Source organism: Periplaneta americana, chromosome 1, assembly GCF_040183065.1.
Source record: "Periplaneta americana isolate PAMFEO1 chromosome 1, P.americana_PAMFEO1_priV1, whole genome shotgun sequence".
In the NCBI taxonomy this organism is placed as follows: domain Eukaryota; kingdom Metazoa; phylum Arthropoda; class Insecta; order Blattodea; family Blattidae; genus Periplaneta; species Periplaneta americana.
In genome coordinates, this window is record NC_091117.1 from 124,187,267 (window position 1) to 124,710,927 (window position 523,661).

A 523,661-nucleotide genomic window follows, 5' to 3' on the forward strand; every position below is an offset into this window, starting at 1 on the left:
TGGCAACTTGAAATACTGTTGCAAGTCTGTTGCAGAACTAAATTCAAATGATGCGTTAGACAATGAATGAAAATAGCTTGAGGAATTTCATCTTTGACTTTTTTCTGTAGGCCATTTAAGTGGCCTGACATTACACTAGCGCCATCGTAACACTGTCCTATCAATTTATTACGGTAATTCAAAGGCCCTAAGATGCTGTCTATTAGTTCAAACAGGGCTTGTGCAGTCCCATCAGAACTCACGTCATAAAAATCTAAGAAACGCTCCAAAAGTTGACCATGTGAAGTCACAAATCTTACTATTATAGAACATTGACAATTTTGTCCAACGTCCGTCGCATCATCAACTTGCAATGAAAAAAAAAATCAGTTTCATTTACTTCTTTCTTGATTTGGTTACATACGTAGTCTGAAATACAATCAATTAGTTCGCCGCTGAATACACATTTAATTTTATTGTATTGATTTCTAACTTCGTCGGAACTTACGGAGAGCAAAGTTTGAAGCAGTTCTTTGAAATTACAGCGGTTATGTGACGAAACCTGTTCATCATGTCCTCCAAATGGCTACTCTTGTTTCGCTAAATATATAACGGCTTGAACCACAACTTTCATAAAGTTCCTGTTTAACCGAACATTCTCGTTAAATATTTTAATACACAATAAGGACGATTCCTGTAAAACATCGCGAATTGAGTTCAAATTTCTTTCGACTTGTTTCAATTGCAATACGCACTTCAAATGCTCACTCAAATCCCCATGTTTGTGAAATGCACGAGTTGAGTTCGCAAAATCTCCAATCCCCGCGTTATTCCAAACGGTTCTTTTTCACTCCTCGTAAAAGGCAAGCCCAGCAGAAAAGTTTTTGTAGAAAAACACTGCCACATAACCAGGTATACTCCCCATAGCAGGTACTTTTAAAGTGTAATTGATAAGAATTTCCGGACTTGTTTTGTTTTTTAACAGACACTGATAAATGTGGAGTGGGGCGATTAAACACTAATAAGTCTCTCTTATCTTCCTCGCGCCAACGAGAAAACGATTCTCTAATAAATTACACACTACATCGTTTTCTGGATTCATTTGCAAAATCACATGATTTTATGAACATCACTAAATAATACACAAATAACAAAATTAACTTGTTTCTCTCACCAAGAAATGGATAAAACTGACAATGGGTTTGCACTTGTCGCCTTGTCGGGGTTTGGCGGGTTGGACAAGCGAGGGGTGTTTAGAAACCTGTTTCTTTATTCCTTGAATAGGCAAAGGAATGGCTATTCTATCCTTCGAGGTCAATGCTTGTTACCATGGCAACCTACAACAGGGCTGTGTACTAGAAATGTGGGAAAAGAAGCGTTTCTTCTTGAAAGCCAGTAGCTACTCATATATAAGGGGTGAGTGTCAGCAAGCGACACGAAAGGGAAAGTGTGCAGCAATACACCCAGACGCTTCACGAGGCTTTCGTCTTTCAGATAGCGATATGAGATTTGTGAGCAGGTTATAACTATGATAAGGTGAAAATGCATAATTAAGTTATTGTGATTATAATTTTAAAATGTAGGTGAAGAGCCACTTCAGTCACTGCACCTTGCGAGCCGCGCCTGTTAAATACCAAATTTATTCTATGTATTATATCCGGAGAGATATAAACTGGAATTATACTTGTTTTTTTGAAAGATGGGACATGACAGGAGCGTTGCGATCGGAAAAACTACTGAATGTCACATAGCTTGGTAGGCCTGTTGCTATGGTAACAGTGGTTGAGTTGCCAAACTTACACTTCCCCTTGTCGAGGGCTTAATAGCTCGCTTGGCGACATTTATTATGCACACAATGTTGGCATTTGTACGTTTCGTCTTTGATTCTCTGTCGATTTTTGTATTGTTTTCTTACCTCCGCGTGAATTGTCAATGACTGTTTTAACGTCAGCCATCTTCACGACAATTGCTGGCTTCCATCAGCTGGCAGCGTGGTAGTCCATATTGGCAACATCGCACTGTAGTTCCAAGTTCGGCCGCTTAACTGTCATGTCCCATCTTTAAAAAAAAAAAAAAACAAGTATAGTTTGAGTATTTCTGCGGAATCGGTATTATTTTTATTCATAATTTTCTGAGAAATATCATCGAATAAGTCGTTCTTCTGTCATTGAACATATGGAAACCAAAAATGCATATCAATACCGTCTGAACCAGGCTGAACCTATCCTCGAAATCCAGCAAGCTAGCCATCAAAGAAGCCACCAGAGTGCATTGCTTCCAGCAAGTGAGCACGCAGGTTAGCTATCAGCGCAGCCACCTTGGAAACCATGACTACAATGTCATTGACGGAAACACGCACCGTCTGAACCGAGCTTAAGAAACTGGGCATAGGGTACATGCGAATGATGTTTTTTCTCTGTAAGCTTTTATTATTTTAATTTATCTATTTCGTCTATGTTCTAATAATTTGATATTCAGATCGGATCGGATTGCTATGATTTTGTGAAGATTCATAACTCACTCTGATTCGAATCTGTCATTTGAGTACGTGTTTTGAATCATAGGGTTAAATCGTCAACTCCTAAGATCTTGAATCGTTGAATCCCTCCAGAGAGCAACTATTCCAAAATGGCGGTAAAAAGTGTTGTGGAAGTGTGAATTGAGGACTGATGTTTGTTTCATTCCACCCACAATGGGAACCCAGAAGCCGGTTGAGTGGGTTTCATCATTAATTACACGATTCGAAGAACAGGTATTATACAGATTTGGAAAACAAGTTATAGTTTACTATAAACGATTTGTGTTTGATTACTATGAGGGCTCTAATAAAAATCAATATTTGCAACCAGTTTATGAATGGGCAGGGCCAACCGGATGTGGCGGTGGGGGGTCAAGAGCTGTGAATGAACTGTTAATAATCATTTATGAAAATCTATTGTCTGTTTTAATTCACTTTTATTCTCAGTCAGTATATCCTCACAGAAATATTTACGTTTTGCCTGTTCTTTTTGTGAGCAATTCAAATGCATAGGCTATCTTATTTACCTTGTCAATGTCACTTGATTTTGGCATATGAGTAGCTACTATACTAAGTTAATTACCCTCATATTCCCATGTCATGTAAATTAGATGATAATTTTGGAAAATAAAAATATTTCACAATTTTACCGATTAGTTGCAATTTTTGGGATGCCCAGTTTTTAATCGATCTCTGTATTGATGATGAATTTCAGAATGTTTGAGAGAGAATTACCGTATTTTATGGGTTTAATTTCTAACACAATTTTTTTTTAGGTATTTCTGTATATATTTTTTGACAACATTTGAGACAGTATTAGCAACAATGAGAGAATTATTTTAATGAATTATGCAAGTTAGATTGTCCAATCTTCGATATCGCCTCACATCACAAATGAAGGGTACACGGGAATAACGATCAAGATCCATTTTATAAGTCTTGAGAAAAACGAATTTTAAAGTTTAAGTACTTACTACATAGTTATTTACTACTTAGTTACTATTTAAAAGAAATTGACGTGGTGGAATGTAAAGAACGATGATTTCATATTAATTAAACAATGACATTTTGTTCTAAATTTGGATGGCAACAATGGAGAATGCAATATAACAAACAAACAATGTGTAAATTTCCAAAATAAGAACGATCAGGGTCCAAATAGGAAACTTTGAAATACATGAGATACTGCGTGCATTATGGTGAAACACCACTTCTAACTCGAACAACTTGTTTTTGGCCGTTTGATGTGTAGTTTCAAAATATAATTCTTTTTTTTTTTTCCTTTCATTTGTTTTCTATTGTCGGAATGCAGAACTGTTTTATTATTTGAATGTCATTGAATGTTGCCGTTTTGAAATATAATGTCATCACGTGAAGCTGTAGAAGATTTTCAACTCTTGCGCCTTGTTTTTCTTCTGATTTCTTTCAGTGGTTTAAAATATAATTAAAATAATGTTAGGAAATGACTATTAAAGACTAATTTGGATGCTTAATAGTAATTACCTGAAATTAAAATGCTATAAATAAAATGAAAGATAAAATACTACTTTTTTTGGCAAATAAACTAGAAACTCACTATATAATTATCATATCATCCGCTGAATGACTATCAGAAACCCCATTTAATGTCTTATTTTACATGGTATATTGCAATGGACTTATAGGCAAAAGGGTTTTCTTTTTGCAGTAGCTATTCAAAAATTCTCCCCATCCATAAACACTTCATCTTGCAGTCAACTATGAAGAATGTTCAGGTTCCTTCCTAGCATTAGCAATTTCATGCCTCCAATCATTGACAACTCACATCTTATTTTATGGTTAAAAATCCCTTATTCTTATTGCACTCGAGGTATGAATGACCTCTTGCTGGAAATGTCAGTGGCAGACAATATTTCTTCCTTATAGCCTGTGTACTGAGAAATGGCAAAATTGGATCACACTAAAATTTATTATTCTGTCCCCACACGATTCACAGAATAGCTATATTGAATTCACGCACAGAATCAAGCAAAATTTCAGAATAGAAATACCATAACATTAAGCATACTTCAACAGGCGCCTTGTTCGAAACTATTTCGTCATATGTAGAAAACAAAGTTTCCCAGTAGAATGTGTATGGACATAGCATGAAAAAATTATAGTTGCCTGTGGTAATATGCTTCACTTGTTGAAAAATTATGAATCTGAAGTTTCTTCTGGTAATCCATACAGATTGCTTCCTTAATCATAGACTTTCTAGATTTCAAATGTATCCCAACATTCAGAACGTTTTACCTCATACATTGTATTTCATTTCCTCTTACGTAGTTCATTTTGAGTCGTTGAGAGATGTGGTTTCTGTTTATTCAAATTTTGTATCTGAATTGTATCTTTATCATTGTTTATTTCTAATTCAAGTTTAGAAATATCAGCTTTAATTTTATCTCAAAACATGTGTCACTTCTGGAATATCCAAAATTTACATTGTAGGCCTACTAATTCACAAAAATTAGTGGATATTGTTTGTGTGACCTCACAGGATTTACAATGATAAGGCCTGGCAGGTGAGCATTGCATGTAGCATATGAAGCCATGAGATTAATCTACTATTTTCTGTAAGTGAAATATTCTAAGAACTTCACAATTCTGAATCTTTGCAATCGTCTCCTATAATGTGACTTATGGCCTGTATCATTTTCGATCAGTTAGAAATATGCACAAAACTTTTATTTCCCTTGTACTCGCATTCTACACAGCTGTTCATATATTCTGTTATTTCTGATGCCTCCATTTCACTTCTGACTTAACTTTAAGACAATTTCCTAAAACAACACAAGCCTGAAAGAATGTCGATGTAACAATATGCAATATAAGAACTTGTTTACTTTAGTGCGAAAAACAATTAAATTATCGTTCAGGTCATTTACATAAATTGTCGAAAAGCCAGTAACACAAAGCCGCAAAACATAGAAGGAGAAAAAGTAGAATGGGAAAATGGACTTTGATCATTCTTCCACAGAACCGACTGGACCTTGATCGTTCTTCCACAGAACCGACTGGAGCTTGATCATTCTTTTGAAATAGCTACATGAAAACTTCAATGCTCATTTTCGAGGACCATGATCATTTTAACAGAAAACTGGCTAGACCACATGATAGTACTCCCTTTCCACCATAAGATGGCATTATTAACTCAATTTCGATATTTGATGGCTCTTGATTGTTTCTCCTGTGTACCCTTAAATGGGACTGACGTCTGATTTAAATTCCTTTATGGGTTAGATGGGTTAAATGAGGTGATAGCTAAGTGACATTAAGTCGAGGTATGTGACAAGGTTAGCGGGTTAGTTGAGGGGATTATTTAAGTGATATGAGGCCTAGGAATTGTGTAGTGTGGGAAGATATCACACACTATACACACATAAAATAATATCTTACCGTGTGGACGCGAAAAACCACTGTTGGCTAATAGGTATGGCCTAGATTAATTAATTTTGAAAATTAATGTGTGTAAATATGTTTAATTTAATGACTAGAACCTTATTATTGCTTGTTCTCTGGAACACATATGATATTTCGTTACATCAATTGATCTCTGGGTCGAATGATTGCATGCTATCTTGTATTTGATTATTAACTTATTATTAGACTGTATGGGTCATTCCATGAAAAAGCGACATTTTCACGAAAAATAAAAATCTCACGAATCTCTGCTTGTTATATGTAATTTTTTTCGTTATGATCCGAATTTTTTGAATCTGATAACACTCATTATGTAACAACACGTATGTGGGAGAAAAATACACCAAGAAGTCTGTGGTTTAAGAGCGCGAAATTATCTACTAGAAATCACATATTTGAATGCACGTTGAAGGCAAATAAATCATTACTTCTGTATGTTAAATGCAATTAATAATGAAGTGCGGACCTTTGTTAATAATTAAAATGCATAGAAACCGTAATACTGTACAATGATTATTTCGTGCTTGAGTGCAATTATTACAAGGAAAGGTTGAGAGTTCGTGTGTCACACTCAAATGGACATTTGTTTATATTTCTTCAAAACCATTAAATTTTTTCATGTTTCATAAATGTATAAGCGAGAAACATCACATAACAATCAACTTCTTATATGGACAACATTTTGATTTATGTACAAATTCTACAAGAAAAACACGTGACACACGCAACACAATGACTGTGACACACGAACAAAAATGTTATGTTCATGTGTCACTGAAGTTTATCCTAAAATCCAGTTACAATTTTTGTTGTTATTGGAAGTCTTTACGTCTAAACATAATTAGTAGTGGAATTTCAAATACTTATTGTTGATTTAGATAATTGTGTGTGCGTGCACACGCACCTGTGCGTTCTTTTTCAATGTACATAAACTGTAAGTTAAACACTCTTGGCCAATTCCACGATAGGTTGGACATTGAAGTTAAAAATTAAATTTCGTGTTCAGTATATGTTCTTTATATCATTTTCTTCAGGAAAGTTCATATTTTCAGAAATTAACTGAAAAGTTCAATTTATTTAATTCATCTTTGTTTTACATACATCCGAAGTGAATATTTTTAGTGTGTACTTTTGATCTGTCAAATTTACTTTGGCAGTTTGTTGCCAAACCATAACTTAAAATTAATAAACAAGGCTGTTCTCTGTTGTAATTCTATTAACAGAAAGAGAAGACTTTAAAATCAGTGTCAATTTACTTTTATGAATGTCAGTGAGTTTAAAAATTTGCTATTTTTAAAATAAATGTTTTTATGTAACACCCGTCACAGAATATGCTTAAAGTTACTCTCTTGCTCTCAGTTTTTGTCCTGAAGGCACCAATTTTTGAAAGCAAAGTCAAAATATGATGCCAAAAGTACAGTATTTTTTAAATTTTTTTAAAACTAAAAATAACAAGTGTTTTAATGTGACGGGTGTTACAAAATTAGAGCACGGAGAACATAGGAATTCTGTATTTTGATTTATTGCAGGTAGTTCCCACAACACATTATTAAATAGGTTTCAAATGTTGGTAAATCTGAAGTTTAAGTTATCAACAGTCCTGTTTCCTCCAAAATCTTACTTGTCTGAAAGATTTCCCACCAAATTTACATTAAGCTGAATGTTTGGTCGAAAGTTTGATTTACATAAAAATTATAGGTTACAAAGGTAAATGTATTATGTTCTATTTTAGTTAATCATAGTACTTTTCTATTCTGTAACATTATTTCTTGCTTACTTAACAAGGAATGAATTACTGAAGATATTAACCACTAGCATAACCTAAAAATAAATGCAGATTAAGTTGCTGCATTTTTAGGATATACGAAGCTGCATGTTAACCATGCAATTATTTATTTTAACGTTTTGAGATAGCTGGATACCGTATATATTTAATTGCAGAATGGGGAAATCAGCAGCTGACAGGCAACCTGAATGCCCTAGGCGAAGAAAATTAAATAAAGATGAAATTCTGTGTTGTTTGAGTAAAGGGGGATAAGTAGTTTTTTGTGCAGATGGAATTTTGTTCCCCAGATGAACACACAAGTTAAATTATACAAGTTAGTGTGCAAAAATGAAAAGAATACTAGCAGTTGTTGTGTTTTGTGTAGAAAAGTATTTTCAGTAAGAGTTCCAAGTTTAATTTTCATTTATCACCAAGTTCATTTTAGGACATCTCCCTTTACCCAAACAACACAGATATGAAGACTATTTGCAGAAGAAGAGAGAGAGAGATAGAGAGAGAGAGAGAGAGAGTTTTTTCAATGAAACGAAATTCCAGTCACTAGGAAAAGCTGTCCAAATGGTAAAAATTGAGACAGCTCTGAGTATGATGCTGCTTAAGTTGTTGTATTTTGTTTTGTAATTACAGTTTTATTAAAATTTATTAAATTCCATTGTGAGAAATATAAATTTATATTTAGCATTTGTTGAAGTGAGCATATATACTAAAAGTAAATTTATGTTAGGAAAAACAGTTTAATATCAAAAGCGAATCTGTACTTCTAGCCACACTATTTTGATTTTATGGCTGTATTTTTTATTGTTTCTATTAAATATTTATATTAATTTACTTTAGAGTGTCAGAAGTACAATTTTGAAGCTGTCAACATCATATTTGTAATTTACTAAGTGAAAGTTAACTTAAAAAAAATTGCACACTTTGAAAACATATGTCTACCATTGATATTAGGCTACCAGTACTCTTAAGTCTATGTAGTGAACTACAGAAAATATATGTTCTATGATTTGAACAAAAAAAAAAAAAAAAAAAAAAACCAGATGTGAAATTTCTTCAGACAAGTAACACCCGTCACATTATTAAGTAACACCCGTCACATAAGGTTAATTAAATTGTAAGTGTAGGGCTTAATATTTTAATTACATCCATTTTATCACTCGATTCCTTGAACTTTCCTCTCACTGAAAATAGGTAACACAATTAATTCAAACTGTGAATTTCACAGAGTTATCAGTTAAACTGTATCATTAATTTATGCATGTCTTTTTCATGTTACACCCGTCACATTGTTTATTTCACTTATATCACCTGACAAATAATGTTTAGAAAAAAAAAATAATTAGTTGTGTCTGACAAGCAAGAAGTGGAGATTCATTGGAGTATAAAAGAACTAGTAAAAATATTTTATTAATTATTGTATTCCAATTAAATTTCGAAGACTCTCTTTCTGAAAGTAACACCCGTCACAGTGGAATTGACCTCTTGAAAATATGTGTTCCATAACTGTTGTAAGGGGGAAAGGAACCGGCCACGCTATCCCATTATCTCCTGGCCTCATAAGTGGTGAGGTTCACACCTGTCTTTGGACAGACTAAACAACAACTGTTGTAAAAATATAGTGTGTAGGTCTAAAATTAGCATAAGACAATTTATGCCTAAAGTTCGTATAAAATATTTATTATTTTTTTAATTCCTTGAATTAAAAACTTACAAAAATTGGTTTATGTTAATTTATTTCATATAAAAAAACAAGCTTATGCAGTACATTTATATCGTAAATAGGTAGCCACCATACTAGGCCTATGTATAAATAAATTGGTGTAATTATTTGCACATTAGGTGACTTAAATGGTACTAAATTTCTGATATTAATTTAAAATCTTTTTATCTAATAACATTAATTAATTTACCCTGGGTATCATTTAGCAATTCTAAAAGTTAGACCTTTTTAAATAAATGTATATTAGTTTTTCTATTGATATAAATATTAATACATTTTGAACATTTTTTGATAGTATTTTCAAGAATTTAAGTTGGGCTGGTTACTTGGTTGGGTTTTTTCCGAGGTTTTCTCCAACCATAAGGCGAATGTCAGGTAATCTATGGCGAATTCTCGGCCTCATCTTGCCAAATACTATTTCGCTATCACCAATCCCATTGACACTAAATAACCTAGTGGTTGATACAGTATCGTTAAATAATCAAGTAAAAAAAAAAAAGACGTCAAATATAGGCTACATGTGAAGTTACAAAAGTTTGTGGTGATGAAGAATTTAAAGTGTCTTTTATGTCCAAGGAAGGGAAGTACTACAAATGGCTGACATATTGGTATATTCGTCACATGACATTACACAGGAAATATCACCACATATGGTTGTAAACAACCGTGGATATTTTAAATTTAAAAGTGTATTTTAGTGTCATCTAGTGTTGTTTCGTATAATAAGAACTGTAGGCATATTCCATAAGAAGTAATGTATTTATAGTGCATTTAAAACAATTAGTAACCAACATGACAGAAATGTTCGTGTGTCATGTTTGTGTGTCACAACATATTTGCAATATTTTGTTTCTTAATGGCACTGTTAATTTTTTTTAAAGTTTGTGATTTAGCAGTTACATGTACTACACAAGTGTCTTAACTGTTTGGAAAACAACTGAATGCACTTATGTGATTTGGCACAATAATATGAACATTTTCCATTTTGGTAATATATCTAGTGGCAAGAAAATTTTCGTGTGTCACACCATACAATATTTAATATTTTTTGCATTATTAATTATTCCTTGTCATTAAGAATTTTTGTTTATATTTAGGAATGCGTATGTTAAAAGACAGTAATGCCTTTTTCATGAATTACTAAGTATTTAATGAAATATCCTGTGAAGATCATAGTTAGGTACTTAAAAAATGTTATGTGTCTCACTACGGAATGACCCGTATAAGTTCAGTTATTGGCGCTCAGGGAATTTCTCCAACTTTTTGCGAAGGTCACACTGTCATCAAGAAGAGGCTAATTGGTTTCTTTTAATAGAAGCTATTTATTTCATAAATCCCATTCAGTTAAATTCTGCACAACAGCAATTTATAACCGTATTGTCACTTCGAAGCAGTTTAGTCTTTAGTGTTGCCAGCACCAATAACTGTCGGGTTTGCGTTATCTTTTAATACATTTCGTGGATAGTGCTGTAGAGTTCTGCCTTTGATACTCTAACCAGTGAACATTGCCTGACCAGCAGTAAGTTACTACCACTGCAGCTTGCATCCGCAAACTCACAGCATTTCGCCGGATTAAAACTTACATACTATATTATAACTTATAATTATAAGTGAGTGAGCAGACAGCAACCTTCATGCATGCATGAAAAAAAGTGAAATATCCAATCGTGTCTGCCAGCAGATGAAACTTCAGGTAACACCACCATTTTGTTCAAGACTGTCCCAGATGGTCTGTGGTTGACCAGAACAAATGTCTGATGCGTCTTCTGCAGCCTCATAACAATGCATGTAATCATTGCCACATCATACGGTGCAAGATAAAACCGTCCTGTCCAAGACAAAATGTCCAATTCAGTATGGTGCTGGCCTAATAGCTCTTCTATCTTTCTCATCAATATAAGTACATGTTAATTCTGCATTACACTCAACATTCAATCCTGGAGAATAACTCTTGGTACTGGTAATGGATCCAACAGGCAGGTTTCCCTGTTTTCGCCTCTCCCTGCCTTCCCTAATGACAGAGTGTCTTTGCAGAGATGTAATCTTATTCACATTATCGCACCTTGTATTGAATGTTGTTTCCAGTGGCATCAGAGTTGTATCTTTCAGTACCTCATTATATAGCTGTTATACTGTTTGCATCTCTCTTAAAAATTTGACATTGTGGAAAGGTGTCTCTGTGTTGACTTTCTTATGTAGGCCTATGTGAATCTAAAATTCCTACTTTGTAAAGTGTTTGGGCATTTGCACCATGTCACAGATACAGAGATATTCAATGATACACATCAACTCTGTCATTAGGGAAGGCAGGGAGAGGCGAAAACAGGGAAACCTGCCTGTTGGATCCATTACCAGTACCAAGAGTTATTCTCCAGGATTGAATGTTGAGTGTAATGCAGAATGAATGTGTATATTGATGAGAAAGATGGAAGAGCTATTAGGCCAGCAGCATACTGCATTGGACTTTTTGTCTTGGACAGGACGGTTTTGTCTTGCACCATATGATGTGGCAATGATTACATGCATTGTTATGAGGCTGCAGAATACTGCATCAGACATTTGTTCCGGTCAACCACAGACCATCTGGGACAGTCTTGAACAAAATGGTACCTGAAGTTTCATCTGCTGGCAGACACGATTGGATATTTCATTCTGTGCATGCATGAAGATTGCTGTCTCCTCACTCAGTTACTGTTAGTGCCAGATTACGTTGTCTGTGGAAGGAATGGCGACAAGTATACAACATGAACAGTGGGATTATTCACTAGACAAGCTACTACATAAACATCCTTCCTTGCCCTGTCCCTGCTGAGAAGGTCTGTCCCCTTTACTATGGCTAGTCTTATTGTGCACTGACAGTATCTGATTTGTTCTGTGTCCAGTGTGTAGGGTTACCAGATGTAAAAAAATTGAAAAGCAGAACTTTTTCCTGAAAAAGCAGGACATAAAAATGTGACACTAATTTTGAATAATTCTGATAAGAATGTAAATTGTTGAACTTGGTGTACACTAGAATTGATACAAGAGACTCAGAGGAAATGGAAGTTCCGGAAGTACACCAATTGATAATCAAAAGCTGCTTCTGCATCCTGTAATTTATATTTTTCCATGATCGAAGCACTACCACCTGCTAGATCACAGTGTTGTCATTCGATGTTCTTTGGTCATATTGTAGATTTGACTGCGATCTATGATAAAGTGTAAAGTAATTATAACGTACATTGCGCGGAAATTTCTGCTTTTATATACAGTAGCATTAAAAAGCAGGAGAATGTACGATTTTTTACAATGTCTGGCCGAATGCAGGAGACACACCTAAAAAGCAGAACATGTCCTGCAAAATCCGGACGTCTGGTAACCCTAACAGTGTGGGTTATATCCAGTGGCGTGGTTACATTCTTACATTGTATTTACGAATATATTCCAATTTAACTTATAATGCAATAGATTTTGATTATATAGCCTATAGAAAAAAACAACATAGGAAGGACAAGTAGGTAAACTGTGAGAAGAAGTTGAATATATTTATAAAACCAAATGAATTATTTTTTTGGTTTGGAGGATGAATCAAACATTTTTATTTATGTAAATTTCTTCTTCTAACATCCTGAGTCCTGAGAGTATACATAGTATACTATAGGCTACAGCTATTCTGGGCAAACTGAGAATTTCAATGAAAAAATCTTTTTCAGAAATATTTACTATTATTATTAGTGTAAGACATAGATAAAGCTCTAAAATTAAATACTCTAATGTTTTATTTTCAAAAGGAAAATATTTTATGAGGTTTTGAATTTAAGTTGTCTTGACTGGGTAATAGGTACTGTTTTGTTTTCCTAAAGTTTGCAACACTTACTCATAGAGATATCAGCTGTTAATGTATGTTTTTAACGAGCTATTGTTGAATAAATATTTTGAGAGTCTGCACCGTTAATTCCAGAGCTCCAGGATCAAGAAACTTTTTACTCTGTACTATGTTCTTAACTAGGAGTTAATAACAATTAATGTACAGTTCAAATTAATATTTTGACTTAGAAATGTCACAGTTGTTTTGAAGTCTAATTTGTAAGTTGTAAGTAAGTTGTATTGTAAGCACATTTAAGTGTATATACCTGTATATTCTAGAATTCTGTACAAAAATAAAGCTGAATTCTTGGATTGGAATTTTTTTAAGTTCCCTCAGGTGAACGTCTAATTCATAAGCGATCAAATGTTGATAATCATTGACAGAGGAAGTATGATGTTGTTATCTTATGGCGAGACATAAGGATTCAATCCATGAGTCTTCTGGCATTCCAGTACAATTTTGAGAGGTTCTTCGTCTTCTGAAGATTAGGATCCAGTTTTCGGCAATGAAGTAGATGTTCTCCATTTATTTTAGTGCGTTGGTCCTTGCAGATGGTGCAGTATTGAGAGTTATAAATTTTCATGCAATATAGATGTGATGCTAGACAGTCATGCTCAGTGTTCAGTTGGAAGGTTCCTGTTGCTTCTTTTCTAGGTTTGGTTTTGTTCACCTGCCATATTTTTTAAAAATATTTCTCCAAATTTTGTCCTGGCATAATTTCGATGCTTCTGTGTGAAATAGGTCATGGGTTCGGTTTGTTACTAGTCTTCTCACTGTTTTTGTGTCCAGTGAGGTTGAAGTAGGATTAAGTGTCACTCCCTTAGCAAGTAGGTCTGTAGTTTCATTCCCAGAAATGTCAACATGTGATGGGATCCATTAAAACGTTATCGATTTTCCTTGTCTATTAATGAGTTTTAGTATTTTCTTTGCTTCTTTTATAGTTTTGGATGTAGGCTGGGTATTTGAAGTAATGAATTGGATTGCTGCTTGTGAGTCAACAAGAAGAACTGCTTTTTGGAAAGCTTTAGGCCTGAGCAGAAGTTGCTATAGTGCTATGTTGACTGCCTTTGTTTCCCCATCGAAGCTTGTTTTTTTTCTCCCTACAGAAATATAATGAGAGTAGAACTTAACTCACATGTATTCGTGCTCCTGCTCCAAGATCTTTGTTGGATAGTGAACCATCTGTATAGACTCAAATACTCGTTTGATGGATATCTTTCTTCTGTGGTTGTCAGTGCTAGCTGTTTTAATTCCTGTGAATGGACATCGTCTTTTCTTACATCATAGAGCAGAGATAGGTTAGTATTGAATGTTTGGTAATCTAGAGGGTAGAGGGTTGAGAGGTAGGCAGTATGGTTCAATGTTTTCTGAAATGTTAAGGTGATATATTGGTAATTTTTTGCTATTGTGATTGGTAGTGATCGAGTTTTCAGGTGTAGTTCTGGATTATTTTGGATCTAAGTGGTATTAGGCAAAGCTTTCAGTTTTGAAAAAGAGATGGCAGCCTGTTGATGAATTTCTGATGTGATTGGAAGATTGCCTGTGTATAGTTGTAAGCATAAGGTTGGGGTCGTTTTTACTGCTCCACATACCAATCTGAGTGCACTATTTTGTGCTGCTTCAAGTTTTTGTAGGATTGACTTATTTGCTGTAACTAGTACTTCACTACCATATTTAATATTGGTTTTACGTAAGTCTTATATGTCGTATTCAGTGATCTTGTGTACGTCCCCATGTGACTCCAGCTAGTCATTTCAGAAGACTTGTTCTTTTTCCAGCTTTGCTAACCGTTGTGGAGATATGATTCTTCCAGTTTAATTTATTGTCCATATATACTCCTAGATACTTTATATTTTCACTTTTTGGGAGATGGCTGTTATTGATTGTGAGGTTGAAGTTGTCATTGTTATGTCGCATTGAAAAGAACTGGTACATTGTTTCTGTGAAGTTGATTTTCATGTTATTCTCGAGAGACCATTTATTAAGGATTTGCAGTGCTCTATTCATTGTGTTCGTTAATGTATCATGTTGTTTTTTGTTATTTTTTGCTGAAGTCCATATGACAACATACATCAGCAAACATGCCTACATTGACATTTGCCTAATTTTTTATGGTTTTTGGGAGGTCGTTTATGTATATGTTAAATAAGGAGGGGCTGGAGACTGCTACTTGCGGTAGTTCTACTTTAGTGTGCTTATATTTTGACTCTGTTTTTCCATATCTGTTCTTCGTCATCCGTTGATTTGTGAATTGTATTAACCATGCTAGCATATTTCCTTCTATTTTCATGTTTTTTAGTTTTTGTAGTAACTGAGCTCTCCATACAGAATCATATGCTCCTTTAAAATCTATAAATACTGCCTGTAAACTTTCTTGATTATTTAGACATGATTTGATATATTGGGTGAGCTTTGTCTATTGCTGTATTGTTGATCGATTTTGCCGGAATCCTGCTTGTTCTTCTGTAAGTAAATTTTGACTTTCAAGGTACCAGTTTAATCTTGCTGTTATCATTCTTTCTTGTATTTTTGCCATTACTGAAGTTAGTGCTATAGGTCGATAAGAACTGATTAGATTTGCTGGTTTTCCAGGTTTAAGTATTGGTACTATTACAGCTTTTCTCCATTGGGAAGGGAGGTCACTTCTGGTGTTCTAAAAATTTATTATAAATTGTTAGCAGTAACTGCATTGCTTTTGGTCCTAAATGATGAAAGTATTCTGGAAATATTGCATCTGGGCCAGGTTGTTTTCTTGTTTTCATGTTTTTTATAGCTTCTTGAAGCTCTTTGATCATAAAGTTTTTTTTTATAAAATATCAATATGTCAGAATGGATGTTCTTATAATAATAATAATAATAATAATAATAATAATAATAATAATAATTATAATAATAATAATAATAATTATTATTATTATTTTATTTTCCCTGGCAGAGTTAAGGCCATCAAGCCTTCTCTTACACTCAACCAGGATCAAATCACATACAGAAAAATACATACCGATATACAAATATTAACTTAAAAATAATAATAAACATAATAAAGTAAAAAAGAGAGATTGAATACATATACACAATCAGTATTAACTTTAAAATAATAATCATAAAAAATATACATATAATAAAAAAAAAAGAGACTGAATACATAATCACAAACAGGAAAATACATTCTAGTATACAAGTATTAATTTAAAAAAAAAAAGAATTAATACAGATGAATATAATCTCACAACTAAAGGAATAGTACAATTAGTATGATCAGCACAGCACGTGTTACATTGAGACAATGACAGTTACCTAGATATTAGTGTTAATGGCAAAATAAAGTAACGACTGTGTAAAGTAATAATGATAATAATAATAGTAAATAAAAATTATACCTAAAAAAACTAATTCTGTGCATTTAAAATATTTCTAAACAACCTAATTTTAAACAATTGAGGACTAAGACTACCCCTGATTTCCAGCGGCAGCGAATTCCATGAGTGGGCCATGGCTATTGTAAAAGAACTTGAGTACAGAGATGTCTGATAACATGGTATTGATAGTAACAGATTGTGCTGTGAATGTGTATTACGATTATGATGTGAAGCTGGGAGAGTAAACCGAGAGGCAAGCTAGTTGGGTGTGGAATCATGTATAATTCGATATAGCAGGCAAAGAGAGTGTACTAAACGTCGATCTTGCAAGCAGAGCCAGGAGAGTTGTAGAAAATATTCCGATATATAATCATGTCGACGGATATTGAAAATAAATCGGACGCAGACATTATGTACACTTTGAGGTTTTTGAGAAAGTTCAGCACGTAGGTCGCTATATAAAACATCACAATAGTCAAAGTGAGGGATTACAAGGGTCTGTACTAGAATTTGTTTGAGTTTAGTAGGAAGGAAATTTTTCAAAGAATGCATGATAGAGAAAACTTTTCTACAGATATATCTGATTTGCGTATTCCAGTTCATATTAGAGTGGAAATAAATGCCGAGGTTTTTTACAGTAGCACTGAAAGGAATTATTTTGTTGTTGAGAGAGACAGGCTGAAGGGTGTTCATATTAATAGAGGATACCTTTGCTGTCCCAAGAGAATGGCTTGGGTTTTATCTGGATTGATATATAGCCCAAATTTTCTTGCAAAATTATTGACAAAAGATCGTCATTGAGGCTTGACAAACGTTCATTAAGAGTATCAGGCTGAGAGTGTATATATACTTGAAGGTCATCTGCATACAAATGATATTGGCAGTGCTCCAGAACTGAAGAAATGTCATTAATATATAGAGTGAAAAGCAGAGGACCTAGTACAGACCCCTGAGGGACACCTGCTCTCACGTACTGCCAAGAAGAAGAACGATTATCATGATATACACATTGCTGGTGGTCGCAAAGGTAGGAGTCCATCCATGTGACTGCACTCTCAGAAAGATGCATCTGTCTTAGCTTTGAAATCAATATGTCAATGCCGACAGTGTCAAAAGCTCGGCTGGAGTCAATTAGTGTCAATACAGTAATTTTACATCTGTCTATAGCTTCACGAATGTCTTCAGAGATCTTGAGTAAAGCAGTAGTCGTATTATGGTGATTTCTAAAACCTGATTGACAGGTGTCCAATAGATTGTGTGTACCAAGGTAAGCAGTCAGCTGTTTGTAAACAATGCGTTCTAGGGCCTTCAACAGTGTGGGAAGAATGCTGATTGGTCTATAGTCATTTGCAGTCATTGGTTTGGCAGTTTTAGGGAGTGGATGATCGAGGGCGTATTTCCATTGTTGTGGGTAGGTAGAGGTGATGAGGGAAGCATTGAAAATGTGAGAAAAGGTAGGGAGAATTATATCTAAAATCAAATTTAACATCAAAATATTAATGCGATCTATGCCTTGAGCTTTGTTTTAATCCTTTGTAGTGCTATTTTTACGTCTAGATCAATGACATTAGTGAAATAAAATTTGTCGCAGTCTGGGATAGGAGCGGTTGAAAGTTCATCGATGGCATGTTGTTTCAGGTCAATACTGGGATGTGAAGTGGAAGCGGATGTAAAATGGTCATTAAGTACATCTAGAGGAATGTTAATGGGATCTGTTGGCGTCTTATTCTGTCCTATCTCCATTTGTCATAAGTTGTTCCATAGTTCATGTGCATTTGTGGACGGCTCGATTAGGCTATGGGTGTATCGGAGTTTGAAGTTACGTATCATTTGTGTGGTTTGATTTCTAAATTGCTTGTATATTTGCCAGTTTTCATCAGTTTTATTGCGTTTAAATTTACAAAAGGCTTCATCTCTTCTACTCATGTGATCACGAATTGATTCGGTGAGCCATGGAGCATGACAGCGCTTCAGACGCTTTGTTTTTGTAGGTGCATGTTTATCATACAACTGCAATACTAAAGAGTTGAAAGTGTCGATTTTTTCATCTGCGGTGCGTAAGTTCCAGATAGAACTCCAGGGAAGTTGAATGGTGTCGGCTGTGAGCTTTGTGACCTATATTTTTAGGGCTCTGTACGTTAAAATTTTAGAGGTTTTTTTTCGGGCATTGCAATGAGTATTCAGCAAAGATTAAATCATGTGCAGATAAACCAGGAACAGGTAACTGTCCATGTTTCAGTATTCTCTGTGGCTGCGATGTTACAATTAAGTCTAGAAGAGTATCTGATGTGCTGGTGTGATGTGTAGGTTGGAGGGGGAGAACAGACATATTACAAAAATGGAGCATATTTTTAAGCTGTGTGGCAGAGGTAGAATTAATAATGAGGTCAGTGTTGAGGTCACCCATAAGAATGACGTGTTCATAGCAAGGTAGAATGTCGATAAGAGCATTTTCAAGATCACAGAGATAACCGATTTTAGGGGCTTTATATAATATAACACATATCAGACATTTCTGTATGCTAGTTTGAATTTCAATAAAAAGGAATTCTGGACGACCACAGTATTCAGAAGCGGACTGGCATGTAACCCTAGGTTGCAGTTCATTTCTAATGTAAGCGGCTACGCCTCCTCCTCCCTTGCCTACTCTGTCATTTTGAACAAGAGTGTAGCCATCTAACTTCACAAGAGATTCGTTTTAAGGGCTCTTTCTTTTGTTTTGAGTTCTTGGGACAGTTTGTGAGCAGATGAATAATAGGAGTTGAATTTGTTTGCTATCATTTTGTCATTGGTAACTTCTTTGTTGAGGTTGAGAAGTTTCAGTAGGGAATTTATTATTGAGTTTGTTAATCAACTTGTGTGCTTCATACCCATCTGTTTTATAATTGAGTTTCTGAAGGAATCTATTCCAGGCTGCTCTTTTAGAGGATATGATTAATGATTTCATTTTTGCATCTTCTTTTCTCCAAGTTATTACATCAGAGGAAGTATGATTCAGCCATAATCTCGTACAACACAAAACTGCTTTCTCCATTAAGCAACAGTAGCTCAGTGGTGAAGCACGTCTTTTCATGTAAAAGACTCTTTGTAGGCTAATGTTGTGATTTTAGTATTTTTAAAACACCAGCAGCTTTTTGCCCTTATGTACTTTTCACTATATGAAGTAGAAAGTGTTGTAATGTATTTTCAGATTTTCATGGCAATGCACGTTTTCAGCATTTCTAACACGAAAGGGTGGCTTTCAGTGTACTATCTGTTTGCCTGCCTTCCTTTATATCAATTTGTTCTGAACTATTGGATGGATTTTTTTCATATTCAGGATGTAAGAGTCAATTCAATAATTATAATTTTACTAATATATAATTGAATCAGTCGGAGCTAAAAGGAACTAAGTCAAAATATGCAGTTGCAATGCAACCATTTGAACAATGGATGTCATGCACATCGAACAGTGGAAGAAGGAACTAAGTCAGACTTTTAAATGTTCTTTGGTCTTCTATAACATAAAAATATTAATATAATGGAATGTGTTTTGCTTCTCCTGAAAAGTTGTGAAAAGTGACTTAGTTCCTTTTAGCTCCGACTGATTCAATTATATTGATATAATTATAATTTTACATATACATATAAGTAAATTTAGCAAGCATAGTAGGCAAATGGTTCTTCTTTTAAAAAACAAACTCAAAATGACGATGTAACTAATGCAAATTAGCTCCAAGTTTTCCATCCAGAATTTGGTATTTTTTTTACAGAAGATAAGGTCCATGTAATGTGGGTGCCTATCACCACGACATGGCGTGTCCTCAGGTAGCAAATAGAGGAGATAGCCTCCAGATATGGAGGTAGTTGTGAATATGTTGAATAAGCAGTTGCGGACAGCCAATAAGGGGGTGATCCTCCAGCTTAGAGGTTGGGCGAAGGGCTAACAACCCATCACTGTAAAAAAAGAGCTTGTTACGAAACCCCAACATAAGCATCTAAATGGGACTGATTCTTGGTGCGACCACAGCAAAGGAATAAGGTTACCAGTGTGAGATTTGGGGCTTGGAATGTCACAATTCTTTATGGAACGGGAGGGGTAAAATTAGTAGCAAAAGAACTAGCTGGATACCAACAGGAGATTACTTGTTGTACTATGGGGAAGGAATCAGAAACAATAATGACTAATTAGGAACAGGACTTTTTATTCATAAAAAATAAAATCAGCAGTCAAAAAGATCGAATTTATTAGTGACAGGTTATCATATTTAGTAGTTAAGGGTAGATGGTGCGATATTATAGTTATAAATGCTCACGCCCCTACAGAAGAGGAAGACAACCATATAAATGAGGAATTGGAACACTCTCTAGATCAGTTATCTAGATATCACATGGAAATTTTATTGGGAGATTTCAATGCTAAAGTAGGATGGGAGGATATTTTTAAACTGACTATTGGAAACTAAAGTTTACACGTAACTAGTAATGATAATGGAGTTGGGTTAGTCAACTTTGCCACATCAAAAAATTTAATTATGAAAAGTACAATGTTCCTGCATAAGAATATACATAAATATACTTGGACTTTTCCAGGTGGATTGGCACACAACCAAATAGATCACATTTTAATTGGTAGGCTGTATGAAGACATACTAGTGTAGTAGATATTCGATCTTTCAGAGGGGCAGACTGTGATTCTGACCATTATTTGGTAATTGGAAAATTAAGAAAGACTATCAGTAGCCAAGTGAGTAGAGCAACAAATTAATATTAGGAGGTTCAGTGTTACAAAATTAAAAGCCGAGGAAACTAAGCAACATTGTTATTGTTTAGTCAACTGTCTGAAGACAGGCATGAGCCTCACAAATGATACCAATAAGGCACCACTTACAAACTTATAAGGCAACTAAGCCAGGAGATAATAGGTTAGGGTGGCCACTTCCTTTCCCCCTAAGCAACATTGTCAGATCGAAATTTCAAATATGTTTGCAACTTTAGGAAGTTCCGATGTAGTTAGGAGGAAGAAGAAGAAGAAGAAGAAGAAGAAAAAGATGAAGAAGAAGAAATATATTAATAGCGTGTGGAAAATGATCAGAGATAATATCAAAATTACAGCTGAGCAGAGCATAGGTTATTATGAGACTAAGAAAAAGAAACCGTGATTTGATGAAGCTTGTTCCATGATAGTAGAAACAAGGAAACAGGCAAAATTGAAATTCTTACAGGATCTTGTCCAGGTGAATAGAGATCATTATTTCAGTGAAAGACAGGAAGCAAATCGTACACTTAGGAATAAAAACAGAGATTACTTGAAGGAAAAACTGAATGAGGTAGAAAGAAATAGTAAGAATAAAAATATTATATATATATATATATATATATATATATATATATATATATATATATATATATATATATAAGGGCATAAGAGGAAGTGATGGCAGGAAAAGAGTGGGGATTAATGGTTTCGAGACTTGGAGGAAATCATTGATGACGTCATGCCAATACTTAGCAAGATGAGAGAGGAATGAAGACAATGAGAGAACAAAGGACAGTGGAAATTTTTGCAGATCAAGCAAATTAAACAAGCAATATAGGTCACCAAGTGAAGAATAAAGAGAAGACCGAGAAAGAAGATAAAGTGAAAAGAAGAGATGGGTCGACAAGAAAGGGAAGCATAGATATGAGAAGTGAGCAGAGAGAAGGAAGCAAATGTGTAATAGTAAAGAAAAACCTATGTACAATTATTTAAGAAAATGGTATGTAAGTGGTGAACAAGTGGCAAAGGATATTGAAAAGAAAAAGGATGAAATGTAGTGGGGTGAAAGGGGTGAGAAGATCATAAATAATGAAAAGTAAGAATATAGTGTAAAGGTAATAAATGAAATAGTGAAGTGATGTAGCTAAGAAGTACAGTGAGCTAGGATTAGGAATTAGCAATGGTACATGTCAGAACTAAGAAATATTAAAGAAAGAAATGTAGTTAATATCAAGTGGAATAGAGAATATGAAAAATATTTGTCGTATTAACAAAACAAGGAAGAGATAGAAACTGCAATCAGTAGTATGTGTGGGGAAAATAGAGACTGAATTAAATAGTAAATGAAATATTAGTGATAGGGGAATTACATTAAGATAGGTTTAGACTGATAAATAGTGATATGATTAAAGTAGGAAATAGAAGAAATGACAAGTGAAATGAATCGACATGGAAGGACACAGTGTTGAATAAAGGAAGAGAAGTGCATGAGTCTTTCACTAAATTTATAAATGATATAAGTAAGTGTAAGAATGGGAATTTTTTTTAGTAGGTTTGCTGACCTGAATACAGGAATATGAAGGACCAGCAGAACCAAACAATTGGGCGACAATAAATCATATGAATATAAGGGCATAAAGGGATTTAAGAAACAATATCAGGCAAGGGTAAATGTGATCAAGGATGAGAATGGTAACTTGTTTGCAGATTCTCATTCTAGTCTGAACAGATGAAAAGAAAAAAAAAAAACCATTTTGGGTAATTACGAAATGTACATAGACCAAATATAAATGATTGGGATGATATTCAAGTACAAACTGCTGACCCATTTATATCCGAGCCCACACTTTCTGAAGTTGAAATTGCTATAGAAAAGTTGAAAAAGTACAACTCTCCAGAATCTATCACATTCCAGCAGAATTAATGCAAGAGGGTGGAAACGCATTTAGTGAAATTTATAAGCTTATATTGCTATTTGGTAGACGGAAATTGTATCAGAAAAATGGAAGGAGCCCATAATAATTGTACCTATCTTTAAGAAGGGGGGGGGGGGGAAAGACTAGGTAACTGTAACTTTCGAGGTATATCGCATTTATGGATGTACAAAATGTTGTTCAATATTACTATGATGTACTGAAGTACATATTTCCGTGCACAAATTCTGCATTACCATATGATGAAGGCTGGGTAGAACAGAGAAAAATTCTCTCTGGCACCGGGACTCAAACCTGGGTTTTCAGCTCTACTTGCTGACGCTTTATCCACTAAGCCACACCAGATTCTAATTCCGATGCTGGATTGAATCCTTCTCAGTTTAAGTTCTACCCCTCAGTTTCCCTATGGTGTCCTACCTTCATGTACTCTGTCACAGAGTATAAGACAGTGGCACAATGTCCAACACACTATGTGCAGAGATGCACTCATTATGAGTGACTAAGTGGCCAGGATGTGACGGATTGAGTGCTGTCTTGAATCACTAAGTGATTACTTATGTGTATCATATTACTGTGATGTACCAAAGTATATATTTCTGTGCTGTAATTCTGCGTTACCATACAATGAAGGATGGGTAGAACGGAGAAAAATGCTCTGACACTGAGACTCTAACCCAGCTCTATGTGCTGACGCTTTATCCACTAAGCCACACCGGATTCTAATTCCTATGCTGGATTGAATCCTTCTCAGTTTAAGTTCTACATAATGTGTTGGACATTGTGGCACTGTCATATATTCTGTGACACAGTTCATGAGGGTAGGCCACCAAAGGGAAACTGAGAGGTAAAACTTAAACTGAGAAGGATTCAATCCAGCATTGGAACTAGAATCCAGTGTGGCTTAGTGGATAAAGTGTCAGCACGTAGAGCTGAAAACCGGGGTTTGAGTCCCAATGCCAAAGAGAATTTTTCTCTGTTCTATCCATCCTCCATCATATGATAACGCAGAATTCCTGCACGGAAATATCATATGTACTTCGGTACATCATAGTAATATGATATGCGTTAGTAATCACTTAGTGATTCAAGTCGGCGCTCATTCCATCAGATCCCGGCCACTTAGTCACTTATAATGAGTGCACCTCTGTACATAGTGTTTTGGACATTGTGCCCCTGTGTCATTGTGACACAGTACATGAGGGTAGGCCACCAAAGGGAAACTGAGAGATAGAACTTAAACTGAGAAGGATTCAATCTGGCATCAGAATTAGAATCTGATGTGGCTTAGTGGATAAAGCGTCAGCACGTAGAATTGAAAACCTGGGTTCGAGTCCCAGTGCCGGAGAGAATTTTTCTCCGTTCTACCAATCCTTCATCATTGTTCAATATTATTTTGAGAAGATGAACTCCATATGTAAATTCAATTATTTTGCGTCATCAATGTGGTTTTAAGTGCAATAGATCCATTATTGATAAGATTTTTGTATCCGACAGATATTGGAGAAAAAATGGGGTATAAAGGCACAGTACAGCATTTATTCATAGATTTCAAGAAGGGATATGACTTGGTTAAGAGAGCAGTTTTATATGATTTTCTTATTGAGTTTGGTATTGCCAAGAAACTAGTTTGATTAATTAAATGTGTCTCAGTGAAACATACAGCAGGGTCCATATAGGCCAGTTTCTTTGTGACGCTTAGCAGTTCACTGTGGTCTAAAGCAAGGAGATGCACTATCACCTTTACTTTTTAACTTTGCTCTAGAATAAGCCATTAGGGAAGTCCAGGAAAACAGAGAGGGTTTGAAATTGAACAGCTGCTTATGTGGATGACATGAATATGTTAGGAGAAAATCCACACACTATTAGAAAAACATGGGAATTTTACTTGAAGCAAGTAATGAAATATATTTGGAAGTAAGTCCTGAAAAAAATAAGTGTATGATTATGTCTCGTGATTAGAACATGGTACAAAATGTAAATATAAAAATTGGAAATTTATCCTTTGAAAAGGTGGAAAAATTCAGATACTTTGGAGGAACAGTAACAAATATAAATGACACTCAAAAGGAAATTAAACACAAAATTAATATAGGAAATGCCTGCTATTATACGGTTGAGAAGCTTTTATCATCCAGTCTGCTTAAAAAAAAAATGAGAATTAGAATTTATAAAACAGTTATGTTACTAGTTGTTCTACAGTAGCGTGCAAATTAATCCGAACATGACATATTTTTACATTTTCTGTCATTGTTGGCCTCACGGCTGCTCATACCACTTTAATTGACATCTGTAGTACGTGTAATTCCATTGTTGAAGGTCTGTCATTATTTTTTTTATAATGTGTGACATTTTGCTTGTCGTTTTGTACTTATAAGCATTTCAGTTGTGTTGAAGACTTAATACTGCAATCCTGTATACATTCTGTCGTCTTCACAAATGGATACAACTCCACAAAAACGGTCTGAAATTATAACATTAGCAGAGCATTCTTCTATGACACAGAGGCAAATTGCTGCAGAATGTCACATTGGTTTGGCTACTGTTAATTCGATCATAAAATGATACAGGGAGACTGGATCCATCACACCCCAGAAAAAAAGGAAACTGTGGCCAGAAAAGGAAGACTTCACCTGCAGATGATCGTTTAATTGTCAGGAAAAGTAAATTAAATCCTAGACTAACTGCTGTCGACTTAACCCGTGAGTTAATGGCTACCACTGGGGCGAATATTCACGTCACAACAGTGCAGTGTAGGCTTTTGGAAGCTGGACGAAGGGCTCGTAAGCCTATTAAGAAGCAACTGCTAACCCCTGTTATGTGCAAAAAACGCTTAATGTGGGCAAAATTACATCAACACTGGACAGTGAATGACTGGAAGAATGTACTTTTTTCCGATGAGTCTCATTTTGAGATCCACGGCCACCGTGTTTCTTACGTACGGAAAGGATCCGAAAAAGTAACAGCAGCTCATCTCCAACAAGCACCCAAATACCCCCCTAAAGTAATGTTTTGGGGTTGTTTTACACATGAAGGGCCTGGAGCATTAATACCTATCAAGGGAATGATGAATTCTGACAAATATATTCACTTATTGGAAACCAGAATCGTACCCCAGCTGCAAAAATCATTTCCGGATGGCAGAGGTGTGTTCCAACAAGACCTGGCACCATGTCATACGTCTCGAAAAACTACAGAATTCTTCAACAAGAAGAATATTCAGGTACTCCCCTGGCCAGGCAACTCACCAGACATCAACCCCATTGAGAACTTGTGGTCAATTTGCAAAAGAAGAATGCAAAAAATGGATTGTTCTACAAAGGAGAAGATGATTTCTGCCTCATTGGTGTATGGTTTCGCGATGAAGAAATGAAGAATATTTGTGGGAAATTAGTGGAATCCATGCCAAATCATCTCAGAGCTGTTATTAGGAACAAGGGAGGCCACATAGATTACTGAGGTATGTCTTAGATCCTTTTTTTAATCCCGTTTGAGTGTTTTTGCATAAGTAATTACGTTGTTTGGATTAATTTGCACGCTACTGTATATGGTTGTGAAACTTGGGCTCTCACTTTGAGAGAGGAACAGAGGTCAAGGATGTTTGGGAATAAGATACTTAGGAAAATATTTGGGGCTAAGAGGGATGAAGTTACAGAATAATGGAAAAAAGTTACACAATGCAGAACTGCATGCATTGTAGTCTTCACCTGACGTAATTAGAAACATTAAATCCAGTAATTTTAGATGGGCAGAGTATGTAGCATGTATGCATGAATCCAGAGATGCATATAATACTGTACTACCAGAACTTCTGTGGCTTTGACCTAGAAAATCGAGCGCTAGTGCATTATTTATTACTAGAGCCCGGATGTTTAGGCATTTATTTTGGTTAAAATAGGCAGGCATATAGGCACTAAAAATATTAAAAATAGGCAGTGAAATAGGCATTTATTATTCATGGAAACAGACAAAAAATAGACAAATACTTAATAAACTATCCCATATGGTACTCACTTTCCTTGGTTACATGTCACAACAAGATGCTTTTTTAAGTTGTCAACTGTCATAGTGAGCCGCCTGTCAGAGAAAACGTTTTTCATGGTGGAAAAAGATCTTTCTACTTCTACTGAAGTGATTGGAGGAAACTTGAAACAACTTATTTCAGAAGGACTGTCTCTACTTTCTTTCAGAGATCTGGAAAAACCGACTCTGTATTGTGTCAAAAAGAGGGGTGTGAGAAGGGATTAGAGACTTCAAAGTACACTGACTTGTGCATGCAAGCGATAACAGTAACGGGACCTGGAGACTTGCTTTTAATATTCCCTCATCCCTTTTCTTTCGCTGGTAAACCCCGAAGTGACCTGGGCACTGAGGGTTATACTGTTCAAACATCTTTGTTAAGTGACATAAAAGATGGAATCGGTAGGGGAGAAAAGTTTACGATTTCTTGGAAACATGTATTGCTGGGGAATAACATTCTCATCACATATTTGTGGGAGGTGAATATATATTTTTAATTTGTACAACCATTCTTTTTTGTTTTTTGATATAATTTATGTGCGATTTATTTTAAATGCATTAAAAAATATAGAAAATGTACAATAACGACGTAAAAAGGCTAAAAAAGGCATTTAACCTTAAAATAGGAAAAAAGACAAAATAAAAATTGGGCCTATCATCCCCAAATGTGTGGAAACATGCTTCTCTAATAGGTCTTTCATACATACACTCAGCTTAAAAAAGGCATTTTGCCTAACATTCGGGCTCTATTTATCACCTACCAGCTGGGCTTGAGAGTGCCAAGGTACTTACAAGTTGAGTACGATTCTCCTGATTGTGTAAGTTTCTGTGTTGCCACATCTGATAAAATCATCATATAGAAATGTTAAGGATGGTGAAAACTATGTCATGCCTTCAATATCATCATCATAATCATCATCATCACCACCACAATTATCGCCATCGACAGTATTTTAGATGGCAGTTCTTTCATAATTAACCCTGCGTTGGTGACGTGGGGTTTGACACACCCCACCTTGCTTTGTTTTTTTGTTTGCTACTAGATCACTCTGGTTTGTGACGTGGGGATTCGTCTAGCTGCTTGCAATACTTCCTTCAGTATGTTCCATGCCTTGGTTAGTGAAGCAACTAATTGGTGGTCTTGAATTCATAACACAAAGTTGTTAGTGTGTTGTCAGGGTGTAGGAAACCCCACGTCACCGAAGGTGTTATAATTCTTAGACGTACTTGCAATCCGAACTTGTTGACTTGTGTTGCAATAACCCATTGTTACGTTGTTTATTTTCAGATACTTTACATTGTTGCAATGTTGAAATACATTTTTCCGAGATATCCACTGATAAATATTTTATTTTTTTATTTTTTTGGGTATATGAAGACATTGTAATGGATCCAAATGATGCGCAATTAGATCAAATTATGCAATGGTATGACGAATCGGATGAAGAACCTGTGGCTTCTGAACATGAGTCTGAAACGTTTCCGTTAGTGAAGAAATGAATATGAGGAGAATAGTGAATACAATGACCATGATGAACATAGCAACAACAATAATGACTTCTGTCTGGGAAAAGATGGTTTCACAAAGTGGAGTAAAAATCCTCCACGTGTAAATGTCAGGACTCAATTACACATTATCACACATCTTCCCGGTGTTATTGGACTGGCGAAAGAAGCCCTCACACCTTTATACTGTTTTCTTCTCTTCATAACCCGTGACATGGTGCTTGATATAGTGCAGTACACAAATATGAAAATTGAGCAGAAATGAAACAATTTTCGAAAGTAATGCATAGTAAAAGATACAACTGAGACGGAAATTATGGCAGTGTTGGGGTTGCTATACTTGGCGAGCATGTACAAAGCAAACTGTCTGAATTTAGAAGATCTCTAGTCATCAAATGGCTATGGAGTTGAAATATTTAGAACGACTATGAACCTGCAAGATTTCGTTTTCTTCTTTATTGTCTAAGGTTTGACGATCTGAATATTCGTGGAACGCGCAAACTACAAGATAAGCTTGGACCAATATGTGATAGTTTTGCTTAATTTGTTGAAATCTTCAAGAAATGTTATTGCGTAAGTGAATATGTAACTATTGAAATTGGAGTCTTTTAGGGGCTGCTGCTCTTTCCGCCAATACATGCCACAGAAGCCAGCAAAGTATGGCATAAAAATTTATGCTTTGGTAGATGCCAAAATGTACTATACAGCAAATTTAGAGGTATATGTTGGGAAACAATCTGATGGTCCATATCAAGTGAAGCAATGTAGTTGAAAGGATGATAGTTCCCATTTCAGGAATAGAAAGAAATGTTACAACAGACAATTGGTTTACTAGCTACCCATTAGCTGTAAACTTCTTCAAGAGCACAGACTTACAATGATTGGTACAGTGCGGAAGAACGAGCGTGAAATCCCTCCAGAATTTATGAGCACAAAGGGAAGAAATGTAAATGCTTTCACGATGATATTACACTAGTATCACATGTCCCTAAAAAGGGTAAAATAGTTCTTCTTCTCTCCACAATGCACCATGACAGCAGTACTGATGAAACAATATGAGGAAATAAGCAGAAGCCAGAAATCATATCCTTCTATAATATGACGAAGGGTGCTGTCGACACAGTAGACCACTTATGTACATCGTACAATGTGTCAAGAAACAGCAGGCGCTGGTCCTTGACTGTTTTCTTTACACTCATGAATGTGGCTGGGATCAATTCCCAAATACTTTATAATTCGAATACAAAGAATTCATGAGATCGGAGAAGTTTCCTGAAGAATTTATCAAAAGTCTTCATTTCAGGACACTTTTCGCAACGACTGTGTTCAAGCAACAGAGTTCCTACAGACCTCCGCAGCAATCTGAAACGACAAGCTCCACAGACAAGTGTCGAAGAACCCAGATATTCTGTGAAAAGTGAACGTGTGAGAAGATGTGCAGTATAACTCCGAAAAAAAAAAAAAGACAGGGAAACAAAATACACCGCTCAAAACTGCAAAAAACATATTTTCTTGGAACACAGCAAATTATTTTGTGAAAACTGTGCTGAAACACGATAGAAATATAAACAGTGATTCAGAATGATATTGTAGAAGTGCACAGTGCTGTGACAATCAAAAGTATAAGAGAGAACACTTAACATCGTAAAATTTGATGTTTTTTCAGTTGCTTTGATTTATAGATACATTTGTATTTACATTTTTAAAATTTAATGTTAAAAAATTGGTCGACATTACATTTATTGGTAACTAGTAGACATTTAACACAATTAAATTAAAATATTTCAGAAAAAAAACGATGTCATATTCAGTAAAAAGCCAAAAAATGAAATGGGGTATCTCAAATCCCACGTCACTACTGATGTAATTTTCTTTCAGGTCACCAGGGTTAAAGACATAGTACATAGTACATACATAGTATTTCAGCTGAGACTCACATGCAAAACTAAAACGGGTGCAGTATTTCTACCAGTTTTTTGTAACATCTGATAATGGCAAACTACATACAATGGATGCATTCCCGATAACTCAGAATCAGATGCACATTCTTCATCAGATGAAATGTTGTCTGTATCCAAATCGGAATTCACTGTTATTATGATTCTTTCAATTTCGTCTTCAATTATAACGTCAGCCACTCTGTACTTTTCCTCCAATCCAGTGACATGGTGACACACATTCTTTCATTCTGACACAGTTATATTGCCTAATTTTTTTTCTGTGTAATTCCAAATTTCCTTGATGTTGGAATTCACATTCTTCATTGTAACTCGACATTTAACCATCCCCCAAATATATTCTATTGGCGACAAATCGCAGTGATATGGTGGTAGCCTCAAAACTGTATGATCATGAGTGCTGAAAATGTAATCTGCTCTATATATGGATACAGAATGATTGACACTAACATGAGGAGTTCTGCCTTTGTGCTTTGTGGATCAGAGTCTATGTTGTTCTGTTGAAGCCATTCCTGAATATCTTGTTTTTTGTTAGGACTGTTGGCCGGTTTGTTCGTTATCACCGAGTGATATGGTGCATTGTCCATCACTATTACTGTTTATGGTGAAAGGTTGTGAATGAGTTTCTCTTACATCCATTTTTTTTTTTTAATTTCTGAATTCATTTCGTCATTGTAATCTTCAGTTTTAGTTTTTGTCTGGAAAATATTTGCAGCATTTGAAATGAATCCCATATATCTGTCTGGATGTGTTATAATAAGTCTTTCGCCAGTGCTGTCATCTGTCAAAACTCCTGTCACATCTTCATTTTGTCAGCATCTTGTAACTTTGTAATGGTGTTGTATCCAAGTTTTGTCTAGATAAACGAGGGGTCTATCTTCAATAAGATACTTTTTAATATGACGAAGACACAGAGCCCTTCGTGTTAGAGTATTGCTCCTTTCAGTCAGTGCTCACCTTGTATTTTCACATTGCTTCAGTGGCTGGTCATGATAATATCTTTGAAAAATATTGGAGTGCAAGAGGTCAAATGACTTTATTGTCAAACGCCTGGCATTAGAAAACAACAACAACATTTCTTGAATTTGAATCCAATATCTATAAGGATTTTTCTGAGACTTGCCCGTCCTCCTTATCAATAGCGAACCTTTTTTGCAATTGTTGTCACTTCCTTCTTTACTGTATACATGCCATGCATTTTTCTTCTGAAGATACATTTGTCCATATTGTCGTCCATTGTCACTTTATGTATATCACTTCTACGCTTTCCAGAAGTTGATAGTTTTTTTCTGCAGCATGGAAAGACTTTTTCTGCATTTTTATTTTCTTTATAAACGATTATGATTTCCTGGTCAAGTAAGCTTGATCTCGAGGAAACATCCAACCTTCTCTTTTTTCTTCCTCACACATTATAATTACATGCAAAATTAAGTTTCTTTCATCACTATGAACTGTTTAGGCATTTTCTTAATTGCAAAGGAAAACTAATTTAATTAACTAAATCACTCGCTAGGTATAATAAATATAAGCATACAAAAGAATGGTGATGACTGAAAAGCACTTAGTGATAAAAAATGATCCCAGCACACAACATGAGCCAAAGCACGTGGTATCGATCACTAATCAAGAGTAGGTGACAACACTGGAAAGAAACAAACTGATAATGACGAGTTGGGACTTAGTGGCTGGGTGAAAAGTCGACCAGTTGATGTCAGTTGATCTACAGTAGTAGTTCGCATATTTTCCGTGTCATCAGAAGTTTTGGCGCATCAGTAGAGTGTTGGGAGACCTGAGATAAATATACATTTGGGGAGGCCGAGACGTAGATGGGAGGATATTAAAATGTATTTGAGGGAGGTGGGATACGATGGTAGGGACTGGATTAATCTTGCTCAGGATAGGGATCAATAGTGGGCTAATGCGAGGGTGGAAATGAACCTTTGGATTCTCTAAAAGCCATAAATAAGTAAGTAACAGAAGATAAGGTACCTAATGAATGAAATAGTGTAGCCTAGGTAATATTTTTCAGAAGCTCATGATTTCAAAATCATTTGTAAAGACCACTTTCGTTTTCGCAGATGACTGTCCATAAAGCTTGGCATAAACCATACCTTTCCGTACTGGCAACTCATTGAGTGTACATACTTATATTCCTTTCAAGTCTGATACAAAACTGTACTTCAACCACATGGGAAGAAATCTTTGGACCATCCAAAGAAGTGATAGGCTAAAAATTCATCATTAAGACTGTATGATGTCCATAAACATTACTTAAATACTTTGCTTTTATATTACTTGTGGTTACTTGACAAGTATTACTCATTGCACGAATGATTGCTAATTTCCAGAGAGGCTTTGGCACTCGGTCTTGTGATATGATCCAGCTCCTACGCAATGTTTATGCTTTAGTTCGCCTATTGGCCACTGGCAATCAATCATGCAATGAGTAATAAATACGAATATGGTTAGAACCTAATTATAATTTCACTAGCCTAATGTGTTTTAATGTTTCTTTCGATTCTGAATGGCGATTTTCGTAAATGGAAAGGAATATTACAGGCTGTTACAGTATGGAGATAACTATATTATGTGAATTTGTGCACAATTAATAAATTACATTCGTGTATACAGTAGCTACTTAAACTGTACTGCTTATAATTGGAGTAAGATATTTATTTTTTTTGGAATTACAAAATGTCTTCTGTTTGTGATGCAGTAAATATCTTCTTATTTGGGAATGCAGTAAATGTTCTTTCATTTGACTCTTAGTAAAATCCAGTGAAGTCATTCTGTCTTTCCACTGTACATAGTTATGTAAAATGTGTAAATTACGAAAGTTGTTGTACTTTGCAATCATATGATTTACAGATGAACAGTTTTTCGTGAATAAATTATCCAAATCTTGAAGTCGAGAATGTTCATGTTCATTTATTTTGGTAGTAAAATGTTCTTCTTCATTAGAACAGATAGCCATCTTTTTATTGCCATTATAGCTGTATAAATGTTTTGTCATGTGCAGTTGCTATATATATATATATATATATATATATATATATATATATATATATAAAATGACGAATCGTTAATAGTAGTAAAATTCATTACAGTATATGTTGCCTCTGATTGGGTTCTGGCTGATATGTACATCTATTATCAGGCAGTACATCTCACTTGACAATATGTGTCAGAGGAAGAACAATTGTTTGTATGCATCTGACATCTAATTAGTATAATATATATCTAATCAGCGATGTATGCAATGGAGGAGGAAAGGAACTACCACCCTACCCCACTATCTCCTGGCCTAGTTGCCTCATAAGTGGTGCCTTGTTGGTATCACTTGTAAAGTTCAGATCTGTCTTCGGATAATTGACTAAACAACAGTATATGTACAAACTGTATGTGTGTGCATGTGTGTATCTTGTTCAAACTGGATATATTCTATCTTATTTTAATTTCAACATAGGACAAAAATTTACAGCATACATTTATCATTTAATGGTTGTGCTCTTGATACCAGCTAATAAGTTTTTTTATTTATTTCAGTTGCCATGTCGCACAGGACCACAGACTACTCATTCACGTGTGAATGAGGAGCAAAATAAGAAGTGCCTAATTCAGATCAGTAGATACCGCTTTTCACTTGTCATTTCTGGTCTCACAAAGATATTACAACGTGTGAATGAAATGGTAAGAGTGCACTGTTGTACATAGGCCTATTATGATAATAATGAGATAATGTAATTCTGTTTTTAACATTTTACTTTTCATATATGCACTGTACTAGTACATGCTTTATATATATATATATATATATATATATATATATATATATATATATATATATATATATATACACTGTTTAACAATGGTTTTGTTACATGGTAATCAACTTCTGATTATTCATTGGAGCTGATGTCACTAGTGACAAATTGCAGTTCAGAGTAGACTTTGGGTCCTACACTACAAGGTGACACTAAGAATTTATCATGCATAAGGTTACCAGATGCTCTTAGGAAAATTTATGATACAGTGTTTCAAAATATAGGACATTATAGGAAAATGTAGATGTAGAACTTTGGAAATCATAGGCTGAAGACCAAATAGCAAATTTTTGTATTTATATGAATATTCTGTTTCTTTAACACCGCCGCCGCCGCCGCCGCCACCACCACCACCACCACCACCACCACCACCACCACCACCACCACCACCACCACCACCACCACCACCACCACCACCACCACCACCACCACCTCTATAGTAACACATAAAGCATATATTTGTGAAGAACTGATTTGTTGCAAAATATCTGTTCTATTAAAAATATAATTGTAGCTATGGACCGATATTATCCGGATAACATCGATCCATATAACGCCGGCCATGAAAGCCTACATTCCTATAATTGTAGAATTCAGAGAAATTTAACTGCTTAAAATTATGTTTTATTAGTGTTATACCCTTCACATACTTGTTAATAATTGATTCCTCTCATCTATCCTCTGAACTGAAATCATTTAAGATTAAAAAAACTCTCTTGACATTTGCATTGTAAGCAAAAAACAGAATGGCAGTTTTCATGCTTGCATAAGTCAGCAATGAATGTTAGAATAAATACAGAGCTACGAACTTACGCATATTTAGGGCCAAAGGTGTCAGCCTTATTGTCCTTAATTTCAAGCATGTAATAAATATAAAGAGGTGAGAAATAAAATTCTTTTACCATTTCAATTTTAAGTTTATTATTGCATGTTATTGAATTGAAATGCATTTTTATTAAAGTTTAAAAAATTGCACCTATACTCATTTTGGTTCGGAATGGCTGAGTAGTCTCTGGTTATTTCATCAAACTGTGAAGTTACTTCATCTTTACCTCTTGAATTTGTGGTTGGTTTTTATGTATATTTTTCTTTCTTTTTGGAATGTAGAGAATTTGGATATGCTTTTGTTTGAAAGCCATTTATCCTGATAATGTCATGATTCGAACATATAGGTGCCTGCCAATAATGTATAGACACTCCTGAAACCCCGTAGAATTACTACAGTCACACAAAGGACCAACACTGAGTTGAGCACCTGCCACCTAATAATCAACTACATAACTCTTAGAGGGGATAGGAATATTATATACTGTTGCAAGTCGCCACAGGTGTTATCAGCTTTTATTTAACCAGAGTTCTCCACTTATCATGGCTTTCCAATTTTTACAATTATGAGAATAAGTGGACTCCATTCTGAACCTCCCAGTTTATCAGAGAAATTAATCTCAACACCATGTAAAGTGTACTTTTATGTGATAGGTACAATAATGTCGTGTACAGCTTCTATTGAAAGCTCTGATAACATTTGTAGTTGCACATTATACACATCCACATCACACAACAATATAGTTTTATTGTTGTTAGCACAGTTGTTGAATAGAGTCTGGAAAATGTTTTTTTCAGATGTTATTACTCTACTTTTTCTTTAACTGGAGTTTTCCTTCTATCATAGCTCCTCACTGTTTCCAATTATGAAACTGGGTTGACATCATTTCCGATCTTTACACTGACATTTTTTGCAGGTTATATACCGGGTGTTTCAGACCTCCCGTATCAGCCTTTTTTCTCGAAAACTATATGCTATTGGTTGTTCATAAAAAAATTTTGATAACCAAAACCTATGTAAAGAATCGATTGGTGGTAGTACCATTTCCTATAACAAACCGGAAGTAGGGGTACCTGTGGTCAACTTTGAAATTTCAAATGAGAACATGGGACATTGAAGGTACCATTGGAAACTACTTTTAAAAAGAAACAACTTTTACTTTAACTTTTTTTTTCTAAGTTTTATTGTTTACTCACAAAACAACAAAAATGGTATCTTCTGAGAAATGTTGTATGTTGTTTATGTACGTATACTCTTCATAATAAATGTTCAAAAAGTACGCTACCCTGTGCTAAACAATGTTTTGATCATTTTGTAACATCCGTGATTGCACTTCAGTACAGCATAGAGATCCACAGGCTTCTCTAATTCTTTATTTCATATCTTCTGTAGTAGTTGGATGCACCTGGTAGAACATGTCTTTAATTCTCTCCCACAAGAAGACGTCATTTGGAGCGAAGTCAGGAGATCGGGCTGGCCAAGCTACTGGTCCTTCTCGTCCAATCCATGATAGGAGAAATGTCTGGTTAATAACTCGTCGAGCCCTACGTAAAAAGTGAGCCATACAGCCATCCTGCTGAAGCCACATTATTAACCAAAGCGCAAGGGGAACATCATGACACAACTGGTGCATAATGTTTCGGAGGAAGCGTGTGTTCTACCATCAAGTTCTCCTCAAAAAAGTATGGTCCTATCATTTGGTGTCCGAGGAGGCCACACCATGTGTTGAGGCTCCATATGTACTGATAATCCACTTCATGTAGCCAGTGTGGATTAACTGGAGACCAGTAATGGGCATTGTAGAGATTCACCTGACCATTACTTTTGAAAGTTGCCTCATCAGTCCACAGAATTCTGAGCTCGAAATCATAATCCGTGTTTAGAAACCAGTTACAGAAATCAACACGAGTCTGGAAGTCATATCCCCCAAGTTCCTGATGGAGATGAATATTTTATGAATGAAATTTGTCTTTCAGAATTCTAAACACTGTATCATGGTACAATCCTGAGTCAAATGGCAAGCCTTCTGTGGAGGAGAATTAAAGACATGGTCTACCAGGTGCGTCCAACAACTAGAGAAGACATGAAACAAGGAATTGGAGAAACCTGTGGATCTCTCAGCTGTGCTGAAGTGCAATTATGGATGTTACGAAATGATCAAAACATTGTTTAGCACAGGATAGCGTACTTTCTGAACACTTACTATGAAGAGTGTACGTACATAAACAACATATACCATTTCTCAGAAGAGACCATTTTTGTTGTTTTGTGAGTGAACAATAAAAGTTAGAAAAAAAAGTTTCAGTAAAAGTGTTTTCTTTTTAAAAGTAGTATCCAATGGTACCTTCAATGACCCATGTTCTCCTTTGAATTTTCGAAGTTGACCACAGGTACCCCTACTTCCGGTTTGTTACGGGAAATGGTACTATCACCAATCAATTCTGTACATAGGTTTTGGTATCAACATTTTTTATAAACAACCAGTATCATATAGTTTTCGAGAAAAAAGGCTGATATGGGTGGTCTGAAACACCTGGTATACACCGTGTCCTACTTAAGAGGGATCGAGAAAGAAGTGCTAATTTAAAGTATAAATGATGGTTTTATAACATAACTTTTTGTATAACTTGATGTAAAAACTCTCTGAGTTTCGAAGAATGGTCAGTGCAACTCGATGTGTGTGCCTTCTACTCTGAAGACATCTAAAAGGTACTCAACCTTCTGCCAAGTGTTCTGTAACATTTGTGAAGTGATTAGCGCAGCTGCACTTATAATGCGTTGTCTCAGTTTTCCCAAAGTGTCAACTGTACCATGTTGGTACACAAAACTTGTCACAAAGCTCCAGAGGAAGGTCAATGGGCGTCAAGTCTGTTGTCCTAGGAAGTGAGACAATGGTTCTCCTCTTCCAATCAACCTATTGGGAAAGTTTACATTCAAGAAGCCAAGTAATAAGATGGAGCCCCATGTTGCTGAAAAACCGATTCTGGGAGGAATTGATCAACAAAAGAAGTTCTGCAACATGTCCAGATACACATTCCCTGTGACTGTCACCTCAATGAAGAAGAATGGTCCAATGACGGAATGTTGTACTGAATGGTGTCAGGCTTGTTTCCATGATAAATGTTAGTGCGCGTACGCATGAACGTGCAACTGTTTTTAAACCATTGGTGCATAAACTTGGACAGTTTCTGCATCTTGTCAGATGTAAATCAAAAAAATTTCATCTGATTTTAAATGGCTAGCATTTATTTCACAATCCCTCTAAGTGGAACATGGTGTATATACAAAGTAGGGACCTGATGGCTAACACTCAGTATCTAGTGGACTTATTGTGCCTTACTGTTCTTATAGTGGGAATATTTTTTTTTTTTTTGAGATCTGAACAATCATGATTCAGCTATGTGTGTCATCTATTGATCCAGCTAGCATGTCTTAAGGTTACAATGAAGTCCCATTAGAATATAGAATGCCCTTTCACCCCTCCTCTCCGAAAGTGTATTAAGCTGCTTCACCCTGATGCCATCTGTATGCCAAGAATAATCCTCAGGAACTTTGACTTTGTCCACCACAATACGATTTCTCTATCACTAGGATTCGAACCTAGGTCCAAGACATAGTAAGCCAAGTGCTCTTCCAACTGAGACTGAGTTACCAAAGTGGTTTTTTTTCACCTTACAATTGTTGGAGAATTTTCAGAGTTCCCATTACCCATTTAGTCCAGATTCTGACAAAATTTTATATTTGAGTACTATTCTAGTGTTGACATGATGGATTAAACCACTACTATTGTACGAGTAATTCATATTATGTGAACAGTTCACATAGTCACACACAGATCTTAATTACTTGTCATTAATGAACACTAAATAGGTGTCACATGTGTCACTACTATATGCAATACACAGTATTGGCACATGGTCTCGCACAATATTGGCACATGGTCTTTGGTCCACAAAATGATTCATTCTGCTATGTATTGCTTTCATTTTAAGTGCCTAATATGCCTCTGAACGTCTGATTTGACATTTTGCCTGAGAGTTACTATATTGTTTTTTTGTTTTCAGTTTTTGTCTGTGATGGCAGGTCCAAGACCTCATGGACCTGATATGGAACGAAACTGTTATGAGTCATTGCTTATCGTTCTAGACACATTAGAAAAGTGTCTTAGCAACCAACCTAAAGACACAGCAAGATTTGATGAAGCAATGAATGTGAAACTTCTGTTGCGAGAGATTTGTCAATTTATTGGTAGGTGGTGATTTAATATTTAAGTCAATATTCCCATATTAGTTTTATTGCATGATCCTTAAATGTAGTACCCAATCAGACATGGAGTTTATACAATTTAGCTTTCTTTGTAATGTTATGGAAAGCAGATTCTGAGATTCTGTTTCTTCATTTGACTATTTGACTGACACCATATTTAAATCCGTTTGAGCCAGGGTGACCAGACATTCCGGTTTTACTGGGATAGTCCCAGTTTTGGATGCTTTGTCCTAGTGTCTCGGGATGCAAAAATGTCCCAATTTTTTAAATCAATCTGTTATTAATTATAAGAGTAGTTGGATTTTCACCAAATTTACATGTATACCAACCCCTTTTTCGAAAAGTCAACACCTTGGTTATTAGTAAGACAAGTTTGATCACATTTCACATTTCAACCTAAATATATTGGCTGTCCTATTTCTGACAATCATAACAATGAGAATGTAACCAACAAAGTTTTGCAAACAGATACGAGTAGTTTGTGGTTTGTAACATGTGCTTTTTACAAACTGCCAGGGAAAAGATCAATAGGACGTCCTGCGAAAAGATTGAGTTCACAACAGGTCACATGGCGACATGTTTTGAAGATTACATATTTGAGAGGATCCCATTCAAAACCTGCTAAATGCATAATTTTAGATATTGAGAAAAAACGAGAAAACTATGTATCTCAGTAACCATGAGTAATGCAATTCTTTTTTAATATGTATTCAATCTGGCCGCGAAACCAGGTGGCCCGGGTTCGATTCCCGGTCAGGGCAAGTTACCTGATTGAGGTTTTTCCCAGGGTTTTCCCTCAGCCCAATATGAGCAAATGCTGGGTAACTTTCGGTGCTGGACCCTGGACTCATTTCACCGGCATTATCACCTTCATCTCATTCAGACTCTAAATAACCTAAGCTGTTGATAAAGCATCGTAAAATAACCTACTAAAATAAAATAAAAATTTGTATTCAAGCATATATTCTTTTACATTAGAACCCAAATTGTCAATAGATTCGTTCAATTAGTTTAGCAGATAATAATGTTTAATTTACATTAAGCAGAGTTTGCAGTGTAGTTTTTATGAAGCATCAGTAAAATTAAATTTACAATAGTATATTTTACTGAAAGACATGTAGTTAATGAATCAGGAAATTGAAATCAAATACCTAGAAGCTCTAGACCTTGCCAGAATAATGTTACTGTTAACTCTTCAGCATTAAGGTACAAACATAATGTGGTTAATTGTTATACATTTTTTTCATAAAAGTACTATTCCAACACTAAAATGAGCATTGTACGGGATTTATGTTAGCACCTTTGTATATTTAATCACTTTTATATACGTACACTTTTTATTATTAATCTTGCATGAAAAAAATGAAATCTCTAATACGAATGTGAGGAGAGTTATAAATATATTTAACATAAAAGACTGCTACAGTTCATTTTTACCGGTAACAGCTATTGTTGTAATGTCGACTTATTTAAAACTAGGTCCTTACTAAATAAGGAAACTCTTGGTATATTTTCCAGTTTTCTTTTCTATGTAAACAGAACCATTTCGGTTTTGGTTGAACAAGGTACTCAGAGTTCTGATGCAACTGTGTTGATTTCTAAAGTGACTATTTGATGGGATCCGGCAACTCCAACATATGAATTGAATCTCCTTACTAGTTTACTACTTCGAGGACTGTCTTTGATGCTGCCAGAATCACTAATTTCTCCCAAGCTAACAAACTATGTTACTTTTCTTTGAGGTGATTGCCGAAATCTCAGTCAGAACTGTATCATAATTTGTCGCATTATCTACCCAGTCTGTGGTCTTCCGTGGATCCAAATACTTGCAACTAAACACTTTTCAAAAAAATAAAAAAAGCTGCTCATATCTGCCATTTTATGGTCACTTGAATCCAAGATCCTGCACAACTGAAAGAGTATGTTTATCTCACCAGCCACTGCTACTAACTGTTTGTTTTGTTCTTATTGGTGCTGTAACAAATAGAATTTCAAATTTATAAGCTACGTTAATGATAATGCCAATGTAATTCGTAGGGGTATGTTGACTTATGGCTTACTCTGTACACCATTTTAACCTTTATGATAGTCCTGTTTGCCTATAGTGTAATGATCATGAACGAGATCTGGAACACTTTATTTTATACTGCACATCTATAAACCATAAATCAGGTATGTCAAACTCGTTCAGGTTGCAGGCTGTTTCCTGTATCACTGTACTTCTTGTGGACTGCACACGATCTATAGATCTTGCTATTGCTAAGCATAAAAATGGTTTTTAATTGCTGAGTTGTAGCTTGTTGCTGTTTGTGCTTTTGTTTCTTCATGGATGCGAGATAGGCCGCAAAGAAAACATAAAGGGTTGCATGTGGCCCATGGGCTGTCAGTTTGACATACCTGCCCTAAATGAAGCTAATTAAAGTCATCAATACCAGTCATATATGACAGCTCTGTAACATACAATATATTGATCAATCTCAACCCTGGCTACTAGCAGCAGGCATCTATAATAAACATCAGTCAAATTACTGGTTCCCCACATTTGTTGAAAGAATCACTAGTTGAGGACCACAGTGGACTGTAGTGGACTTTGTTTTCAACATTCTGATGAATACATTAAGCAGATTGATCGATTGATTGATTGTTTCCATATTACGGTTTCCATATTACGTCATTTTACAATTTTTTTTCTGATTCATCATGATCTTACATAGTTTTACCCTGAAAGATCGTAACTGTAATGTTGCAAGCTGGTAAAAGAGTTTTCACTTTCTTTACAGACGTTCCAAATGACAATCCAACAGTATTGCAGCTAAAAAATTTGGCATCTAAGGTGTTATTTGCATTGAGTCTGAACTTTTTCAATGCAGTTTTCAATAGAATATCAGCACGGTGAGTAAATTAGCTAGTATAGTTAAAATGATGCGAGACAGAAGAATTATATTAAAACAGTGTATATACATACATCACTAAAATATTCGATTTCTTTAGATTGCAGGAGCTGAGTGCTTGCAACGAAGAAAATCCTGATTATAGTGATATTGAGTTGATTCAGCACATCAATGTGGATGTAAATAGACTCACAAGATTACTCAATGGTTAGTATCTTCCTTCTTACTTACTTACTTACTTACTTACAAATGGCTTTTAAGGAACCCGAAGGTTCATTGCCGCCCTCACATAAGCCCGCCATTGGTCCCTATCCTGTGCAAGATTAATCCAGTCTCTATCATCATATCCCACGTCCCTCAAATACATTTTAATATTATCCTCCCATCTACGTCTTGGCCTCCCCAAAGGTCTTTTTCCCTCCAGTCTCCCAACTAACACTCTATATGCATTTCTGGATTCGCCTATATGTGCTACATGCCCTGCCCATCTCAAACGTCTGGATTTAATGTTCCTAATTATGTCAGGTGAAGAATATAATGCGTGCAGTTCTGCGTTGTGTAACTTTCTCCATTCTCCTGTAACTTCATCCTGCTTAGCCCCAAATATTTTCCTAAGCACCTTATTCTCAAACACCCCTAACCTATGTTCCTCTCTCAGAGTGAGAGTCCAACTTTCACAACCATACAGAACAACCAGTAATATAACTGTTTTATAAATTCTAACATTCAGATTTTTTGACAGCAGACTAGATGATAAAAGTTTCTCAACCGAATAATAACACACATTTCCCATATTTATTTTGCGTTTAATTTCCTCCCGAGTGTCATTTATATTTGTTACTGTTGCTCCAAGATATTTGAATTTTTCCACCCCTTCGAAGGATAGATGTCCAATTTTTATATTTCCATTTCGTACAATATTTTGGACACGAGACATAATCATATACTTTGTCTTTTTGGGATTTACTTCCAAACCGATCGCTTTACTTGCTTCAAATAAAATTTCCGTGTTTTCCCTAATCGTTTGTTGATTTTCTCCTAACATATTCACGTCATCCGCATAGACAAGAAGCTGATGTAACCCGTTCAATTCCAAACCCTGTCTGTTATCCTGAACTTTTCTAATGGCATATTCTAAAGCGAAGTTAAAAAGTAAAGGTGATAGTGCATCTCCCTGCTTTAGCACGCAGTGAATTGGAAAAGCATCAGATAGAAACTGACCTATACGGACTCTGCTGTATGTTTCACTGAGACACATTTTAATTAATCGAACTAGTTTCTTGGGAATACCAAATTCAATAAGAATATCATATAATACTTCCCTCTTAACCAAGTCATATGCCTTTTTGAAATCTATGAATAAAGTATCTTCCTTCTACTCTCAGAAATTTTCAAATTGTACCTTATTTCCAAAAAGTGAAATATAAAATAAATTCGTAGGAATATAATTCATAATGAATTTAGAATTTGTGTGTGAACAAAAATATTATACACAGAATGAGTTAGCCAGGGCTAGACTGGGATCAGCGGAAAGTTGTATGCATAGTAACTGCTGTGCTATTGCAATGATCAGACCTCTTGCTCGCGTACATTTTGTGTTTAGTTACATAAACACATTCACATAGTGAGGGTACAGTTGTATACCATACATTTAGAGTGTAGTAGTTGTCTATTATGAAATACAGCCTTGAACAACGAGTGTTTATTTACGACAACTTTGTGAAATACGAATCTTGGAGAACAGTTGTAACAAATTTCATCAGTCATTCCTTGATTCGCAAGAGTCTTCTAAAGTAATGACTTTTAGTGAAGAAATTTCGTACAACTGGATCAGTATTAGATAAGAAACGAACATGTGTGAAGTGTGTTCTCACTGAGAAGATGTTAGATGAAATTGGCCACCAACTAGAAAGAAGTCCTATGACATCATCCCACCATGTCACTCAGCAAGTAGGGGTGTCACAGTTTTCAGTGATAAGAGGTACGAAACAATTAGGCTAAAATTAAAACCTTACGAAATTCGTGTAGTTTAGAGGTTAACTGAAGCTGATTATCAGAGCAGACTTAGGTTTTGCATGTGGTTCCAACAGTCGGTGTATGATATAGTGATGAAGCATGGTTCCACCTCAGTGGTTACGTGAAAATCCACACTATTTTCACGAACAACTGCTAGATAAAAATAGGGCTACGATGTGCAGTGAGCAGACAAAGACTGATTGGCCCCATTTTCTTTGAGGAAACAGTCAATGCACAATGATATACACAGTCCATATGCTGTTCATTTTTTAACGAGCTGAGTGAGGAAGAGAAGTTGTACAGTTATTTCATGGAGATTAATGGCACAGCTCTCACTGTTCATGTGTGAATAACTGCCATTCAGGAAGTGTTTGATGACAGAGTGGTAAGTCATGGATTATGGTCAGCTCGATTGCCATATTTAAATCCCTGCGATTTTTATTTTTTGGGGCACACTGTAAAGTAAAGTTTACGTGAATAACTTACATTCACTTGAGGAACTCAAACAAAATATCCAGCACGAAATTCGAGCCATTTTGGAGAACGAATTGCAGCGAGTTGGACATGTCTTCAGGAGATGTGCAGCCTGCCAGATATCACAAGGAGTCATTTCGAACATGAATTGTGAATTCAGTAAGTACATCATTATGCAGTACTAACCGCAAAAGCGTGGGATGAATCCTCCACTTATGGTAGTGTCGTTACGTATGAATCAGCGTCGTGAGTGCGGTTAGGAATCTAGCCCTGGCTGGGTCACTCTATATTAGGTTTATTGTATTGTGGTAAACGACTTCAAATATATTTTGACTAACTACAGGTATGTATATGTGGACCATTGCGTGTGCAAATTATGTGGTGAACTATGTCGGCAATATCACATACTGACGTGTCAGAGGGCAGACAAATCAATAACTGAGATAGGAAAAAGTGATATTTACTAGCATCTCTAACAATGCACACTCATGCGCATTTCTCTCTTATTATTATATGTGGACCATGAACATATATTAGTAGCACTTCGAGATTTCAATGCATATGAAAGATTAGCATGTGAAGCTACTATGACACTTATGCAGTAATGAGAAAAATGACGATCTTTACTTGCCAACAAAAATTAGGCTGTATAAATTTCTGTTAGAAAGGAACATGCAGTACACTTGCATAAAATTATCAAATATGGTAACAGCATTGAAAACAATTTGTTTTATACTGTAGGTTGAATACTCATTCATGGTTTTTTTTCTTTAATATTCCATTACTGGCATTGTCTACTTATTCCCTAGCTAGGCCTTTTTTTTTCAGTGGCAATTACGTGACTATGTGTCATTCACTCAAGCATCACCATGTATGAACATTGTTCCAAGGCTGCAGTTCTTTTTCTGCCATAGACATTTCACTCAGTGTACCATAAATACATAGCACCACATGATAAAGATTATTATTATTAACAGAGCAATGGTAGATTGCCAGAAGGGAAACAGGAGGAACCCAAGGAAACCAACCACCGAGCACTCTATTTGTTCACAAATTCTACTTGGATCTTTCAGGTTACCAGCTGATGCTCTAGCAGTTCGGCTATCAGTGTGCTCCTTCCTAGCTAAATGTCGATAGTATGGTTTTCCAGGAAGCTGGGGCTCCTTCTCATGTAGTTTGTATTGTATTGCATTTACAAGGGGTTCAATCAATGACTCCTAGCACTTCAGTCCTTTGGGATCGTTTGTGCTGCCCCTTGCATTAATCTCCCAACAGTCCTGACCCCTTCAAGAAGGCGGACATAATGTCCTTAAGGGGGACTTGTGAAAGTTCATTTAATTTTAAAAAGTGATATCCAAAATAGCGACCTTTCAAGTTTGCTAAATCTTCACATTCACAGAAAATGTAATAGACTGTTTCATCATCCTAATGACATCTCCAACAATAGTTGGAAGTTTCTCAATTAAGCTTTTCTGCAGCAATGGATTGGATGTGATGAATATGTTGCAAGGCTGCTCAGATTCCCACATGTATTTCCAATGAACTTTCGAATTTGGGGTTTAGTAAAATAATATGCATATGTTAATCATGCCATGGAGTATTTAAGAACTACAGGAAGAATAAGATATGGTACTGTATTGCTTCAGTAATCAGGAATTCTTAGAGAAAGTGTTGCAAAAAGTAGAATTGTTTTTGGTTGTGTTTCATATGACCAATGGAAGCCAAGTCGAATATTTGTTGCATTAGTAAAACTTGAAGAGTTACTCTGGGCTGTGGTATGGCATGCACTGGATTTCACTTGTGAACATGGACCATGGCACAGGGCAGCTAGATGTTGGTGAACCTTGATAAAGATTATCTCATTATTACTAGGTTGACTGAAAAGTTTTTTGTATAGATGGTATTTTACATTGTCAGAACAAATATATATACAGAGTGATTCAAGAGGAAAGAACCGTACTTTGAAGGGTGATAGTATTCTTCTTCTTCTTCTTTGGCACTACGGCCCTTGTAGTCTAGCCTTGGCCTCCCTTAGGATTTTGGTCCATTCCTGTCCAACCAGAGCCTTCTGCCTCCATCTTCTCACGCGTAGAGTCCTTAAATCTTCCTCCACTCCATCCAACCATCTTAGTTTCTGTCTGCCAATATTGCGCCTGCCTTCCGGTTTTGTGTTTAGAATCTTTTTTGGTATTCTCTGATCATTCATCCTGATTACATGTCCTAACCATTCCAACCTACGGGCTTTGATTTCAGCAACAATATCTGGAGATTTATATTGAGTTTTCAGTTCTGTATTATATCTAATCCTCCAGTGCCCATTCTCATATTTAGGACCATAGATTTTCCTTAGAATTTTCCTTTCCCATGTCATCAGTTGTTGTTCCATTTTCTTCGACAGAGTCCAAGTTTCACTGCCATAAAGCACAATTGGTCTTACGACTGTTTTATATAATGTAAGTTTTGCTTTTTTACTTATGCATCTTGCTCTCAAAGTTTTGTTAAGGGCTCTCAGGCATCTATTTCCCCCAGCAATTTTTTGCCTCATATCCGCATCTGCAGTGTTTTCTTGGGTAATTAGAACTCCTAGATATTTAGAAGAATCTACTTCCTCATATTTCTGTCCATTTATTATAATATCTTTATTACAAATGCCACTTGGTCTTATGTTTCTCATATATTTAGTTTTCTCTTTATTAATTTTTAACCCCATGTGCTCTGCTTCTGTTTGAATTTGGGTTACTATTTCATTTAGCACTCCAAGAGATCTACTCATGACCACAATATCATCTGCATAGGCCATGCACTGTCTGGTCCTATTAAATATGGTACCATTAAAATTTATATCAATGTTCCTAATGACTTTTTCAAGGCCAATATTAAACAGAATTGTAGATAAGGAGTCTCCTTGCCTCACCCCATTTACTGTTAAGAATTTATCAGATAGTTTTGTTTGTATCTTTACCTTATTATATGTTTTGGAGAGGGTTATTTTTGTTAAATTTACCAATTTGGTAGGGATACCAAATTCTCTCATAGCCTCCAGAATTTTAAATCGATTCATGTTATCAAATGCCTGCTTAAAGTCTATAAAAAGCATATGTATGGGGATATTATATTCACTTGTCTTCTCTAAACACTGTTTGATTGTGAATATGTGATCGGTTGTACTTCGTCCTTGCCTAAAACCACACTGATATTCACCCAGGCATTCATCTGTATATGCTTTAATATAATTAGATACTATATTTGTAAAAATCTTATATGTAACATTCAGCAGCGAGATTCCTCGGAAATTGTTATAGTCCAGCTTGCTGCCCTTTTTGTGTATGGGGCATATCAGGGCTGTTCTCCATTCATCAGGAATTTCTTCTTTGTTCCAAATCGCTAATATTAATTCATATATGTAGGTCCAGAGACGCTTTCCACCTTTCTGTATCAGCTCTGCTGTTATCAGATCCTCACCAGGAGCTCTGTTATTCTTCATTTTCTTAATTACATTAAAAACTTCAAGTTTACTTGGTTCTTTTAGTTGTACTTCTGGGCCAAAATAAATGGTTTCATTTGATGATGTGTCCTCTTCAGTATTTATGTCGGGATTCATTGTTTCACTAAAGTGTTCAGTCCATCTTTTCAAGACTCCAGCCGTTTCGCCAGCCAGATTGCCATCCTTATCCCGACACCAGGTTGTTCTTGGTTGAAAGCCGCCTTTAAATTTCCGAATATTTTCGAAAAATTTTCTCGAGTCATTTCTGCTGTATCTATCTTGTGTTTCCCGTAGTAAATTTTCTTCGTATTCTTTTTTCTTTCTACGGATTAGTGTCTTAGCTTTTCTTCTTGCCTCCTTAAATTCATCAACATTGTTCCTAGTATTCCTTTGGATCATTTTAATTCTGAAGTCATTTCTTAGGCTCAATGCCTCCTGGCATTCTTCATCAAACCAACCATTTCTGTTCTGAGATTTTCTATAACCTAGGATCTTCTCTGCCGCTGAATGTATGCTTCGTTTAATTTTCCTCCAAGATTCTTCAGTGCTGCTATTGGTTTGACACTGACTGTCAAGAGTTTGAGTCACTAAATCCTTATATTCATTTTGACATATATCATCATTAAGTTTTCCAATGTCAAATTTTTCCATCTTTTCACCTGTGTATTTATTGGCTATAGATAGTTTTGCTCGATATTTAATGCGTACAAGATGATGATCAGAGTCGCAGTCAGCACCCCTATAAGATCGCACATCTATGATGTCTGAGGCATGTCTGGCATCTATCAGGACATGATCGATCTGATTCTTTGTGTAACCATCTGGTGATATCCATGTTATTTTATGGATATCTTTATGTGGAAAATTGGTGCTACTTATTACCATATTTTTGCTTATTGCAAAATCAACTAATCTTAATCCGTTGTTATTTGTAATATCATGCAGGCTGTGTAGTCCTATTTTATGGATTATCATGTCTCTTCCTACCTTTGCATTCATGTCTCCCAAAATTATTTTAATATCATGGATAGCTGCTCTCTGATACACTCGTTCTAAACTATCATAGAAGTAGTTCTTTTCATTTTCATCCTTGTCTTCAGTAGGGGCGTGTGCACTAATTAGCGTTGTGTTAAAGAACTTGTTTCTTATCCTTAGTACGCATATACGATCATCTACTGGGTCGAAATTCAGTATCAGATGTTTAAGTTTTTTCTTAAATATGAAACCAGTACCATAAGTGTTTCTCCCATCTGATGCCCCACTATAGCATATGGTGTAGTCTTCGCAATCAAACATATCCTTCCCTTTCCAGCGTATTTCCTGCAGTGCACATATACCTATATTGTATTTCTTTAATTCATGAGTTAGATTTCTTAGGGTGCCAGGTCTGTAGAGGCTTCTCACATTCCATGTCGCTAAGTTTAAATCATGTACCTTTTTTAAATTCCGTGGTCGTCTTGTTAGGGCAGTCCGGCAATTTCCTTTGGGCTTCTCAACAGGTTTGTTTTTACAGATGTGGAATTGTCAGTCCCACGATCCAACCCCCAACCTGGAGGACCAGGGACTTGATTTTGGAGATCCAACTCCTAGGATGTTGTCTTCACCATGACTCAAGAGTTCATCCTACCCTTTCGCAGTCAGCCTACCTTACTGAGACCTATGAGTGCCGCCGTTGACCTGTTATAGGTTCCTCCGCCGCCACCCTAAGTGAAAATCCTGCGGCCGATTCTCACCACCCTGACAGACCTAATCCCAAGTTACCCCCGGGCAGCTCTGCCAAGACCTCCATCTCTCGTTTGTTCACTGACCCAGTTCGCCGAAGGGATTGGTTACCACAACCTTGAGCTGGGTTGCTCAGCTTAATAGAGTCCACCACGTCTTACGCATCACTGTCCCTTGGACTCCAGGGTGATAGTATGGGTGATTCTAAAGAAAAAACATTATATAAATACAGTGTCTTATTATCAATGGTTTTGAAGAAAACCAATCGAAACAATGAAGAATGGGAAAAGTGCAGGTGATATAATAAATCAAGAGATTGTTACCTGTATGTTGTGTTTAATTGTCAATTTCTCTTTACATAATATGTTAAAAAATCCCATTGTCAACTTTGATGCACTTTGCAGTGCAAGTAACCTATTGCCATGTTGCTAATTTGATCTGGTTTGGACATTTCCTAATATGATCGCAAGCATTTAAAATGCGAGCAAATACAGTAAAATAACTCGTAACCGACACCCAAATAACCAGCAATATACCAAAACAAAAAAAAGGTTTAAATCTGCCACATTGCCACAGTCTGAGCCATCAGTTTTGCCACATTAGGAAATTCACACGAATTTTCGTTTTCAGTGAATATTTGAACCTGACATTAGTGTATTATTTGTGTTGTGTAATGTGTTTTAATAACGAAAATCCACGCAGTTTTTATGTTTATTTAGTTATGTTCGGGCCATCAGTGTTGCCACATTAGGAAGTTCGCATGAACTTTAATTTTCAGTGAATATTCTAACCTAGAATTAGTGTATTATTTGTGTTGTGTGATGTGTTTTAATAAGGAAAATCCACACAGTTTATATGTTTATTCAGTTATGAGCAAGTGATAGAGAAATAAGCTTCACATGGATGCAATTTCAATGTTTGCCATCATGAAATACAAATTTTTTTTGTGTATAACGGTATTGATTCAGTTATCTGGCAAAATATCGTATCTGGAACTAGCCTGGTCCCTTTGGTGCCGGTTGAGGGATTCTACTGTAATTGTTCACTTGTTTCAACTTTGGTCTTGTAGACTTTGCTCTTTAGCCAACGCCACAAACTAATCTAATGGTGTGAGGTTGGGTAACCTTGGTGGCCAAGAAATGACACCATTGCAACTGATCCAATGCCCAGGATAGGTTTCATTGTATTAGGTCACTGACTGACTGGAATGTGCAGGAGTCCCATCTTGTTGAAAGTACATACCAGCCTGTGTTACCAAAGGAACATCTGAACATCCATATTCTGGTAATATATTTTGCAGGAACTCAAGATACTGTGTTACATTAAAATGATTGTCTAAAATAACTGGATCAATGAGATGATTATCAATAATACCACATCACACATTAATTGCAAAACGACGCGGAAAATTACTGTCCACAGTAGCTTAAGGATTTTCCTCTGCCCAAAGGTGATGTGCATGTTGTTGATTTCTTTATGAGTATATGTTTATTCATTCATAAACAATATGTGGAATTAATCGGTCATTAGCAATGATCCAATGACAGAATTTCAACTGCTTGGCATCATCTCCTTCATGAAGGTGTTGCACATGTTGGTGATACAGATGTAGGCTTTGCTCGTGTATTGTGCGCCACACCTTGTTTGAGGAATATCAAGTTGTACAGCAATTATTCTTCTAGAGCTAGTAGTTGGGCTGTGTTCACTTCACTTACATATTGTTGGCCCTGTCATTCAGATACAATATGGACACTGGGAAGAGTAGCATGTGCATGCAGTGTATCAAACACCCTTCTGTCAGGTACTCTGCAGTCAGGAAACTATCATTGGCATTCTCGAACAGCAGCTTCTCGATTACCTTTACAAGGACTGAAGACATACACCATGTCAGCATGCTCTGCATGTATGAAGGCTCATGGCATTGTAACTTCACTATACAGAACGTACTCACTTAACAAACTGCTACAACCTTTCTGACACAGACTCGAAGTTGGCGGTCCAGAATGGTAAGACTTATCCTTCCAGCTCTCCATGTGCAAGTAACATGCGCAATCCATTGAGAATAAGACATATGTTTATATAATGTTTTTCCTTTAGAATTGCCCATACTATCACCCTTCAACATATGGCCCTTTTCTATTGAATCACCCTGTTTATATTATATTATAATTTTTATAAATAAAGGCTATCATTCTCGACAACTTTCACCTATTTCTCTGTTTGTATTCGAATTTGTTGATGATACAAATCCTTGAATTTGGAGAAGAAAAACTCTACACACGTATTTGTGATGCCATTCTAGAAAAAATATTGCCATGGACTGGAATAAACCATAATTGGAAAGTGCAACATCTGAACTATATGCTGGATAATACAACAGTTCTGTTCCATGTAATTCTTCGATCTTCTATTAGGTCATTCTTGCTTGATGGGCAGGAGCATTGTCTTACTGCAGTATAGCACATTTTTTATTAATAAAATTAAAGCTGGTTAGTGTCACTTTAAAACTTCGTAAACTTAACTCAGTTTCTCGCAGTACAACTCAGCATCAACTGCATGGTCATTTGGGACCAATTCGAAATGGACAACACTTTCGAAATTCCACCAAATGTAGAGCTTGACAAACCACTGATCGAGGTCCTTATCCATATGTATCTCCCTTTTTTCTCTGCTTGGAATTATGAAAATAGCCATTTTTCGTCATATATCACAATGCATTTCCAGAACTAGTCACCTAGGGGGTTTTAAAGAAGTTTGCAAATATCAACTCGTTACTGAGCCAGAGCTGCAGTGAGGTCATCACATGGATCTGCTTGACGACTTTTGTACATTATGTCGATTGGTGGAGATACGTAGCAACTGTAGCTTTTGAAACAGCGAAGCTTGCTAACAACTTAAGGGTGCTGGTAAATGACTTCTTTGAGCACGGTGCACAGAGTCTCATTTTCTATAACAGATGATTGTCCTGAACGGAATTTGTCTTCAAGGCTAGTATCTCCATCACTGAATTGCCTGAATCAATTTGATGCTGCTCAAATTCTAATATTAACTACACTGTTTGTCTTCTACTTCATACATTTCTTTGGCTGTATGCATTCAAGCCTTTTTCCAAAAGAACCTAAGAAGGACACAAATTGCAATTTTATCGTCGCACATTCTTTGATAGAATTTGGGAAATATATGCAGAATATGTAATATAGTAAATATGTTTACACTCGTCTCGAAGTATTCTTTAAAATAATATCATCAACAGATATAAACAAATCATCTGTTGCCTAGTACTAAAGACAAATGAGTAGAGCATTTATAATGCAACATTTTTTAGTCAACCTAATCTCCATCCATCATAAGAAAAAAGCAACGTAAATAGAAGCACATGGTTAGAAGTACTATGGTTGGTGTCTAACCGCATCGCCTACAATGCTCTCGAAGAAAATAGTTCCCTTTTGTTTAACGTCTTTTGTCTCTGTTCTCGTATAGATATATACATTTAAAATATATGTGACACGAAACTAAATATCTTACACAATGGTTGATTCTCTGATATAATTGTAACCAATAATATGAATTCTGAGCATTTGCATCTTCCTGCAATTATAAAGGATAGTCATTTCGCACGACAGTTTGTATTAGTACCGGTAGTGCATGTCTTGTATCGCTTGCCTAGAATATGTGGTTATGGCTGATCCAGTTGCAGTGACAGTGACAGGACCGAGTGATATTATCAAACATTGTAAAGGTAAACAGTTAAGAAGTGGGGAAAAGAGAATAGTTTGACATTCAAATTATGCGAGATGCTGGAGCTTGTCCACTCTGCCTTACAAGAGGTCACGGCCTAAGTGTGACAATGATATCAGACATGTGATTTCTGAAGAATAGCGGATGTGGGAACTCGATGGAAAAGTGGACCATGTGATGGACAGTTTAATTATTAACATCGGAAATGACTCTTCTTCCATTGATTCTGATTTGGGAGTAAGCCTTCTTCATGAACTAGAACATCAGTAAGTTTTGCATTTTGTGACAAGGTTTCATTGTATATTGATATTAGTAGAGGAATTAAACAACAGGCAATGACGTGTGGCTGCAGGAGTGTGTGAGCTGAAGATATTGTTATAGGAATAAAACATTTCTTGTTACAGTATTAAATATCAAATTTAATTTCCTATAATTTAATTTACTGTAATATTTTTCAAACAGAAGTGGAATGCATAACGTCCAATACAAAGTAATAATTAGATTGGCGTTGTAACTGACTGTACCGCATATAGTACCACTGCAACAATCTACCAATCAGAAGTCCACACTTGTGGAGTAACAGTCAGTGCGTCTGGCCATGAAACCAGGTGGCCCAGGTTCGAATCTCGGTCGGAGCAAGTTATCTGGTTGAGGTTTTTTCTGGGGTTTTCCCTCAACCCAATACAAGCTAGGTAACTTTCGGTGATGAACCCCGGACTCATTTCACTGGCATTATTACCTTCATTTCATTCAGATGCTAGATAACCTGAGATGTTGATACAGCATCATAAAATAACCCAATAAAATAAATAAAAATAAAACCAATCAGAACAGACTATCGCGGAACGATACTTACTAGCTTTGTTTACGTTGCTTTTTGTCTTATGATGGATGGAGATTAGTATCCATTTTGTTGTTGTGCAGAAAACCTTGTTACTATCTTCCACATAGCTTAGTCAAAATAATTTTTTTTAATCGCTGATGAATGTTATTGAACAAGTAATAACCATTTCACTGTGTTAATGTTATAAATTTTGGTGGTAAATTACTTGGTTGAATCATCAGAAGGTGATGTAAACCACGTCAAAACTAGTCAACCAAGTAATTTACCACAAAAGTTTATAATATTAACATAGTGAAGTAGTCATTACTAGTTCAATAACATTCATCGTGATATACTTACTTACTTACAAATGGCTTTTAAGGAACCCGGTGGTACATTGTCCCCCTCACATAAGCCCACCATTGGTCGCTGTTCTGAGCAAGATTAATCCAGTCACTAGCATCATATCCCACTTCCCTCAAATCCATTTTAATATCCTCCCATCTATGTCTCAGCCTCCCCAAAGGTCTTTTTCCCTCTGGCCTCCCAACTAACACACTATATGCATTTCTGGATTCGCCCATACGTGCTACATGCCCTGCCCATTTCAAATGTCTGGATTAAATATTCCTAATTATATCAGGTGAAGAATACAATGCGTGCAGTTGTGTGTTGTGTAACTTTCTCCATTCTTCTGTAACTTCATCCTCTTAGTTATAAATATTTTTCTAAGCACCTTATTCTCGAACACCCTTAATCTCTGTTCCTCTCTTAAAGTGAGAGTCCAGCTTTCACAACCATAAAGACATCAGTGATTATATAAATTAAAAGCATATAAACAAGAATGAAGAAATTTTTTAAGTTGTTTACCATAATATACTCTGTCGTAAAGTCCTGATACCATTTTAAAACACAAAGCAATGTTGTCTTTTGCAAAATGATCTGATTAGAGTTTTTTTATATGTTCAGTGTGTGTGTACATTTGGCCCTCTATTAACCTTCAGTTTGTCAAGGCAGTAATCCATTTTTGCCCATGTATGGGCTAGCATATCGGCTCTAACAGTTTTGGATAACTTTAAATTATGTGAATGGTACCAATGTCATTAACTGGTGTTTGGTATGCAATGTTTCCAATTTAAAAAGAATTGAAATCTCTGCGCAACTAGCTGAGGATGGTATTGACATTCATATCTATAGAAATTTGGTTATACTATCTTAAAGTTACTTGGGAAATCTTTACTGAAGAAAGAATTTGAGAAATAACTACTGAAGCTTTCCTGGTGACGTGATAACTCAAAATTTTCTCGGGCTTCCAGCCAGGTCATAAGTTGGTGATCCACCGACGTTTCGAGGATGTTCATCTTCAGGGTTAAATGATAACTAAGGGTACCCAGCTCCTTAATTTATAGTGCCATATTATTCCTAATTATTCCTAATTTTTGGCGGAATAAAAACAATCCACAAACCTCCGCCGAAAATTAGGAATAAGGTCAGATGAGTAAAAGACGATCTAGGCCTCAGAGCACCAGGGATCTACTGCATTCCTTGTGAATGTGAGGCTACTTACATTGGACAGACAGGACGCACAATAACTACGCGTCTTTCGGAACATCAAAGAAGCATCAGATTAATGCAGCCTGAAAAATCCGGATTGGCTGAACACTGTATTGAAAAAAGCCATAGGGCTAATTTTAATAACACCGAGGTCCTGGCGAAGTGTTCGGGCTATTGGGATAGAAGAATAAAGGAAACCCTGGCCATAGTGGCGGAATGCGATAACCTGAATCAGGACTCGGGTCTCAACTAAGTGCGGCGTGGGCACCGGCTATTAAATTTCTCAACGCCCAGACGACTGGCCGTCATCAGCGGAGGACACATAAGAACTCGTCCACCGAGCCCATCGTGAGACTTGTGGTCAATCAACCGAACAGCACAAAGCAAGATGACACGTCTGCCACATTCACGCCACAGTCCACACTAATAGGAACCAATCAGCGCACAGCTCCTTGGGTGACTCCTCCATCTGGCACTATAAATTAAGGAGCTGGGTACCCTTAGTTATCATTTAACCCTGAAGGTGAGGAAGATGAACATCCTCGAAATGTTGGTGGATCACCAACTTATGACCTGGCTGGAAGCCCGAGAAAATTTTGAGAATTTGTGAATGTTTATGATCAGTGTAAAAGAAGAAATTTTGATGTGCACATTTTTCGAGTTGATAGTAACTATTTATAACTTACTTAATTACTGGCTTTTAAGGAACCCAGATGTTCATTATTGCCCTCACATAAGCCCGCCATTGGTCCGTATCCTGAGCAAGATTAATCCAGTCTCTACCATCATATCCCACCTCCCTCAAATCCATTTTAATATTATCTTCCCATATACGTCTCAGCCTCCCCAAAGGTCTTTTTACCTCCGGCCTCCCAACTAACATTTTATATGAGTAACTATTTATAAACAGCTAAAAATGATGTTCCTTTATTAAATGCCACAAATGGATAGATCCAGGACACTGAGGCATCTTTATCGTCATTTTCAGGAAAGTGTGGAAATTTATCATCATTGTGATCATGATCATCATTCATGTTATAATGATGTCTCTATCACACTCTGATCAATAAATTTAATAATATCATGAAGTATTGTAAATACACAAATACGAAATTTTAATATTCTTTTTACACTGCTTTCTTATAGCTATATTTTAGTAATATCAGACATACTAATGACAGTAAGTAGCCAGCAGATTACAATTCATATGCATTCAAGTGTAATTTAATTACTGTATGGAATTGCATAGGAATGCTTTCTTATTACTCTATTTCAGAATCAATTCAGAAGTTTAGACTGCTGAAAAAGTCTGCACATTTGGTGCTTATGACGTCATTGGAAAAGGCTATTTGGAATTGGATGGATACTTATCCTCACGAATTCGCGGATTTGCAGGTATTTAAATATGCTGCTTCTTTTTTCCCTCATTGTGTAGTGATTTTAAAACTCATGTATTTTGGTACTGAAGTTATTAAACAAATTAAGCGTAATAGAGTCAAGTGTAAGCTGTAGTCAAATTGGAAAGAAAGTAATCTTACTATATAATTTTAAATCAAATAAATATTTCTTGCTCATGGTATATGTAATATGGAACATGTTTATTTTTAATTTTGTAAACCATTGAAAGGATCTGATAGTGGTATGTATTGTGAAATTGTAAATTATTTTAATTGTGTCATAGATCTATTACGACAAAATCATTTTATAAAAGGGTTAAAATAGAAACATAAAACTTTGCTTGTTAGGCATGGGTGAGAAAACAATATTTATTAACGAAATAAAGTGCGTGTTTTTTACACTGATGCTTATCTTATATATTTGCAAGTGAATGAAACTCTAAAATAAGTGTTAAAGGACAAAATTACCAGTTCAGTTATTAATAAAGGAGTTTAAATTGAAATACAAAATTTCGAACTATTTTTTATAATTTGTTCAATTGAAAGAGAGATTCATAAGAGAGATAAATAAGATGTGTTACTTAGGGTGTTCAGTGTTTACTGAGAATTTGCTTGCTGTGTTGTGTGAAGCAATTCTTAATATCAGTGGATGGATTGTGAAAATTATTACAGTTCTGCTAGCTTATGATTCACACTGGCCCAGTTTCACCAAACTTCGTTAAAATAATGCTAACAGCATGATAACTAATGTTTTGTTAAAAATTAAACATCCTGTTAGTGTAATAGTCTTTCGCCAACCATTTGAAGTACTTTGGTTAGGTAATATGATGTTAAGTGTAATGTAACAGGAATAAAAAAGGCAGTGATTGTATGAGAGTTTACTGAATGTGCCAGTAGTTTTGGTGTAGTCATTTGTTTTAGCGGAAAATAAATTGTATTTTGACGTTAAGGAAGTATTAGAGATAATATAATTGTAACGGAAATGGAGAAAAAGAAGTGTAAGGAGCAGTAATTTTACCTCAGCTGAGAAACATAATTATTTTAGTACATCTAGTAACTAATTATAATGCTGAGATCATGAACAAGATACAGTGGAATGTCTGAAAACTCGCAGTGGTACTTTCACTCTCAACATTGATATGAGTGCGAAGATTAATTCCATTATCCAGGATCAAGTAAAACCAATAGAAAATTATGATTGTGATAGTGAATATAGTGGTAAGCATTAACAATTATTTTCATATCTCACAGATACCCAACATATTTTCACACGTCATTAGTCACAATTAAATGTGAACTGTTAAATCAGTGAAGTAAATAAATATCATTTTGAAAATCTGCAGTTATATCTGAGTATCGGTACGGAATAATAATCACATAAATGCTTATGTTAATAAGCACACATCTTCTCTTTATTGCGGATGCAGTGCTAATGTCAATATCAATAATTTTAGTATTTATTGACATACCTCTAGATAATTAAAAATGCTGAAGTAGCCATTCCAGCTAATTGTTTTCATTGCAAATATATCTCGATATAATAATGCAGCTTGTAACTTATGTTCCCTGATAGCCATGATTCACACTGTAATAGGATGTTAAGGATTTAACTGAGGGAGTATGCTATGTTAATTTAACAGTGGGTTTAACATGAGTCAGTGACAACAGTTGATGAAACATATCTTCCATTAAGTTTACTATTTGACATGTTAAATAGTTAACAAAGTTTGGTGAAACTGAGCCACTGTACGTTAACTTGGCAGAATTCCCGACATTATGTTATAGTTCTATTTGTTACACACATTATCTGTAAGTAGTTAATTGGAGTAAGTTGAAATATCAAGAATTGTGTAGACACTATACAAATATTTAGAAAGCTTCTCAAAAAATAGTATAGGAAATTTTAAAGAAAATTGTTTATTGGAATATTACCTTATCTAATTTTGTGGACAAAAAAATTAGAGAAGGTGCTAACACATGAACATTTAAAATTGAGGAGAGAAGTGAGAAGATAAATTAGAATTAATATTACAAATAACTTGAAAATACTGAAGAAAGTTGTGTAATTTTGACGCATTATAATAAATACGAACATGCAGGATATTAAAAATATATGTGATTTGTAGGATATTAAAAATATATGTGATTTGTTGAAAATGACGGCAAACCAAAAATATTCATTAATTGAAAACCAATTAAGATATATTATTCAAACTTCGAAGACAAATACTGTACATGAAAATGTGAAGTTTTATTAAGCTGTTACATGACCTTCCTCATTTATACAACTTAGACAATTTCTGATAACCGAACTGCTCCACATATTATCCAGGGACTGCTGTGTAATAGTTTCAAATGCAACATTGAACTTTATCTTCAGATCATTCATGTCTTGGATGTTGAGCATAGGGTTTTTGATATAATCCCATATGAATAAGTCAGATGATATGAGGTCAAGGAAATTTGGAGGCAGAGCAATGAATTCTTCGACATTTACTTAGATGAAAATTTAAATTGGGAATGCCAAATAAAGGAAATATCCAAGAGAGTATGCTATATCATGCATTCTCTTAATCCGTTTAGAACTTCCTCCTGCCAAAATTAAAATAAACAGACTTTAGTGCAAACCACTCTTACTACCACCACAGTCTACTATATACAGTCGTGAAGCTCAATATGTAGTAAAAATGCAAACATGGGTAGTTGCCCACCACTAGGATCGCTACTATTGCCTCATCATCGCAGATCTCTCGCCTAGCAGATGACAAACACTTTCGTTGTCGTGTTCTTTTGGAAAAATTAACACCTTCCTTCCATTATTGAAATATTAAATGCATAAAGTTAATTTATTATTTTAATGAAGTATATTAAATTCCACCATAAACTCGAAGATACCTGCAAGAAATAAGTTAATATAATTTTTGTTTGTGCAAAACGAACTGAAATTTACTATAATAGCTTCACTCATTCAAGATTATAGCGATAATTAACTATGAAACCAATAAATATTAATTTTCATTTCCCTTTACAACAATAATAATGGAAATATGAATTAATGGAGTAACTTACGTGTACCGGTATTTGTAGTGTAAGCTTACGTAGTTAACAAAGTGGGATGAGGTTAAGCAATAATAATCACACCAGAATTGGAAATAAAACGTGATCAATGAATTTTATTGTAACGAACTTTTTCTACGTCTCTAGTAAAGAAACAACTAAAAATAACAACAAAATTAACAGCTATAATTAAAAACATGTCCTTTGAAAAAAAAAGTAGGCCTAAGCAATAATAATCCCACCAGAATTGAAAATAAAACGTGATCAATAAATTTCATTAAAACAAACTTAATTTTTCCACGTCTTTAGTAAAATAACACATAAAAATAATAACAAAAATAATAGCTACAATTAAAAATATATCCTCTGAAAAAAAAAGTAGACCTAACCTTTATTTCTCTGGAAATTTAGCAGCCTAAGTGACAGAACTTTAAGCGGTATCTAATGTCCTTTCGGTTAGACTGAAACATTTCATTGTGAAATTTAAGGATATAATGTATTCTAACAGTCACAAAGAACTTCAAAATTAAGAGTTTTGTTTCTGCACAGCATTCTTGTGGAAACCTAGGAACCTTTCTGAATCTTTCGGAAATCGGAAAAAGGATAACTCTGGCCTCTTTCTCTTACTGTTGCTACAATTTATAGCACTACAAACGTCTCCTCCTTGTCCCATATTATTATTCAAATTATTATATTTTAGCCATTAACATTTTCATTACAACCAATAGCGAACATTTCACAAGCATCAATGTGAAATACGCAACGAGCTAGCACTCGATAGAAATACGACACAGACCAAAGTCGACCATGGACAGTCTATTGTTTCTAGTTGCTAACCACTTGGAGCGCTTTATCACGAGATTTGCAAAAAAACACCCCAAGCTTCGCGACTGTATATAGTAGACTGTGCTACCACAGTCTACTGCGACATAATACTTATAGATTTGACAACTGAACTTTTGAACAAGCTGCAGTGTGTGTACAATATGTGTGTCAGATTCATCAACAATGCTCGCAGGTTTGGCCATATTAAACCCTCGTTCAAATATTTATCTTGGCTGCGACTCAATAATCGTAGAATACTTCACTCTCTGTTTCTTCTGTTTCGAGTTCTCCACATTTCTACTCCAAACTATTTACTTTCCCAGTTTAACTATTTATCCTCCATTCAGTTTAACTACTTATTCTCCAATCACAATCTAAATACCGGTCACAGGAGAACCAAAGAACATCTCATTATTCATCTTTTACTGTCTCAGTCCACTGTGAATGGAATTCTCTACCTCAGAAGATTAGGGGCTGCTAGACAATAACTACTTTCAAGAATAGGCTAAATGATTTCTTACAGGCGCAGTCAAATTGAAGTTATAATTATAATCATGATTAAGTCTAATAATTTCATTATATTGAGGTATGACATTATTATTATTATTATTATTATTATTATTATTATTATTATTATTATTATTATTATTATTATTATTATTGGTGTGTTGGGAAGATAAGGGGAATTGTTATTGTATTATATTAATATGCCTTCAATTTGCAACGTCTATTAGAATGCAAGAAAAAAGGGTGCCAGATTTTAAAGCGTATTCTCTTCAGCCATGCCAATTTTCGTGAAATGTTTTATCCCAGAAAGTTTTGCACCCCAATAGACCAGTGTGAAGATGCACTACTCTGTTGAAAAATTAAATTGTCCTGTAACAATGCAAAAGAAATTTCAACATGTCAAAATATGAAACCCATTGGATTGGAGGAATTAAAATTGTACAAACACCTTAGTATGCATAATTGTACACCAGATATTTGCTTTTGGGCTTATTCTTCTCTGACTTGAATGAAACATGAGGCCTTTCAGATTGAACTACATTGACTCTTACAGACACCAGAAATCTACATCAGCCGGATTTATTTGGATAAGGTGATGCCCAACTGGGTCAGGCAGGACCCTTCTAAGCCTGGTCCATATCTAATTGGGTATGCACCTGCCTAAACGTCTCTGAATTCTAACCTATACCCGACTTTAATAATAATAATAATAATAATAATAATAATAATAATAATAATGGTTTATTTTAATAGGCTATTTGGCCTTCTCTTCCACTCAACCAATATGATACAAAATTATTACATTACTATAAACAAAACCTAATATAATACAATGCAATACATAATTAATATACTATACTCTCAAGACTCAGGAGAGTATGCGAACAGTATGTTGTATGCCTTTTGTAATAAATGTAAGAAGTTGAAATTTCTGACATTTTCTTAATCTGTTTTCTCCCTTTAATTATTTTATTCTTATGAAAAGAACCATGTCAACATACGAATTTGGGTTATCGTGAGTAGACAAGGTTCCAGCTGCATTTTTAAGCTTTCAGTTTATGGTATAATCAAAATGATAGTGATGTTCTGATTAGAGCTAGGCAAACAACCTGTCAGTTCCGACCGATCTTATAGGCGATACTAGCAGGCTCATAACGCCAGTTCTGAGAATCAAATTATCGAGACTGCTATTCCCGAGAGCGAGGAATATCTGGACTCCGACTGTTACCGTTAAGAAATATGTACACCGACTGCCAGTTTAATTGCTGCCCATCACAGCAATTTGTGACTCATATTGAAATGATGTTTATAAAGTAATTTTAAGAACATATAGCAGTGTGTACAACATATTATGATGACGACATTCTTATAGAATTCACATTATTTTAATTAACTATTGCATTTCTTGGGAGATAAAATATTGCAGCATTTTCAGTCACTGCCTAAGCTCTTCAATAACAAGCTGTGATTGGAGCTATAATGTGCTTTCTTGTTATCAGTATTTCGTCGACATTCCCTTTTTATTCATTCAATAATGCTTTTGAATACCGCTATTGTAATGGATACTATACCACACGACTGTATATTTACAACATTAAGTAAAAACTAGTCCACCTCCTTGGTGTTGAGGTAGCATGCTGGACTCTGATCAAGATGGACCAGGTTCGATTCCCGGTCGTGAAGTCAGGGGGATTTAATTCGGACTCTTCATGGGGACTGGTTGTCCGTCCATTGTCCAAGTGTGTGTGATGTCTCGCAGTGGCCCTCGGATATTCTGACCCAGTAAATGGGGAAGTCCTGCAGTGTGTGCGTGTGTTCAGTAGAGTTGTGGGTCTAGGTACAATAAGCCTCAGGCTGCTGTACCGAAATTAGTAGAAATAAGTTCATCCAGTTGTCCGTACTTGGTTCCTATATTAATTAATTCTTGGGCAACTTCTTTGAATCCCTCTCCCCCTACAATATTAAATGGGCGAAAATCTTTCGCACACATTTGTCCCTAAACAAGGCTTTGTCTTCCCTTCTTCCCTAGATATTCCATGCAACTGTTGTGCATTGGCCTTAACACAACATTTATGCCTATTCATCCTGTTGTACAACCTTTACATGTCAGAATCACTTTGCAATTTTCTTGTATACATTGCACAAAACTAGTTGGTTTATTTGTTGCACTATCAACGACCATCTGCAAGGTCATGAAAATATACCTGAAATGAATTTAATACCGCACTTTGCATATTGGTTGACGACAGTAAGATGTCGAAAATCATACAAGTAGTAGCAAGTAAAAGTATTATATTATATAGAAAATAGGCCTATGAATTTCCAACAAATAAACATAAAACCAAAGAACAGCTATAGTGATCCACGAGAATGTGTACTTAATCTGTTTTACAGCAAATTTGGCCAACGGTAAAATATTAATGAAATTTTTACTCCATTTTTATTGCATTTTTGTCCGTGGAAAATACTAATCTTTTATATGCCGGTAAATCAATTAATTTTATTTTTTTAAAATTATTTTTTATTTATTTTTTCCCCGATACACTTTTCATTATTGGCCACATCCAACCTCAAGCATCTTGCTTTTTTGGATGTGACCCAGTTACAATTTTATTAATACAACAATAATTGTAATATGTAGGTTATAATAAATTGTAATATGTATTTGAATGTGAGATTGATAAGTAATTTTGAATATTTAAGATTAAAAAAAAGTGTACTATTACAAATAAAGTAAAGCCAACCCCATGACATGCCAGATCGGTCTAGAGGATGGCGAGAGGTTAAGGTTCTCACCTTTACAGACAATTGGCATTTATTGGCAGTAGGGATGTCAGTCCTACGTGCTCGTCGCCTTTACTATATTAAAATACCATTTAATACCATCCATACAATAACGGGTTTTCATGCATTGAAGGGTTCCGTATAAATTTTGTGGAACAAACATTTTGAGTCATGAATCCTGTGCCAACAGCTCCTTAGGTTAACTTGCCGTTATTCGAAAACCAGTAAAGATTTTGTGTGGCAATCAGTTTTAAAAGTAATTTTCATCCTTTCTCAAAATTTCTCTTGGTTTGACCCCCCCATCTAACGTGAAAAACAAAAAAGTTTGCCGCTTACACCTTTTGAAGATGTAAATATCTATTCTGAACAGATTGAGCACATGGAAGTTATTTTTTTTCTCACTTTTCAAAAAAGATTTTCATTTCAATTTTTTTTTCTATGCTTTCCTTAGACATTGAGCTATCAATCCAAAAAATTACAGTGCGATTGATTGACTGTCATAGGAGCTATGACATGATATATATTTAAAGAACTGGGAAATATTGTATAAACCAATGCTTCCTATAGAACTGCGAAACTCGTCCAGCATTGTCTTCATCAACACTACAATCCCATCTAGACTTCCGATACTGTCGAGAATGAGTTAGTATCGGTATTATTGGAACCAAGAAAATCTCGTGTTCTCGATTAATGAGTCATTTGGCTATGTTAGGTATGCACGCACTGAGTGGGACTGCGAAAATTGCACAACCAAGAACGGGTGATAATAAGGAGTCTGCCCAACTCTAGTTCTGATATCATACGTTTTTATCTATATAGTCTCTTATGTAATTCAGAAAATTTGTATGGTTTTCAGTAAAACTGGAAAAAATTAGGGCGGTTTGAATATTCAAACACAGTTTTCTCCATATAATGGAAATGACAGATAGAACTTTAGCACTCTAAGGTCGTGATATGTCTGTTGTTCATTGTGTTCATTAGTCTCTTATGTCCAATTATTACAGCTTGTGACTTGCTAGCATTTAACCTAAGTCCGAATTTATTCGCCCATGAAGAAACTTATATCTCTTTCAGGAGACTTTGTTTGATTCTGTAAGAGCTTAGGTTTACATGTGAAGGAATTTCTTTTAACGACTCTGTTCTGTTGTTTCTTTGTTTTGTTTGTTGCTTTTCCTGTCTTTTTATAGGTCAAATGTTATGAATAATCTATAACGAAGATATATTCAAGGGGTAAATTAGATGCAAAATAAACATCGTTTACCTAGTCGTGTGAACCAGGCACTGTCTGAAGGTGGACTTCGACAAATTCACGCTACAGAGAACAGTAATTTTTTGTGTCTAAGACTGTACATGTCTCTTGCTTGGTTTCCACAAACTACAGAAGCAACTTCCGACACATTTTTCACCATTCTTTCTACAGCTTGTGTGTGACATGGAAATTCACAAGTGTGATGGATTTTCTCCCACAAGTATTTCCTCGAGATACTCTGCTGTGACACTGGTCATGGTCGGTGGTTGAGTTATTGAGAATTGCTCTAGTCAATCAAATCTGAGTAAACTTTGACAGCAAAATTTAGCTCTGGCACTTTGAATTTGCGAATTTCATCAATATTTCTCTTACGTTTTCTTGCTTTCAGTATTCTAGTCTCTGCTAACTTCCTTATGAGGTCATTCATCTGAAAAACAAATTTTCAAGATATTTCTTGCTACTGTTTTGTCAACGATTGCTTTATTCTAATCACAGAGAAAGCATGATAGTCGAATTTGCCATGAATAGAGGTTTAGCTCCATCTTCACAGAAATGTTGTTTATTTATGCTGAATCATACAGAGCGTACATCTGAACCACAAATTTGTAATTTTCTAAGCGATGTTCTGTAGAAATATATTGATTCTTAATATTCTGCAGATGGTGGTTAGTCAGCAGGAATTACTCAATTTCTAAGATTTCTGAGCTGTCAGATTTTCTTCACAGTTTCTCGTAATCACAGTTCCACCTGTTGATGTTTAAGAAGTGATACCTCGTATCTACAAAAATGGTCATTCATGGAAGATAGCTGAAATGCTTGAACTAGTTCCTACCATCCACTGAATGTCCGTGTAGGTCAGTCAATCTTGGGTCGTCTTTAATAATTTTTTTCGTTATTGGAGTGTCACCCTCGCTTATTGCCCTTGTTCATATTCTACTTTTCTCTTCCTCTTTCTCGTGTTCTATTAAATTCACCAAACCAACAAAAATCTGAAGTGTGAGAAGGAGAAAGGTTCCTGAAAGCCTGCTTCAGACACTCAAATGACAAAATGACAGCTATTTATTTATATTACTCTTGAAATTGTACAATATCATTGCACAAAATATTCTCCTTCATTATACATTACATTACACTGGAGCATAAGCACTGCAACTACTTAGAACTTGCACTGAACAGCACTGATTGTTGAGAACACTCTTCTACCTAGTGTGACTAAGACATCAAAGATTGGGGCTATTCAGTGACGTAAAGGTTTATTGTGAATCTTCAATAGAATGTTATGTTTCAAAACTTCTATAGTGACCCTTGTATGGATGTATTCACTTTTATTTTGGAAAGTGGGGCTATTCAGTGACGTAAAGGTTTATTGTGAATCTTCAATAGAATGTTATGTTTCAAAACTTCTATAGTGACCCTTGTATGGATGTATTCACTTTTATTATGGAAAGATTTGGATTTGTGTTAAATATAACACCTATGTAAATAATGCAGAAATCTGATTTCCATCAACAACAAAGTTCGTGGAGTTATATAGAGCAGATTATCTATGAAACATGAACACAACATGGAGTTCACGGGCTGTGAAGCATATGCTCATTGCTGACCAGCAACAAGATTTCATGGTTACGCTCATGGCACTAAAGTGATTGTCTGACAAAATAAGTACCTTATTTTTATTTTTAAGAAGTTATGTACTCACCCATGTCATGCATGAAGGTGCTGGATCTGTCTCACTTTATTTTCCACATATTTCTTGCGTATTAAAATAACCATGTAAATGGAACCAAGATTCGTCCAAAAACAAAATGAGATTAAGATCAATTTATTTCATGCACTTTACCGAAAATCCATTTACAAAATCTACTTCTAAGTACACTTTCCTCTGGTTTAAATTCTTGCACCATAGTAATTTTATACGGTTTTACCATACATAACATCGTAGCTTATTATACCAAAGTATACTATTTGCTAAGATGTTGAAGAGGTTTTTAGGCAAATTTTCCAACCAGTGTCCAGTGTTCTCTAGAGTTTCTTCTGTGAGTACTGTATGTCATCTCTTTCTTTTCTTATCTTAAGGGGAGGCAGAGGTGAATATTTCAAAATCCACAAAATTTATCCGATTTGTTTGAAATTGATCATGGATATTAAGTATGTTATTAGTAATGGACATACCAAGTTTCAACTTTCTAAGTACAATAGTTCTGTAAATATTAATAATTTTATAAAACTTTATATCGTTTGATATAAAATGCTCCATGCACCATATTGTAAGAAATTTCCAATATTTATTTTTATTTATATGTTCAGAAAATAATGATAAGTATTAGTTTATTATGGGAATAATATAGTAATATAGTTATCTTGGTTTTAATTTCATACTTTTAAAGGGCACAAAATCAAAAACTAACATCGGAATATGAAAATATAGTGTACAAAGATAATAAAAAACAAATTATCATTTTTTCTTCAGTTTTGTTCAAAATTTCACCTCTGCCTCCCCTTAACACTTTCAGTTTCACGAAATTTATTAACTAAATTATGAATTGTAGTAAGACCAAGAACTCGAACATCTGAGAATTTCTCTTGAAATAATCTCCTGACAGCACTAGCAGATTCAGTGCAAACATATGAATCATAACTGAAGATTCATTGAGGAAAAGAATAATTAGGGCTACCATTTTCCATTTCACCTTTCCTTTGCTCATAGACCATATAATCACTAACAAACACATGCATTTAGTATCCACTCTCGTAAGAGGCTGCTACATTACCTCATCATTTTGTATATCCTGTTAGGCAGGGCTCTCCTCCATCCGAAATGTTGGCCAAGGCCAAGCTAATTTTTTGCTGCAGTTCTGCTGTGCTTATGTTTCACAGATCATCTGCTCACCCAGCACTTTTCAGTTAGTATTAGTACAAAACAGCCCATTCACAGCGAGTAAATGAGAGTGAAATTCTTCTTATTCCAAGAGGAATATGTTAAATAATAAATTGGATTGAAAAATATTTCTGATGTGATTAGGAATAGGTACTTTATCTGACAACTATTATTTAAATTAATTTATCGGGATATTTATTTAAACATATTTACAGATCAGATTTTAGCATCCCCATTCTTGTTTTACATGTCTATGTTGTCTTTTAGCACTGACCAGTTTTACAATAATCATGTATTTCATTTATACAGTTTAACTTTTATAGTGCAATTATATTATAGAGTTAGGGATGACAGATCTCAATTTGAAAAAAGAAAGAGGACACATAGTCATGTTTGTACAGAAACTTTGTTTACAAAAGAAAACTTGTATATAATGCAATATCAATTTGAAGAAAAAGAGGACACATAGTCATGTTTGTACAGAAACTTTATGTTTACAAAATAAAACTTGTATATAATGCAATATCTTACTCTTAAGAACTATATTGAGCATTGGATCATATTTTTTTTCACAATTAATACCTGTCATTACTGATATTTCTCGTTAGAACATATTTTCCTCAACAGATCTGGTCTAGCTAAAGAAGCAATAGGTAAAAAAAAAAAGAAGAAAGGGAGTAAGACTGTGGAATGAAGAAATTGAAAAAGCAGTTCAAGAAAAAAAAGGAGAGCCTATCACAGATATTTACAAACAAATACCGAAGAAGACAAAGAAGTATATAAGGATAAACGAAACAAAGCTAAAAGCTTTGTGAGGAAGGTAAATGATGAATCTTGGAATAAATTTATAGGAAATGTGGAACACGACTTACATGGAAGACAACCTGTTGCATACAAATTATTGAAGAAGTTAAATCAAAACGAAAAAGTTACAGCAGACTTAAATATAATATCTGAATATAAATGGTTGGAACACTACAAAACCTTATGGTATGATGGAACAATATTGACTTCAGTGGAAAAAACATGTCGAAAGGATGGATCGCACTAGATGGCCTAAACAGATTCTTACTTATGTACCACGAGGAAAGAGGAAATTGGGAAGACCACGCAAGCGCTGGCATGAGACCGTAACAGATCCTGTAGGGTCTAATACGTGACGGATATGATGATGATGATGATGATGATGATGATGATGATGACGACGACGACGACGACGACGACGACGACGACGATGATGGAAATGTAGAAATAAACCATGGAAACACAGAAGGCAATGTTGCATATGAAGGAGATTTGATTTCAATTGAAGAATTAGAAGAAGCACCCATAAAAACCAAAAATAGAAAAGCAACAGGCAGGATGGGTTCAATGCAGAGTTATTAAAGTATGGAGGGATAATGTTAAAGCTGCGACTACTACATCTCTACAATATGTGCTGGAAGAAACAATGTATCCCAGAAGACTGGCTCATAGCCCAGACTATTTCTATTTTAAAGAAAGGGAAAAGGAATGATTGCAGTAATTATAGAGGGATATGTTTATTGGATACTGTCTACAAAATATTTGCAAAAATAATAAATAAAAGATTACAAAATATAGTTGAGTATTTGATTTTAGAAGAACAAAATGGGTTCAGAAGAGGTAGATCCTGTACAGATAATATTTTTATGGTTAAACAGATAATTGGAAAAACACAGGGAATATAATAAAGAAACGCATATGGCATTTGTCGACTTTGAAAAGACTTTCAATAGAGTTAACCGATGTAAATTGTGGCAAATATTGGAAGAAAGAGGATATCCCCAACAACTCATAAGAATGATACAGTGCTTCTACTCCCAAACAAAAATAATGTGAAACACAATGCTAAAACTTCTGTAAAAATTGTTACTAATCAGGGTGTCAGACAAGGGTGTACTTTATCACTTACACTTTTTAATATTTATATAAACGATCTAGTGAGGAAGTGGAAACAACTAGTGAATGTAGGTTTTCAAATTTCAAAGAATTACTTTCTAAATATACTGTTATTTGCCGATGATGTAGTTGTTATTCAGAATAGTGAGTCTGCCTTACAAAGATCTATTTTCAAACTTAATGAAATTAGTGAACAATATAATATGAAAATTTCTCTAATAAAGACAAAGGTAATGGCATTCATAGGGAAGGAACCGATTAGAACAAAAATAGTTATAATAAATAACTGCTGCATAGAACAGGTAAGCCATTTTAATTATTTGGGAAGTGATGTTGGCTTTGACAAAGAATATGATGTGGACAATAAAATATGTAATTTTCAAAGAGTATGTGGAACAATTAATAGAACATTTAGAAACAAAATACTTAAAGAAACAAAATTAAAGTTTTATAAAGTCATGGCTGTACCTACGCTGGCATATGGAAGTGAGACTTGGACATTAACTAAGAAGCAACAAAGTAAAATACAGGTGACAGAAATGAAATTTTTAAGAAATGTGAAGGGATGTATGAAGAGAGACTTAATAACAAATGAAAGCATAAGAGAAGAGTTAGAAATGTTTAATATAAATGAAAGATTAAAAGATTTTAAACAAAATTGGAAAGAACATGTCGATAGAATGCCAGATACCAGACATTACTAAACAAATAATGTAATATCATCCTAAAGGAAGAAGATCGGTGGGCAGACCTAGGAAACGATGGCTGGAGGACTTCGAAGACAGAACAGGCATTTGATTGCCTATACCATGGAGTGATGAAGAAGAAGAAAAAGATCTGGTCTAGAAATAAAGTAAGCATGGAAATCTCGATATGAATAATGCTTAAGAGTGGTCTGAGAGAACATAGAGAAGTGGTACTGTGTACAAGAAAACGATGGAGACCAACATAGCTTGTTCCTAAGATGATTCGTAACAACCATGATAGTTTGACGTGATCATGCCAGTACAACGTAAGGAAACCACAAGACATAATATTTGCATTGTGAGTTATAAGAATTACAGTATGTGCATTGTGAGTTATGAAAAGAATCTCAAATTGAAGAACAATATTCAAGGCTCAAATGGCAGCTCAGAAAGATAATTAGTGATACTCTACCTGAACAGACATCCTGTGACTGCCGGAGACTTGAACGAAGCTGGCAAACCAACGGTTGTACAGGTCGATGAGACTAAATACACAATCATGTAGGCTACATGACAAGAGCAGAGAAGTTTAACAAATACAGCTACAGTAAAATGGGAGTGGTGTCAGTGACTAGTGGTAGTAGCATGCAATGAAGATTTGCAAGATATAAGTTACATCACTGAGATCAGTCTGAAACACAAGAACAAAATAGTTTCACACATAAGACCAAAATTTAGATATACCAGTATGTAATTCAATTAGAGGAGCTTTTGCAGCCAACCTCATCACGCTATTGTATTTGGGATATGCCATAATTTAACAGTGGTCTGTATAGCAAGTTTGCTGGTCGACCAATAAATGAATTAAAAAAACAGAAGATATATTATGTCTCAGTGCTTAACGAAGATAGGAATTAGGCTTTAAGGAAGAAAGGCTAGAATCAAAGGAACAAGTTCAGGACAGAAACATGACTAGCTGGCTATGTATAGATAAAGTCATGATCATTTATTGATATGTGATCTGAGATAAAAGGCGAAATTCTATTGAAAACTGTGCTTACCCATACCCTTTCAAACCAACAGGACAGGGCATAATTTAAAGGGGTTAGGTAAAGCTTACAGGAGTAAAATTTTGGAAATATTCAACATTTTTTCCCCTCCTTTACTGTATCATGTACAATAATGAAAAATTAGTATGCGTAAAACATTGTCCTTCTGCTATATGATTAAAATATTTTAACTATTGAAAACAAAATTATGTGTGTGTGTATATATATATATATATATATATATATATATATATTTTTTTTTCAAAATTCAAAATGGTGACAGTTCACTGTGATTTATCCAAAGCATTTGACTGTATTAATCATAAAATGCTGCTAGACAAATTAGATTATTATGTAATTAAAGGCGTTGCACACCAATGTTTTCATTCATATCACATAGATAGGAAACAGAAAGTCGAAATCAGTACAAGTATGAAATCTATCTCAACATGGGGAACTATTAATACCGGTAGTGGAATTCTTCAGGGATCAATATTAGATCCCCTACTTTTTCTAGTGTTCATAAATGATATTGCCCCCCTAATGAAAGATGTAGGTCACCTATATTATTTGCAGATTACACAAGTATAGTAATTACAGGCAATAACTCCAACACTTTCCAATCTTCAACAGGGGTAATTCTCTTCAAAATATGCGATTGGTTCTCAGTTAATAAATTAGTACCTAAACTGCAACAAAACTAACATTATTCAATTGAAATCCTGTCCAAATTCAACTTCAAGCGCAATAATTAACAATAGGTCCCTATTAGAAAAACATCAACTAAATTTCTTGGCTTAAAAATCGATAATGTGTTAAATTGGAAAAATCATATTAAAGAAATTACCCCAAACTAAATTCAACATGTTTTGCTATTAGATCTATGCAAAAGATAGTAAATATCAATACCTTAAAAACAATATACTTTGCATACTTCCACTCAGTAATGAGTTTTGGAATAATATTCTGGAGAAATTCAACAGATAATAGTATATTCCCACTACAAAAAAGAGTAATTAGGATAATAGTAGGTGGCAAATCTAGGGAATCCTGTAGGACTATTTCAAAAAACTACAAATAATGCCCATGGTTTGTCAGTATATTTTTTTTTTCTTTAATAATCTTCCTTGTATGTAATCATGAAAACTTTGCAACTGCTTCAACAGTTCATAGCATAAATACGCATCAAAAATGACTTTCATACTCCATCGGCAAGTCTGTCGTGCTATCAAAAAGAAGTGCGTTATATGGCAGTAAACATTTTTAATAGCTTCCCTATTGATATAAAAAAATGGAACTCAAAACATAAGATTATTTAGGGCCAAATTAAAGAAGTACCTAATTTCTCACGTTTTCTATTCTGTAGGTGAATTCATGACATTCAACAACGCTTCAAGAAATTGATACTAAAACTTTGTGTTGTACTAGTAGACTATATCGTAAACCTCTTCTGTAAATATTTCAACTAGACTGTGACTATAAGTTAAGACTTTATAGTAGTATTCAGTTTTTTTTTTTTTTTACTTGTTCCATATTCTAGCTGTGAAGCAATGTATAAATACCATGGAATGTTAATAAATACAATACAATACAATGACCAAGTAATCATATACATAGCATACATATTTATAGCATTGTATCAAATACGGTAATAGTAGATACTACGTCAAGACATAATGACTGAGTGACATAGAATAGAACTTCCTCTGCTGTACAAATATGCATTATAATATTAGGGTAATGATGTGCAACTATATTTCTAGCCATATTACGTTATTATTAATGTAAGAATTATTGAGCAATGATATTTCGAAAGGGATTTAGGTAGTCTGGTGTTATGGTTACATACCTATTGTAAACTGTACACTAACAACTGTGATCAAGGTAAATGTGGCAGCACGCACCCTGGGATCTGCACAGAAGGAATAATGGAGAAAATTAATAATTACATTTCCTAATTAAAAAAACTATCTGTACCACACTTGCACCTGTAACATAATAGTCTTACTCTCTTCTGACTCCATGTTGGAAAATTTCCAATAAGCAGCATAAAATCAAATCTTAGAGCCTTATGTAGTAGTCATCGGAAGCCTGAGTATGGTGTGTGGAATATGAATTATGAAGTAATTAGGTCCGGTACCAACTCAGTAATCGATCTGGAAGACATGAACAGTTTTGATAAACGTAAATAAACCAGAACAGTTTTGATAAACATAAATAACCTTACAAAGTGATGTGTGCTCAATGAGAATACAAGGTTGGAGAGTAGGAAAAAAATTGTTAAAAAAGAAAGCCTTGTCAATGCATATTAACTATATTTACAACGAGGAATGTTAACCTCGATAAAATTACTGTAACAATCTCAGCATTTAACCGTACCTACCACAAGGCCAACAGTCCTCATATAAAACTAAATTTCTAAAGTAATCAACAGCAGTTCAAACACTAGTCCCATTATTCTTCTAGCAATTGGAAAAATGGAGAGGACAGCTGTGATATATCTTATGGGCAGTTAATGAAAGACCTTCACTTACCAGTCTGCACTCAGTATGTGGATCACTACAGAGCTGTCCACACCTGTGGAGTAATGGTTAGCGTGTCTGGCCGCGGGTGGCCCGAGTTCGATTCTTGGTCGGGGCAAGTTACCTGGTTGAGGTTTTTTCTGGGTTTTTCCCTCAACCCAGTATGAGGAAATGCTGGGTAACTTTCTGTGCTGGACCCCTGACTCATTTCACCGGCATTATCACCTTCATCTCATTCAGTTGCTAAATAACCTAAGATATTGATAAAGCATCGTAAAATAATCTACTAACGTATTACAGAGCTCGGCAAGTGCTGCCACAAATACTACAGTGATCAAAGCTCTAACCCCATAGTTCTCTACGAATGCACACTACCATTCGTGAGAAGAAATCTTCCTCTTGGAACATATTTCTTACGAGAAATTCCTTCAGATAACTAGGGAAGAGGAGCCTACTTATCCCACATTGACGTCGCAGCTCCTCTTCACCTGCATCTATAAATTTTCCACATTTTGGGTGTGGACATCTGGGTCCACAAAATTCCTTTCGTGTATTATGATGGAGTGGAGTTACATTCCTCCCTGTATGGCTCCAATGTTGTTATAGGCCCTCCATCCATCAGAGATGATGTGCATTCCTGGCAGGATGTGGGCCTCAATGAGGGAGGTAAGAGTAGTCTCCGTTCTATCTGGCACCTCCACCATAAAAGATTTCCCAGAGTCATGCTCCATTCTGTTGAAGACCCAGTGACCATCCCGCCATTCTCCCCTGTGATACTTGCTGTGAAAGTATTTCGTTTCATCAATCTCCACTACCATTGGTTCGCCAGTTTTGTTGAAGCCTCCAACAGTACTGGATGTCTGTTCAGATATGACTGGCATTCCTCCCTGAGGAAGTTGCACCATTCAACTGTAGTGTTCGGTTTCACCCCTGTCTCTCAACAAGCAATGTCCTGAGGCATATCTATGGGCTGACAGTATATTAATCTAGTTATATTTAAGGGAGATGGCTCTTGGAGAAGAAGCTGTTGTGCCTTATGGATTTTATATGGTGACATAGCCTACAGCACCATTCCATGCCATCAGTTATGTTTTGTTGTGGATGTAGAGCGCAGGCCATATTGCATGTAGGACATTGATACTCGTTTCTAACTAGGTCCCTTCTAGCTAATCACTTGGCTGCCCTTTCTGGGGTCGACATAGCTTGATTCTGCCATGATCTCCTCTTCATTGAACAGCTCTCCATTGTCGACATGCTACATTGATCTCTCTGCCATGTCGAGGAGTCTGTTCACACTTAGTCGCCAACTGATGTGTACCAGCATAGCAACCCCACTACTGTTGCACAAAAACAGGCAAATATAGAGGCAGAGGTAGACCAGACAGACAGACAGAAGGAGACAAATTTACACACAGCGTCATAGTGAGACAGACAGGGCAGAAAGATAGACAGAGGGAGGCAAACAGACACAGAGCAAGAGGGACAGACAGACAGAGGAAGACAAACATACACACAAGAGACAGAGAGAGATAGACAGGGGCAGAGAGCCAGAGGGAGGTAGATCAGACAGACAGAGGCAGTGATAGAATGACAGAGTGAGACAAACAGACACACAGATACAGAGGGAGACAGACAGAGGAAGACAAACATACTCACAGAGACAGAGAGAGAGCGAGAGAGCCAGACAGAGACAGACAGTTAGAGGTAGATCAGACCATCGCCGGCTGCTATATACTCTGCCCTCCCAATTGAAGGAAATATGCGAACTGCTGTTAGTACTCCACTTCTCCACTGAGGCACTGACTGAGTGATACACTGTTGCCGCGGGAATACAAATCTGCCATCAAATACGCAAGATTTTCCTGCTTATTGGTTTTGAATTAAGGTATTTCACTCTCTCAAAACATTGCGTTCTTTCATTACCAATATTCTTCAGGAATATTTGCATTTTAGTACAACTGATTCCTTCATAACAGGAAATATTGTCTGTGTTAATGTTGCACACACTTTACTGTTTACAAATTTTATGACTTCGCAAACAAACTCGTCAGTAATATTAATCAGCCATACTAACAACTCAGAAGGATAATATAATGTGTCACAATCATCTTGCTTAAAAATTATGTCCAGCAGCGGAGAACTGAATTTAGTCTGTTGGATCAGATCTCAACAAGATTCACATACTACTTCCTTCACAACACGTTTCACTATGAATCCATCAATATAAGCCAATGAAGCAAGATTTATTGATGTTAACCCAAGAGCTGAAAACGAACACAGTAAATAATTGAGACTAAAATTTAATGATTCTGATCATGATAACAATAAAAACGTTTTATTAATATCAATAAAATAATAATAGCCGTGTTAAAATTTAATCCGTAGCCGTGTCCTCTGGATTAGCTCTCAGACAAGCTAACCACTAATAATAATAATAATAATAATAATAATAATAATAATAATAATAATAATAATAATGATGTAGATAACTAATAGCAAATTGAAATGTGCATTTATAATAGTATGGCATTAAATTTTGCAAAAAAAAAAAAAAGATATTCTGACTTAATATTCGTACTCACATGGAACATTGTTGAATTTTTCCAGTATATTTCTTACAGCATCTGGAAAATTTAAAGAGCTTGAGTTGAGGTTACGCATATAGCTGATATAATGCTATGTTGAGCTCCAATTCTTTTACAAGAGAGGGATGTAATCTTGAGTATCCTATTCAAGGCGAATAGTACAACCCTTGAATCCAACATATCATTATTACCTGAAGTTCTTCTTAGTTTACTAAAAAACATTTCAATTGAATCACTGTTGAAGCACGTTGTAAAACAAAGTGAAACCGTGCTGACAACAAATATTTGATGCATTTCGCAGTTGATACCAAAGTTACTAGAATTGCTTCGTATGTCTCATTGTTTAAAAAGCCTGAGCGGCGTTCTTCACTTTCTTTATTTTCCTTAGATATGCTGGAAAATCATTTTCTAGCCAGATTAATCTTTCATCAGTGACACAAAAAGATGAACTTCGTCCTTATCAATCTGATTGTTAAAGCTACATATATCATGAATATTAAACCACTTCTGAATGGTTTTCATGAACTGAATTGTTTCTTTGCAATATTTAAAAGTGTATGCCTTTTCTTGCCCACAGTTTTCTTTAAGATATTCAAGGTCTGTAATTACAGATGAAGAAAATATATCTTTTGCATGTTTCACATTCATTTTCTCCAGGTTGTTAGGACATACATGCTTACGAGTGAGGAATAGAACAGATTTAACTACCTGAGTTGACTGCATTCATACAGATCTTTCACATGCTGTCCACTTATTTCATCACCATCATGCATTGTTTTTTCTAGGAAGGCATTCCTCACATGTTTTAAAATGTAGGTCAAAAGCAATAAACAGGGGTCTATTTTGATCGTTTGGATGAACGACTTCTGATATTAGAGACTTGCCATTACAAAGTCGTTTCATCACATTTACATTGGTTTTGTGATTGTCAGAATCCAAATTTAATATGACGAATCTACAGTCTTCCACCTCCTTTATAACAGAAAGAGTAAGTTTATGCAGCTCTTTACCGAAATCTTCTTTGTAAAAAAGTAGGCAGCTGGTATTTTGAATTTTGAAGAAATGCCACAAATAAAAAAAACGAAATAAATTATTAGCTAAAATGTCATAATTTACTTTTTCTTCCATGAGTACACTCGCACAACTTTCTACATTGCTTGATTCTGGAGGAAAACTGTTCTTTTGCCCGAAAAATGTGTCCATTTTTTTGTCATACTATAGTTGAGTAGCTTAATATCAAAGGTGGACATCTGACCTCAGATAGAAATTGAGATAGCTGTGGATTTTTATACAATTTTTCATGCTCTTCCAGTTATAGTGAAACCATATGCAAACTCTAACACTACATTTATAAAATAAATTGTGTTAAATATTACAAAGAACACTGTGAAACCAAAAAATGGCCTCTAGATCAAAACTATGGAGACGACAGATGTCTGTCTTTGATATTAAACTACTCAGTTGTTGTTTTATTGCCATCTCGTCGACTATTAATGAACAAAGTCTCTCAGCTTGATTCAGTTGTTGACATTCAGTGATTAACCTTTCTTTCACGAGATCTGTAACTCCAGTTTCACAACATATGTTGCCTAAATATTGGGATAGAGTGCTTTTTGATGGCACTTTCAAAATATTGTCCCTAACATGGCTATATCCTTTGGGAGATATAAATTCCCACATTATGCATTGTTTGATGGTGGATTCTGTCCATCTGGGTGACTTTTTCTCAAATTCAAGTACTTGTTCCAAAAGGAAACTAGTTCTCACATCAGAAGGATTATTTTCATTAGTTGTAATTATTAATGAAAGCGAATGGTAGTAACAGTTATCGAAATTTTTCAATTTATCTTGTGTTCATTGCAGTTGTCTTTCTAACTGACGAATCTTATTATTTGCGCGCCACAATTTGAGTTTTAATTTATTTTTCTCTTTCTGTGCTTGGAGGAATTTGTCATCCATACGACCTTATGCCTGAATTCCAATACAATAAAGATTTTTATGAGAACCAGTGTCTGCATTATTTCCACAAATTTCAGGGTCATCCGAAGTGCTTGAACTATGTTTCCTTTTATTGTTAGGGGCAAGATGGGGTGTTTTGTTATCTGCCTTCTCTCCTGTTTGTTTTCTGGAATTTTGTAAAAAGGATAAGATGCAAAAACTGCAGGAATCACGTTCTTTAGCAACTGTTTCGTTGTTAATCCAGGGTGATAATCTGTCTCACGGAAATGAAGTCCACATACTACTGATGAACGTGAATTAAAATTTGGAGTAAAATCTGCTCTTGATACTGCTTTAAGCTATTTTTCATTAAGTTCATGTTCGCTAGGGAACTCGTGGAATGAAACCCCTTTAACATTTCTACTGTCACTTTTACAGAAAGGGGCGCAACAATAAACCATTGTAGAATCTTCATAAAATCTATAAATAATGAGAAGGAAATATTTCAGTTATTTTTATAATAAAATAACCTATATGCAACTCTCTTAAAATATACTGATGTTATGAGATACCTTCAATTCGAAAGCACATTTTGTTTATATGTTAGGAGAATATAAACTCAGAAAAAGGATAGTTAACTTACGGCATGCGGCTGCTACATTCACTGATAAATAATATTATTATAGGATGTAACTTACCTTCTGTTCAGAGTTTAACATTGTGTTACAATCACGCAATCAATAACTTGCACATTTCAATAAAAACAATACTATTAACACACTACCGATGATAACCACACAAATTCAACAGTATGCGCTATAGCACACTGACATTCCTTAACTTTACACCCTGGCCTACAGTATCACTCTCTCAGCATTATAGTGACAGAATCACGAATTACACTATTAACACAGGCTGCTCGCTGAATGGGAAGGCGGAGTATATATAGCAGCCGTCTATGATCAGACAGAGGCAGTGACAGGCAGGATAGAGGGAGACAAACAGACGCACACTGGCAGAGAGAGAGAGAGAGAGAGACAGACAGACACACACACACACGGACAGAGAGAGGCAGACAGAGGGAGACAATCAAACACAGAGACAGACAGTCAGAGCCACACAGACAGTCAGAGCCACACAGACATTCAGAGCCACACAGACAGACAGACAGACAGACACAGACGGAAGGGAGACGAGAGACAGATGGAGACAAACAGACACAGTGGCAGCCAGACAGAGGGAGTCAAACAGACACAGTGACAGAGTCAGACAGATGGAAGGGAGACACACAGTGACAGACAGACAGAAGGGAGACAGACAGATGGAAGGGAGACACACAGAGAAAGATAGATGGAAGGGAGATACACAGAGACAGACAGACAGAAGGGAGACACACACACAAAGACAGATGGAAGAGAGACAGAGACAGAGAGACATAGGGAGACTGTCAGACAAACAGAGACTGAGACAGACGGACGGAAGGGAGACACAGATTCACAGAGACAGACGAACATGGGTAGGGACAGGCAGACAAAGGTAAACAGGAAGTTGGATAGACTGATTTTTAGTACTCAGTATGTGAAGTTTGGTTTGTGGAACTAGTTTAAACTGAAATTTAATCTTATTCAATATATATTCATTTCGGCATGCAGTGGCCTTCTATTTACTATTACAATATAATTACGAAACAAATTTAACATTGGCAGCCACTTGTATTATGTTTGTCGTGATTACGACATATTCCATTCAAGAAGTGATGTCTTAAGAACTTCATGTGAATGATTCCTGTAATAATACTGCTATCTGGGCACTATCTCTGAAGTAACTACTTTACTGACTGAGTACCAAATACTATTATATTCAATTATTAATTACACAAAGCACAATTTCACTTCAACGCAAAGCACAATATATATTCCATGATAGCGAGAGAACAATAGTCACTGGTCTGTGCACGAGGTAGTTACAAAGAAAGAAATTGGGTATACTTACATTTAAAGGCAAATGATTGGCCATTTGTGAATCAAGGAATCGATTATTGTCTTTATAATTGGCGCCAAACATTATAATTGGAGTAGAAATTTCCGTGCTTTCCTTCCCTGTTTAGTGTCACAGGGTTGCCAGATTGCGCGAAAAGTAGTGGATTGGGCTATTCTGAAGCCCTGTTTGGGAATTATTTTTATTTCAGGAATTTGCAAAGTTTTGGATTACTAGAAATTTTGGTGAGCAGAATTTGGGCAGATGAAAACTCCTTGTCATCTTAAATAATCCTATATTTTTCTTTCGTTTTTCTTTGAGTTTATATTTGGCATGACATGGTTTCCCATGTCAAAATCAATTATTTGTTACAATACACTAGCCTATACGATAAATGATACCCTCTGTATCAGTACCTATGTATGTTAAACCATAGTATTACTCCTCCACGTGGGCAATCGAAGATGCTTCCACATCCCCACTGTGTCATTTATCTGAGGAGGCTCCAGTAAGTCAACAAAGTATTGCATACTGTTGTGTTTTTCCCTCTCTGCATTGTTTTCTTGGAATCCATAGATCCTGAACCTCTGAGAAAAGAAATCCAACAGTCTCGGGGTGTGAGGTACAGTAGCAGTAACTGGTTCCACCAATCCTCTCGAACGACTGATCGGCTTAAGGCTGGTTTGTAGCCTTGTATCACTAATAACTGAAATGTATTAATGAATTTCTCATTAAACATTCCAATTATGCTATAATATCGTCTAATTTTCATATCAGGTGCTTTATTTAAAAAATTAAAAATGATTTTCATTTATACTTTTAATACTATATTTCCAACTAATTTTTCCCTTCTGTGCCGATTATTCAATTTGTATGTATTAGCCTAGATCATATATGTAACAGATAACTCCTCGCTACGTTAAAATTGGCAGCACTTTGAAGAGAACAACCGCCAGGATCGCCACCCGTCCGCCGTAAACGAACACGAGATGGCAGCACAGTCGCTAATGCTATTCAAATGGGTATTATGATGTGACTCCTTATGTAACAACTAGATGGCAGCGTAGTAAACCTGACAAAAGTTGTTAACCTCAAAGCCTATAACCCCGACATACCTGTTACATATATGATCTAGGGTATTAGCATAACCTATCTCTCAAATGACAAAAAAAGGAAAAAGGCAAAATAAGGCACAAAAACTGAAAATAGGCCTCGGAAGAAATAAAATTAATATAAACGGGCCCTAACTGTTCTCTCAGTCTACCCTTTATCTGTCTTCTTAGTCCACTTTTTGTTTTCTCAGGCCACTCTCTTTCCTCTTAGTCCACTCTCTCTACTCTCAGTCCATGCTCTGTACTCTCAGTAATCTCAGTCCACTGTCTATCCTCTTAGTCCACTTTCTGTTCTCTCAGTCCAATATTTGTCCTCTCACTTCACTCTCTGAACTCTCAGTCCACTTTCTGTACTCTCAGTCCACTCTCTGTAGCCTCAGTCCACATTGTCCTCTCAGTCCAATCTGTTCTCTCGTTTATGGAGTGTGGGTTTCTTGCATTCTTCTAGGACCTTAATGTAAGTAATTTTGTCGCTACATGAGCAGAATATTTACTTATTCCAGTTTCCTGCACTAAACGTCTGAGAAATTTTTGAGGGCTATTCCAGTCTTTCACCAATCTCGTCTAATTTCTCTTCCAACAGAACATGGCGTTCTCTTTTCACTTTTTCTTTGTTTACTGAACCTGTCCGCATGAACACTTTATAGTCTTATTGTGCTGGCAGCTGGAACAGGTCTCTCTGGAAACTTTTTCCGAAATTTGCGTCTTGTCGCCGCACAAGATTTTTGTTTCCGTATGTATGTATTGTATAGATAAGTAGTTCACGTAATGAATGTCATTATAACAGTCACCTACATGGAGCACTTTAAACTTAACTTAAACTTTTAAGATTACAATTATCATTGCCAACTTACTTCTCACAACACAACTAAAGAGAAACTACAGTGTCACTCATTACTTGCGTGCCGAGAATGTGAACGCATTATTCCCAGTGATCATGCCCTCTCTTGGCGGGGAAAGGCTCCTGCAAAACCCAAGAATCTCCAACTAACTAACCTCACTGTATTTTAAAGAATGACTTTAATCCTAATTTGACTATTATTCATTGTCTCAATCACAAATTAGAGTTAGCAGTTCAGACATTGATGACAAAGATTCAATTCCCATACATTTTAAGTCATTTATGGAGTCCTCGTATAAGCTGTTTTCCTCAAGACCTAAGAATCAGTGTGGTATTGAAGCAGTTGCTGTTGGTCTAAGTGCTCAATTCCTGAAGATAGGAAAAATCTTTGACATTCGTTGGGTTTCATTAACATATTCATCAGTTTCTGCAGTGAATATATTTTATGCAGCACTTGTAAATTGTCTTAAGATCAAAAATGAAGAAACCTCATATCCATCGAGAGTTAAATTTCAAGGCATGTTCAAAATGATGATATGGTTATTTGTAATGAATTAGCTCTAATTAGAGATGTTTTAGATGTCCTAAGGCAGTTTTTTTTTTATTCTTACAGTCAAGGCATTCCTGTGCAATGGATGTGAACACAGAGTTGAAAACAATAATTCAAACATTGTTAGCAATGAAAAGTTTTTCAGGGGTTAGTTTGAAGGAAATAGAAAAAGAATACGAGCAAAATAAAACATTCAAAAACGTTTGAATTCCTGAACCAACCAACAAAGATAAAAGTGATTTCGTGAGATTTCGGAAACAATTTTTGCAAGATTTGTTGATAATATTAACTCACAATTTTATGATGCAAGTGAATTTATTAGTACAGCATTAGTACTAGATGAAAGAAATTGGCCAGAATATGAATTGCGATGAGAAAATTAAATTTCTTTGTGATGTGACAAAAATGTCAAATTCTGTTTTTGTATCAGAAGGTTCTAAAGAATGTGAACTTGTTTGCCATGTTATTGAATTTAGTAAATCAAAATCATCATAAACAGCTTCTTATGAGAAAAAATGTCTTCGGGAACTAACCCAAAGAACCAAAATCGTAACAGTTCCATCAGCAGAGGCAGAGCGTGCTTCAGTAGAATGAATATGATATTAACATCTTAAAGAAACAGAATGAGTAATCACACTCTCAGCACTGCCATATTCTTTGCCATCAATAGACCAGTTTTGGAGGATTCCCCAGCCAACAAATATGCTACCAAATAGATACAACAAGGTCACCATTTCGCATGTGATGCTCCACTCTGAACAGAATAAAAGAATGCAATAAATTCTATCAGTGCTGAAGAACATGCCATAGTGACTGCAAATTTGATAAAAAGATGTCAAATGTATGTTGCAGTAGGCCTAAATGGAGGACTTTTGAGGAACAAATGTGAGCTTGGTAACTACTGTAACTTTTAAGCATTGTAACAGTAGGATTGTAGACCTAAAAATGCTGGAGACACACGCGTGTTTCTTGTGGTAACCAACACATTTGATAGCTGAGCCAACTCTGGACGAAAACCCGAGTGTCCCCAAGTAACCTCACTGTAGTTGCTGCTCCTTTATATTCTCCCTAAAAATTTCATTTTATTAACTTTCAGCAATCGATTTTTCAGTGAGAGATGAAAGTTCTATAATATCAAGGAAATAGTTGCATACTTCATCATTAAATTGAATCCTGACATGACGTGTTAGAAACTATGGTATTTTCGTCAATAATTACACTGAAGAAACATTGTGACTGTATAATATAATGTTGGATAAATCACAATATAGCAAATGCCAGTAGGGGAAGTTATCCCCACCCTCGCCGCTCAGCACCTTGCTCGTCACACGGCAGCTGCACTCTCACTCTCACTCTCTCTCTCTCTCTCTCTCTCTCTCTACTGTCTGCCTCCGCTCCGGTGGATCACTGCCTACTGCCTCGCACAAAATTCAGATTTAATCTGCATTCGACACTGCCTACTGCCTTGCACGTATTTCTAATTTAATGTGCATTCGACACAACACAACAACACTCACTTTTTTCCTCCAAGTAACATATACTTTGAATAAAACAACACTCACCTGTTAACTTAGCACTGTCGGAGACTACCTCCCTCACACACAATAGTCACCAGAGCCTCGTTTGCTGTAGTTGTCGAACCAAGTTCCACGCCTCACTGAACGACTAACACGATGTACAATTTCACTGCCCTTCCCAAAACAATGTTAATGTACACCATCACTAGAATCGCTTTTTGACGCTAATTTCATGTTTTTACCACAGGTTGGACACTCGTAATGACTAGCAAGCAGTCCATGCTCCTCACAATACCTTATCGTTTCCGCCTTCAAATTCTCCCTGCTCAATTTCAGGAAGAAGTACACGTCTTCGGTACGGCTCATCACAACATGTGGTTCTGTCTGTACTCGAAGCTCTACCCCGCAGTCAACCCCTACCAAGAGAAATTCACAAGCCCGCCACTTTCTACCCATGCTATTTGGTCATTGTTCCCTGCACATTGCATTTCTGCAATACATTATGACAGTCCCCTTGAACATAAGTAGATCTATTTTCCCTTCCACCACCAACTTGTCTCGATAGCCGAGAGGTCTAAAGCGTGAACAAAAAACGTGCGTGCATTTCGTTAGGAACATTGACAGATCGAAAAGGAGAGAGATGGAGCATGGAAGAGAGAAGGAAAGGCTGGGGAGAGAGAGAGAGGAGGGAGACAGAACAAAGTTCCTCTTTTGCTTCCTAGATGCCGCATTCACTCTTTTTGTTCCACTTTCCTCCAGTAGATGTCACCCCCCACCCAAAACCCCTATTTCCACTCTTTCCCGCTAGAGTGGCTGGTGAACTAGTAGGGGAAGAGTGGAAGGAGTCGTGGGTGGAGCTTCTGAGTTCGCTATATTGCGATTTGCCCATAATTTTCCAAGAGGACTGACATTTCATTGGCAAAGAAATCAATTATATCAGCGCATGAGTGGTCTGAATGCAACATTTTATCCATGTTGGCACCATTTACCTCTTGTAGTGTACACAAATCCCTGAATAGCTTAAATGGCTCATCGTTTTTACAGATCATATAGGCTGTCTTGAATATCCTACTTGTAACTTCAAGTTTCGCAAGATTCTTTTCCTCCCACAAACTGAATGCTACATTTGTTGAGCGCTTCGGAGTCTCATAATTTTGAGTGGCCAATACCATGGTGTCTACTTTTAGTTTGAACAGTTATTTTGTCATCCAATTCTTTGCGAGATTTAGCCTGTACACCTTCAATAAATGCATTTTCAAGATGCACTATCTTATCTTTATGAAGACCCAGAGATTTAACTTTGCTACAGACATCACATATAATATTATTATCTCCATTAATGGCTGACCATGAACAAAGTTGCTTCCATTTTTCAAAATGAGTTGCATGTATGCATCCACCAATTTTCTGTACACCAATATGTCTGCAGATTGATGAGCCATGTTCTAACTTAATATTTTTCACCCCGCTAGTTACAAATTGAATGCCTGCGTGTCCTCTCGGCTCACACTTAGAAGTGGATGCTGAACTGTCATTGCACAAAATTCCGGAGTTGGAAACCATCACTTTATTGATTTTAATATTAATATCAACTGTTAGATCGTCACATTTTGTTTTTTAGTAAAGCATTCTGTTAGCGTTAACTGTTGTAGCTGCTGTTTCATTCTTGCTGACTTACAAAAGTAAAGTGCGAGTACAAAAGGAACGAACAAGACAACTCGAACAATGGCTGATCAAGGGCATGACTGTCACAACTTACAATTTAAAAATAACGGTAATAGTAGTAAACAACAGGATCTGCGAACTTATAAATACTGTCTACTCATTGTCGAATAAAAACTGTTTATAATAACTAATTAGTGTCAACACCAGGCAGTGCATTATTGTCGCACACACTGCACATTAAATAAGAAACGAACATTGTTGTTACGTATTGCATTAGTAACATACATAAGGAATGAAAATTGAAAACTATAAATAAGGTGTCTATCTAGGACCTAAAACTTAAAAGAGGATAAATGCTGTCCCTGGCAGGGATAAATTAATATCTTTCTAACATGGGATACCGAATTCTCCAGGAGTGGGGACGATCTCTGACATCTCCCTTGTCAATTCGCACCCTACCACCAGTTACGATCAGTTATAGCCACTGCCTTTAAAGATGTCGACTACAGCACTTTTGAAGAAGTACAGGGTCTCTCTGTCATTGGCAGCATATGGCACATAGATATAATAAATAGTGTTCAAAGAATCTACAACATCCAGATTCATAATTGATCCCACTGTGTGTTTCGAAACGAATGAGGAATATCCAGCAGAAGTACTTTAGGAAAAAAAAAAGAGTATCTAAAATCCCACCATTCCCTGTTACCTCAAAAACTACTGGCTAAAAGATCTCGAAGTAATCAGACTTCTGGTTGGAGCAAGAGGTACTGCTACTGTTTAAGAAGCTTGGAATACATCTATTATTCCGATTGTAACTTTAGCTGCTTGAAAGGATCAATTGCTTTACTAATGCATCACCTATATTCTAAATGAAACCAAGTTCATTAGCCCTCTTACGTCTTTGTAATACTTATCTTGCTCTAAAACTGGTATATTTCTGCTAATCTAAAAATGTATTTGCAGCTCTGTATTTGTAGGAGTTTCATTTTTCAAAACAAAATGAATGGTTCGATGAATTTGTAAACATATTTATTTGCTTAAAGTGGCAGCTTACAAATGGTGAGAAGATTTCTTAAAAAAAAAAAATAAATCTCAAACAGTGAGGTTAGATATTGTAGTTTTATTCCTTTTCACTTTGTTATAATGTTAATATATAAGGTATTGGAATGTAATTGGTGAATAAATGCAGAAAGTTTATATATTTTTTCTAGAAGTTGATATTCATGTTCTTAAAAAGCATCTCTACTTTCTTTTCTCTGTTTCTTTCTCTCTCTTCTTTCCCTCTCACATAAATAATAGGTCTGTACATAAGCTTACATACATCCAAACATTTCATGCACACTGGTATGTAACTTTGGTCTTAATTTTAGATCAGCGTACAGTCATATTTCTTTGTTATATTTGTCGTCTTCATGTTCGTATTTCTGATTGACGTAAGGAGACTGTCAAAAAATAAATTGTAAGCTTATTTTTTTTTATTGTGGATGGTGTAGCTAATACACTGTTTCTTATATAGGTCTTTCAGTCATGTTATCTTAAAATATGAAATTTATCATTCTCATATGTATTTTTAACTTCACCTTTATTTTAGTGTTATTTTCTTTTCTGCATCACTTACAAAATAGACTGCAGACTCCTATGATTTACGTACTTCAGTACTGAAAAGTGATTGTTACACAAGAGCCACCCTACCTAATTTTCTCCTGGCTTAATTGCCAACAACAACAACAACAACAACAACCCACCAGTATAAAATAATCCACAGACCTATGTCTTTAACAACTTAAGTGCTGTGTGCTGTTTGAAAATAAGAACAGAAAATATGACGTATGTACATGATTACATCACACTCTTTACTTTGTTTACTTTTTGTTAAGTACATCTAACAACATTTTCGTGTTCTTTATAATGTTTGGATAATTAAGTGACGAATAGTTATGACTTTTAAACAAGCTAAATATGGAGTACCGGTACATTGCTATCTTATAATGTGCTGGAATTTGTCGGAAGGAATGAGGAAAATAAAATTATGGTGAAACTCAGTCATGACATTCGGGGCACTGAAACAACGATTAGAGAGTTGGTTGATTCTTTAACTGTGTTTTGGTTTTTCCATTAACATATTTAAACTGTGCATTTATTATAAATAAACAGAAATTGAATTTAAACTTGAAGTCATTTGTGATTTCGAAATAACGTTTGTGTTCATTGTAACCTTTTATCAGCAGATAATGAAGTTATTGCATTAAGAAGTATACGAAACATTGCATTAAAGGTGAATTATTTTATATCTTTAACTCATTTCAGTCAGTCGGTTAAATAATGAGTCATACAGATTTATTTTCTGACACATCCGTAATTAATGATAGTATAATAGTATATTAGCAGCTGGCTACGGACTGGAAGGTCCGGGGTTCGATCCCGGGTGGTGACAGGATTTTTTCTCGTTGCCAAACTTTCAGAAAGGCCCCGAGGTTCACTCAGCCTCCTATAAAATTGAGTACCGGGTCTTTCCCGGGGGTAAAAGGCGGTCAGAGCGTGGTGCCGACCACACCACCTCATTCTAGTGCCGAGGTCATGGAAAGCATGGAGCTCTACCTCCATGCCCCCCAAGTGCCTTCATGGCATGTTACGGGGATACCTTTACCTTTTTTATAATAGTATATTATGAAACAAGTTTATAATGTAATAATTGTATAACATTATAAACGTGTTTTATACGCTATTTTTTTTGTATGACAGCATTGTAAAATAATTATTAAAGAAATAATATCAAGTTTGATTTTATGGTCCATGAAGAAAGAGGTTGCTATGACAACAATGATATTATAGCATTGGCAGATCGTTTCATAATGCTAACTTTATGATACAAGCACTGCCTGCTGGATCGCATCCTATAGCTGCGTAAACTACCTGCTCAATGAAAGTTATTTTATTGCTAAGTGGCAGGCAGTGCCCACCGCTATTAACATTATCAGTATATGCAATGTCATTATCTGCCACCTAGCGGCTGTTTGTGCATAACCGTTAATTGGGCAAGCAGTATAAGCAGCCATAGGATGTGATCCAGTAGGCAGTGGATACAAGTTATGCTTCTTAATAGAAGTCATGACATTTTATTTGGCATGGTAATATTTTTACAGCATTAATGCGATAATATGGCTTATTATGCACTGTTTTCATTAACGATAAAGACTGTTTAAAATGCTGATGTACAAAAAAAGTATTTTACCTTTTTAACATTATTTTTAATGTGTTCAAAGACTGATTGTGTATATGTTACAACTAGATAATGTACATACATCATACATTCAAACAACGAAACTTTAGGACGAAAATATTTCGACATTCTGTCTATTTTTAATAATGACATTATATTGAGAATATCTCCTAGCAGTTGTCGTAAAATGAATGATAACCTTGTGTGTTTTCTCACTGGTCAGATTCTGTATACTGTACCGACAAAGTAATATCAGTTTTATTTCCTTCGAACCATGAAACATTTGGAGAAATTCGGGAGATAGATTTGGATTTACAATATTTATAAACATTTTATACTCCAGTGAATTATTTTGTAATGTGATTTTATTTTTTAGTGTTTGCTTGTGCTTACCATGTTTTTGTTTGTTTGTGTGTTTGTTTGTTTGTTTGTTGCTTTAATTTACTATGTAGTAATATGATATAAATTAGTAATTATTGTGCACTGATCAGCAACAAACTTCATATTTAATAATATTGTCATTATATAAATGTTCTTGATGTACTGTGTAAAAGAACAATAAATAAGTTCTCCAAATGTATGGAAAACAAAAATGTGATACTGTGTTTTATTCTTCTTTATTAAAGAAAAAGCATAATGAAGAGTTAGCCAAGTGCTGTGAAGGTCTGTTTGACATCTTGGACGGCTTTGCTGATAACAAGAAGGGCAGAGCTGCTGTGTGGCCACTACAGATCATGCTTCTTGTGCTCTCACCTGTAAGCATTGTACTATTTTACGACCACATTTTTGTTTACGTACATACACAAAATAACATTCAACAAAATAAAAAGAACAACAGTTTGTACACAGATAGGCAGATATTTACTAATCAAATATTTTCTATGACTTGTATAAAAGCAGATTTTCATTCAGTTTTATTCTTATTTTCCATAAATCTTAGACTTTACATTTTCTTTAGACATTCCACTTTCTACATCATTCTTTCATTCTTTATGTTTTATAACTGACACAATTTGGAAACAATTAAAAAATCTGGAATATAATTACTCCTTTCATATTAAATGGTATGTGAAACTGGTTATTCCTTATAATTTCAAGTTTAATGTCTCTTTTACTTTCTGTTATAAAAATATTCAAATATTGAATTTAAAAAATATCTATTCAGAAAGTATTAAGTTGTTTAAATACATTTCAACAAAGCTTAGAGGGAACATTTTCCAGTGACTCTAAGAAGTAAAATATTGTTGTTCTCGAATTCATCAGTAGATTATTTTCAAATGTGTTTGTTAATGTTTTGTAAAGGAGGATATTAATAATGAATTAATCATTTATTCTCTTCATATTTAAAATTTTAGTAAAGCTTGGTTGTCAGGGAATCTCAATTAATTTATGTATTTTTTTTAAGAAATGGAATTTTTAAGAACAAAATAATTAATATGTATGTGAAGTTCTTTAAAAAAGTCCTGAATTCTATATTTATATGGAACCATGACTCGATTAACTGATAGATTCTAACTGAAGAAATTTAGGCTCGATCTGTAGCAGTGACTTAGAGATTTCAGTAGATAAAGCTTTTCTACGAATACTTACACATTTTTTCACATTAATTCCACTATTCCATGTTTTCGCCTTACCAACTCTTAATAGCTTTTGTTTAAAGTGGTCAATTATCTACAGCTATTTAGACTCCAATTGAAAGAGCATGTGAAGAGGATGGATCGTACTAGATGGCGTGAACAAATCTTATGTCCTGAAGAAATTTAGGACATCCTAAAAAAATACTAGCACGAGACCATGACACAGGGGTGGCAGAATTTTAACATGGGTGACGTTATATGACATGCAGCCTGCTTTGCAAGACAAGGGGTGGTAGAGAGTAGTAGGCTGAGGAGAGGTGAGGACTGAACCTCGCCCCCCATATAGCCTGGAAATAAGTAACCGAACTATATGATATGTTAGCATCTTTTTGATGGATTTGAAATTACTCATTAACGTATCCCGATATTTTAATAAGTGAAATGAAATCTGGTTCTCCATTATAAGTTGCAATTTGTAACTGCTCAAATGAATGTTGGTCCATCAGTCAGTAGTGCGCTTTACATTTAACGTGTTTCATTTTTGAAAGAAATTGCTTACATATATATGTCGAGCCAAACATTGAAATAAATCTAGCACGAAATAACCTAAACAGTGGATATTTTGAATTGTGAATTTTCGGGAAATTTTTAAATCTCAGAAATTTTACTTTATTTAGGCTTCTTTGCAAAATTTTAAAATTTTATAATATCAGAAAATGATATTCGACAACACTTTTCCTTAATCAGTATTAATATTATGGCAAAGTACACGTGGCAATGGAGTTTTGTATAATGTCTCTTTATGGTGGTAATATGAAACCCTTTAAGTAGTTTAGAACATAAGAAACATGTTACGTTTTCTTCCATTGCACAACAAAGGAATTTCTCTTTCTATTCTTCTACAAATATTCGTTTTGCTGCACTCTTTATGTTTAATGGTTTGGAAACAGACATGCTGATCACCAGTTACATATATACTCTGCCTGTCCTACATGGAGTGAGTGCGTGTGGAAGGATGCATTAGTGAACTGCCCCTGCATAAGTATGACATAAGATGCAGCTTGCCACATGAAATGCCGACAACTGCCATAACAGATCTATTGGGCCTAATACATCAAGATTCATGATGATGATGATGATGATGATGATGATAATGATTATTATTATTTCTTTAACCTTTCCTTTGTATCTAATTTATATGTAACCTGAATAGTGTAAGTTACTCAGCTGTGAAATCTATACTATTAGAATAATTAAACTTGCTTTTGAGATTATTTAAACGTAAATCAATTCAAATTTATTATTCAGAAAAAAAAATTACAGAATTGTACATGGATATCATGATAGAAGACAAATGAATATACATACAATGTTTTGCCGGGCCAGTTCAAAAGGGAAACAACTCAATTGAATGTTAAAGGTTCATTTTGCTGTGAAAAATCCTATTAACACTCTAATTTGAAACTTAGTAGTGAATAATATATAACATAGTTAGCAGAATTTGGAGTAATTTCAATGTCCCTTTGATTTTTTACAGCAACATAAAGGTTTAAAATGCAGGTTCCTCGAGATTTCAAAGTTTAAGTTGTTTCTCTTTTGAACTGGGTCATCAGTTTGTTCAGTTCATTAAAAAAGATTATCATATTGATTATATGAGGCATTAATGTGTACAGTTTCATCTTGCTATTATGATTATCAACAAAACAACTTTATTTTAATTTAGTTTATAGATTACGAGGTGAGGTTGAAAAGTTCGTGGCCTGACACATAGATAACATTGAAAATGTGTCAACAATGTCGCCACTGTTAGTGGCTATTTTACATTAATTCAAGCACGGAAAATCGTAATCTTCTGTTTCTGTATTTTAATTTTGAAGCTAGTGTGCCAAACAGATTGGCAAAAATGGAAAATATTGAACTTTGTGCTGTCATTAAATATTTCGTTAAAAAAAGGGAATGAATCCAACAGAAATTAAAGCAGGCATGGATGCTGTAATTGATGCTATACTGGGGGAATCTGCTCCAGCATTTTCGACTATGAAAAAAATGGGTGGCACTATTTAAACATGGTCGAGAGAGTGGGAGATAACCCCTGCAGTGCAGTGGACATCCAGTAACAGTGACAGGTGAAGAAATTATTAAAAACAAATCCACAGTATGGTGTTGAATGACCATTGACTAAAAGTCCAGGAAATTAGCGAGGTTATGTGTATCTCAACTGAACAGGAGCACCACATCTTAATCATTGCCTTGGGCATTTCAAGGTCCCTGCAAGGTGGGTTCTGTGTTTGTTAACACTGGAACAAAAGTACGTCCAATGTCAAATGAATTCGAGAAAAATATGCCCAATTTTTTTTAGGCAGTTTGTGATCACTGATGAAACCTAGACCACTGCTACATACCAGAGACGAAACAGCAGTCGAAACAATGGAAACACAATGATTCTCTGCCTCCAAAGAAAACAAAAGCTGTTCAATCTCCTGGGAAAGTTAAGGCATCTGTGTTTTAGGATTCTAAGGAATATGGTCAAGAAGAAAGTGTTGTTTTATCACGACAATACATCTGCTCACATGTCTGAAATCATGGTTGGTAAACTACACGAACTGTGATTCGAATTGTTACTGCATTCTCCTATTCACCAGATCTCAGACTTCTTTTCTTTGTCAGAGTTCAAAACTCACTTGGCCAGGAAGAAATTTTCGTCAAATGGAGAGGTTATCTCAGCATCAGAAGGCTTTTTTGCAGACCTCGAGGAATCTATGTACAAAGAGGGTATATCAGGATTGCAAAACTAGTGGACCAAAGTGTGTGAATCTCAGGAGGGATTATGTTGAGAAATAAAGATTGTTTCAGAATCATTCTAGTTTAATTTTTATGTCAGACTATGAATTTTTCAAACAACCTTCGTAAAAAGAAGATGTAATTGTTACTCAGTCATTTGAGTACTGTAGCTCTTAAGGACTGGTATTTGAGTCCAAGCAAGCTCTATGAGATTTGTTATGGACAAAGTGAATAATATGACATTTCATTTTCTACTACTGTTGTACTCCTTTCATATTTTTTAATAACTTTGGTAGTGTAGAAACATAAGATAAATTCAGAAGTATATATACACACACTCAGACACAAATATCTGGAGACCATTTTGTCTTTATTTTAGCTTGATGCAAGGATATACCAGACATTATTAGGAAAGACAGGATAGATAGTGTCTACCGAAAATTTAATACAGAAAAACTTAAAATCTGAGGTAAAGTTGAAGTACAGAAAATTTAAATAAATGTTTCTTCCTTCAAATACTGTTACTGCCTTGATGAAAAATCCTGTTTTGTGTTGTGACAAGAAGAATCCTCGTTATGCACTTCTAGCTAGAGCTCTGGAAAATCATCTTTCATTTTGGAGTGTAAAAAACATGCATACAGACCAAGTAATGACCATCAAGACATTTTGATTGGGTCTACATATATTTGTGAACAAACTTTTTCTGCCATGAATGTTATTAGGAATAAATTACGTTCAACTATTACAGATGCACATCTTCCTAATATTCTTTTTCTGTACACATAAAAATTGCACCTGATATTGAGAAATAGTTAAATGTGAAACAAGTTCAAAAATCACATTAACATTGCAGATCTTTAAAGTTCATTGGATTGATCTTATTAAATACTGTAAGAAGTATTTTTATGACAAAGTGTTAAAAAGTGTATAATTATGTGACAGTCTCTAAAAATGAAAAGTGAATAATGATAATGAATGACCCTTCAAATATTTTCTATCATTGTACTGGCCCAAGCTCAAAATAGCTTGGCCACCCCTCCTCTAGACCATTGCCTGAGATGTATTTCATCTGTTACTTCCATCATAGTAGACATGTCTGTTGCAACAGTCAGATAATGATTTTTAGGTTTGCAGCATGAGTGAACATTTTATTTTAACTCTTTCATCATCATCATCATCATCATCATCATCATCATCATCATCATCATCATCATCATCATCATCATCATCATCATCATAATCATCATCTCCTCAGTGTGTCCTCTTCAGGTAGAGACTAGATGATTTTAACTCAGTTATGTGAATTCTGTTATGCAGTTCTGATCTTGTAACTTTTATTAAGAATCGTCCAATATTCCTTTTAGTTTTCTAACAGAAATACAACTCTACTAAAGTTAAATTTATTACAAAAAGATGGCAAGGTTGCGAGAAATTTTCACTATTGTTGGCTTTGCAGCAGCAATACAAAGAAATGTCTTAGCTACTATTACAGTCCAATGTTCGGATATGATAAAACATGGAGTTTGACATCATTACTATAAAAAAATCTTTCCTAATTACAGTATTTCAAACACTTTACCATATCCTTTTAAATATCACTTCATACCCAAAAGACATATGACTTCTGTAAAGAAAAGGTAAAGGTATCCCCTCTGCTTGCCATGAAGGGATCACAAATGAACCAAAAATATTGGTATTTTAACCAAAAATGCCATGATTATACACAAAATAAATTATTAATATAAAAATTACTTGGGTGGGGGCATGGAGGTAGAGCACCATGCTTTCTAGACATCAGCACTAGAATGAGGTGGTGTGGTCGGCACCATGCTCTGACCACCCTTTATCCCCAGGAAAGACCCGGTACTCAATTTTATAGGAGACTGAGTGAACCTTGGGGCCGTTCTGGAAGTTTGGCAACAAGAAAATTCCTTCACCACCCGGGATCGAACCCCGAAGCTTCCAGTCCGTAGTCAGCTGCTATGACTTCTGTAGCCAGTAAATTATAAAATTATGTTAAATACTCACTGTAAATTAAGATGCACATACACAATAGTACTGTTACCAAATAGCGTAATTTATACGTGATCATTTTAGAAAAAGGATTTGTAGCAATGAGTCATATTGAATATAATTTCACATATAGGGTACTAATGATTGAGTCTAAGTGGGGAAATTCAAGAATTTAAAATGGAACAGTTGCCTTCTATCTTCTACCCACTCAAGAAAGTAATAGTACTATTAACTTATCATCCCTTTGCAAGCTTTTTAGGTGTCATAGAAAGAAAAAATTTGTGGATAGACATCATTGATATGAACACCCAGTGGTGTAACAAAATGCATATTGGAAAACATCTAAACAAAACTTTTACACATCTAGGCCTGGAAATTCTGAAACATCTCTTACATGCTTCACACTCTGGCTACTAGCAACAGGCATCTATAATGAATACCGATCAAAATACCCCTCATTTCTCATGAAAAACAAGAACTGAAAAGACTACAGTGGACTATAGTGGACTTTATGTTGTCAGAAAACAGCTGGATACATTAAGATTGATTGATTGTTTCACAGCTTTATTTTCAATTTCTGGACGAATGTAAGATTATTTGTAGGAAAATCGTAGCTACTTAGAGCCAAAACTAGCTAGTACAGTTTATTAGCTGTCATTTATCTGAACTGGTGCACCACAAAATAACTTTATTGTGAAGTGATAGGAATAAAATGTGTCATATGTGATAGTCTCCCCCCTCCTAGGAGACAAGTTAGAATTGTACCGCATTAACATTAATGTGTCATTATATAGCAAAATTTTGTTGTTTCCTGTCAATAAATGTATCACACTGACAAGACATTGTTGTTGCATCTCTACTTTTTTTTGTAATACAGAGCTAGTTAGACCTAAGAGACTGATACTCCTATTGTTTCTTGGCACTACAGTTTGGCAAGATCGCCAGCTCCCAGGATAATATTTTTGCCATATAATGGCACTAAAGTCTAGCAAGTGATTTTTCACGTAACTAATGAAAAGAAAAGAATCTTATCTGAATTTCAGAGCATTTGCTCAAAATGTCCTCTTATTATATTCTGTACTTGGTAAGAATGTCAGTAAGATTAGCTTTAAGTCTGGCCCAGGACAGAATGCATGGGTTTTCCTTGTCAGTTGTTGCACTACGTTTCTGACACAGTTCTGTTGACACTTTACATTGTCAGTCCCAGTTAGTGAGCTGTTTGAACTGTATTGAGAAATATTTATTTTTACACGGAATATTTTATTTTTAACTAGTTAGATATACAGTCCAGCCAGTGCTGTCATGAAGGCCATACGGGGCCATACATCGTATGAGAACCTACAATTTTTTTAATTAATCATATGGAGAAAAGAAAATTTTGTCTGTATGGAGCCATATGGCATATAGGTGTCTAAGTTTTGTACGCGGAGATCTGTACAGATCTTAGATCATCTTCTGCTGTTCCTAATGTATTTTGTTTGATGTTTATAAACAAAACTTGTCCACCTCTGCAGCACTGGAGTCCAGAATTATATAATATAATGGTTGAAAAGCCAGAAGTGCTGCAAATACACACTCCAAGATTCATCGAGACAAGTGTGCATCTACAGTGGTGCTACATGGTTTATTCTTTAAATCAAGCTTGTTTGGTCAATTAAAATCCAAAGCAAAACAATTTCTTTACTTCTTCTTTAATATTAAAAAATCATTAAGAGAGAGAGAGAGAGAGAGAGGGGGGGGAGAAAGGGAGGGAGGGAGAGTGTTCAGCAACGTGTTTTCCTCAGTCTATTGGGAAAGAAGTTCTATGAGTTGAATTTATGCTAGTTTTGGAAGGTCTTTCCACAGACTACACAACCATCAAAATCTTGTGTTAAATTATTTTATGAGCATTAATAAGGATGAAATAACATGACTAATTCACAATATTAGTGAGGATGAACACTATCGAGATCCCAGAACTTCATATACCTGTATGTATAGAATGTAATGTAGGGTGTTTTGAGTAACTGTTCTGAAATTCAGATAAGATTCTCTCAATTTCCTTAAATAAATATTTCACTGGTAACGTGAAATACTACTTGCCAGACTGTAGTGCCAAGAGACAGCAGAAGTGCCAGTCCATTAGGTTTGACTCTGTCATTTTTATAGTTTGAACACTATTATTATTTAACTTCTTCAGGTGTGATATATAGAATTCGTATCTCATATACCAAGTGTGAAAGTAATCATACTTCAGAGGCTTTCAAAATGCAGGAAATGAGACTTGTGAAAATGTGTTCTTTGTGAGATCTCTTTTTCTCTGTTAACATTTGATTCTTGTTTTCTGAGCCAGCATATATTTTAGTATATACAGGGTGAACTGTAAATAATGTCATTATTTTCAGGGGGTTATTCTTCGAGATATTTCAAACAAAAAAAGTTTAATACAATTTTACTTGTTTTTACTTCCTTTTCGTTATAAAAATTGTCCTATATGAAACATTTCTTAGCGTGTTTTGGGAACGCTATTGATTTAATTCCCAATATGCTCAGTCAATTTAAGAGAACAGTGCATTAAGATAATAAATGATTGAAAGGATTTTATTTTTTGTCCTTTAAATGTGCAGAAATTCCATCCGAACAAATGTAACTTTTCGTTTTGCAAAGGAATTTTACAGTGTTACATTTCTTTGGATCAAATTTCTGCACATTTAAGGAACATTCACCCTATATGATTAATTGAAGAATATGTTAATATGTTAAGATTTTTCGGATTGAAATTTGATTTAATCCACCAATAGATCCAATAATAACTGATGTTAAAATAATAGTTCAACTAAAATTCTTTCAATCATTTATCATAATACACTGCTCTCTTAAACTGACTGAGCATGTTGGAAATTTAGTCAATGGCTTTCCCTAAAACACGCTATGAAATGTTATATATATAACAGTATAAAACAATTTTTGTCTCGAAAAGAAAGCAAAAACGAGCAAACTTATATTTCAAACAAGAAAGTTCGTTTGAAATACCTCAAGGAATAATCCCCTGAAATTAATTACATTACTTACAGTTCATCCTGTTTGTTCGGAAGATGAACAAATGCAACTGATGTGTAGCCATATCGTTGTATTGTTAAAGTCTGGTATAGTTTTCAACAACGATTTCTTATTTTTGAGATATTCAGATGAACGTTCTGGAGAAAATATTGCAAAAAATTACGTATGAATTTTCCAAATGAAATGATATAAGTCCTATATATGTAAAAGACTATAATACACTGTTTGTAATTTTATTGGACTTGTATTTTCTAAATTTGAAATAAACTTTATATTGACTCCTCCCTCCTTTTTTGATCGAATTCTCAGAGGACGAAAGTAATTATGCATAACAATGCTATCAGAAACACTGCCAATTATTCTGTAACTGCAAATAATTCATGAAGTCTTTGGTGATCACATTATGAATTGTGGTTTATGGCCTTGGAGAAACCTCCAGTTGACTCTATGTGGTTTATGTTTATGGGGAAAGTGTAAAGACAAAGTATACGAAAATAATCTTTATTCCCTGGATTGAAATTAAAGAAAATATTAGGTGGGAAGTTATTAACATTTTACGTGAAGAACACAAGGTTTTGAAAAACATAATTAAAAGATTCAAGGTGCATATGTATGCCAATGGCTGTCATTTCGAGCATCTGCTGTAAATTAACAGATATGCATCACAAAAGCAGACTGCAATTTACCAGCAGGTGACTCATTGCTGCGAATATACAGCTGTGAGAGAGACATTAGCTAGTGGAGTTTGTGAATTTCCCTGTATATTATTCAAAATTAAAACATTGTCTTTTCTGTCACTGATGTATGTCTCTCCACATCTTTCAAATACACACTGCATACTTCATATATGACTCACAAACCTTTTTCAGTACTGCCACTTTGCCCTTAAGAAGTTGGGCGCATTGTTTGTGATAAGTAATCAATATAAAACGCAGATTAATCCCAGATGTCTTATGGGTAGGTAGTACAGTACTTTCGAAAGTTTGTGTACCAGATTTGTCGTGTTCTCACACTATCCAACCACTGACGTGTTTCTGGCCGCTGGATGGTTGGCTACAGAAAGTTCTGGAGGAGATAGTGAATGCAGACTCTGGAGCACCATGCTCGCCACGTCATTCCAAGAAGAAGCAATTCATTGATTCTGTGAAGAGAGCAGTGGGACCACATGGAACTAGCAAACAGCTAACAGAAGCAGCTGCAGTCACCTGTGTTAAGCTCTGTAAAGCCTCTACGTACATCAACATTCTAGATTCCAACAATGTAGCTTTCACCTTGGTGCAGAGTGTCATCAATGATCTCAAGGTGAGAGTTCCTTCGTAAACATTACTATTATAATTACCCTATTTGAAAACTCCAAATTAATTTAAATTTACACGTGTTCAAATAAAATAATAGCATGTATCAATTTACTTTTAAACATAGTTTTTGAAATGGCAGTATTTATCTGTGGCAGAGAGATTTATTGTTTAGGCTGATCTGCTGTATATACAGAGTGATTCATGAGGAAAGGTAAAAAATTTAGGATGTGAATTTTCAAGTCATTCTGAGTGAAAAAGTTCATATGAATATAGGTCTGTTTTCGAACGGTTAAAGAGATATGGCTCTTTGATTTCACAAAAACATCTGAGATTCCGTTGTACTAACTCGCACTTAAGACAGATAACGGACAAATTTAAAGTTTATATTCATGTATGCATACATATCTAATATTCTAGATGTCGGGGTCGATGTTTTCGCACATTTTCAAAGGTACCTTCTTCTGCTCCAATGCACTGTTGCACTCAGGCGTGAATCGCGCTCATCGCTCGGGAGAGTTGCAAGTGGCTGTTCTTTATGCCGCATCCAAAATATGGTTGATTAGCGCCTCTCTCTTTCCCCCCTTCCTTTGCTATACCAAGTCTTTCATCCAACCCCATAGACAATAAGTACTCTTCGATATGATACCCTTCTGTTTGGAAAGCGTTGTTCATAATCAGCGACGGCACACAAGGGACTTCTATCGTACAAACCATAAACATACACAATATCGGCATATTCTGTAGTCAAAAATTTATAAGGCATCTCGAAAAACACAACACTTCTGATAACTGTACCTGTATAACTACTGTACTTGGGTAGCTGACTGAACTGTTGTGAATTGATAAGCGATAGTGTAGGCTATTTGCGTTATCTGCGGGTTCTGTGTCATTACATCAGACAAGAGCAGGCGATTGGACATTTGTAATGCCCCATCATCTGATTTTTTTTTCTCTTATCCACATCGCTCACAATGCAGGTTCCAATGTTACGTCATTCATTGCGACCGGTGACCTTGTCTCACGTCAGCAGCATATGGTAACGTCTGATTCACATTGGGGCGAGATGTTTTACCAAAAAAATGCATCTAGCTCTGCCATCGTTCGAAAACGGACCTATGTTCATATGAACTTTTTTGCTCAAAATGGCCTAAGATATCGTATCCTAAATTTTTTACCTCTCCTCGTGAATCACTCTGTATAACTGCAGACACGGGATTAATTAGCTTTCTAATTCTCTTCAAGTTATACTCGTCATAAATAGCTTAAAATTAAAGTAAAACAATGTTTAAATGGATCTAAAATCCTCGAAATTTAGAGGAGAAATTTTGAATTCCAGAGTGAAGTTCCTCCAGACAATTCTATTTTCTTTGACATGTTTTATAATAGAATATAGCCTATTTGGAAAGTGTGTATTGGTACCAATTAATTTAAATAATATTTTTTACTATTTTTGTGGATAAGCTTGTATCATTATTGCAATAAAAATTCTACAATTCCATAGTTTTCCTCGTTGATCTAGTGGTTGGCATGGTTCTTATTGGATCTGTCATTCATGAGTTTATATCCTCTGAGAGCGATGGATTTCAAAGGGTGATAAAATTCTTAGCATGGCTTTCTCAGTGGGGCAAATATAAAGCTGTGGGTCCCGAGCTGCAGATTTATGGCACATAAAATATCTCTGTCCCTGATGGCAAGTTTTATTGGCTCACCCACTTGAATTTTGATGCAGAATAAGCTCTGCAGTTGAAAGCATCGTGAGATAAAATATTGATATCCAAATTTTATATACATTTTCCAATATGAATAAATTCATAATATTGAATGTGAAGAAACTCCCTCCAATAGTAGATGGTACATAGCATCGAATTGGATTATAATACTTTCTCTGAATTCTGGACATGAAATTCCTTGACTCTGGAAATCAAATAACTTTGTTACCAGCAAAAGCTTACTTTCATTCCTTTTCTTTGGAAGTTGTCTTCACAGTTAAATTTACCAATTGGATTTACTACTAAAATAACTTTTTACTGTGTTGGCTAACAGTGATATGATTCGATTTTATCAGTCAAGAAATGTACCATATGAGGAAGGAAAATAAAATAAGAAAATAAAACTTTAATAGGCAAGTCATGTCCTGCTACAGAATTATTTATTATACAAACTTTTTTTTTTTTCATGGGAGTTCACCATAAATATAGAAATAATTCGGAAATAATTATCAATTTATTTGACTTTTATAGTAATGTTGAGGATTTTGCTATTCTAGAGGTAAAAACATTCCTTACCAATGTTTTTATGAAAATGAAATATTCCATAGTCAATACGGTGAATAGTATTATGCTTTATTCAGTAAAGCAAAAGTTACGCATCTGGCAAAGTTATGTGATTTGTGATAGACACGATTCAGAAAGTGGAATAGAGTAATATAAGCCATTATTAGAGACAGGATTTTGCAGCACTAAAAAGTGATCTTTGAAGTTTGATATATTTTAATGTTTACAAATATTACTGCCAGACATCACGAAGTGTACACTCCACATACGAGGTTTCATTGAAGTATTCATACAAGTGAGTCAAGAGAACTTCAACATAACAAAAACAGTTTGCATTCTGTACTTGTAATTCTATATAATTAAGTTTTATTTGTACTTTTGTCTGTGTAATAAACTAGTTATATACTAATTTGAAATAAAACTTAACTGAATTTTATGCTTATAGTACCGATATATATTAATTTTATGGTTTGTTCTAATGCATTGTAGTAAACAGCATATCTTCCAAATAGGCATTTTGAAGTTTTTATTGCATCTGGATCATTATCATCAAAAGAACTGATAATTTTTTCCACTTCGTTAAAATTTTAGAAATATTAAGTAAATAGATAGACTCCCAACCAGCATCCTCATCGAGAAATAAAAGGATCTGGTAGTAGGAGAATATCTGAGGATTTCTTAAAATTGTAGGTGCACAAGCGGAAGCTTTCACAAACAACTTTTTAACATTTGCAATCAGTTTGTCAATTTCTAGAAACTGTGCTCTTATTTCCTCTGCAATTCTATGGCAAGCATGTTCAAGGTGGGTTGTATATACAGTAGAACTCCAATTATCCAGATCGATTTGGGGGAGAATACACAAATTAATACTGTACAAGTGCCTGTGGAATCTTGCTGGAAATGAGATGACTTCTTCAAATATATGCTATTCGAGATGTTCCAAGTAAAATAGAGTACAGGTATTGTACAGAATTATGTAGTTTTGTACGAAAATAAATTTGTATACAATATTGTATCTTAATTTTTAGTTTTTATTTACTTTATTTAACATACAATTTTAATAGTACATACATACATACATACATACATACATACATACATACATACATACATACATACATACATACATACATACATACATACATACATACATACATACATACATACATACATACATACATACATACATACATACCTCTGTTTGCTTTGTTAGTTCTTATCAATAAAAATTAGATTTTTACTTTGTTAGACATCATTTTTTCGTAATTATTCCTGAATTATATCCAATTATCCAGATTGGGCCGATCACTGGTTAATTGGAGTTCTACTGTACTATATTTTATTACATATTTTGCAGATATTTTCCGCCTTAATCATATAAGATGCTCCATCTGTGACAAATAGGAGAAAATTTACAATTTTCATGTTGGAAATTTTGAGAACATGTATTTAATTGATTTATATTAAAAAAAACTCGCTAATTGTTAAATAATTTAGGTACACTTTTAAGAGACTCGAATGTTAGAAGGTAAGGTTTGTTAGGCTTCTCAACATCCACAGTACCTACAACCACATTAATTCATGATGTCCTGCTGAATCAGTAGACTCTTCTATTGAAACTCGCTGTTTTGTATTTTTCAGATCCATCTTAAGTTTTGTTTCAGGTTTTATCAAACAATGGCAACAATGATTAACAATGTTTTGTAATGTTGATTCATCTGAAATTTTGGATTTCTCTAGGGAATCGTGAAATCAGTTGTTCTTTAATTATAATGATAAATAATGATGACTAAGGAATAATTGCTGTAATGAATGTTTCACATATTTCTTTATAGAAAGTTTCAGTAGCTTCATCATTGGCAGTTCGTTGCAGTTCTACCTTTTATTACGCGTGTATTGTTCTCATTATTCAACTGTACTGATTCCTGTATGTATGGCACTGTGGTACCGAAGCACAGTCGATTATACTAGTGTATAATGAATGTGAACATTGAACTCTACTACTAACTACCATCATAATCTTCTAGTGCTGGAAAATCCTAGCCTTAGTTGTTACAGTACACCACTTTAAAAAATCACACTCTTTTTCTTTAATGGTGATAATCTGCAGAACAGGTAATTGAGGTTCTACTGTGTCTAGTCTTTGATATCATATTTGCAAAGAGATATAAAGGAACGACAGTCTGCAATTCTTTATGGTTAATATGTATTGTTTAATTAATTTTAGCACATTAAGTCAAAATTCCAACTTCAGGTGTCTCCTAATGTCAGAACAGGTGATGAAGTCTAAACCTTGTGCTAGATGATAATAATGATAGTGGTAATAGAGATAGTGATGGTGATGAAGTCATCATTTCCAATATTTTAAAATCATATTTGGTCGTGAGATTTTAAGTTTCATAAATTTGTTAAGGAAACTAAGAGAGTACAAAAAATGGCAAAATTCTGTTAGTAGGTGAAAATTTTTTCACATAAAAATATTTATTTTATTATTTTAGTAAGAATGTTTAAATTAAATTAAAATTGAGCTCACATGTTACATTTCTTCAGACATAAAGAAATTGTTTGTGAAACATTTTGTAATACTGTAGATCAGTTATATGAAAATTGTACATAAGTAGTTGATTCTATCACCAACAAGCTCAGGTAGCGAATTGTACTCATTCTCTGTTTTTGCGCTGTGTTGTGGATTTGAATCCTGCTTGGGCTCATTTATCTGGTTGGGTTTTTTTTTTCCAAGACTTTTCTCAACTATAAGGCAAATGTTAGGTAATTCCATGACAAATTCACATAATAATCATGCCAAATATCATCACCAATTTCACTTGTGCTAGATAACCTCATATTTGTTACAGAATTCTTAATTGATTTAAAGGAAAAGTTTATTGTTCTTAAATAAATTAGAGCTACCTTTTTCTTTTGGAAATAAACAACATACATATGTAATTCAATGTTGGCTCAAATTTTTAGAATATAATATTTTAATCTTAAACATAGACATATTTATATGTAAAAGTGATTTTTCTCTTTCATTGATAGGCTCTGCTCTTCAATCCATGCAAGCCATTTTCTCGTGGACAGAACTATGTTCCACAGGATATCGACTTAATGATTGACTGCTTTGTCTCTTGTTTTCGCATCAAACCGCACAACAATGAAGCGCTCAAAGTGTGCCTCAATCCAAACTTTCCATCCACATACCATTATGTTCTCATCAGTTCTTTGTACAGGTATGATAGCAGGTTATATTCATTGTTTTATGCGAAATATATAAGCATTGTTTATTTTGTTCACAATGTTATGCTTAAAATTCATACTGATTTTGATTGAAATTCTAAGGGTGTATTTGAGATAAACTGAGACATATTGTATCTGACATATGGATTTAATTGCAAGTTGGTGTGCTAATACAGGACTGGAAAGGCAGGTCAGTGACTAGGGTTCGACTCATTTGAAAGTTAATATACTTAATGTGTTCAACTTTTCATAAACTGTTATTAAAATATGACTATAATATTCATGCACTCGTTACTATGAGTAGACATTGAAGAGCACAAGGGAAAAACTTGGTAAGTCCAAAATTATCGATTTTTTACTTTAGACGGCATGTAATAGCTCAGGTAGTGTAGATTTGTGTTGTTTAACTGTACAGAATAACAACCTCATTAGTCCAAAGAAATTTGACAAATGATAACTCAAAGACAATAGAATATAATACTTTTAACTTGCTCTCCTTTAAAAATAGTGAAATGCGACTTATCAGGTTTTTCCCCTGTACTCTTCATAAATTCTAAATTTCCAGTGATACCAGTAATAAGGAAACTGATAGGCCTACAAGAAAGAAATTAATTTTGCTTTTCAACATTGAAAATGCTTCTCGTAAAAAGGAATCTCAGTTTAGATCAGCTGTTAAAATGTAAATTCCTTTGGAAAATAGCTAAACGTTTCTTATTTCTTTATGGAGACAAATACTACTTTGAAAATAGATTTCATTTATGAAAGTTTTTATTTTATCTTCTACCTTGGTGCGTCCAATGTCTCTTGAGATATCTCATTACGAGTGTAAGATAATCATCTTTGCTTTCAAAACTGCAATATATGTCCAGGAAATTGTTCAACTTTTATATAGACTATTACTTTTACCATGTCATACTACTTATGACCAATAAAACGGTACGAAAGAACGTGTTTCAACCAATCACGACTGTTTATCCTACAATTTTATCACTTCCCTAGCATGTGTTTATTTTTATCACTTCCCTAGCATGTGTTTATTTTTATCACTTCCCTAGCATTTGTTTCTTTGTTTGCCAACATTTCAAACTGCAAATTCTTTACGATACTACGAAACATGCTTTTCAATTGTCATTTTAGTTTCCCAAATAGATAGTCAACTGAAAATGACTGCTCCATTCAAACATTTTGGTGAAGCTAACATTAGTGAAATAGAATTTTTGTAAGTCAATTGTATTAGAGTACTTTATTTCTTCTAATCTTTATATACTTTCTTCTGTTTTATCCCCTTCCTACCATTTATTTCTTTGTTTGCCAACATTTCAAACAGCAATTTTTTTTTTCAAATGCCTGGTTGTCATTCGACATTTCTGGTTGCTCCTGGTAGTGGCTTAGAGTGGCTTAAGTGTAACCCACTTTTGAGGTTGGAGCGTCTGGAAGGCGGAGTTATGTTGTCCCAGTGTTATGATAGGATGAATATGGATATGTAGAGCCAGGAGAGGCCTTAAACCTAAACTTAACCTAATTCCCAGACCATGGACGAATACAGGAACAATTCCCTTCAAGGTAAAATTCCCGTGTTCTTACTGGGAATCGAACCCGCGACCTCATGAACTGTAGCCAGAAGCTCTGACCACTAGACCACGAGGCTGGTCAACAGCAAATTTTTTACGGTACTATAAAACAGGCTTTACAGTCGTATTTGTTTACTGCATATAGATAGCCAACTAAAAATGGCGGCGCCATTCAAACGTTTTGGAGAAGCTAACATTAGTGAAATAGTCAATTAATATTTTATTGCATTAGACTACTTTATTTCTTCTAAACTTTATATACTATCTTCTAATCTTGTAGTAGTCAATTAAATCCGACTTGAGTTTTGATTTTCTCTAGATAAATCAAAACCTCTAGTGAGATTACTGTTGATAAAATACTATATAGAAAATATTGCGCACAGATTGAAACTATTATAAGCTGTTATTTAATATTTTTAATTATCATAACATTTACGCAAATGTATAAATTGTGTGTAGTTATGTAAATGTAATTGTCATAAATATGAAAACAACATATTACGAGTATATTATGGAGAAGCTAGGCTAATTGGATTTTTTGTTAGTTGAAGATAGTAAATTGTCTTTATAAAAATTGACAATTGATTTCTAATATTATTTAAGTTTTGTGTTTAAAATGATTTAGTTTCCTTTAGTTTGAAGTGATGTCTAATATGATTATCTTCATTGATGCTTTACAGGATTATTACACAGCCTAGATTACCATGGTGGCCTCAGATTGACTTGGTGTACAGCAAATCCAGTGATCTTAGGTCCATGTTCACAGATACATTAAACAAAGTGACCCAAGGATATATTGCTCATACTCCTCTTCGAATGATTACGGTAATTACTTTTTCTTAGGGTTGGTATTTAATAATTTGATATCCTACTTCGAAACAAATAAATACGTTTGCCTTTCAGAAGTAAATAAGTATGTTATATAGATAAAATTCATGTTATATCGCATACTGGTGTACTTGACTATAACTCATTGACGAGATGAACACTGATTGGCTACCCAAAATTTGATCTTCATTCTGCGCCTATCAGAAGAAAGATTGTGAGATCGTGAAAACCTAAAAGGAGATGGAAAGAATGATAACATTTGAGTTTTATTGGACTAGCATCTTTAATTGTATGAATGGAATGAGGGGCAATTGTGCATCCAGTCTTCTTTATTCCACATAACCATTCAAATTATTATACGAATAGATTATTATAATTGGAGGGAATCATTTCTAATATTAAATATTACTACTGATTAATTTCAGATTTATTTTCCAGTTACACGTCACTTAGAAGTGAAATAAAATAAATAAGTTGAAGCTAAAATACAAACACTATTTGACGCATTAAAACATGAACATTATCATTTTAGTGATAGTAGAAAGAAGAAGAATTAGATATTTGATAGCCGTCCCAACCAGGGTTTAATAATAATCGGCCTCCTAATCAATTCCAAATGAATATTTACACTTCATTCAATTTTTTCTTTAATAGAAACCCTAGTTAGGTAGGCTATCATTGAAAAATTTATTGGAAATGCAACAAACAATTGAATCGGTCATTTCAGAAAGGTCATGAGTCAAGAAACTGAAATTTTACAGGAGAAAGAAAAAACTACCTACAGCATAAACTACCTAATTTTTAATTCTCATACAACTGTCAATGATTAAAGTGTTATCGAGGAAAATATTGCATTATATATTTTTCATTTAACATTTTTTGTTTGGCATAAAACACATTTTCAAAATCAATGACTCATGACCTTTTTGCAATGAACGTCCACATTTTACCAATTAATAAAATATATTTTTAGGAAATAATGTTCTAATTATATAAATTGTTTAATGCACCAATATACAATGAATGAGAACACTTATGCGTATTATTTTCATATTATACAGGGTGATTCACAAGGATTTACCGTCCTTTACGGAGGTTATTTCTGAAGACATTTTGAACAAAAAAATGTCATATAATCATAGTTCCTATTCTCAATATTTTCAGCTAATTTAAAGTTGTTTGTAAAATACGTTTTTCTTTAGTATGAAGGTAAAAGAATAATACAAATAGAGAATGAACCATTCAGAAGTAGCAGTTCTTTAATTAGAAATTTTTATGACGCTTAAAATGTACTGTGAAGTCCTTAGTTGCTTCATACAGACATTTTTTTCTATTTTTAACTAAAAAATTGCATTATTCTAACGCACTTATCACAACAGTTATTATAAATCACACCATTTCCACCGACTTAATTATTTGCAGTTCAATTTTGCATCCTAATTTACAGTGTTGGAGAGTGTCGTGTATATCAATTCTCGATGCCCGTGCGTCCTACTTTAAACGGTTCAAACCTACCCGCGCAAACTAGAGTCGCTGCTTTCTCTCTCTCAGAAAGCAGGTTGGCTCGCTTTTTTTTCCCTCTTGTGAGGGAGAAAGCAAAGATCGCGCGGCGACGAGTCACGTTGGCAATAGAAATACCCCCAGGCACTGTGACGTCAATGGCGTCCTCAACCACCATTGTTCCGAGGGGTATAAATATAACGCATCTCCGCGACTTCAGTCACTCGTTCGCCAGACGGCAAAGAGGTAGCTCTAACGCGTCCTCCGTCACTGGCAGCAGTCTTCCAACCAGGCTTAGGCTATGGTTGTCTTTTGTTCGGACGTGTCTACACACGGCCACCACTCTGGGAACAGGGAGCCAAGCTGCGCCCCTGTCTCCTGGATACTTTCCTACACCAGCCGAATCTTCCTCATTTCTTACGTATTCTAAACTTATTTTATTCTCGTCTCGCTACAAGTCTCATCACCACCTCCAACCCATCCACTTCTCTTCCTGACTTCGACTCCCCACTTATCCCGGCTTGTTCATAAACCACAGTCCTCTCCTGAACTCCTCCCCCTCTAGTGTCGGTAAGTCGCATAGTACGCTGTGTTGATCCTCCGAACGCTAGAGACCACCAACCCCCCCCCCCCCTAGTGTCGGTAAGTCGCATAGTACGCTGTGTTGATCCTCCGAACGCTAGGGGCCACCATTCCTCCCCCTCTTGGAGTCGGTAAGTCGCATAGTACGCTGTGTTGATCCTCCGAATCCAAAGGGGTGTGTTCTCGAACGTCGATAAGTCGCACAGTACGCTGTGTTTGATCCTTCGACCTAGAGAATCAACCATCATCCCGATTCCATCTCTCTCGTTATCCTACCCACCCCACAACACACATGAAAGCAAGCCGATTTTCCCCAGGCACTCCTGTTACCCCTACCTCCCTTTCATTCAAGTCGTACTGTACTATCACCCCTCATAACTCTCCTCGCATCGAAGCCTCAAGGACGAATTTCTAAGCTATCAATTTCTATCACGACTCTCCCGTTACCCCTACCACAGGACTAGGAGGAACCACAGTTATACTTTCTTTGTTAGCTATTTCTGTAATAAACAAATGTTACTTTAAAACCGTCTTTCCTTTAAAATTTACCACAGTTCCATATTATTACGCCCACCCACAAGCGACAACCATCTTGTCACGTCACTCCCGTTTCCCCTCCCCACCTCGACAACACGTCGGAGAGGAACGACCACGGAGACCGGCGTACGACAATTGGCGCCCAACGTCGGGCCTTATCTCAGTTGGTACTGAGACGAATCCACATACACCCCATAGCTCTTCACTCTTCCGAGAGGAGTAATTTTCTCGGTGGCGCCCAACCATGTTTACACGCACCAGAGACCAGTGCTGCCAACGGGGTTGCCCTGGACGCGGGCAATACTACGTCGACTGCGGCACCTGCCCCACCTTCTACCACGCAGTGTGCCTCGGGCTCGAGAACGAGCCCCAGCTCCGAGAAAGCAACCCGTTCATTTGCGACTGGTGTCGCAAGAAGAAGGATGAAGATAAGATGGAACTCGAAATGCTGCGGAGACTCATGCACAGTCTTCGCCCCGCCGAGGTTCCACAACCACTTGTGCTCCCCGAGTTCCATGGATTGGAGCACGAGGATCCGGCCGGCTTCGTCTCCAGATGCCGCGACCTACTTACCGAGGCGCACATAGACCCCTCCCAGTGGTCACGTCTCGTTCAACAGCAGCTGAAGGGACCAGCCAGAGACTGGCTACTGCTCTTCAGTGGCATTCCTTTCACCTGGGAGGAACTGCAACAAAGACTGACTCACCGCTTCGACAGCCTGGCTGTAAGGGCTACTCTCCAAGCTTCTCTTTACGGGAAGCACCAACGAGAAAACGAGGCTGCCGATCAGTTCATCACGGGAAAAATTTTCCTTTATCGGCGACTTTTTCCTAATGCCGATCCCAACACGATCATTCCAGTGATCATCGAACTTCTGCGGCCACAACTTCGGCCGTTTCTCAGACATCCGGTTCTGACAACTACAATGGAACTCATATATCGTGCTGTTCCTCTGGAGGGCGACATCAAGCACACCGCTGCCAAGCATCATTCCACTTCATCACCAAACGCTCCACGGTGCCACTACTGCCCTGGGTACCACTCGTGGTGGGAATATAATGGTGTAGCAGACGGTTGACTCAAACTCGTTTTCTACTGCGCATGTCGTCACTTGGGAAGCAGCAGCGGCGCGCTAATTTGCACCGCAGTGCTCGAGGAACAAAACAAACAGCTGTTGTGTGTACGTGCACGGTGTTAATTCTTTGTTTATATATATAATATTGATTGTTATTCTTGTATCAGTAATGCTATTAATGTGACACATGCTATTAGTATGCCTGGATATGCAGTATCTGGTTTTTTGATTTACAATCGAAAAACAAAAGGAACTGACGTAAAATATTATAGGTTTCCGAAGAATGAAGACTTGGCAAGACAATGGTTGCAGGCTTGTAGAAGGGAGGATGAAGTCAATTTACAGCACGATGAGTTTTCTCGCATGTTACTAAATTTTATTTGCTTCGCAACTCATTTGCAAAATATATTTTCATGTTAAACTTATTGTTTGACTTATTCCATAGATTGCTTTGAGCGAAAAGAAAAGGGCGTAAAAATCTTAAGATTTAATGTTGTTTCAGCTCGAATATGTTGACTTCATTTTGAGGAGTCAAGTTACGAAGTACCTTTAAAGCAGAAACTCCTAAATTATGAACCAAAAAGCAGTCGTAATCTGAAAGTAGACGCTGTACCCACAAAAGCTCTGGCGCAGTCTTGCTTGAAACGAAAATCAACAGATAATCTGAGATTGGACAGATGTGAAAAACGGAGAAGGAGAAAAGAAATTCATGACATCATTGCTAATAGTTCATGTCCTCTTCAGGCCACTTCCAAAACCAATTCAGACGAACATGTATCAGAGGATAGTGCATTAGACCTAAATAACGAAACGTGAGTAATTACAGCATTATAATAAGCAGGGAACGGATTTATATGGACTAAAAATATATGAAATATGTAAATATATATGTAGTTATTTTTACCAAAATATGGAATTAAATATGGATTTTTACCAAAATATGGAATTAAATATGGACTTAAAATTATAAAAAAATGACTATGTACGTTAAATATTGGTACATTTTAATCAAACTAAACAAAAAACATAATGGACGTACCTTATCTTCCAATGTAGTTTCAACAAAACACAATTTTTATTGTCTGTTACCATAACAATAGGTTACAAACATTTCTTTCAAGTGCTGAAAAGTGAATCTTCTTCTATTGTCTCTGAGGATAGATTTATACTGACTAAAAGAGCGTTCGACGTCACAAGAAGTAACTGGTACATAATTCAATTTCACAATGTCTGCTGGGGATAAGTCCAAGTTAATCTTCACTGTTGATTCACCACTCATCACAGCAACAACCTTTTGTAGTTCTTCATATCCAGGGTTTTTTGAAAGTACAGTGTCCACCTTAGCTCTTACTGCATCTGCAACTTTACCTCTACCACGATTCAGTTGTTCCACAGTACTATTTATAATTTCAAAACTTTCAGATAGTGAAAGGTGCCTATTTTGGAGACTTTTGAGCGTTTTTATGATGCATGAAAATGTATGCTGAATGTGAGCTAAGTCATTCTTCACACTTATGTCACAGGTAACTGTTTTCGCAGTATCAATTGAGACTGCATCTTCAGAGTCCAATGCAAGGAGAACATTGTTAATAGAGTCTATATGTTCGGCATAATATTCAACTGCTTCTAGCCATGTACCCCATCTAGTTAAAATTGGCTTTGGTGGCAATGGAATTTCAGGGTACATTTCTTTCAACACGTTAACTCTACTGGGAGCTTTGAGAAATACTTTTTTCACTGATGAAATCAACAAATCTACTTTAGGGAAATTGTCTCTGACCACTTCTGCCACACGATGAAATGCATGCGCCACACAAGTAAAATGAGTCAATTTAGGATATACAACAGATAATGCTTGTCCAGCTTTGACCATATAAGGGGCAGCATCGCTAATAAAGAATAACACATTATCGTACATAATACCCTTTGGCCACAGGATACCCATAGCTTCGTTGAACAGTTTAACTATAGTTTTGTTATTGCACTTTTCTAGAACATCACAATGTAAAAGAATTCGTTCAGAATATTGTTCACTTAACAAACCGATAACTACATTACCAACAAGTCTACCTTCTTTGTCGGGAGTCTCATCAATGGAAACCCAAATTGAACTATCTTTAATTTCATCTCTTATCTTCTGTATTGTCTCATCGTAGATGGATGGAGCATACGTCTTCCTAAGTGTTGACTCATCCGGGATTGTATGTTGAGTATATTTTTCAAGGAATTCCCTGAAGACCTTATTCTTTAGTTTGTAGAGAGGAATATCAGCAGAGATGAGAGAACGGCACAGGTCGATGTTAAACTCAGATCTTACATTCGATGTTGTTGGTTGTGTTAAAAACAATTGTCTCTGCTTGGAATTTAGTTGTTTGTTGGCCTGATGTTTACTAGTTGTAATGTGTTGTTGCACCAGGAACTTTTGTGTAGATGATACTGCACACTGACACAAATTACAAAATAATATTTTATTGTCAGTTGATAAACCATCTTCTTTAAATTCTGAAATGTAACTTGTTAGTTTTGATTTTAAATTGACTGAATGACGTACTTTTGGCATATTTACCGTCTTTATAGTATGATTTACAAAACTGAACCTATGTGTACTCTGACTGGCATTTAACTGTTGAGCTGCACAACTGAAGTCTGTTAAAAATTTTAAATTAAATTAATACAGTTTTGTAACTTACTTTCCCATTGTTGATAGGACTGCTAATTTTCAAATAACTCTGATGTTAAAGGGATTACTGAACATGTGTTTAAATCTCTATTGTTGAAATGTATTTTTAAAAGTTAATGGAATTTTGTTTTGTTTTATTGTTAAACCTAATATAATATGGACTGTTTTATATGAAATATGGAAAATATATGGAAATTAACGAAAATATGTACTAAACTCTAAAATATGGAAAAATATGGAAAATAAAAGTAGGATTTTTCAACCCTACACATTGTGAAACATAAAGATAATGCAAAATATAAATTATATTAGCTTTATAAGTAAATATGTATTTACATATAAATCCTTTCCCTGATAATAAGTATTAACTAGTATGTTCCTGTGTATCATATTGTTAAAATGTTTCACATATGAGTCGCTCCGCAGAAGGGAATAATTTTCTCATAGTTCTTCAAAACTTTCTAAGCTAAAAGGACTTAATTACATGTCTCATAAAATGTTAAAGCTGTGTTATCTTTTAACAACTTCCAGACAGAAAAGGCTTCAGTAAACGGAAGGATTCAATTGTCTCGAATGTCAATAGAGGAGCAAAAAAGGCGTCAATCAATGGGCATAAAATAATTATTTTCTCGCTTAACCCTAGCATTATCACGGTTGGGAAAAAATTGCCCACCCTTTTTATTTTCTAAATTTTTTTTAATTAATGAAATCTGGCAGCTTTTACCTTTACTCTATTTGTCTCTAACATGATAAAGTATGCACACATGTGTTCTGTTTCAGATTTCAAATATAGCAGACTAATAATTTGAAGTATTTGTTAGTGGACAGATTTTACCCACACTTGGCATTTCATATGACCTACACTTTTAAACATTCTCTAGTTTGAATTCTGTGATTTTTGTCCATTGTTGTAACTGTTTGTAATGCCGTTAAAGTCGTTTACTGTTTCAATTCTCCACTTTACCATTTACTTGCAGTGTAGAAACTTGAGTTGGTAAATTTGTTCTTTCTTTATTGGTGTTTATTCAAATCTAGTTGTATTCAGGGATACAGAACATAGACATGAGTTGTTTTGTGGATAATAGCAGCCTTAATGTTTTGGGTAAAAGTGATATTATAGTGCCATTGGAAATTGATTTACCGGCGGAGTTGAAGAAAGAAAGTGGTAGTGAGGAAGATAATACAGAAGTGGTTAGTGAGGGTGAATCAAGGTCTATTTCAAGTACTAGCTGCTAACAAGAAAGCCATTCACATTACGAAAATTAATGTCAGATGTGGAAATTGTGGACTTAATTTGTGTAAAAAATATTCAGATATTAAAATTGTGTGCAGGAGCATTTTACTAAAAGAAATATGCAGAATCACTGGAATGAAAAACTGATGTGTTTTTTTTAAGTAATGTAAAAATGTTGACGATGAAACTTTATTGAACGTATTTGAGGAGCTCGGAATCAAAACGCGTTAAGTCCACATTTGATCGAAAATGCGTTTTTTTCTTTCGAATTTGCCTTCTTTTAGGGACACTTCATCATGCTACACTTGACATTTGTTGCAATTCACATTTTCAGCCTCTTTAAAGCCAGCCTGAAATCGAAGGTCTGATTCAGAACGTATTCTGCCCATCACCCTGAATGGATCAAACCGAGTTGAGTCCATGAACTTAAGATATCTTCTAACGAAAGCAGTACACCAGAATGAACGTAATTAATTCGACAACTGCCTTTAACAAATGTTCATTATTGACTCTTTTCTAAAGTTTGCTTGTTGCTATCTTTAAGTTCATGCAGTAAGATTTAAAAGGACGGGCTTCTTGCCTGGAATCTCTATTTAAATCTCCACGTGCAGACAGTGAATTGGTGGTGTGCGGTAAGTGGCATTTAAAGGCAGGTGGAAGTCGTTTGCAATAAACATGGGTCTTTTACTACAAATTGTGATATTATACTCATAATTTGGTAACAGTTTGAACAGTATGTTAAGTTTCGAAAGACTCCAGTACAAAACATTTCTTGTGAGATTTACAAACTTTGCAGGTTCTCGCTGGCTTCTTTTTCTGTGGGTGGTAGGTATATGTCGGGAGGGGGGGAATAAGCCCAACAGTTTGCTTGTAATATTGTCGTCGTAACCCTCTGTAAAATGCGTGCTTCCAGGTCAAGTTGAAGATTTGTATAGATCCTTTCCTTCCTGGGTTTGCTTCCCTTCACGGTCTTACATGCAATTACGTAGACATTGAAAAGCTGAAAAGTACCATAAACATTATATTGAAGAAACGTTTCTGTAGTTTTTTTTACGTATTTTCCCATAATGGAGAAGGGATATAAGACTTCATTCTGACGCTGACCTGACAGTCAACCCACAACATAACGTTATTGTACTCTATTACGCCCTTCAGTTTCACCACTCTTTATTCCCCTTCATTGTTACCCTTTTTTCCTTTATGCTCACCATGTGAATGTTGTGCTTCGTAGACAGACCTTTTCTGTCATGTCACTTTACTGCCAATAACTCTTACAAGACCTCGATTCTGATTCCCTTTCTTAAACTTTGTTCATTCCACTTGGAATGCAGGACAGAACTTCAATGAACTTTTATTCAAACAGTTAGAATTCTGGAAAACTTTTTTATTGGGTTATTTTACGACGCTGTATCAACATCTAGGTTATTTAGCGTCTGAATGATATGAAGGTGATAATGCCGGTGAAATGAGTCCGGGGTCCAGCACCGAAAGTTACCCAGCATTTGCTCGTATTGGGTTGAGGGAAAACCCCGGAAAAAACCTCAACCAGGTAACTTGCCCCGACCGGGATTCGAACCCGGGCCACCTGGTTTCGCAGCCAGACGCGCTGACCGTTACACCACAGGTGTGGACTTCTGGAAAACCTTTCGCGTATATTTATAGGAACATAACTCCTCTTCTTCACGAAAGATCGTTTTACAACATATAACAACCCTCTAAATAGACAGCTTGAAAAAAAAACTGCATTTGACAGCTTGAATGAAAACTGTCAATAAAAGTCGCAGGGTCACAAAGACGTCATGTCTAGACGGCTATGCTTTGGGAGCGCATCGCAAGACATTAGTAGGGAAGGGATTAGTTAATACAGCTTCTTGGTATTCATAATCAATTAACCTACCCCACTTCCAAAACCTTACGGAGCTGAGCTGAGCTAAGCTAGAAAGCTGCGAGAGACTCTGCAATGCTTCCCGCGTGACGTCATCACGTAGTAGGAGAACGGGCGAGGCTGCGCACTGCTTCACCATTATATTCCCACCACGGTACCACTACAATCGGGACTGTCCGGTCTGACAGCAGAGACGCACCGATCCTGCTCGCCACATCCCGATCTCCAGCCCCGTTGCGCAGATGGCCCTAGCTCCCGATGAAGAGGAAACGGTCCTGAGGATTGGCATCCGAATGGGATCCCACGCAGCCACAGCGGTCGTCGACAGTGCCGCCTCCAGGAACATCATCAATGCTGCGAAAGTTCCAATTGGCAGCACCATACGAGCCCGACAGGATGTCATTCATCTTGCCCAACGCGAGCAGACAATGGCAACCCAGGGCGAAGCCGAGATACCCGTCACACTTGCGGGCACAACGAAGCCCATCAACTTCCTCGTCGCACCAGAGCTGCGTGCTGATGCGATTTTAGGGAATACATGGTTGCGAGACATGTCAGCGCAACTAGACTATCGACAAGGACAGCTGAGATTGGGAAACGGTGCAGTAGTACCGTTGATCAAAAATCCCAGAACCGGAGAGGGTACCAGGCCAGAACCACAAAGGGACGCCGCTCCTGGCGGAATGCAAGAGCCATCGCCACCTGTCAAGCCTGTAGCCGGAGAGCCTGCTAAGGAGGAACGGTACCAGCATCTCTCCGGCCATGTCAGTGGCCCTCCCTCACAGAGCGGACGCAAGGAGGTTCCTTTAGCGTCTAGGCCACTAGAGCTCCACATGTTGGAGATAGGAGTCACGAGCGACAGCCACGCTCCCACTGCAGCTGAGGGGATCTGTTGCTCTGAGGAGGTACCACAGGTGGAGGACCCACTTGAAAAGGGAGACCCTGGCGGATCCCAGACAGTTGCCCAAGACGTCGCTGACACCAGGCACAAAGTTACTGCTCCTACTGCTACAGAAGGGATGCCGGATCAACTCCGAGGCGGCAACCCCACATCAGACGGCCCATATTCCGAGGTCACAAGCAACACCGACATCCCTCGGTACATCCAGTCTCCCGAGACCACAGGGACGACGAACGAGCTCAGCGGTCCAGGATGTTGGCGCGCTGTGACCACCTGCAAGGAGGCGAAACCTTCCCCGCCTAATCCAGACCGACCTGCGGACATGCCAACACCATCCCAGACGACGCCGGAGGCTGCTAGGAGCGACGCTGCAGCACAATTGCCGGTGTTGCCTCCACAAAGAAGAAAACGCAGTGGCCAACCTGATCAGATCGCCGTGTGCGCGCTCGCGATGTGTGATCAAACCGAACGAGCTATTGATGCGAGTGTAGTGGTGCCGCAAGGCAAACGAAACAAGATCGTTGACACACGATCAGTGTACACAAACCATGATCCAAATATGATAAGCACAAATGGGGGCCGAGACCTCCATAGATTAAGAAACATGAACACTCGGACTAGGCAGCATTAGCCTTTCAAGTTATTGTATTCATTCATTGTGTATTTTCTCATGTTCAGTGTATTCTTTTGTTTTGTGATGCTCCACTTCTGTTCATTGTATTTAATTGTCTTGTTGTAAGGGTTATATTAGATAACTTACTAGTAGTACCGCACGGGCAAAAACAGGAGGGGCGATTGTTGTGTATATCAATTCTCGATGCCCGTGCGTCCTACTTTAAACGGTTCAAACCTACCCGCGCAAACTAGAGTCGCTGCTTTCTCTCTCTCAGAAAGCAGGTTGGCTCGCTTTTTTTTCCCTCTTGTGAGGGAGAAAGCAAAGATCGCGCGGCGACGAGTCACGTTGGCAATAGAAATACCCCCAGGCACTGTGACGTCAATGGCGTCCTCAACCACCATTGTTCCGAGGGGTATAAATATAACGCATCTCCGCGACTTCAGTCACTCGTTCGCCAGACGGCAAAGAGGTAGCTCTAACGCGTCCTCCGTCACTGGCAGCAGTCTTCCAACCAGGCTTAGGCTATGGTTGTCTTTTGTTCGGACGTGTCTACACACGGCCACCACTCTGGGAACAGGGAGCCAAGCTGCGCCCCTGTCTCCTGGATACTTTCCTACACCAGCCGAATCTTCCTCATTTCTTACGTATTCTAAACTTATTTTATTCTCGTCTCGCTACAAGTCTCATCACCACCTCCAACCCATCCACTTCTCTTCCTGACTTCGACTCCCCACTTATCCCGGCTTGTTCATAAACCACAGTCCTCTCCTGAACTCCTCCCCCTCTAGTGTCGGTAAGTCGCATAGTACGCTGTGTTGATCCTCCGAACGCTAGAGACCACCAACCCCCCCCCCCCCTAGTGTCGGTAAGTCGCATAGTACGCTGTGTTGATCCTCCGAACGCTAGGGGCCACCATTCCTCCCCCTCTTGGAGTCGGTAAGTCGCATAGTACGCTGTGTTGATCCTCCGAATCCAAAGGGGTGTGTTCTCGAACGTCGATAAGTCGCACAGTACGCTGTGTTTGATCCTTCGACCTAGAGAATCAACCATCATCCCGATTCCATCTCTCTCGTTATCCTACCCACCCCACAACACACATGAAAGCAAGCCGATTTTCCCCAGGCACTCCTGTTACCCCTACCTCCCTTTCATTCAAGTCGTACTGTACTATCACCCCTCATAACTCTCCTCGCATCGAAGCCTCAAGGACGAATTTCTAAGCTATCAATTTCTATCACGACTCTCCCGTTACCCCTACCACAGGACTAGGAGGAACCACAGTTATACTTTCTTTGTTAGCTATTTCTGTAATAAACAAATGTTACTTTAAGACCGTCTTTCCTTTAAAATTTACCACAGTTCCATATTATTACCCCCACCCACAAGCGACAGCCATCTTGTCACGTCACTCCCGTTTCCCCTCCCCACCTCGACAACACGTCGGAGAGGAACGACCACGGAGACCGGCATACGACAAGAGTTTGCAACACATTTTAAAAAATGTCGCCGCACACTTGTAAACATCACTCGTCATGCTACGTAACTGCATACGGCTACCTTTGATTTCCGTAGCGCTCATGCTGGCTGCTGACTGCACACTGACCAAGATCACGCCTTCGCAACAAAGCGTTCCAATAACGAAATGTAACTCTGTAAATGTTGAGAATAGGACCCATGTTTATATGATATTTTTTGCTCAGAATGTCTTCGGAAATAAGCTCCGTAAAGGACGGTAAATCCTCGTGAATCACCCTGTATAGCTGTATTTTATTTAGAACAAGAATGAACTCTAATGAAAATCTAAACACTTTGGATAGATGATATATTGAGAAAGTAGTTTTTTGTTTGTTTGTTTGTTTTTAGTCCTTGTGATCATTTTCAACTTCTTTTCCTCCTTGTCTTGACCTTTCATGAAGTTGATCGTAAAACTCTGTATACTCAGCTGGAATATATGTACTTCTTTACCTTAAGAATGTTCCCTTTTTTTTTTTTTTTTCATTGATAGGCATCTGTTTTTAAGGATAAGTCAACTCTATAGGAAGTACAGGATTCTTGCTGTAACTGTGAAGGAGATTGAATTTCTCTTTGCTGGCACCATCGATGAACTGTTAAGTTTTTATTTGACCAGGACAGCTTGAGTTGTATTCAAACGCCATCCACTTAGAAGGAGAAAAAGACATTTTATGTACCTTAGGAATTTTTCCCATACTTCATTCAGAGAGAAAAATCTTCTTGTAATAAATAAACCAACTTCGCTTAAAGTCGAGTACAGGCACAGCATCAATGGTTTCTACTGAGAACTGACACCATTTTAATCATAACATATTCTTTAGGTAGATAGACCCTATCATAGCTTTTTATCAGTTCCTTTACAGTTCCAGAATCCCTGTTGTTTGGTAGAAAGCTGTGACCTTTTATTGGAAAGAGTAACGTTATATAATTTGGAATCACTTTGTTGTTACAATGGATAAACAAAAGCGGATCATTGTGTTGTTTTTATTTTGACTGGCGCACCTGATGTAGCTCATTTACATTCTGTAGAATATGCTTCTGGATGTAATGAAACAGAAATGAACATACGTCATTTTCACCTTTGTGTGCTTCTTCTTCTTCATGATATACATAAAAATGTGAGAGGTTAGTTTTTTGATTATGTATGCCAAACACATGTCTCAAATAAAAAATGTTCTATACAGGAATATTTGGCAGCGGCAAATTTTGCATAAAATCAAAGGTCAATCCACAAACATTATTCCCTTTTAGACTAAATTCAGAAATTTTATTAATATTGGCATACAATTTTTGGACCTTCTACTGTGAACCATCAATTCTGCTATTGCAGCTAGCTTGACACTGCAAGATGGGAACTGCATATTTTAGCTGGTAAAACTTGAAGAATCGGATACTGATATCTTTCCACAACAAAATCTTACCTTCAAATATGGGTATTGAAGTTGAAATGAAAAGGATATTAATTCCCGTGAATGAACATTTTGAATATAGACTACAGATTTAAAGTCAGTCATTGCAAAAAGGTCACGAGTCAAAGACTCATGACCTTTCTGCAAGAAGTGGAAATTTCAAGCTTCGATTTCAGGACTGTTTGAAAGTATATTCATGATCTTCTTACATAGACTGTTCGGGCTACCCCTACACCACAATGTTCAATGCATAACTCATTTTCGTAAAAAAGTTGACTCATGACCTTTTTGCAATGACCGATTCAATTTAAGCTACAAGACAAATTACATTTTATAAAGAATATAAATGATGATTAATTATGCAAATTGATGACTTCAGTGCAGTGGAGGATATCATGTCCAGGGTGCTGCCAGGAACTTTTAATTTTCGGAAGAATTCTAAGGACTCCCATGGGATTGTGCCTCTAGCCCCAATCATATGTACATATGATTTGCTGATGTGGCTTTGTTAGCAGAAGAGGAAATGATACTAAAGGATATGCTACTGCCGCTAAATGACAGCTGTGAGCAGTATGGGATGAAGGTAAATGCAAATAAGATGAAGACCATGGTCATAGAAAGACAAATACAGAAGATAAACTTACGAATTCTAAATGAGACAGTAGAGCAAGTGGGCAGCTTCAAATACTTGGGGTGTTCTATAAGCAGTAACATGAGCTGCTGCCAGGAAGTAAAAAAGAGGATAGCAATGGCCAAGGAAGCTTTTAATAGAAAAAGGAGTATCTTCTGTCGACCTCTGGAAAAAGAACGAAGGAAGAGACTATTGAAGTGCTTTATATGGAATGTGGCATTGTATGGGGCAGAAACATGGACATTACAACGAAGTGAAGAGAAACGAATAGAAGCATTTGAAATGTGGATATGGAGAATTGAACAGACAGAATAAGAAATGAATCATTGTTGGAAAGAGTGGGTGAAGAAAGAATGATGCTGAAACTGATCAGAAAGAGGAAAAGGAATTGGTTGGGTTACTGGCTGAGAAGAAACTGCCTACTGAAGGATGCACAGGAAGGAATGATGAACGAGAGAAGAGTTCGGGGTAGAAGAAGGTATCAGATGATAGACAACATTAAGATATATGGATCATATGAGGGAACAGCTCCCCTCACCTGAAGCTGCTACGACTTCTGCTGGCACACCCATAGTACTTAGTGGTACTAATTTTTACATTCATACGATGATGTTTGAACTACATATCTTTACAGAACCTCTTCCTTTGGAAAACATTTGTTTTTCCAAAAAAAAAAAAAAAAAAAAAAAAAACTGTTCTACAATAGAAGATGAAAAATCTTGAAATGTAAAGAATGTTATGTTTTTGCTATTTTAATTTGTTAGTGATATAGTTATTTTATTGGTATCTGTATATGTAATATAATATCAACTGAAAGTAAAAAAATATTACCAAACAAACATATGAAATCGCCGATTTATAACAAAGAAATATTCATTAGCAATTCAAAGTATGTCTAAGAATTTACCTTTCACATGTATAAAGTTGATCATTAAAAATAAATAAAAAGAGATATTCAAGGAAAATCTGCATGAAAGAGCCAAAGATAAAAATGAAATGTTTCCAGTTATTTATTTCTTTCCTCCCATTAAAACATTTATTCTTTCAAACTTATGTGATTGTTTTGTTTGTCACTTTCAAACGTAAATGAAAAAAAGTGGTAACGGTAAAGGTAAAGGCAGCTGCTTCACATTCCTTGAAGACACTTGGGGGAGCATTGAGGTAGAATCCCATGCTTTCTTGACCTCAGCACTAGAATGAGGCGGTGTGATTGGTGCCATGTTCTGTCCCTCTTTTACCCCCAGAAAGACCCTATACTCAATTTGAAAGGAGGCTGAGTGAACCTCGGGGCCGTTCTGGAAGTTTGGTAACGAGAAAATTCACAACCCAGGATCTAATCCCAGACCTTCCAGTCTGTAGCTAACTACTTTACGAACTGAGCTACCCAGCCACCGAAAAAAATGTAGTACATCAGTAAAATTATAATCATTGGAAGTCGTCATTTTGGTTAAAAAGTAACCAGCATTTAACATATTGTTTTTATTAAAATTTGCTTCATGTCCCAAATTTAACTTAATAATACTGTACTCATATACAATAGTAAGATTTTTACTGCCATGTGTGTAAAAAGAATAATCTCTTAAATTTGACTTGTCTTGATATAAAGTTGGACAGTTAAGTCAAATGTATTTCAGATTATTAAGTTTGCCATATTTCTTAAGTGAAATCCTTTATTGTTTGTTGTGTTTAGGACTGCTGGAAGGTTATTGCATGACTCTTCTTCTCTGAATTCTTAGCATAGGATTAATTTATGTCTTTCTTTCTATTACGATAAACTAAAAGTGTGTGTGTGTGTGTGTATCTAATGCTCTGGATTTAACAATGAAGTCATACTTTTTGCTTCCCAATATTTTGATGGAAGGTCCACAAATGTCCTAAGAGTTTCACAATTAGCCAGGTGCTCCATCTCCATGTCCTCTTCTCTGGTGCACAGTAAGCATTTAGGTGAATTCAGTACTCCAATACGATGGAGGTGTTTACTGAGGCAATCATGACCAGTATTCAATCTGAACTAAAAGTAAAGGATGCTACCAATTGATCCAACGACTACAAACATTTCGGGCATTAAAATTGCCGATTTTATAACAAAGAAAGGTTGAGAAGTAATCCGAAGCAGTCCTAAGAATGTACTCTTTTTGTATATAAAGGTGATCATTAAAAATAAATAAAAGAACGTACATATTCAAGAAAAAATGTCATGTAAAATGGCCAAGGATAAGAAATGAAACAGTTTCAATTGATCTACAAATGTTCCCTTTGCCTCCCTTAAAACTGCTTTTACAAAATTCACATTAATTAACATACATGACTATTTAGCAAATAATCTATGTATTGGTATATAAAAGTCGCAAGTTCAAACTGCCCTCTGTGTTATAAAGTGGAAGAAATTACTTGAGATTATCTTGTACCCTATAATGCTCTACTTACAGAAATTTTATCACTTAGATCAAGAATACTGTCAGATGCAGGCATTAGAAAACAAAATCTCTTTCTTTATAAAAGTAGCTAAATAATTTTTCTCTAATATAACTTATCAATAAGTTCAACATTCTTGTTAGTAGAGCTTGAATTTCTATAATCTAAAAACTATGGAAATGTGCATGCACTTATGCCCTAAAAATACCAAAATATAACATAAAAACTTAGAAATATGTTGCAAAACAAATTCAGTATTGTCTAAAAATTATTTAGAAAACTTTTTATTCATCATTTCTCAAAATTGTTTTTGCGAATATTAATTCCCTGTATTGGCCATAGTGGACTGTTCAGCCTATAAAAATAGAATGGGAGGAAAAGAGTATTGAAAATTGTCAAACATTTGTCCTCTGCATGACTAATACTTTTACAGCTTTGTTAACACAGTCACTGACATTATGAATTACTATATGGCCACGGCAGATTTGAAACCTCTAAAATGGTCACATGTTTGGAAGGGGTGAAGAGGGTCAAGGTGAGACCAATTAGCAACAATCTGGCCATATTCCTGACATTCTTTTGTCCTTTAACGACTTATTGCAAGTGAATCCACTTACTTTCAAACTTAATTTAATCACAAAATATTTCTAAGGAAAGGAAATCCAAATAAAATAATGACCAAACACAAACAAAATTTCTTGTCATTGAATAATACTTGGAAAACTGTTGAAACTATTGTAATATGACCAAAAATATGCTTTTTTGCCTTTCTTGGCCAAATATGACTTAATGCTAGAATATGGTAAAATATGCATTTATAGACGTTTAAGATGAGCAAGGTACGTAGCATGTATGGGTGAATCCAGAAATGCGTATAGAGTGTTAGTTCAGAGACCTGAGAGAAAAAGAACTTTGGGGAGGCTGAGACGTAGATGGGAGAATAATATTAAAATGGATTTGAGGAAATTGGGATATGATGCAAGGAACTGGGTTAATTTTGCTCAAAATAGGGACTGATGGAGGCTTATGTGAGAGTGGCAATGAACCTCCGAGTTCCTTAAAAGCCATTTAATTGTAAGTAAGTAAGTATGACTAATAAAAACTTTGTCATCATCTTCAGAAAAACTAGAAATGTCTTTAATGTAACTTAAGTTTGTAGAAAATCAAGGATAAAAATATGACATGTCAAAGAAATCCAAGCCCTGTTTACTAGCATTGTACAATTTTTTTTTAACTTCGCAATAGGAATGCTTTATAAGTTTATTGTTTAATATATCTGCAACTTATCCTTCACATTACTGCAATTCTTAATGTTTTCAGTCCTTGACATTAAAAGGCAAAGATTCCACATCCAAATTCAAAGAACGTGGTGAAGAAGGTCCAGGCTATAAAAACTTATTACTTCTAATGGTTCGTCTTATCCATGCAGATCCTATGTTAATGCTCAATGTAAGTAATTTGTAATGCTTTCCTGATATGTTGAATTATTTGATTATAAATATCTTGATTACACACTTTTAACATTTGTGTCACTAATGATTTGGTGAATTTGTTATATAAACAACTTTCCTATGTTAATTGAAACTATTATGGTATTTTATCTTAGTTGGTGACTAGTTTCTGCTTGATATCCGCCATATTCAGATTTCTAGTTTATTTTATTCTATTTGATTATAAAGTGATTTTAATAAGAGATAGGTAACAAGCAAAATGGACTACTGGCATAGCTCAGTCAGCTGAAGTGCTTGCCTGCTGATCTGGTGTTGCGCTTGGGTGTGGGTTCAATTCCTGTTTGGGCTGATTACCTGGTTTGATTTTTCGAGGTTTTCTCCAACCATAAGGCAAATGTCAGGTAATCTATGGCGAATCCTCGACATCATCTCGCCAAATATCATCTCGTTACTACCATTTCCATTGACGCTAAATAACCTAGTAGTTAATACAGCGTCGTTAAATAACCAACTAAAAACAAGCAGAATGTAATATCCATACAAGTACTGGAAGTGCTACTTTCATATCTTAATCATTGAAACATATAAATGTATAGAGTATACTTTTAAAAAATTTGGAATCCATGACACCTTTCCTAAAATAGTCATTTCAACCATTAAAATGTCTGTGGCAATCCTGAAAAAACCATTTATATCAATATTATAGTTCTCCTTTTTTCTTTAGTTTGTGATTATCAAAAATATATGTATAATTTATATGATTTCTAAAATTCATGTTCCATATTCACATAAATGTATTTCAGTTACTTACTGTAATCAATTATTATTCTTGTATATATATTATTCTGTGTTTTTGCCAATCCAGGATGCCTGGGCAGACGATTTTTTTAAAATAAATTATATATGTACTATGTTATGGATGTTATTGTTTAGTACTGCTTTAACATTGTATCAGAATTTTAAATTACTGTTAGTATTATTGCAAATATTTGGGGCTAAAAGGGATGAAGTAACAGGAGAATGGAGAAAGTTACACAATGCAGAACTGCATGCATTTTATTCTTCACCTGACATAATTAGGAACATTAAATCCAGACGTTTGAGATGGGCAGGGCATGTAGCATGTATGAGCAAATCCAGAAATGCTATATAGAGTGTTGGTTGGGAGGCCGGAGGGAAAAAGACCTTTGAGGAGACCAAGACATAGATGGGAGGGTAATATTAAAATGGATTTGAGGGAGGTGGGATTAATCTTGCTCAGGATAGGGACCAATGGCGGGCTTATGTCAGAGTGGCAGTGAACCTCCGGGTTCCTTAAAAGCCATAAATATTATTATTATTATTATTATTATTATTATTATTATTATTATTATTATTATTATTATGTTAGTATTATTGCTGTCATGTTGATTATGCTGCCTCAAATATGAATAAGTCACACTAATGCCACTGGTAGTAAAGAAAAAAATGGTAGTGATGGTGATAACGAAATTTCGTAACAATATGAGCAAAATTAGATCATGAGCAGTTTCTTAATATGTGTCATTGGCTTTAATGAAAGCTTCTTTATTTCATTTTTGCGTTTGTCTTGAAAATCATTTAAAATACTACTTTACAAGAAGATTTACTTTCATTTTTGTTATGAAGAATCAAGGTAAGGCTGGTCATGAGATCCAGAGTTCAACATTGGAACTGATCAATGGCTTAGTAAGTTTGGTCCATCAACCTACAATGCCAGATGTAGCCCAAGAAGCCATGGAAGCTCTTTTGGTCCTACATAATCCTGAGAAAATAGAAGTCTGGAACCCTGAAGCACCAATCAATACATTTTGGGATGTAAGGTGAGTATGATTTCATGTCTTATTTTTACTCATTATTTTACTATTAATTTTGTTTGAGAATTATGCTTTGCATTAGTTGATCAAATTACATCAACTGGACTAGGATACAATAACAACGAACTTTGCGCTCAGTTGTGAAAGCTGAGCTAAATTGCTGGGCGAGAATAAATGGGTTTTATCTAAAATTTTTTCGATTTTCATTTTATTGCATTTCCAGGTTCTGCATAGGTCATTCAGTATGGGTATTAATTAAAAGCAGAATTTTTAAAACTTATTACTGTGGTTGAAATCATTGCTAGAAAAAAGTTGTAACTGCTACCATCTTGTTGCAGTAAGAATAAAAAGATTCTCTGTGAAAAAATTAGGTTAGGCAACATGTGATTTGCATCACTTACTTGATATTTCGAAAATCTTAGTTTTTTTTGTATAATTATGCTTAAATACTGCGACATTTTTATAATTATTCTTGTTCATTGTAATTTAAAATAAGGCAGTGAATCAATCAGAAAAATCATAAAACTGAATTGTTTTATTTTCTGACTTGACTATCCTGTTTGTTTATCATTGCTGCAGAAAGAAGGTAGATTTCCTAGATTTGCTGCTTTGAAGCATGTTGTTCCTATTGTGGCTTGTTTTAATTAAGTACTAGTATAATAGAGGCATGGCATAAATAGAAGCCAGAAGATACTGGATATATTTATGTGCAAGGAGGGATCTCCTCTCAAAATTGACGTTGGTAAGTTGTAAGTTCATAGGTCTTCGTGGATTCCAGGAGTAGGAAAACTGAAGCAACCAAAAATTTATTCCAGTACCTTAAGACAAACCAAGAGATAGATATTCAGTTTATAATAAAATTATTCTTCTGTGTTTAAACTTAACTGAGAGCAATTGCTAAGGACTGGGTGCTCTGATTTCTTATCTTGTGTCATTGTGAAATTTTACGTAAAAAGTGGAATTGTTACATTAATGCTATTATTTTATGTTACTGTTTATCCTTTGTTTCAAATTATTTACTCAAGAAACATGTCTTAAGTTGAAATTAGCAGTGAAGTTTAGCACATCTTTTGGTATTGTAGGTTGGATTTTTATTACTGTTCCATTCTGAATTTTTATTAGCGTTCCATTATATGTTGGACTCATCACATATTAAAAAATAAACAATAATTCAGAAATAAATCATAGACGTCTAAGCTCATATTAACAGTTAAATCTCATTTGAAAGAAATCACAAATATGTTGTATCATTATTTACTGATATTATAATAAGCTTTTAAATGTTGAAATATGAAGTTTAAAAAATGTTCTATCTGCAAATCTAAACTCATTTGAGATAGTTAGGAATAAAAAGGTTTTGTCTGCAAAGTGCCACTTAAATATCTTTAAATTGCAGTATGAGAGAGAGAGAGAGAGAGAGAGAGAGAGATGAGAAATACCAGTAATAATAAAAAAAAAAAAGTACGATCATGCATTCATTTAAATTTATTCTCCGAATACATTTAATATTTCATTTTAGAAGTCGAATTTCAATGCTCTCCTGTAAAGTGAGACTGAATGCAGATAGAACCCTTTTATTTTCACGTAGTGAAATGTGTAAGCTTTTCATATGTGCCATGATATGATATGAGTCAGTGATATGAAAGACGTAGCGTGCAAATGAACTTCAAATTGTTCTCAAGTTCGTGGACATGGAATGAGAATCTTCAGTTGATTTTTCACTTATATTAGGCTGGTGCATAATTCTGTAGCGATTTTTCATAAGTTTATTAAACACATCAGATATACATACGAGAGAAGTTAATCATCAACAATATATTCTTCTTCACTATTTACAGTCTGCCAACGCTGGAGTAGTTTTTCGATTCCACTTCTGTAGAAATCGCGTGGTTTTGAGTTAAAAGAAGTCTTCAAGCCATGTTCAGAGCACATTTTCATTCTGAAAGGAAGTTCCTTGAAGATTGTTCGATAGAGAGTGGAAAAGGTGAAAATCTGAGGATGCAAGATCAGGTGAATAAGGTGGGTGTGGAATGACTTCCCAACCCAGCTCCTGGATAGTGTTTTGTGTCAGGTTAGCAGGGTGTGAACCAGTGTTATCATGGAGTAGCATCACTTCACGCAGTCTCGTTGGTCGTTTTGCTTGGATTGCGTGTGCAAGACGTCTTTGTTGGTGGCAATAAATGTCGGCAGTGATGGTTACACCGTGGGGAAGCAATTCGTAATACAGCACACCCTCGCAGTTCCACCAGATGCATAACATTATCTTTTGTGGATGCATGCTGGCCTTTGTATATGGAGTTGCTTTTTTGTTCGGGCTCAACCATTTCTTTCTTTTCCTTATATTAGCATAAAGACACTATTTCTCATCACCAGTAACAATATTGGATAGGAATGTTTGATGTTGTTCGTGAGCCAATCGATGACAAGCAAACAAAGACTCACATATGGCCACTCACTGATTTTTGTGATTTTGGCTTAGAGCATGCAGTACCCATACACCTGATTTTTTAATCGTGCCCATTGAATGCAAATGTCGCATGATGCTGGAATGGTCACAGTTCAGGCGCGGATCTAGAATTTAATAATAAGGGGGGCTAATAATAATTGAGGGGCTGGGTGCAAGGAGGGCATTTTAGAGGATGTGCCCTTTTTGAGTAAAACGCTTTATTGTGATCTCTGATCTGTTATGCATATGATCACAAAGTTGTAGTTCAATACTGTAATCATAGAGGTCAGGAGTACCGGTACACAAAATGTAAAGGCATGCATAGATAACATTATTACGGTTTGAGTTTCCAACATCAATTTTCTCTAAACTTGCATTTGAGAGAAGTGCCTTTCTTGCACCAACTCCTCAATTAACATATGAATACAGTAGTATAATCATTACACAGAACAATGGGATTAAAAACAAATAAATAAACCACAACAATATTGTCACTCTTAGGTTCTAAGTCTTCAGTTAGTTCTAATTCTAAAGGAAATGGTGACTGGAATGGAAAGTCGATTAAATGTTACTTACAGTTTAACGAAGCTGAAGTCGTCTGGGATGTTTTACTTTGGTTAACCTCTTCAACAATTTTCTTTTCAGTAATGGTGCCACAACAGTTTATGAGATCGTTTTGCGTTGTTTTACTTGTTAGAGAAGAGTTTTTTTGGGGCATTTTTAAGATGAATATGCAGAATCTGATCACCGGCATCAACGCGATATTTAAGAAGCTCCTTGGAATTACCTTCGTTTTGATTTTCGCTTTCCCAGTCAATCGCACCATCATCCCTGTGTCCTCTTAATGGAATATTTTGTCGGCCGCACAAAATAATTGTTTTTACTATTGGGACAAGTTTCATCCTGTTTTCGCGCATTGTTTGTAACACTTCATTATTCAATTGAACCAGAACGTTCTCTACCTTACCTTCAAACACTCGTTTAAAGTTGTCACATTTTAAGAGAGCAGTTTTGTTATAACTGTTTTCTGAATGTCTCCTGAATATTTCAGAGGCCTTTTTGAATTTTCTTAGAGGTTTCGTAACTAAATTGTGTAACGTAAGTTTGCTTCGCCCTCCCTCTTTAGTTCCGAATAAAACGTACACGTGACAGAACGCACCTTTATCCTTCTTACTGTAAGACAGCCATGGAAATCTTTTAAGCCACGCATGCTGAAATTGTCTAGACTGTCCCGATTCTAGTGTCCTCGGAAATGGATATTTTTCGTCTGGAACCCATGGATTTGTTAGAGCTTTGTATTTTATCTCGTCACTGCATATTTCTTTTTCCACTAAGCAACCAATATCTAATACATTATGAGTCATCGAACTAGCGTCATCACTTTCACCGCACATAACCGATTCCCTGTTACGGTATTAACAGGCATACACTTTTCTTCATCAGTTGTATCATTGTCATCCGTACTGCACTTTTCTTTCACTTCACCACACGGCTTCTTGAAAAATTGGAAGATATTTGTTTGAAACTTACGTTCCGACATTTTATAATTTCTTATAACTGTTACACTAAATAATTCACCTGTGCAGACTGATCACTTCTCGTCTCAATTCAGAAGTCGAATGTAGTGGCTATTGTAAAGTACGATAACAAAGATATTGGTAGCAGCCTAGCTACAGTGTGGTAGAGGTGGTTACCGTTAGATTTCCGTTCCGAAGTCCGAGCTATTGTTAAACCCCATGGTAACGATCCCTAAGGAATGTGACCACTTACCTGATCTATTCACTGCGAACTGTAAAGAGAGTTTGTATGTCAAAGTAAAATAGCAAAATAATATGAAGTTTAGAGAGTGAAGAAATCATAGAAGTTATATGAATGAAAAAATAATGTTTTGTACATTTTAAATAAAAAAAGTCTTTGAAATGATAGGGGGGTCTATAGCCCCCCAGACCCCCCCTTGTATCCGCGCCTGTCACAGTTCATCACATTTGCCAGTTCTTGGGTACACTGAGTGGATCATTGTGGATTAATGTGTTTAAATGGTATTCATCAAACCCCAAAGGTCTTCCTGAACGTGAAGTGCCACTAATGTCAAAACGACCCTCCTTAAAACGAGAAAACTATTTTCTTGCCATGCTCTCTCTGATAGCATTGTCTCCATATACAGTGGAAATGTTTCTGGCCGCTTCTGCTGCTTTCGTCCCTCTCTTGAACTCAAAGAAAAGAAATGTTCCAGTTTCTCCATTTGACACTCCATTTTCTAGCGTCCATGGTTCCACTCACTACCTGCAGAAATGAAAACTTCAATATGTAAACCTCAAGCACAACAATTGAACTTCAAATAAAAATTGACATTCGATAAATAAACCCATAGCAACTGGAATAACAACACGCGAAACAAAAATGCTACGAACTTATGCACCAACCCAATAAGAAGAATTGTTATTCTATGTGAAACAATGGTATATATATATATATATATATATATATATATATATATATATATATATATATATATATATATATATATATGATCTTTTTTGTTTTCAATTCCAATAGACAGTAGCAGTTTAAATGCATGAGAAAGTACCTTTAGGAAACTTTGTAACAAATGATAACAGAATGAGAAGAGATCTTTATTCAGTCTTCGTAATATAGTAGTGTTAATAAGAAATTCTTCTGTATGACTCCTGTTAATTCAATAATAAATTTCAACATATCACACCTTGATTAGTGTTAATATTGTTCTTTGTGGAATACAACATACCATTGTTTAATACCACTGTTCTTACAAACAATTTGTTTTTAGCATATCATACACTGAGCATCACCTCAATTCTCATTTGACAAAACCCTAACATTTCATTCAGGATTGAATCTGTTGTACATTCTTTTCTTATCTCTCTTGAAGTCATTGTTACTTTGTTACTTGAATGCCACATTCCATCTCACATACAACCTAAAGCTGTATTCATTGCTTGGAGGGAAAGATAATTAACACACATGCCACTTGAAGTACATGCTGTAATTGACATCACTGGGATAAATATTTAATTACAAATGTAGCAATTTATTTCAATACAGGTTCTTATTTAATGATTTAATATGTTATTTTGTGTCCTGTGCCGTGGCGTCACGGTCTAAGGCATCACGCCTCGGACTCGCGTTACGAAATGCACCCTGGTTCGAGTCCTCATGGGGAAGAAATTTTCTCATGAAATTTCGGCCAGAGTATGGGACCGGTGCCCACCCAGCATTGTGATGAACTTGGGGAGCTAGCGAAATCCGGTTGCGAATACCAGCTGTAACGGCTGGGGGGGATCATCGTGCTAACCACACGATACCTCCATTCTGGTTGGATGGTCGTCCACCTCTGCTTCGGCATATGGGTGTGAGGCCAGCAGTCGGCTGGTCGGTCTAGGCCCTTCACGGGCTGTAGCGTCACGGATTATTATTATATGTTATTTTGTGTAAACTGGTGCACCATTAGCCAATCATTTAGCGTAATCCTGTACTAGGCACCTGGGTTCAAAAAATTTGACAAGTTCAAGTGGATAAAGATGGTATTGAGCAGTCTGTATTATTCCACATAATATTTTCCGTTGTTCATTATCACAAAAGAAGTAGATGGATAAAGTGATATATCTACAAAGTTCATGATCGAAAGCAGATGCACTAATTACTCATCATTAAGAAGTACAGCCACAGCGTAGCTTTGTCGGCTAAGGTGCTTGCCTGACGGTCTGAAGTTGCGTTCGGGTGCAGGTTCGATTTCCGCTTGGGCTGATTATCTGGTTGGGTTTTTCCACCTGGTTTGGTTTTTTCCAAGGTTTTCTATAACCACAAGGCAAATGTCAGGTAATCTATGGCGAATTCTCGGCCTCATCTCGCCAAATACCATCTCGCAATCACCAATCCCATCGATGCTAAATAACCTCGTAGCTGATACAGCGTTGTTAAATAACCAAGTAAAAAAATTAAGAAGTACTCACAGACTGGATCGAGTAGGCTAGAGATAAGAGTCATAAACATACACAATTTGTAGACTGTACACTACAGATAATATATTAAATTTTCTGACTATAGAAGTTGGGTTTATCATTTTTAGATATACTGTTGAGGAGCAAATATTCAAAAGAGACTTTGTCCTTCAAATCGAATTTTAGGATATGAACAAAAAATGCATTTTATTATCTTCCCACTCTTACAATTGTGTACTGACTACTTAATTGTGACTATTATTGTTCAGAATGTAGTACAATTGTCATTGTAGAAATTTAATATAAAAGTTTGGACAGAGATACTTTTGATTGAACAGATTGGATATTGTTGGTATTATTTGTCACAATCCTGGACATACTAGTATCTTTTGATTGGAGATACATGTCAGAAGATTATTGCAGGCATTTTATGAAGTAGTTTTGAAACCAACTTGACCTAAGTCAAAGAAGACTTACAAAAGGAACAAACAAAATCTTACAAAAAGGAACAAACAAAATTTCATTTCAAGAAAACAATAAACTATAAATTTCTTCATAGGCCTTTTTTAAACGTGAAAACCACAATCGTCGTCTAAACATCACACATTGGATTTCCCTCTTCATTTGGGACATTAGAAACAAGATCGTTGAAGAGTTTCTATACCACTGCAGATGTCTCATTGTGTCAATTCTCACCAAAGAGTTTGACTAGAATTTTCCTCACATCTTCTGTTTTCTCTCAACTTCTATGTTCAACAAGTGCACCATACTGTACATCCTGATTTTATTAACTTCTCTTCCATTCAAACACTCACCTTTCTTTCTTGTCTCTTGTTTAGCATCCCCTACATTCACAGTGCAATCAGATTCCATGGCAATTGAAGATCTCTCTGGAATAAGGATGTAACCATACATCTCACTTGACAATATTTTGTGTTAGAGGAAGAACAATATTGTTTGTGTATGTCTGAAATGTGGTAGTGTAATATGTTACTAGTCAGTGATGTATGCAACAGGGGGAAAAGGAACTGGCCACCCTATCCAATTATCTCTTTACTTAGTTGCCTCATGAGTGATGTCTTATTGGTGTAACATATGAAGTTCAAACCTGTCTTCGGACAGTTGACTGAACAACAATTTACTTGAATATTGCAAATATACCACCTCACTATAATGTATGAGTCAGCTCTAATGGAGCACATGCAATGCATTTTGGAATGTTGGTTTCCATGGCAACCCAGCCGTGATTTGCTGGAAGTGACAGAGATGTGTTTGAATATATCCAGTTTTTTGAACATAGTTGTTTTTGAAAAAACCTCAATTTTTACATTGCGTTATACAAGAGAAATACATTTTTTTTATCAGTATGAGTGTAATGTGCAGATGATCCTTCTATTGGGAAAACAAAGTTATATTCAAATTTTTTATTTTGTGGACAAAGTCTCTTCTGAAAGTTTGCTCCTCAATTGAATTTTGTTTCGTGACTTTACATAATTTTAATGCAAATATACTATTGTCTGTGTATTTTTTCATTTCATTGTGTTCCCATTATTCTTACTGGGTAGATACTGACTATATGTAGTGAAATGTTTTAATAAGCTCATGTTAACACTTTGTCCAATAATGCTGTTACAGTTCGCAAGTGCTATTCTCCATCTCCCAGAAGTTAATTCAACACCAAATTATGAATTACACGGATATTCTGAAGTGGCTGCGTGATATTCTTATGTGTAGAAATGCTTTTCTTCTCCGTCACAAAGATTATGCAAATTTAGGAAGCCAGATTGCTATTTGCAAGCAAGCTCATATAAAGTTGGAGGTAAGTTGTTAAAAGTATGGTATAAAATATACTGTACATTGGTTAAGTTTCAAAGCAGAGGGTTTAAGTAGTGATCATATGGATTACCCTGTGTCTCGTTATTCCACTCTAGTTTTAGCTCTTTAACAGCTCTGGTAACAGTAAATAAGAAAGTGATTGGCAGTTCAGTGTCCAGAGCAGAGCTGGGACAGTTGCTATGGCAAATTTAATTCACAACACTGATTCATGCTTGACATTTGTGTTGCTGTCACTATTTCATCAACAAATGTCTGCAGCCATGCATTGTAGCAAAGCTTTTTGTTTCTCCTTCTGTTGCCATATTGCCTCATGAAAAAGTGTTAAACTTTGGCGAGTGTTTTTCATGTTTGCCATTATTGTTTCCTTTCGTTTATAATGTTGTAACCTACCTAATTTGTTACATATTATTCCTTGTATACTATTCGTTATACAGGGTGAGTCAGGAGGAAAGGTACATGGTGTGAGAGGTGATTCTGAACAAAAAAGTTTCTATGAACATATGTCCTGTTCTTAACAGAATCTGATAAACAGCTGTTTGAAAATCACTGGCATCAGTCTCATGTCCTTCATCAGCACTCATATGCGGACACAACCAAAACGACATTAGGTTGTAGTAGAATCAATTAAACATATCCTGGGTGTTGGATCGGTCGCAGTGGAGTCATTTCTTGGCCACTGAGGTCACCCGACATTACTGCATTGGATTACTGTGCGTGAAGTTGGCTTAAGAGGGAAGTAGAAACGTCTTGCTCGCATTTTACATGCTTGTGCTCAAGTAAAGGAATGTCCTAATCAGCTCAGATCAGCAACACAGCAGCTGTCTACAAGAGCTGCAAAGTGCATTGAAGTTGACGATGGACTTTTTGAATATGTTCTGTAAAGAAAAGTACACAATTAAACAGAACATAAGGTAACAATGTTTTAATGTACTATCATCTGCACTTTTTATGATCCTCATTGTTTCCATTAGTTTTCTCCAAAACCGTTAAGAACAGGACATAGGTTCATATAAACTTTTTTGTTTAGAATCATCAATATTATCACCCTTCAAACCATGTACATCTCCTCCTGACTACCCCATATATTTTTCGTTATTTGTTATTTTGTTATTCCTATTTTTTGTACGGGCTTTCTTGTATGGGAGGGGAAATGAAGAAAGTGGATACGTCCTCCTAAACCTGATAAGTACGGGCATTAAACTGCAAGAATAGACATGGGAGAATGTATGCAATGCACGTGAATATTTTGAAGCTGAAAGAGACAATGAAGGGCTCTTTGTTACCTGTGAGAAATGTAATATACAAGACAGTAGCAGCCCTGGAAACTCACGGAAATACTGTCTCAAAAATTGAGATGAGAGGTGGAGCCTAATTGGGAACTCAAGACAAGATAAAAAATATAAAAAACGCACCACAAAACTAGACACATTCCAACATGAAGCAATCCAATGCCACATTTATAATTATTAAGCAAGAAAAAAGCACCCACCCTTGATAAACTTAAAGTGACACTGAAGGACATGGAACTTTTTGCAGGCAGTAGATTTTTCCTCAGAACCATAATTAAAGAGTTGGGGTTTAAATATACAAACATTAACAGTCACAGGTTGGTAATGAAATGCAGAAACATTGTAGTGTGATGGGATAAATTTCTAATATTAGTCATGAAAAGAACTTCGAAGACATTGTCTGACTGGACAAGACATGGTTAAATACCTGCCACACAGATACAGAATGGACAGACGAGACATCAGGTACCATGGCAGCACATGTTGGTAAGAACGGCACTAGCAATTGCTTATGGAGGGACATGTGAGAAGTTCATTGAAAATTGTCTTCTGGTTTTCTGACAAAGGAAAACTTCTGACTACAACGAAGAAACGAATCACGAGAATTTTAAGAAGTGGTTCGAAAATAGACTCTTAAAGAAACCCTCTGGCATTGTGATGTACAGTGCACCATACCATTTGACCATTGTAGACAAAGTATCAACCATAACTACTCGAACACAGGAAATGATCGTGTGGTTGACATGTTGTAATGTGGAGCTGTGAGATGTTACTTGAACTCATTGTTAGAAAGACACTATAGTTTCCATGCTATGTTATGATGAACTCGCAAAGAAGCATGGCTTCAGAGTTATTAGGTTGCTGCTCTACTACTCTCACTGTAATGCCATTGAGACAATAATAGTCTCAAATCAAAGGTTATGTGGCCAAGAAGAATAAGGAATTTATATTAACTAAGATAGAAAGATTGCTAAGAGAGGCTGTGATGCGAATTAAGAGAAAACAGTGGCAAAATGATGTTTGACACATGAAGGACATTATTTATAAATCATGAACAGAAGAAGTTGCTGTGGAAAGGAACGTGGAGGAGCATTTCGAATTTGAATGACGAAATGGACTGCAGTGATTCAGAAATGAGAGTAGTATTTCTGCTGGGGAACTAGGTAAGTCAAAATGGCTTTATCACCTGTTTTATTTGACTAACTGGAAGACAAAATAAATAGTACTGTTCAACAATATGGTGTTCACTGCAGATCTAAATTTGTTTGTAAATATGTATGCCCATGAAGGTATAAAATGTCACACATCTAATAACAAGTTATGAAATAATTATATCTGACAGAACACGAAATACAGAGTACTAGAATCTAGTTAAATATAAATTAAACATGTTTGTTAGAGTTGCACACTGTTAAATATCGAGTTAATTTTAGCTTACATAACTACCTGAGTTATATATATATTTCTAAACCACACAAAGTTCATACCATTGACACTGCAGTGCTATGAAACCTGTGTAGCGATCAAACGACGATTTCATTCATTCATTCATTCATTCAGCGTTCTGCCCAAGGCACTGTAAACCCAGCTTTCTCCAATCATTCCTGTTTTCTGCCTTCCTCTTTCTCTCCTCATATAATCCATATATCTTAATGTCGTCTATCATCTGATATCTTCTTCTGCCTCAAACTCTTCTCTCCTTCCACCATTGCTTCCAGTGTATCCTTCAGTAGGCAGTTTCTTCTCAGCCAGTGACCCAACCAATTTCTTTTCCTCTTCCTGATCAGTTTCAGCATCATTCTTTCTTCACCCACAGCTTCATTTCTTATTCTGTCTGCCCACTTCACATGTTCCATTCTCCATATTCACATTTCAAATGCTTCTCTTCACTTCGTCGTAATGTCCATGTTTCTGCCTCCATACAATGCCACACTCATTCGAAGCACTTCACTAGTCTCTTCCTTAGTTCTTTTTCCTTGTTTTGAATATGATATTGTATCTGAGTATTTGAAATTGCTGTATTTTCTATCAAATATATGCAACTAAACTCTGCATAAGGTTCACTTATTGACTCATTTATTTTTTCTTCAAATAGAACGTTATCAAGAACACACAGTACCGGTATACTAAATTATTATATTGATCTCTGCATGGTACATGAAAATTCATTGTACTGAACAGAACCCTTGAATTTTCGTCTCAGAATTTGTGAGACAAAAACATTGAACAAATAAGAAGAATATTGAAATTTAATATATACACGCAGTTAATTTTTTGCTCTACTACAGTAGCATAGTTTTGTAAATGAATACTTGCTTACAGAATCTTAATTATATGACTTATTTGTATAAGGCGTATCATAATATCTGTATACATTTTTATTTAATTTAAACATCTAAAACATATGCTATAACAAAAATTTATGTATGTTCTAATTAATTTTATAACCTCAGTCTTAATTTTTATATGTAATGGTATGTATGATGGTGAACAAAATAATTGTTATGTATTTTATAGGTAGTCTTCTTCATGTACCTGTGGAGCATAGATATTGAAGCTGTGTTGGTAGCAATGTCATGTTTTAGTCTACTTTGTGAGGAAGCAGACATTCGTTGTGGTTCTGATGAAGTTACTGTTACTTACCTACTGCCAAATTATCATCTCTATCAAGAATTAGCCCAAGCTTCAACAATACTCACAACAGGTTAGTAGATGCATGTTTGAGGCAGAATCTAAGCTATTTAGTAGCTAAGGTCTTCATTACCTGCGGTGCAGACTGGAGACATTAATTTTGCAGAAACTGTAGTGTGATGCTGCATTTAAGAATAGCAAGAAAATAACATGTCATCTGCGCAATGTTAAGCAAGAGTAGTTTAGTACCATATTTACGTCTTTCTTCATTTACTATTTAACAAAAGTTGAACATTGTATAATACTTTATAGCAATTTTTGTTATAGTTTATGAAAAGTTTTCAGTTTTGTTTTCTGCAATACGAAAACTAAACTTATTTATTGTGTTTATGCAGGATGATTCAGGAGGAATAGTAAATATTTTAGGGGATGCTATTATGGACTATTCTGAATAAAAAAAAAGTTCATATGAACATGTACCTAATTTTCAGTGGGTGTGGAGATACAGCTGTTTGAATGTTACACGTAACAAGCATTACAGGAACAAAAAATGACTGCTATGTATGAAGTAAAAGTACATGTCGCTCTTTAGAGATCGTCTGAAGACAGCACTGTTCATAATGAGTCTAGAGAAACAGCTGTTAGTAGTTCCCTTGGCTACAAGGATGGGCATGTTCTTCCAACAAAGAAGCCTCTGTACATTTTATAATAAAATTTCAGGTGATACATCATATAAATCTCACATTCCCCGAACAATGACTCGGTCATGGTAGTTACATGCATTGGCCGCCAATGTCCCCAGACCTTAATCCTGTTGATTTTTATGAGTGGGAGTGAATAAAAAGCGAAGTGTCTAAAAACGAAATAAACACGAAAAACAAATTAGCCAGTCACAGTATGAATAGTGCTGCCCTCATACAAGAACAAGACAACCTTAGAAGAGCAATACTTACTGTTGTAAACAGAGCAGAAAAGTATATTAACTGTTGAAACGTAGTGATACCATGTAAATAAGCAATAAATGTAATCATTAAGTTATTTGTCTTCCCTTCTTGCCAATTGTAATGCTTATGCATAATATTCAACAGCTGTATCTCCACTCTCATTGAAAATTGTCATATTTTTAGTTATTACTTTTATGTATATTATGTAATTAATTATTAGTTTGTAAATATGACATGTCCCATATCATTTATATGATCAGTGGATGCAATAAATGATTATGATTATGATTAAGAGAAATTGAAAAATCATGTTGCACTTTTATACTCTTTGAAAAGACTTGGTTTTCAGAAATCATCATGGAAAATTTGGAGTATCAGTAAGTATACATAGAGGAGTATATGGCTGGAACTTCATCTGCACATTCTTAAACTGTATCTGTATCACATTAAAATCATATTGTTTTATAAAACAGCCAGCGGGGAGTCAAGAGTTTATTACCGTGAACATAATCATGGTAAGCAATTGGCAAATACAGTTGACTGTTCTTGGCATGTGTAGTTATTGACTGTAGAACTGCAAGAACATATTTTTTTTTTTTTTATTTTACTGACTCAAGATCACTGTCGAGATTTATGTTTATTTTCCAGGAGTTGTAGTTTTTGGTAATACTATTATAGTGAAATGTCTATATAATGAAAATATACGGGCAATGAAAATAAATTCCTTGTAATGAAATTTCTTCAGTAGAGTATTCTATAAATAATCCGAAAGATCTAGCAATAAGTGACAAGATGTTTGAATCTGCACAACAATAAAAGCGTACTTCACTTTGTTCCACTGTTCAGTTTCTAATGAGACGATTTTCAGCATTTTATCTATTTCTTTAATAAGAAGTGAGAGGTTACCAGTAGTTTTGTTTAATAAAATTATAATGATTTTTAAATTTCATTATAAAGCAGATCTGAAGTTAGCACTCAGAATAATGAAAAATTTACAAACGGAGATTCAAACTTCAGAAATTAATTGTAACCATACAGATATTATAATATTGTGTACTGTGAATAGAAAGACCACATCTCAATGTTTTTTGTGTCTATTATTAGAAGTGCCTGTATCACTTCTATGTAGTCTAATAAAGCCATATGTTTAGTACAAATATTTTTCGCCAGAGAGCAGATAATTTCTTATAGCATTTTACTTTTCTGAAAGAAAAGTAAGAGTAATAAAGCCTGATTTTGGTTTACGTCCTTATTAAATTAAACAATTCTTGCCGAATGTTGAAATTGAGAAGGCACGTTTCCACTTATGGCTTTATTATTCCAGTACTGTTTGCAATTAGAAGCTGTGCCATTGTTGTTAATAAAAACAAAGCGAGAACAGTTATAATCGCCCCATTAAAAGGCAAGACACAACAGAACTCAAAGACAGAATAACAAAAACGACCAAACAAGTGTTCTTTTATAAAAGTTTTTATATTGGTGTTATACTATAAGTTTTATATTGCATTTTAGAAATTGATTGATATTAAGTAAGCTTAGTATTACTATTAGCACTAATTACTAGTAGACACACAAGTACAAGCGACATCCATAAATGTATCACACACGTAATTCACGAAAAGAAGTTCACATCAATGGCTAGGTTTTCAATCATTTACAATTGTTAATTGTTAATTTTAATTATAATGCATCTGAAGATGATACAAAAAATGGTATCAAAAACGTTCATGTAAAAATCTTATTCATGTAAATGACTATTATAGTAGATAAGCATTGGCGGCTTAATAAAAGTGTTACACATTAAATTATAGCAGCTTATCGGTAACAAAACAAAAATTAAATTGAATGTAATAGTACTTGATTATCCAGGTTTTGTAGATGAAACATTTATTTTCCGAAAACTAAAATGAAAAATGGACTTCCAACAACATAGGAATGCCATAAGCCAAGAAGATAGTGATGATGATGTTATATGATAATTACACAACAGTAAGCAGTGGCGGCTCGTGGGTATTGAATTCAGGGGGGCTGCATACAAAAATAAACCATGCCACTTACCTTATTTAAAGATTAGTTCCATGCGCCTTGTCTTGTAGGTTGCAAACTTTTGAACCATCTTCTTATTAAAATCCGATATGTCGTTTAACATAGTCTTTACAATGGAAAAATAGCTAATTCGGTCAATCTCTCTTCTCTCATCATATTTCTGAGATAGGATTTTACTCTCTTCAAACAAGAAAAGCAACATTCTGGTTCGGAAGTTGTCATTGGTATGCTGATAGCTATGCGTAGTAGTTCCACAACTTCTGAAAATGAGACCTGCAAGTTCTCAGATAGAAGAAACTGCAAGAGCTTGACTGCGTCACTGATATTTCTGAATTCTTGTCTCTGATACAACACAGTGAGTTCCGTTTTTAGTTTGTCTTTATCGAACATTGGAAAAAGCTTCACACATACATTTAGGTCATTTTTCAGGAAATGAGTTTTTGTAGCATTCAAATTTTTCTTGACACAGAAGAGAAGATAATATCAGATGATCTATGAACTGGAATCGGGTGTTAGCTTGTGTGAAAATGAGGTCACACACTTCCTTGGTTGCCGCAACCCTTGTCTGAATCCCTTCGACCTTACGACGCTTTTTAGGGTTTTCATTTTGACAGATCTCGCTGCTAAACTGTGCACTGTTCCGTATGGTCTGTATGACATTAACAAAGCTTGATATGCAGAGTCGGCCTCGATAGCATGTTCTGTTGCGGGTTCGATCCCGGCCCAGGTCAATGACATTTAAATGTGTTTAAATGAGACAGGCTTATGTCAGTAGATTTACTGGCATTTAAAAGAATCCTGCTGTACAAAATTCCGGCACACCAGCGATGGTGATATAACCCCTGCAGTTGCGAGTGTCGTGAAAAAAACCATAATTTAATTTTTTGTATGCAGATTTGAACCTTAGAAATATCTAACTGGTGATGTTGTAGTTGGTTGTATAATATATCTACATCATACATCAATAAATGAAAAAAACTGAGCCAAAAATTGAATTCAGGATCTTCAAGTGTACGCACCAGGGCGCTTGCCTCATTTATTGTGATGTTGTTAGATGGTTTGAAAACATTCTAGCAATGTCTCCTTCTCATAAACAACATTTACTGTTCTTATTTTAAAACTCCATCTTGTTGCCCCAGCTGATGGAATTGTCTTTGAAACACATTAATCTAATACAGACTGTGTGGAGATCGAGAGAAGAAAGCAGGGATACTGGATAAATTAGCAAAAAAAATATGAGAGCTTTGTAGGCTATTTTGTTTAACGGCTCTTTCCATTATGAGATTGAACTGATGGGCACTTAATTTCACATTTCTCCTGAATTGTTAAGATACTGAACTGAATAGACTGTAAATATTGTACAGAATTAAACATCGTTGCACTTGTTATACTCACAACATTAAAGAAAATGTATTTAAAACTATGCGCTACTGACAAACTGCTGCAAATTTTGCAGCGCCTGAAAACTCTGAATTCAGGGCGAGGGGTAGCAGGGGGAGGGGTAAAACTAATGCGCAAAATATCCGAGACGAGACTGGCAGCTCCAGGGGAAGAAGTGGCTTCACCAATCCATCCTTGTCTCTCGTTTTGCTCTGGCAGCACCAGGGGAGGAAGTGACTTCACTAACGATTGTGTGCATGTCAATGAGAGCGAAATTTAAAAAAAATTCGAGCCACTGAATAGAGACTGTATAATAAATGTATTTCACAACATAAAACGAGACAAGAGCTGCAAATGTCTGGGGGTGCTGCAGCTCCGCAGCATTCACAATTAACTATTGTGAACTCTCACATTTAAATACATTTATTTTAACATTATTCCCGTTCTCGTTCTCGTTTCTGTTCCCGGTTTATTGTGAACCAGCCTTTACATTGGATTACTGAAATTCTTTTACTACATCTGTAAAAGTATTATGTGTAAGACACCACTTTTTAATATTACTGAAACAAATAGTAATTAATTATTCATATAAAGTGTTTAGAAAATTAAACCACAGTTCTTTGTCATCTTCTAGAACAATGAAAGAAAAAACGAAGAAAAAATATATTATACAGAACTAACCCTAGGATACATAACATCTACCAGATTTGCTTGAAGGCATGATGCCACTATTAGCACCTTTTCAAATCATTGTTATCAGCAAGATAAAGAAACTTAAATAAGTTTTTTTTTTTTTTTTTACTATTATTAGACGAATTTCAAATTCATTCATTCAGTTACTCACTTATTTACATTTGGTCTAGGATAAAATGTAAGAGGAAAAAAGGGAGAGTGACGTAGGTAACTCTGCAGCTGACGCTAATTTTATTATAATCCTAGTGAAACAAGTTCCGAAGTACTCGTACTTAATATTAGTATTGAAGATGAGCAAACACTAATTAATAATAGTATAACAAAATCTTCTGAAGACGTTGCTGCAGAACAGATTCAGGAGGAAGATTTTAAGGATGAAATGACACTAATCACGAAAAGAAAACTCTAACCCAAAAAACTAACAGTAAATATGAAGAAGTGTAAAGTAAATTCTGGCCAGTCATAGTGCGATGTGTTAAAGGTGTTTGTGGAAACAAGTGCCACCTGCAGTGCCCACCAATTATTTTAATTCCAACCTGCCTTATTTATATAGGAAAAAAAAAAAAAGACTGGATTCATGTAAAATTAACAGAGAATGTTACAATCAATATTAAACATTGAACAGTACCGGTACTAACTTGTATAAATTACATATTAATTATTTACCACTATTGTCAAAACTAAAGTAAAATGTATGTCTATTAAGTATGTTCCAAATTAGTTTTGTTAAGTGTTATAGCCACATGTAAAATATATAACAAAATATATTATTATTATAATAATTTAATTACCCTGTACTAATTGTAATAAAACTCCTCTCATTGTTCAAAGGACACAAATGGTAAAAAGTAATAACTGTAGAAAAAATCAACCAGAAATAATAATTTCCTGAATTTATAGGGTAAAATGCTCTCCTGAAAATCTTAATGCTTTTAGATGTGACTTTATTATTCTCAGTGTACCGCAGAACTTGTCTACAGAAAAGAAGATTCTAGATTTGCATAATATATACGTCACTGTGTACGTTAACAGAAAACCACAATTTCATGTCACACAGAGCTTGTGTGCATTCGATGTGGGTCTCTGGCATTTCGTCAGCCCACGCGAGTTGTGTGAATATAAAGGGAAAGGTTGAGATGGTGTCGGGTAGAGTTCCTGGGTAGCTCAGTTGGCAGGGCACTGGTACGTTCAACCAGAGGTCCCGGGATCGATACCCGGCCCCGGAACAATTTTTCCCTTGAAATTATTCAAGATCCCCCTACTTTCATTCATTATTCTGGTTCTGGTACAAATCCAGACTTATTACTAGTAACATCAGATATCCATCACGAAACCAAGAAAAAAATAATTGAAGACCCTGGATCTGGCCATAGAGTCATCATTGCTTCTATCCATCTCCACCAAAACCGAGATAAGAACCCTACAATAACAAAACAACATGGAACTTTAAGAAAGCGAATTGGAAACTATTTACAACAGAACTCGACAAATACCTCATGCTCAACACACCACTAATGGAAAATACAAACTCAGATAGATTGAACAAATATTTCTGTGAATCTCTTCATAAAATTGCAAAAAAGCACATTCCACGAGGCAAACCAAAAAAATACACCCCATTCTGGACAGACAACCTGAATTTATTGAAATAAGATAGAGATAAAGCAAGAACCAAAGCAGAACATAGCAAAACACCAGAAGATACTCAAGATTGGAGGAAGAAGACTGCCATTCTTAAAAAAGCAATCATAACAGCAAAAAAGAACAGTTTTAATAAATTTATTGAAAATATTAATTACAGAACCGATAGCGCTAAAACATATAAATTTCTGAAGAATATTTCCAATACACAGGAAAATACTAGCCAACCTATTATTCATAATAACAAAACATTAACAGATAGTAGAAATATAGCAAACACATTTAATAAACACTACTCAAACTCTCACAGATTACATCCCAATATAAAAAAAACTGACAAATTTATCAAAAGAGAATTACATTAAAAATAATAAAAACAATATTACTAGTAATGTCACAAAACCTGAAATATTTCATCAAAATTTTACTTCCAAAGAATTAAATATAGCTATACAAAATTTAAAAACCAAGAAATCTCCTGGCCCCGACAACATTCATTCCGAATTTTTTTAACATCTGGGGGAAAAAGCCAAGTCTGTACTTTTATCCATTTTCAATTTATCATGGAACACCTCAATTCCTGCAGCTTGGAAAAAGCAATCATTGTACCAATTCACAAAAAAGAGAAACCTGCTCATGATGTTAATAGTTATCAACCAATAGCACTGTTAAGCATGATAGCAAAAACCATGGAGTCCACGATCTCCAACAGATTAACTGGGTATTTAGAATCCCAAAATCTTTTATCACCAAGACAAGCCGGCTTTCGACAACTACACTCTACCAATGAACAAGTCATACACCTCGGCCAAGAAATAAAAGATAGTTTTAACAAGAAAGAAGATACCTTGGCAATATTTATTGAGTTTCAGTTAGCATATGACTCTGTTTGGAGAAATAAATTATTACTAAAACTCCAGAAACTAGGTATCTCCAGCAATATGTTCCGATGGATATCAGAATTCCTTAGTCAAAGATTCATTGCCACTAAATTCAATAACTCACTTTCTAGTTACAGACAAACATATCGAGGTCTACCTCAGGGCGCTGTCCTCAGCACAACTTTATTCAATATTTATATAAATGATACCCTCTCTATTAGAGGAATCAAACATGAAAACAGCACTATTTGCAGATGATACAGTTTTGTGGACTTCCGGAACTTACAGACATAGAGACAAAATTCAAAATTCTGCTCTTAAAGCTGTAAATCAACTACATGAATGGAATACATCAAATTTGATGACACTCAATTTAAGCAAAAGTAACTACCAAATATTTTCACTTGGTAAAAAAGAAAGAGAATTCAATATCCAATACAATGGCCAACACCTTCCTAGGACTTATGAGTTATTTTCGATAGTAAGTTAACATGGAGCAACCATTTGAAATACATTTCTGAAAAAGCTCGTAAAAGATTTCCCCTTCTAAAAAGACTAGCAGGAAAGAAATGGGGATGCTCTAGGAATACTCTGAACACTACATACAAAATGTTTATACAGCCAGTGCTGACATACTGCGGAGAAATTTTAATTACTTCACCTTTCATTAACGAAATAGAATATGTTCAAAACCAAGCTCTCAGACTCATTACTGGTGGAATCAAAACAACTCCAATAGATTCTATGAGATTCCTCACTAATATTAACAGCATCAAAATGACAATAGAAGAAAAAGCACTGATTCAGTATGAAAAACTTATTAGATTACCAGGAAACAATTGGCATTCATACAGTCCTCTCCGTAGATTGAAAACTCAAAAAAGTTTCATATCCATTGTTCAAGAGTTAAAACAGAAAATCAATATCCCGAATTTAAAAGAAAACCTACAAATTAAACCAAACCCTTTAACTCTACTAAATATAGAATATAATCTAAATTTAACAGAAGAAATACTAAAATCAGAAGTAAACACTGAAATACTAAAACAATTGTTTTTAGAGACAATTAATATTAGGTACCCTCCACAAAACTGGCTTCATTTATACACTGACGGATCCTTGATCTCCAGAGAACACCTGCACGGTGTTACGTGCTGTCTCTTCTCACTTTATAGATCTCTTGGGTATGGAACAACAAGTTTTGATGGAGAAATCATTGCAATAAGTGAAAGTCTCAGGAATCTTCTATGCCACATCAATAAATTTAAAAATGCAGTTATATTGTCAGACTCCAAAGCAGCTATTCTATCAATAGTCTCTAAACACACACCTTCATCTCAAACAGCAGAAATAACTAAAATGCGCTCTCAATTAATATCACTCAATAAAAGAATTGTATTCCAACGGATACCATCCCATTGTGGAATCCTGGGAAACAAGAATGCGGATGCTTTAGCAAAGAAGGACAGCACTGCTACTTACAGACCTGTTACTAAATCTACGTATTACTCTGTGAAAAGATTTATTAAATCTACATACTTAGACTTTAACAAACAAAATTTGATAACACAATCTCAAGGGAAAAAATGGAACTCTCTGCATCAAAATCCACAGTTAATTCCCGATTTACCACGCAAATCGTCTGTAGCTGCATTTAGATTGGCAACAGGCCATGATTGTTTGGCCAAACACCTGCATAGAATTGGAATATATCAGTCCCCTAACTGTCCATTGTGCAACTCAAACCAAGAAATGGATTCGGAACACCTCAAAATCTGTGCTTCAGTGGCTGGCCATGATAATATCTTTGAAAAATATTGGAGTGCAAGAGGTCAAATGACTTTATTGTCAAACGCCTGGCATTAGAAAACAACAACAACATTATTCTCAGTGTGTGATATCATCTTATTACAGTATAACTAGAGTGCAGTTTATGTATTGTACAAAAATAGTGATGTGCAAGACTGCGAATGACTTCATTGTCAAGTTTTTTTATGTTTATTTAATGACGTAGTATCAACTACTGTCATTTAACATTGATGGACTTGACGAGATGAGACGGCCAAGGTTTTGCTTTAAATTACCTGACATTTGCCTTACGGTTGGGGAAAATCTCGGAAAAAACCAACTAGATAATCAGCCCAAGCAAGAATTGAATTCGAGCCTGAGCACAACTCTGAATCAGCAGGCAAATGCACTATCACTTGAGCTATGCTGGTGGCTCATTGTCAAGTGCCTAGACATTGGATGAATAACAACATATTAGACTTAATAGTATGTTATGATATGGAATCATCTGTGTAGACATTTTCCCAGTTTTCTATGGCCTTTTGGAATGTATGACAAAATACATTTTGACATTCGAAAATAATTTATTATGAATGTCTCTTAATTAGGTCTGTAATTTTTAATGTAAAAAGTGTAGATTCTATTTTCAGTTTTTGTATCATATCATCATACATAAACAATAAATCTTGTTTCAAAATTATATCTAAGCCTGCCATTGATTTTATATATTGGATGTAATGGTCCAGTTACACAGTCGTTAAAAATAAATATACAGATGCTGAGACATGATGGTACAAAACCAGGGCTTGTTCAAATACTCTCTTCTGTACACTTTTAAGAAGTGAGTTGTAAGATTTCAAGTCAGAACACAATATTGTATTTTTTATTACTGCTAGTGAAGAAGTAAGATGATGATTATAATCAAAATCATATATCAATAATCAACCATTAATCATACCAATTACCTTGTATGGAGGTGAGAATTTAGTTACAGCTAGCTAGAAAAACATTAAATGAACTAGAAATAGCACAAAACCATGCTATGAGATTATCACTAGCGCTGTTAAATCTACTCCTATTACAGCTATGTAGATGCTAAACAGAAGCAATTCAAAGAATCCTATTTAATAAGACATCAGTATTAAAAGGTAACATTGACACAGTATGAGGAATTGATATCAGAGCCCAGGTAAGATGTATTGAAACCAAAAAAAGCGTTAAGGCCGAAAGAATTTTACAAAATTAAGCCTGAAAAATTATTACTCCCAATATCACCATTGAATTACCAGGATATTCCACATAGAAGGGATTTAATACAATCTCTTTGCTCAATAATGTTGACTACTGTCCACACCTGTGGAGTAATGGCTAGCGCATCTGGCCATGAAACCAGGTGGCCTGGTTTCGATTCCCAGTTGGGGCAAGTTTCCTGGTTGAGGTTTTTTTTCGGGATTTTCCCTGAACCCAATACGAGCAAATGCTGGGTAACTTTCGGTGCTGGACCCCGGACTCATTTCACCGGCATTATCATCTTCACCTCATTCAGACGCTAAATAACCTGAGATGTTGATAAAGCATCGTAAAATAACCTACAAAGAAAAATGACTGTACTGGAGTCAGAATTTATTACAAACTCTTCAGTTTGCTTGTTTCTGTAAGTGTTCACTCAACATATTTTGATGATGAAATGTTAGCGATTGACATGGCACTTACTCGGCTTTATTTATAGAATAAAATGAATTCCAGAAAACAGTTATACTCCGTGAACCAGCAGTAGCTACTCAAGTAGTTTCATCATATATTATTACCTCCAAAAAAAAAAAAAAAAAAAAAAAAAACAGGAAATCCGAAACAAAATTAAAATTTTAAAGCACTAAATAAGAGCATCAGTCTGCAGTGGGTCCCATTGTGGGTGCGAGGTCGATCTCTTGGCAGAAAGAGGCACTGAAGTCCCACAAATTTCAGCCATGCCTGTGGCACAAGCACTATGCAGAGAGTTTTTCTCAGGGTACTCCCATTTCCCTTTATTTCTTATTTCATCTCTCATCTGCGATAGTTAAAAATAGGCTGGGGTGAAGTCTTGGGGGTAGTACTAGTTTCCGATACTGTGCCTCTGGCCCCTGGAGGTTATCAACAGTGGCGTATACTGGTTAAAGGGTTTGGGCTACCACTGACCCTATTATTACACAAAATATATTTTTAAATCCCTATAATAAAATTCCTTACATATTTATGTGAATTCCAGACGTCTTGATTGGGACGAAAATACGTTGATGACTTCGTCCTTGAAATTACAGTTGGGCCACTTGCAAAGTTTCTGTAGAAATGACTTTTCAATGGATATTAGTGCCAAGCTGGATAAACGTTCTTGTGTATGAGTTGATCTACAGTAGGATTTTATTCTCTTCAACGCAGAAAATGTTCTTTCTACCGATGCTGACGTAGCTGGTATTGTCACAATTAATGTTGCCAATTTAAGGACTTCAGGAATAACTTGGTTCAGCTGGTTTTCATATATGGCAGATAATATTTCATGGATAGGTTTGTTCGAAAAATCAAAGACTTCTGCTGAATATATTACACTTAATTCATTTTTCAAACGTACTTGATCAAAGTGACTGTTATAGGACTGAAATAATTTGTTTAGTGCCTCATTCAGGAAGTTTTCTCTATAAGCAGAAAATTTTTGAGAATCTAGAAGATGTGTGAACTGAAGCTTTCCATAATCAGAAAATCTGTCAGTAATTTCCATGTGCATACGATCTAGTATGCTGTAGTACAGCTGCCTGTATTTCAATTCATCATCTCCTTTTCTTCGCTTTAATGGTGGTTCCATTGTATTGGCTGAAGAATTTTCATTTTCCATATTACTCCATATGGACGGAAACCCACTACGTCTAAACTCGGATATAGTATTTTTTTTTTAACTTTGATACCTCTTGCAAGTAGTATGCTATGTCTAGACTTTTTGTCTGAAGAATATTGTAGAGCACATCTGTATGTGCGAACACTCTATCATAGACTTCAAGAAGAAATATATTCTGAAACTGTGAAAAAATTCAAATATCCTTGAGTCTGCACATTTACAGTGTCATCCCAGTTTTCTTCAGAGTCATTACAAATATATTTTTAAAGAAAGCAGTCCGTTTTTCTCTGTATTCCTTTACTGTATTTACAAGCCGAGATGTAAAATTCAATCTAGTTGGTGCTACTTTTGGGAGTTTCTTGTTCATAAATTCCTTGAGTTTTCTGAGAAAAATGCAGCTAAACCCGACAGTGTTTTGAAAAAAATGCGGCATTCTGGAATGGATGAAGTAGTTTGTTGCAAAACTAAATTGAGAACATGGCTGTAACAATGGACAAATAGTGCTTGAGGATACTTTTCTTGAACTTTTGTTTTTAAGCCATTAATATTTCCCGCCATAACTGAAGCACCATCGTATATCTGTGCAATTAACTTATTGCCGACATTGTATTCTGCTATAACACCTTCCACATGCTGAAACAAAGCAGCAGCAGTTTTGTCCGAACTGACATTTGTGAATCCTATAAACCGTTCTTGAACATTGGCAGTACTGTCGACGTATCTTAAAACAGTGGACAATTGACTCTGATTAGAGCAGTAACTTGTTTCATCAACAACAATGGCCACAAAAGGTTTTATTTTCTTTATCATAACCCCACTTATAGCAAATATTAAGTCATTCTGAATTGCGAGAGAAGTACCACGAAATACTGTTGAACTCTCAAGATGATTGGCCAGTAAATGGTCAAATTCACTTAAGGAACTTAAATATTCAATATAATTTCCTATATTGTCTGATTCCACACTCTCGTTATGACCCTGAAAAGCCAATTCTTGTTTTCCTAGAAAGCAGACTGCATTAATAAGATGCAGTAAAATCTCCCGATTTTTTTTTCACAAGAGATTGTGTTGGTTGATGTGTAGAGCTTTTCGCTTATCTAGCTGTAAATCACTTCTTGTCTTTCCAAAGTTTGCAAAGTTCATGCTACTACAAATATGAGCTTTTGATTTGTCGTATTCTAGGACTGCCGTTCGAAGGGAGTTCATATTAGAAAACCCCTCTTTTGACCACACATTAGTTTCGCGGCTAAATAACAAACATGGCCAGCAAAATAGTTTAGACAGTTTAGAAGTACCACACAACCAATTCCACTTACCATATGATGTTGAAGTGAAATGGCGTGTGTACTCTCGCTGTTTTTCTTTTACGTCCATGGACAAATTTAACTCAGGAGTTGGTCTTTCCATTTTCACAATTTCAACTTTCTCGTTGTTATGTACGATGGTTAAAAGGCACTTTTAATAAACCTTCTATTACACAGTCATTTTCAACACAAACCTCTCCAGAAACTTGTTCTGCCATATTTTTCACAATATCACTTAATTGGGAAATTAAAAACTTAATAATTCACAATTAATATAACTCTTAGACACTCGAACAAATCACAGATTTAAAATAATGCACTGCAAGAACACAATCACATTCATGAGCTAGCATACTAAGCGTATTGCTGCTTTGCGCCTGCGAAGAAACCGATCACGAGAGCAGCAACTCGCCCGGCCTACATTGTACGATGGAAACAGAAGGGAGAGGGGGGGGACGGGCAGTTGTGCAACAGGACAGCGTGCGCGGTACGGTCACAGGCTACCTCACGTAGCAAGCGGTTTCTCCAGCGATGCCACCTTGACAACTTATTTCTTTTCGAGAGCAGAGAGCGCATATAAATCTAACAATTACTTTAATTTTAATTACTGTGGTAAAACTAATACGGTAATACAAAATTATTACATTCTGTTATATTATAAACCTTTTCTTTTGTAATTTCCTTGGGCTACCGCCGGTAGCCCCGGTAGTCCGCAAAATACGCCCCTGGTTATCAAGTACTCTTCTGAGCATGGGACATGGCTCTATTTGAGCTGAGGCAGGATGACCTACTTGTCAGCATCAGGTTCACAAATGCCACTCTGACCACGTATCAAGTTTGAACAATCACTGTCTACAGAAATAAGTACCGAATTTTTTAGGGATGATAGGTTGTGCCTAGGTGATTATGTTTTGCATAGAAACATGGTGTCTGCAATGACCCATTTTCTGGCTATCCAGTGTCAACAACATGTTGTCTATCTGCTTGGAAGTTAGGTAGCTGGCATTGAAAAGAGCACCTTTCATTTGTTTACACTGCTATGCCACTTGTCGACTATGTAGTGCTATGTAATGTTGCTGACTGCTCTCCAGTTAATGTTGTGTTTCTCATTTCGATGGAGTACATGTCATCGTCCTCAACTTCCTTCCTTTTGATCAAGTATCGTCACACTGTAGTATTAAGATACTTACAGCTGTCAAAAAAAAGTGGCCACACTCGTGAACAGTGAATATTTTCTAAGTCCACTACGGATAACAGCGATGTTACATGATGCATGCACTTATAGAAACAGTTTCGGAACTAAGATGTTTAAGCAGGAGTCATTCACATCTGCGTCTTTTAGAGCAGTGATATTGTGTTTCCTTAATGATCCGAAGGTTGAGAGTTCGAGGCTTGTTCAAGTTATTTTATCTTTTTTTATCATTCTTTAGCAGTATAAATAATATTCAAGTTATCATTCTTTAGTGATATAAATAATATTCAAATTACCATTTATATTCTGTTACCGTTCTTTAGCGTTATAAATAATATTCAACTTATCATTTATATTCTCTTATTGTTCTCTTTAGCATTATGAATAATGTTTAAGTCGTCATTTTATTTCGTTATTGTTCATTAGCAATATAAATAATATTCATGATCATGCGCACTGCCTCCTTTCTGGGACTTATAAAGTATCTGTGCGACAAAACGTTTTCCAAGACTGTACCTAGTTCAAGCTAGCCACTTAGAAGTGATAGAACAGAAGATTTTAGAAAGTGGACATAATTTCATGGAAGTTGATTCCATGCATAGTTCAATTGAAACAGCTAAGAAACACACTTCAGTTTATACAATGCAGGACTGGCTAAACATTTTTTGAGTTGCTAGAGCAAATTCACGAAAAGGACGTAAAAAATCTCCCTTTGCTGTAAAAGAATTAAAATTTCATTGTTGACTTGAAAGAACTAAGTAAACAAGCACTAAAAAACAAAACAGTCAACACTGTAGGGAATAAAGTGAGTTTGCTGATGGTCAAATGTCTCAAGTACTGTAAAGCACACCCTGACACTTAGTTCTATTGATATGATCATTCAAGTTCTTATCAATCTATCAATACAAGTGGAAGAGGTCATCAGAAGAGATTGAATGAAAAGATTGAGCTGAAAAAATGTGTGCTAAACATTTGCCAATAAGTACAGACAAAAAAAAAAAAAACAAGATTTGCTGAAACTTTGCAGAAGTGGAGCTATACCAGAAGAAATCCACAGCTGGTATGAACAACTTCCCACCTCAGCATCAATTAAGGACCTGGTACCTGAACCTGGAGCTCAAAACAGTGATAGTGATGATTCATACTAGGAGTACCGGTATTAGTTGTTTTTTTCTGTAAGAACTCCTACAATTATTTTCCGGGAAAATCCACTAAGTCCATATTGTTTACATATTCTTCTCATTAATTGCTAATTAATGTAGTTGAGTGTTCAGAAATGTTATATGAATGCCATATTTCAATTAGACAATGTTGTTAGAAACATTTGTTTCAAATAAATAATTGCCACCTGCATATTTCTATTTTTTTTAGATTGCTAAAACTTCAAATCAGTTTTTCTCAAAACTTAGAAAAATGGAGTTATAGGGTTTTTGCAGAAACCCCACGCTGTATAGGGCACACAATGAGCCAAGGTAGTTTAAGTGCAATGATCTATCTCGAGTCCAGTCCTTGAAAAGCCATGCCTATAAATTCCATTTGACGAACTATCATATCAGTTAGGTAAATAGTTAAAAACAATATTAAAAAAGAAATAGAAGAAGAAAAACATTACTTTGAAACTAACAACAAGTTATGGTCTGTCTTCTGTAATAATTCCTCAGTTCTAAATTCACCAAGATAGGAAACAGTAGATATGTTCCACATTATAATAGGACACAGTTGCACGACAGCACATCTACAAATGTCCATATACCTATCTCCAAAATGTGTCTTATGCAGTGATGAAAATTCCATGACAGTAGATCATCTACACAGATGTTCTACCCTAACTTCACTTCATCTGGAGTCAGCATCAAAACTATTGGGAAGCACGAAGGTGATTAGAGTTTGCGTTTCTCGACAATAGACTGCTATTACTGCTCCTGCTGTCACCATGCTACTGCTGCAACCACCACCACAACAACTATTACCACTACTACTACTATTAGACAATAATGAATTACGGGAGTGACAAGGGGAATCACAGTACCTGGAGAAACAAATTCAGAATATCTTGATCCAACTTATTTCTCACAGAATTTGCTAGAAATCAAACTCGAGCTATTTTGGTGAAGAATCAGTTGAATGAGCCTTGGCTGGATTTTTGTATTAAATATTTTCAACATATGCCATGCAGTGGCATCTAATCTTCGTAAATGAGGCTAAAGGGTAACATGTATTTCTGGTGTAAGTTTTAAAGAACGTCCAATGTGTGGATATATTGCTTAAATATATTTTGTTTTAATAATAGTTAGTGGTGATTCGGTATCACCGAATTATGAAATTAAAGCATGTTTCTTTCTTTTCCACACCTCTGTGTGGATCTTAAAATGTGTGCATGTACAGTGCTCCACACTGAAAATGGTATACCTGGAAAGTTAAAATATCATTCCCACTACTCTGCGCATGCCTGCCTAGCAAAAGCTTTAAACACACGAATAAGAAGATTGTGTATTTTATGCGATGCATTATATTATGACTAGAAAGAGAAGCAAAGCCAGCGAGTGAGCACTTAGCTCATTGCAAAGAATGTAGGATTGGCAATAAATATACCATGTTCAAATTGCACTATTATCACTTTGATAAATTTTAGAATACGCTATTTTTTCTTCTTTATTTATTGTGCTCTGTTTTAAGGGGTTTCTGAAAACACAAAATATTTAAATTGCATAAGTATGTAAAAATAATCAAAACATAAGTAGGCTCTCCTGCCTGGGCTTAACTGACAAGGAAACATTCTGATGGGGGCAGATAAAAAAGTTAAATTTTTTCTTGCACCATGTTAATAATGTCAAAAGAAGTGCTTATACAAATTTTGGCCACTCGACCGCAATTACGAGACCGTCCTGAAAGTAATTTTTCTTGGGGCCGTTTATACAGAAAAGCATAAATTGCATGGAAAGATTTATTGAAACAAATACAGCAATTGTTGCGCTATTTGTCAACATGTCCGCCACTGGAAGTGAGACATTTGTCATACCATGGGACCAATTTTTGTATCCTTGTGTCGCAGAAGTCAGCTGCCTGGGATCAGCCATCTGTACCTCTCTATCGATCCCATATGATAAATGTCTCAATTCCAGTGGGAAATATGTTGAAAAATAGCTCAACAATTGCTGTGTCTGTTCCAAAACATTTTTCCAATGAAATTGTGTTTTCTTTCTGTTAACGGCCCCTGGCAAACTTATTTTTTTACGGCTGTCGTAATTGCGGTCGAGTGGCCAAAATTTTTATAAGCACTTCTTTTGACATTATTAACATGGTGAAAGAAAAAAAATTTAACTTTTTTATCTGCCCCATCAGAATGTTTGCTTGTTAGCTGACACTTGATTACCTGCATTGCTGCACTACGATGGACACTTAAGTCTCTATGCAGTGCTATGTCTGGAAGAGTAATGGTGAAATGAGTTGTCGTACAGTAACTAGCCCTTGCACCCTAAACAGCTATTGGTTTGTTTACTGTACGGTGTCCCTTAATGGTTTCTGCCTTTCACTTATGGGAGGAAGACAATTCACGAAACAAACCTCTCTTTTTTCATTGAGGAAACAAACTTGAGGAAAGAGAAAGAAAATAATAAGATAGCTTTAGAAATAACTGTAATTCATCGACTGTATGTTGATTTTTAAAAAAAGATAAAATAACGGTGGTTATTAAAAAAATGTAGAATTGTGGGTAAGGAATGAAAAGTGTAACCAATATTATTGATAGAATACTAAAAAAAACCTCTACTTTATAGTTTTATAGAATGTGTCATAATCCCTATTTTATAGGCCTATTCTTATAAAACATGTCATACATAACCATAATGCAACAGTAAATTATAAAATGTAAAAACTAATTAATACAAGAGAAACAGTATGTGGATATGTTTATGGACAAATTAAATGCAGAAGTCAATTCAACGACGGTAATTAATAAATAATATAATGTAGCCGAAATTGTTTAAAGCAGTGGTTCCCAAAGGCGGGAAAAAGACCTTTGGGGAGGCCGAGACGTAGATGGGAAGATAATATTAAATGGATTTGAGGGAGGTGGGATATGATGGTAGAGACTGGATTAATCTTGCTCAGGATAGGGATCAAAGGCGGGCTTATGTGAGGGCGGCAATGAACCTCTGGGTTCCTTAAAAGCCAATAATTAAGTAAGTGGTTCCCAAACTGTGGGTCGATACGCACACAATGATATTTTCAAGTTCAAAGAGATTTCTCGCTTTTGTTTTGATAATCCTAGACGAGAAACTTACTTAGTATAAATAGGCCTTTATTAACATACATTTGTTTTCAATTTATAATATAAACATAAACAACATTGTGCATAATATAGAAAAATGTTTCAATATTTATAAAGTAAATAAGTGTTGCAATAAACTTGTCTGTTTTCAGAAAGTAGATTCTTAAATCTGGACTCTGCAGTTGATACTCACACAATGTTTTCAAGTTCAAAGAGATTTCTCGCTTTTGTTTTGATGATAATCCTAGACGAGAAACTTACTTTGTATAAGTAAGCCTACAAGGTTACAAATATAAGAAATTTAGGAGCTGCTTTTGCATGCTCGAGATATTTTTGCATTTTGATCGAAATCTGATTTACGCTGTGTGAGGAAGTCTAGTTTCAACATTCCATCAGTATGTACAGATTTCAGTGAGTTTCTTCCTCATACTTTTTTAATTTTAGTCAGCTGAACATAACTGTCTAAAAACGGTTTCAGTATCCATTTGTGACTGAGTTTCTTCTGGAAATACTAAAAGTTGTTGCTTAAAATTGTGCAAACTTAATTGCATGTCCGCAAAAACAAATTCAATTTGTACTAATACCGCAGCAAAATTTTCTTTGAGTTTTTAATACAGTGGGATGAATCAAATTTCTGTTTGTCAAGTGATGTCAACAAGATGTCAAGTTTCTTTATAAATACATTGGGTAACAGATACCGCAAGCATCATTTTCGATTTGTAGGGCTACTGAACTATAACCACAGCGCCAAGCGGCAGTAATAATTTTAAGTACTAGAAATGGTTGTTCCGTAATATTTCATGTCATGTCGTTCTTTAGGTACCATCCATTGGTTTTCAGTAAAATTATCGTTTTTTTTTAACAGGAATTTGTATTTTTCGAATGGGGTTAAGTACCGGTATGGTAGTGGGGAATCGCAAACAAAAGTCTCATAGTTTTCATCATGTGAACTGAGCACTAGAACTTAGAAGTCACAGCTACAAGACTCGTACCATTTTCAGTGTGAACGACTGTATGTGAGTGTCTTTGTGTGCATGTGTGTAATATGTTCATTCATTCATTCATTTTTTATTTGTCCATAAAAGAGTTAAAACCATAGGATTTGTCAAAGAGAGAGAGAGAAAACAATAATTAAAACAGATACAAATACAATAAAGTAGGTTCAATGTAAACCCACACATATTTCATCTAAATTGTACGGACAGAGGTTTGTTATATGCATGTATATTGCTCATGATTTAGAATGCATTTTCAAAGTTTGGCAAATAAATGTGTTTATCTGTTTCTAAAGTTTATAATTCAGTAGCTGTCATGAGGGTTTATTTATAGGATAAGAGACATTTTATTTATCCGACCATTTATATCTAGTGTATTTGTAATAAATTATTCAAGGAATTACCCTCTTTCAATTTGTCACAAAAATAAGTATAGACATTTATAAACAGAATGTGGTTGGTCTCTGTTGTCAAAGACTAGACAACTAAGTTACATTTTCTGTTCAACTGGTCTCAGATTAATCGATACCCATTTCCTTAAGTCATTGGGAATCAATACACACAAATGATGGTGACCAGTAACATTTTTGAATTAGTATGTTTGCACTCTTTTCTATCAGAGTCTTTCATAATCGTTATCATGTGATATCTGTTACTAAGAGTTGAGAATGAAGTCATTAATGATGGACCTGAAAATATAACTTTGTCGTTAATTTTCATTCTTGGACAGGGGATCTTTCAAACACAGTAAAGCTTCAATATGAGACCAAGGACTTCAGTTACTCATCCAATGAAAGCATAATTTGGATTTTTCTGTCTAAAATTCCATCTCCTTTGGCTAGATTTGAACCTGTGATACTTGAATTCAGAGGAAAGCTAGGTAAACATAATACTGCTGACAATATACAAATTATTTATTTTTCAGTATTAAGTCTTACATCTTTGCTAGAGTTTGTAGTAAAATAATTTTATTCATTTTATAAAACAATCTTTATGGAGATGAATGAAAAACATTTAAAATGAGTTATTGCTGTAACAGATATTAAATTAAAATAATGAGTAACATGTTCTTGCTGTCTGCTCAGGTTATTTTATTTCTCTATATTTCATTTTAACGAAATTTCGTATAATGAATTAATTTCTTTACCAGCACTATTTCATCATACTGGCATTTCACTATGATGGGATTTTATTTTCTTTTTATTGTGCCTTGCATTAGACGTATGTGAAGTATTAGTACTTTATTACTTGGAACTGCAGTAGTAACTTGTTATTAGTCATTTAATGTAATTTTAGAAGAAATTGTGAAGCACGTTGTGAAGTATCTTGTTGTATTTAAATTAGAAAACTGTTTAAAACACAATATTTTTGTTCTTATGCTTCCAGGTCGTGCAGCTTTACAAAAACGAATAATGGCCTTGTTACGCAAGATTGAACACTGTGTAAATGGAGTCCAGCCAGTGAGTAATTTGCTATTTACCTTGCAATACCAATAGTTCAACTGTTAAAATATTGTTGAGATTTTTTTCTGTGTTGTAATAACAAGTTTCGTATTCCGTGTGCTACTACTGTTCAGCAATAATTGTTTTTCATATTTTACCTTTATCATGTTGTGCTATGAGCTTTGAAGGCATGAAACTAGAAATGTTCGTTAAATATCTGACAGTTCACATTTTAAATAAATAATTATAATACATGAAACAAATGAAACATTCCCAGATATCAGATCATAAAAAACTTTAAAATTCACTGATCTCAGTTTTTTTTACAGTTCTCTATAAAAGATTTCCATATTAGATTTAATACGAGGGTCGCTCCAAAAATAATGCACAACATTTTTTTTTTCTTATATTTTTTATTCTACACCTTTGCAATTTTGGAGGTGATAGATACATCCTTCCTGCTTGTATTCAAATTTAATTTAAGTCATTTCCATGAGTGGCACCATGATAGCATTCCTTCAAGATGGCTGCTGTACTTGACGTTCGTCAGAAGCAATGTGCTGTTATCGAGTTCCTGTGCTGTGAGAACGAGAAGTGGGAAACATTCACAAGAGGGTGAAAAAGGTGTACGGAGATCCAGCTGTCGATCGCAGTATGATTAGTCAGTGGGCAAGCAGATTATCTGGTGAAATAGGGCACCCAATATTCGGGATACTCCTCACAGCGGCAGATCCTGCACTGCACGAAGTCCTGATAATGTGCAGTGCATTAACAACATGTTGTGACTGACAAATGCATAACAGTGAAAGAATTATCACTCCAAGTTGGAATAGGAGAAGCAAGTGTGTGCAGAATATTGAAACAATTGGGTTTAAAAAAGGTTTGTGCCAGGTGTGCTCCAAGGATGTTTACAGAAGCCCACAAAGAAACCCGAAAAACAGTGTGCAGCGAACTTTTGGACCAGTATGAGAATAGTGGAGATGACTTTCTTGCAAGAATTGTGACAGGAGATGAAACATGGCTCCACCATTTTGAACCAGAGAAAACAGTTAGACAAGGGAGTGGCATCATGCAAATTCACCAAAGAAAAAGTAATTCGAAACTGCGCCTTTGGCAGGAAAAATTATGGGTACTGTGTTTTTCGATTCAGAAGGACTCTTGCTTGTGGATATCATGCCACATGGAACCACCATTATTCTGACGTGTATGTGGCAACTCTCAAACTTCAGGCTCGACTGAGTCATGTTCGACCACATCGGGAGAAGCAGGATGTTCTGCTATTGCATGACAATGCACGATCACATGTCAATCAAAAGATCACAGATCAGATCAGAAAACTTGGACAACACTGAAACACCACCTTACAGTTCTGATCTGGAACAATGCAATTACCGTCTCTTTGGTAAACTGAAGAAATCCCTTTGTGGAACTAGGTTTGTGGAACACTGCTGAAGAGTAGCTTAGGTATGTATGTTGGCCAGACTTTTACCATGCAGGTATACAGGCCCTCATTCCAAGGTGGTGTAAGGCACTTGAAAGGGACATTATGTGGAAAAGTGTCATTTGTTCCTAAAAGATGTATCTACATTCTGTGAAAATGGCAAAGCTGTGGGATAAAAATGTATTTTTTAAATAAATGTTGTGCATTACTTTGGAGTAACCCTCATATTATACTAGTATGTTTTCACTTATTTATCAAGATGTGATTTATTTGGTTGTGTGACAATCCAGCTGGAGAAGTCCAAGTATATTTATGTATTTCCTTATGCAAGAATTATGTACTTTTCACAATTACATTTTTTGACATGGCAAAGTTGACTAACCTAACTCCATTATCATTAGGCCTACTTGTTACGTGTTAAGGTCTCTTTTCCAATAATCGGTTTAAAAATATCCTCCTGTCCTATGCATTATACTAAATCATAATTCATAAAATATCCTGGTATCAGGAATTTTACAACATTATTTAATGGCCAGCAAGCAATGCTGTACATTCTGATTTAGATGTTTCATGTTTGAAATAGTGAAAACTCACATCATGATTTATTTTATAAATATGATCAATGAAAATTATGAATTAGATATATTATATTAGTATTGTAAAATTTGTGTAATTTTGATTCTAGTAGGCCATGATATTGATATAGGCCTAATGCTTTTCAATATCGATGAAGAAATAGTTCTTTTATTATTGGAATAACATATCTTCACTGTTTGTAAATAATGATTTTCAATTGTCTACTTTATTCTGTACATGCTGACTTATTTGTTCACTTTAATATGACTTAATCCATCAAGAAAGTTACATTTCTGAAATTTGCTGTTGTGGACTTGTTTATTTCTAATGGTTGTTACGAACTTTTATGCATTTCATCTATAAATTGTGTTATCTTCTACTGTTTTGCAATCAAGAGGATCTAAGTGTGTTTGTGAATATAATATTAATTTTTTATTTATATTTATTGTGTTGTTACTTATGTCATTTACATCATTCACAATTTCCTCCGTCTCTTTTTTTGCCTCTCCCCCTACTCCCACGAAAAACTAAACATTCCTTGTCATTGATCTTATAAACTTTCAGGCATGCTTTCCTCTCCCCCCACCCACATCTTCCTGCTACGAATAATTCGGAAGTACATAATTCGAAGTATGTTTTTTGGTCCTGATCACTTCGAATTAACGATTTTTTACTGTAGCGCATGACAGTTTATTTATTTTTCACAAAATGCTTCAATACTGTAAGCATACTTTTTTCAGGCATGGGAAGAAACATTTCGGAACTGGGAAGCTTCTACTAGAATGCTGACATCATATCCCAAGGCAAAATTGGATGATGGTCAGGTTGAGTCATTCCATCGTTCAGTGGGGAAACGACGTGCTTCTCATCAGAATTCAGAACATGAACTTGAGGTGAGTGTTTTAATGTACAAAGCATAAGTGTAAATATTTTCATTACATTTTTAGTTCTTAACATGTCATGATAGAAGGTATGAATTAATTTTAAATATCTGCCTTGATTTAGTGAAATTATGTTTTTCTTTTGTTCACTTCTAAAAACGAAATTGATAGGTTCTTGCTGTCGTTCTTATTTCTTAAAATGGTAAATATATTTTCTGAAGTTAAGTATTTGTTTAGAATTACCTACAATATTATAAATTCCATTATCATATGTACACTCACGGAAACAAAAAGTGACTGACTGTGTTTTTTGAATTGATCACCAAACAGTACAGTTAACTGCATAAATTCAACCCGAATAAGAGTTACATTAATACAATTATTAAATCTAATCCTGATGTTGTTGTTTACAAGAACATGCATAATAATCAAGATTTAGAATATTGAAAAGCTACACTTATATGTGTAAATGTTTGTTGATCGAAAACTAGATATTAAAGATAATATTAGTATTATCAATCACCTTTAATGTTATATGCACGTCTTTGTAGCTGAATGGATAGCACATCGTCTGCTAAGAAAATGTTCCTTGGTCAGTCCCCACCATGACTGTTTTTTTTTTTTTTAGAATTTATTTTACATCTTTGCAATTTGAACGTATGTTACTCAGGATTATTGTCTGTTTCTTGAATACATTTTGGGGGAATTATGTAGCCCTGAGGGCTGTTTTTTGAGTTCATTCAATATATACACCAATAACCTCTGTTGCTGCCGACTTCTTGTACTCAAGTGGAAAGGGATACATTAATTGCCAACTATAATATATAACTGATGTTATTAAATCACTATGTATTTCATTCTTTAAAAAATGAAGGATGGGAATATGGACAAAATATTTAAAACGTTCTAGTTAAATAAAATAGTAATAAATTCAATAATAATTTACAGAGTTTATTTAACATTAATGAAACTCATAGTTTTTTTTCGTATTTTTCACAACTGGAATTATTGCATGACATTAATATTATAAAAATGTTAGCGATGGAATATTAAATAAAAGAAATAAGAATCAAACGTATATAAAAGAGTTACGTAAATTTAATTACTGCATTTTTAAAATCATTTTGTAACTTTTTGGACGAAAGACAATATATAGATCATTAACAGTTTTGATCCTCATGGCGTTTTAACATTGAAAATGCATATCATAGCCATTACACCACTAGGTGCAGGCAATCATTTGATATGTAAAGCTCTATCAAAGCTATTAGTTAAAGTAAAATTGGCATTGTTACTTCGAAGTATTTATCATTTTTCTATGATTATATTATCATTTAAGTGTATATTATTGTTCTATAGCATTGGACTTGAATAAAATGTCATGTGGAATAAAATTAATATCACGTGAAAATACAAACTTAAACATTATTATTATTATTATTATTATTATTATTATTATTATTATTATTATTATTAATACTGGTTGGTTATTTAACGATGCTGTATCAACTACGAGGTTATTTAGCATCGATGAGATTGGTGGTAGCGAGATGGTATTTGGCGAGATGAGGCCGAGGATTCACCATAGATTACCTGGCGAGTTCGATCCCCGCTGGTTGTTTGGTTATTTCCAAGGTTTTTCCCAATCAAATTTGACATTCTTTTTGCTGCACATAAATTATTATGTCCGGTTTTATGTCAGTGTTTGCGATTTACAGATGTTTGCAGCTATGATTCTTGTTCTTATTCTTGATTTCACATGCTTCATTTGACTGAACAGCTGTTCACATAAATAAGCGCTACCAAATATGGACAGCATGAACAATGCATTTTTCCATACTTTAGGATATTTTTTTGGAGAAACATACAGTACATAGAATAGAAATCAACAAATGATGACCCTAAGAACTTGGTCTTTTAATGTTGTCATTTTGAAGGTCCTGCAACTTTCAGTACAAATACAACCTGACAGGTGTATACAAATTGACATGCAGTAGTTGTAATGACTTCTGCATTGGACAAACTGGAAAATCTTTTCAAACATGTTACTAGGAACACATCATAGCCGTAACTAAATCACACAACAATTCAACCTACACAGAACACATAACAAACTCCAACCACAATTACAGCAACATAGAAACTGATATGAAAATACTACACATTCAACCAAAAAACCAGAAACTTGATACTTTTGAACAATATAAAAATAATAGACACACAAAAACACATCCTCAACTTTCAATTGAATTTCAGAATACACACTCTTTTTGATACAACACTAACGGTCATGAAAACACCCCACCAAAACAGGAAGACAGAAGATAGCGCGAAAACTCGATAGAATTCAGAGAATTATTGAAATAAAATCGAAACTAATCAGTCAGGTAAAATAAAACCACAATTTAAATATTAACACAGTGAAGGTGTTATTTATTTCATTTAAATAACTTCATAGTTCATCAGTTACAATATTTCATCTCGGACCACTTACAATAGGAGCCCACAGGTTGGCAACTCCTGGTCTGGACGATACAAAAGAAAATAAAAATATCATGGCAAGTGGTATGAAATTTTCAAATACTGCTGATTATATAGAAAGAAGGATTCTATGAGTATTAAAAATAGAATCAGTCACATCCAATCAATAAATACAAATTCAGTCAACAACAACATGTACTTCATATGTACAGAGCACATGTACCTCATTAGCTCCTAATTTATCAACCAAGAGGTAGAAGGTTTTAGGAAGAACTCCAAAATGCTACTGGAGATCGCAACAGACTACCAGGTCTAACATGCAAAAGTAACGGTGGTGGTGGTCATGGTGGCAGTGGTGGCGGCAGTGGCAGTGGTGGCAGCAGCAGTGACGGTGGTGGTCATGGTGGTGGTGGCAGTGGCAGTGTCAGTGGCAGTGCAAGTGCAGTGGTGGTGGTAGTGATGACAACGGTAGTAGCAGCTGTGGCAGTGACAGTGGTAGTATATGTCTTAGTTGGTAAAATATTTTTTATTAATGTTTCAGGATCAAATCAATGAGTGGGCCAATATGACAGGATTCCTGTGTGCTTTAGGAGGTGTATGTTTACAACGAAAATCTCCATCAAGACCATCACTTGGCTTGGGATTACTTCCTGTTCCAAGTCTAGAACCACGTAAACTAGCTAATTCAAGTCAGGATGTACAGTATTGTCCTGTTACACAGTAAGTGTGATTCTGACAAGTGTCTTAAGTGATATGAAATGATAATGAGAGAGGTATTTAATCTAATAGTAGCAACTTGACATTATATGAAAATGTAATTGAAATTGGAATCATTCATGTAACTTATTACAAATTTTAGAATAATCATAATTATGTTCAGTCATAACATCTCTCAGTATTCCACTCTGCTGGTCTTCTCTATCCGTCCATTGCCCAATTTCAAGACTTTGTCTTCTGTGGTGTCATATATATATATATATATATATATATATATATAGGCTATAGGGTTATTCAAAAGTAAGTTCCCATTTTGAAACAGCTGTATCTTCTGTACATATCAGCAGTTTGGTTTCATATAGATGCCATTACTATTTAGATGGTTTGGGGTTTTTTTTATTGGCGCGTGTTTCGTTGCTATGGTAACTGTGTCATACTTGTATAAACAATAATAATTGTTCAGAATACAGATGGCAGTAGGAGAGTAATTTTAATAATTTTTACAATAGTTTTACCTTTACATGATATTAAGGTTACTGTCTAGTGTGGGTTTACGTCACATTTCATAATAAGACCGTATTTTTATGAAGAAATTGAAAATGGACAAACAAAAACAGTGACGGTAACCGGGCAGTGATATTTTAAAATGTTGCAAGATTTTGCAATACCAGCGTTACAGAATCATGAAATCGAAAACATTGTTTTCATGCAAAATGTCACTCCACCTCACATACACAATAATGTAAAAACACTATTGCACAACACATTTGGTGATCATGTAATTTATAGGCATTTTCCGAGCAGTTGGCCTTCTAGGTCACCAGACATAAATCCAGCTGACTATGACTACTGGTTATGGGATTATCTAAAAGAAAAGGTATTTCTTGATAGATCTACTGAACATGAGGAACTGAAACAGTCGATATCAGATGTCATTGAAAACATCCCTAGGAATGTGTTTACTAATTCTGTTTATAGCATAGAAAAGAGGCTATTTCTTATTGAATAACATGGTGGTGCTCATATTTAATTTTTTGTGTTTTAATAAAATCCCATTCCTTTACAAACAAATTGGTGTTATTTTTGTGGAATCTAAAAATTTGACAGACTTATTACCATTTCAAAATGGGAACTTACTTTTGAATAATCTTATACTTTGTATCCAGCATTTTCGTGGCCTTCCTCTTTCTTTATTTTTCTTGACTGAAGATAATACTGGACTTTATGCGATGTCCTGTGAATGTCCATCTTTTTTTTTTAACATGACCGATCTTTCCTATTGTTATTATTAATGACTCTATTAGAAATTAAAAAAGAATTTCAAACATTGATTTTTGGAGGAACTATAAAAATTCTGAATGGAAACTCTAAACACAATCTGGCTTCTTCCAGGATATTTATAATTTACAAAGTAAATACAATATACAAACAACTGATAACATAAAAAAGCTTCTACTCACAGTACACCCACTCTATCAGCCTATCACTCTATTAAATGTGAAAATGATCTGATACAATACATTGCTGCAAAACATGACATCGACCACTCAGTATAAAATCATTAGCTATTGAAACCATATGTACAAGATATCCAATATCTGAATATTTTCATACATATACAGATGACTCTCTGCTTGATATAAACACTAATGCTGGAGCAGGAATCTTCAGTGACATTTTTAGCGTTTACATATCTCTTGGAACACTGTCCACTCATTATGATGGTGAATTAGAAGCAATCAATACAGCCCTGAAACAGCTTTTTCATCACATACGTAAATTTAACAAAGTGGTTATACTTAGTGATTGTAAATCTGGACTCTAAGCACTAACAAGTCCTCCAGAAAACAGACGAGTAAGAGAAATTCTTTCTGCTCTTAAGATGCTACAAGGGCTCCGTAAAGAAGTAGTTTTTCAATGGATACCCTCACACTGTGAAATAATAGGTAATGAGAAGGCTGACTTCCCAGCAAAAAAGGAACAAACATCAAACTCAAAATAATACAATCACCTTTCATGCCTCAAAAGTCAGGATCAACCACATAGTCCAGTCCTTTTGTAAACAGGAATCCCTGAAGAAAAGCAAAGGCAAACCTTGGAACATTCCGCTAGACAGTAATAACATCTCAGATTTACCGCGAAAAAAGGTTGTTGCTATATTTCACTTAACAACTGGACATGGTTGCCTCACCTCTCATGTACATCGAATTACTATCTACCAGCATCCACAGTGCACCCACCCTCTGTAGAAGTCAGAACTCCATCGTAGATAAAGAACATTTGCTGTAGTGCCCAGCAATAAAGATAATAGATGCTGATTTACCATCGCAGCTCACGAAATACTATTGGGACACCCGCAGGAGAATGGAAGAAATCCAAGATCCTTAGCATTGGCCAACAACAACAACAACTCTATTTGTTATTTTCGTTTTATGTTTATTTATTTCATATAATTATTTCCGATATTCTGGTTAGAATATCTTCAAAAATCGATCTTTGCTGCTAATACATTTTTGTTTTTTTTTCTTCCTTTCTGACAATATTAAGTATGAAGGGAGTGTGTGTAATCCAAAAAAAAAAAAAAATCGATGTCGAAATTTTCACGGATCTGTTATTCCTGACACCAAAATAGTGATTTTGGGAATGCTGAAAAAATGATTTCCTAAGAGAAATTAAATATTATATACAAAATTACGTATTGTTGCGATTTTAGATTGAGTTTTTTTTTACCTTTCCTGGCCAGATAAATACACACATGAGAAACAGACTCTTCTTTCTTAAAGGATTAATGGACACTAATTGTTGAATTTCCACAGAGGCAGTTATGTTACCAAGATGTGTCTGAAGACTTTGTGTTAATATAATATACTTAAATCATACAATGATGTAAAATACTGGTACCTTATTTTTTGGTATTGTATGAACTTGCTTAGTTTAGTGCTTGGTAAATGATTCATTTGTATTCGTTTCTGTAAATGATAATCCAAGAAAATGAACTATAAATAGTAATCATTGTAAATGAATGGAGTTGCTGTGTGACACTAATTTTTCTTCCCTTCTGTTGCCAAATTTCAAATTCCAAAATGTGAATAAATTTATAATATCATTGTACAGAGCTTTATGTTCACTGATACATGCTTGCATTCTTGGAGTAGCAGTGTTAAATAATTATATTAACATTACTGTACATGTCTAACTGCATGCATATGTATTGAATTTAATATGCCTAAGTAATATCTGTTGGTTCTATTTCTTGCATTTATTTCTGTACATCTGTTTCATTAAAATACCCCTCTCTGGTAAAATAGAGTTACTTGTATCATTGGAATACTAATAAATAAATATAATAATAATTATATAGTTATGTGTATATTTCATTCATTTATTAATTAATTTATTTATTCATTGTTATTTTTTTAGTTGAAGTCGTAATTTTATTAAATTTTCTTTCTTGTGCAGATTTGTTGGTCAGTTACTGAGATTACTGGTATGCAACAACGAGAAATTTGGTGCACAAATTCAGAAGCATGTCAAGGAACTTGTGGGCCATGAAATGTCACCAGCTCTCTATCCTATTCTTTTTGACCAGATCAAAGCCATTGTAGAGAAATTCTTTGATCAGCAGGGACAGGTATGTTGTTGATACATATGTAAGCTACATAATATTATACTGTAAATTTATTCCAATTCAACAATGTAACTTTTATTCAAAGCAACAATAATTACTTTCTATAATTTAGTTTAAATACTCCCGTCAACAATGGGATTTCCACTCCACACAGTAACACAGTATTCGTAATTGCACTCCACCGACGACAATGACAATTTACTTGGATTATTGAGAACAACAATGAACTGTTAATCTTAACTAATGTTCACAAAGCACTATTTACAAAACAGAACTATCAGTTCTCAGTTCACAGTTCGTTTGCCTTGGCTAGTTCTTCTAGCTCCGTCACTCGAGTTCACAGTATCTCGAACCCCAGACCTTCAGAGACAGTCCACTGAACTTCGAACTCAGGTCCCCCAACTGCGGTCCACTGCACTCGAACTCCGGACCTCCGGCGACAGTCCACTGGCCAGGATGCTCACAGCTGCGGACACACTCAAGTCGAACTCTGGTCTCGAAGCTGGCTTCATTGCTACACAAGACTAACTGGCTTGCTGTCCAAATCTGATCTCCTCTCGGAGGCTGGTTTCCTTTTATTTGCTAGGCAACTCTTCGCGAGCCTTCGATTTCCAGTCGTTTCCGTCTCTAGACGATTCGTTTTCGAGAATAATCTGTCACGCTGCTGCTCCCCCCTTCACCTCGCGCAGCAGTTTGCTTTCTTCCCCTCTCGGCAAGCACCAGATGCGCACTCAACCTCCCCCTGCCGCGTCGCCCATCTCCTGCACGATCGACATCCAGCTGTCACAATACATTACATTACATATATACATGAACATCCACATAGTACCACATTGGGCCCTTTGATTTAAGATTATATGACGATTTCTCTGAGAGAGAGTAATCTTCTTTCTTTTAAATACATTATCTTTCTATCATGAAGAAAATACCCATCATATAAATCATTCAGTGTTTTTCGTTAATGATTTATATATGTAGAATTGTGTACCGGTATAAATATTCCTACATGTTTATTTACTTATTGAGTATTTATTTATTACAGGTAATTGTTTCCGATATCAATACACAATTTATAGAACATATCATTTTCATTATGAAAAATGTATTGGATAGTAAAACAGATCAACCCTCAGAACATCTTGGTGTTACTAGCATTGAAGGAATGATGCTTGCTATTGTCAGGTGAGTTTATATTTGATACTACCTACATTTTATATGCTTTTTAAATAAGGTTCCCCCTCCCCTTCCCCAGATATTGTAATTTGATATTTAACGACTGTTTTAAATTGCTAGGGTTTTTCAGCATCAATAATATTACTTAATAAAATTAAGTAGTAATGATGGAGTGAGGTTAGTAGAGGGATATTAAATACTTGGAGAATATATTCCCCACAGCCAAGATAAATATCGTAAGATACATCCAAAAGTGAAACTCAACAAGATCCTTGATGAGAAGTTTTCATGAGACTGAGCTGCAGCTTGGCCTTTGTTTAGTTTGAGAAATATTGACATCTGCTTTAACTGTGGCACTTGTAATCAATCTGTGTGTCTCACTTTTGTTTTTAATAGATATGTCCGACATCTGGATATGACTGTACATGCAATTCATATCAAAACGAAGCTTTGTCAACTAGTAGAAGCTATGATGAAGCGTCGAGATGATCTTGCTTTCCGGCAGGAAATGAAATTTCGTAACAAATTAGTGGAATATTTGACAGATTGGGTGATGGGAACTTCTCATCAAATAGCCCCACCTGGTTCTGGAGATGTCAGTGTTATAACCAGGTATGATTTTGGGTTTTTATTGAAATCTTTTATTGACTTTTTTGGGCAGCATATTAATTTGTAAACCATTGTGCATGAACAAAAAATCTTTATTTCATACACTAAGTCAGTTACCTAATCTCACATATTAACATTTAATGAGTTGAGATCTGAACTTTGAGAACCATGTTCTGAATTATAAAAACTATATTAAAGTTCAATGAATTTAAAATGACTGAATCCTATGACTATCAATTAGTGTATTGCAGAAATATTAATATGTGTCGAGAAGAACTTTGCAATGGTACCTATGAAGTGTGACATTTTATTTATGAAGATCTTGACATAAATTTATGGCATATAATTACTTCGACATAGTTCTTATAAATTAAGTTGCAAATAGCTACTTTAATAATATGCAAATTTTATAAATAAATGAATATAAAAAATCACTGAAATTGTATTTTTCCATCAGAACAAATGAATGACCTGTAATTAGAGTTCTTTAATGAGATATACTGGAGCATTGTAGGTCCTTATTGTTTATAGTACAGTTTATTACATTACTTAAGAAAATGAATTCATTACTGGTATTTTACAGAGCTCTCATTTTGTAGTATCAGTGTTGTAAAGCCCTCGAAAGAAGATATCTTTTACCAAGACTTAGTTGTAAGGAACTCTAAGTAGCAATACAAAAAATAAAAAACAAAGTCCATGGACACGATCTGATTCACCCAGAATTTATAAAACACCTAGGAACAAAAACCAGAAATACCTTACTACAATTTTATAATCTAGTATGGAGAACTTCTGTTACAACTGATTGGAAGAAAGCTGTTATCATACCAGTACTAAAATCTGGAAAACCAGCAGGAAATCTAAATAGCTACAGACCGATATCTTTAACAAGGCACCTAGCAGAAATTATGGAAAGCATGATATTGGTCAGATTAAACTGATCCTTAGAAACTTAACAATCTTCTGTCACCGTCTCAGGCAGGCTTTCGAAAACATAAGCTTACTCTCACTCTTATTACCTCCCCTCCCCTCCCCTTATGCTTTTTGTTACTCACCTATATTCGAGAGCAAGAGAAGTTAAAGGCTTTATTGCATTGGTTAACAGCAACACTTCTAATATTTCAGAGACTTGGACCAAGCATGTATGGAAGCTGTAGCTGCCTTGCTTAGGGGGTTACCTTTGCAGCCTGAAGAATCTGACCGTGGAGATCTCATGGAGGCAAAGAGTCAACTTTTTCTGAAGTAAGTTATATTTGAGTAACCCATTGCACAGCATTTTACAAAATAATCTTGGAAGATGTTTTCTTATAAAAGTTTATTGTAATGTAGTTATATACTATACATTTAAAAAGTTCGTCTCACAGCTCTGGGAAAAAGAAAAGAATTATACAAGCAAAGAATCAATTACTTGCGTATTTATTGCAGCAAACTGTCATTATCCAAAATACATAACTTAAAGCATTTAATATAAATAAGTTTATTTAAAAAATGCTGATGTTTAATGCTATAATTGTTAAAACTATAGTAGGTTTTAGGAATGATTGGATTGTAAGTTAAAACAATATACAGGTAGACCCCGTTATACACAGTTTCGTTAGCCACGTTTTCATATATATGCAATTCATATTTAAATCCCAGTGGTGTCATCTAAATCTATGCAGAAGCAATAATACGTGATTCATGTTATTCAGCGTGCTTTGACTCTTTATGAATCAACTGTAAGAACTATTCGTGACAATTCGGAATCAGTTCGAAAAACTGCTTAAACATCAGCCAAGATAAGTGTAATCTCGCTCAGAGGTGATCGAAAGAATGCAGAAGATGCTAAGCCATTGGACTGAGCAACCATAACCAACAGCACATGACTTGCTGGAGCTGAAATTCAAGCTAAAGCTAAGAATTTGTGTGCAGACAGACAGAAGAGGGCAATCCAACACCTTTCGGCCAGTACAGGTTGGTGTGATAGTTTGAAGCATCGTTTTGGCTTTCACAATATAAAACTGAATGGGAGTGGCAGCTGCGGCAGATGAAGTCAGAGAGCAAAGGAGTATAAATATAGATTTAAGCAAATTGTGACAGAGAAAGTTTACACACCGAAACAGATTTTTCACCTGGATGAAACGAGTTTGTTTTGGAAACGAATGTCTAGCCGCACATTAATTTCTATTGAAGGAAAAACAGCACTTCAGCAGACTACCAAAATCACTAATGAGTCACAAAATTCGAAGACACTGAAGGAATGTGATAAAAGCAGATTGCGTGTTCATTGGAGGTCAAATAAAAAAAGTTTGATGACTTCTGCAATTTTCACTGATCATTTTATTAAAGAACTTCGTAATGAGTTGATAACCTGCTGTGAAAAAGAAAAAAATCCTTTCAAAATTCTTCTACCTCTTGATAACGTTCCCAGTCATCCACCTTCCATTATTGACTCGAATGAAAATATCGAAGATCTATTTCTGCCTCCTAACATCACTTTCATCCTGGAGTCCATGGATCAGGGAGTTATTGCCACATTTAAGGCCTATAATCTGCGTCGAACTTTATCCAAACTCATTGAAGTAGGTGATTCAAGTGTCAACCACCTTACTATCAAGTCTTTCTGACAACAGTTTAACCTTCAGATGCAATTGATGCGATTAGAGACGCATCAAATGTTGTCACTCCTAAATGTATGAATGGTGTGTGGAGTAAACTGTGGCCTATACTGTATCATTTACAGAAGATGAAGTAGACAGTGACATCATTGGTGCAACAAGAAAGATAAGCAAACATGTCATGAGACTGTCATGTTGATGTAGAGAATGTATGTGAGGTTCTGTACTTTCATTCCGAGGATCTGATGGCTATCAGTAAAGACAATAATAAGGAAGAAACAGAAGTCGAGGAAACTCAGCCTACAAGAAAGCTTACAACAATAAATATGGCTGAAGTTTTTCGAACAATCCATGCTGCAATGACAATTTTTGAAGACCGTGATCCTGAGACAATGATAAGTGCTAAAGTGAAGAGAGAGGTTGACCATGTTCTGAAATGTTACAAAGAGCTGTATAGTCAGAGGGTGAAGAAGACTACACAGTCGACAATTAAACATTTTTTCACAGAACAACTTGACACTTCAAACAAATGTCAAGCATCTGCGGGAACACTTCAACCACAACACTGTTATGACACATCAGAAATCCATCAGAGGAAATGTGCTGACTCCAACATCAGCAGAATATATTGATGTAGATGAGCCAGAAGCTATTTGAAATGTGAAGTAGGACTTTCAAATATATATTTTTGTGTATTATTTTCGGAATATAAAGTATATAGTGTTAAAAGTTATGTAATCAAGATGTATTATTTTGAGTTTCAGCTTTAAAATTTATCGTCAGTGTATTATTTTAAATTTATGCATTAATATTAAGTTTCAGAAAGGTAATGTTGGTTATTTCTAATATAAATACTATATGTCCCTATTATTTTAAGCTAAATTTGTGAATATGTGAGGACCTAATCCTAGATTGTGTATATAAAATGATTCCCATTTTACGTGAATTCAGTTTACATGGCGATTTTGTGAGATATACCTGTACGTTCTTTCTGAGATATATGTAAAACTTCATGATACCAGAATTATCATTTAAATATTTGTGAGCAGAAATATTGTTTGTGTACATGAAAAATGTGCATTTTTCGATTATGTTTTTATTATTGCTTTATTTTACGATGCTTTATCAACTGTGGTGGTTAGTTAGTGTCTGAGTGAAATGAAAGTGATAATGCCCGTCAATTGAGTCCAGGATTCAGCACCAAAAGTTACCCAGCATTTGCTCTTAATAGGTTCAAGGAAAATTCCGAAAAAATTTCAACCAGGTAATGTGTCCCAACAAGAATTTGAACCTGGGCCTGCTCATTTCGGTCAGACATACTAAACTTTACTTCACAGTACTGGACTCGATTAATTTAGCCAATCATAAAATAGTTACCTATATAACTGAAATGCAGTAACTATTTCAACATTGAAATATAATGAATCAAGTCTTGGCATAGCTCAAATGGAAGAGCGCTCAGTGCTCAAAGCTGAGAGATCCTGGGTTCTATTCCCAGTGCCAGAACGAATTTTTCTCCAATAATAGGTATATACATGTTGACTACATATAGTCTTGATTATTCAATAAGAACGGCGAGACCTCATATTTGAGTGTATGTATATATATATATATATATATATATATATATATATATATATATATATACGTGGTGTGTCTAAAAAGTTCGGTGAATGATGTCATATCTGAACGGCAACTTGGTGCACGTGCTTGCGCTTGCGCATGGTTCTTCAGAGACTTGGAGAGAATCGATACACAGCATGCAATGCATGTGACTGGCAGTGTAAACAGACTGCGACCAGTTGACCGTAGTCAGTGTGAGAGGAAGTGTCACCGCGCAATGGAGCAACGTGTAAACATCAAGTTCAGCTACAAATTGGGTAAGACTGCAACGGAGACACATGGAATGTTGGTGCAGGTGTATGGGAGGGAAGCCGTGAGCAGAAAATGTGTTTACGAATGGTTTAAATGCTTCCGTGAAGGGAAGGAAACAATTGAGGATGAGCCACGTTCAGGTCGGCCATCGACAAGCAGAACCCCAGAAATGATCGAGAAAGTGCGACAAATGCTGGCACAAGATCGGCGACTGACTCTAAGATTGATTGCGGAGGAATTGGACATTAGCAAGGACACGGTGCACACCATCGTCTGCGATGATTTGGGTAAGCGGAAGATCTGCTCCCAATTTGTGCCGCACAAGCTCACAGACGAGCAGAAAGCAAAACGGATGGAAACTTCTGGTGATTTCATTTCCATGTGTGACCAGGATCCATTGCTTCTGAAAACCATCGTCCTGTGCAACTCAGGCCAAACCCGCCGGGTACGCTGTAGCAGTCGGTTCAAAACGGACTGGTAAAATGCAGCATTAATGGTTTGACCTGCAGGAACAAATTCCTTGTGGATGATACTGTTGTTGTCGAAGAAGGCGATCAACAGTGTTTTCACCTTGGATTTTTGCATACGGCATTTTTTTGGTCGCGGGGAAGTCAGTGAACACCATGACATCGATTGCCGTTTTGATTCCGGATCGAAATGGTAGCACCAGGTCTCATCTCCCATGACGATGGTTTTCAGAAGCAATGGATCCTGGTCACACATGGAAATGAAATCACCAGAAGTTTCCATCCGTTTTGCTTTCTGCTCGTCTGTGAGCTTGTGCGGCACAAATCGGGAGCAGATCTTCCGCTTACCCAAATCATCGTGGACGATGGTGTGCACCATGTCCTTGCTAATGTCCAATTCCTCCGCAATTGATCTTAGAGTCAGTCGCCGATCTTATGCCAGCATTTGTCGCACTTTCTTGATCATTTCTGGGGTTCCGCTTGCCGATGGCCGACCTGAACGTGGCTCATCCTCAATTGTTTCCTTCCCTTCACGGAAGCGTTTAAACCATTCGTAAACACATTTTCTGCTCACGGCTTCCCTCCCGTACACTTGCACCAACATTCCATGTGTCTCCGTTGCAGTCTTACCCAATTTGTAGCTGAACTTGATGTTTACACATTGCTCCATTGCGCTGTGACACTTCCTCTCACACTGACTACGGTCAACTGGTCGCAGTCTGTTTACACTGCAAGTCACATGCATTGCATGCTGTGTATCGATTCTCCCCAAGTCTCTGAAGAACTATGAGCATGTGCAAGCACATGCGCCAAGTTGCCGTTCAGATATGACACCATTCACCGAACTTTTTAGACACACCACGTATATATATATATATATATATTGAAATGTAATTTATTTTCATTTAATTTATCGTATTCCATAGAGCTTACTCTATGCTCTACAAAAACTCTGCCCCCCACACCACTTCTACACAGATGGCTGTGATCGACAGGCCAGTTAGGGAAGATGTCATGTTACAATTTTCATCTGTTGCTACCTTTTGCAGTTTTGTTACTGTTGGGATTCTTTCCATGTATTTTCTATTTTAGGATAAATTAAATCAATACAATAATGTTTTATTATTGTTGTCATTATTATTATTATTATTATTATTATTATTATTATTATTATTATTATTATTATTATTATTCTAACTTTCAGATTTATTGACAGCAGACTGGATGATAAAAGTTTCTCAACCGAATAATAACAGGCATTTCCCATATTTATTCTTTGTTTAATTTCTTCCCGAGTATCATTTATATTTGTTACTATTGCTCCCAGATATTTGAATTTCTCCACTTCTTCAAAAGATAAATTTCCAATTTTTATATTTCCATTTCGTACAATATTCTCATCACGAGACATAATCATATACTTTGTCTTTTCGGGATTTACTTCCAAACCTATCGCTTTACTTGCTTCAAGTAAAATTTCCGTGTTTTCCCTAATTGTTTGTGGATTTTCTCCTAACATATTCACATCATCCGCATAGACAAGCATCTGATGTAACCCGTTCAATTCCAAACCCTCTCTGTTATCTTGGACTTTCCTAATGGCATACTCTAGAGCAAAGTTAAAAAGTAAAGGAGATAGTGCATCTCCTTGCTTCAGCCCACAGTGAATTGGAAACGCATCTGACAGAAACTGACCTATATGAACTCTGCTGTACGTTTCACTGAGACACATTTTAATTAATCGAACTAGTTTTTTGGGAATACCAAATTCCATAGGAATATCATATAAAACTTCTCTCTTAACCGAGTCATCTGCCTTTTTGAAATCTATGAATAACTGATGCACTGTACCCTTATACTCCCATTTTTTCTCCATTATCTGTCGAATACAAAATATCTGGTCAATAGTTGATCTGTTACGCCTAAAACCACACTGATGATCCCCGATAATTTCATCTACATATGGAGTTAACCTTCTCAAAAGAATATTGGACAAAATTTTGTACGACGTCAACAAAAGTGATATTCCTCGAAAGTTACTACAGTTAGTCTTGTCCCCCTTCTTAAAGATAGGTACGATTATGGACTCCTTCCATTGTTCTGGTACAATTTCCTTTTCCCAAATAGCAAGTACAAGCTTATAAATTTCGTTAGATAATGCGCCTTCCACCCTCTTGTATTAATTCTGCTGGAATTTATCGATACCTGGAAACTTATAATTTTTCAGATTTTCTATCGCAATTTCGACTTCGGAAAGTGTGGGTTCGGGTATATATGGCTCAGCAGTTTGTATTTCAATTTCGTCCTGATCATTCCTATTTGGCCTATGTATATTTAGTAGTTGTCCAAAATAGTTTTTCCATCTGTTCAGGATTGAATGAGCGTCTGCAAGCAAGTCACCATTTTGTCCTTGATCACGTTTACCCTTGCCTGATATCAATTCTTGAATTCCTTTATACCCTTATATAAATCTCTAATATTTTTATTTTTACTATTTGTTTCTACCTCATTCAGTTTTTCCTTCAAGTAATCTCTCTTTTTATTCCTAAGTGTACGATTTGCTTCCCGTCTTTTATTGAAATAATTATCTCTATTCGCCTCAACTGGATCCTGTAAGAACTTCAATTTTGCCTGTTTCCTTCTTTCTGCTGCCATGCAACAATCTTCATCAAACCACAGTTCCGAGGCTTATTTGAAGGATTCGTAACAAGCTGTTTTTTACGGTGATGGGTTGTTAGCCCTTTGCCCAACCCCCAAGCTGGAGGACCACCCCTCATCGGCTGTCCGCGACTGCTTATTCAATATATTCGCAGCTACCCTCCATATCTGGAGGCCGTCTCCTCGATCCTCAACCTGAGGACGCGCCATGCCATGGTGATAGGGACCCACAATATAAAACAGTTATATTACCGGTTGTTCTTTATGGTTGTGAAACTTGGACTCACACTTTGAGAGAGGAACATAGGTTAAGGGTGTTTGAGAATAAGGTGCTTAGGAAAATATTTGGGGCTAAGAGGGATGAAGTTACAGGAGAATGGAGAAAGTTACACAACGCAGAACTGCACGCATTGTATTCTTCACCTGACACATTTAGGAACATTAAATCCAGATGTTTGAGATGGGCAAGGCATGTAGCACGTATGGGCGAATCCAGAAATGCATATAGAGTGTTAGTTGGGTGGCTGGAGGGAAAAAGACCTTTAGGGAGGCCGAGACGTAGATGGGAAGATAATATTAAAATGGATTTGAGGGAGGTGAGATATGATGATAGAGACTGGATTAATCTTGTTCAGGATAGGGACCAATGGCGGGCTTATGTGAGGGCGGCAATGAACCTCCGGGTTCCTTAAAAGCCAGTAAGTAAGTATTATTATTATTATTATTATTATTATTATTATTATTATTATTATTATTATTATTATTATTATTACAGAAGGTGGAGAGAACATTTTGTAACATTCTTGGGGTGACTTTAGCACAGGCTTCAATGATATGGTTCTTGAAATGTTCCACATTCTCAATTTTCTCTTCATATACCAAGCTCTTTATGTAACCCCAAAAGAAAAAATAAAGAAATGTTAAATCTGGAGACCTGGCCGGCCATTCTACTGGTCCACGCTGACCAATCCAATGTCCAGTGAACTGTTCGTCCAGTCTGCTGCAACATTTATGTGGCTTAACCCACCAGAATGAAGAATGATATCAGTTCTTCTCTCTTTCGATAATGCTATCACGAAAATCAAGAACTTTGTTATAGGAAAGCTTCAAATAATCACAACAATACATTGAAACTGTCACAGGTTAACCAAACAGTAAAGCAGGAAAAGCTGATTACCAGAATTGCATAAAAGTGCCTTTTCCAAAGCCTTCTTAGTACTGTACCATGTTAAAAAATATCTGTAGATGCAGTAACTAATGTTTGTGTCATTATGACAGTTATCTTTAAATAACTTGAAACCGATTAGAGATAGCTCAAAACGGATTGCACCATTGATTTTTTCAGAAAAATTCACATGATTTTGAGTACCTAAATGACTCCATTTCCATTTAAAATTTCAAAGTTGCATCCAAAATGGCGGCTTTTGAGATAGCTGAGGGCTAGAATCGAATGTGTCACTGGTAGAGCATTTGGTCTTACAAATACTGGTAACACCCATAGTAATCCTGAATCCCCAAACGACTACAGACCAATTAGCATCTTACAAGCTCTGTCAAAAGCACTGGAGCGCGTAGTACATAAGCAACTGACTGACTACCTCAATGAGCATTGCTTACTTGACGACTACCAATCTGGTTTCCGTGCAGGACAATATACTACTACTGCCCTTTTAAAAGTGATTGAAGACACTCGAGAAGCCAGCGACAGGAGAATTAACACTACTGACATTACTAGACTTCAGCAAAGCTTTCGACACAGTTGACACGGATCTCCTTTTATGCAAACTAAAAAACTACAATCTTTCTAACAGTGCCGTTGCTTGGTTCGATTCCTACCTTCGCGAACGCCAACAATGTGTATCAGCTGGTGGTCATTCTTCGAATTGGCATACCGTCAAGGCCGGAATCCCTAAGGGCTCGGTTCTTGGGCCATTACTTTTTACGCTTTATATAAACGACGTAACAAAGATCTTAAAATATTCAAAACACCACCTATACGCTGACGACTTACAACTTTACATTCATTCCCGAACTTGTACAATCAATGACTCTGTGACCAGAATTAATGAAGATCTAGCATCTGTAGCTCAATGGGCGCAAAAATTTGGACTCAGACTAAACCCAGACAAATCACAAGCTATAATAATGGGCCACCAACGAGCATTAAACAAAATAGATCTAGCCACTGTATCAAATACAAAAATAAATAATAGTACAATTACATATAGTAAGACAGTAAAAAATTTAGGGGTATATTTAGATTCAAATTTAAATTTTCAAAGTCAAGTGACCTACATATGTAAGAAAACTTTTTCCATAATTCATTCCCTCAAACACTTAACCAATGTTTTACCTCTCAGCCTTAAAAAGAACCTGATCCAAACTTTAGTGATGCCCCACTTCGATTATTGCGATTCTTTATTCACGAATCTAAATACTGATCTTGCCCATAGACTACAGCGTGTTCACAATATCTGCGTTCGTTTCGTTTGTAACATTAGAAAATTCGATCATGTAACACCGTCACTAGAATTGTTGTCTTGGAGTCCACTTAAAGAAAGAAGATTCTTCAACTCTCTCTTATTACTATTTAAAATCATCCACACCTCTACACCCTCTTACCTAGCATCTCGTTTTGTTTACCTTTCACTACCTCGAACCCGGAACATGTACCTTCTCTCTATTCCTCTGCACAGAACATCCTTCTACTCATCATCTTTCAGCATATCTATTCCACGCCTCTGGAATTCTCTCCCTGACCACGTCAGAGACTGTCGGACAATATCAAAATTCAAATTTAAATTAAAAAATCACATTCTACTTCGTGGAATTGTTTGTTGAACACATGTCAGGTTGCGCAACTTCACCTTAACTCATGACATATAGTAAATATTGTAACTATGCTGTTGTAAAATTGAAAATTAATATGTAATGTATTTATTATTATTATTATTATTATTATTATTATTGTCAGTTATCAATATCATCATTGCTATCTCTGTTTTCTTTCTTTTCATTGTATTAGCTCGATGAGAGCACTATAATGTACTTTTGACTCTGTTGACCCTCTATAGGGCTTTAACTTAATTTGTATCATTTTCATCATTGTTTGTATTTCTTTTTTGTATTTATATGTGCTATCTGGTAGGATGGAAGAGAAGGCCTTATGGCCTTAATCCTGTCAGATTAAACAAATTATTATTATTTTTATTATTATTAATCGAAAATCAAACATATGGGAGATATTTATATAGCTCCAGACTTTTGATTCTTCCTGTACAATGCTATAAATAAATCAGTAGACATTCCATTTCCTTCTGTGCAGGGTCACGTAACGTAAATAGTTGCTGAGTGATAAGCCTAGCAAGTGGCTGCACGTTACTTCTGGAGGATGTATCTTATATAAACATTTATTTCACATACTTGTAAAAGAAACTTGGGTGGTCATTAGAACAAGCATCAAGAAATATGCCAGTATTTTTCATACATTTTTAACATATTAAGTTAACTTAATATTTTCTAAATTAATGTTAAAGTCATGTTAAATTCAGTAATCATTAACTTCAATTACACTTTAAATTATATAGTTTGAAAGCCCACATTTTAAGCTTCAACATGAACTATGTATGATTTATAGATTCGGAGATACATATGTATGATTTATAGATTCGGAGATACATATGTTTGTAGAATACAATAACTGGCCAATGTCTATACATTTGAATGTGAATAGTTTTGTAAGAAGTTATGTTACACCAAAATTAACACCGTGAAGTTACTTCCGTTGATGTAGGAAATGTATAAAACAAGTTTGAACATTTTTATAAAAATGTAGTGTTTTTTGTGTTCCATTTCACATAGAATGATTCTATAGCAGTCGTACAGATGCCTCAAACTAGCAAGCTGTCTCGTTCGCGCAGGCGCATAGAGCACTTCTCCCCTACCACTGTCCACCTACTGCTCTGCACTGTGGACTAGAACGGTACAGCTCAGTTCTAATAACAGTTGAGAAGGCTGCATAGGGAGGGTACATCTTGGATACATTGTCAAGAGGTCAACTTTTCAGATAATATGACTATACCTGGGTATCGGAGCCTAGGTGGGCCCCCTCCGTTAGCTCTACTACTTCCCCTCTCCAGGCAGCTTCCTAGTTTGAGGCATCTATACACTCATACATAAAATAATAGATATTTCCAAATGGATTGTTTCACTTTTTCCTCTTTTTTTTTTCTTCGGAGTCTGATATGGTCGAATTTTTTTCAGTATTCGAAATTCTCTTTACCTCAAATTAAGGCCTACCACCTCTTCTATCAATAGCCTAGTTTAACATTTCACTATTTCAAAACTCCACCATCTTCAATTGGTTTTTGAATAAAGTTCTTAATGTTTTGTACTATAAGTACACTTTGTTTGCGTAACTTCGCACCCTTTCCTATGGATGATTTATTATAATTATCATACTTAGTCGATATCCTCTCAGAAGAAGTCTCTGTGGCTGTAGGGGCACTTTATCTGCCGACACTTCATTATTTTTATTGGTTATCTGTGGTCAAAAGAATTTTAACATTGTAATTCACTAATGTACTGCATAGCTCAACACACTATTAGACAGAAGTGTGGGGTGTGTACGAGTTAAAAACAAATCATGTATAATGGAGAGAGTTCTTTTGCTGTTTATAAGGGGAGAACATACTGTACATTTTGTGTTAGTTCTATTAGACACTAATAAATGTAATATACGTTACTCTTTATGGCATAAAGGAGACATAATGATAGATCACCAGCTGAAACTAGTCAACAAGGTAACCTAGTTAATTAACACATGAAAGCATATATATTTATATTTTATATTCCGAAGTGATACAGTATTAAAAATTGTGTAATCAAGATGAAACAAGTCATACAATACACAAATACAGGAATTCTGTTGATAGCCCACCAGCTGAAACTAGTCAACAAGGGAACCTAGTTAATTAACACGTGAAAGCATATTGTGACAGCCACCTCGAGACTCGAACACGCTTCCCGCAAGAGAGCAGGTCGCGCGCGAGTCGACACGGGCTCCACAGAGCACTGGGGGAACGGCGCACAGCGGAGAGGGGAGGTTGTGCGCGCATCTGATGCTGGCAGAGAGGAGAGGGATCTGGATTGTTCGAGAGTGCTATCTCTGGACACGCGTCGAACTTTCCAGGCTATGTCGCTGTGGTTATAAAGGAAGAAACGCGAGTGGACTCGGACAGTGTGATTCATGATTAGTTCAGTCAGTAAGCCAGTGAACAGAGCAAGCCAGCCAGTCTTGTGTACCGGAGTTCGACTTGAGTGTGCGTCTGCAACTGTGTGAGCATTAGAAGGCCTGAGTTCGAGTGCAGTGGACCACAGTTGGAGGGACCTGAGTTCGGGTGCAGTGGACCGCAGTTGGAGGGACCTGAGTTCGAGTACAGCGGATCGTCTCTGAAGGTCTGTGGTTCGAGATACTGTGAACTTGAGTGACTGAGCTAGAAGAACTGTGAACTGAGAACTGACAGTTCTGATTTGTAAATAGTGCTTTGTAAATATTAGTTAAGATTAACAGTTCATTGTTGTTCGTAATAGTCCAAGTAAATTGTCATTGTCGTCAGTGGAGTGCTATAACGAATACTGTGTTACTCTGTGGAGAGCAAATCCTATTGTTGAGATAATAAAGTTACATTGTTGTTTAGTTTAAAAAGTTACAATATATAATGTTTAGGTGAGGGGTTTGGACTTTTTCCATTGCTGGTTGTCACAATCAAAAATTAAGACACAACGTTTCGAAGGGTGTTCTTCCTTCGTCTTCACGTGGAAGGAAGGAGAGAAAGGAAAAAAACCTACTGTTGGGATCGTTACATACAGCTACATACACACATACAGCTACATACACACTTTATATTCTGAAATCTCCTTTTTTCGTACTACGAGCATTTTCTTCAGCTAGTTAGAAATAGTTACCTTCCACTTTAATCCACTTTAATTTTTAAAGTAGTAATCGGTAAACTTACATACAAGAAATCAAATTTCAGCTTTGCAGTGTTGTCACAGCACAGCAGGGTTTAAAATTCCTATGCAGAACGAAAACTTCCATTGGTTTGGATCAAATTATATATATATATATATATATATATATATATATATATATATATATATATATATATATATATACTTTATATTCTGAAATCTCCTTTTGTCGTACTACGTGCATTTTCTTCAGCTAGTTAGAAATAGCTACCTTCCACTTTAATCCACTTTAATTTTTAAAGTAGTAATCGGTAAACTTACATACAAGAAATCAAATTTCAGCTTTGCAGTGTTGTCACAGCACAGCAGGGTTTAAAATTCCTATGCAGAACGAAAACTTCCATTGGTTTGGATCAAATTTCTGTACATATAAAGGACAAAACTAAAATTCTTTCACTCATTCATTATCATACACTCCTCTCTTAAACTGACTGAGCATTGGGAATTAATTCAATAGCTTTCCCAGAATACGCTATAAGATGTTTCATATAAAATAATTTTTTTTCTCGAAAGGACGCACAAAGGAGCAAAATGGTATTAAACTTCTTATTTTAAATAACACCTTGAAATTAATGACATTACTTACTGTTCACTCTGTACAGCTGCTAAACAAAAACTCAAAGGAAAATAAAAAACTAGTTTCTTCCTTTGTTAACCAATGTTCATTTAAACAAAGAATATTACAAGACATTGGATCAAGAACAAGATTCAGCTGTCCCATTTTATTCCTCTTAGATTGACTGTTTATATGTGCAATCACCATTATGTGTACTACTGTTTTATTTTGATAGGTTCTATTCCTATTTTCTTGGTTATTACCAATACAAGATCCAACTTTCTTGTAAGACAAATACTCCATTACGTTATGTCTTTCTCTTTCATTCCCTTAAAGAATCCTTTGAAAATCTAAATTTATTAACAATGACACCTGTTGGCCTGCAATCAGGAGAATAAATATCTTTCATAAGTGATGATGGCATTCCTACTTTGAAAGAGCTATAACCTTTTGGTCTGAGTTTTTTAATTGATAGTTAGACACTTACAAGTCTTTTAAATGTTCTAAAACATCAGCACACTCCATAGCTAGACCTAATCGTGATACAAACAAGAAATTTATGTTCTCTACTGTAGTAAGTTTATTCTTGACACTGATTCCTATTATAAATTCATGCTTGCCTCTTTTCTTTATTAAGTCTACATCTCTTTTATTACTATGTAATGAATTAGAATTCTTGTCATATGAGACTGTAGTCCACTTATTTATCTCCTGATTACTTAAATGTAGGCGATATTTGTCAGAACACATTTCACTACTAACACTAGATTGAAATTTCACAGGCCTATTAGAAGAAATATGCTGTGAACTAGGAGACGTAGATGACTTAACTACATCGATATATTTACTCTCATAGTTTCCGTGGTCATTAGCTTACAACTATCATAATTTATAGAATTAATGTTTACTTCAATATTCGAAGTGTCGCCGACAGCAATCAAATGATCTTTAGTTACACTTTGATGCGATGTATTACTCATATTATTTGTTCGAAAATTAGACCTATCACTTTCTTTTTTCAGAGTTTGTATATCCTGTAACGGTTTAATTTTGTCATTTAAAAGATCAATCTTATCGTATAATTCTTTAATTAAGATATCTTTTTGTTGTATTATATAATTAAAAACAGCAGGATCAATATTACCATCACTAAAAACGAACACATTATGACCGACTTTCGAACTATCTTTCTATTGACCACAATAAATTACCACATCATCACTAAGAAATCTAATGTTACTATTTAATTTGGCACAACTAGAATGATAAACAGATTAACAAACTTTACATTTACATCCACTACCAGTCTTGCTTTTCCAACATTTACAAACTCACACTGATGTCACCTATACTCCTTTACCACTTTCTTCATTCATGTCAAGAGCAGAACAAAGAACTCATCCGAACACCACAGCGGACTAGACTGTATGGTTCTTTCGAATAAGAATTCAATTTTCTCTTATCTATAAAAATAATATCAGTGGCTGTACTACTTCTAGCTTGTATTCTGGTGGGAAACTAACTGTATGACTAAAATTTTAAGTTTTAAAAAGTGAGTTTAATTTACACTTACAGAAACGTTCGGACAGAGAATCTATGTTGATGTCACCACATAACTCATATTCCATATGTGGTTTGTAAAGTCTTTTCATGAATAAATCTAAGTTGGATATAATTTTTTTTAACCTCCTACTGACTGCCTGTAAACACACAAGATTATAAAATTTGATGTCTGACCTCCAAGTTGAACCTCACAGATTTCAATGTCTTGTTCACTACAGAAGTCGGACATTTTTCAGTTTAACTAAATAATAGATCATCCCTGATAGAAATACAGTCTCTTCTTTTTTGGAAGACATGTCAACAGAAATTGAACCTAATACATCTCTATCTAAAGACAGCTGTAATATTTTCTTCTTTTTCATATGATATTTAGTTATACAAGGTGGGTTTTAAGATGCTAATTCAGTGATCAATTTATTATCTTTTTGTTTTAATCCCCTAATATTTTGATGAACAATAGTTAACTTACTATATTTAGAATATTCAGTATTTGAAACTTTATAATACACTATTCATCATTTAATTGAACTTATTCCTACACCTTACTGGTGGAAGGTTTAGCTTAAAAAAGCTGTATTAACTAACACAAAAAAATTACAACTATGTTTTTAACATGGCTACCTCTGACAGTAATAGCAATGAGAAGTGAAAGGTGCTTCTTGCCTCTTCCATTCAGATGCAGCTGATATTTTGTATATTGATACCTTCTAATAGGAGTTACATCTCTCAAATCAATGTGTGATACCCTGGGTCTCACCAGGATCAATTCAAGCCTTATATTCATGCTCAGCATCCTCCTGTGAAGATATGGCTTGTTGTACCTACTGAAAAGACTGAGAAGTCTCACATTGGTATGGTTCCTCTTTTCAGTTATGCTGTCGAAATCATTTTTCAATTCAATAATTATAATTTATATCCAGACTATTACCTGACCTACCCACTAGGACTACAAGATCCTTATAATAGGTATTATACAGAAACCTGCAGAAATATATGTTGAATTTACATTTCTATTCAACATTCCTAATCGTAAATACTTGTTTAAAGGTATTTCACATTATTCATGAATCTGCTGAATGACTGCAGTGATGCACAGGATGTAGAAAAGGATGTAAATCGACAACGTGTGGCAGCAGGAAAGCTGAACACCCTTCGCAATGCAACAATACAAGCTATGTCAAATCTCCTGTCTGCCAACATTGACAGTGGTCTTATGCATTCCATAGGTAAGCAATTGTCTCGTAATTTAATTATGCAGTGTTGTACTTACAGATATCTGACAGTGACATTACCTCTCTGTCTTTCATCACCCAGCAGTGATATTACCTGTCTTACATCACTCGTTCGTAGGCAAAAGTAATTTCTAATGTTGGAGTCACTAACTTGATTTATTGATTTTTTTTATTGCTCCATCAAATTTTTGCTCCAGGAGATAATTATGCAGATAATGTTGATATATATTTTTTGCACTGGATATTAGTTACACCTAATCAAGGAACATCCTTGAATAAAATGTAATAAAATATACGAGAGCAAGTCATTAAATAACAGGAATTTTATTTTAAATTTCATGCAGATTTATGCACAACGAAAATTTGTTTCTGGGGACAAAATTGTTCCTTGGCAATTTGCCATAAAGGTATTATGACAATCGAGCAGTATGTGCCTGCACAGTAGCTCGTACAACATGGTTGCTTCATTGTTGACTTGCACCATAGAAGAGCAACAATGTGTTATTCGATTTTAATGATGGGAAGGAGTGAAACCTTCTCCAATCTACAGCAGAATGAAGGTCAGTATGGAGACAGTTATTTAAGTCAGGGGAAAGTGTATGGATAGGTGGAAAGATTTAAAAACGGAAGACAAAATGTCAGTGATGAACACCGGAGTAGAGATCAGTTTGCATGGCAACTGAGACAGTAAAAGAGCAGATCGTCCAGCGAATCCATGATAACAGGTGAATCATTGTCGATAAAGTTTTCGCATAATTCAACATGAATCACAGATCCACATGCAGTATCATCCATGATGACCTTGGCTTATAGGAAAGTGTGTAACCGATGGGTACCAAGGCAGCCAGCTGGTGATCATAAGCATGTATGGCAGACAATTTGTCAGAAGCACTTGGACCATTATGTTTGTGAAGGAGATACTTTTCTCCATCGAATTGTGACAGGAGACGAGTCCTGGGTGCACCATTATGAACCAGAGAGTAAGAGACAATCTGGAAACACACGTCATCTCCAGTCAAGAAAAAATTCACACACAGGCATCCGCTGAGAAAGTCATGCTGGCAATCTTGGGATGTCAGTGGCCTTATATTGATGCACTCTCAGGAAAAGAGTACAAGCTTGTGGACATGTGGACCAAGTATGTATCCTTGCAAAATAATTATAATAAAATTCCTGTTATTTAATGACTTGCCCTGATACATTTGTGCACTAATAAAACAAATTAAAAATGTAAGAAATTAGTAATTATCAATGCAAGTTCATGAATCATGAGAATTGCGTATAAGTTTGTTGAATTTGTGTCCAAATGGAGGAAAGAAAAAAGTGTGTGTGCGCGCACGTGCACATGCACGTGTGTGTGTGTGTGCGTGCGTGCACTGGAAAAATTCAGATATCTTGGAGCAACAGTAACAAATCTTTGGTCGGTGGGAAAAGGCACATAAGTGAAAAAAAAGTCGATTTTTCTGTTGTATCTAATCACATAAGTCTAATATTTTTTCTAATTTTTTAAATAATAAATTTTCTTGTATTTTAAATTGAAAAGGGTCTTACTTTAACATACATGAATTTCATTATTATACTTATATTCAATTAAGAGTAAATTAAAAAGGAAGTCTCTCCTGGAAAATTATTATTTTTTTACTTATGTGCCTTTTCCCGCCAACCAAAGAAATATAAACGACACTCAAGAGGAAATTAAATGGGAATAATATGGGAAATGCTTGCTATTGTTCGGTTGAAAAATTTTTGTCATCTAGTCTGTTTTCAAAAAAATTTAAAGTTAGAATTTATAAAACAGTTATATTACCGATTACCGGTTGTTCTCTATGGTTATGGAATTTGGACTCTCACTTTGAGAGAGGAACAGAGATTAAGAATATTCGAGAATAAGGTGCTTAGGAAGATATTGGGTACTAAGAGGGATGAAGTTACTGGAGAATGGAAAAAGTTACACAACACAGAACTGCACTTATTGTATTCTTCACCTAACATAATTAGGAACATTAAATCCAGACGTTTGAGATGGACAGGGCATGTAGTATGTATGGATGAATCCAGAAATGCGTATAGAGTGTTAATTGGGAGACCCGAGGGAAAAAGATCTTTGGGGAGGCCAAGACGTAGATTGAAGGATAATGTTAAAATGGATTTGAAGGAGGTAGGATATGATGCTAGGGACTGGACCAATGTTACTCAGGATAGGGACCGATGGTGGGCTTATGTGAGGGGGCAATGAACCTCCGGGTTCCCTAAAAGCCATTTGTAAGCAAGTAAGTAAGTAAGTATAAATATATGGTGCCTATGTTAAAACAGTTACATTTTTGCTACAACATTCTCCATTATCTTTATGCATTATGTCAGGCGAAGTAAAGTATTCAGAAGTAAAATTGTTCCCTATTTGGATCTTTGGGTGAGATCTAGTTTTCCGACTTCAAGCAGAACAAAGACAGTGAATCAAGAAAGACTAATGTAAGTTTTAGTTATAATGTTGGTAAATGGCACGTTCCATTATTCCATACAGTGTCTTCAACATAATTTTGAGATTGATAGCTTCTGCTGGGAAAGTATGTTAGAAACACTGCACTGTGTTGGCATAGTTCTAGATATTCAGCATATTCTAGAAAGTGATTGGTGGAGTAACCATAAAATATATTGTAACAATTTCAATGGAATTACCACATAATTCTTAGTTGCAGTCTCTTGTTATACTTGTGCATTATGCCAGCAAGGTGCCATGACTAAAGAATCTTACTATAGGCAAGGCTGGGCAGTATTTGAAATACATTTGTATTTTGTAATTTGTAAGGATTTTCGAAAGTATTTTGTATTTAAATACAAAAAAATGATGTATTTTGTATTTCAGATACTCAAAATACTTTTTTCCTGTTCTTGTTCTTCAAGTTTTGGATTTCGATTTGAAGAATGAATTTTTGTCTTATTTGTCAGTTGTGCTAGCCATACACTTAGTTTTCTTGCCACAACTGATTTTCTTAATGCCATGAAGAAATCTCCAACAGCATCAAGGATCCATCACCCAACACTTGCTAAATGTTTAGCATTATGGAATGCGTCTAGGAGACTCAAATACTCAGAAATTATATCAGATGTCTTGAAATATTCATTCAAGTTTCTTGCCCAACTCGATAGAATTCTCTTTATGACTCAATCTCTCAAATATTGCAATTCAAACATGATATAAACAGTATATGTGAAAAACTGGGATTGCCAACCTTCAAAGATGTTGAGTTTCAGTACCTTGAAGAATATTGTGTAGTTCTGAAACCCATTGTCATAGCCCTTAATTTAATGCAAAGTGAGAAGACATGCTATTACGGCCAACTTTTGTCCACATTAATTTCCCTTAAAAACAGATTACATATTCTGTTACCTAGTAATCTACGCCATCTATTCCAAGTAACTCCAGTCCTAATAAGTTCACTTTCATCAAGATTTAAAGTGATGTTTGATCTGATCCCAGAAGAAAATTGAGCTATTTTGGCAGCTTGCTCCACCCATCATTGAAGATGAGATGGCTACCTGACATTTCCTTACTAAGTGATAAGAGGACACAGAATATGTGTTGTGAAATCAGCTGAGCAGTTGTCTGTTACATCTTTGGTCAGTTCAGACGATGAAAACAATTTTTATGTTTTCAACTCAAGTAAAACAGACTTTGAAAAGCAAAAAGAAAAGAACTTATCTGCTGTGGAGTATGAGCTCATACAATTCTTCAATGGCAAAGGGACAACGCTGTGCACTCTAGAGAATTACCCAACAGTGAAACAAGCTTTTATAAATATAATACAAGTTTGTGTTCCTCTATGCCTGTAGAGAAAGACTGTTCTGTTTTGCAGGATTTATTCATTCACAAGCAAGGGGATTCTTATCTTATGAACATTTGAGGAACTGGTTGTTTTCAAAGGGAGCAGTAATTATTCATATGTAGCATAATTTCATTGCTGACTGGGAAAAGGAAGAAGTTCAGTTACAGTGTTTATATAAAACTTCGAGGTAAAAATACTTTTAATATTAATATACTATTTTAGATTTTCAGTAATATTCTTATTTCTTTAGGCCTATATATTTTATCGAGTATTTGAAGTACAAATGTATTTTGAGTATTTGAAATACAAATGTATTTTGGTTAATTTTTTTAAGTATTTTGTATTTGTATTTTAAATACAATTATTTGAAGTATTTTGTATTTGTATTTGAAATACTTGGATGTTAGTATTTTTCCCAGCCCTGACTATAGGTAAACTAGCTTTTTTTTTTTTTTTCAAAAGAATTAATGGAACACAAAGTTGGCTATATGGAAATGAAGCAAAATTGGAGATATTTGTGTACTGACTGATTTAATTGTTTTCAGTTGCTAAATCCATCCTTTAAATGATTTCCACATATTGTATTGTTGTTTAGTCAACTGTTCGAAGACAAGTTTGAACCTCATAAGTGACACTAATAAGGCATAACTCATGAGTATATGGCGCATTTGGGGTTTGTAAACCACAGAGTTAACTGCAACATCGACTATAGGTATGACCATGAGCAGCACTTAAAATAGTGCAGTGTAGTGTCCTCATACAGCCAGAACCACTTGCGTAAGCTTAGGAGTACATTCGTTTGAGCTAAATATTTCTAGTGTTTCGTGAATGCACTTTAAAATATTAAACCCCCTATTTACATTTTACATTACTAAGTTTATTTGCAATATGTATAATTTAGTATGTTACAGCATTATAATACACATAATTTATACAGTTAACCACATATAGAAAAAAGTACATTATTTTACTTTGCACTACTTTCCCATATAACTTCTAAAGTTCGCAAATACAGTAAAACAATGGGAATACTCAACAAAATTATGAAGCCTTCCCTAGTACAGCGACACACAAGAATACGTTTGTATAAAACCTTAGCTAAAATTCGCAAATACAGTAAAACAATGGGAATACTCAACAAAATTATGAAACCTTCCCTAGTACAGCGACACACAAGAATACGTTTGTATAAAACCTTAGCTAGACCTGTACTATGTTACGGAAGTGAAGCATGGACAATGAGAAGTAAGGATATCAGCAGAATAATTGTCTGTAAAATGAAATTTATGAGAACGAAACTAGGATATACTCACTTAAACTGCAAAAGGAATGAGGATGTCATGCAAGAACTTCAATTACAACCAATTTCACAGTTTATATACAAGTGCCAGCTGCAGTGAAAAAACCATGTCCAACAAATGAATCGTAATAGACTTCCAAAAGCCATGCTTCAACATCGTCACCAGGAGAAGAGATCTTTGGGTCGTCCAGAAAAGGTGGACCGAGAATGACTCACTGAGACTGTAACAGGCCTTGGGTCATATACTTGTTCGGATGATGATGATGATGATGATGATGATGATTATGACTACTTTCCCCTCCTTCATAGTTGCACTTGTTGCAGTGAACAACAATGTATTTCATCAGAGATTGAGGGGTGAACCTCTTACGATATTCTCTTAGGCAGTGTTTATGCTGCGAAAAACTTCTTTTTATAATGCATGATGTGGCAGAGGCATGCTTAAAATATGATACTGATAGATCATTATTTTAATCTGTTTCTCAACTCAGTATCTAGTATAAATTCTTAAAATTATTGACCAAAAAAAAAATTAAGGAAGCTAGACTTACGGATATAATAAAAGTATTCTCCTCTTGATAATTTGTCCACAGGTAAGTGTTGAGGTTCGAATTCTTCAACAAAATATACCTGCAGCTTCAAATGCCGAAACTTATTTGCTTTCGGCATATCTTACTGATATTTTGGTATAAAGGTAAATAAATGCTGCAAAATTAAGTAAAGAAATATGGAAGGATGAGAAGAATTATGATAGGAAGTAAATAAATGCTGTACATAGTGCAGAAACACGAATAAAGGAATGACATGTGGATGAATGTGAAGAAGTAAGAGAGGAAGTTAAGAAATGTGCCAGGAAGTGTGGAAGTATGGGAGTAAGCAAGGAACTGCCAAAGAATGGTAAATAAATGCTACGAAATCACATCCACTATCAGTGAGTTGTGAGCGTAAAATGAGAGTGCTTAAGAGGTGCAACTCCACCCACACTCGTGATGTTATTAAAGCACTTTGTATAGTAAACTTGTATTCTATCAATACACACCCCATCTGCGCTCTTTACCCATGAGGCAATTAAGCCAGGAGATAATGGGGTAGTGTGGCCAGTTCCTTTCTCCCTCCATTGCATACATTGCTGACTAGTAACATAATTGTATTATGTATTAAATTATACAATGCATGTACACTACAATTTGGAAAATTAAATTTAAATCACATTAACTAATATAGAAATCAACAAATTTTTAAGTTTTCCTCTGTACACCATAAGTATTGAGATGAACTGGGAAACACATTTGACAACAATAGCTGTAATTGTCTATTTTGTGATTGCTTGAAATTAAAGGGTTGTCTACTACATAGATTGTTCCCCTTCCATAGCAGCCACACAAATTGTCAGTCCTGAAGTAATTTTAAACAATCAATAATATTTGATAAACAGTCTCAAATAAATACCATCATTATGACAGTATGACAATATTTTTCATTTTTTTATATGTATGTGCTTTATCTTTTCTCTAGATCTAGGTTACAATCGTGATCTTCAAACACGTGCTGCATTCATGGAGGTATTGACAAAAATTCTGCAGCAAGGGACAGAGTTTGACACATTAGCTGAAACTGTTCTTGCAGATAGATTTGAACAACTCGTTCAGCTAGCAACCATGATAAGTGACAAAGGTGAACTGCCAATTGCAATGGCACTTGCTAATGTTGTTACTACATCACAAATGGTAAGTCATGTATGAAAATACTTGGTTGTATTGTAATAATGCGAATATATTTCCAAATGATGTTGTTGAAACAGGTCTATGGCACAGAATTATTTTTTGTGTTTTGGAATTTTTAGAATGCCAGAATAGTTAGTGATGAATATTGCAGACCTATTTAATTTAAGATAATGAAGTAAATTAATATTAACAGTGTAAGAATAAAAGTTGCCTATAGTTAATATGATCTTCAGTAGTGAGAGTTCAAACGAGATATAAGACAAGAATTCTGAATCTATCTTATTTGTCATCATGAGAAAGAATTTAACATTAAGGCTTAGTGGAATTTTTTTTTTACTTCCTCATAAGGAAAGAATGCATGTGATGGTGTGGGAGCGACAGTAAAATGTTTAGCAGCACTGGCAAGTCTTCCTATGGCCTATAATGAACAAATTATAACCCCTCAGCAACTGTATAATTGAGTTAAAGATAGTATCACGGATATTAATTTTTTTTTTATTCTATTAAAGAGAACCACGAGACAGAGAAAAAGATTCTGAAGATTAGGTTTCAATCAGCGAAAATAATAAAGGGTACTCAACAATTCCACAGTTACAGTCCTGTAAATGAGACTGAAGTTTTCTTGGAAAGCTACTCATTTTCAGAGGACTCAAGAGTATAAAATAATGATAACAGTTGATGACATTGATGATGATGTGGACGTCAACTACATTGTTGTTTTGTTACATGTCAATACTGGAATTAATGATGAATAAGTTGTGTATTAGGGGTAGAAGACAATGAAGTAAAAATAACTTTTCTCTTCGGACCCACATGGACCTTCTCCATCCTTCAAATATCCCCCAGTTTCCTGATATATTAGTTGTGCATAAAATTGCGGTATTGACCAAAGTGGATGCTACAACTACACGAAAAATTTATTGGCTAACAAAATCTGAAACTCAAAAAGCAAACGAGAAATTACTTTTAAAAATCAACAGGGAATAAATGATAATAGAATGGCAGAGTGCTAGAAAACTTATTATTTTATTAGGTGAAAACTTTAATTATATCTACTATTGTTTTAAGTTAATTTATAATATGTGGGTTTCGTAAGTTTCTGGTATATAACACTTGGTAACTTACCTGAATTAAAATTTTAAAGTATTATTACATTATGTCTAGAATACATTTTTTATCTCCTGATCACATTGAGCTTTCAGGTTTTGTAGTTTGTAACAATACTGAAAACATATATATATATAGTTTTCTTTTTCAAAATTTAAAAAACACTATCTCAAAAAATTTTTTGAAAAAAGGTTTGTGATCTCTTCCATTTTCTTTTTATTTTACAAAAGATAGTCAAGTTGCATATCAAATTGAAGTTCGTGAAATTCCCTTTAAAATGAGGTGTAAAACAACTCTGTAGAATATAAAGAAACAGAATTATACAAAATTGAAAGCATTACTGTAAACGAAAAAAAAAAACTGTTTTTTTTTCTATTTGCAGATTTTAAAAATGAATTACATCAAAACCTAACGAGATAGAATTTTTCTAAAAATATTTTTTAATTTAGACCTTTGGAAAGAATGATTCCTGAAAGTTTCATTAAAATTCAAATCAGATTAAATTCTTTAATTTTTTGGTAAATTTGGCATGGAATGACCCAAATCCAAAGTAATCGGTGTTTTAATTTATGCTGTCTAAATATATAGGGAAGTGAAATTCTGATGAGGAACCTCCATTTAAAAAAAAGTGTTTATTTAAAGAGGTGGGAAGGTATTATAATTTGGTTTGTGCTCACATGGAATAATCCCTTTTAAGCTCACAATGAACCACAAATGGTCAAACAGCAAGAACAGATGATCCACTGTATGAAATCAGAATTACATGTTTGTTCCAATTCAAAACTAGACTGTCATGCTTTTTCATAAAATTGCGAAAAATTACTTCTCAGTGTAAATAGGTGCTAGATCTTCAGAGAAATCCTCAGTCATTCTGTCAGATCCCAGCCGCTTACTCACTCGTAATGAGTGCACCTCTGTACATAATGTATTGGACATTGTGCCACTGTCACACATCTGTGACACAGTGCATGAGGGTTGACCACTAAAGGGAAACTGAGAGATGGAACTTAAACTGAGAGGATTCAATTCGGCATCAGAGCTGGAATCCACTGTGGCTTAGTGGATGAAACATCAGCATGTAGAGCTGAAAACCCGGGTTCGAGTCCCAGTGCCAGAGAGAATTTTTCTCCGCTCCACCCATCCTTCATCATATGATAATGCAGAATTCCTGCACGGAAAAAAACATATGTACTTCGGTACACAATAATATGATATGTGTAAATAATCACATTGGTTGCTATTCATAGACATTTCGCTAGCCCACGCTACGAGCGTGCTAAACAGGATTCATATCATATCATATCGCTGACACTAGTTTATGATCATCCACCGAAAGCCCACGCTAAGAATGTCTATGAATACGGCCCCAAGTGATTTAAGATGGCTCTCATTCTGTCGGATCCCAGCCACTTAGTCACTCGTAATGAGTGCACCTCTGCACATAGTGTATTGGACATTGTACCACTGTCACACATCTGTGACACAGTACATGAGGGTTGGCTACTACAGGGAAACTGAGAGGTGGAACTTAAAAGGATTCAGTTCGGCATCAGAGCTGGAATCTGGTGTGGCTTAGTGGATAAAGCGTCAGCACGTAGAGCTGAAAACCCAGGTTCGAATCCCAGTGCCAGCGATAATTTTTCTGTGCTCAACCCATCCTTCATCATATGATAACACAGAATTCCTGCACGGAAATATCATATATACTTCGGTACACAATAATATGATATTTGTAAATAATCACTTAGTGATTAAGACGGCACTCATTCCGTCAGATCCCGGCCACTTAGTCACTTGTAATGAGTGCACCTCTGCACATAGTGTGTTGGACATTGTGCCACTGCCACACATCCATGACACAGTGCATGAGGGTTGGCCACTAAAGGGAAACTGAGAGGTGGAACTTAAACTGAGAGGGCATCGGAGCTGGAATCCGGTGTGGCTTAGTGGATAAAGCATCAGTACGTATAGCTGAAAACCTGGGTTCGAGTCCAGGTGCCAGAGAGAATTTTTCTCCACTCCACCCATCCTTCAGCATTACAATTTATAGCAATTAAAAGAGAGAGATCTTTTTTTTTTTTTTTTTCTTTTTACTAACAGCGGGTACTTTGACTTTTACGTCATTCATTCATGTGGAACCAGTTTTGTAGACAAATTTACCAACAGAGTCATTGCCCAGAATGCACCATGAAGGCTGATTTACGCTACATCCATGATGAGATAATGATGGAGATTTGTTGGGATGCTGCAGGCGAACTAGAGCTTCTGGAGAAAACTCTTGCGTTACCTAGACCATGGACTTGTCCAACACAAATTATAAATTGGGGGTACAGGGGAGTCTAACCCGGGTCTGCAGGATTATAAGTCCAATGCTCTAGCCACTAGACCACTTTGGCGGCTAAGTACAGTCTTTAGAAACCATTTAACATTAAATTATTTGATTCATTTATTATATTCTCACATGTAATAATTTAATTTCAGGACGAATTAGCAAGAGTATTTGTAACATTGTTTGATGCAAAACATTTATTGTCACCACTTCTGTGGAACATGTTCTACCGAGAAGTTGAAGTCTCAGATTGTATGCAGACTCTCTTCCGAGGAAATTCATTAGGAAGTAAAATTATGGCATTCTGCTTCAAGATTTATGGTGCTAGTTACTTACAGAGCTTGTTAGAGCCTTTGATCAGGCCTCTACTTGAAGAAACTAATCAGAGTTTTGAAGTCGATCCTGCCAGGTGAGATATACGTATGTATTATTAGTTTTATTCAGTTTCTATTTGTTCATGCATTTATTGAAGTGTCTATTCCTTCCTAAATTCTGTACCAATGAAAATCTAATTTCAGGTAGCATTTTTTTTTCTAAATGAATACTATGTTTATTATGTCATTTTCCTACATAATGATTACCAGTACCTTTATTTGAATAACAAAATATAAAATACGATACATTAAAAATTGATCAAAATAATTACGTATTTATTGATAGACTATGCATTCGTTGCTTTTGTTGCCATGAAAATAATTTTCTAAATACTCGAAAAATAAATCTATGTAGAGCATTGAAGATGCAATGAAATTATAAATTGGAAAGAAAATTTGTAAAATGTGTTAGCAAATATCTATTAGATAAGTGTGTTCTTATTTTACATTTCAATAATTGTGGATATATTAGAGTAATACGTTTTAGAAATTAATTTAGTTTTACTGAATAATTTTATTATAATTTTAGTTGAATGAAATTTGTGGTTGTGTTTCACAGGTTAGACCCTACTGAAGACATTGACGAAAATAGAAGAAATTTGATAGCTCTGACACAGAAGGTTTTTGATGCTATTGTATCATCTGCTGACAAGTAAGATGCACTGTTTAAAATGTTCAACATATTATGCAATAATTTTAGATGCTTTTTTGTTCGCAATAAAGTAGGCTGGTTCTTTTGTTAGTATTATATCGAATTGGTATTGAAAGTAAAATAAAAAAGAAAAAGAAAGAAAAAGTTATTTTCACAAAGACGTAACTTAATCATGAAATGAGGTGATATACAAGGTGGAGCAATGTTCATTTACCATTTTCATCAATCCATAACTTCGATGGCTGTGAAATTATTACATTGTTTGGTTGCAAGGCAGCATCCACAAAGAATGCCATTTAGTAAATAAAATGGAGCACTGGTCAGTGCACATTGTGCTTTTGCTGTAGAGACTTAAAATGGTGATTCTGCAGTACTAACACAATGAATATTTAGACATTTTAACATTGGAAGGCATGGACATGTTCCAGACCAGCATATCATAAACAACTGGGTACATAAGTTTCGAACTACAGCATCTACAGAAGATAAAAGGCATGGAGGGAAACCATATATGGGCAATGGAAAAGTCGATCGCGTAAGGATTGATTTTCAACGAAGTCCCAAACGATTAGCATGCAGACTTGCACAATCACTTCAAATCTCAAGAAGGTCATTGGGTCGGATTTTGCACAAAAATCTTAATTTCCACCCATATACAAGCTCCAGATTGTGCATCAACTTTCAGACCAGGATTGTGTTGTAAGAAGGACATTCAGTGAGCAAATTATTGAATTAATAACAGAGCAGCTAGATCTTTCAGCAAATGATAATGTCCCATGAAGCACATTTTCAGTTTTATGACGTCAACAAACAGAACATGAGATTACTGCTATGATGTGAATCCTCTTGAGCTTCATCAGAAACCTCTCCACACTCAAAAAGTTATACTCAAAAGGTAACGGTGCTGATTTTCTGCATTCGGGTGGTCCCTATTTTTTTTAAGATTAAAATGGGAATACAGTTACTATAACGTTATACCATTATGTTGCCATATTGAACGAGTTCGTGTTTCCACGGCTGTAAAATCTCAATGTTGACCTAGCATCTGTCTACTTTCAGCAAGATGGAGCAACAGTGCATGCTGCATGCCACTCTATAGGAACACTTAAAACAGTCTTCGAAGACAGGTTAATTTCACGCTTTGGAGACATTCCGTTGCCTCCTCAATCCCCACATCTTTCAGTTTGTGATTTTTTTCTTTGGGGGATATTTGAAACACAAAATGTTCTTAGAATGTATATGTTTTGTCATTTATTAGTAGTTATTTCAATAAATAGATTTAAATTATTGTTTGTATATATGTATAAAACTTCTGGTGTATATTTATTATCAGATTATTGTTTTTTAAATTCAATTGTAGTCAATGGTGTGGCAAACGTATTTGTTCAAAACGTTTTGATTGTGCAAACCATTAAAATTAAGTTGCAGTGTATCATGATATGCTCCAATATAGGCCTATTTTCCATTCACTGTAGGCCTACTGTACCGCCACTTATGCAGTGAGTGACAGACATTTGAACTCCCTCTATATTCCTCGATAAATTAAGCGTGACAAAAATGCAAAGCCTGCTTATCACCCATCTATCTCTATTGATTTGGAAGTAAATTTATCTTCACCTGTACATTGTCAAATGACTACCTGAATCTCTATTCTTTTCTCTATAATTTCGATTGGAATTGTATAACTTTTATATTTAATTTGAGTTTAGAAACAGAAATATATCCTTCACTTTGGAAAGAAGCATTCATTATTTCTGTTTTTAAGAATGGTAATAAAAATATTGCTAGTAATTATAGACCCATTTCTATTTTAAACAATTTCTTAAAAATTTTCGAAGAGATTATTCATAAACACATTTCTATTTATGTTAAAAATAAAATCAATTCACACCAACATGGATATACTAAAGGAAAATCTACCACTACAAATTTATTATACTATCTTGATTTTGTATTGTCAGTAGTTGAAACTCAAGGTCAATGTGAACCAAATTATTTTGACCTTAGCAAAGCATTTTGTCAATGTTCCTGCAATAACGCCTATGTGCAAAATATAAAATTTTTCAGTAGAAAGAAAAAACACATTTATTCATTATACAGCAGTGGTACATATGAGATTGTGAATTCTTACATTTTCGAAAGAAAGAAATGTAATTGCATATAGGAGATTTTATTATTTACTGTATCACTATTTAAGTTATTTAATAGAGCAAAAATCTGAAAAACGATAAATATGTCACATAGAAGTTACTGCAGGAACGATGATGATTTGATGTGGTTCCTCATAAAATATTATTAAATAAATTGAATAATTTTGGTCTCTCCACTAACTACGTAAAGTGTTTTGAAATTATTTAACAGATAGAAAATCTTGTGTTCGACAAGGTAATTCTCTCTCGGTTTCATATAATAGTTTATGTGGAGTTCCCCAAGGATCTGCATTGGGGCCTCTTCTATTTTTATTGTTTGTTGATTATTTAAGTAAAATAATAAGTTCTAGCTGCCTATTATTTGCAGATGACCTTAAAATCTTTCGAAAAATTAATAGCTTGGCTGATCGTCAAAATTTTCAAAATGATATTAATTCAATTGCACTATGGTCTGACGAAAATGGAATGAAAATTAATGAATCCAAAACTTCTATAATTTTCTTTTCACCTAAAACTACTCCCTTAAAAATAATTATTCTCTTAATAATGTCCTGATTATTAGGAAAGATTGTATTAGAGATCTTGGTGTCCTACTTGATTCAAAATTGTATTTTCATGATCATGTTCAATATATTTATAACCATTCAATAAGAATGCTTGGTCTAATTAGGTCTATAACTTATTCTTTTTCTACTCCTGTGTCTCTATTAATTTTATACTATACATTGGTTAGATCTAAACTTGAATATGCATCTGTTGTCTGGAATTCCACAACTTCCACTGATTCTGTTAAATTGGAAAATATTCAAAGAAAATTTATCTCCTTATGTACTCTTCGATTTTTACCCAATTCCTGTGTTTATAATTATGAGAGTAACTGCAAATATTTTAATTGTTGTAGTCTATATGCCAGATGTCAAGATCTCGATTATTTATTTATTTTTTTTTGTAAGGTCTTAAAAGGTGAAATTGATTGTAAATCCTTCTTAAATAGTATCAGTCTTCGAATTCCTACAAAAGGATTAAGATTTCAAAAAAAGTTTATACTAGAAATTCGGAACAACTGGATAATATGCACGGTAGAGCAATGTCGGTAGTCAACATTACTCGCTGGCCACTAGTCACTGGGTCATACCGAACTGTGTCAAACAAAAGACAATCAAAATGGTGGTAGTGAAATTCGCGACTATATTCTTAACTAAATCACTCCATTAGTCAAGTACAAGATTTATGTAGTACAACAGCGGTGTTTTGAATCCATTAAAAGAAAATGCAGATGATGTAAGATCTTAAAGTAGGTTATCACAACGAAATGAAGAGGAAAAAAGTGTGTTTCATGGAATATCATTCAAATGACGGAAAGTAAATTTCTGGTTAATATTCGCCAAAACGTTAAGTACGTAATTATGACCGCGTTGCTGTTTTATTTGTGGCCTAGAGAAAATTACCTAGCCTTTTACGAAAAAGAAATTTTAGGGGCCATGAAAATATTCACTGCTTTCATTATATTATTGTTTATTAATATTACGAAACAAAAACTGTCATAAAGGCCATGACCGACTAGAAACATTGATACCAAAGAGATAAACCAATTCGGCTGTGATGAAACAAAAGAAAATGCGACAGATATTTTACTTCGAGATAAAATGGACACTTTACAAGACATAGTGAAACGTTTCCAGAAGGAAATGACAGAAAGGTAGAATTCTTGCCTGTCTGAGCATGCGCGGACTTGGTTAATAAAAACCTCAACTAACAAAACATAACCTTTGTATATGCAAGGTGTGTAACCGGAGCAAGAATGGATTTCTTCATTTGATCTGCAATATACACGCGAAAATAAATTCAAGTAAGGATCATGCTCCCACTGCATGAGAGGTCCGCGCATGCGCTACAGCAAAACTGTTTCTGTCCCGAGTCTCTTATCTAAGCCACATAATCTACTCGCAATATTTACGCAAATACACCTTGTCGCTAACAGTGGTGCTATCTCTCAGTAATGTTCAGAACGAAGGAGCTAGAAAAAAAAACAAATTTCTCCTGCTAACGACGCCACACACCAACGTCATATTCTTATGTTGGCGACATTGTATATTTAGTTAAATTTGGTGGTAAACATAACGGCATGGTTCAAAGGTACCGTGCTAATTCTCCAGTATAGCGAGAAATTCAAAATCTCTTTCTCAGTTCTGCAGATGCATAAAGATTACCAATTTGCTTGGAAATAATTTAGATCCATTTAATGTATAGCATTTACTTTAGTGATATTGTATGTCACTTTGTTCTCATTAATCTGTTATGTATTTTGTTAGTATTGTATTTATTTACTCTCATTATCATTGTTTATTTTCCATTGTTTTTTATACTGGTATTCATTTTAATATTTTGTCTTGTATTATTGCATTGTTTTTTACTGTGTTGAACTTTAATTGGCCTCTGGCTGTTGTACAGCACATAAATATTAATAATAAATAATAATAATAATATTATTATTATTATTATTATTATTATTATTATTATTATTATTATTATTATTAAACTGTTTATTATGAATCTGTTTTGTATTTTTATAATTTGACTACAAACAGAATTCTAATTATTGTTAAGACATTTTGTCTTATTTTTTATGTATTTTTTAAGTAAAGTAAATTATTTCCATTATGAATATACAAAGTGTTTGCTTACATAATGTAGGTCGACTATGTGGCACGTTACTGGCACGAAGGCCATGCAACGTGCAGCAAACCAGCTTCTGTACGCTGGGCAGTCCAGTTCAGTATCTCTGTAGGAGTGGTTGTGTTGACGTTTGATTGCATGTTTTTCTTCTGATTGTGTTAGTGAAATATTTATATTTAGATTTAGGAATAGCCTTTTGCTGCTGTTGCTATGTGGAACAGTAACATTGGGAAATTTTCTTGCAAATCGTCTTTTTACCTTTCTACAATCACTCTTTTTCAGATATGTCTCTCCATGAAATTCCTTTGCTCTAATGTATATTTCTCTGGTGCCATTTGAGCAAGCTAATTCAATAACACAATCAGAAGAATAACATGCAATCTAATGTTAACACAACCACTCCTACAGAGAGACTGAACTGGACTGGCGAGCATGTGGGAGACGGTTTGCCACATGTTGCATGGCCTCCATGCTGGTCGCTTGCCACCCAGTTGATCTATGTAATGTAAGCGAATGCTCTGTATAATAGTTCTAACACTTCTTGCGGAATAGTTGACTGTCATTCATCAAGGAATGTGCTGTTCTCTGAGTACTATAGAAAATTATTGTAAAATGGAAAATTTTACAGTACCTACTTCAGATTTAATGTTACGTTCTTTAAACATTTAACTTGTATATAAAAACTTATTAACATTTGATAATATGGCATACATATCTGACACAAACCATTATATTCTTGATAACTATACCATACAAATATCTTTTTAGGTTCCCTCCACAATTGCGAAGTATGTGCCATTGCCTGTACCAGGTATTAAGTAAAAGATTTCCTCAGTTTCCTCAGAATAACATTGGGGCAGTTGGTACTGTCATATTTCTTCGATTCATCAACCCAGCTATAGGTATGTATCTACACACTTCACATTATTTTTATAACGTTTTCATAGAATGTAAATGACAGTAGAATTTGTGGAACTCCTTCCTGATTCCATTGTCAGGAAAGATAGATACCAGAAAAGCATGCATCACTTCAAGAATGACAAGTTCTCAAATTGTATTTGTGTTAATATGGCAGTCATTTTAATTACAACAATGTGTTAGGTTCTTTTGTTTTCCAATGACATGAAGCTTGTGATTTTTGCTCAGTTTTCGTTCATGCATGTCAATGTGAAATGGTCAGATCCCATCTTTTTAAACATATTGGTAACTGGTCCGTCGTTGTCTAAATGTATTATTCAGTGAAGCACATTCACTATATTGAAAGAATTTTTGTTGCTTCTTTCAACATCTACATGGAAATAATAAAATTGAATGTCAAAAGAATGGTGCATGGCAACTGTTTACAAATCTCTTTCTATTCTCCAAATCACAAACATCCTATCATATCACGAACATTGAATAGCTTCTGCAGTTCGAGGTATTACTAAAGAAGACAAATAGGCAGCAAAATCTTTAGAAAGTTATCGAATTCTTGCGTATTTTAGGACGAGATTATTTTTATTGAAACCAATTTTATTCTCTACAAAAACCTATTCCATTAAATATGGACTAATTTTTCACAAGTAAATTTGCTTGTTATACAAATCTGAAAAGCTGTATTCCACAGAAGCTTCTTGTACATTGTATTGTATTGCTCCATTTTTACTTTCCTTGACGGAGAAGTGTCTTGCAGCCTGAGGCTTAGTGTGCTTACCACTCCTGTTTTGTGAATAATAAATACTCCATAGGCCTACTTACTAGCAAGATTCAAATCACTACAAAATCCAACAAATGAAAACGAAGCAATTTTAAGAGATAAATAGAAGTTGGAAAGAAAAATTATGACAAAATAAAAGAGAACATATTGAAGAAATAATTAATGAAGTTGAATCAGATAGAAAAACAGACTCAACGGAATTCTTCCAAAGTATCACATTGTTAAAACACGGACACATCACAAATAGGTTCGGAAATTTCATAGAAGATACACAAGGAACATTAATAACAGACGAAAAAGGAGTGGCAAATAAATGAAGAGATTATTTTAATTATCTGTTACACACAGTGTCTAGTGATTGTCCACATAATCTTTATATGGAAATTATCACAGCTGAACCATTTGTTAATGCGTCTGATTTAAAAGAGATTAAAGAGAGTATATTAAAATTGAAGAATTACAAATCTACTGGACAAGATGGGATAAATCCTGAAATCTGAAAAACAGGAGAACCAGTTCTAATTAAACACATACACAATTTAATATGTAACATTTGGTAGAATGTAGAAATACCAAATGATTGGTAGGAAGTACTAATTTGTCCTGTTTATGAGAAGGGGGATGTCAAGAAATGTACAAATTACTGTGTCATATATTTTCAAATACCTCTGAGGTTCTGGCTGATTTGTACATCTATTATCAGGCAGTACATCTCACCTGACAATATGTGTCAGAGCAAGAACAATTGCTTGTATACATCTGAAGTCTTATTAGTGTAATATATAGCTAGTCAGCGATGTATGCAATGAAGGGGGAAAGGAACTGGCCACCCTACTCCATTATCTCCTGGCCTAGTTGCCTTATGAGTGATGTCTTGTTGGTGTCACTTGCAGGGTTTAGATCTGTCTTCAGACAGTTGAAACAGAGCTTTTGGGCTAAAGATGCTGTGGTCTACTGGTGCAGATGTTACCAGACGTTTCGTCTACTACTGCGGCAGACATCTTCAGTGGTTAGGTATCCTCGGTCGAAGTCTTCTGCTCAGACAATTGACTAAACAACAACATCTTTTCAATATGACTGACAAGATTTTAACAAACATCATATTCATCAGGTTATTAATGATATCTTCTACCACAGTGTGACTTTAAAAGAACTATATCTACTATGACAATATTTTTATTTTAAGACTATTGACTGAGAAAAAGTATGAATTTGCAGTGATCTTCATTGAATTTAGCAAAGCATTTGACAGTATAAAATGTAGAGAATACCTATGAAATTGTATGAAAGAGTTTGCAATGCCATTGAAATTAATTAATTTGGTCAAAATGTGTATAAATCTAAATATGCAGTCAAAGTCAGAAATACTAAACACTTCAAACATAGGAGCACAATTCAAAGAAAATTTAGTATTTTGGCATATGCTGATGAAGTTACGACGGTATGTTGATAGGAACATCTGAATTTGAAATAAAAAATCTTACTTTACAGTTTTTAAATTCGTTAAAAGGCATTAGTTTGCATTGAATCGTGAGAAAATAAAATATTTTAAAATAGCCCATTCAGATATACTTCAAGATTAATTAAAAATCAGTATAATTTTGAAAAAAATCAACACCTGGGAAAATTAATAACAACAGATAATGTAACTGGTGAAATTAACAACAGACTACAATTTGCAAACAGGGCTTATTATTCTTCATTGAACATACTGAAGAGTAAACACAGATACAAGACCAAGATCCTTCTTATTCTTACCTATGCATCTGAGACTTCGACTTTAACAACATGTGAAGAAACTAAATTGGAAATATTTGAAAAGAAGGTGTTGAGGAAAATATTTGAAAGGAAGGTGTTGAGAAAAATATTTGGACCACTTCAAGATAAATGTCAGCTGAGAATGAAGAATCAGGAAAAAATGAAGAAATTTACAATTTATATACGCATCTAGATGTAATTGCAAAAATAAATGCAAGACAGTTTAAATGAATAGGTCATGTGATGAAAACTTCAATAGAAAGGAAAATTGGGAAAGTCACAGAAGAAAAATACTACCGAGAAAATTGTGTATGAGATATTTAGACTATAATAGGGAAAAAATTTATGATACAAGCAATAGGCATAATTGATTGGAAAATGTTTGTTTGGATAGAATAATCTGGCACAATATTATTTGTTCACCAGCAGAAAGCCTTCATGACTTGTAAAGGTAATAAGAATGAATGAATAAATGGTGATGATGATAAATACCGGGAAAAGCTTATTTTGATTTGTTTGGAATATGACAAACAAATGAGTTACTAATACTTACTTACTTACAAATGGCTTTTAAGGAACCCGAAGGTTCATTGCCGCCCTCACATAAGCCCGCCAGCGGTCCCTATCCTGTGCAAGATTAATCTAGTCTCTATCATCATACCCCACTTCCCTCAAATCCATTTTAATATTATCCTCCCATCTACGTCTCGGCTTCCCTAAAGGTCTTTTTCCCTCCGGTCTCCCAACTAACACTCTATATGCATTTCTGGATTCGCCCATACGTGCTACATGCCCTGCCCATCTCAAACGTCTGGATTTAATGTTCCTAATTATGTCAGGTGAACAATACAATGCGTGCAGTTCTGTGTTGTGTAACTTTCTCCATTCTCCTGTAACTTCATCCCGCTTAGCCCCAAATATTTTCCTAAGCACCTTATTCTCAAACACCCTTAACCTATGTTCCTCTCTCAGAGTGAGAGTCCAAGTTTCACAGCCATACAGAAGACCCGGTAATATAACTGTTTTATAAATTCTAACTTTCAGATTTTTGGACAGCAGACTAGATGAAAAGAGCTTCTCAACCGAAATGAGTCACTAATAATTAAATTAAACGCATGTAACTTGTGTGCTAATAATAATAATAATAATAATAATAATAATAATAATAATAATAATAATAATAATAATAATAATATGAAAGGACTTTTCTATTTTTATGGGATAGAAATAAAACAATTCCATACTTTGCAAGAAGATTTATTTATAACTCATACCATAATCATAAAGTATTACTCCGTACTTTTATAGAATATGCATAAAATCAGATCAGTTATTAATTTCAGTCATTTGTGTCACATGTTTTGTTTTTCAGTGTCACCACAGGAGATGGGTATTGTGAATAAACAAGTGCCACCAGCTGTCAAGCGAGGCTTGATGCTCATGTCAAAAATCTTGCAGAACATTGCAAACCATGTTGAATTTAGCAAAGAACAACATATGTTACCTTTCAATGACTTTTTACGTGCACATTTCGAGATTGGTAGAAGGTGAGATTTGATTAAGTATTGTCTGTAACGAGCATTAATCAAGTAGGCCTAGTTCTCTTGTTTCATCTTGATGAGGTGAAAATATTAAGAAAGACTTTCGAAATATAGATACAAATAAATTGCTTCATATGTTATAAGATTTCAATTTTTAATAGTACAGTAAAACTTTTCTAATACACTATTTTATATCTTTCATGCATATTTAGATTCTTCATCCAGATAGCTTCAGATTGTGAAACTGTAGATCAAGCTTCGCATTCCATGTCATTCATAAGTGATGCCAATATTTTAGCCCTGCATCGATTACTATGGAATCATCAAGAGAGAATTGGTGATTATTTATCTAGTAGCCGTGACCACAAAGCTGTCGGACGCAGACCTTTCGATAAGATGGCAACATTACTTGCATATCTGGGACCTCCTGAACACAAACCTGTTGATTCACAGTAAGTATTAATATCTATTTATTTGTAAAAAATTATTTAATTTCAATGAATTAATATAATCATAATACTACTGAGTTTATCATGGATAGTTACCGGTAGCTGATTTAATATTGTTGTGAAAACTGTCACTTCTTCTATAGATGTATAATAATTCATAGAGTGAAAATTCGTTGAGATATTATGTATTATCAAACAGATTATGTTTTTTTTTAATATGTAGAAACTTTAAATTCTATTAATATTTTGTTTTATGTTATTGAGAAACCCAAAAACTCTTAATATTAACACCAAAAATGTGTCCTCCATCTGTATGCCATTGCTGATATGTGGCTTAATTGTTTTGACAACCTTTGAATTATAACTCACTTGTATTTGTAATAGTGTAATAAAGAGTTCAAATTCTCTTTTCTTGACCTTCTGATAATGGCATGCAGTTTGCTGTTCTCATCCTATGCCAGGTGGAGTTCTATAGATATGTCGAGTACAAATTTTGAAGAAATAATGGTGAAACATAACATGCACGAGAAGGAGGAATTCAAGTCAATCAAATCTCTAAACATTTTCTACCAAGCTGGTACCAGCAAAGCTGGTTTTCCTGTCTTCTACTACATAGCTCGTCGATACAAGTGAGTTTGTTACACTATATATAGGCATGGTACGATAAAATATTTGGAATGTATATTGCACTTTGAGTGTAATTAAGTAGCTTACAATTGCACACCATTTAATTAGAAAAAAAAATTGTTATTTTTGCCATATGCTTTTAGAGATCTTACAGTAATCAAAGCAGTAATACAAAATATAGGTATCCTTATTCTGAAAATATTTTATTTCAGAATATTGTAACAGAATACTTATAATTTTGAGAAAATTTTTAATTTTGTATTATAGTTTATGATTTTGCAGTGTAATAATAGTTTTAAAAATCTTATACATGCCTTTGGAAGCAGAACTGTTATTAGTGTCATTGCATTGAATTTTTCCAAAATATTTTTCTTCATAATTTGCATATTTGAATTATATTATAGCAGTTAATTTCTTAAAATTCAATATTATATGTATGAAACCATTTTAATCTTACTTTTACTCCTGTTAATACATAGGACATATTATTTATTTATTGAGTTTTGTTGAATTAGTGTATAAAATGCTAAGATGAATTTATGTGTTACATCTAGTTTCGCACCTTTCAAATTCCTTCTGATCTCACACTTTCATTATGTAAACTCCTCATACAAGTCAAAATAATTATCTTATTAAATGGTTTAGGTAAAATGTGGAAGTATTCTCTGTTAAGTGTTCTTAGTCAATATGTTTTAGTATATATTGAGTGCGAATTGCTCATGTCCTGTGTAAATATTATATTCAGTTTTCTTTATATTGACAAGTTTTCCTTTTTATAGCTTAATTGTGATATCACAGTAGACTCTTGATGTCAGTACTATACATAACATTATTTAAAAAGTACACATGGTGTAAATACTACAAATACAGTCCTATGCAAATTAATCAGAACAGAACAACAACACAACATTTTACATGCTTTCATGCATTTATTCATCAATATTATTTACATTTATCCTTTCTTAATAGTTAATATGTCCTCCTTTCTGCTTTACAAGTTCCATTACACGATTTGGCAATGACTTCACAAGCTTGGAATACCAGTACACATTTTTAAGTTAATCTTCATGAAACCACATCCGAATTAAAGATGCTATCATCAGTTGTTTAGTGGAACAGTCAAAGTGTGCAAGTCTTTTTTAGCAAGTAGCCCATGGGATTAATGTCAGGAGAGTTCCCTGGCCATTCAAGCACACCAACATTGTTATCACTGAAGAATTTCTTCTCTTTCTTTGAAATGTGGCAAGGAACTAAAACTTGCTGAAAAATTCCGCCACCATCTGGATATTTTTTCTGCAGTTCACGAACAGTTGTCTCCAATACTCTGATGTATACTGGTCACTTTTCATCATGCCTTTATCAAGAATTAAAGGTCCTGGTCCTTCATAGGTAAAACATCCCCAAAACATATTCTTCACAGGGTATTTTACAGTCTGCTGCAAATGTGCTGAAGTTGTAGGTTCATTATTTGCTCGGTGCACATACTGAACTCTCTGTCCTTGAACTTCGAAGTGGCTCTCATCAGAGAAAATAATTTTTTTCCAGTCTTGTATTGTCCAATTCTTATGAGCACGTGCCCACAAGAGACATTTCTTGTGTAAGAACTTGTTTCTTCACAGGTTTTTGGGCTTTCCTTCCAGCTGCTAAAAGTCGACAAAGAACATTTGATGTGTGTAGATTCACTCCACTTTTCCCCAATTCACAAGCTAAGTCCACAGAAGTGTACCTGGGGTTTACTTTGCTTTTTGTAAGGAGAAAACAGTGATCATTTGGTGTAGTTTTCCTTTTCCTGCTACAGTTCCCCTTTTTCTTTGGTGTAATGGAGTCAGTCTGTTTGTGCTGCCGAATAATTCTATGTACACAAAATTTTATAGCTATCCCTCTTTCCGTCATAGAAGTATTTTGTTCTAATAACAGAACCCCACTTTGCTGGAAGTCTTACCCATTGAAGAACGAAATTTACAAATCTCACAAGAGAATTATAAAACTAGACCACATACAAATAAATACACTATTGAACTGAAACAACTGTCACACATAACAATTATATTTGAATCAACAAGCAACAATGGACAGAGTGTGTAGAATTTTACTATAAGCACATTTCTGGAAATTATTTGGGAAAATGAAGAGAAAATTACCTTATTCCGATTAATTTGCATGGGACTGTAATGTACATTTCTTAAACATAATTTATATACTCTTACTTCAAAGAAAACAGTAAATTAACAACCACATACTATCAAGAGTTTAACTGTGTTTCTTTACTTCTATAGTAGGGCAATGTAGTTTTTCCTGTGACAGAATTGGAGAAACGAATGGAGATCTGTTGATTTACCACGTGATTCTAACCCTCAAACCATTCTGCCACTCACCATTTGAACTTGTTGTGGATTTTACACATACATGCTCGGACAATCGGTTCCGGTAAGTACATTTATATGTCACAAATTTAATATTTCTCGCATTAGTATTAATCTGTGAAATAACATAATCTATGTAGAAATTAGCGACAAATTATGTTTGATACCATTAATTTTATTTTGTATGTATTTTAAATGTATCTAACAAGAAAGCTATTATAATGCAGATTGAAACTAGCCTGTAATTTTATTCATATACGGGTCTTATAATTGGAGGTCAAAAAATAATGGAAAAAACAATATTGTAATTGAAACTCAGACCAGGTTATAGAGGTGAAGAGTAGACTGCAGTTTGGTCCAAATATCTTTTTACCCCTCTGCAAAACAGCTTAGGGATTGATATAAGTAAATGAAATTACATGGTACTGAAGTAACATTAAATTGCCAACGTTATTTACACATTACTTTAGACTCTACCCATCCAGAAGGTCAGTATGGCCTCCACAATTTTCATGACAACAGTGATTCGTTTCTATGTCCTGTGTGAGATTTTCCAAAGATTAGGCCTATTAATTTGTTTAAAAGTCAAATTGAGGTTAATATTTCAGATAAGTTGAAACTCTATATGTAATAAAGAATTGTTTTATAATTTCAGTCAACAACTTATCAATTAATACAGAAAACAGTTTTCTGTTTCGCATCACAAGGTTATATATCCACAAATATTTTCGATTTTTAAAAATTGTCTTCTGATGGAGAGACATAAATTGACCAATTGAACATAGGTGAAATGCATCTGAGTCTCTTGATGTTATGAAATAAGTTTCAATCGTAAAATTGTATGTGTGTGTTGATAATTAAAATTTCAAAGCCATTAGTGATGCCGTGTTCAGACGAAGGTTACAGTAATTATTAGTGTTCTGTAAGTTTATTAATCAGTCACTGGAATCGACGAGGTGTGTGTGACATCTGAAATTAACCAAAAGGTGATTTTACGAAACAATAAGAGCAAGAGTTGTGCTTTTTTTTTTTTTATTAATACTTACGATGTTAAGAGGAAGACGCAGAGTCAGATGTTGAGGCCATCTCATCAAAACGTTACAAAACTTATGACAGTCACGATCAGTCACAGTCACAGTTGGTCATACATAGTAGTTTTATTCCAGCTCTTGCATTATAGGAAGTGTAATAGCCACATGGTATTCACAAAAAATGTTAATGAATGAATTTAGTTTTATATTATAAATCAATAAACAATTATTATTTACTCCAATGTTAAAATATATGAACTGGTTTTGTTTCATAAACTCCAGTTTTAAACTGCTGAACAAAAATGTGTCCCGAAAACTTCTTTTGGGACACTAGGATACACTCAGCATATAATTTGAATTAATGTATTTCCTGTTATGACCTCCCCTTGTCAATATTGACTGAGAGAATGTGACCTGATACCTGATCATTTTTTATATTGCTCTTTACAAAAGTAAATGTAAGAAAGGTGAGATCCAGTATAAATTGTAGCAAGGGAAATATATTTTTGAGCATCACAGGTCTTTTTCTTTCAAACATTCCACACTTTGAACATAATATTCACTATGATAAGATTGTGTTAATAAGAAGAGGTAGATTGGACTTTTTCCGTTGCTGTTAATGAATAAAGAATTCACAGTGTTTCGAAGATTGGCTCTATCTTCATCTTCAGATGAAAAGAGAGAAGTGAGAAGGTTATCTACTTGTTGGAGTTAGTTATTACATACAGCTAACTGAAGAATAATCAAGCTGCTGCTGCTACTGATGATGATAATTATGGCGGCGGTGATGGTGGTAGCAGTGGAGGTGATTGTAGTGTTGAAGGAGAAACTTTGCTGTGACGAAAGTGATGGAACTAAGATGAGAATTTGGAAGAAAATATTTCTAAAGAGAATATTTATGCCCGTGAAGGGGACATATTCCAGAGTAGATATATCAGGTATTTGAGAAACTAGAAATAAAGGAATTAATGCAAGAGAATAGGATAGCTAGGACATATAGATCAAAAGAACATAATCACTGTAGAAATAGTCCAGATAACATGAAGATTGAACAACAACAATTAGACAATTTGATAGCACAGAAAAAAATCAGAGAGGGTAGAGTAAGTGGGTTAAAGATTAGGACAGCAAATAGACTGAAGGATCAATTAAACGTTCTCGAGTTAGTTCAAGCTTGTGCCTGTGGTCTGAAAATACTGGAATACTGCATATAAAGGAACACTCTTCTGTATTAGTATCTTGTATCTTGCAATAACTGAAATATAAACTTTATTTATAATTTTAAATAATATTTGAATGTGACATTCTTAAGTGATATTAATACTTTATTATACAATTGTAAAGTATTACTATACTGTGGAATATCTCAAAACAGATGTTCGATAAAGTTGTGATTAAATATGAAAATATACACAGAAGCTGAATTGTGTAATTTAAAGACATTTGTGAACTCATAGATTTTTCAATGAAAAATGTTGAACTTCATAAACACTTTATGTAACAGACGTGATCTGTTTTTAGTTACGTTTTTCATTACCATGATCAGGACGGAGTTTTTACAGAAGTGGTTCTACGTACTGCCTGAAGTAGCTTATGAGAACATCCATGCAGCATACATTTACAACTGCAACAGCTGGGTTCGAGAATATACCAAGTTCCATGACCGGATACTAGCACCACTTAAGGTATAGAAAATTAAATTTTTAGTTTAGTGCAGAATGCTCCAGAGTGAACTGTACATATGCTTACATTTTAAATATTCTTATTACAGAGAATTTCTCGACTGGGAAAATCAGGGAACATGGCTATCAGCTAAAGGTTTCTGTCAGGTGGAAGCATTGTCCAAGCATTCAAATATTCCATTAGGCTTCTGACAAGTAAGCTGCAGTAACTTCCTGAAATCACCTTCCATTACGTGAACTAATAGTGATAGTGTGATAAGTTTCTCAGTCGACAAATTCCCTGTATAATAGCTTATTACTGGTATGGTAAATGATCAGTAAGGTTGTTTTTTTTTAAGGTAATAAGTATGTAATCTCTTTTTCAGGCAGTTAATCAAGATCATAAAGTGAGATCAATGAATGCTACCTTTAGCCTAGGGGAAAGATAAAATTCTGATGAACATATCAGGTTGTATATAGGTGTCTAAACACTTTCGTCTGTAGTCCAACAGAACATTGTCCTGACATTGTCATTTACCCTCTTCAGGTTTATTGAGATAAACGTTTTTGACTATTCCTTATCCTCTAATTGAAGTCCTTTTAAATTGTTTTCTTAATTGGCAATCCACTTTCAAGTGTAATTGATATAAAACTATGTTATTGTATTTTATTGGCATCAGGCTTACGATTTTGAATCATTGGCCTTTCCTCGTGCCAGTATAAAACTGTCAGCTCTATCTGACTTCTTAGTGCAAAGATTATTGTTCATATAATACGTAGGAAAGCCATTACTGTACCGTATGCGAATGGTCTGGCTTGCATTTGGGTTACATTCAGGGAAAAGTTTTCTGTTGTAAATGTCATGGTTGTAGGAATTGTTTTCCCACATTATATTTCTATTTACTTACTATCCTGCATGGGTTAAAAATTATTGTTCTTTACTTGCATGTTATATGTAAATGCGTAAATAAATATATATATATATATATATATATATATATATATATATATACAGGGCTTTCATTTCAAAACATCCCAGTCTGAATAACTAATTATTTAAATTGAATTCAATTTAAACAAAAACACGCAATTTTGATGTTGAGGGGGAAGTCTGAAACCAGGCTTAATTGCATTATAGATTTCACGCCCCACCCCCCAGCCACCTTCACTTTGAAATTTCACATGACACCCCTATATTTTTATACTTAAACTAGTGGCTTGTGCAGCAAATGCTGCAAATTAAGTTCATTAGAAGTTAAAATAAAAAATTTTTCAGATTTATTTTCCAGATATTTTGAAAGTTATATGCTTCCATAATAATGAAGATGTAACATTCAAAGCTACATAATAACTCAATGAAGTGTAACCCTGTCAAAATATCTCCTTTAAAAAGCTTCCCTCTGAAAGTTTTATGCCAATTACTTCTATAACACATCCATCTCCAGTTCTTTGAATTCCAATGAAAAAACGCAAGTAACAATATCAGGACTATCAGCGGATTTTTCATGTGGGAGTAAAGCAGTAGCTATTTCAGGTCATTGCGATTTGCAGGTGAGAGTTAAGAAAATGTCAAGTTTGCCGTGCTTTCGAACAATGGCCATAAGCTCGTAATGAATTGTTAATGGTGGAAGATTAGACACGTAAGTTATTATTTATGTATTATCCCATATGTTTCCAGCAGCAAAAGCTGTTGTGAGGAATCTATTGCTGAGATGTGGAACATGAGGTGAATGCTATATCAGACTTGTAGAATGTTATATGCGCCATAAATAAATTTGTTCATCGTAAATCATTAGCAGTTTGAGTGTTTAATTCGTTGCTGGTTGTGGAAATAAACTAACTTATCATGGCAGAAAGAAATGAAATGGCCTGCTATACAACAAAATGATATGCTTGGCAGTGATCGTAGATCTGATCGATTAAACTAAAAGATTGTGAAATTAATTTTAATGTAGTTTAAAGATGGCTAAAATAGCATGACTCAATTACTAATGCTTCTTCCATTATACTGCACTACTACCTAGGAAAATTAGAGAATCACACATATAAATATCTACACCATACCGTCATTATTTATTATATGAAAAAGACCCACACCACTTGATTAATAACTACAAAAATACTTATTTTTAACAACAATGTTGTTATCTTAAGTTTAGTAGTTTTCAGTAACATACTGTATACAATATAGCCATCACTCAGTAAATTGTAGAAATGAAGATCTAATTTAAGATAGACCTATTCTCTATGTCTACTTACATAACCCCAAGAAGTTTCAATTTCATATCATTAATAAAGTATTAATGTGTGTAATAGTGAAAAATACATCATGGCATTAACTACAATAATATTTCACTTTGAATTGTAATAATGTCATCAAACCTTCTTAAGTTTTGTAGTTTTTAATATCCGATACACAGCTGTACTCAAAAAATTAGGTACACACCAGAGAATCAGATCTGTAAATTCTTTTTAGTAAATCTTGAAGTTCTATAAAGACGTTCTGAAAAAATTACACAAATGCAGATCGAGATATTGGTATTATGATGTCAGAGAATAAGCAGGTCATGGCCTTCGTCTAATGTTTATTTTAGTGTGTGTTTTGTTTTATTCTGAAATGGCATTAGTTCTCAAAACTGGCGAAAGATGGATTTTGGAAAATAGGAAAATTATGTAGGAAAACTAACGCATCACTGAAAGTTACTATTTTTCTGAAAATCCTTGGATGCCAAGCTTCAAAATGACTGGTCATTCATTAAAATCCATTCAACCGTTTTATATATATATATATGTGTGTGTGTGTGTGAAAGAGCATTCAATTGTTTATACAACCCATTCATTTTATTTCACATTTTTTGTCTGGTAACCTGATAAGAAACAGTTTATTTTGCACTAAATCAAAATGTGCTCCATTGTTGGTTAAACAGTAATACAGTCTATTTTGGAACTCCTCGCGAACGTTTTGGTGTGTTTCCTTACCAGAGTAGTGCAGGCTAGCTCACAGCTCAGCACTGCGAATCCTAATGCATCAGCAGCCCAGCCCACCCAAGAACAACACTCCTTGATGCAGCTGCTTCCTAGCCCATTGCACTGGGCTTCCAAGCCCAAGCCTGCCGCACTGCTCAGCACTACCAGTTGATTGCATTCTACTGCTTTCCTGCTTGCACGCATTGGTTGTGCTTTTGCTTGGCGTGTGGTATGAGCATAGTTACTTGCATACCAGACACATTACAAAATTAAATTATTTTCCACTGCTGTCGAACACAGGTTTAAAAACTGTTCCTATGGTACTTCTTTAATTTCCATCCGACTCTGTTGTTTTAAACTCTCTAGCAGCAATTTTTTTCATTTACTACTTTTTCTCTAGAAAGACTGTATTTTAGCATGTATGCTTTCAAGGGTGGTGTCTGTGATGAAGTTTTCCGGGCTCCTATTACACTATCATAGTTCTTTGACAAAGATGTTTTATAAAATATATATTATAAAATATATGGCAGTGTAATGGGTTTTCTTTTATAAACGTTTCTTTCATAAAAGATCTTTTATAAAATGTAAGTTCATCTTATTATCTTTGATAAAAGATTTCCATACCTTGAAACAAATATGGCGGAATGCAAATATAACTGGACTATTGCTACCACGAAAATTCTGATATCGGAGTATGAAGGAAATGAAATGTTGTAAATAAATAATTTTTGTAATGTAATATTAATATTATATAATAATAATAATAATAATAATAATAATAATAATAATAATAATAATAATAATAATAATAATAATAATATTTTATAATAATTTGTAGCCTGTAACTTTTCAAGTCCTTGCATTGTAGCTCTTTCAATAATTTCTGATGTATACCTCTCTTATCACGTCTTGCAACCCATGGTTTGACCGTGATCACATATTTGTATTGTGATCAGGGGTTTAACCAACAGGGGTTTCTTTTTCAGTAACATGCATATTGTAATAATTGAACTAATTGTAGCTGTTCTTCATTCATGGTGTTATAAATATAACGCGTAAATATTAGTATAAACAAATCATAAACTTAACGCGTAAATATTAATATCAACAAATCCTCGGAACACGTGTTCACTGTTGTGGAACAGTAATTGTTCGGAGAGCTTTTGTTCCTAATTTTAGTATGTAGTGTAATATACCCCAAATCCTATCCTATATCAAAGATCTTTGATAAAATATTTTATCATATTCTTTGTCAAAGAACTTTGATAATGTAATAATAGCCTCACAGAGACTGAATTTTCTTTGTGATTATTTGGACTCATCTTGAAAAACCGAAATCAAAAACTAAAACGAAAACATTTGAAACAGTAGCTGGTCATTGATCGAACAGCACACACAAGCACAAGCCAGCACAAAATAAATTCATAAGTAACTGAGAGAAGTGGAAACTTTGGCCCATGCCTTAATACAAGCCCACCGTGCAAAACCGTTCTGCAAGCAGTTCACTCCAACCCTTGCGGTGATGCTGAGTGACGTCACGAGCTAGTTCCATGCGACACTGCAGAGCCCAGTGCTGTGCAGTGCAGAAGCAGCCCATGGGCTGGGCTGTTATGCAGGTCTCTGTTCCTTGCTAATCCGATTACATTCTTGGATTATTCTATTTTTCAGTTCTTGAATATTCTCAGGTGGAGGAGTATAACAACCAGGGTGCAAATTAACTGGGGGGATGGGGGGGATTTCCCCCATTTTGGAAAATTATCCCCCCTCTTATAAATTCATATTATCCCTGCCAGGGAAACTTCTATCCCTCCTCATAAAATATAATTGTTTTAATACGAGTATACTTTATAAAATATAAAGTAAGCAAAGAAAATAATATTGATAAACAATGAAATACTCCTTTAAATAAAACTACGTGATCTTTATGTATTGAGATGTGCTGATAACGAATATGACATCCGTTTTGCTGTATCACCTAATCTTTTGCAAAACACCCTCATTTTATAGTTTTATGGTTTCTGGTCTGCCCATCCAGCTTAACGTTTGGTTCCAAACAAATGAATAAGAAGCTTTTACCGATCTGCATATTAATGAATGGCACTTAATATGTAGTGAAGGTAACATCTGGCAGTAGATTAATGTCCTATTTCTCTATTAAAATTGTTCTTTTGTGAATTGCCTTCTTAGTAATGTGCTAACTTTCTTTCTGAATGCTTTGCGAGTAGCTGTATTTTATGTTTGTGTATGTTCGTGAAATTGTGAATCTAAGTGTGTATTGTGAAATGAAGTGTAAGGTGTATTTTAACAAAACGATAACAGCTTTCATCATAATTGTTTTTTTAATTATAATATTGTAACTCAGTTATTGAGTTCGCCATGTCACGTAAATGTGTGAATAATCCAAACTTGTAACTTGTTTTGTTATGTTTTGGTGCATTTACTCCGAAGTCACAGAGAAATACTAGGCCTATCACTCCTATAGTGAAAAAAGCATATGAGTTGTATTTCGGAAGTAAAGTAGACGAGGGAAAGAGCTGGGCACAAGGTAAAATTTGTTGTAATTGTTCGCGAACTTTACGTGGTTGGCTTAATGGCGCTCATAAATCAATGCCCTTCCGAAACCCTGTAATATGGATGGAACAGAAAGATCATACTACGGATTGTTATTTCTGTTTAACTAATATAATGGGATATAGTTTTAAATCAAAACATTCTATAATTTATCCCAATATTCCTTCAGCCAAAAAACCTATGAGTCATGATTTAATACCAATTCCTAAGCCTTCTAAAGAATGGACAGTGGATAAAACAGAATTAAGCAGTCCTTCTCCAGACGAGGAACCTGGACCCTCATGTTCAAATACTGATCCAAATTTTTCAGAGCCAGAACTAAATATATCTCACTCTATTTCCCAATGTGAGCTAAACGATGTAATCTGAGACCTCAGTCTTTCTAAAGTTCAAGCGGAATTATTAAGTTCTCGTCTTCAGGGGTGGAATTTATTACAAGATGGTGTTAAGGTGTCATATCGGAAACACCACCAATCACTGACACATTTTTTTCCATTAGTATTGAGTTAACTTACTGCAGTGATGTACAAGGCCTTCTGCAAGAACTTGGAAGTAGTAACAAACAATCTAATGAGTGGAGACTATTTTTAGATTCATCTAAGATTAGTTTAAAAGCAGTATTGTTGCATAATGGGAATATCTACCCATCAGTACCCTTTGCCTATTCTTTCGGCATGAAGGAAACATACGAAAATATGGATGAAATATTAAAACTAATAAATTAAGCAAAATATGGTTGGCAGATATGTGGAGACCTCAAAATAATTGGTATACTTTTAGGCATGCAGTCTGAGTTTACAAAATTTTGTTGCTTTCTTTGCGAATGGGACAACCGAGCAAAGGATAAACATTACAACATTGAGGATTGGCCCATGCGAAAAAACTTTATTTCTGGAGAGAAGAGTGTTAAGAATCACCCTTTAGTTGAGAAAGACAAGATTCTGTTACCACCGTTGCATATAAAATTAGGGTTGATGAAAAATTTTGTCAAGGCTTTGGATAAACATGGTCAGGGTTTTGAGTACTTGAGAGAAAAATTTTCTAAACTCAGTGATAGTAAGTTAAAAGAAGGTATATTTATTGAGCCATAAATCCTTGAGATCATTCATGATGACAACTTTGTGGAATTGCTAACAAAAAAAGAGATGTGCATGGTTAGCTTTCAGATAAGTATACTCTAATTTTCTTGGAAATTTGAAAGCTGACATCTACGGGAACTTACTAGGAACTTGTTGAAGTCTTATCAGCATATGAGGTGCAAAATGTCCTTGAAAATTCACTTTTTACACTCGCATTTAGACTTTTTCCTTCCTAACATGAGCACAATTAGTGACAAATGCGGTGAGAGATTGCACCAGAATATTTCTGTCATGGAGAGAAGGTATGCAGGAAAATTGGTACAGAACTTGTTGTTGTTTTCTAATGCCAGGTGTTTGACAATAAAGTCATTTGACCTCTTGCACTCCAATATTTTTCAAAGATATTATCATGGTCAGCCAATGAAGCACAAATTTTGAGGTGTTCCGAATCCATTGCTTGGTATGAGTTGCACAATGGGCAGTTAGGGGACTGAGATATTCCAATTCTATGCAGGTGTTGACCAAACAGTCATGGCCTGTTCCCAATCTAAATGCAGCTACAGACGATTTTCGTGGTAAATCGGGAATTAACTGTGGATAATGATGCAGAGAGTTCCATTTTTTCTCTTGAGATTGTGTTATCAAATTTGTTACCAGACTATTGTTGGAACCTCAAGGAAGTCGTTTCTGATGGCAGTTACAAACGGAAGAGTTCAAGGAAAAAATGTTGAAAGTGTGTTCCCCCCCTCCTTTTTTTCTTTTTTATTTTCTTTTTCTTTTTTTTTTTTGCATGAAATTTCCTCCTAGATCAGTCCTATATATATTTTTTTTCATTTCATATTTATTCACTTCAATATTTAAAGAAAGAAAAATGATTTCAAATTTCAATGTGGTATTACAAAGGAATAAGAGAGAGAGAGAGAGAGAGAGAGAGGGAGGGAGGGAGGGAGGGAGGGAGAGAGAGAGAGAGAGAGAGTGTGTGTGTTTTTTTTTTTTGTCTTTACTGAACAACATGCTCCATTACATAAGTAATACTACATGTCTATTTGCGCTTAGAAGATTGCTATTTTCTTACAATCAGAGATGAGACTGAGTGTCATAATTCTATATGGTCTTGATAATTATATTTACTATTGTCCATATTTGTGTTTCCGTATTGCTACGCACTTTGTCTACTTTCTAGATCTACCTCTCGTATGAATTTACAATATTCCTTGAAGTATTTGGAAATGAGATCAGATCTGTTTGGTGGCCACCTTCCTCCTTTGGAATTTATGAGCCTTTCCAATTTGTTTCGGGCAGTGTTGTACTTCGTGCACTCGAGTAAAATATGGTCTACCGTTTCGTCACCGTTATTGCAGCTGCATGTTGAGTATTGTAGAATGTGAAATCTATAATAATATGCATTGATTCTTCCATGACCAGTTAGCATGGTTGTAAGTCCAGCTGAAAGAGGTATGTTCAGTGCTAGTCTCTGTGAAACTTGTGGAAAATATCTTCTTGTTTCCGTTCCGTTTCTTGCTTGCTGCCACTGATATTCCCACTTCGCAAGGCTTTCTTCTCTCAGAGTCTTTGTTACGGCACTCATGGGGATCTTGCTGTAATGTATTGTGTCTTCCCTTGTAGCTTTCTTGGCAAGGCGGTTGGCAAGCTCGTTCCCGAATATCCCTATATGAGCCTTAACCCAGCTGAAGGTTATGTTCCAGCCTGTTTCTATTAAAGAAGTCAGTTTTTTTCTGATGTCTTCTATTAATGGATTGTGGTTCCTGCTGTTTTCGAGGGAATCTAGGGTGATCTTACTGTCTTAGGGGTGTTGTGCTGTAGTTGTAGATCATTAACTATATGAAGTGCTTTTAGGATTGCGAACTGTTCAGCCTGGTTATTTGAGCATTCACCATGAAGTCTGAATTTAGATTGTTGTACGAGATCGCCGTCGAAAAATACTGCTACTCCTGAACCTACTCCTTCAGTGGATTTACTTCCGTCAGTGTAGATTTCATAAGCGTAATCTTCATTTAGCTTTGTGTCTGTAACAGCAGGAAAATCTGCTGGATGGGGCCATTCCCTGAGTTCCAAAGGTCTTTCAATGTTACTGTCTAGTAATCCTTTTTTTGTCGTATAGCTTTTAGCTATCTCTTCTAACTTAATGGTTATAGGAGTCAAACCAGTAAGGATGCAGAGGGCCTCAGTTGATGTTGTCCGGAATGCTTTTGCAATCTTTATGTTCATCAGTCTTTGTACTCTTTCGAGTTTCTTCCTGTTTGATGTGGTGTTGAGTGCCTCAATCCATACGGGTGCTCCATAAGACAACAGGGGCAAAATCGCTCCTTTATATATTATTCTTAGAGCTCCGTGGGTTAATCCCCAGTCCAATTTTGCGGATTTGGATAGGGCGTTAATCAAAGTCATGGATCTGTCTGTTATATTCTGTATGTGTGCAGTGAAATTGAATTTTTCATCCATAGTGATTCCGAGGTACTTAATTGTCTGTACTTGTTCCAATTCTTTGTTATTGAGGAATATATTGATAGCTGCTTTGTCTCTGCGCCTTCGCCGTGTCACCAGCATGACTTTGGACTTTTCCTCATTAAATCTTATTTTGTTGTTATTAGCCCAGTTTGTGATCTTTTGTAGCTCTGAATTGGCAAAGTTTTCAGTTTCCAGCACGCTTGAACCCTTTGTTATTATCAGCAAATCGTCTGCAAACGCAATAGCTTTACTGTGACTGGAGTATTGGAGATTAAGTACGGAATTATACTGAATGTTCCAAAATCCAGGTCCGCAACAGGATCCTTAAGGACAGCCTTTTGTCACATGTTTTTCCGCTGCAATGTTATTTACCGAAATAAATGCACTTCTCTCGCTGAAGTAGCTTTTGGTGAGGTTGTACAGATTAGCCGGACAGTCAAATTCTCTCAGCGCTTTCAAAATGCTCGGCCACCATGCGGCATCGAAAGCTCCTTGGACATCGAGACTCACTAAGATGATGTATTGACCATTGCTCATACTCTCTTTCACATACTCCTTTACAGCCATCGTGGCATCTACTGTACTTTTATATGGCGTGAAACCATACTGACCGTCATTGAGTAGACCTTTGTAATACAAATGATGCATTATTCTATCAATTAGGAGTTTTTCCAGTACTTTTCCTCCCGTATTCAATAGGCTTATAGAGCGAAATTTCGTCACTTCTGAGGTACCTTCTTTCCCTGGCTTCACAGTGGGAACTAATTTTGCCCTCTTCCAGTTTTTTGGAAAGCTGCCACTTTTTAAACAGGCGTTATAGACGGCTGTGAAGTATCTTGGGAACAGTTCAAAGACTTGAAGCAATATATTACTAGTTAAACCATCTTCTCCTGGTGCTTTCCGAGTGTCCATCCTTACTAAGATTAATTTTATTTCCTGTTGAGTGAAGTCTCTGTCATTCTGAGTTTCTATCGATCCATTGCTTTCCTCCCTGATTTTTCTGTGGTATTCGGAATCTTCTTCCTCGTCGTCTTCTGGAACAAAGTGTTCTATCATGTAGTGTAGAGTTTCCTCCATAGTCGACGTTACAGAACCATCGGACCTCCTTAAAGTAGTTAAAGGTTGTATTTTTCTTATCTTTCCAGACGACATGCGGTACACTGCGTTCCAAGGATTGTTTGTTGGTGTTAAGGTACAATATTGTTTCCAGGAGCGCATCTTTTCTGTTCTTATAGTCTTTGCATATTTCTTTCTCCCTTCTATGTATTGAATTTTCCTCATCGCTCTTAGGTTTTCATCGTGTTTTGTTTTCTGGTATCGTCTTCGGAGTGCATTTGTTTTCTTTCGCATGATGGTTAGTTCGTCAGTCCACCAGGGAACAGATTTTTTCTGAACTAATTTTTGTGTTGGCTTGCACGTTTTAAAACATTTCCTGCATGCTGTGTTTATTATTTGGTCATGTTGCGTTAAAAGTTTTTCGGTATCCCTTTCTATGCTTGCTAGTTTATATAATTCCTCATCCAAGTCTTCTACTTCATCTCTGTTTACCAACCCAGGGATTATTGCTGAAAATTCTTTTTTTAAGATGTCTTTAAATTTATCAAAGTGTACTTCTTTTATTAAATACTTTGTTCCTTGAAAATTGAATACTGTGTTTTGCACTCTATGTTGTGCAATACTGAACGTTATGTATCGGTGATCTGAACAACTTTCTTCACTACTGATACCCCATTGGCTCATTCTTGACAGTAGCTGACCATTGGTTATTGTTAGGTCGATATTACTTTTGCCTCTCGAGCTTTCAAATGTGGTAGAGTCACTTTCCTCATTAATTAGATATAGGTGGTTTGAATTGAGATACTCCTCCATTATCTTCCCTCTTGCATTGGTAGTGACATCGTGCCACATTTTAGATCTGGAATTGCTGTCCATAGTGACTAACAATCCTGTTCCTTTCGCAAATGAAATTATATCATCTACTCTTGAAAAATCAGTATTGATGTCAGTTGTGATATCTAGATACATGCTTACAGCATAGAAATGTAAGTCACCATGGATTATTTCTATGACTGTTGTATCCTCGTCTGATAATTGATATAACAATATAGCGTCAATCTGTTTATTTGCTATTAGTATTGCTGCTCTCTTTTTGTTTCCACACGTGAAGATTTTGTAATTTTTGGTTATGCCTGCCACTTTATTATTTATTAGGTATGGCTCCTGTATAAATGCTATATCTATACTGTTTAAATTCATTATTTCTAACAGATTATCTCTAGCTGCTCTACAGTGTTGGAGATTAATTTGCAAACAATTAAATTTTTCCCATTCCATTGGCCATTTTAATATTCCGTGTTTTGTTTGCATTTCCTGATTAGTGTTTGTAGGCATGGGCAGTTTTTGTCCATAGAGGAGTGATTTTCTGGCAATTTCTCAGCCTTATTATACTTATTATACATAATGCAATTTATGCATTTCAAATCCTCTTCAGTTGCCTTGCATTCTTTTAATTTATGCTGTGCAGCACATAGAGGACATGTCTCTTCACCTGAGCAATTTACAGCTTTATGATTGAATTTACTGCACCGGAAACATCGGTTAATTTTGATGTAATCTTCAACCCTGCAGAGCTGCCATCCTATTTTCAGCTTCCGCCCTGAAAGTGTTCTCCATGTTGTAGTGTCCACTTCCGCGACGAGATTCCTACCATTTCGTTTGTTCCTGTAAACGAATTTTGCCCTGATGGACTCTTCAGGCATTCTGTAGATCGACGTCTTCTGGAATGTTGTAAAGAATAATTTGTGGTTTTCGAAGCTTAGGAGTGCTCACTTCCAGGTGTTGACTACACTCTTCATCGATCTTCTTAGTTAAAATATCAATCTCGTCCTGACATCGAGACTCGATTAATAGCCGTCCATCTCTCAGTGACTTCAAAGAGGTAATTCCAACTTTCAGTTCAGTTGGGTTAATTTTGCGTTTCAAAATTAATTCCAATGCTTCTGGAGATTCATTATGCTTAGATTTCACGAACAGTTTGTATTTCGTCTCGATTTCCATGTCCGGTTCGTTGCTACGAAGTGCAGCAACATAACTTCTCACTCCACTAGCAGATGACACAGGATGTTTCTGAAAGCGAGGGTGCTCTTTTGCTGCATCAGCTGTTGCCTTGGACTTATATTCAGCTTCGCTTACAACCAGTTCACTAATTCGTTTCTCTTTTTCTTCCAGTTCGCTCCTTAGCTTAGTAAATGATTTCCTAATGTCACTTACAGATGTCAAGATGTCTTTCCTTAAATCATTCCTCAAATTGCCGCTTTTTTCCGTCACATTGAGTAGTAGATTCAGGGCGTTTTCCACACACTGATCTATAGTGTCTGCCATGTCACTAACACAATGTAGGGCCTATTAACATGTAACGTGTACTGCGCGAGAAGATTTGCGAGCACTCAGGAGGCCTTACTCCAGTGCTCTTCCAGACGCATGAAAACAGTTTCTCCCCAGCAGTGTCTCCTAGCGCCCACGCAGTTCGTTAATGATCCGGACGGCCGTGACTTCTCGGACACAGTCTTTTCAATCACCAACTGATTCGCATTGCGATTAGTCCAGGAGGCCGACACAGCTTTCCCCTCCCTTCACCAGTTCTTGAAGGATAGTTGTTTCCACTATTGTAGTGTGTGTGTGTGTGCGTGCGTGCGTGCGTGCGTGCGTGTTTTTTTTTTAAATTTGCATGTTTTTTTTACAAACCTTTAAATGTTCCCAATTTATAATAGAATTTTCCTCATTACATATGACACACTGAGGTGATGGTAAAATACCCAGTTTATATAAATATTCTCCCAGGCAGTCGTGTCCTGTGGCAATCCTTATGGCAGCTCCAGTCCCTTTACAGGGATGATCAGGAAGTATCTCTGACTTGTTAACAAAACCAGCTCATTTCTTGCCACTACTCTTTATTTGAAGTTCTGAGAGAAACTCGTTCTTAAATGAGCGGTTAACTAATCATTTCAAGTTGTGAAAATGAAAATCCCGGGAAAACGAGAGGTGATACAAAATTTCCAATTCCAGATTTTAATTCAGCAGGGTCGAATTATAAATAATCACCTATTTTCGTTCAAAGGAGCAAAAATAAGTTTAAATTTGTCTATCATGTTATCATCACCGCAAGCTGACAACAATCAATAACTTAGGGATTACACATCTTATCAAAAGCCTGCTCATGGATAGCCTATAATTATTATTATGATCAAGTTGCAAGGCAAGTGTTGAGCCATATCGAATTAGGATAATAATAATTTTATATATGGTATTCTCTATCTAGAATTCTATCCCTCCCTCATCAGAAATCTTAATTCGCACCCTGTAAACAACTGATTTCAAATGAAAGAAGAAGTCAAGCAGCATCAGGTCTGAGATCTCGCCGACCATTCTACAGCACCTCTCCTACCAATCCATTTTTCAAGAAATCTTCTATCAGCCATTGTCGCACAAGGACTGCATAGTGTGGGAGAGCTCCGTCCTGTTAAAAATGCAAATTTTGTTCGTCCAACACCAGGTTTCCTTCATTGACTTGGTTCTCTAGCAACAGTATGATAAATGGATCAATTACATTTTCTAATATGTTCAGATACAATTCTCCAGTCAGGTTTTCAATGAAAATCTGTCCAACAACATCATCCCCAAAAATTCCAGCCGTCACATTGATCTTCTGAGGAAACGAAACACATGAGGATTTTCAATGTCCCAGTACCTACAATTGTGTTTGTTGACAAACCCATTTAAGAAAAAATCACTTCATCACTAAAGCAAATATTTTGTGTGAAATTATCTTCAATTTTCTGAGACATCTGTTCACAAAATTCTACTCTTCTAACAAAATCGTCTTCGCTGAGCTGTTGGTGACTTTGTGTTTTGTAGGGAAAAAATTTGTTCATTTTCAGCACTTTATGTATGGAACCAACCGAAATGTTTGTTACAGCAGCTACTTTTGGAATGGAGGTAGTGAGTGCATTAATGAAATGACCTATAGTCGCGACGTTGTTATTCCCTGCTTGACTCCTCCTCTTTGCTTAGGTCTTAGGAAGGGAAGGCTCTATAAAGTGTAGGTAGTCAGTATCGTCCGCAATTTTTGTTCTTTCATTGCCGAGCTACCAGACGAGGAATCTATTTGTTGCACCGTTAAACATTATCAGGTCGTAGTTCCTATGATAATAAATCAAACGCACTGTAATTTAACAAATAATTGTGCGGCAAATAACGTACTCGTGTGCTTTCTGCAAACGCCAACGAAAGAGCCAAAATGGCGGGTGATTATATTAAGTATTTATCGAGCCTTAGGAAATGTATAACGTCATCTTCAGCAAATCACAAGACGCACACATTTAAATGTAGTCGACCTGCAACGTGATTGGCTGCCGGAAATAAGAGTGATGGGACTATAGTATTTCAATCTGTGAAGTTTCATCGAGTTTTCTAGGTTGGTCATTTGCTTTATTGCACACAGAACCAGTTTCTTCAAATTTCCGTATTAGATCTATGACATATCGATGACTTACTGTACATTTTTCTCGGGATGCCTCTTGTTAAAAGATCTAGCAGTTCTACGAGCACAACGGTTTTCAGCACCATAAATAAATATGATTTCTGTTCTCTCTTGAAGGGTATACCTACACCATTTTACAATAATTTAATACACAACTATTACAAGAAATGTTCAATGGTATTTGTAGCTTCAGCTCTAATCAACAGTAATAACAATCGAGGTTGTCAGGCAATGATACAAACAAAAGATGTGAAATAAATAATAATAATAATAATAATAATAATAAAGTATATAAACAATTGAATGCTCTTTCATATTTAAGTATACAAATATAGGGATGCCATTTGAAATTTCAAAGTAGGGGTGGCTGGGGGTGGGGGATGAAATCTAAAATGAAATTAAACCTGGTTTCAGACTTCTCCTTCAATATCTAAATTGACGTGTTTTTTGTTTAAATTGAATTCAATTTAAATAATTAGTTACTTAGACTGAAAGTTTTGAAATGAAAGCCCTGTATGCATAGAATATGAATAATTACAGACATTAAGTGTTTGTATTAATTGAATCACATTTTGTGATCCTTTACTAAAAAAAGAAAGAAAGAAACTTTGGTAAATATATTATGTTTGAATAGCCCAGTATTGTTACGTCATACACGTATTTACACTTGTATATAATGGGTCTGCTGTTTGTGTCTGTGAATGATTGGAATATGGCTGTGGCGATTCTGAACTCAGTGCAATTAAGTACCACAAAATTCAAATATTTCTTAATTACAATATGTTTAGTACTATAATAATGCTTTTACAACCCTTCAGAGATTTTGTGTCTTTTAGTATACCAATAAGCTCTACTGCTATTCTTTTACCCATGAATATACCGTAGTATGGTCTGATGCTATATTAAAATTTTTGTATTTTCTGGACCTAGTTTTGTTGTAGCATTTTTATTGTCTTTGTTAGTAATACACATATTATACAATAATGCACTGCAGTCAGTATATGAGATATGACTTCCCTCCCAAATTACGCTTTATTCCATCTATTACCTGTTCCCTCCTCGTCATGTTCCTTTTCTTTCCTATCGTCTACAGATTTCTTGATCTTCTCACCTCATCTTCTTCTCCTTATTATCCCTTTTTTCTTCACCTGAAATGAATGGGATTAGTTCTAACAAATCTATGAGATTTATGTTGAGAAAAGGTATGGTAATACATTTTATCATAGTATCTCTGTTTGCTGTGAGTTGTTTGTTCTCCCATCACTACATATTCTCTGTATAAACTTTGACTATCATCTGTGTTTTAAACATTTATTAAATAGAAAAATAGGCCTACCTGTTTACCTACTACATCTGCTGTTTCTGCTCTTCTTATTTGTCTCATTTTCACCCTGCTATCTATTCTTAATCTTACTTATTCCTTTTCTTTTCTCTCTTCTGATATTTTCTAGTTTCCATGTGTATGATATTCCTCCAGTCTCCAAGCTAGGCCTATATTATATGATTTTCTGTGATATTGACATGAAAACTGGTAGAAAAAAACTGCAGTTAAATTATTTTACGAGACAAATTATTATAAAAAAATGTAATTATAACAAATAGCTAAGTATAAACGAAAAACTACTAGTAGTAAAAATTATGACGACATAGTGTTAATATTTCAAGCAGTAAAATAAACGTCATGATTTCAATAAGATGAAATAAAATCACCATAAGGGAAAGCTGTAATTAACTAATTATATGTGTGTTGTAACAAAATTATGCGAAAAGGTAAAATCTAACAATATCAAAATTAATTAAATAAATACCACGATGATTTAAACAGAATAAAGTAATGAAATCATACTGTATGCTGACTTATGTTGAAACTAATACCAAGAGTTCACTGACAGTACTGTGGGTCATTTGCTGTATTGCATGTATTGTTGCTTGTAACGAGACGTCACTCCACACTTATTATGTGCAGTTTGTTCTATTCCAGATATTATAACTGTTCGATGTTTAGATTATTTAATTAAAAATATATGACCTATGAAAGCTTAAAGAGTTTTTTTTTCTCTGACATAATAAAATGATCTGATAGTAACAGAATGTTATAACACAGTATGGTACTTTTGCAAGAAGGAACAAAATAAGGCGTTGGTTTTGTTAGTATATCCTACAGTTAAGAACTGAGGCTCACTTGTTGGTATAGGACGAATAAAGGAGGAAACAAACTTTTGAACATTCATATGTTAATATTTTGCACTGACCTTTCGCAGTTACCCTTCGTCCATATTGACAAAATCTGCTAGATTACTGCACCAGTTTAGACTAATAATAAAAATGAAAAATATAATTTCAGAATTTAAATTGCAATTAAGATTTATAAATATAATTTTGTATGTGGTCATGTTTACGTCCCAAGAAATGAGTGTGATGTGTAGCTGTAATTTTTTATTGCATATTAATAAATTAATGTGAGAAATGTTTTGCTTTCAAATAGGGAAATCGTAAACTCATCTTCATTGAAGCACCAACCCGCCTCAATGATTTCATTGATCCAGATCAGCAGAAGCTACCAGGAGCAACCCTTTCTCTTGATGAAGACTTGAAAGTGTTTAATAATGCACTTAAATTATCTCACAAAGACACGAAAGTGTCCATTAAGGTAAATCAGATTGTATCCATGGACAACGTAAACATATTAATATAACTTGTAGTTTGTAAAAAAAAGTAGTTATTATTTTTTCATGTTCCTTCTTCCCCGACTTGCAGCTACACTCTTGGGTAAGCCAGTACTTACAGAGTATTCCTATGCAGACTGGTCCCACTCCAGCCTCTATTTAACAAAATCAATTGGCAGGTGGTGAGTGATCATACGTCTGCACATGTACAGGTCTGTTTATGCTTCCCTATGCAGATTTGCCCCACTTCATCCTCTACCTCTTAGCTTCTTTGAAAAAGGCACTCCACACTACTGTCATATAATCTGATGGAGCATGATCCCCTAGAACTGGTCTGCGTAGGAATACTGTGTATATTCTGCCACCAAACAAATTAGTTTGAGTGTTTCTTGTAATTCGGAACATCTGGTGTTCATGGATAATGATCAGTTCAAAATAATATCTTGCAATAATGTAATACTCTTTAAATTTCTAATATTTAGTGATCATAGTCACCTTGTTTTATACAGAATGAACCGTAAGTAGTGTCATTCATTCTGGTGGATGATTTTTTTAGTAAAGAGCAACAAAAAAGTCAAATAACATTTTGCTGTCTTTTGAATAGTTTTCCAGAAAAACGAGCATTTTAAGATGCATGAATTGTGTGATCATGCAATGTTGTAAGCAGTAGGGAATGCCCAATAGGTTGTTGTGTTGCTCTGAACAATCCCTTCACCTGGCTTGTTTTGAATAGGGGAGTAGCAGGTCATTGCCATGTACATTGCTTTTAAAATCGTAAGAAAACATATAGATTATGTACTGTTTAATTTTAATTGTACTACGTTTAAACTGTGCTAGAGAACGGAGACTGAAGTATGTTAATTTCATATTAAAGACAATTTGGAATAAAATGCACAACTTAATTTTCATTAAATGTTCAGAGAACACAGCTTTACCTCAGAACAACAGTAGGATATCTTGCAGAAATCATATTTTAAATAACGAGGATAAAAATTGCTATTGAACATCGAGTGCTATGTGTAAACAAACTTTTGATTTAATATGAAACTATAACAACAAGAAATTCACAAGCACCACTGATCTACAAAATGAAGCTAACTTAAAACTTTGTTTATCTCGAAACCACAGTTTTCAAGATAACCCACTGTAGTTCTGATGTAACAACAGACGATAAGATATGCTTACTTCAAACTAAACTTAAAAGATTAAGAAATATTTCCACACTCCCATTCCAAATGAATATTCTAGAGAATGTAAACAATAATGATCCATATTTGATGTTATGAAAACAACATTTTAAAACATTTAAAACTCAACAGGAAAAAACCAGAAAATACAATATGCTTATTTTACGTTAAATGAACGAAGTGGAAATTATTATTTTTAAACTCTTCGATTTAATTTTAATTAATCATTCATTGAACGCAGACAATAAGAAAATAGCTATTTATGTAATAAGTTGCGAAATGATAGAGTTTTAAGCATAAGAAGTGAAGATTGTCCACGACCTGCTCAAGAATCCTAATGTATTTATATTTTAAAGAGAATAAAATTGTTTATTCGTTTTCTCGCAATGACGAACTTCTGATGTTAAAAACGAAAGAGTTTTACATTCATAGGAAAGAGATAGATTTCACGGCCTTCAGATGTATAGTAGGCTATGGTGATTGCTTTGCTGGTTGTTAGAAAGTTTCTTAAATGAAGTTCTGCTAGACATGTAATTTTGGAATATACAATTATTACAACGAAAGTGATAAATATAATTAAGGAAATGATTCTGAAGTGAATAATGTATGTATGAAATCTCCAAATGTTGTAATTTCCAATTTAAATAATTGTGTTGTGAATCAATCAATCAATCTTCTTAATGTATCCAGCTGTTTGCTGACAACATAAAGTCCACTGTAGTCTATTCAGTGTTTGTTTCTCACGAGAAAAGAGGGGTATTTTGTTCGGTGTTCATTATAGATGCCTGTTGCTAGTAGCCAGAGGTGGGGTGTAGTCAATGTATACTGCAGGACTGTATCTTCTGCAACTGATATTGATGATTTTAATTTACTTTTGTGGTTTATAGATGGATAGTATAGAAGAATGTGTTCCAGATCTTCATCATGATTATTACACCACAGACAAGTAGGATTAATTGTGTTGTGAATATTTGTAATAAATAAATAGTTAGAATTTATGTTTAATTAGCGTGCTTAAAAGTACTTTTAGGCACGGAAATTTACTTTCAAGCACGATAATTTATGGATGCGGAAATCCATGACTTTTCAATACTAAAATGAGAATTGAAAATTCGTCATTATGAAACGACTGTCTAAAAACTTATTTTACGTTTCAGCAAATTAGAAATACAAGAAATCAAATTTCTTTAAATGCAATTGTTTGTGTTATGTTTACATCTACTGTTTACATTCTCATTGTCTCTTCTGTCCTATCACAAGCACTTACGCAAGTGTCAGGATACTTAGGCTTACATATCTGCCTATCTCCTGGCAATAACCTTTACAGTTTACAGCATTGTCAGAATGCATTACATCGTAAAATTCCTAAGCAGAACGAAAAGGTACATTTGTTCGGATCAAATTTCTGCACATTTAAAGAAAAGAACTGAATTTTTTTCAATAATTTATTATCATAATACACTGTTCTCTTAAATTGACTAGCATATTGAGAATTGAATCAATGGCTTTCCCAAAACACTCTATGAATGTTTCATATAAAACAATTTTTATCTCGAAAAGGAAGCAAAAACGAGCAAAATTATATTAGACATTTTTGTTTGAAATATCTTAAAGAATAACTCCCTGAAATTAATGATTTTACCTACGGTTCACTCTGTATATGTTATGTAACTAAATTTGATAAATAAACAAGTTAAAACTATTTATATTAATTTTAATTTTTATTTATAGGTTGGTCCAACTGCTATTCAGATAACATCATCTGAGAAGACTAAAGTGCTCTCTCATTCAGTTCTCTTAAATGATGTTTATTATGCATCAGAAATTGAAGAAGTTTGTTTGGTGGATGACAATCAATTCACATTGACAATAGCAAATGAAGCTGGACCATTGTCTTTCATTCACAACGATTGTGATAATATAGTACAAGCCATCATACACATTCGAAATCGATGGGAGCTCTCTCAACCAGTAAGTGCTGTGCTTGTTCTTGTATGAGTCTTTCAAACTTTAATTGACATTAGTGTACAATCAAAGATATTAAAATGTTTGAATGGTTGATTGAGACCTTCCTGAACTGCTAGTCTGACAGTCAGAATTTTTTAGGCACCTGTAAGGTAGATCCATCACCCTTGATGATGGGTTTTTGGGCAACAATGATAACTAGCAAAATTGAATTTGAATATACACGAGAAACACCATTAGATTTTGTCTGGAGCTTTCGTTCAGGGACAGAATTTTTGTTGTATGTAGAGTGTGGCATTGTATTGAACAGAAACATGGACATTATGACGAAGTGAAGAGAAGCGACTAAAGCATTTGAAATACATTTCAGATGCTTCAGAAGGATGAAGCATGTGAAATGGACGGTCAGAATCAGAAATGAAGTTGTGTTGGAAAGAGTGAGTGAAGAAAGAATGATGCTAAAACTGATCAAGAAGAGGCAAAGGAATTGATTGGGTCAGTAGCTGAGAAGAAACTACCTACTGAAGGATGCACTGGAAGGAATGGTGAATGGGAGAAGAGTTCGGGGCAGAAGAAGATATCAGATGATAGACGACATTAAGATATATGAATCATATGAGGAGACAAAGAGGAAGGCAGAAAATAGAAAAGATTGGAGAATGCTGGGTTTGCAGTGAAAGACCTACCCTTGGGCAGAACACTGTGTATGTATGTATAATCTGAATCACCTGAACATCTGTATTTTTCATGCCATTTTTATCACTTTCCCTAGAACTAAAGAACATGGATTAAATAGATGTTCGAATAAAATGATTTGGTCGTCATTTTCTATTTTGTCACTTGTTATATTTTACTTTTTGTACATTGTGCACAGTACCTCAATATAACCTGTGATTTCTGTTTCAACACACAACAAACTACAATCTTTGAAAGATTATTTCTTTAGCAAACTTATTATTTATAATTATTTGTGTTGGCAACTATATTTTTGTAGGTCACTTGTTCTTTGCAGTATTTATCCATGTGCAAAGTTTCAATAGAGGTTTCGGTCACATGTTAAATTTTTCTGCTTAAAAATTACTCTTGTTCTACCAGGATAAAACTCAGGTAATTTGAGTTAGGAAGCAAATAGAGTAACCAAAATTTCATTAATCAAGTAACTGATAATTAATTAAATTATTTGTCAACATGTCACACTATTTTCATAGTGTAACAATACTCCTTAGGTCTTAAGATTATGCCATAATTAATAATTAATACTTATGTCAGTTAAATGAATGAACTTTAAAAAAATTGGGAAGGTATTTACGAGAAAAAATATGTTGAGACTGGGCCCTTGTCTTATGGAAAAAGAATTTACTGGGCTGCAGTCTCTGAAAGGTTGAGAACCACTGCTTTATACTGCTTTGTATGTCGTCCATTTTCCAAGACAGAATCTCTATTTACTATATAAGAATTCAATGACTGGAAACACAACAGTGTTATTGTACAAAATTAAAACAGAGAAGAACATCACAAGTGCATGATGGCATAAAGAAACTGGAAATGTAGATTTCTTATTACTTCAGCATCATTGCTCAGAGCAAGAGTGTTGGCATAAAGTGTTAATATGTGAGGTTTCTATGGTTCACTTTCTTGTCTCCAGACGTTTGACATTTCGTGAAGAAAATCAAACAATTGGGGCAGTAAAAAATGTAAACTACTGTATTTAGCTATTCTAGAGCTTTTGAATATGTTCCTTTTTTTGGAAGAATATCTCAGAATGTATGGAAATCAAGGAAAGGGGAACTCATCATATTTATTGGGAAACATTTGTGAGGAATTTATTGAATTAATGGGTCTTTTGGGCTATTCTTGGAGAAATAAAAGAATACAAGTATTATTCAACAAATATGGATTTCACTCCAGACGTCTCACACATTAATCAACTGACATTTACTGTCCGGTGTATTTGAGTGTGTGAGCCTGCACTTGGTAGGAGTAAATGTGATGAAGTGTTGTATACAGACTGTAAAATTCTTTTACTTTGTTCAGCATCTGTATTCCTCTTCCTCTGCTTCTGCATATTGATGGAATGTTCTGGCATCATCTTAAGGAAAAAATATTGTGGTCAAGCATCTGTCTGACATGAGATGATCGTTACATTTTGATGCTGTTAATGCTTTGTATGGCAGTTTAGAGAAAATTAAAGATGCACTGGATTCTGTATATGTTGACACTGAACAGGAAGTGAACACAAGGCGAGAAGCAGAATGATTGAGCTAGAAAATGAATACTCTGGAAGCGATCTTCCTCAGAATTCTTTGAAATGACATTCTTGAAAGTGTGATAAGGTTCTGCAGTTAGATGTGAACATACTTGTCACCACGAATGTTCTTGAGTTTATGAAATCTATATTCAGGAAACGAATTTAGTGAATACGAATTGAAAGCCAGAAGTAGACGCCAAATTTAGATTATAGATATGTGAAAAACGTTCTGGACACTGAACATCCTGAACCAAAAAACGTGCAGAGACTTATTCATTGATTGTAAGTCTGTTTTCCTTCTTCAGTGAATTGAAAGCAATAGTTTTGATGAACTAATCAAAAAGTGTAGCATCTCATGCAATACTTTATTGCTTATTAAAATTGTGATACCATCCTTGTGTTGTATAGAAAAATAATTTTGGACAACTTGGCATCTTTGTTTTTCGATGTTGAAATTGCACACAGAGTGTTCATGTTTATGATGGTGACCAACTGTGCAGGAGAATGTTCATTTGCAAAACTGAAGCTTATAACTTTATAAGAAATCAGTTTCGCAGCACAATGGGGGAACAGCATTTGAACTTTCACTTACGTGTATGGAAAATGACATCCTGAAGACTACTGATTTCAAGCCAATTATAAAGAACTTCTCTGCAAAGATATTTTGCAAATGTTTATTTTCGACACTTAATCAATAAAAAATAATTCATGGTAATTTTATAATGGCACCTATGTTATCTTCGTCAGTATGATATACCAACTAAGTACCATATTTATGTTGAAATTTTTACTTTTAAAGTTCAAGACTCATGTTAAATATAGTCCAAACGTTTGTATTGATTACATCATGTTTTTTTTTTTTTTTTTTTGATGTCAATACACTGATTTCTTGGAGCTACTAATAAATATTACTTTATTTTATAGATAATTTACATTTTTATTTCTGTGAACAGTTGTGTAGGCAGGCTCTAGTGCACTACTTTGCCTAAGAATGTATAATGCTATTAAGGTGGCCCTGTGTATTTGGTCTGTAACTTATCTTTTAACCGAAATTAAATTCTCTCATTGTTCTCAGTTCAGTGCCTATTTGTTATATGTATTTAATCATTCTTTTATTGTATTCATCAAAAAGATCTTTGGAAGCGACAACTAATATTGGTGCCAAAACTTGGGCTATCATTGTGGTGCCTTCATTGACGTCACTAACCTTCACTCCCAACAGCTTTTGTAATATGTGAATAGAAATATACATATAGAAACTACTGCACTAAACTTAACTTACAAATGTAAAAATTTTATTTCAGCTAATATACAACATTGATTATTATAGCGTAGCTTCATAAAATGCTGTTGATAGAGAAATGGCATTTCATAACGTGTGTGTAATGATAATTTGTCTTTTTTCTCCTTTGTGATATTTGTCAAAGTGTCAAAGTCTAAAAGACTCATTTAGTTACATATTTTGTAACTATGGAAACTACTTATGTATGTTATATAAATTACATAGATACATTTGAAAAATCGATTAGAATGAAACCAAAGATAAACATATAAAATCATTACTGCTTTACCATTTAGATAGAGTAGGATAGATAGAATGGAATAGATTAGATACATTGGAATAGGGTAGATAGAATGGAAGAAGATAGAATGTATGTTACGGTATATATATAAATTACATAGATACAATTGAAAAATCGATTAGAATGAAACCAAAGATAAACATATAAAATCATTACTGCTTCTCCATTTAGATAGAGTAGGGTAGATAGAATGGAATAGGATAAATGGAATAGATTAGATACATTGGAATAGGGTAGATAGAATGGAAGAAGATAGAATGAAATAGGATATAATGGAATGTAATATGATAGTATATTTTAATCGTACCGGTAACACTTCTTTCATACTCCTTCATAATTAACACATATTTAGTCCTATTTTTATTTCTGTGTAGGATTCCGTAACTGTTCACCAAAAGATCAGACCCAAAGATGTTCCAGGAACGTTGCTCAATATGGCATTGTTAAATTTGGGATCATCAGACCCAAACCTAAGAACAGCAGCCTACAACCAACTTTGTGCTCTCACAGCAACCTTTGACTTAAAAATTGAGGGCCAATTACTGGAGACATCTGGCAAGTGAATTATATTTTTTAATCTTAATGACTCACTATTATCCTTCTTCTTCTTTCTCTTTATCATCATCATCGTTGTCGTCATCATCATCATCATCATCATTCATGATTTTAAACTAAGTAGTCCGTTTTGACACACAAAATTAAATCTCAGCTGGTAATACAAAATTTGTAGAGAAATTCTGTTGTTATCCATTCTTAGTATATGTTGTGTCCAATTTTGCTTTAATTTTTTATTCTTTCTGAAATAGATAAATTTTCTAATTTGTGTCTAAAAACTTAATTTCTTTTATGGTCTAACAAAATGTAGGTATCTATCTAGCTGTTATCCTTAATAAATGTAATTTTAAATTCAAGAATTATTGATACCAGTACTGTATTTTTGTTATGCTGAACATTACTTCCTTTTTATTATATTGTTCCTTGAAATGAAAAGTTCTCATCAGGGCAGCTTGTATGTTTTTAAAAAGTTATTTTGTATATTTTAATTTTGCATACTGTGTGTAATCAGTAATATGAAGCTGATTGAGTAATGCATTAGAATTGGTAGGGATTCAGGTGCTTTGAAATAGCAGTAGATTTTAATGTTTTGTAATTTTATTTTTCTGACAGGTTTATGCATCCCATCAAACAATACAATCTTCATCAAATCTGTGAGTGAAAAGTTGGCAACAAATGAACCACATTTAACTCTTGAGTTTCTAGAAGAGTGTATCCAGGGGTTTAGAGTCTCCAACATTGAGCTCAAACATTTATGTCTTGAGTATATGACACCATGGCTAGCAAACCTTGTGAGGTTGGTTGGTGTTTGCTTTGATTATTTTGGAAATAAGTGTATTGTTGCTAATAGTTTGATCATCTTCTTGATTGAAAGTATTTTACTTGTCATATTAATTATTCATTGAAATACAGAGAGGATTCAAATTATGAGAAGCAAAACACGAAATAGTAATGAAAAGTCAATGGGAAGGTTATCGTAGCACTCACAGAAACCATCCTGATAGCTGAATTCAAATGATAAATAGTATTAACTTGTCATCTTAATTAAGTTACTCTTTCAGTATATGATATATAACTTGTATAGAGCTAGGATGTTCATGATTTATTTTATTCAGGAATTTTATTTATTACGTGTAGATTCTGCAAACCATCAGATGAAAGTAAACGACAACAGAAAGTGGCTCAGATTTTGGAGAAGCTGATCATCTTGACAATTGAAGAAGTGGAAATGTATCCCTCAATACAGGCTAAGATTTGGGGATCAATTGGCCAGGTTTGCGTATTTATTTTAGTATATAGGTACTAGAACTATTGAACTTTTTATCAACTTTATGGCATGGCTAATAATATGTAAAATTACATTTATTGGTATATCTTCCCTATTTAGATGTTAAATAATCTTGTATGACTTTTATGTTTCTAATAAGTTGATTGCTATTTGATAGAAGAGATTATTTACATATACATATGCATGGTGTTTCAGTGACATACACCTTTAATGTTAGTAAAGAGATCATAACATAACTTTACCAACAGATAATAGGAAATTATTCAATATATGCAAAATTGCTTGGGTGACATGATGTCTAACAGTTAATAATTTTGTTTTGTACCTACTATTTCATCATCATTTTATTTAACTTTATTCAGCGTAGAAATTCAACATGGGCTGGAAGTATCCAACAAATTTTGCCTCGAGCAGTCTATCAGGGGCAGGGTTCAATCACGTGCTGTAAATCTACAACACGGATTCACAGCTTTACTTCCCTTACAGAGGAAGCCATGCTAAGGATTTTATCGCCCTTTAAAACACATCATTCTTAGTTTTGTTTAAATCTGCAAACCTCAGATTCAGTGGTAACTGCAAGACCACTGAGGTTGACTTGTACCTACTATGATCACTAGGAGGAGGATGTTGATGAAAAGTCATCTTCTTATTGTTCGCATTAGGATGATGCCTATTAATATAGAAATCCTTTCTATGTTAATATCAACGTAAAAAGTAATTTTTTATATTGCACTTCTTGACTTTTTTAACTATAGGTCATTTTTATATTTTTTCGCATTTTTTGGTCATTTTTAATACTTTGAAGAACTTTTAGATCACTTGGAATGCATTTTACTTTTTTATTTATCGATAAGACTATTAAATCATTTTCTAACCAAATAGGTCAGTAGTAACTACCTACTGAATAAGTGAATAACAGTGAAGTTTGAGTTCTATAGTTTGAAACAGATTCTAAAGTCCATCCCTCATTCCACTAAAGGCTTCACTTCACACAACGGAAGTAATATAAAATGCTTGACAGCAGCTTAGTTTAAGTGAGAACTTTGACCGCTACTGTTCTTTTGTCGGTATGAGGGTGTCTTTAGAATTTATGTTTGGAAGGGGGGAAACTTTCACCATGTCCTGGACAGGACGTTGTGTCCCCAACATCGTTCAAAAGGGATGTCTACTGTGGTAGACAATATTTTTAACACAAAGATTGAAAGAATGCACGCTGCGCCCACAATTTGTTTTGTCATTCACACTCCCTCATCTGGAAGATCTGGTAGCAAAAGTGAAGTGTGGAAGGAGGAGGAGATGGAGAATGAAGACACTGACATGGACCACCCCTGATTGAAACGCATTGTAAACCCTCATTAAAATCTATAGTTTTCTCTTAAAACCTTCATTTTTTTGGATGTTCTTTTCCTTTATTTTAGCCAAATTCCAGGAAGTTGCCTCCTCTCTCCGAGATTTGCAGAGCAGTCATTGAAACAAGGTGATAATTTTTAAGAAGTTGTGGTGCGAGTACAGTGAATAATATTTAAATGTCATTTTCTTTTAATTTCATGTCATTTTTTCATTAGTTTAAGAACATTTTAATGATAATTTTAAGTAGATTTTTAGGTCATCAACATCCGCCCCCTAATGATCACTAATCAATACCGGTAGTCAGTGCAATCTTGTGACTAATGGAGCAGTTATTGTTAATCTGCTGATAGTTTTCCTGCGGAATAGGCATCCCAATATTCATACAAGCAAGATTTATCTGGATTTCAAACATTTTAATGTGAACTATTTTTAATTGTAGCTTGTATCTGAGGCATTTTCTCTTGTGGATTTTAAATCTTATATTGCTTTGTATGAATTCCTACTACTAACCCTAAATGTTTGTAGCATGGTCACTGAAACATGCTATATATTCTGTATTACCAATACCTGGAATCAAACACTTAACACCATGACTTCAACATATTGTATTATTTTTATCAACATTTTATTGAGCTGAAGTTTATTTCAAAAAAATATACAGTGGTGATGTAATGTAAGACCTGTTATACTAGAGCCAGGTTGCATAACCACTAGACTTAAAATAAAGTGACAGATATGTATATGCTTTTATGGTACCATCTTTGAATTATAGTAACTTTGGTAAATATTGTAAATTTCTATTCAAACAACAATAATGTAGTTTTATTGTTCCAACAATAACTCTTCACTTTCTACAATTTAATTCCACTCCCGTCAACAATGGGATTTCCACTCCACACAGTAACACAGCATTCGTTATTGCACTCCACAGACGACAATGACAATTTACTTGAATTATTGAGAACAACAATGTACTGCTAATTTTAACTAATGTTCACAAAGCACTATTTACAAATCAGAACTGTCAGTTCTCAGTTCACAGTTCGTTTGCCTTGGCTAGTTCTTCTAGCTCAGTCACTCGAGTTCACAGTATCTCGAACCACAGACCTTCAGAGTCAGTCCACTGAACCTCGAACTCAGGTCCCCCAACTGCGGTCCACTGCACTCGAACTCAGGGCTTCAAATGCTCACACAGCTGTGGACACACTCAAGTCGGACTCCGGTCTCGAAGCTGGCTTCACTGCTACACAAGACTGGCTTGCTGTTCGCCGACTACAACACTGCAACTAACTAAACTGACTGACTCAAGTTCACTTGCGTGCCATAATTTATACCCACACCATAGTTGCGAGAAAGTACGAGTTCTGGATATTTCTACTTCGACAGACTTCTGGACGATTCTGTTTGGGAGGGTCCGTCCCCCCCCCCTTCACCCCGCAGCAGTTTGCTTCCTTCCCCTCGGCAAGCACCAGATGCGCACGCAACCTCCCCTCGCCGCCACACCTAAGCGACCAACGTTTCGTCTGCTGCGCGCCCTGTCGGATACGTGTTCGAATCCCGCACAATCGACACCCAGCTGTCACAATATTCATTCAGTAATAATATATAACTTCTTACTATTAAGCTTCAGTCAATTTTTATATTTGTGACGTTCCCTGTATACTTATTCCCCGAGCCCTTACAAGGATAGTAAGATAGTATATGCAGTGGAACAAGATGTGCTGAAATATTTTTTATAGATCTTAGACGAGTGGATTTATCATTTAATTTGATTGAGAGTGTACATTACTGGTATATATCTAATTCTAATGAACATTGTTACTTAGGTACCTGAACTGATAGACATGGTGTTGGATAGCTTCATACATAGGTCAGTGGCAAGTGGACTTGGCTCACCTATGGTAGAAATTATGGCAGACACTGCAGTGGCTCTGGCTTCTGCGAACGTACAGTTGGTGGCCAAAAAAGTGATTGGAAGGTTATGCAGAGTAAGTCTATTGTTTAAGGTTCTGGTTGGCAGACTGATTGTGTTTATCATTTTGTCTGCATCTTTAAAATGTGATATAACATTTTGTATCAAAATGCTGAATGAAATCAGTAGACCAAGCATGTGCAACTCTGATTCTGTATGCAAAAGAAGAGATATGGATACAGCTATGTAGGCAACTGTGTTGATTACTCAAACAAAGATGATGTCATTAAAACTGTGCTGAACTCACAGTAAGGGCACATGATGTCTAGATCGAGGATTAGCATGAAAATGCATGTTTTTATTGATACATCATATTTAAGAAGTACGGTACCGGGACTCATATATTTTTGCATTTTGAACGTTGAATAACAGAATAAGCCCAATCAACTTAATCAAGTTTCTTCACTTATTGGAGCTTGTGTAAATGTAAGTGAGACTAATTCCTCACTGTCAAACAAATGGTACCAGTAAGCGATTAGTGATAGTTTAGGTTTGGTTTGTTCAGGCTTTTGGTATGCCTTGTATATACGCTTTTTGGTAGGTGGGTAGGTAGGTAGGTAGGTAGCCAGATATAAAGTGAGTTTTCGTAAGATCGAGAATCAATGACAAGTTAGGTTTGGTTTGTTCAGGCTTTTGACATTAATTAAGTAAATCTGATGTTTTATATAGTAATGAAGCATATTCAGACACTTATCTTGTTTTTATGTTAACAGTATTCCTTCAGTCACTGTTGAATATAGACACAGATTAACACATAATAAATACACAAAATTCTAATGCCAGGCGTTTGACAATAAAGTCATTTGACCTCTTGCACTCCAATATTTTTCAAAGATATTATCATGGTCAGCCACTGAAGCACAGATTTTGAGGTGTTCCGAATCCATTTCTTGGTTTGATTTGCACAATGGGGAGTTAGGGGACTGATATATTCCAATTCTATGCAGGTGTTTGGCCAAACAATCATGGCCTGTTGCCAATCTAAATGCAGCTACAGACGATTTGCGTGGTAAATCGGGAATTAACTGTGGATTTTGATGCAGAGAGTTCCATTTTTTCCCTTGAGATTGTGTTTTCAAATTTTGTTTGTTGAAGTCTAAGTATGTAGATTTAATAAATCCTTTCACAGAGTAATACGTAGATTTAGTAACAGGTCTGTAAGTAGCAGTGCTGCCCTTCTTTGCTAAAGCATGTGCATTCTCGTTTCCCAGGATTCCACAATGGGATGGTATCCGTTGGAATACAATTCTTTTATTGAGTGATATTAATTGAGAGAGCATTTTAGTTATTTCTGCTGTTTGAGATAAAGGTGTGTATTTGGAGACTATTCATAGAATAGCTGCTTTGGAGTCTGACAATATAACTGCATTCTTAAATTCATTGATGTGGCATAGAAGATTCCTGAGACTTTCACTTATTGCAATGATTTCACCATCAAAACTTGTTGTTCCATATCCAAGAGATCTATAAAGTGAGAAGAGACAGCACGTAACACCTGCACTGGCACCTTGTTCTCTGGAGATCAAGGATCCGTCGGTGTATAAATGAAGCCAGTTTTGTGGAGGGTACCTAATACAGGGACATCATTTTATTTTTACTTCAATTTTTATTGTACCTGAGTTTTTTAATGTACTTCACTCCCACCCCTCCACACAGATCCAAGACCGCAAATACAGTCATAGTAGCCTTACGGTCATAGTAAACAGTACGTTCCAAAAATATGTTCGCGTTTTCCAGTGATGAAAGAGCTCAATATTGCATCATTTTTCATTTGTCTACGTCGCATCCCAGTTTCCTCCACCTGCTTCTATTCACCTCTCTGTAAATGCTAGTGGCTGGGCTGTCTTAGCTCTTTTCTGAGAACATTAATTTCTGTTAGGAATTGGACGTCTACGTAATATTATACCCATACAATTGTTTAAAATAACTTAAATAAAAGGGCTTCGTTAAGTAATTAACTGTCACTTGATTTCCTCCCTTTCTACGACGCTGTGACGTAACCACTTGGACGGAGAGTAGATAGCATGCCTGAGTAATTTTATCTTTTCGGATCGGGCAGAAGTGAAGATTGAATTTACAGTATGTAAGGTCTCTTTTATAGAGTAGGTACAGAATTATTTCAACATGAGTTACTGATATGAAGTACGAACCTGGTAACTGGAATTACGTACAATAGTCTACAGTGCGATAATATGCACATTAGAACTGAAGCCTGTATCGAAATGAGCGGCCACCATTTTCAAAAATGTGTTTAAATATCCTTATTATGATTATTTTTCAATTTACCTTCATTCTCCATAGTGTAGGCCCATGCTAATGTGCTGTAGATAGTATAATATACACTGCATAATGAATACGTCTGCATGGAAAGCTCAGTTCGTGAGTAAAAACACTCATTGTTAATACAGTACTGTATTTTGATTAAACAAAAACCTAATGAAAATTATCAAACTCAAAATCGCGATATTTCCTAGTTTATGTAAATGGATGAACTACTTTTCTTCCCTCCTATACCTAGTAAAGTGATTTGTTTGTGTATTACGCCAGTATCATCGAACTCCAGTCCTTTAAGGGGGAGCAAACGGTGTTTCCGGTTCTTAATCGCTGATCCAAAGGTATAGCCAGGTTGATATTAAAAATGTTAGTAAAAATAAAATGATGTCCCTGTATTAATTGTCTCTAAAGACAATTGTTTCAGTATTTCATTGTTTACTTCTGATTTCAGTATTCCTTCTGTTAAATTTAGATTATATTCTATATTTAATAGAGTTAAAGGGTTTGGTTTAATTTGTAAGTTTTCTTTTAAATTCGGGATATTGATTTTCTGTTTTAATTCTTGAACAATGGTTATGAAACTTTTTTGAGTTTCCAATCTACAGAGAGGACTGTATGAATGCCAATTGTTTCCTGGTAATCTGATGAGTTTTTCATTTTCACAAAATTATGTTAATTTCCACAATTTACTTGAATACATCACATATTTACAATATAGATCGCAACAGACGTATTAATGAATCAGTCTCACACGGTATACTGCACATTGTACTATGGATGTGCAATGTGTCCCACTTCGAAGGCTGCACTTGCTTGCATCTAGTGATAACACTGCTATGGTGATGTCACATTCATTAGAATTTAGATTATATCAGACCTTGTTATTAAAATGGCCAGGGTCAAACTCGTTAAGTCATGCCAATGACTTTTGTTGTTAAATATTTAATTGTAAATATTATTATTTAAGTATTGTTTTACAACTTTATTTTTCACATGACCTCTAAGCAGTGGCGTATACTGGTTTAAGGGTCTGGGCTACCACTGACCCTATTATTACACAAAATATATTTTAAAAACCTATAATAAAATTCCTTACCTATTTATATGTGAATTCCAGACGTCTTGATTGGGACGAAAATACATTGATGACTTCGTCATTGAAATTACAGTTGGGCCGCTTGCGAAGTTTCTGTAGAAATGACTTTTCAATGGACATCAGTGCCAAGCCGGATAAACGTTCTTGTGTATGAGTTGATCTACAGTAGGATTTTATTCTCTTCAACGCAGAAAATGTTCTTTCTACCGATGCTGACGTAGCTGGTATTGTCACAATTAATGTTGCCAATTTAAGGACTTCAGGAATAACTTGGTTCAGCTGGTTTTCATATATGGCAGATAATATTTCATGGATAGGTTTGTTCGAAAAATCAAAGACTTCTGCTGAATATATTACACTTAATTCATTTTTCAAACGTACTTTATCAAAGTGACTGTTATAGGACTGAAATAATTTGTTTAGTGCCTCATTCGGGAAATTTTCTCTATAAGCAGAAAATTTTTGAGAATCTAGAAGATGTGTGAACTGAAGCTTTCCATAATCAGAAAATCTGTCAGTAATTTCCATGTGCATACGATCTAGTATGCTGTAGTACAGCTGCCTGTATTTCAATTCATCATCTCCTTTTCTTCGCTTTAATGGTGGTTCCATTGTATTGGCTGAAGAATTTTCATTTTCCATATTACTCCATATGGACGGAAACCCACTACGTCTGAACTCAGATATAGTATTTTTTTTTTAACTTTGATACCTCTTGCAAGCAGTATGCTATGTCTAGACTTTTTGTCTGAAGAATATTGTAGAGCACATCTGTATGTGCGAACACTCTAGCATAGACTTCAAGAAGAAATATATTCTGAAACTGTGTGAAAAAATACAAATATCCTTGAGCCTGCACAATTACATCATCATCCCAGTTTTCTTCAGAGTCATTACAAATGATATTTTCAAAGAAAGCAGTCAGTTGTTCTCTGTATTCCTTTACTGTATTTACAAGCCGAGATGTAAAATTCCATCTAGTTGGTGCTACTTTTGGGAGTTTCTTTTTCATAAATTCCTTGAGTTTTTCTGATCTTTTAGGAGATGATGAGAAAAATGCATCTAAACCCGACAGTGTTTTGAAAAAAATGCGGCATTCTGGAATGGATAAAGTAGTTTGTTGCAAAACTAAATTGAGAACATGGCTGTAACAATGGACAAATAGTGCTTGAGGATACTTTTCTTGAACTTTTGTTTTTAAGCCATTAATATTTCCCGCCCCATGTATTGTGGGTCCCTATCACCACGGCATGGCGCGTCCTCAGGTTGCGGATAGAGGAGACGGCCTCCAGATATGGAGGGTAGCTGCGAATATATTGAATAAGCAGTCGTGGACAGCCGATAAGGGGTGGTCCTCCAGCTTGGGGGTTGGGCGAAGGGCTAACAACCCATCACCGTAAAAAACAGCTTGTTACGTATCCCTATAATAAGCCTCGGAATAGGACTGATTCTCTGGCACGACCACAGCAAAGGAATAAGGATTTGAGATTTGGCACTTGGAACGTAACTAGTCTTTATAGAACAGGAGGGGTAACATTAGTAGCAAAAGAACTAGCTAGATATAGAATAGACTTCGTAGGAGTACAAGAGGTTAGGTTAGATGGGAATGGCATATCACAAATTGGAGATTACTTGTTGTATTATGGGGAAGGAAACAATAATCACCAATTAGGAACAGGATTCTTTGTTCATAAAAGAATAAAATCAGCAGTAAAAAAGGTCGAATTTATCAGTGACAGGTTATCATATTTAGTACTTAAGGGTAGATGGTGCGACATCATAGTTATAAATGCTCACGCCCCTACAGAAGAGAAAGACGACCATATAAAGAATAGCTTCTATGAGGAATTGGAACATACTTTTGATCAGTTCCCTAGATATCACATGAAAATTTTATTGGGGGATTTCAATGCTAAAGTAGGACGGGAGGATATTTTTAGACCAACTATTGGAAAAGAGAGCCTACACGCAATTAGTAGTGACAATGGAGTTAGATTAGTCAACTTTGCCACATCGAAAAATTTAATTGTCAAAAGTACAACATTCCCCCATAAGGATATACATAAATATACTTGGACTTCTCCAGATGGATTGACACACAACCAAATAGATCACATCTTGATAGATAAACGGAGACATACTAGTATAGTAGATATTCGAACTTTCAGGGGTGCAGACTGTAATTCTGACCATTATTTGGTGATTGGAGAATTAAGAGAAAGATTATCAGTAGCCAAGCGAGTAGAGCAACAAGTTAATATTACTAAATTCAATATTTTGAAATTAAAGGACGAGGAAGCTAAGCAAAATTATCAGGTCGAAATTTCGAATAGGTTTGCCACTTTAGAAAGTTCCGACGAAGTTGAGAAAGAATTAGATGTTAATAGCGTGTGGGAAAATATCAGAGATAGTATCAAAATTGCAGCTGAGCAGAGCATAGGTTATTATGAAACTAAGAAAAAGAAACCGTGGTTTGATGAAGATTGTTGCATGGTAGTAGAAAGAAGGAAACAGGCAAAATTGAAATTCTTACAGGATCCAGTTGAGGAGAAGAGAGATAATTATTTCAATGAAAGACGGGAAGCAAGTCGTACGCTTAGGAATAAAAAGAGAGGTTACTTGAAGGAAAAACTGAATGAGGTAGAAACAAATAGTAAGAATAAAAACATTCGAGATTTATATAAGGGTATAAAGGAATTTAAGAATGGATATCAGCCAAGGGTAAACGTTATCAAGGATGAGAATGGTGACTTGCTTGCAGACTCTCCATCAATCCTAAACAGATGGAAAAACTATTTTGCGCAACTACTAAATGTACATAGGCCAAATAGAAATGATCGGGACGAAATTGAAATACAAACTGCTGAGCCATTTATACCCGAACCCACGCTTACAGAAGTCGAAATTGCGATAGAAAATCTGAAAAAGTACAAGTCTCCAGGTACCGATCAAATTCCAGCAGAATTAATACAAGAGGGTGGGAGTGCATTATATAGCGAAATTTATAAACTTGTACTTGCTATTTGGGAAAAGGAAATTGTACCAGAACAATGGAAGGAGTCCATAATTGTACCTATTTTTAAAAAGGGGCACAAAACCAACTGTGGTAACTTTCGAGGAATATCACGTTTGTTGACGTCGTACAAAATTTTGTCCAATATTCTTTTGAGAAGATTAACTCCGTACGTAGATGAAATTATTGGGGATCATCAGTGCGGTTTTCGGCGTAATAGATCGACTATTGATCAGATTTTTTGTATTCGACAGATAATGGAGAAAAAATGGGAGTATAAGGGTACAGTACATCAGTTATTCATAGATTTCAAAAAGGCTTATGACTCGGTTAAGAGGGAAGTATTATATGATATTCTTATTGAATTTGGTATTCCCAAGAAACTAGTTCGATTAATTAAAATGTGTCTCAGTGAAACGTACAGCAGAGTCCGTATAGGTCAGTTTCTATCTAATGCTTTTCCAATTCACTGCGGGCTAAAGCAAGGAGATGCACTATCACCTTTACTTTTTAATTTCGCTCTAGAATATGCCATTAGGAAAGTTCAGGATAGCAGAGAGGATTCGAAATTGAACAGGTTACATCAGCTTCTTGTCTATGCGGATGACGTGAATATATTAGGAGAAAATCCACCAACTATTAGGGAAAACACGGCAATTTTACTTGAAGCAAGTAAAGCGACAGGTTTGGAAGTATATCCCGAAAAGACGAAGTATATGATTATGTCTCGTGACCAGAATATTGTACGAAATGGAAATATAAAAATTGGAGATTTATCCTTCGAAGAGGTGGAAAAATTCAAATATCTTGGAGCAACAGTAACAAATATAAATGACACTCGGGAGGAAATTTAAACGCAGAGTAAATATGGGAAATGCGTGTTATTATTCGGTTGAGAAGCTCTTATCATCCAGTCTGCTGTCGAAAAATCTGAAAGTTAGAATTTATAAAACAGTTATATTACCGGTTCTTCTGTATGGTTGTGAAACTTGGACTATCACTCTGAGAGAGGAACATAGGTTCAGGGTGTTTGAGAATAAGGTGCTAAGGAAAATATTTGGGGCTAAGAGGGATGAAGTTACAGGAGAATGGAGAAAGTTACACAACACAGAACTGCACGCATTGTATTCTTCACCTGACATAATTAGGAACATTAAATCCAGACGTTTGAGATGGGCAGGGCATGTAGCACGTATGGGCGAATCCAGAAATGCATATAGAGTGTTAGTTGGGAGACCGGAGGGAAAAAGACCTTTAGGGAGGCCGAGACGTAGATGGGAGGATAATATTAAAATGGATCTGAGGGAGGTGGGGTATGATGATAGAGACTGGATTAATCTTGCACAGGATAGGGACCGCTGGCGGGCTTATGTGAGGGCGGCAATGAACCTTCGGGTTCCTTAAAAACCATTTGTAAGTAAGTAAGTAAGTAAGTAATATTTCCCGCCATAACTGAAGCACCATCGTATGTCTGTGCAATTAAGTTATTGCCGACATTGTATTCTGCTATAACACATTCCACATGCTGAAACAAAGCAGCAGCAGTTTTGCCCGAACTGACATTTGTGAATCCTATAAACCGTTCTTGAACATTGGCAGTACTGTCGACGTATCTTAAAACAGTGGACAATTGACTCTGATTAGAGCAGTCACTTGTTTCAACAACAACAATGGCCACAAAAGGTGCTTCTTCTATTTCAGATTTTATGTTCTTTATCATAACCCCACTTATAGCAAATATTAAGTCATTCTGAATTGCGGGAGAAGTACCACGGAATACTGTTGAACTCTCAAGATGATTGGCCAGTAAATGGTCAAATTCACTTAAGGAACTTAAATATTCAATATAATTTCCTCTATTGTCTCATTCCACACTCTCATTATGACCCCGAAAAGCCAATTCTTGTTTTCCTAGAAAGCAGACTGCGTTAATAAGACGCAGTAAAATCTCCCGATTTTTTTTCACAAGAGCATTGTGTTGGTTGATGTGTAGAACTTTTTGCTTATCTAGCTGTAAATCAATTCTTGTCTTCCCAAAGTTTGCAAAGTTCATGCTACTATAAATATGAGCTTTTGATTTGTCGTGTTTTAGGACTGCCGTTCGAAGGGAGTTCATATTAGAAAACCCCTCTTTTGACCACACATTAGTTTCGCAGCTAAATAACAAACATGGCCAACAAAATAGTTTAGACAGTTTAGAACTACCACACAACCAATTCCACTTACCATATGATGTTGAAGTGAAATGGCGTGTGTACTCATGCTGTTTTTCTTTTACGTCCATGGACAAATTTAACTCAGGAGTTGGTCTTTCCATTTTCACAATTTCAACTTTCTCGTTGTATGTACGACAGTTAAAAGGCACTTTTAATAAACCTTCTATTACACAGTCATTTTCAACACAAACCTCTCCAGAAACTTGTTCTGCCATATTTTTCACAATATCACTTAATTGGGAAATTAAAAACTTAATAATTCACAATTAATATAACTCTTAGACACTCGAACAAATCACAGATTTAAAATAATGCACTGCAAGAACACAATCACATTAATGAGCTAGCGTACTAAGCATATTGTTGCTTCGCGCCTTCCAAGAAACCGATCATGAGAGCGGCAACTCACCCGCCTACACTGCACGATGGAAACAGAAGAGAGTGGGGGGACGGGGAGTTGTGCGATGTGAGCGGAACGGTCACAGGCTACCCTTCGTAGTAGCGGTTTCTCCAGTGATGCCGCCTTGACAACTTGTTTCTTTTCGAGAACAGAGAGCGCATATAAATGTAACAATTACTTTAATTTTAATTACTGTGGTAAAACTAATACGGTAATACAAAATTATTACATTCTGTTATATTATAAACTTTTTCTTTTGTAATTTCCTTGGGCTACCACCGGTAGCCCCGGTAGTCCGCAAAATACGCCCCTGTCTCTAAGATACAATCGACTAGACATCATAAGAATATATTTTTACGATTATTGGTTTTATTCGTAATCCATTTTTCACCAAAGATTTACAATTTTATTAACACAACCATTTCTGTTTACTTCGTTACTAATTGTTCTCTTTTATGTGCCACACATCTATTGAAGCATTGTCTTTCTGATACGAAGTGTTCTAGCTCGACACTTTTTCAATAATTATCCTACTATTACAGCAATTTCCCCCAACCCTGAAGTGTTAAAGTTCTCTATGATGTGAATAAATGATAGGTTGCTTGTTTGGTTTGGTTTGGATTTGGTTATGTTGGGATGGGATGGGTTGGGTTTCTCTTAGGTTCTTTGGTTTAATTTAGTTGAGTTTCATTGGGTAAATCAGTTTGATTTGATTATATTAGTTTGTTTGGTTTGGTTAGTATTGTTCAGTCTTTTGTAACTCTTCTCTTCACCATCTTGCATTAGCAAATACAATTCACAGGAACATGTTCTTAGATTAGATTAGATTTTTTTATTAGCCATTGGAATAAAATTCGAGGTTGCCAGGTATCCTGATTTAGGTAGGATTCTCCTGATTTCCCTGGTGGAATCCCCAATCCCAGTTAAAAAAACCCAGTCGGGATTGGTAAAAACCCCTGTTTGACAGATATAAGAGCATATTTCAACAAATTATCCTGTATTTCCAATTCTCCAATATTTTGATGTAGCCTATACATTGACTCACTCCTCTTATTGAAGTTCTGGCTGATATGTACATCTATTATCAGCCAGTACATCTCACTTGACAATATGTCAAAGGAAGAACAATTGTTGTATACATCTGAAATCTGATTACTGGAATATGTTACTATACTAAAAGCCAGGTTATGAACCGACTAAACCGGAAGCAACGTTCTGTTGGTCTCTTTCTGAGCTCTGTTGCCACATAGTGGGGTGAGATTCAAGGCGTGTTCAGCATTTCTCACTGATATGTTTAAAATAACTACTGTATATAGTTCTCGATAACACTATCTACAATATTAGTAATTAAAATTACTGTTTTTAAGAAAGCACGAGCTAATGACGCTGGTACGAAATGCGACTCATAATGCACGTGGTACTGCAAATGAACTGGCTACACTGTCTCCGTGATTCCGTTGCCAGATTTTCGTTAGCAGACGACATTTTCACGCGAGGTCCAATGAAAAGCTCCGTTCTCGTTCTCCCCTCCACCCCCCACATTCAACGTGTCATCACTGCACAGACTACCCCTCTAACCCACACTTTCCTCTTGCCCTTCCAACTACTTCCTGTTTCGTCGGTCATAACCTGGCTTTTAGTATAGTCAGCGATGTATGCAATGAAGGGGGAAAGGAACTGGCCACCCTACTCCATTATCTCCTGGCCTAGTGATGTCTTGTTGGTGTCACTTGTGGAGTCCAGACCTGTCTTCGGACAGTTGACTAAACAAAAATAACATTGACTCAAATGGCAATATTGTAAAAGAGGTAACCCAGCTGATAGCCATAATGCAATGCTACTTACTTTCCAGAGTCTTATCATAGTCTTGGTTAATCCATTTCAGTACCTACTTGCATTTAGTAAGTAGTGTATATGTATTTTAAGTACGTTCAAAGGCACAAAAGATAGTGTTTTTGATATCGTATTTTACAATAATGACAGACATAATACATTTCTTGTGTTTTATAGTTTAGTGAATTATTTTTAAACACAGATCCATCACCATTTAGTGAAACTACTACAGTACTGGTTCCGAACCTTCGTATTTTAGGGTTTCTCATGGAGGTGAAAATGACATTGAAAAGCACACGAACACTGCTTTGCAGAAAGAGACTAGAAATCATATGATCAATTCTTGATAATTTCTTAAGTTAGCTTTCTGATATCCCGATTTTGATAAAAACCTGGTAATCTTGATACAGTTGTTCATGGCGTCACAGTATACATTAATCTGTATATAATGATACAATGGGCAACAGAATGCAAACTGAATATTTTACAAATGTATATAATGATACAATGGGCAACATATTGCAAACTGAATATTTTACAATCATCATAATCTGAGGTAACTTACCACTTGCTCATTAAATAAATAGATCTCTCTGCGGTGGCTGAGGTATCATGCAGACAGTCCGGGTTTGGGTCCTGGTCAGGTCTGGGATTTTTCATTGAAAAATCCATGGTGACACTTGTGGCGGACAAGGGATTTTTCTCGGGGTTCTCTCGTTTCCCCATATTAGGCATCTGCATAATTCCATCAACATTTCTTCGTTTCATCATCATTCCATAGCATTCCCTGAATGCCGGCTGGTGACACATGGAGGGGACTGGCCTAGGGACTAGGAGGGTTGTCTGTTCGAAACCTGGGTATGCAGTGAATCTTAGTGTAGTCAGCTGTTGTGGTTTTGGGAATGCACTTAGATTGAGGGTTAGTGTAGTAGATCATAAAAGGTCACAGTGTTGGTTCATAGTGTTCCCCTCCCAAAAATTCCATTCGAAATAAATAGGACACTAGGTACTTAGAATAATGTACTATTTATCCACTCAGTAATGCATAGTACACTAGATAGTTGTGAATAAGACACTTAGTTTCTTTTAAGGGAGGCATTAATTATTTTGTGATAACACAGTAGCATGCACTCGATTTTCTTTCATTTGAGTCTTGTTACTGTTTTTCTTCCAGTAGGTGTCCAGGTACATGAAAAAAGAGAGAACAGAAGGGCAGTATGCACAAGAATAAATGGTTAATAAGCATACAGTGCATTGTGTTGAAAATGTTAGAATACGTTAAAATTCGGATAATATTAAACTTTTGAGTGCTATTGGTTATCATTATTATGTAATATTTATTTATTTTCCAATGGCTAGAATTGACAATCAAGTCATTTTCTCTCTAGCTTCCCAGTACAAGCTAACAAGGTCCTCAGTCTGTTGTCCAGTTGGGTTTAAGGCTGGACAGAACAGAAGGTGTTATTTGTCCATGATTTGGTCAGGGTTGTTGCACAAAACACATCTGTTGGAGTGGTATATGCCTAGCCTGTGTAGATGGTGAGCCAGGCAGTCATATACTGGCATCAACCTAAGTTTTGCTACAGCTTCCTTGCAGCCTTTTATTATGTAATATTGACGCATGTAATTTTGCCATTGTCAATGAAATGATTTGCCTTTGCATCACTGTCTTTTTCAGGTGGTGGATAAAACTTGTACATCTCCTACACCACTGCTAGAGCAACACATGATGTGGGATGACATTGCCATACTAGCACGCTATCTCCTCATGTTGTCCTTCAACAATTGCCTGGATGTGGCGCGCCATTTGCCATATTTATTCCATGCAGTAACGTTCCTCGTTTGTTCTGGGTCCTTGAGTATGAGAGCTTCAACTCATGGCCTTGTCATCAATGTCATTCATTCTCTCTGCACCTGTACCAAACCTTCTTTCAGTGGTAATTTCTTCTATATAATAGTTAAAAGAGACATTGTCAGTACCTCAATATGTTATCACAAATACCTCATTTTAAATCACAATGTAATTTTTTTCACAGAGGAAACTCAACGGGTATTGCGACTCAGTTTAGATGAGTTTTCTTTACCCAAGTTCTATCTTCTTTTTGGAATCAGCAAAGTGAAATCAGCTGCAGTCACAGCATTTAGATCAAGCTATCGACATCCAAATGAGCGCTGGTGAGTTTTGGATTATTTACATAACCATTTCAAACATAACAAAATTCTTCTAGTACAAATGTTATAAAATTGCATTGAAATTTATATTTGAAATATTATATATGAAGATCTACATTTTATTATATTTGCTTTCTCTTGCCACTATGGAAGATAATATTCAACACGAAAATCTGAATACATATAAAAGGAAATGTTACAGAAAAGAAATTGGGGAAAAAATATATATATATATATATATATATATATATATGTTTTATTATTATACTATTACTAACTTCCAGTACATATTTTCCAATGGCTCGGTACATTGGAAAAAAAAGAATCCTCATTGACCCATTTGTCTTCTGGATTCTCAATATCAGTCCCATTCAGAAGTGCTGGATAACAATTATTAGCCAACGACTAAAGTGACTTCTGTCCATTTCCTCCTATTGATGACACAGTGTGCAGTAGAGTTCGTGCAAGATGCCAATCTGATGGAAGTGCTTCACCATACAGTCATGACCAGTAGTTAGACAAAAGGCTGCAACGGCATTCTTCCTGGGGTTGTCAGGCGCATTGGAGAGTTCACTGTACTAATGTAATATATAGTTACAGTGAAACCTGTTCAAATCGGAACCTGAATGATCCGGAATCCTATCTATTTCGGAACAAGTTATTGGTCCTGGTGAAATTTGTATATATTATGTGTAATTTTTCCTGAATAAAACGGAAACTGTCCAATGCAGAAACGGAAACTGTCTGCTACTGTTCAAAACGGAAACAATATTTTGGACACACTATATTTTGTAACTACTGTAGATTTTGAAACAGCGTGTAATTTCAAGGAATATACGAAATATTTAGGTCACTAAGATAAAAACAAGTTTTCTTTGCAAAATTCTAGAGGGCACGAGGGTGTGTTGGCCTGTCCGTCATAAATTTTATTACCCTGTTAACTAGGCAGATGAGTCCCTTCAAAGATTTTCAATGCTTCACACCCATATACTGCCATAGCTAAACAGAGCGCAAGTGTAGTGATTTCCAGGTAAAAAAAAAAAGTTGCATAAAATGTGGCATTAACATTAAGTGATGAAGTAAACGTTATCGAGATAAAGGAAAAATTAGAAACAAAGTCTATGTGAAATAATATTTAAGTACAGTTGTGGAAAACTCATGTGTGACACTTTAAAAAATAAAGATCATAATGAGTGAGTGGTGTGCGGCCAATATTGGTGATACAAAAGGAACCAGAAAGCAACTGTTTATGTGAAAATAAATGAACTGTTGTGAGAGTGGGTTCTTCGTGACCTTTCAAAGAACAAGCCAATTTCTGGATCTATTCTGCAAAGAAAGCTATTGAACTGGGAAAGAAATTAAATAAACCAGAATTCAAGGCTTCTAATGGATGACTCCTAGTCCAGTTAATTAATAATGTGCAGTGATATGCAGTGCAGTATTAGAGTATAGTGTTAGATATTAAATAGAATGAGATTAGTAAACTTTAGTAATGTTTAATGACTAATGAGTGAGTTACGATAATATTTATACAGAAAATGAGATTTTTAGTCATGATTCACCAACGTAATAAGTGACAGAAAGCTGATTTAATGTGAGTAGTGTTAAACAGAATATTTTGTACTTCTTGCATTTTGCGGCATGCCATTTTGTTTTTCATGTATATGAATGACAAAATATTCCATTTTAATGTCACCTGAATAATACGGAAACCTGTCCACAACAGAAAAAAAAATTAGGACCATGTCACTTTCGTCTTGAACAGGTTTCACTGTAATTTTAAATGTTGGATGCAAAAACAGTTGCAGTTTCCTGTATCTGTAACACAAAACAAGTACAAACATTCATGTTGTCTAAATCATCTGTATAATTACATCTTGTTTAGTCTTATGACTATCAATGTTTCTTATCTTAAATTTACCATTCATTTGCAGTTTTTCATTAATTATTTACATTTCTTTTATTTTTAACTAAAAAAATAAAAACCTATTCTGGTTCTTATTATTCATTAGTTTTTTTTAATTGCAGTTTCTTTGTTCATTAATAATAACTTCTTCTCGAATTTTTTTAGTAAACAAACACTCAAGAACATGAATATCATCTTCTCTGTTCTCGCATAAAAGACAGGTTCCTTGAGGGAAATTACCTCTGTTATTTTTTAACCTCCAAAACCCTAGTCTGAACCAAGCCAGTCCAAATTTTTCCTTCGTTTTTATGTTATCTATATATTCACTCCGTCCCCATACTTTTTATAATCATTGTAAAAAATTAGAGCTCGCATTTCATTAATACTACTAAAGTCGTTTTGTCTTGTTATATTGTTACATCTTGATTTTATTAAATTTAAAGTGGCAGTGCTGTTTCTAGTTGCTAAATTATCCCATAACCAACCTAGTCCAATATTATGAATGTTATTTTTTTATTTTTAGGATGGCTTTTTTTTGTAGTATTTACTATTTAATTAGGTAAATATGTTTTATAAGCGAATTGTGATTACTTTGAACTCTTTAAATTAGATATTTCATGTTTCTAAGTAGAATTGTGCTCGTAATATTATCCATTCCCATATCTATTCTTGCAGCGCTACTTGATGAATTTGAACTTCTATTAGTACATTCTTGCAGTATGTTGAGCTTATTCTATTCAAGTTTATCAATGCTTTATCCTCTAATCCCCACAGTTCACATCCGTATAATAATTTTGATTCAACCATCATAAAATAAATTCTATTCAACATTTTAATATTGATGCTTGGCAATTTGTACATAGTTTTATCGATAATTTTTACTGTTTCCTTTCCTACGATATATTATAAGATTTATCCAGTCTCCTTTGTAGTTTATATTGATTCCTAAATATTTTAATCTCTTCGTTTTTAAATTGAATTCATCAGATTAATGTATTTTCGAATTTAGATCTTTTTCATATTCATTTTTACATATTAGCAACTTCATTTTATTCTTGTTTAATTTCAGGTCCCATTTTACAGAATATCTTTCAATTTCATATAATATTTTTCGCATTCCGGTCATTGATGTCGGCATTAAGTAATTATTATCTACTTACTGAATAGTTGATACCAGCACATTCTCTAAGGTAGGGCAGTGGCTATTATTGCAATTCATTTCGTCAGCTAAATCGTTTACATAACATATGTATAGATATCCGCTCAAGACTGACCCTTGGTTTATTCTATTTGCCATGGGAATTGCATATCCATAATCCAGACTATTTTCATCATGCAACCTAATACAATGCGTTTTCATACATTGATTTTATGTTCTTGATAAATCTATTACTAATTCCCATCCTGGTTAATTTAAATATAGTTTTTGTCTATTAATAAAGTCTAAAGTTTTTGATATATCTACTAAGCAACAATGTAATTTACCATAATTGAATTTACACAAATAAGGTCAAATTCAACAGTGTTCATAAATGAGATATTAAGCATACAGAGAAATAATTTATTACAGTTGTATGAACACTTTTTGATAATTAAATTAGTAATATTAGATATAAAGAACATAAAAATATTTCTCACGAAGTTTCGCATTCTGCCTTTAGTAAACATATATTCAATAGTCAACATTTTTTTACAGATATTAATACTGACAAGGACATCTTACACACTAATAGGAAAGGTAAATTATTAAATATTTTAGAATCCATTGAAATTTATAAAGATAAACTTGTTAACCCTCAAAATTTAAATGATAAAGCAATTTATGAAAATAACATCCATTTTGATCTCTATATCACTTCCGATTTGAACAAGAAAAGATCAACGTAGTATCAATCACACTATCTCTGTCCCATCCTTCATCATAGTAAGTCTCCTTTAAGCCACGATACGCGGTCGAACATCTGAACATCCAGATTGTATTCTGTCCATTCTTCTTACTTATTCATTCTTGTACTTATTAATATATATATATATATATATATATGGGGAAAGGTACAATTATTGCCAGGGTTAAGGATGATTTTTTAGTCAATTAAAAATTGAGTACCGTAGATATTTTAAGTTCAATCGTAAAAATGAAACTTCTATGGGACAAAGGGATATTTTTTACATATATTCACATATATCAAGTGACATTTTAAATTTAAATAATAATATTTTTTCATGCGAAAAGAATAAGTTCTGAAAAATACAATTCTTGGCAGGGTTGTTACAATATTTGGCAGGTACTGATACAGTTCTAGGCATACTCGTTTTATCAACAGTTTATAACAAAATTGAAATCAACACACGTCCCATTTATTCATTATCACTTTCAGTATTTAAAAACAAGTCTTCACTATGACTTTCATCAACATTGTAGCACAGATGACAAAGAAAATCATCGCAGTCTGTATTGTCGGGAATATGTTGTTGATGATTTTTAGGTACACATTTCTCGTGGAATAACTTATTGCACAGTGAACATTGCAGGCTTCCATTTTCAGTTTTAATATTACGAACACAAACATAACACATGTCTTGTTTGAAAGATGACATTTCATTTACGTCAGTACCTTTACCCAAGTTAGTAATTCGCTCTTTCTTTTTCTTAAGCATCTGTTTTGTATTTAGAGTTTTTTCTTCTCTCTTTCTCTTCCTTTGTTCTTTCTTCTCTTGTTCTACCTGTTTTTTGTGTTCTTTATCTGCCTGAAACTTTTTCCAAATTTTGCTTGTTATTTATCGTTTTATAGTCTGAAATAATTGGCTTAATTATAGAATTAAAACAGTTCTTTGTCTTTTCATTATCTTTGGTTGCACACCTTTACGAAACACTTCGTTCCACATCAAAATTGATTATTGTGATCTACTTCAGTCTCACTCTTAATGTCTTTGAACTTTTCTATTAATTTTTCAGTCACCAGTAATTTGAAATGTTCATAATCTCATGTCTCATTTATTACTTTGGTTTCAAGACATTTTGAGTAATCAATGGAATCAAGATTCCAAGGAAATAGCCCATACTCAGAAACCACTTCGGAGCATTTTAACTTTAACGTACTTCTCTAGGGCTGCTTCTAAGACAGGACAGAAATGTTCATTTTTCAGGTCTTCATGAGGGTGATCTTTGTGCGCAAATTAAGAACTCCTTTCCTCCGGCCTTCTTTTATGGGCCTAAATGCTGCTACGTCGGCTGGTTGAATTCACGTTGCGTTGGAATACAACGCGATTAATACAACACCAAGTTCTGTGCAGAGTTGAATAATATGGCATAATATGTGGCTTTTATGCCCATCTTCAAATAGAATTACAGGTGTTTAGATGTTTTTCTCTTTTAGAAATGACACAAAAACATTTCCAACATACTCATAGAAGACTTCAGTTTTCATCCAGCCTCTATCGCTGTGACAAATTCCCCAGGAATTGGAACTGAGCGCCCAATTTCTGCTGGAATCCTCTTGTACGGAAAAACAACCATCGGTGGTACCACCAAGCCACTAGCTAAAAGGATGAACATTACAGTTATGGAGGTTTTGGCATTTCCTTGATCCACCTCATAAATATTTCTAGCTGCTTTTGGGCCTAAAACTTTTCAATTTACAGGATTCAACATGAAACTTGTCTCATCAGCATTGAATATCCTGTCAGGTTGATTAAGAACATCAATGTTCTGTTCTTCGGTTAGACTTTCAGATATTTTGACAAACTAGTTTCGAATGTCTTTTCCGCTGACGCAGCTGCTTGCTGAAGTGACAGCTCCACTACTCCGAGTCGCAGTATCTGGATGTCTTTTCAGAAAAGTCTTATACCAAATTATGCATGGTGTATTGTCTAGGAATTGATTTGGCCGGTTGTGGAGAAATTCTTTGACACTTGCAATCACATCTGCCTTACGACGAGGGAATCCTTTTCTACAACTATCAATGATTCATTTTTTGAGAGTGATTTCCTCTTCATCAGTCAAAATTGTGTTGGGTCAGGGCGACTTTTAACAAAATCTTACTTTAAATGAAACTGAATTGCTGCCCAAGGAACGTTATGTTTCTTCGCAGCTGGATTTTTTGGAAGTCCACTTTTGATATCATTAATAGCAGCTTCTAAATCCTTAACATTTTTGACAACATTTCTGACACCCTGTGCAGAGGGGAAAAGTTTTCTATAATATCGCAATACTGCCAACAACTATCACACTTTTTCGTTTCAAAATTACAGTTTATTGGCACCCCTGCCAAGAACTGTAACTAAGTATCAGAAGTGAGTCGAAAATATACCTAATTGAACTACATTAGAAGGCGATTCAAAATCTGTACTTATATCACTAATACACAATAATATAGTTGTTGGCAGGGAGTGCCAATAATTATAATATGTAGAAAAAAATGATACAGATGTTGGCACCCAAATTATTTTAAGTAAAATTAGGTTATGAGATTGAATGAATTTAATAACATAACCAGCAGAACATACAGATCAAGTATAACTGTATTTTAAATATGTAATATACAACATAGACAGGTACTCACAGAATATGTCACTCCTGTGTCCTTATTTTTTTCTTTATAATTCAACACTAGATATGCAGTTCAGAAAATTTACACACAGCATGGAGACTCAAAGAAAAATGGAGAGAAAACATTCACATAATAATATGACCAACATTATTAGCTATGTTTTTCCTTAAGTAGATTTGTCTGTGGAAAAAAATTAAGCTTATTATTATTAACTATGTTCAACACCTGCCAAGAACTGTCACACTGCCAACAATTGTACCGTACACCCTATATATATATATACACACACACACACACACACACACACACAAGTTTTTATCATGTGATAGCACATTTTTTAAGACAACTTTTAAATACTGTACCTGTTTATTCATTTCAGTTTTTAATCTTATTCATCATATATTTTAAAAATGAATAACACTTATGTCATTTTATCTTTATCATTATTTTCAACTATCTTTTGACATTTAAACACGTTTTTTGTAACATTTATTACCATTTACGACTCTTACATATTCTACTAAACTCATTCTTGTACTTATTTATATACAAGTTCGTTATTATTAGATAGTATATTTTTGACAACTTTTAAATATCAGTTTTATTCATTTTAATTTAATTTCTTTCAGTTATATTTATCATACTGAATAATACTATGTCATTTTATTTTTAACAATGATTGACATTTAAACATAGCATTTTTGTAATTCAATATTATTTACGATCTTTTTACATACTTATTTTCTTTTTGCAGTCGTGGTATTGCCACTGAAGATGGAGGAGCATTCCTCCGGAACATGTAGGCCTATGGTTTTTAACTGATTATATTAATCTTAATTTAATTATCAAAAAGTGTTCATACAACTGTAATAAATTATTTCTCTGTATGCTTAATATATAATTTACCCCTTTTATTTTTAGTGCATTTATTAATTAGTTCGTTAACTATTATTAACTTATCAATTGTTGACGCACCTTTTTTGTATCCAAATTGAAGATTATTAATGATTTTATATTTGTCTAATAATTTAGCAAATCGATGTGTTAGAAGGCTGATATATAATTTTTTTGTTATTGGGTTATTTTACGACGCTGTATCAACATCTAGGTTATTTAGCGTCTGAATGATATGAAGGTGATAATGTCGGTGAAATGAGCCCGGGGTCCAACACCGAAAGTTACCCAGCATTTGCTTGTATTGGGTTGTATTGGGTTGAGGGAAACCCCCGGAAAAAACCTCAACCGGGATTCGAACCTGGGCCACCTGGTTTCGCAGCCAGACGTGCTGACCATTACTCCACAGGTGTGGACTGATATATCATTTTCCTAGGCTAGATAATATGGAAATACTACAATAATTTTCCGGGTTACTTTTCTCTCCTATTCCTTTATATAATGTAATTATTTTTGTACTTGACCATTTTTGGATAAAAGTTAGAATTTCTTATTATATTAAATATCTTTAATTTTCTTTGAAGATAAATATTATTCGTCATCATCTTTTTCCAGTAAATAGTGAGGATTTCGTCATTGCCAGCAGCTTCGTTCTTAGCTTTTTTTTTGTACTATTTTTAGTGCATCTATTTTAAAGTCACTATCCAATTCATCGTTATAATCGTTAATTGGCCCTATAAAACTTAAGTCACTATTTATGACTTCTCTATTATATATTTTATTTTTCGACACTGAAAATAATCTACCACTCTTTAAGTATTTCCAGACCTCGTTTATATTATTATTCTCAATCCAATAATTTATTTTATCTGATTCATTAAAAAGGAAATCTTGTTTCTTGTTATTTATCAAGACTTTGTAATCTTTATATATATATATATATATATAAAATCCTGTTATTCTTCTATTTTCGTTTCTCCCTCCCCCCCCCCCCAAATATTAAACTTCTTAAATGACTCATTTCTTACCATTCTACATTCTTCATCATACCATGTTTTTACCTTTGTATACAATCCTTTGGTTTTGTATCTTACCATATTGCTAGCAGCGCATTTACAGTAGCACTCAAAAGTATTTTGTAGAAAGCATATGTCAGACTTACATAAAGTGAAGTATTGAATAGAAAAAAAAAAATGCCAGTAGATAATTGAAAAGTATGTATTTCTAAACCATTTAGAACAAAAATACATTTAGTTTAAAGAGAGTTTTCTTGCGTAAAAAAATAATTGAAAATTCTTATGGATCAAAAGTAATTTGTAAATCAAAGTATGTAATAATACAACAAAAATATTCTTGACTCTGAGAAAAAAAAAACAGTATTTCGTTGCGTACCCCCGAGCTTTGATCACAGCACCACATCTGTTTGGCATTGAATCCACAACATTTTGCAATCATTCATGTGGAAATTGTGACCATTCTTCCAATAAGGCAACAAGTAACTGATCCTTATTTGTGTAACTTTTATGATGAACACATCTATCCAATTTAGCCCAGAGATGTACAATAAGATTAAGATCCGGACTCTGGCTTGTCCAATCCAAAAGTTGATTTTTTTTATCTGCAAAGAATTTGTTAAATGGCTGGAAGTGTGTTTTGGATCATTGTCCTGCTGAAAAATGCATTCACATGGCATATTCTTCCTCCTATGTGGAACCATATTCTTTTCTAAAATGTCACTATACAAGAAACGATCCATATTGCCATCTATTTGGACTATAGGACCAACTCCACTTCTAGAAAAACATTCCCAGTCCATGATGCTACCACCACAGTCCTTAATAGTCGGTACCTGGTATTTTTTTTTGTCTCTGGTTTTTTGGTCGATGTAGGCCTACATACTGCACACCAACAGAAGAAAATAAATTAAATTTACTCTCATCACTCCATAACACCTTATACCAGTCTGCAGTGTTCCATGTTTGATACATTTTTTCAAAGTCTTACCTGGCCTTCCTATTTTTTGGATTTATGCCAGGTTTTCATGATGGTCGTCTACCATTTAAATCACCAGCTACTAGGTGACGTTTCACAGTAGAGACATGTAGCTTCAGTCGATGGTGCTGCTCTAAATCATCCCTAATTTGTCGAGCCGATTTTCGTAGATCAGGAACCGACTGCTTACAAATGATTCTGTCATCTCTCACTGTGTTTTTCGAGGACGACCAGATGTTGGCTTATTGTCTACTGAACCTTCTTGTTTTTGCGTCGACTCCACACACTTATGAGTTGTTGTGATATACCAAAATATTTAGCAACACTAGACTGCGATTTTCCCTTCTTCAAAGTGTTTAAAACAGCTTGTCTCACATCCACAGGGTATTCCTTTTGTTTAGGCATGCTTGTAAAGATCTGTACAAATAAACAAGCACTGTCTAAATACCTAAACACCAATATTTAATATATACCATGCCACCAACTCAAACCACAAAATACTTATGAGCTAATGGAATATACATATAAGAGGCTTTGGAATATTGATGTCAATGTTGTTATGAAGACCTGCTAGAAGTTGTATTATTTACTGATTTTCATTGTGTTTTGCTGCTGTTGTGGCTGCATTTGAAAGTTAAAATTGTTATTTATCAATGATGTTATTAGTGTAATGAAGTGTTTGTGATGGTGGACTAAATTTACATCTTCGTGTATTGACATTGACTTCTTTACAGTTTGTTTATCTTGGTAACTAAGCTGTATACTATTTAGTATTTGCTAATTTATGCTGTCTCCGAGTTCAGCATAATTATTTCTTCTCTTCCTTGTTAGAATGTCGCTGAATCAATCTGTTTCAGTAGTTGATAAATCAAATAGTGGTGAAAAAAGAAAGGTGGCGAAATGTCCTCATTGTGGTGGCTTCTTTCAAAGCGAAAGGGGTACAGTATCAACATTCATATCAGTCATTCACACCGATATACACCGAACTAAGATGACAGGGAAATATGTATTAACTAGAAGTAATGAAGTGAATTACAATAATGATGGAGACAATACTGAACATATCAAAACACGTCATGAATCCTCGAGTAATAATATTGCAGATAATCCCCTAAAAACATTTAAGTATGAAGTTTCTGAATGAAAAAAAACAAATTTTCCACTGAACTTAATGATAGCGAATTCAATTCATACGTACAAAATTTTTCGAGCTTCTTAAGAAATAGTATTAACTTTCTATCCGGGCCCAAACATCCGGCCACCAAATATTACACTTCTAGACGGAGAAACCGTTTAGTGAAACAACAGAAAAATTACAAAAGTTCAAGTAATCCAGAGAGAGTCAATAAGAGAGATTGCGATAGGAAAAAAACGCAATACAATTATGAACTCACGCAATATCTTTTCTACAATCAGAAGAGTACTTGAAACAAAAAATGAATTGTGTTCAATTAACAATAATGATATTCATACTTTTTTCACAAAGACTTTTTCTTCTCCTAATATTGCTGAAAGAGACGAGTACCCATCGAAAATTAGCGAAGCAGCTCGTTTTGAGCTCGATGATACATTTTTAACTGAAATTTCTAAAGATGAGGTTATTCAAGCTACATATCGCATAGCTGTTGACACTAGTCCCGGACCAGATCGCGTCATTGTTAGAGCTGTCAGAGATGACATGGTTAGTGAAGTGATCTCAATAATCGCAACACGAATGCTAAAGACGAGTTTCGTACCTGCATGCTTGCAGAAAGCACAGACAATTTTATTGTTTAAAGGTGGCGAAAACAAGGAAATTTCCAACTGGCGTCTATCACCATCTGTTCGGTTATTCGAAGAGTCATCAAACGTGTTTTAGATTCACGACTTCGAATGTATGTTGAACTTAATGAAAATCAACGAGGATTCATCAATTTACCAGGTACGCTAATAAACACTTCCATACTCAATTCCGCTCTAAGATCTACTAAAACAGAAAAAAGATGACGTAACAGTTGTACTATTAGACATAGGAAAAGCCTTTGACAACGTAGGTCATACTCACCTTAATAAAACCCTACAAGCTGAAGGAATTCCTTCTAGATTAACCGATTTAACCATGAATTTGCAATCCAATAATATCACTCAAATTGAAACCTCTCATGGCAAGACAAAAGCAGTCTCATTTTTACGAGGCATCATGCAGGGATCACCGTTATCGCCAATATTATATAATATCGCAACTAACCACATCTTCGACGAATTAACTGAAGATAACATTAGTAAACATTATGGCAGAACACTGAGCCCAGACCTGCCACCTCTTACAGTTTTGGGTTTTGCCAATGACACTGCAGTCATTGGCAAAATTAGAGAAGCAGCTATAGAACTAACATGCTTAGCTATGCAGAAATTTAATGAGATAGGCCTCGAAGTAAACCCAAGAAAATGTGTTGGCATTCGTATTGAGAAAGGGGAACATGTAGAAGAACCCTTGGATCTAGATGTTAATTGTCGGATAAGAGTATTGAAACACAGAGAATCAATTATCTCGGCGTCACGTTTAATGATTGCCTAAATTTTGATTCAAAAGGTACAATTCAGAATCTACAAAAAAAAAACCGATTTACTGGCTTCTACACTCTTACTGAAATATGAACAAAAATGTCTGGTTTTAAACACATCTATTTGTACATCATTGATTTATCCCTTCTAGACCGCAGAGCTGAACAAAATCCCAATTAAGTTTCTTCAAGACAGTGATAAACTTATCAGAAATGTCCTAAAACAAATTCTACAGCTCCCAACGGACATGCCAGGCAATATGAAGTCTAAAGGTCTTGGTCTCTTCAAAGCAGAGTGGGAAGCCCGTCTTCAGCATGCCAATACTTGTCGCATCCTCGCACTGTCAGCCAATCCCTACGTCACAGCCACTCGAGATCTGTTTACTGAAAGCACCAAATGCGTCAAATCTTACAGTTAACCGAGACATCCGATTTAATTAAAAACCCACGACATTGTGAAGGCCTAACCTCTAGCGATTGGCGCGAAGCTATTAAAATGACTGCACATGTGTCTTCCGTACGTTCCCTTCTGGGCAGGACTCGAGACAACATCCTCTGTTGGCGATGCCATAGAGAGCCAGAAACACTTGCACATGTCCTGGGCTCTTGTCTGCACGGTGAAGTACTCCGTAATTCACGACACCATAGAATTTGTTCGATGATGGCCGAACAATTTAGATCAATAAATTTTCAAGTGTTTGAAGAAGTACACGGACTGGCAGACAATGGCAGTACAAGAAGAATAGACATGATTGCCATCCCACTAAATAACAACAATGGCTACATCATCGATCCCACCATTAGATTTGAAAAACAAAAGAGCCAACCTGAAGATGTAAATAGGGAAAAAAAACGACATCTATGTACGTACCGTTCCATATTTCATGGACAAATACGGCCTACAACAAATTGAAGTACTAGGCCTTATGGTTGGAGTGCGCGGAACTATTCCCAGTTTCTTCTTCCAGACCTGACAACGTTTCGGCCTAGAGAGGAAGGCAATTGATGACATCGTTCTTGTAGCTCTGAGGGGATCAATATTTTACTCCGAAACCATCTCTACGGTCAAAAGTGATCTTCAAATAATTAATTAGTACCTAATTATTTATTCTACCATTTCTTGTCATTGTTCTGTGACTCCATTAAACTTAAACATATGTATGTTATTTATACTTTCAACTGTCTAAATCACACATGTAAGGTCAATTAAACAGTGTTCATGGGTTAGATAATAAACATACAATATATATATATATATATATATATATATATATATATATATATATATAATGTTTATTTTCAACTGTCTATTGTACAGTATGTTCTGTCTTTGTGGCAGCCTGTTAATACAGGGAGCTGTTATCGTTTAGATAAATAAATAAATATATTGTTACTCTATGAACTTGCCTGTTTCCTAGATACGTAACCACAGCAACGTGACGCTACTCATAGAATGACACAGCTGTGTGCTTTGTGTTGTTGCAACTGCATGCAAACAGTACTGCGACACCATAAAACCTTAACTACAAAATATTTTTGAGCGCTACTGTAACTATTTGATATAATAACTCAATGGCTTTAATACTATTATTACAATCGCAGAAAAGGTCAAATCCTCTGCTTAATATTTCACTTGTATTGTCATTTAGCTTAACAAAGAAATTAGTTTCTCTATTACTATCGCATTTATACAACTTTATTTTATTATTTAACCTTATTTCATTCACTAAGTTATATATAAAACAGCAGTGTACTATATTTTGAATTATTAAAATTAAATATTGATTTAGGTATGGACAAGAAAGAAGTTTCTCAGGGACTAACAATTCTGATCGAGAACGATTATCACTGACATCTCTTGAAGTCATCACTGATGCACTGCTGGAAATTATGGAGGTTGGTAACAAATGAAATTAATAACCAGACCAAAGTTTTTGGACTTTGATCTATTTTTTTTCCTTGCTTTTGATAAAATTTAAAAATAGTTTTTTTATGTTATCTAAAACTAGATATGTGAATCCTATTGTTTTTTATGTTCCTGAAGCTAAATCTTGTTGAACCTAAAAACGGCTAAATGAGACTTCAAAACCTAAAAAAAATCTACAGTATGTTGGTGCATATGCTGGAGCAAGCAAAAGGCAAATTTTCTGGAATTCAGTAAGAAGAAGGAAGTTTTTCTCGAAATTAATCGGCATATTGAAGTATAAATCATTTCAGAAAAACCTTAAATCCATATTAGTAAAATAAATGGCTTTTTATATGTGCAGTTGTCCACTTCATGGGCAATGAGAAAACTAATGTAGCACCAACATTGATCGTAGTAATATCAACGAAAAATTCCCTATAACATCCTATGCAGTACATCTAAAGAATATAGTACTGAAAAAAAAAAAAAGAATTAACTCCATAAAACTTGAAAATTGGGCTAATTTTGTACAACATTGAAGTTACGAGGGCTATTTATAAAGTAACTTCCATTTTATTGTAATAAAAATGACAGTGTCGTTACAGGATTTGTTTACAACAGTTTGAAATTACAAACTTTGATTTATTTTTCTACATAGTTTGCAGGTAATTAAGACACTAAATAGGGGTTAACAAGATTGTAAATACCTGTGACTGATGCCAATCTGTGATGATGGACTGCACCTCTTCGTCATTGTCAAAATGCTGTGATGCAAGCCACTTCTTCATGTGCTTGAAAAAATGGTTATCACTAGCTGCCAAATCAGGCTCTTTTGAGGATGACCAAACATTTCCCAGTTGGAATTTTGCAGGTTGAACACAGCATGCTACACAGTATGTGAGTGTGCACTGTCATACAAAAGAAAAAAAATCTTAGAGCAGAACATGATGGATTTCAACCACTTCACAGTTTTCGTCACAAGAAGTCGTATTCCCGAGTGTAACTCACAACTGGCAGGATTCTTAATTAGAGCATACATTTCGAATATGCATAGCTCTGAGTAACAGCTACCATTGCTCGAAGTGAACAGAATAACGCAAAATTCACTGCAAAGATGGCATTGCTATGCCAATTACTGCACGCTTTAAATTAAAACGGACGTTTCTTTATGGATAGCCCTCATAACATGTAAAATATTGCGAACTAAAGTGTTTATAACTTATACTAGTTTTATAAATTTGCATCAATTTTTTTCCAACAAAATTCTATGAAATGTACTACAATTATTTTTATAAAATCGTAGAAATCCGACCTATACTTGTGATTTGTGCATACGCAATCGTATATTAAAAATACTTTTACTGTTTACAAATAGCTGACTATTTGTTTTATGAAGATATTGAACTTTTTAGGCCTGTATGCGAGACATTCCTGACTGTGACTGGCTTCAGAATTGGACAGCACTTGCAAAAAGTTTTGCATTTTGCTACAACCCTGCCCTCCAGCCAAGAGCTCTCATTGTATTTGGCTGCATTAGTAAGTTATTATGAAAATTATAGCAAGTAAGAATTGAACTAACAATATTAATACATTTGTGAATTGTTGCAACATAGACATGCACACTTTTTTTTTTGTATAAGCATGAATAGTTTTTCACAAATAGTGGTATCATTTTAAATAATTCTATATATTCATGTACCCAAATATGAAGAATTGAGTAAACAGTACTCATCAAAATGCATTTGAGCTGTGGACCTTATATTTTATGTAGTATCCATGTATTTATGTCTTGTAAATTCTCGTACATCGATTTTATAAAGAAAACTTACAACCATCTGTAAATTACGAGATATCCCAGTATGCATATTTATATATAAATCAATCAATGAACTGTAAGCATTATAAACGGCGGAAATTGCCTTTTTTGTTCACTCCTAGGTAAAAGTATCACAGATCAAGATATAAAGCAACTTTTGAGGATACTTGTGAAGGCACTGGAGAGCTTCAATGACATTGTATTGCTAGAGGCATTGGTTGTATGTCTCACCAGGTTGCAGCCCTTGTTAAGACCAGTAAGTAACTTAATATTAAGTGTTCTATTTCATAAATTATGACTCCTTTCATTCCCCTCCCCCTTTTTTCTTATTTTTATTCACTTAATTCAAGTCACTATTTTTATCTTTCTCAGGAATCACCCATCCATCGTGCACTTTTTTGGGTTGGAGTATCTGTTCTGCAGCTTGATGAAGTATCACTGTATGCTTCAGGACTTGCTTTATTGGAGCAGAATCTTCACACGCTTGACTCTCAGGGAACCTTTGAGGAGAAAGTAAGATTTTCTTTTCAGTAATGTAATTAGTTTTGGTTATGGATATTGATTAGTGGTTGTGAATCTAAGTTTAATAGATAAGTAATTTAAGATCTGAATATACTATAACTCATAATCTTCTTTCCTTCATCAACTGTTGTGTAGTGATCATTGTGGCAACTTCGCATCTCTCACTACCAACATTATGCAAAGCTGTCAAGTGCATAGTTACAACAGCTTGGGTATATATGCATGCTCACGAGAAACTAGTGAGAATTTCAATCATCTGCACAGTGGCAGAGCAATGTCACAGCTTGCTAGACACAACATGAAAGCATTATTTTAATAATGATACACCTCCATTTACATTGATTTTGAGATATGGAGTCCTAAAGTTAAATGTATACAGAAAATTCAGAATGTGAAATATTTGAAAAATAATAGTTCATGCTTTCATGTCAGAGATTAAGCTTTCTTCCTAATCTTGGGGTTTATGATATTATGTGGGACATGTCTAATAAAAGGGAAGCAATGGAGGTATACCACTATTCGAATAAAAAATTTCAATGTATGATTAATAAATCCAAAGCAGCTCTTTGGATGTGTAACTAAATAATGCCTTTATTGATAAGTTGGATTTCAGTATAAAAATGGATATTTTATAATTTGGATCAAGATCTTGAACATCAATATCATCAGAGTCACTCAAAATCTCTTTAGAATCACATTTTGGCTTTGTATGGAACACAGTTGAGTTATATCACTATTCAAATAATTTTCTTGTAGGATTATTAAAGACACCTGCAATATAGTGCACTCTGTTGGCAGTAGAAGGAAGTTGGAGTTGTACCATATTCATAATAAAAAAAATGGACATTTGTGAACCTGAAAGTGTAATTAACTCCAATGTGACAAAAAATGAAATTCTACCAGTATTAAAATAACTCCTTCACATAAACGAAGTTGTGTTGCTACTGATTGTGGAGAGCTTTAAACCAATCACTGCTCAGAAAGAATCGAAGTGCTGTTGGAAGAAGTAACAATTCAATGTCGATTGAATCAAAAGAATATAATAAAGATTGTGGTAAAAATAGTGATTGCTCATACCTCCAACCAGACCAGAAACCGCCACTGTTACAATGGTTGAACGACGTCAGACTAACTGAGAACAGACTGCATGTGTGTGATATAGTTTGAGCTTCATGCGCCAGGAACCAATTGGTACTGATAAACCTCGCATGATGCCATATATTATCAAATCTTGCAATGGAAAGTGATTGTAGCAGGTGTCAGTTTCGTCATAGACAGACTAGTGAATTGGGTTACTCTAAGATATTTATACAAATATGTGAATGGGCTATTGATGTCCAATATTGCTAGACTGCAGAACATACTGCTGAAGTCTGTAAAGTGTTTTCTTTCTCTCTTTTTCTTCTATGACAATGGCGCACTTCGTATATCTTTACTCTTTTTCTTTGTGCCAGCAGCTTCCTAATGGGGACTATAATAATCACATATAAAAATTCTACACTACTTTTTCTTCTTCATCATACCAGTACTCCTACTCCTCCTCCTCCTCCTCCTCCTCCTCCTCCTCCTCTTCTTCACCATCATCATAATGCTCTTTTCTCTACCTTTTTCTGTTATTATGTTCTCCAATTAGTCGATTGAAAATCTTTCTCCACTTCATTCTACCTTTCTTTGTTTTTCATTCTGCACGTCTATGAAATTATCTTAATTATCTTTTTGAAATCCCCATATTTGTTTATCGAATTTGTAAACTGCTAATGGAACTTTTCTTCTTCCTGCTTTGAAAAACCAAAGTGTAGATCAGAAAAATTCTGAACTACATAGAGTATTAATTCTGATGTTTTATCCACTTCAAAAATGTTTACTTTTCCAGTTTGATTTTGTTAAAATACATAGGAATATGGAAGATAGTATTAACATGTCCACTCATGCATATTCCCATTTAGTTTAAAATTGCTGACCATAAGCTCTTTTTTCAGACACCATTTCTATAATTTTACATTATATTTTCAGACATTGGAGCAAGTGATGATGGCAACAAGGGAACCATTAGAATGGCACTTCAAACAATTGGACCATGCTGTGGGACTAAGCTTCAAGTGTAAGTATATTTCTCAAACGTAATTTGTATACTTTAGTTTATATGCGCGAAAATTAGTTTACATAACTTTTATCAATATGTTGGTACTGTTGTCCATAAGATCTGTCTGTAATGTTTTCGTTCCAGATTTTACTTTTACCAATTGGCATTCACGTTTTTCTTTCCCAAACTTGTATGTGCCATGTTAATTATCTAGATGAAAGGTAAATATGTCTGTACATTCCATCAGTTACAGATTTGGACATTACTAATAGGAGAAGGTTGGATGGTGATGGTGGTGGTGGTGATGATTATTATTTTATGCCTTAATTTCTTCGAAAATGTATTATGAAAATATTACCTGCCACTTTTGGGTCTTAAATGAGTTCCTCTTCTTTTGTAAAAGGGGGGTTTTGGTGAGGAGGGAGGGGGGAACTGAAACATAGATTACAAGTGAAAGCAAATTAGATATTTGTTTAATATTAATTCAGTTTAATAAAGTTGAAGCCATCTGTACCTACACCTGAATAACGTGTAAAAGTAAGCATACAAGATGGAATGAGGAATGAAAGAAGAACGTAAAAAGTTCTAATTGTCCCACTACAGAGTAATTCCATGTCAGATTGCACACTGACGGAACATGACTTTTTCATAAATGTTTCCCGGCATCAAATAAGGATACACTCATTTTTTATTTCCACAGTTATTTATTATTTGTGTAGTTATGAGACTCACTGTTTGAAATAATGCAAATTATGCTAGCACTGTAATGTAAGTTCACTCGATACGGGGTTGAGCATGAATAACCGGCCTGCCCCATCTCACTAAGATGTGCACAGAACTGTTTGGATATTAGATGCTGGTGAAGGACACTTCCAGCATTTATTGTGAAGGTTATAGACATTTTGTTACTTTCATTAGGCTATTCATTATCACTTTCATTTCATATCGCATTAATTCATTTAGGAGAAAGTTTAGAACAACTGGTAATATGACTGTTGTGTAAGTTATTTGAAAATGACCCATATCTGTCTGAAAACTCAAAATGTTGGCGAATTAGGCTACTGAGATCATTATACTTAGGTAATATTAATGCTATACATTTGTACATATTTCGCACAGTATTACATATTTTTACATAAAATTAACATCCATGCCAAATGTTGTTGAAATTAAATGCCTTGTAAAGAAAATTATCAATATTTGAGCATTAACTAAAATGAAATTATAAAAAAATATTTATATAATTTTAAATTGCAAGTTGTCAGTACATAATGGGATACACATTTCAGCATTCAGGATAGGACAACCACTCAGACCATTGGTCTTTATTTCCCTGCTAAATCCTGCCTCTTGCACTTTGTTCTCAACTCTGGAAAAATTTAGGTGATTGACAGGTCTCACTACATAATGACTTCATGTCATTTCACAGCCTGAAGGTAGCTCAACTTTTACACGTTTTGTTATATTGGACAGTGGCTTTACCTTTTATTTCAATACTCACTTGACTGCTTTGCAACGTGTCTTACAGAAATCTAAAATTCGTGTGGAGTGGCGTTTATTGGCTGCACCTTTAGCTGGATTTCTGGAAGCTTCAAGAAGTTCAAAATTATCGGACTTTCACTCATGGTATGATGGACATCATCTGTGATGCAAAAAAATTAACTCAGCGCTGTCTATGTCGAAGCAATTCTTGAAAGAAATTAGGGTTAGCCAGTTTATTTCCTGTTAGTCAGATCCTCAAATAGAAAAATGCGAAACTCTCCAGAAGACGTTACCATCCGCTACATTCATTTGTTTAAAATATACATCAGTAACCTCATGCAATGTCAAGCGATTGCTTTCAGTGTATAAGAACATACTGTTGTTGTTCAGGCAGAAGTCACTAAGTCCAAAATTGACGAAGTCCATTATTTTGGATATTTTACAAAATAATGCGTATCTACATGGCAACAACTTCACATTTATGACGATAAAATTAACTAGGAGATGTAATCAGAAGGAAAAAAAGGGGTTAAATTAGGGCAAAACAGATTCTTAAAATTTGATTAAACTTTAAAATCACTGTAACTCAAAACAACAATTTTGGACTTAATGATTTCAGCCAGAATGATGACGAATCAGTCCAATCACTGACAGAACTTAACTCCTGAAAATATGGAGAAAGATCTTGTGGCACATTGTGTTTCATGCCTTAATTTATTTTAGAATCGCACCAAAACTGTTATCATGACATATTTATAAATGTGTAATTTGTATAAAATTAATCTTTTATTTAAAATAAGACTTTTTTTTTATAAATAACAATTTTTAATTGTTTGTGTAATTTTGATATTACGTATTTGGTGGTTTTTAGTTACATATTTATGTAAAAATTTTTATGATCAATGTTACGAGTACATAAAAATCCGGACTTAGTGATCATACTTTAAGGTATTGAAAGCTATATGAGAGTACTAACAGAGACATTTACTGTTCTCTAAGATATAGCTTGTTATACTATAGAAACAGATTTTTTTTTAAATAATTGTGAAGTGAAAAATGTCTGACCTTATTGAGGAATCAAACCCATTACTTTTCTGTCTATATTAATGCTGCCATTTCAGTGACTATATATCCAGGTAGGATGGAATTTGCGGAGAGGTTAGGTAAGTTAATTAAATTATAATTTCTGAATTTCTTTTAAGTATTTTGATGATGAAAGTTAACTTCTTTTCTTCTTTTATAGCTAATTTCCATTTTGCATTGGTTGGACATTTGCTGAAAGGTTTCCGTCATCCAACTCCAACTACAGTATCTCGTACTACTAGAATTTTAACGATGCTACTTGGTATCATTGCCAAACCACACAAACGAGATAAATTTGAAGTAACTCCAGAAAGCGTAGCATATTTGGCAGGTAAATATGTGTTTATGTATTACTTAGTAGGTAGAGTGAGATTTCAGTGTGAAATATACATAGCAGCATCAATTAATGAATGCTGCATGAGTGTAATCCCGAATATCTAGAGCCACTACGTATTTTTCATCAATAAGTGATGTCACACACGTGATTGTGTGAAGAATATTATTTTAAATGAAGTAGGTTGAAATAATGCTGACTAAGACCATCATTTCAGCATTTTAACTGTATAATACAAATGTATATAAAATGTGAGAATTAGCAAAACAGTGATAAAAATTCGGAAAACATTACAGTGTTGCCACACAATTCGTAGGGCCTACTCCTTCTAACATAGTATTGTGCTGTCCTCATGTGAAAAATAAGGTTTGTGAAAATAGATTCTCTTCAGCAGAAGAAGTTATCTGCAGACAAGTTCTTTAATTGATTCAAAACATTATTCCCATAGAGCTTTCTTGTAATCAAATTGGTCCAGTGCTCGTAGAAGTACATTGTAGTTTGAGCAGGCTACTGTATTTTGATGATGGATGTGCGTAAGGTGCCACAATTACGTATGTCATTAGTAGAGGCTGGATTTTTTATTTATTAAATTTTTTTCTTCTGTTATAAATACTCAAAAAGCATAAATACTTGTGAATTAGGATATTGCCATTGATATTTTTTACATATTTGATACAGATTACATAGTTTCATGTTATACTACTTACTTAGTCCCTCAATCAGATCTCCGGGTAGGGACTGCTCTGAGAGATGCCAAGAATCGTACTAAAGTACTTATTTGGAACACCAAACGTCACACCGTCCAGTCAATCAGAGTCAAGTTTAATATTGAAAAGAACCATATAATGAGACAAAGAGGCAAATATAATACCAAAAGGATTGAAGTATGGTGTCAGTCCAATGCAGAAGCAAAATTCATTCTCTGTAATATAAAAAATGAGGCTAAAAAGAATAAATTCCATGTCTCATTGAGTAGTACATTTAAAGACCGAGAATTAAAACGAAAAGGCAACATTAACGAAAAAGATATAGGCACTCTAAATATGTTACAATGGGACTCTAGGTCTTTAAGAAACAAAATGGATTTATTAAAACAAGAAGTTCAAGACAAAAAGCCTTCTATAATATGTGTACAAAAATCTTTTCAGATTGATGATATTTTAAAATTTTACAAATTTGCTGACTACAAAATTTTTAATCTGTTTCGTGAAGATAGAGGAGGTGGAGGTGTTGTTACCATGATCCACAACTCCATTCATGTAATTGAATCTAAACAACAATTTAAAGGCCAAATTGAATACATTAGGACAAAATTATTACTTCAAAATAACATTTCATTTTCACTTGTCAATGTATAGGCTCCAGAAAATTACAGACCCATATCACTTCTACCAGTCTTCTCCAAAATCTTTGAAAAAGTAATGTATAAAAGATTATATCATCACCTAGAAAGATACAACATTTTAGTCGCAGAACAATTTGGATTTAGAAAAAATAAAGGCACAGAAAATGCAACATTTAGTTTAACTGACAAAATTCTGGAGGCAGTTAATAAAAAATTACAAGTTGGAGGGATTTTCTGTGATTTATCCAAAGCATTTGACTGTATAAATCATAAAATGCTGGTAGATAAATTAGATTATTATGGAATTAAAGGTGTTGCACACCAATGGTTTCACTCATATCTCATAGATAGGAAACAGAAAGTTGAGATCAATATAACTATGAAATCTGCATCGACATGGGGAACTATTAATAATGGAATTCCTCAAGGATCAATATTAGGTCCCCTACTTTTTCTAGTGTTTATAAATGATCTTGCCCCCCTAATAGAAGATGTAGGTCATCCCATATTATTTGCAGCCTTAACTCCAACACATTCCAATCTTCGACAGAGGAAATTCTCTTCAAAATATGTGACTGGTTCTCAGTCAATAAATTAGTATTAAATTGTAGCAAAACTAACATAATTCAATTTAAATCCTGTCCAAATTCAATGTCTCTAATTTCTAGCGCAATAATTAATAATAGATTCATATTAGAAACAACAACAACCAAATTTCTTGGCTTAAAAATCGATAATGTGTTAAATTGGAAAAATCATATTAAAGAAATTACCCCCAAACTAAATTCAGCTTGTTTTGCTATTAGATCTATGCAAATGATAGTAAATATCAATACCTTAAAAACAATATACTTTGCATACTTCCACTCAGTAATGAGTTTTGGAATAATATTCTGGGGGAATTCCACAGATAGTAACAATATATTTCTATTACAAAAAAGAGTAATTAGAATAATAGTAGGTGCCAAATCTAGGGAATCGTGTAGGGCTATTTTAAAAAAACTACAAATAATGCCCATGGCTTGTCAGTATATCTTTTCATTAATAATCTTCCTCGTATGCAATCGTGAAAACATTGTAACTAATTCAACAGTTCATAGCATAAATACACGTCAAAAAAATGACTTTCATACTCCATCGGCAAGTCTATCGTGCTATCAAAAAGGAGTGCATTGTATGGCAGTAAAAATTTTTAATAGCCTCCCTATCGATATAAAAAATGAAACTCAAAACATAAAATTATTTAAGGCCAAATTAAAGAAGTACCTAATTTCTCACGCCTTCTATTCTGTAGGTGAATTCATGACATTCAATAACACTTCATGAAATTGATACTAAAACTTTGTGTTGTACTAGTAGACTATATTGTAAATCTCGTCTATATATATATATATATATATATATATATATATATATATATATATATATTTATTTATTTATTTCGTCTAGACTGTGACTATAAATTAAGATTTTATAATAGTATGAAGTTTTTTGACTTGTTCCATATCCTAGCTATATGTATGAATACCATGGAATGTTAATAAATACAATACAATACAATACCTCCAGACCTAAACCTAGTAATGGATGATATAGAACAATTGATCCCATCTGATCGCAAGTTTATCATAGTTGGTGACTTTAACAGTAAAAATCACATATGGAATAATGGACCTTCAAATCAATATGGAAACATAATCTACAAATGATTACTGAATAATGACATCATTTTACTTAATGGCAACAAAACAGCAACATATCACTGTGCAAGTACAGGATCTACAAGTACTCTAGATCTCGCTTTCTACTCATCAAACATATATGATAATTTCAAAAACTGGAGTGTTGGTGAAGATCTGTCAAATGATCATCTTCCTGTTTATATTACATTTTCATTCTCTACAAATAACTCGCCAGATAACATGCTACGTAAAACAAAATGGAAAATAAAGTCCGCAAACTGGTGTAAGTTCAATAATTAAACTACAAGATTTAACAATTTTAATGATGAAACAGCATTGTCTCAAAAAACTATTGATTCCTTCAAAAATTACTGATATCATCATAACTGCAGCAAAACAGTCTATTCCCACTATCAAACAACACTCTTGTAGATCTATGAACTTCTGGTGGAATAATGATTTAACTTACGTGAGAAAACAACAGCAATCTGTTTGGCGACAATGGATGAAAACGAGGATAGTTGATGACAAAATAAAATATAATAAAGCAAGGGCAAATCTCAGAAGAAGTATTCTTGAAGCCAAAAGAACAAGCTGGCAGCGATTTGTTGGGTCCTTAAACCCAAATACTCCGCCTACAACTGTATGGAAAAGATTTAAAGCCATAGAAGGCAAGAGTTATGAACACATCACTCACCTTAAAGGTAGTAATCAAACAATAATAACAGAAAATGCTAAAAAGACAGAACTCTTAAATTCACACTATGCCCAAAGGCTGACTAATAATTCATCATGGCCTAAATATATGACTAAAGAAGAACAATAATACAAGTAATTTTCACTCATTTTTCATCATAATGATATAACAGACAATGCTTTTACCACTGAAGAAATAAACTTTGCAATATCAGAGCTACATAATTCTGCTACAGGAGAGGATGAAATCCATAACAGCATGTTATTAAATTCCTCTGATAAAATTAGGCAAGAAATTCTCCATCTCTTCAATAATATTTGGTAAACAGGTTTTTATCCTAAAACTTGGAAAAATGCAATTGTAATTCCTATTCTCAAACCACGTAAAGACAAATTGGACCCTAAATCATATAGACCGATATCTTTAACATCCTGCATTTCTAAATTACTGGAATGCATTGTTCACAGAAGATTAACCTGGAGACTTGAAACTTTCAATCTTTTAAGCCCATATCAGTTTGGCTTTAGACCATTATGTGGCACAACTGAGGCTCTATTATATTTTGCTGAAGAAATTCATAAAGATTTCACAGAAAATGTTATGTTTTATTTACCGACGCTCGCAACTGCAGAGGTTATATCAGTGTCACCGGATGTGCCGGAATTTTGTCCCGCAGGAGTTCTTTTACATGCCAGTAAATCTACTGACATGAGCCTGTCGCATTTAAGCACACTTAAATGCCATCGACCTGGCCCAGGATCGAACCCGCAACCTTGGGCATAGAAGGCCAGCGCTATACCAACTCGCCAACCAGGTCGACTTCACAGAAAAGAACACATTACCTGTAATGATAGACTTTGAAGCCGCTTTTGATAATACTCCACACAAATCCATTTTATTACAATCTATTAAACTTGGTATCAAAGGCAGAATGCTAAGATTTCTACATTCTTTTCTTAATGAACGAACAATTCAAACCTCAGTAAATAATCATTTATCTTTACCCAAAAAAAATTACAGGTGGTATACTTCAAGGTTCTGTTTTAAGGCCAAATTTATTTAATATAATGTTACATGACTTACCTGATGTTGTTCCACCTGAGGTAAAAGTAAGTATTTATGCAGATGATGTTACAATATGGGCTACGAACAAAGATCCAAACGAATCATTAAGAGTTATCAGTAATGGAATCTTTCTATCTCACAATCAAAAACTGAATATACTGTCTTCACAAGAAGATATAGCTTAAAAAACTATAAACCTCACATTTATTTTAATAATCAAGAAATTCAGTACAATTCAACTCCTAAGATCCTAGGATTAATTTTTGATGAAAAACTTTTATGGAAAACACATTTAACCAATGTTGCTTTTGCAGTGTCTACCACGATTAAATCTCTTGAAGATCATAGCTAATAAATGGTGATCAGATATCACGACAATGCGTCTGTTTTATAATGCTTATATACGATCAAAATTGACCTATGGATGTAAAATATGGGGAGGAGCATCAGCAACTCATCTACAAAAAATATCTGTCCTTCAAAACTCAGCCTTAAGATTATGCCTAGGACAGGGCTGGGCACATTACGTGATTCTGAGAAATGAGCGCTGTGTGCTTTAAAGAACGGGTCTCGTGAGCGGTGTGACGTATGCATACTGAACGTCTTTCAGTGTCGGTGCAGTGGTGACTCTGCAGATGATGGCGAACTTTGAAGACGGAGCTTCCGCTCATACACTAAACCGTCCTGCTACTCCCAATGCTTTTAATGTATCATGGGAGAAGGAGTTCTTTTTCGCAGAGAGCAGTGGATTAGCAAAGTGTTTAATTTGTCATAAAACATTCCAACTGATTAAGAAGTTCAATATGCAACGACATTATTCTTTACAACTTGCTACTGAATATGACAAATATGTTGGTAATGAACGCCATAAATTAATACAACTTAAAGAAAATGGTTCTCAGGTACATTATATTAGAGTATCTCTTTGATATTTACATTGCATTATAAGTTATTATACATTTAGTAATATATAATTTTAAATTATACAAGTATTATGATACATAATATATCATATTATATATTGTGACAGCGACGTGAGATTCGAACTCACGACCAGCGTCCCGCAAGAAAGCAGATCGCACAGAACATTGAGTGACGTCGCGCGGTGGAGAGAAGAGAGAGGGTGTATTACGTCAACGCGACGAGTTTGCGCGCGCATCTGGTGCTGGTAGAGAGGAGAGGGCTCTGGATTTCTCTGGAGTGCCATCTCTAGAGACGCGTGGAACCTTCGAGGCTACGTCGCTGTGGTTATAAATTACGGACGCGAAGGAACGACAGAGTTTTCAGTTGATTAGTCAGCCAGTCAGTGAGAAAGCCAGAGCAAGCAAGCCAGTCTTGTGTACCGGAGTTCGACTCGAGTGTGCGTCCGCATCTGCGTCAGCATCCGAAGGCCTGAGTTCGAGTGCAGTGGACTGCAGTTGGAGGGACCTGAGTTCGAGTGCAGTGGACCGCAGTTGGAGGGACCCGAGTTCGAGTACAGTGAACTGTCTCTGAAGGTCTGTGGTTCGAAATACTGTGAACTCGAGTGACTGAGATAGAAGAACTGTGAAATCAGAACTGGTAGTTCTGATTTGTAAATAGTGCTTTGTAAATATTAGTTAAGATTAACAGTTCATTGTTGTGCGTAATAGTCCAAGTAAATTGTCATTGTCGTCGGTGGAGTGCTATAACGAATACTGTGTTGAGTGAAGATCCAATTGTTGACGAGAGCGTTTAAGGTGAATTGTAGAAAGGAATTATTGTTGTGACGAATAAATTACATTGTTGTTACTAATAAAATTTACAGTATCATGAACTGTAATATACTATACTATGATATATCATAATATTTGTATAATTTAAAATTATATATTACTAAATGTACTATAATAACTTATAATGCAATATAAATATCGAATAGATATTCTAATATAATGTACCTGAGAAACATTTTCTTTAAGTTGTATTAATTTATGGTCATATCATATCTTATATCGTATCATATCATATATCGCATCGCATCACATCACATTATTTTATATTATATTATATTATATTATATTATATTATGTTATGTTATATTATATTATATTATATTATATTATATTATATTATATTATATTATGTTATATTATATTATATTATATTATATTATATTATATTATATTATATTATATTATATTATATTATATTATATTATATATTAACAGGATGACAATAATGCACTTAGTGAATCGGCTATGAGAATTAGCTATGAAATTGCAAAGGAATTGAAAACATTCAACGAAGGTGAATTCATCAAGCGATGTTTAATTATATTGGCAGATGAACTCTGTCCTCAGCAAGTAGGGGAAGTGGAAGCCATGTGCCTGTCTCGTAGAACCGTGGTGAGGAGGTTGCAGTATGTGCGTATGGGTTATGTAAATAAGCCTAATGATTTGTGTGTGTGCATAGAGCGAAGTTTATTTCATTAAATTAATAAGAGTGTTATAAATTCTGTAATGTACAATGGATTGATGTAATATCCTTATAAACTATTATGTACTGACAGACTGAATGACTAGAACAACCGTGGCTCTTGTTACATTAATGCAGGGAAGGTAGCTGTAATGCAAGTCTGCCACTGCGTGAGCATTCTGCTCTGGCTTGGAATTGAAGTGCCTTTCGGAGCGAGAGCAGCTCTGGCCGGGTAGACTGAGCCACTCTCATGCTCGGATCTGGCCTAGGAGTACCAAAAACCACATCAACTGTTGCCCTAGAAATTGAATATAATATTCAACCAATCAGAAACTATATATTACAAAAGGATCTAAAAATACATTTAAAATTGCAAGCTTCATCCAGATCTCAGATGTTCTTCAAACTGTTAGATGATATCCTGTGTAATTTCTATAAAATAAAAAAAGAAGAAATACTAATCTATATCACACACACACTCATTGCTAAAACTCCAGTTGTGAACGAAATTCCTCCATGGAAATGGATGATTCCAGAACATAGCATACAAATTCCAGGAAATCATTCCATACATTCTTAAGTTAGATGCCATGGAACTAATCTGTGGTACATATAAGGATCACCTTCAAATTTATACAGATGGATCTTTAAATGCTAATAATTAATGGGACATTAGGAGCAGGGTATTATATCCCAAAATATCAAGAAAGTTATTTTATACCGTGTTCATCCTCCTCCAATCTTGACACTGAATTTGCTAGCTATTGATTCTGCTCTTCAGTGTGTTACTCAAATTTCTGAAAAATCTATTTGCGTACTTACTGACTCCAAGGAGGCTATATTTAATATAATTAAATATGTACCAAACCTATACGCACATAGAATTATTCCAATTCAGAAACAACTAAGTAAACTAAAAAAACTCCAAAAGGAAATAACATTTCAATGGATACCTAGTCATAGTGGTATACCTGGAAATGAGAAAGTCGATAATATTGCAAAACAGGCAAAATATTTGCAACCAAGACCTCTTCAAGTGATATCTCTATCCAGTGCTTTTGCTTTAGTAAAGTCTCATTTTACAAACCTATGGATCAACAATTGGCTCTCTTCTGACAAAGGGAAAATTTTACAGTCAGTACAAAAGAAACCAAATGACCTGGAAATGTACAAAAACTTGTTCAGACATGTTCAAACATTTTTAACAAGAGCCAGAACAAGTCACATTGTCACACAATTGTACCTACACCTATTTCACATTTCTGATAATCCTACTTGTCTGTGGTGCAATAATCATGATGAAGATCTGGAACACATTCTTCTATACTGTCCATCCATAAACCACAAAAGAAGTAAATTAAAACCATCAGTACCAGTTGCAGAAGACACAGCCCTGCAGTATATATTGACTACACCCCAACTCTGGCAACTAGCAACAGGCATCCATAATGAACACTGATAAAAATATCCCTCATTTCTCGTGAAAAACAACTGAATAGACTACAGTGGACTTTATGTTGTCAGCAAACAGCTGGATACATTAAGAAGATTGATCGATCGATTGATTGATTGATTGATTGATTGATTGATTGATTGATTGATTGATTGATTGATTGATTGATTGATTGATTGATGTTATACTACTTAAAATTACATACTATACTTAGACTTTTCGGCCATGTTATGAACTTTTAAAGGCCAAATGTAATAAGTTTCGGAACAAACAGTACTTCAGTAGACAGACATTTCAACTGAACCTGATCTCAAATATTATTAAAATACTAGCCAAACTAGTCGAGGGTAAGAACTAGACAGTCTTGACTACTAGTGGCCAAGTTGTAGCACAACAATGTGATAAAAGATTGGATATTCTGTGAAATCCCAGTTGGAGCAATATAATTATAAATTAACTATTTGAACAGATGTGTTCACAGTAACTGTACTTCACGAAATTAGTGATTCTACAACATATTAAAAAGTAATTGGCATTGAAATATATTCTGCTATTTATGTATTCTGATGGAATGCCACCTTAATTTCTTTCATTATTGTTCTCTTTTGAACTGTTCAGTATTGTTTTTTTATGTACTTTACTTGAACATTTGTCATATACTTTTTTCAGCATTAGTGTCTGTATCAGAGGAAGTTCGGAGTCGATGTCATGTGAAACATTCATTGGCCAGAATGATCCCAGAGTCAGGTTCTAGTGAAAACTTCTCAGTTGACAATCACCTTGGTCTTCTACCACATGTGAGTATAATATTACTGATGGTGGTAACAAAGCATTATTTGCATATATAGCAACATTGTTTTAAGTGTCCTAGTCAGTAAATTGATATTAATTATTCAATCTATCTTGTACAACCTGTGTAGGGACGAAATGCGAACTATCTCTGCTTCTTTTTTATCACTAGTTGAAAATAAATTAGCTGTACACTTTACCTCTTCATTAAAATTTTGATTCATTGAAAGTGAAACACTAGAATTTAAGAACAATATCAATAACGACAGATGAAGGTGGTAGTGGTGGTGGTGGTGGTGGTGGTGGTGGTGGTGGTGGCAGCGGCGGCGGCGGGGGTGGTGGTGGCGGCGGCGGCAGCGGCCAGGGCACGGATTTTGATGACATGTCATATTTTTTTCTTTACATCCTTTGCAATGCCCATAAATATATAAATCCTTGATATGAGCTGCTGGTTACAGAAATGTAGAGTTTTTACATCATTTTTAAACATTTTTTGCCATTTTAATCTTTTAGGTCATATTTTAAATTTTGAGGGCATTTTTGGTAATTTTTAAAGGTGATACTTTTAGTCATTTAAGCTAAATACGTCAATGACAAACTAAAATTTCCCAATATAGGAAAACTCGCAAAATTAGTACTGACACTAACCCATTCAAATGCGGAATCTGAAAAGATTTTCTCGATAGTAAGTGATGTCAAAAGGAAGAAGAGAAATAGAATATAAGATGAAGCTCCCGGCTGAGATGTTGTTGTATGTTCTGCCTTCCAAACAAAGGAGTTTTCTTGCGTTAGACAAAGGTTCAGAATGCAAAATTATTGTGCACAATAGTTAAAATACTCTGAGGAGAAAGTTTTAAAACAGCGCAGATACAAGAAGAATTCACACCCAGTGATCTCTCAATTTTCAAGTATGCTCCTGCGATCAGCACAGATTTGTAATGAAGCTTCTCAATGTGTAACAATGTCCACACCGACAATTGTCAGTCGTTCACATTTCAGAATGTTCAGATGTACACAGTCATCTGTTGCAATGGTGAGGAGAGCTTTTAATTTGAGGTAGGACTTCTACTAATGTATAGGATTGATTATTTTTAGGTCTTTTTTTTTTTTCAGAATTTTAGGTGTTTTCTAACATTTTTTTGGGTCTTTTTTAGGTTTCTTTAGGTCATCCAAATCCGCGCCCTGATCATGATACTTAAAACGACGATTATATGCTCCCAATCACGGAGTGGTAGCAGCATCAGATACCTGCATGCACCAAAACATGGCCCACTCCGATCAGCAGTAATCATGTGAACTTCACAGGGCTGTTTAGCCAGTGCAGTACTATTGCATTTAATGTTAATTTCACTTCTCTGCGTGTATGTGTTGTTTGAGTCATGGTTCAGAGATATAATACAGAACAAAGAATTTTCACTTGTAACTTTATACAAAACGTATCAGCTGCTCAGTGTTATAGAGAATTTCAGGAATGTTTTTCAGGATTTGAGGCACCTAACAGGAGTACAGTTCGTAAGATAAACAAATTCATAGCTACAAGATCAGTATTCGACAAGAAATAAAATTGTAGAGCTCACATTTTAACAGAAGAAAAGCATTATGACATCAGTGCTCAATTAGAACAATCACCGCGAAAATCTCTCTCAAAGCTAGCTCAACAAGTGTCAGCTATAAGTACATGAGCACAACACATTACAAAATTATTGAAACTTCATTTATACAAGATTCCGAAGTGCAAGCCCAGGGATTCACAAGCATAGTAAATTTTTCCAACTGGTTTCTTTAGCCTGTTAAATGACGGTATTGTGACCCACAATTAGTTTTTTTTTAGTGACAAGGTGAAGTTCCACTTGCATCAACGAGTGAACAGTTAAAATAATTGGTACTGGTCATCAGATAATCCAAGACTATAACACGAATGTCCATTACATGATCCTAAGGTCAGTGTGTGGTGTACAGTAAGTTCAACATTTGTGACATGAATAATTTGCCATATTTTTTTTTTCCATGAAACAGTAAATGCTGACCAATACATTACTTTAAAAGTTTTTCTCAGTTAACTGAAGAAGAACAAATGTACAGTAGAGTTCCATTATCTGACTTCTGTGTTATCCGGATCGCGTTTTTTTTAAATTACAGTACTGAACAATAACAAAGTTTTTTAAAGGCAATTACATACTGAACTGTATTATGAATAAAAACTCATTTATTATGTACATGCGCGTAATATCTTTCTACATTACTGGGTCCGTCCTTTGTCTCTTTAAGACTACAGGATCAAAAACCACAGCATTCTGACCCTCCGTATTATCAGGATTTTTGCTTATCCGGATTGCCCTCGGTTGGTATAGTTCGGATAACTGGGACTCTGTATGTTGTATTCCAGCAAGATGGGGCTAAAGCCCACACAGCTCGGACTTCATCTCATGTGATTGATGACTTCTTTGGTGAGAGAGTAATAATTAATAAAATCCATCGCTGTGGAGTAATGTTTAGCACACCTGGCCGTGAAATGAGTGGGCCTGGGACAAGTTACCTGGTTGGGTTTTTTTCCTGAGTTTTCTCTCAACCAATTGAAGCAGAATTGCTGGGTAACTTTCGGCGTTGGACTTCGGACTCATTTCGCCATCATTAATTCACATCTCATCATCATCCATACCATAGCCCGGGTTAAGTTCACGGTGCGGCATGCTGTACTTGTACAAGAGCACGACTGTTCGGCTACTCAATCATTCACAGAATAGGAGTGGTAAGCACAATAAGCCTCAGGCTGGAGTGCAAGCCTTCAGATCCCTCCTCCGTACGAAAGAAAAAAAAGTAATGAAGGTTTGTGGCGTGCTTGATCTCCAGACCTAATGCCGAGCAATTTTTATTTTTGGGGTAGTTCAAAAGATAGAGTTTATAAATAAAATCCGCGAATATTAGATGAAATGCAAAACAAAATAGGAAAAAAAAAAATAGCCATTATGTCGAAAGCAGAGTTTCAACGTCTGAATCAAAATGTGTTAAAATGCTACAGTGCCTATTTCACAGTAAACAGTAAACATTTGCAGCATCTTTGAAAAGGTAGGCATTTTAAGGTACCTACATTCACAATTTTATTACGAATTGGAAAAAATATTCTATTAATTGTGCCCTGTTCTTTCATCTGTTAATGCTAAGATATCTCGCGTGTTTTTGATTCATAAATTCATAAGAATGTGTGTGATATCTATTCTGTGTTGCTGATCATGAGCAAGCCAAGTGTGGGCTGGTGTGTTGTGAAATACCGCTTCTACTCTGCTTCCGCAAACGGCACCAAATGAATGGCTCTGTAGTATGAGTAATAATAGTATTGCTTACTTACTTAAATAATAATAGTATTGCTAGTAATAATATTAGTAGAAGTGATAATAATAATAATAATAATAATAATAATAATAATAATAATAATAATAATGTTTCAGCCTCCTGTGCCCCCTGCAAATGTTTCACCTGCTATGAATGTTATTTCAAACCCAAGTCCTTCCCAGAGAAGTGAAGGAAACAATGGACAGAGTAATCAGCCTTGTCAGCAACATGCAAGTGGAGGAGGGACTCCAACCAATAGAAGACAGAAATCGTGGGATCTGTTAGACCAGACAGCAATAGCACAAGCAAGACAGCAAAAGCAGCATCCACAACAACAAACTCAGCATCAGGTGAGGCAAAAGAAGCATGTATACTCTACAAGATAAAGTACAATAGGTAGCAGATACATGTATATTGTAAGGTATTTAACATAAAGTGGGAGCGTACATGTAAAATCAAAGATGAAAATCATGGAGAGAATGATATCACTAATAAAATACAATATCTTAATATTTCGTTATTCAAATTAAAAATGGAAGTAGAGTTTGCTGAAATACAAAATTTACAAAATTTTATTATATCATGTGAAAATTTTTCTGTCAGCAGAGTACCAACTCAAAAAATATATAACTGCACATGTTCTTTATTCACTAATGCGTGCAAATTGAACAAGGAACACTTGCGTTCATGTGTTAGTGTACATTGTGATAGAACAATTAATGCATTGTGTTGTAATGAAGTTTTGTTCATTTTACATTTTTATGTGTTGCTCTATTGTTGCCAAACACTGTCTTGCCCAACTTGCAATGATGCATCACAGTTGAACAGGAAGTTGAATGAAATCACGTTAGGCCCTACATTTGGTTAACCCTTTAATACGAGTTCAGATTCTACAGCAGTAAGGTTACGTTCATAATGCAACTTAAACTAAACATAAAAGTCTGACATAAACAGAAACATAAGAAAATTTGAGCATTCAGAATGAGAAACGCATATTGGTTCTCAAGTGATATTGTTAATTAATGGTACTGAAGAGGGCATCAATTGTGTGGTACTGAAAAAGAATTAAGATTTTTTTTACATTATATGCAGACACTAATTTTGATGATGTAGTATCAGCAGGTTTTGCAGTGCTGCTTGGTTCCCTGTGCCTTCAGAGGTGGAAGACATGCCATAAAATACGATGTTTTATCATATTCAATTTATTTTTCGATCTTCCATTGTAGCATCACTTCTGTTACACGATTGCGGAATTATTTACTTTAACGAAAACTTAAATTTAAAAGCTTGCTGCTACCAAGTTTCTAATTTTATGATGTTGCAGTAGTACGTGAACATTTATGAATGGTTGCTTTTAATGAAATGGTTTCTGGTTTTTAACATTCATGTCAGCCTTATGTTTATGTATTAATTTGCATCGTAAATGAGACATTACAGTCACGGAATTTGTTCTCGTAATGGAGGATAAACTAAACATAAAAGCATTTGTTAAGTTGCTTGCCTGAAAAAAATACATTGTTACTATAGGATGGGTCTGGTAATAACAAAATATGGTATTGAAAATCACAATATAAAAGACTTCTTCTTGAAATAGGTAGAAAATAAAGTGGCAATGGTATTAGTTTCACAATAATCGTAGTTAAGCTCCAATACTTAAGATCATATAAAATCAGATTTATAACTATAATTTCACCAACTTCGTATTAAACATTTAAGCCAACTCTTTGTAATTAAGGCTTTTTAGTAGTGCCTATGTTCTTCTCCTACTTAAGTTAGAATATTCATTTAAAAATTATACCTACTGTGTTACAGTACTTGGTTGACAACACTTTCGAATATGATCGATTAAGACCATTCTGGAAGCCACCTGCGTGGCTCAGTCAGTTAAGGCGCTTGCCTGCTGGTCTGAAGTTACGCTCGGGTGCAGGTTAGATCCCTGCTTGGGCTGATTACCTGGTTGGGTTTTTTCCGAGTTTTCTCCAACCATAAGGTGAATGCCAGGTAATCTATGGTGAATCCTCAACTTCATCTCGCCAAATACCATTTTGCTAGCACCAATTTCATCGACGCTAAATAGCCTAGTAGTTGATACAGCGTCGTTAAATAACCAACAAAAAAAAAACATTCTGGACTCTGTTAGCCAAGTGGCATAAAGACTTCCATGTGTGAGGTGAGCGCACCTGTAAGGCTGAATTCATTACTAGTGCTCCCAATGATATGATGATAGACGAAATTGGTGACTACCAGAGATTAATTTGGACGTGGAAATAGATGACTAATAAATTTTACCTGGTGTCCTGATTCAGGTTTAAATTCTTTTTTCATGTCGTTATCTATGATACGTACTTTCCAGCTTTACTTTCCTTCTAAATAATGCATGTGAACCTCTGATGTATTAACAAATATGATAATCATTCTATCACCAGAGATGACATTAAATGATTTTCGGGAAAAAATTTACTAGGTTTGATTCATTTAGCATTTTAAAGAAATTCTATTAAACTCATATCCTTATTATTTCGTTATTTATAATACAGTAGAACGCTGTTTATACATTGTAATGAAGGGGCTGGGGTGAACAGTTAATCGAAAAAGTCTAGTAATCTGTTTATGAAGTGCACAATACAGTTTCCACTTTAATGTAACCTCAGTTCTGTGTGTAAAACATGGGATTAGTTGGATTGAACTATCAGTATTCAGTATATTATGGACTCTGTGAAAATAATAATACCTAACATAAAGGTGTGATAAAGAGGAAACTTTTATCAGTTCATCATTATCTTTGCATGTTTTGGACCTGGGGGTCTGTTACAGTCTGTATCCAATGTTTGAAGGGTCGACCTAAGGATCCTTTAAGCGATTCCTTCATACTTTCTCCAAGACTTTTTAGTAAGATAAGTTCTCTCAACAGTTTATTGACCTGAAGTGAGCATATTGAGTGGTAGAGCTGCCTCTGGACAGGCACAATTGGGATACAGCATTTCCTCTACATGTGATGGAACGGTTGTACTGCCGTGACTTGGCTCCCATAGGCCCGTTTGTTTCTATCAGTTTATTTATATTATTTACATAAATTCTATATGTCATGCTAGAGCTCATTTACTCTTTCATGAAGTTAGTTATATTTCTGTGCATCTTCACTTTGCTTTGTTGTTTTTATGTAATTCACACTTTTCTGCTGGCAGAAAACAGAGTATTTTTCATTTAATTGTACTATGAAATACTTATTGTGAAAGACTTAATTTTTTTTTTAGTTAGTTATTTAACGACACTGTATAAACTACTAGATTATATTTTAGCATCAGTGGAATTGGTGATAGCGAGATGAGGCCACAGAATACTTGACATTCGCCTTATAATTGAAGAAAACCTCGGGAAAAACTCAACCAGGTAATCAGCCCAGTGAGAATCGAAACTTATTTCTTAGCAGCAGCACTGTAATGGTACAAGTTATTAACAACGGTAGCTATTATACATTATTGTCGATATCTGAACTCTCTGCTCTGAAATGCAGTGCAGAAAAGTAAATTTGCGGAAGAAATCGGGTAATCTGCCAGACAGTTTATTGATGGATAAACGGAGTTCTACTGTATTAGAAAGCATTTTAAAGGGAATTTCATTTTAAAAACTTCTTCAAATATAAGGTGTAGTTTAATAAGTTGAATTAAGGGTTGCCAATCTGTTGGCTCCTTTGGTAATATGCAACTTAATATATTTATTCCGAAATTACATGAAGAAAAAAAAAATAAAGTTACGTAAATACATGTTGTATGGTGAAAGAATTAATAACTCTAACATTATTTATTTCATGGTTTGGCAGATCGTTAAAAAATTAAACACCTGCATAGTTTTAAAGGCAATTTTTGCATTCATATCAGAAATAATACTTTCCCTCCGAGTTTAAATACTGTATTTTCTCGAATACTCCGCGCACTTTTTTTTTTTTCCCCGAAATATACAAGTAAAAAATACTGATGAGCAGCTTATTCGAAATGGAGTTGACAACATTGCCCAATTCTCCTCCTTTGGAACTCCCACGTATGTATTTTAATTGTTAATATCGTTAAATGGCATTTGAATTAGGAATACATATGTCAGAATCAAGTTCAAGTGTGGTAAGTGTATAGTTTGTGTGTCTTATGTATTTTCAGTTCTGAAAACTAGTAGCACTTAAGCTATGAGATTGAGATTCTTTACATACAACAAAAATCTTAAAATTATCAAAGATGTGGAGGAACATGGAAATCATGATGCATGCCATTAATATTGCAGGATATCATGTAAATAGTCAATTAAGCACAACTGACATGTGTGCAGTGCGTATGCATAAGATGGGATTGAAATGCGTACTGTTCCAGGATAAAATTTATTTATTTATTGTTAACTGAATTGTATTTGTCGTGAATACATTGTTGAAAGTTTTATTTTTGTAATTTGTTTGTTTTATTGATTTAATTTTTTAAATTATATTTTGCCTTTCAAAAGTGGAGTGCATGGCTTATTCGAGGCCGTGGGATATTCAAGAAAATATGGTATTTGATTTATTATTTATCGTATATGTATAAAATTAAAGAAGTCAGTCCTAAGTTTCGTAAGTGAAATTGAAAAACTATCCATAATGCGGATTTTTTTTATAGATCTGCATAGCTTAAGAGAATCGATTCTTACGTGAGAGTGTTTTGAAGTACAATAATGTATAAAATGTATTTCCAAAATATCAACCAGACTCTACACCAACTTAATTAACATTTATTTATAATAAAGAGCTTTCATTTTTTCAGGATGCATCAATTTAGAGGTTGAAGATCGCTGCTTTAGATTTTCGTGTAACTATTTGAGACAGGATTCCAAAGATTTATCACCACCAGAATGTTGTTATTGAAACCAAATATAGGCTAGCTCCATCCAGTAATGTTATTACATCATTTTCTTTAAGAGTCGTCGTAGTTTTGCTATAACTTATTCCATTAACATTTATAAGCTTATTGTGTTATCAGGCAGTACTTGCCGTTTCATCTATTTCAGCAATACTAAATAAAAATTAAGTATTATTTCTTGCTCGATAATTAATTTCTTGTTCTTTTCCTTTACATTATTTACTCTTACTTTTCTTTGTAGAATAATGAATACTTCACACACTTTTGCAAAACAAAACGAAAATTAAAAGTTTCAGGCATGCATAATTTCTTATCTTACTATCTTGTTATTTCCTGTCCTTTTTTCTTAACAGGTGAAATTATGTTCTCACTTGTCTTACATAATGTTATAATTTTCTTTCCAAAAGTTATTATCTCCAAAAATAAATTTTTCTCCTTTCTTAGAAACAAATTTCTGCCATAATCACTTTTAGAAAAAGTTTTTTTTTTTTGTGTGTGTGTGAGGACCATCTCAAAATTATGTTAATTAGTAATATAAAACCTGACTGTAGTTCTGTAGAGAAATTTGAGTACAGATAATTTTTTTTCTCCAGGAATGCTTAGTCGATGTCCTAGTAAGTATTTTTGACTTGGGTGGACATCCACCACCTGGTATGTTTCCTGGCTATGGCATCATAAATGATTGTAGCTGCTCGACCTCATATTTTTGTTAGTACTTTGATTTTCATGGAAATTGTTTCAATGTGTTATTATTAGGCATAGATACTATTTATGAGCTGAATAGAAGTTCTTAATCTATAATTTTAAATTTTTGTTCTATTTGTTACTAGAGCAGAATTCTGGTATGGTATGGTATGGTACATTGCAACAAATTCAATGCTAGTATTGGAGATTACTTCTCCATGATAATTCCATGATACCATACATAAAGTGATATTATATTATGACAAAATAAACAAGCAGTGATTATATTGGAAACATGTTTTGTTTGAAAGCTTGTGCCTTAAGATTTCACTTTTGTGAACATTTCCTTTTTTCCAAGTCTTTATTATCTTCTCCTTCACTTGTATCATCTTCTTCAATGGTATTTGGTCTACATTAAATAATGTATTACTGAAAAAGCTTACCAAGACATTAGATATTTTACTTTCATTCGAAGACTTTCTAAGGTCCTTAGCATCACTAAATTTATCATCAAGTACAAAGTTTAGCTTCTGCAATGTTTTTCTCAATAGAATGGCACCTCTGTAATAGAATTTCAACTTCTTATTACATTTCTGCTGCTTCAATTTGAAGGGCTGAAGAAAAAATGAGTGGTTTGTTAGCCTCTCTGGGTTTTGAAAACATTATATAATTTCCAAGGTAATAACACAGCATTAGTTTTAGTTCCTTGTTATTGACTTTGATATGTTTATTTTATAAATTAAATTTGCCTCGAATATAACTGAGGGTGTATCCATAACCTTTATCTAATACTTATATAATATCATGAGCTATGAAAGAAAAAAGCTGCCACCTTTTCTGAAACTTGAGGTGTAGTCTTGCTATCTGATTGAAGTTTACATTTGTATCTCAATAAGTGCAGAAATACAAGTGTATATGATACAGTAGATCAGCACCGAAAATGTTTGACACATTCTTTAGATCATACAGACGAGTGAAAACGTCATCTTTTAAATATGGTATGTGCAAAAACAAACAGTACTGAAATTCTCGCACTGATACTGTGCATGTTCATATCGTATCCATGGTGAAATTTGTTTATCTGAACTCATTGTTGTATTGGTACATAATGTAGTGAAGATTTGCTAAAATGGTTCTCACAGCTGAGAAAAAGTGTTCTTGTAGGGTATTATTTTCGTTCATACGGACTAGGACTTGCAATTGGCCTTTAGTTTGGAACAAGTTTCAGATGAGTTTCGTGATAAGTTTCACTAGACTTCACCGAGTAACACGGTTTTGTTACAAGTTGTTGATAAGTTTCGCCTTGCAGGAGGTGCCGTCACTCAAAAGGTTGCACAGGTCGGCCTGTTATTGTGACAAATAATGATAATCATGGGGGGCACCTAACCCAGGTGTTACAGTCTCCAAAAAGAAGTTCTTCAGCGAATAGCTTTGAAAATTGATATCAGTACAACGTTATAATCGAATGTTCTAGGGACTTGGTGGATATGCATATCGAATCCAAATTGGACAGCGTTTGAGTGATATTGATCTTCGTACCAGAATTGTGTACTGTGGTTCAGTGTTAGCTCTGGTAAACGAGAATCCCACATTTTTGTCTCTCTCGGCTAGCCTCCATGGATATGTCAAGCGTGGTAGCTGGTGACCCAGCAGCGGAACCCATTCCCCTCCCAACGGGAGTGGGGGTCTACACCTCAGACCATTGAGGAGATGGGAGGGGTGGCAGCACAATAGACTTCAGGTCGTGGTGCACAGGGATGTTCTCCTCCTGGCCTCACAGAGAAAGAAAACAATGATTTAGTGATGAATGTCACATTCATCCCAATGGATACATTAATAAACAGACAACTCGTTTCCTTGGTTTTGAACGGCCAGATGTTATTGTTCAGACACTCCTTCATTCTGTATGTGTAACAAAATGGTGTGCCATATCTGCAAAAGGTGTACTTGGCCTGTATTTTGTGGAAAACGATGGTGGATATCCTCTGACTGTTAACCAGAATCATCTTAGGAACCTCATTATCACACCATTTCTGAGGGATGTGCGAAGACTTTGTTGTGCACGAAACATCGCACATCATACTGCCAGAAACTTGCTCAATTTTCTCAAGGAACATTTTGGTGAACGCATAATTTACCATGGAACAACGTTTCCATATCCACCTGATATCACACCATTCAATGCATATGTATGGGGTATGTTGAAGAAATCAATTTTTCAACAGAGCCCGCTGACAACAATTGTGAAATTGCGAGGAAAAATCATAGAGTTTTTTCGCCACTTGCAACAACCTACATTTGCAAACAAGTTTCGAAATATACGCAAACATTATGAGTATTGTTTGAAACATAATGGAAAACATTTTGAACATTTTTTTATAGAGAACGTTAGAGAAAAGTGAGCAATCTTCATGTCTTCATGTTTGTTATATATAAATATATAAATTGTATAGATTTTCAGTTCAATAAACATTTTCAGTACTGTTAGTTTTGGCGCATACTGTACAAAGTGGTTTTCAAAAAACCTCAGCTCTTGAGTGCTCACTTATTCTATACTTCTCATAAATGCAATGTGATTTCTGGTTACAGATAATACATAAATGGTCTCAATAAGTAACTTCTGCTTGGAGACTGTGTGATATCCTTCCATTTTTCCTAAGACTTCCATCTTCGGTCGGTTGAGAAGTTTTCTCATCATTTTCTAATCATTTGCTCTCATTTTGAAGTTTTAAAAGTGACTTCTTACAACACTATTGTTTGTAACATGTATTATTCACATGATAGTGAACTATTACTTCATCACTTAACGAGTTCAAACGGTTAGAAACAGTGTCATTTCACACTTTTGCAGCTTCTCTAATTTTGTCTCTGCCATTTTCAGTATGTAACGTACTTTCATCTCTTTTATTACATATGAAATGTGCTTTTTTCACTGGGTTTAAAATCTGTTACACTGTCTTTTGACATTACACAATTTTATGACATCCATATCTTCATTTCATTTCAGAAACCTAGGAATAAAAATAAAATATTAATATCTGATAAATATTTTAAGAGATTTTTACCAATTATTATCACATGAAACGACTTCTATTAGCTTCTTAAAGATCTAATTGGTATAAAAATGGCAAGTTCAGTGTAAATTGGTCAAGTTTTAACAGAGATATGGGCAGTTTTGTGGTCGAGCAGCCACCATCTTTAATTACATTATAGCCGGAATGTCCACCCAACTCAGAAATACTTACTAGGACACATACTAAGCATTTCTAAAAAATAATTCTCTGTACTCAATTTTTTCCTACAGAATCATAGTCAGACACAGGACTGTAGTTTTCTACTTAATACAGCATTGATGAATGGACGTAACAAGCCGCAGGCTTAATGTGAAAGGAAGAAGAAGTTTTCTAATTTCGTTTCATATTTTGGAGATAATGAGCTTTCACTTGTTATTGTCAGGAGTATGTGAAAATGTTGCCTGCTTGTCAAATATGGCCAATTTCTAAATGTTACTGAATTTTAAGTGTTTGCGATAAATAGTATGATGTTTACTAGATATTTTGTTTTATATACAGGACTAATTTCACAATGATTCTTTTGTGTAATTTCAGGGAACACATTATTCTGAACTATTTTCTGAATTCTACCATCTGAATCTTGGACTTCACTTTCTAAATATAGATATTTCATCTATTGTTCATTCTAATTCTTCCTATTCATTATAATTCATTACTTCTGTGCTCATCTTCCCCCCCCCCCTCCACAAATGTTATTTTAAATTTGATTGAATAATATTTTCGCTTGGACGTACACAGCCACAAGACAAAGTTTATGGGAGAAATCAAGCTTTACAGAAATTATTGGTACTCTGCAGAAGACATGGAATGTAATTAATGTTATTAACAGAATTGTATTATATACCTACCTACTTTAGGAGTTGAACTGCAGTATGGCAAACGCAAAATTCCGAAGGTCATGATTTCATTTACAGGACATATCTGTAGTCATATGAATTAAGAGATCTTGTTCCTTTTCAAAACATCACATCAGACATTTGTTCTGTTGATCAGTTTGCACTTTCGGACACCTAAAAGACAATTTTTACACATTTAAAAACATGCTTTACTAACCAGTCATACCAGATTAAGCATGATCATTAACATCCTTATCTAATTAAATAAAGAATAACTGTTTGCATGATTGTCAAGTTGTTACTTTCCATTGCACACAAAAATTATTTTTACAAAAGTTACTTATTATTAAGAGATATATTATCGTACATATTTTCAGGATTCTTCATTGAATGGTGCTATTGTTGCTACTACCTCTAAAGTTCGCACGGCTGCCATGTTGGAAACGTTGAAGGTAGGGATTTAAAATTATGGCATCAGGGTGACCTTAAATGTCATGACCTTCCTACCAAATTTAGTTAAAAGTTATCACATCTCTCGAAAGCTATGGTGGAATGAATGCTTTCTCTCTTATTTTGGAAACCAGCTTTGAAGTGATGGAATGCAATGGCAATATCTGTGAATACACCACGTCTTACAGGTGTCTGTTACAGTGTAAGAAATGTGGACGTTATCAGAGCCATGTCTGCAGTACAACATATAGATGAAAGTAATATATTACATATTCTACAGATCATTAAAGTTATTACTTAAAGTCTACTTTTATGCAGAACTATAGTCTTAAAGAGTGGCCTAAATTTATTAACTTTTTTCAGATAATATGTTATTGTTATTCCCATCGTCTTATCTATTATTCCTCTATCCGGAACTTCAGTGTGAAGTCTAAAATTAAAGTGTGAAAATTAGTACAATGAATTAATAATAAAGAAAGAAAATTGGAGTGCTTGACAAAGCACAGACAGACTAATCATCTGATGATATTAACATGTTACCTGTCGTACAGCAGACTGTATTTGTTGTCAGAAACCGAACTTCTCTCCATCATTATAAACTGGAGGAACTAATTTTGAAAAATTTCTGTTGCTGTAGATTTAGTGTAATTCGTACTTACATATTCTTGCATACCATATAGACTCAGTTTTAAAAATTTTCTGCTAAGGCAAAGAACCATAAGTGCACTTTCTCTTGGATGATGAAGTAATGTGGTTAGTCTTATGTATGCTCGGGGTCAGGTAACTTTAAACACCAAAAAACAAATATGACTCACTTTTCAATTGTTGCCAACTGTCACTAGATACAGTACCATCAAACCGTTACCAGATGGCACCAAAACAGGCAAAATCAGTGTTACATTTTACTGTAACAACTACTATACTGTTGTTGCTGCCATTACTACTGCTGCTGCTGCTGCTGCTGCTTTCTATTTCTAGGCCTATTATTTACCTATATCATACCTTTATGTCGAGAGGTGTTTTTCTGCATAGTTGAATAATTTTTAATAAAATTATTTCCAGAGATATCACTAAGAAATAAGAAACTAATAACAGAAAAATAAGTGTATCACTGTTCTATGTTTTCCCTCTTTTTTTTCAATGCTAGTTTTATGTCGTATAAATAACAAGTTATTTTTTCTTCACAACACATAGTAGCATGACAGGAACAGAAATGACAGACACATCCAAAGTCAAAACACCACCACCAAATGTAAGAATTTGTATTAGAGATTTCAGTGATAAAATCTATGAGAATGAAGTTAGTTTAGTTTGTATGAGGTGATTATTGCTTGCACTGTTTGTTATTTTCTCGTGAAAAATATAAGAATTTATTGGAAATAATTATAATAAGCAAACATGATTAAGGAGGGTAGCTGTGAATATATTGAATAAGCAGTCGTGGACAGCTGATAAGGGGTGGTCATCCAGCTTTGGGATTGGGCGAAGGGCTAACAACCCATCACCGTAAAAAACAGCTTGTTACGAATCCTTCAAATAAGCCTCAGAATGGGACTGATTCTCTGGCACGACCACAGCAAAAAAATAAGGTTATGAGCTATGGTATTGGAACGTTACTAGTCTTTATAGAACAGGAGGGGTAACATTAATCGCAAAAGAACTAGCTAGATATAGAATAGACTTTGTGGGAGTACAAGAAGTTATGTTAGATGGGAATGGCATATCACAAATAGGAGATTACTTGTTGTATTATGGGGAAGGAAACAATAATCCCAATTAGGAACAGGATTCTTTGTTCATAAAAGAATAAAATCAGCAGTAAAGAAGGTTGAATTTATCAGTGACAGGTTATCATCTTTTCTACTTAAGGGTAGAGGGTGCAATATGTAGTTATAAATGCTCACACCGCTACAGAAAAGAAAGACGACCATATTGTAAAGGATAGTTTCTATGAGGAATTGGAACATACTTTTGATCAGTTGTCAAGAAAAGTTTATTGGGGGATTTCAACGCTAAAGTAGGACGGGAGGATATTTTTAAACCAACTATTGGAAAAGAGAGCCTACACGTAACTAGTAACGACAATGGAGTTAGGTTGGTCAACTTTGCCACATCAAAAAATTTAATTATCAAAAGTACAACATTCCCCCATAAGGATATACATAAATATGCTTGGACTTCTCCAGACGAAATGACACACAAAATCAAATAGATCACATCTTGATAGATAAAAGAAGACATACTAGTATAGTAGACATTCGAACTTTCAGGGGGGCAGACTGTAATTCTGACTATTATTTGGTAATTGGAGAATTAAGAGAAAGACTATCAGTAGCCAAGCGAGTAGAGCAACAAGCTAATATTAGTAGATTCAATATTCTGAAATTAAAGGACGAGAAAACTGAACAACGTTATAGGTCGAAATTTCAAATAGGTTTGCTGCTTTAGCAACTTCCGATGCAGTTGAGGAAGAGTTAGATGTTAATAGTGTGCGGGAGAATATCCGAGATAATATCAAAATTGCAGCTGAGCAGAGCATAGGTTATTATGAAACTAAGAAAAAGAAACCATGGCTTGATGAAGATTGTTCCATTGTAGTAGAAGGAAACAGGCAAAATTGAAATTCTTACAGGATCCAATTGAGGAGAATAGAGATAATTATTTCAATGAAAGACGGAAAGCAAGTTGTACACTTAGGAATAAAAAGAGAGATTACTTGAATGAAAAACTGAATGAGGTAGAAACAAATAATAAGAATAAGAACATTCGAGATTTATATAAGGGTATAAAGGAATTTAAAAAACGAATATCAGACAAGGGTAAACATGATTAAGGATGAGAATGGTGACTTGCTTATCGATTCTCATTCAATCCTGAACAGATGGAAAAACTATTTTGGACAGCTACTAAATATACATAGGACAAATAGAAAGGATCAGGACGAAATTCAAATACAAACTGCTTAACCATATCCGAACCCACACTTTTCGAAGTCGAAATTACAATAGAAAATCTGAAAAAGTACAAGTCTCCAGATATTGATCAAATTCAACAGAATTAATACAAGAGGGTGGAAGCACATTATCTAGCGAAATTTATAAGCTTGTACTTGCTATTTGGGAAAAGGAAGTTGTACCAGAATTGTATGTGTCCTGTGTAACGATCCAGCAGAAATGAGTGAAGACCACTTGAAGACCTGTGACGCATTAAGATCAGAAGAAACTACAGTTCAAAAGTATTGGAAAGCACGACTGCTAATGGCTTCATTGCCAAATGCAAGGCACTAGACAACAACAACAAATTGTACCAGAACAATGGAAGGAGTCCATAATCATACCTGTTTTTAAGAAGGGGGACAAGACTAACTGTAGTAACTTTCGAGGAATATCACTTTTGTTGACGTCCTACAAAATTTGTCGAATATCCTTTTGAGGAGATTAACTCCATATGTAGATGAAATTATTGGGGATCATCAGTGTGGTTTTAGGCGTAATAAATCGATTAATGATAAGATTTTTTGTATTCGACAGATATTGGAGAAAAAATGGGAGTGTAAGGGTACAGTACGTCAGTTATTCATAGATTTCAAAAAGGCATATGACTCGGTTAAGAGAGAAGTTTTATATAATGTTCTTATTGAATTTGGCATTCCCAAGATTAATTTGATTAATTAAAATGTGTCTTAGTGAAACTTACAGCAGAGTCTGTATAGGCCAGTTTCTATCTGATGCTTTTCCAATTCACTGCGGGTCAAAGTAAGGAGTTGCACTAACACCTTTGCTTTTTAACTTCGCTCTAGAATATGCCATTATGAAAGTTCGGGATAACAGAGACTGTTGGAATTGAACGGGTTACATCAGCTTCTTGTCAATGCAGATGACGTGAATATGTTAGGAGAAAATCCACAAACAATTAGGGAAAACACGGAAATTTTACTTGAAGCAAGTAAAGCGATAGATTTGGAATTAAATCTCGAAAAGACAAAGTATATGATTATATCTCGTGACCAGAATATTGTACGAAATGGGACTATAAAAATTGGAGATTTGTCCTTCGAAGAGGTGGAAAAATTCAAATATCTTGGAGCAACTGTAACAAATATAAATGACACTCAGGAGGAAATTAAACGCAGAATAAATATGGGAGATGTGTAATATTATTCGGTTGAGTAGCTTTTATCATCTAGTCTGTTGTCAAAAAATCTGAAAGAATTTATAAAACAGTTATATTACTGGTCGTTCTGTGTGGTTGTGAAACTTGGACTCTCACTTTGAGAGAGAAAGTGAGATTAAGGATAGGATGCGTATTTTCTGGACTAGAGGGCCGTGGTCTGTCGGTGTTACAACCAAACGTTTCGTCCACTAATCCGGTGGACATCTTCAGTGGCATGGTACATGTGTGTGGAGAGATCTGCTGTGTGTATCAGGAACTGGCATTGAGACTGGTAGCACGTCGATATTTAAGGTGTGGGACTGTTGTTGCTTGTCGTTGTCACCACAGTCCGCACCAGTGGGTTCAGTGTTCTGATTGTTTGTCATAGTGTCTAATTGTCGGAGAAAGGGTTTGATGTATGTGCTTCTGAGGGCCGGATACTAAGCTTTGTTGACCTTGTGTCCTTCCTCCTTATGGTTAAATTTGCTTTTGTGTTCATGTATTTCAATAGCTTCCCGATGTAATCTGGTATAGAAGTGTGGCTTACAGCTTAGGATGTCGATGTCCTGGAACCTGATGTTGTGATCCCCATCTTTAAAAGCATGCTCAGCTACAGTTGACTTGTCCACGTGACCTAGACGGCAGTTCCTTCTATGCTCGGTGATTCGGGTCTTGAAGCTACGCTGTGTTGTACCTATGTACACTGACCCACAGAAACACCTGGATTCTGTATACTCCAGCTGATAAAAGTCGGTCACGTTTGTCTTTGACAGACTGTAAGCAGTTACGAGTCTGCCTAGTAGGAGTGAAAATTTTCTCCACGTTATGTTGTTGTAGTGTCTTACTGATACGGTCTGTAACTTGTCTGTAGTATGGGAGAAAAACCGTGCCTCTCTTGGTTTGGCCTTGTCTCAGATCAGGTGGTGTTTGCTGTCTTGGTTTCAAGGTTCTTTTAATTTTTCCTGTGGAGTAGACTTTGTGACCGAGGGAACCATTCTCCTTCCTGTAGACCATCACATCAAGGAAGGGCAACTGACCATCCTTCTCTGTCTCCATGGTGAACTGAATCTGTGTGTGGTGACTGTTCAGATGGATTAGGAAGTCCTCGAGGGCTTGTCTTCCATGGTTCCAGATGACGAAAGTATTGTCCACGTATCTGAACCAACAGGCAGGCTCAAGTGCCGCAGACTCCAAGGTCGCCTCCTCAAAGGATTCCATGTAGAAATTAGCCACTACAGGACTGAGGGGAATCCCCATTGCCACTCCGTCTGTCTGTTCATAGAAAATCTGTGACCATTGGAAATATGTGGTAGTCAAAACGTGTCGGAAGAGAGCCACAATGTCTTCAGAAAAGATGTTGCCTAGTCGTTCTATGGTGTCGCTGACCGGTACTCTAGTGAACAATGATACCACATCAAAGCTCACTAGAATGTCATGTGGTTCGACAACCAGCGTCTTGAGTCTCTCCATGAAGTGGTTAGAGTCTTTGATGTGGGAGATCGTTTTTCCTATGTTTGGTTTCAAGAGGCTTGTGAGATATTTTGCCAATGCGTTGGTTGGGGAACCAATACTGTTGACAATAGGGCGGAGTCATCAGGAACCATGGAAGACAAGCCCTCAAGGACTTCCTAATTCATCTGAACAGTCACCACACACAGATTCAGTTCACCATGGAGACAGAGAAGGATGGTCAGTTACCCTTCCTTGATGTGATGGTCTACAGGAAGGAGAATGGTTCTCTCGGTCACAAAGTCTACAGGAAACCCACCCAAACTGACAGATATCAACACAACGATTCAAACCACCAACCCAGGCAGAAGCGGGCTATGATGCAAACCCTCTTCGACCGGGCCAAACGGGTCTTCGATCCACAAAATCTAAAACAGGAAATTGGCCACCTCATGTCTACACTGGAGGCCAATGTCTACTCCACAGGAAAAAATTAAAAGAGCCTTAAAACCAAGCTGGCAAAGACCACCTGATCCGATACAAGGCCAAACCAAGAGAGGCACGGTTTTTCTCCCGTACTACAGACAAGTTACAGATCGTATCAGCAAGATACTACAACAACACAATGTGGAGACAATTTTCACTCCTACTAGGCAGACTCGTAACTGCTTACAGTCTGTCAAAGACAAACGTGACCAACTTTCATCAGCTGGAGTATACAGAATCCCGTGTTCCTGTGGGTCAGTGTACATAGGTACAACACAGCGTAGCTTCAAGACCCGAATCACTGAGCATAGAAGGAACTGCCATCTAGGTCACGTGGACAAGTCAGCCGTAGCCAAGCATGCTTTTAAAGATGGGGATCACAACATCAGGTTCCAGGACACCGACATCCTAAGCTGTAAGCCACACTTCTATTGAAATACATAAACACAAAAACTACTGTAACCATAAGGAGGAAGGACTCAAGGTCAACAAAGCTTGGTATCCGGCTCTCAGAAGCACATACATCAAACCCTTTCTCCAACAATTGGACACTATGACAAACAATCAGAACACCGAAGCCACTGGTGCAGACCACGGCGACAACGACAAGTAACAACAGTCCCACACCTTAAATATTGACGTGCTACCAATCTCAATGCCAGTTCCTGACACACACAGCAGATCTCTCTGCACACGTGTACCACGCCACTGAAGATGTCCACCGGAGTAGTGGATGAAACGTTTGGTTGTAACACTGACAGACCACGGCCCTCTAGCCCGGAAAGTACGCATCCTATCAATGCCGGCCGTGAAAGCCTACATTCTAAGATTAGAGATTAAGGGTGTTTGAGAATAAGGTTATTAGGAAAATATTTGGGACTAAAAGGGATGAAGTTACAGGAGAATGGAGATAGTTACACAACACAGAACTGCATGCATTGTATTCTTCACCTGACATAATTAGGAACATTAAATCCAGATGTTTGAGATGGGCAGGGCATGTAGCACATATGGGCGAATCCAGAAATGCATGTAGAGTGTTAGTTGGGAGACCTGAGGGAATAATACCTTTGGGGAGGCCGAGATGTTGATGGGAGGATAATATTAAAATGGATTTGAGGGAGGTGGGATATGATGATAGGGACGGAATTAATCTTGCACAGAATAAGGACCAAAGGCAGGCTTATGTGAGGGTGGCAATGAACCTGCGGGTTTCTTAAAAGCCATAAGTAAGTAAGTAAGCAAACACGAATAAGAATATTTCGTAATAATAATAAAGCTTAATTATCTGATTATAGCCATGCTATCTCCTCTCTTGGCTATTTTAAATAAAAATAAAAAAAACACGAAAGAATTTCATTAAATGTGAGACATTTTTGTTGATCAGTCACATGAATTATTGGCTACTATAATAATTTAATTACAGTTAATTATGCTTACTTGAACAACAGTTACTATTGAGAGAAGTAATATTTTTTTTTTTTTGTACATCAGCATTATAAACAGTTTTTATTGTTAGTCAAAATCGTGCATAGTGTCAGATATGCAGTATATTTTTTATTAAAAGTGGTGCTATACATAAGGGAATTTTTTATTAATTGGACAGTAATCCAGCATAGGAAATCTACTGAGAGACCAATTTTTTTGAGAATTTTAAATATGTATGTTGGTATACTGCTCTGACTCCAAACAAGAGATCGTATATTCCACTACTTAATAGATATTTTATAGAGGTCACTGAGGTAGATCAGAAATGGCTTATATATAGTTATTTTTTCTATGTTAACTACCATACCTTGATCATTGCCAATTATTGTTAGTATAATTGACATTGATCAGATTTTATAATTATATGCATACATAGTGGAAGTAATGTAACTGCAGACTTTAACAGTTTATTCCTTGGATAGAGTTCAATAAAAAATTCTAATACCATAATAGTTCCAAATACTTTTCTAAAAAAAATAATTTTCCCCTAAATGTTAATACTATTTTACTTGATAAGTAATACCTGTACAATTATGATTTTTACTTTTATCATTAGAGAAACTGATAAGGAATGATTTTTCAATAAAATGAATGGTTGTTGTTGCAAATTAAATAAAAAGATTAACAGGTACCATTATTTCCCGTCATTAGGAAGTTTAGCAACCTTGCTGCAATGAAGTTACTACTGCTCATCCCAAGAAATTCATATCAGAACTATTTGTCCCAGGCTATTGGTACCATGATACAATTAGTACCCACACTATTTGTCACCAATAAGGATGTCGTCACATGTTTAAGTATGTTCCAAATTTATTTCATCAAAATTTGAGATTACATTATGTCCCAAATTAATTTTTTCATAATTTTATATAACCATACTGGTAACATTTTGATCTAGTGCTTTCAAGTACTGTAAAATTTCGCCTTTATTTTTATTTTCATAATAACGATTTACAACATGCTCAGTTCGTCAGTCCACTTCAGCGTATTTTTTTTTTCTTCCCTGGAGAGGCACCAACTTCGAGTCAAGCAATCTGGAGGAAAATCTCAGCCTCTTCACTCTGTAGCTTATCCAGAAATTTAGTAAAAGAAGGATGCGACTTCCCCATTAGAAGATTTAGCCTATAATGCCAACCTTCAACAGGATTCGTGGTCCTCGGTGATCCTGCTACAACATGTTGATAGCAATTCCACATTTCCATAGGGAATAGAGGAGACAGGCGACCACGACCTCTGCGACAACCAAGTACGTAGTTCTCCTCGAGGTGTTGATATATTGGCTCTAGATCATGTGAACTGTTCTGTCTCAGCAGGTGGGAGGCTCCTTTGATATCTTGTCCATAGTTATCTGCGTTATATGGTATAAAAGCCAGCTCTATAGCAGCGTGGAATTCGTCTTGTAGCTTCCACTCATTCTTCCTGCATGTAAAGTGTTGCTAGACCTTCACTCTGGACCTTACACCACAAAATCTGATTTAAGTGAAAGAGATATCCAGCCAACTTACAGTGTGAGAAAACCTCTCGGAGGGATTTCATAATCTGTGGAAATATGACTTGGTGTCAAATCAATTCCGTAAAGTGTCCTAGCCTCGTCAAGTACACTTTGGAACATGTTCTTGGTTCTGTTTGTCATGAGAGCCATAACTAACAAGAACCACTGGTCGTGTACATTTCTGTGTATTGTATATAATTGGCACATTATATGTGGCGCACTTTTGAACGTGCCATCACAAATCCAATACATGCAATGACTCAAGATTTGAAGATTTTCTTTAGAGTCGAAAATAACTAATTACGATTTCTCATCAAATTTTAGTAGCCACTGACGTCCATTCTTGTCAACTTTAAATCTATTTGATATTGCTGTCAGGCGTTCTGAATTTCTGAGATTTGGTGGAAAGTAGTCTGCTCTCACACGTTGAATAGTTTTACGAATTGTTTGAGTGTTTGGAAGCTTCAGATATGTCTCACTAGTTACATTTGTCACATGCCGATTTATTATAGACGAGGTAGGTTCATTGGAAGTTCCAAAGGCTTCTTTAATGGATGAAACTATCTCCATGGTTTTACATTTTCCCCAGTCAGGGGCATGTGTATGATCAGTTGATTCAGTACCTCTAGAGTGGTGATTGGAAGATCGACCCGCACCGAACATTTGTTTCTTCTTTCACATCTCCATTCAGTTTTGTTGGTCCTGCATGATGCTGTATGTGTGCAAAACCATTATATATCAATTTAGGCGTCCTTTTTAGATGGGAGCAACCATTCTCCATACTGAAAATTATTGTGGTACGAACTGACTGATGTGAATTACAAACTTGGAACCAATTGTCGCAGTACCAAATGTTTGGGACAAATTGTCGGGACGAAATGCTGCTATTCAGACCTGAGCTGGTGTGTATATTCATATGTGAGCCAGCAATGTTCTTTTGCCAAAATACATAGATTTTCTGCCTAATTTTCTTATTAACTTAATTACAAAATGCATAATAAATTTTTTATTTATTTTAGTGTATTCTAGTGTTCCCTTCAGTCTGCACAATTATATCACTTCCATCGTATGTGTGTGCGCGTGCATGTGAGTTTAAATTTGTAACTACAAAAACAATAATCAGTGCTATCAACATAATAGAAAATAACTGTCTGTTGTAGGTAGTACTGAACTTTGACACAATGTTGACAAGAAGTATACAACTAGAAAATCATTATAATTTACTAATGTACATAGTAATGTTGGAAAAGTAATTAGGTTTCTCTCTTAGTAACAGAAATTACCTGACCCCGACTATAGTAGCTGTACTGCATAATATAAAGAATTCGTTTGTGAAAAAGATAATGTTGAATGAATGTAAAATGTGAAATATGGGTCCAATTCTCTTAGTAGTGACACAATTAACATAAATACTTGAAATTATGCTTCATAAAAGGAATGGTTAGTATTTGATATTTTAGCTTTCAACCCTCTTCACATGAGTACAGTACTTCATGTAATATTGCTAGTATGTATTTTTCACTCTATTTTTGGTACATATGTCTTCTTCATTGTCCTTTGCATTCATATGAGTTACATCGAAAACAATACAAAGACAGATATTTAATTACTGTTCTTGTTGCATTCAAGCAAAACATATTAGCCTAAAGTTTTGCATTACTTTATGAAGTTCCCCTTTATTGATATATCGGATCCGTGAGTTCATCCTTTCTCTTTGTATGTTTAATAGATCTTTTGAGGACACTCACTCAGAATTTTGTTCGACAGCTTTCCATTTAAAAATGCATTCTTGAAATTCTTTCATCTTGAATGTTGTATTTTTAGCATTGTGTTATGTTAAACTCAGTTTTTACGTATTTAACTTCTTGTGCACCATCTGTTGAATATTTTTTGTTATGGAGGAGCTTTCTTGCATTTCTGTCAGTGATGTAGCAAATATGCTTGAAGTTTACTCTCTTTCCGATACTTAATGAGATCAGATTTATTATCTTGTCTCTTCAAGATTTATCCAGATTTCATGTTACATTTGGTTATTATAATATTAACATAACCATTCACTGTCAGTGATCTAAATAAGATTGAGCATGCTCGGAAGTCTCATTTCTGTCGTTCATCTGTGTATGTGTAAGCTAACCATTTCATCAAGAATCTTTTATTTTGATTTATCGAGTCATACATGCAATGCGACCATATTTGAGTGAAAGATAAAATGTTCTTGTTTGTAAATGTGACGTAATCATCATTATTGATTTCCTTAGGTCTGTTAAGTGAATAGTGTCATTTATGATGTAATTCATATTGTTATTAAAAGTTTTTCAGTGGCTACCGGCACACTGAATTATCTGGTAATGAAGCTGTGTCTTGCTAAAAAGGGAAGTAAAATCTTACAAAACCCCATGTCAACTTTATCATTTTCAACAGTTAAAAGATTAATCAACTCAAAATATGAAGATAAATCTCATACCATTTCCATGAAATATCAGATAATAAAAGATGTGAATGTCTCGATGTAAAACGAAATATAATCCCTGAATATCCAAGAAAAAGTGCAGTTGCATTCTTTCGATTGCTCACAGGGCATGACTGTTTGTCAGACCCTTGAACAAAATTGGAATTATTTCTTCATCATTTTATCTATTGTGCAGTCTTCAGGGAAAATGGATCAGAATCGTCTTCAGCAATGTCTAGCCCTTTCCTCTAAACACACTGTGTGTGAAAAATATTGGAGAGCAAGAGACTTAATGGTTTTATTGCCAAGAACTCAGCATTAGTTAACAACAACATATTCTTTTTCATTCTTATAATAAAATTAACATTTCTAAGGGGAGTATTTTCGTTGTAAATTATAAATTAAGAGGATTCCTAAATGAGAAATGACAATATCAGTCTCATATTGTATTACTAACAACTATTGACAGAGATGAGGCCTACTAAATGAGAAGTCCCTTTCGTTAATAATATGTAAAACTAATCTAATGTGTTCATTGTTTTAAATATATTTATTATTTTAGATCTGACTGTATCTGTTTGAGCTGTCAGTGGTATAGAATTGTAACTTTCGTGGGAAATTAAAAAAGTATCCGTTATATACAATATTTCGTTGTTTTATCATGTTGATAATATTATGGTGTATGTTAAAATTTGCTATGTTGTAGAGGTGACTGTGCTTTATAGACTTTGTGGAGTGTGAAGCTGAGTATATTCATTGTGGCTTTGGCACATTGACGTCATCTTGTTAAATCTGTAACATAATGTCTTCATTGTGGCTAATTTCTCTGTATCTGTTCCTATTAGCTCAACATGATCGTCCAAGTTACAGAAAGCTAGTCTGTTGGCATCAGTGTGTTATTTAGAATAGAATGCTAGTATATCCTCGTAACAGATATAAAATTCTGTAGCTATATTTCCAGACCTAAAGTACTTCGTAATTACTATTAATGAAAATATTCAAATTATTGAACTTAATTGAATTACATGATATTATAGAGTAAATTGTAGACGTCCAAGAAATGGAGTCTTCATTATTAATATTATTATTACCGTATTATTTATTTTATTTTTTTGTGTTAGGGACACAATTTTTGTGGAATGGAAGTATACTGATATAAGATACACATTCTTTCGTTGTTATATATTTTAATTAATTAACTCATTATTTATTTATTTACCTAATGGTAAATGACTGTTCGCCATTCACCCATATGAAGCCAGTTATGTAGACCAATTTACCGACAGAGTTGTTGCCCAGTGTGCACCATAGGAGACTAGTCTATGCTATATCTGCAATGAGGTGAGACGATGATGGAAATTTATTGGGATGCCTCAGGGGAACCGGAGCTCCCAGAGAAAACCCGTATATTACTTGGACCACAGGTTTGCCCAACACAAATTATAAATTGAGGGTACGCCAGGGATCGAACCCGAATCCACAGAATTATAAGACCAGCGCTCTAGCTACTAGACCAATGTGACAGCTGCACTCATTATTTATAAAATTTAATAATTTCTACGCTTTCAGTCACAAAGAAAAGAATGACAAAATTAAATATCTGGATCAAAATTGTAATTATTATCGAGTTTACAGTTACAAAATTGTATTATATTTGTAGAAAATGTTTATAATAAGTTTTAATTTGTCCTATGGCCTCCTCCCCCATATTTATTAGTCAGCTTCAAAAATTTGTAACATCATGATCTATATGATCTACATTTTGGTGATAACTACATACCCTTCAAGTCTGAAAAATGAGAAGCCAAGCAATCATAGCCCATATGCAGCCGAAAAAATAACCAGAGAAAAATTTTTGAAGTCGTTTCACAAATTTAGAAACATATTTCATTACGAAGGTTTTTTTTTTTTTTTACTACTTAATTAAGGTAACCCTTAATTTAAACATTAAAAGAGGGCTTTCTTGAAAATAATATTATAGACCATCGAAATATATTGGGCGATAATAGCAAGTATATAAGTCATCATATGAACTGGTAGGCTCTGAATCAATTAAAGTGTAATTTGATTGTATTCACTGACATCTGAATAGGGATAATTTAAAATTCAGATGAAAATAATAATATTTTAAATTGTATTTCAGAGTTTAAATATTGTTGTGAGCCTAAAATAAGATAGAAATAATTGAGTCTCCTTTACTTAAACTACTAAAAAAAACAGACAGAAGTCATTAGGTGATGAAAAATTTGGTTTGAAGTCTCCTTACCGAAATGGTCATATAAAAACATTTTGAGTGACCATTGATAGAACATTTTTAAGTCTTTGTGGCTGAATTTGTTGTTCGCCTAAGAAGAGGGCTGACTTATGCATGACATGCAGTAACTAGCTTATGTATATTGGGCTTGGTGGCTGGTTAGCCAGGATCATTTGGAGCATGGCAGTGCTGGTGATCTTTGTTTCTGGGTCCATAAAATCTCACCCAGGGCATGACTGTTTAATTGTGGCTTTGTCATTATATTTGTTCGTAATTTGTCTATTACGTACATATTTTTCAGCAGAAGAATGGGATTTCCTATTACAACAGATGAAGAACTTATGAAATAGAATTCTATGAAAGTATAACAAAATATTAGTGACTTTTATAGTCTCCTAAAGAACATTTTGTTTAATATATGAATATAGGTGTCTGTTCTCATGTATGTGTTATGTAGGGTGACCAACTTCTGATCACAAAAATACAGGAAACTTTGTCACAATAAATTTTAGAGCAATTTTTTGAGGTGTGAAGCCAGGATTCATTGATGGCACGGTTTATATTAAATAATATAAACTGTCTATTTAATTGTAATACAAATATGTGTTAGACCACAATATTGATTACAGTAGTATTTAAAAATATGCATGGTTCTAAGTTTTAACTTATTTGTATTTGTCAACAGGATGCTGCAGAATATGTAAATATAATTTTTTTATCTTCCTATTGAACCTCTTTACAATCATTCATGCATACAATTACATCAAGTATTACAAGTTCGCTGGAACAGAATATCTGTATTGGTTGGTACCTACTAAACCACCGATATTAATGTCAGTTTATATCTAAATGTATTTAGTGACTATTATTATTAGATTACATTAAAAAATTAGCGCTCATGATTAATAAAGAAAAAATACAGGAGGGTTAGATATCAGTATATCAGGAGGATCCAAAAAATTAGCTAAATACGGGAGTTCCCAGAAAATATGTGAGAGTTGGTCACCCTAGTGTAATATAATATATAAATGGAACTTAACTGACTTAACTGTGAATGAAGACATTAAAGCTCTTTTGAGTTTAGAATTATTTATTATAGTGTATATAATGTATTTTTACATATAAAATATGTTATTTTGATAGTTGAAACACAACGAGTTGTACTGCTTTGGGTATTCCCAGTGTTGTGAAATGAAGTTAACGTAATGCTTTTTATTTAAAAAAAGAACTTCTCAAATTTCTCTAAAATAAGTAATTTCAAAATGTTGGGGGTTTTATCATTCACAGCATGATTCAATACGATCAAGATATTTGCACTTACTGACCACTGTGGAACCTTTTATTCACAGAGTCATGAGAGGTGTTTTCTTATCTTGCATGTATTCTCTAAGTGTAATTCCTATAAATTGGAGTATGCCTGCTAATATTTTAAATTGTAAGCTTAAATTTACTGTTCACTCCAAACTTTTTTGAGCTCATAATTAAATGGTTTAAAATGTGTGAGTTTACCATCTGTTTTTATTAATTTATTAATCTGGAAACATTTTTTCACAAGGTAAAAGCAATATATAGATGTATAAAATATGGAAATTATTTTAAAAGGCTACTAAAAATGAGCAATAATTTTGTGCTACTTAGATAAATAACCATAATCTTACTAATATATGTTTGTGTATAAATTCTTCACTTAGCATGGAGTGTCTGCATGTTATAATAATCAAATAAAAGTTCGAAATATTTGGAGGTGTTCAGTCTTTTGTTCGTATTTCTTGTATTTAAATTTTTATTGTGATCAAATTCTACAGTGCACTTTCGCTACTTTCTATCTAACATTTTAAAATAATTGTACAGTGTAACTTTCTTATGTTATCAAAAGATTGTTATTTCTTCCTAAACTGTCTCTTACTTCTTGTTCTACTGTTTTGAGGTTCAGTTTTATTCACTTATTGTCCTTTTTCTTAAAATGGCGTAGTTCTTCTGTAAAAAGAATATACTTTTTCTTCACAATTGGAAAACACCCTTTTACTACTATGGTAATTTACTGTCTCGCTTATTTTCATCATATTAGATTTAGAAATACAATTATATATCATTGACATCATGTCACCTTTAAAAATTTCAGTTTCTTTCTTCTACATTTCAAATACTTTGTTTTGTTGCCTAATTTGCTTAAGAATAATATAATAATTCCACTGTTACTATTTCGCGTTTAATACCAATCCAAAGCAATGAACATAGGAGTTCATATTTTGTCATGTGATTGCAAGGTCGAATTATTAGAATGGCTTCTCCATATACATGAAAGTGTATCCCTTATGCTGTTGCATAAAATAAAAGAATGTATGAAATGTTTGTTTAAATAATTAATTCACTTAAGGAATATTGTAAATCAAAGTAATATCAAAACATCTTCAAAAAATTTCTCTTGAAACCGAATCTTGGTGATCATGGTTGGAATCTTTGTAGGTTTTAAATTTATTAAAACGTAAATTAATGTGAGGGAAATTTATTAATATCGTGGCTTATACAAGTGTATTTTAAACTAACAACCATGTGTGTAGGTTCAATCGACTCCATATGGGGGGGAGACTAGTAACAGTAAGGGATGGCGCAGCCTGGACCTGGGCCCCCAAGCCCCACCCTCAGCTCCCCCAGGGGGACCTTCAGGTGCAAGACCCTTGTTCCGAACTCAGCGATCTTCATCCGTTCCAGCCCCCAAGTCTGGTGTGGAGGCTGGTGCTGCCTCTGTAGGAAAAGTAAGAACTGATCAATCCCATGGTGTATGCTGACCCGAGATTTCTTCACTTGCATTGGAATGACGTGATTGCTGCTGGACCAGATTGCCACTGATATCTCTCTTTTCTAAGGATTGCTGTGCACAAGATATCGAGTATAGTTCTGGATCCAGCCCACAGTATTTGGTTATCAAAAGTGACATTCTGATTCTCGTTACTCTCAATACACCAGACTATGTACATAATTATTACCATCACTGACACGATTTTTATTCTTAATAAGTACTGTCATCTTTGGATTTTATCCAACATATAAAGATTTTATTTACTCGTATGATACAGTGAGGTTATTAGAAGTGCTAGCAAAGGTTTGGGATTTGTTCCTGAGTCGAAAACAAAATTCATATTAATGCTAATAAAATCTTGAAATCTAAATAATCTTAATATAGATGCTAAACTTGATCATACAAAGTTTGTGAATTTCTCTCACAGACAAATGGTATCATTTTAAGAAGTTATCATTGACTCTTCTACGTTTTTTTTATAGATATGCTATCTCTTCAATTCCTGTCCTTGTATTACTTTCTTTTTTCTTCTTGTACAGAGGAGGGACCCGAAGGCTTTTACTGCAGCCTGAGGCTTATTGTGCTTACCACTTTTATTTTGTGAATGATTGGGTAACCAAACGACCACGCTCTTATACAAGTACAACATGCCACACTGTGAACTTACTCGGGCTATGGTATAGATGATTTTAATTCCTCTGCCATGCGAGAATTTACCTATGTACCTATATAAGACGTTTTTTAGATTTCTCCTCAGTGAACACACTTCTTTCTTTGCTTAGTTCTTTTGTCCCATATAGATGCTCTTCATTCCTCTCTTTTAATGTACGAATTATATAAGCTTTAGTTTGGTACTGTGTTTCTGATTTGTCATTATTAATCAACAGATAAACACACAGCACAGTAAATTTGAATGTAAACATCAACACGACAAAGTACAACATCTGAAAGTAAGTTGCACTGTCTCCATTTTGTCTGTGAGATGGCAGTGTCTGCATCGTGGTGAGAGAGGTTGAAGGCAGCTGCTAAAACAATACCAAACCTGCACTAGGATTAAAAAAAAAGTAATAGTCTAAATAAGCTCTTTCTTTCATGCGATTGTCATATGTATAGATATATTTTTAAATCAAAAAGAATTTATATTACATGACGAAATTAATTTTCAATCAATACAGAATAATTTAAGTTCATTTTGTCATTTTATGTACCTATAAAATTAAGTTAGATTATTAGTTATATATTAAAATGTCTATAAAAAATATTATTTCCCTTATGTTACAATTGTAATAAGAGCATAAACTCGGTCATATTACAAAATAGACATTATTATTATTATTATTATTATTATTATTATTATTATTATTAGTAGTAGTAGTAGTAGTAGTAGTAGTAGTAGTAGTAGTAGTGTTGTGGGATTTAATCCATTAATCGATCAAAAATATTTAATGGAATAATCGAGTCAATTAAAATTAATCGATTGTACACTTGGTCAAGATGAAAGTGGCTGGCGTCAGAGAGACTAAGTTCGAATTGGGTATTTCCGTGAGCGCTCAGGACAGCTAGGCTTTATTCAAAAGATTGCATATATTCTTCTAGTAGTTAGAATGGGGAACACAACTATTAATCACTAAAATCTTCTGAGAAAATAATTCATATACGAGATTTAAAATAGACAGATTGTTCAAAGTGTTTAAACAGTGAATATTGTAGCACAAACACTATATATTGTATAACAGGTTCTCATGTGGAGTATGAGCATTGCTCGTTACAGTTACAATGCTAATAATTGCAGTAAAATTCTAAGCGTAGTTTGTAGATTGATACCTAAGAATACATGAGGTTGCAAGTTCAAATCTTCGTGGTGTTACTAAACTTTTTTCATGTTGCGTTTTAAATGCATCAGTGAAAATATAACAGAGTTTCGTCAATTTTTTAATCCTTAGAATAGTTTTCGCTTTATTTTTTTCGTGTTAATAGAACTTTTGACACTAGATGGAAGTAACACTAAAAACGACAATTAGGAGCTTTCATATTAAAATGTTGTGATAATTATTTTATTAATCCCTGCTGCTTTGCACTCTATTGCTTAAGTAACATTCAGTAAATATGTTGACAGTTAAATAATTGGCAATAATTAATTTGCAAGTTGTGCTACAGGGAATATGATTATTATACTAATCTAAATCTGTGATCATCAGAGCCTAAACGTAGTAATTGTAAACAAAAAGAAAAACCATAATTCTGATGACAAAATATATCCTGATTTTCTGAAATTATAACCACAAATTTTCACCAATTTAGTAATTATCTGTAAGTAACATGAATTAACATAAGCAAAATTATTTGATTATATTACACTAAAAAGGAGTTGTAAAAAATAAAAAAAAGGACAAAACAAAAAATCACTACGAAGGTTCGAACTCGAACTCTCTGCATAGAAGTTAAGTAGCTTAAAAACTGCTCCACACCAAGCATGCTGCGGAGGTATTAAAATATTGTGTTAATTATTTTATTAATCCCTGCTGCTTTACACTCTATTGCCTAAGGAACATTCAGTAAATAATATGTTGATGGTTAAATAATTGACAATAATTAATTTGCAAGTTGTGCTACAGGGAATATGATTATTATACTAGTCTAAATCCATGATCATCAGGGCCTAAACGTAGTAATTGTAAACAAGAAGAAAAACCATAATTCTGATGACAAAATATATCCTGATTTCCTGGAATTATAACCACAAATTTTCACCAATTTTTTAATTATATATGTAAGTAACATGGATTAACGTGAGCAAAATTATTTGATTACTTTACACTAAAAGGAGTTGTAAAAAATAAAAGAAAGTACAAAACAAAAAAATTCACTACGGAGATTCGAAACATGCTTTGGAGGTAGCCAAAATTAGCTGCTTATATTATGGAGTTAACTAAAGCGGCACACGAAGGTTTACGGTAGTGAGCTGTGCACTCACCTGATTCGCTGCTCAAGAGACCAGCCACTTTCATTTTGACCAAGTGTACTTGATATTCATTATTATTTTGTTAATGCAAACTCAGGCTAAAAATTTCGACAATATTCGTCTCTTAGAAATTGCTTATTTCAAAGTACAATAGTACTGTTATTTTATAACTGCAAAGCAGGTAGCATAAGGCAAATCTTTGCACAAACACTTCAGAAAGAGATGGAGTTATGAGGACAGTGACCTGGCCTACCCCTATTGAAAATTGAAACACAGTGCGAAACTCTTACTAAGTTTTATGGTTTTCCAAGAAAACTTCCACCTTGTTGTCAGCTCGCCTTCCTAGCATTGAATCCTCTAGATTCAAAACTCCCTAAAGACGATTTAGTTCATAATTGATTTATGCTCACAAATTGCTTGCCAAGAATGAAATCTAATGATTTATATAGTTTGAATTCAAGAACCCACTAAATTTAAAGTGAAAGGTTTGTTAAAAGTCACTGTTAGGTTGAAAATCCCCTCTAGTTGCCACCAGTTACTAATCAGAATCCTTTAATTTGTAAAAGTGGATAATGGGGATTTTGAATCTATAGGGTTATGAAATACACTGTGTGCAAGTGAAAAAGTAACTTCTATTTATATAATTTTGTAACCCGATTACAATAGAGGTCAGTTTGCTGTTTTGACCAGTGCACTGTTGCAGTTTCTATACTGAGTTTGTAGATGAAGCTTGTATGTTTAGTTTGTTAAAAAAAAATTCAGATTTCTGAGGTCTGTGAAAAGTGAAAATTCCATTTTGTCATAATAAGAATTTGAGAGGTAAACTTGGTGAAACGTATGGATATAAATTGAACGATCATGGAGAAGTGCTTGACAGAAAATAATTTTTTTCATGTTTAGTGATGCAAGAAACATTGTTACTAAACATAGAGTGGCACTTAATTCGGAGCATGTGAATGCACTTACAAGTTTAAAATCATGGATGAAGCAGTATTAACTAAGTGAGTCTTCATACTTTTTTTTTATTTGTGTTTGCCTCAAAAATCTCCGGAGAAATTGACACAGTACATTATAAACCTACCTAATAAATATGTTAGTAAATAACTAAAATAGTATTGTTTTGTAATGTAACAATATAGCATATACAGATATATAACATTTTATACTTATGCTTATCACCGAACATAACTTAAATTTAACAATAATTGTCTATTACAATATATTAATTTTTTTTTTCAAATCGATCAAAGCTCGATTAATCAATTAAATTCAAATCGTTAATCGATTAAACATTTTTATCGATTGACAGCACTAATTATTTTATTATTATTATTATTATTATTATTATTATTATTATTATTATTATTATTATTATTATTATTATTACCGATATTCTTATATTTTAGCAGCTCAGTGTTAGTCATATTACTAAAGTGTCCAGTAATCTAATATTATGTCACTTTTGATTTCCAAAGACAGCCAAATGAATAACTAAAGCCGAGAATGAATCTAGTTGTACTGCTGGAGGTAGCATTATTATTATTATTTTTTTTTTCCAAATACTTCACAGAGTCTGATTTACAGGTGAAGTTATACTGGCTATATTTCATGTTTCAGTGGTCTACCACCAAAGTGATGCAGTATATACTAGTTGGACTTGTGAATCAGTAATAGTGGCAACAACATTGCCGATATCTGCACAGCTTCCTCTGTTTTTCTTGGTCTGTTGGTTGTGTTTTTGCCTGACTTCCGATAATTTTTTACTGTCTTTCTCTTTCTTCGTCTGTTTCTACCCCTGCTTGTTGCATTTGTGTTGGGTGGAATCCATCCAACTGACTGATCAAACAACCAATCAACGTTGGTACAACTTAGTCGAGTGCACGAGTTCTCTTCAGAACGCAGCGTTCATTCTCCGTTCCAACAACCAAAGAGCCTAAGTCGGGTGATGAGTCAGATGTGAAGGTAGGCTGAATTGTGTACCCTGACTGTAGAAACAGACAGTACACTTATTCTCTACTTTCTTACTTTGGAAATATTTCACTCAATAAATTTGTTTCAGTAAAGCCAGTTTAATTATTGGTTCTTATTCTCCAAAATAGCACAGTCCTAACACATTTAGTTAGGCCTACTATTAAGACTATTTTTTAACAAAATGATCACTGAAATAGTTTTACATTTTAAAATGTGAAGATTCCTGGTCTCTTCAGACATTATGTTTGGAAAATTATCTGTATTAATATTCATCAATGTCAGAAACGCGTAGATGAATTGTAAGGTCAAAGGAACAGAAATTCGAGTTTAATTTCATTTCCTGGCATATTCTCTTCTGTAGTTTATTTTATAAAAATTTTACATGTTTATTAACTAAATAAGTTCTAGAGAGTCACAGTAGTAATAATAGGTTAATACTTATATTGTAACTAATTATTTCTAAACGTTATTATAAACGAAATTTGTTACAAAGTCCTGCTGAGCATATAGAAATAGGGTATGTGGAAGGTGTAATGTAATTATTTTGTAATGTGAGATTCTGGAATGTAATTAAATCGAAATAACTACACTGAAGTATTTCCAAGTAGGGAGGTGTGCTCAAGGTTTTCTTGTTAGTAAAGTACACTTGTTTTTGAATTGACGTGTAAACTGAATGCTATTGTGCCATTGAATGTTGTTTTGCATGTTTGACTGCTGCTTAATTCTTTATTCTCATTTACATTTCATGCATGTGCTTCGTTGTTTAAAAGTACTCTTTGTTACTTAGAACAATTATGGTAATATCATAACATTGTTAATATCTTTAGGATTAACATGTACCTCTTGTGAAATAATATTCAGATTCGGAATTAGTGAAGTTGTTCTTACATCGAATGTATTTAGATCCATAAGTATTGATATAAACATGAATTATGCCCTATAAACTTACATAGAAGTACTAATGTATGCACTTCGGTTTCTTCTTCTGCAGTTCTTTATTAATTTTGTCACTGTTGTTTTTAGGATTTCTGCATATACGGAAACAGAAACCTACTATATGCCTAAACAGAACTGTGTCATTCAATTTATTTTTATTTTCACTGAACTTCGAATTATAATCTCTTCTAAATAAAGTTATATTTTGAATACTGGTACCGGTGCCTACCCATATTAATTCCGGAAATCAACTATACAATTTTTTAAAACAGTCACATTATTTATATGTTAGTTTTTTGTACTGTACATTTATTTTTCTTCTTTCATATTCAAACAAATATTCACGAATATACTTCAAGATGATTATTGCGTATTATGGGTTTAATTTTTTAATGATTAAAGACTAATAAACTGCAACTGCAGATAAATACGATTATTCCATGTTACAGAGTATGCTGAGAAAGTATTGCGATGTTGCAAAAAAAATCGATTTCGAGAGAAATGAACGTGTGCAGTATTCTTGAAACGAAAAAGACAAATGGTTTTGTTCATACCATCTGCCTGACTGTCTTTTCACAGCACTTTCTCTTGAGCTATTGGTTGGATTATGTTCATATTGAAGGAAGTTGGGACAGTATAGGAAAGAGGTTTTCTTTTGTTTCAAGATTTATTTTTTTAATTCATCTTTATTGAAATAAGCCCCGAATATTATAATATGTTGATTAGTACATACACTTAGTAATGTGCAGAATGCAACCACAGTATTAAAAGTAATACATATTGATTATTTTAAGAAAATAATCATGTCTTTCACTTAACACATTTTCTACCTCATGAAAATTTATTCCATCCACTTTTAGCAACCTATCTATATCAGAATAAACTTATAATTTAAAATCTATGATCTTTCATAATGCATTAATACCTGTTGTAAAGAGCGCATCGTCATTTAGTTTAATTTTGTGGTTATTATTAATTGCTTTTTCCATTATAGTGTTATTATTATTATTATTATTATTATTATTATTATTATTATTATACCATGACATTCATCCTATTGTAATTTAGAATCCAAAAAAGAAAAAAAAAATTGTTGGTGCAGGAAGCAAAGCAATGAGAATCTAAAACCTGTTTTCTGTTTTGTATATAAAAAAGTAAATGTTTCCCCTATACAGGCATACGTCATGAAGGTGCGTGGGGGGTATGGAGATATAGCTCCATACTTTCTTGACCTCGGCAGTAGAATGAGGTAGTGTGGTCAGTACCATACTCCAACCGTCTTTTACCTCCCACCCCTTCTCCCCCCCCCCCCCCACGAGAAAGTCCCAGTGCTCTTTTCCATAGGCGGCTGAATGAACTTTAGAGCTGTTCTGCAAGTTTCAGCAACGAGAAAAATCTTGTTGCCACCTGGGATTGAACGCATGACCTTTCAATCTGCAGCCATTTGCTCTTTCAGCTGAGTTTTTTTTTTTAGTAGGTTATTTTACGATGTTTTATCAACATCTCATGTTATTTATCGTCTGAATGAGATGAAGGTGATAATGCTGGTGAAATGAGTCCTGGGTCCAGCACTTATAGTTACCCAGCATTTGCTCATATTGGGTTGAGGGAAAACCCCAGGAAAAACCTCAACCAGGTAACTTGCCCCAACCAGGAATTGAACCCAGGCCACCTGGTTTTGCGGCCAGATGTGCTGTTAGTCCACAGGTGTGGACTCAACTGAGCTACCTGGCCAACCATGTTGTATAGTATTCTAGCATTAACTGACTGAGCTATCAGAAAACTCGAAAACTATTACTATTACATTCTTGTTATAAGTTTGGGAATCTATTTGGTAAACCTTTCACTTATTTTGAAGAGTATTTTTCATGTTATATGTATGTATTCCAGCTCAATTAATTTGGAGTCTCAAAAGGAATAATGTACTGATAAAATATTACATCTGATTAGTTTTTAATGCTAAGAGACATGTGAAAGAATAATAATGTCATAATGAAAGAAAACATATGAATTTTAGTTGTCATCTGCACTTCAGATCCAAACATTTGGTCACCGCCACCACCAAATACCGTTTTGCATGAAGCAAACTTCATCTTTAACCATGACATTTCTGGATCCTGCATACATTATGTAGCCACTCACGTGATTGAAAATCATATAGTGATACATATTATACCCTCTGAATGTGATATGTCGTGATAATTATTCTCTAAATGTTCTTAGAATAATCCAATGTGATACCAATATCACAGCTACTATGCCTTGAATATTGTTCCACCAAATTCAACATTTCTTCCTGTTGACAATTTCATGGGTCATTTATTACCACATTTATCAAGTATTACCCTTCCTGTGCTACAGATATGCTGACAAACTGAAATAAATATCTTTGCATTTAGGACATTCTGAACTGGAATTGTTTCTTCATAGTCTTCAAGTGATATAATATTTTAATATACACCACTAAACAATTTCGTCAGAAAAGAAGTAGTTCTACTTGTTCGAAAATCAGGTTATCTTCCACCATGGATGTAAATGCACACTCACTGGCCAGCTGTCCATGTACTTAATTCTGTTCACTTCGAATACACACACGAACTCAGGTCTGAATAGCAGCATTCCGTCCTTTTGTCACTGCAGTAGATTTTTCAGATTTAATAATGGCAGAATGTTAATCTTTTTATTTAATTTGCAAGAAAATCGTCCATTTTATTAAAAAATTAATGGTGAGAGTGAAAATCAGAATTGTATGGATAATAGTAAAATAGTGTTAATATTTAGGGCAAAATTATTATTTTTATGAGAAAAGTATTCATTTGGGACTAATATGGTTAAAATCTGCACAGTTATATTACTTCCGTCCTGTATTGATTGTCTTAATTTGATCTGTACCCGCAGACTTGTGTGGCATTTGCTTAAGACATTGCAAGAAAACACAAAACATAGGAGATGTACCTTATGTGATCATATCATAATACAGTGTAAGAAAAAAATGTGTAATACAGATATTAAACTTGATTGGCTGGTCCATTAATTAAATTGAGTCATCCATTGATGTAATCCCTACTTCATCCATTTATTATAATTTGTCTTTCATATTGGCTGAAATGTTGAGAAAATAATACGATTTTTAGATAGTTCCACAGGTCATTTAAATTCAGGATACAATATTCTGATGTAAACTTCATTTATCTGTGAAAATTACTTACCAGTAACACATAAAAATAATCAAAATAATTCCTCAGCTTAATAACACACTTCTGCCAGTAACCAGAGAGCTTCTTTATTCTTCTCGAAAGAACATATTTGCTTGTTCTGTAGCTATTTCCGTATTTATTTCACTAACTCATTTTATCTACTAAAAAGCTTTCTTTGGCAATCCAAACAGATGATAGTCACACGAAGGTAAATCTGGGTCATATGGAGGCTATGGCAGCAGTTTCCAGCCAAGTTTGATAACAATATCTTGTGTGATTTTTTGCGCAGTGAGAACAAGTATTTTCATGAAGGAGGATGGTGTCTATACAATTTTTCTGCCTTCTGAACCTTACGGTTTCTTTCAGTTTGCTTTTTAGAAGACTGCTATAGGCTGTTATGGTGCATTCATTATTTTTAAAGAAAAAGTCGATTAATATCGGGTCTTTCATGTCCCTCTTCATCACCCCCCCCCCCCCCAAAAAAAACTGTAGCCATTACATACTGGTATCACAGTCTACTATATACAGTCACGAAGCTTGAGTTTTGAGGGTGCTAGAAACAATAGACTGTGACGGTACTATTTTGCATTGCCTGTAATGAGGCGATGTTAGCGATCCTAGTGGTGAGCAACTACCTAATGTTTGCATATTTACTACGTATTGAGCTTCGCGACTGTATATACTAGACTGTGCTGGTATGTCTCATATGATTTCACTTTAATCTTTTCTGGTCTTAGAGAATCTGAATATTTCCTTACTAGCAATCTTGGTTTCAGGAGTGTGTCATCATATCTGTCTCTTCAATATTGTCACATTCTATCCAAGAATTCGTGTTGGGAACAAAGTTCAACTCGTGTGCTATGTTTTCTGCAGTTAGATTTCTGGGCTGTATACTTACAGAAACTTCACGTGTTATGAATAATTTGGCCAATTCACACACATAATCTTCGGGTTTCCTCAATAAGTTCTTTATTGCATTCAATTTATTGTTTGTTGACAAGTCATGGGATGTGCAGCATGTGACATGTTAGGAACTGTGTGTGCTTATCTTTAAATGATATTCACCACTTGAAAGACTACTGAATAAAACAAACACTTTTCTTGGAACTGTGCTAGAGGTCTTCTATAAATTCAAAAGCACTGGTTCCTTCCGCACTAAGAAACTTGATAATTTGCTGTGCAATAGCATTCGATACATAGATAACTTCCATATTTGTTTCCTCCTTCTAATTGTTGACAAAAACATAAATTTATAATAGACAGGCCTACAGCGAATTATTATTACCAAATATTAGTTAGAAATAAATGAAGTCTGGACCAAGTTTTAACTAACGCAAAGAGATATACATACATAATGATGATGTGAGAAACTAGATTATTGACATTTGTGTGCTGTCATATATATTAATATAAAATAATATATAATGTGATTAATGAGTGCAGTAGAGAAACATGAAGTGGTGGTGAAAGGATTGCAGGAGAAGCTAGGCGATTTTGTGTTGGGTAAGTAAGGTAGGATAAAATATGCGTCACTTGCTGTATGAATTGCTGTAAAAATGAGCTATGTCTAACAGTGATTATGAAATATATGTATATTTAACCAGATGGAAAAACATACAGTACATCTCTTGGAAGTACAAAGTCATAGTTAATTCATTGTAGTAAAAAAATTTATTTTTATATATGTTACAATCAGAACGCGAAATCCATAAAAATGCGAAGTTTCTAGGATATTCTAGTTCTTACAAAGCTCTTTAGGAAATTATAGTTTTGGCTAAGTTAAGTTAGGTCTAGTCTAGTTAAGTTAAGTTAAGTTTAAGTTAGATCTAGAAATAACTGATTGTTATTAGTAAAAACCTGTTGTAACGGTTTCAGAATGCTAAATGCGACAAAACCTGAGGTAATTCTAGCTTTCACTTATGTAATTAAATTACATCTAAAAGTAACTTATTATTAAAAAGACTTTGGGAAATTGGTATTTGCACATGAACATTATTATTACTATTATCGTTGTTGTTGTTGTTGTTGTGTTGTTGAAAAACAAATTAATTTTATTACACAATTATGTTATGGGATGCTTAAACATTACTATTTTTGTTGTTGAATTACGAATAATAATGTTACAGAGCTCAATATTATTATTTTTTGTCTCACAAGTCACTTATTGCGACAAGGCATGCTATTGTGACAGAGTTGCGGAGAATTTTCTTTTTCACACACAAGCACCACTTCGAAACCATTTTTTTTTTTTTTTTTTTGCAAGCACAAGGGACAAATTCTTGTCTGCTTCTGTTGGCTTCTTTCTTTGCTGCGAAATTTCTGCATCTGGCACTTGTTCTCATGTCCAGAAAATTTGAAAACATAGGATCAAATTCGGATCTAAAGAAAGAAAGTGTTATGTACTGCCTGTACCGGGTGTTGATGAAATGAAGTACATTATCAGTTTTTAAATTTCAGTGAACTTACCTGCAATATAGTTTATTCAAAATTCCATGCTTGTTCCAGTTCTCTCAAGCACGAGGTTTCGCAAGTCGACCTTTCCCCTGTCGACATCTGGAATGCGTGTTATGATGTTACCTCTGGATGCGTTGCATCAGAAATTAGCTTCATTCTTTTCGCCTGTTTCTTTAAATTTTTTTGGGCTTCCTTTCTGCCAGGGAGATGTTTGACGAAGTACTTGCTAGCATCATCTCTTCTTCTTTTCTTCTTCTTCTTTTTCTTCTTCTTCTTCTTCTTCTTATGCTTCTCTTTCTTCCTGCTCTGCATTCATCTGTCAATTATTGTTTCAAGTTCGTCTTCATACATATTTTTAATAACATTGCAGTAGCCTATGTGTTTATTACAATATTGAAAAAATCACTCTCCATCACTGGTGAGTCCTGGTATATGTTCCATCCATTGCTGTATCACCGAATTTTTCGATGATTTAAGCTTTGGCATTTTCACAGTTTATATTTACACAAACACATATAAATATATTGTAGGTGAGCCCGTTTGTAAAAATTGCACTAAAAGGATGTCGAAGTAGCCAGTCACATAAACACAAAGAAACAACTGGGTGTACATGTGAAAGTCGAAACGATTTGTTAGTGACTAATACTGATTTACCATAAACGTAAAATCTAATATACTACAGGCATGTTGTAAGAGGTTGCTTCTGATTGGATAATATGAACATGTCATACCTCAGTCTTACCAGAATTTCTGTGATTTTATTTGTTGAAATTAATTAGTAGGTGGAGGTAGATTTTTCCCATAACCGCTCAAGAAGTAACAATTCAAACCTTCAAAAATAATACATAAACACGTTCTGAAATCATTACAACGGATTTTTACTAATATCAATCAGTTATTTCTAAACCTAACTTAATTATATTAGTCAAAACTAAAATTTCCTAAAGAGCCATAGTTATTTCTAGATGTAACTGGATTATGTAAGTGAAAAATAGAATTCCCTAAATAGCTTTGTTAGAACTAGAAACTTCGGGTTTTGACGGATTTCGCATTCTGACTGTAACATATAGGCCTGTAACACTTGAAAATTAATCTCTCTCTATCTTTTTTTTTTTTTTTTTGATGGTATTAGTACATTGCTCATACAAAATTTTCAGAGGAAGACATAATTATCATCTTTACAGTATTTTTTTTTCTACATTTATAACCTTAGGAGCAACATTTTTTTGATACCAGTATATTGTTACTGAAATTATACAGTCCTTTGGATAAAAATTATGCTAACAATTCTGTACAGAAAAATAAATTAAAATGATTACACAGATTATTTCGATGTACATATTTTCTCGTTCTTACTCTTATTTACAATATGTCATAGTATTGATGTCTTTTGTAATGTGAATTGTTTTGAATCATCCAGATAACGCTGCACATTTCTAATTGTTACATACAATAGAAATTCACATGATAATGAATATAAAAAAATAACCATCCTTAAATTTACTTTAACAGAATAACAGATATAATGAGCAACAGCCTCTTTCCTGCTAATGCATTAACATTTTATGTGTAAGAAACTACTTTTAATTTGGAATAATATGTATTAACAAATGTTTATTTGTATGTATGTTTCTTCTGTGAACTATTTTGCTTTTTCCCCTTCCTGATTTCGGCACCTTACCATATTTTTTTTATAGTTTTATAATATTGACTTCCATTAAATTAGTTATTTGCGATCATAACTTCCAGCTCACATCATTCTCCTAGGAATGATAACATAAGCAGAATGGCCAACTTACACAGTACTAATTCTTGATTTGCATCTATATTTCTTCATTAAAAACCTTATTTGAAGTATTTCTATTGCACTGGGCTCAGTCTTGCAAGACAAGGTTGTAAATGAGAAACATGTTATCTAAATGAAATCTATGTCAATTTGTATTGAAGAGTACCGTAGCCTAACACATTTAGCATATAGATGTAGATAGCCATAAAACACTTTTAAAAATGGTGCAAAGGTTGGTGTATTAAAATATACCCTTCGTAATTTACAGCTTGGTATGGGTCTGATTGAAATATTACAATTTACGTTTTCACTGGCTTCTCACAAGGGTTTCAAACCCTGCAAATCTGAGAGTTATATCATGGACGAAGTGGCAATAGGGCAGATTTTTTCTTTTCCGATAATAATGTCACCATAATTTCGTCATCATTATATCATTGTCATCTATAGTTTAAGATGGTTACTAAGTGACTGAAGTTGATCCATGTCAAATCACAGTCCAGCCTTTTGAAATTCCATTCTATTATTACTCACTTCATTTTATTTTCTGTTTTCCAACCACCTGTTTTCTTTTGGTCTTCTAATCTAACTTCTGTGGCTTCTAACATTAGCATCATATGTATTTGTATATATTTAATCTTAATTTTGTATGTAATTCGGAATGCTGAATTCAAAAGCTATCACTACATTATATCATTCTATGAAGCTGTTTTCAAACACCTTGAAACACAGCTTTCTCACAGTAAGATTCTTTAGTTACCACTCATATTGGATGGGCAAATATATCATTATTTATGTATCTTCTAGCCTTTGAAAAATACCACACATTTCTCAAGCTTATATGCACATTAACGTCATCTGGAATATTGTATATGTCTTAGGTCCATTTCACACATACACAGCAACGTCCAAATGGCACTGTTTACACGGTTAAAGGACGAAGATTATATGAGAGCTTTCACATGTACTGATGCTGCCTATACAATAAGTTGCCACCATGATGGCACCTTACCTTGCCACTACAAGTCTGGTGACCATCACCGTCTTAACAGTGCAACACATGGCAGTGAAGTGAACAGTTGAATGACTTCCTTCACACGTGCCATGTCTATTGCCCTGTTCCTTAAAATTTATCTACCAACATTGTGCATTATATTCAATGAATATTAGTATCACAAAAAAAAAAAAAAAAAAAAAAAAAGTCATACCTCTGGAGTGAAAATTAACCAATTCCGAAAATGCCTTTGGATTTTTCCTATCGAGCTTGGTTCATAAGCTATTCAAGAAAAATGAAATATAAATAAAATTATGCAGTTTTTGTCAATTTAAAAGTCACTTTAAATTATGGTATTTATAAGGACACTAGACGGTACTTATTAGTTAAAATACATAGTAATAAAATGAATTCATATAAACCGCTTAAAATATTAGCAATAGAAATAATATAACTCATACCTGCATAAGTCCTAAAAATGGTTGCTACTTGGCCTTTGTAGTCAGAATTACTCTCCTTCAGCAACCAGCAATAAACCTCAACATTGCAGGATCCCAACGACCTTAATAACGTTTTTCCATTGTAGTTATGTCATGATGAAAATGCTCTCCCTGTTCATCACTAACAGCACCCAAATTTTCAGGAGAAAAGTCTAAGTGAAGATGGCAGAAATGCACTTTCAGTGACATCTTATAGCCCATTTCTTTTGTAACATTGTAGTAATGTGTCCATTAAAGATTCATATTGTTCATCCTTCCTACTGTCAAGAAGCCCTTCCACCACTGCCTTAAAAACACACGAGGTTTCCAGTTTCATATTTATAACGTACTTTCAAAAACTTCGTCTGTAAAAGTTTTATCTGTGGGCCAAAGAAAATACCCTTCTTTAACTTTGCGCATGTTAAACTGGGAGATAATTCTTGCAAGCAACAAAAATCACTGCCTTCTCTATTCAATTCTATGACACAATATTTCATTAATTCCAATTTTACGTGTAGAAGGAGGAGGAGAAAATTTTTGGGATTCACAAGTTTGGTTATGCTTCGCATTGCATTGACCAGAAATGAATTCCTGTCTAGTTTTCCAGTGTTTAATGCTATAATGTTTTAGAGTCCATTTTTTATCTTGATCACCAATTTTACAACCGAAGTAGTGAAAGTAAGAGCACAGAAATAAAATCACTACATTGACTAACATTAAGACACTACTATCTTGCATCAAAGTACATCACTAGATTAATTCATCAAACCAAATTTCTAAACGAAAGTTTCACCCAGAAAAATTTTAAAAGAAGCAATATCATGTTTATTAATATATTTATATTTTAAGATACCGGTAACACTTATTTTCAATACAAAACAATTTAGCTCTTCCGTGTTGGTGTTCCCCACCCAGCCAAGGGACATTTGGTAATAAAGTTCTACCTGCCTCGTACATGACACACACACAATAGATTTAGGAATTAGAGAACCCACCAAGTACAAACTTTATGAAGTGTAATAATTATGTTTTAAACTGTGTAAGTTATCAACATTTTTTAATTTAATTCTACAAAATATAAATAGCAAAACCTTAGTATTTACTGTACATGATATTAATTATACCATAGTCGGGAATCAAATATAAATAAAAAACTGAGATCCTATGGTGTAATTTAATGAACACATTCAGTTTCTTCATTTGAAAATTGACAAAAAACAGCCATTGGTTTCCCTGAGGTAAAAATTGCGTTCCCTAGCGATATTTATACCACTCAATATGGCAAGTGTAAATGTTGATATTGATAACCTTCCTTCTTTAATTGAAGCGAGGCCAATACTTTTTGACAAAACGAGTGTTGTGTACAAAGACATAAATAAACGAAAAAATGCTTGGAAAGAAGTTTTCGTAGAACTGAAAACTTGTTTCGTCATCTAATTTAGTTTTCAACTCCGCAAAAAGTACATAAAATGCCCCAAACTCTTTCCTCTTTATATTTAATGAGTGAAGCCACTGAATACTGTTCCCTCCTTTTTTAATGCGCTTGTACAATATCATCATTGCTATAATGTGTCCACTACCCATGTTGGCAACAAAACACTAGAATAACCAGCTCCAGATATGATCGGTTGTGAGTGACGTGTTAGCATTTCGTGTAAATGGTGCCATTTGGACAATCACTGTGTGTATATATATGATACGGCCTAATATTGCTGCAAATATTTTAATTCAGAAATGCATATAGAGTGTTAGTTGGGAGACCGGAGGGAAAAAGACCTTTAGGGAGGCCGAGACGTAGATGGGAGGATAATATTAAAATGGATTTGAGAGAGGTGGGGTATGATGATAGAGACTGGATTAATCTTGCACAAGATAGGGACCGATGGTGGGCTTATGTGAGGGCGGCAATGAACCTTCGGGTTCCTTAAAAGCCATTTGTAAGTAAGTAAGTCTGTTGATTAGTCAATATTTTTTATAATTTACATTCTTCTATATTTACTTCAAATCCATTTGCTTGCTTTTAGAGTTTATGTGATCTTTTCATTAGTCAATGTATTTTTCGCCGGGATTTTAGTATAATTCGGGTAAAAAAAGCAACTGATGTGCTCTATTCATTTTATATCTTCATTTATTAATGATTAACATTAGATTTTAATAACTTTTCATGAAAGAAACCTGTTGTAAAATGTTTACATGATTTTATTGAATATTTAACCATGCAAAAACATCTACAAAATATATTGTAAACTACATTAGTGTATTAAATAGAACCCCAGATAATTGTGAATATGTATATTGAGTAATCATAATTTTTCCAGCTTCAAAATGTAGAACTGTATTACTTTTTAATTAACAAAAAAATTTTAATAAATCAGTTACAGATGTCATTTTTAGTTGTAATAATTTTAACTTAATTATATGTATGATATTATTATAGTAGGGGTACTCGTAGAATATTTCACACCTAATTAGATGCCTAATTAGAAAGTTGATAGGACAAACTTACAGATCAGGGTAGTGGATAGATTATGATAGAATTCTCTGGTTATAGCTAGGAAAAACTGTGAAATCCCAAATTGGAATTAGTATGGCACATGGCTATATTTGAATTTTCACACACAATAGATGTCTAATTCGTGAACATATTCATATCCTTCTTCATTGTATATCATTAAAAAAAAGAGCAACTTCCATTCAATAGAGTTTGCTGTTAATGTAAGATGTCGTAGCTTATGCAAGTTCAGTGGTGCATGAGTATATTTGCATGTGAAATGTAGATGAAGCATAAAACATTGAGTCACTTTTTGTTACAATTGCGAAGCTGCTTATCTCTGTTGGTATAATATATGGTGTATAGTTACAACTTGTTAAACGCTGTGTTTTATTAGGATAAATAATTGTTTTAAAGATAACTTAATTTGCATTGGTATGTTTATTGGTGCTAAACCATGAACGTATTGGAGGATGAAAGTGAAGCTATAAATGTGTTTAGTGTTATCATTTAATTGAATATTGTATTCTTGCCGCTTCTCTCATTTGGAAAAGTTCATATTACCTATTGGATAATGGTATAGTTGGATTCCAAATTAATTTTAATTGTGATCTTATAGAAAATATTTCATAAATATGTTAAATTGCTTGGAAATATTTTTCAGAGAATGTATTCATACTGTTCGGTAGGCAATCTCTCTGCCATCTGCAAGAGATGGCACCAGAGTTTTTTTAGTCGGTTTAATAATGCTGTACCAACTGCTATGCTATTTAGCGTGATTGGGATTGGTGATAGCGAGATGGTATTTAGCGAGATGAAGCCAAGAATTCTCCAGTGATTACCTGATATTCATCTTAAAGTTTTGGGAAAACCTCAGGATAACCCAGCCAGATAATCAGCCTAAGCAGAAATTAAACCCATGCCCGAGAAAAGACAATGTTCTGGGTAATACAGTTATTTCCAGTTAGATATATAATTCATTTGAGACTTGTGGTAAAGACAGTTACAGATTTTGTATATATTATATATAAACATATGAGAAATATATTAACAATTTAAGTAATATTTCTTTCAGTAATAAATTAAAACACTTTCATTTTTCTTATTCTTTCATGGCTTGGTACTTTATAACGAAAATATATTTGCTTACATTAGGTGTTCGAAACAAAGTTTCCAAAGTCTGAGTATGACAATCTTTCATTACATCTCTAATTAATTTTGAGAAGAGTCATAACGTGTAAAAGTACAGTTCGTTTCTTGATATAGTTCACCCTATAGCTTTCCAATAAAGTCGACGTTTTTCAGTCCAGTTGTAGAGTGGCATGCCCTCTCTTTTTCCACCTTAGTTTTCTCCTTCTTACCTTGCTTCTCTTCGTTGACTCTCCCCTCCGTCATTCTTCCTCTCTTCCTCACTGCCTCCGTCTTTCCCCCTTTCCCATCATTTTCTTCCTCTCAGTAAAGACTCGATTTTCTTCTTGTACAGAATGTTGTATCATGTTCAACTGGACATTGTGAATGCATAGAATAATTGACAACAGTCACATCGTCATGAACTGTAAATGATACTAATATAAAGTACTATATTTGTTCTTGCTGGTATTGAAATGGCATCACAAGTGAATAATCATTGTTCTTTGCTGTTTGTATTGTTAACTGAACATGGCAAACTTTTTCAAACATCAAACTAGTTCTTGTGACATGGATTGTGTTACAACATAATATTTCATATTTACTCCCTATTATATGCATAAATAATAGTTTAAAATCCGATAGAACTCCTACACTGCAATATTGTAGCAAGAATTCTATTACAAGTTTTATTTAATGTCACAATCTAGTCATAATGATTTTACTATATAAGCACCAGAAGCAATGTGTTAGGCCTACATGCTTCTAAGAAATTCTACGTAATAAACTTTCCTCTACAAATTATTTTTCTTACAGTTCTTTTGGTGGAAAGTTAGTATTTTACATTTCATACACATTCCATGTTTTGTATCTATTTTTGTGTCATTTGCAGCCCTTCCTGATTTCAGTCATTCTCTGTTTCACCCTGACCTAAAAATTTAAGTGTGCCGGGCATTCATTCCCTGTCTTTCTCCCCTTTTTAAATCTTGAAAAGGGAAACCATTATCCAGCCCTCATCCTTGCCAAGCATCACGTGTTACTTGCAGAATGAGGAGTTTTTCTGTCACCAGTTTACGACTGCCAGATGGTAGTACAACATAGCAAAGGCATGGGGAATGCTCACCATAGGGAAGGAGATCCTTTCTCCCCATTGGTTCGCGCCAACGTGAAGTCACTAAACACATGGTAACGCAGGCCATCTGGGTTAAATAAAAAGCCAGCTTCTAGAGCGAGAATTCAGAAACCCTTTGACTTCACTGAGTCGCTGCTCGCCTTACCGTGCTAGCCTCTACTTTCTACCATTCACCTCTATAGCATTCCTGACTTCGACTCCCCACACTTATCCCAGCTTGCTCAACCTCATTCTTTGTTCAAACCCTTCTGCGATCGAAAAGTCGCGTGCTATGCTTGTTGATCCACTGATAACAGAGTCTGCCCTATCCCCACTCCTGGTGTCAGAAAATCGCGAGCTACAGCTTGTTGATCCGTTGACATTGAAGATTTTGTTCTCGCTGTCGGAAATTGGCGAGTTACGACTTGTTAGATCTGTCTTTGCCGAGAAGCTTGTTCACACTGTCGGAAAGTCGCGAGCTATGGCTCGTTAGGCTCGTTAGATCCCTTGACTCCAAGAACTAACCACTCATCTAGATTCTATCTCTCTCTCGTTTTGCTGCCCCCACATTGTCCATCAGGGCAAGCCTAAGGCTCTCCTACTCAGGACTACCGTTACCCCTGTCTCCCTTTCGCACAAATCTTACTTCACTATCATTGTACAACCTTAAGACAAGAAAAATTGGAAGACTCTTGAAGTCAGATTTCGTCAAGTCCTACTCGGCCATGTGCCTAGTTCACAGTAGACTGAAATCTACTCTTTGACATGTAGTTAGCCTGAATTGCGATATAAGGTATGAACTCAGTGATATTGTCACATGTTGTGTTAGCTCAATGGTAAAGTACGGAGTGCTGATCGCTAGCAAGTGAAGAGTGCACAGGTTCGAATCCTCCTTGATGCGATTTTTTATTATAATATTTAATTAAGTAATGACTTTAAGTTAACATTTTGTTTTCATCCTCATTGCTTTATATTATCAACTTTCTTTCCTAATACAAAATATATTATATATAATATATTGAGTTTCAGTCAGTTTTAGTTAATTGCGTTATTGTTGGTAGTCTTGTAGACGAATGTGCGCACATACAAGGAGCAGCATATTCCTGTTGTTACTTTCTGTCATACTGAGTTTTCCCATGGCTGACTGTACACCCAAGGACGTAAGCACAAGGAAATCACTCCTTACTCTTGTTAATAATGCAGTTCACTCGATTTCTCAGGCTGCAAGGAGGATCGGCATCCCTGTATCTACAGCCCACAGGTGGGTGCAGTTATCCAAGGAAAGGGTTGGGCACCGTCATTCACCTTCTGGAAAAAGACATATGTTCACTCCTGAGCAGACTGCATCTCTGGTTGCAGAAACAGTCAGGAATCCTTACCAGTCTGCTTCTACCATTATAAATAATTCTCATTTCCCTGGGTTTTCTCAAATAGCTTTGTGGCATTTAAAAGATCCAGAACTGTTTGCTCACATAGCAACAAAGAAAGAACATCTAAAAGACCATCATAAGCTATTTCGTCTCTAGTTTGCAGAGGAAAATGCCAATAGCAACTGGAATAGAGTCATATTCTTAGATGAGGTGACATTTTCTTCTATATGCCGGGAGGAAAGTGATCATCGTCCATCCATGGGGAACCCGATATGACAAAAGATACGTGGTTAAGCAATTCCACCAATGCCGTGTATCTGTGTTTTGTTGGTGCTGGATGTCTCATGATGGTCTGGGTGTTTTGTGGATGCTCGACGAAACACTGAACAGGGAACAGTACAATGTCACCTTTGAACACATCATGATTCCCTCTGTGAAGCTGCGTTATCTAGATGGAGTCATTGATTTTGTACAGGATAATCATCCTGTCCATACATCAAATACAGTGTCATATTGTTTGCCGAGAGGCAGATTATTATTACTGTGATGGATTGGCCTACCTGTTCACCCCATTTGAATCCCATTGAAAATGTATGAGAAGATGTAAAAAAAAAAAAAAATTGGAGTCGAATTGACCTGAAAATCGATGGAGATCGAAGGACGCCTTGTGGGCTCAAATTCAAGAAGCCTGGGATACAGTATCAACACGTTCATTCATGCCTCGAAGGTTGAGACAAATAATTTGGCTGAGGGGTAATATAACCGATATTAGAAGTATTGTTTTTTGTTGTTGTTTTTCAATGTAAATATTTATTTTCGTTGGGATTTATTTCAATCCTGTGATCATATAATTTTAAATTGCTCAGCCACACCAACATAGTAGGTCGAATGTTTCTTTATGAGTAAGTTACACATACTCTTGGTGCATGACACCCACCACAAAGGAGCAAAGAAAAACATAAACGTTCTAGTATGAATGTGGCTTTATGTGAGTGCTTCTGAGGTCTGCCGATCGCCACTTAGTTACTCGAGCCTTTTTTTCTTTTTCCTTAGGGTGTAATTCTTCCCATATCGAAGCCTGAGGTCGAGTTTCTATATTACAAATTTCTATCCTATTTTCCCTACCCTCACAACCAGGGAAAAACATCTAACATTTTCTTTCTTTCAATCGACATATATTGTTTAAAACAATCTTCTCTTTTATTCGTCGCCTCATTCCCCCCTCCCCAAGCTTCGGCCCTTTTTATCTGTCACTCCTGTTTTCCCTCTTACCATCTCAACGACAGCCAGAGGAATGCAATGGAGTTTGTGCACACATCATTTTGAAAACTGGTTTTTATTAAGGAAGAGCAATATTTGAGCAGATAACTTTCAGTATATCGCACCCTCTAGAATAATACTGTCATAATTCCCAAAAATTGAGTTACAGGCAGTTTAAGTTTCATTATTCAATCCCCTATCATCCCTATCAAACAGTAAAACTGTTCAAGGGCAAAATCTGCAGGATTCATACTGATACTTGATAATTCTGATTGTTCATACGACTTTTAAATGTTTATCTCACATATACTCAAAAACTAACTTGGTAGTTACGACAGTATTATTTCAGGTATGCAATATAATGTATCTTATTATTTCAAATGTGCGATATAATGCATCTGAACTATAGGATATACCAATACTGGACAGAAAATTATGCCTTACCTGCATATGTACAATATTAGTTTGACATGTGCTGGATCAAAGGAGAAAGACATTAAGATTTTTAACACGTTGGTTGTTTCAGTGTCAATGAAATATAATAAAAAATAACCAGGGTGCGAATTAAAATTTCTAATGAGGGGGGATAGAATCCTAGATAGAGAATATCACACATAAAATTATTGTTATTATCCTCATTTGATACGGCTCAATGCTTGGTCGCACTGAGTTGCTTGTCAAGTATCTTGATCATAATAATAATTATATCCATGAGCAGGCTTAAGGTAAGATGTGTAATTCCTAAGTTATTGATTGTTGTCAGCTTGCCGGTGATGATAATAGATCAATATTTTTTTTTTGTTTACTTTATAAAGTATACCGTACTCGAATTAAAACAATTATATTTTGTGAGGGGGGGGGGAGATAGAAGTTATTCCTGGCAGGGATGTTAATATGAATTTATGAGAGGAAGATAACTTTCCAACAGAAAGAGGGAGAACAGAGAGGGAAATCCCCCCTCCTGTTAATTCGCAACCTTATAATAACTTATCATTATTTCGGTTTTGTAGTATTTATTTTCTTTTGTATCAAATAGCAGTTGGGAACTTGTCATACTCAGACAGCTAGTCTTTTTCTATATTGATTATAGTTTTCATTTCGATTTTATATAATTATTTTATTTCCAACAATATAAACTATTTTATAATAATTGTTCGTATCTTCATAATTGTATTTCAAATTTTAAAGTGAATTGTGCAGTAACTATCTTAATTTTGTATTATAAAGGGGTAACTCTTTATATTTCATTGTAGTTTGTTTTTAATGAAATGGAGCAAATATTTATTAAAAACATTTTGTTTTTAACTTCTTCCAGGATCGCAGTGCTCGTGTATCAGTGTCAAATGAAAATAATATACTGCTGGACCCTGATGTGCTAACTGATTTCTCTACACAAGCATTAGTACTTACTGTATTGGCGACACTAGTAAAATACTCGACAGATGAAGGTGAAACACGCATTCTGTACCAGTATCTTGCAGAAGCTTCGGTAGTGTTTCCAAAAGTGTTCCCTGTAATGTAAGTATTTCATAAAGGTGTGCAAAACAGTATAGTGGACTAACATTAATTTTTGTTGATTGAAATTATATGTGAGATATTCTATATTGTAATTGTTTCTGTTATCACCAATAATGTAAAATTGAGTGCTCTTGAATTATGCACATAATGTCATGGCAGTTAGTTTATAAGTTGAAACAGACTCCCTCTCATTACACCATATCAAATTGCTACAGAACCGATCAAAGTGAGGCCAAACATAGAGCAGATCATAGATTTATACCAATTGCTGTTGAAAGATTATCAACGAATAAATTTATCAGATGAATTCCAAAAATGAAAAAGTGCATTCTTTATAGAAGAAGTCATTGCCAGATCTTGCTGACAAAGAACATGGTGATACTATTTATGATTAAAATGCAAATTTACTTCAAAAGCTATTTTGAGAATTTATTTGCAATCTTAAACAATTTTGTATAAATATTAAATGTATAGTGTGGTCAAAGGACGAGCCATGTAGGAAGCAGATTGCTGCCATCGGTTAGTTGTCATCAGTTTGTGACTAAATTGCAGGCCTACCAACGTTCATGGATAATATGGAAGTTACAGCAATTGGCTCATAACTTTCACTCTCTTATACTGACATAATAATCTCTGGGATGTAAAAGTTATCAGAGTGGTAACTGATGACAGAACTTCCGTGTTAAATGTTACATTTTCGTCCAATTATTATTATTATTATTATTATTATTATTATTATCATTATTATTATTATTATTATTACTTACTTACTTACTTACTTACAAATGGCTTTTAAGGAACACTTACAAATGGCTTTTAAGGAACCCGCAGGTTTATTGCTGCCCTCATATAAGCCTCCATCGGTCCCTATCCTGTGCAAGATTAATCCAGTCTCTATCATCATATCCCACCTCCCTCAAATCCATTTTAATATTATCCTCCCATCTACGTCTCGGCCCCCCCCCCCAAAGGTCTTTTTCCCTTCAGTCTCCCATCTAACACACTATATGCATTTCTGGATTCGTCAATACGTCCTACATGCCCTACCCATCTCAAACATCTGGATTTAATGTTCCTAATAATGTCAGGTGTAGAATATAATGCATGCAGTTCTGCGTTGTATAACTTTCTCCATTCTCCTGTAACTTCATCCCTTTTAACCCCAAATATTTTCCTAAGAACCTTATTCCCAAACATCCTTAATCTCTGTTCCCCTCTCAAAGTGAGAATCCATGTTTCACAACCATACAGAACAACTGGTAATATAACTGTTTTATAAATTATAACTTAAGATTTTTTGACAGCAGACTAGATGACAAAAGCTTCTCAACCGAATAATAGCAGGCATTTTCCATATTTATTCTGCGTTCAATTTCCTTCCGAATGTCATTTATATTTGTTATTGTTGCTCCAAGATATTTGAATTTTTCAAACTCTTCGAATGATAAATCTCTAATTTTTATATTTCCATTTCGTAGAATATTCTGGTCACGAGACATAATCATATACTTCGTCTTTTCGGGATATACTTCCAAACCTGTCGCTTTACTTGCTTCAAGTAAAATTGCCGTGTTTTCCCTAATAGTTGGTGGATTTTCTCCTAATATATTCACGTCATCCGCATAGACAAGAAGCTGATGTAACCTGTTCAATTTCGAATCCTCTCTGCTATCCTGAACTTTCCTAATGGCATATTCTAGAGCGAAATTAAAAAGTAAAGGTGATAGTGCATCTCCTTGCTTTAGCCCCCAGTGAATTGGAATAGCATCAGATAGAAGCTGGCCTATATGGACTCTGCTGTAAGTCTCATTGAGACACATTTTAATTAATCGAACTAGTTTCTTGGGAATACCAAATTCAATAAAAATGTTAAATAAAACTTCTCTCTTAAGCGAGTCATAAGCCTTTTGGAAATCTATAAATACCTGATATATTGAACCCTTACACTCTTATTTTTTCTCCAATATCTGTCGAATACAAAAAATCTGATCAATAGTCGATATATTACGCCTAAAACCACACTGATGATCCCCAATAATTTCATCTACATATGGAGTTAATCTTTTCAAAAAAATATTTGATAAAATGTTGTACAATGTCAACAAAAGTGATATTCCTGGAAAGTTACTACAGTTAGTCTTGGCTCCCTTCTTAAAAATAGATACAATTATGGACTCCTTCCATTGTTCTGGTACAGTTTCCTTTATCCAAATAGCAAGTACAAGCTTATTAATTTCGCTAGATAATGTGCTTCCACCCTCTTGTATTAATTCTGCTGGTATTTGATCAGTATCTGGAGACTTGTAATTTTTCAGATTTTCTATCGTAATTTCGACTTCAGAAAGTGTGGGTTCGGGTTTAAAATTAATATATTCATTAAACACATTTGCAAAAGACATTACCATTTCTGTAGAAGAGTCAAAAGTTATGGCGTTTAAAGGTAAATATCCAATAAAAAGTCAAATTTGTATTAAAATCAGAATTCCAGAAACAAGTGAATACAATTGACTATTTAGGGTACAGTCTTCCATATAAAAAAGAAAAGGATATAACAACTAATTTTGTTCAAACCTAATTTAGTACAGAAACATACAAGATTAAAGATGTACAACATTTTAGCACGACCAACTTTAGCCTACGGATCAGAAGCCTGGACTTTGACAAAAAAGGATGTTGAACTTATAACTACCTGTACCAACGAAATGAAATCATGAAAAGAACGGCGAGATATACACTTTGGGATAGAAAACAAAATACAGAAATTTTGACAGAATTGAACGTCCAACTTGTATTAAATTTTCTTCAAATCTGTAGGATTATTTGGAAACAGCATGTTTAGAGAATGCCAACAGAAAGATGGCCAAAGGCAGAGCTACATTACCACCCTTCTGGATAACATACTGTAACTTTATTACAAAACAAGAATGTAATCTTATTATTTCAACAATAATTACTTTATATAATCGACTATAAACACTCCCGTCAACAATGGGATTTCCACTCCACACAGTAACACAGTATTCGTTATTGCACTCCACAGACGACAATGAAAATTTACTTGAATTATTGAGAACAACAATGTACTGCTAATTTTAACTAATGTTCACAAAGCACTATTTACAAATCAGAACTGTCAGTTCTCAGTTCACAGCTCGTTTGCCTTGGCTAGTTCTTCTAGCTCAGTCATTCGAGTTCACAGTATCTCGAACCCCAGACCTTCAGAGACAATCCGCTGAACTTCGAACTCAGGTCCCCCAACTGTGGTCTACTGCACTCAGACTCAGGACTTCCGGCTCCACAGTTACGGACACAACTCAAGTCGAACTCCGGTCTCGAAGCTGGCTTCACTGCTACACAAGACTGGCTGGCTTGCTGTCCAACGATTACCACAACACTGCTCAAGTTCACTCGCGTGTTGTAATTTATAACCAAACCATAGCTACGAGAATGTACGATGCTAGAAATTTCCACGAATGTCCAGAGATGGCACTCTCGAATTCTCTGGATTTCTCCCCTCTCTGCCGCGGTCGCTCTCTCTCCTCTCCTCTCTACGCCACAGCACATGCCCCAGGAAGCAGATGCGCTCGCAACTTCCGCGCCGAACTACGGCCGACCTTGCCTTCTTCTGCCGGTCGTGAGATCGAATCTCACGTGGCTGTCACAATACACTATCATGACCACCATTACAATCAACTTCAATGTGACAGTGAACACGACCACCATCACCAAGACCACCTCCATGAACTACACCACGACTAACCAGCACGATCACACGAACACCAACACTATGACCACCTCCAACACTATCACGACCAACATCACGACCACCACCAACACAAAAAACACCACCACCACCACCACCACTACCACCTCAACGTCCGCCACCATGACCTCCACCACGACCGTCACCATCACCATGACCACGACCAATACGACCACCACACTTATAACCACGACCATACGACCAAGACAACCACCAGTACATCCACCACGACCACCATCATGATAACCAACACGACCACCATCACTAACATCACCATGACAACTACCACCAACCCGATCATTACCCCCACAACGACCATGACCAACATTACGACCACACCACGAATATGACAATCACCACCACGACCAACACCATGATCACAATCACCTTCACGATCATCATTACGACCACCCATATGACAAACATCACTAAGACGACCATCACTTCCACGACCACCAACATGATCAACATCACCATGACAACCTCCACGACCAAGACCTAACCAACAAGACGACCATAATGACTACCACCACCAATTCGACCACCATCACGACCAGGAATACCACCACCACGACAACATTCACCACCTTGATCACCACAACGACCACTACCATTACCACTATTAGCACCACGACCACGACAATCTCCAACACCATCACGACCAACACCACCACGACCAGAACCACCACTAGCACGACCAAGACCACGTCTAACCACCACAGCGCCAACAGCACTACTGACATCCACGATCGTGACCAACACCACGATCAACACTACTACCACAACAAGCACCACTACCTCGACAACTTCCATGACCTTCAACCACAATGACCACTGCGACTACGACCACAACCACCACGACCACTACCACTAACACTGCCAACATCACCACCATGAACAGCACCACATCCACCACTATCACGACCACACTACGACCACGACCAGGACAAGCATCACGATCACGACCACCACGGCCACGACTATCTGCATCACGAGCACTACGACCACTACCACCACAAGGACCACCACTACAATCAAGACCACGACAACCACGACACCACCACCACCAACACCACGACCACGTCTATCACCACAACCACTACAACGACCACCAAAACTACTACCACCACAACTACCACCTAACGACCACCCTTACCACAATCACCACCATGACCTCCACGACCACCAAAACCACAACCACTATTACGACCAGCATAACGACCACGATCAAAACCACAACCAACACCAACACCGTGACCAATATGACCACGACCACCACCAGGAACACCATCACGACCACAACCACGACTAATACCACGACCACCACAGCCATGTTATACGTATGGTTGATTGCAGCAGCACAGAACAAATATATATGAACACCTTTAACCCTTAAGTAGTCACGCGGGTTGTTGTGAACACCCCAGTCAGATATTACGGAGCTCGTAACTATATATTCTGTAAGCCTGAACTTCTGAAACTTTCAGTAGCTTTATTGGAATTGGTAAGGTAATAATAACCGTAAACATTTTTGAAATTAGAATTCGCATACTCGAGATAATAACGGTTTAATTGAATGTGGTGGTTAAGTGCGACTGCTTAAGGGTTAACAACAGAAAGCCATTGGGAAGACCTCGAAGTAGATGGAAAGATGAAATTCAGAAGGAATGCATGGAAATGGGAATTACCAAGAGTGGAAGTGTTTTATGAAATCGACATGGAGACAGCATGCTCCATAATGTCCTTTGATTAATTGATTGATTGATTAGTAGTAGTAGTGGTACTGATAATGATGTAGTAGCAGTAGCAGTAGTTGCAGTGGCAGCAGCTATACTGAAGCTGAAATTGACCAACTTATGCCCTATGTTCCCGACTGAATTATAATAATGATTATGAGGATAGTGATGATGACGGCAAGGTTGTGTTGGTAAATGTAGGGTTTCCATATAAAAACAAATTTGACTTTTATGATCTGCACATGTTTTATAACCCCATGCTCAATAAACGTCAAAAGATCAACTCTGGCTGGCTCACTTTACTGATTACATCAAAGAACTAGCGCATATGTTAGATTGGTAATGATTTTTTTGTTAAGCGAAATTTTTTTTAAGCTTCAAACTTTCCCAGTTATTTCTGATGTACATGTCTTTTCTTTTACAGTCACAGTCTTCTTGATGCCAAGATAAACAGTGTGCTTTCAATTTGCCATGATCATGTTATCTTGAATGCAGTTCAGGGCATCATACAAAACATGATCGCCAGTGAAGATACAAGCCAGCAACAGCTTCATTATTTACAGAGCTGCGGATTTGGAGGCCTCTGGAGGTTTGCAGGTCCTTTTACAAAGGTAAGTGTACATGTTTTAGAATTTGAATAGTTTTTAAGATCTGTTATTGTGCATTTGGTTTATTAAATATTAGAATATCAATTTAAATGTGCCTTCTTTCTTTTTAATTCTAAATCCAGTATGAACACCATCTCATTCTAGTGTCGAGTAGAGATGGGTGATAGTCACAATCAGTATATTATAATCAAAACTATCAGTACTATCAATAGTCTTTACAAACTTTTTTGTCAATTGGTTATAAACTGAGTATATATTTCTAAATGCTTACTGAACTATTATTTTAATAATATACTTATACTGAACTGAATGTGAATTACGTAGCAATAACACATTATAAATAATCTGTCCTTAAAGTCCTAACATTAGCTATCATTATATGTTTTTTAAACTTGTGACCATTGCTCCAAAATATTTACACTTTGTTGGAATGCAGACGGTTTCACCTTTCATTGATTACCATAAGTTTCCAGTTTGGGATAACAGTCTTTCTGAGGAACTGAAGATCCCAATGAATACAGATATTTCCTGGACAAATTATTTAGTTGTGGGTAAAAGGTGCATGATAAAAGGAATGATAAGTGGAAACAAAATACTGGATTTGTTTAGTTATAAGTACATGCCTGAAATTTGCGTAGTAGTTAAATAGGGATGTAATGCAAATAATGTACTTGGTCGTAAGATTGAGTTTATAAATTACAATTAAGGAACACTATCTAGCATAATTTTGTAGATTGTAGAAAATTGATTCCAGTCAATCAGAAAGAGACCATCCAGTGTCTCAACTCTCATTATAATGGGACTCTATCCTTCCCGGGGTCTACTCTACTATCTGTGCAAGAGATGTAGAACGTTTTTATTCTACCTTGGTGCAAAGTGAAGTCGTGTGAGTTGTTCATTTACAATACAAAAAATAGGTAATTGGAATCACAGATTGGGATGAGCTATGAACAAACCGCAAACGAATCTTAAAAGTCTGATTGAATCATTGGAATTGAAAAAGAATTGTTGCCCAACTTCAGTTTGAAACCCTTATAATATTATGAATAATCTTCCCTTTTTTCGATACTGTCAGTAATTGACTGAACTATCGATAGTATTGGAAACAATTTGACTTTCGATAGTAAGTGTATTAATTTAAGTAGAGTTAATAGAAGAACATCTACTTCCATTCCCCCATGCGCCTTTGTGGCATCTAATACAAATTTACCAATACAAGAATCATCCCCAGCCAAATAAATCAAAGGACGTTCTCTCACTATTAGTAATAAATCAAACGGATATGAAAAGAGCTTTCTCCTAAGCAGTTCACTATTGATCTCATTTTACTATTCCTCCATTATAATATAAAGCGTGCTTACATGTAATATAGTGAGTTTTTAAACTTATAGGGAACTTTGGCAAGGAGTAAATTAATCTCAGATTAATTGTGTAAAAGATAATAGTAAGCATGACATTCAAGGAGTAAATGGAAACGGTACCAAAAATATAATAAAGTATAATTTCTAGTAAAATAACTACAATAAAAATTATGATAATCATAGTGATAAATAGATCCACTAGCTATAATTACCATCATCTTCTTTATTACAATAATCTTCCTTATCTTCCACATTTTAGGCTCTATGACCTGTTACAGTCTCATACTCATAGATCTACTGATCTACTCAAGTTTCTTCATTCTGATAGTTGATTATAGAAATAGTGAAAAGAAATTCTTGAGTCTGACCTATATAAAATGTGTTGCTTTCGTTTTACTCTGTAATTGTGAATATAATAAATTATAGCTTCAAATTTAGTCCTTCCATGATAACTTGGTTTCTTTTGTGGTTCATTCGTGTGTAGCCAACTGTTCTCATAAATGTCTGCTGTGATCTTATTTTCATATAGGCCCTAATTTAAGGTCATAATTACATTACCATTACACAGTTAAAAAAAAAAAAACAAATTCGAAATTACTTTGTCATCAGGAGAGAGGTGAATGGTACCTGTGATGAGGTTTTATTTTCCTCAAACCTAATTCGAAATGAAGAATTGTTATGCAAGGAAACATTTCTTACATAAATTCTTGAATTTGACATTTTATTATACAATAAGATAATCAAAGATGATTTATAAAAGCGTAAGCAAGAAGCCTGATGTTCTGTATGGTTTTTTTTCAGTCTAACTGTACAGCAGAAAGTGCAGAACTCTTTGTGAATTGTCTTGAAGCCATGGTTGAGACCTGCTTGCCTGTCGAAGAAGGAGAACTTGAACTGGCTCAATATCCTTCCATGTTAAGTGTGTCAAGCAATATGAACCTAAGTTCTTCAATGTCTAGTCTCACCTTAGGATCCCCTACCGAAAAAGGTGAGTATATAAATTTGAAACCTATCTTCTTTTATAAAATAAACACGCAAAGGAATTACTTTGGGAGTGTAGTTACTTTTAATTTTGATTGTAACTGCTTGCTCCTGATTCAAACTGCCTGGCAACTGAGCGTCAGACATAAAAACAAAATTTAATTCCATCGAAGTAATATGGACTCAAGTTTCTCGGTTAAAGAGAGCTAATTGAATCCTCCAAAACTGCAAATAAAGAATATACTAAAAATTTCAGAATTATTTGCTGGTTTGCATAGATTTAGTTTATGTACTGTTATATAACGCTGTTTGATTTTATAAGTTTAGTACTACTATATTATTAAAGTGCTTTCAGAACTAGAAGGCTCATAAAACTGAGCTAGTTTTAGCTTATCTTTGTCGACTAACCAATGATATTGAACAATAATACTTACCGTAACAATGTCTCTTGAAGGGATTTAAGTGACTCTGGTGTTTCATTTATTATACACAAAAATAAACTTCTATACTCACAGGCGAAGACTGTTTTACGATTTTCTCTTTTCATCGTAATATTATACCGAGTGTAAGAAGAAATATTGGAAAAATGTGTAAGATGTTTGATTGATATTCTAAACATCAACACTCTTGCAAAATTTTCCGTCAATTATAATGAAGATTATTAACAATGTGCCTCCTTAAGAACTTTATTTACTTAGTTACTTACTTACTTACAAATGGATTTTAAGAAACCTGGAGATTCATTGCCGCCTTCACATAAGCCCTCCATCTGTCCCTATCCTAAGCAAGATTAATTCAGTCCCTACCATCATATCCCACCTCCCTCAAATCCATTGTAATATAATTCTCTCATCTACGTCTCGGCCTTCCCAAAGGTCTTTTTTCCTCAGGTCTCCCAACTAAAACTTTCTGGATTCACGCATACGTTCTACATGTCCTGCACATCTAAAATGACTGGATTTGATGTTCCTAATTATGTCAGGTAAAGAATAGAATGCATGCAGTCTCCATTATTCTGTAACTTCATCCCTCTTAGCCCCAGATATTTTCCTAAGTATTTTATTCTCGAACACCCTTAACATCTGTTTCTCTGTCAAAGTGAGAGTCCAAGTTTCACAACCATACAGAACAACCAGTAATATAACTGTTTTATAAATTTTAACTTTCAGCTTTTTTGAGAGCAGACTGGTTGACAGAAGCTTCTCAACCGAATAATAACAGGCATTTCTAATATTTATTCTGCGTTTAATTTCCTCTCGAATACAGTATCATTTTTATTCGTTATTGTTGCTCCAAGGTACTTGAATTTTTCAAAGGATAAATTTTCAATTTTTATATTTTCATTTCGTACTATGTTCTGGTCACGAGACATGGTCATATACTTTTTCTTTTCCAGATTTACTTCCAGACCTATCTCTTATTTGTTTCAAGTAAAATTCCCGCGTTTTCCCTAATAGTTCGTGGATTTCTCCTAACATATTCATGTCATCAGCATAAACAATCAGCTGATGTAACCTGTTCAATTACAAACCCTCTCTGATTTTCTGGACTTTCCTAATGGCATATTCTAGAGCAAAGTTAAATAGTAAAGGTGATAATGCATCTTCTTGCTTTAGCCTCCAGTGAAATGAAAAAGCATCAGACAGAAACTGACTATACAGACTCTGCTGTATGTTTCATTGAGACACATTTTAATTAATCGAATTAACTTCTTGGGAATGTCAAATTCAATAAGAATATTATACAGCATGATTCATAAGTCACTTTACAAACTTCGTGGGTGTAATGTAGAGGTAAAAATAAGAGTAAAATGTTATATACAGTATAGCACTTTTTCTTAAATTGGTTTATTTAGAATGCAACACAAACAAAACAAAATTAATTCCTCACAGAGTTCAACTAAACAAAGGGATTACAAATTCAACACAAACAACGTAAGTACATTTACCCCTAAACATGTTCAAAGTGACGTCCATGAAGGCGAAGACAGTGACGTGATCGTTGTCGTACTGTTCTTGGAATGTTGCAGACCCTGTTCAAATCATTCCGCACAGTTTCAAAGTCATTTTCAATTCACTGCTGTAGTTCTATGTTCGGAATTTCAGTACCATAAATAAGCGCCTTGAGACAGCGCAGAAGGTAGAAGTCCAGGGGGTGAAGGTCTGGTGATCTAGCTAGCCAAGCAACTGGTCATGCACGACCTATCCACTTATCAGAATGTGCAACATTGAGACTGAAATAAGTAGGGGCATCATCATGCATAAACCATAAGATGGTTTGTGTAGCGAGTGGAACATCTTCACGAAGCAGACCACCCAATTCATGTTCTAAAAACTGTCGGTACACTCAGCCAGTCAGGCACAGTGGTAGAACATGCGGTCTGATTAACTGATTGTTCACCATATTGGCTGATGTTTTTAATACATTATTCGTCATAATTCTGAAATATAGCAAGTTCAGAAGAAGTACGATGTAGCATTCTGCTCTTGTTTTTACCTCTACATTACACTCATGAAGTTTGTACAGCTTCTCTCTTAACCTAGTCATGTGTCTTCTTAAAATCTATGAATAACTGATGTACAGTGTCCTTATACTTCCATTTTTTCTCCAATATATGTCCATCTATTATGCCTAAAACTACATTGATGATCCCCAATAATTTCATCTACATATGAATTTAATTTCATTTACATAAGAATTTAATCTTCTCAAAAGAATATTGGACAAAATTTTTTACGACGTCAATGAAAGTGATATTCCTTGAAAGTTACTACAGTTAGTCTTTCCCCACTTCTTAAAGATAGGTACAATTATGGGCTTCTTCCATTGTTCTGGTACAATTTCCTTTTCCCAAATAGCAAGTACAAGCTTATAAATTTCACTAAATTCTTGTATTAATTCTGCTGAAATTTGATCAATACGTGGAGACTTGTACTTTTTCAGCTTTCTTATCACAATTTCGACTTCAGAAAGTGTGAGTTTGGGTATAAATGGCTCAGTAGTCTGTATTTGAATATTGTCCCGATCATTTTTATTTGGCCTGTGTACATTTAGTAGTTGCCAAAATAGTTTTTCCATCTGTTTAGGATAGAATTAGAGTCTGCAAGCAAGTCACCATTGTCATCCTTTATCGCATTTACCTTTGGCTGATATCCTTTCTTAAATTCCTTTATGCCCTTATATAAATCTCGAATGTTTTTATTCTACTATTTGTTTCTAGCTCATTCAGTTTTTCCTTCAAGTAATCTCTCTTTTTATTCCTAAGCGTACTACTTCCTGTCTTTCATTGAAATAATTATCTTTATTCCCATGGACTGGATCCTGTAAGAATTTCAATTTTGCCTGTTTCCTTCTTTCTAATACCATGGAGCAATCTTCATCAAATCACGGTTTCTTTTTCTTATTTGCATAATAATCTATGCTCTGCTCAGCTGTAATTTTGATTTTATCTCTGATATTTTCCCGCACACTATTAATATCTAACTCCTCAACTTCGTCAGAACTTCCTAAAATGGCAAACCTATTTAAAATTTCAACCTGATAATATTGCTTAGTTTCCTCCTATTTTAATTTCGGGATATTGAATCTGCTAATGTTAACTTGTTGCTCTACCCACTTAGCTACTGATAGTCTTTCTCTTAATTTTCTAATTACCAAATAATAAGTCAAAATCACAGTCTGCCGCTCTGAAGGTTCTAATGTCTCTTTTATCTATCAAGATGTGATCTACTGTCTTTCGTTGTGCATCAATCTGCCTGGAGAAGTCCAAGTATAATTTTGTATATCCTTATGTGGAAATGTTGTACTTTTCTTGATGTGGCCTAGTTGACTAACTTAATTCCATTATATTACTAGTTATGTGTAAGGTCTCTTTTCCGATATTCGGTTTAAAATATCCTCTTGTCCTACTTTAGCATTGAAATTCCGCAATAAAATTTTAAAGTGATATTTAGATAACTGAACAAAAGTGTGTTCCAATTCCTCATAGAAGCTATCCTTTATATGGTCGTCTTTCTCTTCTGTAGGGGCATGAGCATTTATAACTATGATATCACACCATCTGCCCTTAAGTGCTTTTGCTGCTAATGTTACGCCTCCTCTTCTGTAAAGACTTGTGACATTCCAAGTACCTACCAAATCTCATAACAGCCATAACCTTATTCCTTTGCTGTGTTCGCACAAAAGAATAGCCCCATTTCGAGGCTTATGTTTGGAGTTTCGTAACAAGCGTTTTTTTACGGTGATGGGTTGTCAACCTTTTGCCCAACCCCTAAGCTGAATGACCACCCCTTAGCAGTGTCCATGATTGCTCATTGAATATATTTGCAGGTACCCTCCATATCTAGAGGCCATCTTCTTTATCCACAACTTGAGGACTCATCATGTCGTGGTGATAGGGACCCACAATACATGGCCTTAAGAACATTATAAAACTTGATAAGATAAAACAGTTTGCTTACATTTCACTTTTAAAATAACTATTGGTATGCTAGGAACGAGAATATTTTATAATTCCAAATTTCAATTTGTATTTTAAAAATTTTTAGTTATGTGTATTACACATGTATTGTGGGTCCCTATCACCACGGCATGGCGCGTCCTCAGGTTGCGGATCGAGAAAACGGCCTCCAGATATGGAGGGTAGCTGTGAATATATTGAACAAGCAGTCGCGGATAGCCGATGAGGGGTGGTCCTCCAGCTTGGGGGTTGGGCGAAGGGCTAACAACCCTTCACCGTAAAAAACAGCTTGTTACGAATCCTTCAAATAAGCCTCGGAATGGGACTGATTCTCTGGCACGACCACAGCAAAGGAATAAGGTTTTGAGATTTGGTACTTGGAATGTTACAAGTCTATATAGAACAGGAGGGGTAACATTAGTAGCAAAAGAACTAGCTAGATATAGAATAGACTTTGTGGGAGTACAGGAGGTTAGGTTAGATGGGAATGGCATAACACAAATAGGAGATTATTTGTTGTATTATGGGGAAGGAAACGATAATCACCAATTAGGAACAGGATACTTTATTCATAAAAGAATAAAATCAGCAGTAAAAAAGGTCAAATTTATCAGTGATAGGTTATCATATTTAGTACTTAAAGGTAGATGGTGCGATATCGTAGTTATAAATGCTCATGCCCCTACAGAAGAGAAAGACGACCATATAAAGGATAGCTTCTATGAGGAATTGGAACACTCTTTTGATCAGCTACCTAGATATCACATGAACATTTTATTGGGGGATTTCAATGCTAAAGTAGGACGGGAGGATATTATTAAACCGACTATTGGAAAAGAGAGCCTACACATATCTAGTAATGACAATGGAGTTAGGTTAGTCAACTTTGCCACATCAAAAAATTTAATTGTTAAAAGTACAACATTCCCCCATAAGGATATACATAAATATACTTGGACTTCTCCAGATGGATTGACACATAACCAGATAGATCACATCTTGATAGATAAAAGAAGACATACTAGTATAGTAGACATTCGAACCTTCAGGGGGGCAGACTGTAATTCTGACCATTATTTGGTAATTGGAGAACTAAGAGAAAGACTATCAGTAGCCAAGCAAGTAGAGCAACAAGTTAATATTAGAAGATTCAATATTCCGAAATTAAAGGACGAGTAAACTAAGCAACATTATCAGGTCGAAATTTCAAATAGGTTTGCCGTATTAGCAAGTTCCGACGATGTTGAGGAAGAGTTAGATGTGAATAGCATGTGGGAAAATATCCGAGATAATATCAAAATTGCAGCTGAACAGAGCATAGGTTATTATGAAACTAAGAAAAAGAAACCGTGGTTTGATGAAGATTGTTGCGTGGTAGTAGAAAGGAGGAAACAGGCAAAATTGAAATTCTTACAGGATCCAGTTGAGGTGAATAGAGATAATTATTTCAATATAAGACGGAAAGCAAATCGTACGCTTAGGAATAAAAAGAGAGAATACTTGAAGGAAAAACTGAATGAGGTAGAAACAAATAGTAAGAATAAAAACATTAGAGATTTATATAAGGGCATAAAGGAATTCAAGAATGGATATCAGGCAAGGGTAAACTTGATCAAGGATGAGAATGGTGACTTGCTTGCAGACGCTCATTCAATCCTGAACAGATGGAAAAACTATTTTGGACAACTACTAAATATACATAGGCCAAATAGAAATGATCGGGACGAAATTGAAATACAAACTGCTGAGACATTTATACCCGAACCCACACTTTCTGAAGTCGAAATTGCGATAGAAAATCTGAAAAACTCTAAGTCTCCAGGTATCGCTCAAATTCCAGCAGAATTAATACCAGAGGGTGGAAGCGCATTATCTAACGAAATTTATAAGCTTGTACTTGCTATTTGGGAAAAGGAAATTGTACCAGAACAATGGAAGGAGTCCATTATCATACCTATCTTTAAGAAGGGGGACAAGACTAACTGTAGTAACTTTCGAGGAATATTACTTTTGTTGACGTCGTACAAAATTTTGTCCAATATTCTTTTGAGAAGATTAACTCCATATGTAGATGAAATTATTGGGGATCATCAATGTGGTTTTAGGCGTAATAGATCAACTATTGACCAGATATTTTGTATTCGACAGATAATGGAGAATAAATGGGAGTATAAGAGTACAGTGCATCAGTTATTCATAGATTTCAAAAAGGCATATGGCTCGGTTAAGAGAGAAGTTTTATATGATATTCTTATTGAATTTGGTATTCCCAAGAAACTAGTTCGATTAATTAAAATGAGTCTCAGTGAAACGTACAGCAGAGTTCATATAGGTCAGTTTCTGTCAGATGCGTTTCCAATTCACTTTGGGCTAAAGCAAGGAGATGCACTATCACCTTTACTTTTTAACTTTGCATAGAGTATGCCATTAGGAAAGTCTAGGATAACAGAGAGGGTTTGGAATTGAATGGGTTACATCAGCTGCTTGTCTATGCGGATGACGTGAATATGTTAGGAGAAAATCCACAAACGATTAGGGAAAACACGGGAATTTTACTGGAAGCAAGTAAAGAGATAGGTTTGGAAGTAAATCCCGAAAAGACAAAGTAGATGATTATGTCTCGTGACCAGAATATTGTACGAAATGGAAATATGTTGTTGTTGTTGTTGTCTAGTGCCTTGCATTTGGCAATGAAGCCATTAGCAGTCGTGCTTTCCAGTACTTTGTTGTGGCTTTCATGTAACTGTTTTCTTAACGAGCACCAGTTTTTACAATGTGGCAGTTACATCACCCGACGTAAACCCCCATTATGCAAGGGGGACCGCACCTGTCGTTGGTCAACGGGTCCTTTGGACCTAGCCGGGAGGACTAAATAGATGTTATTTAGATCCACCGACCTTTCCCTCATGTGCCGCTGAGGGACGCTGTTGTGCTGTGATAGGCCAGCACATATGTAAATGGCATTTCCTCCATTTTAGATGAAACAGTTAAACCGCTGTGACTCAGTCACAAATTTGTGCATTTTTTTCTATCCTCACAGGGTTTTCACCTGAGGTGTCGTTAACTTGTGAATAACAGTTTTAAATTTTAATAGTGAAGGCTATTTCTTGATTAAGGCGACACGTAAAATATGTTTTTAATTGGTTACTTTACTACGATTTATAACTACTTGGTTATCTAACATCTGAGTGAGATGATAGTGATAATGGTAGCGAAATGAGTCCAGGATGCAGCACCGAAAGTTACACAGCATTTTCTCTTAATGAGTTGAGGAAAACCCCAGAAAAACCTCAACTTGTTCCAACTTAGGATTTGAACGTGAATAATTGTTGTACACACAACGTTGTCATGCCAGAGACCTCTTTTCGATATCAGATTGTTTCTGCAGAAAACTGTGTTTTATACAATTAAAAAGTAAAATAAGATTCATAAAAATTGGAGATTTATCTTTTGAAGAGGTGGAGAAGTTCAAATATCTGGGAGCAACAGTAACAAATATAAATGATACTTGGGAGGAAATTAAACACAGAATAAATATGGGAAATGCCTGTTATTATTCGGTTGAGAAACTTTTATCATCCAGTCTGCTGTCGAAAAATCTGAAAGTTAGAATTTATAAAACAGTTATATTACTGGTTGTTCTGTATGGTTGTGAAACTTGGACTCTCACTTTGATAGAGGAACAGAGACTACGGGTGTTTGAGAATAAGATTCTTAGGAAAATATTTGGCGCTAAGAGGGATGAAGTTACAGGAGAATGGAGAAAGTTACACAACACAGAACTGCATGCATTGTATTCTTCACCTGACATAATTAGGAACATTAAATCCAGACGTTTGAGATGGGCAGGGCATGTAGCACGTATGGGCGAATCCAGAAATGCATATAGAGTGTTAGTTGGAAGGCCAGAGGGAAAAAGACCTTTAGGGAGGCTGAGACGTAGATGGGAAGATAATATTAAAATGGATTTGAGGGAGGTGGGATATGATGATAGAGAATGGATTAATTTTGCTCAGGATAGGGACCAATGGCGGGCTTATGTGAGGGCGGCAATGAACCTCCAGGTTCCTTAAAAGCCAGTAAGTAAGTAAGTATGTGTATTACACTTTGTACACTTGTAGGTTGCGGTTTTGATATTCACTTTTTTCATCTTTCACTTGTAGGCTTATACTGCCACAGATCACAGTGACAGAATATAAAACCCGTAATCTTTAGGTAGCTATAAGCTAAAGAGTTAAATTAAAATAAATTAGAGTTGCTTAATTTTAACAGAGAAGAAAATAATCTTCAATTTCAATATGAGTACTAAATTACATATGTACAGGTATGCTTAGTTTGTGCAATACGTAGCATGCCCCTATAAAATACTGTATGTCTTCTTTCCTGTAGAGAAAATAAATCTATATATAATAAATTGAGGATTTCTGGACATTTGAATAGACTTTCTCTTTACAGTTTTTCAGGCGAGAATTTCGACATGTCAGACAGTGCAATACAATATTCAGCTTCTTTTATTTTTTTAAGGCATTGTTTCTCTCTCATTGACAATGTACACAAAATTTCTAAATTCTGTCATTTAATGTCGCATCTTAGTGACTCCAGTATCTACTGATTTTTTAAGTGAAGAAATAATAAAAATTGAGATAAAAATGACTTCATTAAAAGTATTTAAACATAACATACAATGATGAAACTGGTTGTCATGCTACCTGCTGTAGCGAACATTTTATGTCTTTGTCCCACATATATCTGCTGTCTCCATCTTTCACTTATGCAGTATGTGTTAATGCTGTACTGCTGCCAGCATCTATTGTAGTGAGGGACGATAGTTGATAGTACTATCGAAACTATCAAAAATAGAAAGATCATTATATTTCCTAGCAGTGTGGTGGTAGTTATTTGTAGAAAATTTTCAAGAGAATTGAAAAGAATGAAAAATTTCAATATCAGTTATGTTTGGGAATTTACAAATCAAGTGGAAATATTAATAATATGCGTGATCATATGTAGAGGAAACTCAAGGAAAGTTGCAGGAGTTAGAAGTAATTGATAAACATTGTGATAGTGATACTACCATGATGGCTAGTGTTGGAACCTTACAGAAAAGAACAGATTATAATATTATGTATTATAAGTATGTAATTCATGCGAATTCAGTTTATATTATGAAATTAATAATTCAGTATGTGTTTAGATATTAATTCAGAAATGTATTCAGTTTATAGCCAATTAATAAATCGTTTGTAATAACAATTGATAGTAATTAACGGTGTGAGTTTTTAATAAACATATCTATTAAAAATATGTCAATTGAAAAAATAACAGTTAGGCCTAATGCTCAGTATTAACAAGATTCTTTTGGTAATCATGGACTCAGTGTCACTAAAACTTTTGTATGAACACTACTTGTGTTGCAGAGCCAATGCTTGATGTAGGTGGTTGCTCAGATGGCTCTGCCAGTTCATTAGGAAGGTCGCCATTCGCTAAACAACGAAGTTTCAAATGTATGGGCAAGACTAGCAGCAAGTCTTCAAGTAATGCAGCAGAAGGGGCAAAGTGAGATGAGGTAAGAATCTGTTTTTTTTTTAATAGTTTACTTTTCACTTGAACTTACAACAGTTGTATTTTGTATGAGCTAAAATTTCCTCTACTTTGACTATTAATCATCAACTCAGGTTTGAAATAGAGCAACGATTGATGACATGTGAAAAAATGTATATACTTGTACTCACATTATATATCAAGAAAACAAAATTCCTTTCATTATAACCAAAATTCTCGGAACCTCTAATCTGCTTAAACATCACTTACAACTTGATAGTCTAGAAACAGCTGATTACATGTATTTAAAATTATTTTCCATGAAAATAAATAGTCATAATATTCATTCACCCGAGCATCCTTTCTAGTGGACGACACATGGAACCTTTTTGTGTTGAATAATTCTTAAATCAAAGTACGATTATTATTATTATTATTATTATTATTATTATTATTATTATTATTATTATTATTATTATTATTATCCAATGGCAGGATTTCGTATTGTCATAATTTTTCTTCTAACTTCCCAATATAGATACACAACATGTCCCTTTTGATGTTTTTTTTTACGATGCTTTATCAACGTCTCAGGTTATTTAGCGTCTGAAGTATAAGGTGGTGATAATGCCAGTGAAATGAGTTCCAGGATTTAGCACCGAAAGTTACCCAGCATTTGTTCATATTGGGTTGAGGGAAAATTCCGGAAAAGACCTCAACCAGGTAATTTGCCCTGACCAAGAATCGAACCCGGGCCACGTGGTTTCGCAGCCAGACTCACTAACCATTACTCCACAGGTGTGGACTTTTGTGGGGTTCAGTTTGTTACAAATTATAGTAAGTGTTCCTCAGTCCAGTGGCATAACGGAGAAAAGTTGGGCCCCTTGCAAAATTTAATTTCAGCTCCCTAATAAAATGATTCATGTTCAAACGTATGGGTTCAGTAGCATGTCTTCGATGTGGGGAAATATCAAATTTGATAGGCTGACAGGACCTCGGAGGCATTAGGTGACAATGGTGGCCATGGTGGTGGTAGTTGTAGCAGTAGCAGTATCAAATTACGAAATAAAGTAGTATTATTTTCTAGATACACTGCTTACCTCCAAAATCTGGCACACTATAATATGTAGAATCCTTAAGGGTCATTGGAAGCAGCGAAGACGTCTAATATTGTTTGAAGCAAAAGTTTCCACTAACTTACTTCACTCACGTCTATTCTTCATTTCTGTCACACTCGATACTTAAAATACTGAGTCCACTTAATCGCGTTTGTAACATGGAGCTACATAAATATGTTTTTATTAGTTTTAATTTTGGAAAGGATCACTCAACTGATGCAACAGTTATAGGTAGAGAGAGAAATAAAATAAAAGCAGTGCAAACATCTGATATACTTGACTCTAAAGCGTAATTTTCGATTAGCAAGAGGTGTGAAATTCTCGAACTGATGTTTTGTCTTTTATCTCGATTTAAAGCACTTTTGAAGCACTGTAATTGAAATGAAAAATCTTCAGTTAAGTATTCAACATACTGTGTTGATAAATATTGGGCTTACTATGCAATTCTTCGTCTTTTGCAATAGACAGAAACTGTGACGTTGGTACACTTAAACTTTTCATAGAGCTGAATCTAATTTTGATTTGATTAACAATGATATTTAATGTCATGTTAAACACATTTACTTGAAAATATTTTTCAGATTCTGACAGACATTCATCTTCAGCCAGATCATCAAAATGCCTCTTAGTTTTGCGGAATATCTTGTTTTAAAATTTGACGTCAACTCCCCATTGTTTTGCAAGAGACATGCTGGACAACAATGCTTCCTGGAAATTATTTCTGTAGTCATTTAGCAAATTCGCAGCAGTTTGTAGTAACACTGAAGCTCGGGAAAGATCAAGGTCGTTAGATTGCAGTAATTTTGACACCAAATTAACATCTTCAAGTATTTTGGAATGCAGGACAACTTGAAAAACAAATTCAAATTTTCCATTTGTTTTTTAAGAGCACTGGCTTCATTACAGTCGTTGGTATTTTTTGATTCTAACACTATTGCAGTTAGTGCCTTCATAACGTCTAAACCATGCCTTAGAGCTTTTATTGAGTTGAATCTTGATGACCAACATGTAGGACAAAGCTGTTTTAAAGAATAAGAAGCTACTGATAACATTTTCCATCGCTTTGTACTTTGGCTGAAAAAAAAGTCTTTCTACTATATCAAAAACATCTTATTTTTAGATACATTTGTAATGGCGTAATTTAGAACTAGATTCAAATTATGTGTGGCGCAGCTGTTTTCTGTTTTTGTTCAATCCTTGATTTTGCTCCATTAAAAGTCCCGGACATATTTGCTGCATCGTCATAATCCTGGTCACAGCATTTCGCTAATGAGATATACTTTTCATCTATTGAATTTAGAATTTTGACTTCCAATGACACAGCAGTATGATCTTTTATCTCTTTGAATCTTAAAAAGCTTTTATTTATTTTTATTCCACAATATTTTCCAAAAGAATCTTTAACTATATTTGAAAATTTGACTTAATTGATCTTTTTTGCTCACATCTTGTAGAAAATTATAGAAAAAAATTGTGCAGACTTGATTTCATTCACGATTTCATCCTCTACTTTCTGTGATAACAACTGAATTAATTCATTTTGGATTTTTGGACTGAGGTATTTTTCAGATGCTTTCGGTCCACGTGCATGATGCTGTAATACGGATCATACTTAGACAATAAGTCCACAATAGCTAAAAATTTTCACTGTGAGCTTTCCCTAATTCTTCTCTATGACCTCTTAAAGCTAGGTTAGATACTGATAATGTGATGATGATATTAATTATGTGATCAAGAATTTGTTTTCATATGTTCATTTCTTTCTTTAATTCACATTCCAGATTAGAATTTACCGTTTCTTTTCTTTTCCAGACATTACAAACAACACATGCCTCCAGATTGGAATGAGACATTTCGTGTGTTAACATTTTTTAATAAGCCCAGCCAATCACAAACGTCCTTTATCCAGGCAAATTGTAAAAAAGATCCTGAACTCCTATTAGCAAATAACCAGCATGGCTCACAATAAACAAAGTCTTCTTTTCTAATATAACAGAGCCATTCTCTTGTCATTTGTAACCCAGATTTTGTTAATTTTTCATAATAATTAATGAAGAAACATCTATTATTTTGCTTAGGATCTTTCGAAAATGAACCTTGGGGTTTGCAAGGCTCATGCTGTATAATAAACTCCTTTGTCTCGTCATTTAAAATATCTGGAAAATTAGCACGATCAGTAGGAAATTCCTTTCTAGTACTAGTAGTATCATCAAAAGAAATACATTCGGCTGTGTGTTATTATCTCCATTCTCAATTTCAGTAGAAATATCAGGCTTTCCAGTGTCTAGATTCACACACTCTTCATCTTCACTAATATTTACTGTACCACTGCTTGAATTTGCATTACTGTCATTTCTTCTTAGAGAAACAGTGAAACTGATCTTTCAATCTCTCTCTTTTTTCTCCATTTTAGCACACCACTCAAATGTTCATAATTAGATTTAAATTGCTTCATTTCGGGGGGGGGGGGAGATTAAACAAAAAACATAAAACACAAAAATTTAATTGCTAGGACAAGGCTAATATTGTAAGCAACACGAGACCAGAATCAAACACTATGTTTCACTTCTACCACTGTACTAGACTTGAAATAATATCCAAGAGACACCATCTGCCTCAGTAATGCATTAGTGGAAAAATAAACCCATACATTCACGAATTTAACCTAAGTATATGCATTGTTGGTGGTGCAGTGACAACTGACAGGCTCGTGTTATACTGGGTGAACAATATAGAGCAGAACAGGTTTTACAGCCGGACTCAAGGCCGCGTGAGCCGTGAAACTGTTCTGCTCTCTACTGTTCACCCAGTATTTCATTATTCAGTTTGCTGATAATTAACATGTACCAGCATGTTTGAATATAATTATATGTGTACAAAACTGCCTTTGCTTATCATAAAATAAATAAATTTTCATTAACGTTTTCGATACTTGTGTTAATGAAAATTTATTTATTTTATGATAAGCAAAGGCGGTTTTGTACTACACAAGTATCGAAAACGTTAATGAAAATTTATTCATTTTATGATAAGCAAAGGCGGTTTTGTACACATATAATTATATTCAAACATTAAAAGCTTATCGGCAAACTTCAACATGAAACTGAAATGTACCAGCATGTTCACTGAAAGTTGCGAACTTTTTTTTTTAATACTGCTTTGCATGTCTTTTTTCTTCCCCCATTATGACAACCTAGTTACATTCCTTTTTTTTTCTGGTTTTCATTTTCAAACTTCTCGTTTTTTGCGGGCCCACTAGGACCTTGGGGCCTCCCCCCCCCCCGCATCGCGGGGTCTGCGGGATCCTCAGTCATGACACTGTTTGGTTTGCCACACAGAAGACATGCTGGAAATTGAAGAATCTTGATCTGGTGAAGATGATGGATAAGGCAATCATGTTCAGACCTAAGGCAGAACAGCTCAACTGACTCCTGACGATCTTTCCCTTTTCCATAGAGTTCCCAGATGTTTTCCCATTTCTTCTGCTTTGTTGCATTCTCATGATCTTGTAGGTGTTGGTTTTTTAATGCTGTTTTTATTTTTTTAGTCTTTCTTCTGAGAGTAGTTGTGCTATTTACAAAGTATGGTTCTGTGGTCCTTTACTGGCCAGTTGATCTGCCATTTCATTGCCCATTATGCCTATGTGTGATGGTACCCGTTGAAGGTATGTTATCGTTTTATTTTGCTTTTGTAGGAGTGTTAATAATTTGCGACATTAATTTATAGTTGGATCATCAGTTATGCGATTCGAAGCAACTGCCTGAATTGCTGCTTTTGAATCTATGAGTAATACAGCTTTAATGAACATTTGTACTCTGAGAATGAGATTGTGTAAGGGAGTCTCTGTTTCTTTAATTTCTTCATCAAAGGTTGTATTGTTACTTCCTAGAGTTCTGTATATTGGCAGAATAATAGAAAAGGGTTGTATGATTAAAGGGATGGTGGATCGAAAAGCAGAAATGTGAAGGTCCACCATAACTGTGAATTGTAAAGTTGGCTAACAAATATCATATCATATATCACATCATATCATATATCATATCATATCACACGAGATGTGCCGGGCAGGATCACCCAAATTCGATATCTGTGTAAGAGAATCATTTACAGATGTTCTAGAAACCATATCTCTACGATACTTGCTTTCACACCTCTCACATTCTCTGTATAGGAAACACATAAAAGTTTACAATACAATATTGTTTTACAACTTCCTTGTACCCTCTCCCTCTACCCCTCAGTTGGAGAAGGGGAAAGCAAAAGTAAGCATTAACCTATTGTTTCTTGCATGTAATACACTGTAATTTAAATACCAAATTTTGTAAATAAGTAGGATGAAGTAGCTTCTAAAAGCAGTTACAGTATGTTATTAAATATTTTATGTAAATTTTTGCACAAAGTTCTACATACTGGAACGTCAATTACGAAAAATGTTTTTTTTTATGCAATGCTGAAATTGGAAGTTTATCTTATTTGGATGTACAAATATAAGATATAAACAGTAATATAATTAGTAAAATGATTAACTAAATTTATTATTCCCAAACATGTAAAGCATACAATGAAACTATATATCATCTTTATGACGCCATTTCTTTGAAATAACGAAAAGGAAATCATATAATTAGTCCAGGTGTAGACTACCTGTATAATGTTTTAATATATTATATAAATTGTGCGATCACAAGATTGAATAAAACTCGCAAATTTGTATCGAAAATGTTAAAGAATAGTTGGCCTACATAATACTGTTACTAGATTAGTAATACATCTTGAAATCTTTCTCAATATCTTTCTTTCTCCTCAGAAATTGAGCTTATTGTAATTGAATCCTATGTCAACATTCCGCTAACCAATTTTGAGATTCATATATAAATAGCGTTAAGACAACATAATACAATGAGTACACTCCTTTTCTTCCTCTGTCCCCTGCCCCTGCCCTTTTTTTTTTTTTTTTCCTTTCTCTTTTCTCATACAGACAAAAGTAAGAAATTTTCGTCCGAGAATGTGGAAAAATATCCGCACACAAGCCAACAGGAGGACTGACAAATGTCTTGGTAGCAACCATTCTTTTTCTGCAAGAGATACTGATATTTGATTTCTGTCCAAATCTCGAAAGCAATTTTTGCATAGGGATCCCATTCGTCCTGGTTTTCCCAGGACAGTTCTGGTTTTCAATTACTTGACCCGATGAATCGACAAACTTCATCCGGGATGCGAATTGTCCCTGTTTTTTTTATTTTCATAATTATCGATTTTAAGTTTGTTGCTATATGTAATGAGAACATGGAAAAAATTAAACATATCGATTTTTATTCAGTCGAGATCACGTAAATCAATTATGAGAGCAATGGTGGCAACAGTATATTGATAGAACTTTAGATTGTCACTCGTGCACTTCTTCATTCATTCACTGCAGACTGCAGGTAACATGGTATTGATCGGCTCAATGGTTGAATGTTACTGTTTGAAGTTGGTCTATATTCATTTCGTGGTGGTGTTTTGGCTGAAGGCCTGAAGAATAATACCGAAGAGAAATGCATTTTCAACGACAGTTTGAAAGAACAGTTTTCATTTATTCGAAAATGTGATAGTTGTTGTTTTCTAATGCCAGGCATTTGACAATAAAGTCATTTGACCTCTTGCACTCCAATATTTTTCAAAGATATTATCATGGCCAGCCACTGAAGCACAGATTTTGAGGTATTCCGAATCCATTTCTTGGTTTGAGTTGCACAATGGGCAGTTAGAGGACTGATATATTCCAATTCTATGCAGGTGTTTGGCCAAACAATCATGGCCTGTTGCCAATCTAAATGCAGCTACAGACGATTTTCGTGGTAAATCGGGAATTAACTGTGGATTTTGATGCAGAGAGTTCATTTTTTCCCTTGAGATTGTGTTATCAAATTTTGTTTGTTGAAGTCTAAGTATGTAGATTTAATAAATCTTTTCACAGAGTAAAACGTAGATTTAGTAACAGGTCTGTAAGTAGCAGTGCTGCCCTTCTTTGCTAAAGCATCCGCATTCTCGTTTCCCAGGATTCCACAATGGGATGGTATCCATTGGAATACAATTCTTTTATTGAGTGATATTAATTGAGAGAGCATTTTAGTTATTTCTGCTGTTTGAGATGAAGGTGTGTGTTTGGAGACTATTGATAGAATAGCTGCTTTGGAGTCTGACAAATGTGATAGTGATGTGGACAAAGTGGAATGTAAGACGTGTCGTTATGTATTCAGTATTTCTCATGGTGGAAAGTGGGACATATTTGACCACGTGGGTACCAAAAAACACAAAATAGCAAAATCTGCTCAAGTTTCAAGCAATAAAATTACATTCTTTTATAAAAAAAAATGAGTTAGATTCTATGGAATGTGTCCTTGCTGCACAAGAAGCTACTTTTGCATAATTATAGTTTTCAGTTTATGGATTGCACAACCAGCATAATTAAGAAATTGTTCAGTAACCAGTTCACAAGCTCTCAAAGTAAATCCAAAGTAATTATTACCAGTGTCTTGTTGCCATATGGTAAAAGTCAAATAATTACAGAATTAAAATAAAGTAAATTTATTTGTTTGTCAATAGATTCATCAAATCACATTGGTATGAAAGTTGTGTCCATAATGGTTAGATATTTCCATCCAGAGAAAGGAATTAATACAAAAATTCTAGAGTTTTCTAGTCTTCCAGGAAAAACTTCTAATATTTTAGTACAGTATGTTATCTCTTGTCTACGAAAACATGGACTTTCTAAGAAAATCGGCAGAAAATACCAACACCAATTGTGGTGGTGCTAAAAGAAGAGGAAAGAATAATGTCTTCACTAAGTTTAAAGAAGAATTAAAATGGGACATAATGGTAATTGGGTGTGCCGCACATAGATGGATGGACGGATGGATGGATGGATGGATGGATGGATGGACGGACGGACAGTGAGGCATACAGACAGACAGACATGTCCTTCAAAGCCCAAAGGTTATAAAACAAGTCAGAGTTTTCAATATTAACAGTATAAAATGTGACTAAAAAATCAAGTCAAAAACAATATTAAGTATACATTATGCTAATATATTTCCAACACCTTCATTATCATAAGTCCACACCTGTGGAGTAACGGTCAGCACGTCTGGCCGTGGAACCAGGTGGCCCGGCTTCGAATCCCGGTTGGGGCAAGTTACCTGGTTGAGGTTTTTTCCGGGGTTTTCCCTCAACTGCAATACGAGCAAATGCTGGGTAACTTTCGGTGCTGGACCCCGGACTCATTTCACCGGCATTATTACCTTCATTTCATTCAGATGCTAAATAACCTAGATGTTGATACAGCGTCGTAAAATAACCCAATAAAATAAAAAAAAATCATTATCATAAGGACAGTGATACTAAATATTCTTTCACTAATTTCCTAAATAATCTTTTCTCTCTGATTTGTTTAATATTTTCAGGTAGAGCATTAAACAATTTTAAATCTAGGACCATGTGTGATTCACTGTACTTAGACAAATTATATTTTGGCATTACATACATGTTATAGTTTCTTGTATTATAATCGTAATAATTCCCCACTAGAATTATAATCAATGATGTTGCTATATACACATTTGATCAAACATATAGTACATAATGCCGTCGAAAGTCCTGTTGATGTCTTCCTGATTGATGTTCAATCAGCAGTGGTTAAAGTGTTTCAGCACTTCCACCAATACACTGTAAGAGCTGAGTCACTAAATTTTTTTCGTGACTTTGTTGAAGTTGAATATAAGATAGTTCTGAGCTATGGCAAAACTTGATGGCTATCACTGCTACCAGCTTTGACTCATTTTATTGAAATGTATGATAGTCTGAAATCTTACTTTCTCTCACTGGACAACTGTCCTGTGGTTCTGGAAGAATTTTTCAAAGATAAACAACTATTGATTTTCTGTTTGTTTCTTAAAACTCAATTGAGGCATTTTATGAAGCCATATGCAGGATTGAACGTGAAGATGCTACTAGTTTTGAGTTTCAAAAACAAATTGGCAGCCTTTTGAGAGTACTAACTTCAAGGCGAGATGAACAGTTTCTGTACAGTGATGTCAAGCTTGTGCTCAATGAACTTCATGAAGAAGGTACAATGTCTCCACAATCTTTTATGAATTACGTCGTTGAATTCTATGATACTACAATTCAGTACATTCAGGAGTGGACAGAACCCTTTTCGTCATTCAAATTGATGCTGTGAGCTTTTTCATTGAATTCAGAATTTTCTTGGAATGATGTGCTTAGCTGCCTTGAAATTGTGAAGAAATTTGTGCCAAAGTGTAACGTAGAAGGCTAGGACTGTTTTGATGAGTTCAGCCATGTAAAGATCATTGCAGAAGGTAGAATGGAATCTTGGAAGAATGATTCGTGTGAAGTGAAAGAAAGGTGGCTACTGGTATATAATGTAATAAAAAATTAACTGAGCAGTGAAAATATAAAAACAATTGTTAGTGTCTGCTTGACAATACCAGGATCAAATTCTTCATTTGAAATAATTTTCTCAATGATGTCTTGTGTGTGGAGTGATGTAAGAAATAGGTTAAAACTGGAAACTGTTAATTCTTTATTATTAGTGAAAACTTATTTTAAGGACATATCATGTTCTGAGTTTTTCGATTTTATGTCTAAAGACAGTAAACTCTTCGAAAAAAAAATATAAGAAATTTGAAGACGCAAGTACCTCAGATAAAGTAATGTAAAATAAGCAAAAACAATGTACTCACATGTAATTTCTAATATGTGTAAAACGAAACCATTTTGATGTTATTCTTTTATATTTGCATTTCACTTTTTTTTTTCTTTCTTTTTTTTTTTTTTTTTTTTTTTCTTTTTCTTTCTAAGATGCCCTACAAAATACATGTAACCTTGTCCCAACAACCTGCACGGAAATGTGTCCTGGTTTTTTAATTTCATAAAATGGAATCTCTACTTTTGCATTGATAGCATGTACTATTAAAATGACAACACAGAAACGAAGTGGTTTATTTTTATATCAATTTTTCTTCATAGAAAGTAGTAAAAGTCGTCACACTTTCATTTGTATTCACTATTTTGGACTATTTTCATTATTTTGTAAACCACGTGAAGTGGGCCACCCAGAATTACAGATCACTACAGTAGATCGATGTTTGATATTGTAATAATACCTATGTACTTTTCTTTTATATGCTGCCAGGAACGGGAGGCCAAATTCTATTCAGCCCTTTTTGGAAACACCACTGATCAGGTGAAAAATATTTCATTGATACATAAGTTAAATAGCCATTACTGGTATTCTTATCATTATATTTGATCTAAAAAATAATATTTAGCACGTAAAGTTTGGAAAACTTTTTACTTGAAATCACGTTTAATATTCTAAGATTTCAGGCATTCATGTGATTGGATTACGAAGATTTTAGGTTTTACAATCTTGATTTGAGATTGAAGAAATCAAAGGTCTGCACATGACTGAAAAACCCAAATCTTCTTAAAAAATCTGTTCATTATGCATGTTATTCTGTAGTTCATAAATTTTCTGGAGAATATAATGAGTCCATGTTGAAACATTCGTACACAACTTTTAACACTTGAATATAAATAATTTATTAAATGGCGAGCTTACTCGTGTTAATTACGTAAGCATGTGCGGCTTACAGCTGTTTCGGTGCTATTTAACACCATCCTCAGAGCCTACTAGATCTCGGTGCTATCTCAACTTTGCTGCCTGTTGTGTGGGTGTGTTCGTGTGATGAAGAGTTGTGTCATGTGTTGTGTGATGAAGAGTTTCTCAACACACAGATCAATTTCAGAACACACATACTATTTGACACAACTCTTCATCACACGAACGCACCCACACAACAGGCAGTGAAGTTGAGATAGCGCCGAGATTTAGTAGGCTCTGAGGATGGTGTTAAGTAGCACCGAAACAGCTGTAAGCCGCACATGCTTACGTAATTAACACGAGTAAGATCGCCATTTAATCAATTATTAATATAATGAGTTATGTGTTACAGAGAATTCTCTGAATTTCACACAGAGATACATCCAATTGCTAAAATATTGGGTCCTTTTGTATTAGAAAAATAAAAGAACATAATTGTAACCAGGTATAAATTTTATTATGATAACATGTTTTCTAAACTAATGAAGAAAAATTTTTTAAATCTAAAATCAAATAGAAAAGCCCAAAAATTATTAAATATGAAGCAATGCTAGAAAACTTGTCTAAAAATAAAATATAGCAAGAAGAAAAAACTTATAAAAAGTATATTTCAACATTCATGAAACCATATTCATAGTTTATGTACACACAAACATTGTCTGCGATGTACTGGTACCATCAGAATAATAATTTTCAGATGTTTATGTACATGGGGTATTGATGGTTAATAGAAATAAAAATATTGAAATATACGGTAATATTTTTTACCATGCAGTTGTCAGACTGAGAAGATATACAGACTTCAAACGGAAGTTCTACCCTCTTTAACCCAATGAACTCGTATTTAAATATCCTGTGCTCTGATTTAAATGCACAGATTGGGGATGAATGTACAATGTGCTGTAAAAAAATTACTACGCCAGATTTTAATGCAGAATTTATCAGAGACTGTGTCAAAAGTATGTTTTTACTGATTAAGGTATATTAGTAAATTATTTTAATATGCAATCAAGATTTTCAGGTATAACTCCCTGTAAAGTTGATTTGAATCATTTCGAGGGAAAAATTGTTCCGGAGCCGGGTATCGAACCCGGGACCTTTGGTTTAACGTACCAACGCTCTACCACTGAGCTACTCGGGAACTCTAACCGACACCGATCCAATTTTTCCCTCTATATCCACAGACCTCAAATTGGGCTGACAACCGTCATGCAACCAACTTCGAGTGCACACTAACTCCTTGTGACTTAAATTGTGGTTTTCTGTTAACGAACAGTAACGTGTATTATGCAAATCAAGGTTTTCAGGTATAACTCCCTGTAAAGTTGATTTTAATAATTTCGAGGGAAAAATTGTTCCGGAGCCGGGTATCGAACCCGGGACCTTTGGTTTAACGTACCAATGCTCTACCACTGAGCTACTCGGGAACTCTAACCGACACCGATCCAATTTTTCCCTCTATATCCACAGACCTCAAAGTGGGGAAAAATTGGATCGGTGTCGGTTAGAGTTCCCGAGTAGCTCAGTGGTAGAGCGTTGGTACGTTAAACCAAAGGTCCCGGGTTCGATACCCGGCTCCGGAACAATTTTTCCCTCGAAATTATTCAAATCAACTTTACAGGGAGTTATACCTGAAAATCTTGATTTGCATAATACACGTTACTGTTCGTTAACAGAAAACCACAATTTAAGTCACACGGAGTTAGTGTGCACTCGAAGTTGGTTGCATGACGGTTGTCAGCCCACTTTGAGGTCTGTGGATATAGAGGGAAAAATTGGATCGGTGTCGGTTAGAGTTCCCGAGTAGCTCAGTGGTAGAGAATTGGTACGTTAAACCAAAGGTCCCGGGTTCGATACCCGGCTCCGGAACAATTTTTCCCTCGGAATTATTTTAATATGGTAAATTTTCAGCAAACACAGCTCGGCAAATGAAACAATTGGGTTAACTATTGGTATGAGTAGATAGAAAATTCGTATTACTAAAGTGCCATTGCTCCTACAAGTAAGCTGAGGTAAAATGGTTAACCTTTATTTCTGAAGCAGTTAAAACCTATTATGTAAGTCCATGTTCATATTTCGAGTTCAGTTACAAGTTCTTCATTGCATACAGATATATTTTATTTTATTTTTGTAAAGTATTTGATTTGTGTTTATTCATTCCAAGTGTAGTTAACATAGCTTTGGAGCTGATCTTGTAAGACAGATTGTTTCTGAATTCTGCGAGGATATATTTTCTTACTGATGGTCACATACTTTTCTGTAAAATATGCGTAGTGAAAATGGCAAAAGATAAAAAGTTCACCATTCAACAAAATGACAGTTGTGAAAAATATATACAAACTGTTGTTGTTATTGCCATCGTCATTGTCGTAAATTTCAAACCATTACGTAAATAATTTTAGTGTCATTTACATAGTTCACTTCGACAATTTGTAGATTATCGAAATTCAGGCCCTGGTTATTTTATACTTAGTCTTTTTATACGAATTTAATTAATGTAGATTGATTGTGAAATTTCATAGTAGTTCATCAACTGCACATAATACCTGACAATGCTGTTTTACAACTTATTTATTTTTAAGGCTAATCATCTACACATATAGGGTGTTCGCAACTTAATGCCCGACAATGCAGAAGTGTATTCCTTGATTCATTCTACAACAATTTTACCCAACATGTCCTAATCAATATTCTAATACTTTCCGAGTTAGAAGAACTTAAAAGTTGGAACTTTGGACAACTATTTGGAATTAATAAATGTGTTATTAGGAAAATAAAAGCAGAAGACATTGAGAAGTAATCTGTTCTTTTATTACACGTACAAACCCTGCACAGATCTGCCTACTTGGACATGAAAACATTACAAACTTAACCAACCAGTCAGGTCTTCATAAAGTTCCAACAATTTATTACATTACAAGAGAAAAAAAAAAGAAATAATAATAAAAATTGCACTGTATCAAACTAACAGGCGAATCTGTGTGATGTTAGTGCAGACGCTCCTTGAGCATCTCTACACTACATAGCTGTACATAGTAGTGAATGAGTGGCATTCGGGATGATGTCTTATGTGGTCTGCGCCTGAGTTTCAAGTTCTGTTTCTTATACCGTTGTTTTCATGTGACTCCACAAATAATCCAGCAGTATCAAATCCAAAGACTTTGGAGGCCTGGCATGACCTATTCAGAGATTTTGATACCGTTGGTTTAGACATTCCCTCACATGGCAGGTGAAATGGGGCATTGCGCCATCATATTGGAAGTACATGTCACACTGCCAAGGGGACGTCCTCTAGTAAGAGTGATAAGTCATTAGTCTGAAATGCTTCTTGTCGTGTCCCCATTAGAGTCCCATCAATAACAAAAGGCCTGAACAGCTGAGCATTCAGCATCCTACACCACATGTTTACTTTAAATCTTCACTGGAAGCTTTTCATTCTATACTGATATGGATTCTGCATTGCCCACGTTGTGCATTCTGTGAATTGAACATCCCATCGCTGGTGAAGGTTGCCTCATCTATGAAAAGTATGTTGCTGATTAGTTGTGGATGGACTATTAGCCAGTTACAGAAGGTCAGGCAATGAGAAGGATCTCTGGGCTCTAGGTTCTGCACAAGGTTATCATGATATGGATACATACCTTCATTTCGTAGTATGTGCCAAGCTGTGGAATTACTAACTCCAAGACATGCAGCAATTTGACGTGCGCTTATTCGTGGAGTATCATATAACTACAGGCCGTAAGTCTTCAGTTCAGTCTGGCCGTACTTCTCCATGTTGTACATGTAGGCTTGGAACATTTTCATGTTCAGCTAAATGGCGATAGTAGTAGTAGTAGTAGTAGTAGTAGTAGTAGTAGTAGTAGTAGTAGTAATAGTAGTTCCTTTTACTCCCTGATGGAGCAATCAATGAGAGATCTCCATCAGACACGATTGGCAGGAATAGCCTTGACCTCATTCCACACTCTTCCAGTGCTCTCAACCTCTTCTCTCACAGATCTCCTCCATGCGCCTCTTGGGCGTCCCACTGTTCGGGCTCCTTGGGGATTCCACTCTAATGCTTGTCTTTCAATAGCCTCTCTTGGTTTCCTTAACGAATGTCTCTCCACCTCCACTTGCGCTTTCTGATTTGTACTTCAAGTGGATCTTCATCTGCCAATCTCCATAGGTTTTTATTACATATTATTACTGGTCAAAAAATGTTCAAAATTCTTCGCAGGCATGTATTGACAAAGGTTTGTAATTTTGCATTGATGACTTTATTTGAGACCAATTCTCTGATCCATAAAGAAGAACAGCTTTAACATTACTTCTAAAAAGTTTAATTTGGTGTTTCCAGAGATATATTTATTTCTCCAGACAGAGTAAAGTTATACAAATAAAAGATTCGCTCTCTTAATTCTGTTTATAGTATCCTCCAATACTCCTCCTGATGAGTGATTATACTTCCAGGATAAGTAAATGAGTTCACAGGTTCTATTACTTGTTCACCAACCAAAAGCTGTCTTGCCGTTCTCGAATTTATCCAGAGCTCTTTGGTTTCCTTTATATTAATTTTAAGGCCTGCTAAATTTTATTTTGATTGCAAACTGTTAACTTTTTCTTGCATATGATCGAAACGTTGAGATAGAAGACAAATATCATCAGCATATTCCAAACCCTCAAGACTCTCAAAAAGTTTCACCTAATACCCCTTCACACAGTCTTTGGTTACTGAGTTCATTATATTATCTAACACCAGTATAAATAATATTGGAAATAGGATACATCCTTGACGCACACCACTCTTTAAGGGAATTGAATGAGAAAATTTCGCGTTGTGAGGAACTTGACAACTATATCCATTATATAGTTTTTTTATTATTCTAATTATTTTCTCCGGGAATCCATATTTCTTTAATACCTGCCATATGTATTCATGGTTCAGGAAATCAAAGGCCTATTCAAAGTTTACAAATGTAGCATATAAAGTAGTATTCCATTCCGCACTTTGTTCAATAATCAACTGTAAAGTACCGTATTGATTTGATCAATACAGCTACGGTTTTTCCTGAAACCAGCTTGTTCTTTCCTCAAATGTGTTTCCAGAATTCCTCCTATTCTGTTCAGGATAATTCTAGTGAACACTTTATCTGATGTTGACAAAAGAGATATACCTCTCCAATTTTGGCATATCTCCCTTTTTCGGGATTTTAACAATTATTCCATTTTTCCAATCACCAAGAATTTCTTCCTTATTCCAAACTTTCTTGAATAGTGGTAATAAAATATCCGCAGAAGTATCAAGATCGCTTATTATAATCTCTGGGGTTATTTGATCCTTCCCTGGAGATGTTCCTGCTTTGGTTTGTTTTAATGCTACTTTTATTTCGTTTAATTCTGGCAGTTTTAAATTTATTCCAATATCTTTGTCTTCCTGCAATACTTGATTTACAGCGTTGCTGTGTGACTATCCTTGTTTAACCAAGTCTTCGAAATATTGTTTCCACCTGCTTAGCTGATTGTCTTCATTTGTTAACAGTGTACCATCTTTATCCCTTATTGGACAGTTATAGTCACACAACTTTTTTGATAGTATTTTAGTAGACTGATATAGAGTCTTCAGATCTCCTCTATTTGCTGCTACCTCTACTTTTTTTGCTATATCATCAAACCATTTTCGTTTGTCTCTGCGGACTTTCCTTTTAACTTCCCTATTTAAATCATTATATTTGATAGATAGTAACTTTACCTGATTTCTGGCCTTACACACATTTATTTGGTGTTTCGCCTTCCTCCTTTGTTCTATGGTTTCCCATGTTTCTGTTGTCATCCAATCCTTCTTCTGAACGTTTTTATAACCCAATGTCTGTTCATTAACTTCAATGAAGTTTTCTTTTATTTTGTTCCATATTTGTTCAACTTCTTCTGATTCAGATTCAGCTTCATTTCCACTTTGGCTTAATATTTGAAATAGGTTTCTTTATTCTATCTTTATTTCCTCGTTCTCAGCTTCATTCTTGGATCGATTTACATAAAAACGTTTGCTTCTTGTTTCAAATTTCTTTCTTGTAGTAAGAATTTTAATCTTGAGACATGCAACTACCAGATGATGATCACTCCCGACATCTGCTCCTCTTTTATTTCTGACATCCAGAAGGGATCTTCTCCATTTTCTTTTAATTGCAAAATGATCAATCTGATTTTGTGTCTGTGAGTCTGTGAAACCCAGGTTACCTTGTGGCAAACTTTATGGGGAATCATGTGCCTCCTATAATTAGATCGTGGTTGGCACAAAATTATGTGAACAGGTTTCCATTTTCATTTCTTGTTCGTAATCCATATTTGCCAACTATTTGTTCTAGACCATAATTCTCATCACCGACCTTTGCATTAAGATTCCCCATAACTATTGTAATATCATTTGATCTAATTTTGTTAATTGTGTCTCTCAATGTCCTATAGAAATCTAACTTCTTGTTGATTTCTGATGCCTCAGTCGGAACATAACACTGAATTATGCTAATATTCCTAACTTTAGCTTTCGATCTTGCTGTAATAATTCGTTCAGAGACAGGGTGCCACTGCAATAAGCTTTTATGTGCATCATTCGTCATTAAAATACCCACTCCCTCTCTATGTATATGTTCATCTGTAACTCCAGAATAAAGGAGCGTGTAACCTTTTTTTGTAGTCAAAGATCCAAAATCTTTCCATCGAATTTCGCTCAGTTCCAATATCTTTAGCTTATATCTTCTCATCTCGGCTATAATTTATTTCACTTTTCCTACTTCTTTCATTGTTCGCACAATCCAAAATCCTATTTTCGTGTCCTTTTTCGTACCATTTTGTCCATCTGGCCTTCTCTCACATCAGTTTTTTTTAATCATCTTTAATTTAAGGAAATGTGAGTGATTGGCCCTCATTCCCCGAGTATCCTGGCAGGGCTGCTATCCTAAGGGCTGGATACCTGCCCGCTTGCTTCGTTGGTCTGCAAGCAGTGTTTAGGCATTTCCTCCTAAATACAGTAAGTGTTATGGTTATACCGCCAGTACTCAGTCGCCAGTACCTCATTAGTCATAAAACAGGGCCCATCACGAGAAGATGAGGTTGGCAATTGGGAAAGAGAGGCTATAACTTGCGCTTCATTCCCCCTTGGGCCCCAAATGGCGACACATACGTGTAAATACTCCTGGACCTGGCTGCCTACGATCTGGAAACCATATCCGATATCCTCACCATCACACAATTCATAATGAATATAATATCAGTGTATTCTTGATCAGAATACAAGAACAGCATTTTCACAATCACCGGGCACTGCTAGCCCTGCACAATGCAACAAACTGTACTGCATAGTGGTTACATGCACAATGACTGTTTCTAATGGATGTCTCTGATCACTGTCAATGGAGCACCTCACATATTCCATTGTTTATAGTGTTTGGCGCTGCAAGAAGAGCCACAAGTCATTAACTTGTTAATGGTCCAATTTAGTATAGGGGTATGCTAGCTTACATCACTATTGGATGAATCAAGGAATACATCTCATCATTGTCGGGCATTAAGTTGTGAACACTCTGTATAACCAAATGTATTCGAGTCTGTTCTTCAAACCTTCTTCTGGAGAAAAAGGTGGTGGAATATATTACAGTGGATAAGGAGATGATTACTGTTCAGTGCACGGGAATTTTGTCATTTTTAACCTTCTTTTCGTCCAACTTCAAGACTTTTCAGGCATAATTGGCGCTCGAAGAATAATTATGTTAAAAACATAATTATTAACGTATTCCTCAGTTCCATGATGAAAAATACAACAAAAAGCGTTTTGCCAGGAAAAAAGCACGGGATTTAATTAAAATATATTCCCAGGTCATGTCCTCACCTTGTATGTTCAAACCATATTTTAAGTTTACTCTTTACAAACCGAACTAATTTTATAAAATAGTTTTATATAACAACTAATTATAAGGATGCTTTATTTTTAATGAAATTGAAATTTAACTGCATTTGCCTCTGTTCCAGTATTATATGAATTTGAATAATTTCAAGGAAAAAGTTTTCCAGGGTTGAGTATCGATCCCGGGGCCCTTCGCTTAGCGCACGAATGCTCTCCTGACTGAGCTACCCCAGAAACTATACACGACACCTTCACATTTCTCCTTTATATCCACACAACTCGGGGAGCTACTACCTGAAAGCCAGATTTGCATATTATATGGATTTGTTTATTTTTACATAATTTTGTTTGTTTGTGAAAAATCTATTAAATATAATTAAATGAAATTACATCTTATATTGTTTTATTATGTTGGCGAATAAATTAGTGATAGCATTTATTCATTGACAACAAAAAATCTTTCAAAAATGAATAAAAGATCCCATACTGTAAAAATCAACTACATATAATCAACAAAATTTAACCTGTAACATATACAAAGATAATAAATTAATTTTAGCAGAAATAATAATAATAATAATAATAATAATAATATAAACAAATAAAAATAATTTATATAATTTCACATTATACCGAATTAGACAGAAACTTTTCAGTGTAAATAATGGTAATGGTGAATTTTTTTTCTTTTCAGGATGCCTTAGATGAAGCAGTCTGGCATCAAAAGAAAGTGCAGTATCGGCGACGAAGCAGCAGTGATAGCAAGACTCGACGTAGGAGTGTCTCTTTAGTTGGCATTCCAACACGTCACTTCCACTGCTTGCATTATTGCTGTTTGGAACCACACTAAATGAATGTGCCTCCCTTCCTGTCTCTCATACACACAAACACACTGCTCACTTACCTAGTTGTCCACTATGTTAGTGACTGGTGCAAGTTTTTACATCCTGTACTATGTGATATTCATATTCTGAGGTGTCTAGAATAGATTTTCTCAGCATTTTCTGTGGTGACTGTCCTTCTAGATTGGAGAATCAGAGACTAAATATTTATTGCATTTAACTTCCATTAAAAAATCCAATCAGATATTAGGTTATTATATGAAGCATTCTTGTTTTGGACAAAGAATACATCTTTTTGTCGGTTTTAAATTTAACTGTTGAAGTGCGGAAGTAAATTAAGTTATTATAATAATATTCCATTATAGAGTAAGAATTTTTATTCAAAAGTTTTTTGCTTTTTTTTTTTTCTTCCTGAGATGAAAGTGTTTCATTCAGTTTTACTGGTGGACCTTCTGGAATATAATTTTTGATATAATTGATCTTTATTAAACATTTTCGATTTTGTACATACTGGTAATAGTTAAACATGTAGAAAAGATTTGAATCAAATGATACAGTTTACTATTACATGTACAGAAATGTAATATCAAATAATATACCAAACTATTTAATAGGATATTGAAAACTTTTGTATTATATAGAGTACCAGTACCTCTTTTCTGTATAACTAGAGTATTCTGAAACAAGTTTATTTATCTATTGTTAATATTTTTCCATTAGTTTAATCTTTCATGGTACAAGACATCTATGTCTTTTTACAGAAAGAGAGTACTATGATATTGTTAAAGAGTTCAATAGATCTGAAGCTTCCGAAAACAATCGACATTTCTTATAAAATTTTTGAGATATTGGTGTGAATCTACAATATTTGTAAATAAAAAATTCTTCTCCATTCTTTTGTCATTCATGAAAAGTTTAAATGTTGTATTTACATTTCAATAGATTTTCAGTTGCTGGTCTGGAAAACTTATTATAATAGAATAACTGAAGCAAGGAAAATGTAAATGTTGTTATAAGGAAGTTTGTGAAATGTAAATTTAAAAACTTTTATTCAGAGACTGTATTTAGAGCTAGTTTAAATTCATTGTTGATATGTCGGTTGATTGATGATATTTAAGAACATCATAAAACTTATATAATGAGTATTACTTGTATTTGTGCTCAGTGAAGTGACTGTTGAGAGAAAAGAATTGAGAAAATAACGTGGTGGTAATGCAATTGACCTATAGCTTTATGTCAACTACAGATAGTTTGTAATGGCTATATTTAAAAGTTTTAAACTTGAAGTTCCAGGAGGTTACCAGTAAAATTCTTAATACGTAATGGAATTATTTGAATCAGCTTTCTGCACATGCTCAAAACTAATGCTTTTACCGTGGCATCAATCTACACTTAGGCCTACGTCTAGTACATATAATAAACTGATAGAGGAACACTGTGTTTCAGTTTAATGTATGTCGTATTTCATGACAGATTTTGGCTCTTAAAATTCACTCTGAGAAAATGACGGGTATGTATTTGTATTAACTTGACTTCTCACTTCTACAAACTTATACGAAAAGATTATGTAAATATGTTAATTTACATGGACAGAAATATTTATTTAAGTAATTACTTAGATTTTTAAAAACTGTTGAGTGGTTTTTAACTTATTACCAATCAAATATGTATAATATAACATTACCACTATGCAGTGGAATTTCAATTTTCGTCATCTTTTACAGTTGAAGGGATCACCAGCAAAAGATGCTATCCAACAAAATCTGAATTTGTGCCAAGGTGAACTTCCATTTCCGATCATGCTATAAATATAATTCAATCTGAACATCAGATTCGCATGTTATTTTGCACACAAGACAAGAAAATCGAATAAAAATTATAGCTGATATGAAAGCAGAAGTGAATCTATGCACCACATTTAGATTTTGTTAGATAGCACCTTTTGTTGGTGACCCCTTCAGTTATTTCCTCCATTCACTGTTGTCTGCTATGTAGCTACTATTATTAAATTCAATCATTGACATTCCACTAATCGTAATCTTTGTTGCATCCTTGCTAAATAACGGTCACATGGTCTCGTACATCACTAGTAACCAGTGTTAAAAAAAAGTATAATTTTTATATTTGCGTGGAATTTTCCTATTTAAGGTTCATATAAATTGCAGTATCGTTCATAATCATTACTGATGCACGTCTAGACTATTGCATCGTTTTTGCTGCCGATTATGACTTTTCTGTCATTTTGTCGACTTCTGTCTGTGCACGTGTACTGTAATGTATCTACCATATGCCACCACAGAAATAATGTATCATCATTGTATTGCTGTCTGGAGTAGTAGCGAAGACAACACAGGCAAGGTATATTTCATATTTAACTTTCAAAACTATTATGAACACCACAAACTAGAAATTATGGGTTCTTATTTTCTTATTTATCAGTAGGCTATAACATGATGTGTGAAATTACTGGAATTTTCAGAAATTTCGTTTCTGTTTATATTCACATCAGAGATACCGGTATTAATCCGGTAACACTACTAGTAATATACACGGGTGTTTCATAATCTCGTGGATGGGTTCAGACCTCAGGGAACCACAATTGAGGCAGTTCAATCATATTTATCTTTAGTAGTTATCTTTATTTAGATAGGAATGAGTTTTATTTTGCAGTGACTCCAAAGAATAGTGCTGCTATGAGTGTGAAAATAGTAAAGAGATCTAGAAATGCTATAATCTAATCCGCAAAGTGCAGAAGAAGAAAAATAAGAATGATTTTGAGGCAGATAAACTACTTGTGAACATAACCCATACATACCAAATTTCTCTCACAACTCTTGTGGTAAGGGACAGTATTTATTTTTTATAATTTGCATGCGTTTGTAACTGCATTGAACTTTCGGAATAAATTGTAGCTATGATATGAGTTTAAATTACTTAATTATCATTATTTGGTAACCATTGTAGTTGCCGAGAATAAATTAACGAAATTCGACTATAGTCTTAGGGCTACTCCTGTTAGCAAACAATCATTGCCAACCCACATGGGTGCAAATAAAATATGATTATAGTTGCATTTGCACTTGTTATAGATAAAAATGTCCATTGCATTGTTCAGACATTTTACATCCCACTGAAATGGAGATGTTTTCAGTTGTATATAGACACCTTCCATTCAACCAATGAATCTCAGTTTTGTATGTTTTCAACTTTACTTTCATCGATTAATTCAGCCCCCATGTGAAAATTTTCTAAAGTAACAGTGATGCAACGAATGCAACAAATTCACTGAATAAAGTTACAGGAACGTGATCGAAAGACATTGGTTATTATTGCAGCCAGTAGCAGCTCGTGACTTTTCGTCTCGGGTGTGCAGTTTTAATTAAAAATGACTGAACATTTAAATAAGCATACACGAAAATTACTACAATATTGGATATTAATTATTTCTAAAAGCAAACTATAGAACGTACCGTTAGTGTAAATGCCTGTGTGAAAAGTTCATCCTTCTTTCCTTTTCGGCAAACTTATTCATTATCTTTTCGTTAAAGCTCGGATGTCCTTTGGGAGCTTCTTTTTAATAGACAGCATAGCCAGCACACTAAGTCCATCCTCAGACATCGTACAAAATAACCTATTTGTAAGTTCACATCCACAAATCAAGAGTTTTTTCATACACGTCCATATCAAAATTTCATTTCACCTCCTCTTTGCACTTCTGAACTAAATGGTTGGTCTTCCACTATTTTTAATAATCAACTTTTATTCTATAATTAACCTACAGAAGTTTATATTTTTCACTTTGACAAGAGTATTCATTTTAGAAACATATAAAACACTTTACCACTACCGAACAATTTTATTATTTACAGACTCCTCGATCTTTTACAGACAACAAACACCTACTTCGCACTAAATCTGCACATTCCAATCTGGTCATAAAGTAAAATTATACTGTACATAAAATATCAAATTTAAAATAAATAAATCCATATAATTTGTACAAATATGTACTATGTAATAAATAATAATATCTTATTCTCTGGATTGTGTTTTTAAGATGATGGCATATGTTTTGTTCTTAATTGTTCCTTAGTCAGTAGATGGAAGCACCCTGTTCATTCGAGAGTGTTGACTAGCATTTTGCTGATGTTTTTACCGCATATTGGCAAAAAAACAAGAAAATGATGCGTGAGCGCAGTAGCAGCTCAGAGGTGATGCTCCTGAAAGACCATATTTTGTGTACACCGTCCCTGCACACTACCAACCCCTCACTCGCCTTTGCCCTTGAGTGCATGCAAAGATGTATAGGAATAGAAGCCCAAGTACAGCGCTGATGTACAGTGTGCGGAAATTTAAGCAACCATGTGAAAGAACACAGATTTTTTTTGGAAGAAAGTGTTGACAAATTGAACAATGAGAAACCAATAGAAAATGATACGAATTCAATTTATTACAGGGTGTATGCATGCGTCAATGCTTATACACAGCCGCTGCCACTGATTGCAGCACAATTATGAGGGTTGTTTGAAAAGTTGGTAGCCTGACATAGAAATTAAACTAGGATTATTCTGAAATAGCTTTTATTTCTTAACATAATCCCTCTCTGAGATTCACACATTTGGTCCACCAGTGCTGCTGTGCTGTTATACCATGCTTGTACACAGATTCCTTGAGGTCTGCAAAAAAATCTTCTGCTCCTGCAATAACCTCTTCATTTGACGAAAATTTCTTCCCAGCCAAGTGAGTTTTGAGCCTTGGGAAAAGAAAGAAATCTGAGGGTGCGAGCTCTGCAGAGTGGGGGAGGGCTGCGGCAACAATTCAAGCTATAGTTTCATAGTTCATGTCATTTAGAAACCTCAATTACAGACGTGTGCGCAAGTACATTGTCGTGATGAACCAACACTTTCTTCTTGGCCATACCCGATCCTATTCTCGCAAATGTTCCTTTCCAGTTGCTGCAGGAGATTTGAATAATATTCTCCGGTTATTGCTCTCCCCTCTGCTACATAGTCAATCATAATTATCCCCTTACAATTGCAGAACATGGACGTCATGACTTTCCCAGCCAATTAAACTGCTTTTGCTTTCTTTGGAGGACGTGAATCTGTGCAATTACACCATTATTTACACCGAATTTACATTGGTTGTATAGGGGAATTGGCGCATTAATTGTGATATTGGTTTAGATAAATCAGGAAAAAGCTTGTGAAAAGTGTTTTTATGTGTACCATACAGTGAATTTTTTGTTAATATAAAGCAATGTAATTGTATTTATAAAATGTAATCGTATATGATAGTGCAGTTTTATCCAGGGTGCGAATTAAGATTTCTGATGAGGAGGGGATAGAATCCTAGAGAATACCATACATAAAATAATAATAATAATAATAATAATAATAATAATAATTATTATTATTATTATTATTATTATTATTATACCTGTTGTTGACATTACTGTGATAAAATGTAAACATTGGAAGTAACAATAATAAATTAATGTATAACACCTCTGTATCACGACTGGATCGCACTCTGAAAATGTGAATGAGTTAAGATAAGATGTGTAATTCCTAATTTATTAATTGTTGTCAGCTTACCGGTGATATTAATAGATCAATATTATTTTCTTTGCTTACTTTATATTTTATAAAGTATACTCGTATTAAAACAATTATATTTTGTAGAAGATATCCCTGGCAGGGATGTTAGTATGAATTTATGAGAGGGGGATAACTTTCCAACAGGGGGGTAATCCCCCATCCCCCCCCCCCGTTAATTCGTACAGTGGTTTTCTCTGAAACTGAAAAGATAACATAACATCATTTTACTTTAGCAACCTAATCAGTATCGTAGCGTCACATTATGTTTGGGTGTGCTGTTCTGTTCCTGAATATGGGAAACAGGTGGACATCAGTTCGTTACTTGTTGCCTATTAACATGTACAGCATGCCCAAATGACTGATACTAATCCTATTGTAGGCCTACTTTGTTTGCATACAGAGTATCTTATTGTTTTCAGACTATGGCATTGATATTCTGATCTACAATTCGATTCATAATGGTTTACTGTTGCGTACCCTTTTGTAAAAGTGAAGATAAAAATGGAACTGACATCACTTTCCATCAAATGTTGACTTGCGTGAAAAATGGGCTAAATCAATATTGCGGCAGGACTTGAACAAAAGTAGTTTAGTGTGCAGTTCACATTTTCACATAACTTGTTTTAGTATTTCCACCAAAAACATGCGACTTCTTCCAAATTCTGTCCTGACCACTTTTTAAGATTATCCATCATATCTTCAAGGACACGACGAAGGCATTCACAAACGTAGGTAATGTCGCAGCTAAAAGAAACTATGGTTCTGCTTTTCCAAAAACAAGCCAAATTTTGGAGTCAAGGTCAGAACAAGAACCAGAACCAACAGGGTCAGATCCAAAACCAGCATGAGACGAAAACCAGATTTCTGTAGCCATCCAAGTTTATAATGGTAGACATACTGCCCATAATTTGAACAATATAAAATTGTAGAAAATTTATTGTAACGCAATTTTTTCACATAAATCGCACTTAAAATGATATATCATGGTTAGAACTATTCAAATTCTTAATTTTATTTCATACTGTGTTGTGCAATTTGATTAATTTGACCATTGAAAGCAATGCATAAATAGGGTGTAATTGCCTGCCATCTAGAGGCGCATTTGCAACTATGTCAATGGAGCCAATTCTGAGATCAATTATTCCAGTAACGCAGAGCAATGCAGAGAATACTATAGCGTAGGCAATGCTTATATTATTACCTATTTTTTTCTAGAGTGTATAGATGACTGCAATCACCTGATAACATGATAGATACTAGGAAGAACTGGTATCAGTGATGATTTGTTTAATCGTTTTCAATTATTTATAATTGTATTTTTTTCTTTCTCTATTATTTTCTCTTTTCCACTATATTTGTTTACCTTTCTTTTTTTTTAAGTAATTTTATGGTAAGCTTTGTCCACTTAGAGGAAGCTGAATAAATAAAGTTTATTCAAAATAAAATACAACCTTTAACTTTACATAGTACCAGGGCCGCCGACAGGATTTATGGGCCCCTGTCCAATATTATGCTCGGGCCCCGTTGAAAAAAAAAGTAAAAATGACAAGTTACCAATTATTCTGACCATAATAATTATTTGCAAAATAAATAAAAGATAACCCCATACACAGATACGAATATAAAAATATAGCCTACACTTTTGTTGCATTGAAAACTTTTAGCGAAACTTCACATTAGCACAATATATTACATTCATCACACAGCTAGCAAACCATATGTTGCGCGAAGCGACTGCGTGTACATGATAGAATAATGTCCTGGCATGCGCATGCTCTAGCGGAACTTCCCAAGTGCTCTCAGTGGCTTCGTTGTATTGATTGAAGATGGATGTTCCTATTTCAGCTGCCACCACGTGTGAAGTGCGGCCAGTGATAAAGATTTTGAATGCACAGGACATAGCGTCGATTGAAATTGATCGTCAGCTGTGCCAGGTCTATGGGCCTAATGTCATGAGCAAGCAGATGCTGCGTTGCTCCACAAGGTCGTCTCTGATGATGGTTGGCCTCCCAGTGTGCTCCTTGTCATGCACATTTTGGCGTCCTGCTGAAAATTGTCTACAACTGCAACGCACCATCTGCTTGCCCATAGACCATAGGCGGTCGCTCTTCAGACTAAGGAGGCCAAGGTTACTCAGTCTTTCTTGACACATTGTTACTCTGAATACATTTTTATTTCCTTCATTTTATTTGAAGTTGGTGTGAAATTGAGCGTTGCTGGTGAAGGTGCAGAAAATAAACCAATCTCAAGCCCGTCTGTTCAGGTTGTCAAAAATGAAGACAGTTCATACTTAGAAGTGAATAGCCTACTGATGGTTGTGGCTGTCTAGAAAAAATTCTGATAACAGCAGTATTGAATCAGAACAAGCAAACAATAGTAAAAATGATGTGTTAATATGTGCAAGTGAAATAAATTTACCCACACCAGTTCCTAACTCTGAGTCATGGCAAGTAACATGCGACTTTGGAAAAGTAAAAAGTGGCAGACAAATTGTATCATTGAATGTGTTCTTCGAGAAAGTACCCTCAACCTGCATAATAACCTTCCAAGTGACAACAAGAGCCTTTCCAGTATTATTTTCAAAAGTCAAGAGTGAAGAATGTGTTGCCAGTGACTGACTAGTGTGGAGTGAAACAAATCAGTCACTGTACTGTTTTCTCTGATTTGTTTCACTTCACACTAGGCAATCTCTGGGAACACATTTTCCATTGTTGAGTTTTAAAAATACTTTAATACTGTTTCTGGAAAGGCTCTTGTCTTTGAACAACACATTCAATGACACAATTTGTCTGCTACTTTTTAGTTTTCCAAGGAGGTCAATTTCACACCAACTTCAAACAAAGTTCTATTCCCTTCTTTAATATGTTCCAATTTTTCTCTCTCTCCTTGCATTTCTCAACTCCCGACTTATGCTTCTACTTGTCCATTGTCCATTCGTAACACTAATGAGCAGAATTTACTAGACAAACGACAACGAAAAGACGAAAGTTTCGTCACGAAACATACTATGTAGGCCCTACTGAAAAGGAAACGTAATCCTCCGGCTTGGATTTGGAAGAGTCCACTAAGAGGACAAGCCAATTAAACATTTTCGGTACAAGTGACGGGAACACAGTGGCGGCCGAAGGCCATTCTGTCAAGTGGGGCACAACCTTAATGATGAACCCTGAAAATTAAAAACATATAAGACCAATTTATGTGCACTAACCTTTCTAATTTTTATAGATGAGCTCCATTTTTTGGTTCTTTCTGCGAGCAAAAACCTCTATAACTTTATTGTTGAAGTTCGGAATAGAATGTAGCATCTTTCTCTCAATTGAGAGCACTGCTACGCCCAGAGGAAAGTTAAATGGAATTCTAAGTGTAATTCACAGAAATGTGCTGATTCTCACTCGTTCGTGCTCACAGATCACGCAACTGCCTGCCTTCTTACTACCGCAACACTGGACTTGGGGAAACTCAGTTGACAACTGTAGTGTGCACTGAAGGCGGCAAAACACCCGCCAAGATTCTCTATTGTCAGTGACAAAGCTTTTTGAGAACTGCCAACTTCATGTATTGTAATGTAAACTTTCTTTTTTGGTTACGATGGAAGCATAAAAGTTTACAGGGAGCATTAACAACATAACTGTGATAAATGAATATATATATATATATACACAAGCACACGTGATTTATACAGTGAGTCGAGCTTTTAAATTAGTAAACTTACATTTAACGTTTTTCATGTCAAGTTTAGCTGTAAAATGTCGTCTGCTATACAGCAAATATCAACACCCCTAATAATGGCACGCAGCTAATTGGACTGTTCCTAAAATTAAGAGACTTGCTGGGCACGGCAAATACAGTGCCCAAAGCACACGGTCTGAGGCAGAGAGCTCCGCCTTCCTACAACTCATACCCCCATCCCTTCCTCGTCCATCGCTGGGCACGAGAAGAGAGAGCCCTTTTTATTACCTGTTCAGAAAACTTGGGTTTCGTAGACTACTACAGATTCTGAAAACATTAGTAGCAATGAAAATATGAAACTCTTTAAGTTATTATTTCATAATGCAATTAAATTGTATTATAATATAGTCATAATACGATAATAAAAATCACTGGGAGGGCACGTGCCCATGTGCCCCTTAATAAAAGCCGCCCCTGCGGGAACATATTTCAGGCAAATGCCGGAGCCGTGAAGTGTCATGTCGATGATTGTTAAAGTGGGAAATCGATATTCTATTATATAAAAGTTAAACATTCACGTAATGAAGTGGTAATTTGTATTAATTCTACTATTGTTGGTTAATATGCCACATTCATGTAACAAATGTTCTTACAAAATTTTTTAGTACCAGTATCTATCTGTGAATAACTATTTGTAATAATAAAAAGTAATCAGACTCACTTAATCTGACGGGCCCTTACTGCTCACGGGCCCATATGCACTTGCCCCCTTTGCCCCCCCTTCTCGGCGGCCCTGCATAGTACTACCAGCGAATAGGGATTATAAAGAATGGACACCGAGCGAATTTTCCTGTGTTTTGTTTCTCTGTGCTCCAGCGTATAGTTCCACTTTCAAGCACTAGAGGTTAGTGTAATCGAGCATACGCTAAGATAATAATTGAGAATAGAGTTGAGACACAGGATCCAAACATCGCCTACCTTATTGCATGATCCAGTAACGCTTTGCTTCAAATAAATTCAAGTTAACAGCTTTTCCTTATTTCTCAGTGACAAACTAGTTGTAATAATAATATTTTATATTTCAGATATCATAAATTATATTATAAAATAATATAATACATTATAAAATTAAGTATCGAATTCGTTTAATATTTGTATATAATATATATATATATATATATATATATGGTTTTATTTCTCGTAAGAGTTTTGTTTTTCCATTTTCAGCGCTATCAAATCATTACATATTTTAATTGTTGTTGGGGTCAACGTCTCAACTCTCATTATAAAGGAACTCTAGAGCCTAGACATTACAGTTAATGACGGATTTATTATTTTATGGATCCAATTTATTTTATTTGAGTACATAATGTGCCTAGATATATTAATTATATGACGTGTTATATTTCCGCTGTGTCGACTGCTAGCTGGTGTGATGTTAGCGCCAACTCTAGGGAGAAAGCAGAATCTCACGCTTTATCTGACTTGAAGGTCATTGAAATCAGTCCGGCTACATCAAAGGTACTGACGCGAAGTGTCCATTCTTTATAATCCCTATTTGCTGGTACTACTGCCAACAATAAGAACAGTTACTTGGTGTTTTTTCCAACTTGTATAATACTGACTACCTGCTTTCAAAGAAATGATCAGAAGAACCTTCGTACAATTTATAGCAAGACATTCAGTCCTTGTTCTACTGTTTGAGTGTCCGTACTTAATATTTTCTATGAAAAATATCTTCCACGAGTTTCAGAAGTATTAAATCAGTGATAGTCGGCAGCTCGCCATGTGCTAAAGCACATAAAGAATACTCTACCTGTGTATTATACTAATTCAAAAAATGCATGGTTCACCCAAGAAATGACACTAGACTGGTTTCAAAAACAATTTGTTCCCGAAGTGCGACAATTTCAAATTGAAGTTCTAAAGACTGCCCCCTAGTGACATCAAAGCTGTTTTGCTTGTAGACAAAACTCCATCAAATTCAACTGCAAATATGTGTAGCAGGGATGGAAAAATAAAATGCCTGGCATTGCCTCCCAATACAACTTCGCTTATCCAACCAATGGATCAGGGTGCTATTTTGACATGCAAGAGACTGGAATAACTGAAATTAAATCAGTAAATAACTATTTATAATTTTAAAAATATATATAAATGCTTGCTTCTTATTCAAGATAATTGAATATTCAGTACAGTACTTTTTTAATACAAATCTAATGTTATGTACTTCTTTGTTCACGAAAAAGATATGATTTACATTTCATTGTGTATAGAATACAGCAATTAACATTATTAAATTTAACGTGGCCTGCAGAAGTGATGTGCAACTTGAAAAATGGGTCACAGTCCTGCTATCTATCCACAACATCTGGAACCTGAATCACGCAAGTGAAGTGGGTAGGCATTAGATACACATATCACTAAATTAATTTTCAGTTAGTTTTTCTTCATTCTTTCCTTCAAAATACATGTAACCAGAATTGCAATTCACAGTGACATACATCCTCAGTGTTTCAAATGTTCCATAATTCATCTTTGATTGGCATGTAAACAGTTCTTATATCGGGAAAGGCTTCACTCCACATCATGTGAAGCGATAGGAGCAAAACAGAAATAAGGTACATCATTGTTGTGTGTACCTCTGATTGAAGTTCTGGTTGATATGTACAGTTTTAGATAAAAAAAAAAATATAACTGGCTGCCATACACTAAATCCCCTTTGGAAGACTTCGGTTGATTCCATGAGAGCTTAGGTTTACACGTGAAGGAATTTCTTATGCACGACTCTGCTCTGTTTTTTCCTTTGTTGTGTTTGTTTGTTTGCTGCTTTTTCTGTCTGTTTATAGGTAAAGTGTTATGAATAATCTATAATGAAGACATATTCATGGAGTAAATTAGATGCAAAATAAACATCCTTTCCCTAGTCATGTAAACCAGGTGCTGCATTACATCTTATATGCGGAAAATACATCAGGCTTTATTAATTGTAGAACTGTTACAAGGAACATGCTACAATAAAAATTTATTCCATTATCATGTCATTATGACTCGCAATGTAAGTACAATGTGCTAATGTTTAAATGTTTCTTTCATCAATTTAATATAGATATATCAATATAAACCATGGTTTATTTGAAAACATTGGAATTCAGACCATTTTAACGATAGTTTGACAATAAAGAGATTAAGGATTAGTAAATTAACCTCTTCCCTTACTATATATTTTACCAGTTTTGTGAAAAAAGTGTCATATTTTTTTATTTTCGTAAAGAGGCCATTTAATATTGCAGAATCACTGTACATCACTAATTTTCTTACATACCTAAAAAATCACTATGAAATAGACATACATTCATACCTGAATTATTATCCCAAGTTATCTCGTGCGCCTTGATTCCAGCTCTGGTAGTTGTCCCACTTTGATTTTCTCCTGAACTATTTACCAACTTATGTTTTTTTATGGATTAATTTATGAGGTACAATACCAGTGCTGTTATTAAGGCGTTAAATGTTGCTTGTCGTGTGATAGACTCAAAAGCAGGGTATTACGCACAGTGGTACATTGCATTCCAGACAGTAGTATCTGCTCTCCTATATGAGAGCGTTTTGAGAAGAATGGTGTAGCAGTCATTGAATATTTGTACCAGTACATCTGTTCTTCAGGTTTGTGAATAATGTTCTGCAGTATCACTATGCTCAAAAGTACACGTATTTCAGAGTTTGTAGTATGCCGCCACGAATTATTTTCAGCATTCTGTGAACACTTATTAGCATGCCAAATCGTCTCCTCAAATATAATGTTGATGAGGTCATTATTAAAGAATAATTTAAAAAATTGAGAATTATCGTTATCAGAAACAATGTTAAAATTTCAGGGAATGGGGACCTCGGAGGTGCAGAAGAAATGGTGCCAGATGTCTTCTATTCAAACCACTGTCGAAAAGATGCGACATCAACTGATCTGAATTTGTTTGTTGGTCTATAACTTCGTCTTCTGAGACCAATGTTTCATTTCCTAATCTTCTACAAGAATATATTCCTGATCAAAAGCTTCAGAATCACTAACAATCCATCTTTACACAAAACAGCACAAAAAACACTAAACACAAACAGAAACCGCCAAAACTAACTAGCATCTACTCACTACAGTGTGTGAATGCTATATGAGCATAGAATTCCACTTGCAAGGAAGAAGTACAAAAAACACCACCAGATATAGCAATATCATTAACTTCTGTAGCCATCTAGTGAGGAAAAGGTTAATGAAAGAATGGAAACGTATATATTCGGGATATAATCCCTAGCAGCGAAAATGGGACTCAAACGAGTTAACTTGGGTTAATAAATTTTGACACAAGTTAACAACCTGAGTTAACTCGGGTTAATCAGGGAAGTGGTTAATGGTAAATAATAGTGAAACCGAAATCTTATAAACAAGGAACATTGCAATATTACATCATAATGTCATCCTTCCTTCATCTCTTTTTTACGGAAATAATGACAGTTGGGCATACTTTTTGAATGTGAAATATTCTGTAGAGACAAGCTTTGAATGTATTCAAGTAAAGCTTGATACATCTGTATGTACTGTTGTCACGCCAGGAGAAGGCGGCTGAAGTACTTAGACGGGGCGGAGGGAAACAGTCGCACATGCGCACCGCGCTGTTCACTGCAATATTCCTGTTTCACAAACATCTACTGCACGTGTCTATGAATCTTTGCGACTTTGTGAAAATAATAGTGGGGTTTTTACTGTAGTGTTTTATTAGTTTCAACAAGACAATTGTTTTCAATATACACAAATCTTGTATTGTTTTAGTTATCCTTTGCTTTTCGTGTTAATAGTGTTGATAATAATATAGTTAATAGAATGTATGTTATTATATTCTGTTATTTAGGTTTACAGCAGTTTTTTGTTTATTGTAAATATGTCGACAAAGAGGAAACAAGGATTGACAATCTATAGCGAAGAAAGGAATATTATTAGAAGTGCAAAATAATTCTGTGATGAAGAAAAACAACAACAGTGCCTTTGCATTCCTCTTACGAAACCTACAGCAAAGGTAGGAAAGTACTCTAATCTATCCACAAGAACAATACAGCATATAAGGAATGAAATGAAAGACTGCACAGAAGAACGTGCGTTGTCGACACCTGAGGGAGAAAAAAATGTAAACGTCCAGACTACCGAAACGCAAATGTAGATGACTTCGACGGGAGATTGACAAAAAAGATATAATTGAGAATTTTTATTTGAAAAAGAAAGAAGGCCATCAGCGTAGCTGAGGAGGTAGCGCGTTTGCCTGCTGATCTGCAGTTGTGCTCGGGAGTGAGTTCGATTCCCGTTTGCGCTGACTACCTGGTTTTGTTTTTTCCGAGGTTTTCCCAAGCGGTAGGCGAATGTCAGGTAATCTATGGCGAATCCTTGGTTTCATTTCGCCAAATACCATCTCGCCATCATCAATTCAATCGACACTGAAGAAGCTAGTAGTTATTACAGTGTCGTTAAATAACAAGTAAAAAATAGTACCAAGCTGCAACAAACGTCTACTCTTTTACAAGAGAAAATTGATTTGAAATGAAAGACAACATTAAGACGAATACTGAAGAAAAATGATTTCAGGTGGAAGAAGTGTGCAGCAAAAAAAAAATTGAGGAAAGCATTGTAAATTAGAATACGTGAAGATATCTACAGCAAATAAGAAAGCTTAGGAAAGTGGAATCTGGACGAAATGCGGATAGATAGGCCTACCAATTTAACGTTTCCCAAGTGCTGGCAGGATAAAAATGTTACGGGAGTTTTGACTACCGTAAATGTGTCCAGAACACTCATTGTTGTCCATCAGGATGGGGGCGGTGGGGCTAATGGCTTTGTTGAGAGATTCGAATTAATATACACGGCTGGAACATAAACAGACGATTATCATGGACAGATCATACTCCAGAAATTTTGAAAACTGTGATAATGATAGCCATAGCGACAGCACCGAAGATGTGGAATCTTTTATGTCTGACTCCGTTCCCTTGTAGCCAAGTAAGTGGACGAAGTTTTCAGGTCAGAGTGTAGCGTAAAGTTCCCCCGTCCCGCCTATCTACTCCCCGCGCCAACTCATAGCGTGAAGACAGTAATCCATGTACTATATTGTGACTTTTAATTCAAAACAATAATGTTACTTTTATTCACAACAATAATGGCTTTCTATTTCTGAATTTAAAACACTCCCGTCAACAATGGGTATTTCACTCCACACAGCAATACAGTATTCGTCATTGCACTCCACAGACGACAGTGACAATTCACTTGGATTATTGAGCACAACAGTGTACTCCTAATCTCACCTAAGGTTCACAAAGCACTATTTACAAAACAAAACTGTCAGTTCACAGTTCGTTTGCCTTGGCTAGTTCTTCTAGCTCATTCACTCAAGTTCACAGCATATCGAACCCAAGTTTTCTAGAGACAGTCCACTGAACTTCGAACTCAAGACTTCCGGTTTCGCCACACTTGCCTGGTCGCTGCCACAGTTGCGGACCCACTCAAGTCGAACTCCGGTCTCGAAGGCTGGCTTCCTTGCTCGCTCACTGCTGCTTCACAAGACTGACTGAACTCACTCTCTTCGAAGGCCGCTCACTTTTATTTGTTAAACCACACTTCGCGAACCTTCGATCCTGGAAGTTTCGTTACAATAATCTGTCTCGAGAAGTTTCTCCACTCTCCACCACAGTTGGCCCCTTCCTCTCTCGGAATCTAGATGTCCGTCCCCTCCAATCCGGCCGCCGCAGTCTTCCTACCCTTCGCTGCGCTGCGTCCCCAGTGCCCACTGACTTGCGTCTTTCCCCTCTCTGCTGCCTGTCTTCTCGCGCCCTCCCTTCTGTGGAACGCGTGCTCGATTCCCGACATGGCTGCCACAATATTCTTAATTTGTTTTGCATTCCACTAATGATAGAAACACAGCAGCCAAAATTCTTAACACAAAATTATTCCTAAGCTAATTATTACATTGTCTTCCAGATATCTAAATGTTTTATTAGCTTCGGAATGTAAATCATCTGTCATGAACGTGATGAAAGTGCGTATGAATTTACTTTGCAATTTTATGAACTTTAAGAGACCTTAATTCAAAATTATTGTTTCATGCTAAAATTACTACTTAATGTAAGCATATTTTTCTCATATTTCTTTTATTCTCTTATGCTATGTACATCTTAAGGAAAATAAATTTTGTTCCTTGAACATATCTAAATGTTTGTATATTATGTACCTTGAAAATATTTAACTTTGTAAACTTAAAAACATTTTACAGTTAATATTTGATAATCATATTTTCATTTTCGAATTATATACTTAACATTACTGAAAGATCATTTAAAATGTGAAATATATTCAAAATTTTGCTGAAACTACTGACTATAGACCAGACATGCCCAGCCGGGGCAACTCTAGTCTTCAAACAAGGTGTGACAGTGACGTAGAATATCTTCTGAAATGTGCATGTGCCTGCATGTTATTCTGAGATTCTACGTCATTGTTGCCCCTCATTTGCAGGCTAGATCTGCCCCAACTGGGCATACCTGCTATAGACAAACTTATATGATCTGAAACAAGATACTTTATTTGTATGCAATATATTTTATTACGCACAATTGGCTGTCAGTAACAAGAAGAAGAATAAGATTGTTTAACTATCTAGAACAGGGCCGGGCAACTAAATGCACCATGGAGTAATAGAGAGCTGCTCTTGCTCAAGAAATACTACTACAACAACTGGGTTATGTAGCATCAAAATTCAATTTCGGGTGACAGTTGAACATTAATTTTGTCGAGAGAAACATATCGTACCTCAGGAGTTCTTTTACATGCCGCAAATTACACTTTCCCACAGAAATATCCTTAATCTGTTTTGTTGCTCCTAAGCATATACGACAAATATAGGCTACAACTAAGTATTACAATAATGAACTAGAAAGTATTTGTAAAAATATCTCATTTTCTAGTAGGGCAGGGTATTAATTATTATTATCCCATCAATTTTAAAGTAATGATTTTCAAACAGTAACTAATGCTGATATAAATTCATGAAACAACTGAGTGTGCACAAAAAATTTTGTTTTAACAAATCTGGCCTATAGTAAGAATATGAGACAAATATACACCTAAATATCCATTACATCTTAAATATTTACAATAAAAGCACTAAAAGAATTGCCAATTTCTACTGGAAGAAATATTATTTTATTCTCTCATCATTTATTTTAAATCAGTCATTTTCAAAGTACAGTAATTAAGAAAATCTTTTTTAAACATTTATTTGGTTGATTTACGAAAACTTTCAATTTTTTTTTTTTTTTGTTCTCAGCATTTGGAACAATGAATCTCGTCATGTTCAATCTCAAAATGCTATAGTACTGCAGTCCACTTTGATCATGTAACACAGCCAACAGCGCAGTCTTAGCTGCCTCTCACTATAGTCTATAGTGCTCACTGCTCTGATTTGCTTCAGTTACCGAGCCCTGATCTAGAAAGTGGGAAGCAGTTAATTTGTAATAATTAGCTGTAGTATGATTTTCACTAGTTGCTATTTTTAGTGAAACTGTTTGACTTTTTGTAACCTACCAGTATCTTTTCAATTCAGTATTGAGTGTGTGACATTTACTGTACTACTACATATATAATTACAAAAGTTACTAAAAGTAGACCTTAAGTAGTTAAATTTTGTTATTCACTATGAAAATTTCCATGCTGTAGATTCATTCAACATTTTTGTTCTGTTTATCCTATATTTTTCTAATTAGCTACACCATATGTTCCAATTAATAATGTATATTTTACTCTAATATTTAACTTCTAATACTTATTTGAAGATGATTAATAGCATGGTTAATAATATTTATTATAAAACCTTCACATTAATTAATTTCAATTGGGAGTGTGATTTAATTATTAAGATCACAGCAATTTTAATAAATACATTGTAATTTGTGTTCACTAAATAAGAAAAAATTGTATTTTTAGTTATTGCCAGTTCTTCGATTTCTGTGTTCATTTTGCTTTTAGTAACAGTACCAGTAATGCAGATTTATTTTACATGTAAGTAATAATAAATTACTTTTCATCATTATTATGAAGTTAAAGAAAATATATTTCACAATGAGCTGAGAAACTAATTCAGTAAACATCAATGACGATATATAACATTAATTCTTAGTTCTATGGTCATTAAGAATGATCTAAACATTTTGTAAAAAAAAAAAAATTAAATCGCTTAGTAAGTGAGAGAAAGTTTCGTGACAGTTTGCCCAGCTCATTAAAATATAATAATAATAGTTATGGATGTATTTATGCATACCCATAGAAATAGTGATTTGATAAGATTTTTCTTTGAAGATATTTTAAAATTCAAGGGTTATTCTAATGTCTGAAGTAAATACTTCGACTCCAAAACTTTGCCCCTTGTCTGTTAACATTTATAGTACGGTATAAAGATAATGTGGTCTCACAGTTCCATAAAATAATGCTGATATTTTCTGTTTTTGACACACCACTATTAGTGTCTCTATGAGCACATTATTGATGACTTAGATGTATTTATTAAAAAGTTGTATATGTCAAATATTTTTTGTAAACTCTACAATGATAATCTTCTTTAGGAACATTGTAATATAGAGATACAGAACCTGGTGAGTTACACAAGTTCATCTTTACTGTGAAGTAGAACTTACTATCATAGTGGTACACACATTAAATATATAAAGAAGAGAATTAGAGGCTTCAGTGACATATTTTGAAACAATAATATACAAAAGGATTGGTATTCTGGTCAGGTACCTGCAACATTTAATGCACAGAATACTGTATGTTTTATAAATGGAGAACTGATAGTTGAATAAGGAAATAATTTTTATGTGAATTTTCCCCTCTTTAATCTGTTCTACATCACGTGTACAGAATAGCAAAATGGCAGTTTTCACTGCACTCCATTGTAATGTATATGTGTATACTTTCCATCACAGTTTTATCTTGGTATTCATTACCAATTTGTAAATATTGTATCATGTTTCATTGATTGAGTGGTGTTTCTGAAATGCTCCACTCTGTCTCTTCATATCCATTACATTGTGTATATGTAAGGAATAAAGAAGCTCATAATTGTATTCGTTTTCACTTTAGCAAACCTTATTTTCGGAGATTTATAAGCGTAAAATTTACATGAAAGAAAATGCTCAGAATGAGAATAAGAAAGGTTTTATTTCCTGCAATTAAGAGGGAAAGTGCAGAAGTGAAAAACATTTTAAATGTTTGATTTTTAGTTAGATGTGTTCCACCAGAATATCCAGAAAACATTGTAAATATTGTGCACAAAATCAGAATAACACACCATAATTAATAATTGAGGCATTGACATGGGAAAGGTCGTAACTGCCAAAAATTCGAATTTTTAGGTTTTTCACTGAGAAGGTAGTAAATGGCCATGCCAATGGCACAGAGAAGGTAGTATGTCCGTATGTAATGAAACGAAGTTGGAAACGTAGTCACTAGAAGTTGTAAGTTGTATGTGCACAGCTGTTGGAGCGGAGAAGGTAGTAATTCCTTTTACAACATCAGAGTGTGTCTAGACAAATATGGGCTGATAACTGTGCAGGGCTGAATAAGAATAGGATGATTCTAATGGTCCTGATTTACATTATTGCCAAGAAACATTTTGATTCAGTGGACTTGAAATTCCTGGTTTCAGAACATTCCTACATGCCATGTGATAGGGAATTTGGCATCACAGAGAAAAGAAAACAAAGATGCAAGACCATGGTTCCAGAAGAGGTAAGGCCTAATAATGTAATAATGATGAAGGATGAGGATTTCTTCGACTTTTCTGCAGAATGTGACAAGTTTTTGAATACAACTCCTATCAAAATCAGCATCCTCAACTGGATTAGACTCTCAAGAGCTGATTTTCCTCTAATAAAAACAAGACAGTCATTTAATGACCTTGAAATGTGGACAGCCCACAGGATTTTTAAGAAAGGACAGTTATTAACGTCAATCACTAACTTGCAGTGCTTGCAACGCCTTGAAAGAAGATCAGTTGTCCCTGATGCTCTATGTTAGACTTCCCCGATGAAAAGTATCATGCAATTTACCGAAAAATTTGTGCATAATGTATAAATAACGTTAATTCTCAGTTTGGCTAAGGAGTGATTTCAATGTTGTATTTTCATAAAATAGGATTTCACGGATAAATCTGTGCCAGACTTTTCAAATTTCATATGTAACACAAACATGAGTGTATGCCTTTCATTTAAAGCAGTTTCTGTAATAATGTAAGTGAGAAAGTGTTCATAAATTTGTTTTTTGCTTCCCCTGAAAAATTTTGTTTTTGGCACTTACTACCTTTCCCATGTCAGCGCCTCAATTATATCTGCACAAAACAAATGAAATGATTTGGTCACATTCAAAGAATGGACATTATTCAAACTGCCATAGAAATAGTGCATTGATTATTGGTTTTGTTGCTCCCAGTGGTCTAGGGGTAAAACATTTTCCTCTATTATTCTTACGATGTACCGAAGTACATATAATATTTCCATGCAGAAATTCTGCGTCATCATATGATGAAGGATGAGTGGAACAGAGAAAAATTCTCTCCGGCACCGGGATTTGAACCCGGGTTTTCAGCTCTATGTGCTAACGCTCTATCCACTAAGCCACACCGGATTCCCATCCCGATGCTGGATTGAATCCTCTCAGTTTAAGTTCCACCTCTTGAGTTCCCTCTGGTTGCTTACCCTCATGCTCTGTGTCATAGATGTATGACAGAGGCACCATGTCCATACATGTGCAGAGGTGCACTCATTATGAGTAACTAAGTGGCCGTGATCCAACGGAGTAAGTGCTGTCTTAAATCACTAAGTGATTATTTATCGCATATCATACATTATTACGATGTACCGAAGTACATATGATATTTCCGTGCAGAAATTCTGCGTCTTCATATGATGAAGGATGAGTGGAAAAAAGAAAAATTCTCTCCGGCACCGGGATTTGAACCCGGGTTTTCAGCTCTACATGCTGATGCTCTATCCACTAAGCCACACCGGATTCCCAACATAATAATATATGATATGCCTCTACTACATGTTACTATCCTCTGACTTGCCCAAAGCGAATCGACTTCCACTGCAACTTGCTTAAGACTGGTTTTTAATGTGATCTTTTATGATCTCCGTTTAGGTCTTGAATTCCCAGTGCACTGGGCAGTAATTATCTCTCATCCAGTCCAATAAGTTTTACACAGAGTTCCACCACCACCTTCTTCTATAGAAAAAACGCATTTGCTAGAAGTAACTAATACGGTGCTAATATCTACCTTATTTAGAGCTATTTTATTGACTTCGCTGTGGCCACTAACATGGTCTTGGTGTTGGCAAGTGGGACTCAAGTTCAAGCAAGTGTTCACATTCAGCATCATCTGATTACCTGATTGGGACTTTTGCAAGGTTTTTCCCGACTGTAAGGTAAATGTCATGGAGTCCCATAGCAAATCATCGAACTCGTCTCGTCTAAAGGCCTCCCCACACCGACGCGAAATATTCGCACCGGTGGTGAATGTTTCGCTTCGCAAAGTTGCCACTGCCTCAGTGTACATTGCGGTATACGTGTGTGCCCACACCGACGCGAAAGTATCGCTGGACGTCTGCGAATCTACAGCGTTGAAATTTAGATTCGCCGCCTGCGCGGATTTTTCGCTGCCGCCGCGAATATTATGATAGTGTTCTGTGAGAAATTGTAAGGAAACATCCAGTTTTATACGATTTATTCTAAAGGATTACAAGTAAGTAAGGAAAAAGGGGAATATGAGATGCAAACAAACTGGAATTTAATGAAAGTGGTAAGTTATTCACATCTTTAACATATCTTAAGAGAAAAAGTCTAGCCTACATACGGCCTGTCTATAAGGAATAATTTCATATTCGCATCTTTGTTGACTTTTATCAGTCCTTCAGAATATCATAGCATTGCTTAGTACAGAAATATATTTCTAGAGAACCTACCTGTATGAACTTTGCGTCATTTAACATCTTACTAAGGTTTAATAGTTCGAAGTTAATAATTTTCTTAGTTTAGGAAAGGTTTCATTTTTAAAAGCAAATATATAAGCCTATATTTAATAGCAATTTTTTGTCAAAACTAATCTCATTCATATTTTAGTCCTATGAAATACTCTAGGAACCCTTGTATTAGCTAGTACAGAAGAGTTGTTTCAATAAACATAAATAGGCCTATTAATTGTTTTCATTAGACCTTACGGATTCGCGCCGTATCTCCTAACATTAATACTCGCGTTTGGTGTCACTACAGCTCAATCAATAATAATGTTTTGGACTTAAGCTAATATTTTTATTTTATTATACGATATTTGTCTACATAATGTTAAAATAACCGACTTGCAATTAATTTTTAAATATTAAATACAATATTATAGGATTGTTGTTTAGTCAATTTTCCGAAGAAAAGTCTGAACCTCACAAATGATACCAAGAAGGCACCACTTATGAGGAAACTAGGCCAGGAGATAATGGAGTATGGTGGCCAGTTCCTTTCCCCTTCCATTTTATACATCGCCGAAAAAATTAGCAAAAAACTACACCTAGCAGATACTGATTCACACTTACACTTACACATAAACAGGATAATTTTATTAATTATATGGGAATATCACTACTTGTGGGACAAACCCCTCCCAGATTTTATACTTGGCATCATCTCTTGTCTTCCGTCTCTTGAAGGACGCATTATAACAGAATCAAAGAAAAGTTAGAAAAGACGAGACGAAGTAGAGTCTCTTCTGTTTTCGAGATTTTGTTACGCACTTAACACACGTGTATTGTAAATATTTTTGCACGATCGTATATTTAGAACTGCAAATACTGTACGAATTTTATGATACTTTCTGCGTTGAGAGCGCATTTTAGTGAATGTAGCCATTATACATTCAAGGGAGTATTAGTTTGCTAAAAAGAAAAGTCAGTATGGTTTTCTTTTTGTATCTAATGATGAAAAAAAAAACATGAAAAATATGTTATTGAGGGGGTTTAGACGTATTATATTACATTATAATAGAAACGTGGACAATTAAAGTATAATAATTGTTTCCAAATGTGAATGTATTTATTTCATGGCACTAAAAGATTTATATCGTGTTAGGAGTTAATTGAACATACTCTCATCAATTCCTAGAAAATTGCTAAATGACCGAGAATCTTCCAATGTCATCTCTCTGAGTAGGAATAAAAAATATATTACCAATAAAGGATTTTTATTTCACTACACTATTTTCAATTATTTATATGTGCTGGGATGGTAATTCATGTTATGAGGGATTCTCTGAATATTCGTTTCATAGGTAATTTATCTTTGCAGAGATCTTTAACTTCTTGTTTCTGATGCACTTTTGTATTTTTCTACATGTATTTCCCTTTCTCACACACTTCTTTCTTTTTTCTATGTGTTCTCTCCTCCAGAGCTCCAAGTTCTTTGACAACGTTTGCAACCGCAAGCACAACATCTAAGGCTAAGTACTAGGTATCACCATTCGCCATTTTGTTTTTTTCCTTTTAATAATTGAATTAAATGTATTCTAATATTTCAGTTACATTTATTTTAATATTGTAACTACATTTATTTTAATATTGTGATTACATTTATTTTTAATTGCATTATTTATATTTTAATTCCATTTATTTTAATATTCATTATTACATCTCAAAACACATACGAGTAATTAAAACAATTTAAGCGATGGAAGTATTTTGTAAGCGGATTTGAAATCAGAGCAAAGATTTCTGTATTAGCAGACAAGAGGTTGTCTTGAGTTCTTCGCCAAGTAAAAAATACTCTTTTCTTTAACTCGCCGTAACTTGAAAACCAGTAAAGATTTTGAATAGCGGCAACTTTTAAAAGTAATTTCCATTCTTTCTTAACATTTCATTCGCTTTGATCCCCCATCTAACGTGAAAAATAAAAAAGTTTACCGCTAACCACTTCTGAAGAACTAAATGTCTATTTTGAACAGATCACTTCCAAATTAGTATCTTTTTTTCCCCCCGCGTTTTAAAAACAATTTTGACTTCAAAATTTGTTCCATGCTTTCCTCAGACATTGACCTGCCAATCATAAAAATAACAGTGCGATTCATTGACTATCATAGGAGCTACGACATGATATTCCTCTACATGCTCGAAATTTGGTCTCTGTCAGCGCTGCGAATATTTCGCGTTGGTGTGGGGTGACGTACGAATTTCGTTGCCGCTGTATACGCGAAATATTCGTCGCCGCCACGGCTGCGAATATTTCGCGTTGGTGTGGGGAGGCCTTAATACTATCTGTCACCAACTTCAATGACACTATATAACCGTGCAATTGACACAGTGTTGCTAAGTGCCGTAATCTATTTAAAATATAACTTGACATTGTGAAGAATTTAATTTCTGAGATAAAAGTATTTGTATTTGTGAAATTTATTACTTCTAATGGCAGAATGATAGCAAAGGTAATGTTCAGCATAAGTGAAGTGGTAAAGGCCATTTAATATTGTGGGTTCTTCTTATTAGGGAGGGTACATAACATGAACCTCAAGATATGCCTGGGAATATACATTGTAATCCTACATGCACGCAGCATCAAAGAATGGAAAGTGAGTTAATATATTTTATACAGCAATTTTCAAAGAATTCCTTTAATTGATGTTTAGACATCACTAATTCACCAATACTGCAGACAGGCTTGTAGACAAGAAAAACAATAGGCAGCCTTCAAGTAATTCAACTAGTTTTCTGTTTCTTGTTCTTTTACTGTTGGAACTTTGCTTGAGAATTCTTCGTCATCTGTTGCATTGTCTTGTAACTCTGATTGTATTTGTGATGATCGTTTTAGGTGACTGTTTGTCCCGAAGATCCAAGACATATGAGTTCCCAGTCCAGTATCACTTGAGCTGTACGCTGTCTGCAAGAGTCGGCTCCCAAAACTTACAGTTATCTAAATGAAAAACAATGAAATTAATATAGTGACCATGAATGAAAGTTGAGTCAAATATTAATAAATCTGCAATTTTTTAAATATAGGATGAGTCGTAATTGTGTACTATAAAGTATTGTAGAGTAGTCTATATTCCAATATAAACAGATTTTGTCATATAAACATATAGCTGTGAAGAATTTGTTATCGAGATATGGCACTGTAGGACGCGCGAGTTCACATTACGTCCAAGCTATTCATGCATCAGTCACTCAGACGACACTCTACAGTACACAGTAAGTACAATTATTGTTATTGAAGAGAGAGAAATGCTACAATCAGTCAACAGGTGCTGCGTATTTGTGCTTTCTGCAGACTGAACAACCTACCACAATAAACGGTACCATCATTTCCCATAACTCTGGTCCTGGAACACAACTATGGTCCACAATACAACCATCCAAAGAACATTGTAGGAGTAACATAGACCGTTCATAGATAGCTGCAGTGACTTGACTTCAAACTACAGTACAGCAAAAATAGAGATAAACGAGGTACTACGTTATGGAGTACAAAATTTGAATGGTTATATCGTGGACCATAGTTGTGTTTCAGGACCATAGTTATGGGAAATGACGGTACCATTATCAACATGGTTGAACACTTGGCTACTTCAAGATGAAGCATCTGCACATTACCATCGTGCAGTGAAACGTCATTCGAATGAACAATATTCAGGCAGATGGAGTGGACGCAATGGGCCTTTTACATGGCCGATGTGATTGCCTAAACTCAGTCCCTGTGACTTCAGGTTGTGGGGTCCATGAAGGGACTAGTTTACTCTCAACAACACGCCACGAGAGAGCATCTGTTGAATGCAATTGTGGCTGCAGGAAGTACAATTCGGGGCATTGTTTAAAGAGCAGACATTCATGGCAGAGGAGAGCGGAAATTGTGTTGTGAAGTGAATGGTGGACATTTCGAGCATCTTCTGTGAACTTACAATGTAAAGAAACACATCATTAAACAACACTCTCAGAAAAGCAGCTGTTGTCTTTTTCTAACTGTTCCAGTCATTATCTCCATAATGAAACAGGCACGACTATAAGTTTATATGTTTCATTTTTAGTATAGAATACTCTGCACTACTTTATAGTACTCAATTATGACTCATCCTGTGTAATTGTGAAGCAAATATGCGAAATATCGATTCATACACGTTTTCGACATCTCTAAAGTCGAAACGGAGATTTTGTTTATGTTGTTTGTGTACTGGTACAGTAATATTGCTTAAACTATTGGATTGAGTTTGTTCATATTGAGTGTTTATGAATTAAATTTACCAAGATTTACTACATGAAATGTGGTCACTTATAAAAATGTATAATAGGCCTTTATTTGAAAAAATAGCACATGTTGGCTATTTACTTCAGATTGGTTCTAAAGGTTTTTCATGCTTTATATTACAGAATATCATGTAGGTTTAATAAATGAAATGCTATACACAATAGGATGTGTAGGTAGGTAGGTAGCTAATGCTTTTGATTTAACAATAGAGTTATTTTTTCTCTTGCTTCGCAGTATCTAGATGTAAGACTTGTATGTTTTTGAAGTACTTCACAGTGTGTTAAATGATTCATATCCATTTCTTCTTCTTGAGAACACAATACATAATTTTGAGTAGACACACAATATGTGTAGAAAATCTTTTTGTCAGAGAAATTAATTTATACTGTATTTACGTTTATTATACCTCTAACCGAGAATTTATTTAGACAAAAATACATTGTCCCAAATTTATGTATACACATTTTGAAACATCATTTCTCAGCAACGAGATGAGACAGAAATATGATTTTTGCGGTTTTGTATTCCTTAAGCTCGTACATGTTCAAAATGGCTCCATTCTGCCACAGTACACTCTCAACAACGATGTACAATAGAGCAACATACCAACTGGATTGTTGCTAATGGAATATCATTACAGGCAAAGAAGAATGGTCCATTGCTGGTCACTCCACACCATACATGAACTTTTGGACTTGACCTTTTAAGCTAGTATGAGACATGCAATTGTGTGTGTTTACTCTCCCACTGACATGAAAAGTTGCTTCATCTGTAAATAGCTATTTGTTTAAGAAGCAGTCATCTTCTGCAATCTGTCGGCATACCATGGATGCAGAATTGAAATGAACCACATGTTTTTTTAACATAAAACCGCAACGTTATGGAATCGTGTTTAGGTTATAGCTCTGCCAGGATTACTACAAAGCTATTTTTCTACTTCTTGGGCCTAAAATTTCTTGACTGGAGCAAATATTAATTTATCGAATGGCTGAAGTATATGACTAGCATGGGGTGGCAACGTCAATAGGACAATGTTGTGTTGTTTGCAGAATTCCACAGCTGAAAGCAAGCAATGTGGGACATGGTTATCAAGAACCAAGAGGACTGGATCATCCATTGAAGATTTAACATGCCTGGCAAAATGTTCCAACCAAACAAAGAACAGTTCGGAATTCATGTATCAAGATTCATTAACAAGTCCAAGAGAACCTGCAGGGGAGTTGTTACAGAGCTCCAGTTTGTTCCTATTACGAGAAAAAATCAAAGCAGGTGGTATAAAGTTCCCTACTGGGTTTACACAAAAAAATAAAACAGCAATCACTATTTGACCTCTTTCAGCTGATTTTATTTTCTTGACGGACTTCTTCCCCTTTGTAGAACGACTTTAGCCATCTTATCAGGAACAGTCGACACTCCGGTCTCGTCCATTTTGAACAATCAGTGGGGAGGGAATTTGTACTTTCCCAAACATTTCTTAAGATTCTCAAAGTAGCGGTCAACTTGCACCTTGTTGATTCTGGCACGCACACTTGCCCGGATGCTGTAATGTCTCGTTTAATCCGGTGTAGATGGAACAAGTGCTGCTAGTTCCAAGCGGGAATAACAGCATCCTTACCAGCAATAACAGCATTCTCCAGGGTATTAATAGTAATCTGATACATTTATTGCGGAGAGACGAATACCTTATCTTTTTTCATCGTAAAATTACAGTCAAGTTAGCGAAATATAACAATTTACTTGTTTCAATAATGTAACCATACAAATAAAGCACCCACAGCATTAACACAACTCTTACAAATTACACTACCGTACTAAACTGTCAGCTGTCGTCCAGTGATGCCAACAGCTGAAAAATGCTACTGTGTATACTTGGCCACCTGCACACAGTTACCCTCCATTACCTTACTTCAAAAATTAACGCAACTTCAGCCTTACAAAAATATATTTTTATTAACTTTTCTGTAGACAAAGTCGCAAATGTTCTATCAGAAATTGTTTGTAGCCACCATTAATAAAGACTGACCAACATGCAGAACTATTCTGTATCCCCCTTTGTGAAGAGATACTTCCTTTTCACATCCAGAAAAGACTCCCTTAAATCCACAGTAGGCCTACTCTTTTCACGTAAACGGTTTGCTTTCAAAATAGGTACAATTGGTTACTTGACAAGTAAATAATATACCGGTACTTAGAATCACATTACAAACCACTCATATGTTTCAATATTCCTATGAATTTTAATACCGATTGTCGTAAATAGCAAAATATTATTAGAAACAGTTACAATATAAGAAAATATTTACAATGGGAATTTGTAAAAACATAATCACATACACTGCATCTACTTAAACTGTATAAGTCATAAAAAATCGTATCGTATTTTCTTGGATTAGAAAAGAATGACTTTTATGTGCAATGCAGAAAAGAAAGTTTATCTTATTTGGTTGCTCAGTAAACGATTTAATTTATGTCTTTTGACTGAAAGTTAAGAAAATAAACTTCAAATTGGAATAGCATTGATAATATTATAAAGGACTAAATTGTTATGAAAGACATTGCTAATTTATGCACGATATCAATGTCTCAGAAGAAGAACGGTACAGTTTTGAAAAAATAAGTTGATTACTGTGTGGAAGTTACAGATTCTTGAAATAAAATATGATTTCGATATGATTCCATTTAATTTTTTGTTTTTATTGAAAGACAAAGACGAGATTTTTTTTTTTTTCCTCAGGCAGTAATGACAATTACATAAGAAAATTTGACTGAGGAATTCCCCAACTTCTTACTCAACTCTTAATGCCTTTTTATTCTTGTAGCCTTTACGAACATACAGCTAGAATTAATTATACTGTATTACATGTCTCTTATTTGAGTAAAATTTTAGATTCATACCTGGAGTGCTGTCAGCAATAGCAGTACAGCAATGTTTGCCTTCAATAGATTCTTAGTGGCTGTCACAAGAGCTTTCTGACATCCAATTGTGGATACAGAAAACTGTCTCTGAGGATCATACCGATACACAGAACTTGATGACATGATCCCATGGTGGATACAGGGACGAAGAGCAGTTCTTGAACAGCAGCTGAATGGTACGTCATCACTGACAAAATCACCATCTCTTTAAAGACAGTAAATACACAAGACATTAACATCGTTTAATGTAACAATGATGGTGTTGCTGCTGCTAATTTTGTTATTGTAGGTATGGAATGTAGTTTGTAATAAACTATCTCTTTAAGCCACAAAGTACACAAGATGTTAACAGTATTAAATGAAATAATGGTATATTATGATAGTCTGGTGCTGTCACTGCTGCTGATATTGTAATTATAAGTACAGTACCAGTACATACATACATACAGTTTCTCAAAAAAGGAATGTAATGACTCTTGGTGATGTGAAAATCTTAAGTTCTATAGCGGGGTTCACATGATATCGACGTAACCATGCAGGAAGACGTCTGGCAGTGCATGCGTATTTTCATCCTATTCCAAAGTACACACCAGTCAAAATATTATGAGTTATCTGTGCATTTCTGGTACAGGTCCCTGATTACATCCCATGATCTTTTATGAAAGTATGAAAGGAACTATGTGGCAAAAAGTCACTTAGCATAGAGGAAAAAAACAATGTTATTATGAAATGATAAATGTAGAGCAACGACAAAGATAACAAGGACAAAGACAAGGATCGTGACAGGGACTATGAGAAAGACAATAAGAATCATGATAAGTACCAGTACCACAGCAAAGAAACAGCAACTACTATTATATGGACTACAAGGACAAAGACAAAGACAATGCCAATGACAAGAATCACGACATGGACCACGATAAGCACCACAATAAGGATCACAATAAGGACTACTATAAGGATCACGACATGGACTACTAGGATCACGATAACAACCATGACATGGATCACAAGACCCACAAAAGGACCACGATAAGAACCAAGAGTACAATAAGGACCAAGAGCACGATAAGGACCATGATGAAGACAACAAATACCATGATAAGTACCATGAAAAAGACAACAAGAAGAACGATAATAAGAACAATAAACAGGACTGTGATAACAAAGACAAGGACCATAATAATGATCATGACAAAGACAACGAGGATCATGGTAGGATAAGGACAACTAAATGGATCACAATAAGGATCACAATATGCACCACAAGAACCACAAAGATCATGATAAAGACCATGACAAGGACAATGCCATTGGCTACGATAAGGATCATCATATGAACCATGAAAATTACATGAAATAATCACGTTAAGGATCACTACAAGGACAATGACAATGACTACGATGAGGATCATGAGAAGGACTCTATGAGGACAATGATGACCACGAAATGATCACGATAAGGATCACAACTACAAGGACAATGACAGTGACCACTATAAGGACCACTACATGCACAATGACTATGACCACGATAAGGCCCACTACAAGGACACTGCCCATGACTATAATACGATATCACATGGACCACTACAAGGACAATGACAATGACCACAATAAGAATCACTACAAAGACAATGACAGTGACCTCGATAAGAACCACTACAAGGACAATGGCAATGACTACGATAAGCATCAAAACATGTATTACTACAAGGACAATGAAAATAACCGCAATAAGAATCGGAACTACGATAAAGACTATGAGAAAGACAACGAAAACCACAATAATGATCACGACAAAGACAACAACGACCATTGTAAGGACCACGACAAGGACAAGAACAAGGAAAACGACATGGATTACGACAAGGACCAGGATAAAGATCACATTAAGAACCATGGCATGTATTACAAAGACCAGGACAACGATCACGACATGGGCCACAACAAAGATTACGATGAGGACTACGACATGGGCCGTGATAAGGATCACAAGGACGAAGAAAAGACCACGATAAGGATATGGTAGCAATAAGAACTAAGAAGACGACAAAGGTCAAGACCATGATAACCAAGATCATGATAAGAACCAAGAGCACAGTAAGGATACCAAGACTATTACGATAAGGAGCAAGACTACATTAAGGACCAAGACCAAATATAACGATAAGGACTATGAAAAAACAAGAAGAATGATAAGATCCATTAAGATTACAAAAATACTATGATAAGGATTACGACAAAGAAAACAAGGATCATGGTAGGGGACATGACAAAGACAAGAACCGCTATAAGGTCCATGAAAAGGACAAGGAACAATAAGGATCATGATAAGGAACCCAACATGGACTAGGATGAGCATCACAACAAGAACCGGGAAAGGACCACGTTAAGGATCATGCAACCACCATAATAAGAACCACGACAAAGACAACAAGACCATGATAAGGACCATGATAAGCATAAGACAGAGACAATGAGGACGACAAGGATCACAATAATGATCACGATATGGGACACGATAAACACCATGATAAGGTCACAATAAGGATTACTACTTAGACCACAACAATGAACAAGTTAAGTTTCAAGACAAGACCACTTAGATCACGACAATAACTGCGATAAGTATCACGACAAGGACCAGGACTACGATATGGACTATGAGAAAAAACAAGGATCACGATAATGATCATGACAAAGAATAAACCCATTATAAGAACCACTACAAGGACGAGGATACAGAAAAGGGAGGCTAAATGACAAGTATCATAAGGAACACGACATGATCACAAATACCGCGATAAGCGTCACGAGAAGCTCCAAAATGATGATAAGAACCATAACAAAGACAACAAGAACCACAATAAGGGCCTGGACAAAGACGAGAATCACAATAAGGAACAACAAAGACAAGGACCATGATAAGCACCATAACAAAGACAAGGACCGTGGTAAGGGTCATGGACAAGGACCACGATTAGAATCACGTTTGGATCACAAAAGCAGCGCGATAAGAATCACGAAAGGACCACAGCATGGACCACGATAAGAATTACAAGGACAATAACCACGATAAGGACCATGACAAGGACAACAAATACCACAATAAGGCACATGACAAAGACAATGAGGAGAGCTATAAGAACCATTAAATGACAATAAGGGCAACGAGAAAAACATCAAGAATCACGATAAGGAGCATGACAAGAGCAATGACAAGGACCACGATTAGGATCATAACATGGACCACGAAAAGCAGCGCGATATGAATCACGAAAAGGATCACTACATGGATCAAGATAAGAACCACGACATGGACTATGATAAGGATTACAAGGACCATGATGAGGACAAAGGTCAGAAGCACCATGATAAGGACAACAAATATTACAATAAGGCACATTATAAAGACAATGAGGAGAACAATAAGACTATTAAATGATAATAAGGGCAACGAAAAAGACATCAAGGATCACGATAAGGAGCATGATAAAGACAACAAGGGCCACAATAAGGAACATGACAAAAACAAGAAGGAGCACGAAGATAACAAAGACAAAAACCATGATAAGTCTCACGACATGGACCACGGCAAACACTATGGCAAGGACCACAACACAGAAACTAACTAAGGGCCATGATAAGGACAACAAAGACAAAACAAAGAGAAGGACAATGGCTGGAACCATAATAAGGACCAAGACATTGGCCACGACAAGCAGCACAATAAGGAACATGATAAGGACCAAGATATGGGTCACAACAACAATAAGGACCAAAAAAAACATAAGGAGGACCACAGCATGGACACACACAAGGACAGCGACAAGTGTCAAAATAATTGTGATATGAACCACGATAAGGACCACAATAAAGACAAAAATCGCGATAAGAACCATAACAAAAGAAAGGACCACGATAAAGATTACGACAAAGACAAGGATAAAGGTATACACCATGACAGAGACAACAAGGACCATGGTAAGCACAATGATGACCGCAATGAGAAGGACCACAATGAGCTCAACAAGAAGGACCACGATAAAGACTCACAATAAGAATCACGACAATGACATAGTTTTTATTGTGGTCCTTTGTTCATCTTGTCGTGGTAGCTTTCATGATTGCTGCCTTGGTCCTTGTCGTGATATAACATTGTTTTTCAGTATTTTGAAACGACACCTACCTGTAGTGAGACCTAATGGTTGGATAAACACTTGTGTCACCACACTTTCCAGACATTAGGTCTACAGTCAGTAGGTATGTTATTAAGACTACTACCGGTACCGAGAAATAAGTCTATTTGAAAAGAGGTCTATGAAAAAGAAATATCAACAGGAAATAAGTCTACATATGAAAGGTCTAATTTACAACAAGGTCTACAGTGAAAATTTAAAGACCAAATGTTTTGTATATATTAATGTCTACTTCACAACAAAGTAAATTATGTACCATATCCTAGGTAATTTAATTGAAGGAACCAAGTGGAAATTTAGAAATTTACAACGAACATCTTGCACTATAGATTTGGCATTCAGAAAGAAAATTCTGGTGCACAACAATTTTGACTACCATTTGAGGCGTGTAAATCAGGATAGCAACAAGATGTACTGGAAGTGTGCTTTCCGTGATACCTGCAATGCTACATGTATTGCGGGTAATAACTTGATTTATATGCATGTTTACAAAACTGGATTGCAACGCACGAAAATAGACGGGCAGAGGTCAAAGTAAGAAGAGTTGTCGCAAATATAAGACAATGTGCATTCAACACTCCAAATGCACTACCAAACGCAATAATACAGAAGGAAGTAGGTAATTTCGCAAACAATGAGGAGGCGTTAGTGATTAGAACTTCTACCTGGACTGTTCAAAATTTAAACTTTCGTCTGTTCAGGAACGTTGGAATTGTGTTTCTATCTTTTGTAGTTTGGAAGAAATAAATATTTTAAATCTGCTCCTTCTTTTTGAATAGCCCTGTATATTCATCTATTTTTACAACACGTTTACGTTTTTGCAGTTTTTAAGTAAGTTTCGGAACTAGTTCCCCAATAATAAACCAAATAGATTGAATTTAAATAATTGAATTAGGCGTTATCTTGTGTATCTGAGCTCCGAGCCTCTGATCATGCGCAGTGGCTTGTACAGTGTGTTCGTAGCTCGGCCGGACCATTTTGTGGCAGCCTTGGACTGGGTGAAGATTGGCACGCCTGCCGCCAGAGTAGTGCTGTAGCTACTGCTGATGCACCAGTCAGTCGAGTTGAATCTGTCGCGAGGGAAAGACGTCTGTGCGCGTGTTGTGAGTAAAATTGTGTTGTCTCGTGGTGATAAAGTGTCTATTAATAATGGTTGAGTACACTTTAGAACAACATATTCTTCTCTATGATGCGTATGTAAAATACTCTTCTGCAAGAAGGTGTCGAAGAGAATTTGAATATAGGTTTGCAGGTGTTCGAATTCCTAGCAGGTCAACTATTCATGACCTTGTCAATAAAGTCAGACGTACAGGATCTTTTTTGAACAAGAAATATGTTCAACAATGCCGTGTACTGACAGAAAAGAAGCTCGATGAAGTAGAGGCCCAGTTAGAGCAGTCACCCCGCAAATCACTGCAATGTTTAGCACAAGAGGTTAACATTTCCAAGACGTCAGCTTTTCTGGCAATGAAACTTCTGAAACTTAAGCCATGCAGAGTAACTGTAATTTACAATTCATTTTATATATCAATATGCCTGGTAAATTATTAAATAAGTATATAATAAATTTCAATCTTAAGACATATCAACTTGCAAATGTTTATTTGCTATGTAATAACAATATGAACGTTTTCGCCATTTAGGGCATCTTCAGATATAACAAAAAACATATAATCTGGACCTATAACAGTAAATTATGCAAATGACAAAGAATAGAAAACAATATATGTAATACATAAGATTCATGAGCTATACGTAAATATGACATAATGCAGGATGAATATAGAGATAATCTTTGGATTTTAAAATTGGACTAGACGAATATTTTATACATATAGCTCATGTTACAATTAAATATACTATGGTTAAAATTTGTCAATTATGTTAAAATTTAAAATTTATAATGATGATAATAAAATATTTTAGAGTAATCATAGCTGAGAATTGTCGTGAGTTACAAGATAGTTTGTGTAGCTGATGTTCATGTATTTTGTAATTGTTTCATTTAGAGAGATCGTTGGCTTTTGAAATAGATGTTGTTTGATGATTGGTGACTATTCTAATTTGACATCCTATTACGTGTCATCACGTTTATTGAAGAATATAAAATGAAGATGTTATTTGTATGTGCTGGTGTTGGTGTGTTGGTGGTTTTAAGAGTTCTCAGAACAATAGATACCAGTATTGGGCTACCGAAAATCCCCATATTATTCATGAAGTTCCTCACCACGCTGCAAAGGTTGGGGGTTTGGTGTGCAGTGAGTGCGAGTAGAATTGTCGGTCCTATATTTTTGGACACAACGGTTGATTCGCACGTTTATATAAGTTCAATTTTAAATAATTTTTTTCCGCAACTAACAAGAAATGAACGATTGAGTGGCTGGTTTCAGCAGGATTCAGCTACAGCGCACACCACTGCGAATTCTATGCATGAATTGCGAAGTGTGTTTGGTGACAGAATAATTAGTCGAGGATTGTGGCCACCTCGTTCCCCTGACCTATCTCCATGCGATTTTTATTTATGGGGAACGTTAAAGAATAAAGTGTACGCATCAAATCCACACATGTTACAAGAATTGAAGGACAACATCACGAGAGAAATACAGGCTATCAGTCAACATGAACTTTTGTGAGTGAACCAGAATTGTTTTCGGAGATATAGGGAATGTGTTCGAGTTGAAGGTCATCACTTTCAACATCTGTTGTGATGCAGATAAGTCTAATGTTAGTAGAGTAATTAGTGTTCTGTACCCATGACTTGCCAGTCGTTTACGTGTAACTCTGGCAGCAGGCGCGCCAATCTTCACCCAGTCCAAGGCCACCACGGAACGGTCCTGCTGAGCTACGAACGCACTGTATCTGAGGCTTAGAATATTCCATTGTCTCATTCCTTTTTTGAGGAACTGTACATACCAGTTGACATTCTTTTCAGCAGATGGTTACAGCTACTGCTTATACAACTAACAGCTGTTAATATTGACCGAAAAACTTTGTTTTTATTTCAGGAATACGGTGGTAATAATACTTAAAATTAATTAGTGCAAGATAAAATAGATGAAGTGACACTTCACCTATTTCATTTGATTAGACATCCCAGGATCAGTGATGAAACAAAATATGACAAGTTTCAAATGCTTAGTGTAACAAGACTACAATCCACAGCCGAATGCTTATCTTATTAATAGTTAGGTTATGGACCAATGTAACTTGTGTGAGTAAATGCAAGGGACTAGGTCTATTTACGAGTTCGTGAGAAGCCATTTGTAACTGATTAATGGCAGTGACATCTTAGTGAAGTCGCACATAGAATGACAATTGGTGTCAATTAAGACAAAAAGAAAAAGGTGTCTGCCTGTATCAAGAATTTACATCAACTAACACCTGGATAAGACGACACAATGGTTTATCTTCTACCAAGTGGAGAGACGGCCTGAAGATGACAACAAATGTGGCACTGGTACGAGCCATCCCTGGTAGGAGTCCAGACAATAACTGCTTCAGAAGATGTAACAAGATAGAAGTCTTGCCTCATGTCTTGGGCTCCTGTCCGCTTGGTGAAGTCCTCCATAATAGCCGCCATGATTCTACAGGTCATCTATTGCCACTGCATTGAGCAAAAAGGACTATAGTATTCAAAGAAGTCCAGAGTCTTGCCAACAATGGGAGCATTAGAAGTATGGACATGATCATCATGTACCTCCAGCTAAGAAGGATATTTTTAGATCCTACAATTAGGTTCGAGAGTCATTTCACACAACCACAGGAAGGAGATGAAGAGAAAAGGTCAATATATCTCCCTATTGGGGATTTCTATAAGGAACTGTACCAACTAGATGATATGGAAATTAGAGGCTTCTCATTGGAGCTCTTTGACAGCCCTGATTTTAAAAGATTTTGGCCTGGACAATACATTGTTACAAAATATAAGCCTAAAGGCTATTAAAGGCTCAATAGCAATTTTTAGAGATCATTCGTATAGCCAGATATAAATATTTTATTTTAGTAGTTTTTAAATTTTTGTTATAGATTTCTGCATGATGCTTTATTGTTTTGTAATTCTTAATTTATTCTTTCTCAGCATTTAAGTCAGGTTAAGGTACCTATTCATTTTATTATTTTTATTTTACATCTTTTATTCGTTATTATTTGTCTTTATGGCAAATTCTCCTTGTAGAAGAAGAGGAAGATTAAAATAAAATAAATGATTATGACATTACAGACATTGGTAGCAACTTTTCAGCATTGTATAAGATACAGAAAGATAATGTACTGCACTCACATAAAGAGAACTCACCAAAAGTTTGTAGGCAGAAAAGGGAGAAAACAGTACACTGTATGTGCAACAGCATTGTTGTCACTACCATTTTTCTTTCTATATATTATATGGAACATACAATGTATACATTTTATCTTTCCACACTCACATGCTTGCAGCTACACTTTGCACTGCCACGTCTGTTCTACATCCGTGAACTTGGAAAGTTAAATGTGCTAATGAGTAATTTTGTCAAACAACAAATTGTTGATTATCGGTACTGACTGATTGGAACTGACGTTACTCGACAGTTACTTATAAGTCGAAATGCAGACTGTGCAATAAGAGGTCATGGAACAATCTGTAGCACATGTTTCTGATAGTTTGTGGTACTGGTAATCTCAATGTAGAAGTTCGTTTAATATGTACTGTACATACTGGTATATATTATAGGTCGAAGCAAATTAGTTTCCTTTTCATACTGTACTAATATACTTCTTGTTTATTGATAGAGTGAACGTTTTCCATTGCTAGTGGTAAAATATAGTTTCACGACGTCTCGAAGATTGGTTCTATCTTCATCAAGTGAGAGGAAGCCTACACGTCGGGATCATTACATACAGCTGTCTGTATAACTGATCAACGATTATAATGACGAAGAAAACTATAAAACAGAAGACAACTTATATTACTTGCGGTATAGAAGAATTGTGTATATATATTATATATGAACCTATTGATCAGTCATACAGACAGCTGTATGTAACGATCCTGATGAGATGGCTTCCTCTCACCTGATGACGAAGATAGAACCAATCTTCAAAACGTCGTGAAACTATATTTTATCAACTAGCAATGGAAAAAGTTCATTCTACTCTATCAACAAATATTAATCCACCATTGCTCTCCCCGTCATTCACATCTATACTTTTTTTTATTGAAATCGATGCTTTTAGAACAGTGTGTACAACATTTCGTGGTGTAAGTACAATAAATATTGCTGTGTAACTGTGGAAGATAAGATATCACCTACTCAAATGCTTCCATAATGGAAGCTTTCAGAAACCAAAAAGTGTTACTTTGTTATATTATAAACAAAATACCTATTGCCCTAATGGACACTCCTGAGTTTTGTAGTTTTCCCATAATACTATGAATCCTAATTCCAGAATCACAGTAGACAGTTTACCTTTCGATTTCATCTGTAATTTTTGCATGATTTTTTATTATACGCAGTCAAACAGATGCATGACACAATAAGTAGATGAAAAGGAGACGCAAAGTGGCCAATATTTCTCAACCTTTTTGATAATGACTCCCCTCTTTTCTTCACATTACTTTAGTGCGAACTCCTAGCCTAAGGTGCAGAATGTAGAGTCCATTCTAAACTGTCTAGTTTGGAATTAGACGACTATCAAACAATCAGAGATTTATCACAACAATGAACGAGGAGCAGACAAAATTATTTTCCTTCCCTCTTTCATTCTGTTGCAGCGAAAACATGTTGCTTTTGTTAATAAGAGGAAGCTCTATAGATGATATCAATTAAAAGGTAAAATAATTTAAATATGTTTTTGTTAACGTATAAAATAGTGTGATGTTTAAATTTTCATAGAAAAAATGTTAAAAATTGTTATTATTAATGTTATTTTATTATTATTATTATTACTATGTAGTTGTTGTTGTTGTTGTTATTCTTGGCCACCCTTTAACTGCTTTTCAGCACCTCGATTGAGAATCTCTGCTTTACACAAAGAGATTCCTGTTATGTGCAATGGAATAAAACTATGCTTGATGGCGGATATTGAAAAACTGTATGGAGCACAAAAATACGAGTATTTACTGGTCTGTAGAAGAAAGAGCCTACTGTGAAATGGGCCATAAAAAAATAAAGTCAGAGTCAAGCAATATTCCTGCATTATACTTCAGAATACTGCATAAGTACGGTAGTCTACTTATATACAGACTGTCTCATTTAAAATTAATTAAACAATACCTACTTATGTTTTTTATTGATAATACAATTTTACATAAATAACACATAAAAAATATGTTCCTTGCACCAAAAATATGTAAATAATTAAATAATGCAATAAGAACATCAGTACTAACACAGTGTACTGAAGTTGTTCCTGACCATCCTGACAGTATTACAATGTAAATAACAATAAAAATCGTGTACCTAGAAACTGACCTAGTTATTAAGTAGTACCGGTACAGTATACATAGGCTTACAAAAAAAATTACCAGAATGTGCTGGAATTAATGTTTGATATCTCTCTGTACTTCGACATGTCTTAATTTTTATTTCACATAGCACTAATGCAATATTTTTATTACCGGTATGTGTTTTTAATTAAGATATCGCTTTATATGGCAGTATTTTTCCACACCACTTACAGCCCTTTGATGTGGAAGAATGAGAAATGTAAATGGCTCTAGATAGAAGGTGTTAATCATTATATATTTTCAAGCAGAGAATATAACATACCCTGTTGGTGAAATGCCTCCTAGGTTGGGATCAAACCATGGTATCATAAACCATTCTTTGTAGGATTTACTTCCACAGCATTGGAACTTTATCTGCAGCATGTCTACCTCAATCTTAGTTGAAATGTCATTTCCGTATTTTTTCATTGCATCCAAAATACCATTATGCATACTTTCTTGGATATGTTGTGCATGAATGTAGCACAGCACTATGATAGAAATTATACTTATTGATATGATGCCAGTCGCAATTACATACCAAAATAAGAAGGCATTCAAACGCAGTTGGTAAATATGAGTTCTAGATTTTATAATGCAGTAAAGGCCGAAGCTATTTACAGGAATACAAATTAAGGCCAAAACTGCAAGCACAGCTGGAAGTAAGTGACCTTCATTGCTTAAAATCATATTAATGTAATCACCCACTGCCTGTTTAATACGGACTGCAGCTACTATTAATCCAGATGATATAAACAAAACTATAACATGTAAAGTTATGACAACAGTATTTAAGTTTCTTAATTGGTATTTAGAAAATGTGAATTTCGGAAATGCCATTTCTTTCACTTGCAATACTGTGGTAAACTAAACTTCATTCTAATGCCATGGAAACAAACAATAAGCTAACTGAATTTGTACAACACTGAAATTTTTTCCAACTGAACTTACGGTGATCTGCGTGTTTACACAATTTTACAAAGTGCGATAATGAAAGTGATCTTTTGTGATACCAGTACATTTAATTTGAACTCAGATCTGTCCAGTTGTAACAATTGGCGGGTATGACACTTATGTACACGAAGCAAAATTTTTGTCAGAGTAATTTTTAATCGAATTAAGGAAGAAGTTAAAGACAAGTTAAGGAGAACACAATAATTTGGCTTCAGACCACAGACATCATAAGCACAATGAGAATAATTATGTAACTATCACTTGAATGGAACAATTCACTTTATTTGTATTTGTTGACTTTGTTACAGCCTTTGATTCTCTGAACAGAGAAGTCATACGGAGAAATCAAACAAATTGGATGCCTATAAAAATTACAAACATCATTAGAAGTATGTATGACAATTATGTCTGCTATATTCCAGAATCACATCAAGGCAAACTCTCACTATTTTTTCCCTCCATGAGTGGAGTAAAACAAGGCTGCTTGCTATCGCAGATTCTGTTTGTTTTAGTGCTGGATGACATAATGAAAGGAGTACGGCATATAGTAGACAACAAAGAGATATACAATGGGGACTACTGCTAAGAGCTGACGAGAAAGAGAGTGGGGCATGAGGAGAGGGATGCTGTTATCACTGTGAATCCCCACTGCACATAGTACTATGCATTGAACTGTAATAATAATTCACATACCTTGTGCTCTTGCTCTTGCATAGTCATGTTATGAATCCATGTGTTGCGGTTATTAATATTTGTCATATGCCGTCTCCTCTTGTCGTTCCTCTCTCCAACGTGTAGTCGAGGTAGAGAGGGGAAATGGGAGAGACGTGACAAGATGGCTGTAGCTTGTGGGGGTGATGATAAGAAATTATGGTGAAGTTTAAGGAAAGACTGTTTTTAAAATAACATTTGTTTATTACAGAAATAACAATAAAAGTATAACTGTGGTTCCCTCCTAGTTCTGTGGTAGGGTAAACGGGGGAGTCGTTATAGAAATTGATAATTTAGAAATTCGTCCTGAGGCTTCGATGTGGGGAGAGTTGTGATGGGTGATAGTGAAGTAACATTTGAGTGAGAGGGAGGTAGGGGTAACGAGAGTGCCTGGAGAAAATCGGCTTGCTCTCATGTGCGTTGTGGGGGGGGGGGCAGGATAGCGAGAGAGATGGAATCGGGTAGAAGGTCAGTTCTCTAGTTCGAAGGATCAACACAGCATACTGTGCGACTTACCGACTTCGAGAACAAGCTCCTGGCATCGGAGGATCAACACAGCGTACTGTGTGACTTACCGACTTCAGGAGTGGGGAAGGGTAACCTCTATCATCGACGGATCAAACAGAGCTAACTCGCGACTTACCGACTCCAGAGGGGGGGGGGGGGTTTGAGGTGATGGTTGTGTTTTATCGAACAAGCCGGGATAAGTGCGGGGAGTCGAAGTCAGGAGGGTGAGAGATAAGGATGATCAGGGGAAAGAAATGGGTGGGTTGGAGGTGGTGATGAGACTTGTAGCAAGACGAGAATAAAATAAGTTTAGGATACAGACATAAGAAGTGAGGAAGATTCAGCTGGTGTAGCAAAGAATATAGGAGACAGGGGCGCAGCTTGGCTCCCTGTTCCCGGAGTGGTGGCCTTGTGTAGACACGTCTGAACAAAAGACAACCATAGCATAGGCCGGTTGGAAGACTGCTGCTAGTGACGGAGGATGTGTTAGAGCTACCTCTTTGCCATCTAGCTAACGAGTAAGTTTGGACTCGGGCTCAGCTGTATTTATACCCTTCTCAGTGGTTTGGGACGCCGTTGACGTCACAGTGCCTGGGGGCATTTCTACTGTCAACGTGACTCATCGCTGCGAGATCCTTGCTTTCTCCCTTACTCCCTGGTTGAGTGAAAGAGAAGGCCTCATGGCCTTAACTCTGCCAGGCAAAATAAACCTACTATTACTACTACTACACATGTCGTTTGCGCAGGTAGGTTTGAACCGTTTAAAGTAGGACGCACGGGCATCTAAAATTGATATACACAACATATTGTTTCATTTTCTTTATCATATTTATAAAGATTGTGTTTTATTCGTCATGTTTCATTCGTACATGTGTTGCGGTTACTAATATTGTTTCATTTTTATTACAGTGTATATAAAGATTGTGTTTTATTCGTCCATGTGTTGCAGTTACTGATATTGTTTAATTTTCATTAGTGTTTATAAAGATTGTGTTTTATTTGTCATAATAACTAAGTTAATGGTAATATTAGTAGGCATATAATTAATTTCGTATTGGTATATAGTATTTTATAATGGAACCACAGAGGAAAAAAGGAAAAACAGTACACAGTGCCCAGGAAATTATTGGAAGGGTTATATTTGCTTGTGAGGAGGAAGCACGACAAGGGAAACTTATCCACAAGTAAAACAAGCAAATTTACGAATATCTCATTACACTGGTATTTCAGTCAGTTCAGTAACAAGAATTCTTAGAGAAGGTGCTGATGCTGGTGAGACTTCCCTTTCTACTCCAGGGAAACACAGAAAGTGCCAAAAGGAAAGAAATGTTCATTTGGAAGATTTTGATAAGAGGGTAATTCGAGATACCATTAGTGAATTTTATTTAGTGAGAAAACAGGTGCCCACATGTCTAAAACTGTTACCTGCGTTGAAAGAAAAAATAAACTTTCCATGGGGGATACATTCTTGAGAAGGGTTTCGAAAAATATGGGTTCTAAATGGAAAAAATGTCAGAATGCGAGAAAATTATTAATTGAATGCCTACATATTATTGATTGGTGTTGTATGTATCTGAGGGCAATATGGCGATTCAAAGAGCAACATTGCCGTATAATATAATATATTGATGAAACCTGGATAGATAACAATTTGATGGTCCATAAATATTGGCAGAGTGACAGTAAATCAGGAGTATTGACTAAGTCAAGTTCAACTAATCGCCTTATAGTCGTTCATGCTGGTTCAGAAAGTGGTTTCGTGGAAAATTCATTACTAATTTTCCAGTCTGGTAGGGCTACAGGAAATGACCACGGCCAGATGAATTCAACAAATTTTGAACGCTGGGTTAACACTCAGATCCTGCCTAATCTGCCAGAAAAAAGTGTTGTTGTTATGGATAATGTTACATACCACTCTTTTCAAGAAAACAAATCACCAACAGGGAATTCTGTAAGAGCAGAAATGATTTCGTGGCTGGAGAATAATAACATGCCTTTCACTGTAGAAATGAGGAAAACTGAACGTTTTATGTTAATAGAAAGACACAAATTCCCAGGAAACACATTTCGTATCGATCAAATTTTGAAATTTCATAGCCATGATGTTCTCAGACTGCCTCCATATACGTGCGACCTTAGTCCAATTGAGCTTGCATTGACAAAAGTAAAACGCCTGATACATGAAAAAAACGTTGCTGTAGAAATTTCAATGGTAGTACTGAGGGACAAAACAACGAAAGCATTTTCATCAGTTACCGGGAGTGATTGGTTAGGGTACTGCAATCATGTGCGGAAGCTGGAGACTCAGTACTGGGAAAAGGATGGGTTGTTGGAAAACACTTTAGATGAGTTCACATTGCAATGGGGGGGTGCCGAAAGTGATACTAGTGACTCGAGTGACTCACAATCAGATCAAGAAAGTGACGACAATGAGCTTGTCTGTCCACTGTCGGACAGCGAATAAGGAAGCTCATCTTTCATCATATCACGTGAGTTAAATTAAATAATTTTTTTTTTTTTGTATACCAGAATTATAAGCAGCCTTTATTGTTGCTGAAAATCATTACAATATAATATTAATTTAATAACACTTCGCTCTTTTGTTTTCACAGATTACATATTCATTGTTTGCATCTGTTATAAAATCGACATTAATTCATTAATATTTATTTTATTTTATTAATATCCTTTTATAATTCTGTTGTACAAAAAAATAGTGTATGAAACTCGTACAATGTAAACTCGTTCAGCCTACAATGTTATGCAATTATATTCATTACTACTCATGTAATAAATTATAACATTGTAAACTTATTGATTATAATATACTATTATTACATTAATGTACACAATTTTTTTTTTTTTTTTTTTTTTTTGCAGATTAAATTATTCTTAAATTGTCGAATTCCTGACTAAAGTAACAGAAGAAAATTAAATTTAAGTAGGCTCTACTTACTGCCCGTGTCTCGTTTCCTGAGCTGTTTCTTTGCGGGGCGAGACGAAGAGAGGGAGAGTGGGAGGTCCTGGGTACCGCATGTGCAGTTGGTAGCTTACTACTCTATGTTCAACACATCGGCCTTTTCAGGATTGCTTTCGTCAGCTATGGAGCAAACTCAGTCATCGATAAGCGAATGTATAGGCTGTCTCCTCACAAAACAAATTATGTTTTTCTCATCAATTCCTGTAATTAAACATTAATGCCAGTGGTAGACTATAGTCTCTACTTGAGATTATCGACCTAATCACGATCAGGGTTGTCACACAGTCTGTGTACTAGACTGTGGTTGTCATGTATACACATCTGTAAACTCTTTCCTCTATGGCAGTGTTTCTCAAACTTTTTCCATCACGAAACCCCTTTTAATCTAAAGTGTAACTGCGGAATCCTTATAATATTTTATTAGTAGGCCTATTTAATAATTAACATACAAGTGAAAGCTAGTATCTCAATAATTCTCTTCAGTGGGACAAATGTATTTGCCTTTTTAAGTCTGCAATCTGGTTTTATGGCGGAAAGTTGTAGTCTCATTTCTACTTCTGCATTTTGTCTGTTTCGGTATTTTGTTTTAGTGAACATATACACAGAGAATCTAGTGATGAAAATGATAAGCATTATTTTCCGTTTCAGATGTTCATTAAACATATTATTACGCATATTATTGGGATATTATTATTATTATTATTATTATTATTATTATTATTATTATTATTATTATCGGTGGTTTCATGTTGTTATTATTGAATCATATTTTCGTAACATTTATATATTTTTATAGTATCCACTAAGTATAAAATAGCTGCAGTTAATAGTCGGCTAAGACACTTGCTTACCTGTCCAGAGTTGCGCTCGGACACAGGTTCGATTCCTACTTGTGCTGATTACCTGGTTGGGGTTTGGGATTTTTCCGAGGTTTTTTCCAACAGTAAGGCGAATGTCAGGTAATCTATGGCGAATCCCCAGCCTCATCTCGCCAAATACCATTTCGCTATCACCAACCCCATTGATGCTAAATAACCTATACCTAGTTGATACAGTGTCGTTAAATAACCTAGTAAAAAAAAAAGTATAAAATAAAATTTAAAATCATATAGGGCTCACAGAACCCGGCAACATACTTTGAGAAACGCTCTTCTATGGTAATTCAGCAGTTGTCCAGACTGAACGAAGAGTGGCACATACATTTTCAGAAATCGCCATCAGAGATAACAGCGATAGTGGTAACCACGATTAGAATCTCCAGTATTATAAACAGTAAAGACCCCTGGAATGGTATAGGATAATGTTTTCAGAACATGTAATATGCTACAGTGTTGCACGCTGCAGCTGCCGTGGCAGTCCGAGCAGACCTAAGAGGCGTGTCTGTAAGCCCTAGGGAGCTCTCGGCTCAGGAATTGAGACATGGGCATAAATGCTTTGAGAATAACTTAACTTAATTTATTGTTAACAATAAAAAAAATTCTTTCGCATTAAAATGTTAAATTAGAAACGTGACTAATATTTTCAGGACACATAGTACTAAGATGCATGCGATAGAAATGTTATGATGCCAGTCAATCCGCAGTGTGCTGGTATCCATTGAAAAACTATTTTTTTCTTTAGGTTGTTGAGGTGAAATAGGCATTTCCAGCACTCAAGAATTTGTTGACTTTTTGATGTTAAAGTGGATGTTTTAGCTAAAATGTCTGCTTTTAAGTCAGAAAGAATTACTGCTTGTGGAATTGAGCTATTCTGTATAGAAGATTTTGAAGTGTCATAGATATGGCCTCAACTTCTCCATCAAAATTTGTAGTACCAAATCCAAGGGGTTTGTGAAAGGAGAACAGATGGCATGTAGCTCCAGCACCTGCTCCGATTTGATTTGTTAGCAAGGAGCCATCAGTAAAAATATGGAGCCATCGTTGTTCTGGGAATCTTGTAAGGATTGTTTCTAAGGCTAATGATTTCAGTACGTCTTTCGGAGTGTCATCTTTTTTGACATCCTCCAATAGGTCTGTATAATGTTCAATATCTAGCATTTGTAATGGGTTTACTTTAAGAAGTAGATTTTCTTTGTTAGTAAGAAGAGTTATCTGTTTTTTGATACCATGAACTTTAGAGAGAAAACTTTCCAGTGTTTTGAGATTTGTTGTAAAATTTTTTGTCTGCCAGGTGTTGAAGGCAAGTCTAATTAACTTTTCATACTGTATAACAGCAGTCTTTTCTAGTTCGTATTGAAGAGGTTGCTGATTTGTTGGTATTTCCACAGCTGCTATTGGGGTAGATTTTACAGCCCTTTGATTAGTCTAAGGCTTTGGTTCTGGAAACATTGGATTGTGTTAAGGTTTGCTGTTATAAGAACTTCACCACAATATGTGAATAAAGTTTTATATACACATTATATGTTGTATTTAGTGTATCTCTTGAGCATCCCCATTTTTTCCCTGACAGCCTTTTCAATAGTGACAGGCATCTTTCAGCTATTTGTTTTATGTATTCTAAATGTGTTTTCCATGTAAGTTTAATGTCAAATATCATTCCTAAATATTTTGCTGTTTGTGTTTCTGCTAAGGGTTAGTTTTATGGTTAATGGTTTTTTCCATAATGAGAAAATTTGGTAATTGAATTTGACAGTGTTTATTGTCATTGAATTTTTGGAGGACCACCATTTTAAGGTACCCAATGAGTGTTGTACTTTTTTTCTTTCGTTAAGCTTTTAGTTTTTGGAGTGGAGTCCCATCTTGCAAGATCATCGGCAAAGAGTGCACATTTTACTCCAGATTCTTGGAGTTTACTTGGCAGTTCATTGATATATATCACAGTCTACTATATACAGTCGCGAAGCTTGAGGTGATTTTTTGCAAATCTCGTGATAAAGCGCTCCAAGCGGTTTGCAACTAGAAACAATAGACTGTCCACGGTCGACTTTGGACTGTATCGTATTTCCATCGAGTGCTAGCTCGTTGCGTATTTCACATTGATGCTTGTGAAATGTTCGTTATTGGTTGTAATGAAAATGTTAATGGCTAAAATACAATAATTGGAATACCGGTAATAATATTTTACTAGAGACGTAGAAAAATTAAGTTTGTTTTAATGAAATTTATTGATCACGTTTTATTTTAAATTCTGGTGGGATTATTATTGCTTAGGCCTACTTTTTTTTTCAAAGGATATGTTTTTAATTATAGCTGTTAATTTTGTTGTTATTTCTATTTGTTACTTTACTAGAGATGTAGAAAAAGTCTGTTGCAATAAAATTTATTGATCACGTTTTATTTCCAATTCCGGTGTGATTATTATTGCTTAAACTCATCCCACTTTGTTAACTATGTAAGCCTACACTACAAGTACCGGTACACATAAGTTACTCCATTAATTCATATTTCCATTATTATTGTTGTAAAGGGAAATGCAAATTAATATTTATTGGTTTCATAGTTAATTATCGCTATAATCTTGAATGAGTGAAGCGATTATAGTAAATTTCAGTTCGTTTTGCACAAACCAAAATAATATTAACCTATTTCTTGCAGGTATCTTCGAGTTTATGGTGGAATTTAATATACTTCATTAAAATAATAAATTAACTTTATGCATTTAATATTTCAATAATGGAAGAAAGGTGTTAAAATTTGTCGTCTACTAGGAGAGAGATCTGCGATGATGAGGCGATAGTAGCGATCCTAGTGGTGGGCAACTACCCATGTTTGCATTTTTACTACATATTGAGCTTTGCGACTGTATATAGTAGACTGTGTATATATGTTAAACAATGTTGTGCTTAGAACTGCTCCTTGAGGTAAGCCATGGTGTATCTGTCTATATTTAGGTGTATTCTTTCCGTATCTGGAAGCAATGAAGTGTTGGGTTAGGAAGTGGGATACCCATGTATATAATAGACCTTGTATACCCAAAGCTTGCATTTTTTCTAATAATTTTTTTCTGGAGATAGAATCGTATGCACTTTGGAAATCAATAAAGACTGCTAATGTATCTTCTCTTCTATTGAATGAATCTTTAATTTCCTGGCTAATTAGGAGAGTTTGTTCGTTTGTTGAATGAAACTCTCTGAATCCAACTTGACATGGCCAAAGTACGTTTTGTGATTCTAAGAACCAGTTTAACCTGTTGGAAACCATTTTTTCCATAATTTTTGCTATAATGCTGGTAAGGGCAATGGGTCTGTAGTTTTTTATGTCAGAAGCTAATTTGTCTTTCTTTAATACTGGTACCGTATAATTATTGCTTTTCTCCTTTCAGCAGGTACTGTTGTTTTCCATGATAGATTATAAAGGGTAAGAAGTTTCTGTTTAGCTATTTTTCCTAGATTTTTTATAAATTCCGGGTATATCTAATCAGGTCCAGGGGATTTTTTGGTTGGCAAGCTATTGATTGCTATATTTAGTTCTTGCATAGTAAAGTCTTCAGAGAAAATGTTGCAGTAATTATTAGGATTATTTTTTTTACATTGGTTTAAGATCTTTCTTAAATGTTTGGTAGACTTTGTAGGTTTGTGGGAGTTAGCATAATGTCTATTAAAAGCTTCTGCTATCATTGAGTCATTGTTCAGGGATTTGTTATTGTACACAATGGGCGTTTTGGTTTCTTGTTTTTGGGCATTATTTACTTTTTGTATGAATTTATATGCTTTTTTCCCGTCTGTTCTGTAATCCATTTTGTGTAAGAAATTATGAAAGTATTCTCTTTTTGCTGTATTAATTTCTCTTTTGAGTATTGCACATTTTTTCCTCCATTCTTGGGTATCATTTGTATTTTTTGTGTTGTCTGCTATCATTCTGGCAGTATCTCTCTCTGATTTCAGTTGTTCTAGGTGTGAATTCCAGAAGGGTTTATAATGTTTTACTTGGCCTCGAGGTATGCATTTTTTTTAGCTGTTTCTAAGATTGTTTTGCATAGATGTTTGTTCATGTGGTCAGGTTGTTCTTGTTGATCAGTATGCTCTTTAAGTTTACTATCTAGTGTAATTATGTATTTGTTCCAATCACCCTTTTTAAAATTCCAATATAATTTCCAATTGTGATTATTCTTTTGTGTGTTGTCTAATTTTATGGAGGCAATGATTGCTCTATAGCCAGATCCTGGGTCTTCTACAACGTTTCGTTTGATGTTACGGGTAATATCTGAGGAAGCAAGCAAGAGGTCAGGATTACTGCCTGATCCTGAAAAGTGAATAAAAGTTGGGGGATCTTCTTTCCTATAAATGAGTTCGAAGGTTGTGGTATTTATGAAATATTCTATTATCTTCCTTGTTGGATCTATGTTTTCGTAGCCCCAACTTTTGGAGTGACCGTTAAAGTCTCCTATTATTATTGTGTTATTTTTTGTTTTCTGGGAGGATTATATATACTGTATAATTTAAAATGAGTTTTATGGATCCACAAATTTATTTTAACTAACTCAGATGTATCATCAATGTCCATTTCTTTTATAATTTCAATTATGAAGTAATGTCATTTTTTATTCCAACTAAGATACTGCTGCTTATTTGTGTCTTTTTTGGTAATAATTTTAAAATAAATCCTATAAAATGGAAGTACTTAATCTGATCAAGTGATAAATTTGCGTCTTGGATAAAAAATACGTCTATGTTGCTGTCAGTCACAATTTTATTAAGTTCTACTCTTTTGGATTGGGAAAGGCCACCTGCATTCCATTGTAGTATCTTAATCATTCTTCTATTTGCCATTGAGATTGGAGTAGTAGTCCCTGCCCAAAGATCCGAATGGGGGACTTTTTTATCTCCGGAATTAAGTTTTACTCCTCCATTCATCATTAAAAGTGGAGTGCTAGTTTAGCACAAATGTAACCATTTTAGATTGAGCACCATCTTTTTCTGCTTTGGCGATTACTTCGTTCATACATTACCCCCAAAATGTTTGGAGGGCCACACCCGTCGTTGGTTGGTGGGTTCATTCGACCTAGTCGGGAGGATTATCAATGTAAGTCCACCGACCTTTTCCCCTGTTTATCCGCAAGGGGACCCTCACAGGCCATGATGGGTCAGCATGTCAATAATTGTCGTGGTTCTACTGTATGGAGGTGTTGGTTGTCCTCTTCCCACGCTGGGACTATTCTTAGCTTTTCCTCACCTCTTACCAACCAGCAAGTTAGAAATGTCCAACTTTCCTGATCTGGTCGTCTGGTTCATTGGATACTAAGCCCCCCACTGTGGCAAGGTGATAGTCTCTGGGGGGTTCCACCTCAAGTAAAACACTATTAAATGCTATCTCCTCCCGTGACTTCACCTCATCATAAATTAGGATTCCCATTGTTTTGTTTTTGTCAGTTTCATCAATAAAACGGTTTTGTGGAAGGAAGTGGTAAGAATTCATGGTTCAAACAATGTCTATAACCTTCTGGGGATTGTAGTAAAAATGAATTACTAGGTATCATAGTAACATGTTTGTTTGTTTGTAGTAACCTGCATTGGTTTTCTGCTTCTTATTAAAGTCTTAAATTCTAAAAGTGTTTTCTTTACAATTTAATAAGTAGAAAAGCAATATAGGTTGCTACAACAAACAAACACGTTACTATGACATCTAATAATTCATTTTTACTACAGGGAATTTATTTTGAACAATAAACTTTATAGAAAAAATTCACTGTCATAACACATGCCTCTTGCAGCCTTGACCTGGCACTTATTTACCATGGTGCAGCAGAGGAAGCAAGTCCTGTTCTGTGACCTTATCATGTGCCATGGCTATATCACCAATGGATGAGGAGAGGGAAGATAGGCTTTAGTCTAAGATGAAGTTCCATTTTTTTATTTTTATTTTAGTAGGTTATTTTACGATGCTTTATCAACATCTTAGGTTATTTAGCGTCTCAATGAGGTGAAGGTGAGAATGCCAGTGAAATGAGTCCGGGGTCCAACACCGAAAGTTACCCAACGCATTTACTCATATTTGTTTGAGGGAAAACCCCGAAAAAACCTCAACCAGGTAACTTGCCCTGACCAGGAATCGAACCTGGGCCACCTGGTTTCACGGCCAGACGCACTAACCGTTACTCCACAAGTGTGGACATGAAGTTCAATGTCGTTAGATTCGTATAATACCGTATCATCATGAAACAAACTCTTTTTCTAATAGCTCATTCATTCCCCTCTCGCACAGCTCACATGCCAGGTCTCGCCTTCTTATCTATATCAATTATTAATTTCTGTTTCTTGCTCAGGAACTTGCAATTGCATTTACATTCCTCCCAATTATCTCCTGGCTTAGTTGCCTCATAGGTGGAGCCTTATTGGTATCACTTGTGAGATTCAGACCTGTCTTCTGACAGTTGACTAAAAACGACATCTAAGTTGCCTTATATGTTCTTATAATTTACACATAATGTGGAATATGCAATATTCCTACTTCGTTGAGAAATTCTGAGCGTCTTCAGCAGGAATTGACTCGTATACAGTATGGCAACATTTATTTGTCTATGATGGCAACACTGATGGTTATTTGTTAAGAAACATAGACTTACTAAATAACCGCTAGACCCACTGCCATCGTGATCTAGACCAGGCCGTAATGCAGGTTGTGTGACGTCACTCGATGAGTCGGGTTTTTCTATTTGAGTATACGGAGCTGAGTGAAATATATTACTTTATAGCGTGTCGGCGCTCAATTTTATTTAGTGTAATGTGTGTATAAGACCCCTTCACACTTCTTATTGCATAATATGTTGCAGAAATAATTACAAAACTGTGTTATTTTAATGTGAACGGAGTTTTACATGTTAACATAACCTGGTTGCAACAACATTTTAAGTTTGGAATGGAAGCTATTTTGAGATATAATAAAGAAGAATTATTTATATTGTGATTTTAATTTAGCACATCTGCCTTCCTTACTTGTAGGTACAAAATTTACCACAGTCCCTCCTATGAAATTAGTGTATGTACAGTTGTGTGTTAATCTGGTAGGTTAGATAAATACAATTCATTACAACCCAGTATAGTAGGGAACAAATAAATAATACAATTAAATTTTTATTCAATGTAATATGTGCATAAGTTCCATTTATGTGTTGCATAATGTGGCAGGAATAATAAATAAACCTGTTATTTTTATATGAAGAGAATTTACCATGTTAACATAACCTATCTGCGTCAACATTTTAGGCTTAAGTTGAGAACGAAAACTGTTTTGAGATTTAATAAAGAAGAATATATTTTTAGGATAAACTTCAGAACACGGTTACCGTCCTTACGTATAGGTAGAAAATTCACCACAGTCCCTCCTATGAAATGTACATACGTTATATTACTTAGTAGCGCTGAGGTATAGTTCCGGTAATTTCTGAACTGAAAACAGTTGAATTTATTTTTTGTGGAGATGCATTTGATCCTACAAGCAAGGCATATTAAAATCCTGAACGAACCGAACTAATTTGTATATGCAAGATGTATGAATACGAAGGGAACTACCTCAGCGCTAGTTTAGCCCTAGTAACATACTAAACTAATCAGACTTCAGACTGGAGTACCGTCTGAAACGAATAAATACAATTGAAGTGTAGACAAATTGCATTTATAAGTTATACGTAGCGTTATGCTTAATTATAATGCATAATTGCGAATATGGAAATAAGGCAAGTACTGATAGAATAAACATAACCTATAACTTCAACACATTAAAATATGCGTGCGATGCAACTGAAAATTGTTGAAACGTGCATAAATGAATGTGCAAGAATTTCGTAATGAAGCATGAGTGCTTTATTTCAACTAATTACAATTCTAGATACTGTAACAGTAATGAAAACTATAGGGTATAATTTTTCTTAATATACTATATGTATCTGTATATGTATAGTTCAAATTGTGTATATTATCAAACGTCGTATTATTTACTCGTATAATATAGGTTATTCACAAATAAAAAGGGCGCAATAATTTAAATTTAATAAGACAAATACGGTAAACTAACAATAATGGATTAGACAAGAGTAACATTGGTAACGCTGCACTTAGGCCTAATCACAACACTTTACAATCCAGTCAATGTTTCACTTTCACGTATATATTATTACACATATTTAGCCTACTGTTTATAAGACCAAAATTTCACTTAACCACATAAGGGCGCAATATTTAATCGAAATAAAGGCAGGTATTACACATACGAACTTTGCCTGCAACAACGTAATTTTCACACCAAAAATAATATTATACCTTAAATTGCAAGTAAATTATGTCTCAAGTGTCTCACAATCACTGTTTAAAATTTTACTGACGCAATTACACTGCATTTCAGAGAAATATGTGTTATTCTTCATGCACTGCAACTAATTCATATGGTTGAAAGACCGCCTTTCGCGATCAGCTGTTAAGCGAATCACGTGGTCTGCCTTACGGCCTGTATTAGACGTTGCTTACGGGATTACACATATAATAATCTCGTAAGCAACGGTATTAGATCACGATGGCAGTGGCTAGACCGCTCACTGGCGCTAGTGTTATGTTCCCAAATTGAACAGTCGACGAGCGGCCATTTGCTTGGTAGAGCTGAATAAGTATGGTTCGTTCATGTGCTGCTTTTTATTGCAATAATGCACACGGATGTAACGATAAAGAAGGAAGGAATGTTATATTTCACTGGTTAGATAATCCTTAATTTCTACGACGTTTTTTTCTCCATATTATGTTACAGAAGACAAACTATTGTACTTGCCATGTGACAATGCTTCAAGTTTCCTCTGAGTAAAGATTCCCTTAACCGAAAGTGGATAGGTGCAATCCGCAGAGAGAATTTCTACCCTACATTGAATCATTCAGTGTGTTCAACTTATTTCGAAGATAGTAATTGCCTTTCAAACTACGTTATTATACATTGTTATTGTCCTTCACTCACTCTATATCATTCATTTTCTTCAAACAGCTGTTGTTTCAGTGCATACACGACTAATAAAATTATTCACCGAACTTAAACATACAGAAACTGCATAAATTATAGAAATATTTTTTTTTAATGTAACTGATTGAAAGTAATTCCTGTCTTAGTTACGGATTAGTGAAACATTTTCTTATGCTATTGCTGCTATTATTACTACTACTATTCCTGCTGCTGCTACTACTTTTTTTACTTCATGCAGCAGTTTAACCTACAGATTGAATTAAAAAGCCGACATATTAATTCTTTTATTAACCGTGGTTATGAATGTTCACATTCAGAGTTCCTATGAAAATGATGCAAGTCTGAACACAGTACCTATGTCTGACAGCCAGGGTTGTCGGGTATCCCAATTTAGGCGGGATTCTCCCAATTTCCTGGTCGAGTCCCGATTAAAGGGAGTCGGGATTGACAAAAATCCCGATTTTACAGATATTAGACTTGAACATATTATTTTAAGCAAATTAGTCTGTATTTCCCATTATCCGATATTTTATTTATATATTGACTCAAATGGTATCATTGTAAACATAGAGATAATCCGTGGATATTTAGGAAGTCTATGAGATAGCCCAGCTAATTGTCGTAAGGCAACTAAACTCGCAAAATAATACTTCTAGTTCTACCGCATTGTTGATAATTCCGTTCCGGTCCCTAGTCGCTGTTTTCACAATTAGTAAACATTGTGTATTTCAAGTGCGTTGACTGGCAAGAAAGATAGCGTTTTGTTATCGTACTTTACACTAATAACAGAGACATAAAATTGCTGCGTTTTGAAGTTTAATTAACTATGTTTAAACATGGATTCATCGTCAGATAGTGAAACTGTTGCAGTACCGGTTCCAAAATTAATTTATTAGCAAATTATTGTTAAAACATAGGCTTTTCGCGGTTAGTAAAAGAAAAAATTATTGTAGTGTTCACTGTACTGTGTATCCTTATTTTAGTGTTTCTCACGGAGGTGAATAGGCCTATTATATTAAAAAGCACGTGAACACTATGCAGAAAACTGCTATAAATCTTATGATAGGCTAAATTGTTGACAAGTCTAATGTCTTAGGTTAGCTTCTGATATCCCGACTTCCCTCGCAGAAAACCTAGCAACTCTGCTGACAGTAGAAACACGGTATTAAAGGTATCGCAAAGGAAGCATTGTTCCTTTAAACAAAAACATTTAGCTTTCGGATACGCAATACAACACGTATTCAAATAGCGGTTTCGAAATCCCGCGCGTTTTCTAACAAACAAATGGCGGCTTTCTGCTGCTTCAATTTGGGAACATATTTCTCAGTTCTCCGCTACAGCGTGGTCACGGCCTACTTGATTGGAAGGCCACCGCGTTGTAATTGCGGCAACGTTACATGGGGGCTCAGATTTGTGGCAGATTGGAAGACTGCTTAAAGAAGATATCACTGTCATCAGTAATATTAATCTTTACCTGAAGTAGCTATGTAAGTAGAGATAATTTCACATACATAATTCTTTGTCATTTCAGACATGTTGATATTTTAACGAAAGGTAGGTGTAGTTTAAATTGGTGGAACAAGGATCACATGAGGATGAAAATCTTAGTACATTAGTTTCAGATGTCTGCCCTTGTGGCAAACCAGTGTTCGATATTTGTAAACAAATAATATCTGTCGTAGCCTACTACTCAACAATTAGGCGTACTGCAAAATTTAAAATGATCTTGCAAGTACTAACTGCTCTAGCAAAGAGGTAAAATTAGAAATATTGTGTAGAATTCCATGATATATTGCAGAAGCCTTACTTTCTTACTTACTTACAAATGGCTCTTAAGGAACCCGGAGGTTCATTGCCGCCCTCACATAAGCCCGCCGTCGGTCCCTATCTTGTGCAAGATTAATCCAGTCTCTACCATCATATCCCACCTCCCCCAAATACATTTTATATTATCCTCCCCTCTATGTCTCGGCCTCCCCAAAGTCTTTCTCCCTCCGGCATCCCAATTAATTCTCTATATGTATTTCTGGATTCGTCCATACGTACTACATGCCCTGCCCATCTCAAACGTATGAATTTAATATTCCTAATACGAATATGAAGAATACAATGCGTACAGTTCTATATTGTGTAACTTTCTCCATTCTCTTGTAACTTCATCTCTATTATCCTCAAATAATTTTCTAAGCACCTTATTCTCAAATACCCTTAATCTCTGTTCCTCTCTCAAAATGAGAGTCCAAGTTTCACAACCATACAGAACAACTGGTAAAAACCGGTATAAATTCTAACTTTCAGATTTTTGAGAACATACTGATTACAAAAGCCTCTCAATCAACCGAATAATATTAGGCATTTCCCATATTTATTCTGCATTTAATTTCCTCCCGAATGTCATTTATAATTGTTACTGCTGCTCCAAGATATTTAAATTTTTCCACCTCTTCGAGGGATAAATTTCCAATTTTTATAGTTTCATTTCGTATAATATCTGGTCACGAGACATAATCATATACTTTGTCTTTTCGGGATTTACTTCCAAATCTATCTCTTTACTTGCTTCAAGGTTCGAATCCCGGTCGGGGCAAGTCACCTGATTGAGGTTTTTTCCGGGGTTTTCCCTCAACCCAATACGAGCAAATGCTGGGTAACTTTCGGTGCTGGACCCCGGACTCATTTCACCGTCATTATCACCTTCATCGCATTCAGACGCTACATAATCTGAGATGTTGATACAGCGTCGTAAAATAACCTAAAAAAAACTTGCTTCAAGTAAAATGTCCGTGTTTTCTCTAATAGTTTGTAAATTTTCTCCTAACATATTCACGTCATCCGCATAAGGAAGCAGTTTATGTAACCAGTTCAATTCTAAACCCTCTCTGTTATCCTGGACTTTTTTAATGGCATAATCTGGAGCAAAGTTAAAACGTAAAGGTGATAGTGCATCTCCTTGCTTTAGCCCACAGTGAATTCGAAAAGCATCCGACAGAAACTGGACTATATGGACTCTGCTGTACGTTTCACTGAGACACATTTTAATTAATCAAACTAGTTTCTTTGGAATACCAAATTCAATAAGAATATTATAACACTTCTCTCTTAACCGAGTCATATGCCTTTTTGAAATCAATGAATAATTGATGTACTTTACCCTTATACTCCCATTTTTTCTCCAGTATCTGTCGAATACAAAAAATCTGGTCAATTATAGTCGACATATTACGCATAAAACCGCACTGATGATCCCCATTAATTTAATCTAAGTAAGGAGTTAATCTTCTCTAAAGAATATTGGACAAAATTTTGTACGAAGTAAACAAAACTGAAATTCCTCGAAAGTTACTGCAGAATGTCTTTTCCCCTTTTATAAAGATAGGTACAATTATGGACTCCTTTCATTATTCTGGTACAATGTCTTTTTCCAAAATAGTTAATACAAGCATATAAATTTCGCTAGATAATGCGCTACCGCCCTCTTGTATTAATTCTGCCGGAATTTGATCTATAGCTGAAGACTAGTACTTTTTCAGGTTTTTTATTGCAGTTTCGACTTTAGAAAGTGTGAGTTCGAATATAAATGACTTAGCAGATTCTATTTGAATTTCGTCCCATTAATTTCTATTTGGCCTATGTACATTTTAGTAGTTGCCCAAAATAGTTTTTCCATCAGTTCTTGATGGAATGAGTTTCCGAACCCTATTAAATAAAAATGTAACAATTACGGATAATGCCTTTTTTAATTAATTAATGTTATGTTTTAAGTTCAGTCTTCAGACCCGCAAGAAAATGACTTGTGTTACCTCAATTTTGTATTATTATCATTATTATTATTATTATTATTATTGTTTGTAAAGCTCATAACAAAATTATTTCGGACAATAATAATGAAACGTATTATCGTGCCTACATGGCGTTAAAAACTGAATTATTTCCTTAATTGTGAGATATTAAGTAGGCTATATGCTGGAATCGTCTTTAATTTGCTAACTGATACAACATGGTTAATGTTTTATCAATACATATCTAACAAAGTTTGAGAATCTACTTTTATTTCATGATAGAATTTAGAAACATTTTACATTCAAGCAGACTATAATGTGACAGATGTCGGCCCCCACAAATGCATTGTAGCAGCGTTGCCACATTCAGTGCGGTGGCCTTTCATCAAGTAGGCCGTGCAGCGTGGTAGGGGCTCGTTAAGAAATTCTGGCCGTCTTCAGTGGGATTTGACTCGCGTAAAGTATGGCAACACTGATACTGATTAGCAGACGGCATTTAAATGATCGTATTTTGTTCTTTACGTCGTTCTGTGCCTGTCTGTTCATGATATATATATATATATATATATATATATATATATATATATATATATATATATATATATATATATATATATATATGGTTATGTGTGTGTGTGTTGTTTATTGTGTAAGTTACGCCTGTGAAGTTATGTTATCCCTGGCTCGATGAAGATAAACTGAAGAGTGATATATTTAAATACAGGTTAAGAGAGTAGAAGCACGCATACGTCAATATCCAGACACTCGTGGGTCATGTTTGGATGGTGGTGTCTATAAAGAAAGCACACAGCAACAAGTAAAGATGATACTAAAAAAGTAGCCATGTGCATAAACTTCATTGACCGAAATATTTTAGATATACGTTATAAAAGTATCGAAGAGTCAAGATAAATTAACTAAATCATGAGCGGTGGATTAGCACCCAGTAAAAGTACAGTTTATGTATCCAATTTACCGTTCTCTCTTACAAATAACGATTTGCACAAGATATTTGAAAAATACGGAAGGGTGGTTAAGTAAGTATTTAAAATATAAGTGCGACTATATCGGTCAGTTTGTAATTAAAGTTTAATCTTGGTTGGTTAATTTATAATTTTAAATTTACATTATAGGCAAATAAATACTAAATAATATCAAAGTTGCTACTTCTGATTGAGGTTCTGGCTGAAATATAAATCTATTATCAGACAGTACATCTCACTTGACGATATGTAGGCTTATCAGAAGAAGAAAAATTATTTGTAGGCTATACATAGGCTACATCTGAAGTCTGATTAGTGTAACATCGTCGATGTATGCAATGAAGAAGGAAAGAACTTGGCCAACCTACCCATTATCTCCTGACTTAGTTGCCTCATAAGTAGTGCCTTATTGGTATCACTTGTGAGGTTCAGACCTTTCTTCTGACAGTTGACTAAACAACAACATCCAGGTTGCCTTTTATGTTCTTAGGTTTATAATTTACACGTACATACCTAATTGTGAAAACCGTGTCCTGTAGAAGATCTCTTCTGACCAATGAATTAAAAATGATAAGGAAACTTCAGTTCTTATGGAAATAGTTTGCGAGACTCACGTCATTAATAAATATAGGCTAATGTGACAAAACGCGTGTCCACACCTGTGGAATAACGGTTAGCGCGTCTGACCGAGAAACCAGGTGGCCCGGGTTCGAATCCCGGTCAGGACCAGTTACTTGGTTGAGGTATTTTCCGGGGTTTTCACTCAACCCAATGTGAACAAATGCTGGATAACTTTCGGTGCTGGACCCCTGACTCATTTCACCGACATTATCACCTTTATTTCATTCAGACGCTAAATAACCTGAGATGTTGATACAGCATCGCAAAATAACCCAATAAAAAAAAACGCTTAGCTTGTTAGGAAGTTACAACGTAAAACTTAGTAGTTAGTAAGTTATACCTAAGAATAATTTGATTTAATCTAAGTCAGTAATATCAATTGATAAAATGGTGAATTTTTACAATAGCATTTCAAAGGAATGTTATATTTGTAATAAATTGAATCACAAGATTAGCTTTATATTGAATTAACCGTATATTGTTTAACTAATTCTGTCTCAGTGTATACAAAACAACACAAACATTCAACAAAAAACACATAGTAACCAGGTTGCTATATATTAGTTTATTCATTACATCTCCCTCTCTTGAAATAAGATTCATAAATTAAATCTTTATAGTGGATGAATTACTCTTCTTGGTCTGCTGTTAATACTTGAATTAGGGAACTGAGAATGTCATCCTCCCTCACCATTAATCTTCATTTTGTAAAGGAATTGGCTTGATGTATCTGCTATTTCCTTTCTACAACTCTTCCTTCTCCTTTAACTAAGTAGCTTCGTGGAGTTCTATCAGCTTTACCTGTAAGTTTTTTTTTTATCTGTATCAGTACTTCCTTTACTTGCACATACTTTGAATGTACAATTTTACTGGGATCCTAAGTTACAAAGCCTCTGTTATAATAGTACCGTGCCGCTGTCATTGTTTGCTAAGTTTTAACTTTTCAGACACCCATTTATTAATACATGGGCTTAACAATGATACAGTAGCAGGAACCAAAGTTCACAGTTTTTTATTGTACGTTAGTTGAGATGGAGAGAAATCAATTTCAACAGTCGGTGTATTAATATGGTATTCCAGGAGAGCATACCATAATTTATAAAAGTTATAATTTATCTTCTTCATTAGCTTTTTAGCAATGCCTACTCTTTGTTCTAAAAATCCATTTGATTATGAATGCCCAGGGCTTGTAAATTTTAGTTCAGTGTCTTTGAATCGAATTGAATTTAAGAGGAGGAGGGCTTTAACAGCCCTCACACTGCGACCTAAAGGATCTATTGTGCATCCCCATCATAATATCCCATCAGTCCAATAGTTTGATGTTCTTGATGAACTGAATCAAACTACGGACTGGGACAGTTGATAGCTCATCAAGCTTCGGAAAATGTTTTCCAAAGATGAAGCTCTTTGATGAGCAAGTGCATTGCATTCGCATAATAGATGAGTTACAGACTCATCTCCCTGTGAATAAGTTGGGTTGATATTATGTCCCATTCTATACAAGTTCTTCTTGAGGGTGCAGTGTCCTGTAAGGAATCCAACTGCCCAGCGGAGCTGTTTTTTGCTCAATTAAAATCTCTTATGAAGGCCTTCGAGTGTCTACAGCTCTCACTTGAGTTCCAGTGATTATGGTGTTTTTTTAAAAGCCCAGTCCATGATAAGCTGCTTTACTGATCTTAGAGATAATCCCAGCACAGGTTCAGGTCCTATGAATGGGATCTCAGTTCCCTTTTTGGCAGCCTCATCTGCTCTTTCGTCACTGTGAATCCCTACATGTCCTGGCACCCATTTCAGATGAACTGTATTATGTTCAGCCAGTAACATGAGGGACTCGCAGCACTCCAATACCAGTTTTGACAATCAAGGGGACTTCAAGTGCCCTAAGCACCACTTGGCTATCTGAAAGTATAAGTATACAATTGCAGCCTTTCCTAATACTTTCCCTAACACTGGCTAAGATAGCAAAAATCTCACCCTAAAAGACCATGGCATATTGACCCAAGCTGAAAGAAAGCTTGGTGCCATTTCCACATAATCCAGCACCAGTTCCTGACTTGGTTTTAGAACCATCAGTATACCAGACTGGACCTTTATTATTCTCAGGCTTAACCTGACTTTCCCATTCACTATGCTCTGGTTAAGTGACAGTGAATTTGTTTTCAAATGAGACCCTTGGTTCCAAGATGTCGATTCTCATATTGAGAATCTGATAAACATACTGTCCCAAGGGAGCCTAAGGTGATCCAAGTATTCAATATTGAACACCGTTGTCTGATGACAGATTCTATGGAATGCCATAAAGGCCTCAGCCTCAACAGATGTGTAACGGGATGAGTCCTAACAGCATTTCCATTGCCGCAGTGGGAGTTGTTCTAAATGCTCCCGTTATTGCTATGCAGAACACCCTTTGCAATTTGTTAAGTTCAGTCCTGCAATTCCTTAATTTAACTCTTGGCCACCACATAAGTGCGGCGTAAGAGAGTAAAAGTCTTATCATAGTGATGTATATGCAATACATAATACTAGGTTTTAGACCCTAAATCTTACGAAGCATTCTTTCACAGGTCCAGAAAACCCTGTAGGGCTTGGCAATACAGTAGTCTCTTGTCCAAGATGAGTCCTAGATACTTCACTTGTGAAGAGTAGGGTATCCTCTCACCAAAAAGAGTCAGTTCCTTGAAGTTCCCTATAGACCTCATTCTAGTGAAAGGTACCACTACTGTTTTGTTAGGATTAACAGAAAGTCTATTTCTGTTGCACCAGGTTTCAATCTTTTTCATTGCAACTTGAAGCACTTCGAAGACTGTATTAGGAAATTTCCTTTTAACAATCACAGCAATATCATCTGCGAATCCAATAGTAAAATATCCAGCCCCATTGAGTTCCCACAGCAAGGCATTAACAACCAGGTTCCAAAGCAGGGGCGAAAGAATGCCACCTTGAGGACAGCCCCTGGCCGTAGTCACCTGTAGCATTTCCCAAATAGGCTCAGTGTAATTTGCCTATTTTCTAGCATAAAGTGTATCCAACTACAGATGAGTGTAGGGACCTTATGCTCTTGAAGGGCTTTTGAGACTACTTCATATGAAGTTTTATCAAATGCTCCTTCTATATCTAGAAATGCTACAATGGCAGTTTCCTTAAAAGTCACGTTTTCTCAATTGATGACACAACATGATGAAGCGCTGCTTCTGTGGATTTACCTGGTAGATAGACAAATTAGTACTTGTGTAAAGGAAAATTCTTCAGTACTTTGTCCCTAATGTGCCTATCCCAGGCCTGCAGAACTCGCAAAGTAGGGGAACTATAACGTCAGCCTCACTCCACTTCTATTGGGAATGATTGACTTCCACCCCGAGAATGAATGTTGATGCAGTCGAGCGTAACTAGAACGCCATGACTGCACAGGTAGAAAAGGTGGGTGGGGTAAAAGATGGAAGGAAAGCAGTCTCTCTCAAGAGCTACAGTTGTTCAGGCCTGGCCTATCCACTAGTCTCTCCAGTGCTTCTAGAAGAAATGAGGAGAGGCTAATTGGACAATATGCTTTGGCCTCGGCCTAGTTAGGTCGCCCAGGTTTCGGTATAAATGTCACTTTGGTCTATCTCCAAGTCAATGGAACATAACCAGAGGCTAGGCAGACCCTATATGTACTGCAAAGTAAAGACTGCAGTGAGTCAATTCCCTGTTGTAGGAAGGCAGGCATGATCGAATCAGGACCCGTGGATTTATATGGTTCAAAAGAATTGATAGCCCATCTTACTTTGGTTACAGTGATCACATACCTGACTAGGTTCCAATCCTCTCTGCTCGAACTTAAACGGAGCAGATCTGGTTTCTCCAGATCGGTCAGTTGGTCTTGTCAACCACTTTTGAGTCCAGAAAATGAACGCTTGCTAAATGAGCAAGCGTTTCCATTCCAGACTGTGTATAACTACCATCTTGTAGTTTGATTTTGCTTAATATCTTGTGAGCACCTTTAGACATTAGCTTCACGAGTCTTGCACTGCTAGGAATGTTTTCCATCCCCTCGCAGTGCTCCCTCCAAGCCTGTCTTTTGGCTTTGCGAATAGCCATGTTGTAACTGGTGAATACCATCCGATAAGTGATCCAATCACCAGTTCTTTGTGCAAGCTTAAAAAGCTTCCTTATTTTACGTCCAAGTTCGCTTAGCTCTTTAGACCACCAAGGAACTTGCCTTGGCGAGCCAGCAACCTTAGCTTGACAATTATTACAATAGGATAGGAAAATGGACTGTTGCAGCTGGTTCAACAGCCAACTCCATATCTATTATAGAACGAATGTTCCTAGGGACACCTGATACCGAGCTGCAAGGTCCTTTCTATATCCATTCCAATCAGTTTTCCTCGAGTTTTTATTGATCACTGGATTAGTGATCTGAGATTTAATTCTAAAGTAAATGTACAGCTCGCGCAAAAGATCAGAGAGCCTGGCTGACGTCACAGGGGAGAAGCGGTGGGCAGAGTGCAAACAACAACAAATAAGCTCTAAACATCTAACTGAAAACATTGACCTCTTACCTAGAGCTGCTAGTTGGAATCTTCAAGGTCTGCTATCCCTTCCATTTCATCGTCATAGCTGAAATCACCTTCATCGTCGTCATCATCGCTGATACCATCGAGATTTATGATAATTGGGTCTATGACATCATCAAACAGTACTTTCCGGTCCATATAATCTTGTTCTTTTTTTTTTTTTTTTAACATTTTCACAAAGAGGATGTCAATCGAGTTCAGTCATACTGTTAAATTTCTGCTCACATAGTTCTCTTTCTGAATTTAATTTACAATCTATGTTTCTGGAGGAAACCCATCCCTTCACTAGTCCACATCTGTGGAGTAACGGTCAGCACGTCTGGCTGCGAAACCAGGTGGCCTGGGTTCGAATCCCGGTCGGGGCAAGTTACCTGATTGAGGTTTTTTTCCGGGGTTTTCCCTCAACCCAATACGAGCAAATGCTGGGTAACTTTCGGTGCTGGACCCCGGACTCATTTCACTGCCATTATCACCTTCATATCATTCAGACGCTAAATAACCTAGATGTTGATACAGCGTCGTAAAAAAACCCAATAAAATAAATCAATAAAATCCCTTCACTATCGACCAAATGTTCTCGATCGGGCTTAATTCGGAGTGATAAGGGGAAGTTTAAGTGAGATATGTCTGGCACTTTCAAGAATTTCCGTAACAGTAGGTCTAATTGCAACCTATAAACACTTAAACTAACTGTATATATACAATTGAAATATTTTATATATATATATATATATATATATATATATATATATATATACTTACTTACTTATTGGCATTAAGGAACCCGGAGGTTCATTGCCGCCCCCACATAAGCCCGCCATTGATTCCTATCCTGAGCAAGATTAATCCAGTCTCTACCATCATATCCCACCTCCACCAAATCCATTTTAATATTATCTTCCCATCTACGTCTTGGCCTCCCCAAAGGTCTTTTTCCCGCTGGCCTCTCAACCAACACTCTATATGCATTTCTGGATTCGCCCATACGTGCTACATGCCCTGCCCATCTCAAGCATCTGGATTTAATGTTCCTAATTATGTCAGGTGAAGAATACAATGCGTGGAGCTCTGTGTTGTGTAACTTTCTCCATTCTCCTGTAACTTCATCCCTCTTAGCCCCAAATATTTTCCTAAGAACCTTATTCTCAAACACCCTTAATCTCTGTTCCTCTCTTAAAGTGAGAGTCCAAGCTTCACAACCATATAGAACAACCGGTAATATAACTGTTTTATAAATTCTAACTTTCAGATTTTTTGACAGCAGACTAGATGACAAAAGCTTCTCAACCGAATAATAACAGGCATTTCCCATATTTATTCTGCGTTTAATTTCCTCCTGAGTGTCATTTATATTTGTTACTGTTGCTCCAAGATATTTGAATTTTTCCACCTCTTCGAAGGATAAATCTCCAATTTTTATATTTCCATTTCGTACAATATTCTGGTCACGAGACATAATCATATACTTAGTCTTTTCGGGATTTACTTCCAACCCTATTGCTTTACTTGCTTTAAGTAGAATTTCCGTGTTTTCCCTAATCGTTTGTGGATTTTCTCCTAACATATTCACGTCATCCGCATAGACAAGAAGCTGATGTAACCCGTTCAATTCCAAACCCTCTGTGTTATCCTGAACTTTCCTAATGGCATATTCTTGAGCAAAGTTAAAAAGTAGAGGTGACAATCCATCTCACTGCTTCAGCCCGCAGTGAATTGGAAAAGCATCAGATAGAAACTGGCCTATACGGACTCTGCTGTAAGTTTCACTAAGACACATTTTAATTAATCGAACTAGTTTCTTGGGAATACCAAATTCAATAAGAATATCATATAAAACTTCTCTCTTAACCGAGTCATACGCCTTTTTGAAATTTATGAATAGCTGATGTACTGTACCCTTATACTCCCATTTTTTCTCCAATATCTGTCGAATACACAAAATCTGATCAATAGTCGATCTATTACGCCTAAAACCACACTGATGATCCCCAATAATTTCATCTACATATGGAGTTATTCTTCTCAAAAGGATATTCGACAAAATTTTATACGATGTCAACAAAAGTGATATTCCTCGAAAGTTACTACAGTTAGTCTTGTCCCCCTTCTTAAAAATAGGTACGATTATGGACTCCTTCCATTGTTCTGGTACAATTTCCTTTTCCCAAATTGCAAGTACAAGTTTATAAATTTTGCTAGATAATGCGCTTCCACCCTCTTGTATTAATTCTGCTGGAATTTGAGCGATACCTGGAGACTTAAAGTTTTTCTGATTTTCTATCGCAATTTCGACTTCAGAAAGTGTGGGTTCGGGTATAAATGGCTCAGCAGTTTGTATTTGAATTTCGTCCCGATCATTTCTATTTGGCCTATGTATATTTAGTAGTTGCCCAAAATAGTTTTTCCATTTGTTCAAGATTGAATGAGAGTCTGCAGGGAAGTCACTATTCTCATCCTTAATCACGTTTACCCTTGCCTGATATCCATTTTTAAATTCCTTTATACCCTTATATAAATCTCGAATGATTTTATTTTTACTATTTGTTTCTACCTCATTCAGTTTTTCTTTCAAGTAATCTCTCTTTTTATTCCTAAGTGTACGACTTGCTTCCCGTCTTTCATTGAAATAATTATCTCTATTCTCCTCAATTGGATCCTGTAAGAATTTCAATTTTGCCTGTTTCCTTCTATCTACTACAATGGAACAATCTTCATCAAACCACAGTTTCTTTTTCTTAGTTTCATGATAGCCTATGCTCTGCTCAGCTGCAATTTTGATATTATCTCGGATATTGTCCCACACGCTATTAACGTCTAACTCTTCCTTAGCTTCGTCGGAAGTTGCTAAAGCAGCAAACCTATTTGAAATTTCAACCTGATAACGTTGCTTAGTTTCGTCGTCCTTTAATTTCAGAATATTGAATCTACTAATATTAGCTTGTTGCTCTACTCGCTTAGCTACTGATAGCCTTTCCCTTAATTCTCCAATTACCAAATAATGGTCAGAATTACAGTCTGGTCCCCTGAAAGTTCGAATGTCTATTATACTAGTATGTCTCCGTTTATCTATCAAGATGTGATCTATTTGGTTGTGTGTCATTCCATCTGGAGAAATCCAAGTATATTTATGTATATCCTTATGGGGAAATCTTGTACTTTTGACAATTAAATTTTTTGATGTGGCAAAGTTGACTAACCTAACTCCATTGTCATTACTACTTATGTGTAGGCTCTCTTTTCCAATTGTTGGTTTAAAAATATCCTCCCATCCTAGTTTAGCATTGAAATCCCCCAATAAAACTTTCATGTGATATCTAGGCAAATGATCAGAAGTGTGTTCCAATTCCTCATAGAAGCTATCCTTTATATGGTCGTCTTTCTCTTCTGTAGGGGCATGAGCATTTATAACTACGATATCGCATCATCTACCCTTAAGTACTAAATACGATAACCTGTCACTGATAAATTCGACCTTTTTTACTGCTGATTTTATTCTTTTATGTACAAAGAATCCTGTTCCTAATTGGTGATTATCGTTTCCTTGCCCATAATACAACAAGTAATCGCCTACTTGTGATATGCCATTCCCATCTAACCTAACCTCTTGTACTCCCACAAAGTCTATTCTATATCTAGCTAGTTCTTTTGCTACTAATGTTACCCCTCCTGTTCTATAAAGACTAGTTACGTTCCATGTACCAAATCTCAAAACCTTATTCCTTTGCTGTGGTCGTGCCAGAGAATCAGTCCCATTCCGAGGCTTATTTGAAGGATTTGTAACAACCTGTTTTTTACGGTGATGGGTTGTTAGCCCTTCGCCCAACCCCCAAGCTGGAGGACCACCCCTTATCGGCTGTCCACGACTGCTTATTCAATATATTCGCAGCTACCCTCCATATCTGGAGGCCATCTCCTCTATCCGCAACCTGAGGACATATATATATGCACACGCACTCTGACTCTATATACATGATTTAAATAATTCTATATGGTGGTGACAGGATTTTTTCTCGTTGCCAAACTTTCAGAACGGCCCCGAGGTTCACTCAGCCTCCTATAAAACTGAGTACCGGGTCTTTCCCGGGGGTAAAAGGCGGCCAGAGCGTGGTGCCGACCACACCACCTCATTCTAGTGCCGAGGTCATGGAAAGCATGGGGCTCTACCTCCATGCCCCCCAAATGCCTTCATGGCATGTTACGGGGATACCTTTACCTTTTTTTTTTATATAATCTATATACACAATACAATACCAATACCATATATACATGCACGCACTAACTCTATATAACGATTTTATGGTACAGTATTACACACACTTAAAAATGGTACAAGTGAATACTTTTGTAACATAATACCTACTATAAGCACATATTATAGCGAGCAAGCGACTGACTGACTGACAAAGAGAGAAATGTTTTGCAAGTGGAATATACGCCTGACAAGAAACTGTTCTCTACCATTTAAATTTCAACAGTCTCTAAGCTTTGAGATCTTTCGCGTGAGCTGTACCTATGATCGGATGCAGAAGTATCTGATGATACCAGTTTGAAACTAGATCCTCAGCTAATTTAGTCCCTAATGTCATGCCAGTAACTTCCCTCCTCTGTGAATTAACCAAAGTTGGTTCGTTATCTTTATTAAGAATATATAGGTCAGTACTTACCAGATATTCCACCAGCTGTTCGCCCCTTGGATTGATGTCGGTGCTTCCCCACAGCACATGATGAGCGTTGGCATCAGCGCCTATGATGATTTCCTTACCCGTCTCGTTGCAGTGGGCGATTAATCTCCTCACTGTTTCTGATGGTGGGTTAGGTTCATTATGCAAAGGAGAACAATAAAGTCCTCTTTCTGCCCCCTTCCATTATGGATGTTTCAGTGGTTGCAGTTTTAGTAAAAAACATATTGTAGGTACGGGTTTCCAAGCACAAAATAATATTTATCTGGCTGTAAGTTATATCATGTTTCTCTGGCATCTTCCTGGAGGGCTTGTGTATTATGCCGAATTATTAATTTAATGACGTAATAGTAGTTTTGTCTCTCAAATTTCCCCAGCTCTTTATTATTAAATTCCCTAAACATTTCCCTATCTAATCGCACAATTCCAACAGGTTCCTTGTTTACCTATTTAATCTAATATGTCTTTCATAAGAAATTTGCGTCTGGTGACAGGTTTTTTGTCATTAAGAAATCATGCTTGTCATAACATTTTAATGAGCTAACAAATATTTTCCTTACCTGAAACAGAACTGTCAGAATATTTTTCATTTTCACCATTATACTTATATGTGGCACAAAATAACGAACAAGCACAGGAACTATTTTTGTACTCTCGTGAATCTAATTGAATCTATTTGTTTTGAAAGGACATCAGTCACTAATTTTTCCATTTTTACTTTTTTGTTATGTTGGTATCTTCATACATAGACTCATTCATTTGTGTCATATAGTCGGTTTTAAAAGTAAAATACTTGCACACAAAGACTAAGATTGGTTTTGAAAAGGCATCAGTCACTGACTCATGCCGTTTCAACACAGAAGATGTCACCATATGACAGCTGAGTAGCATTTTATTTTTTCTGTGAGTTCCTTTTTAAAACTGAAGATGGTACTAGTTGCTCACAAAGGATCAACAAGATTTATATCTTCAGGGGCTTATTGATGTGCAAGAAGTGAAACAGAGGTACCCAAGATCGGAGTCAAGTAGATTAAACTCAGCCACTTTCAAGTATCATTTACAAATTGGAACTCATCGGAACGAGGTGTGTTTTGATGCAATGTTATCGGTTTTTGCCATTAGTGTAAAATAAAGGGTTCGTGATTTGAAAATAGTAGGAAAAACACTGCGGTAGAGGTGTTTCCAATTCCACACCACATGATATTGAAATGATGATTCGAGAACATATTGAATCATTACAAGTTAAAGAGTCTCATTATTCAGGGAAAAAATCTACTACTTAAATGCTGATCTCAATATTACTCTGATGTGGAAGTGTTTTGTACAAAATCATCCTGATGTTAAACGTTCTTACTGGAAATACTGAGACTATTTCAGAAAACACTTCAACTACAGATTTGGGAGGCCACAAGTGGATACAGGCTGTATGTGTGAGAAGCTAAACGTATAGCAGTGGCCGAGTTGATGGTTCATAGGAGAAAGAGCAACTCATTTTACAATGCTCTACAATATTAAAGTTCAAAAGAAGGTCAAAATGAAACACATGTTTTATCATTAGCATTTGACTTTATGCAGAATGTTTCTCTTCCCAAACTACCGGTACAAGAACTGTTTTATCGCAGACAATTGACAGTTAATGTTTTTTTGCATAACCAACATAAAGAAAAAGACAAACACTCTTTATGTGTATCATGAAGGCAATGGACGTAAAAGCCCTGACAAAGTTTGTAGTTTTTTGAGTGACTACCTAAAGGAGAATAAACATCACTGAACTCAGGCAGACAATTGCTCAGCTCAAAACAAAAACCAGACTCTCTGTAGATACCTTTTATCTCTCACAGATTCGGAACAATTAATCAAAATAAAGCAGTTTTTTCTGTCAGGGGGCACAGTTTTCTGCCCTGTGACAGAGATTTTGGGGTCATAAAATGTAGACTACGGAGACATGATAGGATATACACTATTCATGATGTAGTTGAACACATCATTCTTAGTGCTAAACCAGGAAAATTTACTGTTAAGGAAGTAGAAGCATCAGAGATCTGTGATTACAAGCAGTGGTGGAAGGATTACTACAAGATGATACCAGTTTTGATTGAAACCAAGCATAAGTCAAGGAAAGAACGGGTGTTCTTTTCCATCTCTGAATAGATTCACTTCATTTTTGAAAAGGACTAAAAGGGTTATGTCACAGGTTACACCACTATCAATGGCCTCAACATTCATACTTTTCAGATGGCACTCCAGCGGCATCAAGTGATTCAACCCGCACAACGAAAGGGATATCTAGCAGAGAAAGTCCCTATTAAATCAATTAAAATGAGTGATTATTTTAAGATTGAAAGACTTTGTACCAGAGGAAAAGGCTGAACTTTATAATGATATTTTGAACTGGCCAATGACAACAGCAGTTCTTAGACAAGATGACGACTAGCCTGATATAGTGTGTTCATTTTCACAAGAAAACCAATTTTGTATTTTATACTATACTATTGTATATCATTCTTCACAAGTTTAGTGTTTGGTTTAGCTTTATTGCAATAAATAACTTCACTGTTCATTCACTAAAATAATATTTAATTTACGTGAAGATAATTTTTTTTGGTCCTACAGAATACGTCTGTTACGGTAACAATTAATATTAGAGGATAAAAATTCGCTCCGGCACCGAGGATCGAACCCGGGTCGAACTTCGGCATAGTTCAATGGTTACAGCGCTTGGTACATAGAACCAAGGACCCGGGTTAGATTCCCGGTGCCGGAGCAAATTTTTCTCCTCTAATGTTAAAAATTGAATTGTTTCATGCATTAAATCTTCAATTTGTGTTGAAAGGGCATCATTTTCATAAATTTTAAAATCAATAAAAAGATAAATAATTAATGCAACAATACAAATTATTCCCAAAATGTAAGGTACATGATGATGAAACGGAAAAATAATAAAACACATATTTTTTAAACATCTGTTTCAGTTAATATAGTTTTTTGCTGTTTTCTTAATATTTACGTTAGGTGACTGATGCCCTTTAAAAAAAAAAAAGAGAGATTCAATTGTCAATCAATTACAGACCAAATTGCGCTTTTTCTAACTTATAAACAACTTCTTGCATGACATATGGATGAAATAAACCAAGATGTGCAAAAGACGAACACATAGGACTAAAGTAGGAAATTGGAGACTACGACTGGTCTATCTACTGTCCCTTCGAGTGGTTATGTCACATCTCGGTTTCCCCCACCCATTTCTGCTGGCCCCTCTGTAAAGGCTTGTGGCTGGACTGGCTTAGCTATTCCTGAAAAACTGTTCGGAATTGAACTTCTACGTAATATTATACAACTGTTTAAAATAATTAAAGAAAAGGGCTCCGTTAAGTAACAGTCATGTGATTTATCCCGTTTCGATGACCCTGCGACATAACCGCTTGGTCAGACGGTACAAGATCTTCTTTATGCAGATGGTATTGTTTTGATAGCAGACACACAGGACCAACTATAGCAAGGTAATAAATTAATGGTATGAGGAGCTGAGAAGGAAAGGAATGCTAATTAATACAGATAAGTAAAGTTATGAGGATATCAAAAGAAGATGGGCAACAAGAGGACTTAACTATCAGGTGTGGAGAGGGAACACTAAAGAAAGTAGATAGCATTGATACCTAGGAAGAGTGGCGCAAGAGGTATTGAATTGTACAGGAAAGCAATTTCAGCATATGTGAAATATGTAACACTGTAGGTGGAAAAAGAGAGATTAACATTAAGATCAAAATGCAGGTATATGAATCAGTTATAGTACCTATAGCTCAGTATGGAACTGAAAGCCTGCCACTGCATAACAATTATTGGAACAAACTGACAGCAGCAGAAATGAGATATCTAAGAAGAGCTGTTGGGACGACCACATGAGATTGATTTAGAAATGAAAGGATAAGAGAGGAGGTAAATCAAAAGAAATCATTAATTGAGGATATTGAGGAACGACAACTAAAGTGGTTTGGGCATACTTATTGTACAGTATGTCAGAAGATAGGAAACTCAAGCAGGTAATGGAAATGCGAACTGAGGGAAGAATAGGAAGAGGAAGATCTATGACACAATAGTAAGAATGGCACATAAGAGAGAGTAAACAATTATTGCATTGAAGAGAATATTATGTAGAAATAGAAGTTGCTGGAGAGTCTGGGTGGACTGAGGTGAACCCAGTGCTTAATGGCATAATGGAATAGAAGAAGAAGAAAAGTAGGTGGTTATTCACGTACTTTCCATACTGTACTTCAAAAAATCTCTCCATCAGCTTGCTCAGGAAAAAAGCATTTCAAGATTCTCACCAATAATTGCCACTAAACTTCTTAAATTAAAACCTTATAAAATTACAGTAGTTCACAAATTGCTACCACGTGATTACTTGAGTAGTGTCAGATTTTGTAACTGGATGCTGGAGAATGTTGTTAATAGGCTAGTGAATCCTGAATTAATCATTCTTCTTTCTAGTGGCCAAGATCTTGGTTTTTACACCATTTTTCTTCTGGCTTCCCAATATAGGCACTGAAGTAAGTGGTCTGCATTCATAACACTGTCTTCATTACATAGTATATAGGTGTCTGATTCCGATATATTCGTTCTTTTCAGATGTGCCAAGCAATCATCAATCAGGATTCTAAATCTTGCTACTGCATCTTTACGATTTGAGAAATATATATTTATATCATAAGTAGTTCGTTTTTGCATCCTTCAGATATGTTTGGTACATTTTTGTTTTAATATCATGTCTTACTGTGTGTAGTGGTTGTAATGTATTTAATATACAGTCTGACATAGAAGTTAGTTGACAAATGGGAAACATTACTTTAATTGGAAATACAATTGTGTATAGTATGTTCACTACCGCAAATGTTCAAAATGTGCTCCATTTACTTGAAGACAGTACCTCATTCGATCCTGACATTCTTCTGTCACACTTAAAAGAGTTGTAGGTGGGATGTGCTGGATAACATGAGTGAGCCTTTGTTTCAAGTTATCTATAGATGTAGGTTCTATCTGAAAAACGTGCTGTTTCACAAATCCCCATAGAAAGAAATCAAGGGTTGTGAGGTCTGGTGACCATGGAAACCATGATTGAGGTCCACCTCGTCCAACCCAGTGCACACCGAACATCTCATTTAGTTTCTGGCGAACTGTTAGAGCATAATGTACCTTGGCCCCATCTTGTTGAAACCACATTCTTATCTGTTATAGTTCAGTGGCAAATCAGACAGGAGGTCCATTACAGTGCTGTCCAGCAATTCCCCATATGTGTGTTGGTTTACATTTCCATCAAAGAAATATAGTTCCACAACAATATCACAGGAACTGACTACCCTACCCCATTATTTCCTGGCATAGTTGCCTCATGAGTGATGCCTTGTTGATGTCACTTGTGGGGTCCAGACCTGTCTTCGGACAGTTGACTAAACAACAACCATGTCACCTAGTATTCCACACCACTTTTGGAGCATCAGGGTTGTTAGCTTCATGCATCCATCTCAGGTTTTCTTTGGACCAGTATCGTGCCTTTTGTGTATAAGCATGTCCATCCAGAAAGAATAAGCATTTGTCACTGAACAGAATATGCTGAAGGAAAGATCGATCACTACGCAAATGCTGTGTAATCCAGTGGCAATATATTCACCTCTTGATTTGGATCTTCTTCTTGCATTGCGTGTAAATGCTGTAATTTGTAGTGGTAAAAATGTGCAGATTTCAATATTCTGTGAACAGATTCTCTACTGATACCACTTTCTCGAGCCACATAGTGCACTGATCTTTTAGGACTGCCCATCATCTTCGCAATCACGTCTATTGAATGCTGTCACTCAGTAGCAGATTTGGGAAAACCAATTCGTTTCTTGTCGAGTAAACTGAAAGTTGTTTTAAAGTTTTGCATTTTGGTATGATGGTTTTCGAATGTCAGGGTGATGACGATGAAACTTGCCTGCAGCTTCTCTTGTTGTCCTGTGATTGTCCCCACAGAGCAGTACTAGCTCCACTCACTGTTCAAAAGTCAACATGATCTCTTTAACTTTCAATGAACACGATATCAATATCACAACTGAAAACAATAAACAATAATGTTATCTTCTTCAACTCTTACTCAACTCAAAATAATAACTCAATAGCTTCAGACAATAAACGAAACGAAACAAAACACAAACTAACTGATTAGTTTGAGCACTATTCTTTCTTCGTCCTCTCTTTCTAGCACAACTTAATTTCTTATTCTGCCTGTCTGTTTCACACACTCCTTTCTTCTCGTATTCATTATGAGTTTTAAATATCTCTTTATGCTTTCATTAACAAAAGGGTTACATTGCGTCTTATTATTAGTGGCGATGTTAGCTCTCATTTCTCAGTTGCAGCATGAGGTATAGCACAGGCATGAAACAGCCTCTGATGGCCCTGAACACTAATAACCACTCTGTACTTTGTTATGTTCAGACGCTATATGACAATTTTTGTTAATATTGTATAGTAGAGGGAGAAAAGTAACACGATATAAGCAATATTAATATATTGTCATTATTTACAGGGTTACAATAATGAAAGATAAAATAACTCGTAGAAGTAAAGGAGTGGCATTTGTTCTCTTCCTGAAGAAGGAGGATGCTCAGACATGCGCCAAAGCTATTAATGGAAGGGAGGTGAGACAGTTGCATGTAGTCCTTTTAGACTAGATTTGTATTGAATTAACTTTATCACTTAATAGTCAATTCCGTCGCCCTGAGTGGCGCAGTTGGTATAGCACTGGACTTCTGTGCTCAAGGTTGCGGGTTTGATCCCGGTCCAGGTCAATGGCATTTAAGTGTGCTTAAATGCGACAGGCTCATGTCACTAGATTTAGTGGCATGTAAAAGAACTCCTGCAGGACAAAATTCTGGCACACTGGCGATGCTGATATAACCTTGGCAGTTGCAAGCGTCATTAAATAAACCATGATTTAAATTTTTTTTAAAAGTCAGTTCTTCTCTAACTTGCAGCTAGAAGACAACATGAAAAGCAAAAGGTATGAACAATGCATTGAGAGAAAATCCAGGAATATATTTGTTTTTTTAACATACATAGGATGAACCATAAGTAATGTCATTAATTTTAGGAGGTTAATCTGTGAGATATTTCAAACAAAAAAGTTCAATACAATTTGCCCGTTTTTGTTTCCTTTTCGAGAAGAAATTTGTTTTAAATGAAACATTTCATAGCATGTTTTGTGAAAGCCATTGACTTAATTCTCAATATGCTCAATCCATTTAAGAGAGCAGTGTATTATGATGATAGATGATTGAAAGAAGTTTAGTTTTGTCCTCCTTTAACTGTGCAGAAATTTGATCCAGACAAATGTAATTTTTCGTTCTGCAAAGGAATTTTACAAAGTTACATTTGTTTGGATCAAATTTATGCACATTTAAAAGACAAAACTAAAATTCTTTCCATAAATTTATCCACAATAATGTCACAAGAGGTCTAAGATTTCCCGATTTATCTGAGAAATCTCAGACCTAGAGTGATATTTATTAGGACTATTTTGTGAATAAAATAAAAATTTGGTGAATCTTTCTTCTGTCCCAGCCACTAATAAATAAATAAAAAATACCTTGAAGATGCCTTGTATTTATAGTACTGATTAGTTGAAATTGATGTGATCACTGGGAGAGCTGTAAGCCCACCCAACCCTCCCTAAATATGTACTTTACTCATATACGAAAATTGTCGTGCGTGAACGAAGAATACCGCCATATTTCTTTAATGTAACAGTGGATTTCAGTGTTGCCAACATAGTAATAATACTACACACCTAATCAAACCAAACCTAACCTTTCTCATAATACTACACACCTAATCAAACCTAATCTAACTTGTCACATAATACACACCTAATCAAACCTAACTTAACCTGTCACATAATACTACACACCTGTAGTAACATATGTCACATTTAGTATCATTTCGTTTTCATGTATTGCTGGCTCTGCCAATTGTGTCTGTTTCCATCTATTGGATCGTACTAATACTACTAATTCAAAGAAGCAATGGCGACTTTCAAAATAATTACATTTTACATGTTTCGTGATATACTAAATGTGTTAATGTAGTAATAATTGAGGGGTTTGGGAGAATAACCAGGCAGCTCCAATTTAGTACTTTCCTAGATAATTAAAAAAACTCTTTAAAAAAATTAACAATGCTTCCTCTAACGTTCAAACTAACAAATAACATGGTAACTGGCATAAGTAAATGATTGTTTAAGAAACAGATGATTTTAAAATTACTTTTTAGGATTACGGAAATTTTGAATATGTTGGAGCCACCATGTTATTCCACCAAATAAAGATACTGACCATTTTTATTGTATTTTGAAACATTACTTTTAAGTAACTTTAATTTTTAAAAGTTGATAGCATACATAGGGGTTGTTTGACAGTTAAGTATATCAAAATGTGAATATATTTTCGTTCTCAGTTATCATTAATCATCAGATTCAGAAGTTCCAGTTTGACGTGTATTTGAGTCGCACAGTAAAGTCTCATAAAATGGCATAACAGCTTGTCGCATATACTGACATGCCAACTTCATAGCATCTTTATACTTGAGATGTTCTGAATATATTTCTTGGAATATGAAGGAAGAAGGGCCATCTTCTACATAATAGGAAAGTCAAAAAATAAAGTTGCATTCAATGATTCACTACACCGAACAACCTGCTTAAGTCGCATGTTATACTGAAATAGTCTGTAAGGAGAAATCATGAACTTGACATTTTTAGTGTTCTTTAGTAGTTTCTTGTAGCGGCTTTGGTAACACTCACTGAAATTTTTTAGCATATATACGGGAAAGACTTCAAACTTTTTGGAGTTGTCTCTGACGACTTTATACCAGTCCTGCAGAACATATAGGCGTTCATGTTTCCTCTTCTATGATTCGACAAGTCTAAATGAGCGATCACAGGGGAGAAAACTGTGACCCAGCTCTGAAAACATGATGTGTGTGATGGTCTAAAATCTGCCTTGCTGCATCAATGTGAATAAATATTGCACAATAGTATGGTTTTTATTCTGTGCTGCACAGTTGTCTGAAAACATGAAAATATGCTTTACAGATTTCTTGCAAACTGTAGCAAAGAAATGGTCAAGAAAACTAATGACCTCATTGGGACTTTTTTTACCCGCACTTCCATCATACATGTAGAAGTAACTTTTATGAGTGCTGCTTACATATATGCAAAAGCTGTAAAGCCATAGCTGTCTGCTGTAGAAAACATCCCATGATGGTATGGTAGGAAGATCCATATTCTGCTGAAAATCAAAGCAGATGGTTTCTACAGTTTCATCTGCCTTAGACAAAGATGACTTCTTTTTCAACTGTAAATAGAAGAGGTCAGCTTTCCTAAGATGTCTTTCTGAATTATAAGGGCTCTTTTTCATTCTTCAGTTAGAGATTCCAACATCTTCTTCTCTAAGATATAACACTTTTGGCAAGTGTCACTACGTGGCTTAACAAAGTATACATTACTGAAGTTTGTGGTGAAGAATCTATAGTAGAAGTCATAGCTTACTTTATACTTTATCTCCAGCAAATGCAGTTTTACACACTATCACTTCTTATGAACTCAGACGAAACTAAAATAAATAAATAAATAAATAAATAAATAAATAAATAAATAAATAAATAAATAAATAAATAAATAAATGAATAAATGAATAAATGAATAAATGAATAAATGAATAAATGAATAAATGAATAAATGAATACATTAAAAATAAATAAATAAATACATTAATAAATAAATTAATACATTAATAAATAAATAAATTAATTAATTAATAAATTAATAAATAAATACTCCAGGATGATTTATTGTCATTCCATGTAGGCATTACTTTTTAGTTACCATTTTGAATTATATTGCATAATTTAACCTGTTTGCATTGAATTATTTTGTTTACCTTATATAAATATGTGTGCGCACGAGGAATGTCACCTCCACTTTTAACACTGCGTCACTGGACATCACAAACAGTTATCAGGCCACCCTAATATGCATCTTGCGTTTCTTTATTCTTCGTGTCATTAAATGATTTCAGTACGTCCTTCATTTGGTTACCAAGATTGTGGTAACATTGACGCTTGCATTTACAGTCGGATCCAGTAACACGAACAGGAAAATTCTTGCCTTTCATGTTCACGTATGATTTACCTGCATTTCTAGTTCCTTTCTTGTATTAGAGAGCCACCGTTTGGATTACGTTTTCTTTTCTTTTTCAATGACCCTGTACTGGAAGTTTCATCACTAGACACACTTTCATTTGGATTATATTCACTCTCAAAAGCAGAAAAATCACTCTCACTGGTCTCCATGTTGTCTACTAATGTGCTACTTATATAATACTGACAACAATGGATTAATATTATGATTCTTATTTGTCTTTTAAGCTGTGATAATAGTGCTGCTTGCTATTGACAATAATGTAAGATTTTGGTGAAACAACAAGGTGGCTCCTGGAGCTGCCTGGTTTTACCGCCAAACAATAAACATGTACAGAAAGAGGCAGGTGCAAAATCCATTATAATTGTGAATGTAATTTTTGGAACTACCTGGTTCTTCGACCAAATGATAGAGCGTATTTTTCTCTTCCTCTCTGCATAAATAGCTCAAAAATGGAAAAAATTGGAGCTGCCTGGTTTTTCCCCCAAACCCCTCAATTCTATATATGGTCAGTAAGATTTGAAATGTGTTGTGGTTGTGATAAAAGTATTGAAAATTGGTTTATAGCGCCACATTGGTAGTGATAAAAGTGTGCAATATTCATTCAATGGCTGGTGGAGGCTTTAGATTGACCAAAAATTTAAATAATATATCCCTAAAATTCGCTCACAAAATGTTAATAATTGTATATTTATGAATACTTAACCTATTCAGACATTGTGAAGTTGAAATAGATGAATATCGATTACTACAATAAAGAAATTGGATGTTATTCAGTAATGCCAATTGATAAAAACGAAATACAGGTTTAACAATGTTAAGTACATGTACTGCATTTTTCTCTTGTTATTATAACAAATACATTTTCATTATCTGCTGCACATAATTTAATTTAAACATTTTATAATATAATTACAAATAACCTGATTAATACATTAAATGAATGAACAATGTTATGAAAGAGTGTCATTTTCTTTAGATACAATGGACATGGAATTTCAAGATGTAGATGTGGAAGTAGGATTTCGCACTTCATATAGTACAATGGATTCATGCTCATCGATTTACGTGGAAACAGTTGGCGACACTGACTAAACAAAAGAACGACCATGCGATAAATTGTAGTGATAAATCGAGCTGCAAAAATTATCACGATTTATAACTGAGATTGGTTGGAATAAAAAATTTCATCACACTTCATGGATCGAAAATGGAATGACGTTATATAAACGAAATAGTCATCACAATACACTGCTCTCTTAAATTAACTGAGCATATTGGGAATTAAATTGATGACTTTCCCAAAACACGCTATGAAATGTTTCACATAAAATAATTTTTATCTCGAAAAGAAAGCAAAAATGATCAAAATTAAATTAAACTTTTTTGTTTGAATTATCTTAATGAATAAACCCGTGAAATTAATGACATTACATACGGTTCACTCTGTATATTCAGATTTCACTGCTCAGTAATATATTTCATATGTAATAGATGGAAGAACAGTTGGAAGAAGAGCAGTTTGGCTTCAAGAAGGGAAAAGGTACGAGAGATGCAATTGGACTGCTACGGACAATCGGCAAAAGATACCTAGAGAAGAATAAAGAAGTGTATATAGTATTTGTGGCCCTAGAAGAGGCTTTTGACAGAGTGGATTGGAATAAACTGATGGGGATCATAAAGAAAATTGGTGTGGATTGAAAAGAGAGAAGACTGTTCAGTAATTTTTATATGAAATGAGTGAAAGTCAGGATAAGAGAAGAACTGTCAGAAGGAAGTGAAATTGGGAGAGGAATATATCAAGAATGTCCTTTATCACCTACCTTGTTCAACATCTACTTGGAGGATTTAGTAAAGAACTGTTTTCAGAACAGAGGAGGAGTGACAGTAGGAGGAAGATGAATAAAGTGCATAAGATTTGCTGATGAGATGACGTTAGCAGAAGAGGAAATGATACTAAAGGACATGCTACTGGAGCTAAATGACGGCTGTGAGCAGTATGGGATGAAGATAAATGCAAATAAGACGAAGAGTATGGTCATAGGAAGAAAAATACAGAAGATAAACTTGCGAATTCTAAATGAGGCAGTAGAGCAAGTGGACAGCTTCAAATTCTAGGGGTGTACTATAAGCAGTAACATGAGCTGCTGCTAGGAAGTTAAAAGGAGGATAACAATGGCCAAGGAAGCTTCTAATAGAAAAAGGAGCATTTTCTGCTGATCTCTGGAAAAAGAACTTAGGAAGAGACTATTAAAGTGTTTTATATGAAGGGTGGCATTGTGTGGGGCAGAAACATGGACATTGCAACGAAGTGAAGAGAAACGAATAGAAACATTTTAAATGTGGATATGGAGAAGAATGGAATGTGTGAAGTGGACAGACAGAATAACAAATGAAGTAGGGTTGGAAAGAGTGGGTGAAGAAAGAATAATGCTGAAACTGATCAGGAAGAGAAAAAGAAATTGGTGGAGTCACTGATTGAAAAGAAACTGCCTACTGAAGGATGCACTGGAAGGAATGGTGAACGGGAGAAGAAATCAGATGATAGATGACATTAAGATATATGGATCATATGAGGAAACGAAGAGGAAGGCAGAAAATATGAAAGATTGGAGAAAGCTGGGTTTGCAGTGAAAGACCTGCTCTTGGGCAGAGCAGTAAATGAATGAATGAATGAATGAATGAATCTGAACTTAAAAATAATCAATGTGACTTGTGGGATCTTATTCTTTCACTTATAACTTGGACCATTTGTTTATGTTAAAAAAGAAATTGTGAAGCTAGAGAACTGTTAACACTATTATGAGATATTTTTCTAGTTAACTTAATGCTTACATCGCAATCAATATATTGTGTTGTCCACACCTGTAAAGTAACGGCGAAACTAGGTGGCCCAGGTTCGATTCCCGATCGGGGCAAGTTACGTGGTTGAGGTTTTTTCCGGGGTTTTCCCTCAACCCAGTATATGAGCAAATGCTGGGTAACTATCGGTGTTGGAACCCAGACTCATTTCACCAGCATTATCACTTTCATCTCTTTCAGATGCTAAATAACCTAAGATGTTGATAAAGTGTCGTAAAATAACCTACTCAAAAAAAAATTGTGTTAACTTATTTTGAAGAATATACTTCACTAGATGGTTTTAAATTCTCCATACCCAGACTTTTTTTAGGAAAAATGTTACTCAAAAACAGGAATAGGTATTTTGAAATGTACTATTTAAGTACATAATTGTTCAGGACTTTCTATGAGCATATAAGTGGACCAGGAAAGGAATAGGCATGGCATGTTTTGGGACTAAATAGTGACATCAACTGGAAAGAGATGCTTGGCAGTGCAGTACATAGCAAGGTATTTTACGCATACAGTATTGATAAAATCAATTGTTGGAGTAAACTTAACAATACCCAGCATAAGTGTAATGTAAGCCTGTACACATACAGAGTGTCTCAGGAGGAATGTGAAATACTTTAGGATAATGCAGTTTGGGTTAAACTGCATCGATTTAACCTAATATACTTATGTCTGAAGTCTAACGGTTTGAGGAGAAATACTGGAACATCTTGCAGTTCCATGTATCGTGGCTAATGAGAAAGACAGGCTATGGCACAACGTCACATTCCTAGTCATAACATGGCCAACCTTGAACAAGTTTATATATAAATGCACATTTAACATGAGTTTAATATAGCAATTCCTTTCTTTTTTAGAACTTTAAACATATACCATAGTTTCCCCTAACTATGGTCCGCATTTTTTCACATTTTTCAGTACCATTCATCCAGATTAAGTGAAATTTTGGCTTCGGACTCTTGTAAGTGTATATTAAATAAAAATTGGCATGTGTTTGAAATTATTTAATTACAAATGTTAAAAAAAATAAGCATTAATACATAGTTGTATTCTGAGTTGCCCAACTATGGTCCACTCATATATTCATGCTTGAAAGCATGAATGGACTATAGCTGGAGCTGTAATTATTCGTAAATCAAAACATTGAATTTCTCATTTAAGGGTAGAAACATAATCTAGCACAGAAATATTAAAAATAAATGAAAAGTACATGGATTCCTTTTATTAGTACACATTGCATAAACACACAATAAACAAGTGAAATATGAAAGTCATTTTCCTGCAATAATGAACAACTATACTCACCGGCAAAAAAACCGGGCCACCTAAAGTTTCTCAATTATTTTTTATGAGGTGAGAATCAGAAAACCCATTATGAAATGAAGAAAACATTGCTTCCCAGAAAAAAATCCCTTTTTTATTATCACTTGCGTTATTATTTTCAATGCCAAACAATGCATATAATTAAAAAGTGTAAAAACTTACAAATTGTATCAATTTTCTTCCAAATGTTCAACTGATTTTGTGGCCACCCAGATGTTGCTAATAGCGGGTATTGCCTCCCCGTGACTGTATGACTGTTACCATTCGCCGATTCAACCCTTCGATCAGATTCTTGTTGTCAGTCTGGTCGATTCTATTCCATTCTTTACTTACAACATTTCGGAGATGCTGTAAGTTGTTGTGAAGAGTTAGACAATTTCTAACTCGCTTCCCTAGCAGCCCCCCACACATGTTCAATAGGGTTTATATCAGGACTTCTTGCTGGCCATGCCATCCTATTCAATCCAACGTCGTGAAGGAACTCATCCACGATCCTTGTAGCATGAGGGCGAGCATTGTCATGCATTAACAGGAACTTTTCACCAATAAGTGGGGCATATGATACCACATGTTAAATTAGACCTTCTTCGATGAATCTTGGAGCAGTCAAAGCACCTCCATTAATGAAAACAAGTTCTGTGTGAGCTTCATACGAAATTCCATCCCATACCATTACTGATCCACCTTGGAAACTGACACGTGAACTGAAGGTACATGAAAAAACGTTCTCCTTCTCTTCTCCACACTCTTTCACGTCCATCTGTAAACTAAATCTTGATTCATCTGTGAAGAGCACTCGTCGCCACTCCCCCAGATTCCAATTAGCATGATTGTGAGCAAAACGTAATCGTTCAACATGATGTTGCTGGAGCAATTCTGGGTCTTTAGCTGGTCTTCTGGAATTCAGCCAACATTCATCCAGACGTCTTCTTACAGTTCTCTCACTCACGTTAACTTGTCTTATTTCCTGGAGGGCTCTTCTGGTCTCAACATTTGTGAAATGGCGATCTCTTAATGTGTTTAGGACAATAAAATGGTCGTCACGAGCCGAAGTTACTCGTTTTCTCCCTGAACATGGTCTCCTGGAATAACCTCCTGTCTCTCTAAAGTGATGGTACACTCGTACGGTCGATCAAGGAATCCCAAGAACTGCAGCCACATAACACTGACTATTCCCATCTTCTATCAATGCAACCACTTTTGCTGAACCGGTAGGACTTAGTGACATTTGTATACAATGAAGTACTCCGCTACTGCCTCAAAAGAGCTTACCAGTCTGTAGATTTCTTCAGCTTAGCTTGAAATGAGTCCGAGAAGTTTAGACACAATATTGCAAGAAGAACGAATCTTCTTTTCAGATCATTGTTGGCTATTACGTATTCAGTATTACATTGTTACGTATCACAAAATAAATTAATAACTAAATGAACCTCAGGACACATACAATTATTTTAAAAATCCTACAATTTTAAAAAATTTTAAAGAAAATGTAGTTGGCCCATTTTTTTTGCCGGTGAGTGTATATTAAAGAACAAAAGTATGATATCAAAATAAACTAACACATTCTTAGCAAAATATTATGCACATAAGTTCACTGATAATGTTTATTTACCATACTAAGAACTATATTCAATAGGCTTATTTCGATCCTTTGAATCTGCACTTGTCTTGTAATTCTGAAATTGAAAATAGATCTCTCTTTTTCGAGACACATTCGGGGTTTTCAATTTGTTTTATTATGTTTTCCTTCCTATAGAATAAAATGTCTTCCATTTCTCGCCACCTCAGTAATTGCAGCTTCTTACCATATATGAAACAATAGCTCCATTGTTCTTCACTTCCAAAACTTTCCCTGGCCATAGTTCCTCCTCATAAGTAACTACCATATAACTATGTGCCTTTAGCATTAATTTAACAGATTTCATCTTCTTTTCCACATCTGACTCACTGTCTGTAAATATGGAGAGAACACTGGAAACATCATAATCTGTATCCAATTCAATTTTATCTCTCTCATAGTCACTTACAGGGACGATTGTTTTCCTTCCACCTTGAAGTTTTCGTTTTACCGGACCATCATTCGTGCTAGTACCATTGATGCTGGAACAGCCTGTTTCTTTATTTTCTGGACTATAATGTTAAATGGTGTTTTAGAATATACTGAGATACCGTATTTGCAGAAGTAAATAATCACATTGATCACATTTTATTAAAACAAATATTTCAAAATGAAATACAACTATGGTCCACGAAAAATTGTGGTACATAGTTGAGGGCTGACTTCTAGCCTTGAGGTTAAACATTTTTCACGCAGAGTCATTAACCTCTGCCAGTCTAATTATTATGCGAAAGTAAACACTATATAGCCAACCAAGTTTAAATGTACAATCATATATCTATAACTTACCAGTTCTACAGAGGAGAGCTTAATAAAAGAGACAAACACAAACTGAATGATTTCGAGTCTTCACACATTCAATAGAACGATGCACACTGACCTTGTTAAGCATCCATATCATTGCCACATGTAATGGTAGATGGAAGCATCTATGGGGAACATAATTCCATCACAGTGATGCCTCAAATGACAAATATCGACTCTTGGGGGACTAAGTAGTATATAATGCGTTTCGGACCATAGTTGAGTGCTTAGGCCATAGTTATGGGAAATGAAGGTATTTATATTAGGCGATTTGAACATTTATATTTATATTAGGCGATTGTCAAGATGGCCATGACTAGACCATGACAATCACGTGACTCTGATTCGTGCCGAAGCCTGTGTGGCCTAACGTAATAGACAACATAATAAGAAAGACAAAACATAATCACAAAAAGCATAAGAATACAACACAAACACAAGAACACAAAAAATACATCACATTAACATACGAAAACAAAAATACACACAAGATTGCAATCTCATTCAAGAAATTAAATTACAACATCGTGTACAGAACAAATAATATTCTACAAAAGCATTATAACATACAAACACAACAAATACAACCACACAGGCATATACAAACTCAAATGCAACACCTGCAACAACTTCTACATAATTTCAAACACATTACAAAGAACACATCACAGCCATAACAAAACTACAAAATACTTCCACATATGTAGAACACATCACACCGCAAATGCTTATCACACCTACAGAGACAAACACAGACATGGAAATTCTACACATCCAACCAAAAAGCCAGAAACTAAACACACTAGAACAATATGAAATATATAGACACACAAAATCACATCCAAATGAAATTCTCAACACACAACTCAATTTCAGAACACACACACATTCTTTGACTCCACATTACACTACACAAACACACCCCCACAGGAAACACAAACATAAGGTGCCAAGACAAGCACCAACCAGTTCTGAAACATGTTAACCAGGTTCGGTAAAATTTAACACAAGAAATACATATAATACATATTCTGTGGGAATTTTAACTTGACTGGGCTGTTGAAAATACCCAATGGCTCTACAAGACCATTTCCAAGTGAGTCTTTCAGTAAATATATGGTCTGAAATTATGGAAAATGCCTTGCGTTCTGTCTTAGAGATTGATTTTTTTTTTTTTTTTTCCGTTGTTGGTAACTCTATAGCATCTATTAGATGCTTTATGGTTGTGTTAACAGATGGAGTTACTTGTCAACAATGTGACGCTGAAACGTGTGTTCAGGTTACTGCCCAGCGACAGTCCTGACGTATTTTTTTATATTGTGATGATTGGTTAATTTTATATTAACCCTGCACACTCACAATCACACTCACATTCATACAAATTTCCAGACTCTAGACACCCAGGGAATTCCTCTTCTTCAAGAAAAATTCACCGAGAGCCTAGCCCGGGAATCGAACCCGGGACCTCCTGATCTGGAAGCCAGCATGCTGACCAACAGACCACGGAGGCAGTCTAGAGATTGATGGGCCGCATTTATTATTAATTCTTGAGGAACATATTACCCATTTTACTGGAGGATATACCACTTCACTGAAGAATCGTGGTTTTTACATAATGGAACACAACCCAATGTCGTCATCTGATCTGCAATTTTTTTAAGGAAACTTATCCAGAGAAGTGGATAGGATGCTTTGGACTGTAAAGAGGCCTGCAAGGTCTCCTGACCTCAACTCGGATTTTTTATGGGGTTATGAGAAGAGCAAGGTTTACAAGACAAATCCGGCACAGAAATAGTGCAGAAACGTATTTTTGAAGCTGCAGAAACACTATGAAATGAACGAGAATTGCTTCTCTAGTCTTAAAAAACTGGACAATAAGATATGAGGCCAGTGTTCGAGCTAATGGTGGCCACTTTGAACAGTTGTTTTAAAAGTAGGATGTTGATTATCACCTAAGTACAGTACCAGTATTTCATTAATTTTGTGTTCAACTTTGAACTGTTTTATGTTAATTAGTTAGCATTTATTTGAACTTCTAAAACTATTCCGGCTTATTATGTTGAAAGAATCTGCAAAAGGGTGAGATTGTTATGTTAAAAGGTAATCTGTTACCAAATTACATCATTTATTAAGGAAGTAACACATTTTCTTGCAATCTATTCATCATATGGTTATACTGTTAAATTAATTTACAAAATATATAATCGTGTTATATAAGGAAGAAGTCACTGGCCTTAATGTAGCTTACAACCCTTAGCATAAGCAATGATACGCAAGCCAGCTTGATATGTCTAATAGTGCAGGTCATTGATCTGCGGTGTTACAACCAAGTTGATTTACTTTTTCTTTAACATATGAATATCTAATAAAGAGTAGCTGTTAGAATGATTTTAATTATGTTGTTTTATTCGTAATTACGTACTTTATTATTCTTATAAATAAATGCAGAAAGTCTCTTTTCACACTGTATAGATAAAGGTTGATTTATAATATGCTATGTTGCTGTCCACACTGGAAGATTCTGACCTGAAAAATAATTGAAAAACTTCGTATTATCTTATGCCCGGAATTGTTTTAATTATAAGTTAAACTATTTTGTATTGTAGCATCTAGCAAATCAGTTTTGAGCGTAAATTGTTAGGAACTTTTTCTTTTTTTCTTTTAGGTCTTGAATGCACCTTGAAGTAGATCCCACGTGTTATAAAACATTCTGAGTGTATATGTGTGCACGTTTCTGCAGATGTGTATGAATTATGTTTTTGTTTTATGAGTGCTGCTTTATCATTTCAGTAATATATATTGTACTATGCTTTTTGTACGGATATTGAATGCTTTTTTTTTATTCTAGATGTTTGGTCGTACAATAAAAAGCAATCTGGCTATTGATAATGGAAGAAGTGTTGAGTTCATACGTCGTAAGAATTATCCTGATAAATCACGATGCTATGAGTGTGGGGAAGAAGGCCATTTAAGCTATAAATGTCCAAAAAATGCTTTAGGTGAACGAGATCCTCCTCCTAAAAAAGATAAGAAAAAGAAGAAGAAAGATAATCCTAAGACTTACGGAAATCAGGTTAGAAAATATATATACTAGCCATTCCATGTGCTTCTCTGCACTTGTTACAAATAGAATCTTTGACTTAAATCTATTATATTTTCAAATATCTACAGATTTTTTATTACTTAGTGAAAAATTAGCTTATTATAAGTTGTAAGCTGTCTGTTGCTGAATTATTTTCAAAATTGTACTTAAAAGTGTAAGTGTAACTGTTATTATCATACAGTACTTTCTGGAGTTGTTGGATCAATTCCAATTTTAAGCAAGGTATACTACATTAGAGTATCATGCCGTGGCCTTGTTGTCTAAGGATGCATCTTGCCTAAGAGTCACGTTATGAAATGTGCGTTGGTTTGAGTCCTTATGGGGGAAGAAATTTTCTCCTGAAATCTCAGCCAGTGTATGGAACTGGTGCACACCGAGCATCATGATGCATTTGGGGTGCTACGGAGTTACAGTAGGTAGCAAAATTTAGTTACAAAAGCCAGTTATAATGGCTGAGGGAAACATCATGGTAACCACATGATACCTCGATTATGGTTGGATGATCGTCCACCTCTGCTTCGGCTTGTGGACATGACGCTAGCAGCTGGTTGGTCGGTCTGGGTCCTTAAAGGGCTATAGCACCACGGATTATTGATTATTTTCTTACATAAGATTTAATAAAAAATTGACCAGCATCTAAAAGAAAATATATTTATGAGAACTGAGAGCTGGAAGATGACTTCCAATTAAATGATAAGACTGCCCTTGAACTTGTAATGTTAGCATTAAATTGCCTTTTTGTATTACTGTTGCACCAAACGATGCCATTTAGAATAAGATGTACTGCCTTATAATATTTAAAAGGTGTGTTGATAACGAATGTAGTACTCATTCATTCACAATAGACCAAGGGCAGGTCTTTCAGTGCAGACCCAGCATTCTCCAATTTTTCTTATTTTCCGCCTTCCTCTTATTCTCCACATATAATCCATGTATCTTAGTGTTAGTGTTGTATGTCATCTCATTTTTTCTGTCCTGAACTTTTCTTCTGTTCACCATTCCTTCCACTGCATCATTCAGCAGGCAGTTCCTTCTTAGCCAGTGGCCCAGTCAATTTCTTTTGTCTTCCTGATCACTTTCAGCATTATTCTTTCTTCACCTATGCTTTCTAGCACAGCTTCATCCCTTATTCTGTCTGTCCATTTCACATGCTCCATACTTCTCCATATCCACATTTCAAATGCTCCTAGTCAATTCTTTTCGTCGAAATGTTCATGTTTCTTGCCCCATACATTGCCATACAAGGATGTACTATTATAAGTTTTTAATTGGTCATTGGGACTCTTGAATCTCAGGAGGAAAAGCTTTTCTAGCAGCGCATATAATTAATTTGATTCATAGGCCTATTTCTTGCATTTCATTTATTGCATATTTGTCTATTTTACCTATATCAATACTATTCAAATAAGCATAATCAATATTTGGATCGTAATGGAATGCTAACATATATTACTGCGTATTAATTTTCGACTAAGCCGTCTAGTTCTAGTAATATGCTCTCATTCGTTAATTCTCTGAGAAAGTTCAGCACTGTTTTCTCTTTCTCCAGTCTGGTAAGTTCTAACTGTTTTGCCTTGAAGCAGAAATGTTTCGGGATAAATGAGACTTTTGTTTTAATATTTATATGTATGTACAAGTAATAGGCCTATCAATCTAACATGAACTTAAGAATTTTTTCCAGAGAATACTACTCGAAATTATTAATGACCAACTCATACTTATTCACTAAAATGAAAGAAGCACAAATCGAATTCTTAGCCTCAGAATGCAGTACTGCCCTTTTAGCAGGTAGCGGAGTCTGGATGATTCTCAGTACACATTTATTAATGTCAATGTACATTATAAAGTAAGGTGAAACTTTGATAACCTCCCACCCCACACATGGGAGAACTACTTAAATAATTGAAAATAACCTCAAAATTGTAACACACCAGTCCAGAGACACTGTGATCAATGAGGAGATTATACAGTATACTTAATAGATAACAGTTCTGTATAGTGCACAACATTTCATACTGGATAATTAGCAAACCAACATCTGTAGCACGACTTGTGGCCTTCCCAAACCCTGACCTCCAACCTTCTAAGCATGAGTCCTTATATACTAGATTAGTTATAACCTACTGTTATAAATAAAGACAATTAACAGTAGGTATCTCAGCCATAACAACATCATACAATTCCAGATGAAATTGAGAAGTAATTATATAATTAAAATACGACGTTTGGTCCATGGAACATTCTTTTTGGTGCAAGGCTAAGTCGTTTACAATTTTTCTAAATTAGTCTTGAATATATTCTTTAATTGATCGCTTCAAATCAATGTTATTATAGGATGGATTGTGTACAAAGAAATTTTTTTGTGTCGGTCCCTTTCTGCATAATTGTTTACGTAAATAAAAACAAATGATAATTAACATGGTACATAAATATTGTTTTAAGAAACACAGGAAACAAATAGGATAAATTATGAGCATGGGAACTCCATTTTATGACACTTTGTAAAATGACTCAGCTGCAGTGAGCTCCTCATTGAAATACTAATTTTTACTCCATAAAATGACTCAGCTGCAGTGAGCTTCACGTTGAAATATTTTATTTTTACTCCATTTGCATTGTATTTTTGGTCCAGGGAAAATAGGTCTACTTGGAACAAAAAAGAAAAAAGTAAAACTGGAAAATTAACTTTCAGTTTATAGTAAAAGTATTCTTCGACAATATTCATAAAAATACGATTATGATCTGTGGACAAAGGAAATAAAAATGTAATATAAAATTAGCATTTTATGTGAACCAAATAAAGTTTACGTAAGACTATATATTACCATGGCTCCCCCAAATACATATGTATTTGAATGTATTTATTTACACTGCAAGTGGGCAAGCATCGGGTGGCAGTGGTACAAGCAATATACGTAAACAATACACAATAAAATTACAGTACACAATACAATTATACAATACAGAATACAATTATATACACAATACAACTTTCAGTTTATAGTAAAAGTATTCTTCGACAATATTCATAAAAATACGATTATGATCTGTGGACAAAGGAAATAAAAATGTAATATAAAATTAGCATTTTATGTGAACCAAATAAAGTTTACGTAGGACTATATATTACCATGGCTCCCCCAAATACATATGTATTTGAATGTATTTATTTACACTGCAAGTGGGCAAGCATCGGGTGGCAGTGGTACAAGCAATATACGTAAACAATACACAATAAAATTACAGTACACAATACAATTATACAATACAGAATACAATTATATACACAATACAATAAGAATATACAATAATTACAATTAATAATAATACATAAAATAACCTAATTAATAAGTGAACCTAATACAGTCTATATATGTATAGGCCCTACATGAATTTCACATTGGTACGAATAATAATTTTCCACTTTACTCTCATCTCACTCACTGCACTGGTACTGTGACACTTTAGAACACATTTCACTGACACTATACAGCACATTTCACTGACACTATAGAACACATTTCATTGACATTATAAGTTATCACTAATCGAAACTATTCACTACACTGTAAAACCATAACTTCACTGACTCACCACACTTCACTGATATAACAGTTCAAATAAGACATATACAATTATACCCTTATTCATACTTATAAAGAAAACTACATTTAAACTAAACTTACAATTCAAACCAAGGCTAAATAAATACATGCTACCTTAAAAGAATAAGTGTCACCTTAATTTTAATTTACACTTTATACACATCGTTTTAAGTTATTCTTGAATCTCCTTAAGGAAGGACAGCCCTCAAAGACCACTGCAGGTAGGTCATTCCAATCATTTATAGTTCTATTTAAAAATGAGAATTTACCTACATCCGTTTTCTGTTTCCTACATTTGATTTTAAAATCATGATGGTACGTTGGCTTCTTTAACCAAGCTGTTATGTCTACCCATGCTTTTTGACCTAGATGTGCTGTGTACAATGATGTTATTCTAGTTTTTCTACGTCTGTTTTCCAATGTTTCTCATTTAAGTTCTTTTATCATATCATTTTCGTCTTGTCCTTTACCTTTAACAAATTTAACTGCCCTATACTGGATTCTTTCTAAGGAATTTATCTGATATATTCTATAGGGATCCCAACATGTAGTTCCGTATTCCATTAATGGTCGTACTAACATTAGATATGCTATTTCCCTCGATTTGGGGTTACCCTTAACATTGCCAACATGCTCTCCCCAAGAAAGTTTGGAGTTTAAATACATTCCTAGGTATTTACAACAATGTTCTTGCGGAATTACAACACCACTGAATTTGTAATTTAGACTAGTTTACTCCCGGGTTTTACAAAATGTTATAGACTTACTTTTAGAACCATTTATATTCATCCTATGCATTAACACCCAGTTATAAATTTTATTCAAGTCCATTTGAATAGCATCCACATCTGAATTATTTCTAATCTTTCTATAGATAATGCAGTCATCTGCAGACAGCCTCACATTTTATGTAATGTTCTGGCATAAGTCATTTATGTATATTATAAAGAGTAATAGCCCCAGAACGCTTCCCTGTGGCACCCCTGAACTTACATTCCCAATTTCCGATATTTCGTGACCTACTCTAACTCTCTGGGTTCTACCTTTTAAGAATTCTTGGATCCATAGCACCACTCTTTTATCTATTACTAGCCTACTTAACTTATCTATTAACATGTCATGTGACACCAAATCAAATGCTTTCGAAAAATCAATCACAACTGCATCGATTTTTTCGCCTCTATCTACCTCTTCAGCTAGATCCTGAACCAATGACGTAATTTGACTATTACATGAGAAGCCTTCCCTAAAACCATGCTGGTGGTTGTAAAACCAATCTTTCGCATTTAGAACACGACGAATATAATCCGATATCAAATGCTCCATGACTTTACATACAACAGATGTAAGGCTAATTGGTCTGTAGTTTCCGACATTACTTTATTTCCACCTTTATGTATGGGTACCACTATAGCTGATTTCCAGTCACATGGAATAGCGGCATTATTTATGGAAACATGAAATATACACATTAAGTATGGAATTCTGGCCTCGGAACCTAATTTAAGAATCTCTGTGGCAATACTATCTGGTCCTCGAGACTTCCGATTTTTTAATTTCATTATTCTCTCTCTAACCCCTTTGGAAGTTATTTTGAAAATCGTATTTGGTTCAAGACCAGTTTCAAGAATAATGTCTTTGGCGCGGAACGGGATAAACCCCAATCCTTGGAAAGGCAGAAGAAGAAGAAGAAGTATTTGGTTCAATTCACACTCTGTGACACAACCAGCCATATCAGCGGCATTATTATTATTATTATTATTATTATCATCATCATCATCATCATCATCATCATCATTATTATCATTATCATTATCGAAAACCAAAATGAAATACGAATTTAATAAGTCGGATTTTTCTTTGTCATCAGTTATACTTTCTCCGTTTTGATTTTGTAAAAGCATTACCCTTCATTTTTTTTCCTTTTCTCCTGCATAAATAATTATAAAACTATCTCCAATTGTTACTTTTATCTTATTTTAAAATAGTTTTTAGAAAATTTTCCTGGGCTATCCTTTTTTCACACTCAAGTTTTTTTAATTAATTCGACATATTTATCCCAATGCTCATGACTTCGCTTACATTTACTAAATGCATGCCTTGTCTTTTCCTTTAAATAGCGAATATAATTAGTGTAATATTCTGGGTCCGGATTTTTCTTAATTATTTTAGAAGGTACACATTTTACTAATGCCTCGAAAATTATACTCTTAAATTTATGCCACACATTCTGCATATTTCCTTCAGTCCTTAGAAAGTTATCATGCTTCTGTCGTAGAAACATTTGTAATTCATGGACATCGGTTTTGTTGAAGTTCCAGACAGCCAATGGACTTGACCTTGGATTTACTGTGTTTTCCCAGAAAATTTCTAATAAGACGCTATTATGATCACTTATTTCATGAAGACTTTCAGAGTTGACAAAGAGAGACAGGTCTTAGTAGGTAAACATCTAAGAGGGCATTGTCATGCGTCGGACCATTTACTGCCTGTGTGAAACCATTACGCCAGACCAATTCATTAACAAGGGTCTGTGTGTCTGAATTTGTACTTGAAATCCCATTCCAGTTAATTTTTGGGAGGTTTAGATCCCCAGCAATTACTACGTTTTGGTCTTCTGATACTGTATTAAGATATTCATTAAGTTTGTGCAAAGTTAAATTGTCTAATTCACAGGGTGGTCTGTAACATGCTAATACATCTAAGGTTTCCTGCTCATTTCTTATCTGAACATTTAATATTTCAACTTCCTCATGTATCCACAGAAGATTGCTACTTATTTCTATCTTAGTACAAACGAAAACTCCCCCTCCCTTCTCACTTCTATCCTTTCTGAAGACCCTATAATCCGACTTAAAAATTTCCGAGTCATTTATGTCTTCCCTAAGCCATGATTCCATCCCAATTATTACATCTGGATTATAAACATCGACTAAGTTCCAAAACGGAATAAGTTTATTTCTACTACTTCGGCAATTAACTTGCAGTAGTCTTAATAGGCCTGTCCTTACTTGAACGTTCTGGTTCTCTGTGGCACCCCGTCATCACTGCTGGTCTCTGCTGCCTGATAGGTCTTCGACCTCATCACTCGCTGGTAGTCCCTCGATCCCTCCAACCGCTGGTAGTCCCTCATCCCCACTGTCCGCTGATGGACCTTTGGTCCCGCTGCCTGTTGATAGGTCCTCGACTCTGCCGCCCCAAGCTGTAGAAACTACCCGTGCGAGGAGGGCTCCCATTTCTGCAGCTCCCCTCTGGTTTAAGTGGATTCTGTCTCTTCCAAAGCTTCTATTGTCTTTCCAGGAGTTTGGATCGACAAAACGTGCTGCACCAAGACACTCCGCTACCCACTCGAAAGCTTTATTCACATGACCCACTTTTCTCCAGTTCATGTCCTTCTGTCTGACGATTCCACTGATGATGATCCCAGGTGCCAGATATTTCTTCTTCGTTTCCATCACTAAGTCATACACATCTGCCATGATATAATCAACACCTCTCTATCGCAAATCGTTCGTTCCTACATGAAGCACGATGTTTTCCGGGTCTCCTGCTTCTCGATTACGCTAATCATCTCTTTCACTGTAATGCCTGAGTAACACTCTGTTGCCAGCTCCAGTTGTAGATTTCCTATGTGACGAATGATGGAGTCTCCGATGATGACGCTTGCCGCACCATGCTTCTTCTTTTCCTTCTCTTCGCCATTTCCCTTTTCCCGTCGCAACAATTTATTTTCTTCCTCCAAATACTTAATTCGTTGCTCTGCTTGCTGTAGCTTCTCGCGTAGCTTCTTTACCTCGTTCCGAAGACCGATGAGCTCCCTATTGCCTGCCTCGTTCCCGCAGTCCTTATACACCCACGTTTCTTCTACTATCTGTTCTCTCTTGATCTTCTGACATGTCAGATGAAACCACTTCTCACCTGGTTGCACAGCACGCCTACCCGTAAGTCTTTCTGCAGCTCCCACACTTAACATTGGTCATCTCATTGCCACTTGCAGGGCCTATATTCAATTCAGTACCACCAATAATTAACAGTATCGCGATCACTATGTGAAAGAAGAGATGCTCAGACAGACCTGCCAAAGCTGTCCCTTTCACTCCCTGCTGCATCCTTGACCTTGCCACCCAGCTGCCTATCCTAGCCCGGTATAACTCCAACTCGTAGTCCATTGTTCTAACCTATTCTCCGCTGTGTAGGAATGTGTCCTCCAATGGCCTGAAGGAGACTGTAATTAAGTAATAATATTTCGACAGAATGTCTGTGCTTAAGGATCTATTTTAATTCCACCTTATGGCACATTTGTACTCAGTCCTCTATTTACTCAGAAGTTAATGTAATGCCATATAGCCTATGTCCATATATACGTAGAAAAACTACATTCTTTAAGAAAGTATTTTGAATGCCATATAGCCTAAAATCTAATTAAGAACTAACTTATCTTACATACAAATTTTCATAGGAATTGGTTCAGCCATTTTCGAGTGAAAAGGTAAATGCGATTTTCGGTCTCAGGATAGGTAATTATATATGTTTACACCAATTATTTTTACAAAAGCAAAAATTACCAGAAAAATTTAGGTTACAGTTTTATTATTAGTGTATCTATGTCTATGACTACATACACAGTTGTTTGTTGTTTAATCAACTGTCCATAGACAGGTTTGAACCTCACAAGTGATACCAATAAGGCATCACTTGTGAGGCAACTAGGCCAGGAGATAATGGGGAAGGGTGGCCAGTTCCTTTTCCCCCTCCATCGCTGATATACCACATGTTACACTAATCAGACTTCAGATGTATACAAACAATTGTTCTTTCTCTGACACATAATATCAAGTGAGATGTACTGCCTGATAATGGATGTACATATCAGCCAGAACCTCTATCAGAGGTGTATATACACAGGGCAACCCATATCCAATTTTTTATTGCACTGTAGTAACGTAAGCAGTCAGTTTAAGTGACTTATTCCACCACTAAAAGTATTGTGTTCTTTATCATTTGAAGGACAAATGAAGCATAAATGGAGCTTTAATTTAATTTTATTCTCGGTGTAGTCCGAAAGATGTGCATTTAATCAGAAAATTTAGTGGAAAATGTTTTATATAAAGAAATAAATTTTGAAATAGTAACCATGCTGACAAGACTGTATGAGAGGTGTGGCAGTTCCCAGTTCTGGTGCAGAGATGGTGGAGGATGGTGAAGGAGAGAAATGCGATGTTGGATTACAAAACCATTAAGAGACTTCACGCCAACTTGATGCTCACTGGTTCCAAATTTAATTAATTCTTCATTTGTGCTTCAAATGGTATGGAACATAGTACATTTTAGTGGTGGAATGGGTCACTTAACCTGACTGCTTACACTTTTACAGTGCAATAAAAAGTTGGATATAAATATGGGTTGCTCTGTGTATATAATTACATGTTGCAATATTAAATGATATAGGTATTAGGTTAGAGCAAGAAAGAAGGCTATTATAATACAGATAACCTCTTGGGTTTGAGCTTAGATTAGTGCATATTTGTCACCTATTTCATAAGGCTATTTGAGTTACACACATGTGCGCACACCAACACACACACACACACACACACACACACACACACACACACACACACACACACACACACACACACACACACACACACACACACACACACACACACACACACACACACACACACACACACACACACACACACACACACACACACACACACACACACACACACACACACACACACACACACACACACACACACACACACACACACACACACACACACACACACACACACACACACACACACACACACACACACACACACACACACACACACACACACACACACACACACACACACACACACACACACACACACACACACACACACACACACACACACACACACACACACACACACACACACACACACACACACACACACACACACACACACACACACACACACACACACACACACACACACACACACACACACACACACACACACACACACACACACACACACACACACACACACACACACACACACACACACACACACACACACACACACACACACACACACACACACACACACACACACACACACACACACACACACACACACACACACACACACACACACACACACACACACACACACACACACACACACACACACACACACACACACACACACACACACACACACACACACACACACACACACACACACACACACACACACACACACACACACACACACACACACACACACACACACACACACACACACACACACACACACACACACACACACACACACACACACACACACACACACACACACACACACACACACACACACACACACACACACACACACACACACACACACACACACACACACACACACACACACACACACACACACACACACACACACACACACACACACACACACACACACACACACACACACACACACACACACACACACACACACACACACACACACACACACACACACACACACACACACACACACACACACACACACACACACACACACACACACACACACACACACACACACACACACACACACACACACACACACACACACACACACACACACACACACACACACACACACACACACACACACACACACACACACACACACACACACACACACACACACACACACACACACACACACACACACACACACACACACACACACACACACACACACACACACACACACACACACACACACACACACACACACACACACACACACACACACACACACACACACACACACACACACACACACACACACACACACACACACACACACACACACACACACACACACACACACACACACACACACACACACACACACACACACACACACACACACACACACACACACACACACACACACACACACACACACACACACACACACACACACACACACACACACACACACACACACACACACACACACACACACAAAAAAAATAAATATATATATATATATATATATATATATACATACACACACAGAGTTTATACAAATGATTCATCGGGTTTTGACATGGTATATCTTCAAATGTATAATGTCCATCCATTAGTACTAATAGCCAAGCGAAAGAACACATTTTCAAGTTCTGTACATATCGTTACAAATGTTCTATGTGCCCTCCTCATGTTATCCGACACACATCTATGTGCTAGTCCAGTTCGACCCATACATGTTGGAGCATGCCATTGTCGATGTTCCTCAGCGCAGCAGTGATGTGATCCCAGAGTTCAGCCAATATTGTTGGCATAGGTGGCATGTAAACATTTTTTTTAGTAGGTTATTTTACAACGCTTTATCAACATCTTCGGTTATTTAGCGTCTGAATGAGATGAAGGTGATAATGCCGGTGAAATGAATCCGGGGTTCAGCACCGAAAGTTACCCAGCATTTGCTCATATTGGGTTGAGGGAAAACGCCGGGAAAAACCTCAACCAGGTAACTTGTCCCGACTGGGAATCGAACCCGGGCCACCTGGTTTCGTGGCCGGACGTGCTGACCATTACTCAACACAGGTGTGGACATGTAAACATTCTCTTTCACTTACCCCCAAAGAAAAAAATCACAAACTGTGAGGTCAGGATACCGTGGGGTCCTCCTGAGGAGTGACAAATCATCCTGAGCACATCACCCAATCCACTGGTTTGGAAGTTCCTCGTTCAGATATCGGCGCACTTCTCTATGCCAATGAGGTGGAGCTCCGTTTTGCTGGAAGATGAAGTTTGTGTTGTAGTTTTTCAGTTGAGGAAACAACCAGTCTTGCAACATTTATAGGTACTTCGCACCCATCACGGTATTCACAGTTGCGTGAGGAATGTCCAGTTTGCGACTTGCTCGACGTGTTGATTTTTGTGGGCTACAAGCGAATGCCTCTCGGATTCTCTCCACCTTTTCAGCTGAAACACGTGGTCGTCCTGAGCTTTTTCCTTTACACAAGCACCATTTGTCTTTCAACTGTCGATACCACCGCAGAATGCTTTGGTGGGTCTTCTGTACTGTCTTCAGAATGCACGTTGCGCAGTGATGATGGATTGAGTACTCTGATATTCCAAAACACAAAATGCTTTCTGTTGATCAGTCACCATTTTACCAACTGCCACTAGTGAGTCACTGAAGAGTCAGAATGAAATCTGAAATGATACAGACACAGATAACCAGATGATACTGGACTCGCTCGGAAACTCCAAAAAACCACAACGAATTAATAGAAGCCATCAGAAAAAAAAAATAAGATCCCGGAAGATGAAAATTGGACGATAGAGTTCAGCTGGATAAAAGCTCATGCAAGATATCACAGAAATGAATTAGCAGATAAAGTTGCGAAAAAAAAGCAGCAGTATTCACGGCGTTAGAAATCTGTTATCAGAGAATACCCAAAAGTCACATAATAAAAGAGAGGCGAGAAGAGATTGAAGAGCAATGGGGAAGGGAATGGCAAATGACTACAGAGAGAAAAATAACCAAGTCTTTCTTCCCCACGGTAAAAAAATAGGCTAAAAATCAACATCTCTGTTACACCAAACTTGGCAGTCCTCTTGATGGATGGCTCTGGTCCTATTATAACCGTTTCGACAATGCACATGTAATGCTCCGAGCAAACAGTGGATCACATTATATATGAATACCAAAAATTAGAAAAAGGAAGAGATGACCTCGAAAACGAAATTGGGAAGAAAGGTGGAGAATGGCCAGTAACAAAAACTTCAATGGTGAATGCCCACAAGAAGGAATTTCTTAAGCTTCCCAACAGTATTGATTTCCAGCTTCTATCATTCATTCATTCATACATTCATTCATTCATTCATTGTTCTGCCCAAGGGCAGGTCTTTCACTGCAAATCCAGCTTTCTCCAATTTTTTATATTTTCTGCCTTTCTCTTTGTTTCGTCATATGATTCATATATCGTAATGTCGTCTATCATCTGATATCTTCTTCTACACCGAACTCTTCTCCCGTTCACCATTCCTTCCAGTGCATCCTTCAGTAGGCAGTTTCTTCTCAGCCAGTCATCCATCATCATCCATAGCTCTACAGCCCAAAGTGGGCCTTCGCCTCCTGCAATGTCCTCTTCCATGCTGTTCTATCCTTCACCAACTGTAGCCATCCATTAATTCCGCACCTCCTCATGTCTTCCTGAACTGAATCCCACCATCTATTCTTCGGTCTTTCTCTCCTCCTTCTCGCTTCTGGTTGACTGTGGAATATCTGATTTACCTTCCTTTCGCTCGTCATTCTACCAACATGTCCTATCCATCTCAATCTGCTGAGTCTAATCATAGATACTATATCAAGTTCACCATAGATGGCCATTAATTCATCATTATGTCTCTTCCTCCAGTTACCATTTTCACATACCGCTCCCAAAATCCTCCTGAGTACCTTCCTCTCGAACACCCCGAGTCGCTTACACACATCCACATTCAAAGTCCACATTTCAGCGGCATATAAAACCATCAGTCTAATTAAGGTTTTATACATTTGGATTTTGGTAGTTCTAAATACATTCTGGCTCTTCATCACTGGAAGTAGTGCATAATAAGCTCTGTTGGCCGATTTAATCCTGTTCTCAACTTCCTTTCTAAGGTCATTATTACCAGTTATAGTAGATCCCAAATATACAAATTCATCGACTATTTCGAAATTAAAGGTACCAAACTCTTCAAATTGTCTAGCCAGCCTTGCATTCTTGGAAACTGTCATAAATTTAGTTTTGGCCTCGTTCACCTGTAGACCAAATTTTCATCTATATTCATACTACTACTCTTTCCTACTACATCCGTATCATTCATCTCAAATTTAACTTCTACATTCTCTTCCATCTTTTTTAAAAATGTTTCCTTTGCCTCATTGCACATTAAATTTTCAGTGTTCCATCTGTCCAATTCATTAGCTCTCATCTGTGTCATATTCCTCACTCTAACTTTCATCCAGGCACGTACCAAATAATGATCCGAGCCTATAAAAATGTTATGTTTTATTTAAATGACGCTCGCAACTTGCAGAGGCTATATCAGCGTCGCCAGATGTGTTGGAATTTTGTCCCGCAGGAGTTCTTTTACATGCCAGTAATTCTACTGACATGAGCCTGTCGCATTTAAGCACATTTAAATGCCATCGACCTGGCCCGGGATCGAACCCGCAACCTTGGGCATAGAAGGCCAGCGCTATACCAACTCGCCAACCAGGTCGACCCGAGCCTATATCTGCCCCATGCATACTCCTCACATCATGAATATTAGAGCAGTGTCTAGCATCCACCAGTATATGATCAATCTGATTGCACGTTTTTTCCATCAGACGATTGCCACATGCCTTTGTGGATATTTTTATGTGGGTACCATGTACCTGTTACTACCAAATTGCGTCCCTGCGCAAATTCAACCATTCTCCTTCCATTTTCATTAGTTAAATCGTGTAGTGAGTTCTTTCCACACATAGGAGATAAAGATGGATCCTTGCCCACCTGAGCATTAAAATCACCCAACACAAGACAAGTAACATATCATAATTAGGTACCGAATCACATACCTTCTCAAGTTTGGTATAAAACTCCTCTTTCACGTATCTTGTTTATCCTCTGTCGGAGCATGCACTGCGATCATTGTTAGATTATAGAATTGTAGTTTAATTCTTATTCATTGATAGGGCTAAATTCCAAAACATTGTCTCTCATACGTTTATTGATATAGAACCCTGTTCCAAATTCATGCCTTCCATTTTTACTTCCACTATACATAATAGTGAAATCCTTTTTGGTTATTATACTTTCTCCAGACCATCTAATCTCTTGCAGGGCACATATATCAATATCGTACCTACAAAGTTCTTTGTCCAGTTCCTTCATTGTTCCAGCTCTATACATAGAGAGTGTATCCCAAGATGCCAGGTTCAAATCATTATTCCTATTCCATTGCCGTGGTCATTTTCCAGTAGAGCAGTCTTTCCAAGGCAACATATTAGGTTTCATAACAAGATGATTTTTCCGGGGTGAGGTTGTCACCTCAACTATGGGTGCAGAGTCTAATCTACCCTGCCACAGTAGGTTTCCTAACTGAACCCCGGACGCTGCCATTGGCCTTTAAAAAGCTCTTCTGCCACCATTCCTTAATGTTGTGAACCCTGCTGCCAGTTAACCCCATGTGGAAGGAAAAAGGATGTGATCAGGTATGATGGGACGTGGAACACTCTTCGTCTGACTTCTCGGTTGTAACCTTTCCGGCAAGGGAGGCCCTACCAATAGCTATGCTACCGCCGATATAGCTCACAACTTCATCAAAGCACACAAACCCCTTCGCCCGCACGGACAGTGCTACTTTAAGGCAGCGTTCCCTGAAGGGGCTTCTCAGCCAGTGACCCATCCAGTTCCTTTTTCTCTTCCTGATCAGTTTCAGCATCATAAATGGTACGACCCAGGAAATAAAGACATACCAGATGAAACAAAATGTCAAATTGAGTTTAAGTTTAATTTTGGTTATGTCAGAACACTACTAAAAATATTAAATCGGAAATTATTGTATTAACTTAATGTCAAGGTAAAAAAAACATTAGCTGTATTACTGGTCAGTAATAGGTGTGATATAGTTGGAAACTTCAATTTAAGGGATTAAAACAAAGGAAGTAAAACAGTTATATATTACAAAGTAACAACATTCAGAAATTGGTACAATTATGTGGCATGAAGACAGTAAAATAAGGATGCATTTAATGACAATATTAAAAAAAAAAAGAAAAAAATCACTATATAGTATCACTGTGGAAGTAATGGGACATGCGTGCGCGTGCACACACACACACACACACACACACACACACACACACACACACCCCCTCCCCCTGCGTATGTTTCAGGTAATCTATGCAAATCCTCTCCCTCACCAAATGCACATCTCACAATCAACAATTCTGTCAGTACTATATAATCTAATAGTTGGTATAGCGTCATTAAATAACTAACTAAAAAGGATATATACGATGATGCAGATGGTGATAATGACAGCAAAATAAGTCTGAGGACCAATCCCACAGATACTTGAACCAGATAACTTGTTACAATCAGGATGTAAACTTGAATTCACTATTTTCTTAGTTAAAATTTTGAGCACTGCTATATGATAGCGGTCAACTTCTACAGCTTTACTTTTGGCTTTGTCTTATATCTTTAGGGACAGATGAGACTTAAATTTCGCAATTATTAATTTAATTTCTTACAGCATGAAAATGATTATGAAAGTTCAGATGACGATTATTGGTCACCACATACAGAAAGTAAATCTAAGAGGAAGCGGACAACTGAGGAAGATGGTGAACAACAAGATGATAATGAAGACGAAGAAGAACCAGACTTGGAGACTCTGAGTGCAGTTATAAAACTGGAGGTATGTTACAAAACATTGAATTCGTTGTGACACTCTATTTGTATTGTTATTTATGTAATTAGAATTGAAATCCTTGATGTGAAGTGCAGCAAGGATGATCACTTTTATCTCGTGACCTTCATTGGTTATATAATTATGGAAAGGAATTTTCACTATCAAATCATCGAAAATGATTGCTAGGATTGTAAACTGTTTTAAAAAAGTTCTTCATGGATATACACATTCATTCATTTATTCATAGTTCTCTGCCCAAGGGTAGTTCTTTCACTGCAAATCCTGCATTCTCCAATCTTTCCTATTTTCCTCATTTCTTTCTCTTAGTCTCCGCATATGATCCATGTATCTTAATGTCGTCTATCATCTGATATCTTTTTCTGCCCCGGACTTTCCTTTTGTTCACCATTCCTTCCAGTACATTCTTCAGTAGGCAGTTTCTTCTCAGCCAGTGACCCAGCCTATTCCTTTTTCTCTTTCTGATGAGCTTTAACATCATTCTTTCTTCACCCATTTTTTCCAGCATAGTTTCATTTCTTATTCTGTCTGTCCATTTCACACACTCCATTCTTTTCCATATCCACATATCAAATGCTTCTAGTTGCTTCTCTTCACTTCGTCGTAATATCCATGTTTCTGCCACATACAATGCCATTCTCCATATGTGGAGTCTTAAGATGTTCAGAAATGTTCAAAGTTTTGTATGACCTTGAGACTTAAAGCAGTGTATGTGTGGAGGTGGCTGTGAGAATGCTGTTTACACCGTTTTTTTTGTTTTCAGTGTGAGTTGGTTGTGACAAGATGTGGACCCTTCAACAGAAGGCTGAGTTTTGTATTATGCCAAACTGAAATCGGTTGTGGCAGTGCAATGTAAATGGTGACATTTGCATCCAAGAGAAAACCCTCCAGATGACAAAGCTTTGAATAGGTGGCTGAAACAGTGCAAAGACATTGGTAGTGTTTGAGAAGAGAAGACCAACCGGTTTTTTCTTTCTGGTTTAATTTCATGCAGCATCTGAATTTTATAAGCACAAAGCCTTAAGCGTTTGTGCAGAACTTTTGAATGGTACTTTTTGGAATCCCTAATGCTAAACTTCTACGAGCAATAGATTTTTTTGGGCTTCTAATGCAGGATTGCCTTATGTGTTGCTCCGATGTTCTTGGTTGGCATACCACAACACAAACTTAGCCTTCTGTTGAATGGTCTACGTTCTGCCACATACAAACTCACACTGAAAACAAAACAAAACAAAACAAAAATTGTTTGAACAACATAGTCTCATAGCTACCTCCACTCCTGTGCATATTCCATTATAAGTCTCAAGGTCACACGAAACTTTAAATATTTCTAAACTTGTTAAGATATCACACGTGTATATCCATTAACTAATTTTTTTATAACAACAGTATATAATAATTTTCGACGACCCTATGTAAGATGTGTCATCATTTAGAAACCATTTAATAATGAAATTGTGTGATAATTTGGAAAATGTCAGATTAATTTACTTAGTTTACAGATCAGAATTAAAGGAAAACAATTTAATGGATTATTCAATTATTGCATTTTATTATTGAATAAGTCCGGTTTAGTCAATAGTGCATATAAATCTAAGTATGTGCAACAAGCTTGAACTTGCTGCCTGTCCATTATGCTGCTACATATCTTTGTGCACTGGTCAAAAATAACTGTCCTTGCTGTAAAATTGTAGATTGCTTTACAACCTGTGTGAACAGTTTGTACACAAGCATCATTACATTGAGAAAAATGAAATATATTTGTCTAGGCAGTAGTACATACCTTTGTGATTTGTCATTTTAAGCACATTAATGATATTACTATAATCCCAGATCACATATAGATTGCTCACCTCTAAGTTAAAATCGGTTGCACTTTGAAGAGAACAGCTGCCAGGATCACCACCCATCCGCTGTAAACAAACACGAGATTGCAGTACAGTCGCTAATGCAATTCAAATGGGAGTTATGACGTGACTCCTTATGTAACAACTAGATGGCAGCATAGTAAACCTGACAAAAGTTGTTACCGTTAAAGCCTATAACGCCAAGCAATCTGGGTATATATGATCTAGGCTATAACAAGTCGCCATATCATTGCCATGTGATCCCACATTTACAGGTTCCAATCAGACCAAGGATTGTTCATTCTTAAGTGATAAATTCCTCAAGAAGGAAAATAATATCAGTGGTTGGGGTCTCAGTTTCGTAGAGTCACACACAGTATGTGAAAGAACTCTGTCCATGAATGGAATGGTTTTAGCAAAATTTACTTACCATTTCTGGTTTGCATCAAAGTTCAGTGCAACTGTTCATTATCCTTGCATGTAGCAGAGATAATCAACCTGTCTTTACATGAGCCCATGTTACTAGAAGAGAACATGCTTTTGGGATCATCGATTTTGAAGATTCTGTTTCAGATGGAAGTTAAATCGAAGAGTAGAAAGCCAAATTACACAATTATCAAAGGTTGTCGAGTTATTATGTTAACTGTATTTTTCTCCTCCTGTTTCTATCAGATTGCATTGCTTGCTCAATGAGTACATGTGAAACTGATAATGAAAGGTCATGCATTTGTAATCTGTCTAGGCTAGCCTATTTTTTTTTTGTACTTATTTATCATGCTGTTCTACATTTTCAATTATCTCTGCAGTTTATTTGTGTACATGTTTTTTTTATACATTTAAGGCTATGCATTGGTGAGATTTTGGCCGAAAATCGAAAAAAATATCAATTTTTTTGTTCTTGCATTTTTTGACACTGAAACCATATATTTAACATTCTGCAAAACAATTTTTTGTGTTCCTCCACTTTTTAAGCTGTCACATAACCCTTTAAAAAGAATTGAATAACAATTTTTACATGTGCCCAAAACATGTGTTTTCTTGTATATAATTTTTTTCAGCATTTTTTGAACTTCAAAACATCCTACGTGATACAATTTTCATTTAAATCCTTTGAAAGTTTCACTATAGCATCACAAGATTATGATACAAAACTGATTGGAGCTTTCTTTCAACAGTCATTAAATATCATAATCATCATCATCATCATCATCATCATCATCATCATCATCATCATCTACTGTCAAGTATTAGATCCTTGTGGATCCATTATGGTCAGTGCTTTTTAGGTTTTCCCAAATTTCGGCATTCTCTTGGAACATACAACAGAATTTGTTTTGGCTATTTAGCAGGGTTCATCCTCTCCACATGTTCTTTCCATTGTAGCCTATACTGGTTGATATATTAGACAATGGGATTAATTTCTAGTTCCTCCAAGATATCTTTTTTTTTTTTTTCTCCAATGTTCGATTACCGAGCATCCTGCAGTTTTCCTCATGAATCTCATCTCGATTACTTATAATCTCTTTTCATCAGCCTTCCTAATAGTCCATATTGTGTTATTGGTCCTTACTATGTGGTAAAATTTTCATAGGCATAGGGTAAAAGTTGATTGAGTTCAGATTTTCATAGATGCATTGCCTTAAAATAATACAAGAAGAGATGTATTATTTCTTTTCTTCATACAGTGCCTTACAGTAAGCATTATTCTGACCCTGTGTTTATATTAGAAAGCACTTTTGTACCACATAAAGAGGTAGAATGTAACATTGTAATCTTCAGTCATTTTGCAGTAAGTGTTTTCCTCTGTTCAGAGAAGTTGCTCGGTTGCTAGACAAAATCTCCTTTCTAGTTGATTTTATCAAAAAAAAAAAAAATGGTTATCTCATTATCTTCGTGTAGTAGTGATGACTGCTTAAAAATGTAATTGTCAACCTAGTTTGTACACAAATGAACTGAAATTACTCAGGTTTTATATAATTAAGTAAACTTTATTGCTACGAAATAATAAGTACATTATAGTTGTGATTAATTAAAACAGAAGAAAAGAAAGTAGTTTGACATTTGTTTATGCACATTGCCCACTGGAAATCCCAAAAGAACTTTACAATCTTATGTCAGTATGCTGTTTTCTTTTGAGTCTTCTATGGGCTGGATCTTGCAGTGGATTGGTGACAATTACTCGAAGCAACAGATTCATGTGGTTTAGGAAAGAGTGATGTAGTCCGATGTAGCTATGTCTTAGAATCTCCATCACCTCAGGAATACAGAGGTTGTCATGCAAGTTTATTAATGCGAATATACCAATGTGCTCACACCTCAATTAGCGATTTTGTCTGACCTTTATTCTTATTTGAGATGCAGAAGCAGATCCCAAAATTGAACATTCATATTGCCATAAAGGGCGCACAATGGATATATAGAGAAATCTCTTGTAATGGAGAGATAATGATAACCTGTCTTGAACAATGTGTTTAACAGGTAGATTCTATGTCTAATTCTTTTCACAATAGCTGATATGTGGTTTTGTGAAGTAAGTCTGCTATCTTAGACTAAACCAAGATATCTGACAGGTTGAGCTATTGGTACTACTGAGCCACATAATATTACTGGATAATTTACCATGTTCCTCTTATATGTAAATCTAACTAAATGTGGTTTTTGAGGATTCTTAATTACACAACATTGCTTACACCATGTGGAAATTTTTTCGCAATAAGTGTTCAGTTGTTCTGCTGCTGATTCACAAGTACCTTTACTAAGAATAGCAAATCATTAACAAAAGTGACTGTTGTTAGGTGTTCTTTAGATGGAAAATCTGATGTTTGTAGATTATAAAACAGCAGTCCCAAAATACTACCCTGAGGTACTCCAGATTGAACAACATATGATTTTGACTGATCAGATTCATAATTAACAGAGAATGTACGCTGTGAAATATGTGACTTAATTTTGAAATAATAGGTATCTGATACATGATTTTTAAGCTTTGAGAGTAAGCCTTCATGCCATACTTTATCAAATCCCTTTTCTGTGTCTAAGAAGAGAGCTAAGCACACTGCATTTTCCTCATATGTACCTACAAATAGTATCAGTGATCTGGTGAATCTGTTGTGGACAAGAATGTTTTGATTTAAATCCAAACTGCGTTCAGAAATAGTCTCTTAAGTTATTCCAAGAGTTGAGGTAAAAATAATTGTTCAGAGATTTTTTTTACAGTAGGCCTATTGGCATTTGACTTATTGGGCAATAATTTGTAGGATTGCTTTTATCTTCATCAGACTTGGAGATAATTACCACTATGGCATGCTTCCATTGTCCAAGGAAATATGTTAAACATAGAATTGCATTGTAAATTTATGTTAAAAGAATGAATTGTTTTCTTGAAAAATTTTCAAGTAGAGGTGGAATGATAAGATCATAGGACCTTTCTTCTTTGGAGATCTTTTAATTTAATTTCTGACTTGTCCTAATTTAAAAAATTTTCCAAAGTAAGATAATTGAAGAGGTTATGTTAAACTTTCATGAATTTGATGAGCGAAATCTGGGTAAAGAGTAGGATTTGGCTGGAACTACTGATGTAACTGTTCAGAGAAAACTTACTTTTTGTTAAGGGATTGAAAACCATTGGTTGTCGAATTTAAGTGAAGGAATCCTACTGTCAGTATGTTTTATGGCAAATTTTTTTTTGCCATAATGTTCAGTGGCGGTTCCTTCGGGTGAGGGAAGGGAGGAACGTCCTCCTCACATTTTTCTTCTTTTGAAAGTAAATACCAAATAAAATATGTGCCTTGAAATTCAAGGAAGATTCGATAATATTTAAGTTCACAGCTATAAGAAAATCTCGGTTGATCGAGTTTTAAACGATGCGCGCTCATGTGCTTCTAGAAAACTGTGAGAAAGATGCGAAATTGTTTGTGTGAAGGAAAGTCAATCCATTCCTCCTTTACTGCAGTTAACACACATAGACAACAGCGCACTAGCGGCCAGAGAAAGAAGCAGAGTTTTAAAGCGAGTAAATGAACGGAGAGGGAGGAGATCCTCCTCTGAATCAGCACATGGGCGGGAAATAGAAACCGACTGGTCGTGCAGCAAGCTCGCTACTGCTGCCATCTAGCAATCTTGAATTCAACCAGACTAACACACATCTAGGAGGAGGCACAATAAAAACAGTTTTAACGCAACGCTATGAAAAACACCATATAAACTTTTTTTTTTTAATTATGAATAAAAAATATTATTCATTGCACTTTATATAGGCTACTATTCATGGTTTGAAACTTTCAAGGATATTTGAAAGTTAAAGTCGGGTTTATATAAAACAAAGAGGAAATAGTTCTACTTTAGTATCATAGATCTTTTTGGCCCCTGAAATTCACTTCCATTCATTGTGTACTAGACAGGGCAACAGCCAAGTTGTCAGTTTTGTACAAATATATTTGAATTTGAAAGTAGGTACCCCAAACTACCTGGTCTTACATGTATGCATGTTGGCTAATTTGTAGCATGTTTCATTCAAGAAGGTGTCATTTCGTCCTGTTACCTTCTTTCCTCCTCTCAAGAAATACGCAGGAGCCGCCACTGATAATGTTCCATCTTCAACAATTAAAGATAGCAACCTGATGTTGGCTTCTTAAAGCATTACTGAGTTCTCTGGAGGCTACATGTAATTTGGTTTTGTATGGAGAGTATTTTACCTGTTCCCAGAATAATTTATATTGTTTTTTAAGAGATGTTTTATATGTAGTGTAAATGGAACTCTATTTTTGTTTTTATAATTTTGGAAATGATTACTAACTATAATCGCTGCAAATTGAATGTTCCTGGTTAAAGTAGACATAACAATGTCTATCCTTGAGAATCTTGGGAGGTATTAGTGTTTCAGTAATTACTTCAAGTAATGAACTGTAAAGTTGCCAGATAAATGGAAAATTTATCAGAGTAGGATGTAAAGGAGCATCTAGATTATTTATACACAGATTAATCATTACTGGAAGACGGTCTGAACTCAGTTCATGTAATACAGAAGCCTCAGAACACAAGTCGACAAGGTTCGTTACAAGGAAAAAATATAATGTCTGAAGTGCTTCCATCTTGAAGTTAATGTGTAGATTCATTTGGGTAAATGGGTTGCATAGTAAATTGTTAAATTACATCGTGGAGTAGTTTACCACTAGGATTGGTCATGTTACTTCCCCAGTTAAGCTGTTTACTCTTAAAGTCCCTTCAATGAGAAAATGTGTTCTCATTATATTAATAACATCCCAAAAATGTGCCATAGTTACTCTATTTGTAGGAGCAGAATAAAATGTTGCAAATTCAATTTAGATACAAGTTCACTGCGTTTTAAGTCTGGTTAAGCCTGATTTAATAAATATTGCAGAACCCACTGGGATGATCTGCTTGATATGTAATACAGCCAGGAATTCTAAAGTGAATGTAAGGTGTGAGCTTGGTTTCTGTAGCAAGCAATATGTTAATATAATATAAATTAAGGAAGAAAAATAGTTTGTGACATTTATTGCTAATTCCTTGATAATTCCATGAGCAACTACATATTATTTTGTTAGAGATATTGTTCATTTTTTGTTTAAAAGGACATGTAAAATTTGAGATAATGCGCTAATAAGATGTAACAGAGCTAGGAGAGAATTTCGTCATCGTCGTCGTCGTCATCGTCGTCGTCGTCGTCGTCGTCGTCGTCGTCGTCGTCGTCGTCGTCGTCGTCGTCGTCGTCGTCGTCGTCGTCGTCGTCATCATCATCATATATCATGCACGAAATTGGCTGTGGGCGACCCGGTCTTCGTTTTCCTTGTGAGTGATACTGTAAGAGTATTTTCGGTATCCTTTTTGGTGACATTCTCAGTACATGTTGTTGGAGCTATCTTTCTTGATATAAAGATAGTTTGTCTTGGAGTGTCTGCATATGGAATTATTCTAAAATATCTTTGCCCTCTGATGGTCGAACAAAGTAAATCTGACAGTTCATCTTATGTATTCATTTCTGCATCTCGTAATCTGCTGATGTCTCTTTGTTTAAGGATCCAAATTTCACTTCCATACATGAAAGTTGGAATAGCAAGAGTGTTATATAATTTTAGTCTGGTATGTTTCTGTACTAATTGAGGTTTTAAAGTAGAGTTTAATAGTCCTAATACTTGTAAACGTTTTGCAAGTTTTTTATTTCTCTCAGTTTCTCCTTCATAAGGAATGTTGCATCATAAGTATGGGAAATTGTTTACTTGTTCTGTAATCATATGCTCGATTACTATTTTGCTTCGTATTGGCTCTGTACCTCTGTTAGGTGAGATTTTCATACCATATTCTTGTGTGAATAAATGTTTTTGTAAATTTTCTTCGGAATTGGCAATTACATCTTGATCATTGACAAATAATATTGTATTTAGTTTTGTGTTATTTGAGATTCGAATTTCTAATGTGTATTGCTTATGCCAGAAATGTAATTATTTCATCTATATACAGTATATGTTAAAAAGAGTTGATTAATGGGGGAGCCTTGTCTTAATCCTTGAGTTACCATCCTGTATTCTGAGGTGACATTGTTGAATTTAATTTTTATGGTATTGTGAGTTTTATTAGTTACAACAATGTAATTTATTCGTCACAACAATAATTCCTTTCTACAATTCGCCTTAAACGCTCTCGTCAACAATTGGATCTTCACTCAACACAGTATTCGTTATAGTACTCCACCGACGACAATGACAGTTTACTTGGATTATTACGCACAACAATGAACTGTTAATCTTAACTAATATTTACAAAGCACTATTTACAAATCAGAACTACCAGTTCTCAGTTCACAGTTCTTCTATCTCAGTCACTCGAGTTCACAGTATCTCGAACCACAGACCTTCAGAGACAGTTCACTGTACTCGAACTCGGGTCCCTCCTACTGCGGTCCACTGTACTCGAACTCAGGTCCCTCCAACTGCGGTCCACTGCACTCGAACTCAGGCCTTCGGATGCTGACGCAGATGCGGACGCACACTCGAGTCGAACTCCGGTTGGCTTGACTGGCTTGCTCGCTCTGGCTTACTCACTGACGGAATAACTGAAAACTCTGAAACTCCTGTCGTTCCTTCGCGACCGTAATTTATAACTACAGCGACGTAGCCTCGAAGGTTCCACCCGTCTCTAGAGATGGCATTCCAGAGAAATCCAGGGCCCTCTCCTCTCTACCAGCACCAGATGCGCGCGCAAACTCGTCGCGTGACGTAATACACCCTCTCTCTTCTCTCCACCGCGCGACGTCACTCAATGTTCCGTGGAGCCTGTGCGATCTGCTTTCATGCGGGACGCTGGTCGTGAGTTCGAATCTCACGTCGCTGTCACATTGCTCCCTCCTTAGGACTGCTCGTCTCGGGCAGTCCCTTGGTAGGCTGCTAGTCGGTCCAACGTTTGGGGTCCTCCGGCTGCTCCCTCCTTATGGTGGTGCCACCCCATCCTTGGCTTGGCTGGGCAGCAATACTCGTACTGCGTGGGCGCCATCTTGCTTTTCCCCTTGGCCCTCCAAGGAGAGCTCGCTGGCCACGGGTTGGTCCTCGGCGTCCATCAGGAACACTTCATCCCGACCAAGACGGAGTATACGGCGCCGGACGTCCACCGTCGCATCGAGTAACCGCATGGCGTCGAGTCCCAGGACGACATCCTCGGTGATGTTGGCGACGAACACCCACATCTCCAATTTCCTCTTCCCCAAGGTCAGGTCCAGGAAGACCTCTCTCTGGATGGGCAAGCTCTCGCCTGAAGCAGTACGTAGCTCGTATTGGCGCAGCGGCGTCCTCCCAGGTAGGCCACGCACGACGTCTGGTCTGGCGATAGTGAGCATTGCCCTGGTGTCCACCAGTACTCTGCATGGACGGCCTTTTATCCGTCCTTCAGCAATCAGCCCATCGTCGCACCTTCTGTCGACCGGTTTCAGGACGAGCCGAGGGGACGGTGATGATGGCGCCGACGTGCTCCTCCTAGCATTGGCCCCCTCTCTCTCCTGACTGTTGCCAGGTCGGTCGCAACTCCTCCGCAGGTGCCCAGGTTCACCGCAGGAAGCACTGAAGCACTTCCACAAATATTTGTATGGCCAGGAATTCCATCTGAGCGGCGGAGGAGTTGGTTTCTCTCGGTGTCAGCCACCTCTCTCTCCTGCCGGTGGCTGGATCGGTCGCAGTTCCTTTTCAAGTGTCCTGGTCTGCCACAGGACCAGCAGGTAGACGCTCCTCTCCTCTGCCGCTCGGGTGGCTTCGGTTGGCGCCCCCCAGCATCCGTCGCCGTGACGCTCCTGACCCAGTGCGGTGTTGAGACTCCCGCCGCCAACTTGGCTGCCTCCATCCTGAGGGCCGCCGCCAGAGCTGCATTGATGGTGCGATGCTCTGCCAGGAGTAGCTGTTGCTTTATTTCCGGGTCTCGAACTCCGCTGCCGAAGGTGTAGGCCGCCTCTCCAGCGATGAAGTCATTAGGTAGGCCCCTGAGCACCTTATGGGCCAGTTGTTCCACCGCCATCGCGAATTCTTGCAGGGACTCGCCTGACTGTTGGACCCTCGTTTTCAGTTGGGTCCTGAATGCTGCAGCAAGTTGATGGTCACCATAACGTCCCTCCAAGGCCGCCATTATCTCAGCGGCTGTCCCATCTTCTGGAATAGATGACATTTCTTCGGGTTCAACTTCAGTCTGGCTTGTCGCAGTCTTTCGAACACTTTCCTCAGGTTCAACAGCTGTTCGCCGAAAGTCTTGCCCACCACGATGACGTCATCAAGGTACAGCAAACAGGTGTCGTATGTCAGGCCTCTCATTACGGACTCCATTAGTCTCTGGAATGTAGCCGGGGCGTTGCAGAGGCCGAACGGCATAACGGTGAACTGCCATAGTCCCTGGCCTGTAGAGAATGCCGTTTTCTCCTTGTCCTCAGGATGTAGCGCCACCTGCCAGTATCCTGACTTGAGATCCAACGTCGAGAACCACTCTGCTCCGGCCAGGGTGTCCAAGGTGTCGTCAATTCGTGGAAGCGGAAAGCAGTCCTTCTTAGTGACGTCATTCAGTCTTCTGTAGTCCACGCAAAAACGCAGGTCCCCATTCTTCTTCTTCACCACGCGACGTCACTCAATGTTCCGTGGAGCCTGTGCGATCTGCTTTCATGCTGGAGTGACTGGAGGCCACCTGGGAGCCAACAGGATGCTGGACAAGACGAGTTAAGTGAAGTGAAAGGCGACATAAGCGGAGTGAAAGGCGACATAAGCGGAGTGAAAGGCGACATAAGCGGAGTGAAAGATGACGTCACTTCGCAAATTGAAAGCGTTTCGGCCCACGTAGATGGAATTGTCGCCATCGTGAAAGACGAACTCAAAGCCGATCTTGTTTAGGTTGTCAAGATCGGCTTTGAGTTCGTCTTTCACGATGGCGACAATTCCATCTACGTGGGCCGAAACGCTTTCAATTTGCGAAGTGACGTCATCTTTCACTCCGCTTATGTCGCCTTTCACTCCGCTTATGTCGCCTTTCACTCCGCTTATGTCGCCTTTCACTTCACTTATGTCGTTCTTGACCTCACTGATATCGTTCTTCATTTCTGCTTTTACGTCACTTATGTCGTTTTTCATTTCAGCTTTCATTTCCGCGATGGCTTGCAGGATCTGCTGTAGGTTCTCCATTGTCGATAATATCCCACTTCTGACACCAATGTGAGTTTTATTAGTTACAACAATGTAATTTATTCGTCACAACAATAATTCCTTTCTACAATTCGCCTTAAACGCTCTCGTCAACAATTGGATCTTCACTCAACACAGTATTCGTTATAGTACTCCACCGACGACAATGACAGTTTACTTGGATTATTACGCACAACAATGAACTGTTAATCTTAACTAATATTTACAAAGCACTATTTACAAATCAGAACTACCAGTTCTCAGTTCACAGTTCTTCTATCTCAGTCACTCGAGTTCACAGTATCTCGAACCACAGACCTTCAGAGACAGTTCACTGTACTCGAACTCGGGTCCCTCCAACTGCGGTCCACTGTACTCGAACTCAGGCCTTCGGATGCTGACGCAGATGCGGATGCACACTCGAGTCGAACTCCGGTTGGCTTGACTGGCTTGCTCGCTCTGGCTTACTCACTGACGGAATAACTGAAAACTCTGAAACTCCTGTCGTTCCTTCGCGACCGTAATTTATAACTACAGCGACGTAGCCTCGAAGGTTCCACCCGTCTCTAGAGATGGCATTCCAGAGAAATCCAGGGCCCTCTCCTCTCTACCAGCACCAGATGCGCACGCAAACTCGTCGCGTGACGTAATACACCCTCTCTCTTCTCTCCACCGCGCGACGTCACTCAATGTTCCGTGGAGCCTGTGCGATCTGCTTTCATGCGGGACGCTGGTCGTGAGTTCGAATCTCACGTCGCTGTCACAGTATTATTTTTGTAATTTTTTTTTTATTCAATGCAGTGGCATTTGACTGTTGTTGTTGTTGTTTTCCAATGCCAGGCGCTTGACAACAAAGTCATTTGACCTCCTGCACCCCAATATCCCTCAAAGATACCATCATGACCAGCCAATGAAGCACAGATTTTGAGGTGTTCCGAATCCATTTCTTGGTCATATTGGAGCGGTTAAATGGCAAGTTGTAGGCGATTTAAGTGAACACCATATTTTATCGTTTTGGTGGCTACTTCATTCACACACAACCCCCAGAATGTCTGGAGGACCACACCTGCTGTTGGTCAACGGGTCCATTGGACCTAGCTGGGAGATCTTGTTGATCACCAGCTTTCTCTCCTTAAGCCACTGGAGGACGATTTTAGTGCCATAGCAGGTCAGCACTAGGAACAGAAAAGTAGAAAGAGGAGGAAGGAAAGGGAAATGAATCCCTAGGCCTCGAATGCTCTAATGCCGTCGGGATCGAAGAAAGTAAGAGTTCAGTCAGAGGACTGGATAGGAAAGGGTAAAGAGGGAATTAGTTATTGGATAGAGGAAAATTATACCAAATTCAGTCATTAACTCATCAAGCTGACCAGTGCTAATTGATGAGTAGCCCCTCCCTTTAGTTCAGCTCGTAAAATTATGCTTACTAACAGCTGCACCACGGGAAGGTAGGGATGGGACATAGGGTATTTGTCCAGGTTAGTTCCTTAAAGCCTTCAATGGGAAGGATTAATGGCTCTCCCCCCTGTATCCGACAGATACCCTTTTGCAGCCGGCATTTGACTGTAAATACTGTAAATATTACAGATGTTTTAGAGTATAATTCTGTTTTGCAAAATTTCAAAAAGTTTGGGTCTTTTAATCACATCGAATGCTTTGGTATAATCTATAAATGAAAAAAGTGTCTCCAAATTGAATTGCTTTCGTTTTTCAAGCAGCAATTTTGTAGAGAAAGCTGAGTCAATACAATATCTACCTTTTCGAAATCCATTCTGAAATTCCAAAAGAAACAATTCACTTTCTTGTTTTAATCTTTCATTTATATTTTTATTTTCATAAATTGTTTTCTTATATACAAATTTTGCCGGCCCGGATGGCTCAAGCGGTAGGGGCACGGCATGTCCCTATCGCTTGGTCCGAAGGGTTGTGGGTTCGAGTCCCGCCTCGGGCATGGGTGTTGTGATTGTATTAGTAAAAAAAAAAAAGGTAAACAAACAGAAAACAAAAATAGATAACTTTGGAAAACGGCCTCTGGCCGGTCGAAATTTAAAAAAAAAAAATAAAAAAAAAAAATAAAGATGTTTCTGGAGCTTTAAATGTTATAGCCTTATGCTATGACCACATTGCACAGTCCTCTCAGAGCCCTCGACCCTAGGCCATGACCCAGATTGGCCTAGTGGTTAATCCACCACTAATGATAGGTAACCTTGCTGTTGGTATATCATAGCTAAATAATGAACTTAAAATGGTTTTGAATTTGCCTTCCTATTGCCAGCCTTAGAAAAAAAATTTTGTCGCACAGATACTTTATAAGTCCCAGAAAGGAGGCAATGAACATGATCAGAGGATGAGCGACCTGGTTCACACGAGGAGGACTAATTGGGGCAATAAAATTAGTTTTGTTTCGTTGTATATCTGATCATGCGCACTGCCTCCTTTCTGGAACTTACAAAGTATCCCTGCGACAAAACTTTTTTCTAAGACTACAGTCCCAGAAACCAAAAATGACTCGACTCTTGAAGCTCCTTACAGAACACAATTCACGTCATAATGATTTAACAACGATTTTCAACCCAGTATTATTTGAATAGTGTTACAGGAAGGTATTTCACAACTAATGCAAAAGCACGAAATTAATCTGAAAATAAGATCAAATTAATGCCTAAGAGCCATTATGTAAACAAACACGATACAGTATGACCCCAGCCCAGGTCGATGGCATTGAAGTGTGCTTAAATGCGACAGACTCATGCCAGTAGATTTACTGGCATGTAAAAGAACTTCTGTGGGACAAAATTCTGGCACACTGGTGATGCTGATATAACCTCGGCAGTTGCGAGTGTTGTTAAATAAAACATAATTTAAAAATTTTATAGTACGACAACCACGATTATGGCAATTCATTGCAAGCATTCCGATAGCTCTGTATTAGCATGCTTGCTTGCAGAATATAAAGTTCAAGGTTCGGATACTATTGAGGAAGGTGTTTTTTTAATTAATTATGCAGACTAATTTAGTACCATCATTCTTTTTAATGCACGATTTATAAATATTCATCTACTATTAAGACAAGATAATTTTCATTGCGTCTTTTCAAATGTCTTTCGAGTTATGACAATAATCGAAGTGAAATGAATTTCAATAACTGCCAAAGTGATCTCGTGTGTACCTCTGCTTTGGGGAACTGAGCATGACTGTGCGATTCTTGAATCTGGAACTTAGAACATTCAGACAGCCCATATTTTCTGGAAATTAGGTAGATTTTTTAGCTAATGCAACTTGGTGGAAGCAAGAGGAAGATAATTAAATTAAAATAAAAGGCAACTACCATAACTTTTGCTGCATTAACTCAGTACAATTAGGCTTTCATATATTTAATTTCAGCTGAAATGTTCTCTTTTAAGAAGAACTATTGATAGACTATGCCGTTTTAAAACTGTCTTAGAGTGGAGAGAACTAGTTGTACTTAATAATGTCTTTCTTTCTTTTCACTCTATTTAGCAAGAAAAGGTAGAACTGGATAAGTATAGATACAAAGTTGCAACTGGAGAATATGAAGACAATGCAGTCACAAACATGAAGCCCAAGAAAAGAATACGACCTAGTAGTTATTTTAGTGATGAAGAAGATATAAGTGATTGACTATGCTGTGAAATGTATGACTGTGTGCAACACAGAATTGTAGAAAATGACTCCTGAAAAAAGAACAAGATAATGTGTGGAAACAAGAGTTTCAATATGAATATATGAAACACAGTGAATACAGTTTTCATTTACTAAATTGTGAATGACTATCAAAGTCATAATGTTTGTCTTATTTTCCTCTGTGAATAATAATTAATTTTATGTTTTCTACTCGCATATATTTTTGTTTTACATGTTGAAAAGCCATGGTAGGTATAAAATCTCTTCCACGTTATATGTGTGCATGTGTTATGCCTGAAGACTTAGGCATTCGGCACCAACTGAAGAGAATCACTTTAGTTATTTTCACTGTAGTTCCCATTAGCATCATGCAATACAGGTACTATGTTCGGTTCAAGTTTGTCGAGTATGGTGAAGTTCGATATTCGTCGATGTTTGCTCTGCAGAAGGAGGCCTGTCTGTTCGTTTCACCTTGTTGTAAGGATATTATTTTGCTGTCCTCTACTCTCATCCCTTCATGTTTTAACCACTCAAGGATTTTAGGACAGATCTTGTGATTAGTTTTTCATATGGAAAAAGATTAAATTTGTAATGTCTTTGTTGCCTCTCTCATGTTGAAACATTGTAGGACACTAGTTCCCATGATGGTTGTCTCATTAGGAAATTAATATATAACTAGTTATGAAATTAATTGGAAATTTGTGTCCCTGGCAATTTTTTCAAAATATAATTTAAATAATGAATAAAATAATAACACTTGTCAACATATTTTTTTTTCACAAGGAAACTGAATACTGATTCTAGTGCAGTTTTTTCGATCACAGTCACTTTTTATATAATATACTTCTATATATCAGGCTTTCTTTGTTATAATTTTCAAGTTATAATAAGTGATCATTTTTTATTAAACGTGGAAATTTTATTTAGAATAGGTTGGCAACACTGTGCAGGCTTATTCATGTTAAGACATAAGCACCAGCCAGATGAGTGGCAATTGTTCATAGACTTTCCGAAAGTTATCAAGGCTGTACTTCTGCATTATGGTAATGAATTCCCATCAATACCTGGGCCCATGTCATTAATATGAAAGAAACATATCAAAATTTGAAATTACTGCTAGAAAAAATCCAGTATACAAAATATAACTGGAATATATGTGGTTGGAGACATTAAATTCTGCATGGGAGAGCAGTCTCACTACATTAGAAAACAATGACCTAATGGTGAATCATTTATTCCTGAGCATAAAAATGTGTCAAATACCTCATTAGTAAATCTTTAAAAAGTATATTACCTCCCCTATATAAAAAACTAGGACTTATGAAAAATGTTATAAAAACAGTTGACAAAAAGTCTGTTGCATTTATGTACTTATTTAAAATCGAAATTTCCCGAAGTTAGTGATGTAAAACTGAAGGAAGGCATTTTTATAGAACCAGAAGTAAGATCACTAATATTGGATAATGAAAGCCTTGAGAAACTGTTAAATCCACTGGAAAAAAACAGCCTGGAAATCACTAAAAATATTTGTTGTGGTTTTCTGAGAAATCACAAAGCAGAAAACTATTTCGAAATAGTGATTTTGTGAATTCATACAAGAAACATGTCTCTAATAATTCACTTCTTGGACTCCCACATAGTCTTTTTCCAGAAAATGTTGGGGCTTATAATGATGAACATGGAGAGCATTTTCATTAGCAGATTTCTATGATGGAATGGAGGTACCAAGGTAACTAGAGTTCCAGTATGCTGGCCGACTACTGCTGGACCATGAAAAGTGACATCCCAAAGGCAAAATATGCCCGAAAAGCAATCCAAAATGAGGTGTATATTTATCACTTGGCATTATGTAAGTACTAATTTCATAAAAACCCTAAACATGTGTCACAAATAATCCTGCCTGATGGAAAAAATTGATAGCATATTTGAATTCAGCATGGCAAAGACACTTAGATTCCGTTAATTTAGTTCTTGTGGAAGAAAAAAGTTTTATTTTGTTTGCCAGTGTAATCATTGTATTCAGATGCATCCAATATTATTCTGTTTCAACTGAATTTCAGGATAAATATATGATTTTAACATGTAAAATATTTAAGAAAACGTGCTGAATGTCACCTCCATAGAATACCCTCAACATTGTTTTTGCATAATATGGTAAACATTTCTTCCAAAGGTAAAGAGAAAATTCTAAATAAAAGAAGTAAAGTTAATCAAGGAATTTTCTTTTCTTTTTTATTTAAACAGAGAAATGAAAAACATTAAAAACATTTTTGTTATAGAATCGGAAAATTCAGTGTCTTGAATTATGGCCACCTCAATGGCATACTTTAGAATTCCATAAAAAATCCACTAGGAGGCAGCACATTGAAGGACATAAATATGAGAAGAAATTGTAATGAGCCATTTTATTTGGTTGTTCAGTTTAAGAGGCAAGCTGTCATTTCCGTTAGTTATTGAGCAAATTATATATAAAAATTGCTAGTACTTTTACTGGATGTCAAATCCATGGCGTTTTTAATTATGCCAGTTTTAAAAATAGAATATAATTATCTCTGCCAGTATTGTAATTGTGTATTTTTATCTCAGCTCTAAGCATCATGACTATACTGTTCATAGGTTATGAATTTTTAAGCCAAACCTGAGATATGTCACCTCCATATCAATATTGACGCATGAAGGTGGCAATAATCCATGGAGTTGATACCTATTGATAAGTATCACAGTTCTGTCGAAGAATGTGGCCAACATAAAACTTTTTATAAAGATAAAAAAAAGAAACAAGAAATTTACGCACTTATTTCACCAAATATTCCACTATTCATTGGTATTGGCAAGTGCATCAGGCTGTCTGGATCTTTAATAAAAAAAAAAAAAAACAGCCTAGAGCTTTGTTCCTTGACTTGCAGCGAGTGTGCACCAGATTCAAAATGTACCCATTTCTATTTTGGAATATTCGAAATTGACAAGAATGCTTACAGTTCAAGTATATTCTTTAATTTGCTTTATTTCGAAATTTATTATTTTTACTCTGTATCAAGCTACAATTAATAAAGCAATATTAAATAAAATATTTAAAAACTAGTTTTTTTTTTCACATACCATTAGAAAAAATATATAAAAATCTTTCAATTAATAAGCTATTGTCAACATTTATAGTCGTAATACATTGTCGATTGAAAATATTATTTTGAAAGGACAGTTATATTTAATTAACAGCCTCATCAGACAACTTAATGCATCTAGTCAGTTACCAGCTACGAGTATATCCTAGCAGTGAATTGAAGAGGAAGACTTCATGAAAACTGGTTCCTGTCACAGTCTAGGCATACAACCTGCTAATCAGCACAAGAGACTCTCAAGTGTTAAATTAAATGGCTAAGTTATGGTCAAAATATTTCGCAAAAAGAAAGTGTTAACAGTATTTGCAGAATGTAACTATGCTGAAGATTATTTTCTAAAACAAATTTGTTTCCACAGAAGAATCTGAGGCTGATGTAACAAACGACGAATTCATTTCTGTACTACACTTGAACTATCTAAGTTCACAATAGTTTTTATTCAATTCCTTACAACTGTAATTTGATTTAAGCTCTCAGGGTGCTATTCATAGACATTTTGCAGCACGCGCTATGAGCGTACTAAGCAAGCCCTGGCTATCCACTGGTTTCTTGTACAGAATTCAAATCATATCCTATCGCTAACACTGGTTTATGAATACGAAAAACTCTGATCATCCACCAGAAACCCGCGCTAAAAATGTCTATGAATATGGCCCTCAGTCTGCATTTTACAATAGTCAAATAAATATCACCATATCATTTTCCTTAATAGAGTATGTTCCTTTAGCTTTTGGAATCTCATTATTTTGAATGTGCTTAATAAGCACTCATTCTTTTCACTATCTTATTATAATCTTTATGCTAGCAGAAGCAGATTTGCAATTCAGACCAAAAAATTCCCCAGTATCATCAGTTTTAATAATTACAGTATTTCTCAATCTAATCAACTTATAAAACGTCAAATTTTCTCAATGTCACGGACATGTCACCTCCATGTCTAAAGCAAAAGATATATGTTAGTTTACATTAAAATTGATTTTGAATTTTTATATGTCTTATATGTTATAAAGAAACGAAAAATACAACTTTAACAGGACAGTTTAAATTATATATATTTTTTAAATTTCGAAACTAAAATTTCCACTTAATTTAGAATCAACCACATACTACATTTTTGTTGCTACATCTCAGCTTACAATTTATTACTGGGATGCTCGTAGGAGAATGGAGGAAATCCAAGTTCCATGAGCATTTACAACAACAACAACAACAACAACAACAACAACAACAACAACATTTCTGTTGCTTTCTGAGTCATTGACAGTGGCGGTGCGTCAATAAGAGCACAAGAGCATGTGAACACCTTGTTTCCATTAATGCACGACTAGTTTTATTATTTAATACCGTATTGACGTAGGTAGTGGGAATGAATAATATTAGAATCGAGTATTTTAAACTTCCCCCATCTTGCATAAACTTCTTATGTAAACTTGGCAACATCCGTTCACGTACAAGCCATGCTCTTTTCAAGAAGGTTACAGGAATTTCACGCATGCGCGGGAGAAAATTGTCTTTCGCTGGCCGCTTATGACTCGTCAAGAGCACAAAGCGTTAAGTGAACAGTGAATCTATCCCACAGATGTCAGGTGCATCGTTCACGTGCTATATCTCGAGAAATTTAATAGTCTGTTTTCTAGCTTGTAGGTGTCAGCATCTCATTGTCGGAACGTTTACTTTATGTGGATGTGTGTACAGTGCTGCTACGAGAGTGTAGTTTGTGAATTACTATACTTCAGTGTCAGCATAATAGCATAGTTTGGCTTTCAAACACGTGCTGGCTGAATTTGGTGGTGGTATGAATTTAAGTATCTGTATAATGTGTATAATGTTTGATAATAATATTTACTGGCATGTATTTATAGTAATCAATCTATGTGAATAGGATTACAATACTGGTTTAGGCTATAGTGTATCAGTGTGTTGTGAATCAAAATATATTACTGAACACACGCTTTTGTAAATAACAGCATTGTGGTATGTATTCATTTTTAACAAACGTAAACATTATATGTTCTTTTGAATTTATATACGGTTTTTTCGATAGTGAAACATTGGAATCATTACTTTATATTAGGCTAAATGTATGATTTCAAATTCTCTTCGATTTTGGAACACAAAATTGTGAACACATATAATATTTTATCACGAGCCGCCACTGGCCATTGATATGAAGGACATTGGTATATGGCAGAGAAACAGAATTGACTTTAAACGAAATCTGCCACTACATCATCTTTGTTCACCAAAAATATAATTGAACATAGAGGGATTTGAACCTTGAGAGTTTATGATGACTAATGACTGACGTAAATACTTAATTTTCTTATAAGAATGGAATGCTTCAAGTGATACTGCTTTCATCTTAATACACATGGGCCTACATGCATAAAATCTTAGTATTATCCTTTGCTCTACCTTCAGGAAAAGCCTGAAGGTAAAGTTTATTCTACAAATCATATGCATAAATATGATGCTTTTCCTGCAAAGTTAAATACTAGACTGTTTAGTCTTTACTTTTCCATAAAAATCGATTACAGCTCATCAGCTATTTTTTGCTACCACTCGACCTGACTCGTGTTGAAAAGAAGTTGACAGCCTGGTGTGGAAACTGCAATTGTTGAGTTTTCATATAAAAATAATTTTAATATTGTGGAAGCGATACAATTTACAATCAATTATGTCAAACCTGGAACAAGAAGAGAAAATTGGAGAACAAATTCTGTTTGTAAATTTCTTGGAGGACTTTCTGATACTGCTGAATAAATCGCAAACTCCAGCAGTACAGAATAAAAAAGTAAAATCTATAGAGGAACTTAAGTCGAAGCTGCAGTGTCAACTAGGCAAAACAGAGAAGCAAATATTTAAGAAAATTAATAATATGAAAATGAAAGTCAAAAGAAAATCCAATATCGAACTAACAGGGAATAAAAAAATTGCTTCCATGCCTTGGGAAAAAAATGTTAACTTCAATTTCGAAGGATGTTGATTCTACTATGAAAAAAATTCCAGTTAAGTTTAATTATTTCGGAAGTAGAAATATTTTCTTACTATTATATTGTAATTTTATTAGTAACAACAATGTAATTTATTCGTCACAACAATAATTCCTTCCTACAATTCGCCTTAAACGCTCTCGTCAACAATTGGATTTTCACTCAACACAGTATTCGTTATAGCACTCCACTGACGACAATGACAATTTACTTGGACTAGTACGAACAACAATGAACTGTTAATCTTAACTAATATTTACAAAGCACTATTTACAAATCAGAACTATCAGTTCTCAGTTCACAGTTCTTCTAGCTCAGTCACTCGAGTTCACAGTATCTCGAACCACAGACCTTCAGAGACAGTTCACTGCACTCGAACTCAGGTCCCTCCAACTGCGGCCCACTGCACTCGAACTCAGGCCTTCGGATGCTGATACAGTTGCGGACGCACACTCGAGTCGAACTCCGGTACACAAGACTGGCTTGCTTGCTCTGGCTTTCTCACTGACTGGCTGACTAATCAACTGAAAACTGCTGTCGTTCCTTTGCGTCCGTAATTTATAACCACAGCGACATAGCCTCGAAAGTTCCACGTGTCTCTAGAGATGGCACTCCAGAAAAATCCAGAGCCCTCTCCTCTCTACCAGCACCAGATGCGCGCGCACTCTCTCTCCACTCTCTCGCCGCATTGGCTCTTTCCCCTCTCCGCCGCGCGCCATCCCAAAGTGCTCCGCACGATCTTCTCTCTTGCGGGACGCTGGTCGTGAGTTCGAATCTCACGTCGCTGTCACAATATATTGTTTTAGGTGCAGTGACAGCTGGCACTTCAAGTTCTTATTCAATGTTAGGTAATCGGTGTACTAAAAACTTCAACAGAACCCAACAGTCCCCTTGCCTGGTGCCTGAAGAAATCCGAAACAGACCGGCGGAGTGCATATTATTTTCAGGTTTTGAAAGAGAGGAGACAAAGAATATGAGCATTGGATAGCTGCAGCATTTGTTGATAATTGAACAACTTAAACTAACAAGATTGCAAACGACTTATTGCGAGAAGAAAATTTCATCACTGTCACCATGAAGGATAAACATTTTTTTATTATTTGACAATTATTTTCGCATACAATCTTAATTATTCAATAAAAATTATGACTGGCAAAATTTGATAAATCTTAAAGTACTGGTAGTTTTGATTGTAATTTATTTAGTACTTAAAAATGAACATTTCAAACTTTGTGGAAATTATGCAACACTTGAATATTATAATTTACATGTTCTGTACAATTTCAGCAATTTCATCCCTCCATGCGCTGACCTCTTTCACTTACTGCACCTGCATTGCCATAATCAACATCACCATTACCATCATTGTCACTGTCTGAACCACCACTATCACTAAAATAATTAAAATCGTCGTCTTCAAGATATTTTGCAATGTTATGAAGAATGAAACAGTTCAGTATAAATGATAGTACACAATGTAAATCAACTCTCACACCATAGTGAAGACTTGGAAACTCATCTATGGCCAAAAGAGCATTCAATAATCACTCTTTCTGCAGCCAATAGACGATTATAAGACCGTTGCTGGGGTGTAGGATTTCTGTAGGGTGTCATGAGCCAGGATGCAAACTAAGGGATATGCTACTGGAGCTAAATAACAGCTGTGAGCAGTATGGGATGGAGATAATTGCAAACAAGACGAAGACCGTGGTCATAGGAAGAAAAGTAAAGAAGGAAACTTGCGAATTCTAAATGAGGCAGCAGTGCAAGTGGACAGTTTCAAATACTTGGGGTGTACTATAAGCAGTAACATGAGCTGCTGACAGGGAGTCAAAAGGAGGATAGCAATGGCAAAGGAAGCTTTTAATAGAAAAAGGAGCATCTTCTGTGGAACTCTGAAAAAAGAACTAAGAAAGAGACTAGTGGACTGCTTTGTGTGGAGTGTAGCATTGTATGGGGCAGAAAAATAGACATTACAACAAAGTGAAGAGAAGTGACTAGAAGCACTTGAATGTGGATATGGAGAAGAATGAAGCATGTGAAATGGACAGACAGAATAAGAAACGAAGCTTTGTTGGAAAGAGTGGGTGAAGAAAGAATAATGCTGAAACTAATCAGGAAGAGAAAAATAAATTGGCTGGGTCACTGGCTGAAAAGAAACTGCCTACTAAACGATGCATGGGAAGGGATGGTGAATGGGAGAAGAGTTCGTGGCAGAAGAAGATATCAGATGATAGACAACATTAACACAACACAACCCATTGCCTCCACCCAGGCTGTGATGAGAGTGAAACACTAGGACATGTGTTGGGTTTCTGCCAAGAGACTGAGTTATTGTGGAACAACAGCCATCACAGGGTAAGGACAATGCTTGCTGACATTCTAAGACAACAAGGATTAGAAGTCCATGAAGAAGTGCATTGTATCTCGGAAGACGATTCAACAAGACGAGTAGATATTGTTGTCATTGATAGAAAAAAGAACACAGGAACAATACTAGACCTGACTATCAGATTTGAAAGAGATGCATAACAGTCAAAACTTACTGATGATGAAAAGAGAATCATCTATGAATCTTGCATTTCTTATTTTAACAAGCAGTATAACATCATGGCTAATTGTTAGTCAGTACACGGACTTCTTTTTGGAGTTCGTGGTACCATCTCCAAATACATCTATTCACATTTTACAATGTTGAGAAAATCCTTAGAGAAATTCTAAAGAACTCAATTCAAATTTTGCAATTTCATCTCTATTTCAAGTAATATGATTCCCTTTCATTTTCTTTTCAAATTTATTGTATGTATTTTCATTGTTTCATTGTAAACTTTTATATATGTACTGTATTTGTTTTCTGGATCCTTGTGGTCACCCTTATTGAAGGGCAGATAGTTTTATTTTATAAATCTGATGTGTATGGAACATATTCGGAGACTAAGAGGAAGGCAGAAAATAGGAAAGACTGGAGAAAGCTGGGTTTGCAGTAAAAGACCTGCTCTTGGGCAAACATATGAATGAATGAATGAATGAATGTTTCCCATGCCTTTTCCTTCCTCCTTTCCTTGATTCCAAAAAATATCGAGTTCTTTCTTCTGTTATTGTCTTCTAGATATTTCAGCTTGCTTTTCATTTTGTTTTTTCCTCTCTGGAGAGTTTCCAGCTTCTTGTAAATCTCTTCAATGCTTGCTTCAAGGTTTAATACTAATCGACTGTATCCTTCAGTATTTGGCATTATTACACTGTCATGCAATGCTATAGGTCAATGCCTTTACTACACTGTTTCCTCACTGCTGTAACTCCTTCACGCACGTCTGTACTGTTCTGCTGCTTGCTGTGGACTCACTTTCGAAATATTCTTTAGAATCACACGTAGCCAGAGCGTTGATTGAAACAAGATCTTTACAGTTGATATATTTATCTCCATTGACCTTGGGTTTAGGAATTTTAACATGTGTGCAGATGAATGCACCTAATGTAGTTGGGAAGTTGTAATTCTGCTACCAACTAGCCTCGGCTGTCCTCATATATTCAATATTGAATGGAAACTTGATCCAGACGTAAGATTTTCTGTAATTTTTTCTGACACAAAAGTAATTGTCTTTGAAACTGTACTCTGATGAACCCCCTATTTCTTGTCGTATTCCGTTCCGAAAACCTGGATCTGCCACATAACACAAGAAAATTATAATTTTTCATTCAGAAATTAAGGCTTCTCCTTGTCTTTCTTCGTTGATTCCAATAAAATACTCACTTAACCATTTCACATTCTGTTTCTCAAAGCTATAAAGTTTAAGTTGCTATCTGCCAGTGCTCTTCTTTCTTTGTATGTTTTAGCAGCTTGAACTCGCAAAAAAGCAGTCATTCTAACCTCTCATAACCAATTTACTAAATGAGCGAAGCCACAAAACAGGCATGCTGCGATTTTTCGTAGGAAAAACTATGAAGTAGAGATCTAAACTAGTTTTATGCATGAATTTCATAGTTTCTACTAAGACCAGAAGTAAATTCTAAACATGGCTTCCTAGATTTTATTTTATTTTTTTTTTTGCTACAAACTAAAGAATTTCCTAAGGATTTTATGCATAGAAATCTTAGTATTTCCTATGATGTTCATAGTAATAGTATTTACTATCATTTTATGTGTATTAGGCATGATGTTGCTCTAAAAGTAATGCACCATTCTGTAAATATCTAATTTTACAAAGAAAAAGTTTTGTGATGGTTTAAAATATTGATTTTGGAACTATCACGGAAATAACACGTTTTCATCATACTGAAAAAGCGATTTTTGAAATCCTGTTTGTCCCTCTTCTTCTAAGGCACTGATCTTATTGCATATTCAGTCTCTCCATGTCAGTTCAGGGATGATGCACATGGAATGTAACAATATTTACCAAAAACCTTAATGACTCTTTCTTAAAATAAAAGAAAAATAATGACTGACTAAAAGTTCTACTAGGTTTCTTCTTGCATATGTTTCTTACATAAGAAGAATAGACAAATTAAGCGATGTAGACCATATAAATTCTCTAAAAATATTCTTTCAGAGGAATTTTTACCTGGACAACTGTACCTTCAGTCGAAAACTTTTTCAAACAAATATATTAGATTCCTTTGTGAATAACTTTTTAAAATTCAAGTAACTGTACTTGTTATGGAAATAGAGTAAGAAAGTGACTTTTTTAAACTTCAAAACATATTATCTATCCAGTTACAAACTTCTTCATGCAAAATTTTCTGACGTAAAAGATATCTACAAGACTTTCTTTCTGTATTCTGGACACACTATTGCGTGAAGTCTTTTATGTTTTATCTACATGACTTACTTTGTAAAATTAATGTATATGGAAATAGAAAAAATGGCTCTGTAAGAAGTAAAGGTAGCCCCTACATATGCCAAGAAGACAGTTGGGGACATGGAAGTACAGCTTCATAATTTTTTGACATCAGCACTAGAATGAGGTAGTGTGGTTGGCAGCATGCTCCGACTGCCTTCTTACCCATCAGGAAAGATTCGGTATTCAATTTGATAGGAGGTTTTGTTCTTTGTAAAAGTTTTGCTTTTCTGTTAATGAATCGTAAATACACTCTTAGAATCTATATGTTGTCTGTCATCACAAATAATTTAAAAGCCAACCAGAACCATGCAGTGTTAGTGATTTGTGATTGGAACTCCTTTTCAGCCATAGTTGCTCAGCTGCAAAAGCCATAAAAATGTCATCTTTTATATGTGTGGACAAATTAAATGACCATAGCACAGTATTGTTTTACACAATTCAATTCTATGGTATTGTTGGTTATTTGACAATTTATTTAAACTGTAGACTTTATAAATTTTCCAGATATCTTGATTTATAAAAATGTATTTAGTCTGGATTGCAGAAAATTAAATTTTATCGTATTTAGATGTAGAATAAATTTTGCCTAGTTACTTTTTTTATATGTCTTTCATTTAGCAGTTGCAGGAAAAAAAAACTACAAGTGGAAAAGGACTGAATTATGAAATGTTTAAAACATATGAGAAAGTATGGTCGTCTTCATGACACTGACATTTTAAAGAACTTTATATTTTGCAGCTTTGCAGTTTCATGATGCCAATACAAAGTGTAATATTGTTACACAAGTCTCCTCTCTTGCAACAACTGTGCTCGACCTCAGTACGAGCATATATGCCATCATATGCAATTTGAAACTAGTTCATTTACAACTTACCATCACAAGAGATTCGTTGTTCTGAAACTTAGTTCTATGCATGTACTGTATTATTTTGCCAAACAGGCACTAATGGGATGGTGTTAGATTGCTGGGCACATAAATATTAAACAAAAGTGAACATACAAATCCCTGAAAACTTTCAAGTGATACACTATTCTCCACACATTTGCTTTTACAATGTTGAAGTAACATTTCCTTCACAATAGTTCACTCTCAACACAGGCATCTATTCCTGAGACTATCTAAAGACTGTCTGGCAAACCATGAATGCTGATATGTTCATTTTTGCCTGTTGTTTTTTTGTACATAGCAATGTGACACTGTCACGTTATGTAGGGTCCTCAATATACATGGCTGCTGTAGCATGGAATCTGACTCCTTGGCGACAGATCGAACATCAGCCAGTAAAATGCTGCCTACAATGGCAGAAGCAGAAATGGTTTATGAAACCTACCTTACAATAGATGTTGAAACTATCATCTTTTTGCTCGTATACAAGCTTGATATCGCGAGAATATGTTATCAATCACTCTTCTAAGCTTTATCAACTGAAATTCTTCTTATTTCATGCACAGTATTAGCCTGGAGTTCCTCTAATGTGTGTGGATTCGTAGGAAACACTTTGTCTTTTATACTACCCCATAAATAGAAATCACAACAGCTTTAACAGAGGAAAAACTGGATGAAATCGGAGCTAGTGTAGTGTGTTCACCACAAAAATCAGTAGCTGAACTTGCACAACAGACAAACGTTTTGCAGTCTTCTGCAAAAAGTGCAACAAAGTTACTAACATTAAAACAAAACAAGCACACACATGTTCATGCTTTGCAAGAAGGAGATCTGGTCCAAAGGGTGCATTATTGCATTTGGTTTCTGAATTCAGTTCAGAGTAGTGAAATTGATCCGCAACTCCATTTCTTCTCTTGATTTCTTCTAAATGTGCGTATGAACAAAATTGTAGGTATTGGTCTTTCGAAAAACTTATAATTTTGCATGAAATGCCTCATTATGACCAAAAAATTGATGTGTGGTTTGTGATAAGTGCATGGAGATTAATAGATCCAATATTTTATTATGAGACATAAACGCGGATTGGTATCAAACATTAATCTTAATGCCATTTCTTCAGCAGTTGACAAAAGGGGAAAAATTGTATGATTGATTTCAACAGGACTCTGCGACCACACATGTAGCTTAAGAATCAGTACATAAAAATTAGCGAGGTATTCGATGATAGAGTAGTTAGTGTTGGTTTAATCTGATTTAACCAGTTGTGATTTTTATTTATGGGGTATTTTGAAAGGCATTGTTTTTCGCATGAATCCTCACACATTAGAAAAACTTCCGGCTGATGCTGAGCATGAAATAAGAATAATTTCAGTTGATGAGCTTAGACGAGTGAGTGACATATTCTCGCGATATCAAGCTTATATATGAATGGAAGGATGACACTTTAAAGCTCTACTGTAAGGTATATTTCATAATCCATTTCTGCTTCCGCCATTGTAGGTAGCATTTTACTGGCAATGCTCGACCTGTTGCCCAGGAGCTAGATCCTTATATTAAAGACCACATATATTAAGGACTCTGTGGCTTGTTTTGTAAACCCAAACACACGTTCTTGCAACAAAGTTTGAAGATGATGATTCTCTTGTTAAAAAAAAAAAGTGCTAATTTTTCTATTCCTTAAATAGATTTTGTGATCCTTAATTAGGTGAAAAGGTGCATGGTTTAATAAAAATATTTTTATTGCAGATATAATAATGTATTTTAATTCTTATTTCTGTGAGATGTTAGATAAAGGATATGACATACCACTTATAAAGCTTATATTATACTAGCTGTACCCATGCACTCCGCTGCACTTGTTAGAAATAAATATAAAGTAATTACATAATTAAAATAGAACATCTGGTCCAGGGAACATTCGTGTTTGATAGAAGGATAAATCGTTTAATATGCCCCTTAATTTAAATTGTATTTAAAAAATTAAAATGCGATCATTTTGCTCCAGAGACCACTCATTTAGTGCAATGATAATTCTTTTCACATGTTTCTTAATTGTTATTACATGCAAATAATTAAAATATGATCATTTGGTTCAGAGAACATCCGTTTTTGGTGCAATTTGGTCCCATCAAAATTTTGCTTGGAATGAAACATATCGGAAATCATTTTTAAAGAAACTTTTGTTATGTAACATTTTTCACAAAAATCAATAATAAGCGATATATTTTGGTTTATTTAATTCAGACCCCCTTATAACCAACCTCCCTTTTAAATAAAGTATTTTAAATGCCATATAGCCTAAAATCTAACTTACAACGAACTTAATTTATATTCCAATTTTCATCTAAATCCGTTCAGCCATTATCGCGTGAAAAGGTAACAAACATCCAGACAGACAGACAGAGAGACATACAATCAAAATTTTCAAAAAAAGCGATTTTCGGTCTCAGGATGAATTATACATGTTAACACCAATCGTTAATTCTCCGAGATGAAAATGAATGTGTTCATAAACATTATTTTAAGAAATACAGGAAATGAATATACAGAATAGCATATCAAATTTTCTATGCATAAGAAGCTATTTTAATCTTACCTGTCCTGGATTCACTCAGAAGTTACTGTAATAACATTATAGCATTATGTCCATCTAGAGAAACTACACTTTCCAATGGTGAAATAATAATTAATTATACAAATCGGTTAATTTAGCTTCCGATATTACTTCATATAAACACAGAAACATTCTCTGTAGGCTATGTTTAATAGCTTTCAATTGTTATTGTCCAAGGCCCCTTATAGACGAAGTCATTTTTTTATTTCATTACAGCGACTTAGATGGCATTGTTATCTTAATTTTTAAACTCATTTATCTCATTAAATATCCGTCCTATCAAAATTTTGTATAGAATAAAACTTATCAGAAACCATTTTTAAAGAAACTTTTGTTATGTAACATTTTTCACGAAAATGAATAATAAGGGAGATATTTCGATTTATTTAATTCAAGCCCCCTTATAACCCCCCTTTTAAATAAAGTATTTTGAATGTCATATAGCCTAAAATCTAAGTTACAACGAACTTAATTTATATTCCAATTTTTATATAAATCAGTTCAGCTATTATCGTGTGAAAAGGTAACAAACATCCAGACAGACAGACAGACAGACAGATAGACATAATGTACAAACAGAAATTTCAAAGAAGCTATTTTCGGTTTCAGGATGGTTAATTATACATATTAACACCAATTATTTTTGGAAAAGCGAAAATTACCAGAAAAATTTTGACTACAGATTTATTATTAGTATAGATGTTGCAGGTACAGCAGCCTGTTTTGTTGACTAGACTGTGCTCACTTTCTGATTGCATTTTTGACTGCATGGCAGTTCTGCATTTTATTTCCGAAACTAAAGTCATGGTTGACGAATGATTTAGGAAGAATGCAACGTGATAATAAATATAATTACTATATTTTTAATCTTTTTACTTTTCTGGTACTCGAATTAAATAATTGCTTCTCATAGCAGTGCAGTTATGATTTCTTAGATAAGTCAGTGATATTAATTCTGCAACTTTATAACCATTTCCTTCTTTTAGCATCCTATGGTACAACTTATTAGGTGAGTAGAGCAATGTGTTTTGCATATTGGCACAGTATACTACACAACATTTCTTCATGTGTAACTGTTCGGCAGGAATAGATGTTATAATACATTTCCATGCATTATGGACAAGCAATTGGCAGGAATGAAAAACAAAGCATAAGATAGATGTACCATGTATGACTTGAAAACAGCTTTTGGAGCTATGTTGTGACATCACTCTAATGAAAGAGGAATTTTTCGAGTCATGTGCTGTTTTAACATTTTTATCGTTTTTCATCATTGAATAATTTCAAGGAAAAATATACAAATCTGGCTTTCAGGTAGTAGCTCCCTGTAAATCAGGTGTGAATAATTTCAAGGAAAAATTGTTCCGGGGCCGGGTATCGATCCCAGGACCCTTCACTTAGCGTGCAAACGCTCTTCCGACTGAGCTACCCCAGGAACTATACACGACACCGTCACAATTTTTCCTTTGTATCCACATGACTCAAATGAGCTGACAAGACGCCAGAACTGAACTATGAGTGCACACAAATACTTGTGTGACTTAAATTTTGGCTTTCTGTTAACGTACCTCCAGTAACGAATGTATTATACAAATCTGGCTTTCAGGTAGTAGCTCCCTGTAAAGCAGGTTTGAATAATTTCAAGGAAAAATTGTTCCGGGGCCGGGTTTTTCATCATTGTTATCAAGTTTTAACTTCTCAAGTTTTCATATATTATGAACCTGCTTTGAACAAAACATTATAAAATGTGATACAAAACCACAGATTATAAAGTGATATCATTACATCTTAAAGTAGCAAAACTAAAATAAAAGTTAAGTTTAGAAAAATATGTTGTTCAATACTTTGAAGTAACCATCACAATTAAAACTTACACTGCCGAAGAAATGACATCTTTCTTGGAAGAGTTTTTTTCTTTTTTCTCGTTGTTGGTAACTCTGTAGCATCTATTAGATACTTTATGATTATGCTAACAGCTGGAGTTATTTGTCAACAATGTGATGCTGAAATGTGTGTTCAGGTTACTGTATTTAATATTTTTGATGATTGGTTAATTAATATTAACCCAGCACACTCACATTCATACAAATTTCCAGACTCTAGACACCCAGGTAATTTGTCTTCTTCAAGAAAAATTCACCGAGAGCCGAGCCCGGGAATCGAACCCGAGACCTCCAGATCTATAAGCCAGCACGCTGACCAACAGACCATGGAGGCAGTCCTTGGAAGAGTTGAAAATGGAAACTGTACATATACAAAACTGTAGAACCAACTGAAAAGATCATGTTGGCAGAATAGATCAGAAAAAACTAACAAAATTAATCCTACACTGTACCTCTCGAGGACACACGAATGTAGAGAAACACAAGAAGAGAAACCAAAGCAAGCCACTGAGAAGTAATACTTTAATAATAGTATACGATACAAACTTTGACCTTATACCTACTTTTATTATCTTAAAATAAGGTGTACAGAGTGAGTCCAAGTACTATTAAAAATTCCACGTACCTTTTACACGAAAATGTTCCTATGAACATTCAATTGCAAATATTGTTTTGTCAGAATTATAGGAAGTTCCATCCGCTTTTTTTCTTAAGAGCATACTTCCCATGTGGTTTATACACGACGTACTTTGCCACTTCCTTCTCATCATGTTAGACATTACAAAAAAAAAAAAATGCAGTGCCACAGTGCTATGGCTGTCGAGGTAACAATATCTCACTCCAATTGACTTTTATCTGTGAGGTCACTTTAAGACTGTAATTTAAACAACTGTAAAGAATGAAAAATACCTCCGGAAATGTATGGAGAATGGATGTCAGATGATTCGAAGAAACTTTGGTGTGTATGAACAAATTCACTAATATTGTGTGTGTCTTACTCAAACATATGTGCAGAATGGAATATTTGTTATAATCGAAAAAATGCCCTGACTTGACATTGAAATAAGTAATTAATTGAAACTTATTTGTAGTCATTATTTTGACAAAGAAGCACTTGTACGAAGTTCAGAGTAACATTTGTTCTGATTTTGTATCCAAAAACACTTACGGTACATCAAGTTTTTAATCATATTAATGAGCCACTCCATATACAGAATGAACCATAAGTGATGTCATTAATTTCAGAGTGTTATCCTTTAGATATTTCGAACAAAAAAGTTAATTAAATGTTTTGCTCGTTTTTGCTTCCTTTTCGAGGTAAAAATTGTTTTATAGCATATTTTGGGAAAGGCAGTGATTCAGTTCCCAATATGTACAGCCGATTTAAGAGAGCGGCGTATTATGATAATAAATGATTGAAAGAATTTTTGTTTTGTCCTTTAAATGTACAGGAATTTTATCTGAACAAATGTAACATTGTAAAATTCCTTTGCAGGACGAACAGTTACATTTGTTCAGGTTAAATTACTTCACATTTAAAGGACAAAACTAAACTTCTTTCAAGCATTTATTATCATAATACAGCGTTTCTCAAACTTTTTAGAAGTGGGGACCACTTTTTAAGTCAGAACAGTTCCGCAGACCATTTTACACTTGTTCCCTTCGAAAGATAATTTATCATTTTTGTAGCATATTTTAATACCAGTATACTTGTGTTCTAAAACAGAATTAATTAATCAAAATTAATTTAATTCAGTTAATTTTATATTATTAACTAATTAAGTTAATGTTATTAGAAGAAAATTCATTTTTGTTTTTTTAAATAATTGATTAAACGGCGATCTTACTCATGTTAATTATGTAAGCCACACATGCTTACATAATTAACACGAGTAAGGTCGCCATTTAATCAATTATTTATATTCATGTGTTAAACGTAGTGTACGAAAGATTCAACATGGATTTGTTTTTTTAATAATTCAAGGCTATTAGAGTTTGAATAATCTTTAACTTATTAACTAAATAAAATAAATAAATGCTGATAGGCCTACTCACATTAATGAGCTGGATGAGCCTGCCAATTCTTGTACAATTGTTATATATTTGGATGTATGCTGGTAAGCTTAAGTTGGAGATTGTCACATACATTGAGTTGATCTCGGTACTTTGTTTTTATTAGAGTTAGTGATGAAAACCCTTTCCTCAAACAGATACGTAGAAGCAAACTGAATTATAATCTCTAAAGCACCATTGTATAGTTCACTATATTCTCTTTTCACTTGTGACTAGGTCTACAAATTAACCATACCTTCCGCTTGGAATTTCATTTTAAGTCCAGTGTCATTCGAGAGTTCAATTAACTATTCTCTTTCACTCAATGAAAGTTTGTTAGTTTCAGTATTGCAATGAAAGGGATCCACGAACCCATGAAAATTCATCATATTTACTTGGAAAATAAGTTTCAAATTGTGACCTCAGAGTTTCAAAATGCGAACATAGTATGTGACTGCATAATTCTTTTCCAATAACGAAATAATTTTCAACCAAAAAAAGATTCTAGGGCTGGAAATGGTGGAAAATCCTCTGTTTTACGCAACTGACCCACAAACCAAGTTTTCTCTCGAACCCCTATATTTTCTTATGCGCATTAAGAACAGTCAAAGAATTACCTTGTAGACAGAGATTTAGTTCGATTAGTTTTGAGAATACATCTGAAAGATATGCCAATTCATTAATATGTCACATCAACGGATGTGTATACGTCACCAAACATTGTAAGATGGAGATTATACTTAGCCACATGTCATCAACTGATGTGCAGGGAAAAGATGGCGAGAAACACCACGTTCATAGTGCTTTAAATTCCTCTTTTGTTGCTGAGAGTAGAGAGGTAAGTCGGTA

General features: G+C 35.3%; 4 protein-coding genes across 18 annotated transcripts; 3 read left to right on the forward strand and 1 right to left on the reverse strand.

Moving 5' to 3' along the window:
• Window positions 1–2,592: 2,592 nt before the first annotated feature.
• Nf1 (neurofibromin 1) lies at window positions 2,593–387,430 on the forward strand. Of its 13 annotated transcripts, none has more exons than XM_069826894.1 (57): window positions 2,593–2,731; window positions 34,344–34,487; window positions 39,512–39,695; window positions 42,494–42,605; window positions 42,705–42,811; window positions 57,692–57,810; window positions 91,321–91,449; window positions 101,164–101,406; window positions 106,715–106,905; window positions 109,164–109,308; window positions 127,609–127,737; window positions 129,387–129,580; window positions 137,633–137,816; window positions 141,640–141,826; window positions 143,171–143,212; window positions 163,140–163,213; window positions 165,953–166,105; window positions 169,116–169,294; window positions 172,751–172,922; window positions 173,962–174,101; window positions 174,489–174,704; window positions 175,827–175,943; window positions 191,498–191,676; window positions 198,322–198,533; window positions 202,119–202,375; window positions 202,900–202,992; window positions 208,587–208,720; window positions 212,645–212,819; window positions 213,026–213,265; window positions 213,700–213,891; window positions 216,179–216,316; window positions 218,830–218,968; window positions 236,055–236,219; window positions 239,154–239,393; window positions 243,593–243,773; window positions 244,386–244,569; window positions 244,911–245,046; window positions 248,238–248,399; window positions 260,894–261,152; window positions 261,252–261,390; window positions 275,063–275,168; window positions 276,591–276,714; window positions 277,117–277,250; window positions 277,367–277,507; window positions 279,530–279,617; window positions 282,203–282,244; window positions 282,325–282,495; window positions 291,846–291,973; window positions 295,412–295,645; window positions 305,144–305,218; window positions 321,548–321,742; window positions 345,238–345,440; window positions 351,364–351,550; window positions 353,710–353,896; window positions 363,766–363,914; window positions 374,204–374,254; window positions 383,248–387,430. In XM_069826894.1, exons 1-55 carry the CDS (start codon window positions 2,672–2,674, stop codon window positions 363,906–363,908), a joined length of 8,604 nt encoding a protein of 2,867 aa, XP_069682995.1. In that variant the 5' UTR covers window positions 2,593–2,671; the 3' UTR covers window positions 363,909–363,914; window positions 374,204–374,254; window positions 383,248–387,430. The 13 variants fall into 13 exon arrangements, with proteins under 13 accessions (XP_069682995.1, XP_069683019.1, XP_069683028.1 ...); XM_069826918.1 differs by having other exon boundaries at window positions 216,194–216,316; XM_069826927.1 differs by having other exon boundaries at window positions 213,724–213,891.
• LOC138709214 (salivary glue protein Sgs-3-like) lies at window positions 350,029–350,745 on the forward strand. The gene has a single exon (XM_069839805.1). It carries the CDS (start codon window positions 350,031–350,033, stop codon window positions 350,580–350,582), a length of 552 nt encoding a protein of 183 aa, XP_069695906.1. The 5' UTR covers window positions 350,029–350,030; the 3' UTR covers window positions 350,583–350,745.
• Window positions 387,431–400,949: 13,519 nt separating the features above from the next.
• On the reverse strand, window positions 400,950–438,161 carry LOC138700406 (peripherin-2-like). Of its 2 annotated transcripts, none has more exons than XR_011332347.1 (3): window positions 437,950–438,161; window positions 412,919–413,144; window positions 400,950–408,697 (listed from the first exon to the last, which is right to left on the reverse strand). XR_011332347.1 is itself a non-coding variant. In XM_069827026.1 (3 exons), the coding sequence occupies exons 1-3, from the start codon at window positions 428,810–428,812 to the stop codon at window positions 408,488–408,490; spliced, it is 516 nt and encodes a 171-aa protein (XP_069683127.1). In that variant the 5' UTR covers window positions 428,813–429,375; the 3' UTR covers window positions 400,950–408,487. The 2 variants fall into 2 exon arrangements, 1 of the variants encoding a protein (XP_069683127.1); XM_069827026.1 differs by lacking the exon at window positions 437,950–438,161 and adding an exon at window positions 428,733–429,375.
• A 4,843-nt stretch (window positions 438,162–443,004) lies between these two features.
• LOC138700394 (zinc finger CCHC-type and RNA-binding motif-containing protein 1-like) lies at window positions 443,005–504,637 on the forward strand. Of its 2 annotated transcripts, none has more exons than XM_069827016.1 (5): window positions 443,005–443,447; window positions 459,809–459,920; window positions 472,924–473,148; window positions 489,100–489,264; window positions 490,040–491,058. In XM_069827016.1, the coding sequence occupies exons 1-5, from the start codon at window positions 443,335–443,337 to the stop codon at window positions 490,130–490,132; spliced, it is 708 nt and encodes a 235-aa protein (XP_069683117.1). In that variant the 5' UTR covers window positions 443,005–443,334; the 3' UTR covers window positions 490,133–491,058. The 2 variants fall into 2 exon arrangements, with proteins under 2 accessions (XP_069683117.1, XP_069683109.1); XM_069827008.1 differs by lacking the exon at window positions 490,040–491,058 and adding an exon at window positions 504,284–504,637 and having other exon boundaries at window positions 443,008–443,447.
• Window positions 504,638–523,661: the final 19,024 nt, after the last annotated feature.

Excerpts from the sequence above, each read along its gene's own strand:
- LOC138709214 (XM_069839805.1), top strand. The coding sequence starts at position 350,031 with ATGACCACTGCGACTACGACCACAACCACCACGACCACTACCACTAAC.
- LOC138700394 (XM_069827008.1), top strand. The coding sequence starts at position 443,335 with ATGAGCGGTGGATTAGCACCCAGTAAAAGTACAGTTTATGTATCCAAT. Across the intron at positions 459,921-472,923 it reads AAGCTATTAATGGAAGGGAG|ATGTTTGGTCGTACAATAAA; the intron begins GTGAGACAGTTG and ends TTTTTATTCTAG. Across the intron at positions 473,149-489,099 it reads CTAAGACTTACGGAAATCAG|CATGAAAATGATTATGAAAG; the intron begins GTTAGAAAATAT and ends AATTTCTTACAG.
- LOC138700406 (XM_069827026.1), bottom strand. The coding sequence starts at position 428,812 with ATGCGGTACCCAGGACCTCCCACTCTCCCTCTCTTCGTCTCGCCCCGC. Across the intron at positions 413,145-428,732 it reads CAGGAAACGAGACACGGGCA|AGATGGTGATTTTGTCAGTG; the intron begins GTAAGTAGAGCC and ends CTGTCTTTAAAG. Across the intron at positions 408,698-412,918 it reads TATTGCTGACAGCACTCCAG|ATAACTGTAAGTTTTGGGAG; the intron begins GTATGAATCTAA and ends TTTTTCATTTAG.
- Nf1 (XM_069826894.1), top strand. The coding sequence starts at position 2,672 with ATGGGAACCCAGAAGCCGGTTGAGTGGGTTTCATCATTAATTACACGA. Across the intron at positions 163,214-165,952 it reads GTGTAAATGGAGTCCAGCCA|GCATGGGAAGAAACATTTCG; the intron begins GTGAGTAATTTG and ends TACTTTTTTCAG. Across the intron at positions 236,220-239,153 it reads ACACGAAAGTGTCCATTAAG|GTTGGTCCAACTGCTATTCA; the intron begins GTAAATCAGATT and ends TTTTATTTATAG.